The sequence below is a fragment of the Xyrauchen texanus genome, chromosome 17 (genome assembly GCF_025860055.1).
Source record: "Xyrauchen texanus isolate HMW12.3.18 chromosome 17, RBS_HiC_50CHRs, whole genome shotgun sequence".
NCBI lineage: Eukaryota > Metazoa > Chordata > Actinopteri > Cypriniformes > Catostomidae > Xyrauchen > Xyrauchen texanus.
Window position 1 is genome coordinate 21,805,767 of NC_068292.1, and position 576,716 is coordinate 22,382,482.

The following is a 576,716-nucleotide window of genomic DNA, read 5'->3' on the forward strand; positions in this document are numbered from 1 at the left end:
GATGACATCAGTTCCGCGTCCTACGAGCTGCAGACGAGGCCGAACCTAAGATATACAGCGTCATCGCGTCCGTTAACGTCAGCAACAAGTGTTTTTCGTGCTACTTGGCCCTCTTTCTCTTTCATTCAATGATAATTGTCTACCCACATAAAGAGGTAATATCGCAATGAATAGCAATTTCCGGAAAGTATCGCGAATGTATCATTTACTCACTCTCATGCCATCCCAGATGTGTGACTTTCTTTCTTCTGCAGAACAAAAATGAAGATTTTTAGAAGAATATTTCAGCTCTGCAGGTCCATACAATGCAAGTGAATGGTGACCAGAACTTTGAAGGTCCAAAAAGCACATAAATGCAGCATAAAAGTAATCCACAAGACTCCAGTGAAATGATAGGTGAGAAACAGGTCAATTTGTAAGTTTTTTTTTACTGAAATTTTACACTTTTTTGATAGTAAAAAAAAAAGAGAGACTTAAACATTGATCTGTTTCACATCCACACCTATCATATTGCTTCAGAAGACAATCACTGGGGTCATATGGATTACTTTGTTTTTAGTGGCCTATATGTACGTTTTGGACCTTCTGGATTCTGGCCACCATTCACTTGCATTGTATGAGTTGAGATATTCTTCTAAAAATCTTTGTTTGTGTTCTGCTGAAGAAAGAAAGTCATTTGCATCTGGGATGGCATGAGGGTGAGTAAATTCTGAGAGTTTTTTGGGGGGTAAACTATACCTTTAACAGATTTTGAGCTTGATAAAGGGAATTAGTTCCCTTACGACTTCAGTCCACTTGACATTGCGTTACTAACGCATATGGGGAGTGCCTTCATACACGACCTATTTGAACCTTCTCTACAATAACGCCAATATTCTAATATTGACTATGGTGTTTGAGCCCCAACTGTTTTTGGCGCGAAACTGACCGCTCGTTTCAGCGCGAACTGACCACTATAAAACAGGTGCACACACACCATATCCTCAGAATTTCTTCCTTCAAGACAGCGATTACCTCTTGTCTCGAAGCCCTCTACCTTCGCCGTCGATTCACACCAGTCAGCGGACGGAATCTTCACAGCAGAGAAGAATCTCCGCTCCCCTGTAGTGCTCCGGCAAACATCACTCCGCCTCGCCGCTTGTCGCTTCGCTGGTGAACGGACCTCAGCATCCTGATACTCCGCAGCGCATCGGCAGGTGTAGAGTATCCTATTAAGCAAATACTTGTGTTATAAATATAAATGATATAAGTTATATAAATATAAATCTATATTTATATTTATATATCTAGAAGAGCCACTTACGTGTTCAGCGTCTTTTTCAAGATGTCGTTCCGTAAGTGTTCCTTATGCTGAGAGACACATCCCGCCGTCAGACAAGCATGAGAGCTGCGTTTTCTGTCTGGGCCGCGCCCACGCAGAGTCGGCTCTCATGGAGACAGACTGTCCTCACTGTGAGGACATGAGTCTCAAGTCGCTTCGCTCACGAATCGCCCTCGTTCTGAGGGACGATTCAGCCTCTTGCGCCCTCCCACCAGCCTCTTCTGTGATTCCCGAGGGTTCACACGAGGGGGCACGGCGGGGCTGCGAGGTCGAGCAGGATGAACTTGAGGTGGATTTCGTGCCGGCACACGCCCCACGAGCCCCTCAATCTCCACAAAGCGCATATTTCCCCATACGCTATGTGCGAGACGAGCTCCTGCCCTCTGAAGGAGCGTGCGGCCTCGACTCATTTGGTGGATCTGACGCTGGGGATGATAAGGATGATAATGATGATGTCATGTCTCTCGCTGCATCAGGCGACTGGTCAATGGATGATGCTACCGCCCCTCCCCCCAGCGAAGGCGAGGATCGTGTGCACCACTGACAGGGAGATGCTTCGCGTCCTTGCAAGTGTGGTCGAAGAACTCAATCTCGAGTGGTCTCCCCCAGAGGTACCTGGACAGTCTCGCCTTGATGAGTGGTTCTTGCAGTCCGGACGCCGTCAAGCGCCGTTCTTCCCTGAGGTGCACAGCGAACTATCTAAGTCCTGGCACGCGCCCCTCTCTGCGCACATGCGCAGTGACTACGTTCTCTCGAACATGGACCATGGGGAAAAGAACAGCTATGCTCAACCACCCCCAGTGGAGGAGGCGGTAGCAGCACATCTCTGCCCAATGAGTAGCAGGGCATGGAAATCACGCCCCCATTCATCCTTCTAAGCCGTGTAGGCAGACGTCCACACTGGCGGGGAAAGCCTACTCAGCGGCAGGACAAGCTGGATCAGACAAGCATGAGAGCTGTAGGGTATTCCAAGCGAAGATCCTTAGACAAATGGACGAGCAAAGCTTTGATGCGGAGACTTTTAAAGAGCTTCGGGCCGCTACAGACTTGGCGCTGCGCGCCACGAATGTCACGGCGCAGGCCATCGGGAAGTCCATGGGTAACCTGGTCGTTCTGGAAAGGCATGAGTGACAGAGAGAAGACATCTCTATTGGCTGCCCCAGTGTCTCCAGCCGGCCTCTTTGGCGGCGCAGTGAGTACGTTTGCTGAGCGCTACGTCACGACTCAGCAGCAGTCACAAGCCATAAGGCACTTCATGCCCAAACGGAGCATAGAGCAGACGGCTCGCCCCTGCTCTGTCTCAAGTCAGCGCCCGGCTAAAAGACCCATGCCCGCTAACTCAGCGCCTGCACCGGCCCCCGCTGATCCACCAGTGAGGCCACGCAAGCCTTGGCCCAAACGGAAGCAGCCGTATCAGTGCCCACCTCGCGCCGACGGGAGGAACTCCCCCGCGCAGCTGAAGCATTCCTGACGGGCGCAACACTTTGAAGAGGAAAATGGAGCTCGTCGTTCCCTCCGGTGCTCCGAAGAAGGCTCGATTGGAGACACAGAACACTGTTCCCCACCTCCCCACTGCTGTTCGCCGGGAGAGGAATATTGCTGTTCACAATGTTTTAAAAATTTTTGTTTCTGTGTCATATGCAATAAAAAATGCAATAAAGAATACAGCACTCGTTGCAAATGCATGAGATGCTCATACATTCTCAAAAAAGAGCCCTTTTCCCCTTCAAAGCACACACATTATGCACAACTGCTTCCCTGTGGTAAGCGACGCATTATATCATACGGCGAGCAAACCAAAGTGCCCTCTGTCCCATTAGGCGGACGCGTGGCGAGCCCTAACGGGTATTTCAGAATGGGTGCAAAAAACGATCGAACATGGCTATACGATCCAATTTGCTCGCCGGCCACCCCATTTCAACAGCGTTCTGTCTTCCACGGTTTCGTCCGAAGACGCGCCAGTGTTATGAGCTGAAATACACAATCTAATCGTGAGAAACGCGATAGAGATTGTGCCAAATTGTCAAGCATTGTTACAGCCGTTATTTTCTTGTTCCAAAGAGAGATGGCGGACTTCGGCCAATCCTGGATCTGAGACATTTAAATCGCGCACTTATAAAGCGCCCATTCAAAATGATTACTCAGAAACGAATTATATCGCATATACGCCCACACGATTGGTTTGCGTCGATAGATCTGAAGGATGCGTACTTCCGCATCCAAATTGTACAGCACCACAGGATGTTTTTGAGATTCGCGTTCGAGGGAACAGCGTATCAATTCAAAGTCCTGCCCTTCGGACTGTCTCTGGCTCCTCGCACATTTACGAAGTGCATCGATGCGGTGCTCGCCCCTCTGAGACTGAGCGGCGTACGCATATTGAACTACCTCGATGATTGGCTGTTACTAGCACATTCAGAGGCTCTGTTATGCCAACACAGAGACTTACTGCTTCAGCACCTAAACAGCTTGGGCCTCAATGTAAACTGGGTGAAAAGCACGCTCTCTCCCAGCCGAAATATCTCCTTTTTGGGAGTCCGCCTCGACTCCACGAGCGGGCACGCGCACCTCATGAGCGAGCGCGTTCAGGCCATTCTACAGTGTCTGTCTCAGTTCAAACTGGGGAGATCACTTCCTCTGAAGCTGTTTCAGAAAGCATTGGGATTTATGGCGGCAGCATCAGCCGTCATCCCATTAGGTCTCTTACACATGAGACCACTTCAGTGCTGGCTGAAGCGCCGTGTGCCACAACATGCTTGGCACCAAGGGCACATGCATCTCACTATATCCCGCCGCTGTATAGCTGCATTGGTACAATGGACAGCTCCTGCATTTTACCAGCGAGGTGTGGCGATGGGGCAAATTATCAGGCGGAAAGTGGTGACAACAGACGCTTCCAACACAGGTTGGGGGGCGGTGTGCGATGGGCGCCCGACTTTCGGCACCTGGACAGGTCCGAGGAGGGCGTGGCATATCAACCGCCTAGAACTATCGGCTGTAATTCTAGCCTTGAAGGCTTTTCAGTCAGAAATAGCTAACTGTCATGTCCTGGTTCGCTCAGACAACATGACAGTTGTGGCATATATAAACCGCCAAGGTGAAGTTCATTCACCGCCACTGCTGAGACTGACATGGCACCTCCTCCTATGGAGCGAGCGTCATCTCCTCTCCCTGCGAGCGACATATGTCCCAGGCTGCCTGAATTACGGCGCGGACCTACTGTCACGCCAAGGGGTGATACCGGGCGATTGGAGACTTCATCCTCCGACGGTGTTGAGAAATATTTGGCAAAGCAGAAATCGACCTATTTGGCTCAGTGAAGAATACCCACTGTCCCCTTTGGTATTCGAAGTCCCAAGCCCCGTTGGGAACGGATGCAATGGCACACAAATGGCCTGCGAAACGCAAATACGTGTTTCCTCCGCTATGCCTAATCCACTCTGTCATATGCAAAGTCCGGGAGGACAAGGAAACGGTTCTATTAGTTGCGCCGAGATGGCCCAACCAGCCATGGTTTCCGGAAATGATAGAGATGCTGTACAGCCCACCATGGGAAATACCGCTGAGGAGGGATCTCCTCTCTCAGGCGCATGGCACAATCTGGCATCCCCAGCCCCAGCTGTGGAACCTGCATGTGTGGCCACTGAACGGGACGCACTACACACGCCAGAACTGACGCGTTCGGTCATGAACACCATTTTACAAGCCAGAGCACCGTCCACAAGACGCCTCTATGCACTAAAATGGAAGGTTTTCACTGACTGGTGTCTCTTACGTAGTAAGGACCCAGTAAACTGCCTCATACATGAAATTCTAATATTTCTTCAAGAGCGATTAGACGCTGGACTCACCCCGTCAACGCTCAAAGTGTATGTGGCAAATATAGCTGTGTATCACGCACATGAAGCCGGCGCCTCTATAGGCAAGCATGATTTAATCATAAAGTTCCTAAAAGGAGCAAGACGATTAAACCCGCCTCGGCCAGCTACAATCCCGACTTGGGACCTAACTTTAGTCCTAAAAGCTCTCACAGGGCCCCCTTTCGAGCCTTTGGACTCTGTTGATTTGCGCATGCTTTCCGTTAAAACCACACTACTGCTGGCTCTGGCCTCAGTAAAACGGGTCGGTGACCTACATGCGTTATCAGTCGACAGTTCTTGTCTGGAGTTTGGCCCCGGCCTTTCAAGAGCCACTGTCAAACCCAGGAAAGGCTATGTACCCAAGGTTCTGACCACACCCTTCAAAGCGCAAGTGGTTCACCTCCAGGTATTCTTCCCTCCCCCATTTAATTCGGATGAGGAACAATCATTGCATTTGTTATGCCCTGTGCGGGCGCTACATACATACGTTGAGCGTACTTGCCAGTTCAGACTGTCTGATCAGTTCTTTATATGCTATGGAGGACGCACAAAAGGAATGTCCATCTCCAAGCAAAGACTTTCTCACTGGATTGTCGATGCAATTACACTGGCTTATGAATCGCAGGGTCAGACTTGCCCAATTGGTGTTAAAGCACACTCAACTAGAGGCATGGCCTCCTCATGGGCATGGACGAATGGTGTGTCGTTACAAGACATATGTTTTGCAGCAGGATGGTCCTCACAAAACACGTTCGCAAGGTTTTACAACCTAGACGTAACGTCTCTTTCTTCACAAGTCCTCTCTGTTTAGAGCACTTGCTATTCATTGGCCATATATATATATATATATATATATAGATAGATAGATAGATATATAGATAGATATCTATTTACTTATGCCCCCTTTTTAAGTATGGGCTCTGCATCATTTACACAACCGCCTGCATTCAGGCTGTTATAATTCCATAAGTCACAAGCACTTCATTATAAATAAACTCCCTTCACGGCCGGGTTCATAAGGAGTAATTCATACTATATGGCTATAGCTCATATATTCATTATGAGTGCTCTCCACCTGGCCATCATGAGGATCACTTACTGCGGCATACTCATGTCGGTCGTCGTCCCATAAGACTGCGCCGCCATGTTTCATATTTAGGAAGTCATGTCATGTAGTGCGGCGTGATAGGATTCTGTTCCCCATATGCGTTAGTAACGCAATGTCTAGTGGACTGAAGTCGTAAGGGAACGTCTCGGTTACGTACGTAACCTCGGTTCCCTGAGACGAAGGGAACGAGACATTGCGAACGCTAGCCGCACCACAAGACTCAGAGTTCTTGAGGCACGAGCAGTGCTGAGAAATTCTGAGGATATGGTGTGTGTGCACCTGTTTTATAGTGGTCAGTTCGCGCCGAAACGAGCAGTCAGTTTCGCGCCAAAAACAGTTGGGGTTCAAACACCATAGCCAATATTAGAATATTGCTGTTATTGTAGAGAGGGTTCAAATAGGTCGTGTGTGAAGGCACTCCCCATATGCGTTAGTAACGCAATGTCTCGTTCCCTTCGTCTCAGGGAACCGAGGTTACGTACGTAACCGAGACGTTCTTCAGGACTTGTTCTTCAGGCCTCTTAAATATACAAATATTCAATATCAAATCAAATTATCAAACATTCTGTGGATTATTAAGTACAATCTGTTTTTATTTTAAGGAAATATTGTATATGTCTAAATATTGTCAGTAAATAAATTGTGAAATACCTGCTTGAAGGAATGTTTTTGGTTCAATACAAGTTAAACTCAATCAACAGCATTTGTGGCATAATGTTGATTACCACAAACATGAATTTCAACTCATCCATTCTTTTCTTAAAAAAAAAAAAGCAAAAATCTGGGTTACAGTGAGGCACTTACAATGGAAGTGAATGGGGCAAATATGTAAACATTAAAATACTTGCTGTTTCAAAAGTATAGCCACAAAATGTACACAATATGTGTCTTTTCTGTGTAAAGTTATATCCAACTTTTATCAATTTTACAACTTTTTTGCCATTACTATGTAACGCCATAAACCCTGTAATCCCGCAAAAACAAAAATTTGTCTGCTCAAATTTAATGCACATTTTAAGAGGAATTAATGTAAGTGCTTTTATAAAATTATACTGAACAGATAAGAAGTATTGAAGGCTCATTTGTTTTCCTCGATCAGAAGCAGAGTTAATTTTAAACTAGGTGGGTCAGATAAATTAGCAGAATTTCATTCATCTCAATTCCTCACTTTTCTTTTCACTGATTACCATTTAAAAAAAACAGAGTGGGACCACAGTTTAGTTCTATTGTGCATGTGTGTGTATGAGAGGACAAGCATGTTGGCACTACAAGTCTGAGAAAGTATGCGTTTGTGTGGATGTGTGTTTGTTTCCTGTATGATTTGAATGTGATCCATCTGCTCAACCATACACATCCTGTTTTAAAGCTAAACACCTGAACATAAAAGGACCCCCTCCCCTCCTATCCTTCACTGGCGAATAGTTTTTAAGTAAATTTGGTGTCACTCATGAGCAGTATAGCATACCTCCTGCTAGTGGTAGAAAACAGGGGAGTGAGGAGAGTTGGACACAAAATGTCTTTACAGAGAAAGATTTAAATACTTTTTGACAAACAATTCAATAAGTTACTCATCCTCTCCTAGCTCTAGCTGTTACATTGATAGCCATTGATTAACCTGACATCTGCAGTGAACTTTGCATTTGCATTATGCATCATCATTTCATACGGTTTAAGATTGTATATTTAACAATTCATCGATTTTCTTAAGTCTGGGTAATAAATTAAGGTAAGACTGACAAGATGGCCCATGCTTTTATGAGCTTAAACATGATCAATTGTCTTTCAGCCAGCATGCCCTTTGAGAGGAAACGTTGTTATTGTGCTTTGAGCTGTTTTTTTGCATTGTAGTGGTTCTCATAATTGTGCTTCTTGTTGTTATTTGTGCTAGTTAGGGTTATAGAGTGTCAGCAGTCATTTCTGGTCACAGGAAACAGACGTAGCTCAGATAAGCATCTCAGCTCCATAATGTTGCCGCTGCAGTCAGCGTGAACGTGTGTGTGTGTATGTGTGTGTGTGTGTGTTTTTGAAATATCCAGTGCTGTCATCTCTGTCTGAGAACCTCTCACCCTCAGGAAAGAAAACAGAGCTTTCATTGGGATGGGCCATTTACTTTGACCATATGGACAATAAATACAATCTACTATTCTGTTTACGCAAATTCTCTTTTTCCTTTACCTTTCTCTCTCACACTGTTCTACTTTTTCCTTCACTCTTTATCAACCTCTATCTTTGATCCCCTGTGCGCTGAAGTGTCTCTAACAAAGGAAGTGTGGTTGGCAAGCAGAAAAGGAGTAGAAGAAAGACATCCCAGAGAGAGATGCCCATATAGCTGATAAAATAAAGTATAGATAATAAAAAACAAAAATAAAAATACATAAGCTTTTCTCATTCTGTGCCTTTTTTAATCTAATTGCATGTTCTTTCTCTATGCACAATGCTGATTTGTGGTAACTCACGCCATTCTACAGACATTATCACTCTCTGTTATAGCACAATACATTCTGCTGACCAAAAATTCATCCTCTATTCATCCTCTGCCTTGTACTGTTTCCTTCACTCCTGTGTTACCATTATTTTATGCCATCAACCTCCTCTTCCTCCGTGTCCTGTCTTCTGCTCTCCTTACAGAACTCCTAACTCCTGGACTTTCTGTCAGCACAATAAACTCAAGGTCATCTGTTTCTCTGAATAGTTCCATATTGTTAACATTCTCCCACGCTATTTGTGTAAATGTGTTGACACAGACCGCTTTCACCTCTGCGGTTCTGTTTCTGTTCAGTCTTTACCAACACCATTCTTACCAAATCCACCTCATGAACAGAACAGAAATGATCAAAACAATCAAAACTATCTAAATATCGAGATTCTTTTTTTTTCCTCCCCAATTTGGAATGCCCAATACCAATGCGTTCTTAAGTCCTCATGGTGGCGTAGAGACTCGCCTCAATCCGGGTGGCGGAGGATGAATCTCAGTTGCCTCCACATGTGAGACAGTCAATCTGTGCATCTTATCACAAGGCTTGTTGAGCGTGCTACTGCAGAGACGTAGTGCTTGTGGAGGCTTCACACTATTCTCTGCAGCATCCACGCATCTACCCTCCCTAGCAACCGGGCTAATTTGGTTGCTTAGAAGACCTGGCTGGTGTCACTCAGCATGCCCTGGATTTTAACTTGCAACCCCATGGGTGGTAGTCAGCATCTTTACTCTCTGAGCTACCCAGGGCCAAAATGTATTCTATAAAGTAGCCACCCTTTGTTTCATTATCAGCTTTGCAGACTCGAGGCATTCTCTCAACCAATTTCTCAAGGTCGCTCAATTTCATGGGATGCATTTTCAACAGTCCAAAAGGAGTCCTCCTTATGCTGGAGTCTTGATGGTCTTGCCTTCAATATTTACTCCAATTCAACTCTAAAGTTTATTTAAAAATGTACATTTTTGGAACAAAATGACTTAAATTAACTTTATCAATTCATAAATAAACATATTTTTGTCTGCTAAACCAATTACAAGCATTGCCCAAAGCCTTTAGATCAAAATTTCTAGAGATCATGAGAAAGTTACATTCATACATTTGTATGACTTTTATTCTCACAGAAACCAACCAATCAACAAACATAATTTAAAATCGATATTTTTACACAAAAGTAATTTACTAAGTTATGTTTTGGTTGTTCATAACACCAATGTTTCTTTGGCTGTTCTTATGTGAGAGATTTTCTGAAATCATGGTAAGTTATAGGGGTTGGGTAAGGGGTTAGACTTAAGAAAAATCATAATAATGTTCGTGGATTCATTTTTTTTTTTCAATGGGAGTAAAAGTCATATGCTGTTGTACAAGCCAACTCATACAATTTCATCTTTGACTTGATATTGAGACTCACATTTAACTTGTTCTGCATTTTAGAAATTTTCCTCACCTTACCTTTTATTTTCCCCATGTTCTGAGATCTGAATCTAAAGTGACCATGCTATTGTTGTTTTGATGTTTTATATGATTCTCTGATTTGTGGTTTATTGTTGGTAATTACTTTTGGAAGTGCAAGCATAAAAACAATTGTTACAGTTTAGATTTGTTGCAGCTCAATGGGATAACCCCAAACCCCCATTCTATTTTCTCCCCCAACCTTTTCCCTGTTCCTCTTTATGAGATGATCTGCATTTGAAATCAGATTGACAGACAGATGTTGGAGTGATACAGTGCTTCAACAGTTTAGCATCTCCTCCCTCCTCTCTTTATTCTGCCATTAATGAGGGTGCACTCTCACAATACTCAAAGCAAAGCATATACACAACTGACTGGTTTCTAAAAGAGATAGATAAAATGTAAATAATGGAATTTCAAAAATATTCAGACAGTCAGTAGTGCTATTGCTCTCTCATGTTAGAGGGTAAAGAGAGGGTACTCTGTGTTTAAGAGGGCATCTTTGTACTTCTTTATCATTTGGCCTCCGTGAAGCACACAAAAGTAATGGATCTGTTAGATGGAGCAATTGAGAATGTAGTGATTCTTCTGTAACAACAATGGATGGAAGGAGAGGCCAATGCTTTCCTGATGCATCATTCTACAGATTAATTTTGAAATCAGATTGGTAGGAATTGTGACAAAAGTTTTTTATTTTGAGAAATTGTAACTCAAAATGGCTGAAAATGGTTACAGCGCGTTTGAAGTTGCAGTAGCAAGGATATGGATAAAATATGGGGAAATAACCCAAGTAATCTAAAGGGAAGCAGGAGTTGAAATAATTTGATTGGTACTTTGTACTCCTCATTACTGTTCTTAAGAGTGGAATTTCCCTGTTGCTCTTCTCATGCATCATAGGCCTACTACACATTTTAAGATTCAATTGAGAGTAACTGAGATGAGTATTTGTGACCCAAGCTTTCTGAATTTTGAGAAATTGTGACTGTCTTCATAAAACTCTTTTGTCAGATGACCTTGTAATGTCTCCAGAATATTATTAGTCAAATGGAGACTTTACTGAGTGCAAACTAATGATAATAGATGTGAAAAAACTGCAAATTTAGATTGATCAAAAAACGTTTGAGATGGTCCTATCTGCTTCCTTGTGCTCATCTCTCTGTGTGTGTCCATGTGAGAGAAAGGATGAAAGAGCGTGTCAATGGGGAATCTCCATCCCCTTTTTCTTCCCAATTTGGAATGCCCAATTCCCAATGCCCTCCAAGTCATCATTGTGGCATAGTGACTCGCCTCAATCTGGGTGGCGGAGGACAAATCCCAGTTGCCTCCGCACCTGAGACAACAATCCGCGTATATTATCACGTGGCTTGTTGAGTGCGTGACCTCTGGAGATATAGTATGTGTGGAGGCTTCATGCTGTTCTCCACAGCATCCACGCACAACTTACCACAAGCCCCACTGAGTGCAAGAACATCATTATTGCGACCACGAGGAGGTTACCCCATGTGACTCTACCCTCCCTAGTAACCAGCCAATTTGGTTGCTTAGGAGACCTGGCTGGAGTCACTCAGCATGCCCTGGATTCAAACTCACGACTCCAGGGGTGGTAGTCAGCGACTTTACTCGCTGAGCTACCCAGGCCCCAAGAATTCTATTGTATATATATATATATATATAATTAAAGCCTGGTTAAAAATGCTTTGTGATTTAATGTGATTTAAGCTTGTGTAAAATGCTATGTAAAAAAAAATAAAAAATCTTGCACTGTAAACCCTAAAGTTGTCATTACTGTAAAAATCATGTTGTCTTAAGTATTACTTGAAATGTCAAGTTTTGGGCTCATAACTCAAATATTTAAATTAATTGAACTTATTTTTCTTAAAAATCCATAGACTTAAGATTTTAAGTGTTAATAACTCAAACTATTGAGTACAAAATTGAGGCTAGGGGAATATCCGCAGTCCCTTGATGCTTGAAATATGTTTCCTTGGTCAGAGGGAACAGATTTGGGAATTTAAATAATTGTTATTAAGAAATTCATAGATGTTTTAGCACTTTTGTTATATTATTTATGCTTTGTTGCAAATAGTTGTTTTGTGTAATGTCACCATAGGGTGATCTGTGTCTCTTTGGTCAAGTTGGGCCCTGGTCACACTATCTCAGTTTTCTTTTTGCATGTGCAGCTGAAGTGCATATATGCATTTTTGTAAAGAATTATAAAAAAATGACCTAGAATCAGTTATTTTATATTTTGTTATACGTTGTGTCGAAGAAGCGACACTAGGGGTCCAATTTAAATCAGAGCTGTGAGCCGTGAGCCGTGTACGTGTACTGCTGACACAGGAGCGGGCAGGTATTTTACGTGCCAAAGCAACCGGCTGTGTCAGATTGCACGCACCCTTCCCCAACGCCCCATAAAGTCGTCAAAGCCTTCTGGTTCTTTACCCCCGACAGGGGGGAACAAGGCGACGTGCCAAGCATGGGAGCAGGTCACGCCAGCCGCGCCTTTTCTCTCTCTATGTTTCTTGCATAGAGTTAAAGCGGCTGGGGCCATCTTACCCCTATCATACGCACTCGGGAAGGCGATCTTTCCCAGTTGTCCTATTCTTTCAGGGGGGAAAGACCCTGCAGAGACCACACCTGCCCTGATCGGAGGAGGTAAAGAGTGGTGAAATACATCATGTGGGCTTTTTTGCGGGGACTGTACCGCAGAAAATACACACAGGGGGAAAAGTCCATGTGGGAGCCTGTCCTGTGGAGCACCTATTCCAGTACAGGGTCAATTGAGTACCCACATTGGTCTTGGTCAGCGAATTCCTCCTCTGAATTTGCGGAGCAGAGGGTTAGGGAGGAGTCATCCAGGGAGCCGAGTTTGTGGGATCTCCTGGGGTAAAATCGCAAGCATAGGGAAAGGGCGCTAGGTGCAAGCGGTCAACCCTGTCAGTTTGTCAGCGTGTACCGAGTTCTACCGGCTCGGACTTGAGAAAACACGGGACAAAACCGACTCAACCCTGAGATTGCAAAATCTCGCAAAGGTATTAGGTGTTGCCCAACCCGCTGCTCTGCATATGTCTGCTAGAGAGGTGTCCCTGGCCAGTGCCCATGAGGACGCAACACTTCTTGTTGAGTGTGCTCGGACCCGCAAGGGGGGGGCACGTCTTGGGTGTCGCTGACAGAGAACGCTTGCAGGCCCCCGACCCTTTTGATGGAGGCGAGCGAGATCAGGAGGGCCGTCTTCAAGGAGAGGGCCCTGAGTCCGACTGATTCTAGTGGCTCTGAAGGCCCGAGAGGACCACTGAGAGCCTGATAATTAAGTTGTGGTTCCCCAAAGACTTGCCGTCTACTGTATCGTGGTGGGCCGCAATAGCAGCTACATACACCTTCAAGGTGGAGGGGGACAGCCTCCCCTCCAACTTCTCCTGCAGGAATGAAAGCACTGACCTAACTGCACACCTCTGTGGGTCTTCAGTCCGGGAAGAACACCAATTTGCGAACAAGCGCCACTTCAGGGTGTAAAGTTGCCTGGTAGAGGGAGCTCTGGCTTGGTTGATAGTGTCTACAAAGATCAGCTAGATCTTCCGCATCCCATCCAGGGGCCAGACGTGGAGGTTCCAGAGGTCTGGGTGCAGATGCCAGAGCGTGCCCCGTCCCTGAGAAAGAAGGTCCTTCCTCAGGTGAATTTGCCAGGGAGGGGCTGTCGCGAAGAGTACGAGTTCCGAGAACCAAGTCAGAGTGTGCAATTAGTGAGCCACTAGAATTACTTGTTCCACGTCCTCCCTGTCCTTGCACAGCACCTTGCACAGCTCACTGGGGGAAATGCGTACTTACGCAACCCCGCGGGCCAGCTGTGTGCCAGTGCGTCTGCCCCGAGGGGAGCCTTTGTTCGGGCGTACTAGAGCGGGCAGTGGGAGGTCTCTTGGGAGGTGAATAGGTCTACCTGGGCCTTGCCGAACCGTTCCCAAATCAGCTGGACCGACTGGGGTTGAAGCCTCCACTCTCCACTGGGCAAGTGTTGTCGTGATAGCGCATCCGCTACCACGTTGAGGTTGGCCAGGATGTGAGTGGCAAGCAGCGACTTGAGTTGCTGCAGCTCCAAAGGAGGAGACGACGGGTGAGATGTGACACGTGACGGGAGCGTACACCACCATGGTGATTTATGTACGCTAGCGTGGTGGTGCTGTCTGATCGGATCAAGACGTGCCCTGAATTAGTAGGAGAAACCTCCACAGGGCAAAAAGTACAGCCAACAACTCTAGGCAGTTGATGTGCCAGCGCAGCGGGGCCCCTTTTCAATGGCCCGCAGCTGCATGCCAATTGCACACGGCGCCCCAACCCAATTTGGAGGAGTCTGTGGTGACCAGGACGCGGTGGGACACCTACTGCAAGGGGACTCCTGTCCATAGAAAGCAGAGGTCTGTCCAGGGTTTGAAAGTTTGGCGGCAGGTGGGGGTGATAAACACACGGTGCGTGCCGTGGCGCCATGCTCATCTCGGCACTCGAGTCTGGAGCCAGTGCTGAAGCGGTCTCATATGCATCAACCCCAGCAGCACGACCGCCACGGAGGACACCATATGCCCCAGGTGCCTCTGGAAATGTTTTAAGGGGATCGCCGTGCCCGGCCTGAACGCGGTGAGGCATTTCAGCACTGACTGCGCGCGCTCGTTGGTGAGGCACGCTGACATTGAGACTGAGTCTAACTCCATGCTGAGAAAAGAGATGCTCTGAACCGGGGTGAGCTTGCTCTTTTCCAAGTTGACCTGAAGGCCTAAACATCTGAGGTGCCTGAGCACCTGGTCCCTGTGGGTTCATAGTACCTCTTGGGAGTGGGCCAGGATGAGCCAGTCATCGAGGTAGTTGAGAATGCGGACGCCTGCTTCCCGTAGCGGGGCAATTGCTGCCTCTGCGACCTTCGTGAAGACGCGAGGGGACAGGGACATGCCGAAAGGGAGGACCTTGTACTGATATGCCTGGCCGTCGAACGCGTACCATACAAAGGGGCGATGTCGAGGCAATATTGAGATGTGGAAGTACGAGTCCTTCAGGTCTACCACTGCGAACCAATCTAGATGCCAGACGCAAGTTAGAATGTGTCTTTGCGTGAGCACTTTGAACGGGAGTTGGTGCAAGGCCCGGTTGAAAACTTGCAAGTCCAAGATCGGTCGTAAGCCGCCGCCTTTCTTGGGTAGGATTAAGTAAGGGCTGTAGAAACCCCTCTTCATCTCGGTTGGAGGGACAGGCTCTATCGCATCTTTGAGTAAGAGAGACGTGATTTCCACGCGCAGGGATTTGGTATCTTCACCGTGTACTGTGATAAAGCGGACGCCCCAAAGGGGGGGCTAGCAAACTGAATTGCATAACCGAGTCAAATGGTCGGTCATCCTCAATCCCGTAGGAAGAAGGGATTGCGGCGGCTGGAGTGGGGTTCCTTCTTAGGAAGGAAAGCCGCGACCGCAACGTTGCCATAGTAAGATTCTTGCAGTGAGAACACGAACCATTCACAAATGCTGCACAGACATACGAGGCAATTTTTTATACAAATACCATACTGAACTATGATGACCGTCAGGAGCGGAGAGCACTCGACCGCATCCAGGAACTACACAGGGGAGGAAAGGCATCTTCATAAAGACGTTCAATGCTGCTGTGAATTGCTCTTTTAGAGAAAGTACTCTTTTAGTGAAAATGTCTCTTTTACTAGCACTGTCGAAGCACCCAGGGGCAAAGCTGCACTGCTGTGCAGAGAAGGAGAAAGCTGCTGATATGCGCCGTAGATCCAACAGCAATCACTCAGAGATGGGAGGACACAGACTGTGACTCGCAGCTCGCTGCATACACAACCGGTCGGCTCCGAAGAAAATTTCTGAATGATACAGACGAATTTCCCTCCATTTATACCCGTATGTCTGGGGGCGGGACCTGCAAATTCTGTCTGCCAATTTCTCATTGGCCTTTTCTCATATATCAGAGATGAGAAAGGCTCTCAAGAGAGACCCCTAGTGTCGCTTCTTCGACACAACGTCAGAGTGAGCGACAGACGGGGAACCATGGCTAATTGTGTAGTTAAAATGGTTTTAATACAAATACCATACTGTAATTGAACTATGATTACCATAGTTTAACCATGGTACATTTTCTAGTTACTGTGGTTTTAATACAAATAACGGTAACACTTTACAATAAGGTTCCATTTATTAACATTTGTTAATGCATTAGGTATCATAAACAAACAATTAACAATATATTTTTTACAGCATTTATTAATATTTGTTAAAGTTAGTTAATAAAAATACAATTGTTCAATGTAAGTTCATCGCAGTGTTGTAGTCAAGCCACTAGATCTCATGTAGAGCCCGATTCCTCAAGGGTCAAGTTTGAGTCAAAGTCCAATTCGCCAAAATTGTGTCCCAGTTGAGTCCAAGTAGAGTCGTCAATAACTGCATACATGCAGAGGTGGGTAGAGTAGCCAAAAACTGTACTTAAGTAAAAGTACAATTACTTCAAAAACATAATTACTCAAATAGAAGTAAAAGTACTAACATAAATAATTACTTGAGTAAGAATAAGAAATCATCCTATTTGAGTCACTATTTACTTTCAGTGAATGTTTTTTATTTATATATATATATATATATATATATATATATATATATATATATATATATATATATATATATATATATATATATATATATATTGAAAGTGAATGGTGACTGAGACTGTCAGTACCTAACATTCTGTCTAACATATTTTGTGTTCCACATAATACAATGCCTCACACTGGTTTGGAACTACATGAGGGTAGAGAATTGATGACAGAATATTAAATTATGGCTGAGCTATCACTTTAAAGAGATAGTTCACCCAAAAATGAAAATTATCTCGTCATTTACTTACCCTCATGCCATCCCAGATGAGTATGACTTCCTTTCTTCTGCAGAATACAAATTTAGATTTTTAGACACACGCATTCTCTGAATGACAGCAGGGAGATTTGAGAGTGCACTTCCAGTTTTGAGAGAAAGCAAAGGAAATCTACGTGCAAGCACAGAGATCCAGACTCGAGTCAGAGTCCTGGACTATGAGTACTACAACACTGATTCATAGAACATTAACTAATGTTAACTAATACAACTTTTGATTTTAAATATGTATTAGTAGGGTGGTGGTGTAGTGGACTAAAGCACATAACTGGTAATCAGAAGGTTGTTGTTTCGATCCCCACATCCACCATTATTGTGTCCTTGAGCAAGGCACTTAACTCCAGGTTGCTCCGAGGGGATTGTCCCTGTAATAAGTGCACTGTAAGTCACTTTGGATAAAAGCGTCTGCCAAATGCATAAATGTAAATTTGTATATGTTTTAATAAAAATAACAGTACTTAAAAACTATTGTTCATTGTTAGTTCATAGTAACTAATGTTGTTATATAATGTTAACAAAAGGAACCTTGTTGTGAAGTGTTATTCAAATACCATAGTTGAATTGTGGTTACTGTAACAAAACCATGGCTATTTTTGTAGATAAAAGGGTTTTAATACAAATGCCATAGTGGAACTATGGCTACCATAATAAACTATGGTACTGTTAAATTATGGTTATATTTGGCTGTTACTAGGGCTTTATACAAATACCATAGTTCAACCATGGTAACTGTAGTAAAACCATGGTTAATTTTATGATTACCATTGCTTTACAACAAATACCAGTTGAACTATGCTTACTGTAGTAAAACCATGGTTCATTTTGTTTTTGTAGTAACTATGATTTTCTGTAAAAAAAATAAAATAAAAATAAAAACATGTTTCAGCTATGGTTACTGTAGTAAAACCATGGTTAATTTTCGTGAGGGAGAATGTCAGTGTACACCCGCCCTGCATTCAACCCCTCAGAGTAACATGCCTGCGATATTTGATGAGGGAGAAGCAGGAGAGAGAAAGCAAGGGCGCAAGAGGGAGAGGTATGTCTTGCTCTGTGTCAGTTGCTATATTAAGAACACAGTGTGTGTTGATAGTGTCTCCAGTATCTTGGTTATCTTCCTATTGGCACAGTGCACTGTTTCCACTATTACTCCTCTCTCAATCCCTCTTTCTGAGCAAGCTTCCACACCTTCATTCCAGTGCACTGGCTGCAAACAGATCTGGATCCGGTACAGCTGTCATTTCAGAAGCATAGAGCTAATCAGAGGTCCGATTTAGCTGTATGATATGCCTGAACTTCGGTCACAGCAGGGCTGCTACTCACTGGTGCTGATCATATGCCAGCTGCTAAACTTCACATAGCGATTTGAAATGGAGCATTGGTTGACATATCGTACATAGAGACACATAAATGGACATCTGAACTTATGTTTTCTGGATTTCTTAGATTCTTATCAAATGTTTTTTTTTATTAAAGTGGCAGTAGAAAATATATTAGAAAAATATTAAACATTACTGTTCATTAAAGTGGAATTTCTGAGAACAACTTGAAAAGGAGCAGATCATGAAACACAAAAGTCATTATTCATTAATGAACAAACTATTTTCTTTCTGGCCATTTAACTTCTGTTAAACTTTTTTTAATAATTTTTCAGAGTGACCCACTTTACAATTACTGTGATTGTCCTCCTCAAGCAGCACATAGAACTCTCCCAGGAAAGGGTTCTCTTAAGCTAGAGGTCCAGAAACCGATTGTCTACATTATTTCAGTTGTTTGCCTCATTTACATAATTTAACAAAGGGAGAAAAGTTTCTCAGCATGTGATTGGTAACAGCTTCACCAACTCAACCCCTGGGAACAACAAACAGTTTACAAACTGAATTTATTGGTAGCATTTGGGTACAGATTGCTGAACAGGGCCCCCTGGTGGCTTGGGGTCCCTAAGTGGCCACTTATGCCTAGAAATGGCCCTACCACTGACTACTCAAATAGAGTCGCCCCGTTAAATCTAGGCTATTTCCACCATTGATGGTCTATAAAGCTTAAGTTATATAGCCCGAGAGACCTTAAAAACATTTCTGCATTGATTGTGAGCGTGTGGGCTAATCGCAGAGATGGGAAATCTGTGTAGGTACTAAATTCATACTGTGGGCACTAGATGTTCCTAATGACTCACCAAGTCCATGTGTGTGTGTGTGTGTGTGTGTGTGTGGGACACCCCCATATTTTCTCAGTTTAGTGTAAAAGTATGTGTGTTTATGCTTGTAAGATCTATATTACCATTAGTTGAGAATGTGAGGTGGTGAGTTGTGGTTATATATAACCTAAAACCCCTGAGTTCAAACTGTGGAAGGGATGGTCCATTAACTGGAGGGTTATCACCATAATGCACTTAACCACAGGTTTCCACAGGGGGACTGTCTCATTAGTAAATGCTAAGTATACTGTACTTAGCAGTAAATATTATGGCTGTGTTTGAAAGCAGTTTATGGAGTACAAGAAAATAACAAGGCATATCTCAATCCAATGTTTGTGTATGCTGTCTATAATGATGCCTTTATCTGGCCGGTTTTATAAGGCAGCATAGATGTATTCTTCACTGACTATGATTTCCTACAATTTTGAGCATTTGTTATGACGTTTGGTCAAAATAATAAAATAGTGTCTGATGGAGCAATCAAAAGGAATATGTTTATTTATAAAATGTAATTTCTTTATAATTTCTACAGAGAAATATGCATTGAAATCACTAAATGGTTACTTGGTTATTTTTTAAAGCTCAATTGATTTTGTTCTAGATCATAAGACATGGCGTTACAGTACCTTTTGTCTGTCTGAAACCAGTTTCCTTACAAGGTGTCTTCATACACAAAACACTGCCTGTGAAAACACTGACTGCCTTAGGTTTCGGACATAGATCAAATTGTCTTCTTAATAAAATATCAAAGTCATTTGGGAAGTGTTAAATCCTATGCTATGTTAAATGTCTACATCACTAATGAGCACACATTCCAAGCACAGCTCACCTTTGTGTGTTTAGACTGTGAATGACAAAAGCTGCTTACGAGTTTTGTCACGTGTTAGATACTTTTCGAGCCTATGTTTGCTCAGTGCAGGTGTGGCAGCTCAGGGCAGGGTGTGAAAACAGACAGGTAATAGAAGGGAATCTCATTGTTTGTGTGAGAATATCCACCAAAAATAGTACAGGGTTCCCACGGTCATGGAAAACTTGGAAGAATCTGAGAATTTTCAAATTGTGATTTCCAGGTGTGAAAAACTCATGGAAATTAATACAATAGCATGAAAAAATGAATGGACATTCATCTAGCAAATTTGAATTTTACTAGTTATGCTCAGGTCAAAAATATTTTATAATCTAGAAATTGATATTTGTGACTGCATTCTCTATTAAATTATTTTTTTAAATCCTTATCGAATTAAAGTAATGGGAACACTATATTTCCACAGGCCTGCACTGACAGTTTTATTTCCTTTCAGTTTGAATCATTTTCACAGTATTTCATGACAAAGACACAGTGTCGTGCTTGATAATATAACATAAACAAAAGAACATATGCTCTAGCCCCATGTTTGTGGAATTTACTGTGCTCCTGTTACACACCTGAAATGCCAACGTCATCTGTTCCATCTTGAGTTCTATATACTCACACAAACACACACCTGTGCCACTGAAGTGACAGATTGACCACCTGTCTTTGTGAGTTGGCTGGTGAAGTCTGACTGTGGCAGATTGTGAGTGGGAGAAGAAATGACTGACGCATCCTGTGACCAATCTGTAAACATCTAACTACTTCTAGAACTAAAATTACGGGTCACATTTATTTACTCTGCTGGATAAACATATTCGGGACAGGAAGAGTATAGTGTCTTCAATTAAGCTAATAAAAACCTCTTTGTCAGCTCCTTTGTCCATGATGCCTGCATATTTACCTCAACTTTGTAGCTGCATGACTAGACTTTCATCATGCTTTTGGTCACAACACAAGGGAAGGTTAACATGTAGCAGCTGATACAAAATGTCTGAATAGAGATGCTGCTTTTCGGTGAGTCTGCATACTGTGGCAGATCCTAGGGTAACAGCACTCTCGGAAATAATATGCCGACATCTTGTGTGATCATGTTGCAAAGACGTCCAACCCACTCAGCCCAGGACAAATTTACTGAAAAGTTTCTGTGATGTTTACCTGTTGATTGCCACCTAGTATTCAGTGATGCACAGTTTCTTCCAACTTGTGCATCCGCTAGTGGACAAAGGAAATGGTAGATTGGGGAAGTGAAAACAGTCAATATAAAAGTCTATACTCCTGGTCTTCAATGTTTTTCAGACAAAGAACCCCTTGGTGGATAGAGATGGAGCAGGGACTCTGTTACATATTGTATAAAATTGAGTGTTGCGTTTTAGCCAGGTCTATAATAACATGCGTGTAGTCTCATATTAATGTATTTACATGTATACCAAAGCCATAAATAATAACTATTGATGCACAGAGTTATATACGTGTACATGTCATTTGACTTTAAATACATTTTAAAGTGGGAGGGACAATGAAACATTTAGCTGAAGTTTAGCTTTTTAACTTTAGTTTTTCGATTAGGTTAACTTTGTGTTGTATTTTTGTTTTTAACTCACCCTACATTACCACTGCATTACTATGGGTCCCAGACTTATACAGTTAAACTGTAGCTGATGTCAGGACATACAAATCTTATCTTCTAAATAATTTAATGGTCCAGAGTGGAGAGGAATAGAACATGACTAAAGGACATGCTGTTTGGCAAAGACCAGATGTCCTATGAGTCAGATGAGCAAACAAGAGCTGTGAAAAGTGGAAAAGAGGGAGAAAAGAGAGAAATTGATAGATTTGGAGATAGAGAGATAAAGGAAGGGGGAGAGAAGGTGACTAAACTGATGCAGCATGTAGAACAGGGCTACTCAACCTCGGAAAGAGAATTACTCCCACTTGGATGACTACTTTTCCACCGAGAAAGCTGATCTTCAGAAAGCTGACAGCATCTCTGCTTGGGTGTGGCAACAGGTGATCACTCATGCTCTCTCTCTCTCACTCACTCACTCACTCACTCACTCACTCACTCACTCACTCACTCACTCACTCACTCACTCACTCACACACACACACACATCCTAGTTTATCCAATAACTTGTTCGAAACACCACAAGCCATGATATTATTTCTGAAGTGACATTTTTTAATTACTAACGGAGGCTTGGACGCATCATTTGATTTGAACCAGCAACGGCAGATTCTGATCCATCACGTAAGAAAGTAGTTTCATGCACAAATGCATTTTTATGACCATACTCCAATTTTTTTTTAAATGTACTTGTTCATTGAACTAAAATGTACTTGTTCACATACAGCCTGTGGCCGAATCACAGCAGTGCTGATGTAGGGCCATATCGCACTCTTGCTTGTGTGATATTGTTCATATATATATATATATATATATATAAAATATATATAAATATAAAATAAATGTATATATAAATAGAGTGTATTGAGTTTATATATATATATATATATATATATATATATATATATATATATATATATATATATATAAACTCAATACACTCAATTTATATATACATTTAAAAAAAAATTATATTAAGAATGTTGGAATGCCCCGCGACCCTGTACACAGGATAAGCGGTTGACGATGGATGGATGGATGGATGGATGTTGGAATGCTCACCTAAAAATTTTTAATTCTCTCATCATTTACTCACCTTCATGCCGTCCCAGATGTGTATGACTTTCTTTCTTCTGCTGAAGACAAATTATGATTATTTAGAAAAAATATCTCAGCTCTGTACATGAGAGACAAATCAATATTTAAGTTATTGGCTGTTTATACTCCACTTTAAGATGTGAAAGTGAAACTAAAAAGTGGCCACATGTGACTACAGATGTGAAAGTGGAGATTTATAGAAAAAAGATTTAAACATTGATCTGTTTCTCACCTATCATACCACTTCCAAAGATATAGATTAAACCACTGGAGTCATATGGATTACTTTTGTGCTGCCTTTATGTGCGTTTTGGAGATTCAAAGTTCTGGTCACATTCACTTACATTGTATGAACCAACAGAGCTGAGATTTTCTGCTAAAAAGCTTCATTTGTGTTCTGTAGAAGAAAGCAAATCATAGACATCTGGGATGTTATGAAGGTAAGTAAATAATTGGAGTATTTTTATTTTTGGATTAACTATAACTTTTAATAATTATTTTAAACATAAGGGGTTCAATTTTCTGATATAGAACAGTTCTGTTGTCACTGTGATTGTCAACTAACAAACACCATGAGTGTTCTACATCACATTCACCAGAGATTTGTTCATAAACAAGACCGAAATATCCAAAAATAGCACCAACAGTCCTTCAGTGACAAGTCAAAAAGACTGCGTCTGCGCGCACGTGTACTGCTTAAGAACGCGCGCGCATACCGACCTCTCATACCATCCGCCATGCTCTGATATTATTTGTTGTTTTTATTGATTTATTTGTAACATCCTCTTGAGGTTGAATTCCCTCTCTAATGTGATTCAGCAATGTAGAAATATATCGTAAATCCTCACCATGAATACAGATTTGATAAGCTGCTGAGAAATGTCTCATGATGATATCATAACGCGGGCCGCAAAAGGTCGCACGAAGGCCGCATGTGTAGCGCCAAAGTTCTCCTAGCAAGTCAGTCCACTGTGGGACATCTTTGGAAGGCTCACGGGAGGCCATTTCCAGTCATGACAGTGCAGCTCCTATCTACTTGAATGAAGAAAGACCGAAATCTCAAAAACGGTTGGTCAAGTTTACGATTAAAGGATATATTTCAAATCAACAATTAAATTGGATAATACTGAAATCATAAATTGTGCTTGTTTACCTCATATCACACTAAAACGCAATTTTCCCAGTTTGCATAGCTAATGCGCGTTAGCGTGTTGATTAACAGGCGATTATATAGAGAGAGTTGCGACAACTCCATTGACTCCAATGGAACGTTTTTTTTTTACTACAATGGCGGCTCGTGGAGCCTCTCAATAGTTCCCGGAAGTAGCAGCAAACACCGTAGAGATGCATCAGAACAAACCGCTTATGCACGCACTTTTAAAAGGTGAGACGTTTAAAGAATAATATTATCTTATTCTGTATATTATCAGTACATCTAAATAAAAATAACTTGTAAATTAAAACCTTATAGTTGAGTATTACTCATTAAATTAGGAGATAAGGGATGTTATCGGATAACTAACAGATTAGGCAAGGATTGGAGCTGGATAAAGTTAGTGACTGAACACCCTATTAATTGTAAAATCTTTGCAAATACCTCACACATTTTTTTGTTGTTGTAATTTTTATTTATATTTAGATTGCTCCTGCTGACTTGAGCCAACAATTTTTTTCTCCTCTCCATGTCAGTGGGGAAGCCATACATTCAGCACACCTTTCTCTGAGCGATTGGAGCATCCCCATGCAGCACAGCAAACCATGGTGAAGACTATGCAACGACAACATGAAAGAAAGGACACATACAAAATGCTTGGCATGCTATTTAATTTATTAGAAATGTATTCATGAATTGCTTTAAATAGTTATTGCATTTATTTGAATAAAAATACAAAAAAAGTAATATCATAATATATTATTACAATTTAAAATAACTGTTTTCTATTTTAATGTATTTTAAAATGTAATTTACTCCTGTGACGCCAAGCTGAATTTTCAGCCTCATTACTTTTGAACGGCAGTTTATATACGAGTATGCTTAAGTTGTTTTAAAGCTGAATATATTGTGTATATGAATAAGTATTGTAAGAATTATACATTAGATATATAATATTTATAATACATAAATAATTATATTACTATATATAGAATTGTAAGAATTGTAAACAATAAGCTTCATTTCACTAAATTTTACATTTACGTAACTGCTGCTAATAGTTAATAGTTCATTGACCCATTGTGCGGTGCGAGCTGGAAATCACCTGTCACCAGCCTGTCTCTGTACTATCTGAAAAGTCATAAATATGACATTAGTTACCATGAGATTAGTGAAAACAATGAACATGAGGTAACATAAAAAGGCAACAGAAACCCTAGCCTGAAATAAGTTGAGGCAAATAACGGTAAGCGAACACTAATCCTCAAATATTAGCTGATTTGATCTTTAAAAAACAACATCGCTGTAACAACATACTCATGCTACATACATACGTCGGTGTGTTACATAAATATATAAAATAAATGCATTTATTGACTACTAATTACCAGAAATCGCAGTTCTGTTACTCTACTCTAACAGTTTGAAATGCCCGCAAAAGCACTTCCTGGAACTATCTGAAGTCTACATGAATCACGTGACGATCAAGCATTTAGAACTTCCGTTGTCGCAACTCTCCTTTATATGGCTCTGCGCTGGAGCGTCTTGAATGGGCGTTCCAATTTCTCACATTCATGTAAATAGAAGTGACCCGTGTCTGCTAAATAATCTCTGGTAGCGCTGATGTAGAGGCAAAACAACTTGTGAATGAGAACAGAATTTAGCTGACGCTGCCATCCAGTGGTCAAAAGCGGAAACAACTCCATCATACAGACCCAAAATGGGTCGTTGTATTTACTGGCACGGACGCGGAAAGGGGGGAACAATGCTAAATGCAAATAATAAAATATACTAATATAACTAAACATATAGCCGTGCATTGTTAGGACAGAAAAATTAAGAAGTACCTCAACTTTTAAAATTGAGGAGGAAACGCTTGTCATATCTTTTGTTTATGCCAAAGGCCGAATGTCGCTACTATATTTCGGTGCGAATCTGTCTCCTGGTTATGGAAGCCGGTTTCCACCACAGTTAAATAAAAAAAGGTGATTTTGTAAGTCAATATAATGAGATACTAAGTCATTATTATGAGAAACTTTCTCATAATAATGACTTAGTATCTCATAATAATGACTTAGTATCTCATAATAATGAGAAACTTTCTCATAATAATGACTTAGTATCTCATAATAATGACTTAGTATCTCGTAATAATGACTTAGTATCTCATAATAATGACTTAGTATCTCATAATAATGACTTAGTATCTCATAATAATGACTTAGTATCTCGTAATAATGACTTAGTATCTCATAATAATGACTTAGTATCTCGTAATAATGACTTAGTATCTCGTAATAATGACTTAGTATCTCATAATAATGACTTAGTATCTCATAATAATGACTTAGTATCTCGTAATAATGACTTAGTATCTCATAATAATGACTTAGTATCTCATAATAATGACTTAGTATCTCGTAATAATGACTTAGTATCTCATAATAATGACTTAGTATCTCATAATAATGACTTAGTATCTCGTAATAATGACTTAGTATCTCATAATAATGACTTAGTATCTCATAATAATGACTTAGTATCTCGTAATAATGACTTAGTATCTCATAATAATGACTTAGTATCTCATAATAATGACTTAGTATCTCATAATAATGAGAAACTTTCTCATAATAATGACTTAGTATCTCATAATAATGACTTAGTATCTCGTAATAATGACTTAGTATCTCGTAATAATGACTTAGTATCTCGTAATAATGACTTAGTATCTCGTAATAATGACTTAGTATCTCGTAATAATGACTTAGTATCTCATAATAATGACTTAGTATCTCATAATAATGACTTAGTATCTCGTAATAATGACTTAGTATCTCGTAATAATGACTTAGTATCTCATAATAATGACTTAGTATCTCGTAATAATGAGAAACTTTCTCATAATAATGACTTAGTATCTCATAATAATGACTTAGTATCTCGTAATAATGAGAAACTTTCTCATAATAATGACTTAGTATCTCGTAATAATGAGAAACTTTCTCATAATAATGACTTAGTATCTCATAATAATGACTTAGTATCTCGTAATAATGACTTAGTATCTCATAATAATGACTTAGTATCTCATAATAATGACTTAGTATCTCATAATAATGACTTAGTATCTCATAATAATGACTTAGTATCTCGTAATAATGAGAAACTTTCTCATAATAATGACTTACTGTGCGCATGCGCAATGTGCTCAGTCAGACGAATTGTGCGTTTCAGATTGAGACGGATCACACAAATGACAACAGCACAACTCTTTTGAAAGTAAGTATAGTTTTATAGCAAGAGGTTTGCAAATAACAACAATTTAGCGCGATGTAAGTGCAGGGCAAGTGTGTTGACTCGCGAATCGGTTTCACACCGCAAGCGAGGTGTGCATTATTAAAATACATATATAATAATCTCGTTTATAATACCACAGTTGTTACACCTCAAGACATTTTCAGGTTTTAATTCCTAAAACGCTCTTGTGAGTATAACTACGTTCTTACGTCAGGGATTCAGGGGTGAACCTCACTGTTTTTAGTTCTTCACCTAGGGTCTTGCGTACAAAGTCTCCGTTACGGATTCGAAAGCGTCACTTTAGACCTACTAACGGAGGTTTATTGGAGTAACGTGTGTGTGCGTGCGTATGAGCGCTGGAAAGAAAGTGTTCAGACCTGCGTGTGTACCTGTGGGTTCGAGCTGTTATGAATCAACTGGGGATCGTTTTAACTGTGGATGTGCGCTTGCACACTGTGGTAAAGTTAGTTTTACGTTTACTGTTACAATGTGATATGTAAATAAATAATAAAACAATGTGACAAGCAATACATCTTGGAAAAATGAACCTAACATTTATATACTTGCACTGTTTTAAAAAGATGCCCATCCAAAAACGTAGGTTTACATTCCATGTTTAAAAAAAGTTACTCTGGGTGCTATTGGATGTTATTTAAATAAAATACTTGATTTTAAATTTGTTATTTAGGTGATGGCTTAAATTTCATAACTGACATATGTTTGTCTACAGGATGGAAGATCTAAAGGGATTCTTGAGACAGAGGAATGTCCCTGAGGAAACAATAGAGACACTGGAACATGAAACGGTGAAACAGATACAGATTAACACAGATAATGTTCATAAAAGTTTAAAAGTATTGTGTTAGAGATTAACATTTTAGCTCCAAACTCAAATATAAGCCGCCAAATCCATTCTTGCACTGACATTGGTAGTATTACAACATGTTGCACAAGTAATTGATTAATCGAGTACTCGTTCAGCTTTAAACATTTGACTAGAAAAACTTGATTTTCATTTGTGCCAGCTGTGGGCAACAATGAAACTGCTTTTCTCACTAAAATCTTGCAGTTACAACTAAATGTATTGGCTGGCATTGTACACTCCTGAGCACAAAAAAAATGGGTCAAGCCCAAAATGTCAAAACATTAAGTGAGGAATATTAGCAAGAATTAAACAAATGCTCTCCCGAGGCCTTCTGTGCCACCATTTGTTCATTAACTGTTTGGGGGAAAAGATGGAAATGGGGAAATTCACTTATATAGTCTTACTATAGGCAAATGTAAAACCTTGATAACATTTTCCAAAAATGTCACTTAGCCTTCACAGTGGTGCGCAATATTTGGGCGCTACTCAAGAACAGCATCTCAGATGTAGATGCTCAATAGTTCGGTTCACATTCATGCATTTAGAACGGCACCAGAGGTGAATTTTAACAGAATATGAATGATAAGAAGCAAATTAAACTACTGTGAACTTGCCTACTTTGAGGGACAGAGGGTCAGAAACAAAGAACACAAGCTCTTAACTGAAAAGATTGGTCTTTATTTGAACCCAAATAAAAAAGGACTTACAAACTCATAAATTTCTTATAACAAAATCCACAAACAAAAAGAAAATAAAATAACACAACATTCAATAGAAAACAACTAACAAACTAAAGCTGTCCCCTGTAATGAACAAAGCAACAGCTTATAAAGGAAAGGATGGGCCCATTACATCACAAGAAGGGAAAACAAAGTAACTTTACATTTAACAATTAACTCTACTTAAATCATGATCAAATCAACAAATACATTTATGAAATCAAAATTGAAGAAAAGCAAATTTTATAAAGATACCATAAATATAGAACTAAAGAAGTCAATTAATAAAGATATCAGTTTTTCCTCCTCCCCATGCAATCTGAGCAAAATGGTATGTGCGGATCGGAACCAATAATGCTTAAATTCCTCATCCTGCCCGGACTCTAATTTTCATCACCACAATATGCTGCTTCTGCCATCCTTGTCTGAAGACCATCGCCACTCATCACCGGTAAACTTAAACTCAAATTGAAACAAATATAAATAACAGACACAACGAAACTAACTTGTGTGCACTCCAAATCAGTAACGATGTAAATAAAGTAGGGCTGTCAATTGATTAAAATTTTTAATCGAATTAATTACATGGTGTCCCGATTAATTAATCGCATTTACAAATATTTGCTGAAAAAGCCCCTCATATAACAATAATTCAATATATAATGATGAAATAATGATACATAGTTATCTTTAAATATAAAAAAAATAATATATATATATATATATAAAATAAACAAATATTCAGATAATTAAAATGCATTACATTCCTGTAGCAGAAGAGTTAATCATAGATAAGACCATACAAAATTTTCAATTTACACCTACATCAGATGTCTCGGTGTGTTGCATCATAAACATAAAATGTTTAGGTCACTGTGTCAAGTTAAATATAGTTTAATACTCAATCTTTAAACACATCTTGAGATCCCTTAGATTGCATTTGCGCTCCAAGTGTTTTGAACGCAAGAACTTAACGCATGTTGTTCTGCCTACTAAAGTGTTTTCTTCACTGTATAAACTGTGCGTTGCTCATACAGCTGAAATTTCACTTACTAGGTGGTACTACAAGCTTGCATTTCTCAGGAATCTTCCTTATTATGGTCCGTGGGCATGCGATTAATTGCATTAATTCAGTGCGATTAATTGTACAAAAAATTACTTAAATTAATTGCAATTAAATGAGCATGTAAATTGAGACATTCAAAATAGTTTTTTTAATATTTCTTGTTGCAGTTAGGTAAATGCTTCAAAAAAATCCCAAACTAACATTTGGGCTTTCTTTAAGATTTTCTTTTCTTTATTTCTGTATTTCATTAAATTTTTCAGGTTACATTTTTGTGAAACAAATATTGTGACGTATCTCCAGCAGGCTCTCTCGAAAGGCTATGAAATTCCTCATCCCCTTCCCTCCTCTTACTTATGTGAGTGCGGGTTTTCAGCTTTGACCCTGCTTAAAAGCAAATACAGATCAAGGCTGCAGGTGGAGGACGATTTACCTTTATTCCTTTCTACCGTTTATTTTTTTTGCTTAATGTAAGCTTATACTGTGACAAAACAGCACTGTCCATCTTGCTGATGTTGTTTGATGTCTGATGTTGATGTTTTCAAAGTTGAATTGGCTTAAGTCAGTGCTTCCCAACCACTGTGCCACGTGCTGTGAAAGATTGTCAGGTGTGCCGTGGAAAATTATCAAATTCCACAAAATAAATAAATGCATGAAAATAATAATAATTTCAGGGATCTAAACTGCTCACCTTTCGGAGAAATTCGCCATTATGAAACCACAATCTGTCACTTTTGTGATTGTGAAGAACAATGATTAATGTGCAAAAGTGAGTGATATTTATACACATTAAGAATCTTTCACATGACTCGCATCAGCACTGCAGAATACATTGAAGTCTATGAAGTGACTTGACAACAAAGTGTTTTTCACACATATGTTTTTTCTTCACGATAATATTTTTGAGATACTAAGCAACAAGAAATATAATTTTTTTTCCCCAAATTTGGTAAAAAAACAAGTGCATTTCCCCGTTTCCAGCTTTTTCCCCAAACAGTTAATGAACAAATGGTGGCACAGAAGGCCTCGGAGAGCATTTGTTTAATTCTTGCTAATATTCCTCACTTAATGTTTTGACATTTTGGGCTTGACCCATTTTTTTTGTGCTCAGGAGTGTACAATGCCAGCCAATACATTTGGTTGTAACTGCAAGATTTTAGTGAGAAAAGCAGTTTCATTGTTGCCCACAGCTGGCACAAATGAAAATCAAGTTTTTCTAGTCGAATGTTTAAAGCTGAACGAGTACTCGATTAATCAATTACTTGTGCAACATGTTGTAATACTACCAATGTCAGTGCAAGAATGGATTTGGCGGCTTATATTTGAGTTTGGAGCTAAAATGTTAATCTCTAACACAATACTTTTAAACTTTTATGAACATTATCTGTGTTAATCTGTATCTGTTTCACCGTTTCATGTTCCAGTGTCTCTATTGTTTCCTCAGGGACATTCCTCTGTCTCAAGAATCCCTTTAGATCTTCCATCCTGTAGACAAACATATGTCAGTTATGAAATTTAAGCCATCACCTAAATAACAAATTTAAAATCAAGTATTTTATTTAAATAACATCCAATAGCACCCAGAGTAACTTTTTTTAAACATGGAATGTAAACCTACGTTTTTGGATGGGCATCTTTTTAAAACAGTGCAAGTATATAAATGTTAGGTTCATTTTTCCAAGATGTATTGCTTGTCACATTGTTTTATTATTTATTTACATATCACATTGTAACAGTAAACGTAAAACTAACTTTACCACAGTGTGCAAGCGCACATCCACAGTTAAAACGATCCCCAGTTGATTCATAACAGCTCGAACCCACAGGTACACACGCAGGTCTGAACACTTTCTTTCCAGCGCTCATACGCACGCACACACACGTTACTCCAATAAACCTCCGTTAGTAGGTCTAAAGTGACGCTTTCGAATCCGTAACGGAGACTTTGTACGCAAGACCCTAGGTGAAGAACTAAAAACAGTGAGGTTCACCCCTGAATCCCTGACGTAAGAACGTAGTTATACTCACAAGAGCGTTTTAGGAATTAAAACCTGAAAATGTCTTGAGGTGTAACAACTGTGGTATTATAAACGAGATTATTATATATGTATTTTAATAATGCACACCTCGCTTGCGGTGTGAAACCGATTCGCGAGTCAACACACTTGCCCTGCACTTACATCGCGCTAAATTGTTGTTATTTGCAAACCTCTTGCTATAAAACTATACTTACTTTCAAAAGAGTTGTGCTGTTGTCATTTGTGTGATCCGTCTCAATCTGAAACGCACAATTCGTCTGACTGAGCACATTGCGCATGCGCACAGTAAGTCATTATTATGAGAAAGTTTCTCATTATTACGAGATACTAAGTCATTATTATGAGATACTAAGTCATTATTATGAGATACTAAGTCATTATTACGAGATACTAAGTCATTATTATGAGATACTAAGTCATTATTATGAGAAAGTTTCTCATTATTACGAGATACTAAGTCATTATTATGAGAAAGTTTCTCATTATTACGAGATACTAAGTCATTATTATGAGATACTAAGTCATTATTACGAGATACTAAGTCATTATTATGAGATACTAAGTCATTATTATGAGAAAGTTTCTCATTATTATGAGATACTAAGTCATTATTATGAGAAAGTTTCTCATTATTACGAGATACTAAGTCATTATTATGAGATACTAAGTCATTATTATGAGAAAGTTTCTCATTATTACGAGATACTAAGTCATTATTATGAGATACTAAGTCATTATTATGAGATACTAAGTCATTATTACGAGATACTAAGTCATTATTATGAGATACTAAGTCATTATTATGAGAAAGTTTCTCATTATTATGAGATACTAAGTCATTATTACGAGATACTAAGTCATTATTACGAGATACTAAGTCATTATTATGAGATGCTAAGTCATTATTATGAGATACTAAGTCATTATTACGAGATACTAAGTCATTATTATGAGAAAGTTTCTCATAATAATGACTTAGTATCTCATTATATTGACTTACAAAATCACCTTTTTTTATTTAACTGTGGCGGAAACCGGCTTCCATACCTGGTAGAAGCTAGCCAGTAGCCAAATTTGGTCTATACCAACATTGACAGGTTGGGTGACATGCCCTCGTCCTCCATGAACATGTTAAAAACATGTAAAAAAAAAAAACTACGTTACATATGTCTTTAATTGTAGAGAGAATGAACATGGTTTGTGGCGAACACGATATGTTTTGTGCAATTAATTATTAGATAGAATTGATAGCATAAAAAAGGAAAATAGAAATGGTCAATATTCCCGTTCAGCCTTCGTCATGTTAATTGTTCATGACTTTAAGATTTTTTTTTTTTGTACTATAATAAACTATATATATTTGGGTTCTGAAGCAAAGCCAGTTGAAAACCACTGCAGTATTGAATCATTTACAGACAGTGTTAATCAGTTGGCTTACAATGAAAAGACAACATGTTCATTTCTGCTCTTTTTCTCTCTACTGTTTTTATTCAGATGAGTGAAACACTTTCAGTTACAAATATGACTTTAAATGACACTGTACAATGAACAAGTGAGTTAATTGTCAACTATTTTTTGGTTTCAGAGATAATTACATCAAAAGGCTAACCTGCCATCATAGGGAGGAAAAGAGAGACAGAGGACAGAAGAGAAGGAATAAGAGACTGCTCAACTCAGGGCGAAAAAACCCCGGAGGAAGGTAAAGAAACATAGGAAAGGGTTAAAACATGACAACAAACATCAACGGGCAAATAAGACGCACACATATCCACACTGCTAAAATAACTGCATTTGTCAACTACAAGTCAAATTTTAGAGTGCGCAACATGCATTCAAACATGAACATGTACATATCTTCATATGAACATATGAACACAGACAATGACACACTCACACATCTCATTTACGCACTGAGTGAGCAGTGAACACAAAATCAGGGAGAAGATTCAGGGATCACCATCACAAAACAAAACAAAACAACAGCAAAAAAAATCATCACAGACACACCAAGTCTTGTCTTTAAGATCACGATCATCATCATGATGATGATGTATAACCCAAATAATAAGAAATTACAAAAATACATTTTATCATCATTGTGTCACTTTGGATGGTTGAGATTATACCTTCATAAACTGGGTTATTGGTTGACCAGGGATCGAGACAAAAAAAAAACACAAAAAAAAAAAAAACAGAGTTAAGTGTAGTTCTTTGGTTTAACTAGAAGTGTTTAAGTTCTTTGCTTTTTTATTTTTATTTATTTTTTAAAATCTTTTTAAACACCTTTGGACTGAAGCTTTGGCTGTTTGTTTTAAAATGTATATTACAGAGAGAGAGAGAGGAGGGGGGAAGAATCAGAGTCAAATGAGAAAGAAGATCTAACTTCCATTTCTCTTGGTCAGACAGTGCCAAACGATATGTTAATGTTTTGGGGAATTTTTCTTAAACACCAGATCAGACTGTTATTGAAGTCAAATAACAAGATTTTGTGCAATTTTAGGGAATCGCAAGGTTTCCTATATATATATATATATATATATATATATATATATATATATATATATATATATATATATATATATATATAAACTGTACACACACACACACACACACACACACACAATATGTATATACACTGGTGGCCAAAAGTTTGGAATAATGTACAGATTTTGTTGTTTCAGAAGGAAATTGGTACTTTAATTCACCAAAGTGGCATTCAACTGATCACAAAGTACAGTCAGGACACTACTGATGTAAAACCAGCACCATCACGATTTGAAAAGTCTTTTTTATAATTATTCTTTTTATCCCCTATTCTCCCAATTTGGAAAACCCAATACCCTTTACTTAGTAGGCCCTCGTGGTGGCGTGGTTACTCACCTCAATCCGGGTGGCAGAGGAAAAGTCTCAGTTGCCTCAGTTTCTGAGACCGTCAATCCGTGCATTTTATCACGTGGCTCATTGTGCATGACACCGCGGAGACTCTGCATGTGGAGGCTCATGCTACTCTCCGTGATCCATGCACAATTTACCACATGCCCCATTGAGAGTGAGAACCACTAATTGCGATCACGAGGATGTTACCCCATGTGACTCTACCCTCAATAGAAAACAGGCCAATTTGGTTGCTTAGGAGACCTGGTTGAAGTCACTCAGAACACCCTGGATTTGAATTTGTGACTCCCCATTTTTGATCAAATCTAGACAGGCCCCATTTCCAGCAGCCATCTCTCCAAACCCTTATCCTTGAGAAATCATGCTAAATTGGTGATTAAGAAGAAGCCTTTATTTTTGTCACACATTATACATTTGCACATATTCAGTGAAATTCAAATTTTGTACTAGAAAATCACGCCATTATATCAAACACAGTTGAAAGCTATTTGTTTTGTTAAATTAAGCTTAATATTGTCTTTGTGTTTGTTTTTGAGTTGCCAAAGTATGCTATAGACTGGCATGTCTTAAGGTCAGTATTTGGTCAAAAATGACAAAAAAAAGAAACAGCTTTCTGTTTTGAGGAATGAAGGCTATGTACAATACTTGAAATTGCCAAAAAACTGAAGATTTCATACAAAGGTGTAACTACAGTCTTCAAAGACAAAGGAAAACTGGCTCTAAAAAGGACAAAAAGAGATGTGTAAGGCCAGATGTACAACTAAACAAGAAGATATGTACATCCGAGTCTCTAGTTTGAGAAATAGATGACTCACATGTCCTCAGCTGACAGCTTCATTGAATTCTACCCGCTCAACACCAGTTTCATGTACAACAGTAAAGAAAAGACTCATTCAGAGAAGAATTGCAAAGAAAAAGCCACTTTTGTAACAGAAAAGCAAAAAGTAAAGGTTAGAGTGGGCAAAGAAACAGACATTGGATAACAGATAATTGGTAATTGATAATTGAAAATAGTGTTATGGATCTTAACCCCATTGAGCTGTTGTGGGATCAGCTAGAATGTAATGTGCGCGGGAAGTGCCCGAGAAGACAGTCACATCTATGGCAAGTGCTACAGGAAGTGTGGGGTGAAATGTCACCTGAGTATCTGGACAAACTGGCAGTTAGAATGCCAAGGATCTGCAAAGCTGTCATTGCTGCACATGGAGGATTTTTTGATGAGAATTCTTTGAAGTAGTTTAAGAAGTTCTGATCATTTTATTTTCAAATTATAATAGTAATTTTTCACGTTATTTATGTCCTGACTATACATTGTGATCAGTTGAATGCCACATTGGTGAATAAAAGTACCAATTTCTTTCAAAATTTTGGCTGCCAGTGTATGTGTGTATATATATATATATATATATATATATATATATAGCATTTATATATACATACATACAGTACTGTTGAAAAGTCTTAGGCACATAAAATGTTTCACAAAAGCATTTGTCTTAAGATGGTTATTTATATCTTCAGCTTTAGTGTGTCAATAGGAAATATAAATGTTGACTCTCAAACATTACTTTTGCAAATAGAAAATATTAGAATAGAAGAACAGGGAGCCCTGCAACAGATGTCATGGCCCCCACAATGCCCCTCACTGAACATAGAGTCAGTCTGAGATTACATGAAGTGACAGAAGCAATTGAGATAGCCTAAAGATAGAAGAAATGTGGTGACTTCTCCAAGGAACTTGGAACATCCTATCTGCCAACAACCAAGAAAAACTGTGTCCAGGTGTACCTAGGAGAACTGTGCTGTGTTAAGGTGGTCACACCAACTACTGATTTAGCTTTTTTATGTTTATTGGATTTTGTATGACATTAAGTGATAAATTAAAAATATTTATGGCATTATTTTTGAAGATATCCTCACTCTGCAACATTTACCACAGGGGCCTAAAACGTTTGCACAGTACTATATATATATATATATATATATATATATATACACACACACACACACAGTAAAAAGGTGTCTGTCTAGTCCTGTCCTGTGTGTTTGGTGACTGGAAAAGTGGTCACAGGGGCTGGTACAGGACAGAGGATGTGAATAGAACAAACACTGTTTACTATTTGGTTTGTCATTAAAGAGAGTGAGGTATATGAGGAACTATCTCTCTTTTACAGCCCTTACCCAGGAGACAAAACAGGCAAGCTGAAATAATAATAATAAGAAAAAACAAAGCAGGAATAGAAATAGGACAAAGAGAAAAAATTAGGCAGAGAGAAACATGGAGATGGCACTGATACATTTCCACTATCGCACAATTTCATAAATTTAGCTGTATTCTCTCCTCTCATCCTCCTCTTATGGAACCCCTTATGCATCTTCCATCCAAATCCCTCCATCTTTCTTCTCCTAAAATATTTGGTTTTGTAGCTGTTTAAAGCTTTCAGTTCAAGGTTCATGGCAGCACTGAGCTCAACATCGTCACACACGTATGGTAGCTATCACAACAGTAACCATAGCAACACAATCGCTTACATCAGCTTTGGTGAGTCAGGTACATAGAGATACAATGCAGATGAACAGTCAAGAGACAGTTTAGGATCTACAATTGATCTTGTCTAGATTGTAATCTCACCCCTTTCTCACTTTTCTATCAAAACCATGGCAGTGTATGCTTTTAGTCTGGAAGGTTACTTCGATGTTGTGAGTTAAAGCTACCAAAACATTTTAGCAGATGAAACACAGTGCTGCTTTTTCCCCTGATAAGTTACCCCTCCACAGGCTTTGTCCAGTAAGGAACAGTTAAGGGGTTGAGAAGTGTCCACCCCTATGCTGCCGTTGTTGGCCGATTAGGACCAACAGTTGCATTTGTCGATGGATTTAGTTTGAAAGGTTGCCTTGGCAAAGGAAGTTTACATTTTAATACAATCTGGTGCCTCAAACACACCCACTACAAAACAGCATTTGGAATATATTAAATAAATAATAAAAAAAAAGAATTTAGAAAATTTGCAAACAAGCCAGAGGAGAATAAATAAAGAAATTAATTTGTTTCAATTGGGGAGGAAAAAGACACAAAACCCCAAAAGAGAGATAGCGTGAATTTTTGGTCTAGGTAAATATCAACTTTTTTTTTATCTTTTCACAAAGTTTTTCTTCCATACATTAGTAATAAGTAAGCATTATAACAGAGATAATTTACTACAAAATCTATAGAAGCACTAACTGACCCACTCTAACTATACGGTAACATAGAGAACTGAGTTTATGTATTTCATCCCTCATTGAACCTGCAGTGCTCACCAACTACAGATTCCAACATGCTATAAATACAATTGTTAGGTGGTGAACTTTGGGTGGGTGAGAGTATGTAAATTGTAGAGTATATGATATTTGGTTCTTTTAAAAGTTTTAAAGCTCATTTTATATTTGACTTTGGTTCTTTGGATGTACTTGAGCATATGTGTGTGTTTGTGTATCCTGGTTTATCATCTGTTGTACTGAATTTTCACAGTATTGTTTCAACCACCTGATTAGAGTCTCTAACACAACTATAGGAATGAGAAAAGAATGTAAAAAATTAGATTTATGCAATACGTAAATACCTTTTTTCCAAATGATAGCACACAAATGAAGTACTGCATCTATACACACGCAGAGAAAAACCCCACATAACAGACATATGGAAACAAAAGACACAAAACAATGACCCGCCCCAATCCCCTAATATCTTTTTCAGATGAGTTCAGTGAGGTCATCAGAGATCCCACCTCCCAGGACCAGGAAGTGTTTGAATGACAGGAGGCAGAGGCAGGTGTAACCATCGTTCCATACATTGATCCCTTGCTACAAGGTTCTAGGTGACCTCGGTCCAGATATGCTTGAAGGGAGTGATGTTTGTCTGTACAGCAACTCATTTTCTCCTCTGTTCATCTCCTTCCATATTTGGTTTGTTTTGTTTTTCCTTTCTGGGTTAGTGGGAGTTTGGCTGGCTGTGAAGTTTCATATAATTTTTTGGCTTGTAGAAAAAGCAGAGAGGACGGGAGCCCCTTTATGGCAGATCCCAGATATTTCAATTATGTGTTTTTAAGTGGGGTTGTCAAGGTTTGGGCTCCTGATCTCTTTCTGCATCACTTGAATAATGACCTGATGATGTGCATGAATTAATTGCTTTGGTATTCAAAAGGGAGTCAGTGAGACAGGTGATAAATGAATGAAGAAATGGAATGAGGAAGGATGCACTGCATTATTAAGAGGGAAATGAGAATATTTACACTCCTTTAAACTAGAGGAATGAATAGAGGCTTTGGTCTCATTTTTTACAGCATCTGAATTAAACTATACGACATTCATGTCTTGGGACATACAGTACAAGTAGATGCTGCATGCAAACACTTGCAGCACTAATATGATGAACAACAAAGACCAAACACTCTCTATATGCTCAACAAGGCATGAAATGATGATGATGATGATAACTAAATGCACTGAAACATTCAATAGAGACTTGAATAATTGTTGATGGAAAACCTGCTACTTTCTGTAAAACAATTAAGCAACAACAAGGAAGAACCACAGAAAGTGTTTGAACCAGGCTCACTCATATGTGATTATTAATGCACAATTTACACTGAAACAATAATTATAATTGGAAAGCAGGAATGACAGAAAGACAGTATGATTGAATGGCAGATGGTGATGATGGCTGGACTGTCTCACTGGATCTGGTCCTGGACGGTCGGCTATTTACAGGTCCTTTGGATAAAGCTTTTCCATCCGTATTTTTGGTGTTTCTTTTTGGTATTTGAGATTTTGGTATGCTTGTATTTTTTGTCATAGTGAGACATTTAAAGTTCCATTATACTTTTTGGTATTTAGTACTTCACATGTTTGCTTCAAAGAGTGGAATCCCACACCTTTGCATTTTTCTATAACACACAGTAAAGTCCTTTCTTTTGTTGATTTGGTGCGGATAGATTCTAAGGATCTCATTTTGTCCTCTTCTTACTGTACTTTTTGTTCAAATAGTTCTTCATTCTCCTTTTATGAATGCATTAGTCTCTGTCCTGCTAAGCCTTGTGGCATTGTTTTTTTTTTGGTTTTGCATTCCCTCCTCTCCTTCCTCCTTCCACTCTGTCTCTCCATCTCTCCCCTCTTCTACTCTGTGTATTTTTGGCATCAGTAGAGCGAGAGAGAGGGAGAAAGTGTGAAAGAGGAAATGAAAGGGAAGGAGGGGATCAAGAGATGCTTTGGTTGACAGGTGAGGTTTCACTTCCTCCTCCTATTCCTGTGATTGGCTTATGGGAAATGTCACTCAATTTTTGCCCCTCCCATTGAGTGTGGACTGAGTACCAATTCGCCGGAAGAGCAGGACAAGGCAGGGCTTGAGCAAGGGGAGGGACTCATACCGCCTGTGACAGAAAATGATGTTTTAGCGGCATGGGCAACAGCCAAACCACCTAATCCCATGCCGGTGCCTGTTGCCATGGGCAACAAAGAGGAGTGGTGAGGGAAGAGGGAAGAGGGGAGACCTACTCTTTGGCCCCCAGAACCACTGATGAACACCTTGCTGCTGCCCTCAAGACTGGAAATGGGCAGCTGGCCACCACTGGCTGCTAGTGCTGTGGAAGACAGATTAGGTAAATAAGTATGCTATAACAACATTCATTGTATTATTCACAGATATTTATACATATACTAATTGATATTAATGAATCTAAAGGCAGGTGCACAATCTGCAATCTTTTTCTATCCTTTACAATTGTAGCTTGTCACATTGTATGATGGTGACTTGTGTGAAAGCAAAGACAACCTGTGCAACCTCAATGGTCTTTTATGTCGGACTGTATGTTGTGTTGACGGAGCGATTGATCATGTCACATTCTGACATCTTTATTGAGTGCAAAATTGAAATGGTACCACGCAAATCCACACAAACCCTGATGCAAATGTGGCCAATGTTTTGCCCTGGAGTGAAGCTGGAATGTTTGAAGTCTGCTGCAGCTGAGAGAAAGAGGGAATTTCTCATTTTTAAGAGTGCACTGAAGTAATTTTCATAATACGATCGTAACATGAAGGGAACACTAAATAACGAGATATTTATGTTGTATATCACCAAGACCAGTGAGTATAAAAATTTTACCTAAATATCTCTTCCTCAATTTCTTATTCACATACTGGTAAGTCATTGTGACAGGGTGGAGTGCGGGGCCATGTCGTGATGCTACACACCCGGCCCCTAATCAGGCTTATCAAGCCTCAGAGAGGGATAAAGGCAGACTGGAGACTGCAGTGGGACAGAGAGAGAGATTTACAGGCAGCTGTCCGACACCTTTGTGTGTTTGTCTTTTTGTTTAAGTTCCTTATTAAAATATTATTTATATTGTCAAGCCGGTTCTCGCCTCCTCCTTTCCATTAATACCTTTATAGTAATCAATTTCTTTGCTCTTATTGGTTCTAGAAGAAGCCAACATTTTTCTCCCAAAAGAACTAAAGCACCCTCGGCGAACCAAGCCTGCATTTATACTGCGTACATTGTTCTAAAATTAATTAATTGAAGGTGATGCAACGGAAGGTCATCAATCATCAATGCTCTTCAACTAGCAGTGTTCTCTTAGGTCAAGTATTTTAGGGATGTGCATGAACAGGAGAAATACAACCAAAGGAACACCTTAGCAGAACAAAAACGTAAGGTGCATTTCATCAAAATTTTAAGGCGAACTAGAAGAAGCCTGTTCGCCCTGTAAGTATAAATTAGCCTTTAGACAGTTGTTGTAGGATAAGACACTGTCAGAACTTCATTGTAGATGAATTTACTCCCAAAATATGTTTTAAACTGCAAATAGTACAGTATGTACCAGGTTTAATATGAGTGAAAGGATGAACAGATGCAAGAAAAAGGAGAACAGGAGGGGTAGCCAAAGCGAGGACAACATAAAAAAACACCCAAATAGACATCGGCGAAACACATTTTTTAAGGTGAAGTAGCTATGCTAATCTTTAGAATAATTAATCTCTCTTTCCTTCCCTTTCTCACAAACCTTGGATAGTAGCAAGTGGGTTGTTGCCATGAAGAGCTTGGTTCATTCCTGTGTTAACTCCCCTCACTGTATTCCTGAGTCACACCAACAAATAATCACCCCCAAAAACACACAGACATCAAGGGAAAAGAGGAAGGAAAACAGGGAATAGAAGGGGAAAGGGAAAAAGTGTTTAGCATTTAGAATTTTAGTTGAGGTCTTTATAAGCAGTGCTTAAAGAAACAATCCTTTGAGAATAAATATTTTATAAGCCTAAATAAGCTTTTATAAGCGTAAAGTGTGCAGAACTCAGACACATCAGTCAATCTTTTTCTGTCTCAACTTTATTAAACTACTAAGATGTAGTAAAATCTTTTACACCTCTGAACATGTATATCAGTTTCGTCATTTAAGATGAATTCAGGTAAATTCAGGCCACTTTTTTAATATGTTTGTGTGTGTAAGTGTATATTAGTGTGTAAGCACAAAGACTCTGCCAGTTGTATTCACCTCAAACTTGCAGCAAAATCAGTGATGTAGTTTGAAACATCACCATTGTTTTTATGCCATGAACTGGAGATGACAAAACCACACAAACACAAAAATAAATTTGCGCACACACACACACACACACACACACACACACACACACACACACACACACACACACACACACACACACACACACACACACACACAAAGTTTAGCTACAGTTGCTGAGCCACAAAGAGTAAAATGAGAGTACCGAGTGTTTTTGAATGTTGCAAAACTCACCCTGTGTTCAAACTTAGTGTGCTGTGACTTGGTTGAGCAGGGCTGTTGTCATTACGGGGCGGTGGAGTTACAGGAGAAGGGGCAGAGCTTAAGGAGAGTACACTTGGAGTCAAACGGCCAACCGATGACATGGTGGTCACTGACAGAAGCCAGGAAGAAAAGACAGAGTATTCATCAATTATAATGTGCAACTAGCTTTTAACTCTTTCCATCTTTTTCAGAATTTAGCAATCTATCTGTGGTGAGTAAGTGTCCATGTGTTCACCCTACCTGCTGTACTGAGACTTGTCACTGTCTGGGACAGCCCCTGACTGGACAACTGTAAGGAGGATGCAGGGTAAGTTTGGAACGTGACAGGTCAAATTAGAAGATTGATGGATAGAATAATGTAGGGTGAGGGGAAAAAGAGGACAAGGAGAGAGGCAGGAATCAAACACTGGAAGGGATGTGCTCTGTTGTCCATGTATAACTAGTCAATTATGCAAAACTTCAATTAAAGAGAAAAATACTGACTTCATTAGTTAGTGAATACATACATTAAAAAAACAAGTGTAGTATTATGGCCTAATTCCATGAATTGGCTAACGAGGAAAGCCTAAAAGGGATAGTTCACCTAAAAATAAAAAATTCTGTGATCTTTTACTCACTTTCATGTTGAGTAAACGATGACAGAATTTTAATTTTGGGAGAATTTTGCCATTAAGATTATTCCTCTTGAAAATGCAAAGCAATGCAAGATGGGTGGAACCACATTCAAGAGTGAGTGGGAAATGCATCATTATGAGAATGTCTATAAAATCTGCTCATGCATGATGAACCAGTAGTGTCTCGGCACAGGGTTGATCGAGATGGGGATATGGGCCAACGAAGCAAGCCTGGTCATACCATGTGCGGGCTGTAGCAGGGGGGTTTGTGCGAGGTGGGCTGGGGTTGGCTGGGCAAGGGAGGGGTGGCACTGGAGGGGTTAATACGTTTCTCTTTCTGTCGGCGGTTGCAGAACCAGACGCGGATCACCTCCTTCTCCATATTGAGCTTCTCGGAGATGAGCAAGATCTCCTCTGAGGTAGGCTTCTGGTTCTGAATAGAGAAAACACAACAGACTTCATCACATGTTTAGGATAGGACTAATTAAGGCTGAAGCTTAACAAAAAAAAATACTGTTTTCAAACAGGTTTCCCGAGCACTCGACCCATCTGGCATTGGTTGGACAAATAGATAGTCCCACCACAAACTAACACAATTGGTTGAGCTAATGTTGCCATGTCAGGCTGGTCGTGATGCTCCAAACAAACGAAGCACTGTTTTAGTGCTAGATATTTGTTTTTGCAAATTTGATACAAGAAAGATTTTAAATATAAAAAATAACACTTCAGCCTTAAGGACATTCAGGATATCCACAGAATCTTTGGTAGAAGCAAGCATATTTATATGAACGTTTCTTTGGTTATATATTGTGCAATGGTTAGGTAAAAAATTGAGTCATGCTTTCTGACCGTGATAAAGCTGCGTTCGAGAGCAACACGGATGTTTGTCTCAATGCTGGTTCGTTTCTTCCTGCGGCGACCAGGCAAGCCATCGAACCCCAGTGAGGGAGAGGAGAGAGCACTGGGACTTGGCAATATGCTGTCCATCGACATTGTCTCTGTGCAAACCAGTAACAAACTCCTTAGTTACCACCTTAGATTTACCATCTTTACTGTCTCTATCAAGTCCATGACATTTTGACATAGTGAAATTCATATGCACTGAAACTTAATCTACAGCCAATTACCATAGAAAAATTATCCCTGTTTTTAATGATTCTCAATTGTTTATTATAAAGAAACTTAAACTATGGTATTCGGGAAGTTCACAATTACTGTTTATTATTATATTAATATGCGCAATTTATGAGTGTGAGAGGAATATTTGATCGAAGGCTGTAAAATCTGATGCTACCTGCATCAGTGAGCCACTTCTCCAACAAAGGTTTGAGTTTGCACATATTTTTGAAGCTGAGATTGAGCGCCTCAAATCGAGAAATGGTGGTCTGACTGAAGTCATTCCCATAGAGCTTCCCCATGGCCAATCCCACATCACCCTGTAGTGAAAAATAATCAACAACATGTTAGTTTACTGGGAAAAACATCTTGAGTCTATGTGTGTGTGTGTGTGTGTGTGTATGTATATGTATACCTGTGTAAAGCCCAACTTGATTCTTCTCTGTTTGAAGGTGCGAGCAAACTGCTCCAGTTCCTCCAGGTCACTGGGCTCCTCAGGATGAGAGGGCACCGGAGTCACTGTGTGTACGCTACTCTCCGCAGCCTTCTCTCTCTGCCACATATCAGACAAATACAAGACTCAAACATGAGTAAAGAAACTTTGTAACATGTTTTGAGTGTGCTAGAAAGAAGACAGACTCCCAAACATTTGGGACTTTACCTGAGCTTGAAGACCAAGTCTGGGTGGAGCGGCCAGCAGGCTTCCTTGGTTTTGCTGAGGTAGTGGAATTAAATTTGGTGTCGATAGCAGCCCTGAAACATACATAATCATAAGATTATAATTATCACCATTAAATCAAGTCTAATTATCTGATTATCTATGAAAATCTGTTATTTTTTCGAATCACTATTTCTTGGAAAATTATGACAAGATAAAGCAATACGCAATATGTTTGCGACAACATATTTTATCAGTCGCTTGACAAACTGGGTAGTTCAGCGAAATCTCCAAAATTCCACTTCACATACAGAAGCTGTATAATAATTAAGCACTATCAAGACTATGAGCTAGAGTGCTATTATACTGAATATCAGCACAATTATGAGTGCGATATTGCTTAGGTAATATACAGTGGAATACATTTTTGACGTTACTACTATCGAGTAACGTCACGGTTACTGTTGTAACCTCCGTTCCCTGAGGGAGGGAACGAGATGTTGTGTCGCATGTTGTGACACAAGGGGTCTTCCTTGGGAGCCTCGAGTACCTCTGAACTTGAGAAAAGGCCAATGAGAAATTGGCAGATAGAATTTGCATGTCCTGCCCCCGGACATACGGGTATAAAGGGAAGCGTGCGTGTGTCTGTCAGTCAGGTTTTTGCACTGAGGAGCCGAGAATAATGTAAGGCCGTTTACAGTGGTAGGTCCAGTGTCGTGACAGAAGGGACACAACGTCTCCTTCCCTCCCTCAGGGAATGGAGGTTACAACAGTAACCGTGACGTTCCCCTTCTGTCACTCACTCAACATTGTGTCGAAAGAAGTGACATAAGGCATCCTGTTCACAAGTGCCATGCACTAGACCGTGTTATGTGAACTGCTGACACAGGTGCAAGCAGGCTGCTGCCTGCTAGAAGCAAATGTATCGGCCACACGTAACCCTCCCCAATGCCCCCCATAACGGGTGTCATATACAGACCTTAGGTTCCCAGCACCCCTGAGGGGGGAACAGGTGCTACATGACCAGCATGGGAGCAAGCCCAGCAGCCGTGGCCTTCTCTCTCTCTCTATGTCTCTTGTATACAGTGTAAAGCTATCTTAATGCTATGAAATGCGTCGGGGAAGGTGGTCTTTCCTGATCCTACTCTTTCAGGGGAAAAAGACCCTGTGGAGGCCACATCCTGGCCAGACTAGGGGGAGATGATATGTGACTAATACGCCACGTGGGTTGTCAAGCCACACGTGGGAGCGGCATGGTGGTAGGTCCTACCTGATGAGGGAGGAGCTCTACAAACACGGCGACCGGGGACAGTGGGACTGCCTAAGGGAGATGCGGGTCCGCCGACAGGGGGACCGTACTGTGGAAAATATTTCCCAGGGAGTTGCCTGAAGAGGGAACTAAGCCTGTGGAGCCCTACCCCAGAACAGAACACTTTTGGCTCGTAGTGGGTCTGGTCGCAAATTCCTACGAAGAACATCCAGGAAGAACATCCAGGAAGTGAAAGCTTAGTGGCTAACCTGGGAGAAAAAGCGCACTGGATCAACTTGGTGAAGGGCGCTAGGTCGGCTGTTCTGTATTACCGAGTTCTACCGGCTTGGACCTGACAGAACACGGGATGAGACCAACTCAACCCTGAGATTGTAGAATCTCGAAAAGGTGTTGGGTGTTACCCAGCCCGCTGCTCTGCATATGTCTGCTTAGGGAGGTGTCGTTGGCTAGTGCCCACGAGATGCTACACTTCTCGTCGAGTGTGCTCGAGCCCGCAAGGGGGCGGGCACGGCCTGAGTCTGGAAGGCCAAGGAAATGGTGTCGACGACCCAGCGGGCAGCCTCAGTTTGGAAACAGCGTTCCCTTTGCGCCATCCACCGAAGCAGACCTGAGTCGCTGCTAAATCCAAAGGAGGAGATGGCAGGCGATTTGTAACATATAACGAGAGCACATGCCGCCTTGGAGATTTATGTACGCTACTGTCGCGGTGCTGTCTGAACGGATCAAGGCGTGCTTGCCCTGAATCAGCGGGAGAAACCTCCACAGGGTAAGGAATACAGCCAGCAACTCTAGGCAGTTTATGTGCCAACGCAACCGGGGCCCTGCCCTGTTGCACACGGCGTCCCAACCCAGTTGAGAGGCATCTGTGGTGACCACGACACGGCTGAACACCTGCTGTAGGGGGAAAAGTCTGATGGCAGGAGGGGGTGATTAACACACGGTATATGCCACGGCACCATGCCCATCTTGGGACTCGAGTCTGAAGCCAGTGCTGAACCGGTCTCATATGCATCAACCCGAGCGGCGCGACCGCAGCTGAGGATGCCATATGCCCCAGGATTCTCTGGAATTGTTTTAGAGGAACCGCCGTGCTCGAAGAGAGCAAGGCACCTGAGCACTGACTGCGTGCGTGCACTCGTGAGGCATGCTGTCATTGAGACCAAGTCTAAATTCATGCCGAGAAAAGAGATGCTCTGAACCGGGGTGAGCTTGCTCTTTTCCCAGTTGAAGCCCTAGACGGCTGAGATGCCTGCGCACCTGGTCCCTGTGAGCGCATAGTAACTCTCGAGAGTGATCTAGAATGAGCCAGTCATCGAGGTAATTGAGTATGCGGATGCCCACTTCCTGTAGCGGGGCAAGGGCTGAGTCTGCGACCTTGGTGAAGATGCGAGGGGACAGGCCGAAGGGGAGGACCTTGTACTGAAACACCTGGCCATGGAACGCGATCCGTAGGGAGGGTTGATGTTGAGGGACAATGGAGACATGGAAGTACGCGTCCTTCAGGTCTATCGCTGTGAACCAATCTGACGCCGAACGCAGGTTAAAATCTGTTTCTGCGTGAGCTTTCTTGACGGGAGTTTGTGTAAAGTTTGGTTGAGAACTCACAAGTCTTAGATTGGCCGCAACCTACCGCCTTTTTTGGGTATGAGGAAGTAAGGGCTGTAGAGACCCTTCTTCATCTCAGCTGGAGGGACAGGCTCTATCGCGTCCTTGAGTAGCAGAGTTGTAATCTCTGCCCGTAAGGTGCTGGTGTTTTCGCCGTGCATTGAAGTGGAGCGATTACCGCTGAAACAAGGCGGAAGCCTGGCTAATTGAATCGCATAGCCGAGTCAGATGGTCCTGGTCAACCAGCACGATGGGTTGGACATCGAAAGCCATGCGTCCAAGCTCCGTACGAGGGGCACTAAGGGGATGATCGTTTTCGACATACCGGGTGGGGCTTCGCAGTGGGAGGAGCAGGTAATAATGCGTCGGGAGGCAAAAGCGCATCCCGAGGCTTGGATGCTGAGAAAAGACTCAAAGCACTTACCTTGCTCTGCAGGGGGCGGGTTAGAGACTGAGGAGGAGGTCCCGTGAAGGCGTCCTCGGAACTTGTCAGCGCCAGCTGGCCGGGGATGGGCAGTCGCGGGTCCGGAGGAGAAGTAACTGCGTCCGGGGAGCCGGGACTGTGGTTTTTGGTGCAGGGGTGCCTTGAGAATGGCACGTGCTGGCTGGATGACCCAGGAAGTGGGGAAATCGCTCTTTTATTAACAATGCGGGAAAACAAGGATTTTCCTGCCGTACTGGGGAACGGAGTGGTCTTGGTACCAGTTCCGGAGCGAACGTCTGACTCCCTGGGTCTTCCGTCTCAGGAGTGCTTAGGAGCCTTCCGGGTCCTAGAGGAAGTCCTGGAGATGGGGGGGGGACATGCGCTGCCTGCGAGGTGCTCGCCGCTGGGGCTGAGAGCTGGCCCCGGGTTGAGGCGGAGCTGCCTGTTGCTTGGATGCAGGAGGACGCCCTCGGCGGGCAGACGGGGCACAGACTGTGCTGGGGCGGTGCCGTGGCATGATGTGCGAGATCGCTTCTGTCTGCCTCCTTACCGCTGAAGACTGCTGGACGAAGTCGTCGACGGTGTCGCCGAAAAGGCCAAGCTGGGAAACGGGGGCGATGAGAAAGTGAGCCTTGTCAACGCCGCGCATCTCGACCATGTTCAGCCATATGTGACGTTCCTGGACCACGAGGGTGGCCATTGCCTGCCCGAGTGCCTGCGCTTTGATCTTCGTGGCTCTAAGAGCGAGGTCGGTGGCAGAGCGCAGCTCCTGCAGCATGTCGGGATCAGGACTAGCCAAGTGTAGATCTTTAAGTGCCTTGGCTCGGTGGACTTGCAGGAGAGCCATGGTATGCAGGGCGGTGGCGGCCTGTCCAGTGGCGCTGTAGGGCTTTCGAAGTCAGTGACGACGTCACGCCTTGGAGGGGAGTACCGGACGATCCCACCAGGTGGCGGCGTTCTCGGGGCACAGGTGGAACGCAACCGCCCTATCCACCTGGGGGACCTCCGTGTACCTATGGGCCGCCCGACCATCAAGAGTGGCGAGAGTGGATGAGCGAGGTGGTCTGATCTGGGAAGTAAAATGTGCCCTCCACGACCATGTCAGCTCGTCATGCACTTGTGCCCTGACCCGAGGAAGCGATCGACTGGCCGTGAGGGGTGAGGATGGAAGTTTCCAGTCCAGCCTTGCGCTCACGGCGGCCAGGGATAGCATAGCGGACATCCGCGCGTTAGCCTCAGACTGGGCGAGCAGACCCAAAGGTGGCAGCCCAGATGAGTCATCAGCATCAGACGCAACTGTGACACTCTCCGATGCGACGGTAAAATCATCATCCAGCTTGCAGGGTCTAAGTGAATAAACAGACTGGCCGTGAGGCGAGCCGCTCTCACCTCTAGCCCGAACGGAAGCAAAGGAGCGTGCTGGGGGGGGCGGGTGGTTCGTGGGGATTTACCTGGCGAAACAGAGCCCGCTGTACACCCCAAAATCGCCTTCATTGCCAGCCGTGCCGGCCCCAATCCCGTAGGAAGGAGGCGTGGCATGGGGGCGGCTGAAGTGGCTTTCTCTCGTAAGGACACATTGCCATGGCTATGTTCTCACACTGAGAACATAAACCATTCATAAAACGCTGCCTGTGTGTGACTGCAGCCCAGGCGGAGAAGAGGAGAGAAATCGTCCGCATCCAGGAACTACACAGAGGCGGAAAGACATCTTTAAAAAGACGCGTCCTGAAAAGGATGTACAACGGCTGCTGTGTATTGCTCTTTTGTGAGTGAAAATAAACTCTTTTAGAGAAATACAACTATTTAAGGAGGGAGAACACTCTTTTAGACAGAAGCGCTGTCGAAGTGACCAGGGGCGTGGACTCCACAGCGTGCAGAGAGAGATAACGCCGCTGGAAATGCGCCGTAGATCCAACAGCAGTGCTCTGCCAACAGAGGTGAGTGGAACAGTAGTGAGACTCAGCTTGCTGTTGTACAACCACTCGGCTCCAAAGAAAAAATCTGACTGACAGACACACGGCTGCTTCCCTTTATACCCGTATGTCCGGGGGCGGGACATGCAAATTCTGTCTGCCAATTTCTCATTGGCCTTTTCTCAAGTTCAGAGGTACACAAGGCTCCCAAGGAAGACCCCTTGTGTCACTTCATTCGAAACAACGTCGAGTGAGTGACAGAAGGGGAACTTACATTTTATGCTAGATGTTTTGTGTATTTTTGCTCCGCTAATGAAAAAAAGTTCAAAACTAATCCAAAGCAGGATCAACCATTGCATGTTGCCAAGCAACAGACTGACAAAAACAAGTGGACTTGTACAAACTATGAACAAACTGTTATAAATATCAGCACTCTCGGAATGCCACTTGTCCAATCAGATTAAAGGAACAGTAACTAACTACTATATAAACATCTATATTGTGTGTTCTGATTAGCTGTAATTGTGTTACTCTCTATGCGGATAGAACAATTACTTGACACTCTAAACATGTCACAGTTAGGAGACAATGTAACAATAAGAATAGTAAATGCTAAAAATACTAAGGAGACTTAGTCAGTCATGTGTCATTAGGAAGTCACCTTGCTGCCCTTGCTGTGTTTGTGGTAAAAGAAACTGTGCGGGTGAAGGCAGATTGTGTCCTTGAACAAGAAATAACTGCTGCAGCTGCAACAACTGCTGAATGTCCTGAAAGAGAGAAAAGAGAAAGAGAGGCTGAAAGGACATGAGGGTTTCACTATAAGTGTAAAAGCAACATTTCTGGAACACTATGAACTGTGGATGTATCATCAGTTTCATGGACCCTTTTACTGACTGTGATGACATTTTCCCACCTTATTTATCTGTGTAAATCTATCAAACTTTTTATGTTTTCATTTTTGTATTTTCTATTTCATTGAACAGTAATTTATAACATTGCTCTTTGTATTATATTACCCTGGCATTAATAATAAAAAATCAAAAAAATAGTCACGAGGGATTGGATGATATGGTTATCTTACGATTTGGTTTGATATACAATATGAGGTTCAGGATTCAATATAATCTCAGTTCCATATAGCAACTATTAAATAGCAAAGCATTACAGAAAAGTACAGTTTATTTTTTGAATTTTATTTTAGGAAAATGCACATTATAAGTTCTTATATAAAAAAAAAGAAGTTATTTAATACACAATGTAAATGTTAAAAAATTTTAATAATTAATTTTCATATATATTTCTGTATAAGAAAAAAAATCACAAACAAATAAGCTTTCAAAAATAGTGGGCTACATTCAGGCTGATCAGGTGCTGAACAAGCAATACTGTCCTGTCCTGAAAAAGTATGTGAAAATTTATATTTATTTTTTAATTATTTGTCATTATTATAGTCACCCTAAACTTTTAAAAAATATAAAAATTCTAAGTTCTATTAATGGAAATTGAATTGAATGGTATATATAATAATCATATGATATGAATCATATGAATCATATGTCAATGTTTAACATAATGTGTACAGTTTACAAGTAATAACATTGAGTTTACATTCATTTGTATAACGTAGCTAAAATGGCACTGTCACTTTAAGAGTTCTCACAGACTCACATTGTTCCGGTTCATTTATAATAGAGTGCATCCATGCTTTATGTGATTAAAATGTGATTTTATCTGACTAAAGAACAGAAAGGATACTAAAAGACACATTATTCAATGAAAGTGGAGTGCTTGGATCTCAACGTTGATGGACACACTTTACACAGCCGAAATGCTCAGTTATAAGCATAGGCGGAAATCGCGGGGGGGTCAGGACCCCCCAACCCATCTGAGGGTTGTCCCCCCCTAAAATATCATTAAAATATGTGTATTGTAAATAGTATAATGATATATTCTTAAAATAATTGCTTAAGAAATAAAGTAATACAAATGCAAATGGAGCAACAACAAAAAAAAACCCTTGGTGTCCCCTTCAAAAATTGCTCTTGAGAATTGTTATGTTTATTGTCCCCCCCAACATTTGTATGAAATTTTCGCCCCTGGTTATAAGCATTTTTCATACATTTTTCATATCTAAATTCTAGCAATTTAAACACTTGAACTGCAAATTCTGTGTCGAAAAAACTCAGTAAAGTTAAAATCAAGCAATAGAGATTATGATGTTTGATGGGTCATTTTATTTATGATCACATGGACAGAAATCTACAGTTTGTTGTAAAAAATACTGTACTTATACTGTTGTGATATTCGAAATACTGAGTTTTACTGAGTCTCGATATGGTTTGTCGTTTTCTTTTGTTTGTGATATATCGAATTCAATATATCGTCCCATCCCTAATAGTCACCACTACTGTGATGGTGTTTCTAATACTACACGGCTGTGACAGTAAATTTGAAATATTTCTTCTGGGAGCTGTAAAACCACTCTCTACTCTGTTCTCTTTTGGAAAGTTAATTGTGGATTGTGTCTTTTGCTGTTGGAGCAAATCGGAACCTATTTGCTATGGTCTCCCATTCACTGCTTTATAATTTTACCCCACTGTAGAGCAGAGGAGGGCGTGGCCGGGCAGGGGTGAAACAACGCACACCCGGTCCCCAATCAGCCTGATGGCGCGCGAGGGATAAGACGGCCGGTGACGACGGTTTAAGAGAGGGAGAGAATTACAGGCAGCTGCTCTGTGTTTATGTTTGTGTGTTTTTAGTTCAGTTTTTCATTAATCTATTATTTATATTGCCAAGCCGGTTCTCGCCTCCTCCTTTCCATTGAACTGCTTTACACCCACTATTGTTTACTTCTGCGTTCCAAACCCAGAAACGTGACAAAGTGTCCCTAATTTATTATTGCCGTCTTATAGCTGCCTCACATAGTTTGCTGTTCAGCGATTTGATTGGCTGTACCTGGGCAGTGAGCTGGATTGGCTGAGTAAGAGAGAGCTGGTGAGGAGAATGCGGGAGAGGGTTGGCGGTTTGTTCTTGTGTGCTCTGCGATTGGCTCTGTAACTGAGCTGCCTGCTGCTGTGCTTGCTGCTGATTGGCTGCGTGGGCTGCATGCGACTGCTGCACAGCTGCAGCAAGAAGCTGCGCCTGCTGTAAAAGCAGTTGTTGCTGTGCAGGCAAGAGTGCAGTCAACTAGAAAAAGAGAGAGGGAGCAATAGAGAGAGAAAAGTGTAGAAAAAATAAAAGTTAGAGAGTTGTCTGCCTCAGTCACCATTCGCTTTCACTGCATCTTTTATTTGTTCCATACAATGAAAGCAAATTGTGACTGATGCTATAATTGTGCATAATAGCTACTGTTGTGTACCATGGAAGAAAGAAAGTCATAGGATTTGGAGAACACGAGAGTGAGTAAATTATGACAGAATTTTCATTTTTGGGTAAACTATCCCTTTAAAATATAGTGGTTGAAATGAAGCATATTGAAAGCAAGCAAGCTCATGTAGGGGCAATAGTAGACAATCATAAGCACACAAAAAAGAGAAACTGTGAGAGAATAGTGTCTCACCCCTGCCAGCTGGCCACCCGTTAGCATGAGCTGTGTGTGGGAAAGAGGCGTCTGAGCGGTTGTAGTTTGTATAGGAGCAGGAGACATCTCACCACAATTCTCCACCTTAGTCTAAAAATAAAGAGACAAAGACAGGTTGATGATGAATTCATGAGATATTGAAAGGGAGGACAAGGAACATTAATTGAGGGTATTTATATTTTTTTATATATTATATTTTTTTTTCTGTGTTAACTCTGTGCAGAGCTAACTGAATCCAAGCCAATTTTAGGTTGATTTCCACCTAAATGTGTAACCCTGTGGCTCTGTGGCGCTATCAAAATATTTTGATAGATGCTGTTGGAGGTGCACTTCCAGCCTGATACAGCAACATTGGGCTGACCAGTGATCTGAGTTTGGGGCGGGACTACTGTTTGTACATTCAATGGAAGATGGGGAGTTTTCAGGTCTGTTAAAAAACAATTAAAATTCCATTTTATGACACAAGTGGCGCAGAAATTACACACATAAACTTTAAAATTAGAATCATAAAATGACAGTGTTGAAAAGAAGAAACATCACTGGTCACCAGCATGTATGTTAAGTTTTGGATTCTGTTTCCCTGTATTAATGTTGGCTTCTTAAAGGAATAGTTCACCCAAAAATGAAAATTATTTAATTCTTTATTCACCCTCATGCCATTCCATGTGTATGATTCTCTTTCTCCTGCAGAACACAACACATTTTTTTAGAAGAAAATAGCAGCTCTGTAGGTCAATTCAATGTAAAATACTGGTGACCAAATCATACCAGTCATATGGATTACTTTTATGCTGCCTTTCTGTGCTTTTTGGAACTTCAAAGTTTTGGTCACCATTCAAGGGATTAAATTAGTCATCATGACTAAATTTGAATAGTAAATTCTGCATGGGCATTTTAACTTCAAAATATTGATGTAGAGGGGTCTACATAAACAAAAACTTACTGAGTGCACCTTTAATATTTTGCATGGCAAACTTTATAACAGCCCTTGTTATAAAAAGGGTATAAACTATTCAACTCAGTTAGAAGGGGTTTCACTCTTTTTGAGTGGCATCAGTGTGAGATCATTTTAAGATCCACATGGGCCAACTGTTTTCAAAGCACGAGGATTTTATTGGGCACCAATAACTAACTAGGAATTTGCTGATCTCTATGAAAATCACTGAGTATTTAGAAGAGAAGCTAACAATACCTGCCTGCATATGTATGCACTTTATCACAAATTCACTCACCTTGGTGCTACTGCTCAGTGTGGGAGACAGGGAGAAAGGGTTGATTTTCATTGGCTGAACCTGCAGATGGAAAGCACAATGACCACATGACTTATTTTGAATCATGCTGTGTCCAGATTAAAAACATTGTTGCCTGTCACCTGATGTCACTTACCTGATTATTAGAATCTGAGCCATTTCTCTCTGAGTCTGAGAGACAGATAGAGGAACAAAAAGAGAGAGAGAGAGAGGTTAATGTGAAGTATTGCTTAAGGCACATTGATACACAAGTGAGAAAACTCTTAATTACAGACTCAAAAATATAACAAAGCTGCACCTTTGCTCTCCATTGGAGAGTCTGCCGCTGGATTCTCAACCTCTATTGGCTTTGACATTCTGATATCTATAAAAAGAGAGAGATGGAGTCATTGTCTGTTGCTACAGGCTGATGTACTGTATTTCTATTGACACACTTTATAAAGCACCACATATTAAATTAAATGGTGTTGAAAGATGATGACCAGGGAGGATTTGTAGTTTTGATTACAAACTGCAGGAATGGTCAAATAAATTAGTCATCATGCTTTAAAACTTGACCTTATTTTTCCATCCCTTAAACTTAATCCAGACCCATGCACCCTTATCCTAGAGAATAACTCTTTTTAAATTTACTGTAGGTTTTGATAGTGGACACAAATACAAATTCTAACACAAACATGTAACACTCTGAATAAAAATGATAAACAATTGCACACATTTTGATGATAAAAGTGTAGAGTCATAAGTAGATCCCAAACAAGTTGAGTCTGGCATGATTAAACAAACAAAAAAACTACTATTTATAATATTATAGATGTGTCATTTCGTATTTAACTGTAAATGGGCCCACAGGACTGTCCCAGTAGTGTCTCTCAGCTGAAAGAGAGAACAAAAAGTAAATAAATATGCTCATTTTATATATTTATAAAAATGGCTGTGTTTTTACAATATTACAATGTTCTGGTCCACATCAAACTACAACAGAATAAAATTAACACAACATATTTATATACTAAGTCAGAAGCACATCTGTACACATACGTGTATGTTTCTGATAAGAAATGAAGGGTATAAACTCTGCAGCAAAAAGAAACTCTCAACTAGTCATGCTAGACATAAACACACAGAGAAACACTCTCTTCCCCTTTGTGCAAAAATGCAAATAAGCCCAACGACTGACTAATAATATCACCCACCTGCATATGCCGCTATCTCTCCTGCTCATCTCTGTGTGTTTCCCCCTCAACATTGACACTTCATCCATTTCTCACTCTTTCACCATTCCTTTCATCAATATTTAATTCCTGCATATTACATTAAACAATTAGGCCTTTGCAAGTTACTGATATTTACTGTCAGACTCCGCTAGGGGGCAGTACAACATTTTGCCCACAAACATTCACGATGTGTAAAAATGCTTGTAATTTGTTTGTCTGTAATAATCATTAAAGTCCCAGAGAAAGTTAGACAGGAAACCAGATTTGTACTCATGTCAATTGGGTAACTGGTGTAAAAGCTGCTAAAAAGCTGAAGAATTGCCCACTTCCTCTAACAATCAAATCCTGGGTCCAACCAAAGTGGCTGATGTAAGGAAGTAAAAGAAAAAGGAAAGCCCCTCGAGTCCCACCTTGGAGCATGTCCTATAAATGAGCTCTATGTTTCACAGAACTGCCTGTTGGGAATATGGTGCCCTAAGTGATTAGGCTGAAAATATGAAAATATTTTTAGATTGTGTCATACCCATTTTTGTGAATTAAATTGGGTAGCATAATCAATCTTAAATATGTGAAAACACAATGAATCCAAATAATTATTTTATTTGTCTTTTATTTGACTCTTTTTAGGGTTATAGCTGTGGTCTTCAAAAAGGAATGAACTTAACAGTTATCTTTGAAGCAAAGAGGTCAAAGCATTTTTTTATGGCTTACTTTTGATGAGGTACCACAAACTGATCTGACACCTTGTGTATTACGAAAATTAATTTGATGCTTTATTGCATCATTTTAGAACAATATTGCTTGATATGGAGTGAATGTGCAGTTCATCATTCATTTAAAGTTAATATGAAAGGACATCTAATGGTTTGGTGTGAATGTCTCACTTCTCTCTTTGTTTCCCCTAAGGCTGGGGCAAACACAATGTGTTAAACCAAACCTTTACTGTCGGCCTTCTATTAATATTCACTTACACACAGACACACATGATTGAATGTCGAAAGTGCTGCTATATTTTATAGTCTTTATACAGTAGCTTACACATGCATATATCTTACTCAAATATAATAATACTCTGTCTGAACTTCTCTTTTTCATAACTTCTGTATTAAAAGGGATATAATCAACCCAGAAATCTATTCTTATTATAAAACTAAAATAATTATGCTTACACACTGCCTGCACATACTGGAAATGATTGCCAACCTAAATTACTGTCACGGTCAATAAATTGAGAATATTATCTTAATTCTGAGGTAGGACAGAGACATAAATGCATGTTTTCTACATAACTTGTGTCAGTTACCCTAAGGAGGGACATTAAAGGCTCATTGTCTTATTTTTACCACCACTTTAGATTTTACAGGATTCTTCAGTTCTTAAAGCTAAAATTGCCACATAAAAATGTTTCTTCTGACAAGAATCAGGGCAATCTCAAATTTCCATCTCTGATTGAATGAGCCTCTCGGTCTCTCCTTTTTTCCATCATTTTGCTCAGCAAAACTTGTTCGCGTTTAGCTTCATATTAATGATAAAAATGTGTCTTTAATCTTCTGACTCCTTACTAGTAAGTATTCTGAATTTCTGATTGCTGATCTCTCTTACAATTTACAATGTTTAAAAGGCCACATAATCAATTCTACAGCAAATATCAAATTGAGGAAACAGCAAATGAACGCATGCCAACAATCCTCAAGGAAAAAAATATCTCCATTAACTCATCCATCAAACTCATTTTAGCAAGCACATACTAATCAAAACAATCAATTATACTCTCAATCACCCAGAGTATATAGGTAGCCCAGTTCCTCTCTCTGACAAGCAAAGAATTGTCGTCCTAAGAACTGTCTTTTGTGTGTGCAGCGTCAAATTTGCAGTTGGGAGCTGGGGAAACCCCAAGAAGAATTCACATTGGGCTTCCCTGAGGTCCCTTTACACTTCCAGTCATGTAACTTTACAATATTTCATCACTTTTTAAGTACTAAATGGTGCTTATTTGTTTGGCTTGAGCAACCAGCACATAAATTATGATTAAGATTCAACTTTTGAACTTTTGTGCAGAGTACAGGTACAGAGCCAATGAAATGCAGTTGTTTTCGCATATCCCAACTAAGCTGGGGTCAGAGCGCAGGGTCAGCCATGAAACAGCGTCCCTGGAGCAGATAGGGTCAAGGGCCTTGCTCAAGGGCCCAACAGTGGTATCTTGACGGTGCTGGGGCTTAAACCCCAGACCTTTCGGTCAACAACCCAGAGCCTCAACCGCTGAGCCACCACTGGCCCATACATAATGGTACAACCTAGAGGCCACAGTATCATAACCTGAAACTTTTACCTGAAACCACATATTGAAGTTGTTTCTCTGAAGCCAGAGAAACTGAACTCTCTGTATTTAGGAAGAAAAACATTTAGATTTGGTATATGTTTTCTATTAAAATATTCAAATTGACAATAGTGTTAAACTTAATGCAGAATTAATTAAATATAATTTTAAAGATTTTAAAACATAAGTCAGAAGACCAGAAGTAATAATAAAAAATGCTTTGCAAAAGATTATTAGATTGTATTAGTAATTCTCATATTTAACTAAATTATGAAATCTCCATTAAATGTAGTCCTCTGCAATATTTTTATTTAAAAAATAACTCCACCCAGAGATTGCCTAGAATAGATCAAAACTCTCTGTGGGAATAAGAGGGAAGGCTGTGATAGAAGCCACGTATTTTAGTAGCTGAGAATTGAATAAAAGTGCATATGCAGAGAAGCCAAAAGAACATTTAACACTGCCCACAATTAAAATAACACCATACACAAAGTGAAGAATGGTGATAATAGTATCATGCTGTGGGGCTGTTTTTCATCAGCACAGACTGGGTAACTTATTAAAGAAGGAAAATATATGGTTCAAAATGCAGGAAAATATGCAAGATAATCTTTTTCAGTCTCCAACATAATTACAGCTTGGGAAGAAGTTTGTCTTTTAGCAGGATAACGATCTCAAACTCTGATTGGCTAAAAATATAAAGGTGAGAGCAACATTTTATTAAATTAAAATATTAAAACTTTAGAATTTTAGTGCTTTGAAATATAAATATCACAGGGAACCACATTTCATTACAATATGTGATTGAAACGACTAACTCTTCTCTGTCTCATAAACTCCCCTCTAGCTAAACAGAGAAATAGACTTAGAGATTCATTATTGTACCTTTCGAAAATCCTGCAAACATTTCCTGCAAATTTCTTTCTTTCATTTGCTCTATGCTGAACTTCTTGTTTTGATTACCTTAAAATGCACCTGAAACAATTCCCTGCATTTCTATTTAATCCATCTAATAAATTAAGAAAAGACCAACCTGGCAACCACATAGATGCTCTAGAAACATACCTGGCAAAAACATATGGGAATAGTCCATAAATGCAACAGGACCGGTCTTTGTCATGTTGATTAATATGTGTGGACTTGTTCAATGAAGTCCTCCCTGTGTGTCTTCCTCTCACACATACACACACTCTTTCTCTCTTTCACTCTATCAGTGTGTAGCCGAGGAGGAAGAACAAACCGATAACAAGTGGGGGGGGGGGGGGAACTCTCCACTCCTCCTTCCTCCGTCACCTCCTCTCTATGCTGTACCCACCCACACTTCCACCACCTCCACGCCCACTTCCTGACCCTGAGAGAGCAAGCAAGGAGCAGGTCAGAGTAAACACGCCACTTTTAGAAGAACACACAAGTGTGTTACAGATCGTTTAATTTAGCCAGATATCAGACAGGGTATGTGATATGGGTGTTTGTGAAAAAGAGAAAACAGTCATAAAAGGGCATAGGAAAGAAAGTGTTTGGGACCTTGAGCAAGTGAAGTAGGAAGTAAAGCATTGCAGAATGGTGGGGTCACAAGAAGGGAGAGAGGATGAGAGAGGTTTAGAGTGGGAAGACAGCGATGAGGAGTGAGAGATGAAAGCATAAACAGATCGAGCGATAGAGGTGAAAGGAGGGGGTAGAGTTGTGCCGCTGGAAAGTGCTGGGGTTGCTGGAAAGAGTCGCTCACAAGCCCTGTGGTGACACTCTCTCTCTCTCTCTCACTCTCTCGCATGGCCATTTTCACTCGATATCTCTACTGTATATTAACGCATCATAAGAATGAGGACACTTGCTCACACGGCTTTTTTCCAACCTCAAACTTCCACATTGGGGCATGAATCACCCTGTAGGAACCCAAAACAAGGCTAAGAAAACAAAACAGCCTGTACATGTTGTGATTTTAAAATGTAATATATCTGAAACAGGAAGAAGGGATGGGTTAGAGTCTTTTTAGAGGTTTTTCATACTTTATTATCTGAAAATAGTTTTGAAAAATGTGGACACACCAGCACATTCTTTATTATAAGGGTTTTTCTCATGTTGGAATAATAGTAAAGGCATGAAAACTATGAAATAAAACAAAAAGGAAGTATGGGGTTAATGCAGTGACCAAAGAAGTTAAACAAATCTGAAATATCTTATATTTAAGCTTCTTCAAAGTAGCCACCTGTAACTACAGTATTAAAGCTTTGCACACTCTTGCCATTCTCTTAACCAGCGTCATGAGGCAGGCACCTAGGATGCTTTTTAAACAGTGTTGAATGAGTTCCCATGAATGCTGGGCATCTGGCTGCTTTTCCTCAATATTTGGCCCAACTTAACTATTAAAGATATACTGTATATATATATATATATATATATATATATATATATATATATATATATATATATACAGTCAGGTCCATAAATATTGGGACAGTGACACAATTCTAATCTTTTTGGCTCTATACACCACCACAATGGATTTGAAATGAAAAGAACAAGATGTGCTTTAACTGCAGACTTTCAGCTTTAATTTGAGGGTATTTACATCCAAATCAGGTGAACGGTGTAGGAATTACAACAGTTTGTATATGTGCTTCCCACTTTTTAAGGGACCAAAAGTAATGGGACAATTGGCTGCTCAGCTGTTCCATGACCAGGTGTGTGTTATTCCCTCATTATCCCATTTACAAGGATAGAGTTCATTTCAAGTGTGCTATTTGCATTTGGAATCTGTTGCTGTCAACTCTCAATATGAGATCCAAAGAGCTGTCACTATCAGTGAAGCAAGCCATCATTAGGCTGAAAAATCAAAACAAACGCATCAGAGAGATAGCAAAAACATTAGGTGTGGCCAAATCAACTGTTTGGAACATTCTTAAAAAGAAAGAACGCACCAGTGAGCAACACGAAAAGACCCGGAAGACCACGGAAAACAACTGTGGTGGATGACCGGAGAATTCTTTCCCTGGTGAAGAAAACACCCTTCACAACAATTGGCCAGATCAAGAACACAGTTCCATTGGCATGTATGGCTGCCAATGGAACTGGTTCTCTTGTATTTATTGATGATGTGACTGCTGACAAAAGCAGCAGGATGAATTCTGAAGTGTTTCGGGCAATATTATCTGCTCATATTCAGCCAAATGCTTCAGAACTCATTGGACGCAGCTTCACAGTACAGATGGACAATGACCCGAAGCATACTGCGAAAGCAACCAAAGAGTTTTTTAAGGGAAAGAAGTGGAGTGTTATGCAATGGCCAAGTCAATCACCTGACCTGAATCCGATTGAGCATGCATTTCACTTGCTGAAGACAACACTGAAGGGAAAATGCCCCAAGAACAAGCAGGAACTGAAGACAGTTGCAGTAGAGGCCTGGCAGAGCATCACCAGGGATGAAACCCAGTGTCTGGTGATGTCTATGCCTTCCAGACTTCAGGCTGTAATTGACTGCAAAGGATTTGCAACCAAGTATTAAAAAGTGAAAGTTTGATTTATGATTGTTAATCTGTCCCATTACTTTTGGTCCCTTAAAAAGTGGGAGGCACATATACAAACTGTTGTAATTCCTACACCGTTCACCTGATTTGGATGTAAATACCCTCAAATTAATGCTGAAAGTTTGCAGTTAAAGCACATCTTGTTTGTTTCATTTCAAATCCATTGTGGTGGTGTTGTAACGGTTACCCTGTCTTGTTTCACTGTTGCCCTCTTGTTTTCCATCTTGTCACTTTTGCACTTCGTAGTTTTCACTATTGTTTTCACCTGCCCTCATTAGTTTTGCCGTTTGCTTCTGTTAATCACCTTATTATCTTGTTTGAGTTCTGTTCGTTCATTGGCCCCTTTTCCCCTTGTTTATGTATTTATACCCTGTGTCTTTGTTCAGTCTTCGTCGATTGTCGTTTGATGTCAACCTGGTGTGTGTTTCCTCCTCGAGTCCCCTGTTTGCTTACGTCGTGTTTAATTTACTACTTTATGTTTCATTTCCCCATCGTGGGTTGTTCCTTTGTGTTTTCCTGTTTGGTTCACGCAATAAAGTTCAGACTGCGTTTGGATCTGCATCTCCTCGTCTGCCTCGTTACTCAAGCATAACAGAACGATCGACCCACCCATGGATCCAGCAGTCCAACGTGCGAACTACCATCTGCTCTGCTTAAAGCAAGAGGACCGCCCCATTGAAGACCACATCCACGATTTCCTGAACCTGGCGAGTGTCTCAGACTTCCCGGACTCAGCCTTGGTGGCCTTCTTTAGGGGCAATCTGAACGCGGCGCTGAGGGAGCAGTTGCCACAGGCAACGCACGGCTGGACGCTCTGCGACTTCCTGGAGGCGACCCTACTAGTTTGCGGCTCACAGCTCACCGTGGGCGTCGTGGAGGAGGACCCTACCCCTCCACCCACTGTGGAGACCCTTCAGCTGTCCGGGGCTCCCCTGTCACACCTACCCCGGTCTGCAAGCCAGAGCCCACGCCTGTCACAGCGAGCGAGCCAGCGGCCACGCATGTCACAGTGAGCGAGCCAGAAGCCACGCATGTCACAGTGAGCGAGCCAGCAGCCACGCATGTCACAGTGAGCGAGCCAGCGGCCACGTATGTCACAGTGAGCGAGCCAGCGGCCACGTATGTCACAGTGAGCGAACCAGCGCCTACGGCCTCTACCATCGTCGTCAACCACGGCCAGCGAGCCTGAACCCACGCTGACCAGGAACAGCTTCCCAGCTTCGCCAGTCGCCTCAGCCCGGAGGAGGAGGAGGAGAAGGGGAAAGGTCTCTGCTCTCCAGCCTCCGCCAGCCTCCGCCCCGTGCCCTAAACCCCCCTTGGCGCCACCCTCAGCGCCCAGTGAGCCCAGGCCAGCGCATGCCTGTCGCCTCGGAGGTCAGTGAGCCAGTGCCTGTCGCCTCGACCGTCCCAGAGCCAGCGCCTGTAGCCTCGACCGTCCCAGAGCCAGCGCCTGTAGCCTCGACCGTCCCAGAGCCAGCGCCTGTAGCCTCGACCATCCCAGAGCCAGCGCCAGCAGCCATGACCGTCCACGGGCCAGCGCCAGCAGCCATGACCGTCCAAGAGCCAGTGCCAGTAGCCAAGACCGTCCAAGAGCCAGTGCCAGTAGCCATGACCGTCCAAGAGCCAGCACCAGAAACCTCGATCGTCCAAGAGCCAGCACCTCTCGAGTCTTCCAGGGCTCCTCCTCCCGAGCTTTCCAGAGCTCCGCCTTCCGAGTTTCCCGAGCTTTGCAGAGCTCCGCCATCCGAGTTTAACGAGCTTTCCGAAGCTCCGCCCTCCGAGTTTCCCGAGCTTTCCAGAGCTCCGCCCTCCGAGTTTCCCGAGCTTTCCAGAGCTCCGCCCTCCGAGTTTCCCGAGCTTTCCAGAGCTCCGCCTTCTGAGTTTCCCGAGCTTTCCAGAGCTCCGCCTTCCGAGTTTCCCGAGCTTTCCAGAGCTCCGCCTTCCGAGTTTCCCGAGCTTTCCAGAGCTCCGCCCTCCGAGCTTCCCAGAGCTCCGCCTCTCAAGCCTCTCGGGCCTTCTAGGGCTCCGCCTCTCAAGCCCCTCGAGTCTTCCAGGGCTCCACCCCTCAAGTCTCGAGTCTTCCAGGGCTCCGTCTCTCAAGCCTCCCAAGCTTTCCAGAGCTCCGCCCCCTGAGCTTCCCAGAGCTCCACCTCTCAAGCCTTCAAGGGCTCCGCCCCTCAAGCCTCTCGAGCCTGCCAGGGCTCCGCCCCTCAAGCCTCTCGAGCCTGCCAGGGCTCCGCCCCTCAAGCCTCTCGAGCCTGCCAGGGCTCCGCCTCTCGAACCTCTCGAGCCTCCCAGGGCTCCGCCTCCTGAACCTCTCGAGCCTTCCAGGGCTCCGCCCCCCGAGTCTCCTACGGCTCCGCCCCCAGAGCCTCTTGAGCCTCCTACGGCTCCGCCTCTTGAGCCACTCAAGCCTTTGACGGCCCCGCCCTCAGAGCATCCCGAGCCTCCCACGGCTCCGCCTCTCGAGCCACTCAAGCCTTCGACGGCACCGCCCTCCGAGCCTCCCGAGCCTCCTACAGCTCCGCAGCTCGAGCCACTCAAGCCTTCGACGGCTCCGCCCTCAGAGCCTCCCGAGCCTCCTATGGCTCCGCCTCCCGAGCCTCCTCCGGCACCGCCTCTCAAGCCACTCAAGCCTTCGACGGCTCCACCCTCAGAGCCTCCTACGTCTCTGCCCCCAGAGACTCCAGAGTCTTCCTGGTCTCCGCTCCTAGAGCCTCCCACGGCGCCGCCTACCCCGGCTCCGCCTCCTGAGCCTCCTTCGGTTCCACCTCCTGAGCCTCCCTCAGCTCCGCCTTCTGGGCCTTCCGAGCCATCACCTCCCTCGGCTCCGCCTCAGAGGTCCTCCTTGGCTCCGCCTCACGCGGCTCCGCCGGCCTCCCCTGTGGCCACTCCATCTCCTAGGCCACCAAAACCGGCCTCTGTCCTGTGGTCTTCTCCCAGGTCCCCTGAACCGGCCCTTGGCCCACGAGCACCTCCCAGGCCACCAAAGCCGGCCTCTATCCTGTGGCCTCCTCCCAGGCCTCCTGACCCGGCCCCTGTCTTGTGGCCTCCTCCCAGGGCTTCTGACCCTGTTCCCGTCCTGTGGCCTCTTCCCAGGCCCCCTGACCCAGTCCCTGTCCTGTGGCTTCTCCCCAGACCTCCTGACCCAGCCCCAGTCCCGTGGCCTCTTCCCAGGCCCCCTGACCCAGTCCCTGTCCTGTGGCCTCCACCCAGGCCTCCTGACCCAGTCCCCGTCCAGTGGCCTCCTCCCAGGTTCCCCAAACCTGTCCTAGCCCGGTGGCCCGCTCCCAGACCATCAAAACCTGTCCCTGCCCGGTCGATACCTCCCTGGGCCCCTAACCCTCATCTCCACTTGTGCCCCCGTGGACTGACTCATTTCCCCCCCGGACTTCCTGTCTGCCCCTGGCACCTCCCGGACCTGCCTGTCTTGCCCTCTGTGCCCCCCGGACTTCCTGCCTGCCCAGTGTGCCCCCCTGGTCTGCCTGTCTGCCCATGTGCCCACTTGTACTGTCTGTTTGCCCCTGGTGCCCTAATGTTGTCCTTGTGGATTTTTGTCTTTTGTTGTTTGTTGTCAAGGATCGTCTGGTATCCGATCCTTGAGGGGGGGCTATGTAACGGTTACCCTGTCTTGTTTCACTGTTGCCCTCTTGTTTTCCATCTTGTCACTTTTGCACTTCTTAGTTTTCACTTTAGTCCCTTATGTAACTCCATAGTCCTCTGTTAGCGTTCGTGTTCCCTGTCATTGTTTTCACCTGCCCTCATTAGTTTTGCCGTTTGCTTCTGTTAATCACCTTATTATCTTGTTTGAGTTCTGTTCGTTCATTGGCCCCTTTTCCCCTTGTTTATGTATTTATACCCTGTGTCTTTGTTCAGTCTTCGTCGATCGTCGTTTGATGTCAACCTGGTGTGTGTGTGTGTGTGTGTGTGTGTGTGTGTGTGTGTGTGTGTGTGTGTGTGTGTGTGTGTGTGTGTGTGTGTGTGTGTGTGTGTGTGTGTGTGTGTGTGTGTGTGTGTGTGTGTGTGTGTGTGTGTGTGTGTGTGTGTGTGTGTGTGTGTGTGTGTGTGTGTGTGTGTGTGTGTGTGTGTGTGTGTGTGTGTGTGTGTGTGTGTCACTTTGTAGGGACCAAATGTCCCCATAAGGATAGTAAAACCCGAAATTTTTGACCTTGTGGGGACATTTTGTCGGTCCCCATGAGGAAAACAGCTTATAAATCATACTAAATTATGTTTTTGAAAATGTAAAAATGCAGAAAGTTTTCTGTGAGGTTTAGGGGTAGGGTTAGGTTTAGGGGATAGAATATAAAGTTTGTACAGTATAAAAACCATTATGTCTATGGAAAGTCCCCATAAAACATGGAAACACAACTGTGTGTGTGTGTGTGTGTGTGTGTGTGTGTGTGTGTGCTCCTCGAGTCCCCTGTTTGCTTACGTCGTGTTTAATTTACTACTTTATGTTTCATTTCCCCATCGTGGGTTGTTCCTTTGTGTTTTCCTCTTTGGTTCACGCAATAAAGTTCAGACTGCGTTTGGATCCGCATCTCCTCGTCTGCCTCGTTACTCAAGCATAACAGGTGTATAGAGCCAAAAAGATTAGAATTGTGTCGCTGTCCCAATATTTATGGACCTGACTGTATGTGTGTGTATATGTATGTATATATATATACACACACACACTGTACAGGTTCACTGTAATGTAGGTTTTTACAGTATTATTTTACATTTAAATAAGAAAATGTGGTTCTAATAATATTTACTTTAAATAAGATATAATATAAATTACAAAAAAATTGCTTTGTTTCTTGTTATGATATACTGTATAACAAAAATGCTTTCTAACACAAAGATTGTGATACATGTTCAGGACATGATTAGCATCTTTAGGTTTGGAGTGTTTTATCAATAATAATTGTAATGGACTGTCATAAAAGCTAGAAAAAAAGAGGGGCAAAGTATTTGATGTAATGGGTGTTAAAAGTGATTACATTAAACGTTAAAATGTATTTTGCATAAACATTTTGTATTGTATATAAGCTGAAAGTCATCAATATTAAAAGTTTTTAAGACAAAGTTTCAAAGTTGGTCAGGAAATTAAAAGTGAAGAGATAGTATTCCATATTGTAGAGAGTAGAGAACAACATATTTTAGTAAAGAGTCACAATAGAACAGATTTTTTTTTTAATACTGACGATGTACTAAACATGTCAAATGGCAGAAATAACAATATGTAATGGCCAGTTACTTGTGTAGATTTTAGAAACAGTCTGCTAAAGTGATTTATTGTCAAGGGTAAGTCCAAGTCCAAGATCTTTAGGTGAGATCTTGCAATACTGGATGTTTAACACTAAGAGGCAGCATTGCCCCATTCACCACTGTAAAGACTTTTATCAATCTCCATATTGAAAAGCACTTTCGTTTCAGAACACTTCATTTTAACTTCACTGGTCATTTATCAGACAAAAATAATGTGAATAATGATTCATATTTATGTTGGAATTAATGTTTACATTCGTATTACTGTAATATACAGGTGCACACACACACTACCAAACTACAAAGAAAGGCCCCTGTTTACTGCTTATTTTTGTTCCTATATATATATATATATATATATATATATATATATATATATATATATATATATATATATAACTGGCAGCCAAAAGTTTGGAATAATGTACAAGAGAATAATGTACAAGGAAATTGGTACTTTAATTCACCAAAGTGGCATTCAACTGATCACAAAGTATAGTCAGGACATTTATCAACTCTAGACAGGCCCCATTTCCAGCAGCCATCACTCCAACACCTTACCCTTGAGTAATCATGCTAAATTGCTAATTTGGTACTAGAAAATCACTTGCCATTATATCAAACACAGTTGAAAGCTATTTCGATCATTAAATGAATTTGTTTTTGAGTTGCCACGTATGCAATAAACTGGCATGTCTAATGGTCAGTGTTTGGTCAAAAATGGCAAAAAAAAGAAACAGCATTCTCTAGAAACTCATCAGTCAATCATTATTTTGAGGAATGAAGGCTATATGATGCTTGAAATTGCCAAAAAACTGAAGATTTCTTACAAAGGTGTACACTACAGTCTTCAAAGACAAAGGAAAACTGGCTCTGACAAAGACAGAAAGAGATGTGGAAGGCCAGGTGTACAACTAAACAAGAGGATAAGTACATCAGAGTCTCTAGTTTGAGAAATATACGCCTCACATGTCCTCAGCTGACAGCTTCATTGAATTCTACCACTCAACACTAGATTCATGTGCAACAGTAAAGAGAAGACTCAGGGGTGCAGGCCTTATGGGAAGAATTGCAAAGAAAAAGCCACTTTTGAAACAGAAAAGCAAAAAGAAAAGGTTAGATTGTGCAAAGAAACAGACATTGGACAATAAATAATTGGAAAAGAGTTTTATGGATCTTAACCCCATTGAGATTTTGTGGGATCTGCTAAACTGTAAAGTGCATGAGAAGTGTCCGACAAGACCTCATCTATGGCAAGTGCTACAGGAAGTGTGGGGTGAAATGTCACCTGAGTATCTGGACAAACTGACAGCTAGAATGCCAAGGATCTGCAAAGCTGTCATTGCTGCATGTGTATATGTATATATACTGTAACAAAAAATATATAGTGATGGTTGTTATACTTTGAATATTTTAAACACTAGTATGACTTGTGGTATTATACAAACAGAGCAGCTTGTCAGGTTCATGGTCATTGGCAAGCTGTGTGTGTTGTGCGTCTGGCAGGGTGAAAGTTCATGACCCCAGAGGTCAGACAGCAAAGACGTGTGTCACAGGGGTCTCAGGCTATTTGGCTGCCCCATCACCACATAACATGGTTTCAATGGAAACAGCACTGCTAAGTCCTTGTAATAACTGCAAATGAGAGGTGAGCATTAAAGGGAGGGTTCACCCAAAATTAAAACTCTGTTCATGAATTTATTCATGTTGTTTCAAACCCATTCATGTTGTTTCAAAGAGAGCTGTTAGAGGCACAATGTTAACCTCAGTCAAGATTCACATTCATTGCATCTTATATCATACATGAAAACGTTGTGTTTGAGGTATACATTCTGCCTAACATCTTCCACAGAAGAAAGAATCTACATGTGGGTGAATAAATTATGACAGAATTTTTACATTTGTGTGAAATATCCATTTAACTACAATCATGACATTAATTGTAGATGTGTGTGCCCAAATAGTGTGTGAATTACTGTAAACAGGAACATCTCATGATCCACCAACAAATATGCCTCCATAGTCTGAATGATCTAGTACGTTTTCATCTCTGTACTTCTCTCTCCCTCTCTCCATGTTTATCTGATCAGCTGTCTGTTTAAGAGAGTGAGCCACAGGCCTCAAGAGAACCATCAATCTTATAGCTGTCACAGCTCAGAGCTGCATGTGCTTGTATGTGTGTGTATGTGAGTGATTGGTTTCTAACTGTTTCACACAGCAAACACTCTTTGCCCCACAGACACAATCATGTTTACTCGAACACATTTCCTTCTTAGTCTTTCATACTGATAAAGTTTGTATGTAGATACTTTCTTGATCTTCTCCTTTCTTCAAACTATTAAGGCTAACCTTCTACTCCTCTTATGAACGAATCACAAATGTCCATTCTCTTCACCTTCAATTTGCTCCTCCAGCTGTTAAACTATCAGCACGTCCATTAATGTAATGATCAAAATACTGTCTTTAAACTGCTTTTAGAGGTTTGCTCTTTCTTTTCTTCTTTCTCTCTTTCCTTGCTGTTGGTCAGCCGACATTATGACATCACTGGACACTGTTCTGCACGGTGATTGGTCACTGGTCCACGTTGCCAGGCAACAGCAGTGAAAGGTCTCTTGTGTGTGTGTGTTTGTCTGTGCTTATGTGTGTTTTTACCCCTGTGACAGACAGTGAAATGGTAAATGGAGAAAGGCTCTTCCACTGATAAGTTTTCCTATCTGAAATGGTGAATTTTTTGTGTTATTGTGAGGGTTGTGTATTATTTTTTGATTGAATGAATATGTGCCTATTTAGTATTTAGTCTTATATTTCTGTGTGTGTGAATAAACGTGTTTGTTTAAATGCATGTGTGTGTGAGAAAGAGTGAGAGAAGAAGAGGGTGTGTGTGAGTGTCTGGGGAATAGGTGGTTATTGTTTTTGACATAGACCCTCATATTTCTGCATCGATCGATTCCTCTGACTCCCGACACGACAATAATCATGCACACACATGCACACACCCGGGCCACTTTCTATCAGTAGCATTATTACTGTGCAGAGGTAGAGGGGGAAATAATGGGAGCTGAGAGGAATTCATACAGCAAAACGAAAGATAACGTGGATTGCAGGAGAGTTCCTTGAAAATGTAGCGCACAGTGGGAGAATTAATAGTAAAATCCCACTAGGAAAGAAAAGGACAGGAAGAGATGAAAAGAGATGGGGAAATAATTGAAAAATTTGGAAGATAAGACCAGAAAGTTGCAGGGTGTTAAAGAGTGTGACCAAGCTGGCTCTCTGTGTCACTGCTAATGGCCGGACAAACTGAATTGAAGTATTGCTTTGTATAATATTGTAACATACAACCTTCAGATATTTTGGATGAATGGGGTCATCAAGAACACGCGGCTGCAGTATAATAAAAGGAAGAGCATTAGAAAAGAGAAAATGAAGGATTCTTCCCATAATTTTCCAATTAAAGTAGAAATGAAGGATTGAATTGGGGAGGATGGTAGGGGGAGAGGGTCAGTAGCGGTTTTAATCAACACACAATTGCGTGGGGCCCCGGACGTCGATAGGTATGGCACAGCAAAACTGCTTGAGGGTTGACATGTTGTTCTGGGTACACACGCGTGATTCATGTTAAAAGCTGCCGGGTCAGGACTGGTCAGTTTTTCATGTTGGGTTCGGGCTTGTCATTTCTGAAAAAATATATAGGATGTCTGAACTTTTTTGCCCACGCACAGATATGCGCGAACAGATGAGTTAGGGGCTGTTCACATCGAATGTGTTCTTGCGTGCATCTGCTCTGTTTTTCCATTGTTTTCCTGTGTAAACACACACTGGTTGAACATCCTTGACTGCTGCACCACGTCTCACTGTTTCTTCAGTGTCTCAAGCAGGACCGGCACATTTTTAGACACTGTTTCATGTTAATAAGTGCTTCAGGTTTAAAAAAATGCATGCAGAGACACCTACATTCTTTATCAGTCATTGAACTGTGTCTAGACGGTTTTAAGCACAGTTTTCAATAAGATTGCACATTCTGAACAAGTTCAGGTTGCAAAGAGTTAACTGTTACAATGTTTAACATTAATTCAGATTTTTCTTCAACAAGCAAAGTTTCAGCCCTTGATAAACTGCAATGTTATTGTTTCCCTTCTCTAGTGTGCTGCGGGGCCGCCGTGTCTTGTATGTTGACTGTTATAATTCTGTTACGAATGTTGCCTACAATGATTACATAAAATACAACCTCAGCATCAGAATATAAACTCCAGGGGAAAGTAAATAAAACAGGAATATATTACTATTGCATACAACAAATCCTCAAAATAATTATTCTATTTCTGTTAATAATTATTCTATTTCTAGTGTCTTATTATAATGACAAACTGGAAAACAATAAATAAATGTTGGGTTATAATAATAATCAATAACAAGTGAATTCCAAAATGTTACTGGGTGAAGTAGTAGGTTTTGCACTCCCTGTTCACCAAAAAAATATTTTTGTAAAAATATATGTTTGTAAATATTGCTTTTTTTATCACTGTTTTGTGGAAAAACTGGAAAACATGCATTAATTATCTTTAACTAGATTTTTATTTTATTTATTTTATATATATATGTATATATTTGGCTACAACAGTTGATAGGATGAATTTAAAATTATGATTTAAAATACATTTTATGTCATTTTTAAGCAAAATGTTTTGAAATGGGGCCCCGGCTTGGTCGGTTGCTTGGGGCCTCAGGAATTGTAAACCCGCCCCTGGAGAGGGTACAACAAAGGAGATGAGAGAGACACACATACACACAGAAAGTGTTTTTTTAGAAGGATGAGGAAGATATGTTGTTAGGTTGACAGTAGCATAATGACAGAGTGATTCTTGAGCTGTCACACAGACAAGAACAAGTGCACAGTGGAGGAGAAACGCGAACACGTTCACACTTATACTGTCAAAGTAACGTGAAATCAAATGGAGCCTTTTTAAATTCTTAAAGGAATGTTTCAGGTTAAATACAAGTTAACAGGATAGTTCACCCAAAAATGAAATGAAAAAAATAAATACAACTTATTTACTCACCCTCTTGCATCCCAGATGTATATGACTTTCCTCTGCTTAACACAAATTAAGATTTTTATAAGTATTATTATAGGTAATATTTTAGCTCTGTAGGTCCTGACAATCCAAATGAATAGGTAACAAAATTTTGAAGCTCCAAAAAGCACATAAAGTCAGCATAGTCAGCGTAATCCATAAGACTCCAGTGGTTTAATCCATATCTTCAGAAGCATTATTATAGGTGAGAAAGAGATCAATATTCAAGTACTTTTTTACTATAAATTCTCCTCCCTGTCCAGTAGCTGGCGATATGCATGAAGATGTGAATTGCCAAAAACAAAAGGAGAATGTGAAAGTTAAAGTGGAGATTAACAGTAAAAAAAAGGACTTAAAGATTGATCTGTTTCTCACCCACACCTATCATATCATTTCTGTAGACATGGATTTAACCACAGTAGTGGAATAGATTACTTTAACACTGCCTTTAATTTTGCCTAAAATGTTGGTACCCATTCACTTGCATTGTATGGATCTATAGAGCTGAAAAATTCTTCTGAAAATTCTTTGTTCAGCAGAAGAAAGAAAGTCATACACATCTGGAATGGCATGAGGTAAATTATTAGAGAATTGTAATTTTTTGGGTGACATTTTTTGTCACCCAAAACATTTTTTGTATTCCTTTAAGCTCACTAGAGAGAATTTGTTGCATTATCATGATTACCACAAAAAAATATTTAGACTTGTCCCTCGTTTATTAAAAAAACACACAAAAAATAAACGTTACATAAAATATACACTCTTTCACAAGTATAGCCACAAGACACAAACATTATTTGTGTTAACATGATTTGAGTTCGACAAAATCAGGAATTCAGTAGTGCCTAAGCTAAACTTGTATTGAACCTGACACATTCCTTTAATGTATGGTCCGGAGCATATTGTGATTGATTCATTTGCCATGTTATCCCAAAGAAAAAGTCTTATATTAAAATTAAATAACTTGTACTTCTTCTAAAATTACTTAACTTTTCAGCACATTTCACATGGAGCTATTGCATAATTGTAACCAATAGTCAAATATTTTAAGATATTCAGGCAGATTTAGAATGATTTTGCAAACTCAATCCAATCAATTCCCAAAGGATAAAAATAAAGTCCCACCCTACATTTTGTGGACAGAATATCCTGTTTCATTTGCAAATATGTCACATTACAGAAGTAAAATGGTTGTAAATAACATTTCACGTTGACTTTATTAAAAAATGTTTAATAGCATCTTACTGTTTTGGAGCAACCTATATTGTGAAGAGTGCTGTACAATAAATGTAATTCAATTGAAATAAAATTGATATATGTTTCAAACTTTTATGCTAGTATCAGTGAGGTGGGGGTCAGTAGAAGTCCAGTCTAGATGAAAAGGGATTGGTTTACAGTTTTAAGAATAATCTGACCTTTAACCTTCCTGTCACCCTTGACCTCCGCTGTCAGTCCAGTGTGCCCTCTGTTTTCTCCTTCAGGATGCCTTCTGTCTGTCATTCTCACTTATCAATATTCTCACTCAATCTTTATCACAACATCCATCTTTCTCTCTTCCATAATCCCAGCCTCCCCCTCTCCTTCTCTTTCCATTCCCTCCTTCACTCCTCATCCCACTTTGCTGCCTAAACTACATCTCTCTCTCTCTCTCTCTCTCTCTCTCTCTCTCTCTCTCTCTCTCTCTCTCTCTCTCTCTCTCTACCCATCCATTTCCCTCTGCCTGTTCACTCCTTTATTGTTTAATTTCCTTTCCTTTTATGCCCCACTTGGCCGTCTCTTTCTATCTGTCCTTGTCTCGCTGTTTGTGATAATAACTATAGAGTATAATAAATAAGAGTTTCTTTTGCCATTATTTCTTTCACTCTTCCTGAGCACAGGGATATCTCAAAACCTACATGGAGCCAGCACAAGGGACCCATACTACATTTGGGTAAAGGAGAGGAGGACTATGAGATGAAGAGAGGGAAGCAGAGAGGGATAGGGGGGGTAGGGGCTCTTCTGCTGTGGGGGATGGGGGTGGGTCTGGCCTGGCTAGCGGAACAGCTTTTCACCTATTTCTCTCACTCTTTCTCCCTTTTTCTCTCTCTCTGTCCCCACTGCTTTGTATTCTGTGGAGATGACAGGGGAAAGCTTTATTGCTCTAAGTCGGTATCGATCGGGGCCCTAGGCAGGGAGGGAGTGTACAGACGCCCATTAGAGGCACTTTCTCAACAATCGCTCCCTAAGAGCACAACCCCACCCCACCCTACCCCCTCTCTCTCTCTTTCTTTGCCTCTGAAATTAAAATTCAAGGTTTCTATCCTTGAGGCTTGACTGAGAAAGAGGGAGAAAAAGCGAGAGGAGATATTCTGATGAAAAAAAAAAGCAGCCAACAGAGACAAAAAGCAAATTAAAAAACGTATCATTATTTCAATAGCCTACGAAAAGAATACAAAGTGCCGAATTTCTCTTATTCTTTCAACTCACTGTTGGACCGTTATTCAACATTTTATTTATTTTTTTAGCTCATGAAATATTAATTTGTTTGTTTGTTGTTGGTTGAGAAAATGTAATGTGCAAATTGTATATTATGTGACTGTATATTAACAAACGCACAGTCTGTCTGTTCTTCTGACATTCACAAACATGTGGAAACAAAGATGCACATACAATAGTGTGACATGAACACTGTTCTTGTGAATTGGGTCTAACAGCAAACTGATGCCATAGCACCTGTGGATCTGTGTTCAAACCCCAGAGGGATACTTTTGCTTTGTCACACTCCGGAATGAGTTCTATCACCTATAATCTCCCTCTTCACAGAATTTCTGATTTAAATCAAAGTTTGGCAAGACAAGAGTCTCATTTTACCATTCAATCCTTCTTGCCTGCTCTTTCACACCTCTATCAAACAGAACTACACTGTCATCTTCAAGAAACCACTTTTGGTGCCTCCCTGACATCAGACTATGCGAAAGTCAAACATAGTATGCTATAAATATATGAATTCTCTATTATATTGCTGAAATGGCCTGTCCTGCAGAGAATGAACTTTGACTTTGCACATCTCCTCTGTACCCATGTGTTTATATTTACAATGGTCTGAACCATTGGAACCAATCCCCACTGTAAAAAAAAATTATTTTAATTGTTAAGGAACTATTTCTACTTGATCCAACCCTTAAAATGTATTTTGTTATTATAACTTAATGTAATCAGGTTGATTCAGAGATGTTAAGTTATATGTTTGGCTTGAATCATAACCAGTTAATGTGTATATATATATACACATTAACTGATATATATATATATATATATATATATATATATATATATATATTATTATTATTATTAAAAAATTAAGTTGAACTATAGTGGCATTATCGGCTCAAGTTTGACTGTTCTTGTTTGAAACTCAGTATGTATTAATATATGTCTGTAAGGTCAGAATAGGGCTTTCTAGTCATAGACTGCAACTGAAAGACAAAAAAAAACACCCCAGCAATTAAAAAATGTGGGGGCAAAAAAATGCCCCCATAAAGAATTCTTATTTGTACCATTGGATATATTTCTTAATATTCTATTCTAGGCCCAGTATATGAATTATCACAGTAAATTGTCTATTTTTATTCATATTAAGCATTTTAATGGATGGATTAAACTGAAGATTAAACAGTGACGTCATATTAAGTATGGTTAGAAAGAAATAAGCCCTAGAAATGCCCCAATAAAGGTAAAACATAAGCTCCTGAAACAACTTCTGAAACTGGTGTGACCTGGCAATATGTAAATATGATTAAGAGTTTTTAAACCTGACCATTTCCAATCACTGATGAATTCACTCTTCATACCAGCCACATGGGAATAGTTGAAGAGACTTCAGCGCAGCACAATTGTGCACCATGTTTACACGTGTGAATCAATCGCTCCCACGGCAATCGATGGGAGAGATGGAGAATGACAGAGAAAACCAGTTACCTTTGGTCATTAAGACAGGGGGAATTCCAGACTTAGGGTGGTTAGGGGGCTCATTGACAAAGAGGGGGAGAGAGACATTATTTGGCAAATAGAGAGAGAGCAGACAATTATCTATATTGATTAAAGTGAGACAGCAAGTGAAGAACAGAGCTCACAATGTGTCGATCAATAGAGAGAGAAAGAGAGAGAGAGATAGAGGAAAGAAGATCAATAGGGTGGGAACAAGATAGGGACAAAAATCAAGTGTGAAAAAGAAAACAAGTGAGAGGAATTATAAAAATGAGAATGCATGAAATAAGAAGTATTTTTTATTGCTGGCTGGCTGCCGACCGAAGCTTTCATCAGAAATATGTACAATCACGTTTACAAATCCAGATACTGATAAGAGTTAGGTGACCCAAAAATAAACACAAATTCTGTCATCATTTACTGCCCTCATGTCATATAACTTTCTTCTGTGGAACGCAAAAAGTGATGTTAGGTAGAATGTCAGGGACTGGCAGCCTCAGACACCATTCTCTTTTATTGTGTGGAAAAAAGATGCAAAGAAAGAGAATGGTGACTGAGGCTAACATTCTGTCCAGCATTTTCTTTTGTGTTTCTCAGAAGAAAGAAAGTCATACCGGTTTCTGTTTCTGGGGGTTAACTATGCATGCAGTCAGTTCTGTTTAAATACTGAAAGTGTCTCTGTGTGAGTGTGAGGCAGTTGTGTTTGAATATTTGTTGGGTACTTCATGGGGCAGACACCACCACTCTTCCTTGGCAAAGCGTGAAACACCACAACAAAAGCTTCAAAGAGGTGTAACAACAAGTGAACTGTGTAGACACAAGCAGAGTAGACAGACCCATTCTCAAAATATTAATCCCCTTTCAGACAAACTTGACCCCCCAACACACACACACACTCCCCTTTTCCGCTCCCCTTAGGAGCCGAATGCATGTCTACAGACTACACTGCCCATTGCTTAGTAACCATCACCCTCATTAGCTAACACCAGTAATAACTAAACATTAATTAAACCCTCTGACTCTGTTGTTGCTTAGTAATGTAACAATGTATAAAAGGCATGTATTAGTGCACTTTAGTTGGAGATTTAAGCAATGTGAGCTTTTTCAGTTAAAGCCATTGAAAAAATATAAACACACTGTAAGGAGATATTTCTACCAGATCTAACCCTTAATATAAGTTCTGTTTACCTCTTGTATATATTTTTGGCTTGAATCAAATTAATTATGATAATTTAATACAGCCACATTTTTTCAGTTTAATATATCATTTTGTGGATCAAGCAACATGCAGGAAACATTTAACCACTGATTATATGAAATGGTAAGAATGTGACACATTAACACACTATCCTAATTTCACAAGTTAATATAATACTTGTAAACAGCTTTGTTCTACTGTCCAAAATGAAGGGACTGAAGCACTACACAACTTGAGATCTATGATTCGCCCTTCTGGATTTAACTCATTAATAGGAGTTAATATAAGTTAATACAAAATTGAAATAGAAATAATAGAAATTAAAGGTAGAGGGTGAAATGGTGGATGGAGAGAAGTTGGAGGAATTGTCACAGGGGTGTTCGTATTTTCATGATATAACTACATTTGTTTATAGTAATTAAATAATTAATTAAGAAGTAATTTTCTAAATATTTGTAAAAGTTCCTTAGATGTCTTCAATCGAAAAACTACTACATCAGATTGGATCATGGAGACAAACCTTACAGCTTAAGATGAGGCAAGGTTAAACGAGGGAGCAAATAACACCCTCACACACACACACACACGCACAAAAGTTTACAGATAAAAAGCCTATTTAATATGAATCAGATCTCAACGGATACGGCAAGGACACAGAGTCTGCATGCATTGCATTATACTAGTGTAAATAGCTCCTTTATTACATAGGCCTATACTGTACTACATAAATACTGTACATACACAGTCCAATAAGCAACATTATCATATACAGGTAATATAAATGTCATTTCAAATCTGCATAAATAGTACTCAGTTTAAATAACACAGAAATGACCTGTGCTCCATTGTGCAATTTCAGAATGCTTAAGTATGACTATCAAGAGCCATGTGTTTCTAAAATATTAAAGCTTTGTGGGAAACAGACAGAAAGACTTAGAAATTAATAGAGGTCTGCAGAAAGATTTGAAAAGGGCAAGAGAATTCAGGTGTACAGTTATGCATGCATGGCATCACAGATCCCCTCCCCCAGCCCTTGGGAGTGGGTGCCTTGGAAACTGTCGCTAAGGGAACAGAGGACTAAGAAAGAATGAGAGTGAGAGAGGGACAGAGAGAAAGAGAGGGAAGGTGAAAAAGACAGAAAGAAATAAAAGCGAATAAGAAAGCATCCTGTGCTGCTGAGCAAAAGAAAGGGGAGAAAGGAGGTAAGTACCAAAAGAGAGAGTAAGAGGGGATGAGACCAGAAAACAGTACTGTATCATATTGACATTATGAACAGCAATGTGTAAGTCTGATTAAAAGCATAGCAAATTTTGTGTGTCAAGACAAGATATTATAACTAAACAAGACATTATGACATCTCATTGAAACCTTCTAAATGTGATGTTATTACATTACTTAAGAAGGCAGCAGTGGGACTAGTCAAGGCCTGCAGAGAGCCGTGTGTATGTCTGTATGCCTATTCATCTATTCTACACAGAGAAATGGAACACATCCACATTCCTTCTTACTAATACAAAAGAATGAAAGAATGAGTCTGGGCTCTTTGTTATATATTTTGTATTAATCTCAATATCTGTTAAACTAGACCACTATCTAACTAATATGAAAGCTGATTAATATCTCAAATACAAAAAATATTTCATTTGCCAGCCATCAGATAGGAAATTATTCAGTATTATGCCCTACAATCATATGGCTTTAATGTAAATTTATGCTGATGTAAAAGTTCACATTTCCATTTATATTCCATATACTCCTGCAGCCACATCCACCTGGGCCTGAGACAAGCATCTCCTGTTACATCATTCATGAGCCTCCTTGAATATCAAACTGCTCGAGCACTGTTTACATCACCATGCTGAAAAGTCACAGTTCACCAAAAGAGATAAATATGGGGGCATATTTAGAGGCCATTACAGAAGAGCTGACCAAAATAGCCATCTCACCTCCAATCCAGCAAATAACCCAAATCTACATAAAGTGAAACTTAACTTGGGCTAGTAGGTCTTCATCCCAAATCAGAGGTTTAAAGCTGATGTGTGTAACTTCTGTGCCACTATCGTCCTACAGCAAACTGAATTTGTTCAAAATAATCCAGAAAACCCCCAGTCTTCTATTGGTTGCGCACACAGAGCCACGTTTTTGCAATTTTAGGTAAAATCAACCTACAAATGCATGGCTTACTTATAACTGTCTGTGTAAATTAAGCAGGAATATGAGCAACTTAGTCTCATGACAACCCATTACAATTTATATGAGATGGAGACATTGCAAGATATCATACAGCTTTTATTCTCATAGAAGCCAGCCAATCAACAAGCAGAATTTCAAATCTATACAATATAGGCATCACATTTTACCTAGGCTTCTATCCAACACTTTGTTTTTGTTTTTTAAAAAGAAAAGCTAAGTGAACCAATTTGGTTACTCATTCCATCCCTATTTATGCAATACAAATGACTGATGTACTGTCAAAAACATGTAACACGCTTCCCTCGTCCTGTTTCATACCCCCATGTTTCTCTTTCTTCCTCTTTCTTCCATGGTACACAACAGTGGTTTCCCTAATAAAATCATCTTTTTAGGGTTTGGATAAATACTAGACTATAGTTAACTACGTTAGACTATATTAACTTTGGGTTAGGGGTTAACTTTGCAAAACAATAAAAATGATCAAATCTAGTATCACCTTACAATAAGGTTAAATTATTTAACATTAGTTAAAAACATCAGTTAACATGAACTAACAATGAACAATACTTTTACAGATTTTATTAATTAGTTAATGTTCATTTCAACATTAGTAATACATTTTTAAAAATCAAAAGTTGTATTAGTTCATATTAGTTAATGCACTATGAACTAACATGAACTAACAATGAACAATTGTATTTCTATTAACTAACATTAACAAAGATTAATAGATGCTGTAAAATATATATTGTTCATTGTTTGTTCATGACACCTAATGCATTAACTAATGTTAACGAATGGAAACTTATTGTAAAAGTTACCAAAAATCTTCATAATATTGTTCGTTAGTTTGTTTATTTTTCTCTTTTGGAGTAAAAGTTTAAGTACGAGCCAGCTCATATAATTTCTTACGATTTCGCCCTCTCTTACTATTATTACAACTTGACATGAGATCGGGTTGGATAAGAGAGAATTTCAACATTGAAAAAATTATAAAAATCAGCTTTAAATCAGTCTAAATTAACTAAATAGATTAACATCCAAACAAAGAAATGAAAAACTAACCTTTCAGGGCTGTTTAATAGAGGGTACATTATGTGTGGCTTTAATTGTAGAATTCCTACTTCCCCTAACATTTGTAGCGTTTCACAATGGATGAGGCTTTAAGGTTTATTAAAACTGACTCAAAATGACATATTCTGCTATCAGCTGCAACACAGCTGGGCAAAAAAACAGGCAACTAGTTCTAGAACCATCCAAATGTGAATTTACAGATACTTATCAACACGGGTGTGAGTGTATGTGGTGGGTGCATGAGACAGAGAAAGCAGAGATCTTGAACGGGTATGTTCTCATTCATACAGATAGGAGTGTTGTATCTGACTCCACAATACTATTGCAGCATTGGGAGTAAATGGTAGACTACCCCCACCTTCTACCCTGCTAGGTTGAGTCTTTAACCTTGACCTTTTGTGCTTCTGCTTCTAATAATGAAGTCAACCCTCCCCCCATCCCCATTCCCTCCACCCCTCTCTTTCTCTCTGCCCCCAGCTCTGCTGTTCAGCACTCTTCTCATTCATAGTAAACACTATTGATTTTTCAGCACAGAGAGTAAAAAAAGCCATGAATTTTAATGCTACTATCTGTCCCTCGCTCTACTTCCTTCTCTTCCATTCTTCTCATCCGTTTTCCTACATCCCATCTTCTCTTCTCCAAGATGTGAGGGAAAGCAAGAGTTAAACCAAGTGTGTGTTTGTTGGCTATAAAGTTTGAGTGGCTGTGTTTATGTCTGTGCGTATGTAAGGAGCGCTGACACTCTCCTATCTTTCACCCTCTGTGACTGAGACCGATTGATTTTGCTATAAGCAGTGTTGAGGCTATGACAGGCCAGCAGCAACAGACAGAGGAGCTCATCAACGGCCAATGAACACAGAAAAAAATCTCCTTAAAAATCCCTCCATCATGCCACACTAGGATAGGAGGACAGGGAACGAGATAAGGGGACACAAAAGCGTACAGAATAAGCCTTTATAAACTTTCATAAGAAACCCCATTAAACATTCTATACCATGACACATCACACCAATAAAAAAATCATAGATAAACAGGTCAGACTTAAGTGGCTACACAGGAACACTTTCATTTGTGAGGGAAATGATTTAGAAATCAAATTATTGTTTGACATGAACATATAATTCCTCATAAAATCTGCAATTCAGTGTATTTTTACGACTATAATAATATCTGCCATGTTGCACACTTCCTCAGAAGTTGCCTACATATTCTGAGAAAGATGAAAATGTGGTTATTAGCTGTGATCCTTCAGGCATTCCTGTTTTAATGTCCATCTACATCATCAGATGCTGGACACCAGCAGAGCTTATATGCACTGGTAATGTAACCTCAAGATAGAATAAGTACAAAGTAATAGTAGAAATAATACAAAGGACAAATTGCTCTCTGATGGAGTAAAGTCTCTTGGAAGAGTATACTGTAAACCCTAAAGTTGTTTTTAAAGTTGTTGGTCTAATAACTCAAAATATTTATGTTAATTGAAATTATTTATCTAAAAAAATCCATTGATTTTAAGTACAAAATTGAGGCTATGGGGAATAGCCACATTCCCTTGCAATTAAATTAATTATGTTTCCTTGGTCAAAGGGAACTTATGGGGCATAAAATTATTGTTATTTAGAATTAATCTAAATTTCACTCTTTGTTCGTATTATTTATATTGTTTTATTACAAATAAGTAACAAATAATTGTCAATACTTTATCACCATAAGGTTGATCAATGTCCAATTTGGTCAAGTTGGACCCTGTTAACATTATCACAGTTCTCCTGAAAGTGCAACTGAAGTACAGGCATAAAGTATATGCATTTCTGTGGAGAATGATTTAATAACTGATCTAGAATCAGTTATTACCTTTATTTGAGCTATTATTGTGCTGTTGCTTGATATAAAATGTAATCGATTCAATTAAATTTATTAACAACAGTTGGAAAAACAATATTTAAATTCAAATCTGAGTTAAGTCTACTTGCATTTAATTAACTCAACTTATAGAGTTAAGTTCATTCTATATGAACACCAAGTTAATTGATCCTAAATACAAAAGTTTTGGGAAACCCTATTAATCAATGGAAATGAGGGAACATGTTTACTCAATCAAATGAGTGCAATGAACTTTTTCAGTGTAAGGCTGCCAAATTGAAAGAAATTGAGGGCTATACTGTGTATTTTGGTTCTGTTTTAATGCTTTAAAAAGTGAATGGAAACAATTAGCTCTTTACAGAAAAGTGAAAATACAGCATAATGGATAGAATAATTGATGCAATGGGCATTTCATGTACTCAGGTGCAGAGTACAAATTGGCAAGCCACATATTGATCGATAAGCCCGGATTGAAGGAAACCCTGTTAACAGCATCCCTGTCTGGGGATTCAGACTCTATCCCTCCCCTCTCTCCATCTTAATTTGATTGATGATCATACTTGTCACTCAAGGCAGCATGTGGCCAATTACAAGATTTGTACGGGTAGGTGGCTGGAGCTTTCAGCTTGTGTCAGTTAAAAATGCCATGTGTTTGTAAGCGCTCCTTTTTTGGGGTGAAACTTTCCTAATTTTTACTAAAACCCATGCTGTTTCACAAGCATAAAAATGTTAACTTCATGTACTCAGGTGAACCTAAAGAAGTAGGGTACTGAAAAAATTTCTGTTTTCAGCAATAATGTAATAAAAAAGGGCCTGAAAGGAGAATAGAACAGATATACAGTAAATGCTACAAAATGTTAAAAAAAAAGCAGAAGAAAGACGGAATAGGTCGTCTAGTCACCTCTCACACTCTTAACAGCTCTTTCACTGATGTTTCTTTTCAACCACAAGAAAGCTGACTTTTTAAAATTATCCTGTCAGAAATATCCATAATACATATGCACTGTATATTTTTAGACACCAATTTCCACTGTAACATGTGGGCCACTAATGTACTTAAAATCAACTGCAGATCAGATCACCTAATTTAATCAGATCATCTCATTACGATTTGCGTTAGATTAGAAACATGAATTAATTTTGAAAACTTTAGGGAAAAGGCATTAAAAAATCTGAATAAACCCATGACACCATACCGCCCATGAAAAATTACAATGAAAAGAAAAGAAAATCAGAGGTGTGAAACTAATATCACATATGCCCTGAAAGAGAGTCAATAAGCCCTACATATGAATGGGAGCCGGGAGGCCTTGACCATCATAAATCTTAAATGAAATGGAGAAGGAGAACAGATTTAGGTCTCTGTTTCTTAGTAAGGAGTGAAGGACATTATCAAAGAGCAAGCTTTTATTATACTTTCTCTTTCATCTAGATGTGTACACACACACAAAGCGGCTGCCAAAAGGACAAATGATACTGGTTCATGCCCATTTTCAGCTTACAGCTTCAGAGGGTGGGCTTAATCTAAAGAGTTTATATTAGTGCATCAGTCTATCCATATGTTTATCGCAAATGTCTTTCCTGGCATTCTGAATATTTCTCAGTAGATCAGTTTGGCAAACCTCAGCCAATAATATCTCTATGAACTTGCCATTTCAAATATGAATCAATTTATTCTTGTTTATTTATCATCATATTTCAGTACAACCTCTACATTTTCACCATTCATCCATCCATCTACAAGCAACAGTCCTTAATATAACAATCTCTTTCTCCCTCTCCGACACGTGCACATGCACACAAATACACGTGTACCCAAATAATCAAACTAAATTAACACAGCAGTGCAGAATCCGAGTGAGCAGTTTTAGAGTGCTGATGTGCTGGTGGGGGGTGTATTGACCATGTGCTCTCTCAAAGATGTGTTGATTAAGGGCCTGCCTGAACACTTCTCCTACTCTTTCGCCATTATTTAGCCACCAACACCTCCAAAGTGTGTTTTTGTATGAGACAGAGAGAAAGAGTGATTAATAGCACAAATAAGACCTGAATACAATTAAGCTTTAAATATGACAGAGTCTGGTGTTAAGTCTAAAGATCAGCAGTTTATAGACCAAACACAAGATTGATTTCTCTCAGGTTGTATATACACACTACAGTATACAAACATACAATTATACAAGTCTGTGTGTGCTTGTTATGGTCACCGGGGGGTGAGAAGTAATTTGGGTATTCCTTACTTAGTGAAAAGCACCTTCGCCCAGCAGTGCTAATGAGCGGAAGAGTATCAGTAGTGTTAATATACTATAAAAGGTCAACCCACACAAATGCAAACACATTTCTTCTCTGCTGAAACTGACAGTACAGCTAAAAGACCTGTAGGAGTACTGTCACTAAATAAACATTATGATGACATAGCATATCAATCAGAACAAGCCAGGGTGTTGGAAATAGAAAGCTAGCAAAATGCAGTAGAAGATTCTGTATTGACATTCCTTATCCGTATGTATTGATTCCCCATTATGTTACTAACAAACCCAAGCTGACATTTTGTCATTGGCAATCATCTTAACACTGGGATTCCCTCGATCTATAAACACACAAACCCTCTCAAACACACTTTCACTGTCACTCACACAAATGCATGGTTTAGCAACCAAACAGAGAACAGAGATCCTTAAGAGGATGTATATCTTAAATAAAAGCATTTGATTTGTTTCTGCTAAGTACAGTATATGTGCATGTTTGTGTGTGTGTGTGTGTGTGTGTGTGTGTGTGTATGTATACACCGATCAGCCAATTAAAACCACTTGCCTAATATTGTGTAGGTCCCCCTCATGCCGCCTGAGATGCTACTCTTTGCACAATTGTACAGATCGTTTATCTGAGTTACCATAGAGTTGTCAGTTCAAACCAGTCTAGCCATTCTCTGTTGACCTCTCTCATCAACAAGGCTTTTATGTCCACAGAACTGTCACTCATTGGATGTTTTTTGTTTTTGGCACCATTCGGAGTAAATTGTAGTGACTTTTGTGTTTATTCCTGATAAGCCAACAAACAACATGAAAGACGAGCCCGCACCCATTTTTGCACTGATTTACACAATGGGGGAAAACACAGAAGAAAATAATGGCGAGGCAATGGTTTGGGAGATGTTGGTGATGTTATAATTGTATTCTTTTTTTCGTTCTTTTTTCCCCCTGATGACTTTCTTTACTCTTGGGCTCTCTATTTCATTGGCTTTTGCTTTATTGCTAGTCATTGCCGGTCACTCGCTTGACAGGACAGTGCTCACACCTGATGATAAAGGTTTCAAATCCATCGTAGCTTTTGAGACAGGGTCGTGCAATCTTCTACTCGCAGAGCAAACAGATGGAACAGTGCATACAAGAGGCTTGATAAATTTCTGAAGCAACAAGTGCGCTATTTAAACTGCTTTACTATCACCTGTGAAGCTGCACTCTCATAGAAGCAGAAAAATCTCTCATCCTGGACTAGCAACTTCCAGTTGTGGTTAAAAATTTAAATGAATAGCATGGCATAGATTCATTTTAAATAATAATTAAATACTATTAAATTATTTACTATGCTTAATTTTTTTTTTTTTTTAATAAAGTTTATAATCGAATAGTTACCCTTTGAATCGGAATCAAATCGAATTGTGAGGCCAGTCAAGATTCACACCTCTAAAACAAACACAATATTCATTTATATTCTGGCAACTGTCACCAGTCATTTGTTGGTGTTTAATCATTTTGACAATGAAACAATAAATGTTCAGCACTTTTCTGTTCTATCTTTACAAAAATCAGTAAGAACAGTTAAGACGTGTTCCAAGAGGCTCTAGCTCCCAATGGTCAACGGATGTAGATAGGAAGTCCCACCTTACAGGTAAAAGAGCCAATCACCTTTAGATACAGACATCGCCTGTCAATCAACTCGAGAACGCGCATGTGCATTAGCTATAAAAAAAATGAACATTTCAGAGGAAGATATATGAGCACTCCACAGTACGCTGGATCTGCTTAAGTTGGTTTAATACATCTGTTTAAATGTGATATGTGCATATTTGCAGACAGTATAAAATACTAGTTTTTTTATATTAACCTTTTTATCATTAGACAAGATGGTTAAAAGTTATAGGGAACTGTTGTGGAGAGAGAGAGGGAAAATGAAACAGGTGAGCACATTAACATTATGTGGTCAAACGTGTCACCGTGGCTCTGATATGCAGACAGTATAAATGACACTGTGTTTCACATCAGTCTATTATTGTAGTAACACAATGACATGAATGAAAATATCGGCAGATTTATCGGCTTTGCAGATATATCGGTCGAACACTAATCAGAACTGTCCATTAGTGCTCTTTCCTGATTTCTCTTTATGTCAATTTACCTGTCTATTAATGTAACACACATAAAACTTTAAAGGAGCTGTTAAAGGAATACAAGTTCCGTACAAGTTAAGCTCAACTGACAGCATTTTTGGCATACTGTTGTTTCATTTTTAAGGCATGCTTTTTAATACTGTTATTTATTAATCACACAATGAGGACTTTAATATCATGATATTTTTTTTTAAATAAAATTTTTACAGCATAATTTTCTGTAGGGCTGCTTTGAAACAATGTGTGTTGTGTAAAGCACTGTTCAAATAAATATTACTTCACTTGACCACAAAAGAAATAGACTCTTTTTTTCCTTTAAAAAAAAAACAAAACAAAACTGGATAACAGAGCCTTACTGTAACCTGGAATTTTGCTTTTTTTTTTTTTAAAGAAATGTAGGGATGATTTGAAATAATTTTTTTGTGGTAATCAACATTATGCCACAAATGCTGTCGATTGAGCTTAACTTGTATTGAACCTGGAATTTTCCTTTAATGGCATTACTTCCCAACACAACAGCCTATTACAAGAATAATTATTTAATCTCTCTGTCTTTGCCTCTGTCTATGTCTATATTCACAATCTAATGGGAAAGGGAGTAATAGTTGTATACACTAGTAACTTTATAATGGTAATAATTAGGTAATAATCAGTTTTTCACTCTCTGATTTGAATGGTAATTTAGAACCATTGATGCTTGCATACAGTATTTCTCTTGGTTAAAAAATATGACAGCATAAAATAAAGGAAACAAGGTCTGCTGGCCTCAGATCAGTTTTTAAGACCTCATGAACATGTGTCTTAGACTTTTCTGATGTTTAGTAGACTGTGAAGGAGAATCCACATACCCATAGAGTGTATTTGATTGAGAAAAAGTTTGTCTAATGCAAAAAAACAGCAGAACTGTTACATTTTTAATGGAATATTTATATTTCTTCCATCCATCTATAGCCGCTTGTCCTATGCGGGGTCATGGGTTGTGCTGGAGCCTATCCCAGCAGTCTTGGGCCAAAGGCAGAGAAACGCCCTGGACAGGTGGCCAGTCTATCACAGGGCAACACACAGAGACATACACATTCACAGTCTCACTCACACCTACGGACAGTTTAGGGTCTCCAATTAACTTAACCTGCATGTCTTTTGGACTGTAGGGGAAACTGGAGCACCTACAGGAAACCCAAGAGAACAAGGGGACAGAAAGGCCCAGTTGAGCCAGAACTATTTATTTTATAAAAATAGTATTTATTTATTCCAAGCAAGTCCCTTTCCTATTCCCTAGTCACTTGGTTCTACATGAAATATGTATTATGTATGACTTAAACCAGGGGCAGACTGGGACTAAAAAGTTGCCCTGGACTTTCTGTCCCAGAGCGGCCCACCAAACCCGCAACACACCACACCGGTGTATTCCGGCTCAATTTCAAATTTTTGTGTTGAAAAAAATTGCTAGTCATGACAACAGGCCAAACCAGTGCAAAAATTGTCATACTTTTTTAACATATAAAACCACTGTAAATGTGATGAGTGGACAAAAAATAAGTACTTTATAGATCAGACAAATAACATGTCTGACAACTTTTTTACCAACATACAGATGTTAGATTAAAATGTACATGAACGTACAAAGTAAAGTGTGTATTTTAGGTGCTGTGACAAGTCAGCATTTCTTCATCTTAATCACCTTTCAACTTTTCTGTCTTAGTTAATATGAGGATCTGGAAACAACAAGTATAATAATAATATGTTATATATGTATTTATAGATATTCAAGATCATAAAATGTGATTGAAAATAGATGAAGAAAGTGTCACACAGCAGGACACTGATGACAATGCTTAAAATTTCATGTTAATTACCCACATAACTATGTGTAAATGTTTATTTTAAAATATCAGTGAAAACAAATTTGGCCAGAATATGTAGAAATATAAATATATGTATAAAAATAAAATAAACATACCTCTTAAAGTGTAGATCTTATATGTAGATCATATGTTGCAAATTAATTGCTCATATTTTCACTCTATGTGAGTTTGTTGCATCTTTATATCTGCAGTGTTTTAATTCCTTCCCCAGATTATTCTTGAGAAAAAGTGAAAAGCTCAATGCTTTGAAAAGCACTGTATCTGCTGTCCTCTAAACACATTAAGCCTCAAAGACTCAAATAGCCACAAAGTAATATTTTTCATGGCTTATTTTCTGTAAGTTTATGGGGTGAGCATTGTTCAGCAAGCTGCGCTTCAGCTCCCAGAATTGCTTTTCGGTATGAATAAATTATGCAAATACCTATGTACTGCTCGTAGCTTTACTGTTTTCCCATTTTATTTATGCTACTGTTATTGTATTTGTTGTAACTTGCAGTTATTTTTCATTTACTGATTATTCAGAGCTCATTTTATATTCATTTTATACTTAATATGCTGTTTTTGGTTGTCACCATTATTGTGATTTGTAAGTCAAATAATAAGGTCCACACAGAGTTCATTTGTTTAAACAGATGTTTGCTCCTATGTGTAAGTGAGTTCAAAATAAAAACCAGCCATTGTATGACTTATCTTGTGAAGTTTACGAAATTTTAGCTTTGTTACGAGGTTCGCTTGTTGGAGCCCAGGTCAGCTGCCTATATCACCTATAAGACGGGCCAGTAATTGTTCAGCAGCGGGCCGGCCCAAATTATCCAGTAACCCACTGTGAAAACACTCGGAGCTCCCTGACTTGAACAATAAAAAAATACACAATTTACAGCCTTAATTATTACTCATCATCACTAATGAGCAAGACAACTGCATCCAAACATGCTGAATCTAGAGCTCAATATCACCTCTCCCGCTCAAACTCGGTTTTCCATACTTGTACTCATTTTTCACTGTCATCTGCGCCTACTTTACTTTAATGGTCCACCGCTTTTTCTTTTTTCTGCCTACTTTTTTTTTTAATCTTCTGACACTCGCTATTTTTCAGCGAAAGGGGCATGAGACTCTTCCCCCTCTCCTTTGGCACTGTTAATCTCTGCTGGGAAGAGGCTCATTAGTTGTTCCCCTTAACCTTCTTGTATCATTCTTCTGTCCCAATTAAAGCAAAACCTGCAATAACCTGAGGTTTGCAAATCATGATGGAGAAATTGTACATAGAATAGTGTAATTCATTTAAACATGCAAAGGTTGAAAAGAAAGCGTGAATAAAAATGAGGCATGACTTTGAATATACTTTATCCATTCCATATAATCTAAATGTATTAAAATTAATGAAAGTAATGTCTCAACACCTTACTCCTTTAAATGTGAAGGATCACACATACAGTACAAAAGCTGTAATGTATAACTAATGGTAACCTATTCAGTGTACTCTGAGTCATGGGCTTAGAATATGTGGGGGATATGCTGCCCCCCCTCACTTTTTCACAGGGCATATGTGTTTACGCTGTGTCTTTCATACAGCAAATGTCTAAATGTGTAAATGCAAAAGTTAAAATTTACTGGTCCAGCATGTAATTAGCTAAAAATGTTTAATCAACTGACAGCCCTAAAAATATAAATCTTATATATTTATTTTCATTTTGCACTAAACATTCTGTCCCCCTCACTTTTGAAATGATTGCTACACCCCTGCTTAGAGTTTGCTTGCTTATGCAGTTGTTCTTCAATGCATGCGAAATCCAGACTACACCCATCTTCTCCTCCTCTACCACCCCCTCCCTCCACCTTCCCCGTTATTCCTTCTATGTTTTCATCTCTCTTTCTGGTATAGAGGTTATATAATATATATAATATATATATAATATTTCTTTGTTTTCTTTATTTTTTTCCTTCACCTGTACTTGTCTTTATGGTTGTATTCATACATTGTTTTATCTTATTGAGCATTTATATAGAAAAATCTCCACAGTTTTACCACCATTTGTGTACTCTCAAACGGTCCCTTACCACATCCTCCACAGTATTAGCACGTTTTATCACAATGTGTGGACTATTCAGACGGTCCCTTACGCCAATACGCAGGCAAATTTCCCAACTTGTTAATGTTAAATTGGCGATCTGGAACGATTTCACCGTGACGCCAACGGACCATCTTAAATACTGGACAATCGCGTCCCGTATCATTTTATTTTGTAAACACGGGTCCCGTACAACCGGTAGGTTACCGCAATGAAACAAATAACTGAAAGTGAGGTCCGTTTGTTCGTCTCCAGTTGCAACGAACAGGCACAATCACGCTAAGTGTGATCTTGACTGCAAAAACGCAGTTAGTTGATCACACCTGTACTACTGTCTACCAGGCCATCACTGTACATTCAGATTTGCTAGCTGAAAACAATAACAATAAACAAAGTAGGCTTTAAATGCTGCTTTCTCTGTTCAGGAGACCTTCTCTGCTGTTTTAGCTGCTCTGATTCTCTCCTCTCTCCCCTCGATCCGCCGGCCCCGGAATCGATCTCCGCAGGATCGATAAGTTGGCATGAATATTCCCAGCTCACCGCGAGTTTAGTTCGGGGGAGACGGAGACGGAGACAGAGGCAGAGGGGGACGGACGAATACGGAGGCTTGGAAATGCTAAGACCAGAAAAACGAGACAGGAGTATTTTCAGGATAAACCCTTAACGAAACAAAACCTACCTGAGCTGCATTTTGAGGCGCGACCTGGTTGTTTTGATGAAGACAGTTGTGATTTTGGTAAACTTGACTTTTTATTTTGTATTTGACTGAATTTTGTTGCTGGAAAAGGAGGTAAGCGCGCGACAGAAAAACATTAAAAGGCGCGAAAATAAACGGTGGACGTTTCATTCCCACAGTGGATATGGGGATAAGGATGAAGAGTGGAGATTTCACCGAGCTCACAGATTCGGTTTTATGGGAAAGGAAGAAGGGGTGGTTGTTATGGAAGAGCCTTACCGGAGTGAGAGCGCAGAGCCAGCGGGGACTTGAGGCGCCAGGCGTGCAGGTCAGCAGTTCTCGGCAAGACAAACGGCACCGGCAGAGGCACAAACATGATCCTTCTTGTCTGGTTCTTATCAGATGTTCTTTTGATGTTGCTTTTTCTTTGCAGAGGTGGCAAGAGACGCTTTTGCACACTTAATTTTCTTGGTTCCGTTGAGTACCAGGTAAAGCTTGGGTGGAATTCTGGCATAAAACTGACTTAGTCATAAGAGTTACACGCTAGGTCGTTTATATATGCTTTCCAGTTACAGTTTACTTTTAGTCTACATGCATAGATAGTTACCCAATCGCACTTAACCTGACTGTATTTTCCCGGTGCGTGCGCGCACAGACACACAGGCGGATAGACGGACTGAAACAAGACAAACGTGCGTTATTTCATATCACAATTACTTTTTTTTATATTTGCCTAATTGTTTTGGTATTAAGCTGCAATACTTGGTATTATTGTTAGTTCTGTTTGCAGAGCATATCTTTGTCTGACCCTCAAATGCATAGATTTACTGTTTCCAATGTGAACTGTGGTGTTTCTGTTCCTATCGAGACCACTTTATCTTCAGCTGGCCTGCTTCACCCCTTGGTCGCGGTTGCTTTAACTCTGGTTATCTCTTGTGAAACTGGCGCTTCTGCATTTGTTCTTATAAAGAGAAAATATTTCACACCCTGACTGTATAACGTATAAAAGACAGCGAAAATGGTGTTATTACTTGGATATGTGGTGCATTTTTGGTGGATTTATTTGGTTTAGCTCTCTTCCTTGTTCTAGCTGCTACAGGCTACACATTCATTCACACAAAGTCACTAAACGTTGTTAAAATCGGCTGCATTAAATGGCATTGATTTGGTATTTAAATGAAAAATCTATACAAAAATAACTCAACGGGTTCGCCGGATTCGCCCCTCCTCCCACGCACCTTGTCACACGCCAGTAATTAAAACGCAATCAATCGATACATGACTAAATAAGGCAAACACATAAAGCACGAAAACATCAAGGGAAAAAGAGGTCATTACGCCGCTGGTTTTAAGATCACTTGCCTATCTTTTCGTCCATCCGCCTGCGTGTTTAGGTCTGTCTGCCTGTTCCCGTTATTTGGGAACCCCAATAGCTCATTCGTGCACGCTCTCCTCCCATACGCTCGCGCGCTCTGATTCCGCGCTGCCCGCAACATTGAAGCGCGAGCGGAGCCGCTACAACTCTCACATTACCCCCCTCCTCTCTCCCTCCCTCTCTCTCTTTCTCTGCTCGTTACGGTAAACCGCAGGAGACTAATACAAAGCACATCCTGGTTTTCATATATATGACAAAAACAGAGGTGCTCTCTCTGTCAGCGTTCGTTTTGTACACATCTGAAATTCCTTTAAAGATATGTATTTTTTTAATTCTCTCATTATTTACTCACCCTCATCCCAGATGTGTATGACTTTTTTCTTCTTCTGTTGAACACAAACGAAGATTTTTAGTAAAAATAATCTCAGCTCTGTTGATCCACTCAATGCAGGTGAATGGTGGTCAGAAATCTGAAGCTCCAAAAATCACATTAATGCAGCATTAAAGTAACTCATTTAACTCTAGTGGTTTAATTAATGTCATTAGAAAGCAATATGATAGGTGTGGGTGAGAAACAGATCAATATTTTAGTAATGTTTTACTATAAATTCTCCTCCCTGCCCAGTAGGTGGCGATATCCACAAAGAATGTGAATTTATGTGCTTTTTGAAGCTTCAAAGTTCTGGTCACCATTCACTTGCATTGTATGGACCAACAGAGCTGAAATATTTTTCTAAAAATCTTTGTTTGTGTTCAGCAGAAGAAATAAAGTCATACACATCTGGGATGGCATGAGGGTGAGTAAATGATGAGAAAATGTTCAGTTTTGGGTGAACTATTCCTTTAACAAGTCTCATACTGATTTATTTTTATTTGTCAACAAATGTTGTTTACCAATATGATTTGGCGAGCAAAGCAGGCTGATTGTATTGTATGTGTTAGGAAATCTCACCGTACCAGCAACCCTCCCTGGGGCCTTAATCAGCAAACAAGTGCTGCTTCTTTCTCCTATCTCCAATTCATCACGCACTGTCAATTACAAACCATGCTGTGGCGCACTTACACACAAGATTATTGTCAATATAGATTTTTAAAATAGAAAAATCTATACGCTAAACACTCCAATCGATGGAACTAAATCAATTCCTAGGCAGCAAAACTCTGTGAGTTCAGGCTCAGAAGTCTAGGCAATGACCGAGACACAAACAGGACAAACCGACGTGAAACTTGCGGCTACAAACACAGAAATGTACTTTATGCAGTCACAATTATTGCTATGTAAAACTCAAATGACATCATACATAAGATGTTACATGTTGTTGTTGTTGTTGTTATTGCTGGCAGTCACAATGTTGTGTTTATTTTTGTGGGGTTCCTCAGTCTGCAACAAAATCTGTTCCCTCATTTTGTTCAAGATGGGTGTGTTATTTTTGTTCCTTTTCCTTCTCTTGCATCTTGCTGTTGACAGATGACATCCGCAGGTCAACTGAAAGAGATGAAAAGAAGAAGTGACCAGTTGTCCCTCGCGTACCCCCTTGACACACAGAGGTAACGGGGCGCTCGGGCCCCTACCTCCAGCACTCCTTTCAGACAAAAGCAATTATTTCTTGTAGAATATAGTGTGGTTGTGCGTATCTAAGAGAAGGAGAGAGGAACTGGAGTTAAAGAGAGAGTGCAAAATTGAGGGAGAGGAAAATAAGATGGTGTTGGAAGAATAGGGAGCTAACACCTCTTTCCTACCCGTGCTCAACTCATGCACACATACTTATCCACTGGTCTGGTTTACAGTATGTGACTTTCTGGAGTAGTAAAAAAATTCTCATTTATGTACATACTTAAATATGTTCACACATAGGTGTAAATGTACACACAGTAATCAGTGCTGACCAAACTGTCAATGTGCACTGTCGGACACACAGACACGCAATGTGTCCGTCCTGTTGTGTATGTCCTAACTATAATATACATATACTATGACTTCATGTTATCAAGTTGTCATGTGTGTTAGTCATTTTTTTAGGCAGAAAGCATCCAAGCATATCCATAAATTTAAATCCCAAACAATTTCAACACAATGTCATGAAAAATATGTTCAATCTTTGTTTTCTTTCAATTATACAGCATGGTATCTTGTGAACATTGCACATGCAAAGTGCTTTGAATGTATTTTTGTCTATGGCTTCAACCCCAATTAATTATTTAGATGAGATCACAAGAATGCTTATAACACAGTTTGCCTTTAGTAATTTCCTGTCTCTTAGAGATTGGTGACAGCTTTAGCATGGAGATCTTCAAATGACTCTACACGCACGTGGGATGAAATGCAGCATGCATGATTAATGCTGCGGTGTTTGTTATTGATGATTAAAGTGTCACGTCTTGACAACTGCAGAAATATTCTGTGGTTATGTGTACAGGAAATAATAAATTCTTATATGGTGTAATGTGCATTATCCAGACAGAGACATATAGCAGAGTAGAAAGTATGATTAATGTAACCGAGGAAAACAGCTGGCTGTAAGAATGTATGTATGAGTGAAAAAGAAAATAAGCATTTTTTGTGTGTGCATGTGTGTTTATGACAGTTACTGCTAAACAAAGCCATGTTGAGAGATGAGAAGTCAAACTATATTGTTTTTATCAACAGTAGTATAGTCAATAACATCTGAACTGTCTTTCTTGGTGACGAAGCAAGAAAAATTAAATGCATTTGTAAGACGTGTTATTATATCAGATTTTTATATATTTGTACAAGGAATGCAATTGTCAAACACTGTCAATAAAAGTGTACCATCAATAGGACTGGGTATCGAGTTCGATACATTTTAGGCACTGACCAAATTGCCTCTAAACTATCGAGTATCAAAAAATGTCTTGTCGTTCGGTACCAAATTTCAATACCTAAGGGGTTAATCTTGTCAACGTCAGTGATAAGCATGTAGCATGCTAGATGTGCCAAATCTAAAAGTGGCGGTGATTGGCTGTGTTTAGTCATCAAGGAAAAACACTAGTTTATGGCGGTTACGCCCAGAGACGCGGCTGTAGCGTGTATGCGTCTCAACCCCCATAGATGTGGAAAAGATCAAAAGTGTGGCTAAATTTCACCAGGCTGGATGCCAATAGCGCGCAATGCAATATTTGCGACAAGATAATTGCTGCTTTGACCGGCAACACGACAAATCTGACGAAGCACTTGACAGTGCACAGAATAAACTTAAGAGCAGAAACTGCTAGAAGACCAAGCTGGTGCAGTCATCCTCTCAGCGTCCTCATGCCACAGAGCTTCCTTGAACATGCCCACCACACGAGTCCTCCAAAACTACTAATATTTGACTCGGACTCCGTCAGGTAGGGTAACATTTAGCAAACAATCCAACAAACAAAACCGGCTAACTTGTAGTGGTACATGCTTGTGTACGTGTTAAATTAACTTTTCTGTGTGCGGTGACATAGTCCTATAAACTGGGACCTACATAATTTTAGATATTGTTTAGATGTATGGCTAAAGATAGCTAGCTAAATTGATGCTAAAAAGGCTTTAAGGTTGACAGTAACTGATCAAGTTTAACTCACATTAAACTAGTTATCTTGTTAAACCGTAATTATCTTTAGGGTTGGCTGAATTAACAGTTTAGCTTTCTTGTCTTTCATTAATGTTATAGCCTCTGCCCCTGCCGACCCTGGCATGAGGAGTCCGGAAGGCTCAGGAGATGAGTCTTTGAGTCTAAAAAAAAAATCAACAAACTGAAAAAATAAAACCAAAGTTTTTTTGAGGTAATGTTTGTAATCTTGATAAAATGGATTTCATAAAATTGGTATCGAAAAAAGTATAGTTTAGGAATGTATCGGTATCGATATAAAAAATAAAAATAACGATACCAGCCCTAACCATCAATGTTGTTTCAATGTCAATGATCACATTGTGAAATATGTTTTTACATTTATTGTGTTATCCTTGACATAAGAACTGAATGTATTTAGCTTTCACTGTCAAATAAACTTATCCGGCAACATATTTGAATTTGCTTTATTTCATCTCTCACTCTCTTTCTGTCTGTCAAGCATGTAGACAAATGCAAAGAACTCGTACTTTAAAGGAATGTTCCGGGTTCAATACAAGTTAAGATCAATCCATATGATATGTGGCATAATGTTGATTACTACAAAAATACTTTGACTTGTCCCTCCTTTCCTTTAAAAAAGCAAAAATCAAGGTTACAGTGAGGCACTTACAATGGAAGTGAATGGGGCCAATAGAAATGTGTAGCTTACAATTATATAAAAGCACTTTCATTACTTCCTCTGCTGGAACTCATTTATTATTTGAGCTGCTACATTTTGTTAAAATCATTGTTCAAAAGGATTACAGAGTTTATGGCATTACGTTGTTATTGCAGCGAGTTGAAAATATTTTTTTGCGGTAATCAACATTATGCCACAAATATTGCCGATTGAGTTTAACTTGTATTGAACCCGGAATATTCCTTTAAAAGAGAGACAGATGTTGCCACCTCACTTCATATCTTTATATCTGTCTTTCTGTCTTCATTGAATAACACCAAGTGACACCTTATGTGTAAATGCAATTGATAATCTGCATCTATAATCATCCACTGCGTTACACACGCACACACACACACACACACACACACACATTCACACATTTAAATGGATTCCTCATTAATTGCACCTAGAAGCTTATTTGCACAAGTATTTTTATAAGTGAACATACACATACATGCCCTGTACATGTAAACCTATTCGCACAAATGCACACACAATATTTTTGCTTTTGGTTTAGAGCAGTAAGGCAGATCCATCTAAAGCCTCTGTTCTTTACTCACTCGTTGTCTCTTTTATTAGTGTTTATGAACTCCCTCTCCCCCTTTCTCCTTCTCTGTCTCTGTCAGTACTCTCAATAATCAATGCTGATATATTGCCAATATCCCAGCCAGTCTCTGGTGCCATACCTCACTGTTCCTTCTTTATTGTGGGAGAGTGCTCCAAAAATAATTATATTTATTATATATATTTATTATCCTCACCAATGCTGCAGTGCTCATGTGCGAGTGTGTAACTGCAATACAAGAATTTTGCAGTGCTACTTGAAGGAAATGTGGCTACATTGATCAGGACTGAGGCACTAAATTTGATTTCCTCATTTCTTTTTACTTTTGACTGCATCACTTTTATGTTTTTCACCAGATTTATAATTTAGTGGTGCCTTAGTTCCTGTAGCGTATTGAGAGATTTACTGAGGAGAGCTACAGCCTCATGGCTAAGTCCTAAGGCAGCCCTCCATGACCCCCCTAGACCCAAGGCCTCCAGACTTTAATCTACACCTCCCTTCCTCATCACTTCTCCTATCGATTTCCTCTTTCTCTCTTCCTCCCTCACCCTCTCTTTCTCCCCAGGACACAGCAGATGCTGCTAACTCATTGGTCAGCAGAAGTAAAGTGGAATCGGGCCACAATAGAAGAACAGCCACAGAGCAGAAATATTTAAAAAAACATAAACAAATACATACATATAGGGAAGACAGTGGCTAATTGTTGTCATTTTTTTATTCCAGTAAATATTTCTCAAGATAAAGTTAAGTCAACCTTTGCATAGCCACATACCTTAAAGTCTTGATTACAAAAAAGCTATTGGATATTTCCAGCGATATTGCCCTGGAAAAAGTTCATTAAACAGGCACAAACCGATTCATGAAAAAAAAAAAAAAAGTAACATACAAAAATATGAAAAATTGTTTTTGATATATTGTTAAAAAAAAAAATGGTAATTGAACCAGGTGTTTTAAACCAACATATAGAAAAACACACACTTGTGCAATTGGACTTTTGACTCCAAATGTTATAGTATCTGAAATACAGTCCATGTGACAACTTCCTCATATGACATTCCCCTATAAAGGCGCAGTCAGTGGTAACAAAAGAATAGCACACCCATACAACAGCTCCTCAGGGTGACAATGAGAAGCAAGGGCAATTGTGGGCTCAGAAGGATTAATTGTATCATACTAATGATAAAGATATATTCAAATAGACCATAGAGAGAGATGTTGTGTAAATAGCATTTGAATTTGACATAAAAATCAGCACACGTATACATTCAATGACAAGAGAAAAAGGAAACAAAGAAGAACTATCATAGCAAGTATAGCACTGTGCAGAAAGGGTGGGAAAAAGCAGAAATCGATAAAGACAATTACACCAAAACACAGGAATAAAATTCTTATTTTAAACTAGAGAAAAATCCTCATGTTGATGACAGTGCTTCTGAAGAAGACTGGAAAAAATGAATGTGGGCTTTCTCTCATTCTGCTGTGACTGACCACATCACAGCAAATGGACAAGATACTGTTCTATTCCCCATGAATACACACTATTTTGGTGGAGACATTGGCCACACACACACTCAGAAACACATTTGGTCAGGAAAGGTCTCTCAGCCTTTTCATCAGTGGTAACCCTCAGCTGTGTCCAATCACTCAGAAAATAAAGAATAAAAAAAAAAAATATATATATATACTCTATATCTCATCTCCTTCCTTTCATCTCACTGGCTATTTCTCATTCCTTCTATGGGATCCTGTGAACATGCTGCTGTTAATTATTCTATAAATTCTCTGTTTATCCATTTATCTGTCCACCCCACCATTGACTCATCACTTCCATTTCAGTTCCCCGTGTAAATAGTCTATATGAGAGAGCAAGAGAGAGAAAGAAAGATTTAAACTTGAGATCAATGGGAAGTTTCAAAATCAATGCACTAACAACCAGAAAATCAATGAGATCTAATAAGAATCTTAGTTGCTTTCATCAAAACAATTAAGAGGTGAAGAAATGTTTAACAGGATGCAAAAGAGGGCTTGCAGAGAGAAACCTTGAGTAAGCAAGAAAGAGCACAGGAAAACTAAAAAGCAATGACACATTATTCAATTAAATACAGATTACGCAGCTGTGTACTGGACAAACCCCCCTTAATAAATTAACACGCTTTCACTGTTTTTCAAAGTCTGTTCTCTCCCTGGCTGCAGGTAAATGTTTAGAGAGCCTGAACTGTGCTGACAGCTGTGTTCCAATAGATACTGTGACTGAAGGAGACAAATGGAAAGAAGGGGCTAATTTGGGGTCAATCAATCAGTACCACACACAATCTTTCTGTCTTGTTCCTTGTTGAAGTCAATCAATAAAAAAAAAAGCCACAGCTTGTCAATTCCTGAACACGCAACTAATCACATACTCACATACACTGACAAAGCTGCAATTAACCTATTGATTGAGGAGATGCGTTCATGTGCAAACACAAGAGCCCACACACACAAACAAAAACTCATGAGACTGGTGTCGGTTAAGGCTAATTTCCTGGTTGTCAACTACACAAGCCTCTGCAGTTCATGCAGTGTTTTGCTGAAGAATACAAACATTAATTTTACTGAAATAATTTACTGCATTACAAATCTTACATTTAAACACAGTTCGCTATTATATCTAATTTCTAAGACATGCAAATAAAAAATAGGCTAATCTTTGGAATGTGATGTTGTTTGTATATCATAGTTTAACATATATTAAAAACTGAAGTAGTGTTTGAATAGGTAGTTAGTCCCTTGTGGCAAAGAAATTGAAAAACACAGATTGCCCTATAATTAAGATGTTTGAGATCTTTCTGTGATCATTGAAATAATCTCATTTGCTGGATGAAAACCTGTCAGTTTAAGAATCAAAATTACTATGACAATAGGCTATTCCAAATAAATTAAAGTAAACCAAATGCATAAACGAGTAAAGGGGTAAAAAACCTATCCATGTTTTTGGAATACCAGTGACCAGTGCTCGCTCTGTTATTATCATGAATTCAAACCACCCACCCTATTCTTCAGCATCTTGTACTGTAAGTAGTGCAAGTAGTAAATGTAACGAAAAGATGTACTATGAGAACCTAGATGATTTACTTCAACCGATAAAACGGAGTGTGGAATGTTGGACACTTCATGCACTCAGTGCTCGCGGCTTGCCCTATGTAGTGGAAGGGACGGGGTTACCTGGCTGCAATGCTAGTCTGACAAAACAATCATAATTACTGGTGAATATGGCAACTAGTGAAACTTATGTGAAGATAGCACCTTGCAAATGCAAGTTGAATTGTGCATTATCCTCAAACAAATGCTGTGTGAATATTAACATTATTTGAGATACAAGTGTTAAACTGATGTTGGCAACACATACTTCTGTTTAGTAAAAAAAAAAAAAAGTAGTGTTCCATTTGGGAGAGAAATTCATACAATACATGGCTGAGTGTAAAGTGTTAGTACAGTGTATGCATAATTTGGGACACTGTTGGGAACTGCTTACACTAAAAAAAAGTGGTAACCTGCTACTGTTACCTCAAGGATCTCTTTCAAATTGATCTAACCCATAAAAACTGCTTTTGATATTTTAACCTGAATTTCAGGAAAATGTAATCAGAATGTTTTTATTTTTTTATTCATTCAGTTCATTTAGATATTACCAAATTTTTAGGTTACTTGACCAAAAAAAATCTACAGTGTAGAAAATGGGTCATTCAAGTTTTGTCCTTCAAAACTCTCTTCACGAAAAGAGAGAGAATTCTCGGAGAGGCCAGGAATCACATTGAAGAAGCTACAGAGTTCATTTTCAAAGCATAGAGGGGCATCATTCAACCATATGAAGAGCTCTGCATTTCACTGGCTTCTATGGGAGGATGACACAAAAGAAGCCAAAACTCAGAAAGAACCATTTTAAAGTACAGTATGTTTTGAATCAACCAGTTGTGTGTGTGTGTGTGTGTGTGTGTGTGTGTGTGTGTGTGTGTGTGTGTGTGTGTGTGTGGAGAGAAGGAGTGTACAATATGGCTGCTGTGGCTCTCGTTTCCAGCCAGAGAACGTGGCCACGAATGTGAGTGGAGAGACTGGTTAATGGCATCTGCCCGTTTAACACGTGTCTCCGCTAGTACAATAACTTAGGGACAAAGCTGGGCTCTATCACTAAGTTATCTGTTCACCAAATGTGTGTGCAGGCATGTTTGTGAGGGGTTGTGTATGAGTGCGGTTAGTACGAGAGAGAGAGAGAGCAGAGAGAGAGAGAGAGAACAGCCAAAGCCAGCGATCATGGGAGAGACAGCAATCGTTAGTTTTATCACTCAGAGACATGGTGAATGACTCGTAATCTATCTGCCACGGTCGTTGGTTCTTTAATGGAAGACTCAATGTACAAATGCACTAACAGCCCGCATTGTTAGACGACAACACAGCAAATCTCATTCGTGGTAATAGTAAGTTACAATAATACCTTGAGTATTATTAGCAGTAATGAGAGGACTCGGCGTAACATAAACTGTACAAGCTATAACCTTGATACACAAGAATAACACTATAATAATCTATCAAGGTTGCACAGTGGAGGTAGTAGCAGATCTGTTGACTGAGGAGCTAATTTCCCTGATGAGGTCCTGCATTTATTTCTAACTATACACACATAAGTTATGTCTTCTTTGACAACCTCTAAGTCCCTAAAGCATGCAAAGTGTTATTGAAAAGAGCATAGTGCAATTTTTCGGTGACTATAGAACCCTGAAGGTTTCTTTTACCTAGGCCCTGTAATTGTTCTTGTTGGAGGATGAGTCTCTGGTGGATTTCTGTATGAAAGTGGAGTGGTGCTAGAAGTTAGTGCATACTGACAGGATGGGTTGAGGCATGCAGCTATCCTTATGGCACTACTGTGGAGCGTCTTCTCCCCTCTGAAGTGAAAATGGTTTGAAGAACATAATCTGATGCGAATGGACCCATTTGTATGCTGGTGTTTGGCTTGGTTTTGAGACCCTGATGCAGTAGGCTACTGGTGAGAGCTTTCCCACTATCTCGAAGGGGCCTGACCAACTTGGTAGGAACTTTTTATAGAATCCTGCTGGTTTGGTGCACCTGAAAAAGAGTACCTTGTCACCTACATGGTTCTCACGGTGAGATGCTTTCCTGTTAAATTAGGCTTTGGATCCCTTGATTCTGGCTTCCATGTTCTTCTGGGTCCATGTGAATGTGGCCCAAAGATGGTCACGCAGGTGATGGTTCCATACAGGTGGTTGCAACACTGATGAATTTGGGGTGGTACAAAAGGTGTAGTGGAAGGGTAATTTCTCTTCCAGTCATCATTTCGAATGGTGTGACTCCTGTGGAGCGGTGCAGAGTATACCTAAAGTCCATCAGCACCATGGTGAGTTTCACATCCCAATCTCTGCCATTGATGTTAAACCTCTCCATATGAATGGGGATGGTACGGGATGTGGAATTTGACTTCCATGCCCATGACGCTTGAAGTGAAATGAGTGCCTTGATCCGAATATATGGAGGGGGTTGCCCCCAGCGGCTGAACACATGGTTCAGCAGCAGGACTGTATTTTGTTGGCTGTGTCGTTAGGGGCAGGGAGGCATTCCAGCCAGGTGGTGAAAGCGCAGGTAACCATGAGGAGGTACCTGTTACCCCATGAGAACTTGGGGACTGGTCCAATCCAATCCACCAGGAGGTGGGATCACGGTTATGTGATTCCTCGGTTCTGGAGTGGGGCCCGATCCAGCGGTCTGGATGGCTGGAACTGGCCACAGACCAGGCATCCTTTGACATAGGAAAGTGTCACTGGCCATCAGTGGCCAATAAACGACTTGCTGGAGGGTCTTGAGGGTGGCCTTGTAACCCCGGTGGCCTCCGACAGGGGAGTCATGAGTGTGGGCTAGCATCACCCCCCTATGATTGGTTGGAAAAACCCAGCAAGCTGGTTCCAGGTCGGTTTGGTATAGACCAACAAACCTCAGAACTCCTAGGACGTGCCTTGTTCCGCACCTAGCTTGGCTTGGTGGTCCGCTTTGTCATTACCATCTTTGTCAGGACAGGAGGTTTGGGAATGACCTTTGACCTTTTACCAGTACACTGTAATCACAAGTCAGTCACAAGCCAGGAAGAGTTCAGAGAGCTTGACTTCCTTGTTTCTCGCGTTCCTCATGCGGTTCTCTTTCCATGTGGGAAAGTGAGAGATAAAACTTTGATGAGCATAGTTTGAGTCAGAACAGATCATCAGTTGCTCAACAGTCAACTTGGCAGCTTAATGGAGCGTGATGAACGTGATGCTGCAATCTCCACATACTGGCTTGTCTTGTTGCCTAGTCGGTAGTTGTTTGTTTCAGTTGAACCAATCTATACCGGCTCCTGCCCGAGTCTTTTATGGCGGAATGAACATATATCTGTAGGTCTGGTTCCTCATGATGCTTATTCTGAGGGCTATAGTCAATGGTAAGATGCCTTCTTGCTGGTCAGCTATAATACTGACCAGATAGAGTTGAAGGTTCAATTGTAGTCCTGAAAGATTTGCTTTTGCAAAAGGATCCTTGGATCGACTCACAGGCAGCCAGGGGGATTTTGTGCTGCCATATAAATGTGGATACTGCATTTGGATTAGTGATAATGCAAACAGTGGTGAGATTGGTGGCCCCACAGTCATGGGAATCTCTCTCTTTTTATGGATGGAAATCATACAAGAGTTTCTGGAGCATATTTCTCTGATCCTCTGTCATTAAAGCATCTGATTTGGCAAGCTGCTCATTGACCTCAGCCTCAAAGCCAACGTAGGGTTCCTCTGGTGAGGAACAGGTTCTGTCATCACCAACGGTTGTGTCTCCAGGTTGAGTCACAAGAGAGTATACTACCATGTCACCTCTGGTGCCCAGGGTAGTGCTGGAGATTGGTTTGCCTTGTAACGATTTGTGGCGGGCCACCGTGATCATTTTGGTCAGGGACTCCATCCAGGTTGTCGTCCCTGGCTAGTGATGGAGGTAATTCTCTTATCACTGGCAGTGTCAATTCAAAATCAATTGAGATGTGCATCAGGTTCTGAACCAAGTAGGTTGAGCGTTGGCTCAACTGAAGCAGGGGCGTGTCACAGACAGTCAGATTGAGTTCCCAGAAGCAGAGCAAGTGTTGGAAGAATGCCTGTGGGTCAGATATCTTCTGTCCCTTAGAGATCACCAGGCAGATGGGAACACCTGCTGTTTGTGCGGGTCATACCTAACTCGCTAGCAACCTGGCATGCCTGGGGAATGGTCTGGCTGGATGTCATGTGTTCTTCCTCAATGGTTAGAGAATGCCTTTCGACTGTGTTGACTGTGTCCAACTGAGCACCAATCTGCCCAGAAGGTCCACCCCCACAAAGAACTGGGGTTGCAGTTGAGGGACTACACTCACAAAATGAATGACCTGCCTTTTTCCAATCCATACGGAGAGGGCGCATAACCAAATCGCTTTGAGGAGATTTTATGGTGGTCCTGGCCAAATAACAATGGGACTTATGTAAATGGGGTGTACCAGCGTTATCACTTGAAAGGTAACGTCAGTTCATGCTCGTTTTGTGATAGTTGACCTGACTTGCATGTAGCTTGTGATGCTTACATTGCAGGTCTCGATCTGTAAAGGTTTGCCGAGGAAGAGCATTGCTCTTGCCACCTCTGTGAAGGTGTTGGAACCCATCAGACGTATTTTGGAACCAGTGTCAAGTATTGCCTGGGGGCTGATGCACCCTCCTACCCCTACTGATTTGTACATGCGTCAGGCATTGCCTTTACCGCCCAGATCGCCCAAGAACATCAGAAAAGGAGGGTGTGGTGAGTTAGGAGAGACTGTTTTGGGGAGCAACTTGGCCTCCCCTGTTCCACTTTCCCAACCTACAAAGTAAACGTTGGCATTAACAGGAAGGGGTGCAAAGTCTAGTCATGCTGACTGGGGGTCAGTGCCTTGTTCCTTTGAGGAGTTTGGTGGCCCTGGTGAACGACGGAGCACGTCAAAAATTGGGGGGTTTGAAACCTTGTCTTTCCACTCACCTTTTAGTTTAGGTTTCCGTTTGAACTACCTTTCCATTTGGGGTGTGTCTGGTCACCACCAGATTTTGCGAATTTCACTGCAACCTCTCCTTGTTGGATGTAAATTAGGTGACCTGACACATTGAAGGCTTGAATCCGAGTACTGACATCCCCTGCCAGCCCTTGGCACAGGTGCATGAAGAACAATACCAAAACACTTCTCTTTAAAATATAACAAAGTTTGTTTATGAAGTTATATCAATGAATAATCAATACAATAGAGTCGATAAACTTCCGATTTCCAACTACAAACTAAATAGTAACATGATTATATATTGTAACAGATAAGCCTATAATACATGTGTGGATGGTGTGTGTTTATGTGTGTGTTTGTTTAAGGAGAGAATGATTGCACAAAATGGCGTGTGTGGCTCTCGTGGAGAGTACGTTACACAAGGTTTCAGAGAATGTGGCCATGAATGAGGGCGGAGATACTGGTTAAAGGCATCTACCCATTTAAAAAGTGTCTCCCCTGGTACCATAACTTAAAGACAAAGCTGGGCTCTATCGCCAAGTTATCTGTTCGCCATGTGTGTGCGGGTACATTTGTGAGGGTTGTGTGTGTGTGTGTGTGTGTGTGTGTGTGTGTGTGTGTGTGTGTGCGGTTAGTATGAGAGAGAGAACAGCCGAAGCCGGTTTAGGATGTTGTGGAAGAGACGGCAACCATTAGTTTTATCACTCAGAGTTGCAGTAAACGGCTCGTAATCCGACCACAGTGGCCGTTGGTTCTTTAATGGATAAACTCAGTGTGCAGGTCTCACCCATGATGGTGGAAATGCACAAACAGCCCAACAGTAAGTTACAATAATACTTTGAGTATTATTAGCAGTAATGAGCAGACTCTGTGGTCTGTAAACAATAACCTTGATACACAAGAATAACACACTACAAAAATCTTTCTCTGCCCTGGCATAAACCTCTTACTTGATGGGAGTCCGTTTCCTCACTCTGTCGGCGGGTGGTACAGCAGATTATACTCGGCGTTTGGTGGAGATATCAGCGAAGTCGACTCGGTTGAAGAAGGAAGAGAAATCTTCTTTCTTCACTTCTAAGTGCAAAAGGGTGAGGTCTCTTTAGTGTGCTTGGTGGAACATGGGGAATCTTGGCTCCTCCAGTGAGATGGAGACTGCATGGCCAAAGTTCAGGTATGTACGTTATTTCCTTCGGCAACAAGGCAACACTTGAGAGCAGCAGGCCTGCAACTAGATGTGTACTGGTGTGTACTGTCGCTGGAAGCAAACTTAGGAGGAATCTCCGAGGTTTTATACTCTTGATGACATCATGGTTTAGGGATGAGTTCTGTTGTGCGTTTCATCCAATAGGAGTTGAGAATCTGATCCTTCAGAATTTCACACCTAGGTGTAAATGAACAAGGCTTAATGGACCTGTAGTCTGTTTGGATTCCCTTTGTTTGATTTTGGTGGCTGATTCTGTTTTATCAGGCTTTGAGTGTTCCTACAGGCCTCAGTCAGGCTTTATGATGGTGTGTATGCCTGCCTTTGTCTCCTATCTGAGCACATGAGATCCAAAACATTTCTGTAAAATATCACAGCAGACAACATTTAGAATGGGACAATTAGTAAAATTACATCATTGATTGAGTTCTTGGCTGGAATATTGTTTTAAGAAAGGCATTGTGTTACAAATATACACTCAAAATATCAAACATTTTCCACCTAGATTTATAAAGTGCTATTTCTATTTGTGTAAAATGATAAGAGGAGAGCTTGTGTAAAGACGTTTTCAGACTGCATTGCTTGATCTTAGGATGTAAAGTCAAGCTAACTGCAATCTGCTTTTACTTATTTGTTTATTTTTACTATCCATATGCTCAGAGTAAATCACTGACTAATATTTTCTACTCATACTTGTCTTTAGCTAAATTGGCAATTGATTATAAATGTAAAAAAAATAAGAATTGATGTAAGAAAAGTACATTTTGGGGTCATGTTATATATGTTTACTTGCCACATTTATAATATATTGCCATTAATATACATAAGATGATAAATGTAAGCTGAAGAATATATAGTGATGGAACATGAAAATGTAAGGGGGCTCCTGCTCTCCCTTCTTTCCACTGATCTACCTCTGTTTTCTCATAAGAATTGTTTTGCTGTTGTCAGTATGCATTAATAAAAATGTGTTTTCAGTTTCCCAAATAATGTTACCAAGAGCTGCAAAGATGATTACAAAAGGTTTCCTCTAAACAAAAAAGACCCACACACTAAAAATGAAATTGAGCAAAACTTTGAAAATGCTCATTTCTAATGTGGGTTTTTGAGTGAGCATGAGGTGTTATTAACAGAATTATTCATTTCAAATAATTGCTAGTAACACAACCAGATTAAATGGGCTTGTCAGTGAAACTGAGAGAGAGAGAGAGAGAGAGAGAGAGAGAGAGAGAGAGAGAGAGAGAGAGAGAGAGAAAGTAGATGAAATAGAGGCATTTGGTGCTGTGGAGGACCATCCAGAGATCATTTTTCCTCAAATAAGCCTCAGCATCCCTTTCCTTTCATTCCTCTTAGCTGAGAGCCTTGTTTTTCAGAGCTGCTCAATCTTCCTTTGCACTCATTCACTTCCTTTCTCCATCCCTCACACCCTTTCACACTGTACTTTTCTAATGTTTGTTTTATTTTCTTGGTTGTTTCCCCCCTTGTAACAAATGAAGGGTCCAGAATATCTGGGTTTGAACTGCCGAAAAACAAGCAAGGGAAAAAAGTGAAAATAAGATTCTCTCTCACACACCCCCTTAGAAACATTTGGAACATTTTTCAGAATTTATAAATACTGACAGCAGAACTAATTTAAGAAACAAGCAACTTCTGAAGAATTTCAGTGTCATTCAGATTCCTCACTCTAAATGCAGCCAGTGGCGTCACTACAGGCATTGCAGGGTTGGGTAAAAGGCTCGAAAATGCCTGTCGGGCAAAGAAAATTACAGAAGGGGACCACTAAGATCCAAGTTATGCCAGCGAATACAGCCAATGCAAAACATCTCTAAAACAACACATGTATAGATTATCTTTTAGCTGGTTTCCTTTAAGCAATGTGGTATTTAAGCAAAAGGGTGCTATAACAAAGCATACCAAACACATTTTAAACATTTGGATCATCCAAAGTTTACAGAGACTTGGTACAAGTCCGTCAGTAATTAAACTGTGAATTTTATTAGCATGTAGAGGTACTGCTTCCATATGAATGTACTTTTGTTATCAGTCAACCTGGGCCTTCATTTCCAGCTGACAATCTGGATTTCCCACACTGTTATCAGTCATCTTGGAGAATGAAATACAGCTAGGACACATACAATGTTTTCATAAAGACAGTTACTCTTTAATTATTTGCACATGTTTTAAATATGTATCTTGCATATGTTTTGTATTCATTTTAAACAGTATATTTCAATGAATCTTATGAACCATGTGAAGAAAAGTAGCATATACTGAAAATATGCATACAACATATTAAAACACATTGTTGTTTTTAACTATAATGAGTAAACTGAGCTTTAAACTTTCATATTTTAAATAAAAATTAAGAGAGCTTTTTAAAATCGGTTATTTAATTTATAATTATGAATATTAATTCGGTTTATCATATCCAGACATCATTAATATTAAATACATAAAAATATTTTTAAAAAGTGATATGTTATTGTCTTTATTACCCAATAATCTGAAATAAAATCTGAAATAAAGAACATTCAAATTTACTTAATAAAAACACTGTAGTGATTACATTTAAATTCAAATTTTGCATTTGTCAAACTGATGTATACCCATAATATTAGATGGGTCTGCCTGAAAACCTTAATAAATGTAAAAAATATTTATATAGACCAACACCAGGCTGAAAACAGAAAAATGCAGTCACAAATGCCAGATTTTAGAGTTTCCCTGAAACACCTAGAGATACAAAGAAAAGTCTCACTAAATACCCCCCATCAAAGAGAAAATTCCCACTAAACACCCCATTACAAGAGGTAAAAGCAGACTGATTAGCTACCACCACAGTCCAGATAAAGGGAATGCCAGCCAAACCTGCTGTTCTCTTTCAGCGAGAGAACACACAGACATACCTTTGGATTTGGCCCCTGAGGAGAGATGGGAATAATTGTTCAGATGGGTTACAGGACAGGGGTGTGCAGACAAAGAAAAGAGAGTGTTACAAGAGAAGGAAAGACTGACATTTTAGAAAGAAAGAAAGAAAGAAAGAAATTATTTTACAAATTGATCTTATGTTGTTTCATAAATAAATAAATTGTGTTGAATGTTTTTAGAACCATGTAAAGGGATTTAAGAATTTATAAACCATCACGGAAGATAAAGAAGCAGAGAACAGAGAGACAAACACAGCAGTGGCGAATGGGAGATACTTGATGAACATTCATAAAAAAAGACAGCACATCATTTACAAATGTGTGTACAGGACAATGACATAGGAGTAGTGAGAAGTGTGACATGATGCACTGCAAAAAGCTTTAATAAAACACAAAGAGATAAATAGACATTTCTTGTGCTTTTTCATGCCGTCTTCCCCTCAGGCTTGCTTCCTCCCTCCCATTCCTGTCTCCTCCCCTGGACATTGGCCAAGATAAGTAGCAAAACGAAAAAAAAAAGCAAAAAAAGAAAGATGAGTGGCAAAACTGAATGGGCCAGACAACTGACTCTCTGCTGCCAAACACAGGTCATGTATGGAACTGTACTTCACTCACCCCCCATCATCAGCCCCAGTGGCCCAGTGGCATCATCAGTGCAGGTGTTTAAACCTCAGTCTTCAAAGGTTAGAGGAGGTGCGTGTGAATACTGACAGTGTGCGAGATACAGAACTCATCAAGAAGCTGGGGTTGCAGAGGCACTCCGAAGCTGGGGTGAAAACAAAGGTCAAATGTTAACTTTACTTTTTTGTAAGTGTGACTCAAGCAAATGTAAAAATGCACCATACACTGAATGAGCAAAGATCAAATTTGATAACCACCTCAGTATACCCTTTTCTTTTCAGTTATGCTGTTTTTCCTTCAACTCATCCTTCAACTCATCCATATCATCGGCAATATCCCGCTGAAGTCCAAACAGTCTGACTGGTTGAAAAAAGCAGGCAGGGATAGCAGTACAGCCGCTGATTGTTAGCACAGCCACATAGCCAATCTTTTCTTATATACCAATCAGTTTGAAATGATCGGATACTTTTTGGGCCCTTTTGCTGTACTAGTCCATCTAAGGCTGGCGTAGACCTCCCTCTTGCAATTAACTCATATTTGGAATTAAAATCGAGCTTGGAAAAATTTCTTAATTCCGTGATTACGGCCGGTGCTCTCATTTTGATTTTGAATTTGGCGGGGATTAGGCATGTACGCTAGCTGTGGTGTAATGACGTTAGCTACGCAAATGTCCAGGAATATCTCGATTTTAATTGGTCCATGTCTGATACGTAACGGAGATGATTACGGGCATAACATATTTACGTCAAAAGGCACAGCAGATTTGTGCTTTTTGCCGTACATGTTAAAGAATACAGGATCGAAGTGCGCATGCGCAACATGGGTTTTCTGCGTGTCGTCTGCAATGAATGGACCGTAAAAGCACTGCTTATTCTACCATTTGTTTTTAGTTGATTATGCGTAACTGCTACATTTGTCATCATAACGTCTAAACAACTGGAATAACACACATATTGCATATAAATCACAAGAATAAAAAGTAAAAATACAAATACAAGTTTATTATATATTAAACATTTTATTTTTGAATTTTGGCAGGGTAGGCAGTGCCTAGTTTGCCTACCCAGACCGCACGTCAGTGCTTATCAAAGCACCATAAAGCAAAACCTATAGGCTATTAGTGATATGTGGAGATTGTTGTCTTATCAGGAAAACCAAGACCTACAAATGCGAAGAACATTAATGCATTTCTTTCTATTCTCTTAAAGTGGAGATCACGTCAGCACATATGTCATTAGCTCCAGCAGTTCGTAGAAGCATGGTCATTTGATTTGGAAAACATAACATCTCTAAAATAAACGGCCAAGTGTTTTGTTTATTTGAGGGAGGAAATTGGATGGAGGCATAATGCTCCATCTCTGTCCGTTTTAATTGCACCGGTGTTCGTTTGGCATTTGACCCGCGGGGTCGTGGAGTTACGCACGATGACAGCTGCTCATGGAAAACCCTGAGAATTGATGCCTGCCATTGCAAATGTGCACCAAAAATAGTATATATGTATATGTATGTATATATATATCAATTTATATATATAGGGCCTACACACATATATACTTTTTTGATATATATATATATATATATATACTATTTTTGGTGCACATTTGCAATGACAGGCATCAATTCTCAGGGTATATATAATATAATATATAGGATATATATATATATAGGCCCTGTAACAACACGAAAAATTAATTATCTTGTGATAAATCAGTGTTGAGTATATGCCTATGAAGTCAAGTCATTTCACAAAATAACGGGGAAAATCCGGTCAGGAAATCAGTCTTCCTGCTCTCACCAAGGACGGATCTGAGCCAGTTTAATTGCAACAGAAGAAAATAGCCGAACAAGAAAAGCATTTAGCGCACTAAGGGTATGGTTTACTCTGGCTTATTTATTTTTTTTACCTTAAATGATTATGTTTAATGTCTTAACAGGAAAACAGAACAATACATCGATTAAGGCTTTTTTATATATATATATATTTACTTTAAGCAGTTTTAGGTTGATTTGGGTGGTATTGCCACAAAGCATATCACAAAAATATCTCAGTGGGCAAATTGATACTTGGCTAACGAGTTAATTTGAATTATTCAAATTTTAATTATTTGTCCTAAGTCGTAGTTTTTGATACTTCAGTGCGCATAAGCTTTGGTCTTGTGCTGACGTGTTATATAAAATAAGCTTACCGCTGTTTTGATTTTTTTATGCTCTCAAGCGTTTTTACAATCTGTATGGACTTTGTGTTTTTCTTTGTAAGTTTCCTTCTCATTTCCTCTATCACTTTTACTATGGTGACATAGTCTACAGGGTTTAGTATTTCATTATCATTAATATTTTGTCATGCATGATTGTAATTTGAAGTTTGCATTGATATTAACGGCAAAACATGCTCCTGCTGTTTAATCACGTCTCCACAGGAACTAGAGCATATTTTTGCATGTTATGAACGTGTTGCTATGAAAGGTTTAATATCTGCAAAATGTCAAACGTTTTTTAGTTTAGTGTAGGCTATTAGCCTTATTAAATAGGCTATTGCATAATTGGGAAAGTCACGCGCATGACATTCTTAAGACAAACCATTTCTTCGAAAAATATGACTTATCAGTGAATAGTTTCATAGCTTATAGCTTATGTATTAACCAACCAAAAAGGATTTTACAATTATCTATCCATATGGGTTTATCATTTTGTGCAATGCTGAAGAGGTTTTAGTGCATATGAATTATTCTCATGTCTTATGCATTTGCTATAGTTATTTACGGCATCTGAGTAGTGGATTTGATACCTACAGAAGACGTATTTCATTAAAACAATGTCATATTGATATTTATAGTATCATATAAGCACGACAATGCAAGTCGGTATTATACTTAAATAGAATAGGCCTATTGGCTATATAACACCAATCATGAATTGTTACAATAATTTTGAAAAAGTTTTTAAAGTAAGTGTGTTTTTACCTTTATATGTTGATTAGAGGTAATCATTCAGATCAAATATTTTTATATGCATAATTGACTCAAATTTAGCGCCCAAAGAAGAAACGAAAATGAATTAATATCAATAGCGCTGATACGTTTGTAAATTGTGAACTTAATTGATATGAAATATAGCTATAGGTACCGTAATGACATGAAGAACCCAGTGCATTTTGCTGTCTAATTTTATTCAACATTTTCTGCATTCTAAGAATTCAGTGTTGATTTGAATATTAGTTTTTATGATACAAACGAGGCCACCTAAAATAGATCTATTCCTGCAAAGCTTCCTTTAGATTTTTCAGGAAAAATGAGGCTTTATTAAGTATTTTTTTATCTTTTCAAAGTATATACAATGACGGTTCTCATAATTTCGGCTATCATTAACTATAGCAAACGTGTCCTATAATGATATTTAATGATCTCGTTTTTATCTTCATGTTAGCTGCCGCGTGAAGAGGTTTTCTGTGTGTTGTTTCTTAGTTAATCTGAAGCTTATAAAAGCATCTTACAAAAGCTACAGGCGTTTGTGCGTCAACCATGAAACGTAAGGGCACATGTAGCTAAATCATGGCATCAGGTTGTTCAAATATTTGATAGACCATCCCCGCCACCTTATGTAAACTTACAAGAAAACGTTTCTCCCTTTTAGTTTCTCTCTCCAGAGCATGTACACGTTCACTGATAATACCTTGAAATAGGCTACGTGTTGGTGCGACTGACTGTTTTTCGTAATCTGTTTACTGGATGCATAGTTTAAAAGGTCTGCAAGAATGGGACGACTAAGGCATTACAGCTTTGTAAATCAATCTGTTGTACAGCTGACAGAATTGCAAACATCCAGTTCAACGCCCAAAGCCAGAGAGACAGTGACCATAGGCCTACTCTATAGCACACTTTGACAAGAACAGAGCCCAGAAATGTGCGTTGCCAGTGCGCTCCCACACACTGCCATTTTAAAGCCAGAATCTCCACCTCTTAATTGATTTTCTCATAATTAACTCAGTCTGCTCATCGATTTTTCCATTAACTGAGTATCAGCCTGTGTGAACAGGCCATGCTGAGGCCGCGTGACGGTATCATTACGTCGTTATTATGGAAACGCCGCCAAACAAATATCGACCATATTGATTAAAAAGCTCCCAAATGGGGACTAAATATATGTCCAGATTCCCACAAAAGAGCAGCTCGCCCGCTTTTACGCACACACAAAAATAAAGAACGGAGAGGACACGTTCCTCCCGATGCTCAGATTTAAAACCTGACAACAACAAAGCCGTCTGAAATATCTTGAAGAATGCAGCAGCCACAAATTTTAACCACGCACACGCACATATAGGCCATATATATTTAAACCATTGTCTACGTCAGAATGAAGCATTAGAATTAGGCCTAAAATAATTAGAATAACATTCCACGTCACTCCAAACAGGGTTGAATTAGTAGTTAACCATATTTCATATAAAACGTGTTCGATCGTTAAAGATCTCATGAATTCTGGAAAGACACAACAAAAAGAAAAAACATCCGCGATGAGCACAGTGGAAAATAATAGCTTCATTCAGAGAGGAAAGCTGTGCTTTCATTGCCACGGGAGAAATTAGAGCAGCCCTTTTGCACAGGACTGCTTCTTGCAAGCATTTTTCACATCACGGGCTCTGCTTCCACATTTCAAATCAAATATTCCCGCGACGGCCTGCGCCAATTACAGCATGCAGAACAGAGCGTGCACACACACATGATTCACAGGAACATGCAGAGTAATACACGTACAGACACTGAGACAGACGGTTATCCCGTGCATTCATTTCTATCTGATCAATAAAAAGAAAACTTCGGTCCGAGAAAGAAATCGTTATAGGCAATAACTCTGTCCGCCTCTCCTGATCCCTATGTGCAGGACGAGTTCAATTGAGATCACTTAACGTGAATTGTTTACATGGACTATAGCCTAACTAAGCGAAACGATTAGAGGGGAAAGCAAAATTATATTGGGACAGTGCAAATAAAGACATAATAAAGAAAGCGAGAAAACCGGGAGCAAGTAGATGGCGTCAGAGTATGGAAAAGTTATACATATGCAAAGTATACTTGTATAAAGCTGTCAGTTTGTTTACACAACATTACCAGCGTTTCCATCGATGCACGCGGCTGTCTCCGTCACACGCACGAGCTGCTCGGACACGAAAAAGAGACGAAGACAGTAAAACGGGGGAGAGAGGGCAGAAGAGAGAGGGAACCGGGTGAGGAGCCTGAATTTGAAATCAAGGGCAAAAGGTGAGAGGTCCGGTCGGGTGGAGGGTGTGTGCTCGTGCGCAAACCCTTTATGTGTCTCACTGCCCCCTGCCTCCAATGGTTTCCATGACTACGCATTGAACACTAGTGCTGAAATGAAAGCTAATTTGTGTTTGAAGATAGAGAGAGGGAGAGAAGAAGGGAGAGAGAGAGAAGAAGGGAGAGATGGTGACAGATATTAACCAAAATCTAAAGTTTAAAATGTAATAATTTCCACTTGCTCCTCCGATTACCCCAGTATCACGTTTTGCGTATGCTTGACCAAGTTAAAGCAAAACGATAGCTGCCATCTACTGGTGAAGTTAAGATATTGCAAAACAGACACACTGGTGGTGACAGGCAGGGCTGGAAGAAGGCCTCTCAGCATACACATTGGTGACTAAGCTAACATCTACTTTTTACAGACTGTAAGCCTCAACTGATTATAATTATGCCAATCAGCTTGCATTATCATTCCTTAAGTGTAATGTCAATGAAGCAAATAAAAGCAAGCCATCCCATATTTCAGCACTTCAGCACCATGGACAGTGTCACAACTGAACAATCGTGTAAGGCTCTCCTTACAGTGTTTATTCCTTTCCTGATATAAAAAGGGCTTTTGATCATGAATTAACGGATGTATAGAATGTAGGCCAATAGAAGCTCGGCTCCTGGAGTAAATGGCTGGTGGGCTTTTGCACTGCATGATTTTCATTTAAAAATATTGCTATGCTTATACTGCAACCACAAATCTCTGCAGAAAGGAAAGAAGCAATCTTAAGCTGAACACAAAGCACTTATAACCAGCATTAGTATTGTAGATGTTTGTTTTCAGCTCTGCAGCAAGAACTTGTGAAAGGGTGGGAACTTTCTTCATCTAAACCCTCTATATGAGACACAGTTGGGATCCAGTGGACCAACAAACAATTTCCTCTAATGGTGGTGCTCCGTCCTGCTGAGTCAGTGATTCTTTAAATACAGGAAATGTCATTAATATTAAAGAATATTCAAAATAATGTAATTGATTCTTGAAATGTAATGATATACACAACTTTGTTATACGAGTGCCTCTTAGACTATATCAGTTCACAACATTTATCTTTTTTCAAGCATTGAAAAAAATACATTCAGATTTAATTTGGAGTGCCCAATAAAAGCAGATGCTTTTAAAGAGAGAAACACGAACACCCTAAATCTTTAAAAAACAATACTATGTTTTCTGAGATCCATTAATCCATGCCAAAACGGGATGCAAAAAAGTAAACTAAAGACATCAATAAACAACTACTATACTGTATACATGTGCATATAACAATATTTTCACACACAACAGTCTCTAGAATTTACACTGAATGGTGACAAAAACAAAAAACATCCAGTCAGCGGCAGTTCTGCGGATGGAAGCGCCTTGTTGGTGAGAGAGGACTACAGAGAATGGCCAAACTGGTTCAAACTGACAAAGTCTACCAGACTTACCGCTCTGTACAATTGTGGTGAGAAGAATATCATCTCAGAATGCTTTGGCTCATTTTTTTAAACTGTAAGTGCAATTGTCACAACTGTTTTAAGGGAAATCACAGCTCTATTGCATGTCTGCAAAATGTAGTAACTCACCCAAAACATTTAATTCATGCTTCAAAACCCAATTATTGTGTCAGTAAATTGGCCAATTCCACCAAAATGAAAAGTTGTTTTGCCATTGTGTGAGCCATACTGATCAACATGTTTAATGTTTTTTCTCCATGGCAGTCAACCCTGAAAATGTTTGTAATAAAAAATAATAAAAAAACAACAAAGTTGTGTATATCATTACATTTCAAGAATCAATTACATTATTTTGAGGGTAATTTTTGTTCTACTTTTTTGTTGACACAGCTGTGATGTCATGTGATGGCTCACACTATGAAAGAATGTTTAGAAGATGTTTTGAGAAGAAAAAAAATATTCTCATTAGAGAATTGAGCCAAAGCGATTGAGAAAAACTGTAATATACAACTACTATATGTATGTATGTATGTATATACACACTCTCTCTCTCTCGCTCTATTCCATTAGATTACTCAAGGTCAGTAACATATTCTAAATACTTTGGATTGCTTCTTCAGCACTGGTAGATTTTTTCACTTGTTTTGACTATAAAAACTCTGTGCCAGTACAGTAAGACAAAATGTTCTCTAAACATCTTATGCAGTGTTGTTTCTAAAACAAGATAAATCAAATTGATCTTGTTTTAATGATTTTTAGATATTTTTATTATCAAGAATATGATTTTTGCACCAATATCAAAGGTCTTACTAGAAAGAAAAAAAATGATGATCCAAAGTGAATTTTCTTTATAAAAAAAATTTGATTGTGTCTGGTAACACCAAACGTGGATTTTTCTTTGCAATTCTTCCCATAAGGCCTGCACCCCTGAGTCTTCTCTTTACTGTTGTACATGAAACTGGTGTTGAGCGGGTAGAATTCAATGAAGCTGTCAGCTGAGGACATGTGAGGCGTATATTTCTCAAACTAGAGGCTCTGATGTACTTATCCTCTTGTTTAGTTGTACATCTGACCTTCCACATCTCTTTCTGTCCTTGTTAGAGCCAGTTGTCCTTTGTCTTTGAAGACTGTAGTGTACACCTTTGTATGAAATCTTCTTTTTGTTTTGGCAATTTCAAGCATTGTATAGCCTTCATTCCTCAAAACATTTTTGACCTAATATTGACCTTAAGACATGTCAGTCTATTGCATATGGTGGCAACTCAAAAACAAACACAAAGACAATGTTAAGCTTCATTTAACCAACCAAATAACTTTCAGCTGTTTTTGATATAATGGCAAGTGATTTTCTAATATCAAATTAGCAATTTAGCATGATTACTCAAGGATAAGGTGTTGGAGAGATGACTGCTGGAAATAGGGCCTGTATAGATTTGATAAAAAAATAATTTTTGGTGCTGTTTTTTACATCAGTAATGTCCTGACTATACTTCGTGATCAGTGGAATGCCACTTTGGTGAAAAAACGTACCAATTTCCATCTGAAGCAGCAAAATCTTTCTCTCTCTCTCTCTCTCTCTATATATATATATATGTGTGTGTGAGTATATATATATATATTTTTTTGTTATATATATATATATATATATATATATATATATATATATATATATATATATATATATATATATATATATATATATTTATTTCAGTCAGGACAACTTGAGTCAAAAATACCAAAAACAATAATATTTCCAAAATATTTATTTGCATGATTGTAAAGTTACATTTGGCGGTATGGCTCTGTTCTGAATTACCCATCCTTTTCATGAGCTCCATGAAAGCTAGTCAGGTAACAGCAGCAGCTTCTGGGGACAATCTCCCATTTAGAACTGGGAAAGCAGCAAACAAATCCCCCCAACAGACCATACCAGGCAATCATCCCTGGCTCTTTTGCTAAAACGAAGAGCCAGGAGATGATCGAAATGAGCGTTCAAGAAGCCAACCTTATTTAGTTTATAGGAATAAGCTAAAATTGAATGTGAAGATAGCCAGAGAAATGAAGCTAGATCTAATGAAGCTGTAATTAAAAAGCCAATTAATTACTGAAGCAATATTTATTTCGACTACAGATCACAAGCATCACTCATAACTTTCTGAGCCTCAAGGATGGCTCGAGTATCTGGCCGGAGATACCGTTCATAAGCTGCCGTAGACCATCTTCCCATAGCTTTAAGGGTAGAAACGGGAGTAGAGGAAGCAGCCGTTGTAGCAGCCCCTATACGCAATGAATGAGCTGAATAACGCCCTGGGGGAAGCCCGCAGTATAGACAAAGCAGGCGGAAGCGGGATGCAAACCAGGCTCTGGACATAGGCTTTCCCTCCTCAGTTGTAAATAATGGGTCCTCCGGACGAGCTTGAGAACGATTCCTCAGATAAGCCAACATAGAAGACAGAGGACAAAAAGCAGAATTAGTTTCAGAAACGTAAACAAAAGCTCCTTCCCTGTTCCTATCAGATTTTGAGTGTTTCAGAAATATGGTGAAGTGGTGAGGAAAAACTGAAACATCAGATATGGTGAGGTCATGTGACGGATTAAAGGAATCTGTGCGTGTTGAGAACTCGCCACCTCTGAGAAAGCCATAGAAAGCAGTAAGCAAAACAGATTCTAACATCATATCAGTATAAATCCCAAAGCATCCCGCTCTCAGATGTGATATTAATTTTCTCAAAAGTGGAAGTGTGAGTGGGAGACGATGATCATTGCCTTTAGGTTTCTCTTTTTTAAGTCCATTAAGCAGGAGACGAATCGATGAATTTTCGAGCAAGCTGGAGGTAGATGGATCCAAGCAGCGCAGGTGGAATTGGATGCCGGCGATCATACTTTTAATGGATGAAGGCTGCATTTTACGGGACTCAAAACAGTGAACAATAAAAGCACTAACATATGAAACATTGACAGGAAGTACATTTACAGAGAAGGTGGCACAAAAAGAACTAAAATGAGACCAAGCAGTGTCATACATTTTTAATATCGATGTTGCTAGACCACTGCGCATGTACTTAGCTGCTGAATGAAAATAAGATAAAAGGGTCATGTCTAATCTATTACGGTTTGGCTGAAAGGAGGGCAGACCAAGCTGGTTGATGCTGAACCTGGACACAGGAGGTGGAATTTCTGAAATTCAAATCGAGAAAGTGAATCAGCAACTTGATTGTTTAAGCCTGGAATGTGAGCAGCTCGAAAATTGAAGTTATCCAAGACCGATACCCAAGTAAGGCGCCTGGCGAATCGGTTGATAAACGGAACTGATGAGCAACCCTTGATAATAATATTAACAGTTGCCTCATTATCACAAAAAAACAGAATTTGTTTTCTGGACCATTGTTTGCCCCACAAAATACAAGCTATCACAATGGGATATAATTCCAACAGAGCGGTGGACATATTATTATCAGGCATGGATATCAGCTCCTTTGGCCATTTACTAGCAAACCAATGACCATTAAAAACCCCCCCAAAACCGACAGAAGGCGCAGCATCTGTATACAATTTAAGGGCTGCAGAAGACTCCAGATCATCGTAATAAAGGAAATGCCATCCCAATTATTAAGGAGCTGCATCTAGGGTAACTATGTCCTTAAGATCTTTAACTGATTTGGATATATCGAGGAGTCTGGCAATAAAAGACCTGCCTTGGGGAATTATACGCATCGCAAAATTAAGATGGCCTAGTAGAGAAAGCAAATCTCTTTTTGAAAAACATGTGGACATCTGAGCATTTCTCATGATTTCTCTAATGCGATTTAATTTCTCAAGGGGCAACGAGGCTTGCATTAAATTAGAATCTAATGTAATGCCTAAAAACTCAATAACTTTAAGAGGGCCTAAAGTTTTCTCCTCAGAAAGGGGAACACCTAAATCGGCGAAAGTGTGTTTTAACGCCGAAATGCATCTCTCTGGCTTTGCATTTTTATGATCCACAAGCAGAAAATCATCTAAAAGATGGAGCACGTGCGGTAATTTGCAGTTATTAAGGAGAATCCAACATAGTGCCTCTGATAGTGTATCAAATATTTTTGGACTACTGCGACAGCCGAAAGTGAGCCTGACCGAAAAATATAATTTTTCCCTCCATTTAACACCAAATAAATGCCACTGCGATGGATGTAAAGGCATGACTTTGAAGGCGTCTGAAATATCTGCCTTTGCAAGCCATGCACCCCTACCTGCTATTTTTATGAATTTAATTGCATCGTCAACAGTTGCGTAAAACAGAGAAAACGGAGCTAGAGGAATAAGACTGTTGATACTTTGAGCAGCGTCATTATGGGGGCAGACAAGTCAATTATTAAGCGCTTCTTCCCTGAATATTTTCGGGTAGCAATTCCTATAGGATTAATCCTACAAATTGAGAAAGGAGACTTATCAAAGGGCCCGATCATGAATCCTTTCTTAACTTCCTTTTCCAACAAAGAATCGACAATTTCAGGTTCCTTTACAGCAGAAAGCAAATTACTACAGGAAAAAGAAAGATTAGGCAACCATAATAATCCTGCAAAAAACCTTGGATAAGTCCTGTTATTAAATAATTGACAAAGCAGCGGTTAGGATGATTTTTCAGTGCCTGTCCCAGTTTTGGAACATTGATTGGGGTTGATGGCTTTATTTCTTTTTCTCCTTTTTCATAAAGCGGGTTCGTCTTGGGCACACAGATTTGGGGTGGCTGTCCCCGCAGTAACTACAAGCATGAACATATTTACAATTATAAAATTTACAAACATTTTCATTAAAATTATAGCACAATGGAGTAGCAACTGGTGTTACCTTAGAGTCAATAGTTTGAAAACCAGGCTTAGAAGATAGAGACACAGATTTTGGGCATAGATTGAGAGTGTGAGAATGAGAGCCACAAATCGAGCAGGAGAGAGCTTGATGACCAGTGAAATGTCTGCTTATGAGGGTTAAGTCGACTACAGACCAGTCCAATCTCTGATTAAAATGTTGAATAAACATAGCAGCTTTTGCAGAGAATGATTTGTGATAGTCATAGAAGAGAGTTCCTCCATAAGTCAAAGCCAAGTCAGAAATAATTGCTAAATATGTGTCCAGCTCGGCTTTACGAGACGGATAGATTTCGCAAATGACATCTCTGTAAACCCCAAATGCCACGTTAAATTCAGCTAGTGTTAACATTTTTGAAAGCCGGGGATCGCTGTCTTTAAGCATAACGGACACATCGCCGCAATCAACAACACGCTTCTCACTCATTTCTGAGCACAGTAATATTTTTACAAGATTGACATCATTACCTGCCACGATTTGGCTTCTCAACTGATGAGAAATCGCCGCAGCCGGCGGAAAGAATGGAGAGCCTGAAGACACGGGAACTGCATTTCCCATCGTTCTTCGTGGAATAGTCGCCGCGTTGATGACGTCATCATCCAGCTGCGGTGTAAACACGGGCAGCTGCGCCGTGCCTGATGTGGAGTTCTCGAAAGATGGGCCGGAGAAGAGAAGATTTGCCGAGGACCTAGATGATGGACCGGACTCCAAAGCCTGAATTCTGGAGTTCATGTCGGAAAGCGAAACCTGAATGCTGGACAATGCTGATAACACTGGGTCATTGCTTTGGACTGAAGAGTAGACTGCTCGGTTTGAGACGGCTGGACCACCTGCCCGCTTGGGTGCAACATCAGACGTAGTAAAAGCCGGGTCAAGGTTCTTTCTCTTCTGCGGCAGTTTCTTGCCGGAGAATGGAGGAGGAAGATGATCTGCTGCTGGGACGTCAATTTTTTCACAGAGCAAAGCAAACAATTCTTTATGCGTAGCTCCAGTCGGTGCCGGGATATCGTGTCTATACAAGGTTTCCAGTAACTTCGGCAGTGGCCAATCAATGATGCTAGGAGGACTAAAAGATTTACTCGCAAGGCGAGAGCTCCGACGGACAGAAGCGTTGCTTTCGTCTTGAAAGGCTTCCTCTGCTTGACTTAATTGTTGCTGGGATTCTTCAATGGATTCAACTTGCCATTGGTCTTCAACATGTGCGGTGGTAGACATGATCGGCAGTTGAATGAGTACGGCAAAATATATGAGTAATCTCATCGTATGCGAGAAGCTACGTTTGCAAGCATGCAGTGGAAGCAGCCAAGCAGACAGACAGAAAAAAGCCTTTAAATAAGGCCCTTAATTGAAAGAAACTAATTGAAGGCGTATGAATCGGATCAGCTGATAGACTGGTATCAGCTGATAGCTGAGCTTGACTACGCGGCCTGCCTGAACTAACGCTGAACGCTAGATATATACAGTGAGGAAAATAAGTATTTGAACACCCTTCTATTTTGCAAGTTCTCCCACTTAGAAATCATGGAGGGGTCTGAAATTGTCATCGTAGGTGCACGTCCACTGTGAGAGACATAATCTAAAAAAAAAATCCAGAAATCACAATGTATGATTTTTTTAACTGTTTATTTGTATGATACAGCTGCAAATAAGTATTTGAACACCTGAGAAAATCAATGTTACTATTTGGTACAGTAGCCTTTGTTTGCAATTACAGAGGTCAAACGTTTCCTGTAGTTTTTCACCAGGTTTGCACACACTGCAGGAGGGATTTTGGCCCACTCCTCCACACAGATCTTCTCTAGATCAGTCAGGTTTCTGGGCTGTCGCGGAGAAACACGGAGTTTGAGCTCCCTCAAAAGTTTCTCTATTGGGTTTAGGTCTGGAGACTGGCTAGGCCACGCCAGAACCTTGATATGCTTCTCACAGAGCCACTCCTTGGTTATCCTGACTATGTGCTTCGGGTCATTGTCATGTTGGAAGACCCAGCCTCGACCCATCTTCAATGCTCTAACTGAGGGAAGGAGGTTGTTCCCCAAAATCTCGCAATACATGGCCCAGGTCATCCTCTCCTTAATACAGTGCAGTCGCCCTGTCCCATGTGCAGAAAAACACCCCCAAAGCATGATGCTACCACCCCCATGCTTCACAGTAGGGATGGTGTTCTTCGGATGGTACTCATCATTCTTCTTCCTCCAAACACGGTTAGTGGAATTATGACCAAAAAGTTCTATTTTGGTCTCATCTGACCACATGACTTTCTCCCATGACTCCTCTGGATCATCCAAATGGTCATTGGCAAACTTAAGACGGGCCTTGACATGTGCTGGTTTAAGCAGGGGAACCTTCCGTGCCATGCATGATTTCAAACCATGACGTCTTAGTGTATTACCAACAGTAACCTTGGAAACGGTGGTCCCAGCTCTTTTCAGGTCATTGACCAGCTCCTCCCGTGTAGTTCTGGGCTGATTTCTCACCTTTCTTAGGATCACTGAGACCCCACGAGGTGAGATCTTGCATGGAGCCCCAGTCCGAGGGAGACTGACAGTCATGTTTTCTAATGATTGCTCCAACAGTAGACCTTTTTTCACCAAGCTGCTTGGCAATTTCCCCATAGCCCTTTCCAGCCTTGTGGAGGTGTACAATTTTGTCTCTAGTGTCTTTGGACAGCTCTTTGATCTTGGCCATGTTAGTAGTTGGATTCTTACTGATTGTATGGGGTGAACAGGTGTCTTTATGCAGCTAACGACCTCAAACAGGTGCATCTAATTTAAGATAATAAATGGAGTGGAGGTGGACATTTTAAAGGCAGACTAACAGGTCTTTGAGGGTCAGAATTCTAGCTGATAGACAGGTGTTCAAATACTTATTTGCAGCTGTATCATACAAATAAATAGTTAAAAAAATCATACATTGTGATTTCTGGATTTTTTTTTTAGATTATGTCTCTCACAGTGGACATGCACCTACGATGACAATTTTAGACCCCTCCATGATTTCCAAGTGGGAGAACTTGCAAAATAGCAGGGTGTTCAAATACTTATTTTCCTCACTGTATATATACAGTGGGTACGGAAAGTATTCAGACCCCCTTAAATTTTTCACTCTTTGTTATATTGCAGCCATTTGCTAAAATCATTTAAGTTCATTTTTTTCCTCATTATTGTACACACAGCACCCCATATTGACAGAAAAACACAGAATTGTTGACATTTTTGCACATTTATTAAAAAAGAAAAACTGACATATCACATGGTCCTAAGTATTCAGACCCTTTGCAGTGACACTCATATATTTAACTCAGGTGCTGTCCATTTCTTCTGATCATCCTTGAGATGGTTCTACACCTTCAATTGAGTCCAGCTGTGTTTGATTATACTGATTGGACTTGATTAGGAAAGCCACACACCTGTCTATATAAGACCTTACAGCTCACAGTGCATGTCAGAGCAAATGAGAATCATGAGGTCAAAGGAACTGCCTGAAGAGCTCAGAGACAGAATTGTGGCAAGGCACAGATCTGGCCAAGGTTACAAAAAAAATTTCTGCTGCCCTTAAGGTTCATAAGAGCACAGTGGCCTCCATAATCCTTAAATGGAAGACGTTTGGGACGACCAGAACCCTTCCTAGAGCTGGCCGTCCGGCCAAACTGAGCTATCGGGGGAGAAGAGCCTTGGTGAGAGAGGTAAAGAAGAACCCAAAGATCACTGTGGCTGAGCTCCAGAGATGCAGTCGGGAGATGGGAGATGGGAGAAAGTTGTAGTAAGTCAACCATCACTGCAGCCATCCACCAGTCGGGGCTTTATGGCAGAGTGGCCCGACGGAAGCCTCTCCTCAGTGCAAGACACATGAAAGCCTGCATGGAGTTTGCTAAAAAACACCTGAAGGACTCCAAGATGGTGATAAATAAGATTCTCTGGTCTGATGAGACCAAGATAGAACTTTTTGGCCTTAATTCTAAGTGGTATGTGTGGAGAAAACCAGGCACTGCTCATCACCTGTCCAATACAGTCTCAACAGTGAAGCATGGTGGTGGCAGCATCATGCTGTGGGGGTGTTTTTCAGCTGCAGGGACAGGACGACTGGTTGCAATCGAGGGAAAGATGCGGCCAAGTACAGGGATATCCTGGATGAAAACCTTCTCCAGAGTGCTCTGGACCTCAGACTGGGCCGAAGGTTCACCTTCCAACAAGACAATGACCCTAAGCACACCGCTAAAATAACGAAGGAGTGGCTTCACAACAACTCCGTGACTGTTCTTGAATGGCCCAGCCAGAGCCCTGACTTAAACCCAATTGAGCATCTCTGGAGAGGCCTGAAAATTGCTGTCCACAAACGTTTACCATCCAACCTGACAGAACTGGAGAGGATCTGCAAGGATCCTGCAATGGCTGTATTAGATCAAAAGGGTGCTTCTACTAAATACTGAACAAAGGGTCTGAATACTTAGGACCATGTGATATTTCAGTTTTTCTTTTTTAATAAATGTGCAAAAATTTCAACAATTCTGTGTTTTTCTGTCAATATGGGGTGCTGTGTGTACAATAATGAGGAAAAAAATGATTTTAGCAAATGGCTGCAATATAACAAAGAGTGAAAAATGTAAGGGGGTCTGAATACTTTCCGTACCCATATATATATATATATATATATATATATATATATATATATATATATGATTTATATAGTTTTGAATTATTGGAAACATCGATGTTTTGAAAAAGTTACATTACAAAAGTGAGGCAGCATTCCTTAACATTACACTAGACACAATGTTTTCTAGTCTGATAAGGTCAAACATTGTAAAGTATTTATTACTGCAGGATATTCTGGACAAATAGTCCATGATAGTAAATTACTTTAACTTTATAGATTGTCATTGTTACCAACCAGTGGTCAACATCATTTCAAAACTCACATGTCCTTGCCAAGCCAAGGACTAAATGATTTATTTATATAAATTATTGCCATTAGAAAGAAAAATACACACGTGTGCTAGCAAGTGAAGAGTTCTACACAGATTACAGTATAATTATTGTATAATTAGTATATTCATGTACTATACACAAACCATATCAATATAATATCTCAGCTGTCGAGTAAGAATTAAGCCATCTCGGAGTCGCTTTTAAAACCTTTCAGTCTCAGAGTTGTCGCTACCTCAGAAAAGCCAAGTCGATGTTGATTCAGGTTCTATTACGGACTCTTACGGTCGCTTTCTCATTTTTGCTTATAGATTCTGCTCTGTTCAGGGTTTCTGTGTTTTTACAAAGTGATTCCCTGGAGGTTTGCCATTTTGAATGATCCATGGTCAACTTTTCTCGTTCTTTGTGACAAGAAATGTCCAGATTCAGCTACTCCCACGCACCCACTAGAGTAGTTGGATCTTATTTTCTCTGTGTATGGATATGACATCAACACCCACGGGCGAATGACGTTTGTATGCAATTTCCAGCGAAATCCGTCCCGACAGCTCTAAAATATATATATAATAACATTATTATAGGTTTATCAAAGTGTATTTGGGTAACGTAAATACATCGTTTGGATGATGGATTTTTGTTGCACTCTCTCATTAATAACATTTTGTTATTTTTTAACATGTTCCTGTATAGTAGCCTGTTCCTGTTGCTGACAGCACGCTGCAGGAGTGTTTGTAGCTTGCTAGCCTGCTTAGCATTGCTTATTCTTATACATTCATCATTTGATCCTTTACCATTTTACCACACGCTTCAGGTTTTTCCGCTTTTCTACTGTTTAATCTCTGTGTATTATACCACGTGAACCTGTTTCTCTCGTTTTCTTTTTCCCACTTGTCTACATCTCACACCTCAACTGCATGCATTCATCTGGTGATTAGGAACCACATCCATCTCAAACCGTCGTCGCTCAAGAACAACCATAACAATAAAAACAAACAATTGTGTTAAATCATGGAATCCGGTCATGTTATTGCTTCCTGCATTACACGCCAAATCTTTACTATAGCTTCTTCCGTCAGTAGTGAGGGATTCACATGTGATAAATGTAATTAATTAGTCTGGCTGACAAAGGTTAATAAGTTAGAGGCACGCATCTGAACACAAGTGGAGGTTAGTGAGAAAGAGAAGCCAGTAGATACTGTTTTGGATGTTGGTAGAACAGCGAGCAACACACACACTTTTCTTCCAGCTCTAGAGCCCTCAAAGCAGGGTGATTGGGTGACGTCTCGGCAGCATACTCGCTCAGCAAAGCGACACCACTCTCCCGTTCCTGTTAAGGTTTCCAATCGATTCTCCCCACTCATTGATGCACCCACTGAGGATCATGTTAAAAGAGCCTTAATAATTGATGGTTCTATTGTAAGGAATGTGGAAATAGAGACTCCTGCCAACATTGTTAAATGCATTTCGGGGGCTTGGGCATCTGACTTCAGATACAATTTTCAAGTGCTGGCAGATGCTAAACGTAGATTTCTAAAACTATTATTCATGTCAGCAGTAATAATGTCCAGATCACCAGTCGGAGATCACTACAGATAATATTAAAGAGGTGTGTGAACTTGCAAAAATGATGTCAGACACTGTAATATGCTTTGGCCCCCTCATGCTTGTCATGGTGACGAGGTTCATAGTAGATTAGTGTCACTGGATGTCTGAGTGGTATCTGGAGAACAGCATAGGATTCATAGACAATTGAAAGAGTTTTTGGGGTAGACCTGACCTGCTAAAGAGAGACGGACTCTATCCCTCCAGGGAAGCTGCAGCTCTACTCTCTAGTAATTTGGCTCATAGTCTTAATAATGATAGTATTTGACTAACTGGGGCCCAGGTCAGGAAGCAGACTAACTGGTTAATCCGAATGTCTGCTAGCTGCCTTGAGACATCACACAGGTCACAGAAAATACAACACATAGTCTGTATCACCTAGATATCATATAGAGACTGTGTCTGTTGCCCACACCACCAAACACAAAACTCTCACTAAATCATTTAGAAAAAAATGTATTAAGGTCAAACTTGAACAATCCAAACAAATTAAAGATAAACATCATGTAAAAATAGGGCTAGAAAACATTAAATCTTTTTCTACCACAGCACTAATTGTAAATGAAATTATTACAGATCATAGTTTTGATTCAGTAAGCACTCTGTTTGACTGAAACCTGGATTAAACCGGAGGAATATATTAGTTTAAATGAATCTCCCCCCTTAGATTATTGCTATAAACATGAGCCTCGTCTGAAGGGTAGAATATGAGATGTTGCTACAATTTACAGTGAAGTTTTTGGTGTTATTAAAAGGACAGGATACAAGTTTACTAATAATGCTTAATATGACACTCTCATTCATCGGTAAAGGAGGAAGCTTGTAAAGCTTCCTCCTTTACAACTACAATTACAACTTAAAACACTGAACTGGAACATAATAACATGATGATACACACACACACACACACACACACACACACTGCTCTGTGTGTGTCTCCCTCCCTCTCTCTCTCTCTCTCTCTCTCTCTCTCTCTCTCTCCAGCACTCCAGATGACTCCTCTTCTCTCTTTCTCACTGATTGGGCTGCTCAGCACCAGGTGCGCACACTCACAGCCCGGCCATGCCCTCATCCTCGTCACATCCTCGACACAGTCAGATATAAATAAATGATCTCTGTCATCTTTTGCCCTTGCTACTATATACAGATCACCTGGGCCTTACGCTGGTATCCTTGGTGAATTTGCAAATTTTCTATCTGATCTAGTAGTTAATGTAGAAAGCGCTTTAATTTTGGTGACTTCAACACTCACACAGATAATGAAAATGACACATTGGGATTAGCATTTATAGATATTCTCAACTCTAGTCAGACAAAACTTGACAGAACGAGAGGTGGGTAGATTAGCCAAAAACTGTCCTCAAGTAAAAGTACAATTACTTTAAAAACATAATTACTCAAGTAGAAGTAAAAGTACTAACATAAATATTTACTTGAGTAAGAGTAAGAAAGTATCCAATTAAAAGTGTGCTCAAGAAGTAACTCGTTACTTTCACAAATTACATAATAGACGTTAACTCCCCTATATTCCATTACATAATACACATTGAACATGTACTACAGAATTATTATTATTATTAATAGAAAGTCTGTCATCATTCACCATCATGTTGTTCCAAATCCGTAAGACTTTCTTTCTTCTATGCAACACAATACGGAGATATTAGACACAATGTTTGCCTGATTCACTATTTACTTTCAGTGAATGTTTTTTTTTTCTATATATATTGAAAGTGAATGGTGACTGAGACTGTCAGTATCTAACATTCTGTCTAACATCTTTTGAGTTCCACATAATACAAAGCCTCACACTGGCTTGGAACAACATGAGGGTAGAGAAATTATGACAGAATATTAAATTATGGCTGAGCTATCACTTTAAAGAGATAGTTTACCCAAAAATGAAAATTCTCTCATCATTTACTTACCCTCATGCCATCACAGATGTGTATGACTTCCTTTCTTCTGCAGAACACAAATTCAGATTTTTTTTTAAAGATTATTTTAGCTCTGTAGGCCAAAATGTTCATGCTCCAAAAAGCACACAAAGGCAGCATAAAAGTAATCCATAAGACTCCAGTGGTTTAATCCATGTCTTCAGAAGTGATATGATGAGGTGTGGGTGAGAAACAGATCAATATTTATCATTTTTTGTAGACAGCAGGGGGTGATTTGCAGAGAAAAATGTGAATCACCAAAAACACAAGAAGAATGTGAAAGTGATCTGTTTCTCTGTTTCTCATCCACATCTATCACATCGCTTCTGAAGATACTGATTTAACCACTGGAGTCTTATGGATTACTTTTATGCTGACTTGTGTTTGTTTGTTTAGCTTTAAAATGTTGCCACCCATTTACTTGCATTGTATGGACCTACAGAGCTGAGAAATTCTTCTAAATATCTTCATTTAAGTTCAGCAGATGAAAGAAAGTCATACACATCTGGGGTTGCATGAGGGCGAGTAAATAATGAGAATTGTAATTTTTGGGTGAACTATCCCATTAAGGGCTCTTGTCAGATCTGGATGAATGTCAATAAGAAGAGAGGTTTGGAAACATTTCTAGTAATTATTACAGTGGAAACGTGAAAATGTCCCACAAGGACATTATATATAATTCTGAAATAATATGCCTTCGTTTGCTATTTCATAGCTTTTAAAGTCTTGTGTTTACTGCTTCCTTCACTCCTGCAATGTTTTATTTCATGCTGAATGTAGTAAATACATTTTTGACAAATCATTACTGGATTAAAATAACATTTGATCAAAATGTTTTTACTCTTTATATTAACTATATATATATATATATATATATATATATATATATATATATATATATATATATATATATATATATATATATATAAATGACAAACAGAATGAAGATTTATTGTATTAATATATTATTTAATAAGAATAACAAATAAGGCCCAAGTATTTAAAAAGAAAAGTCATATGTGACGTTTCTGCACCAGCCCCAGAGCTCCGACACTCTCGTCCGAATTCACTCATTTCGTTCACTTACTGCTGAGATATAGTGCACTAACTGTCATTCACTATAGGCTATAGGAAATAGTGAATGAGTGAACGATAGCGGACACAGCCACTCTCGTCGGCACCATTGTCTAACGCCCCGCGCACCTCGCTGTGCACGCGCAGAAATGCAGTCTGTTCGCGCTCCAGTTGTCAATCACGCGAATGACAGTGAATTACACTCAACTTGGATGTTTAAATTGATTTATACAGTTAATCCGCCTGAAGTAGCTGCGATAGTTTCAAGTACCCTCGTGAGGGCGCGGAGTAAATGCATAAATACTGCTTATGACATGCGGGACTTAAAAACTGATGTCATAAGAGCCCAGTTACATAATCACCCTGAAAATTACACAGATCTCATTACACAGAAAAGCCCGCGTTAGAAATGGTGCCAAAATGTACCTGTATGTAGTTGGAGTTGTGTCTTTAATCTTGAAATATCAGCTTGTCTTGGTGTTAAAAGAAGCATGACGAAACTATTATTTAATTTTTTTGTCACTGTGTTGAGCGAAGAAAATGTTTCACTTTGAAGAGTTCGATGCTGCTGCACTGATGACTTGAGTGACAGTCTGTGGGAGCGTCTCATCGCGCGCCAGTGTTGCCAACTATTTTCAATGGAAAGTAGCTAAAGCCTGCTCGAAAAGTAGCTAAATGTCGCCAGATGACGTCATCGCGTCGTATTTGCATTCTGCCTAATTTGTCGGTACTGTAGCCTACTTCAGTTTATAATAACGGTTATCTCCCCTAAACCGTGCTCATACTGTTTTTATATAAGTATATAGCCGAATGTCCAGTAAAACGGTTCTCAATTACATATTTTCTGTTAGACAACGGAACGGAACTTAGCTAACATTACATGTTTATGAGTATGAAGAAGGTTTATTGTTGTGTTTGGATAAGTAAAATGTATAGAGTCTGTAAATATACGATCTGAAGTCGGAGAGTTCAGAAACCGAACCGGAATGAACTAAAACTCTGATTAGTAGTGAATATAAGCGCATGCCAAGAAAAAACGGTCAAATTAAATGTTTTGAATTAAAACAAAGGAGAAGGCAGCTGCTATGTGATCACTGATTGGTTCCTGCTAACACCGCGTGCACATGCGCAGCTCATTCATGTCTATGTCCGCTGGCATGCAGTCAACGGAATGTGCTGCTCCTCTCAGCCGCTCACTGAACAGAGCAGACGCAGCGGGGAAGTAAGACCTCACGCTTGCAGTACTGGCGATATTTGGAATTTGGAAAGTTGCTAAGGTTTGTCCAAAAAGTCGCTAGATTTGTCGCTAGTCGCTTTTTTGAAAAAATGTCGCTAAAGGGATCGGAAAGTCGTTAAAAATAGCGACAAAGTCGCTAAGTTGGCAACAATGTCGCGCGCAGTGAACTTCCGCTCTCGGAAGTTGGGATTCGGAAAGTCGGAAAAGTCCCATTCAATACTTTCTCAATAAATTATAGATTCATTTAAATTAAACCCAGTAATGTAACGACAGTAACGCAACACATTTTAAAGAAGTAAAATTAAAAAAATAATAATTGGAAATTTACTTGAGTGAGAGTAAAATGTAACCACTTTTAAACCTACTCTAAAAGTAAAATGTAAATGTAACGAGTTACTACACACCTCTGGACAGGACCGACACATTGCCATAATCATAATCTGTCATATGGAGTTGATGTTGATACTATAGAAATTCATCCACAGAGTGAAGACATCTCGGATCATTACCTCGTCTCTTGTTTGTTGCGATCAGCTAATGTCACTCAATCTACACCAAGCTATCATTCCGGTAGAACTATTCTTTCAACCATTGAAGACAGCTTCATTAATAATCTTCCAGAATTGTCTCACATACTCAGCCAAAATGTCTTGAAGAACTTGATGAAATAACAGAAAATATAAACACAGTCTTCTATAGCAATCTTGTTAGTGTTGCCCCTTAAAGAAATGTTAAAGAAATTTAAAGGAAAAAGCCTTGCACCATGGTACATTGATGATACTCATAATCTCAACAGTGCAGCATGGAAAATGGAGTGCAAATGGAAGAAACAAAATTAGAGGTATTTGCGGTGCATGGAAAGATAGTGTCTGTAGCTACAGACGGGCACTAAAAGCTGTCAGGTCAGCATATTTTAGCAAACTCATAGAAAATAACCACAACAATCCAAGGTGTTTATTCAGTACTGTGGATAAATTGGTTAGGAATAAAGCATTGACTGAACCAGATATTCCGTCTCAGCACAATAGTAATGACTTCATGAATATCTTTACTGATAAAAGGTAAAAAATCATGCATTGGAATTATGCAATCATCTGTCACAGTATCTCAGAAAACAGAGTCTCATAATTTTCCTCATGTGCAACTTCAATCCTTCACTGGCATAGGTCATGAAGAGCTAACAAAAGTTATCGAAACATCAAAAGCCACAACATGTTTGTTAGATCCTATACCAACTAAGCTCTTAAAAGAGGTATTCCCAGTAATCTCATATCCTCTTCTTAATATTATTAACTCCTTGCTATGCTTAGGATATGCCCCAAGAAACTTTCAAATGGCAGTTATCAAACTGCTAATTAAGAAGCCACAGCTTGATCCAAGAAAATTGGCTAATTACAGACCGATTTCAAATCTACTATTTATGTCGAAAATACTAGAAAAGGAAGTATCCTCCCAACTATGTTCTTTTCTACAGAGAAATTTAATTTATGAACTATTTCAGTCAGGATTTAGGCCCCATCACAGTACAGAGACTGCACTTCTCAGACTTACAAATGACTTGCTCTTATCATCTGATCGCGGCTGCATTTCTCTTCTGGTGCTTTTAGATCTTAGTGCTGCATTCAATATGATAGATCACGACATTCTCTTGAATAGGCTGAATAATTATGTTGGCATTAGTGGACTTGCATTAGCATGGTTTAGGTCCTATTTATCAGACCACTACCACTTTGTATGTGTAAACGAGGAATTGTCAAATCAAACAAAATTAAGTATGGAGTGCCACAGGGATCAGTTTTAGGGCCTCTGCTTCCCCTAGGAGATATTATCAGGAATCATGGAATAAGTTTTCACTGTTATGCCGATAGGGCGGCACGGTGGTGCAGCGGTTAGCACTGTCGCCTCACAGCAAGAAGGTTGCCCCGGCCTTTCTGTGTGGAGTTTGCATGTTCTCCCCGTGTCTGCGTGGGTTCTCTCCAGGTACTCCGGCTTCCTCCCACCATCCAAAAGACATGCAGGCTAGGTTAATTGGTGTCTCCAAAAAATTGCCCTAGATGTGGATGTGGATGTGGATGTGGATGTGGATGTGGATGTGGAGGTGAGTGTGAGTGTATGTCTGTCTATGTGTGGCCCTGCGATGGACTGGCGACCTGTCCAGGGTGTCCCCCGCCTTTCGCCCAATGTTAGCTGGGATAGGCTCCAGCCCCCTGCGACCCTGTACACAGGATAAGCGGATGGATGGATGGATGGATGGATGTTATGCCGATGATACACAACTTTATTTTTATTCTAAACCCCAAAAAATTCACAATTCTCTAAATTATTAGCAGAATGTAACAATGAAATCAAAGATTGGATGGCCAGAAATTTCCTTCTTCTCAATTCCAACAAAAAATGGTACTAACTATTGGACCAAAAACCTCTAAAAATAAGCTGCTAAAATATAATTTGACTCTCGATGGATGTCCTGTTACGTCATCTTCTTCTGCAAAGAACTTAGGTGTTATATTTGATGCCAATCTGTCTTTGAAAATTTATTTTCCAATGTTTGTAGAACAGCATTCTTCCACCTAAGAAATATTGCTAAATTACGGCACTTGCTCTCTGTTGCTGAAAAATTAATTAATGCATTTATGACCTCAAGACTATATTATTGTAATGCATTACTGGGAGGATGTCCAGCAAGTTCAATAAATAAACTTCAGTTGGTTCAAAATGCAGCAGTCAGAGTGCTGACTAGAACCAATAAATATGATCATATTAGCCCCATTTTATCATCGTTACATTGACTACCTGTTAAATTTCGTATTAATTTAAAAATTCTGTTAACTACAAACAAAGCTTTGAATGGTCTAGCTCTGCAGTATTTAAGTGACCTTCTGACATGCTATATTTTGTCACATTCATTATGATCACAAAATTCTGGCTTGGTAATAGTTCCTAGAATATCAAAATCCACTAAAGGAGGTAGATCCTTATTATACTTGACTCCTAAACTATGGAATAGTCTCCCTACCACTTTTTGAGATGCAGACACACTCTCTCAGTTTAAGTGTAGACTAAAGACTCATCTATTTAGCCAGGCATACACCTAATTTATCCTTCAACTCACAATTAGGCTGCTTTAGTTTGGTCATAACGGAACCAGAAAATTCCGTCAAGATCTGTAAATCTGCATAAAATTGAATGGCATCTGCATTAATATTATTCTATTTGCTTCCTTGTCTCAACCTCAGGATTCATGTCCGAGGTTACCAGAGCCTGTCAGATCCAGCTTTATTCCTGCTTGGTGTCAGGCTCCATTGCTAAGTGTTGCTGAGAGATGACGACAAACTACACCTGAAGCTAGCCAGACATCACTTAATTTTTTTGACTTCAGAGGATGAACTGATGCCAACTCCAACTGTAATACATCAGATACTTCATATGCCATTGCCTGAACCTTGGACTTAGGATGGACCCCACCGAACCTCACCGAAATGACCTGCTAGTTGAACTGCGACGCACCCCATCATTTATCTCTGCCTGCATGTCTGTCTATTGATGGACTACACTCTTGAAAGGGAATACATGGACTATCATTTAATTGCCAACAAAAGCCTTCATCAACCAACTAACAAAGCACAATAAATATATGTGAACTTCTACAGTTAATCCAGGATGGACTTCAAAGACATTTGTGAGAAATATAAATTGTACATGCTGTCTTTAGTTTGACATCTAACACTGTATGCATGTGTGCGAATCACAGAATCACACCACACGCACGAAGAGTCCATGAACTTCATAGATGCTGTTAGTTTCTCTTGTCTTATCATCTTTTGGAATGTTTTGCACTCCAACCAGCACATACTCCTTTCCTTGAGCTAAATATCTCAGTCGGACATAACAAATATCTAGGACTGCTTGACCTCATATGATTACCGTTCCTGTGCTATTCTGGTCAACATTTATTGTCCTTGGCTGTCTTGCAAGTCTTGCTATCACTATACTATTGGCTGTTGGTTGTTCTTTGTTCTATGAAAGGTATAAATATTATGCTTGCTGTAATAAACTTTGAGTAGATTGAATAGAAGCAACTGTGTGTTGTCGTTCTTTCTTCTCCCTTCATGAAGTCTTCAGATATGTGGACTCCCGACTGCACTTACCTGGGCATGCACTGAAAGGGACCGAGGAATTCTTGATGGTAGAAGTGTTGTGTGCTAAACTACAACGAGATCCAAGTTTTATTCCTAACTGTTTGGGGGCTTCGTCCGGGATACCTAACAAGTTTTTGACAAACTTATGTTGACCTGTTTGTTGGGGTATCTCTGAGCCGTATAGTATGCATTTGGTGGACTCCCAAAAAAAAAACGAAACGTTAATCTTAAATTTAATAAAAAAAATTTGTATTTTTAAGACACTGGACCTTAACACTTACTTAATTTACAAATTTAAAACCATGACTTGCACTGCACACAAATAACTAATATTGGCATTATATTCATGTTGTTTAATCAGAGGGGAACTGGCCCCCACAGTGAGCGTTTTTCCCAAGGTTATTTTTCTCCATTAACCAACATTTTATGGAGTTTTGAGTTCCTCGCAACAGTCGCCTTCAGCTTGCTCACTGGGGTTATTAATACAATTAGTATATATATTTTTTTAATTTCTATTCACTTTTTACAACCATATTTAATAAAACTACACAATGATCACTGTAAGACATTATAGATTTTACCGTTTAAATTTTGCATTTTTATTTTTTTTGTTAATGCATGATTTCCTGAAAAGCTGTTGTGAAAAGCGCTATACAAATAAAAATGACTTGATGGCTTACATACAGTTACAAAGCTTTATTCAAACTAATATGAATTAACTACAAAAACAGGGCAATAGTTACAAGAATTCACAAAAACAAAAGGACAAGAAAAAGAGAAAAAAGACATTCACAAACACGTATACAATATACAAAATATACAATATACAAAAATATACAAAAGACATTGCAACCCCCCCACCCCACCCACCCAAAAAAAAAAAAAAACTGCTCCTGAAAAAGGAAAGACAGTAAGCTAGCCAGGGGCAAATACAGATATACCATCTGGGAGTCCAATGTTGAAGAAAGACAAAGTTTGAAATGGCATAATACAATATTACAACTCAGCAATGTGCAGGCTGATAAGTTCTTTGAATTTGTCATGTGTTTGCCTGTCGGCTCGCTTGTAATATGTTAGGGCAATCAGCTTGCATGGTGTAAGCTGAATTAATGTGCACACTCTCTCTTTGACTAACGTTTAAATTTGCTGAGTTTGCAAGCAAACTGCAGCACGCTGCGAGATTTATTTTTCTGAAACCCTCCCCCTCCCCAGCTCCACTTGTCTAGATCTGTCTACATGGTCCATCAGCTATGTCTTCATATGTTCTAGCAGTAGCAAGTCTTTGTACTTGCTCTGCAGCAGCAGTGTAGCAGAATCTGCAAAAAACAAAATCTTATCAATATGTATTATCCACATTCACATGCTACATTTTCCAAGAGTTGTCATGACTAAAATACCATTATTTTGAGTATTACACAGGACCAAGATTATTAGAACTCAAGTAGGGCACTGAGCTATCCCACCTGAAGCAGATTCAAGAGAGTGAGAGGGAGAGTCTTATATCATGACTCTTAGACTGAGAGCGTTGTAAATGAGCATGCACTGAAAAAAGCAGTGCAATGTTCCAAAATTGTTTGGAAAATTCCCGAGGTAACATTGAAGGTTAGGGCTAAAGTTTATATGAAATGCTAGGTCTGTTCACTTGTGGTACATTGTACTTAGACAGCACTTTGATAAGACTGACCATTTGTTCACCTAAAAATTACAATTCTCTCATCATTTACTCTCCTTCATGGCATTCCTGATGTGTATGACTTTCTTTCTTCTGCAGAATACAAATGATGATTTCAGCTCTGTAGGTCCAATGCAAGTGAATTAGTGCCAAAATGTTTATGCCCCAAAAAGCACATAAAGGCATTGTAAAAGTAATCCATAAGACTCCAGTGGTCTTTAGAAGTGATATGACAGGTGTGGGGGAGAAACAGATCAATACATAAGTCCTGTTTTGCTAGAAATTCTTGTCCCTGCCCAGTAGGAGGCAATATGCATGAAGCACGTGAATCACCATAAACACAAGAAGAATGAGAAAGTGAACCGTTTCTCACCCACATCTATCATATCGCTTCTGGAGACATTGATTTAACCACTGAAGTCGTATGTATTACTATTATGCTGATTTATGTTATTTTTGGAGCTTCTGATTTTTGGACATGAAAGAACGTAATACACATCTGGGATGGCATAAGGGTGAGTAAATTAATTTTCATTTTTGGGTGAACTATTCTTTTGAGGTACGGTCACAACACTTTATTTTTTACCCATATTTATTTGCATTCTACCATCAGCGGTTGGTGGACTCTAGAACTCATCCAAATATGAACTGTTGTTATGCAGTATAGAAACTTCAGAAGCTCATTTCAAAAGACTTCCTCCATACATAATAAAGCTTCAGGCTATAAGCTCTCCATACTCAGAATCTCACCAAATCAGTTTCTTGGGCTACAAAATACAGCACTATGCATTTAAGTTTACTGACAAAATTAAAATTTTTGGAAAAGAGATCTTTGGCAGTATTAATTCTTCCTTCCCAGGAAAGATTAATGCTAGACTATAAATATATTTTGAGATTTGGCCCTAACATTCCAAGTTTAAGGAGTCAATAGCTTAAATTAAATGGAATTTTATCACAAAACATAAAAAGACAACTATTTTCTGACAATACTTTATTAAAAATGATATTTACATAAAAGTACACGTTCTCAAACAGGATATCTCCTATTAAACAAAAACAATGAAACAAAAAACATAAAAACACAAAAGTTTTGAAAAATGTCCCTCTGCCAATTCCCAAGTATCAGTCACATGATGGAACTGTTCCAAATTCAATCCCCACTAACTACTTCATAAATTTTACATTTTCAAATTTGCATTCCTTTTCATCAGAGTACAAAGATAACAAATAGGCCAATACATCACACCAGTTTAGAAATAACACCAGAGTTCAGTTTGGTTGTGTGTCAAGGCTGGAGTCCAACCAGCCATAAGCTATTTTTAATTAACAATCCTTGGTCTATCAACCTTTTACAAAGGCATCTAGACACCTGGTTAATCCAAGACTGTGACCTTGTGGGGTCTGGGGGAAAGATTGTTATTGAGAATTTGGGCTGAATATAGTCCACATATATATATATAAATTATCCACACTGCAGAAAGTCTTTCTTTTTTAAGAAGTCAGAATAAGTATCTACCCATCTTGTGGCATCTCTCAATATTCAATGCCGTTTCCAGTGTATATATGGGCCCCTTTGTGAGACCTAGCCCAATCAAGTATTATATTCAAGATTTAAATAATGATCTAGGCAGTAAAAGTGTAGGATTCTGTCCTCAAAAATGTTGGTACCAGTTTGGCAACCCAAATTCTTAACCACTAGGTTAATATTGTCATTAAATTTTTTTTTTTTTTATCTTTACCTCACACTACACTGGCCCAATAAGGGAAAATCCAACATCCTATTATAATTGCTTCTATCTATTTTTTTTAAATAAACTATAATGGAAATGGGGCTTGTACATTTCAATGGGGTATCAGTTAATTGTTGGGTGATTTTTATCAATTAAGGGTGTTTTACATTTACCATTCCAAGCTTAACATACATTACCGGTCAAAAGTTTTGAAACACTTGACTGAAATGATTCTCATGATCTTAAAAATCTTTTGATCTGAAGCCGTTTGCTTAAATGTTTGAAAATTGTTTTGTAGACAAAAATATAATTGTGCCACCATATTAATTTAATTATAAAACTAAAATTTTATTTAAAAACAGGTTTTTGAACTTGATGACTTGGACCAAATAAAGAAAAGTAGTCAATAAGTGCCCAACATAGATGCAAACTCCTTCAATGCTGTTTAAAGCATCCCAGGATGATTCCTCAAGAAGTTGGTGGAGAAAATATCAAGAGTGCATGTCTGCAAATTCTAGGCAAAGGGTGACTACTTTCAAGATGATAAAATATAACACAGTTTTGATTTATTTTAAATTTTGTTTGATCACAACATAATTCTCATAGTTCCATTTATGTTATTCCATAGTTTTGATGACTTTACTATTATTCTAAAATGTGAAAAATATATATACTGTATATATAATTAAGAATGAGTAAGTGTTTCAAAACTTTTGACCGGTAGTGTATTTCTTTAATTACTAGGGTTAAGTTAAAAAATGTCATAACGTTATGGAAACCCTTAACTTCACATCCACGTACCACCTGTAGCACAGAAAGTGGCATTCATAGAACATCCTGGAGTGAGGATCTGCGTATACGGGTGTAGTAGTGCGTTTGTCCACATTTAATCTGACCTGCAGTAGCCTACATGAAACAACCCCACGTTAGATCCTAAATGCTTACGAATAATAATCTTTTAGAAAAAAATTATAATAAATCAGCGTCCAACAAAGAGGCCCTCCAATATGCTCCATCCAAGAAGGGTCACCAATGCTCCATCAGCAAATAAATAAACAGGCAAAACACAATTTCTTCATCCAACTGAGTGATTCTGCCATTATTCAAGGCCTGTGAAATAAACATGAGATATGTCACTTACTTATATAAACTAACAGCTTGGAAAACAATACAAGACTCAACTCAATTAATCAATTTGAAAACATTTAACATGACACCATAATCATAAAATAACGAGAGGGTGAGTAAATTTTTTTTTTAAATGCCCCCTGGTGGCAAAATGTTAATACAGGCATCAGCCCAGGCATGAGCGAGGACTATGTATCACCTCTTATCTCTGAGAGTTTTCAAAATAAGCTTGCTTTTAGAGCTGAGTAAGTCCCTTTATCTTATATTATTTACCCAGTGGATGACTATAACTAGACCCTAGTTACAATAAGATGCACAAAATGCATATATTATACTTATAAAAATAAAATATTCTCACATAAATGTTCCCCAATTTGTTGCATTGTGTGCCTGGCTGCTGAGCAACAGTTTCCTGCCCTCCTCATAGTCATCCTGATCCACACTGACAAGCAGTCTGACCCCCTCCTGTCCCGCAGCTCTCTTTAACGAGTCTGTGATGAAAACCCCTTTCAGAGCCTCGAGTAGTGCCCCACTCAGGTAATCTGCCCAGAATGAATCCAGGTTGGCAAGTTCAGAGAACTTGATATCACAGACAATAGACCCCAAGTCCCGGGTGCGAAGCAGTGAACTTGCTCGGCTGAACAGTTCAAACTGCCTCTCCAATGGCTGCTGCTTGTCTGACGAAACTCCTCCACGTAGAGCCGACTCATGTTCAGAGTACTCCGCACGCACACGTAGCCGAATATCTGAGAGAATGAAAGTGTGCAAGAATGGGGGAGACAGAGAGAAAGAGAGGAACGTGGGATGAAGGATGAAGGGTGGCATGCAAAGAAAATCATGAAGGCATGGAAATGCAGATAAGAAAGTTTTGGATTTGTGAGGATTTTGTTGCAGCAAGGATGGGGAGAAATAAGAAAAGCAGCAGTGGAGGAAAAGGGAAGAACACGAAAAATAAAGCATTGTCAGTGGAGTCAAAAAGAGGGCAAAAAGTACAGTCACAATCAACTTGTTTTGCTTATCCCAAATAATTTTGTATACAACTAACTGTAGGAACAGCTGTTTCACACATTTTGTTTAGATTCGTTCCCTACTCTAGGCAGATTTGTCGAGAAATCAATGACAGGAAGTCAAATTTGTCTGCTAAAATTCACAAAATGTAGACCAATTGCGTTATTTTATTCACTTCTTTGCAAATGTATTATCTCACTAGCTGGACATCAAAAAGGATGTGATGTCAAATGCACAGCACAGCCAGTTTTTGGAGCATGAACATTCCCTGCATTACAACACTTGTCTGGAATTCAGCACATCGGGCCCGACTTTGGTGGAAAATATTCACTGATTTCCCGTAAGATCATGTTGCCTACTCGGATTGCTTTGGACAGTTAAGGATAGTATACACTGTGGATTTCATTAAACCAGAATGCATAAAAGTTGAACTTATTGTGGAACTGAATCAGCTCAGAGAACTACTGGCTTTCTTAGGCCAACATCATTAATAATATATTCAAGTTGGACACTAATCGATACAGTTTTGGGTTAATGGAAGTTGATGGACCCTGCTTATTTGAATTCAGTGAACAGTAATGGGTAAAACCAGCTCAGAAATTCTTGTTTTCGCTGTGGGCTCTTTTGATGGTCACGAGTCAATGGTTTAGATGCATCAAGAGCTAGCTTTAAAATTATTGGAAAGGAAACAAGTACCTCATAACACATTGGTCTAACAAGTCAAATGAACATGGTGCTTTAATATGTACAGGTCACAGAGCAACATAGGGAGATTTGAAAGTCTAAGTTCGTTTAGTAAGTTCAGGTGGGCTGAAAGCACCTCAACCCACTTTAAGTGACTGAAGAAGAGCATAATTTGTTTTTAAATCCAAGGCCAGATAGCAGAGGTTTTGAGAGCTCAGTTGTAAACAGATGATGAAACTCAAAAGTTAGTTGGCAGTCGATAGATTTGGTGATATTTTTACTTGATGTGCATCCAAGTTCTAAAGGGCCATTTTTAAAAGAAAATGAGGCAGGATGGTGTTACCAAATAGTGGCTTGGATTCCAGAAGGTAGAACTCATGTCATGCAACAGCACAGGGAACAGAGACGCAAAATACGATTGGAGTATACATACTGAACCAGAGCTTCGCAGTGATGTCATTTCCTTTCATGTCATTATCTCAGAGGAGGAAGTGGAGCCATCAATCTTCAGAACATTGCTGCAACACAAATCCAACCTTTCTACAACCAAAGCTCAACCACAAACTCCTTTTTATTTTTTAAAGCTTACAAAGCAACATTAAAGTGTCTATTTGATATTTGTATAATATGAAGGGACTGAGTCAGAGTAATAGTATAGTAAATGAATCGTAAAGCTCAAAAGAGAAAACAAATGGAAAAGTAGGGATTTATCGCAATGAGGATCTTCCTCACTTGCAAATGAACAAATGTCAACCCAATTTATTAACTTGGTATTAGTACCAAGTAAAATATATGAAAAAACAACACTGAAGTACAACCTTCAGTAACAGAAGCTGATTTAGTGTACATACATATTAACAATGTTCATATCAAATGCTTTAACGCACTGTATTTCATGTGTAAAGTAATTGTGAATAGTTATTAAAATTAAATTTTGCCCTCAGTGATGTCATTTTATCTATAGACTGCAGCTAAAAACACCTCCATATTTGTTCCCTTTATAATTAATCCATACATAAAGGCCTTAGTAATATTTTTCAAGATTCAAATCAGACACTGGGACAAGGAAAAGGTTTCATCATTAGGATATAAAAATAACTATTCACTGAATGGTCCTTGATTAAATTGAACTGTTCTTAACTTGTGACAAGAAAACTGGTCCATGATGTAATAAGAAGTCTAAATAATACTGAGGCTGCCAGTATGTTAAAACAGGTTGATAAAGTAAATGTTGCAACAAAAGAACACACTTTTTAGCATCTACCAGTTGTTTTAATTTAAAAGCTAATGGTGGTTTCGTCACCCAAATAATTTTCCCAACTTATTGTAAAGAAATGCACACAACAAACTGGAAACACAACAAACTGGAAACACAAAATGTCTGAACATCTTTCACGTTTTCTTTTTAAACAAAGCACAGATTTACAGAGCACGTTTTTGTGAATAATTGGACAAATCCAACATTTTCAGAGTTCCTCATACAGTAATATAAGACATTGTTTTTACCCCCTCCTATGTTTTCAACTTAAGCACTTTTTTTTTTAACTTCAATTGCAGTACACAGAAGGCACCCATAAGGAGCAGTACAAAGGAGGGTTTTCCTCTCAAGATAGGTAATGCACCTATTGTAAGCATGATGTTTTTTGCCCAGCATGGTATTATAAAGCTATTTTGTGCATCCCTGAAAATTATTTAAGAAAAAAAAAAGACACAAATATATAGAATTGCCTATCCTGCAAGTTTCTTTTTCCAAAATAAATCTTTTTTTTTTTTCTCCTTTAAATGAAAGGAAAATCTTGTGCATCATTTTAGGAGTTGCTCCACACAAAGAGCTGCCACACTTATTTCGATCCCTCTTTTCTGCTGAACAAACCATGATGGAGGGAGAGCAACGAGGACAAAAGGCTGACCAACTGCACACATAGGTCAGGATCAAGCTTTACTTTCGACTGTTTTTTTTCTTTCATTTTCTCCCTCTATTAGTACGTGAGGATGGCCAACTTGTTTTTGTCCCTGACACTTGTGTCAGTCTGTTTTTCAACTGTGAACATAGAGAAAGGAGAGGTAGAGGAAGAGAAAGAGAGACAAGCAGTTTTGGATGAACGTTGTGGCAACAGTTTAGCTAGATCTTATTCTTTTGGTCAAGCAGTCAAAGTTCATATACATCATTTCTTGTCAGTGGGTAAAGGCAACTACTTCCATAGAATTCATATAGAGACCTCTTGGGTCCAGAAAGTCAGACACCATTCTACTAACTTTACAGTTGATACAAACAGTGTCTAATTCAATTCTACAAAATCAAAACACTGGCAGTTTAAGATTAGATAGATTAAGATATCTGGTAAATTTAAAAAGCTTAACAAAAAACAAAAATACTGGTGGGATTGGCCAAAACAAGAACTGTTGGGTCATTTTCCTCAGAACTGCTCCAGCACAAGTTTGACGGAAGGCTTTTTGAGTACAAATTATTAGACTTAATGGTTTAAGGAACAAAAATACTAACAAACATTGACCTTTGGGTTGAGTTTGGTCAAAGACTGTAGATGGGAAAAATTGAGCGATGTACTGAATATAGAGCCATGTAAGGGCAATGTATGTTGTTTGTAGTACAATGGACAACATCCAATGGACTTCCAGAAAATTCTAAGGAATTTTCTTTGATAATTCATTGAGTCAGTTCTGTGAAACACTGAGGCCAACAACCCCTCAGGGAGGACTTTGTTCCTATATTCCCCCAAATCTAGTTCATATTTTATCATCTATAAAGCAATTAGGGAAGTGGACAGTAACAGTTGAACAGTATTAGATTTCACCCCTCCTCCTATGCGAGTTAGAAGGGGGTTTCTTTACCTTAGAACATGGACCAGGTGCGTGAGTTAAAGCGCACACACATGTCTTGATTGTGTTTGATCGGACAGAGAGGACAGCACACACTTGTTTTTGTTGTGAGCTCTGTCTCTTTCACTCTATCCATTCTCCTGCATTTTCTACTCAATCTTGAGTCAACCTGCCAAGATCAAATGTGGAGTCAACAAAGCAAACAACATGTTCAAGTAGTTCAGGAGTGGAAAAAGTTGCAAGTTCAAAGGTCAATCATGGCACAGCAGGACTGTGATGTTTGAAGTTGTTTGAGAGAATGGTAATAACATTTAACAAGCCTCTTAGGCTCTGAAGTGGATCTAATAGTCAATATAAATACATGTGAGTGTCTGAATTTTGGCAATAGTATAACATTTGATATATATAAAATTTACAGGAGAACAAAACATTTTAATAAAATTAGTCCCAGATTTAAGGGACAGGTGAGGTACCGTATTAGGACAAAGAACCTCATCTCACTAAACAGAAGGCCAGTGGAGAAAGTAGATTAGTTTTGGATGCATCAAGGCTCAGTTACAGAAGGGAGAAGATCAATATTTTCAATTAGAGGTGGAGTGACAATGATCTGCATTGTTGAACTGGATATGAGACTTTGGGAAATAAAGGCTGATGCAGCAAAGTCTCATTGGCTGAATATTCAGTGATCACTTTATTCTCTTTTCAAGACATTTCAATCAACACATCACAGGAGTTAATCACATTGAAAACTGCTAATACGAAAGGACAAATAAAATTAGAAACAGAAACTGGGAAAGAGAAATTGATGGAAAAATATGATGAAAATATAATCTGGAAATGTGAGTGTACTTTTCACTCCATTAACTGTACCATGAAGGAAGCAGAAGAATTAAAGCATTACAGCTCTAAAGCACAGCAGATATATAAACACATTCTCACACACATTTTATGGCAACAACAAACAATAACTAATGCTATCATAATGTAAACTAACATAATCTATGACCTAAACCTAGTTATACAATGTTATTTTAATGTTTTTATTTCTGAAACGTCTTAAAGCCACCTTTTCAATGCTTCAGACAAACGACAGATGATATTTGGAAGTAATTAATTTCCAATGGAGATTGGAATGGATTTCGCAGAGGGGCTGTGTGGGGTTCCAACTATCCCTGGATGTGACATTTTCAGTTCTGATTTTAGCTTTGGCTGCATTTAAATGTTCCAAGTTGAGAGATTAGATCATATATGACACAGTGACCGGAAGTGATGCATTCATGCTAAACTATCAGTGCCAAGAGAGAAATATCAATGGATTTTGTCTTAAATGACTCCTCCTCCTGTATTTTGGACAATGATCAATGTAGAGGTCAGAAATGTTTGTTTACATTGTTAATATATATTAAATAAAGCTTTTGATTACATCTTATCCCATTTTTTTTGTGACCGCGTAAAGCGCATGTGGTCGTGGGACAGTGTTCATTAATGTTAAGTTAATGAAGTGTCGCAAATTACTATTTTTGTGAGAAATGGGTATTTGCGCCAATACATTTCAGTACCACGTATGTTTTCAGCACAAAGTCTAAATTCAGTCCCTGCATTTGCACTTTGGAGATTCCATCAGCAGATGGTAATAAAGAGTTCATGTTCCACTACATTTTAAGAGTTTAGACATCAAATTATGTCCCTGAGAATCACAGTTGTTACCATTTCATGAAACAAAATTTTATCATGTGTGTGTTAAACTATCGTGGTTTATTTTTAAATGATTATTATTATTGTGTATATTTGCAATTATATTTAAGATCTAATTTATATTGGTATTTTTCCACTGCAAAAGGGGCCGGTAGAAGTTGGAGAGAACCGGTGGAAGTTGGAGAGAGAAAAAATGTTTGGATTAGTTAATTTTATTATATTTTGATTTAATTTCACTTAGTGTACTTTGAATTAAAAAATATATTTGGTTTAATTTTTAAAATAAATATATTAAAATTTTTCTAAATCAAAATCAAAAAGTGGTGTGCGTTCTGATACAATCACTGTTAGTACTAGCAATGATTTGTGTCAAATGAAAATTATTAAATATACTTAATCCAAATCCTGACAAGAACCACATTTTACATGCAAAAGGATCATATCACTAGAAATTTCCTGACATTCAACAAGGATGCATTTAATGCACAAAGGAACGCAAGTCCATATTTCTATTCCTCTTATTAATTGCCTATAGTATATTCACATTACCAATAGACATGTAGCGATTATTAAATAATCATCTGATTGCGGTTTTTCGATCCAATCATGGTAATTTGAGATAACAGCGATTATGGAGCACTTCAAATTCCAATCACATTTTAATGTCCAAATAAGGAAATTTTAACCAAATATACTGCATAATTGTAATCAATGGTGCGTTTGTGTCATTTAGTTTAACTCCAGGCATCACTGAGCTGCACCGCGCAAGTCAACCAAGGGTACTTCTCCCGAACAACGACGTAGCTCTTTAACCACCATAGTACAACGCATCATTGAAGAAATGAACTAGCCATTCACGAATGTTTCCCGAAACCGCAGTAACTATGTAGCACATCCAATGTTTGAACTGTGTTGGTTCAACCAAAGCCCTTCTGATAGGGAATCCTACAAGGTAAGCACAGGTTAGCGTAACATGGCGAAGAGACAAGAGGCCGTTCTTTTTTAATGGATGTCTATGGAGGAGATGCTTCACAATGCTGAATAAACTGCTTTTATGAGGAAACAGCTCATCTTTTAATGATTTAACTGCCTGTCTGCTAATCTTCAACATGTTTTACACTATTAAGGTAGTTTTTTTAAGGTTGTATTAAGGTAGTTTTTTTTCGTGAAGGCCCTTATCTCAGTACTTTAAGAGCTCTGGGTTCAACAACATAAAGCTGTCGTTAATGACGTTACGCAGGTGGTGGAGTAATACGTTCCTGGAAAATGTATTTATAATAGGTAATTTACACATACACCAGAAAGACATTTAATGCGAAAAAGCTGTGCACCGTGAAATGAGAGATGAATTGCACTGCAATAGATTTGTTTCACTCTACAGACTTCAGGGTTCCCAGAAGCGCATGAGCACAAACACACATGCGCATGCTTTAAATGGGTGCATTCTATTCAGAAGAGATCATCCCAATGAACTATTCCCTGTCTTAAGTCTTTACCATCTACTGCGAGAGCAGTGGCTGGCTGGAAGGTGTGAGGCTCCAAAATAAGTAATTTGGAACTTCATTTTTAAGCCTTTTTTTATTGAAAATGCCATATTTGAAGTCATATATTATGGCTGTTCTCCCTCCCTTCATAGGCTGATTTATCCCATTTGGAATGCAACTAAAAATGGCACTTGGGTTAACATGGACCCAGAAGCAGTGTTCTACAACAGAAACTGCTCAAGTTAAAGCGCATTCTCTTAACGGCTTTTAATTTCTTAAACATCCGCATGTATGAATTATGCTTCAGAATGCTTTTTTTTTTTTTTACACATAAACGTCTTGACAGAATGAAAAATATATATGGAATAGCAAAGTCAAATGATGTCCACACAGCAAACAAGGAACTATGCTTCTAACCACAGGCATGAGATGTAGCTCAAGCCACACAACTTTGTGATGCTGTTTGCTAACTATGGTTACGGGAAACACCAAATCTGGGAACTATGTTGGTAACGATGGAACTTATTTGCATAGTTGGCTAACGATGCTTTTGGGAAATGCACCCCCAGAGCAGATCCTGTCCAGAAGAGCACGTAAAGCGCTTCAAGCATTCTGATGCATGCGCCGTCAGCAGTGGTTCAGGCAAAACTCCCGCCAAATATAAACTTTGATAGTGAGCGTAAAGTGCTCTAGTTTCACTTAAAACAATCAAGCAATGGCAAATGCTCCTGGCCATAGCAGGTTCGTACATGTAGTGTTAATGACGTAGTGAATATGCACACTTTCTGCGGAGTGATAAAATGATGAAACAAATATTTTGCTTCATGGGAAATAAAGGCTTAATGGTTTAATGAAATGCATTAAAATAATATGTGAAAGTGAAGAAAATATTTTGTAAAAAAATATTTTACTATTGCATAAAATAATTTCTAAAAATATATAAAATAGGAGTTCCAAAAACAACAATTTAAATGTAAAGTTGACCCAAAAAATAAATACATAAAGTATTTAGAATGATTTTGATTTTAAAAACTTTATTTTTCATGTCATTCATATGTTTTTAAAGCCTTAAAGGAAATCAATCCTTATTTTATTATTTGATATATATATTATTTTTATTATATATATTTGAAGTTAAATATGTAAAAATTACTTAATGACTTTACTGTATAAAGCACAAATGCACCGTAAGAAATATGACAATATATCGCCAAAGCCCTAAAAGCGACAAATAATCATCATAGCCCTAAAACAGACAATTAATAGTAATAATCGCAATTATTTTTTTGACAATTAAATGTCAGGCAAATTTCATTATCATGACAGCCCTAAATACCAAGTTATTATGAATGTGCTGACTTTGTTTATATCGCTGATGCTTGACAGGCAATGGACTACATAATAACTGGAGAAGAAGCTCAAAATTAAACTTCACTTGACCCAGCTCATTAGCACTTCACGTGCACAATTTCGGCAAACCCACATGCGCCTAGACTTTGCGCATACATGCACAAAAATACCCAAACTTCATGGCCATGCCCATTGACTTTGGGCGTATGAATTTTGGCATAGCGCTGCACTTAGCGCTCTTGAAATGGGGCCCGTAATAAAAAAATGTGAACAGAGCCATGCAAATTTTCAAAGGCCAGACATAAAGGGTCAATAAGCATCTGTAACATAATAATTTTTTTTTTTTTTGCCAGTGCCCAGAGTATTGGCATAAGTTGGACAAAGAGTGAGTCTAGAGACAGAGTCACACATTGAATGATACATTTGGGAAAAAACTAAATGACATGTTATGTCTGATAAATTTTAATGTAGAAACTGAAGATGTAAAATGTATCATTATATGATGCAGAAGTTTGAAAAATTGTTAACTGTCAAATACCATATCTATTATCTTTAATATATATGAATGTATGAAAGAAAGCGTATATTTTAGGTACTGTAACTGGTCAACATTTCTTAAAGTTTTTCACTTTATAAAATCACATTTGAGCTTTTTTGCAGATACTTAAATGATCCTGTGGAGTAGAAATATTCAATTGTTCATTTACACTTGTTTGCTCATGTTTTTAACCTTGTTAAAATCACTGAGCATTATACATCTTTGCATACAGATTGTCCTCATGTTTTGAAAGTATGTGTGGCTCATGCATCAGACTAATTTTAAAGAACACATATCTTTGTCAAGAATTCAAAACTCTGTCAGTTGATTTCTGCAGACCAAAAATATCTTTGAAAGGCACACCAGAAAATGCACAATGTATATATTTAGGTCTAAAATAAATGGTAAATTTTTTTTTTTAGGAATCATGCAGTTTATTGATATTTTAATGCAGTTTAAATGATAAAAGCATTTTACTGCATTAAGAGACATTCAGCTCCTACAAGGGTTTTATACAATGGAAATACTATTGATAAATCATTGCAACTCAAAACCAATCAAAGGTCAGATTTGAATTCTGTGCAGCAAACTGCAGTTCAAGTATAAGCAGGACCTTAAATGGCCATCAGTATTTTGAGATTTTAATGTCCCAGAAAAACAGCCCTTGCAGGAAACGAATGCCTCACAAGTTACCTCCTTTTTTGACAGAGAGTTGCTCGTTTCAGCACATTTTTAAAGGGTAACTAAACCCTAAACCAACTTTTTTTAGTTAATGATCTGTAAGCATGGGGCTTTATTAGTACTGGTCATTGATTCAAGTAATTTTTTTGACATTTGTGTATAAAGTGTTTTAATTCTACAATATATGGTGTAAAAACGTCTGAGTGCTGCCCTCTTCAGGTTGAACGGTGGCTACTGCAGTTGCATTTTCCTATTGGCTGTTTGCGGTACTTCGTGACGTAGCGGTGACAGCTGACGTAAGCAGGTTCCAGCTCACCATGCCAGATTCATGTACATGTCGTCTTGCGACCGTGTGAGGAATAATAATAACATAGAGTCTGACAGCAGCTGTCAATTAATCCGTCACTACGAGTCTCAGGTGCCCCCCGCTCAGCACCGCACTCGGTTCGTTCCCTCTATCCCCGCCGGGGTCTGCCCACTTTTCCAGCATTTTCAAATATTTCTAGTGGGTGGAGTCAGACTCTGAGCAGGTGTTTAGTTACCCTTTAAAAGATCCTTTTTTCTCTTATTTATTTCCTTACCTACTGTGCCATTATTGCCACTCTGTGCTCTGTTCTGAAGAGTGTTTTAGCAATGGACTGATGGCAGGACAGTACCCATCGAGCTATAGTGAGGTACAAAAGCATAAAGAGGCTTTGGTGTGAGCAGTCTGAGTTCAGAATGAAACTCAAAGGGATAATAGTGCAAGGATTTCACAAAAGAATGAATGGAGATGGCACATGTTTAATATTGGAAGACTTATGTGGTTGTTGCACACTTCTGACAGTATTAGAGATTCAGAGACAGGCAATAATGAATGAGTGATTGGTTACTTGCAAACTATCAAGACATAGCGCACTGAGGTACACTCAGAGATTATCAGCTGTGTTATAGATAAAAGAAAGCAAAATAAGAGAAATGGAAAGGCAACAAGACACATATGTTCAAAGAATGCTGGAAGAGAGATTAAACAACAGAGGAAGAGGAAGATTAAGAGAGAATGGAGTAAAGAAAGTGCCCTTACCGCAAGTCACTTTATTAGGTGTTGGCTGAGGTTTGATTTCAGGCTTGCCCCTAGATTTTCTGCTCGAGCGACCTCTACCCCGCTTCCGTCGGGCAGGGTTGGTCATTGTCACAGAAGAGCCAGCACCTGACATGCCAAACACAAATTAATCCACATGACAACAATCTTCATCTAACCAACAAAAGGATAAATAAACATTTCAGCAATAAATGAGCTGAGGTTTTAGTGGCATGTCTACTCACCTGTTCTCCACTGTTGGTCTTGTGCGTTTTCCAAGGATGGTATATCTGTGTTTGAGCTGATCTGTCTGTCCCCTGTGGTACCCACTTCTGGGTAGTCATTTGTCTCTCGCTCTGGGGACACTAACAGTACAGGTTATATACATCAGTATATGATGTACACCATAACAATAAGAAAAACACATCACTCGTATATCTATTTAAAGCAAAAGCTAATAAAAACAAAAATAGAAGAATTGTAACCGGTTCTGTAATTTTAAAACTTATGCTCACCAGTTCTTCTTTTCTTATATGAGACAAAGGGCAAGACATCATGTCGAGTCAGAATTCGTAGCAACTGCAATAAAGGTTTGAGGTTTCCCTCATTCAAGTACCCTCGTCTTTCCAACTCTAACAGCAGTTCCACACCACTCTTGGGTCGGTGGCGACAGGCGATGGGGCACGGCTCATTCAGTGGCTGTATCTTTCGCCATGTCTTCAAAAGCTGGGGGCATGGAGAATTAGACTGGGGAGCTCCATCAGGCCCTGGTGGTAACACTTCAGTCCATCCCTCTGGATCAAGTGGATGTTTCCCAGGATAGGTTTCATAGAGGAGAAATGCCAAAACCTCGACATCGGCCTCTGTAAGTTGGGAGCCCACAATCTCAAAGATCTCGTGGAGGGACAACATTTCATAGTAGCTCAGGCACTCAGTCTCATCCCAGTACAGAGAATATCTTGTGCTTCGTGCTGTAGCCATGGTCCCTGACCTCCAGAAAAATCTTGAATCGTCCAAATGTCAAATGGTTCTAGTGAAGAAGAATATGCATTACATCTACAATACATTTGAGCGGTTATTACATTTAGTTGTTGTTGTTATTAAAGGCTATATTAAGGTTAAACCAAATTACATGCTATATGAAACACGAAAATAGACTCGTTTTGAATAATTAACATGGTATTTGTGTTCTAGTTTGTACTTATGAGTTTTGGAAAATAGCAACAGTTTAGACATAATTGGCCATATTGGTTTTATCCTGGAAAATAAAAAAAATAAAAAAAACAGCAGAGATCAGTACAATGGGGTCACAAAAAACATTTGTTTAGCTATCAGGGTCGACAGTGGATAAAGTAAACGCTTCAATAACACAAATAAAACATTCAAATTACGCTTTTATCAGCCATTCGTTTAAAAACATCTGAAGATATTTACACGTCGTGGTGGAAATACCGCAGTTTTTCTTCGTATAGCGTTTCTGTGGTAACGCCTGACGTCAGTTATTCAGTCAGCTGATATACGGTAGTGTTTGTTGTTATGCTCAATCTTCGCGCAGCCTCACTTGTAGTCCTTATATAACGTCACGTTTCTGCGCGTGGGGGAGGGGAAAAATGTCGTGTCTAGAAGGTAACCCAGCGGTTGCTCAAAGTCTCGCGAGAGTCACATGCGACAATTTTTCACTGTATTAATTGTGTTTATTTGGAGTCCAACAGAAACCGTTTACTTACCCGAGCATCTAAACCTTACCTTAACCCCACCACTAGATCAAATCCTGCACTTAACCTTAGTAACAGCGAATGAGACTCTCGCGAGTCTTTGACATCCGGTGGGTTACCATCTAGACCCATCCGACGAAAACGCAGCCGTAATGATAAAAATCAAAACCATTCGATTACGTTTGGCCCTACAGTTTATCAAACACCCCGTTCTCTCATTTAACGAGGAGCTGAGAATACGTTTAATCGTCTGTGCTCGCATCGGAATGTGACATTCCTACATCTGACTTCCGCTTCAGTGCTAGATCTTTCTTCGAGCAGCCCTCCCTGACATCACACTGCACCAAAAAACACGTTAGATTCTACACCGAAATATCAGTTGAACGCTGTTATTTTCATTTATATGCGCGAGAACACTGAATGGTTAAATGCTCTTTTAAACATATATATTTTTTCAGATGTGTTTTGATGTATAAATAAAGACACACGAATTGCAATTTAGTAAAGGTTCTAGAAACATTACAATTCAAATATCTTTTCACCTTAAGTTTTATTTTGCTCGACTGTGTCCACTGTCTTGTTCAAGTCCTTGGAAAAGCCTTCGACCACTCAACTAGATAGAAAACACTGGTGTTTATACAGCTTTGTGGAAGGATAGCTGCACTGTCGCAGATCTTCAGCTCCGTATATGGAGGAAAATCACTCACAAATGATTTGTAGATCAGAAGCACCATGTCAACAAGACAGTCACGTGATGTGCGTGAGATACCGTCCACTGAATGTCGCCATATTGGGGAGGGTAAATTAGAAGTTCACAAAACGAGTCAGAAAACGTCTTTAACATTATAGTACTGATAATGTAAGTAATATTATAATTACATATAAGTCATTGCTACTTTAAGCATCTGAGGAATGTCACGTTATTTACCTTGTTGTTTTGGGCCATGTCACCAGGAGGCGGCCGTCAGTTTGACTCATGTTTACGTCTAAAGCGGAAGATCATTACATCAATAACCAGATCATATTCGCCGCTCATCAACACACTGAAAACATCACTGAAGACAAAGTACTGTAAGATTGTTATTTTTATATTTATTTCATATCTTGAAGTGAACTGCTTTGCCATCAAACGTTGTTGTCGCTTCTCAAAGTTCTCTTCTTGATTTTATTAGGAAATTAATATTATTTGAAAACGAGCACTTGTTCCTTGACAGATTTGATAAATACACTTTGTGGAGTGTTTTTGTGTGTAACAGACGGAAAGTTCATAATTTTAGATGATTGAAGTGAATCGTCTAGTATGTTTTGAAACAGCTGAAGTTATGCAGCAGCGTAACAAACTTGTTCTGCTTGATTCTTCCTCTGTGCTTGTTCTGAGCCTTTTGACCAGCCCTTGAGCTACATCGATTTTCCATTAGCTCACATTATATAATTTAAGTTTATTTCAATTTAAGGTATTTGTTACAAAATAAATGATCATGTAAAATAGAGGACAGACACCACCAGTAACAAGTGGTTAACTGAAAAGTAGTTAATAACCTCCAGATACCGGAGCCACTGTACCCGAGCCACATTCCCGAGTGCTGTGTGCATTTTCCATTACATTTTTAACTTGTACTAGTAGCAACTTATAAACAGGCAAGAAAAAAAATGTAGAGCAAATAATTTTTCGTAAAATTGATATCCAATTACGTGGATAGCAGGACTAAGTTGTGAAATTTTTAATTATACCAAGCTATAATCAAATTGTTTATTGTGTTTCCAGGAGGGCTGGTTACATCACAGCAGATTTTCTGTAAAGCTGCTTTGGAACAATGTGTATTAGGAAAAGCACAAATAAATATGATTTGACTTGATTTAACTTTTGTTACAATTTATTTTTCTACTTTGACAACAAAACCTCAATGTTCTCTCATTGCACTGTCAAACAAGTGATAGCCAGTGCTAAAGCATTTTACCAATCAGAAATTAGCATAATTCAATCTGATTCAAAGTAATGGCCAGCATCGCGATGCGTCTAATCACTGCCAACCACGTTATAATAAAGTTATACGTTATTACTTCTAATAATTGAGTCTATGTATTGCTTACCATCGTCCCCTGTCTGCCAAACATGTTGAGTTGTCCAAACATCATCTGCAGCCTGAAACGGATCTTTTTGTGGGATTTTAGGAGTGAATGCACTTAGCTGCATAGGAAATCTATAGGAGAATGCGCAGTAAATAAAGGTTTTCTTTTGGAAAACTAACCTCCTGCCCATTTTGAGAACTGCATAGAGTAATGCAAATAGATGAATGAACTCTAATTGATAAAACGATGGAAATCAAAATCAAAATGATGGAACGTCCCATGGGAGACGGAACCTACAGTTCTTACTGTATAAGACCGCAAACTGTGCCATCTAAGGACACACATGCCTGTACGCCTTATATGATCTACTGATTCTTTTAGGGTGTTCAGTATCTCTATATAGCTTTGGAAATTCACTAGAATTAAGATGGATAGTTCACCCTTAAATTAAAATTCTCTCATCATTTACTCACCCTCATGCCATGTGGAGATGGATGGAAAAACGAGCGACCCCTTTAGCAGTGAGGCGGAGCAGCTTCCTGGGGCAGGAAAATTGGGGAGGTAAGAAGTGTGATTTTCTCACCAATAATAGAAGACTTATATGCTCAGGAGTCCAGCGATGTTTTATCTGTAATTTTAATGAACATGTAAATATGCCATTGGTAATTTCCCTTTACTTTCATTTATTCCTTTTGTTTGACCTTGTATAGTATTATTCTTAAATCTTAAATGGTCTAATGTGATGACCATCATCACATTATCATATAATCATGTATTATTAGTCTGTACTGTTAACACAGATTTATTATACTACATTATATTTGTAAGTGGTTATTTTACTGTTTATGTATGCTGTGACACTAGTATTTCTATCTTCTTGTATCGCTCAGGCTGTGGCTACCCAAAGGTCTGTCTGGTAACATGATTAAGGATTGGTTGGATCGCAGGCGGAAGGCTATCCGTCCGTGGGGCAGTTTCGTAGATCAGCGCAAGTTCTCCAAACCCCAAAACTTTGGAGAGCTCTGCCAACGTATGGTGAGGAACCTGAACACCTACCACAGCAACTACACCTTCATCTTCCTGGGACTCATCCTCTACTGCATGTAAAGAACTGCCTCAAAATGCTTAAGATAATCTACAAATATTTTACTTTATATGAATGCACTTTCTCCACTGCGATACATATAAAGACACTTTGTTACAATAACAAGAAAGTGAAGTTAGGCATTGTGTTGCAGTGGTGTCATCCTCTATTCTTATGTACACATTACATGGGTGTGTGTGTTTACATTTCTATAAAAGTCCACATTCAGTCTGGCATTTTCTTCCTCCAAGAGGCCATCTGGAAGGCTTACTCTTGCTGTGAATGTTTACTTTGTTAACAAGGTGCTGTTCAAATAAGATGTTTTTTAGCAGTTTGTTATTTGAGTGTTTCTTTCTCTTTTTCTTCTCCTTCAGTTTCAGTTCCCCAGTGCTGTTGATTGCATTGGGAGTGTTTTATGGTGCCTTCTATTTAATCCACTTGAAAACACTGGAAAAGAAGCTGGTTGTTTTTGGTAAGAGAGTGAGATGTTGTTGTAGGGATTGTATTTGTGTCCATATGGGTTATTTGATTTTTTGGCTTAAAGCAGGGGTTTTAAATGTCTTCATACCCAGAGACCCCCAACCTGGACTCTCAGCTAACCTCTGGACCCCCAGAATAATAATAAAACAGCTAAAATCCTTTATATGTTATCTGTAATATTAAAGGAATAGTTCACCCAAAAAATGAAAATTCTCTCATCATTTACTCAACCTGATGCCATCCCAGATGTGTATGACTTTCCTTCTTTCGCAGAACTCAAATTGTTATTTTTAGAAGAATGTCTCAGCTCTGTAGGTCCATAAAATACAAATGAACGGTGACTAAAACTGGGAAGCTCCAAAAAGCACATAAAGGCAGCATAAAAGCAAACGATAACCATGATCCAAGTGATTCAAAAAGTTATCTGAAGTGATTGGATGAAAACGGATCAAAATATAACTCCCTTTTCCTATAAATATTGAAATCAGAAGTCTCATTGGCGATCATGATTTCAAGTTCAATTACACTTTCTAGTGCCATCTAGTGCTCTACATATGTGTCCGACACTAGTAGAAAGTGTAATCGAGCCTGAAATTATGATTGTGCCTAGAGACTGCATTGTGTGTACAGTAAAATAGGAGTTACATTTTGGTTCTCACCCAAAACCAATTGGATCAATTTACAACACATGTATTAAACCACTAGAGCTTAGGATACATTTTGTGCTGCCTTTGTGCATTTTGGGGCTTCAAATTTCTGATAAAAAATCATTTGCTTTGTATGGACCTACAGAGCTGAGATATTCTTCTAAAAAGCTTTGTTTCTTTTCTGCAGAAGAAAGAAAGTCATATACATCTGGGATGGCATGAGGGTGAGTAAATGAGAGAATTTTCATTTTGGGTTAACTATCCCTTTAAATAACATTACTACATTATTTTAACACTTGAATCAGATCATTATTTAGTATTGTTTTTACATTTTTTATTTTTTTTTTTGGTCTACCTTCTCCACTGACCCCCTGTTGTATTTTCAGGGACCCCAATGGGTCCACAGATTCTTGGTTGAAAATGCTGGGCTTAAAGTGTTAGATCATGTAAAGTGTAAGGGATGAATGTTTGAATTGTGTTCTAATCTGCCCACTCACCTAAACACACATGCCTCTCTTTCGCTCATTCTCTTTTGTTTCTCAGGCCGTGAGTTGACTCAAGGACACCAGTTAGGTTTAGCAGGAGGAGTTTCCTTCCCTGTGTTCTGGCTAGCTGGAGCGGGAGCAGCTGTTTTCTGGGTACTAGGTTAGTATTTTTTTTTTACCTTCACCCCGCTGTGTGGTTTTCACAAACACTGCTTCTGTTCCCTCTGAAACTCTCTGATTCCTTTCATTTAGGTGCCACATTGGCTGTTATCGGCTCGCATGCAGCATTTCGTGAGATGGAGTCTTCTGACGTGGAGGAGCTGCTCATGGAACCTGTTTAAAAGGACGCCTCTCACCTTTGAACATTTGCCTTATTTTGACCTGAAATGTCTTGCCTCATCATTTATATTGCCACATATTTGTTGTACAGCATTGTAATATGCATCAATCAATTAAACAATATCAACATACTCATAGACAGACCAGCAAAACAAATAAGGATAGGCTGTTAAACTGACTTTCAAGACAGATCAAGCACATTTAAAGACCTCAAATGCCTTGAGAATGTTACCTAATGGAGATCTTTTTCATTTGATACATAAATAATATTATTTACTTCATCAACATCCTCAAATAAAACACAAACCAAATTGACTGTGACCTAAAGCATACACCTGACTCAAAAGCTTAAAGGAATAGTTCACCCAAATTTTTTAAATTCTGTTACTGTGAGATTTTTATCGCACTACTAGGAAGTGTTTTTAAAGGTGTTTTGGAACAACATGTGTTGTGAAAATGTACACACTTCTTTTGATTTTGATAACATCTGGGTCTAGAAGCAAATATCAGGAAATGCTTCAGAGAGACATAAATGAGATATGCATCCAATAGACGGGGAAAAAACATTTACCTAGATAACAAGAATGTACTCCCTTGTTACATGGCAAAGAAAAAGAAGTGTATCCTTTCTTTTCTGTGTAATCAGCTCCTGATAATGCCAATAATTCCCAGTGGAAGGGGTTTTAGTTGCCTTTGTTCCCTCATTTTATGGAACCATTTGTTTACTCTGTCATTTTGTGTATAACTTGCTTTGTATTAATTATTGGAAGGTGCAATAAAATGATCAGACTGTAAAATACTTACTATTTTTATTAGGGCTTTCAATCGATTAAAATGTTTAATCAAATTAATTACATGGTGTCCCGTTTAATTAATTGTAATTAATCACATATATTTGCTGAGAAAGCCCCTCATATAACAGTAATTAAATATATAATGATGTAATAATTCTACATAGTTATTTTTTAATATTTAAATATATATATATATAAAATTAAAAACATTCAGATAATTAAAATGCATTACATTCTTGTAGCAGAAGAGTTAATCATTGATAAGACAATACATAAAGTGGCTTTAGAATACAATGTATTGTTTACTACCATATTATTGATCATAGTCAATCATTGGCACACAGTTCACAGCAATCCATTTCACAAGTGAATTTGTCAGTCAGTTCAAGATTTCTTATGAGGGCTTGTTTAAGGACACCTGCGTCAGACATGCTTGTGCAGTGTCTCGGGTGTGTTGTGTTATAAACATAAAATTTTTAGGTCACTGTGTCAAGTTAAATATAGTTTAATACTTAGAACACATCTTGAGATCCCTTAGTTCAGATTTGTGCTCCATCAAGTGTTTTGAACGCAAGAACGTAACGTATGTTTGTGTTGTTCTGCCTACTGAAGTGTTTTCTTCACTGTATAAACTGCGCGTTGCTCATACAGCTGAAGTTTGACTTACTGCCCTCTGGAGTAAACAGGTGGTACTACAAGCTTTCATTTCTCAGGAATCTTCCATTTTACAGTCTGGGGGCATTGCGATTAATTGCGTTAATTCTTTTAACGCGTTATTTTTAATAAAATTAATCACACTGAATTAACACGTTAAATCGACAGCCCTAATTATTATTTTATCACCGTGCAGTGCAGAAAACAACTTGAGTGACCCTGGCTTTAGTATTCTTTTATTTACTAAGTATTTATTGCGTCTTTTCATCTTATCCTCTCTTTCTTTTTTATTTGAACGCATCACACAAAAGCTGACTTATGTGACCTGTTCTTTATGACAAATACATTGACGGCCCATCTTATTTTTACTTTCCATAATGATAACCTTCGATGGGATCTACCTTTCCTTTTAAACACTGCGGCAAGAGCAGCAGATCGATATTTCATTACAGCAGTGCAGTAAGGATGGAGGAGGGAGAGAGAGAAACACTGCAGTGAGACTATAGCATCCTCCCAGGGGATGTTAGGGTTGTGTGTCTGTGTGTACATGTGTTGGGCAGCCCAGCTTTGCAAGTCAGTATTTTGCAGTGACTATACTGTATCAGAATCAGAATGAGCTTTATTATCAAGTGTTCTCGTGTACACAAGGATTTTGTTTTTTGGTGATAGGAGAAACAAGTGCACCTAGAACATTACAGTGAGATGAAGAATATAAAAGTATAGAGTATAAATAGACAAATACAAATAATAGGACAAATAGAATGGCGTATGTACAGGTGCAAGTGGTAATATATGTGCAAGGTAGGAGTATGAACAGTTATTGAATTAAATCTGAGTGGATTTACATATGTACATGAGATAATTATTTACATTATTGCATGGGGGAGTCCTGAGGCAGTTTAATTGTTCATGTGGAAAATGTCCTGAGGATAGAACTGTTCTTGTGCCTCGATGTCCTGGCGCTCAGTGCTCTGTAGCGCCGGCCAGAGGGCAACAATTCAAAGAGGGAGAGGACAGGGTGTGTGGGGTCCAGAGTGATTCTACCTGCACATTTCCTCAATCTGGAGATGTACAGGTCTCGTAGAGTGGGAAGGGGGGTACCAATAATCCTCTCAGCAGTTATGACTGTCCTTTGTAGTTTTGCTGAACCAAACCAAACAGTTATAGATATACACAGGGCAGACTCAATGATGGCCGAGTAGGACTGTGTCAGCAGCTCCTGTGGCAGGTTGAACTTCCTCAGCTGACAAAGGAATTATAACCTCTGCTGAGCCTTCTTCACTATAGGGTCTGTATGCAGACTTGTCACCATTGCGAATGAGGCTGATGACCGTGGTGTCGCCTGCAAACTTCAGCACCTTAACAGTGGGGTATTTTGCAGTGCAGTTATTCGTGTACAGGGAAAAGAGCAGTGGAGAGAGTATGCAAGCCTTATCGCTCTCCTTCTCCCACAGACAGACACGTGACCACATGCCACAGTAGCCTTCCACAAGCTTTGCACAGTAAGTTGCTGGAGTTTTGGCCCATTCCTCAAGATAGAACTTGTGTAACTGAGTCAGGTTTCTAGGCCGCATTGCTCGTGCAAAGCTTTTTCAGTTCTGCCCACAAATGTTCTGTCGGATTGAGGTCACTTTGCGACATTGACCCATTTGCGACTGAGCTTTAACTTCCTCGCTGATGTCTTGAGATGTTGCTTCAATATATCCATATAATTTTCCTTCCTCATGATGCCATCTATTTTGTGAAGTGCACCAGTCCCTATTGCAGCAAAACACCCCCATAACATGATACTGCCACCCCCATGCTTCACTGTTGGGATGGCGTTCTTCGGCTTGCAAGCCTCACCCTTTTTTCCTCCAAACATAACAATGATCATTATGGTCAAACAATTACATTTTTGTTACATTAGACCAGAGAACATTTCTCCCACGATATTTGTCCTCAGGTGCACTTGCAAACTGTAGTCTGGCTTTTTATGGCAGTTTTGGAGAAGAGACTTCTTCCTGGCTGAGCAGCCTTTCAGGTTATGTCAATATAGGACTCATTTTACTGTGGATATAGATACTTGTCTACCTGTTTCCTCCAGCATCTTCACAAGGTCCTTTGCTGTTGTTCTGGGATTGATTTGCACTTTTTGCACCAAACTACGTTAATTTCTAGGAGATAGAATGAGTCTCCTAACTGAGCGGTATGATGGCTGCATGGTCCCATGGTGTTTATACTTGCGTACTATTGTTTGTACAGATGAACGTGGTATTTTTCAGGTGTTTGGAAATTGCTACCAAGGATGAACCAGACTCGTAGAGGTCTACAAATGTTTTTCTGAGGTCTTGGCTGATTTCTTTAGATTTTTCCATGATGTCAAGCAAAGAGGCACTGAGTTTGAAGGTAGACCTTAAAATACATCCACAGGTACACCTCTAATTCAGTACACCTCCTAACAGAAGCTAAAAGGCTAATTATCTAAAGGCTTGACATCATTTTCTGGATTTTTCCAAGCTGCTTAAAGGCACAGTGTAACTTAGTGTATGTAAACTTCTGATCCACAGGAATTGTGATATAGCCAATTAAAAGTGAAACAATCTGTCTGTAAACAATTGCTGGAAAAATGACTTGTGTTAGCCAATTAGAGATTTGGAAAGTCGTTTAGGACATATACTACATCTGTGGAGTGGTTAAAAAATTTGTTTTAATGACTTCAACCTAAGTGTATGTAAACTTCTGACTTCAACTGTGTATATATATATATATATATATATATATATATATATATATATATATATATATATTTAAGCAATATCACACGAGCAAGAGTGCAATATGGCCCTACATCAGCACTGCTGTGATATGTCCGTAGGTAATCATAGCAGTGCTGATTTAGGGCCATATAGCATGATTGCGAGTGTGATATTGCTTATATACAACAGTTCAATGAACAAGTCAATTAAACAAAATTTGGAAAAACTGAGTACGGTCACAAAAAACACATTTGTGGAACTACTTTCTTATGCCAATCTGCTGTTGGTGGTTCAAAGCAAATGATGAGTCTAAGCCTCTCAAAAACATCACTTTACAACTACTAGTATCACAGCTTGGGCTGTTTCTAACATGTTACTGGAGAAACAAGGATGTGTGTGTGTGTGTGTGTGTGTGTGTGTGTGTGTGAGAGAGAGAGAGAGAGAGAGAGAGAGAGAGAGTGAGAGAGTGTGTGCAATCACCTGTTGATGATGCTGCAGTCTGTTAGTCAGCTTTCTGAAGATATCATTTTGGTAAAATGCATCCTATTTTCTCAGTGGAAAAATAGCTGTCAAAGCAGGGGTATTCCTGCCTATTTCACGGTACCCAGTGCGCAAGAGTCTTTCTGGGAAGAGGTAAGCGTCTTGAGATTGTGTAATTAATCAGTCTGTTGGTCAGCTGTGATCAGAGGCGTTTCCAGCATTGAAGGACATCTGGGGCTTAGCCCAGACAATTTTATTTTCACACTAGCAACCACTTCTCTGTAGTCCAAAGCTGGTGAGAGGGTATTCTTTGAGTTTTGCTCTGGCTGGGCCTGTTTCTACAGTTCCTAAATCTTCCACTCTAGTACTATCCTCTACTAACTCATCCTCTCTCCTCCGTGAATCATCTGTGATGCAAAAGAACAGATACAGCACATAACGTATTGCAAATCAGCTTCAAACAACTAATTCATCAAGTGCTACATATTTCAAATTGTAGACCAATACCATTGAAGAAAATGTGTTGGGAAGAGCAGATCAGTGGGATTGCCCTAAGATCTATCATGATTCTTGAATTTTCATGTACATTACAATAAAGTCATCACAAAAGAGTTATATTATAGTGAGTAAAGTGAAGTAAAAAAATATTGAATATAAATAATTTATATTTTTTGACATAAATAGTCAAAATGATGTATAAGATCCTAAGTTAAAGCAATACATGAATTACTTTAGTCTCATTGACACACCATGACATCGAACTGTATATAATTCTCATCATCTCTATGAGAATAATTCATCTGTCAAAATCCTTTCATTAGGATCATTGGGATAAACAATGTTTCACTTTTAACTTTCTCTGAAGTAAAGTGACTGATTCATTGTTACCAGTTTCCATGCCTGATTCTGGCACAGCTGCTGCTCCTCAGTCTGTTGCTCATCTTTGCTACACTCTACAAACCCGTTTAACCAAATCAAAGTGTATATTTCCTACAAACTAATATCACAAAACAAGTCACACATACATTTTATGTTAATGCTTATTGGTTATCCTTAGCGAAAACAACACCTGATAAACAAGAAAAGTACTGTTGTAGAAATTTTGATACTCATTGAACAGTAATAGTCATGGCAGGGGAATGCCTCTGTGTCTGAGGGATGCAGAGGGGGAGGATCTGCTTTTGTTGAGAAACCTTGGGATAAAAGAGTATAAAATACAAGTCAGCCCTCCCCTCTGGGTCCCACTCATGGCACAGATTAACTCCTGTGTAATGACCGGGTTCTTCTTGCAAGAACAAATAATTTTAAAAGACTGTTTGAGTCAGAGTGTCTCTTACGCAGTGATAATGGTTGGTTGATAATTATTTGCCACAACAATTTGGTGTCAGAATAGTGGGATTCCTTGTAAGTGCCTTCTGGACCTGAGTGCGGACGGTGTTTGGCCACCTGGACTGAGAAGTTCCAGCTCTACCTCGTAAGTTTTAAGAGAGAGGGGCCGACCGCACCAGGGCCAGGAGAAACTCCACTGGAATCAAATGAAAACGAACCCGTGGCAACCCAAATATCTCTGGTAAGGGACGACTAATTTATTTTCTTTTGGTATGAAAGTGAGTGAACCATATTGGCTGAGACAATTTTTGTGTGGTCAGAGTGCAAGAGGTTCTCGAACAAAGACTGAGACCTGATAGGTCAAGAGGTTTTCTAACAGAGACTGAGTTCTCGCAGAAATTGTTTAATTAGGTTAGCTGAAATCGAAAATTTTGAGCAAATTGTAATTAACAAAGCACTAGGGAGTGCACCCTTAGCTGATCTTGGGTTAAAAATCAGATCTGTTGGAGACGTCCGACAGATGATAAGACGTGCGTCGTGTGTGGAACAGTAACCCACAGAGAAACAGAAACAGCCAGTATGGGGAAATCTCAAAGTGAGATTGCTGAATTTGATACACCGGTTTTCTGTCAAATGAGAAAAAACTATAGGAGAAAATGTATGCAGGACATAGAGAAACTGATCAAATACCATGATTTCCCCAGGGGAGGGAACACTGAGCACTGAGAGTGGTGCAAGAATCAGTGGGACAGGGCAGCGCACGAAACAGAGTTGTGGCTGCGTTCAACTTGTGTGTAAGAATGTGAACAGACAGTGGGCTGTTGCTTTAAGGAAGCAGATAGAAGAGAACAAAAGCAAATGCAGAAAGAATTAGCTTGTAGGGTTGAAAATGTGGAATGTAAAAATAAGATGTGTGAAAGATCTGTTTTTGTGTCAGCATCACCAGAACCGACTAATGTATAGAATGTTTGTTTTTTCCCACATGCAATGATAATTGTGCCGCTGCCGCCGGCATACCACAATCACTATCCCGTGGCAGAGCTGAAAGCCCTGAAACTGAACCCTGACCTCGACTGCTCTCCGCCCAGAAGACAAGCACCACAAGCCGCTTCTCCCCTCTCTGACAGTGAAGGAGACCTGAATTAACTTTTTTTCCTGAGACCTGAGATCAGACAAGCAGTGAAAGCAAGTTACATTGAATGGAGCGGGCGATTGACCTCCACCCTGGCACACGCTGTACACGCAGAGCAACAGCTGCTGACAAAGAAATACAAAGTCAAGGCGAAGGGAGAGAGAGATCTTCAGCTGGCGTCTAATGTCAGCACATCGAAACCACAGCAGAAGTGGCCTGACAGGAAGAACAAAGGCTACGGAAACCAGCGAAGATGGAGTTGAGGCTTGTGTAAGACTGACGACCATGTATTCAGAGAATGCAAGAGATGCAGGCTGTGTAAGCAGGAGGGACATTGGGCTACAGACTGTCCGGGGAAGAAAAAAGCAGACTGAAGCAGAGCAGAGAGCGGAGAGTAGCGAAGGTGGGGGCCGGAAACAGGGTGATCAGCTGCTACAAGACAGGGAAGTGAACATTTCTTTACCCACACACACACACACACATACACTGATTTACATACTGCTCTCTTCAATGAAGACAATGCTTGCGAATCTTTCAGTGTGACTGATAAAGTTTTATGTGATAATGTTTCGGATGAATGTTTGAGAATGTGCAAAAGTTCAGGGTTTTTACAAATGCAGAGATATCAAATGTTAGTTTGATATCTCTGCATTTGGTAGATTCTGGGTCTGGCCATTCTATGATACGATCATGTGACTTGCCATGTGTCCCAAAATTGACAGGTTCAGTGCATAAAAAGCACTTTGGCCTAGGGCCATTTGATTTCTGAAAGTCACAGTGCCCTTAGAGTATGAGTCAAAGGAGAAGGGGAGAACATTTAAACATGCGTTTTGTGTTCACCAGCTTGTCCGGTACCTCTAACGGCCAGAGATTTAATGTGTGAATTAAATTTGACCCTTACTTCCTTTGGAATTAGCATTGAGGAAGAACCACAAATATGTTGTTCTAAATTTGAACCACAGTGGGCTTATGAATGGTGTGTGAAAAATGATGATTGTGCAAAAATGATCTTGAAATTGGCAAAAGATCGAACAATGTCATTTAACATAGAAAATATGACGCCTGACCAATTGCATTGCACGTCACATGTCGTAATTGAACGTGAACCTCAATATGAGTAGGGGTTGTTTAACAGGGTAGAAAATGAGACTGTGAAATTTGATAAGATTTTCTGGGGAAAAAAGTTTGTGTGTGCTCTCAGCTTGCCTGACAGAAAAACAAATGCAGTTCTATTTTGATAGCAGGAGTGCTGAGACACTTTATCAGTGATCAAGGCCAAAGAGCAGCTGTGAGCAGATTTGGGCCCCTTTGTGAGAGAATGCATAAAAGCAACAGATTTGTACAGGAGTGAAACACAGCAAAAGTATAGGAGCATTTATATCAAAATGTAATTTTGAGATTGAAGTTCAGATTGTTGATGAGACAGTAAATCCATCTGTGACAAACGTGTACATTCCATAAAAGATGTGCCAAAACCATTGTAATTTTTAGGAATGTGTGCTTATTGTCGTACATTTATATTTCCTAATTATGCCATTCTTGAACAGCCTTTGCGAGCCCTGATGACAGGGAAAGGGCTGAGGTCATGTGACAAGCTTGTTGGGGCAAGCAAAGCCGAAGAGGCATTTGCAAACATGAAAGTGCAAATGGCTCTGGCTCCCACTTTGGGCCTGCCAGATGTAAACAAACCATTTGTTCAGATGACTTATGAGAAAAATGGGTTTATGACTTCTGTTCTTTTGCAGATTCATGGAGACAGACTGCGACCGGTGGCATATTTCTCAACCAAACTTGACACAGTAGCAGCAGGGTTGCCACACTGTTTGAGGGCTGTGGCGGCTGCTGAACTGGCAGTACTGGCATCCAGGGAATTTGTGGGGTATTCTGATTTAACTTTGAGGGTACCACACGCAGTTTCCATGATTTTGCAAGAGCAGAGAACGTCACATTTATCTACAGCCCGATGGCTGAGGTACCACACAATTTTATTGGACATGCCAAACATAACTGTTAAAAGATGCACAACTGTGAATCCCTGCCACACTTCTCCTGACAGAGGAGGATGGCGAGGGACCTCATTGTTGTCTGTCGGCGCTTGAACAAGTGTGCACACCGCTTCCAGATCTATTAGACATGCCATTAGACAATTGTGACAATATCCTCTTTGTGGATGGGTCGGCTTCCAAAGATCCACAAACAGGAAAGAATAAGGTTGGTTACGCGATAACCACTGAATTTGAGGTCGTGACATCTGGCAAATTGCCATCAAATTATTCAGCTCAGGAAGCTGAGCTGGTTGCTTTAACAGAAGCATGTAAACTTATGGCAGACAAATGTGTGACGATTTACACAGATTCGCGTTATGCCTTTGGGGTAACACACGATTTTGGTGCTTTATGGAAGCACAGAAAATTTCTGAAGTCAGATGGTTGTCCAATATTAAATGCATCTCTTGTGTCTGAGCTTTTGGAGGCCATTCTTTTACCAGACAAGGTCACGATTTGCAAGTGCGCAGCGCATACTAACGATAACAGTTCAGTCTCAACAGGGAACGCACGAGCAGACGCGGCAGCGAAGGCCAAGGCAGCGATGGAGACAAAAGAGACTACGTGTGGTTTGATATCTGACAATAACCTCAACATTTGTTCTTGTTTACAGAGCATGCAAACTTTTTCCACAGGCAAGGAGAAAACCCGATGGAAGGCAGCTGGCTGTAGCTCTAAGGAGAATGTGTGGATGAGCTGTGATGGCATGCTTTGTTTACCCAAACACTTCTTTCCTCATTATGGAAAGTTGATACATGGGTTAGACCATGTATCAAAAGAGGGGATGGTTGCGCAAATGAAAGAATTGTGGTTTGCTGAAATTTTTTGCAAAAGATGTGTCATTTCTAACACACATAATGTGGCAAGAGGGATAAGAACACCTATATTATCTCAACCACCATCAGGGGGGCCTTTTGAGTATCTGATGATGGATTTCATCGAGTTCACCCCTTGTGGGAAACAGAAATACTGCCTGGTGATGGTTGACATGTGGTCCAAATGGGTTGAGGCCTTCCCAACCTCGAAACAAGACTCGGCAGCAGTAGCGAAGGCTCTTTTAACTGAGATTGTTCCGAGATGGGGAATTCCAAGGAAAATCAGCTCGGACAATAGAACACACTTTGTCAATGAAGCAATAAAGCAGGTGGGTCAGTTTTGGGGAATTGACATGAGAACACACTGCAGTTACCACGCCGGAAGTGGAGGCGCTGTAAGAGGGAGAATCAAACAATCAAGAACAAATTGGCTAAGTGCTGTGAGGAGACTGGGCTCACATGGGTTAAAGCACTCCCAATTGTGTTGATGTACACCAGAATGAGAAAAAGAGTCAAAACAAATTTAAATCCATTTGAAATACTCTTTGGTAGACCACCATTCATGGGAATAGAAAGGGGTGGACAAAGGCTGCCATCAACAGATCTGTGTGAGAATGACATGTTGAATTATTGCAAAGAAATATCTTCTCTGTTGTCCAATGTTTGTGTTCAGGTGAAAAGCTGCATAAGATCAGGCCTGGCGATTTCGTTGTGATTCATGACCTGATGAGAAAGAGCTGGGAGGCGAAAAGGTGGCTGGCACCATTCCAAGTGCTACTAACGACTCACACGGCAGTGAAGGTCGCAGAGAGAGCTACGTGGGTTCATGCCAACCATTGCAGGAAAGTTCACCGCACAGCGCAGGATAATCAGCAACAGGAAGAGACTGTTCCGAGTGAATGTCAATAAATGCGGAGATCAAGTTTGAACACCAAGTACCACTATCAGTGGAAGAGCAAGGCCAACCACAGAGAATAACATGGCCTGTGTGCAGAGTGGACCCCATCGTGTGGTCACAAGCAGTAATCATTGTGAAGAGGTATGAACTGAAAGTAATTCAAGAATATTAACAACAGACCCCTGCATTCTAGCTGTGTGTGTTTAAGAGGAGCCAGATACAAGAAGAAGAGGCAGGCAGCCCTAGTTGTGGAAACAGCATCTGGCTGGGCACTGTTAATCAGCAAAACAGATAAGACTCTGAGTGCGTCAAAGACTGAACTCCTCCACTTGGATTCTGGTCACACAGCTGCAGTACTGATCTAGCAAACGGAAGAAATGGAGCGTCCGAGACCGTGGCACCCATTCAGAGTGCAGGTAATGTGTGGTCTGGGTAAGAGTATGGGCATAATGACTTTGCCGGCAGTGACAATTTGTATGATGATACTGCACCTTACCGAGGGCTTGAGAGTGTTATCAACAGGAAACCACACCAACCTGCGGACAACTGCGACCATGTACAGCAGTATAACCACACTGATATGGCGATTCCACCCCTGAGAGTGACGGCGACACAGGGTGATGTATTTGTCTGGACAATGGGAGACGGATTAAGACAGGTTGGTCCGACTGCAGGGTCAGAATCAACGTGAAGGACGGAACAATGGACAATTGTACAGCCGTCATCAACGACAAAGAAGTCAACTTCACATGCCCATTCAGCAAGCCACATGAAACTTCACCTGCAGCTATGTGGGTGTGTGGCAGCAGGGCATTTCATCGGATGCCAAAGAAATGGGCAGGGTGTTGTTATCCAGCGTTAATGAATGTGGGTACATCTGTGTATTTGCCAAACAGGGCACCCGGGGTGGGAAGGGAAAAAAGAAATGTTGAAATCTTGCCTGGGGTATTGCCAAAGCACTATGCAGGGTACATATTATCCGACCCGTGGACGACGCCTGGAGCGAATGTGGGGTGGTCTTTGTTCTTAGGGGTGGGTACAACAGTAACAATTAATAAGATAAATGGGCTGGCATGGACAGTATTAGCAATAGCTAATAGCACAGAAAATGCTTTGACAATGATAAATGATGAAATGAAACAGTTAAGAGATGCAGTCATTCAACAGGTTGGTTCTTGATATGTTAACTGCAGAGAAAGGGGGAGTTTGCAAAATGTTGGGAATGTCTTGTTGTTTCAATATTCCAGATTACAGTGACAACATCACGAATGTAATTGAACACATGAGAAAAGCCGTACAGGAGCCAGAACATATTGAAAGTACATGGGTTACTTGGTTTATGAATCTCTGGGGAGGATGGGGGTATTGGCTGGTTCAAACTGTGTTACCAATTGCGGTGATAGGACTGTTAATATTGTTATGTTTACCATGCATCATAACGTGTGTTTCCAGCTCAGTACAGAGACTGGTTAAAGCAGGGGTGTCTGTTCAAATGGTAAAAATGACAGTATATCCAGAGGATGATGAACACAAATATGATGATACGAGTAGCAAGAGCTACTGTGAAATGTGTTAAAATGAGGTATGTCTTTTCTTTCTGAGAATGTTTTGATATGTAAAGAGGGTTATAAGCAGCTGTCATCCGTGTTACGAGATGACGTACAAGGAGAGGGTTTGAAATAAGGGATTTTATTATACTTTATTCTTTGTTTTTTTTTTTTTTATAGCCTGCTGACATAACCAAAAATGTTAAATTGATGTGTTTTTCCTACTTAATCTGTACACTATTCCTTGTTTATTCTGAGGTGACTGAGGGTCTGATTTTATGTCAGACGTGCAGTAACAGTGTTTACTCATTTAGCCCGGCTTCAGATAAAGTGTTTACTTGCTTGCTAATACTTAAGGTACTATCCCCACAAAAAAAAAAAAAACAGCCTAAGCTCTTATTTTTCCAAATGTTATTTCACAAATGTTTAAGAGAGTGATCATTTATGCGAAAATCAGAGATGAAGAGTGTAAGTGTGATGATATGACTTAAAATTTGTCTTATTGTTTATTATTGTGACTGAGTTATCTGAATGATAAAAAGCGGGGAATTGTTGTAGAAATTTTGATGCTCATTGAACAGTAATAGTCATGGCAGGGGAATGCCTCTGTGTCTGAGGGATGCAGAGGGGGAGGATCTGCTTTTGTTGAGAAACCTTGGGATAAAAGAGTATAAAATACAAGTCAGCCCTCCCCTCTGGGTCCCACTCATGGCACAGATTAACTCCTGTGTAATGACCGGGTCCTTCTTGCAAGAATAAATAATTTTAAAAGACTGTTTGAGTCAGAGTGTCTCTTACACAGTGATAATGGTTGGTTGATAATTATTTGCCACAACAGTGCACTCCGAACGGAGCTTGAACCGCGGTCTCCGGAATGAGAGGCGAATGCGTTAACTCAGAGCTACCAAGTTGCATCAATCTATACAAGGATGTTAGAGGCTACAACTCTTGAGGTTTAGCCTACTGTGGGTGAAAGCCAGCTAGATGATGATCTTCAGACTTTAAGGACAAAAACAAATGTGAATTCTTACCCACTGACTTCTTTCGGAAAAATCCCCAAAGCCTCATTTGCTTAATTTTTGCTGTCTTTCCTGCTAACTGCCATTAACTCGCCACTAAGTAACATTAGTTGATGTCAACAACTGTGCAAGCTCCTCCTCTACCTGCTGCATATTCAACAGAGGAAGAAACGGAGTCGCCCATAGGCTACCGACAGCAAAGGAACTTATTCTATAGGTGTCAGGAGTCAATCAGGCTCACTCACATCCACAACACAGAGATCACACTCACCCGAATACTAATCACCTGCACCTGTCATCAACCCAGCAATCCCGCAATCACCAGCACTACTAAAGAGCACACCTCACCCCCAGTCTCTGTCGAACCTTAAACAAGGAAAGACCCACTAACCTGCTCTCTGTGCATTTCAGACTATTATTCCTGAACTGTTCCAGTCTGTTTCCTCAGTACACCCTTGTGTTACTTACCTGTTTCCCTCGTCCAGAGACTCCACCATCTCCCTGGTGTTCATGCTCAGCGTCCTTTGGATGGTGTTTCATACCACATTCAAGCCTGCCGTTATCTGCAAGAGTAAAGACGGTCATTCATCAGTATTATACTCACAGCGCCCGTTTATGCATCTGAACTTCCCTACTGTCCTACGAAAGCTGAATTAAAAGTTATTCTGAATCCTTCTAACCTTGTTGTCCTAGTGTATATCCTGACAGAAGGCTAGATTATGCCTATGTCTATTTTTACAGGCTGTATGCAGTATATGCAAAGCCAAAGCACAATGAAATAAGGCAACTTATGATTTCGGGGGTTTACATAGGCTTTTGTCCGGTTTCATATTTGTCAGTCAACTTTTCAAAAAACATTCGGGGCTACACTCAAAACATTCGGGGCTGAAGCCCCGGCAAAATCGTCTGCCGCCGCCTCTGGCTGTGATGAGCCTTAATTTAAAAAGCTATTTCCTAGCTTTAGTAATGTAGAAGTAATACAAGCAATCACTGAGTTCTGTTGAATATAAACAGTGAGAGATGCTGACTCACTTCACTTCACCAACTGGCTCATATTATACACAAAAATGATATTTTGCCAGAAATATGTGATGTAATAAAAAATAACAATATTTTTTTCTACCCCTTTCTCCCCAATTTGACATGCCCAATTCCCAGTGCGTTTTAAGTCCTCATGGTGGCGTAGTGACTTGCCTCAATCCGGGTGGTGGAGGACATATCTCAGTTGCCTCCGGTTCTGAGACAGTCAAACCGCGCATATTATCACGTGGCTTACTGAGCGCACGCTATTCTCCGCGGCATCCACACACAACTCACCACATGCCCCATTGAGAGCAAGAACCACATTATGGCGACCACAAGGAGGTTAACCCAACGTGACTCTACCCACCATAGCAACCGGACCAATTGGTTGCTTAGGAAGCCTGACTGGAGCCACTCAGCACGCCCTGGATTCAAACTTGCGACTCCAGGTGTGGTAGTCAGAGTCTTTACTTGCTGAGCTACCCAGGCCCCCAACTAATTGTAATGTCACAAAATTAAATGTAAAGAGGCAGATAGCTCTTAACACATCTGCACTGCTCTTACGCTTTAATTTAGAATGGTATGAACATAAGCAGAGTGATACACACAGTGAAGCATCTGAGTGCTGATGGTGTGAGACCTAAGGTTCAGGCAGTGGCATATGTAGTATCCGATGTCTTACAGTTGGAGTTGGCATCAGTTCATTCTCTGAAGTCCACTGTAAAAGACTTAAGTGATGTCTTTCTACCACCGGCTGCATTCAGTCTTCATCACTCGGAGACACATAGCATTGGAGTCTGACACCAAGCAGGAATAAAGCTGGATCTGGCTGGCTCTGGTAACCTCGGGATATGAATCCCGAGGTTGAGACATGAAAACAAATAGAATAACATTAGTGTAGATGTCATTAAGTTTTATGCAGAGTTACAGATCATGACAGATGTTTCTAGTTCCGGAAGACCTAACTAAAACATCCTAATTGTGAGTTGACTGGTAATCTTGTCTTGATCTGTCACCAAGACACATTCCTTGTATGTGTAAGCACACTTGTCAATAAAGACAATTCTGATAACGAAATTAGCTGTATGTCTGGCTAAATAGATGAGTCTTTAGTCTTGACTTAAGCTGAGTGTGTCTGCGTCCCGAACAGTGTTCGGGAGACTATTCCATAGTTTAGGAGCCAAATAGGAAAAGGAACTTCCTCTTATTGTGTATTTTTAATATTATAGGAACTATTAATAAGCCATAATTTTGTGATTGTAATGAACGTGATGGAATATAGCATGTCAGAAGGTCACTGAATTACTGTGGAGCTAGACCATTCAAAGCTTTGTATGTTGTAAACAGAATTTAAAAAATAATATGAAATTTTAAAGGTAGTCAATGTAACAACGAAAATATGATCATATTTCTTGGTTCTAGTTAGCACTCTGTTGGCTCATTTAGAACCAATTGAAGTTTATTTATTGAACTTGCTGTACATCCTCCCAGTAATGCATTACAATAATCTAGTCTTGAGGTCATGAATTAATTAATTTGTTTTTAGGCATCAGCAACAGAGAGCAAGTGCCGTAATTTAGCAATATTTCTGAACTGGAAGAATGCTGTTCTACACACACTGGAAATTAGATTTTCAAAGACAGATTAGTATAAAATATAACACCTAAGTTCTTCGCTGTAGAAGACAACATAACAGTACATCCATCGAGAGTTAAATTATATTTTAGCAGCTTATTTTTAGAGATTTTTGGTCCAATAATAAGTATCTCTGTTTTGTTGGAATTGAGTAGAAGGACATTTCTGGCCATCCAATCTTTGATTTCATTGATACACTCTGCTAATTTGGAGAATTGTGAATTTTTTTTGTGAAGTTGTGTATCATTGGCATAACATAAATGTGGAAAAATATGCACTCCATATTTAACTTTTGTTTGATTTCACAATTCCTCATTTACACATACAAAGTGGTAGTTTCTGAGTTTCTGATAAAGATGGGTTTTATCAGAAAATGTGTTGCACGAGGAGCAAAGAAAGGCTATGTCTTTCATAAAGTCAATGGAATGAGTAAGTTATTTTGTGGTACTCACATTGTAGCCAAATGGACCGACTCACTTTTTGTTTCTTTTTTGCTGGTTCTACTTAGCGGCTGATATATGTTTTGTGAAGTAACACTCCTTCGGGACTGTTAAGTGGAGTATGTCTTGCAAAATCTGGAGTGATTAGGTCATTTGTTGCACTCATGTAGCAGCTGAATAGTCCGGCTCACTGAACAATCGTTTGACTGTCCGAGGTAACTGAGTGCCCTTTTTTTTTTGGTGCTGTTTCCACTGTAGTAGTTTCTGCCAATTTTGTGAAAAATCACTCAACATCTTTGGGGTTTTGATTTCAGATGTATAGACTTTATTATCATACCATAAATCCGAGTTGCCTGCAGTAAAACCCCAACAACAACTAAAGCATCTCTGGGTTTTGTTCACTTAAATCCATCTCCTCAAACAAGGTGGGGCTTACACTTTTTTAAACATGCATTATCTATCATCCTCTTCTTTGACTCTGGTGTGACCATTTTTAGAAGTGAACAGGAACCACCTTTGGAGGACATAAATTCTCCCAGTGGTCATGTAAGCACACATGTAAAGCTATTCCTGTTTCTGCACACACCTTCAAATAGTCACGCATATGTTGAGCACACATTCCATCACGTCCACAGGCCTTTACACACACAGTAAAATGCATGTTTGCCCGTCAGACATAACTGTGGTACAAATCAACAATGTTTACATTGATTACACCTGATTAATGTATACTTAACTTGATAAAAAATATACTACACCACCTACAGGCTGGAGTTTGTTTGATAGATTATCAGTTGTTGTTTAGAAACACCGGACCTGAGCAATCCAGTGGCAATGTTGTCATGGGGGCTCTCATAGGCGTGCATGGATTGTTTGAATTTAGAGAGATGGATGGCAGTTGACGCTCTCTTGCACAGGGTTAATGCACATGTTTTTCTTTTTTCTGTTTGTTTGGTTCTGGGGGAGGTTTGGGGTTTGATTGTTGCACTAATGTTGGAATGTGGTCTTTATCATTTTGTTTTTTGACACACAATATATTTTTTCTCATATATCAAAGTGTCAAATGTTAATACAAGCGGATCGTCTCTCTCCACATGGAATGTGAATGGGTTGGGGCACCCCATAAAAAAAGGAAGGTTATTTCTCTTCTTAAAGGAATAGCTCACCCAAAAATGAAAAACGTGTTCCTTTTTTCATCAAAACAGAATTTAAATTTTTTAGGATTATTTTCAGGCTGTCTCTTTTAAACAATGCAAGTGAGTGTACTCAATTTTTTTGATGGTCCAAAATGCATATTTAGGGTGCATCAAACAAATCCACACGACTCCAGTCAACAAACAGAATTCTTCTACACTCAAACGAATGATTATTTTGAGAAACAAAAAAATACTTATATACTTTTTAACTACAAATGTTCACTTCCATACATCTCTGTGACACGCTGGTCACGCACGGATGAGGAGGCAGGACAGGCCCGGATTAAGAATTCAGAGGCCCCTGGGCACAATGTCTTGTAGGGCCCCCCACCCCACCCACACAATCAAGCTTTTGAATTTTTGGATACTATTTGCTGGTAACACCTATAGCGAGCAACTAGCTGGCATATGCAAGCACATAGTGCCTCACCTTTACCAATCCAGTTATATGAATCAAATTCTTCCATAATTAACACACAAACACGTACACACACCCATTAATGTAGCTTTCCTGTCTGTCTCTCTCTTCCTCTCCTGTCCTCTACTCCTCGGCTCTACAGGGGCTGCCGCTCTTTGTCTCTCTCCCCCTCTCCTCTTCCTGTGATGAAAAGGATGCAAACAGTATAGGTCATCTTAACTCAACTTTTTTACTCTTCTTTATACTAAAGAAATTCTGCACTTATGTATTTAGCACTTTATTATTCATGACCCCTAATGGCACTTTGTTTGATGATTGAATGATAGTGAAATGGTAGTAGACACATTACAAGATGCTGTAAGTATTATGGTATAATATTGTTTGCTTACAATACAAAATTACAATTGCTGGTGTATGACCTGTCCAACTATTGACAAATTTACTACATGTAAGTCGCTTTAGATAAAAGCATCTGCCAAATGCCCTAAATGTAAATGTAAATCAAATGTAAAATAAAGCAGCTTGTTTTTGTTTTTTTTGATAATACTATATTTCATGTAAGTTGTTCTCTCTCTCTCTCTCTCTCTCACACACACACACACACACACACACACACAATACCTCCTCCTCTCCTCAAGGTCTGTCTGTCTGTCTCATGCTCTCCTCCTCTCCTCAGGGGCTGTCTGTCTATCTGTCTGTCTATCTTAATAATACTAATTTAATAGATCAGATTCACGCACAATTATCCGTGAACTTGATAAATGTTGCAGATATGTTCTTCTAGGATAGCCTGTGCCTACTATCCACAAACAAATTGCTTTCAACTTATGTGTGCAAAATTCAGAATTCAACGAATGTGCAGCAATTTCTACAAATAGAGACATTTTTGTGAATAAAATGTTGTATTTTGTATTAGTGATCATAATTTGCGCATGCAACAAAGAGGATGTAGCAGGTGACGCGTGCATTTATTGACGTCTTTTCTGAGTCGATCTCATTTGAGTGTATTCGGCAATGCTTATAACGTGTAATTAAACACGTTGAGTTTATATTCTTTACATATTATTAGTATGATTTTTACTGTCTGTTAATAACACTGTCCGTCTCTTTATGTTAAGGTTTGTATTAATTTCGATATGCCAGAGGGCAGAATAAGACAGGGAATTAAAGAATGCATTGTAGTTATGTTGACCTACTGTTTTCATAACACTGGATATTCTGCTAATTCATACTTTTCTAAAACGTTGCATAATGGCAATTAACTTATTTAGCAATTACACTAGTGCTAGTTTTGTTGCCAGTGTTGCTCAAATGCACGCGTACGTGTCACCACCAGCAGTAAGTACCTGCATGTGTTGGGAAAAGGGAGAAGAGCGAGTTCGGCAAAAGGCGGATTCGAACTCTGGCCGAACGCGTCAAAAGCCATCATGCACCTCACGCCTTACGCTACAATAGTTATTTTGTGTCGAGCGTCTTTTTGCTAAAAAGACAGGCACCGGGCCGGCACGTATAGTGCAAATATACGCTCCGTTTTCGGAAATGAAATTTAAAAAATAAAAAAATAATCTTCCCCTCGCTTGGGCCCAAGTGCGCATGGGCCCCTGGGCCCGTGCCCATAATGCCCATTGGGTAATCCGGGCCTGAGGCAGGAAGCATGTCATTGTTTACAAAAGAAGGAGACCATACAAAAATTGTATTGTCTTTGCTTGTATTTGTATAAGTGTACAAAATGGTCGTTTGGTGTGTGTGTGTGTATCCTGGATGCTTCAACCTTTAGAAACCCCAAAGACAAAGCACGCCTAGAAAAATAAAAACTATTCATCGATTGACTCTCCATGATCATGAGCAACTGAAGTTCTGGCTTAATGCACTGAACCTGGAAATCAATACACCCCTACATTCACTCAAATATTATAGGGTGTACAGTGAACATTTTACCTCTGAGGATTTCAGACCATCGAAAGAAACAAAGGGTCGATATCTGAATTTATCGTCTGTGCCTGTGCTGTTTTTCCAGCGAGCTCAGGTATATGTGAAATCTTTGTCATTGTCACGCCTCCCTCGAGCTCTGCACCTCCCTCAGCGCTTCGCTCCTCATCACCCGATTTCTAATTCACCGCACCTGCACTCAATTCACTCGCTCATCACTGCCTGCATAAATAACTCACCTTCACGAGCTACTTCACTGTCAAATCTCACACAAAGGACTTGTGAAGTTTCTCTTCTGTGTGATGACACCTGTACTATTGATCTCACTGTGTAAACGATGTAAATCCTGTGAATCTCAGTAAATGCTCTCATACTTGGCTCAAGTAAGAGCAGGGAAGTCATTACACTGATAAGCATATACAATTCAAATGTCTCAAACAGGTTAAAGATAAATTAGGAAGATTCATTATTGTTTTAGCAGAAATTCAGGGGCAAAGTCTTATTTTGTCTTATATTTATGCACCTAACGTTGATGATCAGGGCTTTTTAATTGATCTTAAAGGGATGTTGCAAGCCGTTGGCACCCCTCATGATATAATATTGTGAGAAGACTTTAATCCTTTGATGATTCAGTCTTTGATCATAGTGAAGCAAAAATGTGTAAGCACTCTAGAGCATCACTGATGCTTCATAGGATGTGTAAATATCTTGGTCTTGCAGATATTTGGAGACTTTTGAACCCATCTGGTAGGGACTATAAATCCATATGATTTACTCTTTACTCTATAAATCCCTTATTTCATCTGTTCTTGATTGCTCAATTGGAAACTCAGATCATGCCCTGGTGAGTTTAGAGGTGTTGCCAAATAGGGAGAAAAGGAAATCATGTAGTTGGTGCCTTAATGTATCCCTTTTGCAAAATCCTGAATTCCAACAAATGTTAAAGGCTGAAATAAATGTTTATATGGAGACCAACTGGTCCTCAGTATCCTCTATGGGCATGGCTTGGGAGGCATTAAAAGGTTCTTAGGGGCCAGATCATACAGTGTGCCTCATTCACAAAAAAATCCAAAGCACGAGAACTCGTGGAGTTGGAAGGGAATATTAAAAGTGCAGAGACAGAGCTGAAGTACAGAATGTTGTCTGATAGCTTCAGAGAATTGACCCTATTGAAATACAGTTATAATACTGTTTTGTCATGGAAGGTGGAATTTTGGCTATTCAGGGCAAGACAGTCATACTTTGAGTCGGGGGACAAGGCAGGGAAACATCTGGCTAGATATATAAAACAGAGAGAGTCTTTTTCTACCATTCCCTCAGTGAAATCTGCTGGTGGTGAAATATTTACCTCATCCATTGATATTAATAATGCTTTTAAAGAATTCTATCTTGATCTTTATATTTCCAAGTCTTCATCTACTGATGAGGATATTAGAAACTTAGTGGAACCATTAGAACTTCCTAAACTGATGGCTGAGCAAAACAATTATCGATTCTGAGATAATTTTGCTTGGCGAGGTAATTAAGGTCTTGTCTACAGGCAAGGCTACGTTTTTTTTTTAGATCTTATACTACAGAATTGGCCCAAATTTTGTTAGAAATGTATATGGAATCATTAAAGAATGGAAAGCTTCCACCAACCATGACACAAGCCCGGATCAGTCTGATTCTTAAAAAGGACAAAGATCCAAGCGAGTGTAATAGTTTCCATCCAGTTTCATTGATCCAGCTAGATGTTAAAGTTTTGTAAAAAAAATTGGCTAACCGATTAAGTAAAGTTATGACATCTCTTATACATATAGATCAGGTGGGATTTATTCGGGCCGTAACTCTTCTGATAATATTAGGCATTTCATCAATATCATGTGGTCAGTGGCAAATGACCAGACTCCTGTCGCTGCCATCTCACTTGGCACCAAAAAGGCATTTGAAATGGTGGAGTGGGATTATCTTTTTAAGATTTTGGAAATGTATGGGTTTTGGAATATTTTCTTGGTTGGATTAAGTTGCTGTATAGACACCCAGTAGCAATGGTACAAATGAATAGATTAATTTCGGTTTGTTGGGAAATTGGGCAACTATCTAGCTTTCTTGCTGGGCTCTCGGTGAGGGGCAGTGGAGAGAGAGAAAAATATATAATTGTGTGTGATTATTTTATATGTATATATGCTGTATTTATACAGTATTGTGCAAAAAATCTGATGTATGTTTCACAAAAGCATTTGTCTAAAGATGGTTATTTATATCTTCAGCATTAGTGTGTCAATAAGAAATATAAATGTTAGACTCCCAAACATTACTTTTGCAAATAGAAAATTAGAATAGAAGAACAGGGAGCCCTGCAACAGATGTCATGGCCCCCACAAAGCCCCTCACTGAACATCATGCCAGTCTGAGATTACATAAAGAGACAGTATCAGCTGAGACATCCTAAATAGATACAAGAACTGTGGTGAATTCTCCAAGATCCTTGGAACATCCTATCTGTCAACAACCAATAAAAACTGTATCCAGGTGTTTTAACGGCAAAGGTGTTCACACCTAATATTGATTTAGCTTTCTTATGTTTACTGAACTTTGTAGGACATTAAGTGATAAATGAAAACTATTTATGTCATTATTTTTGAAGATATCCTCACTATGCAACATTTTTCACAAGTGCCTAAAACTTTTGCACAATACTGTATATTTAGTTTTTTGTGTGTGTGTATATACTCATGTGTGACCACAGGAATGTTTGTTGGGGGTTAGGGTAGGGTCAGGTATTGGGAGGGGTAGTGGTGGGGGTTAAATGTTGATTCTGTGTATATATGTTTTTCTTTCTTTGTTTATTGTATGAATCAATATGAATGTTAATCACAAAAAATGTAAATAAATAAAAGCACTAGAAAATAAATGCAGCCGCAATCAGATGATAAGATATTTGTCATTACATAAGTCATTTGTAACTCTGATAAGTGCAGTCTCTGAACTGTGATGGGGCCTAAATCTTGAAATTGCTCATATATACAATTTCTCTGTAAATATTAACATAGTGGGGAGGACACTACCTTTTCTAGTGTTTTCAACATAAATGGTAGATTTGAAATCTGTAATTAGCCAATTCTCCAGGATCCAGCTGTGCCATTTTAAAGTTGGACATTTCCTTAGGATAGAAAGGAGTTAATAATATTAATTTATATTAAGCAATATCAAGAAAATTGCCAAGAGCATGACACTGCCTCCGCCGACCTGCCTTCTTCCCATAATGCATCCTGCTGCCATCTCTTCCCCAGGTAAATGACGCACACGCACCCAGCCGTCCACATGATTTGAAAGAAAACATAATTCATCAGACTTGGAACAACTTCTTCCATTGCTCCATGGTCCAGTTCTGACGCTCATGTGTCCATTGTAGATGCTTTCGACAGTGGACAGCATTGTTACTCTGACCGATCTGCTGCTACGTAGCCCCATACACAGAAAGCTGCGATGCACTGTGTTTTCTAACACATTTCTCTCATGGACATCAGTAGCTCTTCTGTGGGATCAGACCAGATGTGCTAGTTTTTGCTCCCCATGTTCATCAATGAGGCTTGGGCACACATGACCCTGTCGCTGCTTCACTGGTTGTCCTTCCTTGGACCACCTTTGTTAGGTACTAACCAATGCATACCAGGAACACCCCACAAGACCTGCCATTTTGGAGAAGCTCTGACCCTGTCGTCTAGCCATCACAATTTGGCCCTTGTCAAAGTCGCTCAGATCCTTAAGCTTGCCGATTTTACCAGCTTCCAACACATGAAATTCAAGAACTGATTGTTCACTTGCTGCCTAATATATCCCACCCCTTGACAGGTGCCATTGTAACCAGATAATCAATGTTATTCACTTCACCTGTCAGTGGTTTTAATGTTGTAGCTGATCAGTATATATATATATATATATATATATATATATATATATATATATATATATATATATACAGATACACGTGCAGCAGTGACAGTTTGCAGATTCTTGGCATTCTAGCTGCCAGTTTGTCCAGATACTCAGGTGACAATTCACCCCACGCTTCTTGTAGCACTTGCCATAGATGTGGCTGTCTTGTCGGGCACTTCTCACACAGTCTAGCTGATCCCACAACAGCTCAATGAGGTTAAGATCCATTACACTCTTTTCCAATTATCGGTTGTCCAATGTCTGTTTCTTTGCCCACTCTAACCTTTACTTTTGTTTTTCGGTTTCAAAAGTGTCTTTTCTTTGCAATTCTTCCCATAAGGCCTGCACCCCTGAGTCTTCTGTTTACTGTTGCACAGGAAACTGGTGTTGAGCGGGTAGAATTCAATGAAGCTGTCAGCTGAGGACATGTGAGGTGTATATTTCTCAAACTAGACACTCTGATCTGCTTATCCTCTTGTTTGGTTGTACATCTGGTCTTCCACATCTCTTTTTGTCCTTTTTAGAGTCAGTTTTCCTTTGTCTTTGAAGACTGTAGTGTACACCTTTGTAAGAAATCTTCAGTTTTTTCGCAATTTCAAGCATCATATAGCCTTCATTCCTTAAAACAATGATTGACTGATGAGTTTCTAGAGAAAGCTGTTTCTTTTTTGACCTAATATTGACCTTCTCTTGGACAATGTGACAACTCAAAATCAAAGACAATATTAAGCTTCATTTAATGATCCAAATAGCTTTCAACTGTGTTTGATATAATGGCAAGTTATTTTCTAGTATCAAATTAGCAATTTAGCATGATTACTCAAGGATAATGTGTTGAAGTAATGGCTGCTGGAAATGGGGCGTGTCTAGATTTGATCAAAAATGACTTTTTTCAAATAGTGATGGTGCTGTTTTTTTACATCAGTAATGTGATCAGTTGAATGCCACTTTTGTGAATTAATGTACCAATTTCCTTCTGATACAGCAAAATCTGTACATTATTCAAAATTTGTGCAGCCGGTCTCACACCATCAGCACTCGGATGCTTCACTGTGTGTATCACTCCGCTTGTGTTCGTGCCATTCTAAATGAAAGCGTAAGTGCAGTGCAGATGTGTTAAGAGCTATCTGTCTCTTTACATTTAATATTGTGAAATTACATATTTTAGCCAGTAGGAGGAAAAAGGCCATATTTGTGTGTAATATGAGCAGTTGGTGACGTGAAGTGAGTCACCGTCACTCAGTGGTTATATTCAACAGCGCTCCGTGATCACTTGTATTACTACTACTAAAGCCAGAACATAGCTTTAAATGAACAACTTCAGCATTAAGGCTCAACAGACTGAGAGACACAACAGACTGATTAATTACACAAACTCAAGGCACTTACCTCTTACTTTTGGACTTTCCACATTGGAGAGGACAAAACAGCGAAGGATATTGCCGTTTCTATAGTGAAAGAATCTTGCACACCAGGTAACTCGTAATAGGGAGGAATACCCCTGCTTGAATGGCTATTTTTCCACTGAGAAAATATCTTCAGAAAGCTGACTAACAGACTACAGCATCAGCATCTCTCTCTCTCTCTATTACACACACACACGCACACACACACACACACACACACCCTTGTTTCTCCAATAACTTGATAGAAACAGCACAAGCCGTGATTTTATTTCTAAAGCAAAATTTTTCTATAACTAACAAAGGCTTGGATGCATCATTTGGTTTCAACTAGCATTGGCAGATTCTGATCCGTCGTGTAAAAGAGTAGTTCCATGCACAAATCTACAAACTTTTCACGCATTTTCTGGGGCAAACATTTGTGGAAATTTGCAAAAATCATATATTTTGTATATATATATATATATATATATATATATATATATATATATATATATATATATATATATTGACTCATCTAATCACATTAATAATTAGTTTGTTTAGAGATGTAGCCAAGTGGAGAAATTTCATTCATTTCATAATTTAACTAGTCATAAATTGGACGTGCCCCTATTTAAAAACCTGAGTTTTGCAAGCACTGTATCATGTTGCGCATGTGTGCTGGTTGGAGATGTGTGAGCCTATGTTGTGCAAGAGAGCTCCTGGTTTTGTTCATCGGTTGAGAATTCTTGGGATGTGAATGGGTTACATGTGTGGATTTTGACCACGTTTTGTGCACATGCGAGGACTGGCCTCTACTCTATTTCATTTCCATGTTCCATTTTTTGTATTTTATTACCATATTAAATTTTTGTACTGCATTTTTGTATTTCATTTCCATATTTATATACAACAGTTAGTTCTGGTCCTCGAATCTGATTGGACAAGAAACGTTCCATGAGCACTGATGGCCTGACAGGATCTACTCGGATGCTTCACTGTGTGTGTATATCACTCCGCTTGTGTTCGTCATCCTAAACTAAAGTGTAAGAGCATTGCATATGTGTTAAGAGCTAATGAAGGCTGTGTGTCTCTTTTTACATTAATGTTTTTAGATAGCAGGTGGTGGCAAAAAAAGCCTTCAGCATTAAGGCTCAGCACAGCTGAGAGACACAACAGACTGATTCATTACAGAACTCAAGGTGCTTACCTCTTATCGTGGTTTCCACATTGGATACATACTGTTTAAAATGGCGGAGGACATTGCGGTTTCTATAGGGAATTACTTTTGTGCACCGGCTACCGCGAAATAGAGGAATACCCCCGCTAAGATGGCTATTTTACCACAGAAAAAGCTGACCTTCAGAAAGCTGTTTGGGTGTGGCAACAGGTGATCGCACACACTCCATCTCTCTCTCACACACACACACACACACACACACACACACACACACACACACACACACACACACACACACACACACACACACACACACACACACACACACACACACACACACACACACACACACACACCCATCCATCCATCCATCCTTGTTTATCCAATAACTTGTTAGAAACAGCACAAGCTGTGATACTAGTTCTGAAGTGACATTATTTAATTACTAATGGAGACTTGGAATTTATATGACCATACTCAGTTTTTACTAATTTTTACATGTTCATTGAACTGTTGTATATAAGCAATGTCACACTTGCAATCGTGTAATATGACCCTAAATAAGCACTGCTATGATTATCTGTGGCCAAATCACAGCAGTGCTGATGTAGGGCCATTTCACACTCTTGCTCCTCTGATATTGCTTACATACATATATATATATATATATATATACTGTATATATATATATATATATATATATATATATATATATATATATATATATATATATATATATATATATATATGTATATATAGTATAGCTTTTTTTAGATGCATGCATTTAAGTTGCATTACAAAATTCCATCAAACTGAATTGTGTAATTTTTGACTAAATTAAATAAATAAAACACATTTAGGGTTTTTTCATTTTATTTAGTTAAAGATTACTCTAATTGATTCTTTGTAATAATTTTTATTAAAATGAAATGCATAAATCTTAAAATAACTTTTTTTAGGGTAGACTTAAACATGTAAAACATGTTACATGGAGCTGAGAGTACTACAGTCGTGTTGAAAATTGAATCAAGGTGCGGGGAACTTGTACAATTTTATGAACAACTGGTATTCTGATTCTGCAGAAATATGTAGTTTTCTGCGGAGCCATTTAGAAAAGATCTGGTTCTCGTTGTCAAGTAACTGATTTCAATGATCAAATCTCATGTTAACATTCTCAAGGCTTTTTCATAAAATATCTCTCTTGTGAGAGAGATTGCATAGATATACAGAGATGGAGATACAGGAGAAAGGGAGCCAGAAATAAAGACTCCTACATCACTAATTAGTATTAAATGTATTAGATGTTTTATTGGAGTTGACTTCATAGAGACCCAGTTTTCAATCAGTATTTTTTTCTGTCTTTAGTTTCAACATCCACACTTCTGTCAGATGAACATAGCCAATGACAGTCCGCAACAGTGCACTGTCCCTAACCTCACACGTGCATACCACACACAGACAGGCATGCACATACAGACCACAAGACCTGATGCTGTTTCAAAAAATTGATGTCTCAAGAGTGATCTTTGGAAAAATATGTGGTTCAGATTTCTACCTTCGTGTTTATATTAGGGAAGATAACATCTGTGCCAGATCTGTGAAAACTGACATACGGGGGAGACAATAAAATCTGGTGTGTTTAGGTCCATAATGGCAGTAGATTGCTTTCCCACAGATGCTGTTCAACATCATACTATTTTTCTGTGAGATACCTGATATTAAACATGGACTTGCCAGAAGTGTTTCAGTCATTTAAGTTAAAACTTCCAAGATAATAATTTTTACTGGTTTTCCAGTGTTGCTATCTTCCATTATATGTCTCTATTTGTTTTAATCAGATTACATTTTTCAAAAAAGTGTATTTAAAACCTTTGGGTATTTAAAACTATTATTTTAGCAGTGGATCATACAAACACACAAAGCCACAAAGAAGCAGAAATTAAAGAATGTTAGAGAGAGATAGAAAGAATACTAATGTGGGAAACAGAATCAGCATGTTTCCATCAAACTTCAATGGAAAATAACAATTACATAAACCAAGGGAATCACCTCCCTTACTAATCAAACAATAATCAAACAATATAAAATGACCTAACAAGCAAAACTATTAAACAAAGTTTAATTAAAAGAGAGTCAAAAGGTGTGTAGTGGGATCCAACAACAGGTTTGTGTGATTGGTGTATCCGTGTGTGACTGGAGGAACAGGAAGAAGAAATGAAGGGGATGTGTGAAGGGACGACCTTTTTAATAGGCGGGGGTACATACTCCCTTTTTAGCATCAAATGCTCCTTTCGAATCTACATATTGATTATGCAGCTGCCATTTAAGATATATAGAAGACTTTATGTACGCAGCCATGTGAAAATACATGCTAAGAGTATTATAGGGAACAGGGGCGTGAAGGTGAATGGTCAAGAGTCTGGAAGGTGCTTTGTGTTTTCCTTTTTGGGGGAGACGTGCTATTGGCTTTAAGATGCTGTCTCTTTAAATGGGGGAGGAGAGAATGGTTGTGTGTCTTGATTGGGGAGAGAAGTAGACGTAGTAAAAATGGAAGAAGTAGGAATGTAAGTAAAGAAGATAACAGGTTGATCAATAGTATGTCTCCCTTTCCACCCATCCTGCAAGAAAGAGATAGAGAGTGAGAAATGCTCTAAGAAATGCAGATGTACTGTATGTTTTAAATCATTTAATTTAATTCATTCAAAAATTAATTGGGCGATAGTAAAAAATACAATAAAAATCGTAATCTTTTCATACTGTTACGGGTACAATCTTAGAGCCTACAATAGTCCAAAATAAATAAAATCCCAGACACAGTTTATTGATCAACCAAAATCCAAATAATAATCCAACCAACTGATGATTTGGTGCATAACACAGGACATTTACATGTACAACCTGAAACACACCAGGACTCTAATTTTTAATGATGGAGACTTGGCTCCACAACAAGTATTTACCAAAATAGGGCTTCATGTCCTATTTATAGCCTGTTTATTAACCAGGTGAGGTTTAATGAGGAATAAGGAATTTTCTTATTATTCACAAGATATGAAGTTGGAGACAGGTTGTATGTGCAGACGAGGAACGCTTCCATATAGTTGCATTTTTCTTTGCATGCTCTCGCTTCAATGGAGAACACTTGATTATCCAATCAAAATTACAAAATATGCATTGAAGTGAGGATAAAAATATGGATGAATATTGTCAATGATAAAAGATTTAGATACAGCAAATCACTATGTGAGATTCCTTATGTGTTTTTATTTCATGTCTAGAGGCCACTGTTATACTGTAGAACAGGGGTTTTCAAAGTCTTGGACAGTAAGCACCCTTCTGAGAAAGTTTACAAGACCGCGCTACCCTTGACCCCTCTCCCCCTAATTTTTCTGATTTTCTTTTTCATACAATAATGTTGTATAGGCCTTTACAATAGCAAAGTAAATAAGAAATAATATAGCCTATGACTAAATGTAAAAAAAAAAGTACAAATTTAAATATAAGTTTTATCAGGTATTTTCCTAGTGTAATATTATCAAAATGTATCATATTTCAGGTGTTGGAGCATATCACCAATGATGATCTATTACCTTTAATTCAGTCTGACAGACTCATTCGGCCAATACATTAAACACTGATGCTTGAGTAACAGCTATAAATGTTTCTATTAATAATATGAAACCGTATTCTACATTTGTTTGCAGATGCAACCAGTACATGGATGCGCTCTCCCATGATATACATGTTGTGCTCTTGACATTAACAATACTATAATGCCATAGAGCTACGGTCTATTAAGCAGCACTATGGTCCATTATGCCAATCATTTTTATTGTATTTATGTATCTTATTTTACTTGGTGAAATTATCATCAATCGCCACCTCCCCTGACATGCTCTGGTGCCTCCCAGTGGCTGTAGATCCAAAGCGTTTGAAATGTAGAATCCTCCAGCACCGGACACAGAGGAATTTAAACCAAAGAAAAATCTATCTGCATCTATCTTCATAGATTTTTGCTGAAAACCGATTCCAAAATAAAAAAAAACAACTATCGGAAAATATTAATAGATTAAACTGATATATATGTCTACCTCTAATAATAATTTATGTTAAATGTGTATTTTAAAGTGTCAGCTTGCTATGTGGCTTGGCAATTGTAAACAGCCTTACAATGAGGAACCAAATTATTTGGCCGGAAGAATTGTTTATTCATAATATTAGTAATAACAATGTGGACTGTTGGTCTGTATTGGTGTCTTTGTTGCTGTTGCTAGGGTTTTAAAATGTGTGTGTGTGTGTGTGTGTTTATCTAGATAGTAGTGAGGAACACATACCACCGGGGTTCCGGCGCAGGATCAGCTTTCGGACCTCATCATATACAAAGATTAAGAAACTGTACGGGAAAGCACAGAACCACCAGCTTGGCCTGAAGGAAAAAGAGACAAGTGAGGACAATGAGCATTTTCAAAAGAGTACTTTCACAAGTACTCTATTTATATGTTATTGTATGCAGAAGAATATGAAATGTGTGCATAAATGGATAGTTCAACATTAAGATTCTCTCATCATTTCCTCTCCCTCATGCCATCCCAGATGTGTGACTTTCTTTCATCAGCAGAACACAAACAAAGATTTTTAGAAGAATATTTCAGTAGGGCCATACGATGCAATGTGTGGCGATCAGACATTTGTAGATGAAAAAAAATCACATAAAGGAAACATAAAAGTAATCCATATGACTCACTTGGTTAAATTCATATCTTCAGAAGCGATATGATAGGTGTGGGTGAGAAACAGTTCTTAATAAGTCCTTTTTTACTCTAAATCTCCACTTTAACCTTCACTTTCAGATGTGGAAGCACCACAAGTGACTTTCAGATGTAAGAGAAAATTGAGGTTTAGTGGGGAAAAGGACTTACGTTTTGATCTGTTTCTCATCCACACCTATCATATTGCTTCTGAAGATATGGATTTAACCACTTGAGTTATATGGATTACTTTTATGTTTCCTTTATATGAGTTTTGGAGCTGCAAATGTCTGATCACCATTTGCTTGCATTGAAGACCTACTGTACAGAGCTCAGGTATTCTTCTAAAAATCTTTGTTTGTGTGCTGCTAAAGAAAGTCATCCACATCTGGAATGGCATGTGGTTGAGCAAATGATTAGAGAATCTTCATTTTGGTGTGAAATATCCCTATAAATTGTACTGATTGTCTCTATAACCCAGTCGAGTATTCCACATTCACTCTCCATTCACATACTGAACTTTTTTATATATAAAACTCTAAAAGGGAAACGTAACCCCTAAGATACAAACATTTTGTGTCAGGTTTTGAAAAATTTATATTTTTTATTAATTAATTGATTTTAACATAAACATAATAGTATAATTCCTAGCAACAAGTTTTTATACAAAGTCACATGATCTCAGTATTTGCAGGGACCCCCTTTTCAATATTCTTCAAAGAAATTTGGCACTGGATGTGTCCATACAACAGGAGGCTTCACTCTCAGCTTTGTATACGTGTGCTTGTTTGTCTGTGTTCAACTCACTTTAGTGGGTACATCCTGAGAGCCACATCCATGCCCGGGCAGTATGAGAGTAATGCTGCAAGAGCCGTTTCTTCGAACAGCCCAAATATCAGAATCTTATTCCTGTAAAAGACACAGAGTTACTTAAAATTCCTATCTTCCTATTCCTCTCACCAACAAATGCATAAACTTCCTGAACTCACTTCATGCCCTGCTGGAATACTGAGTTGCGTCTGGTCTTACAGATGATGACATCAGCCCATTGTACGACCACAATACTGACAAAGAACGCTGTGTGGCACGTAAACTCAACAATCTTCCTCTGCTCGTATGTCTGTAAAACATGAACACAACCTTATACAACATGTAGAACACTACAGATGGAACATCTAACTATTTATTCTTCCAACATGTTGTCCACTTTAAAACACAGAATACCCACCCACTGCTGCCCGTAACTGTCTTCCAAGTCATTTATGGAACGGTCGTCCCAGTTGAGTCTGATACCCACAAGCAAAGAGGGAAGGAATCCATTCTCAGCCAGAATCACAAAGTATGCGAAGAAGCCACCCAAAGCCTGGATCATACCTACACGGAAACACATACAGATTTGTGTTTATTAACCATATTTCAAATCAATTTCATAAGAGGGAAATTGTTCATGTCTGCCTTTTTCTTGAATGTTATCATAACCAAATACTGCTCCAGATGCACACATATACACATTCTTTTGAGGATCTTTTATTTTTAAAGCTTCAAGCACACTTGTTTCCTCTCCTCCTGCTTCAGAATGAAATGTAAGGCATGAGGCACTGCAAACAGACATTCTTCTCTAATGTGTCGAGCTTCTATACAGTATTTACTTCAAAAATCATATTTTTATAGCAACCAACACGAGTACATGTTAAACCTGAGCTCAAATTTAACTCAATTTTAGCAGCACCCATTGGTTGTTCAATAAATTTGTGGATATCAAACTAACCAATTTGTCCGTAAGCAATGCTGATGAGACGCTCGTTCACAAGTTTGTCTCTCAGAGGGTTCCTCGGCTGCCTCTTCATGATGTCACTCTCAGCGGCCTCATAAGCCAGGGAGATAGCAGGCACCTGCGGAGACAGAGACAAGAGAAGGTAGTCATCTGTGTCCATGTAAACATTTGATTTGTTTAAGGGTTCCCACACATTGTGACCCAGTCCCAGTCATTTGTAATTATTAGATAAGGATTTAAAAAAATTTTTTATTCAAAACAAATTGTTTGCTAATTAATTATTTAGGCAGTTTGAGAATTATTTAATCAATTCAAGGGAACAATTCACTCACAAATTGAACATCTTGCAAGCATGTCTCTTTAATTTTCATGACTTTTTCATTCCTGGAAAAATTTATAAATCCCTGCTTTTTATCTGATATAGGCTAGAGCATGTGCGTGAAAATACTTACATCAGAGCCATGCCGACTTCCACTATTACTGTATGTGTATTGTCATGTCTTACCATGTCAGTTCCCAGGTCGATGCAGAGGATGGTAATGGTGCCCAGGGGCAGAGGGATATTGACAATGATGAAGAACAAGAAGGGGGTGATCTCAGGGATGTTGCTGGTCAAGGTGTATGCAATGGACTTCTTCAAATTATCAAAGATCAGACGCCCTGCACAGGAAGAGACACATCTACACTTACTTAAACATGATGCACCCAAAACCCTCTTGTTTGACAACACCAGTCCTGTCCACCCATTTACACTTCAATCCCTCTCATCTTTCTCACCCTCTTCCACTCCAGTGACGATGGAGGCAAAGTTGTCATCTAGTAGAATCATGTCAGCAGCCTGTTTAGACACATCAGAGCCAGCAATGCCCATGGCAACGCCGATATCAGCCTTCTTCAGTGCCGGAGAGTCATTCACACCATCGCCTGTAACAGCCACAATTGCACCCTGAGAGATAGAGGAAGAAAAAAAAAAGAGATAGAATGAGACAATGACAGAAAGAAAGAGAAAGGGAAAGAAGAGAGATAAAAAGAGAAAGAAAGAAAAAGAGAGAAAGAGTGTGACAGAAAGAAAGAAAGATATGATAATGACATCATTGAAATGACAGAGGATATATGGAGGACTGCACTGCAAAATATCTGTATTGGTTAAAGATATCAGTAAAAGTACAAAACAAAATTTGTGTAAAATAATACAACTTTTTTTAAGAATATGATTGTTTATTTTTCTTACCCCCAGGCATTGCTTTTTCTGTTTTTAAGCATAAATATCAATAGTTTTATGTAGTTAGATTATTTCTTACAAAAAAACCAAAACAAAATTGCTAATAGGTAGAAAAAGGAAATACACGATACATTCACAGAAAAGAAATAATATATATATATATATATATATATATATATATATATATATATATATATATATATCTTACACAAATGTGCTTCTCAATTATTCAACTATTAAGAAAAAGTTTTTTTGTAGAGGACTACAATCTACATTATTTTGACTTTTTAATATGTTAATGTCAGGACGTGTGTTAACCTGTCGTTGGCAACCTTCTACAATGATCAGTTTTTGCTGTGGAGAGGTTCTAGCAAACACAATCTCAGTGTGGTTCCGCAGAACATCATCTATTTGCTCCTGAGAATAGTCCTTGAGATCTGTTCCATGAATCACACAAGCCTTGGCATCCCTAAAACCATGAGAACAGAAAGCATGTGTATGTTTATATGTGTGCATATATCTATATACTTTTATGTGCGTAAGTGTGGCTACGCCTCTTTATCTACATACAGTTGAAATCCGAAATTTACAAACACCTTAGCCAAATACATTTAAACTCACTTTCACAACTCCTGACATTTAATCATAGAAAACTTTCCTTGTCTTAGGGCAGTTAGGATCAGTACTATATTTTAAGAATGGGAAATGTCAGAATAATAGATAATTATTTATTTCATCACATATCCAATGGGTCAGATGTTTACATACACTTTGTTAGTATTTGGTAGCATTGCCTTTAAATTGTTTAACTTGGGTTAAATGTTTTGTATATCCTTCCACAAGCTTCTCACAATAAGTTGCTGGAATTTTGGCCCATTCCTCCAGACAGAACTGTGTGTAATTGAGTCAGGGTTGTAGGACTACTTCTCTAGGAGATGAGTGCTACAGTATGATGGCTGAGTGGTCCCATGGTGTTTATACTTGCATACTATTGTTTGTACAGATGCACGTGGTACCAACAACCATTTGGAAATTGCTCCCAAGGATGAATCAGACTTGTGGAGGACCACAATTTTTTTCTGAAGTCTTGGCTAATTTCTATTGATTTTCCCATGATGCCAAGCAAAGAGGCACTGAGTTTGAAGGTAGACCTTAAAATAAATCCACACGTACACCTCCTATCAAAAGCTAATTGGCTAATTGGCTAAGCTGCTTAAAGGCACAGTTAAATTCTGATCCACTGGAATTGTGATATAGTCAATTAAAAGTGAAACAATCTGTCTATAAACAATTGTTGGAAAAACAACTCATGTCATGCACAAAGTAGATATCCTAAATTAATTGCCCAAACTATAGTTTGCTAATATGAAATCTGTGGAGTGGTTAAAAAATGTGTTTTAATGACTTCAACCTAAGTGTATGTAAACTTCAAACTTCAACTGTATATTATGTATGTTGATGTAAATGCATGTTGTTTTGTGTCCATTCATCATCTTAGTCATTGTCTTACCTGGGATTGACCTGACTGACGGGTATGTTGAGGCGGGCAGCGATGTCCTCCACTGTCTCGTTACCTTCTGAGATGATGCCCACACCCTTGGCAATGGCTTTGGCAGTGATGGGGTGATCTCCAGTCACCATGATGACCTTGATGCCAGCAGAGCGGCACTTCCCCACAGCATCGGGCACAGCAGCGCGAGGCGGGTCGATCATTGATATCAGCCCCACAAAGCACAAATTGTCTGTATGGAAGTTCAAATCCTCTGTGTCAAAGGCAAAGCCTTTTGGGTACTGATCCTCAGGCATTAAGAGATGGCAGAATCCTGTGGACAGGAGACAAATTTATCGTATATACACATACACCATAACTTTTTAAAGTTACTCTATAAATTTTATATTATATTTAGTGGCACCAAAATATTTGGACACTTATGCATCACATACAAATTTATAAACGTCTGCATTTTATATAACAAAATATCAAAACAATGGTATTTAATTAAAAGAAACACAGCAAAAACTATTATCAAGCAAAACATCTCACAAAAAGGAGTTTGTTAAGTTTCAAATTGTAAAATGTTAGTGTAACATGTTAATAGTTAATGTGATGAACAACACCTGTGGGTACTCTGCTAGGATTCTTTTGTGAATTTGAGGGGAAATGACTTCAAACATCCACTAAATATCCAGAAAGAAGGTCTATCTTCATTTTGCACCTAATGCAATGACATTCAGACATATTAAGTGTAACTAAAGTGTCCAGATACTTTTTGTGGCCAGTGTATACTACTATAATATATACTATATATTCACCCAGCACTCGCTCTCCCAGTCCTCCAAGCTCCATGTAGGCGTTCTGGAAGGCCTCTTTCATCTCCTCGTCCATGGGCTGCTCTTTACCTTGCAGCATTATGGTGGAACAGCGTTCCAGGATGCGCTCTGGAGCTCCCTTCATCACCAACAGGTAACGGTTATCATTGGGGTCCTCTGTCTCATGAACGGACAGCTGGGGACAAAAGGAGAGAGGGTTGATATGTATTTGTTGATGATAATGCACTGGGTTGCACTGATGCTTTTGAGAGGTATTTTCAGTTTTAAGGTTACTTAAATACCCTAACCTCAGACCACCTGTGCTAAAGTGCTATTCATTGGTTGCAGTATTTCAAACAAAGCTCTTCCACTGATCATAGATCAAGCTGGTATTTGCTGTTTGATTTTGAATACCAATAATCAGGTCCATACAGAATCTGTGCCCGTCGAACTCAATAGAATGTTCATCAGATTTCCTTACAATTAGAACTCGCATCTTTTACAAAATCCTACACATTCCTGCTTTATTAATTATTACTTTTAAATATTTGGGATAATTTGATATGGCAATAAGAGTGTGGTACTCTCAGCTCCATTTAACAAATGTTTCCCATCCATTCTGCAGAATTTTGCAGATTTTTCCTTAAAATTTGTGAAGCAAATATGAATCCACAGATTCCTTCTAGGCCAACCGGTAACTGATGACAAACCTGGTATTTGTTGGTGGAGTTGAATGGGATTTCAGCTACTTTCTTGTTCTTCTCTCTCATCATCTTGACTGATCCACAGGACAGCTCAATACACTTGAGCAGGGCTGACTCAGAGGCATCACCTGCCACATCCTTCTTCAGGATGGGCAGAGAATCCTGTCCTGCCTTAAACACTGCCCTGTTACATAGCGCCGCCACACGGGCCAGTGACACCCACGTCACCGAGCTCTTATCAAATGATGTTCCTACAGAAAAATAACAACTTAGACTCTGCAGAGAACACTGGTTTCATACAGTGGGCAAGACTAGATCATCATAAGGCTTTGCATGAGAACAAAAGGTTCACACCAGACTGATCTTCAGTAGTGTCAGCTTCATGGATCTGGTTGTCGAACCACATGTGTGCAACAGTCATTCGGTTCTGGGTCAGAGTTCCAGTCTTGTCCGAGCAGATGGTTGAGGTGGAACCTAGTGTCTCTACAGCTTCAAGATTCTTCACCAGGCAGTTCTTACGAGCCATACGCTTGGCTGTCAGAGTGAGACACACCTGAGACAGAGAAAAAAATGGACAGCAGAGAGATATTAAGTTGCATGAAATGGAACTGTATTTCCCAGTCTTGCATTTGTCTAAAAAACTAAAAGTCCAGCTCCAAACTCACACTACTGGTTGAGCCAATGTTGTGCTGGTCAGATGTTCAAGCAAACAGAGCAATTTTATACTTCAAATCTACAAATGGCTAATTTATAGTATTGTTGTCTATGCAAATTAAGGTGGGATATGAAAGAGTATTTAGACATGTATGTGCATTAAGAAAACTCACAGTGACAGTAGCCAGCAGACCCTCAGGCACATTAGCGACGATGATTCCGATGAGGAAGATGACAGCCTCCAGCCAGGAGTACCCCAGAATGACTGACAAAATGAAGAAACTTACTCCCAGGAAGACGGCCACGCCTGTGATGATGTGAATAAAGTGTTCAATCTCCTTGGCGATGGGAGTTTTCCCTGTCTCCAGTCCTGAGGCGAGTGTAGCAATGCGGCCCATCACAGTGCGATCACCAGTGCAGATCACAATACCACGAGCAGTGCCTGATTGTGAGAAAGAAAACACATTTTACACATCTGAACTAGGGATATGCGTGGATAGTCATTATTCGGTTAATCGTTCGACGTGCATGTTTTCGTATTTCCTTTCAATAGAGGTCTCCAACCCAACCCGAATAGAGGTTTCTGGCCAGATTCGGGTCAGTACAGGGTGAATTAGGGGTTGTTCACACGTTTCGGCCTGCATCTGTGCTGTTTTTCCCTATTTTTTCCCTATGTAAACACACAGTGGACGGACGTCTTTGACTGTTGCTTCGCATCACACTTTTTTCAGCATCTTGCGCAGGACTGGCACATTTTTTGACACCGTGTCAAGTTAAAAAGAACTGAAGCAAAATTTAGAAACATCTCGTGACACCTGCGTTCTGTTTCATTCGTTGCGCTGCATTACTTCATGTGACTGGTAAACTGTTACACTTAATTCCAGATTGTTTTTATCTGGCAAAAATTCAGCATTGATAAACGGTAAGCCAATGTTTTTTTTTCCCTTTTGCTCTGGTGTGCAGACAATATTTACACAAGTTAAATGCCAAACCATTTAAAAATCAAAGCATCCTGAAGAGGCTAATAAAAAATTGCAGCAGTGTAACTCCATGCACATGACAATACTAGTGTTCGCTGCCTCATCAGGTTTAGCACTTTTATTATGTATTTTCCATTGGTTAAGAATACTATGTTACAGACAGTTACAGTTTGATTATTAATTTTTTTACTTTAATGTGAGTGACTTTATCATTTGAAGATCTATGTATTGTGCTGTTTAAGCTCATAGCTCACTGTGAACTTTATAAATTGCTATTCTGAGCAGTTCTCTATTCCTGAGTCCCGGCGGAAAACCAAATAACCATTTGTGAACCCTTGTTGTTAACCGAATATTAAAAAACGGTTACCGTGCACATCCTTAATCTGAACTTCACTTTTACATGGATAGACAAAGTTCAGCATAGTCAATTCCACACCTTCAACACAGTTAGTGGAGAAGAAAGCAATGTTGCGGGTTTCCAGAGGGTTGTCGTGGGTACAGTCAGCTGATCTCGTCTGGGGTTCTGATTCACCAGTGAGGGAGGAGTTATCCACCTGCATATGATGTCAGAGACAAAAATATGTATAACCACTAGGTATCACCATTTATGGGTATAAGTTAGGTAGCAAGTGTGTGAGTTACTTATGGGTATGTCTGCAGCCGTGTTGTTACGGTTAACTAGATAAAACTTCAAAGAAAACTAAATAGAGGAAATAATTCTGAAAACTAAACAAAATTGAAAAAGGACAATTTGAAAATAAAATAAAAAATAAATAAAAAACGTAAAACTATATTAACACCTGCAAACATTGAAATCTCTCATCATCGCAAACTGTTTAAAAGTGTGTACCTTGCAGCCGTGAGAGGAGACAACTCTGAGGTCAGCAGGGATTCGGTCTCCACCTTTGACCTCCACCAGATCACCTGCTACCACTTCCTCAGCATTGATCTGCATCTTCTCTCCCTCACGGATCACTAACGCTTGCTAGGGATAGAAACCATGTTATATCTTCTCATGTACTCACTCGTTTCTTTGTGTTTGTGTGTCTTTTAAATGTGCCTGGCATGCTTTCAGTACCTGGGGCACCATGTTCTTAAAGGACTCCATGATCTTAGAGCTCTTTGCCTCCTGGAAGTAGGAGAAGCAGCCCGTGATGATGACCACAGCAGACAGCACGATACCCAGGTACAACTGAGGGGAGACCAGAGAGCCATTCACTGAAGGTATTTGATTCACATTTTTTTGATCACATTTTTCAAGAACAATATTACACAAAAAGAAGTTTGCCAGGTTTTAAATTATAAAACAATACGTATGCTGTTCAAAATGAAGACAAAAATTATTTGGACACTTTTGGATAGTCAAAATTTAGTGGAACATATTCATAGTTACTGTGATGAATAACACCTGCGGTTACTCTGCAGGACCACCAGTGTGAACTTGAGGAGAATGGACTTAATACATTCACTAAAAATCACCTTGGGACCAGCTGCTTAAATTAATTGCAAAAATGGCAAAACAAAGCTAAGTTAGCTCTAAGAAAAGGTCTAGGATCATTTGTGTGCACATGCCACTTGGTTTGACATTTTGCCAGTGGCAAATTCTCAGGGCCAGCAAATCTCTCTCTGCTGGCCTAACATGCCTAATAAATAAATAAATAAATAAATAAATACATACATATTTTTTTTCATCCTTTCATCCTTGTCATTCGCCCTTTTGTCTATGTATTTTTAATCACTTTCCACAATTAATTAATCTACAAATTAATCAGATCCAATCAGAATTTGTTCCTCGATGTCAACAAGCGAAGCGTGACACCTGTTTCACATCGCACACTGAAGCCAAGCTCATTAGCTGAAGCAGCGTGTAATTCTGAGCTCCACCTCGTCAGGCCTTCAAAATGTCCAATGAATCCCTCAACAGTGCAAATGAATGGGCATCTAATGTCAGATTCTCAGATTCATCAGCCAGTTATTTGTTTGTTCTTGGAGGGTGCAGACTTTTAGATAAGTCCCAGTCAAGGCCTTATACCCAGAGTATGTAGATGGAGTGGAGCAGCAACAATTTCCCCTCCGCGCTCAAGCATTCTTTAATCACTTCGCTCCAGCTTCACTCCGGGTTGTCCATTTCCCGCTACTCGCTTGCTCTGTGCTCCTGGATTGCAGAAACCACGCTCTGTATTCGCTCCATGGCAAGATTAGCACCTAACTACCTCTCCACTGTAAAGTTATTTCAGTATGCTTTTAAATATCACAGCCTTCCACGCAGAATATGTATTAAATGAAAAATAAATAAACAATAATAGAAGAAAAGCTCCAATGTGCTTTATTGGAACACTAGCATTAGCCCAAAACTAAATAAAAATATTTTTATAGCTTACTTTTGAAATATGTTGGCAGAATTCTCTGGGTTTGATCAATTAATTAAATTACTAGCTAAAAAAAAACATTAAATTAAAAATAAAAATTACCAAAAGGAAAAAATAAATAAATACCAGAATGAAAACAAAACATAAAATTAAATCAAAATAATAAATTACCAAAAAAAAAAAAAAACATTATTTGAAGACCTAAAATGCACATGCCTCCATGGCATTTAGCTATTTATGCAATGACACTCATGCAGTTTTAGGTATGACTTAAATGTCCAAATCCTTTTTGGGGCCTCTGTATGTGTGTGTGGGGGGGTGCTGGGTATTCTCACGTTATCTCCAGCTGGTTCGTCTTCGGTAGCAGCCTGAATAGCGTAGGCCAAGAAACAGAGAATGGCTCCAATCCACAGCAAGACGGAGAAACCTCCAAAGAGCTGACGACAGAATTTAACCCACTCAGGTGTTGTGGGAGGAGGAGTCAGAGCATTCGGCCCATCCCTTGCCAAATACTCTCTGGCCTTTGTATTTGTCAAACCCTTTTGAAGAGAGAGAGAGAGTGGGATAGAGATAGAGAGAAGAATAAAAACATCATTATCTAAATCAAATTCAAGCCATTCAGTTTCCAGTAACAAACTAATGTGAGTATATCATTAAAATCCAATGGACTCTATCCACCGCACCTAGCCTACGTACACTCCCTGGCCAAAAAAAAGTGGCATACTCTAATATTTCGTTGGACTGCCTTTAGCTTTGATAATGGCACACATTCTTCGTGGCATTGTTTCGACAACCTTATGCAACATCACAACATTTAGTTTCATCCAGAGTTGCATTACTTTTTGGCCGAGATATTGACGACGGGAGAGTCGAACCACTCAGTAAAATCGTCTTGAGCCCATCCCAAAGACTTTAAATTGGATTAAGTTCAGGACTTTGTGGTGGCCAGTTCATGTGTGAAAACGATTCCTCATGCTCCCTGAATCACTCTTTCACAGCTTGAGTCAGATGAATCTTGGCAACATTACAGGAAACAATGAAGAGATTTTTAATTTCTGAAAAAAAAAAATCCATTGCGATAACCTGGTCATTCAGTACATTCAGGTGGTCAGCTGACTTCATTTTATTCAACGCTGCTTTGACTAGACCAGACCAATTGAAGCAAGCCTAGATCATAACACTGCCTTAAATCAAAAGGCAACTTTTTTTTTGGTCAGGCAGTGTATTTCTGATAGCTGTAGTCCCAAATTAGCATTGTGATAGCAACATGCATTTTTTTTAAAAACCAGTTTCAAAAATTAATGTTAGAGGTATGACTGTGTGTAATTAACATTCTAGAAATTAAGCTGAACCACAGGGATTAGTCATAAATATAAATCTGCCATTATTAAAGCCCATAGACCTTTCTGGGCAAATCCATGGCTTGAAAATGCTGATTGTCTTCTGGATTTTTGGACTACTATCTAAACAGCTTTATTGCTTACAGTATGATTTGAATGGTCTATTATGGCATTGGCCTTATACTATGAAGAGCGTGGCTGAAGTAAGCAGCCATCTATCGGACAACATGAAGAAATACAGCCAAACCATAATTTCTATAAGCATGTGATGTGCTCATAAGCTTAGAGTTGCACAAGTGTGTGTGTTTACCTGAACAATGTCTGTCTGAAATTTCCGGCATACTTCCTCGACTGACATTTTGTGTTCTGTCTGAAAATGGGGTAAAAAAGGAAACATTTAAAAATAAAGAAAAAGATCAAATACTGCACTGTTACCATGGGACTTTGTCAGTGAGACTCTCACCAGGGGAACTTCTTTCTTCAGATCATCAAGATCTTTCGCTCCCTTCTTCTTCTTGGGAGAGTCTTTATCATCTTTATCCTGTGTGGTGGCCACACGGTAGCTATCTGACCGCCCATACTGAAACACAACAATAGAGGAGAAAGAAAGTTAAAGGGAGCATATTTAGTCATGGAATAATTTTGTGTTGACCGAAATTCAATAATAATGATTACAGCATTGGCTGTTTCTTTACCTAAAGGTACTTTTAAAATAGATAGTTCAGAGACAAAATTTTGACTGGAGGCCGAACGTACACTTGGTCCCACACATTTAAAATGCATCATATTTGTTGATTAGAAACTGGAAAAAGCCTTAAATTAGGATAATGAACTATTACTATTAATTGTTGATTCTGTTAATTATTTGTTTATTTAACATTTGTCTTTTATCATAGTGCTGTTGACACCATTTTATAAAGATGATAAGCCTTTCTGCTTTGCACTGTACCTAAGAACACCCATTACCTGTGATAAAAATAAAAATTAAAACAGTAACACGTGCCCTCTTGTGGTTTATTGCTTTTATAAACTTATATCTCACTATATCATGGCCACCTCAAAGAGGTCATACTCAAGTCTTTGTGAACAGCTTAAATCCAATTAGTTATACTTTGATCGTTGTCTGAACAAAGACACAGATGAAAGCACAAATTCTGTGTGTTAACACACAGCGTATAAGTAGAATATTCATGTACAGTTTTCTTGTAACAGGCTGAATATTTCATCCTATCAGAACTAAGTTGAGTAAATGTGTGTGTTCCAAGGTAAAAATAATCAATCTATGGACAGACGTTGAACTCAACACTTTCAACATACTATCATTATTCATTCCATTAGTTAAATCCTCTGTTACCATTGGCTGGATGCGTAATCCTACCATACAGGAAGACACAGCATTAATCCAGCAGAGCCAATATGACTCCTAAGAGACTTGGAAGTACCATTTCAGTGGAGCAGTCATCATTAAATTAGGAAACTGCATATCATAGGTGGATCAATACTGAGCTTCCAGAAGAGCCAACATGGCTCACTCCCTCTCTATGTATTTTTGAGCCACTACCAATACATAAAAAGAAAATGACTCGGGCCTCCACAGAGAGTGCTTCTCATTTCCTAAATTGTGCATCCTTGTTTCCTCGCTCCTCTGTCCTCGAGATTCGGAAACCGATCAAAGTCTGACATCGTAAAGGACATATCAGCTCTCTAAATGCACTACACAAGGAGGTGAGTACAGAGGATGAAGTCCTCTGAAGTCACGCTAAAGTGAACAGGACATGTCATTTTACAAATTCGTCTTGCTTCGATTCCTCTGTCCTCATTTCCTTTCCTTCCATAAAAGCAAGGAAAGGAAAAAACTACACAATTTCAGAAATGAGAAGCACCCAGGGACTCTCACGGAAAATTCTTGCTTAAAGTGCCCTCTTGTGGTCACTGTATGACATGAACCTCAGCTCAGCCACTGTAATTGGTTTTTGTCATCATTAACTAACACTTACATTGTTTCCTAAAAGACTGACAGCCTCAGTCATCATTCACATTCACTGTGTGGAAAGAAATATGCAATGAATGTGAGTAGTGACTAAGGCTGTCAGTCCCTAACCATCTTCCTGTTATTTTTGTGTAACATGTGCATAGAAAAAAGAAGTAATATGGGTTTGGAACAACATGGGTGAGTAAATAAAGACAAAAATACAGCAGTAGTTGTGGTCCTACAACAAGTCAAGAGAAGACCTGTTTTTACTGACTACATTTACAAATTTAAGCTGTGACGTACATCATCCATATACAAAACACAGAATGACATTTGAATGAGGTTTTTAGCTGCATTTGTATGGTCAACCGACACGCTGTTTAGACCAGTACACATGGTGACTCGCGCACATGGCCAGGTGAGGCGCCTATTAAAAGTGAATGCAAATGTGAGAGAAGAAGATGGACAGATAAAGTAGTGTAACACAACAGGGGACAGATGGAAAGAGAGAGAAGTGTGGTAACTGACCGACAGACTAAGAGAGATATCCAAAGACATTACCAGAGAGAGAGGAATATACGTCACTCCCTGTCTGGTAATTAGATATTGACCCGCTGATCTCACAGTGTGTTTGCTTGTCTCCATCAGCTGCTTCATTTAATGCCTAATAGCTCTCAGCAGCACGACACCTGCCCAAAACTAACAGGACAGGCACACGCTGACTTTCTAGCCAGCCCAGATAGAAGGTCAGTCCAGCGGCAAAGATCCTGTAACAAATGTGTGTGTGTGTGTGTGTGGTAGCTGACACAACTCAATAATAAAATGAATAGAAAGTGAGAATCACCCCAATCAAATCTCACTGATCTTACAGTTTAAGTATCTTGTCACTATAGACACACACACAGAGATGCATATCTAGAATTTTTAGAGTCTGACTTTGTAATGGTGGTTAAATGTATTGTGTGTAAGCCTGAATAAAAAGGTAACGTCACACACCTGGAATCACAAACATGCAGGTCCTCTTTATCTCTATGGAATTAAACACCAGCTGAACAAAGGAATGATGTGAGAAATTAGTGGAAAAACAGACCAGGGCAGGTGTAAATCATAAGAAAAAATGGGAGAGAAAAAGAAATATTTGTAAAATATACAATATGTTTTATCTTTCTATGTGAGGTCAGATGTGTGTGTGTGTGTGTGTGAGCACCAGCCACAGATTTATCTGCAATGATACCTTCACTGGGGCATTGGAACAGAGTGGAAAGAGGAGAAGAGCTCTCTCTTTCTCTTTTAGACTGGCCAAATGCAACATTTGATCAGATTAATACGAACTGAGTAATGCTCATGTTGACAAAATCTACTCTCAGACAGCAGAGAGGAACAGAGATGGACTGGAAATAAAATAACATAGACAATTAAAATAGTTACTGGAAAAACTGTTGATTTGATTTGATTTATGAATGTGATTGTATATTGTGTGATATCATATTTTATATGTTAACCTGTAACAGTCACGCTGAAAAAGTTACCCACTTATTTCCAATAACGATTATTTTCAAATAGAGGGATGGGTGAGACTTTTGAAAATGTTAACCTAAAAATGTGCTTCATGTGGTAATATCTAAATGAACTGTGTGTGTGTGTGTGTGTGTGTGTGTGTGTGTGTGTGTGTGTGTGTGTGTGTGTGTGTGTGTGTCACGGAATGTGTCAGGAATAAGGACCCAAATGCAGGAATGAGTGAAAAATACATATTTTATTAAAACAACTGAAAACAAAACAGGCTTCCGACTGTAAGTGGGTGGCCACTGGACAGGGTTCAGATCGGACACTGGCGGCTGCTTGGGCAGATGGTGAGGTCAGTCACAGCCGCAGAGAGTTGGACAGGGTCAGACAGGGCATTGGTGGCCACAGAGAACTGGACAGGGTTAGACTGATACATTTCACACACCATTACTCCACCACTACCAGCAGCCTGGACTGTTGACACAAGGCAGGTTGGGTCCATGGATTCATGCTGTTTGTGCCAAATTCTGACCCTACCATCTGTGTGCCTCAGCAGAAATCGAGATTCATCAGACCAGGCTAAGTTTTTCCAGTCTTCAACTGTCCAATTTTGGTGTGCCTGTGCTCACTGCAGCCTCAACTTTCTGTTCTTGGCTGACAAAAGTGGAACCCGATGTGGTCTTTTGCTGTCGTAGCCCATCCGCCTCAAGGTTTGACATGTTGAGCATTCTGAGATGCTATTCTGCTCACTTCAATTGAATGGTTATCTGAGTTACCATAGAATTTCTGTCAGCTTGAACCAGTCTGGCCATTCTCTGTTGACCTCTCTCATCAACAAGGTGTTTCTATCCACAGAAATGCCACTCACTGCATGTTTTTTTGTTTTTGGTACAATTCTGAGTAAACTCTAAAGACTGTTATTTTATAAATTGCACTGCTACAACACGTTTTGCTGATAGTTAATTACATCAATACGTAGGTGTACATGAACACCAAATATGGCAGGTGTAGAAAAGGAAGTCCTGCAGGTAAAAGATCCAATCACCTTTTAGATAAAGGAATCGCCTGTCAGTCAACTTGAGAACCTCCAGGTGAGTTGATCAAATCTGGCCGCGCGCTGACTGAATGATGATGAAATTTACGTCACGCAAACTATGCGCAGATTGATCAGCAACACGGACACGCCAAGATACTTTGGCCTGAAAATAATGTAAAAATACAAACATTCTTAATTGTCCTAAAAATAGGCTTCATTTTCTTTATAAAAATAATTTCATATTGTTTTTTGTTTTAATGTGGGGTTAAATATGACCAAGACATTTTTTTCAGGTTTTATGAGAATCACCCATTGGGGTAGCAATAGTTAAAGCTTTTATCTGTATCTTTAGCTGTTGCTTGATGACTAGAGGGAATCCCTACCAGAGCTTGTCTCCTCTGTTCAGCAATTAGTTCTGATGAATATCTCCCCAAAGTACAGAGTAGGCTGTACACAACCATTTAAACAACTGTTATTGCAGAAGACACATCAATACTGCCCTAGAGGGATGTGTGTGTGATGTACTACTGTGAGTGTGCAAATTATTGTTTTACAGGCATGTCGATACAGCCAAGAAAAAGACCATTAATATCTGGGATTAGATATCATAAAATTGTGTCACAGAGACTCTGCTGTTGCTAATGTGCAAATACAGTTGAATTTAGAAGTTTACATACACTTAAGTTGAAGTCATTAAAACTAATTTTTTAACCATTCCACAGATATAAGCAAACTATAGTTTTGACAAAGTCATTTAGGAAATCTACTTTGTGCATTTCCAAAAATTGTTTACAGATTGTTTCACTTTTAGCTGACTATATCACAGTTCCATTGGGTTAGATGTTTACATATAACATATATATAATATATAAGTTATATGTAATATAAGTTTACTGTGCCTTTAACAGCTTGGAAAATTCCAGAAAATTATGTCAAGCCTTTAGACAATTAGCTCCTAATTGGAGTCAATAGGAGGTGCACATGTGGATGTATTTTAAGGCATACCTTCAAACTCAGTGCCTCTTTGCTTGACATCATGGAAAAATTGAAACAAATCAGCCAAGATCACAGAAAAAAGAATTGTGGACCTCCACAAGGCTTGTTCATCATTGGGAGCAATTTCCAAATGCCTGAAGGTACCACTTTCATCTGTACCAACAACTGTACGCAAGTATAAGCGCCATGGGACAACACAGCCATTATTCCGCACAGACACATTCTGTCTCCTAGAGATGAATGTAGTTGGGTGCGAAAAGTGCAAATCAATCTGAACAACGGCAAAGTACCTTGTGAAGATGCTGGAGGAAGCAGGTAGACAAGTATCTATAGCCACAGTAAAACGAGTCCTATATCAACATAACCTGAAAGGCTGCTCAGCTAGGAAGAAGCCACTGCTCCAAAACCACCATCAAAAAGCCAGGCTAGTTTGCAAGTGCACATGGGGACAAAGATCTTACATTTTGGAGAAATTTTCTCTGGTCTAATGAAACAAAAATTATTTTTTTTGGCCATATTGACCATCGTTATGTTTGGAGGAAAAAGGGTGAGGCTTGCAAGCCGAAGAACACCATCCCAACCACGAAGCATGGGGGTAGCAGCATCATGTTGTGGGGGCACTTTGCTGCTGGAGGGACTGGTACCATTCGCAAAATAGATAGAAGCATGAGGAAGGAAAATGATGAGGATATATTGAAGCAACATCACAAGACATATACCTTAACTTACATACTTAAGTTAAAGCTCATCGCAAATGGGTCTTCCAAGTGACAATGACCACAAGCATGCCTCCAAAGTTGTTGCAAAATTTCTTAATGACAACAAAGTCAAGGTATTGGAGTGGCCATCACAAAGACCTGACCTCAATCTGATAGAGAATTTGTGGGCAGAACTGAAAAAGCATGTGTGAGCAAGGAGGCCTACAAACCTGACTCAGTTACACCAGTTCTGTCTGGAGGAATGGGCTAATATTCCAGCAACTTATTGTGAGAAGCTTGTGGAAGGCTTCCCAAAAGGTGTTTGACCCAAATTAAACAATTTAAAGGCAATGACACTCTCTACTATTATTCTGACATTTCACATTCCTAAAAAAGTGATCCTAAATGACCTAAGACAGGGAATTCTTTCTACGACTAAATGTCAGGAATTGTGAAAAATGTAGTTTAATTGTATTTGGCTAAGGTGAATGTAAACTTCTGACTTTTAACTGCAAGACTGACCACCTATACCAGTATGTAAGTGGATGTGACCTTGTGGCTTTGGTGGACCATCTGGTATGCCGAGAGATGTAGACTAGGCTAGGCCTCTAAATACAGATTAAATAATCTGATTACGGCAGACTAGGAATAGCTCCCCCTGAGTGGCCACCATCACAAACATGGCACAGCATCACAAAGCCATACTTCCTTGAGTTTATTTATTAACTTATTTCCTTATTAATAGTTTACTGAAGAGAGAGCAAAAAACAAAAGCTTTATCAATTTAGTCAGACCTTAAGTTTTATTATTAAAAACATTTAATTAATTGTTATTGTCCACTGTATAATCTTTTTGTGCATAAAATACCAAAGCATTTGGATATAACGTTTACTTGAAATAATTTAAGTAAAGAATAAAGGAAGGAAAGAGAAAATATGTATTTCTCTCTCTCTCTCTCTCTCTCTCTCTATATATATATATATATAGTATATATACCACACACACACACACACACACACACACACACACACAGGCTACCAAAAGTTTGGAATAATGTACAGATTTGGCTCTTATAGAAAGAAATTGGTACTTTTATCCACCAAAGTGACATTCAACAGGACATTAATAACGTGAAAAATTAATATTACAATTTGACTTTTGTTTTCAGAACTTCTTAAACTACTTCAAAGTGTTGAAAAAAAATCCTTCACATGCAGCAATGACAGCTTTGCAGATCCTTGGCATTCTAGCTTTCAGTTTGTCCAGATACACTTCCTGTAGCACTTGCCATAGATGTGGCTTGTGTCTTGTAGAGCACTTTTTACGTACCTTACAGTCTAGTTGATTCCACAAAAGCTCAATGGGGTTAAGATCCATAACACTCTTTTCCAATTATCGGTTGTCCAATGTCTGTTTCTTTGCACAATCTAACCTTTTCTTTTTGTTTTTCTGTTTCAAAAATGGCTTTTCTTTGCAATTCTTCCCATAAGGCCTGCACCCCTGAGTCTTCTGTTTACTGTTGTACATGAAACTGGTGTTGAGCGGGTAGAATTCAATGAAGCTGTCAGCTGAGGACATGTGAGGCATCTATTTCTCAAACTAGAGACTCAGATGTACTTATCCTCTTGTTTAGTTGTACATCTGGACTTCCACATCTCTTTCTGTATAGATGTAAATGGGGCCTGTCTAGATTTAATCAAAAATTACTTTTTTCAATAGTGATGGTGTTTTTTACATCAGTAATGTCCTGACTATACTTTGTGATCAGTTGAATGCCACTTTGGTGAATTAAAGTACCAAACCGAAACAGCAAAATCTGAACATACATACATACACATACATACATACATACATATATATATATCTTCATCTGTACCATCTGTACCCTGGTAACTCATCTCATTCACCATCTGGATACAAGCTCAGCCAGGCTAATTACACATAACAGGATCTCTCTGGCTCTTCATTCCTCTCCTCCTCGGATATACAGTCCTGAAGCAGCAGGCCTCTCCCCTCCCTTTATTCTCCTCCCACATGCACTCACCTGCATATGCAAACTCATACAAGCACACTTTGTCCTAAGTACTGCATCACATTCTCACATGTCTAAAGATAAATATGGTACATACTACATACTGTAGTGTAAAGTCAACATCAGTAACTCTTTCTGTCTCTCTCTTTCAGGATTCAAACAGCTATACTGGCATGATACAAGGGGTGTACACTGACAGTTCATTCATTACACACACAATGCAGATTTCAGATTTAAGTTATGCTTATGTAAATTGAATGATATTTATATCTGATAATTCATAGTGCTGGTCACCATGTGCATTCATTAAGGGGCAATATCTGCCCAATGGATTTGATGTTCAGGGGCATTCTACACCTTTATAAGGTGTTTATTCTTCTTCTAACCAAATAAATCATATAAGGTGTGACACTTTCCTTTTATGTCAAATACTTACATGTCATCAATTAACACATTTTCAATATGAATACCTGGATTGAGAATAAAATAAAATTAACATCAACTCAAAATATTATGTATAATTATGTCTAAATAAAGACATTTACAATGGGGGCATTTTTAGATCAAATATTTTTTATTTCGGGAGCATTTTTTCTTTTTCAGTGGAATTGTTGCTGTGAAACAGGGGCGCCTGAAGCTGTATAGCAGTACACACTGTGCGTACCATGAGGGCTCCAACTGACCTGAGAAATATTTACCCTCAGAATATTTAATCAACCATGAAATGTGTCCCGTATTTCTGTTGGCTGTTTAAAACAATGCCCAATTTTTAAATGAATAACTTTTCAGTGAATTGGCCAAAAGGGCTTGCAAAATGGTCTGAATCGATTCGTGATTCAGTACAATTCGATCAGATTGCTCTCTCACTGAATCATTTGTAGCAGTTTTTCACACAGTAAAACAGTTTCTGGATATTTACGAATACAGAGAACAAACAGCGCTGAATACAGTGAAAATTGACCTACAATCAACTGAAACAAATGTCAGTCTTTTTGAGAGGTAACTTTGAGAAACTTCAGTTAGTGCTGTGCCATGTGAACAAGGGGCTGTTCAAACCTAATGTGTTTTTGAGTCCGCTCACGCTGTTTTTTTTATCTTTTTCCATATAAACATTCTCGTTTGAAAACTGCGTCATGTTTCACTGTGTTTTTAGCAGCTCTCATGGGAGCGAAGCATTTTTAGACGCTGTGTCAATTTATAAAGAATTTCTTCAACTGATAAAAACAGTACTTGGGACAAAGTGTGCTTGTGTGAGTTTGCATATGCAGGTGAGTGAATGTGGGAGGAGAATACAGGAGTGGTGGTGGCGTAGTGGGCTAAAGCACATAACTGTTAATCAGAAGGTCACTGGTTTGATCCCCACAGCCACTACCATTGTGTCCTTGAGCAAGGCACTTAACTCCAGCTTTCTCTGAGGGGATTGTCCCTGTAATAAGAGCACTGTAAGTCGCTTTGGATAAAAGCATCTGCCAAATGCATAAATGTAATATGTAAATGTAAAAACACGTCTTGGGACATCTGATTTCTGCTCTATTCGTTGTGGTGCGTTTTGCTTTTTTAGCCCGAAAACACGTCTGTCTGAAAGGTTACTGGAAGAAATGCTTTAGCCAATAGTTACATGAATGCTACTCATACTCAAGAAAATAAAACAAATGCAAAATCTCAAATTCACCAGAATTGAACACTTTGGGGTTGTTTTTTTGCACACACAAAAAAATCACCCGGGGGAGCATGCCCCCTGACCCCCCTAGATATAAGGCTTATTAAGCAGATTTCTCAGCAGACCCTCAGATTAAATCATGCGCCCCTGCACAGAACCCCTCCTCATTTCTGAACCTCTTGGTCACTTTAATTTGTGTTTAACAGCCCTATTAATAAAACAATGCTTTTTACACTTTCATTTAATTTCTTTGTGTAATAAATCATAAACTAAATCGAAATATTCCATGTTGTAGGCTACTAATAAACATTTGAAACAACTGTTTGATTGATGAGACGCTATCTGGTGTCAAGAACACAACACATTTAAAAAGATATTTATATAAAATAGATGACCTCTATGAACTCTACATAATTTCATTTCTTCCTATCCGTGTCTCTTGCTTATAACAGGCCGGTTCCGGTCATTTACACTCGTGTGGCTCCGCCTCGAGTTTTACGCAAAAACAGCTGGCATGATGATAGTGGTGCATTGCATCCCCATTCGTTATTAAACAAACCCGCCACCATAATTAAAGAGATTAAGGTAACCAGACTTGATAGTGACTGTTACTTCCATTCCGTTTAACCATAATTCACACACAAGCAGTCCACGCGTGTATTAATACATGACTTGACAATGCGTAATTATTTTGTGCGCTCGTGGTACACTGCTAGTGATCACTGTTGACGCAAAGCGGCAGCGCGCTTCTTTGACATTCAGTTCTGCAATGTTGAAGATTTCTAATGGATTTTATGCGTAAAACACGTATAAACCTGTAGGCTATATGTCCTGGCAACGACTATGAACCCCATCTGCTGCCAAACACCGGCAACCATAACCCTAACGCGTCCTTACGCCAAAAATCTAGAGGCAGCGCTACGAATAAAGTAGAAAGCACGTATCTCGAGAGGCGTTTTCACGCGGCGTCTAAAAAACGCGTGAGAAGAACAAACAACAGCGAGACGCGGCGCAACAATCAAAGACGTCTGAAAAAGCAAGGAAGTATACAAAAACGTGTTCCATTCAGAATATTAGGCTACAGATAATAAACCAAACTGATGGTGCAAATTGCGCAACCCTAACGCAATGGCACAGTGGATTTGCGTGATTCTGCATCATCAATTCAGAACTGAATCTATTTAATATGTCCTGTTACGATGCACAACCCGCGATTACCCGCGCGAGGTTGTCACAGATGTAGGAAATAAGCCGGGTTGAGCTCAAATTCCAGGTAACCGCATTATGGCGCATGGATTTCAGCGATGCTCGGCGGCAGCGCGCGCAGAAACATCCCAGTACCAAGCACTTTAACGCACGCTACATAGACATAATTCACATTATGTGCATGCATCCGGCGGATAAACTGTCCAGAACGGGAGATACGCGTTGGTGTCAGTGAGTAGAAGGATGAAAAGGGAGGGGGGAGTGCAGGTGAAGGAGTGCAGGGGGGTCGCCCCAAGCCAATCAGATACCCATTGCACATGCACTTTGTGCCATAATACATGGAACCAGTCCTAAAACTCGTTAAAACAACTTTTAAATAGCTGAGAAACTATACGTAAATAAAAGGACCATACCACATCCATTGCGTAAAGACAGCTTAGTCCGCAGCGCTGTTCTTTAGAAAGTCTCTACCTTGCATAACCCGATTACACTGGCACGAGAATGTTAATGAAATAACCGACCAGATATGATCATTTAGATTGCACAAGAACAAAGCTTTCAATTAGGAGGACAGCTGCAACGTTACCTGTGTCTCCCTTAAAAAGCGAATTAATCAACAACAAACGGCACTACAAAAGTTTGAAAAAGCGTTCCGTTCCATATGCTGACCATTACAATAATAACAATTGCAGATGGAACATCTACGTGGATAATTAATGCGTAATAACGTTCTAGACTATCCGTTCCATTATTTGGTCGCAACCCATGAAGAGGTTAGTGACAGCATATGACATGACGCCGTAGTTTGCATGATTTAAGAGGAATAAAGTTTAATATCAGGAAAACCTTCTATTATTGTTTAATCACTTTAATCGGTTAAATAATGCAGTGAAAAGGAGAGTGAGAGAGAAGCCGGTCTTACCCCCATGGTTGCGCCAGACGGTTCTTCTCTACTGGTAAAATTAAAGTGATGGAGAGGGTGACAGCCTTTCACAAAAAGAGAATGTCAGTAATCAAAAAATTACATTTAAGATAAACAAACAATTATACCTCTCATAAAAGGAAACTTCAGTTACCTCAAGCGTCCTCAAGAGGAGACCTAAAGCGTGTTTACTTCACATCAAAAAGTTATTCGTTGCAACATTAAGTTAATTTATCTGACGGCTGTCTAAAGGTTATATGCAGACAAACTAAATGACCAAATGAAATCCGACAGCAAGGCAGTGTATAGCGCGGGGTTAGGCACTGCTCATTGGAGTTGCGATAAAGCCCCCCTCGATGTCTCACTCCGCGGTACTGCCAGTTTGAAACGCACCACTCCGCATGAAAGAAGCGCCGGTTGCTATGAGGGATGCGTTTCTTTTACCTCACGAACTAGTACCTCACTAGACACGCCCATATTAAGGGTCTAAGCCAATAAACACAGGCACGCCTTAATATCGACGTATCCTTTGTCCAATCAGCGTGAAGACAGCGGGCAAATGACACAAATCGGATGCACCATTGTCCCTCCTGCGGTACAGCAGAATTCCAAAGGTGACAGCAGCACAGCATCATTGTGCGCTGTGAAAATCTCTTTAATGACTGGAATAAGAATAAGATAAGTCATAATTAGAGTGATTGCATTATTTAAAACGTGTGTCTGTTCGTTTGTTTATATGTCATGTGTTAAATTGTTTTGTCATCAAGAACACTGCAGTAGGCCTAAAGTACACTATGTTCAATGTGTTCAAATACAGACATGCTGTACTGTCATACCTTAACACTGTATCAACTGCTTAAAGCCAATGCCTTTTAGAGATATTAATCTTGTAGTAGAATTTTTGTATTTTATTTTAAGTTATCAGATTTAATTTGAATGAAAAGTGCTGGTCTCTACATCACATGTTTGGTGCATGTCTGTGTTCTGTTCTATTCTATATTTTTCCCACACTGGAATAATGAAATATTATTGTAGCTTCTTTCAATAAGAATGATTCTTGGCCTGTAGAAAATATCTCTATTTTTGTTTCTGGCAGCTCTGTATTAACAGTTCCTAGGAGACAGAGAACAATGGCTATCTGTTAAAGCAGTGTAGCTTATATAAATTATATAGTGTTTTACATGGAATTGAACAGGTAATTGCTCACAAAAGATGTTGAAGCTTTTCAATGAGAGAGGAAGATGAAGAAAAAAAGGAGGGAAATTCTAACAGCTCAGTGACCCTTAAAAGTCAAGCTAAGAATGCAAATACATACACTGTAACCTTTAAGTAATACACAAACATTTGCATATGTCCAAAGATTATGAATAGTAAAGAATCATATATTACAGAAAGCCTGCAGCTATGCATGTGCAAATATGTCATGTAATTGATTACTGTATATTCACAGTTTCTTTACAGCTAAGCAGAAGAATCAGGGATGCAAGAAATACCTCCTCTTCCAGAGACTGCAGCTGCCAATAATTACAGATACTGAACAGTAACTTGCAGGCTGCTTGCTTGGCCATTCTCTTATAGAGACCCACCATTTACAGACCCTTCACTTCCGTGTACATTGCCTAGACTTGCAGGTTACACACTGAATTAGTTATTGCTATCTGAGCAATTTAGTTAGACAAGCTTCCTCAACATGTGACCAAATGTATGGACACATTTTTTTTATCAAAATAATTTGTAATGACTACTGCACATCTGGGGTGCTAACTATAAAATTAAGCAATACATCAGAACTTTTATATAGCTGAAACTACAGGGTTTGTGAGAATACTTCACATCAGCCACATAGGAAACAAAAATTAGATCTACTTTCATAAAACACAACTTATTCACACAGTTTGAGTCATATTTTCTAAATACAGGCATTTATACTCACACAGGGCCAATTAATTTGCAATGGCAAGCAGGGAGTCAGTAATATGCATGGGAGAGACTTTGTCCTGTTCTCAATCCTTTGTTGAGTTTATTAAACTTGGCTAGAGACCCCACAGTACTTGCACTGGAAGAAAACCTGTAAATCAATGATTATGTATGAAGAGAGTGTCAATCTACTCTGTTGCAATAACTGGTGCTTGATCTTGTATTGTCAAAAGTAAAAGTTAATGGAATTTCAGACACAGTCTCATGACAACGAAAATCATAAGATATAGTATAACTTGGCTTGTACGAAAAGGTACAACTTTTATTTCTATACAGACCAATCAATCAACAATAGTCTACTAATGTTTGCTAGGCTCCTGGGTATCTTAGCAAGTAAAGACACTAACTACCACCCCTGGAGTTGCGAGTTCGAATCCAGGGCGTGCTGAGTGACCCCAGCCAGGTCTCCTAAGCAACCAAATTGACACGGTAGCTAGGGAGGATATAGTCACATCCTCGTGGTCGCTATAGTGTGGTTCTCACTCGCGGTGGTGCATGTGGTGAGTTGTGCGTGGATGCCGTGGGGAATAGCGTGAAGTCTCCACATGTGTTATGTCTCCACGGTAACACGCTCAACAAGCCACGTGATAGATGCACAGATTGACTGTCTCAGATGCGGAGGCAATGGAAATTCGTCCTCTGGCACCCGGATTGAGGCGAATGACTACGCCACCATGAGGACTTATAGTGCATTGGGAATTGGACATTCCAAATTAGACAGAAAAGGGGAGAAAATCAAAAACACTTTATACTGTATTTAAAAAGGAAACGTTAGTGATCATATTTTATTAATCCTTTAGTATTTATGCAATGACAGTACACTTATGAACTAATCATAATATTGTTCATTGGTCCATTTCTTTTTTGAAAAAGTTATGTGCTGAATATAGCAACTAAAAGCAAGTTGTTTTAAATTAACATTTAGATTACTTAAAGGTGCTGTAAGCGATTTTAGTATTCTGAAGCTTTCACATGAGTGAGACATTGAATTAGCCACGCCCCTCAATCCAAAACCCGCCCACCAAAGATTATTTTGAGACCTAACCCCAGCTAACGAGCAGCATTGTTTGTTACAGTGGCTGTAAAATTTAACAGTGGCACAATAGCTACCTCAACTGACAAACATTATGAATCATAGCCTCAATGATCTGCTTCAAATACAACACTATGAGAACAAGCAAAATGATCGACAGATGAAACACGCCAATGTCTGCAGACACATTTTTGTTTGCTGGTTACAAAGTCTACAGCTGTCACTGAGACTGGTGAGATATCTCAGGACACTTATTTCATTAATATATTTAAGGGAGTATAGGAAAAAAATGTGCATAGTCTACCATGGAAAAAATCGCTTACTGCACCTTTAACTTACTTGGCTCTGTAATATGATTTTATCATAGTCAATATATTGAGTTTAATGGAATTAGAATATTACAAACATTTACATTATTTATTTGAAAACATATAGAATGTAAATTCCACAAACAGCCTTGTGTTATGAAATGGATATTTTTAAGAACATTTCATATTTTTTGTGATGTCATAATATCAAATTGTTTAAATGATTTATAGGGCTAATATAATTGATATGAGAAAAAATAATCTATTTTTTTAAATAATTCAGCTTTGTGCTAGGCAAAGAAAAATAAAGTTTCTTGCATTCCTTGAATCAATCACGTTTCTCTTGTCGAGTTCGTGAAGTCTAGGAACAAGAAAATGCTGTGGTTCTTCCAAGAAAGCCTACTTTAATTCCTCACCTCATGTAACACAAGATCTTTATCGGATAATCTCAGAAATTTGGCCTGAATTGATCGGGGCCTGTCTCCCTCAGCGGATCACCGAGCCGGAACCCGGTGAGCTTGCTCGATTTCCTGTTTATGGCCTGCTATGTCGAGCAGACTCTGAAAAATCCCGTCCAGGAATTCCACCATATTCTGTCCCACATCTCCCTCTGGGACTCCCACGATATAGACGTTATTTCGCCGGCTACAGTTTTCCATGTCCTCCGACTTCTCCCAGACACGCTTCAAATCCACCTTGGTCGCTAGCAGTGTTGGGCAAGTTACTTTTAAAAAGTAATTAGTTACAGTTACTAGTTACTTCTTCCAAAAAGTAACTAAATTAGTTACTCAGTTACAAATTTTAAAAGTAACTAGTTACTTAAGAAAGTAACTATTGCGTTACTTTCAAGTAAAATAAAATTTTAAATGCTCAAATGTGAGCCCACCTCTACCCCTCTTTAACGGAACTTAAAATACATGTGCATGTTCAATTATTTATGATAAATCAGAATATTATAATGAAATGGACACTTAATACAATACATTATTAACAGAAACATGAAACATTGTACACACATCTAAAAAAAAAAAATGTTGCTGTGGGACAAAGTGAGACTAGCCTCCAATCAAATGCCATGTATGTAGATATTATGTTTATATAGTGGATCAATGCAAATAACACAATAGATGTTTTGGAACTTTTGATATTTATTGCCCCTCAACAGGCCACAACTGGGCAAAAGTAAATTAAGCTTGTTAAGCAATATACCAAAAAGAAATAACAAATATATACACTCTTTGTAGTGCAAATAAAACAAACAAAAATTACTGAAAAAATGCTGTACTTCAAGTAGAACAGTGTAACAATATTAGGTGCTTTCAATGTAACTGGAAAGTGCAATGTATAGCAAAACGAAGGATATACATATACAGGTAGGTAATACATAAAAAAATAAAAAATACATCTCCATAAAAATAAATCTCGTACTCTGGCCATTGACAATCTTACTTCAAGAGGCTGCAGCCAGCCAACAAATAAATCTAAATTAAATTATGCTCTTTAAGCAATGTACCAAAAATGTATAAAACAAAAAAAATACACTCTTTTTAGTGCAAAACTGCAAATGTAAAAAGATGCAACACAACTTTAGACATACTGTATCCAACTTGCAGCTCCTGAACAGCTCCTGAACATTCATTCATTCATCTATACATCCATGCATTCATTATTCTATCCATCCATCCATCCATCCATCCATCATTATATTCTCCCCATTCATCCAAGCTACCCTATCTAGCTATCCATCCACCCATTCTTGTCATTGAAACAGTGGTTGTATCTCAAAACCAAAAGCTTCTCAAACTTCTGGTCAGAGAGCCTGTTCCTCAGTGGAGTCAAGACTAGCTTCCCCAGGCTAAAAAGTCTCTCTACTGGGGCACTGGATGGAGTGGCTGCATTATAACGGAGTGCAATTTTCTAGTTCGCGAATGAGCTTTTGATGGGTCGTTCACGATTCGCGAATGAGCCGACTCTAAGAGCCGGCTCTTTTAGGTGAACGTCGGGAGCTGGCTCGCATATCTGAAGAGCCGACTCTATTTTTACAAATTTAGCCTATATAAATTAAATAATTATGAAATAAAAATTTAAATATTATAGTCAAAGTCATTTAAAGAGCCGTTTGTGAGCCAAAAGAGCCGGCTCTTTTCAGTGAGCTGAGTCAAAAGAGCCGAATGCCCATCACTACTATGCGTGCTTTCGAACACCCGCCCAACTCTACCTCTGATTGGCTTACAATGACATTTTACTCTACCTCAGCCAATCGTCAGCATTTATGCGCTTGTCTCGTGCTCTGCCCACTAACCAAGGAAGAACAGTAAAAAAAGTATTTGCCTCTCGCTCAGAGATCTAGTTGGTCTGATGAAAAAAAACAGCTTCATCAGTTATAGTAACGCGCCGCATTTTTGGCAGTAATGGTAACGGCGTTATTAAGATGAGAAGAGTAATCAATTAGATTACTCGTTACTGGAAAAAGTAATGCCGTTAGTAACGGCGTTATTTATAACGCCGTTATTCCCATCACTGGTCGCTAGCGGATTAGCAGATAATTCCCTCTCCGATGACTCCAGATAATCGATCCGTTTCTCGACATCCCCACACTCTTGTGACCACATTTCGCCTCCATGGCAGTGATAGATCGACATATCACAGCAAGTTCCTCCAAGTCAGCAACAACCCTCGTCAGCACTGCCGACATGTTCAGCATTTCTGGCCACATTTCCTAAAACTCTCCAACCAAATTATCTCCCTGGTCTGTGCCCTTCGCAGGGGTGTCAGCCTGAGCACGTAAGTGTCTTTTAATGTCCCCAGAGCCTGAGTATTTTGGATTCTTTGACATATTGTCCTCCTAGAATAGTTATGGAACAGAGTGTATCGAATCTCACTGGTTTATGTCATTATAAGTATTAAAACTTGCAAAGTGCGCAGAGCTCGCCATTCACACATCCGATCCTGGTATTGCGTCACTGACTCCTCAATTCTATACTTGATTGTTTGAGTTAGTAGTAGCCTAATTAAAATCTGAAGTTTATGGATTTGTAATCTAAAGTTCAAGGAACTCACGATTATTCATTAACTTCTTGTAACTCAAGTAATATAAGTTCACCTTAAAATGTACATTTTATGTTGTACACATTAATACAAATGAAGTAAAGCTAAACATGTTATAAATATGTACGTTTCTGAGTAGAAGCTATTTATTTTTATACATTATGGTTGAGCCAACACATTTTATTTCAGCTTATGGGAGTTAAAGAACCAACTCGTATGATTTCTTAAGATTTCACCATCTTGTACTGTTACGACTCCTCGTGAGATTTGATTGAAATTGTTTTTGGCCGTGTTTGATACAATTTGTACAGAAACTGTTTTAATGGTTATTGTTCTTCAACATTGTACTGCTGCTAAAGCTGCTTACAGTTACAGTACGCATGGTAATTGGCATAGTACTAATAAAGTTTCTCAGATTTTTTAAAGAAGCACAATGTTTCATATCCTTCTTTAACCTCTTCCAGCATCCCCCACCTAGAAGCAGGAAAATCTGAATATATCTCTCATTATGCTGACTCAGAAAAAAGGGGGATCAAGGAAGAGAGGGAAAAGAAAAAAGTTGAAATACAATCTTGAGAATAAACTCATTAAATATCGAGAATAAAGTCATTATAATGCGAGATTAAACTTAACGAGTTTTTTCTCGAAACACAACGACTTTATTCTCGATATTTAACGAGTTTAATCTCGCATTATAATGACTTTAATCTCGAGATGGCTTTATTATTTTTATTATTGCTTGGCCCTAATCCTCTTCCGTAGTACTTCCATACCTTAGCCATAAAAGAGAGTACAGAAATAATTTATGAATATACCTAAAGTTGAGTGAAAATATTCTGAGACAATTAATAATTTGCACATAGGTATATGCGGCTTGCACACAGAACTGAACATTCTCTCCCAGGAGGGATGTATTTTTTAACAGGGCGCATCTTATGTGCTTGCACAGCTCAGATGTCGTGACAATATGACAGCTGACTCTGCAGTCTGTCGTGATGCTGCATGAGCGTGAGGTTGGATTGCATGATTCAGAAAGCCATGTGCTTACTGGGGCACTTTTGCTTTAGCAGGCAGATAGCCAATAAAAAGGCCAAACAGTAAGATGATGGCGTCCTTGGGAACGACCTTGCAGGGTTGAGAGTCGTTAGGGGGTAAGAAGAGGAAGAGTGAGAATAAAATGGCCTCATTTAGGTCACAGCATCATTCCACAGTGAAACAGAGATGATAAATGAGAGATAAAGAGCATAAGACATGGACATGAATGCAAGAGAAAGTTATAGTAAGAGGACAGAGGTCTCTGCAACATACACACAGACGTCATCCCCCTCCAGATTAAAGTGACCGCACAGCATGCGTCCTCGTTGTATAATGGCTTCTCTGAAAGGAATAGAGGACAAGATCGGAATAGACCAGGATTAAGGAGAGAAGGTCAGAGATGAAATAGGGGGAGAAGTGGGGATGGAGGGATAAAATATGTTTTGGAACAAGGGTTTACAACAAGCAATCAAGTTCAGATTAAATGTAGCTCTCCGTTTCCCTTTTATGTCAGGCCTCTATGTTAAATGTAACTTCAAATCCACAAGGACTTTGAGCTAACAATAAACTCTCCTTATGTTTCATACTGCAGATTTATTTTAAAGTGCACTCAGTAATTTTTACCTCATTAAAACATTTTACACATATGACGAACACTCACATGAGACGAAGACTCCAGTCTAATCAGTAGCCTAATAAAGGCTGTTTTATTGTACATGGGGTCATATAACATAAACGTTGACTCTCTGAATAAATTGATCATTGCTGACAGAAAAAAGAGCATTTCCACAATGGCATCGGTAACAAGCTTTTGCTTGATGCTTCATCCACAGCGGTATAGGTGTTCATATAAGTCCAAGAGCAACGCAAACTAAAACTGTTCTTACACAGCAGAACATGTTTTTGTGTAAATTGCTATTAAAACTTTTTACACACAATTATTTAAAACCATTTACACACAAATTTGTTCTGCTCATGCATCATGAATCAGGACCTCTGTGCACCTTTAATGTGTCAATCAGCTGTAAAATGAGAGGAGCTGTTCATAAAACAAACACTTTTCTGTGTGTTTTGTAGTACATGTAGTATAAATTATATATGTATATAGAATATGCATAGAATATAGTGAATATACATAGAATTATGTATCTGTTTTCTCTCTCTCTCTGCATAACACACACATATATACACAAACGTACACACATTAAAATCATCAAATCAGCATAATTTAAGCTGTCATCTCTGGCAGCATATACAGTATGTTTGGAACACAGCAGCTCTGAGTAGCTCTGAGTAGTTGCCAAGGCATTTCTCTGAATGCACATGGCACACTGTGCATGAACATGTGTGTATAAATATCACAATTCACTGTAAGTTCTGGTGAACCAGTAATAGTTCTCTGTATCTGGGTAGATAAAGAGGAGATTTTTCCTTCTAATTAATCCTCCCTTTTGATACTCCCCCTACTCCTCAAACACACACAAAATTCATGATGTAAGGGAGTCCATTAATAGCAGCATGACATCACTGCCCCATTGCCCCTCCTCCACATCTGTTCGTCATGGTATTTATGCTTTGCGCCCACACACACACACACACACACACACACACACACACACACACACACACACACACACACACACACACACCACTCCAGGTTTAGAACTTGATAGAACTGTCACTCATTGATGCTTTCAATGCATTATGAGAATTTTCCAGAAATTTCCATACAACGTAAGATCACACTTGATACAGTATGCTTCATAACGTATCCATACATCTGTGTCGTCTTCCTAGACAAGGAGCAGACCAGTAACAATAGCAGATTTATCTGAATTTAAAAATATATACAGTGGGGTCAAACAGACTGTAACCAAAATTTTACATGGAAATAAAAAAAAAAAAAAAGGATTTTTTTTTTATGTAATATATTTAAATACATGTAATATAAAAAAATAATATTCTGCACTATTTCTATTTTGTGATATTGACCATGTTAACTCAAATTGTTATGTTGATAATATCATATGTAATGAAATTTGTATTTAATTAGGAAAATGCTAAATAGAATCATATTCACTAGTGGTCTCAGATTTTTGGACACCACTTTATATATTTTTAAATAGAGATAATCCAGACCTGCTGTCATATCTGTACAGAACATTTAATCCAGGAAAATCATGTAAATCTCGACATGTTTTCAGCTTTCTCAAACTTCAACCAACAACACAAGCTCAGAATATAATGTATACTATGAGTACACGTTGCTTACAAGCAGATCAGTAATGATAAAGGCCTAAAAGCATTCAGTCCAAAATTATATAATAGACACTTTACATTAATGCCTAAGCACTTCCCCCTAAAAAGCCTGCAGCAGTGTGAGTGAGAACCAAGGGCTGAGAGTATAGATGCAGTCAGGCAGTGTGTTTGCATGTAGAGTGTGTTCATGTCAGGAACATCTGATGATGGGGGAGTACACTATCACGCCATTGTCCCTGCATAGTTGTTATATATATTACTGTAGTTAGACAAGGACCCTATGCTTTTCCAGTTATAGCTCTTTTCTTCTATTTTCCTATGACATACTGCTCTCATGACAGAAACAGATTACCATCAACCAGCATGAATTTCCATAATGGTTAAAGGGATAGTTCACCCAAAAGTGCAAATTCTATCGTTATTTTCCCACCATCATGTTGCACCATTCACTTTCATTGTATGGAAAAATACAATGTAAATGAATGAACTGACATTCTGCATATTGTATCCTTTTGTGTTCCAACAACATGAGGGTGTGTAAATGATGACATAATTTTTGGGTGAACTATTTATTTGATTTATCTTGTTTTGTATTTGCAGTCTAAAATGTACTAATGATATGGCACATCCTGTGTTGAAAGTCTGCACTGCACAAATGAATGTTAAATGTCTGCACTGTAGTTGCCAGAAGGAACCACACAGTATTATCTTTGTGTGTGTGTGTGTGTGTGTGTATGTGTGTGTGTGTGTGTGTGCTATTGTCAGTTTAAATATGGCAATAAACCTTGTTTTGACTTTGTATGCCAATATGGTAAGGGGGACCTTTATATACTTTAGTAAGTCAGCACAGACAGTGCAATTCATTTTCATCCAGGGACAAACTCTTCTGTAAAACCACAAATCATAACAAACCTTTCGGTTTCTTCACTGCTTTCTATCACACACCACAAATCCAAGGCCTTCTCTATGTTCCTTTATAATTAAATCCTTTTCCATTTTACTTCTGGGTCTCTACCATGTGACTCAAAATACCTCCACTCATCCCCCTCCTTTCTCTCTCACTCACGATTCTGTTCAGGTCTCCCCCTCCATCTCCTCCCTCTCTCCTTTCACCTTCTCCTCCTCTAGCACAGCACGACCTTCCCGCCTCAGGGTCAAAGGTGAATCAGAATAACAGGATGAGGCAGGACAGAAAAAGAGAGTGATGGTCAGTGGATTAGTCTGGGTGAGAGGGGGGCCTACTCTTCTATTCCAGATAGAGAGACAAAATAAGAGACCAAATCGCTTCCTACTGTTCACTAAGCCATTTAAACAATCTGTCTAATCACAGCTTCTTTTACTTATCACATGTACAGAGCACTGTAGTGGTTCTAGGGTCACATGACTGAGGTAATATCATCCTCTTAGCGGAGTATTGTGTCCCAAATGTAGGAATGCGAAATTAGTACTAGCACCAGTATGAACAGTTGTTCACTGCATGTTATTACAGATTAGCGATATAGCTCTGGATATTTTATGCAAAAATAAACTTTATGATGCTTTTATGGGGCTTTTTTGTCCTTGGTCCCCATCCACTCGGGAGCAGCTCGGACATTCTGCTACACTTCTCCTTTGGTGTTCCACGGAAGATGAAAGACATTCAAACTTGGAATGAGAATGATTTGAAAATGTGACTATTCCTTTAAAACTTCAGTGGGTCTGACTTGACTTATAGAATTGTCCCAGAATTACAGTAGTAACTGAGGGCAGAAGTGTTTAAGTAATTTCATTCAGCAACAGTCTCTGTGTCCCTATACACTACTGTTCAAAAGTTTGGAATAACTAAGACATCTTTGCTTTTGAAGGTAATTCATCCTTTTTTCATCAAGGATGCATTAAAGGGATCAAAAATACAGCCAAAAGCATTAGTAAGGTTGCAAATTATTATTAATGTATGAAATAATAGTATGAATATCTTTATTACCGTGATGACAAAGCCCCATTTCATTTGTTATTCAATGAACTTTTCTTATTATTAAAACAGTTGAAAATGGTTGTGTTATTTAATGAAGTATGAACATTGCAATACAGTTCATGTAGTATTTTGTACTCTTGCTTTTTTTTCAAGTAGAATTTTAGCTTTAGAAATAGTCAAAAGGGAGAGGGAGAGAGAGAGAGAGACAGAGGGATCGAAATGAACGACCCAGATGCACAACACCGCAAACAATTATTTTTTGATAAGCATTTTTGCCTTGTTTTCCAGTAAAAAATATGTAGACACTCTTAAAACAAGATAGATTTACTTAAGCAAAATGGAATAAGAAATGACTAGTTTTAAAGAAGTCTTACTAAATTCAGTGAAGTTAATGCGTAACACAAGAAAAAACTATTTGCCAATGGGAAAATAAATCTATTTCAAAGGGAAAACAAGTTTATTCTTACCCCAATGGCAGAGATTTCAGAGATTTCTCTGAAAACAAGATTTTATATATTTTGGAATTTTGCGCGTTAAGTAAATATATCTTGTTTTAAGAATATTTAGATATTTTTACTGGAAAACAAGACTAAGTCTACTCACTCTAGTGTGAGAAACAGATCCCCCACAGATCTTAAACTAGCAGCTTCAGTGACAAGTACATGACAAACACAGATTTTTGTCAACAACAGTGAGGTGAAGACTTTGGGATTCTTTTACACAGAATTTCTAAGAAAAAGCCACATCTTACAATAATAATAAGAACAAGGTAGAATAAGCAAAAGAACTTAAAGACTGGATTGTAAATGATTAGAAATGAGTATGGATGGATGAATCTAAGTTTAAGGTGTTGAGCTGTTAGAAAAGTTTATAAAAAATAGTCCAGATGGGTCCCCTTTGGTATTCAGGAATAGTTGGTCACACTAGGCCTGTCTAACTCCCCCTCTGCTTATGATACAAACGTAACGCCAGTGGGCGGGGCCAAGGGTGCAATGACACATGTTGAGGGGCATGTAAATCAACTGAGCAATGTCTCGTGACATCACAAACACACAGTTTATTGAATGCTGTAAATGCTCTTTTTACAATGGGAATGAAGTTTTGAGTTCTGAAATTTACATTAGGTTTTTATAGTACAGTTACCTCTTATCTGTCTAAATATCAAGGAAATTTAGATTTTTCAATTTCATTTCACCCGTTTAAATAGAAAAAGTAATTTGTAATGATCTATATGTCTTTACTCTAATTATCGGTCAATTAAAAGCATCCTTGTTGAATAAATTTTTTTATTAAAAACATAAAAATTTCATAGTGATTCCAAACTTTTAATGGTAATGTACTGTTAATAACTACCATAGAAACCACAATGATGGTGCCACACATTGTTCTGATGCTGTCCCAGATGATTTTACAATTATGAATTTGTTTCTAAATATTTATTTTACTGCAGACTGTCAAACCTCACTCGACATCATAACTGAGCTTATCCCTCTCAAATGTGAAAAATTAGCACTAGACTCTCAGCCCTGTTCAGTGTAATCAGTAATACGATCATGGAGCCCTGGTTATCTCCAATTATGGTTCAATCCTCTTCATATATTGTATCTTGAAATAAAATGTATAACAAATACAAATCCTGTGTTTGTGACAATCACTTGTTTGAAGTCAACATGAAATCCAATTTTACCCTATTTACATTCATAACACACATTCCTGATCTTATAGTGAGTGACTTAACCATGCAATTTAATAAAAAATTTATTAAAAAACTTTTGTCTTCATAATCTTTCATCAAAATGTAATGACTTGCTCTGCCACTGTTTTGACTTTCCTTTTTTGCAGACATCACCTAGGCCATTCAAGCTATTGGATAATGGTGGCCAATAGCTAGATTGTTATTTAGGCATTCATTCTGCTATAGAATGCCCACTTTTCATGATCCAATCAATCACCCAAAGGACAAAATCAAGTCCCGCCCAACTTTTCCTCTCACTGAATATCTTGTTTCACTTGGATTGCACTCATATTACATAAGTAAAATGGGTTGCAAATGCCATTTCATGTTGACTTTATGTCCAAAGTTGTGTTAACTGTATTTGTGTTGGTGAGTGCACTCTATGTGGAAATGGTCTTTACTTACCAGCCACGACAACAGTGCACATGCTGCCATGCTCATCATAGTCAGACACATGTTCCAGTCAGAAAGGGAGGAGGGGAGTTTGTCCACCACACTGTATGAACAACGAGAGATCCATGCTAATTAGTACACCCAGTCACACACAGTTACAAATAGTAACTTGGACAGTGGCCTGTGATAGGCAGAGAGGAAGGAAGGATCAAAGGAAAGTGAGCTCCACCTGCACTGTCTTTAACCTCGTTTTAACCCTTCATCCTCTCTACCTGCTTATCCTCCTCTCTTCTCATTTATTTTTAGATAGCTTACTCAAGGAGAGAGGAAGACACTGTATTGAAGACTTTTTAGTAATTTTTCACCTGCAGAGTTTCTATAAGTTCTATTGGAGAAACAGACACCACAAGAAATGGAAACTCCTGAATCAGGCACATAAATCCTGAATACAATAACAGGAAAAAAATTCACCATGTACCATTGCCTTCTGCATAAATTCAATTGACCAGTGATCAAAAAGTATATTTGTTTGAGGCACAGTTCAGGCAATGCTTTTTATGTACAGCAAACTCAAAATGTGTGTGTCTTTTCTAGGGAAGGTGGCCATGACCAACACCTTCAATCTTGACTCACTGTTTGAACTCCAGATAACCTGACTGCTGACTCCAAAAAGCTTTTAGAGAGGTCAAACGCTTAGGGATTCACATACTTTTTCCATCCTCTACTGTGAATGTTTACACTGTATTTTTAATAAAGGCATGAAAACATATCGTTGTTTGTGCACTGTTTGTTTAAGCAGACTGTGTTTGTCGTTTGCTGTGACTTATTTAGAATATTTGACCAATATATGCAGAAATCCAAGTCAATCCAAGGTTATTTTATTTAGATATTTATTATGCATCATCTCTTTCTCAGTTTTATACAAAGATATGCTTACTCAGCACTCCTGATTCATCACAAATTGGGCTATTTACATGCTAGAATATTAGATTAAGTGCTGGAAAGTATTCATAAACCAAACTGCAATTAAAACCACAGTACTTTTTAAAAACCCACAGTAACCATTCCTCCATTCACCCAAATCGGCACCAGACAGACATGTCTGGTGCTGAATCAGAAAAATGCTCAAAAGTTGTCTGTTATAATATTACGGATGCATGATATATCATTACCATAGCAGTTATTTTAAAATTTCAATTATTTTAATTTACTGGTAGCAGTCAGTATCGGATCTGGTAAAGACTATTACATTGTAGATGATTGTTTACATTGATTTAAGATGAGTTAAAAGATTGGCACAAACTGAAAGTGATTTAGGTATGTAACGGCAAATGACTTAACACTTTATTAGGTGAAATATTTTTACTGTGTGTGGCAGCGGGGGCGTGGTCAAGTGCCTGTCCGGGAGAGGAAGCGGTAAGGGCGCTTGCACCTGAGCTAAATTATGTCTAACACCAGTCTCTAATTTCAGTGAGCACGGGGAGAGTGGCATAAAAAGCTGGCACAGAACCTCCAGAGACAGAGAGAGTCGGACCAAGCCTGTCTGAGTAATTTATTGTGCAAAACTAATTGTGAAACTGTAACCTGCTGAAAGAGCACTAATTAAAAGCTTACCGGTGAGGTTGAAGCCTGTTTCTCTGTGTCTTCCTTCCCTCCGTGGAGAAGAGTGTTACACTTTGTTAATCTCAGGGCTGTCTATAGTTGTAGCATGTGCAATAAAATAATCATTTATACCCAATACAAATGTTTACCAAACTCTTTTTTTATTGCAAAAACAAACACTCTTGTATATATGAACTTATCATAAAAATCCATCTGTTATATTTCTCTGATCTCTGCTCTCTAACAGGAGTCATCAATAGTTTTTCAAGGACTATATAACATAAGTTAAGAATGTAACTATGGATCTGTGAGAATGAAGGATGACCATCACTACAGTCTAAATAGGAGGATAAACTTCGTTCCACCATATAAACAAAGTCATGCCCATGACCCCGAAGGCGGAACTTCCCGCACTATAAAAGTGGGTTGAACTTCTGGCTCATCCTTTTACCAGTGTTCTGAGCAACAAGGATAGTGACAGTCATCCTTCTGTCTCACAGATCCATAGTTACATTCATAACTTACGATCTGTTTCGACCTCACTCTGACGTCACTACGGTCGAAATAGGATGACTCATTTCAAAAGGGTCACGAGGAATCGAAATATCTACAAGATCAGAACCTTGCTGGGCAACAGACATTAGATCTGCATTGCTCACAGGTGTTGCACAGGTCATGTCAACTCTGTAAAATGTTGTAAAAATGTGGTGTGGACCATGATGCTGCAGCACAAATATCTCCCACAGGAACTCCTTTCAGTGCAGCCCATGAAGTGGCACACTTCTGGTTAAATGGGCTTGTATTAATGTAGGAATTGGAAACCCTTTTCCTGCAAACGCGTGGGAGATGACATCAAACAACCAATGTGATGAACGCTGCTTGGACAGCAATAACCCTAATCTGGCATTTACGTAGCAGACAAAAAGCTGAGAATGAGACTTCTTTAAAGGCTGAGTATGAGTTACATAGGTACGTAATGCCCTAACTGGACATAGACTGAGTAACCCCTCCTGCTCTGCCTGTGAGGAGGAAGAAGGTTGAAATCGAACCACCTCCAGTAATTGATTTATAAACTGGGGATTAAGCAATTCCAGTAAAAAAGCAGGATTAGCCCAAAGTGACACCCGAGCCATCTGCTTTTCATCTTAAACAATCCTTACTAACAGAGAGAGCACACAGTTCTCCTACTCATCTGGCAAAAACTGAGAGCCAGTAGAAAAGCTGTCTTGGGTGTTAAAGCTTTCAAATCTGCTTCAGAAATTAGCTCATAGGGAGATTTAGTGAGAGAGTTCAAAACGAGAGGTAAATCCCAGTTTGGTGCCCGCAAAGCATGGCTTGGACACAAGAGACAAGTTCCCTTCAGGAACTGACACACTAAGTGATGTTGACCCTATGGTTGGCCATTCACCCCCTAATAAAATGCTGATATAGCTGAGGCATAAACTTTAATTGTACTAGCTGCTTTGCCCTGATCCAACTGAGAAGAATTGAAGCAAAGAACAAGGGGCATAGGACAGACTACTGGGTCAACTTTTATGCCCAAAAAGTCTGAAAAGATTCTCCACCTTAGTCAATAATTAGTTTGAGTAGATGGAGCTCTAGCATTGCTCAGTGTCTCACAGACCGTCTTGTCTCATGCTGAGAGACCAACCCCGTAATCGCAGTGCAGTTGTGTTTGGATGCTAAATCTGTCCATCTGCTTGTGACAGAAGATCTGTTTGTGATGGTAGTTGCCACAGGTAACCCTATATTAGCTGAATCATGTCTGGAAACCATGGTCTTCCTGGCCAGCATGGAGATACTAGCAGAACTGTGTAATAACCTTCCCTGACCCTCCTGAGTACTTGAGGAATCAGAGGAAAAGGGGAAAAGCATACAACATCCTTGTCGGCCATTCTTGTGACAGAGCATTTACGCCTAAGCTGCCCCTCTGTACCATGAGGGAGTACCACTCCTGGCAATGAGTTGTTTCCCTGGATGCAAAGTGTTCGACCTGGGCTACCCCATATGCCCAAATTTGGGCCACATTACATGCATATGGTGTATGAATTGTAACAGCCCCTTGAGAGCAAGATGCACAGCCCTCAGTTCTAGTACATTTATATGTTCTGATAACAAATGGGCTTCCATGTGCCCCTTACTGACCTCCCTTCCCAGACTGCTCCCCAACCTGTCAGTGATGCATCCAATGTGAGGAAGATTTCCCAGTGGGGTTCCTCTCAAAGGGAAGTACCTGTCTCTCCAGGGGAGCAGGGACCATATCCAGGACCGTGCCACCTGAAACCTCACCCCTTTGTCCTTTTTTGGGTGGAGATGAAACAAATTGAACCAATGCTGTACGTGATGTGCCTTCAGCAGTCCCAAGGGCATCACCACTGATGCTGCTATTATCAATCCCAGCAGTTTCTGAGCCTTATGAGCAGTCATCAATTTCCCTTGCTGAAAGTGTCTTAACACCTTCTCTAACTTGTCTACCCTCTGAGGAGTGAGATGTGCATTCATTGTCACAGATTCCAAGAAAGATTATTTGTTGACAAGGCTGGAAGCTGCTCTTCTTCCAGTTCACTGTAAACCCCAGAGATTGAACATGGGCCAGTACCTTCTCTGTGTTCAATACCACTTGATATCGAGAAGTGGCGCAGATTAACCAATCGTCCAGATATGGCAGGATTTTAATATCTAATAACTGAAGGGGGGCTAAGGCTGCCAAGACCACCTAAGTAAAGTCCATCGGTGCCATGGACAGGCCAAATTGTAGAACCTGAAATTAGAAAACTTGGTCTTGGAAAGCAAAGCGAAGAAAAGGCCTGTGTCTGGACAAATCGTAATGTGGAAATATGTGGGAACATGTCTTTTAAGTCGACAGATGAATACATTTACATTTACATTTATGTATTTGGCAGATGCTTTTATCCAAAGCGACTTACAGTGCACTTATTACAAGGAAAATCCCCCCGGAGCAACCTGGAGTTAAGTGCATCGCTCAAGGACACAATGGTGGTGGCTGTGGGGATCAAACCAGCGACCTTCTGATTAACAGTTATGTACTTTAGCCCACTACGCCACCACCATTTCCTGAATACCACTCTCCTGAACTTATGGACTGCATTACTGTCTTTGTGTGAATAATTTTGAATGGGAGTACTTTTGGGTATTGGTTGAGAAGCCTGAGGTCGAGAATAAGCCAATAACCTCCATCTTTTTTTTGGAACTATGAAGTAGGTTGAGTAAAACCCAGTTTGCTGTGCAATGGGAGGCACCTCCGAAATAGTTCCTTTTTTTAGACCTTACACTTCATCCATCAATACAGCCTCCAGTATTAAGTTCTTGACAATCGTCATTCTGATCTTTAAAAGGGGAGGGTCGCCTCTGAAACTGCAGCCGATACCTATGAGTCACTATGGATAAAACCCATGGGTCCAAAAAAACATCCTCACAACTGGCTGGAAAAAGTTGGGAGGAACAATTGACGGCCTGCCCCTGACCCCTATGTAGGACCGCCGCTACGGCCTGCACCCCTGCCTGAGTTACTCTGTTGACCTCCCCTCGGGACTGAGGTCTCCTCTGTGAATATGTGGTGGGATTCTGACTGTGGGTATGCAAACGCTGCTCCTGAACACCAGCAGGACCACCACTCGCATGCCTACCAAGCAGAATGTTGTGGCTTTTGAGGTACTTTGTCTGAAGGCCTGGGTTGGTTTACGCCAATCCTGTTGGACAGTTTCTCTCAATGTAATGGAGCGCTCAGCCCTATCCAGTACATCCTGAGAATCTGGATGAAAGACTTGACCAGGCATCACTGGCAAATTCATCAGTTCATTCCTTATGGCATCTGGCAAAGAAGTCTGTGCCAGCCATATTTGCCTGTGACATAAGACAGCTGGTGACATACTCTCCCCTCATCACGTGTCAGTTGTGAGAGAGCTGCCAAAGCTGAATCAATAAGAGTTTTGGAATCCTGATCCAATTCACCCATTGTTTTCCGCAAGGCTGCCAGAAGGATAGGCAAAGCATTTTCCATATGAGCCGCACATGCAGCAGCACTAAAAGAGTGTGAGATCATGCGGTCGGTTTAAGCACACTCCTTACCAGGACAGTGAGGATTAGCAGATACACGGGCTGGCCCTAGGGCTCTCCATGATTCTATCGACTGCTCTACCAGTGGGTAATGAGTATTAGCTAATCATCTACAGCCTGCATTAAATTTCAGTTTATTAAAATTCATTAAGTTTATCAGCTCTGTTTCCTGCAGCAGGCACTCTGCCAAGACAGGACTTTATGTCAAAGCAAATAACTTGTAAGTTAGTTATATGGGGTTCAAATGTCTGAGACCAGACTGAAAATCTGGGATTAAATTGATTTTATTTCATTTATTTTTTTAATCCCCATTTCTCCTGATTTGGAATCAGTAGCAATTCCCACTACTTAGAAGGCACTCATGGTGGTGCGGTTACTTACCTGAATCAGTGTGGCAGAGGACAAATCTCAGTTGCCTCCACTTCTGAGACCGTCAATCCATGCATTTTTATCACATGGCTCATTGTGCATGACACCGTGGAGACTCACAGCATTTGGAGGCTCATGCTACGCTCAGTGATCCATGCACAATTTACCACGTTGAAAGCGAGAACCCCTAATCCCCAATTTGGTTGATTAGGAGACCTGGCATCAGTACTCGCGGTGCAAGTCCCAAACCAGGCAGTGATGCAGCTGCTCAGGATGCTCTCAATAGTCCCTCTATAGAATGTAGTGAGGATGGGGGGTGGGAGATGTGCTTTCCTCAGCCTTCAAAGAAAGTAGAGATGCTGCTGGGCTTTCTTGGTAATAGAGCTGGTGTTGAGGGATCAGGTGAGGTTCTCCATCAGGTGAACACCAAGGAATTTGGTGCTTTTGATGATCTCCACAGAGGAGCTGTTGATGTTCAGCGGAGAGCGGTCACTCTGTGCTCTCTAAAGTCAACAACCATCTCATTTGTTTTGTCCACATTCAGAGACAGGTTGTTGGCTCTACACCAGTCCGTTAGCCGCTGCACCTCCTCTCTGTATGCTGACTCGTCGTTCTTGCTGATGAGACCCACCATGGTCGTATCATCAGCGAACTTAATGATATGGTTCAAGCTGTGCATTGCTGCACAGTTGTGAGTCAGCAGAGTGAACAGCAGTGGATTGAACACACAGCCCTGGGGGGCCCCAGTGCTCAGTGTGGTGGTGGTGGAGATGCTGTTACCGATCTGGACTGACTGAGGTCTCCCAGTCAGGAAGTCCAGGATCCAGTTGCAGAGGGAGGTGTCCAGGCCCAGTAGGTTCAGCTTTCCAATCAGGTGCTGAGGAATTGTTGTGTTGAATGCAGAGCTGAAGTCTTTGAACAGCATTCAAACTTATGAGTCCTTTTTATCTAGGTGGGTGAGGGCCAGATGGAGGGTGGTGGTGATGGCGTCTTCTGTTGAACGGTTTGGACGATACGCGAACTTCAGTGGGTCTAGTGAGGGGGGTAGCTGGGTCTTAATGTGCCTCATGACGAGCCTCTCGAAGAACTTTAGTCATTGAGGCAGGACACTGAAGACTTCTTTGGCATGGGGACGATGGTGGTGGCCTTGAAGCACGTTGGAACGACGGCGCTGCTCAGAGAGATGTTGAAGATGTATGTAAGAACATCTGCCAGCTGGTCTGCACATCTTCTGAGCACTCTGTCAGGATTGTCTGGTCCAGTAGCCTTCCGTGGGTTGACTCTACGTAGAGTTTTCCTCACATCAGCCGTGGTGAGACAGAGCACCTGGTCGTTGGGAGGAGTGGTGGTCTTCCTCGCCACCATGTCGATCTGTGCTTCAAACCTAGCGTAGAAGTTGTTCAGCGCATCTGGAAGGGAGGCATCTTTGTCACAGGCAACTGATGTTGTCCTGAAGTTGCTGATGGCCTGGATGCCCTGCCACATGTGCCGCATGTTGCCGCTGTCCTGGAAGTGACTGTGTGTGTGCTTTGCTTCTCTGATGGCCCGGGACAGGTTGGCCATCGCTGTTCTTAGGGCAGCCTTGTCGCCTGCTCTGAAGGCAGAGTCTCGGGTCCTCAGCAGCGCACGCACCTCCGCAGTCATCCACAGCTTCTGGTTGGGGTGTGTTGTGATGGTCTTGGAGAAGGTGACATCATCAATGCACTTGCTGATGTAGCTGGTCACTGATGCTGTGTATTCCTCCAAGTTGGTAGTATCGCCATATGTTGCAGCCTCCCTGAACATGTGCCAGTCAATACACTCAAAACAGTCCTGAAGAGCAGAGATGGCTCCTGCTGGCCAGGTTTTTACCTGCTTCTGGAGCGGTTTTGTGCATCTGATGAGCGGCCTGTATGCTGGAATTAGCATAACAGAGATGTGGTCTGAGTAGCCGAGGTGGGGGCGGGGCTCCGCCCGGTACGCGCCTGGGATGTTTGTTTAAACAAGATCAAGCGTGTTCGCCCCTCTCATTGCAAAGTCAACATACTGATGTAATTTAGGGAGCACTGTCTTGAGATTCACATGGTTGAAATCTCCAGTCCGTCAGGGTGAGCGTTCTGCAGATCGGTCATAGCCCCATGCAGTTCACAGAGCACTTCCTTAGCATTAGTTCTGGGGGGAATGTAAACTCCAGTAATGATAACAGTGGTGAATTCCCATAGTAAATAAAAAGGTCTGCATCTAACAGTCACAAGCTCCACCAGCGATGAGCAGTAAATAGAGACTAGCATAGAGTTATTGCACCATTCCGTGTTGATGTAAACACACAAGCCACCACCGCGTGTCTTACCGCACAGAGTTTAATTTCTGTCGGCACGAAACGAGGCGAGACCGTCTAGCTGAATGGCACTGTCCAGAACTCTGTCGCTGAGCCACGTCTCTGTGAAAAAAAAGACGCAGCAGTCTCTAAGCTCACACTGCACAGTCTGCTGGAGTTGGATGTAGTCCAGTTTATTGTACAGGGAGCAAACATTTGAGAGCAGGATAGACGGGAGAGCCGGACAGCTAGGGTTTGTTTTTAGCCTAGCATGGACCCCTGCCCTCTTGCCGCACTTTCGCTTCCTCGCACACCACTTACGACGTACCCCTCCCCCGTGCACCGGCATCAGGTAATGCCGAGGATTGGAGGCCTGGTCTCTGCAGCAAGCCTAGTACGCGTAGCAACTCCTGCAGATCATCATGCAGCTTGGTTGTTGCATGAATCTTATATTTTAACAGTGTCTGGCGATGGTAGACACGAACACCGGTTGCTCCGATGTCCATATGCCGTAAAAGTTGGGCTAAGTGACAAAAATAGCACCATTTTAATAAAATAGCAATATTTCTAGGTTAACTAATTTAGGACATTGATCAGTTGATCGATTTTTTACTTCATTTGAATGCTGATAGTCTAATGTTAAAGGGCACCTATTATGGAATTTTGAAAATTACCTTTCATGTAGTGTGTAACATAGATTTAAGTGAACAAAAACATCCTGCAAAGTTTTATTTACGAAAGTTCACCGTAAAAAAAAGGTATTGTCTCTCAAAAGTAGGAGTCGACTCTGAGTCAATGTAATGAATCGTTTTTCCAGTGAGTAATTTTCCTTTTCGTTGTGACGCCAAGACGAAAAATTATCAAATTGGCCGCGCCCACTCATTGCGCGCGCAGACACCAGGGAAAACTTGAAAACAATGTCGACAACAAGACGCTGTGTTCTGAAGTGCATATCAAAAGCGACCTTTTTTCACTGCCCAGGGACGAGCATGTGAAGAATCAGTGGCTAGAGTTTATATTTACAACTATACCACACTAACCTTGTGCTGTGTTCGCGTCATTTTAATGACGATTGCTTTACGAACATGAATGCTTTCAAGTGTGGATTCGCGAGCCGGTTGATACTGAAGGAAGGTTCAGTACCAAGTTTATTTGGATCAGCTTCCTCCTCCGATTCACAACCTGTAAGTATTATTAATAATTGTTGCTTTTATGTGTTTTTTTAGCATGCTTAATAAGTATTTGTGTGTGTTGTGTAAGTTACGCTCAGCGCAGCTTCTAGGTCACCAATGTCAATTTTTTGGAAATATGTGAAATGTTTGTCGATGTTATTGGAGTTGTCATAAAGAATAGAGCAATAACTTGTAGTAATGCAGTGCTTTACCAATATGTTTATGCGTTGGGCTAACGCAAACAATAACTGATTGGGTGTTTACCACCGAACTTTGGGCTATGATTGCTAACATAAATCAACTCAAATTCCTTCTCTGATTTAGATTTTTTTACTACAAAGCGGTGATGGGCGTTCCGCTTCCGACAATCTCTGCACAGAGTATACCAATCACAACTGACTGGATCATCTGACCAATCACCGCGAGATTAGCGCCACGCAAAGGAGGGTTTGGAAAAATGAGTCGTTGAACGAATCATTTGGGAGTCGGTGAGCAAATCAGGTAAACATAAATGCATATTATAAGACAACAAAAGTGTTTTTTGTCATTGCATGCATGTAAAACTGTTGTTGGGGACTCCCAAAACAATATTAGGAACATTTTAAATGCCATAATAGGTGCCCTTTAAGAAAAATCAAGTATATTAAATGAGAATAATAGAAACATTTTCACCAGAAGCATTTTTGGATGCCAATTTTATATACAAATTCCTTCAAGACAATTGTATGAAAAACTTTTATGACCTTTCCTTTTACTCCAATAATGAAATTTTTCATTCTACAAGATATGCCATAGAGGGGCAGTTCGCTCTGCAATCTTTAATTATTTGTGTTGTTCTTGGTGTTTGGTGAGTATGGATGTGTGTGAATATGAAGGTGTCCTCCTGGGTGTCGTTCACACATCTATAACTCATCAAACACCCCTTGAGAGTTTGAGAGATCTGGGCACCTTTCGGTCCTTCAGTTATCACCCTCTCTCTATAATGACAGCCACTAAATGTATAGAGGCAGTGCTGAAGTGGACAATGGAACAGTTTGGTGACAGCATCTTTGAGCACAAGATCCTCCAAGCTGACCACATGTTTGCAATGACTTAATATTCAATAGCATATCAATCCACCACAAATCTGCATCTGCAAATAGTCTGCATCTATTAAACATGCCATTTATCAATAAATGTAGATAGATTTAATCTACCTTTAATTTTTTTTCTCAAGTGTTCTACAAATATTGTACATTTAAAGCACACAAACAAACTGTGAAATTGCAAACTTGTTGGACTTCTTAGCATGACTGTGCTGTTTGCATGATTTTACACTATGCAAGATTATGGTTTAACGGCAGGTTATCCAATCTGTAAACTATGAAATCAGTCTTTTGCATTATTTAAAATTAAAAAGCAATTACCTGTAAGTCTAATGGTTAGCATGGAAGTGGTCAGTGTTTGGACAGCAGCAGGAGCTCCAAGTGTTGGTCGTCTGTGAGAGAGCGACCTCCTGTGGTTTGATTACAGTCTTACAGTGAGTAATGCTTGTTAGTGTAACTTCGCAGTCTGTTGGGATTGTTACTTTTGGAAAATGAAATGTAAGGTGATTAGCTGAGTTCGATTTAACTGAACACCAGAATGATAGGTTGGAGATATAATTGATCCTAACTGTAATGCAATACCTCTTCTTACTGGTACTTACCTAAACATCAAGTTGAACAAGAATGTTCTAAAAATCTTTAAAGTACTTTTTGTTGTTGTTGTAAAAAGATCATATTTAAAAGTATCTGAAATACATTGTATTCTATAACTTCAGTAGAATACTGGAATATGGGACGATTCTGGTTAAGAAATTATTAGAAAAACATTTAGTAATCTGGATATAATCTGAGACACTAGAATGTTAGAACTGTATGATTAGGCCAACAACTTATGCTTGGAAGACAATAACTTTTACTTGTTTAACATTATACTCATAACACAAAACATGTAGATAAAGTGTAAGGCACTCATCCATTGACTCATTGGTTTAGAGAGAGAGAGAGAGAGAGAGAGCAGCACAGTAATAAAAGAATGTAACAGTGTAATAATCTAGAGCAACAAACTAAAATCAGAATTCAATGCAGTTAAATAAAAATAAAAGTCATCAGGCCTGCATTGTCCTAAAAAAAATTAAGAAATCAGTAAAATCTTAAATCTTATAAGGCAACCACAGTTAAAATTGGTTTAAGAACAGGACGAATTAAATCAGGAAATTCATGTTCAAACTTATAAAAACCGAGAATTGACTTAAATCAAGATGATGGATTTCTTATTGAGAGGAAAACTTTCTGTCTTCATTGGCATAGTTAGAAGCCACACACAATCCTGCTGTCAAATTGCTACAGTACACAGCAGAAATGTATAATTTGACTAATAATAATAATAATAACAATAATAACAACAATATTATTTAGCCTTAAAATCACAATCAGTAAAATAAGTGTTTATCACTGGCTCATTATGCCCTTCTGTCTAAAAATACAGGTGTTATCTTAGTAATATTACACATTCATATTCAACACAACCTAAAACTGGCACTTGTAAACTAAAACATAATCCTTCATCATATACACATAGACATATCAACATATGACCAAGACTAGATCTACACTATGCATAAAAGTATGTGGACAGCCATGTGTGCTTTTTGAACATTTCCTCCATGTTGGAACATGGCTGCAGAGGTTTGCTCCTAATCAGACACCAAAAGTATCAGTGTCAGGCACTTTATGAATCTCAGAAAAGGGTGATCCCCAAATGGTTGCCACAAAATGGAAAACACACATTTGTCTAGAATGTCATTGTATGCATAGCATTAAGTGCCAAGACATTTCTGATAAATGAATAGTTCACCCAAAAATGACAATTCTCTCATCATTTTCTCACCCTCACGCTATTCGGCAGAACACAAACAAAGATTTTTAGAAGAATGTTTCAGCTCTGTTGGTCCACACAATGCAAGTGAATGGTGATCAGAACTCTGAAGGTCCAAAAGGCACATAAAAGCAGCAAAGTAATCCACTGACTCCAATGGTTAAATGTATGTCTTCAGAAGCGATATGATAGGTGTGGGTGAGAAACAGATAAGTACTGGGCATCTATTTTGACACAAATTTAAAAGTTGAATATCACAGCAGGAAGTTACTTAAGCCTTGTTTTTATCAGTAAAGGAACATAGGTTTTTTGAGTTTTAGGTATACAGAGAAGCTTATTTATGCTTATATTTCGTCTCGCCTTGATTATTGTAATGCCCTGTTTTTAACATTAAATCAAAGCACTTTAGCACAACTACAATCTGCTGCAGCTTGACTTTTGACACAAACTAGGTCTTTTAATCAAATTATTCAAATTTTAGCTTCTTTGCAATGGTTAAAAATGTATTTAAGGGTTGATTTTAAGTTTTTATTAATTACATATAAAGCATTACATGGTTTGGCAGCAGTGCCGGATTATTTAGCAGAACTTTTAAGACTTTATGAAACATTTAGACCTTTAGATCTTCTTGTTGTGAACTGTTGGCTGTTCCGAGATCCAGATACAAAGCAAAAGGTGATACAGTGTTGGTAGTGAAGACCCCTTGATTATGGAACAGCCTGCCCTGGGACATTAGATCTGCTGAAACTGTGTCTGTTTTTAAGTCTTGTTTAAAAACTCTTTTTCTCCTCCTTGTCCAGTATGTGGTAATAAGCACAAAAGAATGCAAATCGCCAAAAACACAAGAAGAAGAATGTGAAAGTGAACGTGTAGATTCATTGTCAGAAAAAGACGCAACTATTGATCTGTTTCTCACCCACACCTATCATCTCTCTTCTGAAGGTGTGGATTTAACCATTGGAGTCATATGGATTATTGTATGCTGCCTTAATATGCTTTTTGGACCTTAAAATGTCTGGTCACCATTCACTTGCAATTAATGAACCAACAGAGCAGAGATATTCTTCTAAAAATCTTTATTTATGTTCAGCAAAATAAAGAAAGTCATACGCATCTTGGATGACATGAGGGTGAGTAAATGATGAGAGAATTTTCATTTCTGGGTGAACTATCCCTTTAATTAGAATGGAGTGTCCACATACATTTAGCCATGTATTGTACATGTGCGCACACATGAAAGCTGTCACAGTAAAATATCTTCATTCTCTCAAAATGAGCACAGGGTCCTTACAGTGTTTGGGTAACTTTGGAAAAATAATAATAAAAAAAAGCCTATGACAAATACCTATATATTTCATATTAACAAAATCAAAAAAACTGTCCCTAGACTGACAATTTGACCATTTAAAACAGTATAAATGACAGTGCTCATGTTACAGTATAAAAACAGGGGTGTCCCTTTGAGTTAACACAGCTTTTAGAGGCTCTCTTTCTGACACTTCATGTACAGTGTGTATCTGGTTCAGTACAATCCTCCTGCTCTAAACTATCACAGCTGGAGACATGAAGCTACTTCCTCTAGTAACAGAGGATGTGATGTAATATTCCTCTCCCATCATTCCATCCATGTCTCTATCATAACTAGAAGGGAACAGAGCCTCTTTCTCTTCCCCGGAACAGGAGGCACTGTTACGTGAAGGCTCATCATGATTATTCTCATCATGGTATCCTGAGAGATCCTGTCAAATTAGAGATTGCAGTGTAATGATTAGAGGGTGATGAGAAAGCACATGTTAGAGATGCTTACGATCTGTGAATAATAAGTCTGAATAATGCATGGAAATTGAACATGCCATTAAACATGTATGATTAACCATCTTAAATGCCATGCAGCATTAGAGGGATAGAAAGAGAGAGAGATAAATGTGTTCTTACTGTCATTGGCTGTTCTCTCTCTGTTATATAGTACATTTGATGAGAATCAGACTCCAAAGGTCTACTAATGATTGGCTACAACATGAAAAGGAAATGCTCATGGTGAATTGCTGCTCTGTACAATCTTTATACACTCTCAAAGAAACAATTATTTGCTAACAGGGGTCAATAACATACTGAAATGTGACCTATCAAACACACATGAACATATTTACATGCATTTAGCTCTTACAGATGTTTATTCTCAAATACTTTACTATTCTCTGCTACATCTGATGCCTATTGAAACAAGTTTGTTGAAGCTCTTGGTATAAATTATACTTATTATTATATTTAATTTCCTTCTATATAATATAGACCGTATTCAGTCAAGTGTTCAGTAATCTTGTTAGAAAAGAAAGTGTATTCACTACTAAAGCTGTGGCCAAAAGTTTTGGCAGTGACATAAATTTTGTGTTTCAGTTGTTGTGGTGTTGATTCACATTGTTTCTAGATTGTTGTCAGAGTGATCAGATGTATTTTAATTAATTGCAAAAAGCTTCATTGGCCAAAAATTTTTACTTTATTACAAAAACTCAAATTTACATTTTTTTGGCCCTTTTTGTTCTTGTTAGCAATGGTTACCTCTAAAGAAAGTCATGCAGCCATCATCGATTTGCATCAAAATGGCTTCACAATTGCTGCAAAGAATATTGCACCTGAAAGAACCATTTACCGGATCATCAAGAACTTCAAGGAGAGAGGTTCAACTGCAGTCCCAAAGTGTCCAGCAAGCGCCAGGACATCTCCTCCTGAGGAGTCAACTACGGAATCTTGTCATCACCAGTGCAGAGCTTGCTCAATATTGACAGCAGGTTGTGTGAGTGCATCTAAATACAGTGAGGCAAAGACTTTTGGACAATGGCCTGGTGTCAAGAAGGGCAGCAAGGAAGCCACTTCTCTCCGATAAAAACATCAAGAACAGACTGAAATTCTGCAGGAAGTAAAGGATTGGACAGCAGAAGACTGGTGCAAAGATATTTTCTCTGATGAAGCCCCCTTCTGACAGTTTGGGACATCTGGAAAATCAATAGTCCGGAGAAGAAAAGGTGAACGCTACCATGAGTCCTGTGTCGTGCCAACAGTGAAGCATCCTGAGACCATCCATGTGTGGGGTTGCTTTTCATCCAAGGGAGTGGGCTCTCTCACAATTCTGCCCAAAACACTGTCATGAATAAAGAATAGTATCAAGATGTCCTGCAAGAGCAACTTCTCCCAGCGATCCAGGAGCAAATTGGTGATGATCCATGCATTTTCCAGCATGATGGAGCACCATGTCACAAGGCAAGAGCGATAATGAAGTGGCTCGGAGATCATTACATTGAAATTATGGATCCGTGGCCAGGCACGGTCTTAATCCCATAGAGAACCTGTGGGTAGTCCTCAAAAGGCGAGTGGACAAGCAGAAGGCCACAAATTGTGATCAACTCCGAGCATTAATAAAGCAAGAATGGATCGCCATCAGTCAGGATTTGGCCCAGAAGCTGATATCCAGCATGCCAGAGTGAATTGCAGAAGTTATGAAGAACAAGGGTCAGCACTGTAAATTTTGACTCTTTGTATATATTGAATATTTTTGCAAATAAAAGCTTTTAAAACTTATGAAACGCTTTTCATTGTTTTCCAGTATACCATAGAAACATATGAAAAAAGAATCTAGAAATACTGAAGCAGCAAAATTTGCAAAACACAAAATTCATGTCACTGCCAATACTTTTGGCCATGGCTGTAGACTACATTTTGGACACACTTGTCTCAGTTTCAGTTTATCATGACCATAAAGTAATATTTCGGGTTTAATACAAGTAATAAGCCCAATCATAAGCATTTGTGGCATAATTTTGAAAAAAAGAAAAAGAATAAAAGCAATTATCTATGTTACATATCCATACATTAATTTGTGTTATTTCATAGTTTTGATTACTTTACCATTTTAAATTTAGAAATTAGTAATAATGAGTAATCAGTAGCCATGTCCAAACTTTTAACTGGTAGTGTATCACTCTTCTCTACTCACTCTGTCTGCATTAGAAAAGGACTTCATTGGAGGAGGAGGCTTGTGACTGGGCGGACTGCTGTGAATGTACACATAAACACACACAGACAATCAGTAAAGTGATACACATTCATAGAACATTCATAGGTAACTTTTACTAAGTATAGTACAAGTCAGAACTGATTACTACCCTGAGACAGATGAAATTACACTCACTTTGCACTTTTCCTCTTGTGTCTGCAGACCATCACAACGGTGGTTACTATGATGGCAAGCAGGATGATCACACCGAGAATCCCACCAATAATACTTCCTGTAGTGGAACCCTTCATTGGCAGCGGAGTCTCTAAAGAGAGAGAAAGCGAGAGAGAGACTTTGACATTTGCCTTAAAGTGGACATATCTGGGAAAACTGAATTTTCTGTGATTTAAAAAAAAAAAAAAAAAAACGTTTTCATTGTTATAGATTTCAAAAGATCTTAATCCAGTCCACAAAGACCATTTGTGAGATCAAATATAGCACATTAAAAATCATAATGGTTGTGATGCCACAACGATGGATACACTAACACATGAATGTCCACAAATACACATGCAAGTTGTCTTTTGATGTTTAGTAATTTAGTCTGTCCAATCACAGTGAATTAAAGGGATAGTTCATTTTAATTTTCTCATCATTTACTCACTCTCATGCCATGCCAAATGTGACTTTTCTTTCTTTTGTAGAACACAAACAAAGATTTTTAGAACAATATTTCAGCTCTAGGTCATTTCAATGAGAGTGAATGGTGCCCAGGAATTTAAAGCTCCAAATAGCAGATAAAGGCAGCATAAGGTCAGGTTTTATGGTCAGATCGTGAGTCTGACCTTAAAAGAATGTTTCGAAATATTCATATAGTAGTTGGTGTGGCACATTTCTGCAGGGACTGTTTTGTGAAGCTGTCACAATAAAATGCAAGAATCCCACAAATGGTGTTTATGTCAAACACACTGTGCCCGACAACAAAGATGACAGCAGATGTTTACACATTTGTCTTAAAAGTACAGTAGAATGTTTTTTATTTTAAGGGTCAGAGAAAGGGTGGAAAATTGTAATGTACAACTAAATTACAACCATTGCTAGTGCCGAACACCCTGAATAACATTATAAGTGGACTTTGAGGAAAATATTTAATATAAGCAACAATATATAAATAAATAATATTACCCTCAAATGCATCAGCACTTACAGTACACAGAGATTACAAAAATCTACTCCCACTCCCACACATTGCCCAAAATAACACTTCACAAAAGTTCATAAAGGACATAATTCTTAACACTTACAACACTTGCATCCAGAATGATAACCAATACATTGATTGCAGTTATAATTATCAACAAAAGGTCAGCAGCAACATGCCATTTACTCTCTGCAACATGAACATCCAGTTTTACAGATTCAGGCCGTACATGCAACACCCACACTCGGATTGAAGTGTTCCACATACCGTTCCACTGTTATTAATATCTCACAAATTATATTCCACTGTATAGCACAACATCTATACAAGTTCAAGTTGTTTATAAAGCAGCACCGCTGTGCTATTTTATTTTAGCAGATCTAGCTTAATATAGATTATAGATAAATCTCAGGTTCCACACATATGGAGCCGTGCTGATGTCTTGTACAGTGCAAAAAACCTTTGTGGTCTCTCTCTCTCTCTCTCTTGTAGGAGGAAACACAACACACATTCATGCCTTTCCATGCAGTTTAACATTACCGTTGGGATATTTCAAGCCAAAAAGAAGCTACATCCATCTCCCCTGCTGAAAAGACCAGTTTGGACCAGTATGAATTTTAATACTATGTATTTTAATGAAAAAAAATAAAAAATATAAATTACAGTAAAACATTGTTAATTGGTTAGCTTGTAGTTACTTTTATATACTGTGAGAAATTACATTTAACAAGGCAATTTATTGTAAAAAAAATAAATAATAAAAAATGAACATTTATTGCTTTATTTTAGTGTCATGTGTGTTACCCTGATGAAGTTTTATGTTTGTGTGGGTAACACTGTGCAGTGTCTGAACTGTACATATTTATTAGCCCTTCCTTTGTGCTGAAAGGTCCACTCCTGATGAAATTGAAGTCTTCATGGGTCTATTGCTTTACTACCAGTGTTACTATGGTGGTTAACTAAATATTGAATTGAGCAAAACAGCGTAGTTCCAGTAAGTTGGTAATATCAACATTGTATCATTTAATGATATATAAACAGTTGTGACTTACAGGCAACTCAATTTTCAAGTCTAATTTTTACAGGAATGTTCCGGGTTCAATACAAATTAAGCTCAATTGACAGCATTTGTTACATAATGTTTATTAAAAATGAATTTTGACTCGTTCCTCCTCTTCTTTAAAAAAATTCAAAAATCGAGGTTACAGTGAGGCACTTACAATGGAAATGAATGAGGTCAAAAATTTTTTAATGTTAAAATACTCACATGACAGAAGACAGAAACAATATGCAAGTAAACATGATTTTAGTGTGATAAAATAACTTACAAACGAGGTTATGGCCAATTTTATAACTTCATTACCATGAACGTGTAATGTCAACAAACCATAAAACCCTAAAAAACTAATTTACAACTCAAATAATATTTAATAATAATAAGTTTTAACAAAAGAATAAATGCACGTGCTTTTATAAAATTACAAGCTTCACTTTTCTGTTTAAACCCTCCAAATATTGTCCACATTCACTTTTAATGTAAGTGCTTCACTGTAACCTTGATTTTTGCTTTTTTTTAAAGAAAAGGAGGAACGAGTCAAAATACATTTTTGTGGTAATCAACATTATTCCACAATGCTATCAAGTGAGCTAAACTTTTATTGAACCCGGAACATTCCTTTAAAGGTGCTGTAAGCAATTTCAGGGTTCTGAAGCTTGTGGTTGAGCCCATGAAATAGCCACACCCCTAATTCCAAAACCCCGCCCTCCAAAGATTATTTTGAGACCCAAACCCCACAAAAGAGCAGCAGTGTTTTATGGAATGATATTCCGGACATTATTCAAAAGGAATTGCAAATTGTATTTGCAATTGCGTTTTCAATTTGTGGACTTATAAAATGTGACATAATCCAAACGCAATTGCAAATCACGCATTACGGTTTGCATTTTCGCTTAAGCTTAACGCACAGTGACTGCCAAATTTCAAATGGAAAAGCAAAGTCCGTTTGCAACTGTGTTTCCCATATCTTACGAGTTTTGGCCCTGTCATATTTAAATAGCAATTTCAATTACCACGTCTGCTTTTTCACTTTCTCAGCGTCGCGTATGTAGCCAGCCAAAACTCAAATGGTATACTAATTCCCTTAGTATTTCCATTTCCGATGCCTTACACAGAAACCTGTCAATCAGGGTCAAGGGTGGGATTATGCTATGGGGCGTGTTTGTCTTGGGAAGTAACGTTTAAACCAGCATGTCATTCTGGGAAAGATGTTTAACTATGGATCTCTTGCTCGTTAAGCTAGTTAAGAAGCTCTACCAGCATCCAAACACAACATTATGATTACATAATTCCTATCTAGGTCTTTTGCATGCAAAATCAGAAAAAAGTAGGATTTTCAAAATATCTGATAATGTTTACTATAAAATATGGTCAGCTAGACTAAGATAGTAATATTCAGACATGTTTTTGTTCAGATCAAATGGAAGGCACATGTAGCATGTAGTATAGCTTACAAAAGTACTAACGTCTCTTATGATAACAGTTATTATGAAATGTCATACAGCAACACATGAAAACGGGTCACAAACCACCACCACATTCATAAAATGACAAAAGACTACCAACTCACTGAATTTAACAGTTTCATATTGCAATAACTTCAATGTACATTAGATGGCGCTACAGCTTTATGAAAGTTCATTGCATCTAACTCTTCGTTCTCCAGGTCGTACCATGTATTTTCTGATGTCACCACGATAAATGTGCTGTATAAACTGTGAATATATATGCTATGCTCTCTCAAATCACTCAAATTATGTTGCAGGTTTAATGCTGACAGGCAGGATTAAAGTCTGGCTTGCAGCCCGGTACCTGCGCTGGATATCTTCCACAGAAGACATCAACATAGAGATGTCAGTGAACAGAGAGTATGGCCTGAGAGCAGGGGTGTAGATTTTAGATGGGATGGGTGGTAAGCTCCCCAATAATCAAAACAAGGAAGTACCCCCCACTAGTGTTGCCACCTGTCCCGGTTTTACCGGATTGTCCTTCTTTTAATAACCTGTCCCGGAAATTTATCCACTCTCCGGGACACTAAATGTCCCGGTTTTCGAAAGGCTACGTGAATATGTATATTCAACTATCTATTTTCTCTCCACTTGAAATAGCCTATGCGTTGTGCACAGAGTGGTCCGTGTCTCTTGTGTGTAGAATCCGCTATCATTGGCTCTGGGACGTGTGACGTGACGTAGGCTACGTAATCTAGCTGCCTGTCTTCTTGGCAGCTAGCCAGTTACTACAGGCGGCAATTTGAGAAGCAGTGTGAAGAAGATTGTACGTCAACGTCGTTCGTTAGCGTTAACATGGGTGGCGAGACGGAAGACGAAGATGACAGTGTGTTCACAAAGACGGACAGGCCAGTAAAAAGAAAATGAAACGTTCGACATATTTTAATAATGACTGGTTGAAAAATTACAATTACTCCACATGGCTAAAGCCAACACCAGGCTGACCCACTTTATGCTACCTGCTCCGTATGCTCAGTTAAAATTCTGGTTAAACATGAAGGCAAAACTGCTTTGGATGACCATGCTAAAACAAATAATTTTTTTAGCAAGGCAACTGAATCCACTGAGCTGTTGAAAGTAGTTGCTTTTGTTTTTCCCATACCAGTCAGTAATGCCTATGCAGAAAGAGTGTTCAGTCATATGGAGGATGTTTGGTCCGATAAAAGAAACAGACTGTCAGTTGCAATGGTGAAGTCTGAGCTTCAGGTCAGATTGAATTTCAATTGTCATGCACTGAATTCAAGACATTCATTGAAGAACAGAAACCACTGATAGCTGCAGCAAAGGGAAACGCCAAGTATAGATGGAAGACTAGGTAAGCTAAGGCCCATTTATGTATGATTTTGTTATTCCAATGTCTGATTGAGACATACTAAATAAAAGTGGCTATAGATGTGGCTAAGGTATGGTAAATGCAAATCTAATGTCATCCCTCTACTTATTTCTTTAGCAAAGCAAAAGCAAAAGCAAGCACAAGCACAGTATCTAAGCAACCAGGTAAGCTATAAGTTAAGATAAGTGAGAATACTTGAGATGTTTAAAATATTCACGACTATGCACAATCTTACTGCACAACGACCAATTGTGTCTTCTGAGTCTAATGTCTAATGGACATTTTCACTTGTGAGCAAAGCGGTGGCCGGGTCATTGATTTGTCCAGGTTTTTTATCAGACATAGGTGGCAACCCTACCCCCACCCAGTAGCCCCACAATGTTCAAGCCAAATCTATGCCCTTGCCTGAGAGAGAGAGAGACAGAGAGGAGCCGAGAAGAATGATAAAAAGAAAGAGAGAATGTTGGCCATCCAGACAGAACGGTTTACAAGGACAGAAGGCATTATTCTCTTGTAGGGCCGAGGAATTGAAAAAGACTTGGATGATGTGATATGCCCACATCACGTCTCACTGAATATTTGCCTTGTCAATCACATGTCGTTCTTTCGCTCCTTCCGTCTCGCACTGTCAATCTGTCCTTTGTATCCTAAAGCGCTCTTCCCTCTCCTCTCTCACTCGGTTCAGCTGGGGATGGTTGAAATCTCTGAGCTGATGACAGCCGAGCAGGTAACACATATCATTACACACCAAACATAAACAAAGCATTACATGCAGCACAAGCTAGAGAGTGAACCCCGTCACTAAACAGAATGAGCAAAACGTCACTCAAATCTGAAAACACAATCATGGACAAAGCTGATTCATTGGAGGAAAAGCCTTCAGCAGTACAATACAACCACAGAATGAGATGGAGAGAGAATATGAGATGTGTAGATGAAGTGAAGGTCACTGCAAACGGAGGCAGAATGAGGGAAGAATATGAGTGGAAGTGCGTGTGCTGGTGTAAAATGCGGAGGAATGACACAAGAAAGAACACTGAAGGGGAAAAACTCAATCAATCAAATTGACATCTCCGTTTATAAACTCCAGTCTCTCACAGCTCGGAGTCTCAGATAGAACGATCATGTATGAGTGTTAAACGGTGGACACTGATATATACAATAACTTAAAGGGATAACTTAGGCATATTCTCTTATCATTAGATCAATATTTAAATCCTTTTAACTGTCAATCTCCACTTTTACTTTCACATTCTCCTTTTGTTTTTAGCAATTCACGTCGTGTCGCATGTCGTCACCTGGGCAGGGAGGAGAATTTATAGTAAAAAAGGACTTCAATATTGATCTGTTTCTCACACAAACCTATCATATACCTTCTGAAGATATCGATTTAACCACTGGAGACATGGATTACCTTTATGCTGCTTTTATGTGCATTTTGGAGCTTCACAATTTTGGTACCCATTCACTTGCATTGAATGGACCTTCAGAGCTGAAGGTCCATTCAGATCCAAAAATCTTCATTTGTGTTCTGCAGAAGAAAAAATCCATACACATCTGGTATGGCATGAGGGTGAGTAAATGATGAGTGAATTTTCATTTTTGGGCAAACATGAAAAAACAAGGGATACTTTTGTCACATTCACAAAGTTGGCTGTGTCATGTTTACTTTCTTCAGTTTAGTTTTACAGGCACAGGGCACATTAATAAACATTTCTGTATCTGTGCCAGTTTAACCACAACAGCAAATTTTCAACTATAGTCCCAGTTTTAGGAATTGTTCACCAAAAATCTAAATTCTACCATCATTAACTCACCCTCAGGTCATTCTCTAAGCCATGTTACTTTCTCTTTACCTAACCCCAACTTTTGTTTACATTTCTCCCTGGCCTCTGCTCTTTGTTCAGATTTAATGAAACTAAAAGCATTTTGAAAGCTCTTGGGCTCAATAAAGCTCTGTATGCAGTAATTCAGTTATGGTGATTAGCATCCACTCATGTGACCCATCTCTGCCACGGTGATCCTATTTCACACGGGGTGTCTAAAGTGGCAGGTTGATGGGATTAATTTGTTGAATAAACAATTTAAGGTGAATTATGGACGTGTCAATGTGAAAAGCCATAAGCAATTAGAGGGATTATGGCTGTAGACATGATGCTCTGTCAAAGCAAGATCACAAATAGAGCGAGAAAGTGTGTATGTGTTTGTGCATTTGTTAAAGGGAAGCCAAGCATTCAGATCCATGCTTATAATGGTGTTAGATTATCAGCATCCATTCTGACAGAGTGGAATTTGACATCAGAGCTTGAATCCCGTGAGACATTTCATACTAAATAACAGTAAGAGAGAGAGAAAAAGAAAGAAAGGTAGAGGGATCAGACAGAAATTTTGACACATCTGACAATGAAAACAAAAACAAACACACCTTGTATCACCTCTAACCCACACACGGCAGATCCATATTGGGTGTGCTTGAGGTTTGTGCGAAACCTTTAAAAGCTGCCTCAGATGAACACATGAGAGTGAATGGCTGTGTTCAAAAGCTGAAAAATGCTGCCTTCACAGGCAGCCCTAAAAAGACCAGCTTACATTCACAAACAGGCCTAGATGGTAGATCAGCAAAATTCAGCTAGTAAAACTAGTATATCAGCATGATCTTAAGATGGTCTTGGATTTGGAGGTAAGAATACAACGAGGTGCATTCAAATCTAAGATGCTTAGATTTCGGCACCAGTGTAACAGTTCGGGAAAGGAGGTTGGGGGAACCGGAATAACAAACAACAATTTAACTAGACAGAACATCAAACTGAAAACACAGCAACATAAACACACACAAGGTCAAACATTTCGGGTTTTACTATCCTTATGGGGACATTTGGTCCCCACAAAGTGATAAATACACGCTCACACACACACACACACACACACACACACACACACACACACACACACACACACACACACATTGGATGTATGTCTCTCTCTCTCTGGTGTCCCTAGCTCCTCTTTATCCCTCTTCTGCTGATTGGCCAACTCAGCACCAGGCGTGCATCCTCTCGGCCCTGGTCACGCCCTCCTCCTCGTCACTCACAAAATAATAAAAATGGTGTCTGATAGAGTGGTTGTAAGCAGCAAATTAATTCTAAATGTCCTTCTTCTAAGAAATAAGCATTTATAGTCCCTAATTATTTCCTGTTATCTAAAGCTAACTTAAATTTGATTTAGATCATTAGACATGAGTTTACAGTGCCTTGGAAGTCTGCTGACAGTCACTGACAGTGAGGCAATGAGAAAGCTGCCTTAAGTTTTAGATGCAGCCAATGTGTTATCATCATGCTGAAGGCTTTATCAAATGCATTCTCTACCTCTGACTTTGAATGGATTCACAGTTTACAACTGGTCACCATTAACTTCACTGGAGCTGCAGTGAGCACTGTAATATGCTGCATGTATTCCATGCAATCTGACTTACCTTATCAGTCTTCATGATGACGATCAGCACAAGTGTGTGAGTGTGTGTTTGTGTGTATCTTCTGCAGTCTCATTCATCACACTCAGCCCAGCACTTATCACAGCTGAGACCCAGATGCAGCCCATGCATTAAAACTGTCAGAGGATTAAACTGATGTCAGCGACACTGAGTCTCAATGTGTGCATGTGTGCATCTCTCTGGGGAGGCAGTGAGGTTTCTGCCACTGCGTATTAAGGCAGTAGACAGTAGCCACAGGAGGAGGCTGCTGGATCTACATCTCCAAGGTCACTGCTCCCAAAACACCCACAGTTTGGAAAACGTCCTGACATCACAGGCGATTTTTTTTATATTTTCAACTATTTCTGACAATGACTGATTTGAACCTCTGACCAGCATACACACCCATCCGTTTTTCTATCATGGTGGGCACTTTCCATTGACTTTTAATGTTTTTATATTGATCTTATAATATTTTCCTTATATCTCCCATGTAGGGGATTTCAGGTTTCACTATCCTTTTATGATTTGTTTGGTTACATTTGTTTGGTACATTTGGTTACAGTTTTTAGAATTGTGGGTTGTGCGTGGATGCCATGGAGAATATCGTGAAGCCTCCACATGTGCTATGTCTCCACGGTAACGTGCTCAACCAGCCATGTGATAAGATGCGTGGATTGACGGTCTCAGACATGGAGGCAACTGAGATTCGTCCTCCGCAACCTGTATTGAGGTGAGTCACTACACCACCACGAGCATTTAAAGCACTTTGGGAATAAAGTAACCCCCCATAAAGTAACTGGATTAGAGTACCTAAAAGTTCAATATATTACATTTCATAAGTAAATTACCAACATAAGCAAACACAAATTGCTTTCAAGTGTTAAAAATGGCTCTCGCCAGTGTCCTACCAGTCATCAAAATTATTTTTAAACTTGTAATCTCACATAGACCATTTCTCCTAAAAACACATACAGTATGTACTGCTAATGAAATGTTGAGGAAACACCACACTTTCTGCTTTCCCCAGTATTCTCTCAGTCATCAAGGTTATATTTAAACTTGTGATGTCTCATACATTCTCTCTCTCATAAACACCCACATTCTGACTTACAGAGCTCATCAAGCATGAAAGGGAAACCACCGCACTTTTCCGCAGTGTTTGCTCAATCATTACGACTTTGATAGAGTTCCTAACAGAAGTTTGGGGAAGCATGCTTATCATTACTCCAGTAATGCTGCAGCAATTTAAAGCTTTGTTTTTATCTTATTCTATTTCCCAACAATTCTTCATCCATTCCAACTGCTTCCTTCTTCCTCTATCGTTTATGTGCTGTGGGATCATTTAGTTTGAGTCACTCGACACCAGGCCTGTCTGTTTTTTTCTCTCATGATTTTTATCCCTTTTGCAAATAATACAATCCACAATGTGTCTATATTAATTAAACACTTTTAGGGGAAATTTACAAATTTACTAAACAGTTGCACTGTTGCAGTCAGTTTGTGTGACTTTGCAAAAACCTGCAACTTATTCTCAAACCACCCAAAATCTAATTCAACCTGGAGCTAAATTAGCTCAAATAGTGCAGCACAGTACGTATGAAGTTATTTAGTCAAAGTGATTATTTTCATCACAAACACACCTTTCCATGTAATTTGGAGGAAGCTTCTGGCGGAAGCCGATGCTCCAAAACCGCCATAAAAAAGCCAGACTATAGTTGGCAAGTGAACATACTTTTTGGAGAAATTTCCTCTGGTCTGATTAAATATTTTTTTTTGCCATATTGACCATTGTTATGTTTGGAGGAAAAAGGGTGAGGCTTGCAAGCCGAAGAACACCATCCCAACTGTGAAGCATGGGGTGTTTTGCAGCAGGAGGGACTGGTGCACTTCACAAAATAGATGGCATCACAAGGAAGGAAAATTATGTGGATACACTGAGGCAACATCTCAAGACATCAGCCATGAAGTTTAAGCTCAGACGTAAATGGGTCTTCCAAATGGACAATGACCTCAAGCATACATCCTAACTTTTGGCAAAATGGCTTGAGGAAAACAAAGTCAAGTTATTGGAGTGGCCATCACAAAGTCCTGACCTCAATCTGATAGGAAATTTGTGAGCAGAACTGAAAAAGCAGTCTTGTCAAGTTTCAGCCAGGGACTAAAAAGTAAATGTTTCAAATTTTTGTTCATTCTTTCATTCCAGTCTCGTTTCCAAAAGGTAACTGGTTAGAACAAAATAAATGAATGGTTAAAGGTGCTGTAAGCGATTTTAGCGCTCTGAAGCTTTCACGTGTCTGAGCCATTGAATTAGCCCCCTCATTCCTAAATCCCACCCTCCAAAGTCAATTTTGAGACCAAAACTGAGAAAAGAAAGAGCAGCATTGTTTTTTCCTGTGGCTGTCAAATTCAAAAGTGGCACAATAGTGCCCTAAACTGGCAAACATTATGAATCATAGCCTCAATTATCTGCTTCAAATACAACATGATGAGAACGAGCAAAATAATTTACAGGTGTAAAGCATCAATGTCCGCATCCACAAACACATTTTTGTTTGCTGTTTACAAAGTCTACAGCTGTCACAGCGACTGGTGAGATATCTCAGGACACTTATTTAATTAATATCTTCAAGAGAGTAGGAACATGTTTTGCATTCTTTTCCATGAAAAAATCTTTATAAAAAATCGACAGAAGTAACTAAGATGGAAGAGGAACAGTATATGATTCAAGCCATCAGCCAGCAGCAGTAAGGGCAATGGACGGTACGGGGAGGTGCATCTAATAGAGTTTTAGGATGGGCTGACCTGTGAAACCCCAGGTCAGGCAAAGTATTCTAATGAGATCCACTTATGACACTCTTCCAAGCCCTGGAAATTCGTCTCTGTGGTATGGTAAAGAGGAGAGTTGTCTCCTCTGCGATGCCCCAAGAGCAAATCTGCAGCACGTGTGGGCTGGGTGCAAGACAGCCTTAGCACAAGGACAATACAGGTAGCGGCATGATCAGGTTTTTGCAAAACCTGGCAGTGATCCTTGAAGTGTATAGAATAAAGGCCAACAAAGGCCATCATGCACCTCAGAGAAAGTACATTGAGTTTGTTAAAAAAGGAGCTGCTACACAATGCACGGCACAGAGGGAGGTCAATCCTGGCACATGAAATTGATTGGGTCAATGATTTTCGACCTTTGCGAACATCTAAAATTTCCTTCTGAAATCGACATCACATCCTTGATAGCCAGACATAGTGTTATGGTTGGCATCAGCTAGGAAAGTCATAATGATTGAACATACTGTCCCATGAATAGAGGGACTGGAGGCAGCCTATGAGAGGAAGAAGATAAAATATGCTGATCTGGCTGCCAAGTGCAGGGGAAATTAGATGGAGGTCTGACACTTACCCTGTGGAGGTCAGGTGTTGAGGGTTTATTTGAACATCAATGCAGCACCTGTTGAAATCATTGGTATCTTTGGATCAGCGTTGAAGAATTTTCTGAAGGAAATGGCAGAGGAAGCAGAAAAAGGAAGCTTCTAGCTAGAAGGAGGAAGAAAGTGGGATGGGCAGAAGTGTGAAAGTAGGAATAGGGAACAATTGCTATATGTGTTGAGGTAGCAAGTAGAAGAGAAAAAGGGTGGGGAGAAACTATTTACGCTGACCCACTTGGTCCTTCTCCGGGGGTTTCTGGAGAGGGATTGAGTCAGGGAGTGAAACTTGACCAAGCTAGGCTTTGGCTTGTAAGAGCAAGAACGCGAGGCAATCGTGAGGATCCGGTGTCCAGCTGCGGGCATGGCAGGGAGACATCCCTGACCACTGCCCCACCACCAGGAGATGTTCTGGGATTAATGGTGTGAAACATCTGTGATAGGTGGCTCCCAGCTGATGACGCTGTAGCTGGAAAACTGAAGGCACTGGCGGAGGTGTGGAAGGAAGTACTACCCAGCAGGTTTAGACATTAACCTGTGCATCTGAATTCAGTGAAGACTTGGAAACAACCGAGAAATATACTTTTTACCTCTAGTAATGTTTTCCTTATATCTAGAATAACAGTGCATGTATATGTAGTAATTATACTGTATGGTTGTTAAAAAAGTCTTCATTCACAGAAGGTGACATCCACAACAGGCAATTAGGCAAATAAATGTGTGATGCAACAGTATACTTCAGGATCAAAGCATGCTTAATTTTTACAGGCAACATGTTCCAAAAATGTACTGTGATAAACCCTTTAGCCTTTGGTTTCATGAAAATTTTCTGGTATTTTTCGGAATGAAATTGAAAAATACCAGAATTTAAAAACAACACTTTCACGCCGGAACAATTGAAAATCAGTTTGTTCCCATTTTCGGTTACGTTCTGCAAAAAGTTCAGTTCATGTTTGTTTTTAGTTCCTTTAACCGTTTTTAGTTCCTGCTTTCAGCATTAAACAAAAAATCAAATTCAGGTATCTGAATCGCAGTGGTGGAGCGATGAATGCCAGATCTGACCTGCAAAATTAAGAATTGTGCTATGGAAATTGCAGTGCTGCATTTTGAATCATATTTATGCTGTAGCATAACTTAGATCATTCTAAATTATGTTACGCTATTTTACGCTATTATGGTACGCTATTTTCTTTGGTTTACATACATATGTGTCAGATGGGCACATTTGGAGCATTCTTATCATTTCTAGCCATAAATGGCATGTTTTTAGGTCATTGTGCCTAGCTAAACATAGTTGGAGTTGTACAGCTGTCTTTGAACTGCTGTTGGTTTGTTGCCAGTACGGCTGGATTTGTGCTGACTGTCCCCTACTAACTGCAAATCACAAAAACATGACTGTGAGACTTACTTCAAGCTTAAATCTGAAAATGTTAATCCTGTGCCACTAGCATCACCAAACAGAAATGCAAAAATAAACATGGTTTTCAAACAGCACTTTCTGAATTTTTTTGTGGCAAAGTAACGCACATGTGGCCATGGGTGGAAGTGCACAAACTGTGGTTGTATTGTAAGTAGGGCTGTCAATCGATTAAAATGTTTAATCGAATTAATTACATGGTGTCCCGATTAATTAATCACGATTTATCGCATATATAAATATTTGCTGAGAAAGCCCCTCATACAACAATAATTCAATATATAATGATTATACATATTTATATCAATATATAATTATACATAGTTATCTTTAAATATTTAAAAATGTTATATATATAAAATAAAAAACATTCAGATAATTAAAATGCATTACATTCTTGTGGCAGAAGAGTTAATCATTGATAAGACAATACATAAAGCGGCTTTAGAATACAATGTATTGTTTACTTCCATATTATTGATCATAAGTCAATCATTGGCACACAGTTCACAGCAATCCATTTCACAAGTGAATTTGTCAATCAGTTCGAGATTTATTATGAGTGCTTGTTTAAGGACCCAGTCAATTTACACCTACGTCAGACATGCTTGTGTAGCGTCACGGGTGCGTTGTGTCATAAACATAAAATGTGTCAAGTTAAATATAGTTTAATAAACATCTTGAGATCCCTTAGTTCAGATTTGTGCTCCATCAAGTGTTTTGAACGCGAGAACGTAATGCATGTTTGTGTTGTTCTGCCTACTGAAGTGTTTTCTTCACTGTATAAACTGCGCGTTGCTCATACAGCTGAAATTTCTCTTACTGCCCTCTGGAGTAAACAGGTGGTACTACAAGCTTGCATATCTCAGGAATCTTCCTTATTATGGTCCGGGGGCATTGCGATTAATTGCGTTAATTTTTTTAACGCGTTATTTTTTTTTTAAAATTAATCACACTGAATTAATGCGTTAAATCGACAGCCCTAATTGTAAGTTAATGAAGTGGCACAAATGGCAAATTGCTATTTTCCTGAGAAATAGGTCATTGCTGTAAGGTGTCTGAGAACCACATGTATTCTTGGTGCAAAGTCTAAACTCAGTTCCTCCATTTGCAGTTTGGGGATTTCACCAGCAGATTATATCAAAGAGCTATCGATCACTAATCAAGCTATCAATCAATATGAATAATTACACTTAAATAATTTAAAGCAGCCTACATCCAAAAAATCCTGAAGAGCACCATATTTTCCATGTGGATTTAAGGCACTTTTCACTGTCATAGATGAGGACGAACTGTCAAGGATGTATTTAATGTGCAAAAGAACATAAGATACAAATGGTCCATATTTCATTCTTCTAATACATGCGTACAGCCCATTTACTCTACCAATATTTTTGACGTATCGCATAGCACTACGCTATTATAGAGCCCATAGTGTTTACAGTTTCCGAGTAAATCAACCTACGAATGACTTACTTATAGTTGTCTCTGCATTATAAGCTGAGACAGGATGAAATATTTTAATATTGAAAAAGTTACACTCTTCAGCTTTAAACTGCTCTAAAAATTACTTACATATGGTCAGGGGGCATGATTAATTGCATAATTTTTTTGAAGCATTATGTTTAATATAATTAACCGCACAGAATTAGCATGTTAAATTGATAGCCTTAATTACAAAATTATTTATTATGTTAACTAAGCCTTTTGAATTCTGGGGTCAGTTGGGTTGTCCTCATGATGTTGTTTATGTCAGATGTGTCATTCTATAATTTAGGTAACACTAAATGTGTGGGTGGTTCTTTAAGAGTATTGAATTTAAAAGGAATGATATTCAATTACAATGTTTTGTCATGAGACAAGCAATTTGCTATCTTTATTTATTTATTTATGTATTTCTTACTGTGTTTACACTACTTTTGTAACACATATGTAACTTGCCTGTCAAGCCTGTCAGAATGTCCCATGTCATTTCTGTATTTATGCACTGTGCCATTGTATTTTATGGAATGTGTTCTACTTGTAGTTCTACCATGTTTTGTTCTATCACTGCAGTGGCAAATAAATTAATTATGATGCTGATTTTATGCAATTAATATTCTGCCATTTTCACTTTTCATACAATGCACTTCATTGTGTGTCTGCTAAACTATTTCAGTGTGTGCTTTTGAATGATATTGTCTTGCTAGACAGCCTGGCAAGAGTTAAACTCAGTAATCTCACACTGTCAGCTTGCTTTATATGCAGCACATCAATTAGATTAACTTAATTAAGCAATCGTTTGATCTGAGGCATTCAATGTTTCCAACTCAAGCCATTTTGTCAATGATTCAATTTACTATGGATTCAAACATGATTTCATCAGTGGGTTTGAACACCATCCCATTTCTTTATGTGTGCTGTTGCTCACTCTCGCAGAAACAAACACCACCACAACCTCATTAACTAAAATCATAAATCAAAACGTGATCTCCCATCATAAAATATGCTCACCATAAAATGCAACGAGGTCACAATAGCAATAAACGTGTTAAAGACTCTAAAGACATTTCATAAATCAACAAAATATTACATTAAAATTATAGTTCATCCATAAATTCAAAACTCTGTAATTTGCTCACCCTTATGTCATTCCAAACCGAAATGACCTTCTTTGTCCGTGGAACACAAAAGGAGACATTTTTAAGATCGTTAAGGACTGACAGCGACACTCCCCGTTCACTTTATGTTAAAAAGATGCAATGAAAGTGAATGGTGACTGAGACTATCATTCTCTAGCATCTCCTTTTGTGCTCCACATAAGAAGAAAATCATATGGGTGTGAAAGGACATGAGGGTGACTAAATTATGGCAGAATTCTTATTTTTTTGGTGAACTATCCCTTGAAGGCATTCACATAATAGCCCAGACCCGCTAAATGCATGTGCATACACAAGAGTTTTTACAACCAACAAAATCTTCTGACCATCCCACCACACTGTACCCTTCTGTCACAGCGGCTACAGAGACAGAGAGTGGACTTTTCAATGTAGTGCCATGGCAACTATCTCCAGGGTATCTCCAGGCTGTCAGTGGACGATGACTAATCAATACACAGCGTTAAGTAAAGACACAGCGATGAGATGCACATGAGGGATGAGTGAAGTCTGTCATGAGTGCACTGACACTGACAAAAACATTGAATCAATGTTCCCCCATCCAGTTCATGAAAAGTTAATTTCCCTCCCTTAATCCCTCCCTTCATCTAAAATACAGAGACAAACTGAGGCATTTCCACAGAACTGCTGTTTTTCACTGCTTGCACCACCCCAAGTTATAACCTAGTAGTTTAACACACTAAATTGCATACTGTATAAGTAAGTAACTGCCACATCACTTAAGGCCAGCACGGTTACGGTTAGCTAACCTGTTCAGAACCATTCTGCTCAATGGTGGAAAAGCGCTTTATGAGTCATCTTCCTGGAGCATCACCCCCAGGTTGATCAGGGGGATTGTCCCTGTAATCCGTAAGTCGCTTTCAATAAAAGCATCAGCTAAATTACATATTGGCAAAAACATACCTGAATACAATCAATCAACTCAATACAATCAAACACAAGAGAGCTTAAACTGCATTGTTATGTTTAATTGTTTTTTGAGTATGACAGCAAATGAAGAGATCTGAGTGCTAAGATGTGCAAAATAATGTTCTCCCCCAGCTCTTGTCAGAGTTGTCACAGCTGATTATGCAGTCCACGAAGGCAATCGCAACACTGACTCGACCTGACATCTCAGTGTTGGAAAAATAGCCTATGTGTTTATTTTAGGTTAAATTGCATTAGGTCAGAGACTGACTGGCACTAGTCATTTTTGGAAATATCAGGTTCACAGCAGCTATGAGCTTAATGGCTAATGTTTCTCTCAATGGCCAACAAAATCAGCTACACTGGTCTCTGTCTAAGAACAAAAATAATTTGAAAGGTATGAGGAAACAGGCCATTATAATGGGTTTCCCACACCTGCTGCCATCTACCTGCTCATGTGACATTTGCTATTGCAATATCCAGAAGCAGGAACAGTGCACTACAGGTGTGCTCTGATAACCATCTGGGCCATAATTACTAGAAGGTGGAGACAAAATGATGTAAGGCAATCTCTTTATATCTGAGCTCTGAGACAAAGCCTTATACAGTGGTCTATGAATCTTATCCATATGATGTGAATGTAAAGATACTTAAATATAGAGGAAAAAGAATAGAAAGCAATGACAGGAATGTCTGACTACCGAAACTTAATTCTTTGCAGAAGTGGACCCACCCACACTTTTATACAAAGCACATCATACAATCTGGTATTTCCTGTCCTGAGGCCCAAGCTTTAAATGAATGCGTCGTTTTTTTTATGCAGCCTAAAGCACATACTTATCTTTTAATAACCCTAAAGAAATGTGTTAGCGGCTCAAATGGACTGGAAGCAACAGCTAGGTCTGCCCTATATAACTTAGGATAATAGGAACCAAGACATTTGTCCAGCATGTACTGTAGTGCATCTGAAAATGGCTGATAGATGACTGAACTATGAGAAGGAGTGTGCATGACTGTTTCTGGGTGGCCCATTGATCCAGATTGACATTTGTGTGATATGGCTCAGATCGGTTGTGAGTGTGTGTGGTTGTCATGAGCTCCAGAAGTCCTGCTGAATAAATAAGTAAGAGAGTGGCCGTCAAGCTTGATGAGGATTTATTTCTGAAATACAGCATGTCACAGATCTCCCTGCTCTGTTTGGGCTGCAGGGCATTCTGCGGGATCTTTGTATGAAAAGCTCTGGCCATGACCACAGTTAGACAGAGTAAGCAATGTCCACTTATACATCACAAACTCTCGCTCACAAATGACAACCTTCATCATACACAGAGACCTACTATACTATGGGGCTGCATAGCTGCAGACCGTCAGAGTGCCCATGCTGACCCCTGTCCACCACCAAAGGTGCCTACAATGGGCACGTGAGCATAAGAACTGGACCATGGAGCAATGGAAGAAAGTGGCCTGGTCTGATGAATCACATTTTCTTTTAGATCATGTGGCCGGCCGGGTGTGTGTGCATCATTTACCTGGGGAAGAGATGGCAGCATGATGCACCATGGGAAGAAGGCAGACCAGCAGAGGCAGTGTAATGCCCTTGGGTGCTGGCATTTCACAAAAAATATATATATTGTGAAGATAAATGAAAACAATTGGCTTAATAGACCATAGTCCAGCTTAATAGACAGTAGCACTATGGTGTAATAATTCTGTTAAATGTCATGAACTCATGCATATTTGTTTAATTTTTTATTTATTTATGCATTTGGCAGACGCTTTTACCAAAGCGACTTACAGAGCCATTATTACTTATTACATTATTATTATTGCACCCCCGGTGCAACCTGGAGTTAAATGCCCTGCTCAAGGACACAATGGTGGTGGCTGTGGGGATCGAACCAGCAACCTTCTGATTACCAGTTTACCAGTTATGTGCTTTAGACCACTACACCACCACCACGCCAATATTATGTGAGAGCACATCTGTACTGGTTGCGTGAGTGCGAATCTCTCCGGAGTTTGAGGAATCAATTCACCATTTGGCTGGTAAAGATTACAAGAAATGCAGTATTATACATGGTTATATTCGTATTGCATAAGAATTATATTCTGATGATCGCTGATGAGACGTGAGAATTCAAATGACATAACGGTCAACTAAGAATATCTGTTGCATCTCACTTCATCTGTCATCACAGTGGAAAACATAGCTACACAAGTTTATCTAGGATGCAGAATATCCAAAAACATGGACCAATATCACGACATTCAACATGATATTGGGTCGACGTGTCTACATGTGTTTGATTAACATAGAGACAGAGACTTAGAACATAGAAGCACATGTGATGTGAGTTTATCACAAACTTTTTTAGATGAAAAAGTTAAATAATCCCATTGTCTTAAGGACAAACAGGTAGTCTATTTAAAAAAAGTATAAATAAATCAATGCAAAATACTGTTTCATATTATTATTAGAAATATTTATTGCCAAATATTTATCACTCATCCAGTGTATGATACATTGTTGAATGAGTCTGTCAGACTGAATTTAAGGTTATTTATCATTATTGGTGAATTGCTCCAACACCTGAAACGCCTACCTGAAACATGAGCATCGAGAGAGAGGAAGTGCCAAAAGGCTAGGCAATGAAGGCGAGAGAATATAGAAGGAGATAGAGAGACATAACAAAAGAAAGACAGAAAGAAGGGAAAGGAGAGAAGGGGGTTTAGTGTCATCTCTCTACCCACTGGCCTTCCCAGCTGTTGTTCTTTCTCTCTGCTTTCCCCTTCTCATTTTATCTGCCTTTACCCCACCGCAGACCCCTCGTACTCTGTCCCTCTCTCTTCCTGTCTCAGTGTCTTTTTCTCTTCCCCCATCTTCTCCTCCCATTTCTCTCTGTGACTCAGTGAAACAGGTCAAGTGTTACTGAATTCCCCCTCCAGCTCAACCTGCCTAATACAAGACATAGCTCTCTTTTACACACATACTCACCCAAACAAAGCACATAAACATTTATATGCAAACACACAAAGCAGAGCTGTCATGAACCCTTTCTTTTTTTTTAAGGGGCACCAGTGATATTCCTAGTTCCCTTTTTTATTGGGTGAGACAAAACTTAACCAAAGTGGGAAACACCGCTTTTTAACAACACAGAAGTTCTAAATATGAAACTGGAATGTATTTGTTTAGTGGTACAGTTTTCAATTAGCATGTATGGAGACCTGGGTTCAATTCCCAACCTGACAGATATTGTTTTGTAAAAGGGATAATTCACCCAAAAATGTAATTCTCTTATTATTTACTCAACCTCATGCCATCCCAGATGAGTATGACTTTTTTCATCACCAGAAACCCAAACAAAGATTTTTAGAAGCATATTTCAACACTTTAGGTCCATACAATCTTTGAATGGTGATCAGAAATTTGTAGCTCCAAAAATCACATAAAGGAAACATAAAAGTAATTCATAAGACTCCAGGTTTTAAATCATTGTCTTCAGAAGCGATATGATATGTGTACAGAACAGAACAATATTTAAGTCCTTTTTTTTACTCAAAATCTCCACTTAAACTTTTACTTTCAGATGTGAAAATGAAACTAAACTGGCACCACACACAGATTTAGAGTAAAAAAAAGACATACATTTGAATCTGTTTCTCACCTACACCTATCATATCGCTTCTGAAGATATGGATTTAACCACTGGAGTCTTATGGATTACTTTTATGCTACCTTTTTGTGATTATTGGAGCTACAAATGTCTGATCACCACAGATTGCATTGTTTGGACCAACAGAGCTGAAATATTCTTATAAAAATCATAATTTGTGTTCTGCTAAAGAATGAAAATCATAAACATTTGTGATGGCATGAGGGAGAGGAAATGATGAGAGAATTAAAATTTTGGGTGAACTATCCCTTTAATAATGCAATCAAAATTGCAGGTGAAATTGACAGCCAGTAATCAGCATACATTTTCAATTTATAGTTTGGTTGATTTAGTTGTTATTTCTATTTTCCTTTTTTTGTTTTATGTTTTTCTTTTTTCCTTTGTTACTGTGATATCTTCCTTCTTAATTCTGTTGCTCTGATTTATTTTCCTGGTTATTTCACTCTATCTACTGATTATTCTATTTTTCTTCTTTATCTTGTGTTCATTTTTTATTTTTTCCTTTATTCACATTTATTTTCAGGCTCTGTAAAGTGACCTTTAATTTTAGAAAGGTACTATTAGCTTTGACATTTAGAAAATATCTCTTTTTGTTCCCCAGGAAAAAATCATAAAAGATTCGACCGCCATGAGAGTGGGTAGATATTATTATAATGACCAATTTTCAATTATCTGCATAAGGTGTGACTTGATTGGACTGACCAAGTTTACACATGTACATGTGTGATTTTTTTTTTGTTGAGAATATACATTCAAAATCCACTGGCTTGAAAAATCTGAGTTGAAATGTTGCCCCTCAGATTGAATGGGCATGAAGCTTCTGCATAAATGCTCCCGTACGCATCAGGTACAGTAGCTCAGTGCTGGCTCATCAAATTTCAGGAAAGCACATGACATTAAGCCAGACAATCAGCCATCAATGCTTTATTTGATCTGTAGTCCACAAACACACCCATGGTTTAGAATTGACTCTGCAGGAAAGGACTCTGGTCCTTTAGGTGTGTGAGCACAAAAGAGTACCAAGATCTTTTTGAGTGCATGTGTTTGGGTATAGATATGAAGAATGGTGTGCAGTGTGTCATTGTGGTCATTTTATTTAATGGTGTTGAAATGGTTGCGCAGTGGAAACAAACTGTAAATAAAAGCTGTAACCGTGAAGATTGTTTAAAGTAACGACCAGCATTTTAGATGCTCAGCCCTTCTTTTGTATTCTCTGAAGGCTGCTTGAAAGTTTTAACCTGAAAAACCTGTTCATAATTCAATTAGATGGATTCAAATAAAAATAATTATAAAAAAAATAGACAAAACATGGAACTTAAGAGAATAGTTCACCAAATTCTGTAATTATTTACCCACCATTATGTTGTTTCAAACCTGAATTTTCAAGCAGCTTCAGTATATAACACCTCATAATTCATAGTGACCACATTTGTGAAGCTCCAAAAAAGACAAAAATATATTCCTCCATAAAGCACCAGGAAGTAGTCCATACGACTTCTAAGTGTTTTGAAACCATATTATAGCTTTGAGTGAGGAATAGAATACATTTAAATCATTATTCATTGATAATATTCTATATAATATAATATAATATAATTTAGTTACATGATATGGTATGATATATGATAATGATATGATACGATACGATACGATTTGATATTATACAATATTAAAAACAGACTTCTTTTATGGTGGGGTACTTTTTTGTCACTCACTATAAACTCACTATAAAAAGAGCTGTGTGAAGCTACCGTTTAAGTTTCCTAGAAACAAATAACAGCATAAAGGTTTGGAACACCATGAGGGTGAACTATTCCTTTAAACATTAAAATTTAGAGTTCACTGCCAAAAATAGCAGCTTGCGGCATTACATCACAAACCATCATTTTGCTATAATGACACAAGTGACATACAGTCATAAAATCTGGATACTGGACTGGGCAGTGGAGTATTTAGTGCAGTGGGCTGTTTTAATGTGATATTGAGCTGTGGCGTGTATGGTTGGACTAGTGGTTTTAGTAAAGAGCTGAATGGTGGATGCTGTGGAACAGTCGATGCTGGAGTCAGACGGAGGGTTTGAGCCAGTCAAGCAGAAGTGAGCATCACTGAAGCTGCAGAGATGACCAAGAAGAGAGAGGAAAGGAGAGAAACACGCACTCCGCTGGGCTGTCAGATGGATTATTTCAAAGAGTCCCACACTCATTCATCCATATCACTTCATCAGTATACCACCTCTCCAACACAGAGAGAGAGAGAGAGAGAGAGAGAGAGAGAGAGACTTGGAAACAGTGTGAGGGAGAGACGGGTGGGGGATGGGAGGAGCAAAAGAGACAGTGATATAGAATGATGCAGGGACTGGCAAAAAAAGGGAAAAGACAGGAGAGGAAAAAACAGATGCATCTTCAAAATTTGTAAATTTCAAAATCCAAGTGGATTTCAAATGCAAATAATTTAATTTTTTAAAACCATGTCTTTTCATTTTTTATGTAATTTTGTTTATCTGTAATTTAATTTAATTTGACTGTTTTGTAGATTTTGTATCATATTTTTAATTTGATGAAATCTATATTTATTATTTTAATTTTATTGTATTGTAATGGGAGTTATATATAATGTTCTTGTTTTTGCTCTTGTAAGGAGCTGTGAGAGTGGTCCAACTCTTTTTGTTATTGTAACCACTTTGAAAGTTAATAAAAATTGAATGACAAACAAATGCTATTCTTAATTAAAGTGTACAGTATGTGGGACAGTCTGTAAGAGCGACCCTTTTACCCATCACAATATACAAGTGAGGCAATGCATGCCTGCTTTTAAAAAAAAGGAAATGTGTGTGTGTGTGTGTGTGTGTGTGTGTGTGTGTGTGTGTGTGTGTGTGTGTGTGTGTGTGTCCACTCAGAACGGACTAAAAACAAACAGTCAACCTCTGTTTTTGCAGGTGGGCCATCTCTCAGGGGAGGGGGCAGAAAGAGTGAGAGTGAGTGAGAAGGAGAGAGACAGAGCAGAGTCTCTGGTCTGGCTAGTTTTATGGGGTCTTGATATCACACAGACCAGAGATCGAGAAAGAAAGAAAATAAAGCTGAAAAGATGAAATATGGAAGAAAATAATTTTCTCCCCTCTCAGCCCATCACGGTCTTGATATATAAATCCCTCCCTCATTCTAGCTCCTCAAGTCCGTCCTCTCTCTGTCCTACACTCATTCTGCTGTTGTGGCAGAGGGCCAGACATGTTCCACCTCTGGGATATCTTTAATATCAGTCATTCCAGCCACCTTTCCTGTGACAACCCCAAAGTCAGCAAGTCAGTCAGAAAGTCTGCAAGACTACTGCTGCCTAAATGTGACAGAACGATCATATTCACAAGATAAGACCATTTTGAGTGAGAAACACATTAGTTTACTTTGCAGTCTTGATTTTTTAGGGGTTTTAGTTGTAAAGTTGTTATTTGAAAATAATTTATTTTACATAATTCAAGTAAACTTGTGACTTCTTTGGAAGTTTGCTGTGGCCCCCTTTTGCTTCCCGGGCCCCTGGTTGAGAATCACTCTGCTAGTGTACTCTCAAATGCTGACAAAATGTACTTTTTGTAGATATACATTAATGTACAGTCTTTGCCTCCTTATAATAGGGACCAAAACGAATTTACACCCTTCACATTTTGATGACTCAATCCTGCATTTTGTCAAATCAAATGCTCTCTAGAACAAGAATATCCCTCCCCCAATGCCTCTGACTAGTGATACCAAGTAACAAATGATAGTTCATGAGAGAGAAGCAAACTAAAGGCTATTGGCTATTGTCCTGCCCTAACTTCCTGTGTCAATATGAAATACATCAACACAGGAAAGAAAACTGTGCTTGTCAAGTCAATTCGTACTTTAAGAATCATGGCAGAAGCAAATTGGTACTAGGGATGTTAAAAAAAAAAAACTACCAATTTTGATAATCCACTAGTTAGTGTGTTGTCCGAATGACTAGTCGACTAGTTGGTGTTATGGGATCCATGTATATTTAGACTCCGTTTTGTTCATGTGACCCCAATCAGACACGTTTCAGAGATATACAGATGCTAAATGCAGCACTTCAACATGGTAACTAATGGATATTCAACAAATAAATAGGCTAAATAACTATACCATCTTATAGCACAAAACTATAGGCTCCAAGGCCTATAGGCTCCAATACAGAGCAGCACAAAACCGATTATGAACATCCTGAATGCAGAATGATCATTTCAGTGTAACTGGAGTGCTTCAAATTGATCATTGCTTCACAATCAAAAGGGAAGAACTGTAAGACTGAGGGTACACAACATCTAGTTCACAACATCCAGCAGTTTAAATCTTTTTTACTGCAACTCTTTATTTAAACAGTTTCAGACAGAATCAGCAAATAACTTTAATCTCTCCAAAGCACCTCACAAATACTGCACGAGCATTACTTACAGCAGAGGATTTAACATTTGGCAGTGATATTTTTGAAAGGTAATGTTGATGCGGCACTTTGATGACTGAAACAGCAGTGGTGCATAAAATGCTGCCTGATATTCACTGTTAAGCACAACCACGAAAAAACATTCTACGAAAGGTGGCATCTCTAAACTAATTACAGTGCATCCGGAAAGTATTCACAGCGCTTCACTTTTTCCACATTTTGTTATGTTACAGCCTTATTCCAAAATGGCAACGTGAAAGATGTTTGTTTGAAATCTTTGCAAATTTTAAAAAATTCATAAATAAAATCACATGAGTGAAGTTGTGCAGAAAATATTACACATTTAGCCAGTTTAAGAAGCGACAGTCTTGTGTAACAAAACTACATTTCCCATGATTGTTTGTGGGAGCACAAGTTTGTTCACTTTTAATGCCATGCTAGACTCTTTGGCGAGTTCCATTGTGAAATCCAGGTTAAATTATAATTTGTTTCTGATCCTTATTTAATAAAAAAGTTATAATTGACAGAATTGTTAAAAAAAAACTTTTCAACTGTGTCAGCAAAATAAAACAATCCTCTCAAAAGACTACTGTAGTAATATCAATAACACACCTAATGCACATCATTTGCTCTTCATTTAGTTAAACCAGCGCTAAAAAGCTTGTCTTTGACATGAATAGAAATAGTGAGAAAGAAACTGGACAATGTAACCGAAATAACCTGAATGCACATTACAATCGTAATAACAACTTCCGAAATCTTAAGTAGGAACTTCCAAAGAGGACTAGAAGGAAGCATACCTGACAGAGACAGATAAAAAGCTAACAACCGAGAGACGATAACTATTACAGAGTCAACATAGGATACTGGTGATACATGTCAGATTAAGTCTATTTTCTCATCCCTACAGATTGATTATGTGCTCTGTCCCCTCTTTACATACGGCTTCATCAACCAATCATTTCCCTTAAATGACAGTGTGTCTAAAAGGTCACTGGATCGTCTCTCCATGGTAAAAACTCTGTCATGGAAGAGTGGCAAAAGAATCACGAATTACTCTCCAGAACCAATGGATCAATCATCCATACTCAACGCAATTGATAAGGTCAGACAGGCCACAAGAAGAACCCCCACTGGGCCTAATCTATCTATTCATCTGTTATCAATGTGCAATGTTGTAGCCTCCGGGTGCCCAAAGGAGACAGGGGACACCAGACACTTCTCACAGCCTGTCAGCTCAGGGCAACATGGGTCAATCCAATCTCCCACTGAGTACGGGTGCGTGTACAAGCATGTCCAATTCATGGAAACACCACAGATGACGGAAGTGTCATGGCTTCGGGGCCACATCACACCACAGCATCCTCGATTTTTCACTCTATACTATATTCCTCTCTCTTTTTCCATCTTTCCAAAGACATCCAGCTCCCTGACAGGGAATAAAATTAGAGCCTTTGGTACAGACTAATTATTAACCGAACATCTGAATAGTTCTGAGTGTTTGTGCATGTTAAGAAGGGGGATGAAATGTGTTGTCGGGCTGTCTAGCAGTGCATGATCTCATGAACTCTCTTTTAGCCAGCATCTATCCCATGATGCCGCTTATACCCTCACTCACAGATTGGCAATGACACAGCATTTCCTCCTTTAATACTCAGCCTGTGGCACTGTAAACTCCTAACCTTCATGGGGGTGTGCTATGACTTTTGTTTCAGTGGATAAAAGGCCCAAGGAGGGGTTGTCTTATATATTTGTTTTGTTCTGACATATGAGACAAGCTTTTCAGTAATTCAGAAGTTTCTGCCCTTTAGTTCAGTCCATGTTAAGTCTCAACAGAGACAGTATAAGTAGGAGGAAATGGACCAAACATGAATGGGAGAAATCTTAACACTCTGTTAGCTATCTGCTAGAATTCCCATTCTTCTTGAACCCCAGAGTCTTTGCTTCATGGGTACTCAGTTTCAGTAACATGTCATGTGACTGATTACTCAAAGGCAGAAATAACATTTTGAGAGCCCTCCAAAAATAATCTGTCACTGGTAACACATCTGCAATATTATAATGAAATATTAGCAATTTATAGGTTGCTTGGAAAAAATTATGAATTATGAAAAGTTATGAATGGCCATAAATAGGTAATCATGGTTTTTGTGGCATAATCTCTTAAAAATGATGTGACCGTCACAACATTTTTGTAAAATGACATTATGTGGATCATTAAATGTATTGCGGTAGTTCAAAATGAAAAGCGAGGTAAATGTTTAGCCAAACAGATGAGGTTTTAAAGGCTAATCCTCTATCGAGTTTTAAATCAACAAAACTTACCTCCCTAACCGAAACCTTAAACCTTAATCAAACCAATACAATCATAAAAAGCAAATGTGAGATGAAAAACAAATGAGATTTTTAAGGTTAGTGCTCTATCAAGTTAAAAGTAATAAACAAAACTGATGTCCCTACCCTAAACCTTTAACCTAAACCTAACTGATATTGTCATAAAAGCAAATGGCAGATGAAAACACAATTGTTGAAGCACCAACATAATTTATTAGTGTGGCTTATGGGTCGATTTGCATTTTGTTGAGGACTCATGCCTTGTTTTTTGTGTTGAAAATAAAAGCTACCATGCAACTTAATCACATTATTAAACACTTCTAAATGAAGTTGGTTATGTAATAGAAATGTAACAATGCATCACCTTACAACTACTTATCACCATGGACTATAGTGGAATTTTTGTTTATGTCATAACATAGCATTGAGAGAGGAAAGGGTGAAAAGTGTTTACAAACTGATCATCTGCCGTTTAATTGTGATTTGTGTGAAAGTGAACAAAATACATTGTTGTTGTACTGCCTCTAGTGTTCATTTCACCAGGAAACTGACACAATATTTATAACAAACCACATAAAACTCCTTTAGCAAAAATGTAATGCGATATGAGACTAGGAGCCAGTTGCATAAATCTGTTTAGACTAATCTTACAAGTTACTTGGACTTTCATTTAAGACTGGTCTCAACTTTTTCTGTCAGTTGTATAAACATTTAGATCAGTCTAATTAAAGACCAAAATGTACGACTTTTGTTTACATTCTATAATGCCATGGAAATAACTGTCAGCTGAGCTAATTTCACAAAAGTAGTTTTGGACTTCTGCAATGACAAACTTTGACCTTTGGGTTCATGAATGGGCATTACAAAGAGAAAGGGTTCTCAAAGACTATTCAAACCCATTGGAAGTATTTTCTGACAAATAAGTCATTGAGAAACTAAGATTTCCAAGAAATAAAATTGTGGAATTGGCATCTGATCTTGAGGAGCATTAGAGGCCTGCTATTTCAAGAAATTTTAGCATCCCTCCACTGCTACAAATATGACTAGCTCTACGCTTTTTTGCCACAAGATGTTATAAACGCAGTTGGAGAATTCATTGGGGTACACAAGTTTACGAAATCATGAATTATACATCAAGTTTCTTGTGTGCTTGTGACAGACTTCCAGTGGTTCTGACTGACATCTCTACTTTGAATAAGTTGAAGATGGATTTTTTTCCATTTTCCATCGATGGAACACACATTAGGATTCAGGCGCCTTCAAATGAAACCTTGGCTTCTCACACCTTTTTTGAACCCACACAGTCCCTCAAACTCATTACTGTGCCAAAACAAGGAGTGTTATTGAAACATGTTCTGGAGTCCTGAAACTAAAATTTCATTGTATGCACGGAGAGCTCAGAATAAATCCAGACAGTGTGTGCAACATATTCTGTGCCTGCGTTGTTCTACACAACATGGCAAGGTAAGAATACAAACAATGTGTCCGTAATTGGAACTTCAAGCTACATTTACACCAATGACTCTACTTTGAATGATTTAAGAGCTTTCCCTTTAACATAGATCTTGCACTCCTAGACCTAGATGAAGACCAAGTGCTTGATGAAAATTTGGAGATCATTAAGGCTTCAGCTTAGATCTGTGTGTTATGTTCGGCAAATGATTGTGGAAAAGTTTTTCTCTGTATAACTGTAAAACTAATGAAATTGAAATGATGACTAAAAATGTGCCCTAAACATCTTATATTTAATATATATATTAATATTATTATAATTTTGTGAGCACTACAAACTTCTGAAATGCTACTACTTAAAAAAACAGCTGAATGATATAGGCCAATATAAAAAATGTCTTTAATGTGATTCGATTAAACAAGTGAAGTCATCAGGAAATATGTAAAATTATTGAATACTTCTTGTAATGATAAATGAGATCTACAGTTCATGTCCAAGGTTCTGCAGCTCCAATTTCAGCTTAGTTTTCTCTAATTCCAGTTTTTGTATCTCTAATTTTAGTTTTGCTTCTTGCAATGTCAACACTTCATAATGTTTTTCATGTATGAGGTTCATGGTGATCTTGTTTGGAGGGCCTTTCTGTGACTCCATTCCCGAGTTGCTTCCAGCAAGTGGCACCTGGCTGCTGTCCGAAACATCTTAATTAAAAAATAAAAGAATAAAATAAAAAATTAGGTGCATAGGGAGAGACAGAAACTCTTTGTTGCAATTTTGTAAGTTGAGTTGTCTGCTAGAATTTGGTTGCCACTATATGCAGTCTGTCAGACACAAAGCGGACATCTTTCTACAATAGGCATTTGATGAGGGTTGCAAACTTTCAACCACCCATTATGTGACAGGAGGTGGAATACTATCACTGTGTCTGGAAACCCTTTCAAAAACGTATTAGAGATGGTTATATTATGGTATTGAATAATTACCATATTCAAGTATCATAGTACATGTACATTTTTTGCTAATTTACAGTGTTATAACAATAAAAATACATGCACATTTTATGTAACAGAAATCTCTTTCTCACATTCAAACTGGATACACGTTGTTGCATTGATACTATTTATGGAAAGTGTTGCATCAGTTTGCATTAAAATATTTATTCGTGATATCGGACAGGTCATCCCGGGTTATACGCCTGGCAACCCTGACATGCTTGCAAATCTAACCAAGAGCTTTACCTTTACTTTTCGCTGTCTGGTCCTGGTTAGTCACTGGAGCATCTTCATCTTGACTTGCTAACATTGTAAAGAGAGCGGAGAATCACGTTAGTTAGCTAGCTGCTACAAGACTTGGCACAGAACAAAGTTACACAATACAAACAGCGAGAATACTGTACAGTATACTTTGAAGCAGGTGTTGTGTCAAAATCTGACTGCCTGCAAGATACTGACTCCCTGCTATATGACCGGCTCTTATCCCTAAAGCCCACCCCTACACCCACCCCTAACCTCATTGGTCCATACCCCTCTAAAGACCATCCCTACACCCACCCCTAACCCTAACCTCATTGGTCCCTACCCCTCTAAAGCCCATCCCTACACCTAAGCCTAAACATAGGGATACTAGGGAGTCCAAATTCGGCACTACACCACTAACGTCCTGCCGATATCACCGTATATTTTATTCACCAGCTCTTTTGTCCTTTTTAATTTACCTGTTGGTTTTCCTCTTGTTGCTGTTTTTTCTTTTTTAGATATTTCTTTTTTCCTCTTTCACCGTATTTTTTAAACATTTGTGCACATCTTTGACAGTTCGGGCAACCGACAGATTGACACTATAAACTTTTTCTGTTATTGTGGGCCAAGCCTTGTTTTAATTATTTACTTTCAAATCACAAAATTTGGTCATTACAATCGATTTTATGCTACAGACTTACATTGGCATCTTAAGTTAATTAGACTAGTTGTTAGATGCAGTCTTAAGTTAATGGCAATGTTACGCAACCAGCCCCAGGTTGAATTTTTACTGCCTTACTGGTGTAGTTTTTTTGTTGAAATGAAAAATGTTTGACACATAACTGTCTGAAATGTCATTGAAACTTAATCTTGACAAGCATTTTGGATTTTTCTGATTTTCGCCATTCATGTAGATAGGAGCTGTACTTGTCTGCCTATGACATTCATAGAAAATACTTGCCCAGGATAGTTACCAAGATGGCTACCAAGTGAAATGACTTGCCTTAAAGGACACAGTCAGTCTGACTTCTGAATCCATCAGCTAAATTGTGTACAAAATAAACTCACAGCTGTGCTAGCCAATGATTGTGTCTCAGGACAAGTGGAACACACCATTATGCACTAACATAAGGCCATTATCATGATACATTTAGCTAGTGTTGCGGGAGGAAGAGAGAGAGAGAGACCCAAAAAAACGACAGAGGAAAGAGGCAGCTGGTCCTCACGCCAGGTTGCAACTCAGAGCAATTAGAGCAGGCAGATGGCTAAATGACCAAGAAAAAAAACTCAGACTCCAAACGACAGTGACAAGTGTGCCAGGAGCACAGAGATTGTGACCCTGTCAACTGAAAGAGAAAGAGAGGGAAAGACAGAATCTAGGGCACAGCTACTATTGGAGGAAAACAGTCTGTTATTATATTAACAGGCACAATCGTCGTCCCCTGCTAAAGCATGCAGACCATTGAAGACGGATTCTACCAGCTGAATACATTGATGATACTAACTCTTTCGGTTTCACGCCCCCCTCATTTGCAACTGCCTCTTGTGTGCTCTTGGTTAAATTTGAACTTGCTGAGATATATCTGTCAAGTTTGTGTAAACAAAGAGGCTTTTTGAGGGCAGAGTTCCTGCACAGCTGAAGGATGCAGAGACCGTCACTATTGTTGATAACATGACTGCATAACCTAAAGGGGAGAAACTCCAACACCAGTTCAACCACATTCCTAAGCTATTTATAGTGCATGTGGTTTTTAGTGTACTTTAATAATGTTGCTTTTTCAGGCCTTTTTCAGTGAGTATTGACGCTGACTACCACCCCTGTCACAAGTTCTAATCCAGGGTGTGCTGAGTGACTCCAGCCAAGTCTCTTAAGCAACCAAATTGACCCGGTTGCTAGGGAGGGTAGAGTCACATGGGGTAACCTCCTTGTGGTCGCAATTAGTGGTTCTTGTTCTCAATAGGGCGCGTGGTAAGTTGTGCGTGGATCGCGGAGAGTAGCATGAGCCTCCACATGCTGTGAGTTTCCACGGTGTCATGCACAACGAGCCACGTGATAAGATGCGTGGATTGACTGTCTCAGAAATGAAGGCAACTGAGACTTGTTCTCCGCCTCTCGGATTGAGGTGAGTAACCGGGCCACCACGAGGACCTACTAAGAAGTGGGAATTGGGCATTCCAAATTGGAAGAAAAGGGGATAAAATAATAATAAAATCATAATAATAATGTCGCTTTTTTTGTAATTAATGCAGATACACTAGTGAAAGTTTACCTTTATTCGTTTTTTTATTATTTACGTAGTTACAATGACACTTCTGAAAATGCACTATTTTAGTTACATAGTTTTTAACTTATGACATTACAATGACACCTCTGAAAGTTTACCTTTTTTATTTAGTTTGTTTCTTCACGCAGTTACTGTAACAAACATCTGAACATGAACAATTTTAGTTACATCGTTTTTTAATTACACCATTACAGCAAAACTTTAATTAGTTAGTTTATTATTTGTGCAGTTACAGCAACACTTCTGAAAGTGCTATTTTTTTGTCACATGGCTTTTATTTACACAGTTACACTTCTGAAAATGTTTAGTCATGTTATTTTTTAGATATTTTTAATTACCTTGCTAAAGCAACAACTCTGAAAGTGCACTGTTGTTTTAAATACGTTGATACAGGGATATGTCTGAAAGCACAGACAAAACAAATAAAGATTCAAACTGCAACATAGCAAAAATATTAAATTGAAAGTCATGTGCTTTAGCAGTCACACCTGCATATTTTGCTTTACAATGAGCAAGAAGTTTTTACATTTACATGTATGCAACTCACTCTCTTGCATAGCCCATTTAGCTCCATTTCAGTCTGCAGTGTTAGCTGTGACAGGTGACTTATCAAGACTGACACATACACAGCTAACTGAGCATTCAGTCACCATTCACAACCAAAAAACCCAGACCGAAAAGACTGCAGGGAAACAAAGCATGTGGGATTTATTGGAGCTGTAGAACATTCAGCACATACCAAGATCATTGTCAAATATCAGTAAGACTTTAATAATAGCAACCAAATAAAAAAAGGACAAAATTACAAAGACTAACTCAAAAACATTTTCAGACAAGAAAAACAAAACTTAAAAGCAATGCAATGTGGATAAGCATTTAGTACAGATGTGTTTCTGTGTGCATTAGAAAGCACTGCTCAACAGTTTACAGCACAAACACATTACAGGCATCAATAAATCACTCAAGAGTAAAAACAATTAAAGCACAGATAGTTCAACAAAATATATTTCTTTAAAGAAACAGTTAAATTAACTGATATTAAAACAAAACTATGCATCCATGCTCACAGTACTGACATATCCATACACAAGGAAGTGACTTCACTGTTTGTTTCACTTGTTTATATATTTATATTATATACACAGGAGGGATGGTTTATGACAGGTGATATTAAGGCTTTAAATGTATGTGTGCATGTAAGAATTTAAAAACATCTAAGCCAGAAAATGACAGACAACGACATTAAGGAAACTGTAACGTCCTATATTTAAAGAGAGTTCACCTAAAATGAACATTTTGGCATCATTTACTCGCCCTCATGTTGTCCCAAACCGGTTTGTTTTTTCTTCCATGAAAAACCAAAGGAGATGATAGGCAGAATAACCGCCTAGATCACCATTCATTTTCATTGTATGGAAAAAAAATAAATAAAAAACGCATTCTGTTTAAAAAACATTTTGCGTACAAGGAGCAAAGAAAGCCATGCAGGTTTAGAACGATATGAGGGCGAGTAAACAATGAAAGAATTTCCAGGGTGAACTGTCCCTTTAAGATTTCACACTCTTGTCGTTCACTTGTCTTCTACTTAAACTTCCACCATAGAGGTGACTTCCTTAATATTCTCAAGGCATCAATTCCTTCATTACCGAACTCCTGGTGGAGATGGCGAGCTGGAAGGTCAGAGTGTTCTCATCTAATGAGGAGCTAAAACGCTCTGCCTCTCTGAGCACGAGTGACGACATCACTTCCTCTACTCTCACAGTCACATGAAAGGACAGATTGCAGTCTGACTTTTCAATCAGGATGTAAACTAGGCTGTGTTAATGCCTGGCCTATTCAGTGCTAGTCACACTGCTGGGCTGGCGGCAGATCAGAGCGTCATTGCATCAGGGTTGAGGCTGAATTGACCCGTTTCAGACTGACCACCTTTTCAAAGAGGAGAACAACTCTTTTAAATGGCATTGAACCAGATGTCGCCTTAATAGGGCAACTGAATCAAGACAACAGCCCAGGAAAACAACACTAGAGTACCCTGTGTGCCCTCTCATGGTCAGAAACAGAGAGGGACACTTATAGACTCAAGGGCAGCTGGCCTGACAAATGATTTAGAGACTGTGTATGTGTGTGTGTGTGAGATGTCCAGTTTAAATCATACTGTGTACGTGTGTATGAGACCCTGAGAGAGTAGAGGAATAACTCTGCCCTAGAGTCAGACACCACTTAACACACACACAAGATAGAGAGCCTTACCATGTGAAAGTGTATAAAAAACCCTTTGTTTAGAACAGGTGAAACTAGTACAGTCGACACTTGATTACTGATATAATTATGTGATATGTGCTCTTATATATCAAGCCGCCTTATTGATACACACTGAGCCGTGGATGACATGCGCAACATTCTACGTGGATATCCATTTCGCCCCGTCTCCGTATCTATAACATTTAGAATTATAGAAATGTTTTCATTTGTAAGAAAAATAAAATGTGTACATACAGTAGTTTACAATCAAATCGAACTATAAACACAACCTTCATTTAATATCCCCCCTGCTAGGTAGTGAATTTCACCTATCTGAGAGGAACAACACTAAAACAAGGAAATTACTGAGTAAGTGATGCGTAACTGTGCTGTTAGAGGAGAGGTATATTTAGCCATGTGACCACGGTAACCACCCTGGACGTGGAGTGTAGTTATAACTATGGATTTGCTAGATGTACATAAATGGATTCAATATCACTTTAGTAATTAACACTGCAAAAACAGATCTTAAACAGTATTTTTGTTTTGTTAACTAAGTTATTAAGTTAAAATATCTAGACATCTTTTCTTTTTTTTATCAGATTACTTTACAATATGTGTGAATCTCAAAAAGCCTGCCAAGAAAATGTCTTTTTTTTTTTTTCAGCATTCTATAATTGTAACATATTTACTTGGACGTATTAAATCTTTCCTACAATGTGACATTTAAACCCTGACATGCCTTGTTTTTATTCTTACAGCGATATGGTTAATCAAAACAATCCTTATCCAATGCATAAGGAAATAATAAATGTGCAGGAATAACCTTTCATCACTTAAACACACTCACGCTGCCTTGAACACATCTAGAACATCGTTTTCCTGATAAAACGGATTGAGGGTGAAAACGAACACATCATGCATCAACATTTGATTTGATTAGCCTCAGAACCAAATGATTCACTTGTGATTCAGGTCACGTGATTCAGCAATTGAGTGCAGTATAATGAGTGGCTCAGAGTGAACTGTACACTTTATCTCAAAATGGATGAGTGTGAGGGTGAATTACAGGAAGGAAGGTCACAGTCCAATATTAGACAGGAAAATAGCAGTATGATTGATTTAGGGTGTAACAGATAAAAAGCACCATCCATCTTTGACTCCTTCAAAATCTACACAAATACACAACAACTTCCACAACTCGTGCCGAGAAAGAGCAAGAAATGTAGGGAAGAGGCCGAATGAGTGTGCTCTAACCAAACTCAACTGTGTTGAGTGAATCAAGTCTTACGTCCTTAAATCATGATCAATAGATTCATTAAAATTGTGATTACATAACAAGCAGTACAGTGGAATTACTTACAAATTCATGTGTTCATTTCATAAATATTATGCAGTGTCAACATTTGAAGTTTTGTATTAATGTTCTCTCAGAATGTGTCACCATGGCAACCAGAGCAATAGTTAGGAATTGGAAGCCTGACAGTTATGCATTTAGTAGTCTCTATTTCCTTTACCCGATCCTGCTTTAATCTGTGCTATATCCCCAGGTATTAATTCATCCATTCGTTAATTAAATCCATCCATTAATCCTTTCTCTCATGGTGTTTGATGCCATAATTTGTTTTAACATTAAAATGAATATTCTTTAAGAGGAAGAAAAGCATTCTTTTTGGAAGCGGTCCAGTGCTCTTTCGCAATCTTTCTTTATTCAGTCCCATCGCTCACCAGCACAGAACCTCTCTCTCCTCTCCTCTTACACATAGACAGCAGTCCGTGAGATCACAGAGCCGTCCCTCTGGGACTCCATATCATCATCGATGTCATCGTCATGTGGGCGGAGCTGTAGGATGGGTCCACCTCCGGTGAAATGATCGTATCGCTCATCCTCTTCCATCAGTTCATCGAATTTCTTCCTTTCTACCTCGTCGATGTCTCTACTAAGCAGGATATCCTCTGCTGTGTGAGTATGTGTAGTCTCAAGCAGAGTCACGCCCCCTGGATGCATGCCCTGATTGGGCGCTTTCTCGTTAAGTCCCACCTCTCCTCTGTATATTGGCGTGTTGTTGTTTCCAGTGTTTCCGGTGCCATTTTTGCTGGATTTAGCAGAGCCGAAGAGGCGAGTAAAGGAGTCATAGGGAGTACCAGTTGGCTTGCCGGTGCCGCGGTATCCATGTTGTTGGCGGCGGTTATGGTTAACCAGGTAGAAGGTCAAGCCACTGATCAGTAAGATGGCCAGGACACACGCGAAGATCACGCCCGCGATCACACCCGCATTTGAGGGGGGAGGAGATTGTTCTAGAGATAGAAAGATGAAAAGAGAAATGAAAAGTAGTAGTAAGAGAAACAGAATTAGACAAGCTACATGAAAGGGAAATGAGAGGTCAAATGTTTAAAGGGATATTTCATCCAAAAATAAAAAATCTCACTCACCCTCATGTGGTTTCAAACCAGTGTGACTTTCTTCTGTGGAACTCAAAAGTGGAAATTCTGAAGACTGTGTTTGTCACTCTTTTCAATACAATTACAATGAATGGGGAAGGAAGCTTTCACACTTCAAAAAGGACACAAAAAGCACCATAAAATTAATCCACATGACTTGTGCATTATATTCCAAGTCTTCTGAAGTCATACAATTGCTTTGTGAGAAAAAGACAAACATTTCAGTCGTTATACACTGATAATCTTCCCCTCCAGTGAAGTCTTATCTCTAGAACCGCTGCAACCAGATCATTAAATCAGGAAGTTAAATAGATCAGCCCAATTTGTTAAGGAATCATTTAGACTGCTTTTGTGAACCAGATCAACTGATTTATTGAAAAGATCAAAATTTAACACAATGATAATTCAAAAAGAAAACTGAAATTATTCAAAAATAGGACATCACAACTTCTCTTATGAACACAACAAGGAGAGCTAGGATGGATCAAGAATTTCAGTGAATAACTTCTATTTAGTTTCACACAGTAATTTTTTTAGTAATCACACTGTTATCGTACAATAGCCCTTTTATGGTGCTTTTGCATAATTTTTTTATGCTTAAAGCGCTCCAGTCCCCGTTCATTGTAAAGGCATGAAAATAAAGTGACAAGTATATCATTCAAAATGTCTTCTTTTGTGTACCATGTAAGAACTTCATACGGTTTGGAACAACATAAGAATTTTCATTTTTGGATTAACTAAATCTATAAGAGATGGAGGGGGAAATTATTTATTTGCAGTGACTATAAGTGCAATTACTGTGTGTGTGTGTGTGTGTGTGTGTGTGTGTGTGTGTGTGTGTGTGTGTGTCACGCTTGCATGCTGGAGTGCACGTGGGAGGGTGACATTTCTGTCCAATTCCTAAGGCCAGTTTGCAGAGTTCACACTAAAAACCGCACAATAAAGAGGGAATCACAGCACCAACATGCAGCCTCAACATACAACAGAGGAGAGAGGATGATGGACAAATGGATGCATGGCTGGTTGATGGATGGATAGACAGATGGATGAGAGAAGGGGAGGCATATGAGAGGAGGCTTGGATTGACAGGGGGAGAGAGCAGACAGACACATCGGCCTTGAAGCCACAAATACACAACAGCACACAGCAGCTTCTCATTGCCTGATGAGTGTGTGCGTGTGTGTGTGAAGACTTGACAAGCACTGCTGAAAGAGAGCAATGTATGTGTTAACACACACACACACACACACACACACACACACACACACACACACACAAGAAAATGCCACACTCCACACAAAAAACAAAACATAATTTATCAAAACTCTTAACTTATTCATTGATTGTCAACTCACTTTTTCTTGAGCGTTTCACACTAGGGTCACACAATTAATTGAAGGAATTATCGAGATTACAGTTGTCACAAACCTTTCATGAAAAGTGCCAACTACACATTCCATCAAATTTTTGCTGTGGTTAAGCATGGTAATTAAACACAGACATGTCCATTCCTCATTTGTGTGCAATTTATTCAAAATGTGAAAAATACTGTTTAACATGCAACAAAGAGGCGCAATATGAAGTATAAGTAAGGGATAATGTACAGTCAGCCGGTTGTTAGTGCAAAAGACTCTGACAGGGACCCTGACACGAAGCGGAGGGGTCTTGCATCACTCTGAAGGGGTTTATTTGGTGATAACAACCACCTGACTGTACATGATCCTGCTTATTGCATGGCTACTAAAATTCATGGATATAAAATATTGATTTGCATTGACATTTTGTAATTATGTGGAAAGAAAGAAATCGCTGAACAGCTGAAATTCACCTCCGGTTTGCGTCAGAGATCAGTTGGTGTTTATTTTGTAATTAATGAACATCTGACAGCACACTCTGTATCTTATTACAAGACTAATTGCCAAATAAATAAATAAATGCACATGAAACATTGATTTGAGTTGAAATTATTTTGTTAGCTTACTTGTAGAGAACGCACAGTGATCCGGGAAGCATTAAAGATGGCTTGCAAATACCCAGATAGCGCCATTGACCAATCAGAATAGAGTATTCAAGAGAGCCGTGTAATAATGATGTTTAAAACAGCAATTAGGTAATTCAGGAACACAGTTCTCAGGTTAATTAATATGTACTGCTTACATAATGTTACAAAAATGAAGTATCTTAATTTAAATTCTTCCAATAAAAATGTATTTCACCAGCAGGGAAATAATACACACTTTTGATTTTTGTCATAATCCTGCACAAAGACACATCTAACTAAGGAGGTATTCAAATGTACTAGTGCTTCAGTCAACATGTTCCCATTAGCCACCCAATGTGGTCTTGTCTCTCCTACACACACACACACACACACACACACACCGCCACCTCCCACTCTTTCATGTTGTTCTGATCTTTAAATCAATCTCTCGCTGCCTGCCCTAGTCCACTGAATTATACATGACAGTCTGATCATATAGCAGCCACACACACACACACACCACTAAATGATTTGATTACTGTAAGATTTTATGCTCACATACAAATAGCAATACAAGGAAGTCACATCATTTTTATTTGTATAGTGCTTTTCACAACACACATTGTTTCAAAGCAGCTTTACAGAAAATCATGCAAAAACAGAAAATGAAACTGTAATATCTATAAAAACTTAGAATCATCATTGTGTAGTTTGATTAAATATGATTGTATAAAAAAATAATTCTTAAATAATAATTGTATTTAGGACTCCAGTGAGCAAGTGAAGGTGACACAAAACTCCATAAGATGCTGGTTAATGGAGAAAAATAACCTATATAAAAATTATGTTTGTTTTAAACTGCAACAGATTTCAAGCATTCTACGCTGAGGGCAACAACAATTAGAACTAGATTTTTTAACTTTCTGAAGAAAATGTGTGTTGCTTGCCTGTGCAAAAGTTACAATGCTAGGACGTTGCTATGAGTTTGCTAGGGTGGTTTTTCTCCATACAAAAACTCCACATGCTAACTAATTTGTTTGGGCCTAAAATATAGTCAAATACATGAACGCTTCTTCTGTAAAAATGTCAGACCACAATACACATTCCCATTAAAGTGCACTATAGTGGATATTAGCACAAACTGTCCTCTTCTATGGTCAGTTTTCTCATTCAAGTGAACTACTGGCATGGTGTGGTAACAAGTTACAGCTAGCAGCCTAAATATGAATGCATCCAGATTAATTGCACAGACATTTGATAATATCACCTCCTTTAGTATTGAGATTTGTTACTGCCACACCAAGGCAAGAACGAAAGCACATCCAACAGGACGGTGCATTTGCAATGTGTTGGCTAAGCATTTGAGAACTTGAGTACTGAATGTTTCTGGCTTTCAGAATGAGAAATAGAGCTGTTTGCCTTAGCAATCACAACTAATTATAATTATTTAGTTTCATTTTCTTTCTTCAAGCATTGGCAGTATATTAATAAATGTACATATTAGAGCTCTGAAAGAGTCTAAATGAATGGCTGAATGAAGTGGATGAATGAAGCCTTCGTCTTGGAGCTTTTTTTCCCCAATCAATCACTTCTGAATGCTTCACTTCCTTTTCTATTCTTTTTTTCTGACACACCATTGGACAGGAGAGAGAGGGACAAGGTGGAAAAGGAGATTTTTTTTCATGGCAGCTGGACCAAGAACATGGCTAAATCTCCAGAGTTGAAAATGAATTGTGGGGGTGTGTGTGTGTTGAATCTGGGTTGGCATTGCCTGCCTGCGAGCTGCACGAGGCCGAGTGCTGAGAAGTGATTTGGATTGGAAGTTGGATTCTTGGCTCTGGCTGGGGTTCCTGCCCACAAGCAGAGGTGGACTTCAAAAAAATGCTTGGTGGTATCTCTGTACCGCACGCTCACTTTCAGGAGAAACACAGAGACAAGATCTGTGCGGGCTGACCTTAGTCGCCATGGAGATAGTTGCTGGGGGCGAAGAAAGCAATGCAACCTGGAAGAAAGAGGTCATTTTATGGCTGTCAACACGGCTGCATTTAAGCGTGCCACTTCACAGTTAACCAACACTTCCCCAGCACTCAATAGCACCTGTCTCCTCACCGCAATCACATCTCTCTCCACAGATATTCGCACATGAAATCCTACACTTCACTAGTGTAGGTCACAATGGTTGACTAGTTTATTAGTCATCCAACAACCGATAATTTAATTACCAGGTTAGTTTATCTACAGGTTTTCTTATTTTTTCAGATTTTTGTAGCAATGGTGCTTTAGCATGCTGGCAGTGTGATGTGCTACAACTGTTAAACGGGTTGGAAAAGTTACATCTTTAAATTCATCCCTTTTAATTCCCCCATTGCCGCTACAACCAACCACCACTGAGTTGCGCCTTATGCCGTTTATTATGCCGAGTTTACACTACACGATTTTAAGCCCAATTTTCGCTTGTGGAGATCGCCGACAAAAGCCTGAAATCATAGGCAAATGTGAGCTCACTCCCGTGAGCGACGAACGCAATGTATGAACTATCAAAGATGCGATAGCTGACACGTCGCAGAGGAAACGCTGATGTCAGCGAGATATCTCGAAAGTTAAATATCTGGACCGGTCTACGATTCCAAATCGTGCAATGTGAAATATATTTTGACTGAATACAACAGCAACGTTGACCTACAGCCAATGAGAGAGCAAGAAACGGGGCACGGGAAGTTTCAGTGGGAAGAGTCCTGATGAACCTGCAACAGAACATCAACTAGCATGTCTGCGGTATCAAGAAAGTCTAATTGGACCGAAGAGATGGAGGAAAAATAAGTGGAACATTGGCAGGAGCACCAGTGCCTATTTGATGTTTCCTCTGAACTGTACCACAACCGGGTGGAGAAAGAGTACAGTTGGAGAGAAATGGCCAATTATCTTGGATAGTCAGGTAAGCAAATAGGTAAATTTTTCAGGAGGAACTACTTTTTCATATTGTAACCAATAAAATACATGATGCCTTTACACATTATGTAAAGGCTATTAAGAACATACACATCATATTCTGAAATGCATAACGTATGATCACACATTTGTTTTCGTATCTCATATCACTTACTCTGTTGTGAAACGTACTTTGGAGTCCAGGCAGAGTCGTCGGGGATTCGTCGATAGTGAAATGTTTTGTAATATGTTCACCCCTGTCCCTCGTCGTGTAATTTGAAAATGATACAACTTCCATGACAAGACAGACAGTTGTGTAATATACCACAACTACCACAATCCAACGTCTTTGAAAATCGTGTAGTGTGTAGGAGGCATTAAGCATCCCACCATGAGTGATGCGGTTTTAAGAAGCCATGTTAAGTTTAAAATAGTCCATTTATAAATGCATATCAAGATCCCTGCATTATGTTCCATTCCACTGCACTCCATCTAGCTGTTTTAGAATGAGTTATGCATCTTAAACAGCCACTAAGAAATGCATCCAAACGGATCATGTGATTCCAAAACCATCCTTATTAAACAGTGATTCTTAAAGACTGCAAATGTCAGCTAAACTACTGTCCCAAACTAATTTTAGCATTTGTCTGCAAAGCATAGCCTAGATTGCCCACTACAATTAGAAAATGTACATGCTGTAATTTTTTTGTTTTTGTGTAGTTGAGCAACAGATTTTATCTATCCAAGTGTACGACAAAATGCGTAATCGAATATTTGAAGGAAGGAACAATTACTCAGTTGAAAACACATCGTGAGTCACTTGTCTTTTGGAGCATGTGTATAACTCAAGAGGCCAATTGTGGTCCTAATACTGTGTTTACACTCTGAACGAAACCAAGCTACAATCACATTATCTGGATCTGTCAGACTTAAATCGGACAAATTGTATGATTTCAGTTGGACAAAAGCATTTACAAGAAGAATTATTGTTTTAGTCTGACAGTAATTGAACTTTGCAAGTGCAAGTGCATGTGAATGAGTGGCTGGAGAAAAAGGTAAAAATCACACAGTGTTAATTTCCCTCCCTATTTACATTATGAGGCTGATTAGCATTTTTCATTCTCTCAGTCCAGGAGATTCTCACTCTTCCTTTGACAGAGGAGTGGAGGATAAGAGGCCAGGAGCTGAAACAGCAGAGAGTGACTTTCCTCGCCGAGAGCCTCTTTTGGGGGAGATGGCCACAGAAGGAGTGTGGGGGATGGCAGGTTTGGAAGGCACAGAAGTGATTGGCTCGAGAGAGTTTGAAGCAGAGCCGAAGAGATGAAGGATGAAAGTGATGCGGACGGAAGAGTAGAGGATAAAGGATGCACGTGTGATGGGGGAGACGAGGGAGATTAAGATCCCAGGGGGTTAAACGCCACCAGCATTTATCTGCTACACCCTCTTCACTTGTTTCCTCTCTTCCTGTTTGTCCTTTCTTGCTTTCACTCCATTAGAATATTGGTCACACCAAAAGAGGGGGGGAAGGTAAGTTAGTATACAGTGTTTGTTAAGTACTGTAGGAGATTTTTTTTCCCCTGAATGAGCAAAGATCTGCCTTAAAGCAAGGACATGTTGATGTGTGTGTGTGTGTGTGTGTGTGTGTGTGTGTGTGTGTGTGTGTGTGTGTGTGTGTGTGTGTGTGTGTGTGTGAGAGAGAGAGCAAAAAGAGGGGGGTTGGAGGAAGGTAGAGATTTAAAACCGAAGTTGTGAGAGTAAAGGACTTTTTTTACCCATTACCCAAGATCCATTACCCTTGCTCGGCACTAAAGAAGCTCAGTCCCTCCGCAGTCAACCATGTGTATATTTTATTCCATCAGCCTGTCACAAGACATCAGAATGGGCCAGAAAAGCCCAGGAAAAAAGCCAAGAGAGAGATGAGTTTGGATCACATGACGGTGATCAAACAGCACTCACCCTGGATATGTTTAAGGGCAGGCAGGCGGAGTTTATTTAGCATTCAGATGTCAGAAATTCTACCCAAATCCACCCTCATCCTCATGCCATCCCAGATGTGTATGACTTTTTCTTCTACAGAACACAAATTATGATTTTTTTAAGAATATTTCAGCTCTGTAGGTCCATATAATTCAAGTGAATGTGTGCCAAAATGTGACGCTCCAAAAAGCACATTAAGGCAGCATAAAAGTAATCCATACAACTCCAGTGTTTTAATCTATATTTTTAGAAGCGAAATGATATGTCTGGGTGAGAAACATATGAATATTTAAGTCCTTTTTTTGCTTGAAATTATTCTCCCTGCCCATTAGGGGACGATATGAATGAAGAATGTGAATCAACAAAAATACAAGAAGAATGTAAAAGTGACATGTTTCTCACCGACACCTATCATATCTCTCCTGAAGACATGGATTTAAACGCTGGATTCTTTTATGGATTACTTTTATGCTGATTTATGTGAATTTTGGAGCTTCAAAATTCTGGCAACCATTCACTTGCAATGTATGGACGAAAAGAGCTAGATATTCTTCTAAAACTCTTCATTTGAGTTCAGCAAATAAAATAAAGTCATACACATCTGGGATGGTAAGTAAAAGATGGGAGTCATTTTCATTTTTGGGTGACCTATTCCTTTAATATCATCATCAAACTAACTGACACAAATATTGTTTTTATTATTTTGACAAGAATAATGAAGACGAGGTGAAAAAGATGCCTCATGACCACAATTAAACCATCTGAATTAATACTTACTGTCGACGAAAATACGGCAAGAACAAAATCAACATGGCAAGATATTAACAATACAAAATGTTTTTAGATGAAAAATGTTAGTTACACGCTAGTCAGAATGTGAAGAGAAACTCACATTGAGAATACAAAAATATTAAAATACTACACATCATGAAATATTCTAAACGGTTTCTAAAACACAGAAAACGAATAGTCTCGAAAGCATGAAGTACTTCATAATTCCACATTACTGTAAATTACTCATGAAATTATTTTTGTCTACTAATATATGCTATTTCAGTCAGAGTAAAATGGACTGAAATGAATAAATACAGAAAGACGAAATACTGACTAAATTGAAAGAAAATGGTCTAAGAGCAAAAATTATTACTAAAAATCAACACCACCCAAATACAGCTGCACAAAACCCAACCCCACCCAACACAGTAACACATACACAATCCTCTCTTAAAAAAAAAATAAACCTCTTTAAGAATTCTAAGGAAAGCTGTGTCACAGTTTGAGACATATTACTCCAGATCCAAAAAGCCCAGACAAAAGGAAACCACAGTCATAAAAAGACCACATGCACAAAGGGCTGACAGTGCATGCAGAGGCTGAAGTAAAAAGAAAAAGTGCTTTGGGCCTGAAATGTAGCTGCTAATTTGCCCAACTAATGTCCCATCACCACCTAACACTCAAATGTAAGTGTGCGTCTGTATGATGAATAACCCACAAGAGACCACGCAATGTCTTGTGCAAACAGACTAACCTCTTACAAAGACGGTGACCTGATCTCTGCCCATTCCCAGACTGTTCCTGACCTCACAGATGAAGCTGGTGTTGATGCTGTCGTCAACCTTCACCACGGCAAGACGATTCTCCTGCACCTGCACAGTGTCAGGCATCGGTCCTGACAAACTGTGGGACAGCATTCTCACAGCATTAGCAACACTAACCTTTTAAGAATATTTCTAATATGTTTACAGCTTATCAGAAAAAAAAGGCCTCAAAAGTATAAAAGGAATATTCCAGGATTTATACAAGTTAAACTCAATCAACAGCAGTTGTGGCATAATGTTATTAACCACAAAAAAAAAAGATGTGACTAGTCCTCCCTTTTCTTTAAAAAAAGCAAACAAATCGATGTTACAGTGAGGCACTTAAAAGTGGAAGAAAATGGGGCCTATTTTTGGAGGGTTTAAAGGGCAGAAATATGATTAATTGGATAATTCTTCTGTTAAAATTAAAAAGTTCACACAGTCAGTGTTTGGGATTGACAACAGTATTTACTTACAGGGGAGTCTTGAAATGTCCCGTTCATACAACAGCTTACAGTAGCGACTCGAATGCTTTCTGTATGAACGAACAACCAAAGTCACCACCGTATTCTAACAGCTGTAACCATAGTCATAGTGACTAAAGATGCGACTAAAGATGGCGTCGTCCATAACAGCAACCTGTCTTATATTTTTAATTATGCGGCAGCAATTGTTGTAAGTCCAATTGAGGTGTGAATTCATTCATTAGATCATAATTAACAGACAGCAGCTTTGAATGCATTTTAACCATGTGCAGAGGGCAGCTTTTGTGTCAAACGGCTCGCATCCGTGAGCACTGCAGCCGGCTGAAGACAGCAGCAGATGACACACAGCTCATTTCTGAGTTAATGAAACCCCTATGTAAAACACACGAGACACACGTGTGTACAGTGCAGCGTGTTTCTCACTGTACATGACGTAACTAACAAATAGTTATCCAGTGTGGTTCCGTTCATACAGCACAGGATTGCAGAGAATGCGGTTGAGACCAGAACATTTTCGGGTGTCAGTTCGGTTATTGAATGCAGTTTTCACTCTCGAAAATTGCCAAACTCTGTGTGAGCGTAACCGTATTAGTCACTCAGAACAGGTCTCTGACAACCGTATTCTGCTGCTAACGTGGCCATAAAGTATAATAAGTCAAATCTGTGCAAATCTATGTTTTTACAGTCTGCTTTGAATGTTAATTTTTACAGCATTATGTCGTCATGGCAAGTTGTAAAACAGAGTATAACTTCATACAGAAATGGTTAGTAAACTAAATCACAAATAGTTTACGTTTAGTGGTTATAATTTTGAAATGGTGAATATTTGAACATTTAAGGATTGGCCATATTCACTTTCATTTTAAGTGCCTCACTGTAACCCAGAGTTTTGCTTTTATTACAGAAAAGAAGGGACAAGATTAAACTTCACTTGTATTGAACCTGAAATATTCCTTTAAAATGTATGAATGCCATTGCATTAGGTAACAAAATATCAAACATTATTTATATAAGTGGCATTGATTCCAAACATATTGAAACAGTTCCATAGTTCTGGTTACTCTGTTAGGGAACCAATGCAAACTTTATGCAAACAGGATGTACTAAACAAGAAAAGTGAAGTTCTGATAAAAGTCCTATTATTGTTTGTTTGCAGATGCCACTTGGATTGATATTTCCCCATCCAAGGAAATTCATAAATTTTTAAGTGTCGTACAACAAGTGTCCAAACAACACTGAATTTGGGCCACTGTAATCTGAATGGGCAGATGCAAAGGAAATGCTCACGTTCTCCAGGTGACAGTGGTGGGGACGGGGTTTCCATCAGCTTGACAAGTCAAAAACGCACTTGTCCGACCCTTGTACCAGTTGTTATCATAACCTACGATCTGTACCTGGGGAGGATCTGAGACAGAGAGAGAATTATTGAATTGGTGGATCAAACAACTCTGCAAAATCTTTGCTGAATGATAACCAGACTTCATGAAGGAGTTCATCCTTGAGGAACTGAAGTCTTCAGCAAATCAAAAACTGATACGGTTGGTCAGCCAACTACATGATTCTAGATGACCTCATTGACCTTTATCTTGTGTTGCTGGTACAACCAGCACTGAAATACCTTGGGGCAATTTGCTTAATGACCATTACTAATGTCTGGTATGTTCTGTAGATACATTATTAGCTAAACCAGTTTAGACGTGACTCACTACAAAGCAATTTCTCAACTGTAGAAATAGGGCTGCAGTCAGCAATTGAGCAATTTGGATGAGTGTTCAAGTATTTGATGGTCTGATTAAAAACTGAAGTCTTACATTCAACAGTAAGCTTCATTGGGAAGGTCTCAGGTTGGGTCATGGTTCGATGTGACACCACGCAGCTGATGTCTTTGCCGTTATCCGAGGGCTGTGGTATCAACATGTACTCGCTCTGGACGGAGACCGTGTTATCTGAATTGTCCGTCTTCAACGGTGTTGTCACGTTTCCATTAACCGCTGTGGTCCAAGAAATGGTCGCTGCTGGACGGCCATTGGAAGATTCACAGCGTGCCACGATGACCGGGGTATTGCCAGCTTGAACTGTGATGGTAGTAGCCATGTTCCTTGGTTTAGCTTTGGGACAGACAGAGAGGGAGAGCTTGAACTTTATTTTGTGGTATACTTGAGTGAGGGAAGATGAGGAGGATGAGGAAAGGAAGTGGAGAAGGGAAGATCAGAGCTCGGCTTGTCATGACACACACTAGCACAGCGCTCACATTGTACTCAGATTTTGCTCTTAGAAAGACATCACAGAGAGGGAAAGGAGAAAGCAGGGGAGACGGAGAACGACAAGGGAGCGATGGCTTCTCAGAATGATAAGCAGGAAGATCAATAGAACAGAGAGAGTGAGAGGAGGAGGAAAGGCAAGTGAGAGCCCGGCCAAGGTTACTGCCACATTTCACACACATTAACAGCAGGACAATTGATCTGACAATACCATTTATAAATCCCCTTTAAGCCTGCAAACGGACACTGACGTGAGCATGCGCGTGCACACACACACACACACACACACACACACAAACATGCTCTTAGGAGCAAAACGGGGCTGCAACTAAAGGCTGTTTTATAATAAATTATCGACAGATTACTTAATCTGTTTTTCAGATGAATCGATTAATCAATTAAAAATTGGTTATTTTAAAATGGGTATTTGAGTTGCATTTGAAGCCATTGTAAAATGACTATAAATGCATATCTGTGACCACAAATGTATAAATGCATGCTCTATAGTTTGCTTATGCTATACATGCAACACAAACTTTTCAATATAAATTGCAGATATAAAATGCAATTTTAAAATTGCAGCCTTTCACATAAAAAAAATTATAATTTCTCCACAATTTGGAAGCACTTTGGACATTCTAAATAATATTAAAAGAAAAGCAAAACCACATACTAAGTGTTAAAAGCTTAAATACACCACAGGAATACACGCATTCCCTGCTCTGTGCATAGAGACGCTTAATAGGCTGTTCACACCAAATGTGTGTTTACGTCTAAAAGCAGTAAACGGAGTTCAACAGATTACACGTCACCTAAAAAAAACATGGCGAAAAGCTGAAATAAATGTATAAAAAAAAAGGTTGAGAACCACTGGTCTAGCACATTTAAATAGAAAAACAACTGAAAATCAATACAGACGGACGCAACACATGCGCCACACATTCGGTGTGAATGGCCCCTTTCTGTCATTGATTCCTATGAATCCCATATACAACTAATCAGTCATTACATTTGTTGTCAAATAATTGTATTATTCATAATTTTATCATTTGAATTGATTTCTTGTTGTAGCTGAATTCATTTCCTATCATGTGTGTTCCTATCTTTATGTTTCTATTCAACACAAACATACACTCACCCAGCATGATCAGTGAAGAGACACCCTGTTCATTGCCGGAAGGGTAGGTGGCATATTCGCAGATGTATCGGCCCTCGTCAGTCATTTTCACATCTCTTATTTGAATGGATGGATTGTCCAGAGAAGGAGAGTTTGACAAAAAACTGACACGTCCTGCAAGAGGGGATAGGGTTGGGTAACTGACCCCAAAATTTGGATGGAAAACTGCAATGTTGGTTCGCTCTCCTTCGGTGGGTTCTAAGATCCATGACACCTACATGCAAGAGAACACATGGATGTTTGCCCATCAGAATGCTTCACAAGTTCTTACCACAAAATAAACACTACTATTGTTCGTTAGATTTGATGGCTCCACTTATGATTGGTAGGAAGCGTAACAGTTGATTTCAAACCTGAGTGAGCTGGGTCCCACCCGGGTTTGGAAACTGGCACCGCAGTGTCACCGTCTGACCTGGATATGACACAACTTCTGGCTCCACCCTAACTCGCTGAGCCAATGACCCTGGAAAGAGAAATGACAGAAGGCTGTGAGAAGAGGAAGTCAAATAACCTTCACTTATGTTTGGCTAAATTCAGGTGACCTGGGCCCACCTTACACATGAGAAAGAGAGCAAGGAATTCAGCACAGTCTGCTGCGATTGAAGAGTTCAGGGATGTTGAAATGACACATAGTAAATGAGGTTACAACAAAACAGTAAGTAGGCCAATGTTTCTGATCTCAGCCAGGGTGTGTGAGAGAGTGAAAGTCTAAATGTGAATATATGTGTGCAAGCATGTGTGATTATCTATGAAAAAAAATCTCCAGCCTCCTCTCGGCCCGAAGCATTCATCATCCAACACAACCCTGACAGAACGCATTCAGAGTGCATGAGCATGTGTATGCACACATCAGTGGGGTTGTTAAGTGGTAAAGAAGTGACAATTAAATTCAAAGCATGGTAAAGTGGCATGCAAGTATTGTAAATGTTAGAGCTGTGGCATAGTGGTTGGAGCATTGAGCCATGATGGCAGGGGCACAGCTTTCCTTTTCAGAAAGTGGGTAGCAAGTAAGAAAGCCTGGGTTAAGCTGCAAGCTCCAGAAACTGGATAAAGCCTGTATCAAAATGGAAATGGCCTGAAATAGTTCATGACATATTTATATCTCTAAAGCTCTTTTTTCCAACAAATATGACTATACATTCCAAAGTCTTGTCTGCTTAGTTGGCTGTAGTGTGCAGCACTCATTTCACCAATTGAAGCTACGGTAAAACATGATGGTCATATGGTAAAGCAAGTTTGAATCTGACTTGCGGCCATACCTGATTCACCTCCATCTTCGATACTTCTTTTCCTTATAATTTCCTGTCGTTACCCACTTTATTTATGCAAGTTTCCCATACTTTTTGCCTAAAGATTTTCCATGACATCACCATTTATTTTTTAACTGGATAAGGATTTTAGGAATCACTTTAAAGAGAGTATGGGGCAAATTTCTGTTTATGTCAAGTACCAATCTTTTGGACTTATATTATAAATAATACTTAAAATGCCATTGTGAGGCAATTGTAGGAAAATGTTACTCTTTACAACCACTTATAAAGAACAATTTCCAACCAATGAAATATTTTAAAGAATAGAGAAAAACTTGAAAAAATGCACTACAGAATTTTGCATGCCTGTTCCTCAAAAAAAACTCCCTGATATTCCATGGTTTTCCATGACCATGGAAACCATGTGTATCAATAAAAGTGACTAAAATGCTACAAAATAAAAACTACAAGTACTTTGTTGGGAGAAAATATTATGCACACTTATTGTTGAGAAAGAAAATGGAAAGAGAAATAGAAAATATGTCCTGTGTGGACATAAAAACTAGTTAGACAAGTTAGTCTGCTGAACACCTGAAAAGGCTGTAACTCTTAAATCCCTCTCGATCGAGAAAACCCATCCTTATCAAAACTCTGTGGGTGTAAAAGAGTGAAAGAAAAAGCGAGCAAAAGTGGGAGGTTGAAAAAGTTAACTTTTTCCAGCAACTCTTAATCCCAACTCAATCCCCCACACACACACACACGTCTTTTTGACTCTTGCAGGAGCTCAGACAGACAAGGTTGTGCATGTTCGAGTCGACAGGGGCGAATACTTCTGAGCCTTTAGCACATCTGAGCCCTGTTATTGAAAATCTCCCTCTCTGCGGATAGAGAGTGTGGATAGGTCATTACTCTGATGTGTAGGAGTCAGCAGACCATCACAACACTAAAGACATACACACACTTCTCACCTCAAATGTACATGGTGTGCAAACTGCAAATGGAAAGAAGGGAGGTAGTGCAGGGGGAGGAAACCGATATCCAATAATAACCTGAAAGTACAGAAGAGATGGAGACTGCATTCTGCCTAGCAGCCAGGTAAAGCAATAGTTCACCTCTAAATTACAATTCTCATTATTTACTCACTCATATGTTGTCCCAAACCCACATGAATTATCAAGAATTATTACTAAGCACTTGCTATACAATGACATGCATTTGCATTAAGGGGCTGAAAAGCTTCAAAAGAGATAAAAAGCACCATAAAACGGACTAAAAGTAGTCCATCTGTCTTGTGCACTATATTCCAAATCTGATGAACCAATATGATAGTTTAAGTATGAAACAGCCCAATTTTAAGTCATTATTCACTGATTATATTCATCTTGTTAAATGCTTCATTGGCACATTTTTTTTTTATTTCAAGCGCAAATGCAGACAAGTTGCAATCTTTGAGGGAGGGCAAGGTTATGACATAAATTAAATGGGTAATAACTTAAATTTGTTCTGTTCTTCACACAAAGGCTTGGAATATAATGAGTACATTGTATGGACTAAAATGACACTTTTACAGCGCTTTTAGTCCTTTTTTGCAGCTCCACAGCCATGATCAATAAGAATGTTGTATTCCAAGCAGGGTCTGAATTTAAACTTTGCATTAAGGCACAACATTTGCTCACTGGATTTAAATTTCAGGGGCATTTTCTACCTTTTATATATACCATTTATTTCTAACCAAATACAAAATATAAGGTGTCATCCTTTTAATGTCAAATACTTACATTTATTTAATCAATTTAAATAAATTCTTTGTATCTAGACTGAGAATGCATTTCATTTTACCTATAAAACAGTCAACATCAACATATAATTATAATAATATGTATTGGGCCTAAATAGAGGAAATCATTATGGGGGCATGTTTTTGCCCCTATATTTTGAATTTCAGGGGCATTTTTGTCACTTAATTTCCCCCTTAACTCCTGAACTAGATGGCAAAAGCGGTGAAAAGATTTTCCCTTGTGTTCAATGGAAAAATACCAGCATGCAGGTATTGAACAAACTGAGGGTGATTCAATTCTGATTTGATCATAACATTTCATTTAAAACATTTAACATGGAATCCAGAAAAAAAATATTTGTATCAACATGCAGTTATTAGAGTAATTTCATCAATAATAATATATATATATATATTTTTTTTTTAATTTATTTATTGCCTATGTATCCAGTTAGTACCGAAGCCAAAATACTGAAGCCCCCCACCCCCAAAAAAATGTCTTAGTTTTTATGTAAATCACACCGCCATTCATGTCTCACACACACACACACACACACACACACACACACACACACACACACACACACACACACACACACACACACACACACACGGAACCTCTTCCTTGTGAATGCATTAGACTCACAGAAAAAAAGCTTGGTCCAGTGAAGAGGGTGATAGACGAGCTCTCAGAATGAGAGTTTTGATGGCCAACAACACCTTCTGACTACAAATTTGCTTGTGTGTGTGTGTGTGTGTGTGTGTGTGTGTGTGTGTGTGTGTAGACCTTCATTTTAGCACAAGGACAGATAACTGTGCATACAGGTACCATTCACACACACAGACACACACCCCCGCAGCGCACATTACCACACTCACCGAGAGAGAATCTGAGCATATGTGTGGTAAGCAGGAAAAGGGAGATGTCCAGTGGGTGAATGAGAATCATTCATGACACAACTGATGTGAGCAGAGAAGAATAAAGAGAGAGAGAGAAAGGGAGGTGGGAACAGACAGACTCAGAAATGAACAGCTGGAAGAAGGTCTATGGGGAGTGTGTGTGTGTGCGTACAGTAAACATGTTTATTTGTGTGTGTATATGCAGATGTATGGAGGTGTGAAGCTACATTCTGTTTTTGGGGCTTTTTCATCACTTTATTGACAGAAAAGGGTAAAGGGGGGACTAGAAAATAGTCAGAGAAAGAGAATGGTATCTTGACATGATGCAGGCCAAACTTGAACCTTGATCTCCCACTTGAGCACTAAGGATTAATATGTTTGGTATACATGCTCTAATCACAAGAGCACAGTTCTGATGCAAAGGCACTGTTTCTAAAGGGATCTTTCACCCAAATTGTTAAATTCTTTAGTTGTTTACTCAACCTCATGTCATTCCAAACCCACATGATACTTTCTTCTGTGAAACAAAAGATAAATTTGACCCAATGACAGTCCGCCCATCCACAATGATAGTAAATGGTGACTGAGACTGTCATTCTACCTAACATCTATCTCCTTTTGTGTTTCATTAACACAACCACTTCAAATAACCCATGAGCAAGTATGTGTGCAGTGCAGTCATTTTCATCAGATATTTTTGTACAGAGCATGTGTGGACTTTAGAAAAGATCAAATTAGTCTAAATTACACATGTATTGTGAGGACAGACTTTCACATAACCCTGTTCCCTTTTACAATTAGAAGCTAATGAAGCCAGAGTGAGAAAATGAGGGATATGTGCAGTTTGTAATGAAGCACAAATCATCAACTATTCACCTCTTTAGACAAACACGTGCAGACACACACACACACACACACACACACACACACAGACTCAGAGACACAGAGTGACACATGACGACTAAGAGTTCTATCCTACAGGCTAAATTATTCATCTTACACTTATGACAGAGAGAACAAGCGAGAGAGAGAGAGAGAGAGAGCGAGAGAGAGAGAGAGAGAGAGAGAGAGAGAGAGAGAGAGAGAGAGAGAGAGAGAGAGAGAGTTTGTATTTAAATAACCTTAAAATGCTTTGGCAATACTATACTCCAATTGTCATGCCAATAAAGCTGAATTAAATTGAAATTGAATTGCACAGAGAGAGTGAGAGAGAGAAAGATTATTATGAAATTGGAGTATTAGACTCCATTTGGCATGAAGGACTCTTCCTAAAACTACTAAACAGTGTAATTGGAGGGAAAGCATTTGACAATAAATAACATGTATGGAAACCACAAATGTGCTGTAAAAATAGGAAATAGACTAAAATATTTTTTCCCCAGAAACAAAGAATTAGACAAGATTGCCCATTGAGTCCCACCTTATTTAATATCTACATAAATTAATCTCAAGTCTTTTCTTTGCTGATGATTTCATTCTCAAAAATAAAAGAGGGATTACAGCAGCTCCTTGTTATCATAGAAACCTTGTACCTTAATCTTATAAAACCAGAATAATGGTGCTCCAAAACAGATCCTGATGTCATGAAAGTAAATAGACTTTTAATTTAGGAACCAACGTTCTCCAATACACGCACACATACACCTACCTGGGATTAGAAATCAGTTCAAATGCTAAATTTTAATCTGGCTGTGATTTTAAATGAAAGATAAAGCAAAGTGTGTCTTCTACATGACTAAAACAATCCAATATGGAATTCCAATTCAAATCTGGCGAAAAAAAACCTAAAAAGCAATAATTGATCCAATTTTATTGTATGACAGTGAGGTATGGGGACCACCAAAATCTCACAAATTTTCAAGTTGGGAAAAGGAGCCATTAGAAATGCTGCATACCCAAATATGTAAAAACATTTGCTGTCCCTTTTCCCTTTATCGCTGCCCCTTTCGGTATTTCACGGCCAGCCAACCGGGAAAAGTCCCGGTTCTCCCTGTCCAGTCTATCCCTGCTACACAGTGACAACTATTAAATGTATCTTCCCAAAATTTAAGAAAATACCAAACTTTATTGCTCAACCGAATCAAACAAAATTGAGTCACATATTAGGAGAACACCCAATCCTTTAGTTAACAGCAGCTACATATATAGCAGCCTGCCACAGGCTCAGAGAAACCACAACCACTGGACAAAACTAAACAATCAATAGCGGTTACATTATCAGATGTGTATGCTCTAAATTATTTAATTGTTTTTATTCATTTATTTTCTTTTATCTTGCATCCTTCTTAACATTTCTTTTTCTCCATATATTTAGTTTATACTTTTTCTTTTAATGGTCATTGCTTTAGCAATACTGTACAACAGATATGCTAATAAAAGCTTGTTTGAATTTCATTGAGAGAGAGTAAAGAACAAAAATATGTTTTTTGCAAGGCCTAAAAGATAATTTGTTCACCCAAATGTAAACAATATTGTTGGTTTTTTTCCCGATTAGGTTTGTGATGGTTTGTTTCTCCGTAGACACTTAAGCTGGACTCACACAGTAGGGTCGTCCAGTCCCTGCTGCCTTCGCTTGCTTGCACTTATTCTGGGCTGCAACTGCAGCTGTTTGTAAAAGCTGTCAATCATAGGCACATCGTTAAGTCATTGGCCAGCAGCAAGAATGTCCTTCTAACAAGGTGACCAATCAGATGATTCAAGATAAGATGTTTACAATGATTACTGTTTGTGTGCTCATATCCTTAAGAATAGAGATAACGAAAACCATACACACTTCACACACAGACCCTAAAAACCTTTCAACACACACAGAGCTCTGAGCTAATCTCAAAACTAATCTGAGAGCACTCTCAGATCAGTGTGTGTTTGTTGACAGACAGTATTTGCATTCTTGTCAGGATGAAACTTCTGAAAATGTCAAAATGAACATCAAAACCTTTTAATAAGCTTTGAAATAATTAAAGGGACTGTTCACCCCCCCAAAAAAAATGAAAATTCTGACATCGTTTGTTCACCCTCATGTTGTTCCAAACCTGAATGAATTACTTCTGTCGAACACAAAAGGAGAGGCCAAATATTCGGTCTCGGTCACCATTTATTTTCATTGCAAGGAAAAAAATATGCAATGAAAGTAAATGTGACAGACTATGAGGCTCTAATATTCTGAATTTGTGTTCCATAGAAGAAAGTCATACAGGTTTAAATAACATGAGTGTGAGTAAATGATAAGATAACAGAATTTACATTTTTGGGAGAACTAGTCTTTTAAAGTCTATATAACTACATATTAAGTGGCATCACAAAATGCATTAGGTCAATGTAAACATACATCAAACAATGTTGCATTGAATGGGACAGAGAAAAAAGCCACGAGTTTCTGCTTTGCATAGTCATAAATAACTTTGATGGAAACAACTTCCTGATGCAAAGAACTTCATTCTGAGCTCATAATATGAAAACTTACTATATATAATGTAGCCATATTTAAAGGATCATGTGACTTCCCGTTGAACGATACCAGACAATTCCGATAAACACTTCTGGTTTCTTTTTACTTCTCTTCCCCAGCACACACTCAAACATGCCCAACATATGTGTGTGCGCTAAAACTGGATTCCTGAAATTTCCAGGAGCAGCGAACAGGCTCTAGTAGTCGCTTCTGGGTAAAGTAAAGAGATTGCACAATCTTCAGCCATAGCTAAGAGACTGCAGCCAATCACATTACACAAGGTTTGAATCGTGTGCAATAAAACCTCACCGAAAGCTCGCATAAACCTAAATAACCCTGTGAAGAGCTGATATGGGGTGAAGAGTTACTTTTTTTTTTGGTCTTCATTTCTTGTGCTTTGTTGTTTAGTAAGATTATTGAATGTAAAATTTGTAAAAAAAATAAAAAATAAAAATAAAAAAAACATCACATGAATTGGTAACCCTTCGTAGGACTGGGTATTGAATTTTTTTTTTTTTTACATTTTTCGTAACAGATAAAAAGTTAGCTGACTCCCTTGATTACCCGCTGTCATTTTTTGTAGTGTATGAGAAATAACAAAAGGCAAACGTTCCAGAAGCAAAACGAAACAGCTCTAATCAGATCATTCACTGCGGCCCATTGGACAGATCAGTGCAGAACACGTGCATTTACACATGGACTGGTCTTGTGCTCTCAGCCGAGCAGATCATCATAAACAACGTTGCGAGAAGCACGAGCTGGGCTGCGTCTTCAGTAACGATTATTTGTTTAAAACCTCTATGATAACCCATAATGTGTTGTTGATATATTTAGTATAAAAAAGCCTTTTTGTCTTCAAATAACTGTATTTTAGACAGCAAGATCTTGATGAAAGGAAACAGTGAAAGTATTCATTCCCAGTGTCAATGGATTTTAATTTAGTCCAACATAAAAAAGGTGTTATGGTTAAACAGATTTGTAATTTTTGTTATATGCTTATTGTTTACCTGCATAATTTGTACTATTTAAAAGTATTTACATTGATATGTACAACATGTGCTAAATCAGTACTGTCTCTTTAAGACTACCACCATTAAACAAAAAGATCAGTTGTAAAGACGCTGGCTACCACGCCTGGAGTTTGTTGGTTCGAATCTCAGGGCGTGGTGAGTGACTCCGGCATGTCTGCTAAGCAACCAAATTGGCCCGGTTGCTAGAGAGGGTAGAGTCACATGGGGTAACCTCCTCATGATCGCTATAATGTGGTTTGCTCTCAGTGGGGCGCGTGGCGAGTTGGGCATAGTTGCTGCGGAGGGTGGCGTGAAGCCTCTACACACACTGACTACGCGGTGATGAGCCACGTGATAAGATGTGCGAGTAGACCTCTCAGACATGGTTACACAAGTGTCCTAGCAGAGTAACCACTGGTGAAGTTCATCACTTTGGGCATGTTCACTTAACATTTGATAACCAGAAATGTCCAAACACTTTGTCATGGGGCTACTGAATATGAAAATATATGGGTTCTGAGCACTGATCAAAGTCCACACATCCTGTCAGATGCATTCACAGTATGTTTTTTAAAGTACATTCATCACAGCATCTGTAAACACACAAGAGTCAGTAAACACTCAGATCTAAATAGCTAAATGGCCACTGTTAGCACAGCGCACAGACAACAAACAGCATGTCTGGTGAGAATGAGGAGGGAGGTAGGGTGGAGCTGTGTGCACCGATTTGCAATGCTACCTCGTATCAAGCCACATTCCACAGCAAGACTCGACAATAAAGATGACACGGTGGCCTGATTCGTTGATCATAAGTGTTTATGTGCCTTCTGCCATGTAAACTTAAATATTTGGTTTTCTGTGAAGTATTGAACATTGTTTTTCCAATAAAATGTAATAGATTTATAGTTATCAATATAGCTGTATAATTTTCAGCAATTATTTCAAATAAAAAAATTAATAAACCATCTGTTGTAACTTTGTCAAGAAAACAAAACAAATCAACCTGTTGATACGCACCCACTTTTTGACCTGAACTTAAATGGTTGTATTTACTGGACCCTTTGGAGTATGGACACAGTTGTAGTATCTTTTGAAAGAAGACACTTTGGGCTTTATTTCCCAGAATTAATATATGTTGTTATTTTTATTTCATTTTTTAAGTTAGAGAAGCTGAGGTTTATAGTAATGGAAATATTTTGAGCTGAACATGTTTTTCATATTCTAAAAAAAAACAATAATAAATGTGCCAAGACAACCCAGAAATAAAATGTTCTCAAAGTCTAAAGAAGTTACTTTTACATTTGAAGACGATCTAAGAAAAAACTAAATCTCTGAAATTCGCTGGAAGCCTACAGAGTAAAATTAAGGCTCCGCCTTTCAAGACGACACAAATCTGACTGCAGCTTGGCTATTATGAATAAAACTATGCCACATTTTTAAAAATAGACTTCATTTTGTTTATGAGACTCTAATATAGAAGATCATATACAGTTTTACAACAAGAATGCTGCTCAGATTGCATAGTTTGTTGAAGAACGATGATGAAGGGTAATTCTTTCAGACGAGATCACATGTAAACAATGGAGAATAGATCAATATTTCTCAGATTTATCACTTTTATGGACAAAAAGTGTTTTCATTTGTACTCCTGGCACTTTGAAAATATGTATAATTTGTTAACATTAATTACATTTATCGACGGTAAACTATGTATTAAATGTAAGCACAGTGACATCACTACCGCGTGCATGAATTGCATATCAACAGGTTAATTTAGTGGTCGACCGATAGATCACATCGGCCGATATTCTGACTTTTTTTAATTATCGTGTCAGATGATAAATTTTCCAGTTTGGCCTATTTTTTTTCTTGAGGCCACCGAAAATCACCTGCTTGTATGTGAAGAGTCTGAGACATGCAAACGACCAGTCACTGTTTGTTTTGTTGTTGCGTGCAATCGTGTTACAACAATAATAGACTGGTGTGCAACACAGTGTTGCAGCAGACGCATTTGAGCTCAATGTTAAAGTGCTCGTAGTCCGCAAATAGCCACATATCTCGTTTAAACAGATGTAATAAACCAAACAAACAAAACTTCAGCAGATCCAGCATCCTGTGGAGCACTCATTTACCTCTAAAGCACATATTCTATCAGCCTCTACTCAACAGTTTCCTGTAACGGTTCTAATGATAAAAGGCAAATTTAAAAAAAACTTATTATTATCTACATTTGCAAATATGCAGACATAGGCGGAAATCGCGGGGGGTCAGGACCCCCCCATCTGAGGGTTGTCCCCCCCTAAAATATCATTAAAATATGTGTATTGTAAATAATATAATGATATATTCTTAAAATAATTGTTTAAGAAATAAAATACAAATGCAAACGGGGCAACAAAAAAAAACCCTTGGTGTCCCCTTCAAAAATTGCTCTTGAGAATTGTTATGTTTATTGTCCCCCCCAACATTTTGATGAAATTTTCGCCCCTGTATGCAGATATCCAGTTTAAACAAATGTCATTCACAAATCATGTTACTCCGTAACAATCCAAGTAGGCGAGCCAGGCCGTTTAAACTGTCAGGGGATTGAGACTTGTGCTGGATCCGCAAGAGCATGTGAGTGCAACTTCAATACTTTGGATCGCATCATTTTATATATAATATATATATATATATAAAAATGATGCGATCCAAAGTTTACACTTTAATATGATGTAATATGATGTGTTACATTCATACGAGCAGACAGAGAAGTAAGTTTAAAGGAAGTTTGAAGCAGAAGAAATATAAATAAATCTTGTGTAAATTGTCTGCTTTACACTAAGCTAAAATGTTATTTCTAGCCATTTTACATGCATGTTACCAGATATGACCATATTTTTTATTTAGAAAATTCACACTGGATCGTAATAATTTTTTTTCTAGCAAGACCTTTGATATTAGGGCAACAATTGTATTCTTGATGATAATATTTGTATTGTTTTCTTGTAAAAATATCTAAACTTTCTTAAAACAAGATCAATTTGATCTTGTTTTAGAAACAACGCTGCATAAGATATTTAGGTTATTCACAGAATGTATTTTTATCATGTGTATTTTGTCTAACTGTACTGGCAGAAAACAAGTGGAAAAAAAATTTACCACTGAAGTAATAAAAAGTATTTAGAATACGTTACTGACCTTGAGTACTCTAACAGAATACATTGCAAATGACATTTTACAGCATCTATTCTGTAATCTGTCATGGAAAACATTTCAAAAGTAAGCCTCCCAACAATTGTGTGTATGTGTGTCATACAAACCACCTGCCTAATATTGTGTAGGTCCCCCTCATGCCGTCAAAACAGCACCAACCCACATCTCAGAATAGCATTCTGAGATGCTATTCTGCTCACCACAATTGTACGTGTGTGTGTGTGTGTGTGTGTGTGTATATATATATATTTTATATATACACACACACTCACCTAAAGGATTATTAGGAACACCTGTTCAATTTCTCATTAATGCAATTATCTAATCAACCAATCACATGGCAGTTGCTTCAATGCATTTAGGGGTGTGGTCCTGGTCAAGATGATCTCCTGAACTCCAAACTGAATGTCAGAATGGGAAAGAAAGGTGATTTAAGCAATTTTGAGCGTGGCATGGTTGTTGGTGCCAGACGGGCCGGTCTGAGTATTTCACAATCTGCTCAGTTACTGTATTTTCACGCACAACCATTTCTAGGGTTTACAAAGAATGGTGTGAAAAGGGAAAAACATCCAGTATGCGGCAGTCCTGTGGGCGAAAATGCTAGACGTCAGAGGAGAATGGGCAGACTGATTCAAGCTGATAGAAGAGCAACTTTGCCTGAAATAACCACTCGTTACAACCGAGGTATGCAGCAAAGCATTTGTGAATCCACAACACGCACAACCTTGAGGCGGATGGGCTACAACAGCAGAAGACCCCACCGGGTACCACTCATCTCCACTACAAATAGGAAAAAGAGGCTACAATTTGCAAGAGCTCACCAAAATTGGACAGTTGAAGACTGGAAAAATGTTGCCTGGTCTGATGAGTCTCGATTTCTATTGAGACATTCAGATGGTCGAGTCAGAATTTGGCGTAAACAGAATGAGAACATGGATCCATCATGCCTTGTTACCACTGTGCAGGCTGGTGGTGGTGGTGGTGTAATGGTGTGGAGGATGTTTTCTTGGCACACTTTAGGCCCCTTAGTGCCAATTGGGCATCGTTTAAATGCCACGGCCTACCTGAGCATTGTTTCTGACCATGTCCATCCCTTTATGGCCACCATGTACCCATCCTCTGATGGCTACTTCCAGCAGGATAATGCACCATGTCACAAAGCTCGAATCATTTCAAATTGGTTTCTTGAACATGACGATGAGTTCACTGTACTAAAATGGCCTCCACAGTCACCAGATCTCAACCCAATAGAGCATCAGTTAGGAGCCCCTTCTCCTCTCGCGGTCGGCGGCCATTGTCCTCTTTCAGGTGGCTGGGCTCCTCGTCCCCCGGCAGATGGCCGCGGCTGCTCCGTTGGGGTGGACGGTAGTGGCGAGAACTCTACTACGGCATATCCCTCCTCCTTCCCGGGTTTCTGGCACCAGTGTAAAGGGATCAATGGAAAGGAGGAGGCGAGAACTGGCTTAACAGTGTAAATAATATTTTAATAGTAAACTTAAACAGACACACAAACACACACATGAAGGACATGTCTGTAAACGATCTCTCTCTCCCGCACGATCCTCTGCAGTCGACCTTTATCCCTCTCGGGAGGCTTGATTAGCCTGTTACGGGACCGGGTGTGTAGGATCACTACCCGGCCCCGCCTTGCCACATATATATATATATATATATATATATATATATATATATATATATATATAGTCCTTACTGTTGAACCCTGGTCTGAACCATTATCAAATAATTTCACTAAAACAACTTGTGTGTATGCGCGCGTGTGTGTGGCGTACAATATAAAGCTAATTTTGTCATAAATAATCATAATTTTACAGAGAATGCAGGCTATTTCTCAGCAGAAATCAGGGCTTCTTTTCTGTGACCCTTAGTGGCATGGAGAGTTGGACACACCTAAAAATACACATTCACTTAAAATGGTGTAGACAGAACAAATGAGGTCAGGTTTACATTTAGCATCTGTGATGACAAACAGAAATGATTTCATGTTTTAAAAATGTTGATATTGTTTCTCTTGATAATACTGCAACAGAGCAGCTTGTTTTGTGAGAAATTAAATCAGAATAATCTGCCTTCATTTCATGAACAATAACAGAGGAAATCAATCAGGAGATCAGTCGCTACCTGCATCTGCTGATAACACGCGCACACACGTAGGATCGAACACTCCTCATTAATTAAACTAGCTCCCTATAATTACTCTGATCTTCAAAGAGAGTGACAGAGATAGAAAGAGAGAGGGGGAGAGAGAAAAAGCAAGAGAGAAAATGTGAGGAGGGGTTGATTAAATGAATAGATGCATCAGTGTTGTTGACTTCTGGGAAAATCTAACAGAAAGGTACAATATATTAAGATCAACAAACAGCTAAATATGACAAGTACAAAAAAAGAGGTAAAGTTAACACACACACACACACACGACATTAAGCGGTTAAATGAACCGGCTTGCAGCATCTCCTTTTAAAGAATGTGAGCGAGATTAGGCTGAGGTTGCAGACATTTGCCACCTCCGTTGATTAGGAATGGATCATCCTGGTTCTCTTCACATCACACTTACACAAAAAGAAAAAAAAAACAGCTAATTACAAAGACACGACCGCTCTCACACACTCCAGCAGCTGTGTCTAAGCAATTACCTGCTGGATATTACAGGATCTCCAGGTGAGAGGAGAAAAGATGAGAAAAAAATAAGATGAGAGACTACGAAAAGAGAACAAAGAAGAATGGGAAAGAGAGAAGAAAGAAGGGAGATGAAAGGACAGGAGACTAGATCTGGAGACGATAGGAGAATGGAGGAAAATAAAGGAGACTAGGAGGCGATGGGTTAATGGAGAAGAGGAGAGGTTTATCAAATTAACATCTGCTTCTCCTCAAAAACATCAGCTGACACATTCCAGAGCAGATCTGAAGAGATCCTCTCATTATCTATGAATGATCATCAGCCATAGCAGCCAAAGAATTCCTGAAAGATGGTCATAAAATCCATCACCCTCTAATTTCCAGGAATACGAAAGGGAGGAGAGAGGAGGGAGCAGTGTGAGCAGAGAAATGCAACAGCTGTTTCCCAATCACATAAGCACAGAGACACGGCCATCAGCTCACAGACGCTGCCCTGCGGAGGGGAGAGACAGACACAGGGTGGTGTGTGTGTGTGTGTGTGTGTGTGTGTGTGTGTGTGTGTGTGTGTGTGTGTGTGTGTGTGTGTGTGTGGATGGATGGATGGTCATGAAGGGAGTTAGCGGCAGATGAAATATGGAGAGAAGGCAGAGAGTTCGAGTTGAGCTCAGTCACTGGAGAAACCTGCTCTGCATTCCCCTTGTGTGAGTCTTTCACTCCCTCAGACAGCTGAAGTTCCTCTCTTCTCTCTGTCGCTCCATTTTTCTGACATTCAGAACAAAAAGGGCCTGTGTGAGTTCTAAGGAAAGTGTATGTATGTGTGTGTGTGTGTGTGTGTGTGTGTGTGTGTGTGTGTGAGAGAGTGTGTAGAGAGAGAATGTCCTTGTAAACCCCAGCAACACAGTCAAGGCATGGCAGCAGTAGCAAGGAGAAGTAGGACACATCAGTCTGAGACTAAATGTGTTGAAGGAACAGCACCTCAAATGAGCAAGACGCCTGGCTGTGCTTTTTACAACAGAATGTGCAGATTTCTGAGAAAAATTTAACTACCATTTTGCACGTGAAGCAAACAAGCATGTAATGTCAGCTTGAGAACCTCGCAACACAAACCCACACTATTTTCACACAGACATATTTTCCCCACTGTTATTAACATATGGAGGTCCAAACATGCAAAAATAATAAACACATGTATTAAGAAAATAAAGGAATAAATGTCTTGATAAAACAAATATAAATGTATTCCTCAATGTATTATTGTATGACTTTTTTCCTTTGTTATTTTCTGTATTTCTTTGTAACTTTATTTGTATTATTTTTAACTTTTATTGATTTTATTTTGCATTGTTTTATTTTTTTTTTATTTATGTGTTCATTTATTTTTATATTCATTTCTTCCCACATATATTTATATTCATATTTATATTTTCCCATGCATTTATTTATACACGTATTTATTTTTACTTTTTTGTGTGCAACAAGGAAATGAGGGAGGCAGTCCTTGCATAGCTCCAGTGCATCATTGGTTGAGAGCTCAATAGTACTTATCAGAAGCAAATAAGATGGACATCCCACCTTAGCACCCCGACTCACACAGATTTTAAATATGCAGGGAAACATTTTGCAGAGAGTTTAACAATCCAGGATGTTTCAACATTCATACCGGCATACAGCTCTCCTAAAACATCAATAAGCACCTCTACTCTAAATAAAACCGTCATTTGATGCGTGGTTATCAACTTCTTTATATAACAATAGTTTACACAAGATATGGCCATGACCTGTCGTCACATCAAAACAAGTCGAGAGTAATCGAGCACACGCTTCAATCTACGATAAACCAATGGTAGCAGGACCCGTATTTTATGAACACATAAAATAAAATAAAAGAATAAAGTTTAAAAGAATACAAATAAAAAGAGAAAATAAAAGGAAAAAAGTCATAACAAAAATTAATTCAGGAATCAATTTAATTAAAAACTAATTATATTTCTTTTATCACGACATTTATTCCTTTATTTTCTTATTATTACATTTATTTATGTATTATTTTTGCAGGTTTCGTACTCCATATTAACAGAGCAGCTTGTATTTCAATGAGTCAGAAAGATTAGGAAAATCTACTTTGCAAAAAATTTACGCACACAAATCAGATTGGGTGTGATGTTGGGGGGGCATACACCATTCCCATGGTGACAGAGGAACTACCCCCTGCCTTGCACCCCTCTGAGTTAACATCTCCATAAATGTTTTGGGATGGAGACACACACATACACACATCAGTAGTCAGTCTTTTATTTCACAGGTCACCACTCTGTGTCTTAAGGCCTATTTAACATGAAGACCGAATTTGTTGTTGCGAATGTTCAATGTGAACAAGATTTTCAATATAGACAACGTATTCCTTTAGACCTATTCACACAGTGCACAAACCTCCATCTCAAAGTTCTTTTTGTGGACAGCAGTACAATTTTATTATTATTATTATTATTATTATTATTATTATTATTTTTATTATTTATTGACATGAGCTTATGGTACCGTGTCCCTAGCTACAAAATCCAGCTATTAGATCATAAGATCTGTCAAATGACTGAAAAATATTAATGAATGGATTATCTCTAAGAAGAGATGAATCAACCTGAAGGCCTCGCGTTGAAAAATACACCAGAACACAAACAAATCTACCGCTTATGAATCCCCAAAAAATGATTTTTTAGAATGATACTGACGGCCATTTAAAGTCACCATGAAACGGAAGTTATGACCGACTTCATTACTGTATTGTGATGTATTTCTGAGTGAAACAGCGTTTTGAACTAGAAAAACCAAGTAAGGCGGGGACTTTGTTTACATTAGAACAAGGCTGGAGCCATTGTGCAAATACAGCGAGTAGAACAAGTGAGTTGAAGCTAAGTTGTCCTCGTTTTGAATCACAATACATTAAGCATAAAGAATAAAGAACACTTGAGCGATATCCAAGAAACCTCTGTCTGCAGAAAAATATGAATAAACTCCAGCGAGATTCCTGTCATCCAGCTTCGGCGTCAGCATATCTTATTTATAAGATATTCTATACGAAGACCTTTAGAAGCCCGAAAGGTTATAAGGGTAATTCAAAAAACTTATTTTTTACACGATTCTTATTGTAAAAACAGTTTGGAATTGACCCTAAAACATGGATTGTGCTCATTTGAACTACCCTGCGAAGGCATGATAAGTGCCAGTTAGAACACAGCCAGAGACGCTAGGGGAGGGAGTGTTCTCATACTAGAACACTTGATTGGACAAAGTTTCTCATGCCATCTGCGTCATCATGACTGTGCCTCGGTCTTGCAAGCCGTAAGAGAGACTGCCGATTTGAAATGCTTATATCTTCTGAAAATGAATTTTGTCAGCATTTGGAAGTACACTAGCATATTGATAACCTTAAAGGGAATAAATATAGACTAAAAGCAGCAAAACCTTAATTTTGATTTCATGGTGACCAAGTACACAAACACTGCTTTGTTTGCTTTGCTTTCAGTCTACCTGATTGATCTTTCCACCACACAAATAAACTACCAAAATATTTACTCTAGCTCAAAGAGCCATTCTTTCACTGCATCTCTGATCTAAACCCCCACCCCACCCCACACACACACACACACACACACACACACACTAATGGGGAACAAATAAAGCTTACTAGTTTAACGACAACCTCACAACAATCCAAACTCTAAAAGATAACATTTTGTACGCACCTACCACCAGTCTGTGCGCACTACTTAACCCTGTTTAACTCCATTATTTTGCACCATGGTGCAAGGTTATGCTTGTGCTCTCTCTCTCTCTTTCCATCTGGTGTTGTCATTTCTCATCATATCTCTTTTTCTGCAGTCCGTATGCATTAATTAATCAATCCATTACAAAGATATGCCCGATAAGCAGCGTTCAGAAATTTTTAGCACCAATTTACTTAGTATATAGTTACTAATATTTGTTTCAGTTATTGTGAACAACTGTTCAGTTTCCTTTAAATGTTTCTCAAATCAAATATGCATTGCTTAAGTGTTTTTAAGTAGCACCCTACTGAAATCTGTTTTATTCTTTACCAAATCCTGTTTTCCTTTTTGTTATTATTATTATTACTATTTTCCAGAACTCCATGTTTTAGAGTTCAATTTAATTCCATCGTCAAAATGGTGCCTAATCAATTCATTCTTAACTTTTAACGACTGAAAATAGAACTTTTCAACGTGTCATTGCATTTATTTTGACAAACAGAAGTCTTGCTTGTGATATGTTGCTTAATTTTTACTATTATTATTATTATTATTATTATTATTATTTATTATCATTATAGTGAATATTACATTTAACTATACAGTTGTGATTTCGGTCACAACTTCTTCAATTTCAGGGGTCTAGCTTATATTTTAAAATTTTGTTTTTATAATGACGTGTATTTTTTTGACAGTTTGACACTTTAAAGTCACGTCTGAAATCTCATCTCTTTACACTGGCCTTTGAGTCTGACAAATGAAATGTAGGACACAGTTTTTGAGTGTTTGTATTTTGTGTTTTAGATTACTGGTGTTTAAGTTGCTTTACTGTGAAGCACTTTAAACTCCAATTTTACACTTTAAATGCCATATAAATAAAGCTGAGTTGATATTAAAGTGCAAAAGCTGTGATTTAATTATATAAATATATATTTTACATGTGCTGTGTGGTTCACATTAGTTTAGTGCTCTGCCCTGTCATCTGATACATATCTAGAATCATTCACAATGTAAGAGCGGTCGGATTTATACATTCATTTAAAGTGCACAGCTCTTCCATACTTTGATTGCAGCCTTTAACGGTTTAATAAATCACACTAGGACATATCACGATTTGAATTTGATAAATTGTCTATATCAGTGCAAGGAATAACAGAACATGCGCTCAAAATGAGCATTTTAAAGCAGTATTGTGTCTGTCATATTGCGCACTGGTACAGGATTACGTTGGTGCTCGGTGTCACTAGATGGCGCTATAGGAAGAGTAATAAAGCTTGAAATCATGATCGCCAAGGAGACAGCTGTCAAGATTTATGGTGAAAAGGAGTTACATTTTGGTCTGTTCTCACACAAAACCAACTGGATCAATACAGAAGACATTGATTAAACCACTGGAGTTTAATTGGAGGATCAAAAAGGTAAATTAATGGACCTACAAACTGAAATATTACTCTCATAAATCTTTGTGGGCAGCAGAAGAAAGTCATATACATCTGGGATGGCATGAGGGTGAGTAAATGATGAGAGAATTTTAGTTTCTGGGTCAACTAACCCTTTAAGAAATGCAAGTATTGGCCTTTTCCTTTACAAATATTCTTTGTTCAGTGTATTTTCATATATTTAAGCTGTTTTTAGTATGAATGTGTGAATCATTTACAGTTACAGTAAATAATAACTTTTATTTTTTTATTTGACATCAAGTCAAATCATCGCACTGTGTAAACATTACATAAAATACTGCTTCTCTGGTGATGGTGAGGTGGTTGTACAGTGCATCCGGAAAGTATTCACAGCGCTTCACTTTTTCCACATTTTGTTATGTTACAGCCTTATTCCAAAATGGATTAAATTCATTATTTTCCTCAAAATTCTACAAATAATACCCCATAATGACGACGTGAAAAAAAGTTTGTTTGAAATCTTTGCAAATTTATTACAAATTAAAAACGAAAAATAAATAAAAATAAAAATCACATGTACATAAGTATTCACAGCCTTTGCCATGACACTCAAAATTGAGCTCAGGTGCATCCTGTTTCCACTGATCATCCTTGAGATGTTTCTACAACTTGATTGGAGTCCACCTGTGGTAAATTCAGTTGATTGGACATGATTTGGAAAGGCACACACCTGTCTATACAAGGTCGCACAGTTAACAGTGCATCTCAGAGCACAAACCAAGCCATGAAGTCCAAGGAGTTGTCTGTAGACCCTCGAGACAGGATTGTATAAAGGCACAGATCTGGTACAGTGTACAGAAACATTTCTGCAGCATTGAAGGTCCCAATGAGCACAGTGTCCTCCATCATCTGTAAATGGAAGAAGTTTGGAACCACCATGACTCGTCCTAGAGCTGGCCGCCCGGCCAAACTGAGCGATCGGGGGAGAAGGGCCTTAGTCATGAGAAACACAATTCTCTGGTCTGATGAAGCAAAGATTGAACTCATTGGCCTGAATGGCAAGCATCATGTCTGGAGGAAACAAGGCACTGCTCATCACCTGGCCAATACCATCCCTACAGTGAAGCATGGTGGTGGCAGCATCATGCTGTGGGGATGTTTTACAGCTGCAGGAACTGGGAGACTAGTCAGGATTGAGGGAAAGATGAATGCAGCAATGTACAGAGACATCCTTGATGAAAACCTGCTCCAGAGCGCTCTATAAATATTATATAAAAAATATTATATAGGTTTGGAACAACATGACGATAACAATCCATTTAAGAAAGAAAATATTTTCAAAATGTCTTAATCAAGAAACAACTGTGAATTTTTAAGGTACTGTTGAGCGCTGACAGGTTGATTCTCAATGCAGAAAGATTTTAGTTTCACAGACCGGGTTCACATCTAAGCAAATACTGAATGGGAGGAGGAAAGCGAGAAAAGAGGGGATCTGTGAAAAGTGGAATGTTAAAGCAAGGGAGATTTTTTTCATCTGCTCTTTTTGACTCTTTAGGAATGACATTAAATAAAATAAAAAAAAAAATCACACAAAACACAAAGGTGAGACAAGAATATCAGAATGTCACAAAAAGGTTGTTTGAACAAATCCATTTCATAATGCTTGAAATCCATCTGAAAACAGTCTGCACAGCCACTCCGTGTGAGAGCTGCATGTTTGTCAGCTTCACTTCCCCTGAATGTTAAAATATCAATCTCCCTCTCTCTCTCTCTGACACCTCTCCTTACCCTCTATCATCCATCCCCTTCCATCCACACATCTATTCATCCCCTTTCCCTCTGCATCTAAATAAATAAACACAGAAGTAGCGAAGGAGCCTAGGAGAGGAAAAACTAGAACACTACATCCTGAGACCAATAGACCTCCCCCACACAAAGTGACTGGCAGAGGGAAAGAACAGGATATTTAGGTAAAGGGAGGAAGGAAGACATGGGGGGGGCGTGGGACTAGGGTACAAGTATAGATGATCAGGAAAGAGGCATAACAGCAGGTGGGAGGGATGACCAGGAGGTAAAGGAGGGTGGTCACAAGCACTACAGCTTATTAATAGTCTACTAAAATATCAGATACATCTTTTCAGTGTTAGCCTTCCAGAGAGATAAATACAAGGCTGAATGGAGATTTCTGTCCATTTTAGCCCCATCTGCCAAATCAAAATGCTCCAGTGCAAATCACATAGCAATGTTTTTACATTCCTCGCACTCTGCTCTGCCTAAGGCTTTTTTCCTCTTTCATTCTCTTAAAGGTCTTTGTTGCCCAGAGGACTCACAGAGTTACGGCAGAGAATAACACAGAAGAATCGCTCCCAAACATACAACAAACACATATGTTAGTCTATTCTATTCATACACATGATATACACACTAAACAGATTTTAGGCCTGTGTTCACTTACCAAGCTCGAAGCAGAAAAAGAGTGGCTTTGCAGGCAGTTTACAGGGTTAGGAAGGCAAAAAGGAGCTTCAAAAAGGTACACTACGGAAGATTTCACAGAGCATTGTTCGTAACAAACTACCATTATTGAACCAGAATATAAAAACTCTGTCTTCAAAACCACATTATTGCCTTACCCCTAGTCACTAGTAAGCCTACAATAAAGTCTACAGTGCTAATTTAGCTATGTTTATGTGTTCTGCACCAAAAACTGAAGTAGTGATATGGAAAGTACTAGGAGTACCCAGATGTGAAGACCGAAATAAACGAGTGTGGACACTTCATGCACCCAGCGCTCGTGGCTTACCCTATGAAGCAGATGGGGCAGACGGACATTTTCAAAAATCATCTCTATTACCAAATACTTTGAAAACCATAAGTCCGAAAACTGAAAATGGAGTTTTAAAGAAAATAAAAAAACAGATCAGTGTGGGCATGGACAAAGATGCTTCCATGGGGTTGTAATTGTGAAAGCAACAAAAATAAAACCCAGAGCAAAAGGCGTCGATCTTGAGATGAAGATGCTTATGTCTTTATTCCAGCGTAGCAGTGACAATGTACATGTAGCACCTTGGATTCAGTGGATTCAGACTGAACCATGAGCATTCTAAAACCTAAACTTTTAACTAGTTTGTAAAATAACATGCCGCCATCATATAAATGAGATTGTCATTCTTTAATATCATGAAGAGCACAATCTCACGGTCTGGTTGCACAATGTTGTTCCAGGTGTGAGCACCCAAATGGTGTGGTGATACCAATTGTTTAAACAAATATCCGACCGAATGATAACTAAGGTCACGTATCCCTTTATCTGAGATGGTTCTTGGTGTCCAGCTGTTCAATCATTTAAAGTCACTCAGGGTGTTATCACCCAGATGTTACTGTGAAAAAGATGAATCTGTTAAAATTACAATTAAGTCTTTTTGGGGCAAATGCGATTTCTCTAACAAAATCATGTCAAGTGGAGCTCTCATTTTAGGGCAGAATACTGCAATTCCATATACTATGTTTCCATCCAAGTTGTGAATTGAAAAATAATTGCAAAAACAATGTTTGAATAAAGCGGATTTTCCATACCATGTTCAAAAGACCAAAATCACCACTTTCAGAACTGTGGCTACGGTGACTCTTTTGTTAATAAAACACGCAGGTTTAGAACACGCAGACAAAACACTGTAAAGTACATTGTATCATTTCATGGAGCAACAGCGCATTACACAGTTCTGGGAGTGCTATGTTCGTTCCTCAATCCTAATGAATTTACCATGAGGATCTATAATGCATATTTTTTTTCAGAAGTGTCAATAAACAAATGACTTATTTGCTCTGAAACTCAGAAACTTGTGCTGGTTAGTCAAGTTATTCACAAATGATTCAAACAAATTACTTTTTAGATATGCCTCTTGTTTTCCTAATCAATTCAATAGGAGTTGTTGGATAAATGTGCTTCCATCATAGTTTATGCATTTCTTCTTATCAAATAAAAAAATATATCCAGCATCTATGTTTTTTATGTACATATTCTAGAATTCTTTTGCATCTTGGTGTTTCCATCCAGCAGTTTTTATGTGATATACCAAAATGTGCATAAACATTTGTGGATGGAAACACAGTCATAGATATATCCTTCACTGCCTATTATATCCCACAATCCTGACAGTTGGTGGAAAGTACAAAAATGGTGTACTGAAAAAATTTATGAACTTATGACTATTTCTAGTCATTCACATTTTACACACTAAATATTTGCTTTGTTATCTCTAAAGCTCAGCTGAATTTGTTCTAGATCATTAGACATGACGTCAAAGCCTTTGAAGTCAGACTGAAACCAATTTTTTTAGGAGGTGCCTCAATACACAAATGCTTCTGACTGGACAGTGAGGCAAGGCAGCGCTTGCTTTTGGTTTTACACACAGCCAAAGATTTAGTTTCCCTTTGCTTCACAGGGAGCCATAAATGGGAGAGAGAGGGTGAAGACTATCCATTCATCCCTTAAAAGGGCAACGGCAACATTTTCTGTCCTCTTCATTCTCCTCTTTTTAGTTCAGTCCTCTAGAGAGCAGAGGAAGAGAAGGGCGGAGCCTCAAACTGTGCCATATCACTTACCTGTTTGAACGGATATGGCTGAGAAAACAATGAGGGGCTTTCTTTAGTCTCGCACACACACAGAAGCAGTGTGTTTCTAGAAGACAAACACAATGGGTCACCTGTTCTTTCATGGTCACCATTTCATATTCCCTTAAATTATCAGTGAGGAACTGAGCTGAGTGTGGCACTCATTGTATGTTAACGAATAATTGTGTCAAATTTAGAGAGGAACACAGTACAAACAATACAACTAATGCATTTTATTATCTGGCTCTCTGGAAAAAGTAATTATGATTTGTCACTTGCTTCATTTTGCGGTCAAAAGGCAACCAATCTTGTACAGTGTGCTAGTTTTATATCTCCCAAATAATTCCACGGTCTCTTTCTTTCCACATACAAAAATTATTTCAAGTCAAATCAATAGTTCAGGTCCATTTATTTATATATTTGATAAGTAGCCTGAAATAAGCAAGATAATCATTTGGCCATATTGTCTGTTCATTATCATATTCCATTAAAAATAATCATCAGCTGAACTGTACTGGTGTGTATTGTGTATGTACATTCTTATGTGATGCATCACTGAGCATGAAGTTATTCTAGCGTAGCGTAAAAATAATTGTTATTGTGTTACAGGTGTCACCAAATTCTCGCTGGTTCTTACAAGTATTTTGACCGTTATCGGAATCACAAAATTATTTTCTCTGCTTTCTTCACGTGTATATTTTTCCTACCTCTTTCAATAATAAAGTGCTGTTTCATCGACTCATGTCCTGTTCATGCGAGTTAATGTTCATGAACCATGTAATGCAACAAGAAAAGAAAGAGCGATCGGCCAGAATGACTACCGGAAGAAGTAAAGTGAGGTCAGGCCCAATGGCTAGAGGTAAAAAAATAAAGAGAAAGAGACTGGTTTTATTGTGAAAGAATGATTTTATATGATTTTAAATCATGCCTGGGTTCCTCTGTCACAGCAATAAATGCAAACACAGCAAAGCCTCAGAGTCGCCGCAAACCCACAATGACTTCGTGTAGAAGAATCAACCATCCTGGTTTTGAATAGCAAATTGGATTAAACAACATCCAGCCAATGTCCACTAAACACAACAGAAACAATGGAACAACAAAGCTGAGGTAGAGGGATGAGGAGAAAGAAACCAAGACCTGACTAAAGGAATGAGTCAGAGTCAGAGACAGAGACAGAGAGCAGAGAGAGAGAGAGAGAGAGAGAGAGAGAGAGATGGGGAAAGAAGGCCACGGGAGAGTGAGAGACGCAACATCTCAGCAGTAAGATAGACTCGTTAAGTGGAGCGAATCCTCAAGATGGTAGAAGTGAGAAACGAGGGATAAAGAGGAAGAGGGGGACTGGTGGGAGGATGGACTGCACTCGCTTGTTAAATGGCTGACAGGAGCATAAGAATGAGTCCAAAAACATGACAGCGGGAAGCCTCAAGGAACACAATGAAGAGCAGAGTTCAGGACAAAGCTCAACAACCTGCTTAGAGATAAACAAAGAAGATTGTTAGGCAATCTTACCCAGCAAAAACGTTAAGTATAGGTTAAGACCACTAGTGAAAATGCTTGTATTTAAAATGCCTAATTATTCTACATAATTATTCGAGTAAAAAGCTGAATTTAAAAATAAACAAGAATTTTAGGTTTCTTCAACTTCCTTGTCTCAACTTTCATGGCAATTTCATATTCCACGGGTTGATATTTATTAAAATGAAATCTGTGAAGGTCACATTAAAACTGACTTGGAGACTTTTTATCATGCCCTTTACTGTGTGTGCTGTTCAGATTGTGCAGTTTTATCTTTATCCAGAACGCAGACATTAATAATAAACTATAAAATTTAAATATAATATGTGAGCAGAATATTTATTGGGCATCACTTCCTACAAAGTGTAAAATATTGTTTAATTAAGAGTATTTATGATACATAAAATGTTAGCTATGCATTTACCCTTAGCGGGACAAAGTAGTCTGCCGTTTTATAAAAAAAAAAAATTGAATTTATTTCACTGCCATTTCTGCCACGGAACTCTATTAAATACAATACAGAATTCAAGATGTTTTAGAAAAGATGGTCAGAATTTTCATGACTTTCAGAATTTTTTATTTATTCTTTTTTTACAAAAATGGCATCAATCTCCTGTAATTCATTTTCATAAACCGATGGACATTGTTAGTAGACAAATTAAATAAACTAGCTAGTGTAAAGAGCAAAAAGTGCCCGAAGTGCCTTATTTCCTTAATAATTGGTATGTGCCTATTCATTGTTTTTTGCTATAATGACAGCATGCATTCAAACTGGCATGGACTCCATAAGTTTGCACAAAACCTGATGATCCATGTTATCCAGCATTATTTAAGAAAGTTCCAAAGAGCATCTGACTTTTTATACAAAATAGGCAATATGCTTAATTTTCCAATCCTAAAATTTGGCCTCACACGTTTGGATTGCACGGTGTGCATGCATGCTAAAACAAGGTCAAAATTTCTCTCTCAAACAGTCCCCTAGAAAAGTTCCAGTTCTCTTTGGGATATATTTCTCAAGAGACTGAGAGTTTATTTTTATTTTGTTGAGTCAAAATCTCATTCTTGGTTATTTTAAAGTATTTCTTCAAATAAACTGACCTTATAAACACTACAGAGAGCACACACTTGCATTCACCGAATGGAGACATGCAAAATTATTTTGAAGGTCACTGCCGTTTTTTCCTGACAGCTCACTACACTGGGAAAACTAATGACATTAGCGCTCTCCAAGGAGTGCTTTGCCACTCGCACTAACAGGAATCTTGTAATGAGATAATTTTGCTGGCGATGACTGTTGATGAATTACTATAGCTGTCTGGAATGTGGCTGCAAAAAACAAGGCCATTTCTGTCTGGCTCGTATCCAGCCCAGCCTCAATCATGCCATCAAGCAAGTGGGATCGTGGGACTGGCATGACCTTCTGTGGACCAGGAGCATGGCACTGAGGAAAAGGAGGAGAGGGGAGCAAAGGAGAGGGGAAACGATGAGAGACAGGTGCTAATGCCATCACTAACCACAGAAGAGCACAAGGATTAAGAGTGTGAAAAGGATGTGAAAGTGGAAAAAAAAGTAGTATGATGTGTGGTAGTGAGGATATAAGAAAAAGTAAATAAAAAAGGAAACAAGGCATTAGATCAGACATCCTCTGGATGCTAGGGACTTTAATTTAGAGACGTCAATCCGACAGGGCAGGGGCTTAATGTCTTCAATAAGCTGTGTCGACTCACAAGGGCATCGCTGGCCTTGCTGATCGATACAGGATCAATAGAGCAAAGCCTAGCTTCCATGTCTGCCTCTGGCTATAGCAGGCTCCAGAGGACAGTGAGAAAAGAGGGGGCAAAGGAAGGGCAATCTTCTACATATTATTGCAGGCACTTCATTAAAAAAAAAAAAGAGGGAGAAACTAAGGCTAATATGACAAAGATCACCTCCACTTTTAAGGCTTGTGACTGCATGACTTGTGAATGGTGATTGGGCGTCTGAAGGTCACGGATCACAAACTGAGTACATAAAACACACACATACTTCACATCGCAGACACCATTTTTAATGTTCCCTCCCATGGAGCATAACGTGTAGCATAATGGTATAATTAAAGTCCCCATGAAATGGCTTGATGAATGCACTTTTCTGTGTTGATGTATTTCCCATTGAAACTATTGATTTCTTATTGATTGAATTCACTGATTTGTTCTGTGACCATTTTGGGAGATTGCATATTTGAGTGTCTTATTTTTGATCTGTTAAAAAAAAAAAAAGAAAAGAAAAATGCACAATTTTACAAAAAAACACCACTAACTTACAAGAAAGAGCAGCAAAGAGAGCAAAGTTGTGCTTGATTTTCACTGGCAGGGAAGAAATGCATGAACTATCTGGACAATTTCTGCCCAAAACACAAGTTATATCATATTATTTTCAGTTGAACTGTTGTATAAAATGCTGATAAACTGAACAACAGCACTCTCAATCGTGTGATATTGCTTAAATATCTGCTAAAGGTTAGTTGTCAACTTTTAGAAGTACCCTAGCATATAGATTGCTTCATAGCTATAGACTACATGCCACAAAACTCCAATTTTGATTTCGAATTTCGATACATCGCAAACCAAAAAAAATTGTGAACCGTATCAAGGCAAAACTCGATATTTCAAAATATGAAACATTGTTTTCGGTCCATGTGATCATAAATGAAATGACTCGTCATACATCAGCCTCTATTGCTCGATTTTCCCCCATAGTGCTTTTTTCTACACCGTTTACAGGGTTCATAAAAGGTCCTTGAACTGCTTACTGGAATACCTCGAAATATGCCTTTTGTTGAAAAGTGCCTGAGATTAAAACAGACCATTTCTTCTAAGTAATATGTATACAAAGATGAAACCCCGCACTTCATTTTAATTGAATAATGTGTCCATTAATATCCTCTCTGTTCTTCAAAGTCATTTAAAAAAGTAAAAAGAAATTAATTTTAATCACAAATAGCACTGATATGCTAAAAAAAAAACAAGACTTCTCTCTCATTAATAAATGAACCGCAACAGCTGCGCGAGTCTGTGAGATGAACGCTAAACTCTTAAAGTGACAGTACCATTATACAAATTAATGTAAACTTAATGTTATTACTTGTAACTTTTACACATCATTTCATACACCTCATATATATATATATATATATATATATATATATATATATATGATTTCAAGATATAATATTAATTGATAGAAGAATTTTTATATTTTAAAAAAGTTCAAATGTGATTATAATAATCAAGACAAACAAATTATATACAGTTTCAAATATTTTTCAGGACAGGTTGTTCTCAAATCTATTGCTTGTTCTGCACCTGATAAAACTGAATGAAGCCCACTTTTTTTAAAGGCTTGTTTGTTTGTGGTCAATTCTCATAATGAAATGTATTTGAGAAACTCTTAACATTTAAACTTTGAGCATTTATATTTTGTATTAAAATAACTTTATTTTGATGATAAATTATAATGTGCATTTTGCGCAAAAAATATAAAATCTAAAAAAAATAAACACTGTTTTCTGCTATACTTTGTAATTTAAGTGTTACAATATCAAATCATGGACCTCATATCATGTATTGAGCCAAATGATGAGATAACCATACCACCCCATCCCTAGTATTAAATAATAAAATGGAGCATGGTACTGCTCGACAGAGACCCTTTTAGCATTAGTCATACTATAATCCAACTCTCTACTGGGGATTTCAAGTCATCCTTGTGCATTTATTAGGAGGCACCACATCCACAGCCGAGCACATCCTTTCACACAACCATGTCTCTCATCACTCGGCTGTGTGAATCTGTGGCACTGGCAACAGCAAAAAGTGTAGTCCCTGAAACCACCAGCATGTTAAATGCATGAGACAGCACAAGTGTGCTTTTAAAATCCTCTTCAGTAATCAAAATCACTTGCACTCACCCACTTCCCTCCCTCTGTGAACCTCTTGGAACGCACATGCACATATCACTTAAAAAAAGGATCTCTTTTAGTAACTAAATCATCTGATTTATGGGATATTGACATTAAATAGTTAACATGTCCTGCACTGTGACATGCTAAACTCTACCTAATAGTACTTTTAACTGTTTAGCTATTTTTTTCAGCTACATTAAGTATTTTACTTTTAAAACACATTTGTCACACCAAAAGACCTATTTGAATTAAAGCAAAAAGTGCTCAAATTTTGACATTTCACAGAACCTATACAATATAGGCCATACTTTTCTGGACACTTTAATATAAACCTTAAATCTTGGTATTAAAAATGTTATGCATCACCTTTATCTGGGTGTTTAAAAACCAATAAAGGTCTCATTAAGAGGGACAAAAAAAAAATTGAGGAAATTTTTATATATATATATATATATTCATTGTAAAATTGACAATGTTGTTTTCCCAAATTCAGAGATAATTATGTGGATATTTCCCACCCTTGGACCACTGTTAAAGGCATGGTTTTTCCTGCATAGAGAATTATGAGGCAGCCGCCTCCGACTTTCGATGAAACTCAGGCAGGTAGTAACGTGCACAGACAGACCCCAAGTGGTGCTCAAGCACCCTCTTTCACAAGATAAGTGCCTATTTTGCAAGTAATTTCTTAAATTTTTTAATGTATATTCTTGTTTTTATTTAAATTTGCCCTTGGCATCAATTCTCAATTAAACATGTGCCCAACATCTGCATTTAAGTTGTAATTCTGCAAGACCACACAAGCCCCTGCCCCTCCACCTCTTTGACATTCTTTGTCACAGCCAGGGCTGGACTGGTAATCTGGCATACTGGGCATTTTCCCGGTGGGACAACACACTTTGGGGCCGATTAGGAGCAGACTGGCCATTGGGAGAACGTGCCGGTGTGTCGGCCGCAAAACAGGCCGAATGGGCCGCGATACGGCGCGTTATGCAGAAAAGGACAGCGAACCCCCCCCAGTCTCCATGAACGTCTGTCTGGAGCACGTCAGGAAAATGAACCAAAACTCAGCGTACACTTCCTTCGCAGACATGAGAAACATGTCTATAGAAAGCTTGAATTGTCTACTTTGAAATGAACAAATTTAAATTGAAAACATATAATCTCTGATTGTGTAATCCGTATGAAATGAACGAGAGGTACAGTCTTTCTCGTTTGAGCTCATTATTGTTTTTGGAAGACACGCTGTGAATTTTCCTCAGAAGAAGAGCGTGATCCGATACGGCCCAACACAAAATGTGTCCCACAAAAGTTAATTTGTGGTGCGAGACATGCTGCCTTCCGTTTGTGCATATCTCCTAAAATTGTCTTTATTTCACAAATCTTAGATATAGTTCACATGATCAAAAATTCAGGCTACTTAACCTTCCTGTCATTCCACACCATTATGAAATGTTTTCTTCCAAGATAATAACTTAAATGTTGGTCTGTTCTTCACACAAAGCTATTGTATTTATTTAAAAGACTTGCACTATACACTCAAGTTGTATTGACCACTTTTATAATACTTTGAGGATTTGTTTTCTTTGCATTTTGACACTTCACAGCATCAGTCCACATCCATTTTCATTAGCCTATATGCAAAAAGTTTCCAGTTAATTCTTTAAAATTCACTATGTTTTTTGGATAATATCAATTCATACTGGTTTGCAATGATAAGAGGATTACTAAATAAAATTTTTGGGTGAACTTTCTTTAAATAGGGAACAGCTTCACCACAAGCACTGTTGAAGTTTACGGTAAACCACAGCAAGAGGAGAAGGCCATTTTTTTCTTCCATGGCACTTTTGTTTCACTTCTCACCCTCGCATCAGAGACACACTGGTTGGTTGTCTTACCATCACCAGCCAAAAGACTAAAATATGAGGACCAATTAACTGGACATGTCAACCCCATGAATCTCTAAAACTGTAAAAGCATTCTGCGATCTGACATCTGCTGAACCAGTGAGTGCAGAGAGCAGAGAAATAGAAAGAATGTGACAAGAATAGAGTGAGGTAGGCAGAAAGAGAGAGATACTTGAAAGAGCCATGTCCTCTAAGTGCTCTGAGGACCAGTCGAGATTCATTTTAGTTCCATTTTCTAATGAATAAAAAGAGTAAAAGCAATTCCAAAAATGGCCCTGACCACAAACCAAGTTACTTCTATCATATTTCACCTGTCACTACTCTTTCTCAGACTTATAAGTTAGATGAAACTTTTTTCATTGCAGTGGATATCGTTTGAGAGTTGGTGGGAAACCCTCCTGTGTCTATACAGCAGAAGTGCAGGTTGATGTTAATTACAAGGTCAGTCATTGATTTGAGCGGAGTGCATTCCCAGAGCTGCATGTCAAACACAGTTCTGCGACAAGTGTTAAAAGCTTTGGTTCCCCCTACACTCATCCAACCTGCCCTTATCTTTAAAACCAACCTGAATGACAGATCCAAAATCACTGGCGGCTCTCCGCATACACAGCCAAAAGCTCCCAAAAAGCCTTTTATCAGACTCTGGACTTGTTGTCAAACAATATGTGTCTTTTAACAGCTAAAACTAGAAAGCAGGTTGCATGATGTAATGTCAATATATGGTATATGTGATATAGGCAATATTACAATTTAATTAAGACAATACAGATGTATGCCCATACACTGAAATTACATATTTTTGTACACAATATTTACAGCAATTTTTAAAAAAATATCTGAAATCAGAAATTGCGCATTATCCAAAAGACAAGGGTGTGTGTCAGCCATATCTCGTGAAAATTGCATGTGACTACCTTTTTTGCAAAATGATAACATGCTTCCTTACAAGTTAAATGTTCAACCAAACAGACAAGGTTAAGGTTAATGCATTATCGAGTTTTAAATTAACAAACTATACCTCCCTACCCTAAACTTTAAACCCAAACCTAACATAGTATTATAAAAGCAAATATGAGACGAAAAATGCAATTACTAAAAAAATGACACGCCTTATGACACTTTCGGCTAACATCTCGACTCGCTCATCTAGACTGGACCCCAATCCTTTGCATCGTAAGTGCAATACTATCAGTCGAGTTACAACACAATTGGATTGCATTTGAACAAGCTTGTAAATTAAGTTGGTTATATAAAATAAACATTAAAATGTATTACCTTTAAGACAAGCACTTTAGTAAAAGTGTCTAGATGTCATTAGCATTATGTGTGGAACAGGGCGAAAAGTAAGCGTTTATGAACTGATAAGCAGCCATTTACTCATGGGGCAAATTCCAAACGCCCTTGTGTTCCAAACGAAAGTGGATAACTCAAGCCCTCCACGAAGGGCCATTCCACAAGACCGTAAGCGACGGGTACATGCAATGGTCACATTGAGGAAGAAATTTTACCATTCATGATCACATGACCCTGAGTTATATTTTAAAGCAAGGTTGTTGATCAGAACATATTACATGTTCAAACGCTCGGGCAAACGCTATAGCCCTTTTATAACAGACACTTCTCCTCCTCCACAGTTTACATTCATCCTCATACAACAGAAACAGTATGCAATTTTATACAAGACACAAAAGGTAATGTTAGAAAAAAAAACTATTACATTAATTATATTTATTTGCAATAACAAATTAACAGCAATAAATTAGAGATTCTTCTTGTTAGAACAGCTGCACTGTGTTGTCATGGTAACGTTGCAGGCGAAGATAAAGTGGAAGTGACGAATGTCTTTCATTACTCCCTTCATCAAGGGTGTTCCATATGGCCACACATGAGATGCGAGTGCCCTGCTCCCTTCAGAGTTCCCACTTCAAGGGTTCAGCCCTTCGGAGGGAGTAAGGCATAGGAATGCTCACTTCCATAATTATTTTTTGTTCTGTCTCTATTAGGGCTGAGCAATAAATCGAATTTTATTTTCAATTACAATTTTGGCTTCCAAAAATAATGAAAAGGAGATAAGAGATATAACTATTATTGTGCCACATTCCATTTCACAATGTAACACTCCGGCGTTATATCTTTAAAGCATCATTATTAAAGTTCAAATAATAAGGAAGCGGGTTATGAAAATAAACTCCGAAACTGGCATATCTCTGTGCGGTCAGCACTGCGTCTATGAGTTGCATGAAGTTACCAGGGAAGAGACTGAATCTTCTCCCTGCTGCTGCACACTCTGGCACGGGACACTCATGACTCGTCCATGTTTGCTGCAACTAGATTATAACGTGATGGCTTGCAACGTAGTGACTCACAATATATGGGTCACATTCACTATGTGTATCTTATGAAGAAAATCGGCCATACGCAGCTCTATTAAGAAGATAATTTGTGAGTTAAAGAAGGATCGAAGTGAACATAAAAGGAGAGAGTTCAGTCTTAGCTCATTATACACTGAAACAAAATATGTTTTTGATGTCTTTTTTTGGTTTGTTTTCCAAAAAAAATATCTAAAACTCCTATAAAACAACATAAATGTACTTTTAGGGGCTATACTGCAGAACAAAAAAATTTTATCTGAGAATGTTGAATACAATATTTAATCAGGGCTTGACATTAACACTTGTCCGGGACAAGTGGTTTTTTAAAGGGGCAAGTGAAAAATAATTTTACTTGCCTGAACGAACAAGCAGACTGATTAAAATGTCAATAGTAGTAGTAGTAGTAGTATGTTTTGTTTAATGCCATGTCAGCAATCAAAGCTATTTTCATGGCAAGAATTCAATTACAAAAATACAGATATCATAAAATGTCAATAACGGAAAAACAACAGACTATATTTGAAAAATAATTTGAAGGTAAACAGCGGAGAGAAAAAAGTCACTGCTCTTGACTGGGTAACTTAAGAAGCTTTACAAATATTAATGTATTATAATCACACAGTAAAGACCATTAGTAGTTTTATGTTACATCCGCCGCCCGAATTGAGGAGCGTCACTACGCCACCGAGAGGATTTAGAGCGCACTGGGAATTGGGCATTCCAAATAGGTGAGAAATGGGGAGAAAAAAAAGACAGTGAAACCATTCTTTCATAATTAACATATTAGTTAAATGTTATTATTTGTTGTGGTTTTCAAGCTGGTATTGAGAATCATCAAATTTCACAATTTGACATTTTGATATTGTGATAATATATAGCCTTTATTGTACTTGGTAGAACTCGCTGCAATAACATGATCAAAAAGTAGATATTCCACAGAAGTGAGAGTACCCCTGCTGTAAATGCCGGCGATGGAGGCTTTCATTATTTGACTACCATACGCTTCCATAGTCAATGAGTAATCCTGTTAAATAATCATGATCTTAATAATAATTTTATTATTTTTGCCATAATCGAGCAGCCCTAGTCTCTATGGTTTATTTCACCAGGAAACTGCCACGATACATAACAAGAGACACATAAAAACCATTTCACAAAAATGCAAGTATAGTAACAAGTCTATTAGAACAGGTTGGTGTTGGTAGACTTAGGAACTGACACTTGGAATCTTCAGTTAGCTGGCCAAGTTATGTCTTGGTTATCAGCAAATGCAAATAATCTCAAAATCACTAGATTTTAAAGGAGTTATGTCATGTAGAATCAAATTTTCCTTGATATTTTTTACTTAGTAGTTTTTCCTACTATAAAACCTACTGTAAATTTCAGAACTGAAAGCATAATCCCAATGCAGTAAAAGCATTTATTGAAACCAAGTTGCCAAAACGCCACATTCTCCACTTCCGCGACTTCTCTACGTCACTAGGGGTACTCATGCATTCATGGCTGCCTCTAGAGCAATAACATCAATGGCTACTTTAAATGCACCCATGGCCCCCACCACTGGCTCTGGGACTCAGTTCAAAAACACAGAGAGAGAGACAGAAAGGGCAAACAGTGTGGCCTAGCGTGGTCTAACTATTCCTAAACACAAAATGGGACCCATCTGGACTATGTTGAATTATTTTTGTATACAAGCATGGACTACACAGACATCTTTGACTGTTGTCATGTATCTGGCATTGCTTTTAAAAAGGCACGTTCAGTTATATTCAGCTGCTACCACTTGTTGTGTGCACAAACTACTCAACATACTGTTCTTTTGGCCATCTGTGCTATTTTTAATTGTTGGTGTATTTAAACTAGGGCTGTCGATTTAACGTGTTAATTCAGTATGATAAATTTTACAAAAACAAACATGTTAAAAAATGTTCCGCAATTAATTGCATGCCCACGGACGTATCAGGAAGATTTCTGAGAAATGAAAGCTTGTAGTACCACCTGTTTACTCCAGAGGGCAGTAAGTAAAATTTCAGCTGTATGAGCAATGCACAGTTTATACAGTGAAGAAAAGACTTGGAGCGCAAATGCAATCTAAGGGATCTCAAGATGTGTTTAAAGATTGAGTATTAAACTATATTTAACTTGACACAGTGACCAAAACATTTTATGTTTATGACGCATCACACCAGAGACGCTACACAAGCATGTCTGACTGTCGAACTGATTGACAAATTCACTTGTGAAATGGATTGCTGTGAACTGTATGCCAATGATTGACTTATGATCAATAATATGGAAGTAAACAATACATTGAATTCTAAAGCTGCTTTTTGTATTGTCTTATCAATGATTAACTCTTCTGCCACAGGAATGTAAAGCATTTTAATTATCTGAATATATATATAAAGCTTGCATTTCTCAGGAATTTTCCTTATTATGGTGCGATTAATTGCGTTATTTTTTTAACGTGTTCTTTTTTGTCAAATTAATCGCACTGAATTAACGCGTTAAAATCGACCGCCCTAATAATTATATATTGATATAAATATGTATAATCATTATATATTGAGATATGAGGGGTTTTCTCAGAAAATATTTGTATATGCGATTAATTAATCGGGACACCATGTAATTAATTTGAATCGATTGACAGCCCTAATTTAAACACCAACAATTAAATTACGTGCACCTCAGTACAGGATGATACTGAAAACTGAATATGTGCATCTTCATTGTGCTTTGGACTATCAATGTGCATCATCTGAAGGTATCTTCAGTGTATTTCAGTGTGGATTGCTTGTGAACCAGTCACAAAACGATTCAAGCTTTGCAAAGGAATTGTCATTGAAGGATGGGCAGTTAAAAACACTATTGGACCCGATCAGCATTTCCATTCATGAATATTTCAAATGTCATGACTGTTTGATAGTTTATGGTGCTGAAACCTTGTTGTCTACACCAGGCACATCCGTTGACACGACGGCTTGAGGCTGTCTACACCGGGCGCGTCGATCTAAACTTTCTAAAACTATTATTTGTGTTGATGTTGGCAGTAGTAGTACCAGCACAAAGTAAAACAAGAGATCCTTTAACTTTTTACACTTCCATGGTTGACAACTTTATTGATTATAGTAGGTTCTATAGCCTCTCGTGGCTCAGGTGGTACAGCGGGTTGTCCACTAATCGCAGGGTTGGTGGTTCGATTCCCAGCCCACAAGACTCACATACCGAAGAGTCCTTGGGCAAGACACTGAACCCCAAATTGCTCCCAATGGCAGGCTAGCATGCATGCCTTGCATAGCAGCTCTGCCATCATTGGTGTGTGAATGGGTGAATGAGACGCAGTGTAAAGCGATTTGAATACTGCTACGGTTAAATAGGCGCCATATAAGTGCAGACCATTTAAGGATGCAATGTGTTGGATCTGTCTTATGTGTAAACTCTGATATGTAGATTTATAATACTGTGGGGTTGTTCATTCTTTACCAGTTTAATTTAAAATATGGCTGTATGTATAGGAGGGGCTCATATATATATATATATATATATATATATATATATATATAAAAAAAGACCACACATATACTGACTGATAACATGTATGATTTTCACAGAGCTACACAATATTCTGTATTGCTTTTTAATCAATGCTTTAATTCCACTGTTTTGTATTCCTCCTCTCTCCTGCTCCACCTCCTCCCTTGTTCTTTCTTCAGCTCAGACGCTAATAAACTGCGTGGCCTTGAGGTCGGGTGAGGTGGGGTGGGTGGGGGATTTGAATACACCAAAGACAATCCTGTCTCAAACAAAAGCAAGCAGATAAGGACAACGAGGGTCGTCAAGGGACATTGAAAGAGAGGGAGGGAAACTGAGAGAAGATGGGAGAATGGAGGCTGTGTTTAGAAAAGCTTCAGATTCATTCACTGATAATAAGCTCAGGATAAGAATGCAACATTTGTTTGCATGTTACTTGGTGTGTGTGTGTGGAGATGTGGAAGCCATGGACAATGCAACTCAGCCAGCTGAGAGACTGGCTCAGAAGGCAAGACACTCCCACCTGTTTACTCACCACTTCTTCACCGTTTAACCCAGCTCCATATGCATTTGAGCAAACACTGCCGCAATCACTGCATGTGCGCTTGTCAATGTGTGTTGGTAACTGCAGTGCTCACACAGTTTAGAATAAGGTCAGTCAGGCCTCCGCCTCCATCATCATAGCAGCCTAACATTTTCTAACCCCCTCCTCTCTCTCTATCGCTCTCATTCAAACTCAAACATGCACCACTTGCATGCTTTCAGCCATAGCCGCCGCTACCGTAGGACCCCCTTACCCCCGCTTTCAATGAAAACACTGCATCTCCATGGCAACGGGCTAAAGCATTTTTTGACCCGTGTACACTAGTAGGGTATTATTACACAATCAGTAACTGTTATTGTGCAGATCTTTTCTCAGAATACATTTCTGTCTGGAGCCATTGTGAAACAAAACATGCATAAGTTTTATCATATGACCATAAAACTAGCTTAAACTTGCATCCTTTCTCTTTAGTTAAAAACAATCCTGATGTGTTTGAGGTTGGTCTGATTTTTTTGCAGCCAACACACAGTAAAGAGAGTCAGCAGGTGTCAATAAGAGAATGCTTTGACCCCTAAAATATTCCACAACTGCTGTGTATAAAGGCAAAAGCTCCCAGGACACTGAATGGATGCAAAGAGGAAGGTGCCTGTTTATACTGTTCTGTTAAGTGAAGCAATCATGGTCTTTTCTTTCCACTGCTCAATTCATAAATAAAACAAATCCTTTGTTTCGTTATTCTAGTTTTCCCCCTGAAGTGCAGCTGATGTACTGTGAAATGGGCCAAGGCAGAAGTGGTCCAGTACATGAATAAGTTAAAAGTTCCAGCATTTGTGGCATAATGTTTATTACCACAAAAACTTACGATGGAAGTGGATGGGACCAGTTCACATAGATTAAAATGCACACCGTTTCAAAGGTATAGCAATAAGATATACACATTTTACATGTCAACAAGATTGGTGTGATAAAAATCGCTTACTAACATTAAATGTGTAAAGTTAAATACGATATAACAACTTCATTGTCATGACAATGTAACACTGGTAATCTGGTAAATTGCAATCTGGTAGTTACAAAACGCCTAGAAATGCTTGATTTTACTAAACACACTAAAATCATGTCAACACTCATCATGTTTAGGTCCTGTGACTATACTTTTAAAGCAGGGTGCATTTGAATGTTTATGCACTGGCCCCGCACATTATAAGTGACTTACTATAAGCACATATATATATACACATACACATATATATACATACACATATACATACACACATACATATACATATACATACACACGAGACCACTTAAGAAGATTTTATGCCATAAATGTTGTCGACTGAGCGTTAGTTGTATTCAACGAATACACAGATAGCGTTAATAAATTGTGACGTAGCAAGCAATTGCTGCTGCTATCCATCACGTCACAAAACTTTGAAGCATGTCAGATCCATTTCAAAAATAACAAATGGCTGATAATTTGGCTACATTCAAAATACCATTGAATAAATAAACTGAATAAAGATCTGTTTAGCAATATTACATGCGCTCGGTTGGACACTCAAGGACCTGTTTATTCCTGACGCCTACACAAGCCCAGTACGCGCTCTGTCAGGTGTAATGCACCTGCGAACCGTGATACAGCCAATGAATTATTAAAAAGGACAACCAAGAGCCATTCTGCAAATGAGACTTGAATCTACGACGAGGAGCTGCTGAACGATATATATATCTGGTAAAGCGAAGCGTGGAGTGAATTTTTATGACGAAACAATACGCCCCGTGACGAAAGCCAGCTGAACACAGCGCTTGTGATATTCTGGCAAATCAATAATCTAGTGTTATTGAAATTGATTTGTTGATTAAAATGCTAAAGAAAAACCAAACAGCCTGAAAAGAGTGATTTGTTCATCTTAAAAAAAATATTGAAACAATATACCAAACTACAACCTACAATGTCGGAAACACGCTGTTTCTTATGTAGCGTAATGGATTCATTTACATTCATTCATGTCCATTCATCTGGAAATAATAGGATATGATGTGAAAGAGTGGGGGATGAAAAGACGCAAAGGGACGTCAAGACTAGAGAGAAATGTATCAGGGAGGGGAGAGAGGGCATTGAAGGACGCCTATGTAAGTTTCGCAAACAAACACACCTGCAAACACCTAAGAGGAAAACACACTTCAAGGCCACACCTAGGAAAACATGGCGTTTATCGAAACCAAACTCATACGTAGCTACAATCTACAGGAGGAAAAAAGAGATGAAGGATCAAACCGCCAAAGTTATTTCCATACTATCACACACTTCCCCACTTAAAATGCGAAGAAGAATACGGTCACCGGATATCGGCAGGTTAAATGAGCACATGCCATTAAACAAATAAGTCTGTATACAAGGATATTTCGGTCATGGTATCGAGTTGTGCCAGCGCGGAATCTATTAGAAAGAAACTGAAAGAGACCCGCAACAACTAGTGATTTATTTTGAGGTTGACTTCGATACGCTCTTACCTTGAACAAATAGGAGAAAGAGTGCGCTACACAGTCTTGACATGTTCTTCGAGGAGAAAGGTGGACAGTCCGTCTTGCCTTCAACAATTTGTCTGTTGTCCGTTTGTTAACTCAGTCAGCTTAGGATCGCGATAAATCAACCGAAACAGTCCACTGACAATCACTTGAGATAAAACTGCTACGAGCAAGCTCTGGTTCCCTTGATCGATTCGGCGAGTACAAAAACTTCAGGTTTACGCGCGCGTCCCTTTTGAGTTCACAGAATAACGTGGGGTCAAAACTCGCTTTATAAATCGTATAAACCGATTTTAGTCCTCCAAAATTTCACCGAGGCGTCTGGCTGTCGGCGGGATATCCTGTAAATGACTTGGAGGTTTCCCTGACGGTTGGGTTTCTTCACCTGTCGCTGTGGCATTGCACTCTGTTGAAACGCTATCAGAGGAGCATTGGACATGAACTGTGATGTCACGTCAACGTCACGCTCCTTTTAACGCATTGAACTATCCGGTACTTTCCAACGTCCTAGAGCGTTTTGACCACTGCTTCAGCAGTTTCAGATTACTGAATTGTTATTTGGTCTTATCAAGAAATAACTAACGACTTAAGTTATTTGAACAGTCCCTAGGTTAGGTTCGTTGAAGCTTGGTCTTTTTTATTGATCTATTTAGTTATTTTGTATTATTATTGTTGTTATCCCTAGGTCATTTACCTCTGTTTATTATGTGTATTTTTTGTTTGTGCTGCTATTTAGATTTGACGTTATGTATTAAGTTGTATGTTTACTGTGGCTTTTTTGTATTTTCATTCAAGCAATAAAAAAAAATAAAAAAGGTTCGTTGAAGCTCGTGAGTCATCGCGCGCATGCGCTGTGTTCTCTGTTCGTCTTAAATTAATTAATAAACACCTGGTTTACTGCTTTTTTTATTTTAGTCACAAACTTTTGTTATGTCAAACAAATAACCTTCTAAAAAAGGCAAAACACTATGTTATTTGTTAACACCGCACGCTCATAATTCGAAACGAATAGGCCTACATTTACATGCCTTGTTTAAATACTGGCTGTCTGAAATAGATAATTATTACAAATTCTTGTGGCTCAGTTCTTGCTGAATGTGATCGGAAATGTGCAAAAAATCTCTCTTGTATTTGTATCTGATATTCAGTTTCCAATGTAGTTGATTTAACGACTTATTTAACATGATAAGTAGATTCATTGACTGGCAAATTAAGCAAAGGAACAAGAAATGAGTGCCAGAAATGTATTTTATTTTGGGAAAGTTAGTTACGAGTTGTCGAGTTGTTGGTGAACATACAGAAGTAGCTCCAGTGCTCCCCCTGCTTGTTTCATCCATACATTACAGTCAGTCACTACAGTTTACAGATGATGTGTGTAACTCCTGTGCTGCTTCTGTGACGTTTTAGTTCACAAAACCAGCACAGTGCACGTCTTGTATGTCCATATCTCTTACTGAACATTTGATTGTGTTCAGTGTATATCCTGTGGAAGGCATTTTATCCTGACAAGGGAAACAAAATCCAGTCACAATTGAAAGAACATGAGTAAAATCAGTACCCTGAAACTAAGCCCTGAAAGGCCTGTACTAATGACCAAAAGTGATTGACTCTACCTCGGTAGATTAATTGCCTGTCACTTCTGCCAACCCATTAAATCATAGCTAAAGCATCTATCTTTTTATCCTCTCTCCCTCTCCCTCTCCCTCTCCCTCTCTCTCTCTCCCTCTCCCTCTCCCTCTCTCTCTCTCTCTCTCTCTCTCCCTCTCCCTCCCTCTCTCTCTCTCTGTCTGTCTCTGGCTCTCTCTGTCTGATTGTTTGCGCTGGCAGAATGACACGTACAGAATGACTCTCATTACTTGCTCTGCCCTAGTTTGTTCTCTCTGATGTTTCTCTTCCCCCTGCTCATTTATCCCGACCATTCTTTCTCCATTTCAGTTTTCTTCATTCACTTTTATCTTCATTCTTTAGACCCTTTCTCATTATATTGCTCTTAGGTGATTAGAAGCTGTGCTGGTGGTAATGGGACTTGGAGGTGCTGATAAGTCTGTTAGCTTTAATTAAAGACATTTCCAGGGATGTAAAAACATTTAGCCAGAAGTTTAGGTCCATTTCTGATTACGTTGCAAAATCCGTTCTTGTATGCTCTCTCCAACACACAAGTACATTTCCACTGTCCACTCTGGGCTAATAGTCCACAATGTTCACTTTTATGGCTTTTTATCAGCTTTTCCTATGATAGAGTGTTACTTTGGTCAAATGTATTCCTTGTAAATGTGAGAAGTTGTACTACTGTCTGTGTTCTGCGACTGCAGGAACTGACCTATCTTGCCATCATTATAAGGCTACACGTCAATAAGTGTGTGTTCTGTTTTATCAGCCTCCATATTTGTGATACTACTTCCGTTTCATGTTTGTGTGTGTTGAAGATGACGGTGTGAGTTGACATTCGTTTTATTTATCAGTTTCTGTCACATGGTTGTTCTCCGCTCTAAGTGTCAGGCTCTTTTCCTGCCTTGTCCTTGTGGTCAAATTCATGAAAAGAAGACATATTACTGATGCGCTTTAGCTAATAAACTCAAACATAAACATATCACATTGAGGAATGTAGGAATATGTTGCTTTGTATCAGCACCATGGGAAGCCATTCTCTTGCTTTCATTCTCATTTGTTCTGGCGTATGTTTCTCTCCATTTGTGGCAGATAAAGGTATGGAAATTTCTTCTAGTATGATATAATCCAGTCTGCAGGAGGCTAAAGCTTTAGTCACAATCACAGGCTATTAGGCAATATTACTAGGTTATAAGCATGTTATAATACCATAACAGCAATCACTTAATAATAACTGGATAATTACGTTCTTACTGGAATGTTAAAAACAGTTGTACTACAAAGCATTCAAGCACAGTTTTTTGTTTGATTTAATATATGTACTGTACTTTACTGTAGATATCAAGCTCAATTGCACAGCACCACTGGAATATTTCTATCTTCACTTAAGGTTTAAAAAGTTCAATTTGAAAGTTACATTTCTAAGTATAACCAATTAAATATAAAACTGAGGAATCAAAAATGCATTAGGGACTAGAAGCGCTTAAAGGGAATTCTGTATTATCCAAGTGCACCACTGAGGCACTAAATTGGATTGGGTTTCATATTTCAGGGCTGATTAATGTTTGATAACTGCAGCTTATGCTGTAATAAAACTTAACATGAGAGAAGTTTCTCAACTTAATTTACTAAATTAAATCAAAAACTATCATGTAATACATTCTATCACTCAAAAACTATTTTAGCATATTTTAAAAATTGACTTATTTCAATTTAGAAAATTCAGTATCAGAAACAAAATTCCATCAAATTGAATTGTAAAATGTTTAACAAAATTAAATGAATAAAACTAAAATGATTTTGTTTTGTATTTTATAATGTTTATTAAATATAATTTTTTTAACATGATTATTTTTTATTATTTGTATTATTATTATTTATATATAGTTTTATTTTATTAAAGACTACTCAACTCAATTTGATGGAATTTTGTTATGAAATTGTGAAAATTAATAATAAAAAGGTCATGCTTTCACAAAAAAAGTCTGTGACCTGTTTTTGTCTCATCTTGCATAAAGAAATCTTGTCTGTTTAGGAAATGTATGGAACGATGTGGTCATGGTACGTGAGGGCACATCTGTCACCCTGTCCTGCTTTGATTCGCCACTCACATCTTCTGTAATGGTATTCTGGAATGTGATGTCAGCAGGAAAGGATACCTGGTCAAATCTGATATCAGCCAATTGTAACCAGCGGCGGACAGATGGACTAAATAGCGCAGTGTTTGGCGGTGAAACCTTGGAGATCTGTGCCGATGCCTCACTAAGTTTCAATGCTACAGCTTCCACTCAAGGCCTGTACTCCTGTGTGATAAAACAGGGTAACAAGAAGATACAGGAGAGGATTGTTCTGCTTGGCCTGATTAAATGTAGAGTGCAAGCTACAGAACATCACCACATCTTTTTAAGTCTCAATGTATCTCATTTCTCGGTGACACTTAGAATTTTATATATCAAATAGTTAGTTCTTCAAAAAATAAAAATTATGTCATAATTACTCACCCTGATAGCATTCAAAACATGTATTACTTTTTTATTACGTGGAACACGAGAAGAAATGTTGAAGAATGTTGATGTTGCTCTTTTGCCATACAATGTGAATGGTGACTGAGCTTGCCAGTCCTAACATTCTGTCTAAAAGCTCCTATTATGTGCCATAGAAGAAAGAAAGTTATGCGGGTTTGAAACAACATGAGGGTGAGGGAATGATGACAGAATTACATCTTTTGATAAACTTTCCCTTTAACATTTTTTAACGCATTTGGTATCATTAACTAACAACAAACGATACTTTATTAATCTTGTTTAATGTAAATCTATAAATATAAATATAAATCTATTTATATATAATTGTTAGTTCATCTTTGTAGCAACTCAGAAATGTATGGGGGCTTTGGAAAAATTGCACATCCTCTCTTTAAGCCTAATGATGCATATTATTGTATAAAGTATGATTTGATGTTGATAGAATTTTATGGGTAAGAGTTCATAAATACTTAATCTAGTTATTCATATAAAAAAAGTATGTTAATTTGATTTATTTTTAGTATTTGACATAAAAGGATTATGTCATAACTTATACCACACCTTATATATTTTATGTGGTTAGAATAAAATGGCCTATAAAGGTATAAAATGCCACTGCCCCTGAAAATCAAATCCAGGAGGAAAACATTTTTGTCCTTTAATGGAAATATTTTTTTTTATGTATAGACAAAATTAATATTAACCAAGATCAAATCTTAAGACCTTAATGAACTCAAAAGGTGATTTAAAGATTTATGCATTTTAGTTCAATGACAAGTTTCCATCAAAATGAACTTAATAATCTTTATTTAATGTAAAAATTACAAAATATGTATAATTCAAGTAAATTAACGCATTAAAACATTTAAAATATGGTAAACAAAATATATTTATTTGACTCAGTATACTTTGGTACATTGTAAAGCAACTACTGTATACTTGCTTTAGAATGAATTGAACTGATTTAACTTGAATTTAACAAAGAATATTTGAATAAATCTTATTTAAACCACTTGTTTAAATCTTAATTTTGCCAAAATTGTATTTATTTATTTGTTTGAGTGTGGGAAATGTTACTAAAATCTCCAAGCACTTTCTCCCTCTCTCTTTCTCTCTCTCAGTATCAATTACTCCTACGCCCCCTGTCACAGTGGACAGTACTCTGAGATTGACAGCTCAGGTGTCTCCCCCCTCTGTGGTTGCCTGGGGAATGTGGGTGTCTCCCTCGGGTGAACAGCTACACACTGAAATCAGCCATGCCACGGGCAGTCTGCTCAGCAAGCTGCCTCGCATCACTAGTAAAGACAGCGGAGTCTATACCTGCAGAATCTGTGTCCATGGTAACAGTGGCACGTCTGTCTCAGAGCACAGGGTGAACGTTACAGTGAATGGTGAGATTTGGAGATACTTCTCGAAAACACGGCAGTCAGATAAGTTGCTTTCCCAATGCTATCTTTTTTGTCTAAATGGATGTAACATAATCTAGATTACTCTCAAAATCACCAAAATGGAAAATTCTCATGTAGTCACCTTCACGTTGTTCCAAACCTGTATGACGTTTTTAATGTTTTAGCCACAGTCACCATTGACTTTCATTGTATGGGAAAATAAATCAATGAATGGTGACTTTCCCTTTAAGGCAAACATTTTTATATATTTTAATACTTGGCTTTAAGCCAAGCCTCATTATAAACATCATCTAACTCTCTCTCTCTCTCTCTCTCTCTCTCTCTCTCTCTCTGTCTCTCTTATTTTCGCTGTCTCTTTTCTTTTTCAGAGAGGACTGTGTTTAATATTACTAATGTGACACATGGTAATAGAGTCTTGATTAGTTAATATAATCTTTTTTCCTTCTAGACAATAACCAGATTATGAAGAGCTAATTGAGACTTTTATTTAAGTATGAATGCTCCAGGTTCAATACAAGTTAAGGTCATTGGACAGCATTTGATGTTTAATGTTGATACCGCAGAATATATTTTCGACTTGTGCCTTGTTTATTTAAAAAAAAAAAAAAAAAAAAAAAAAAAATCATATTTAAAGTAAGGCACTTACAGGAAGCAAATAGGGCCAATCCAAAACCATTAAAACACATACTGTTTCAAAAGTAGAGCCACAAAACTTAAACATTATTTCACATGATAGCATTGATTTAGTGTGATAAATTGCTTGCAGGTTTACCTTTGTTGCATCGTCATAGCAACAAATTTGTAATATTGGAGATAACTTTTAAGCAATTTTATCACTCTAAAATCATGTTAGCATATACAAAGTTTACGTCTTGTGGCTATACTTTTGAAACAATGTGTATTTGAATGTTTATGGACTGGCCCCATCCACTTCTATTGTAAGTGCCTTACTGTAATTGTGTTTTTTAACTTTTTGTTTTTGGATAAATTTTTTTGTGGTAATCAACATTATGCCACAAATGCAGTCGTTTGAGCTTAGCTTGTATTGAATAAAGAACATTGCTTTAATCTAACATATGTCTCTGGAGTTTCAGAGATTTGCCAAAATATAAAATTTGTAATCAAAAGTCAGAGATTTCAATATGATCATCAAATTCTTCCAAGATTAAATCATATGAGCTATGCTATCCACATTAATTTTACAGCCCTGTACTCTTGTGCATGTTATCAATTATCTCATTTGAGTATATTTTTTTTTTCTTTAGGATTTCTTCGGGAGTATCATAAATTAATTTGATACTTCACAGAAACACAATTAAGAACTCTGTTAAGTCTCCCAAGTGATGAAAAAATGTTTAAAACAATTTGATGGACTATTTCATTTAAAATATTTGCCAAAGACAAACCTGGTTGTGACAGCACATGGTTAATCAGGGTTGTTAAATCTGAGTGGAGAATGTTTCTGATGAGCTTTCCCTGCACTTAATAACTTAATCCTAATTTTCATGCCTCTCTTGTTGCTGATATCTCCCCATGTGACTTCGCCTTCAATCTCATAATGTTCTATTCGCTTGACTGTCTCATGAACAAAGAGGCTAAAGTGACCAGCAGCATAGTAGATTACTGTGGACTGAATCAATCCAAATTAACAATACCATTCATGTATCACAACCCATTTTTTGGCTTTTACTATTTTGTTCTTTGCTCTTTCACTTCTAATTTTCACTTTTGCTTGTATTGCTTTGTTTCCACTGAACTTCTTGTCTCCCCCCTTTGGTCACTTTACCTTTATAATCTCCCCTGCCCTGTGTCCTTTACAGGGATCCCAAGGTCTTTGGCAACACTCTCTCAATCAGTGGTCACTCTAGAATGTCCTCCTGTCACTGGTGACTATGTGCTGCTCTACTGGGAGGATCCTGATAAATCAGGGATGGAGCTCATATTCCAGTTCAACCGCTGGAGGCTTAGTTTTACCAACCAGACCAAATCCAACCTTTATTTGAAAAACTCCACCTCCCTGGCTGCTGGGAACTTCTCCTTCCTGTTAAGACCAGCCATGAATGATGGAGGACTCTACTTGTGTGAGGTCTTCCTTGATGACAAGGCTTACAGCCAAAGCAACAGACTGAGTGTTTTAAATGGTAATATTTTTTATAACACAGCACTAATATAGTTTATGTAATACAGATGTTTGTTACAGAACTACAACTACTTTGCTTTAAACTGGGTGACAGGAGGTTGAACATGCTGCTGCTGAAATCAAACGTGCTAACCGATATTGGAACCAGCAACCCCAGTAGCCAATACTGGAAGTGTTGTTGAGGTGAACTGTCCAAAGGGTGACGCCAAAAGCAAGTTGTAAATGACCTAACATAGTCAACAGGAATGTATATTTTACAAACCATGCGCCCTAACCCAATCTCATAACGTTTCCAGCAGAGTAAAAATTTCATTTTAGTGCAAAAGTGCACCCTCCAAATCACACTCACCGTTGTTTACGTGAACATGATTACTTTGTGGTTTTCACAGGACCAGAACCCATTTCTTTGATGTTGCTTGTGTAATGTGCTATCAGTAGTGCCAAAGGGAAAAATAAACCCATTTTAATTGTTGCGAAAATGTCTGATAGGGGATGGTGCTTGTCAGTAACCTGACAGTATGGTATCAATTCAGAGTCTATTTAGCAGAGACGGGTCCCTTCTATTAAAATCCAATGGAGAAATTAGGATGCCCAACGGTCAACTGATGTAGAAAGGAAGTCCCGCCTTACAGGTAAAAGAGCCAATCACCTTTTTAATACAGAGGTTGCCTCAACTCAATCGATCAATCGAATCAATCAACTTGGGAATGCGCATAAGCATTAGCTATACATGCCTGGAAAATTTCACTTTTTAGTATATTCTAAGGTTTTTATGAAACCAGTGTTGTAAGATGTTGCTGCTGATTTGAAATATGATCTTTGATCGAAATCTTGACCAACCGTTTTGGAGATTTCGATCTTTCCACATTCAAATACATAAGAGCAGCATGCCCGAGAGCGTTCCAAAGATGACGCCAAGTAAATGGACTTGCTAAAAAAGACTTTGTGTCATTTCAAGTTACATGAACATTCAAAAGCAGCATGCCGATTCCCCATGTGATATGTTGGCTGTACATCTGAGTAACACAAACTTATTATGGCAATTATAAAAGGGTGTCCACATACTTTGGCCATCTAGTAGTGGAACTCCACACACATAGAGTACACAAACACAGAGAAAATAACAAAATCAAGTGGTGATTAAAAATATCACAAATTAGTTTTCACATTCTGCGACCACATGTTTAAACATACACTCATTATCAATTAGTTCACATAACCACACTCATTCACCGACTCGTAATGATGCATGCCTTTGCATCCCTGATCATGGATTCATTTTATAATTGCATAGGCTGTTATACCAATCACAGAAGTCATCAGTCATTGTCCAGATTTTCATCTTTCTCCCCTGTCTTAATCTCATCTCATTCTGCCTTCAATCACTTTTCTCTTCATGTCCTTCCTGCTCTGCTTTTTTTCTCACTCAATTCTTTTACCTTTGTCTCTTTTCTCTATATATATCTCTCTCCCCCTCCTCTCTCTAATGTAATGTTTTTAGTAGATCTCATTATGTGTAATTACACCTAGCTGTTGCCGCTGACATCTCTGTGGGCTGTGACATTACTGTGGTAACCGTTGAGCTCAATTAGCCTAGGATTGATACTGCGCTGTGGTTGAGGAGACAGTGTACATCAGTCACAGTCAACCACAGCTGACCGACTACACCCGTCTGTTTAATGAATATATAATTTTAACTCTTCCCTGGCTGACTTGTGCTTTCATTTCTTCTCACTCATTATCTCTCTGTTTAACCCTCAGGCAACGCCAAGTCGTCCCGCACTTCTCTGGATCTGAGCTGTGTGTACTCAGAACTATCTCAGATTAAAGAGGTAAAATGGTCACATGTCCAGAACCCCCATCGCTCTCTGCAGACAACTGCTGTTTTGGGTCGGATCAAGACCTCTGTAGCACTTCCCGTGACACCTGAGACCGCTGGACAATATACTTGCACTCTTTATCTGAACAATGGAAATAAAGTGGAATATATGTTCACTGTCGCAATGGCCGATATAGGTGAGAGCAGTTTATATAGTTTGTTGCTGATCTACCTTTTTGCTCTCACTATTTGCTGTTTGTCAGTTTTTGTGATAAGTATTCCTTCATTTAAGGGGCTAGATCACCCAAATATTAAGTCATAATTTAGTCACCCTCCTGTTGTTCCAAACCTGTAGGACTTACTTTCTTCCATGAAGTACAAAAGAAGATTTTAGGCAGAATGACAGCCACCAGTCACCATTCATTTTCATTGGCTATTTTTTCTCCATAAAATGAAAGTGAAAGCTGACTGAGGCTGTTCTTCTGCCTTTCTACTCATAACCCTTTCAAGTCAAGGTATTCAAATCTAACATTTAAAAGTCTGAAACTGGCCATTGTGTGCTTGGGTCATTCCTAAAATTTGGTGGCATTTCAGCCTCAAAACTTTTGAAAAATAAAACATACTTTTACAAGTATCTTCATGTTTCATCATTACAGGGACATGTTAAAGATTGTATTAGTCATACTGGTCAAGCTAAATGAAAAAAAATAAAAAATAAATCAGATGTCCATCCAGTTAAATGGGCAGCAACAGGGTGGACAAAAACAGGGTGGACATTAATTCGATTAATTAGCCACTGCATGGTCTGTGATTGATATCTAGCAAACCTATTTGTAAACTTATATTTATGATTTTATTTCTGTTAGCATAAATATATTGAACTTTTTCCCAATTTTCCATATATCTTAACACCACAAAAAAATGGAGGAAAACATAAATAAAAAGTAACTCAAAATAATTTTGCAGAACATCTGATGTCCACCTCCAGTGTGTGTGATGTCATTTCATAACATACTGTATATCTTCAATGAAAGGTCATAGAATCATAACATAACAGGGCTGAACAATAAATCAAGGGACACACAAAAAACTATCAGTGTTAAAATTACACATTTACCACAAATGAATACATGTTAGTGAGATAATGTAGTATTAAACTCCTAATTGTATGGGAGAAAAATTAGAAATCCAATGATTTAGCACTTATTTTTGTCAAAGATGTTTGCGGGCAATTTTGGGGACATGAGGAAATGACAGTAATAGCAATAGTTGAAAAGGATTATTTAAAATGTAACTTTTAAGCCAACAAAAGCATGTAACATTAGAAATCATCTATATTCTTTTTAACAAGCCTATCAAACTTGTAATCGGGGGAAATTAAACAATATAAATTCCACACACTTGTACTGGGGACTTAAATGCCACCGAATTGTAGGAATTACCTGCTTGCGTGTGTGTGTGTGTGTGTGTGTGTGTGTGTGTGTGTGTGTGTGTGTGTGTGTGTGTGTGTGAGAGAGAGAGAGAGACAGACAGTGTGCCTGCTGTGCTTCATTGAATCCAGTTATCATAATGCATAATACGAACATTTGGTTAGGGGAATCATGTAGGTCCCCAGAGAAGTCAAATACCATAACACAGCACAATCAAGTGTCAGTCCCTTGACCAATCGATTTCATGAAACCCATCATGATGGATTATTTAAAACATGGCTATTGACTCTCTGGAGCAGCTGGGTGTAGAAATAGACCTTCTACACAGTTTTGTGTTAAATATAATGTTATTTTAAGCATGGATAAAAAGCTTAAAATGTTTTACGTATTTATGTACATATAGAGAGAGATGACTATAAATTTGAACATTCTTGTTCATTTCACTATATATCCCTGAGAGAGTCTTACAGCCAGAGATAATAAATAATTGACTTTATGTCGTGACTAGATTCAACCACAAAATTGTAATCAGATGTTATGCATTGATTAAAGTTAGACCCAGAAGAATACTGTACATAGTATGAATGGCACCCTTCACTGTTGCATGGATGATGTCACCTCACCATATGTAAAAACGTTCAGCTAAAACCAGATTTTGTTCATTACTCTTCCTGTTTCAGTGGTTAATTTCAACATCTTTCAAATACACACTCTTGGGGATTAAATACTCAGTATATCATGTCTGCTGTTGGGATACTTCCTTACTTTCATCCACTTTCTGTGTTAGAACATGCAATATGCCTGTGGTTCTTTCTTATCTAGGACCTTTTTAGATGTTTTGGATTATGGGTATCATTTATTTATAAGTGGTATTTATGTTATAAGTCACTCACTATTGCAATTGCTCATATTACACTCTATTACACTGTGGTGTGTAAGTCAGCCTGTTCCGCTTGTACCACAGACATAAATGATACATCAAATTATGCACCTTGTTAAGGAAATGTTTGTTATTAATTAGACATTCATAAGAGGAGACATTTCTAGGGACTAGAATTTTCCTAATTCTCTCCTCTCTCTGAGACTGAGGTCTCCCCTCCCATCTTATGCAAGCTGCCTTTCCATCACTCTTACCTGTACTCACACACACATTAACAGCGCATCTCTCACAACTGGAAACTTTCCCAATACATTCAAGCTGGCTTGAGTAACCCCACTGCTTATAAAACCAACACATAACCCCACAGTAGTAGACAACTACAAACCGGTCTCTCTCCTACCCTTCCTGTTTAAAACTCTTGAGAGGGTCATATTCAACCAGTTGTCTGCATTTCTCTCACAGAACAACCTACACGACAGACAAAGGTCTGGCTTCAAAAAAGGGCATTCAACAGAGTCTGCCCCCTTGTCAGTAGCTGAAACCCTGCGACTGGTGAGAGCTAACTTCAAATTATTCATCCTCATCCTCCTTGACTTGTCTGCTGCCTTCGACACAGTGAAACACAAGATCCTCCTTTCCACACTGTCTGACCTGGGCATCACAGAAAATGCTTGGATGGTTTGAGTGATATCTCACAGGCAGATCGTTCAAGGTCTCCTGGAAAGGAGAGGTGTCCAAGACACACCAGCTGACCACTGGGGTTCCTTAGATTGTTCAAGGTCTACTGGAGAGGAGAGCTGTCCAAAACACAGCAGCAGACCACTGGGGTTCCTCAAGGATCCCTCCTCTTCTTGATGTACACAACATCCTCGGACCGGTCATTGTGGCACATGGTTTTTCCTACCACTGCTACGCAGATGATACTCAACTCTACCTGTCGTTCCAGCCTGATGACCCTACTGTCTCAGCTCATATCACTGCCTGCCTCTCAGACATTTTGGCCTGGATGAAGGAACGACACCTTCAGCTCAACCTTGCCAAGACAGAACTGCTCTTGATCCCGGCCAACCCATCTGTTGACCACAATCTCACGTTTCATCTTGGTTCAACTACACTTACACCAACCAGAACAGCCCGGAACCTATGAGTGGTGGTAGATGACCAGCTTAAATTCACTGCACACATCTCATCAACTGCCCAGTCTTGCAGATTCACACTTTACAACATCAGGGAAATCAGACCTTTCTTGTCTGAATATGCTACACAGCTCCTGGTCCAAGTTCTGGTCATTACAAGACTGGACTACTGCAATGCTCTGTTGGTTGGTCTTCCAGCTAATATATTTAAGCCACTGCAGATGGTCCAGAATGCAGCACCACATCTGGTCTTCAATCAGTCAAAAAGGGCTCAAGTCACCCCACTCTTGATTTTACTTCACTGGCTACCTGTAGCTGCCCATATAAAGTTTTTATTCAAGGTTTTGACACTGGCATTCAGGACAGCCAATGGAACGTACCCTCTTACTTCAATTCACTCCTTCATGTCTATGCTTCAACTAGCTCTCTGCGGTCTATGAATGAGCGACACCTGGTGGTACCGTCATAAAGAGGATTTCACGATCGTTCACTTTCTCTGCTCCTCTGTGGTGGAATAAACGTTCAACCTCCACACGATCTGTTCCGCGAGCACTTAACCAAACACACTACTTGCACTTACTACTGCACTTAACCTGCACTTAATGTAAATTAGTTTTTATGTAAATCCTTGTGTCTCTTTCTTCTGTGCTAGCATTTTTACTACTCCATCCACTGTGAGAACTTGGCAGTCCTATACTGCAGATGTTGTTAAACAATTAGTTTGCTAAATTGCTTGCTATGTGTCTCATTTGTAAGTCACTTTGGATTAAAGAGTCTGCTAAATGACTAAATGTAAATGTTGAATGTAATAAGGACTTGAAAATGTACTTTTTTGACTTGGGTCAGAACGTAACCACCCAGGACACCATAGCAACCACCTAGCAAATACCAAACACCCAAGCAACCGCATAGCTACATGCTAAAACTACCCCCAACACCCTATTATCATGGTGGTGACTCTTGCAGGGGCAAGCACCATTATATCTTCATAAAAATGTAAACATTTCTAACAGTTACTTTCTATTTATGCCTTCCCTATTGTGTAGCAACAACAGTTTCTCCTGGCTCTACACTGCCATCTGCAGGTGAGTGTTGCATTACAGCTCAAAATAACACACTTCTTCTCAGTCACTGATGTGTAACCTAACTTAGCTTTTTTTTTTTCTGTCTGTCTCACAGTCACACTCCTCCCTGCAGAAGATGCTTCAAAAGCATACCATGTTTCCACAATCTCATTCCTCCTATTTCTTATACCCATGATTGCAATAGCTGTTGGGGTGTTGCTATGGAGACAAGGATATTGCATCACTCATGGAGGTAAGGCCCCTCACCCGATTGTACCCCTCATTCTGTCCATCAAAGATCTGAGTGCTGTCATTTCAGCCTGGTAGATTGTGATGGACAGAGCAAAACACAATTGATTCAGTGTGATGTGATACCGTGTGTCTGTGTTTGTGTAGGTGTGCAGCAATCACTGTCTCACCACTCTGGAGAGGTGGAGAACATCTATGAAAACCCTGACGATCTTAGACAGGTGAATGAAATGCAGAGCACCTCCATCACATGCATTTTGCCATCTCTTCTTGCTTTCTCTCACTGTCTAGCCATGTCTTTCTCACACATGTATATATGTATATATATATATATATATATATATATATATATATATATATATACATATCTGTGCTCTATTATTAAACCTATTTCTTCCTTCCTTTCTTTCTCTTCCTCTCTCCTCCCAGCAGACACCTCCCCAAGGCTCAGTCTACATGGTGAGTTATTATAGTCCTTCTCAGCCAGAGCAATGAGTAATTATGTGTGTGTGTGTGTGTGTGTGTGTGTGTGTGTGTGTGTGTGTGTGTGTGTGTGTGCACATGCTTGTGTGTGTGTGCATGCTGTCTCTGTACTGCCATGACTGCATAAGTTATATTAGCAGATGAACCAAATCGAACCTCAGCCAAACTATATATCTGAGACATCTCCGGCCTTCCATGATTCTCTGTCTCTCTCTCTCTCTCTCTCTCTCTCTAGGATCTAAAGCCAACGAGTGAGATGGATGTATATAAAGAATTAGATAGGTGAGAAATTATTGGCTTCAGGTCAAGCAGGGCAAATGATGCACTCATGTCATTGTTCATATGCTCTCTGTGCATTAATCATCCAGATAATGTTTTCCTCATCTATGTGTGTGTGTTTTTTCATTTCATTCAACATATTCAATGGATGCTACAAATAAACAAAGTTGTATGAAATAAAAACAATTGTATTGGTCTATATATGTAGCGAATACAAGTAGAGACAGTCACAATGTCGGAGAAAAAACTGCTTTATTAAAATAAAAGCAGGCAACAGTACAAAACAAGGGCAAATCCAGAGAAGAATGGTCAGGGTGAGCGTTAGGTCAAAAGCCGGGAAATCAAGATATAAACAAGGGGGCAAATCCGGGAGAGAGTAGTCAAAGGGAGCGTGAGGTCGAAGCCGGGGAATCAATATACAAACAAGACAAGCAAGAGGAAAAGACAGGGGATCAAGGGGGGCTGGCAAGCTAAGGGGTAAACGAGAGGAGTACAAAACTAGACGAGACTAGCGGGGGGCGAAGATGCGGGGTAAACTAGAACAATGACAGGTGATGAGACGAGTGCAGGTGAAACTAATGTGCAGGAGTGCAGATGACGCGAGTGCAGGTGGTCATAATGTTCTGGGGGATTGGAAACGCGTGAGAAACTCGAGGAAGGGAGATTGCCTACGAGCATGTGAGCGAGTAGGAGCAAAGTGGGCGTGAGGGCTCGAGCGAGCAAAAAGAGCGTGAAAAGCTTCGAGGGGGCGGAGCGTGCGCGAGCTTGAGGAGTGAGTGTGTGTGCGACAAGCGGGGATGGGGCAGAGGAGCGGGGTTCGTGACAGTACTCCACCCTCTAAAGCGGACGGCTCCTGGCGGCCGCTCGGTTGCGAGAAAGTGGTGCTGGGCGATCCCAACAAACAAAAAACCCTGAACAGACAACCCACAAAACACACAAACAAAATTGAGGGCAGTCCAAGGGGCACAGAGGGAAATGAGACAGTCCATGGGGTCAATGGGCAGTTTCAAGGCAAGGTCAGGGGGAACATAACGGACAGGCGGGTGGTCGGGAGATCTAGGGGGCAGCCGTAGGGCAGAGACAGGGTCAGGGGGTCTGGAAGGCGACTGGAGGACAGGGACTGGATCCGGGGGTCTGGAAGGTGACCACCGGACAGGAATAGGGTCCGGAGGCCAGGGAAGAGGCCACAGGACAGGGAGTCAGCGCCCATGCCCGCCACGGCCAACGAGCCAGCGCCCATGCCCGCCACGGCCAACGAGCCAGCGCCCATGCCCGCCACGGTCGGCGAGCCAGCGCCTGTAGCCTCGACCGTCCCCATGGCCACGTCCCCTGTTGGCTGAGGACGCAAGAGAAGGAAGAGGGCCCCTTCTCCCCAGTCTCGTCTTGTGCTCAAGACCGCAGAGGTTCCCGGGTTCTGCTCTGCCCCCAGGGTCTTCCACGGCTCTGCCGGGTTCTGCTCCGCCCCCAGAGTCTTCCACGGCTCTGCCAGCCTCTGCTCGCCCCTCAGAGCCCTCGCGGCCTCCGCCTCTCGAGTCTCCCAAGGCTCCTCCTCTCGAGCCTCCCAGAGCGCCGCCTCTCAGGGCTTCTCCTCCCGAGTCTTTCAAGGCTCCTCCTCCCAAGCCTCCTCTTCTCGAGCCTTCCAAGGCTCCTCCTCCCAAGCCTCCCAGGGCTCCTCCTCTCGAGCCTCTCAGGGCTTCTCCTCTCGAGTCTTTCAGGGCTCCCCCTCCCAAGCCTCTCAGGGGGTTGAAGGCTTACGGTGCTCAGAAATGCACTGGAGGCATAAACGGGCTCAGGGGCAGACACAGGTGAAACAGGCTGACATAAATCAGACAAGGGACATACCTGCTGCCCCTTAATGCATTATAGTGTATGAAAACAAATGAAAAAGACTGAATACAAACAGTCTCCCTATTGAAACATTCTCAGAGCTATATTTTTTTCTGACATTTGTGATTCTAATACTAAGAGAGCAGAGGTTTACTCTATTGGGGAAAAGGCACTTTTGATTTTATTTTCTCCCTGTAAGGAAGTTCGTAGACAGGGAACAGGAGGACACAAGAAATGTGGGGTTGAAACTCAAGGTAAGAAATTAATTTCAATAAACTCAAAATGGCTCTACATCTTAACACTTTTCAGTCTGTCAGTCTGGAATATCTTCCCTGGTCTCTGGTGTGGTCGCTCTTTATCGCTCTCCCGCCTACTAACTGCAACTAGAAGTGTTCGACATTATCAGACTCAGGTGTGTGCACCCTTTCCACTTTCTCTCCAGACGGACGCTCGACCACACATCGAAAAAACTACCACAGCACTCTCCTGTTTGTAAAAAAGTAAAACAATTTGATCCATGATCCAATCTAAAGGTTGATTTTCAGGTAATCTGATCTAACATTTAAGATCCTTGAAAATGTTGCAAATGTATGGAGCTAATGTGAATCCCTGAAATTAGCATTGACATAGACATAGGAACTAGACATTGGCTGATCCAATCATTATGGAGATTCATTTGTTCAAAGAATACTTGAGATGTTATGCAATGCTACATGTGTGATTGAAATTAACACGCAATGGTGCACCCTCTTCTTTAGTGGTTATTTAAAGGTGCATTCAGTAATTTGCTCATTTAAAAGGTTTTATACAATAACAAATGAATTGTGTTTTGTGATGTGAATGGTGAACACTCACATGAGATGGACTGTACTCATAATAGTTTTCTATAAAAAAGTGTTTTTTATACATGGTTTTATACATGTCTGTCACCATGTTGAAATCACATGAACCGCAGTCTTTCAAAAAACATTGAAGAGAATCCTCATTGGCTGACGCCTATGTAGATACGCTTATGCTTAGAGCAGTGATGTTTGGTGATGTGAAGAGTGAAAAGAACTCAAGGAAACACGCACAATTATCATGCTTTAGCAGTTGAGACAAGGGAGATCCAGTAGCTGTACTGCCGAAGATGCAAAAAGGTCTGAAGCAAGAAGACATGTGGACCAGCAAAGGCAAACAAAATATGGTAAAATTCTGTACGGAATGCACAAGGTGGAAAAATTGATGATGAAAACCTAGTGATGCCAATGTTGCTTCTTTTGTTGGACAGGTAAGAAATTATTATTAGTTTAGACTACCCTCTAAAATAATATAAGTGGAATTTACAGAAAACTACATGTTTCCCTCAAACTTTTTAAAATGAAGTGTGCAGTCAACCTATGTTAGTAATGGACAGGTTCCGATCAATTCTGGCAAAATTTCTGAGATCACCTGATAAAGATCTCGTGTTGCGCCAGACGAGGAGCAAAGAACAGCTTTCTTGGAAGAATCACAAAATGTTCTTGTTCCCAGACTTTGCTAATTCAACAAGAGAGACATGCGATCAGTTCAATGAATATAAGAAACTCTTACATCAACGGAAGATCACTTTTGCTCTGATGTTCCAGGCCAAACTGAGAATAGACACCAAGGACGGCCGCAAGGTATTTTTGTGCCCAAAACGGTCTTTCATAAATACAATGGGTGAGCAACCATTGGGTGTTTGAGGAAGCTGGGCATCATTTTTGTTTCTTTTTGTGTTGGTTTTGCCTAGTGGCTGGAGTTTGTTTTGTAGAATGACACTCCAAGGGACCTTTGCATTGACGGAAGATTGCTTTTACACTGACATTTTCAGCTAGATTGAGAATGGACACTATGGATGACTGCAAATTATCTACATGCATACACATAGGATGTCTTTGATAAATTTGATGGACTGAGTAAGTCATGGTATATATTTTTATGCGGCCTCCTTTTGCCTCCTAGTGAATTTGACTCTTGGCCATCCAAGGAACCGGGATGCATGTTTTGTTTCTTTTAGTGCTGGTTCCGCCTAGCAGCTGGAGTTTGTTTTGTGGAGTAGCGCTGCTTCGGGACATTTGTGGATGAATCTGTTTGTTCCTTTTGCTTTTACCTCCTGTTGGCTGGAGTTTGTTTTTTTGGAGTATTTTTGCAGGACATTGGAATGATTACATCATCTGCTGCACAACAGCGGGCTCAAAATTTGTTTGTCTGTCCGAGGAAACTGAACGGCTTTATATCGGCTGGAATTTGTTTTGTGGAAGAACACAGCTTTGAGACAGTTCTGTGAATGAATCTACACATTATTTGTGTTTATTCTGCCTATTGGCTGGGTTTGTTTTACAAAGTATTTTCTGTTTTGTAATTGTGCCTTACAAATCTGTGAGGAAAAATTTAGCAATCTGATGGCAGATTTGTCGCAGAGACTCTCGTAGGTGTACTTGGACTTTTTGAGTTTAGAGGGATCAACGCCGATTGGCACTGTTGTGTGTGGAATTAATGCGCACATTTGTCTTTTTTCTATTTGTTTTCTGTTTGTTTGGGGGAGTTTGGGGATCCATAAGATTTATTCGAGAATAGATTTTTTTTATATATATCTAAGTCCCTCATTTCATATGTTGTGGATTGTTTAATTTGAAACATCATAGACTCAGATCATGCCCTGGTGAGTTTAGAGGAGCTGCTACATACGGAGAAAAATAAATCATATAGTTGGTGCCTTAATGTATCCCTTTTGCAAAACTCTGATTTCCAAAAAATTTGAAAGACTGAAATCAATGTGTATATGGAGATCTGAGAAAATGTTGTTCTACAACTGTTGGGGAAGAGACCAGTATAAGCAAAGTATGGAACATGCTTAAGAGAATGGGTGGTAAGGAAAGTACACACATGGATCTGTATATGCAAATGATAAGGGCAAAGCTAATTTAATTGGAAATTATGCACACTGAATAAGGACAGTGAACATAGTAATAAAAGAGAAGAAATATTAAAAAGCTCTCCAGATGTTAATATACCAAGGAAACCATCAGAGGATATATTAGATGTTGATTTTAGTTTGGATTATCTAAACCTGGCAATTAATGGATGCAAAAAATCAGCACCAGAAGAAGACTTAAAAGTATACTAAAGCTATTTAATAGAATATGGAAAGAAGGTAAGAATCCAACAAACTGGAAAAAGGCACTTGTGCTTCCATTTTCAAGGCCTGAAAAAGATCCAATGAGTCCCAAAGGTTACAGACCGATAGCCCTAACATCCAGTTTGTGTAAGTTGATGGAATAATGACAGTATATACAATATCATTGTATCTAGAATATAATAGAAAGATTAGACAATATCAGTGTGGCTTTAGGAAAGGAAGGTCAACGTAATGAAATTTAGAAATGAAATAGAAAAAGCATTTATCCTAAAGTAAAATGTAGTAACAGTTATTTTAATGTTGAAAAGGTGTATGACACAGTGTGGAATGAAGGATTATTAATCAAACTACAGAAAATGGGGATACAAGGGAGGATGTATAACTGGATACTGCAGTTTTTAACTAATAGATCATTCAGGGTAAAGGAGCGTCATGCAATGTCAGAAACATATAATATAGAGTGGAGTACCACAGGGAAGTGTGATTAGTCCAATATTATTTAACAGTATGACGAATTACATTTTTGATTACATATATTAGGAATAGGAGCTGCTTTATATGCTGATGATGGCACTTTGTGGAAAAGTGCAATACTAGAGGTGGAAAGATGGTCAATAACATGGGAATTAATAAAGGTTATCAGTTATTAAATCATGTTGTATGTACTTTTTAAGGAAATCTATCCCTGAAAATAACAAACTTTATCTGTATGGTCGTTCACTAAAGAGAGTATCAGTTTTTAAGTATCTGGGATTATGGTTTGATAAGTATACATGGAGAACACATATAAAAATGATACAGAAAGGGCAAGAAAGTTATACATTTGATGAGGGCCATGTCAGGTTGTGGATGGGGTGCAGATAAAAAAATCAATGATGAGTATATATAGAGTTATGTTAAGACCCATTACTGATTATGGATGTCCAATATATAGAGCAATGGTCAAATCAAACCTCAGTAAACTGAATAAAATACAGACTAAGGCTTTGAGATTATGTACTGGGGCAATTCGCCATACGCCAAAAAATACTTTACTGGTAGCAACAAAATAACTCCCATTAGACTTAAGAAGAGGCATATTGGAGTAGTCTTAAGAGCAGTAAGCAAGAACATCAAACTATGAAAGTACTGGAAGATTATTGGGAATATCAGAGGAATCAGGGAAGAGGTTTTGGGTGGGCAGTCAGTAAAGAAGTAGTTATATATGACATATCACTAGTGGAATTAGGACCGTCAGAAAGAGAGAGAGAAATATATGAAAGTTAATTATTTCTCGTATTTACAGATATACACTGATGGTTCAAAAGCACCAGACACTACAACAACTGGAATTGGTATTTTTATTCCAGAATTCAAGTTATACATCTTCAAGAGACTATCGATCAGATTAGCAGTATTTACAGTATAATTAGTTGCACTTTTGTTTGCACTCCAGTGGATTGAAGATGCCAGACAAAAGTAATCATCTGTTCACTTTCCATGTGAGCACTTAATAGTCTAGTATCACATCAATCTACTAGAGAAGATATATTAAATTATATGTATATGATTACAAAATCACTAGAAAAAATGAAAACAGATGTAAACATTTTGTTGGGTACCAGCACACACATGAGTTTATGGAAATTAAATAGCAGATCTGATGGCAAAAAAGGCATTATCGGCATTGAGGTTCTGTTAGGCAGAGGAGAAATTAAATCAGTAATGAAACCAAGTATTCAAAAAGAGTGGCAGATGAAATGGGATTTATGCAGTACAGGAAGATTTTATTATAGGATAAATACATCGGTTAAGGATGAATACAATTTAGGGCGATATAGGAAAGAGGAGGTGATTCTATCTAGATTTCAATTAGGACATACAGGGCTTAATACAAAATACTTACAATACAAAAGATATAAGTATTATAAATTGGAGTAATTATGACTTTCTTTATAGACACAGGTTTAGACAACCGTATTTGATACGGAAGAGGATCTTGATATGTTATTAATGTAAAACTACATACACACTGATATAGAGAACTCACATGGTGAGATTTAGGCATGGGTGCTGAACACGCAGCAGCCTGAGCGCCCCATTGCTGGACTCCAAAACAAACATAGGAAGAAAGGTAGAAAGATCACCAATGTTGGTTCCAAAAAAACAACAGCAAAAAAAAAAAAAACAGCAGGTGGCGGTACGTGCCTTAAAAAAAAAACCCCAGAGAGGTAGGAAGAAGAAGACGAAGAAGAAGAAGAAGAACCTCTCAGGCCGCCGTAGTTCCTGACCGAGGTGAGAATGGCCGTCTGGATGTGGCTCCGGTGCCTTTTCGGGCCCAATCTGCAGCGGATCCATCGCTCACCGGACCAGACCAGAGCGGCACGGAGGGTATGCACTCTTCCTTTCCCTTCACCCAGAGCCATATCCCTGTAAAATGACGGCAAGTTCATTCTTGCACGAACGTGCGGAAGTGCATTATTGCGTTATTGGCGTTTAGAGTCTCAAAACTTTGTGAGCTGTCTACCTAGACAACATTTTTGGGAATCATAGGCTTCGATTAGATTTGGACGTTCAGAACGCGCATTTGAAGCCCTAAAACACTGTCTTGATAGACAGACACATCCATTGACAGCTGATACGGTAATGGTCAAATGACAGGTGAGTTTAACTGTCATTAAAGGCAAGAGAGGAAGTAGCAGTGTTCCCAGGTTGATGTTTTATTCGCGTTGATGTTTTATTCACGTTTGATTTAGTTTCCGTTTCGATTCTGTCGACAGATATGCAACATTGTTGTCATTCTTGTTGTCAGTCATTCTTGATGTGTTGCAATATTGAGTGAATGACTAATACACTAATTCACACGTCTTTCTTTTGTGCAGGGTTGGAATTATCAGCCCAGAGGTTTGGAGAGGCACACACACAGCATCCTCGGTTGGGTATGTGATCACTGTAATGTTTCATTGACACAGAGTAGCTTATGGATGCTCGCTTCTCTTTTATGGATACGCTTGTACCAGTTGAGATTGTTCATCCTGTTATCATTTACTCTGCCTCGTGTTGTTCCAAACTTGTATGACATTATACCAGGAAACACAAAAGGAAATGTTTGGCAGAATCATGACCGCATCAGTCACCATTCACTTTTATTGTTGGGAAAGAAGTTGCTATGAAAGTGAATGGTGACTAAGGATGTCATTCTTCCCGACACCTGCTTTGTGTTCCACAGAAGGAAGTAAGTCTTATTGAACTGCATCAGAGTGAGTAAATGATGACAGGGTGAACTATCCCTCATATTTAGTCAGACATCATTTTCATTTTTGGGTGAACTATCCCTTTAATGCAGACTAGTTTTCACATTATTGACAGGATTGTTTTGTAATGTACAGTCAGTGTAATCACATGCCCTTATTGTTGTCCTTCAGGCCTCTGTGCTGTGGTCTCTGTCGTACTACAGTTCCCCACTGCTCCTCGGCTATCTCTACAGAAAAGGTAATATACACAAACGCATGGAGTCATACACTATAGCTATTTTTATGGGGGGAAATGCAGTCGAAGTCCCTTTCAAGGCAAGTCAGTTCACTCGGCAGCCATCTTTGGAAAGCACTTCTGCAGCTATTTGTAATGTAAACAATCGGCATACAAGTGTAGCTGCTATCTACTTGAATTGGGAAAGACCGAAATCTCTTGGTCAAGATTACGATCAATGACCATATATCAAATCAGCAATAAAATCTGTCAACATTAGTTTCATAAAGTGATCTTTAAATCAGATCATGCATAAAACAAACAAAAAAAACAAAAACATTATTTTCTCAGCTTGTCTCGTTGTGCAGGCATGTTCTTGATTTGACTGACAGGCGATGTCTGGATCCAAAAGGTGAGGCAGGGCTTCCTTTTCTACATCTGTTGGCCGTACCAATTTTTCCCCATTCATTTTAATAGAAGTGTCTTGTCTCTGCTGAATAGTCTCTGATGCAGGATACTTCCAGTAAGACAATTTTACTTCTGGAAAATCAAAATATGAAATTGTCAAGATTGTATGTGCACAAGTGATCAACAAGAGAGAGGTAGGGACTTGTCTTGCCTTGAACAAGCATTAAACTGATTGTATTACAAATATATTAAAAGGCAAGGGAACTAATACTGCAGTCATACATATTTACACAGCTACATGCAGCTATGAGCATGTGTTGATTGGCTCAGTGTTATTGTTATGGTAAATGGGTGTAATCATAACTAGTGAGTCATGGGCTAATGCTCTCACAGCAGTGCTGTGAGTATATTTAGCCTGGCTCATAAGTATCAGCGATGGTCTAATGTTCCTGAGGAATACCAATGATCTGGTTCTGAATGAGATGCGCTGTTTCGAAAGTACTCAATGAGCTCTTTGCTAATACAGTAGCTCTGTTTTACATGCTGACTGAGGTATGCTCTTGCATATTTTTTCTGAATAAGATATAGGCTAATCTGAGTTATATAAACAGCTGGATAGAGGATATTCTTGTGTGTTATTTTTCAGGTACTCAAAGTTGAATATTCCTGTTTGTTAACAGCATTTTAGTTAAGATTTTGTGGGACATCAATTCAATTTGCGGGTTATTATAATTGAAACATTTTGTTAATGGACTGTTTTGTGGTCAGCGTGCATTGTTCCATTCCTTTGTTTGTTTGTTTTTGTTTTTTTACCTTGCACAAGTGAGTGTGCACCATAAAAAATGTTGTTGATGGCATTATACATTTGTAATGATCATGTAATTACATGACCAGCAATAACTAGGCAATACTGTTAAAATTCTATTATAATATCATATTACTTTATATTATAGTATTATATTATAGTATTGTTGAACAGCAAGAAGGTTCGAGTCCCGGCTCAACAGGGCCGTTTGCATGTTCTCCCGTGTTCACGTGGGTTTCCTCCGGGTGCTCTGGTCTTCCCCACAAATCCAAAAACATGCAGGTTAAGTGAATTGGAGACTCTAAATTGCCCTGGAGGTGAGAGTGAGAGACCCTCAGCCACAGGGGGTTGCGTCAGCAAGGGCATCCGCCGTCAAACCTGTGCCAAGACAAACATGCTGATCACGGATGGTCCGCTGTGGCAAACCCTATTGGGAGCAGCAGAAAGAAGAAGATATTAAAGTATTGTTGAAATTAAATGATAAAGATGGATTGCATAAATTATATTACAGATTATATCTGCAGAGAAGTGCATTGTGATATTGACTTTTAACACATTGCTATAGACTTATTATGTATTCTAAATTGTGTGTGCTTGGGTACATTTTATATCAAGCTGCATTAATATTGCAGTTTTGGGCTATTGAACTGATCATATTCAAATTAATTAATGTTTTTTTTTCCTCTAGGTTACATCTGCACCAGTAAGTTTGTTCCTCTCAGTCAGTATCTTGGTTCAGTGCTGATTTGTCTGCTGGGAGTGGCCTGTTTGAGAGGTGACACAATATTACATTTTACTTTGCTTGTAAATTTACTATAAAAACTCATCAATGTTTGATTGATTCATTTAAATGAAAAAGTGTTCACAATGTTTAAACGTTTTTACCATTGTGCTGTTATTAGGGTGGGGGCGCTGGAGAAACCCGGAGTACCTTCAGTTCATCACCATACTGGAGGAGACCAGGAAGAACCACACACCTAGCAACAAGGTGAGACTGTAGAAGTGCCTTGGAAACAATACCATAAAGCCTTGCTTAAAACATGATGGGCCCATTAAATGGATGTATTCCTGATATGTCTCCTGCAGAAGAAACTGGCATGCTTTGACTTTGACTTCAAACAATGGCCTGCAGATTTCAGCTGCAAAGAAATTAGTAGTCCGTAAGTAAAACCTGTCTCTCTCCCTTTCTCTCACTCTCCCTGTTTCAGACAAGTTTGCTTTGAAGATCCTATAAAATGGCTTGACGAGCGCAGTTTTCTTTCCTGTGTTGATGTATTTCCTATTGAAACAGGAAGTTGGGGCGGGACATATCAAAAGGCTCATCCAGTTTTTTTTAATATCCAGTAGGCTTTCATGTACATCACATTCATGAACCATGATTTTGCTACTTGCCATTCTCATTCTAGAGAAAATTAGATATATTCTTATTGTTTGTGTGTTCCGGATCGGCTCGTGCCTGGTCGACTTTGTTGCCTTTGTGAGTATACTCTTCTGACCATGAGCGAATACGAATGTGTTTGACGCATGCTCACTACAACTACTTTGTGATACTCTTTTAGGAGAGTCAATGGCCGGCAAATGCGCCAACAATGTACACAAACGATAACTGCGTCCGCGAGTCGAGAAAACCTGGCTGGCACGCGGTCAAGCCACGCAGACTGGATTATGAAGAAATTTACATCACGCATATTGTGCGTGGAGTGATCTGAAACGCAGACACAGCAAGAGTAATTTGGCCTTAAATGACATGCAGAAAGCATGGACCAATCAGCTTTGAGCTCAAGTAGACTTCAGCAGGGCTTAAACAGGGAAAATAACCTTTATTTTCAACAGAAATACACTGGTATAAACATTTACTTATTAAAAATGTGGTTAGACACAAAATATAATTAGACTAGAGACCAGAAACTTCACAAGCTGACTTAAATGTAGCAATCCATGATTATTTAATTGTGTATCAAATTAAATGAATGGCAAAAAGATTCAAACATGTGATATTTGGTGAGTAAAATCGTATTATTTTAGACGGACGGGATTATAAAGGCTGGAGTAGCCCAGCAGTGCGTCAGCAATAGAATGGAACATCCGCTTACTGTCGGCGCCACATCCCGATATGGATACTTCCTGTGTAAAAAGCTTTGTCGATTATTATGGGATCTATTTGCTTTTGACATGATGTACTGCACACGTCTGGTGACTGGGTGTAGGACTCTAAATATTAATGTTTATATGTGCTATACTTTTTTGTCAACGTTAAGAGTACACTAGTGCAGGGGTTCCCATCCCTGTTCCTGCAGGCCCCCCAACACTACACATTTTGGATATCTCCCTAATCAAACACACCTGATTCAACTTGTTAGTGGAGACTCCAAGACCTGAATTGGGAGTGTCAGAAAAGGGAAATATACAAAATGTGCTGTGTTGGGGGTCCTCCAGGAACAGGGTTGGGATCCACTGCACTAGTGTATAGATGGTCTCTATGCCAACAGATATGGACTAAAGCCACAAAGCTCCCATTTGTTATTACATGGGGTGTTTCATTGGGTAACTCATAGGTCATTGCATATGTCTAATGTTTCTAATTTTGCAACTTTTCTGTCCCCAGTAAGCTGTCTAAAGGTGGTGTGTCCCTGCTAAGGCCAGAGCCGAAACACAGAGGAGCAGCAGACAATGTACTGAGTTCAGTTCGCACACTCCCATGTCACATCTTAAGGTAACACTCCCTAAGATAGCACATTTCCAAAGGAAAATTATTACAAACACACTAACCATTCCAGAGAACACATTTACACACACATACACCACCATGCCACATCTTAAGATAGCACACAAAGGTTTAGGTAATAACGCTATACAACAAGCAGACCTTTCATTGAAATGTATTGTGCTTAAAGCTACTGAAGTTAACTAGCCAAGGACGGTGAGTGTTTTTCTCTTTCTTGTCAATATTGTTGTTTGAATAATATTAACAATAGGCTTATAAGAGCTGCAGCAGGTCTATCAGGCTGCATTTACACGTCACACAGATTTTGAGATTTAGTCCTGTCTCCATCACGTAGTATATTAACAGCTGTGCTTGCATTAATATTGCGTCAAGACGGCACAGATTTTTGTACCGTCTGTTTTACACTCTCATAATACATTAGCGGCTGTGTTTACATTCGTATCACATCAAGAGGGGCATTTTGACTAAGAAGTGCATTTAAATGTTTATGCGCGCAGCTGCGTTCACCACAAGACATGAGCACTCTAAAGAGCATTCAAGACTAACATATGCATGTGAGCATTTGAATGCAGCCAGCTGTCAAACAGAGTCAAACAGGCTTGTGGGTACGGAAGTCAGTGCTCGGTACTGTCGGCACTTTTAACAGGCAGATATTAAAATGTTAAACTGAGCAGAGATTTGGCGGCACCTCTAGCAAGTTCTGGCAGTACTGCCGCACCCAGTTTGGGAAATACTAATACTTCTATATACATGTAAATATACATATAGTCCAGTATTATACCACATAGAAGTTCACAAACAAACACATCACAATATCATGTCTTTTAATGGTCTTTCATATATGTTTTGTGTAGTTATCTGATAGCTCACTCATTCGGCCGGAGAATACTCTACCCGGGCTCGGTCGGTCTGCTGCAGAGGGCCATGAGGCCCATGTTACAGCAAGGCCAAGCCAGACTCGTAGAAGAGGTAACACACGCACCTTGTGGAGTCTTTCCATTGACTTCTATTGTTTTTAGACTGAGGTAATAATAATATCAATCACCTAACCCTAAAGCTAACTCTCTGACTCCAGCCAGGTCTCCTAAGCAACCAAATTGGCCCAGTTGCTAGGGAGGGTAGAGTCACATGGGGTAACCTCCTCATGGTTGCTATAATGTGGTTCAGTCTTGGTGGGGCATGTGGTGAGTTGTGAGTGGATGTCACGGAGAATAGCATCAAGCCTCCACACGTGCTATGTCTCCGCGGTAACACGCTCAACAAGCCACGTGATAAGATGCGTGGATTGTTGTTCTCAGACGCGACTGAGATTCGTCCTCCACCACCCTGATTGACCACGAGGACTTAGAGCATTTGGAATTGGGCATTCCAAATTGGGGAGAGAAAAAAATAGACAAACTCTTACACAAACATTTAAGCATGTTTAAATTTTCATTAAGACATAATTTAGCTTGTTTATCAAGCCGGTTTCCTTGTGTGGACCGTTGGCTGGTAATTAGTAACTACTAACTACTTAGACAACGACTACAGTCCCATGCTCCAAGAAAGTTATGCACAATTGTAAAGCCATGATCCTAAAGTGGAATACTTACAGTTTCTCACTTTTGAATTTTACACCACAATGCGTCATCCAATCTTCCCTGTTTATATTGCACTGTTATGCTCAGTATGAAGGTCAGCGTAACAAACTGATGGCTTGTGATGGGAATGAGATCGACACCATGTTTGTGGACCGGAGGAGAGTGGGAGGAACAGCTGGCCAAACTCTGGTAAGATTCTGAAAACTGAGAAGAATGGAGGGGAGAATAGGAGGTTGAGAGAGTGTGGCACTAAAAGAGTGGGTTAAATCAGTCATAAAGTATGTGTAATGACAGTAGCAGAGGAAGTTCAGAACAGCACAGTAGTGTAGTGAAAGCTGAAGAGTGCAATTTCTGCACCACCAAACAGAATTGCAGAAATTACACCCTTCATCTGCCATTGGTCGAACTAACAGATAGTCCTGCCCCAAACTCATGCCATTGGTTGAGTAAATATTGTTGTGTCTGCCTGGATGGGTCTCGTAAAACAAACAGAGGAATGCTGAGCCGCTTTACACTTACACACTTACTTATAAAACCTATATTTACTTATGATGTATATTTACTTGTGAAGTGTGACATATTTCATCTGGATCTGCACTTTCCATTGCTGATGTAACATTGAATGTTTCTTAATCATAGGTGATCTGCTGTGAGGGAAATGCAGGATTCTATGAGGTCGGCTGCATGAACACACCACTGGAAGGTAAATGCAGAAGCATCGTGCCCATTCAAAGAGGACATTGAGTGCTTCCAAAATTATATAATAATTAATAGTAATAGTTTGTTTCTTTGATAATTAACTTGTATTGTAGGTATAAAAAAAATTGGTCAGATTTATAAATTTGCATCTTGCGTGGATCATTTCCTTGAAGTCTCTCAAAACTCTTCATCATAACACTTGGAATTCATGTGACTTCTGTTCCCAAAGAACACAAAAGTAGATACATGTCTAGGCTGCTCTTTTACATTCAGTGAAAGCACATGGTGGGCCGTCAACAACAACTATACCACTTGAATAATAGTATAAGCATGGAAGTATTAGCTTATGCTAGTTATGTTGCAACAACAAACAAAAACTAGGTAAATGTGTCTCAATGTGTGTTATATTTTATGCAATCTTGTGATAGATGCATTTGTAACTGTGTCTGCTTACAGGTGGATACTCAGTGTTGGGCTGGAATCACCCAGGGTTTGGCGGCAGTACAGTAAGTTAACATCACACTGTGCTTTCTGTTCTTCACAATCTGACCTTGTTGTAACACCACACAACTCTGGTTTGGCCTGTCTGTCTGTCTGTTTATAGTTTGTTTGTTTTATCTGAAATGTAAAATTGGTGACACGTCTGTGGTGGACAAGGTGTTTATGTACTTTGAGGATAGCCTGAGTCTAGAACTGCAATAATAATTATGTATTTTTCTTTTCTGCTCTTTCAGGGAGTTCCATTTCCTCAAAACGAGGCCAATGCCATGGACGTTGTCATTCAGTTTGCTGTGCACAAACTGGGTTTCCAGTTTAGTGACATTATTGTGTATGCTTGGTCAATAGGTGGCTTTACAGGTAAACAATCACACAAATGCAATCCCATCTATAACAAGGAACCTATGGCACTTTTCCACTGCACGTTAAGGTTCGACTCGACTCTGCTCGTTTAACTTTTCTGAGCTTGCTTTTCCACTGAAGTTTAGTGCCGCCTCAACGTGGGAGGGATTATAGGCTGATCGTCATAGTTGCGCTGCCTCTACTGCCATGATATCATCTTAAACACGACACAAACACACAACAAAGGAGCAATGAATGAATGGTGTTCTTGATTCTCGGCATGTGGCTGTTTTTCACAGCAAGACGACAAACATTGTTTCAAAAGAGGCTGACGGCAGCAAGACAGAATACTGCTAAAAAAAACAGGAGAGTTTGGGAAATCATACACCAAAGCAGAGACGAGGACATCACTGTGTTAGCTCAAAGATGACGCATGATGGTAAGCTAACCTGCCATCTAGCTTATATAGCAATGACGCTGATAGTGATTATTTTCTCGGACCAATCTGTGATCTGCATTGTTTTGACATCTCATTTATTATCGGCTCGGCTCGCTTGGAACCTCGACCGAGGTGGTACTAAAAAAAGTACCAGGTACTATCCACAGTGGAAAACCCCCAAAAAGCGAGCAGAGTCGAGCCATACCGTGCAGTGGAAAAGCACCATTAGACCCAACCACCACAACATACAATGACTCATTGTGTTCCCATAAGCAGTTTTATCTTTATCTATGTCCAGTCCCACATTAATATCTCTCTATTTTAGCCAGTTGGGCCGTGATGTCATACCCAGAGATCCGAGCTCTGGTTCTTGATGCCTCCTTTGATGACCTTTTACCCCTTGCTCTGAAGGTCATGCCAGAAAGCTGGAGTAAGTGTTGTACTCTTCATCTCCTCTCCAGACTCACTGTTAAGTGTGATGAGACCCAAAGTCATTAATACATGTTCTTCTGTTTCCATTTCTGCAGGACATTTGGTGACCCACACAGTGAGGCAATACATGAACCTGAACAATGCAGAACAGCTTTGCAAGTTAGTCATCCTCATACAAATAGTACACGCATGTTCCACAATTGATACAAATTTGTTTGTCTGATATTCTGTTTTTTGACACAATATCTTAATAATTTGACTACAAAAGAAAAAAAAACTTCTGCATTATGAATATTTTATTAAGTAAAATTAGTGATAGACCAAGATATCGGCCAGGGCTGCATTAACCAAAAGCATTGCAAGCGTAAGTTGACCGTAGAGACCATTGGCGGCAATGGTTTCTGCAATATTTTTATGCTTATGATGCTTTTGAGAAATGCAGCCCTGAGCGATTAATCTGCTGATATTTGGCAATCTTGCGATTTATCGTATCCGCAAACACCGTGTTCGATTGGCTGATTAACAGAAGTGTTAACTTCCCCATGTGTCAGTTCTAAAAGATTTGTCAATGGGTAGACAACATTTTTTGTTTTCAAGTTTGTTTGTTTTTTTCTCCACTTTATATAAATTTGAGTAAATATTGCATAAAATAAGTGTTTTTTTTAACTTTAGTAATTTTGGGCAACATCTGCTTTCTCATCAGCCTTCGTGCTGTCTAGATATTGGTATCTGCATCGGCCATTGAGAAACACATAACAGTCAACCACTGATAAAAATGAATAATGGTTTTATTATTTTATGCCATTATATTTATGAAAAGTAAAATATAATTTGTAAATCTGTTCTAATGTTAATTCACAGATTCATGAAAGTTTTCATATTTTAAAATGTTAGTTGGTACAAACAATATTTACATCTGGTCCCGACCACGTGTAATTAATGTGTAAGACATCTGAACATTTTGTGTTCTTTCAGGCAAATTGCCATGACTGCATTTTGATAGAAGTGAAATAAGTAATGAAAAAAATAACTAATAATTTAACAAGTGAAATTAACCTTGTTTGTTGTTTTTCTTTTAAAACATGTAAATACAGTACAGACAGAGAGAGAGAAAAAAGCAAGCAATGTTTCTTGTATTTGATGCTTGCATTTATTTCTTCAAAGTAGAGTTTATTCCCAACTCTTTACCAAGCCCTCTAACGTGACTGGTTGGAAAGTTTATTAGTTTGATAAGAGTTCTATAACTTAGGTTTCATAACTCAGGAATGCATTGATAAATCACCTTCAGTTGATAAGGTGTGGTCAATGTTAATGCTGTTAATCCCATAAATAAAACATTGCGGGCTGGTGCAAACACAATAAAATGAGAAAAAAAAATGAAAAATCTGCACTTGATCATAGCTTGCAAATATTTATCAGCGTTTCAGTCAAACAACATAGACGTGAAGAAGAAGAAATCCTTTGTTGTCACACATTATACATTTTCATATATACATATATGCGTCAGAGCACAGGGTCAGACATGATACGGTGCCCCTGGAGCAGATAGGGTCAAGGGCTCAACAGTGGCATCTTGATGGTGCTGGGGCTTGAACCCCAAACTTCTGGTCAGTAACCCAGTGCCTTAACCACCACCGCAGCAAATCTGGTGCCTTCCTGATATGGCATTTTCATGGGTGTGGATTGTGATAGTTGTGAATGAACATGCACATGCACCCGTTGTATGAATGTTTGAAATTCACGAACATACATTTAACGAACAAATCTGGGATGTACACCGCGTTAGTGAATCTGGAGGGAATTTTTCTTGAAGGTCCATTTAATGTGTAAATTACTCCCAATTTACTTTGTATTTACTAAAGTTTTACCCTGTGTCTCTGTGGTGCTAGATCGATTCCTCTGTTTTAAATGACCCATCCATACCCTAACAATAACATGGACTCAACCAGTGGTGTGAGTTGGGGGCTGGACATCAAACGCAGGCGGGGGGGCATATTCAGAAAGCTGTTCGAAACAAATGTTCTTTTTTACAAATCCGTTCTGCACTAGTGGTGCAGAAATGACTATGCTTTAAAAAAAAATAGATTCTCGAGTAATTTATGCTAGCAGCATGTAAATGTGCAAGTTACTTTACCTGTGAACACTGTTTGTAATGATGTTTTTGGGCACCATTTGGTAGGTCTCTTTAGTTAGACCTGATATTAAAGAACAGATAACCTAGTAGAAAAATGTGAATATCTGTACAATATACTGGTCATACTGATACTTGTATTTCTCTACCATATGCACTTACAACATCGAACAACATATACCTATATTGATAATGCTTATGTGTGGATGATAAGAGATAGGCTTTGGTCATTTCCTGATCCCACTCTCAACATTGTTGACTGTCTACTTTCAAAACTGCCTCTGTAAATTAAAAATGAGAAAAAGCAGAAAACATCGCCTTGTTAACTTCAGCACCATCTTAAGACATTGGCTCTCATTTCAGGTACCAGGGACCAGTGTTATTGATCAGAAGAACCAAAGACGAAATCATCACAACCACGTGAGTTATCCAAGATGCAGATAAGCACATTCATGCTTGTGGAATCAAAAACATGAATAGTTTTGATTTCATTGATTTAATTGCATTTTGACACAGGGGGCCAGAAGACATCATGTCCAACAGAGGGAATGACTTGTTACTTAAACTTCTCCAGTACAGGTCTGACTTGATATCACACAGACTGGCCAATAATATTACATGAAGCATAGATTTGACTGGGTTCATTCATATTTCAGTTCCTCTAGTTGGTTTCATCTCTGTCTATGTCTCACAGGTATCCTCAGGTAATGACAGATGATGCTATCAGGGCAGTCAGGCAGTGGCTATCAGCAGGGACACAAATAGAAGAAGGTTTGTTTACACAGTTAATTCATTTCTAAGGATGTTTATAATAAAAAAATTCCTCTTAATTATTGGAATTGGCCAATATTAGAAGCTGGTCATATAAAGGCTTATTTTTTCTAATTTAAACAGTTTACCCTTTTTCTATACTGCGTGTGAAGGGTTGTGCTGAGACAGTTATATATCAATATACTGCAATTCTTTATCTCACAATATTGTATCAAGATCCTTATATCAATATCGTTGTGTGAATATATTTTCAACATTTAAAAAAAATTAAGCAGCATTTCAATAATCGCAAAACAAATTAAAGTCGGGATATTCAACATTCTCTGAAACCGGTCTTTTCTGGTGCGGCCTATGAGGTGGCGTACCAGAGAAAAGTGAAACGAATTGTGTGATTAAAATAAAGGCTACCATGCTAGTAGTTGAACCATGAAACTAAGATGAAAATAATGAGGATGTAAGCTAGTTAATATCAGTATTTCTATAGGGGTTCATCCTAAGTAATTTCTGCTACCTCCATATTCAATGGAGTAATGTTTTTCCTCTTTCTCAGAATCTGTGTACACTGGCTATGAGGTAGATGATGATTGGTGCTTGTCGGTGCTGCAGTCCTATCAGACAGACAGAGAGACGCCATTCCCCTGGAGTGTTGGTGCGTGCCTCATATAACTAATCTCTAGTGTTAACATGACCTTGTTCTGTGATATATCACATTCCAACATATCACTGCTATGACTGGCCATGCTACAAACATTTCACTGTCAGCTATTTAAACCTGTTTCTTGTTTCAGGTGAGGACATGACACCTGAGGGTAGAAGGCAGATCGCTCTATTCTTGGTATGCTAAAATTAAGCTAAATATAGTGATTTGTAAATTTTAAAAAAATGCTACGGTTCTAAATAGTCAACTGTACTTCATAACTACCAGGGTTGCACAAAGTTCACAATTTCAGAATGAACTCCCTTGCAATTTATGAGTTGGAATTTGAATTGAATTGGCCAGTCCCCACAGGAAGTTGAAGTGTAATTTACTGAAGTGCAATTTAAAGAAATTCAACACAGTCACACTATTATTTCTTTATTCCAAGACACGTTTTGTGACACGTTTTTTTTTTTTTTAACCAAGTATGCCTTTTTATTCCCAAATAGGTAGAATTATATTTAGAACTTTTAGACATAAAATGTATCTCTATTAACAGTACGTATTACATATTTAACAAATCTATATTTAAATTAAGTAACTTTAAGAAGATTTCTTAAACTCAACTTTGTCTTATGACAATTGCTTAATTTACATGGTTTTAAACTGTTCCATATTCTGAGCATCTCATGCACATTTCTATAAACAGTATTTCAGTGCTTGTTGTCTTAAACCAAAATAATATCCAATTTTTACACCTCACGTGAACACTTATGAGAACATTAATATAAAGTATTTTAAAAATGGCACCTACAGAAATGGAGAGCGATGTGCTCATCAATAGTGTAATAAAACCATTCAAATTGCCCCTGTGCATGCTGGGAAGAGGGTAAATGGGATTGAACCACAAACATTTTGTGTTGGTCAATTTGAACTCAAATGCATTAATTCAACTTGCTGCTGTGCTTGTTGGTTCAACTTACAAACAATCTAAGTAGTTGTAATATAAAAGCTGCATTGAGTTCAGTGTTGTTGTTTTTTTTTTTCATTAATTACATGATCCAAGCATTATTCTTACAGTGTAATGTTTCAGAAAATACCCCATTTGTAATGCATATGATAATATGGTAACATGTTATACTGAAAAACAGCAGTCTTTCTACTACATCTCTATCAGAATGAAATCTTTAATTCCTTCATGCTGACATTTTTCTGTCATTCATCTGACAAGACATTCCTTGACTGTCTTGCAGGCACGAAAGTACATGCGAAACTTTGAGACGACACACTGCACTCCACTCCCCATTTCTGAGTTCCAGTCTCCTTGGAGACTGTAGAGAGCGACAGTGAGAAAGACTGGAGGACAGAGGTCAAAGGGAACTGCGGGGAGGTCTTTAGAGTTAGCCAATTGTCAAAATGTGACAGGATTACTTGTTTGTATGCATTGTTTGATAGAGATTATTTTTAATTATTGGCTGTGTTCTGCCTCCATTGCAGTTGGCTGCCTATTTAACAGTTAATGAAGGTTGGAAATGTGTTGATGCTCAGGGTTGTTGTCACCTTTGTGACATCTGTTTGTTTCCTGTGAAAGAATATCCAGTGATGGGGCTCAAAAATTTTCTTGCATCTTTCTCGGTCCATTTTTACCCTCTATTATGTGAGCATTGTAATTTAAAATGTCCTGAATGTTATATTACATATGAATATTAAATAAAACTGGGAGATGCTTTTTGTGGCTGGGGTTCCACAAAGTCTTCGAAGATGTCTTTTTTGTGACACGCACACACTTACTTTAGGGTTCCAACACTAAACTAATGAATTTAAATTACCTTTAGTCATTTGTAATTTTCAGAGAACAAATTTTTAAAGTAATTTAGATTCAGACTGATTCAGATTTGCTAATGAATCATTAAGACCCATTTGTTTCGCCTATCATTGAAAATAACATAATGAAAAGAAAGATTAACTAACAAATCAAACATCCCTATGGCTTGCAAGTATAACTAAACACAATTAATGTCTAGCAATTATGCATTTCAGATCACATTATTCACTTAAATTAAATTTCATTGAAGTTTTTAGAGAGTTCCAGCTCAACTTAAAAGGATAGTTGAAAAATGAAAATTCTCTCATGATTTACTCACCCTCATGCCATCCCAGATGTGTATGACTTTTTCTTTTGTGGAATAAAAAAGATTTTTAGAAGAATATTTCAGCTTTGTAAGTCCACACAATACAAGTGAATGGGTGTCAAAATTTTGAAGCTCCAAAATGTCGTCATATTTATTTGAATAGCGATTTTTCACAACACACAGTTTCAAAGCAGCTTTTCAGTAAAACATGCATTAACAAAATAAAAAATGGCACCGTAATATCTATAATGTCTTCGTCATCATTGTGTAGTTTGATCAAATATGATTGTAAAATGTGTATAAAAATAAGTAATTAAATAATAATTGTATTAATAACCCCAGTGAGCAAGCTGAAGGTGACTGTGGCAAGGAAAACAAAACTCCAGAAGATGTTATTTAATGGAGAAAAATAGCCTTGGGGGAAACCAAACTTACTGTGGGAGCCAGTTCCCCTCTGGCTAACATCATGAACATAATGCCAATATTAGTTATTTATATGCTTTGCTTAGTCATAGTTTTACATTTGTAAATTAAGTAAGTGTTAAGGTCCAGTGTTTTAAAATGAAAAGAAAATATTTTTTTATTAACTAAGATTAATGACAAATGTCTACAAAGTCCATCCTGGATTAACTGCAGAAGTTTAAAAATACGCATTGTCCTTCAAAAATGCACATAAACAAAGCATAAAAGTAATCCATAAGACTCCAGTTATATCCATATCTTCTGAAGCGATATGATAGGTGTAGGTGAGAAACAGTTCCATATTTAAGTCTATTTATATCTACACTAAGTTATTTTTGTTTTGTTTTTGGTGATTCACATTCTTCGTGCATATCACCACCTACTGGGCAGGGAGGGAACTTTGTGGTAAAAACAGACAGATCTCTTTCTCAGGTTATCAGAACAGATATTGATCTGTTTCTAATTCACACCCATCATATCACTTCTGAAGATTTGGATTTAACCACTGGAGTCTTATGGATTACTTTTATACTGCCTATACCCTGTATGTGCTTTTTGGTGCTTAACATTTTTATGGACCTACAGAGCAAAAATATTCTTCTAAAAATCTTTGTCTGTTCTGAAGAATAAATAAAGTCTTACATGAGGGTGAGTAAATGATTAGAGAATTTTCATTTTTGGGGAACTATTCCTTAAACTGTCAATACTTTCATCATTATCAATGCATTTTCATATACACAAATGAGACAAGTCACAACGGCGTTAAGATTCCCCACATTGTCATTTGGTAGGCAGGACTGACATACATTAAACATATAAAGGATAAAAAATTATCAGAATGTAAAAGTTTGTCATTTAAAGGAAAGAAGACATGTTGAAAGGTGAGTTGTTACATCATCTTTCTGAAGTTCTCGGTGGCTTCCTTCACTTTCCGCAGTTCTGTCTCATTTTGCCTCAGCTGGAAAGACAAAGAAATAAATAAAACATAATATATAGAGTATCTCACAAAAGTGAGTAAATTTTTGTAAATATTTGATTATATCTTTTCATGTGACAACACTGAAGAAATGACACTTTTCTACAATGTAAAGTAGTGAGTGTACAGCTTGTTTAACAGTGTAAATTTGCTGTCTCCTCAAAATAACTGAACACACAACCATTAATGTCTAAACCGCAGGCAACAAAAATGAGTACACCCCCTAAGTGAAAATGTCCAAATTGGGCCCAATTAGCCATTTTCCCTCCCCGACTCGTTAGTGTTACAAGGTCTCAGGTGTGAATGGGGAGCAGGTGTGTTAAATTTGGTGTCATCGCTCTCACACTCCCTCATACTGGTCACTGGAAGTTCAACATGGCACCTCATGGCAAAGAACTCCCTGAGGATCTCAAAAAAATTATTGTAGCTCTACATAAAGATGGCCTAGGCTATAAGAAGATTTCCAAAACCCTGACACTGAGCTGCAGCAAGGTGGCCAAGACCATACAGTGGTTTAACAGGACAGGTTCCACTCAGAACAGGCCTCGCCATGGTCGACCAAAGAAGTTGAGTGCACGTGCTCAGCGTCATATCCAGAGGTTGTCTTTGGGAAAAAGATGTATGAGTGCTGCCAGCATTGCTGCAGAGGCTGAAGGGGTGGGGGGTCAGCCTGTCAGTGCTCAGACCATACGCAGCACACTGCATCAAATTGGTCTGCATGGCTGTCGTCCCAGAAGAAAGCCTCTTCTAAAGATGATGCACAAGAAAGCCGACAAACAGTTTGCTGCAGACAAGCAGTCTAAGGACATGGATTACTAGAACCATGTCCTGTGGTCTGATGAGACCAAGATAAACTTATTTGGTTCAGATGGTGTCAAGCATGTGTGGCGGAAACCAGGTGAGGAGTACAAAGACAAGTGTGTCTTGCCTACAGTCAAGCATGGTGGTGGGAGTGTCATGGTCTGGGGCTGCCGGCACTGGGGAGCTACAGTTTATTGAGGGAACCATGAATGCCAACATATACTGTGACATAGTGAAGCAGAGCATGATCCCCTCCCTTCGGAGACTGTGCCGCAGGGCAGTATTCCAGCATGATAACGACCCCAAACACACCTCCAAGATGACCACTGCCTTGCTAAAGAAGCTGAGGGTGAAGGTGATGACTGGCCAAGCATGTCTCCAGACCTAAACCCTATTGAGCATCTGTGGGGCATCCTCAAACAGAAGGTGGAGGAGCACAAGGTCTCTAACATCCACCAGCTCCGTGATGTCATCAGGGAGGAGTGGAAGAGGACTCCAGTGGCAACCTGTGAAGCTATGGTGAACTTCATGCCCAAGAGGGTTAAAGCAGTGCTGGAAAATAATGGTTTCCACACAAAATATTGACAATTAGGGCCCAATTTGGACATTTTCACTTAGGGGTGTACTCACTTTTGTTGCCAGCGGTTCAGACATTAATGGCTGTGTGTTGAGTTAATTTGAAGGGACAGCAAATGTACACTGTTATACAAGCTGTACACTCACTATACATTGTAGCAAAGTGTCATTTCTTCAGTGTTGTCACATGAAAAGATATAATCGAATATTTACAAAAATGTGAGGGGTGTACTCACTTTTGTGTGATACTGTATATATATATTTATCTGCCTCAGAAAGACAATTCTGCAGCACATTTCTGGTAAATAACACAGATAAAGACAGGAACCACAGACAATTTTAGAACCATATTCTCTCCATCCTACTAACCTTCTCAGCATGTGCCTCCTGCACTTTAACAGGAACTTTCTCCTTGTAGTCGTTCTTGGTCATCTTCTCTTTCAGTTTCTCCATCTGTTTCTCCAGCTCTCCTTTTTTCACCATTAGTTTGGTGACCTCCTTTTCTAAGTCAATCAAACCCTGATCCAGGGAAACAGAATAATGGATTTAGAAACCGGCATGTTTACACACATAGAAGGCTAAATAAACTCATTATATGTGAAGGGGGAATACATTTCCTGACACAAAGCCAAACCAAACGATTGGCTTTGAACAGAAGATTATGTTGAAAGCATAATGTTATTTTTGGAGAAGCATATTTAAATTTACTTTATCTCCTCATTTGCTGCTGATTAAATTAATGTTATTTATGTATTTGGCAGCTGTGGTGGGGATTATAACAGCCAGAATTTAAAACTAACTTCTTCAGATGTATTAACAGGAGTCAGTCACTATTCACACTGTTACAATGCTTGTCATACTGAAAAGTTCAGTAAGTTGTCACCTTCAGCATGAGGTGAACGGTGCATTTGTCTGAGGCAATGGCCACCGCACAGCCCTGTGGGATAGCACTGCTGCCCTCTGTGACTGGGTGAATGGCCTGAGAGTAAGACAGTGTCTGGATCTGCAGACTGTATTTCTGGATAAGAGCAACAGTATCGGAGTCTATGCACTGCAGATAACCTAAGAAAGAGATAAAAGAAAAGAGATGTTTAATGTAAGAGTTACATTTGTGTTAGTAATATTACTAATACAATAAGAGTGTTTAATCATTAACAATAACACAAAACCACAATTTTTGAGGTACTATAAACGTACGTGTTTAGAACATGATAGTTCATCCAGAAATGAAAATGTTCATCATATACATACCCTCATGATGTTCCAAACCCAAAAGATTTACAGGCTCAGTCACCATTCACTTTCATTGAATGGAATAAAGATACAATGAAAGTGAATGGTGACTGAGGTGGTGACAATATGCCAATAATCTCCTTTTGTGTTCCATAGAAGAAAGTCAGTCATAGTAAAATTAAGACAGTTTCCATTTTTTGGGTGAACTCATTCTTTAAGACAGTGCATGTTTGTTATGATCAGTGGGTTGTGTGCAGTGTACTGTATGATGTCTTACAGTCAGCACGAGTCTTGGTCAGGTTGTAATCGGCCCTGAGAGAACGAATGGTTCTGACCACAGACATCACAAACTCCATCTGACGGTCGATCTCCTCACTGTGCCAACAGAACTGCAACCAAACAAAACACTATTAATACTGGAAACCACAAGATAATGCATTCATATCTAATTTAAATGGCCATGTCATTAATGGGTAGCTCAGTGAGTAAAGACACTGACTACCACCCATAAAGTTACGAGTTTGAATCCAGGGCATGCTGAGAGACTCCAGCCAGGTTTCCTAAGCAACCAAATTGTCCTGGTTGCTAGGGAGGGTACAGTCACATGGGGTAACCTCCTTGTGGTCACTATAATGTGGTTCTCGCTCATGATAAGATGCACGGATTGACAGTCTCCGATGTGGAGGCAACTGAGATTCATCCTCTGCCACCCGGATTGAGATGAGTCACTGCACCACCACGAGGATTTAGAGTATAATTCCCAATGTCTCAATCCAGGTGGTGTTGGATGAATCTCAGTTGCCTTTCCAAATTGGGGAGAAAAAGGAGAGACAAAAAAATCTGTCTTTGTAGGACATGGCAAGATTATAAATAACAGAGAGCTAGAGATGCCACAAACATCACTTTGTTCTCTGAAACATTTTTTGATTCTGGTGGTTTTTGCCCATTAGAGAAGGTCATTCTTATTCAATTGCAACTGGATTCGAGTCTTAATGATCAAGAAGATTCTAAATGTTAAAGATACTAAAAATAAAAAAAACTACATCCTACACCCTACATATTTTTGGTTGCCAGCCCTTAAAGCCCCGGCACACTCACAGCAAAGCGCAACTTTGTTTTTTGCTCAAACCCAAAAAGAAGTTTGAATCAGCTGAGCAACGACATACTGATTTCTGAACATTCAGACACCAGCCACACCACATTTAGAGGGACATTTAAATATGAGGATGCTCAAGATTACATAAAACCTTAACTAATGTGACATTAAAATGTGTTAATGACTCATTCTGTGTGTAAAATCCACACATGATCAGTAAAATCTGTTTAACCACTCAATTATGATTTAAAGTAATATATATGCAGTAGATAATGTGTAATTTGTAATATTTATCTTTGTATTCATGGCTATGCGCTGCCATAAAATGTGCCGATTACACTGATATTGTAATGAATGATTACACTGATACTACTGCAAATATTGGTGTATAATGGCACACACACCTTCTCACAGCAAAATTCTTCGGGCGAAGATTGCATGGGCGGATGTTGAACGTGTGTGAAACCAGCAAAAACATATTTGTCAAACAGCCTTTTTTGATGCTGCACTTTTTACTCACTGAGACTAAAATGATACCCTTGTGAATATTCAATGTGGGCAGTGCTTCATAAACAGCTACACAGAATATTCACAATGGAAAAGGGAAGCACTGCCCACACAGAGGTCACAGCCAAAACAAACAACTTCCTATTGGTCAACGTGCGATTTCGCCTGTCAAAGTTCATCAAACTTGAACCCAAATTTCACGATCCCATGGATTGCGATTGAGATGACTATTTCGCCAGTGGAATTTCGCTGTGCAAAGTATGTGACTGTGCCTTAAAAGAGTGTTAATGGGTAGAATACAGAAATAATAATGATGATCAACATAGCTTACTTTGGGCAGACTTGTGACTGGTTTTCGGCTGCAGATGGCACATGAGTGATTACTTTTGTAGACCAAATAAACAAAACAAAATTGCTTGACATGTTTTGAAAATTGTAAACAATACACTAATAAGCCTATATGATGATACATTCATGTTGTCTGATCTTAACTGACTGAACGGTGGAATCAGTTGTCAGCCTCAAAGTAGGTGGAGCTCCAGGTCACCCCTAATAATGACATGACCAATGGCAGTAAGAAGGTGTTTAGCAGCCGGTAAGAAGTTTTCCTGAAAGTTCGCCCTGGCGAGCTGTTACGAACCACTGAAATGAACTCAAAAACACCTTTTTGTCCAGATTTTGTTCTAAAAGACGTCACATAGGTTTGTTCTTTGATTTCACAGGAAGTGTGCAGGAGCCTTTTTGTACCATTAGCATAGACCACTCTAATCCATGACCTATGACCTTTGGCATTCCTTACCTCTGAAGTGTCTGGATAGGGTGTGACACAGATGCTGGGGGGACTGTCCTGAGGCTGTCTCCTTGGCAACCGCTGGAAAAGCTCCTCTGTAACGAAAGGCATGAAGGGAGACAGGAGGCGGAGTCCCACCTCCAGACAGGTGTAGAGAGTTTGTCTGCAGATGTCTGCCTGCTTCTGTCCCTCTGGGTCTGTCTTACTTAACACCGGCTTCACACTCTCCTACACAATCAAAGAGAAAAATAGTCTCAAAATTTACCTAAAACTGCCCTCAAAAACTTTAAATAGCTTATTAATAAAACTGTGCAGAGATTAAGAGGAAAAACAAAGGCTAACGACAATATATCTAAGATAGGTATACAAATTAAAAGTAATTTCTGAGCATATAGCAGCACTAAACTGAATGCTCGCCAGCCTTCAACTGGTTATCCAAAAATATTTTCCCGCCCCAAAACCCACACCATTGGTTAAGCCAATGTTTTAAATTCGGGCTGGTCAGAATGTTAAAAAAAAAAACAGATCAATGTTTTGATATTGTAACAGAGCCTTATTTTTTGGGAACTCAATCTATGAAGGGCTTACTTATGGCTGTGTCTGCATATTAAAGGGATAGTTAACCCAAAAATGAAAATTCTCTCATTATTTACTCACCCTCATTATATCCCAGTAGGTCCTTAAAATGCAAGTGAATGGAGATTTCCCTTTTGAAGCTCCAAAAATCACAGACAGTCAGCATAAACGTCATCCATATGACTCAAGTGGTTAAAGTAATGTCTTCTAAAGTGATACGATCAATTTTGGTGCGAAGAAAATATCAATATTTAAGTACTTTTTAACTATAATCCAACGTGTGGGTAAGCTTCACAAGAGGGTGGAGTCCAAGCGTCTCTCATATGATGTATTCGCATTGCCATGATACCGAAGTAATCTCACGTTCTCGACTCGGTTGAGACATCCAGGATAATCACAAAAACGCACCATTGTGAGTAAAGAAACAGATCTAACCCAAAACCAACCAAGCTACTGTACAGCTTTCCCCCTCCTCACTTGTAAACAGCACTCCTTTTCCGGATGTGACTCTCGTGAGTTCTCATGTGTTTCAAATGCCAATGCGATTACGTCACATGCGTGTATCGCTCCTGACTGGAAGCATGATTTAGAGTTAAAAAAATGAACTTAAACTTTTTCACACAAAAAGTGATTATGTCACTTTAGAAGACATTCATTTAACAGCTGGTGTCGTATGGATGACGTTTATGCTGACTGAAATCTCCACTTGCATTTTAAGGACCTACTGAGCTAAGATATTTGTCTGTTTTTCTTCAAATGTGTTCTTGTGAAGAAAGAAAGTCATACACACCTGGGATATCATGAGGGTGAGTAAATAATTGGAGAATTAAAATTTTTGGGTGAACTGTCCCTTTAAGAATGGGATAGGAGAAAGTATTTAAAACTTTAGAAAAATGACACTTCTCACTTTTAATTAAGGAGAGAGGCCAAAAGCAAGTCTGTGTATGGAGTGCTATGTCCATTACCAGATAGACATCACAAAGCTCGTAGAGCCAGAAACTGTAGATGGTAGTAGTGATTGCTGGGAAATCATATGCCTGGAATCCAATATCACACTGAGTTACAGCAGCACTGAGCCGGGACAGAATCCAGCGATCAGACACACTTTCACTGCCACACAGCTGAAAGAGATGAAGAAAAGTAAAAGGAGGGACGATTCTACACAAAACACAATATGTAGCATAGATTCTCAAACTGAAGTATGGGGTAGACACATACACAATCAAACCATACATTCATTTTCTAGTGTTTTTTTTTCTAATATCCATCTACGTATGCATGTCTTTCTCACCTGAGCTTTCTCCCAGGGCACAAAGCCCTCTCCCAGAGTCCTCATTGCAAACCTCACTGCATTCCACAGCTTGTTACAGAAATGCCTGTATCCTAAAATCCTGTTCACATCCATATTAATGTCTCGGCCTGAAATATAAAACAGAAAACAAACGATATGATCACACTTTAGGCAGATTTTAAGGGAGCTGCTAGACTAGTATTCATTTTACAAGTAAAGTAGATTTCTTAGTAAACGTATGATTCACTTATTTAATGATATTTTCTAAATTGATATAGTAAACACAAAGCAGATTGGTACCTTGACTGGTGTAAGCACACAGTGCAAACCTAAGAGCATCAGTGCCACATTCTGGAATTCCATTAGGATAGTCAGATTTCTACAAACAGGCACATACACTTAAGGCATTAGGCAACTTCAGGTGTCTACATTTATCCTGTATATTAATTCATAAAAGATGGGTTATACCTGTCCCTGTTTGGCCTTTTCAATCTCCACAGGGTCAAGATTACTGTCAGTTAGCTGAACATGAAGACCCTACACACACAATCCATAAATTAATTAAAGGAATATTCCATGTTCAATACAAGTTAAGCTCATTTGACAGCATTTGTGGCATAATGTTGATTACCACAAAAAATGGTTTTGACTCTATAATTGTTTTCTATAAAAGAAGCAAAAATTAAGTTTACAGTGAGGCACTTACAATGGAAATGAAGGCGTCAATTTTTGGAGATTTTAAAAGGCAGAAATGTGAAAATTATAATTGTATAAAAGTCCTTAATTCATTATTTGAAAGCACTTTATTCATTAATTCGTCTGTTAAAACTTGCACATTATTTGAGCTGTAAAGTGGTTTATATCTTCATTTTAGGGTATTAGGGTTTATGGGGTTACATTGTCATGGCAACAAAGTATGTCAAAAAGTTGATACAACATTACATAGAAAAGGTTAAAAAGTTATTTAATCACACTGAAATCAGGATAACATGCATTTACATCTTGTGGCTGTACTTAAGAGTATTTTATAGTTTATGGATTGGCCCCATTCACTTCTGTTGTAAGTGGGTCACTGTATCCCAGATTCTTGCTTTTTTTTATTTTTAAGAAATGTAGGGACAAGTCAAGATTAAATTTGTAATGATCAACATTATGCCACAAATGCTGTTGATTAAGCTTTACTTGCATGAACACAAATGAACTCGCAAATCATACAGAAAACAAATACATGAAATAGCTCAATACTCCAGTCGATTGTGCGGTTACCTCCAGTGAGATGCCAGTAATGACATCCAGGGGGTCGATAACGTTACCGAGAGATTTACTCATTTTCCTGCCATGGGTGTCTCGCACCACTGCATGCAGGTACACCTAAGAGAACACACCTGGTTTCAAATGATGTATATAAACAATACAAAGTTACATCTGCTTTCAAAGCAGAATGACTGAAACATCATGGAATATGTAGTAATTCAGTACAGAAGAAAGGAAGTTTAATGGTTTAACTCCCATAAATTATGCACACCGTACCTCTTTGAAAGGGAGTTTTCCAGTGAGTTTGAGACCCATCATGACCATACGAGCCACCCAAAAGAACAAGATATCATGCCCCGTCTCTAGCAGCGTGCCTGGGTAGAACACCCGCAGGTCCTCTGACTAACATAAAACACACAATATATGACAAAATTACACTCTAGGACATTATGACAATATGACAACACCATGCAACTTTTAATTTGTATATATTTGTCATAAGATCAATTCTCACTGTGGAGGTTGGTCAATACCTTATATTACATATATTATCAGCATATATTACCCAACATCTCATTGCCTTACATGCCTTGTGCAGAATGAGTGTGTGTGTGTGTGTGTGTGTGTGTGTGTGTGTGTGTGTGTGTGTGTGTGTGTGTGTGTGTGTGTGTGTGTGTGTGTGTGTGTGTGTGTGCAGAAAGTTTTCTGTGAGGGTTAGGTTTAGGGGTAGGGTTAGGTTTAGGGGTTAGAATATAAAGTTTGTACAGTATAAAAACCATTATGTCTATGGAAAGTCCCCATAAAACATGGAAACACAACATGTGTGTGTGTGTGTGTGTGTGTGTGTGTGTGTGTGTGTGTGTGTGTGTGTGTGTGTGTGTGTGTGTGTGTGCGTGTGTGTGTGTCTGTGTGTGTTTTATTAATATACCTGACCTCGTTGGGCCAACCAAAGATGGAGAAGGGGAAGATTCCTGAGGAGAACCATGTGTCCAACACATCCTCATCTAAAACACACAAACAGACAGATCAACAAATGTATGTTCTTTATTGATCCCAAAAGATAAATATAAACATAAATAAAACTACAGAAGGACAGTGATTTGGTTAACTCATATATGGTACCAAGATAAGATGACCCACCTACTAAAATAGCAAGAGTTAAAAGAATGGAAAGGCTCATACCCCTACACCGACAAAACAACAACATATTTTGACAGTTTTGCTTTCGTTTGAAGGAGAGGTGTGTATATGAATGCTTACAATAGTTTTATCATTTTTCCTACCCTGCCGAAGAGAGATTTTGTCTACAGTCACATTGAAGCGTTTGGCTGCTTTTTCTCTTGCTGCTTCCTCTGACCTGCCGCTGACCCAAAAATGTCCATCCACATCCTAAATAAACACAGCAACATCTTCATTTTGACCAGTTTTTGCATCTAGAGCACTTTTATGGCTTGCTGGCAACAGTGTGTCTCTGCTCACCTCGCCTGGTTTGACCGAAGGATCGCTCACAGTTACAAAGTACGCTGGTATCCTGTGACCCCACCACAACTGTCGCGAGATACACCAGTCCCTGAAACCACAAAAAGACAGTGTTACCACATACACAAAAGAGACAGAATCTCCAGCAGTGAAAAGCTGGGCAGAGTATATAGGGATTACCTGATGTTGTCCATCCAGTTGAACCAGGTTTTGAGGTGGTGGTCAGGGATGATCTTGAGTTCTCCATTTCGGACAACGTCTGCCGCCTGCTTCCCCATTTCTCTGCAGTCCACATACCACTGGGGCTTCAGCAGAGGCTCCACTATGTCCTTAGAACGGCTGAGAAACACATCCATACTCATCATATCCTTTGTGCAATATAGAAGTTGTAATGGGAGTAAACATTGATTCCAGGATCAGATGGTAGCTCTATAGGATGTGTTTGAGTTCTGATATGAGGGTACTGAGTGGGAGTGTGTGTCAAACCTGCAGACAGGCACAACCATAGGATTGTCTTTGATCTCCTTAAACTGGCCTCTATCTTTGAGAGCCTGCAGCACAGCTTTCCTCGCCTCAAAACGCTTCATGGCCTAAAATACAATATTTTGTTTTGATCATAAAACAATCAATCGGTCAACCGGACTGCAATCAGATGGTTCACGTTTCAGCAAAGTGTGAAAAAATGTTCAACTTCACAAAAGACTCAAGAGTTAACAACATATTGATCTGTGATGGGTTTATCAAAGATATCTGAGAGAGTGTATGTATGTACCAGGAATGGAGAAGGAACGTTGACAAGGACACCGTTCTCATCCAGGATGTTTATGAAGGGCAGTTTGTGTCTCTCTCCCACCTCGTAATCATTATGATCATGAGCAGGTGTAATCTTTACTGCACCTGTACAACAACATTGTAATTCAACACTCAGAGGCGTGCAGTCAATTAACAGGGAAAGAAGTAAGCAGGACCGGGTCGTTTGGGCAAACTGTGCGAACCGCGCCTCAACCCATGTCTTGCTAAAAGCACACAGCTGGAGATCACTGAAGCGAAAAACTCTTTGTGATTCAAAACCTGGAAGATATCTGAGTCTTTCATTTACAGTATATGACACATGAGAATTAATTAGCCTGTTGTCTGACTATTACCTGTTCCAAAGTTCATATCCACAAAGTCATCAAACACGATGGGCATCTTTCTGTCACAGAATGGGTGAATGACCATCTTGCCCTTGAGGTGCTGGACAGGAGAAGAAATGGAGATTATTCCACATAATTTAAAGGAATAAAACACCCAAAAATGAAAGTTCTCTACTTTACTCACCCTCAGACCATCCCAAATGTTTATGACTTTCTTTTTTTCAGCACAATTTAAGATTTTTAGAAGAATATCCCAGCTCTGTAGGTCAATACAGTGCATGTGAATCGTGACCAGAAATTTGAATCTATAAAAAGCACATAAAAAGAGCTTAAAAGTAATGCATATAACTCCAGTGGTTAAATCCAATCTTCCGAAGCAATATGATAGGTGTGGGTGAGAAACAGATCAATATTTAGGTCCTGTGTTACAATAAATCTCCACCTTTGACCAACCCCGACCAGTATGTGACAATATGCACAAAGAATGTGATTCACCAAAAAACTAAAGAAGAATGTGAAGGTGGAGATTTACAGTAAAAAAGGACTTAAATATTTATCTGTTTCTCACCCCCACCTATCATATCGCTTCTGAAGGTATGGATTTAACCACTGAAGTCTTCAGGAATACTTTTAAGCTGACTTTGGTCACCATTCACTTGCATTGTATGGACCTACAGAGCTGAAATATTATTCTAAAAATCTCTGTTTGTGTTCTGCAAAAGAAATAAAGTCATCCACATCTGGTATGGCATGAGGGAGAGAAAATTATGACAGATTTTCATTTTCGGGTGAAAAATCCCTTTAACTGCACATTAAGTAAATTAAATGTTACTGCAGCTTAACTGAGAGAGCATGGCGCTAGAAACACCAGGGAAATGGGTTTGATTCCAGGGAACAAATATACTGCAAAATATATATCTTGAATGCACTGCAAGTTTAGTTGGTAAACAATACTGTGCACACTTTTGTATTACCTGATACCTGGTGTCATTAGGATGGACAGCCACAGCTGTGTCTCCAAGCATGGTCTCAATACGTGTGGTGGCCACTACAACCTCCTCATCTGAGAGAGAAAATAATTTTATTGTAAAAACATAAATTTTTAAATGTACTGAAGAATGTATATCTCTTCTGTTCAATTAACCCAATTCCTCCAGCTCTCACCTGATCCGTCAATCTTATATGAGAAGGACACCAGCACTCCAAACTCAATCTTCTCCTCGTAACCCGGTACAGGTAGAAGAGTTCGACCTGTCAGCTCTTTTTTATCCACCTGGAACATAAAACAGTTTACTGAGTTCATCGGGTCACCCCATAATACAGATCAAATTTCACAACCATACAACCTTGAAGAAGACTGTTATTGAGGATCACCCACCAACAAACATGAAACCCTTTAAATTGTCAGATTAAGTTTGCAACCACCAAAATGCTACAAAAACTGAACTGGAAATACAATAGGATAAAGTACATTTTATTTGAAACTAAATGCACAATTTCTGCAATGTTGTGTAAGGTTGCTAGCTAAATCAATCAAGAAATATGATTTTTGCTTCATATAGACAATAGAGTAACACAATATGTAATATATGACCTTAGAGTAACTATGTGACTGCCTTTAACTCTGACATAAGACAATTTTGTATGGGCTTAAACCGTTCATGTTACAGCTATACTACAAAGCATGAACACAGAACTTTTATTAACCTCTATGTCAGAGATGGCAGAGTTGAGCGTGCAGGACCAGTTCACCAGTCTCTTGCTCCTGTAAATCACACCCTCCTCATGCATGCGTATAAATGCCTCCTGGACCGCAAATGACAGTTTCTGCAGGCAGACAGTATTACACATAATTAAAGACACAACTCATTATTTAGCAATGGTGCTGTCAAGTAGTTTAGTAATGTGAAAATTGTTTATAATATCTATGGTTGCATTTAAACTGTCACACAAAATCTGATTCTGTACTCGAATCCGATTTAGATTGAATATTGTTTCACATGTGTAGCCTAACCGGAAAAATAAATGCAAGAGATCAGATTTTTTCACATCCAAACTGAGCCAGTATTTCCAGAAGAAAATAGCGATAAAAGAAAAAGCATGTTTTAGTTTATACATAACCACGTGTACAGAAATCATCTAAACAGATGCACACTGTATGGTGCATGTAAACTTCTTTTTGGTGTAAAGGTTTAACCAGCATAATCACCTTAATTGGTGATGTTGATATAAATGTGGTAAAAGTTACGTGACAGACAGGCTTTAAGTAAATTCATCACTTGGTAGCGCTAAGGTAAGATTAATGAATATTTGCATGGGAATTCTTACATCTGAATTGTGGAGGAAGTTGTCTTTGTTTTCTAGTGATGTTTATCAATATTTCCAAGATCAACTGTAAGTAAAAGGCAAGTTTGTTGCCGTTCATACAGTAGATCTAACATCGCTAAATGGTGCTGAGGGTTAGCCTAGTCCGTCTTGGCAGGTAATTCATGTAAAAGCTGTCGTTTATGTCTTGAATGTAAACAGCTGGGTCAAAAACAAATGGATATGGTCAAAAGATCGGATCTGTGGATTAAGCATTGCAGTGTAAATGCATCCTAGAACTTCTGGTTGTCATTTAATACTTGAGTGGTTTATTAATTGTCTATATACTGAAGTGCATCAGCTCCATGACGTCTGTTTGGATTTTGTGCAATGTACTCACAGTATCCATGGTAAAACAAGCTCTGTCCCAGTCTAGAGAGGAGCCCAGCTTCCTCAGCTGATGGTAGATGCGATCTCCCTTTCTGTTCAACACCGAAGGGGAGAGAAATGTATTCTTTTCGTTTGAACTACACTAAGATGCTTACATTAAAAAATCATCGTATGAGATGGCTACATAAACAGCTACCTAGAAGACATATTAAATAAAAATAACATTCCATTCAAAGGGTTCCAACAATTTTTAGCAATGAATTTCCACCTAACTTTTCTTTTCTTTTCTGACCAATTTGTTAATGAATCATTCAGCCTGACTTTGAACTGATTCATTGAAAAAAACAGATTCATAAGTACGATTCACTGACAAAATCAAATATCTCTATGGCTTGTGAACTATAATTATTCTATTAAGCACAGTTTATTTAACTTATCCAATTTATTTTCTTGACTTTTTCAGGCCCGGAAACCCCATTTTAAAATTCCTGTATATTTCCAGGTTTCCCATTACTGTGGATACCTTGCATTCAAACATTTCCTGGGGAAAACACCACATGATTCAATATGAATGATCTATTTCCATTCTAGAGAATTCTCCTAATCCTCTTCTCTCACACTCACTCGTTCTTCCACTTCCAGACCTCCTGGATGAAGTTCTCTCTCCCAAAATCATGTCTGGTCATCTTTCTCTCTCTCATCAGTTTCTTCTCGACCACCACCTGAGTGGCAATACCAGCATGATCACAGCCGGGATTCCACAGCGTGGTCTCTCCTTTCATCCTATGCCTGCATCATCACACAGAAGCAAACTGATTCCACATGTCTAATGATGCATTACTTCCAATGTATGAGGTCAGGATACATTCAAAATTAAAAATGCATTGTAAATTATAAAAGATGTGTTAAGTTAAAGGAATAGTTCATCCAAAATGAAAATGATCATCATTTTCTAACTCATGCCATCCCAGATGTGTATGACTTTATCTAATTTAATATCTTTATTAAACCACTGGAGTTTCATTGGTTACTTTTATGCTACATTTATGTGCTTTTTGGACCTTCAAAGTTCTGCCCGCCATTCACTTGCATTGCAGAGCTGAGATAAGCTGTGAGCCAGGTACCTACAGAGCTGATATAATCTTCTAAAAAATGTTGTTTGTGTTCAGCAGATTATATCAGCTCTGTAGGTACCTGGCTCACAGCTTATCTCAGCTCTGCAATGCAAGTGAATGGCGGGCAGAACTTTGAAGGTCCAAAATGAAACCAATGAAACTCCAGTGGTTTAATACATGTCTTCAGAAACAGAAAAATAGGTGTGGGTGAGACACAGATCAATATTTAAGTATTTTTTTATATATATATAAAATACGATAAGGTGGCGATATGCATGAAGAATGCGAATCACCAAAACACAAGAGGACTCTGAAAGTGAATGATTTACAGTAAAAAAAGGACTTAGATATTGATCTGTTTCTAAACCACACCTATCATATATCTTCTGAAGATCTTTTCTCCTGCATTTATGTGCTTTTTGGAGCTTAATGAGTTACAAAAATTTTTATTTTGTTACTCATTAACTTCCATTGAATGAACAATTGTACATTGTCTGTGTTCTACAGAATAAATAAAGTCATACATGAGGGTGAGTAAATTATTAGAGAATTGTTATTTTTGGGTGAACTATTGCTTTAAGCTGTCAATTCAGCTGTCGACATATTCTTCTAAAAATCTTAATTTATGTTCAGGAGAAGAAGGAAAGTAGTACACATCTGGGATGCATGAGGGTGAGTAAATGATGAGAGAATTAAAATTTTTGGGTGAACTGTCCCTTTAATAAATCAGCCACAAATTAGCGGGTCTTTACCATTTTTGTATATGTGTTTGTCTAATTTAGTCTAATTCAATTTAATATAGCTAATCAAGCATAACAAGTATTACTTCAATAAACCGGCTTATAAATAACATCTATAATTATTATATTAATTATTTATAATGATTATGTCTGGATACCATCTTGTCAGGCAGTCCTGAATAGCATTGGTTAAGGCATGGCCAAGGTGCAGGGATCCAGTCACATTTGGTGGAGGGATACACATCATGAACATGCCATGCTGGTTTGGCTCACTTACACTCTTCCTCTAGTTAATCAGTGCAGAGAAATCACACAATTACCACTGAACAAAAAGTGTTTTTTTGTTTTGAGTGAAACAGGAAACTTCAAAAGATTGTCATGTCATACCCCATATTCAGGCTTAAAGAATCCCTGTTTCTCCCACCAGGGGTACCAGGCTGCTTCCACATACTGAGGACTATATGAGTCAGGCAGAGGACTCAGGATATCTGAAACAGATGAAGAGAAGAGACACATAAAGAGAGTGTGAAATGATTATACATGCATCACAGAGCAGAAGGACCCAATACAAAAATAGAAAAACCAAAAGCACACCTTTCTTCTCTCCAGGTGCAGTGGGGATGTCGTAAGTGATCACACCCAGTTCCTTCTTCTCGGGTTTGGCTTTTTTCTTTTTGGAGGGAGTGGAAATGTATAGATATGTAGTATAGAAAAACAGCACAGCAAATCAGCAAAACAGCACATCAGCTGTCTGTCTATCAATCATTCTGTCTCAGCATCAGTAAAACACTGAGATCATCACTCTACCTCAGTCTGAGGCTGCATTTTCTTTTTCTCCTCCATCTCTTTCTTCTGTTGAAACTTCTCCATCTTTTCACGCTTCTTGGCCTCTTTCTTCAGCTGAGCCTCTGTCTTGGGTGGATCTGAATGGAACAAGCACAGAACAAACAAACACAAAACATTCAGAGACAATTACCCTGGTTACAACTGGTATTAAGATGCGTCTTGAGTGATCCGATCACAAGTGGTCAGGCAAGACACATCGCTGTTTACACCTGGTCATCTCATGTGACCTCATCTGTTCAGATTTCGAGGGGAGGGTTTCTGATTTAATGATGACGTTCATGAATCACTGTTACTGTATGATATTAAAGCACAACAAAATCACTAAATTGAAAGAAAGCTAGAAAAAACTGTGCGCTGCTTCTTCCAGATGGATCTGAAATGTAATCATAGCACAAACAAAACATTAAGTGCAGAATAATAGTTTGTTTTAGTGGAGTGCCTGTATTAAAGGCGTTTCAGATGTGTGTGCTTGTTATCCGTGTCCCTGCATATTGATATCAGACACACTGAAGAAGATCCATGAAGTTCTCGTGCTTCTGTATTTATTCGCTCTTTCAAAATGGACAGTTGTTTACTTTTAAAGTTGCTCATAGCAGGCAAAGTTTAAACTCTTGTTTAGCTCAGCAGCTGATTGACAGGTGAGGGGTGGCGCTTTCCTGCTGTCCAGGACACATTCAGGACGGATAAGCGTTTACACCTCAAATGCGATGTGGTCACATGCATGATCACCTGAAATTCATCTTAATAGCAGGTGTAAACAGGGTCAATGATGATGCAATGCATTCATACTGTAATAGATAGACAGCATTGGTGGGTGTATAGAAGGAACCCGAAGAAGCTTAAGTTTTTAATTTCTACGCCACTAGCGTCACAAAGCTGAATTGCAAAAATAATGTCTGTTTTCAAACAGGTTTCCTGAACACTTCTTTCAAATACAAATTTCCTAACCATTTTCAGGTGCACTGTTGAGTGGTGCGGTGCTGAAAGCAGCAGTTGCCGTGGCGTTGGTGGCAGTGCTGGGTTTGGGTATAACTGGTACCATTTTCTCACACAAAGAGATTTTACCCCATACCTTCAGGAACTGTGGCTGGTTAGCACACATATTAAACCACCTGGTCACATTCACAAATGACTTTCTGTCTGCAGGCTCCAATACCTAAGAGAGAACCAAACATGCTATAATTAGGACTCATACTGAAAGATGCCAATCCTTCTCTCCAACAACTGGCTTACAGAAAACAATATGAAAATGTGCATTTGATAATACAACACTGCACGACTAAAAAGTTAAGAAGTGGTCACAGATTTGCACTCACATATCTGAATGGCAGCACTGCTGCCGTAGCAACCGCCATATCTGCCAAAGTCACGCCCTCCCCAACCAGGAATGTCTGTGACTGTAGATTCTCATCTAGAGCTTTCAGAACACGCAGCAGCTCTGCTCTGGAACTCTGCTGAAGCTGTAATTTAAGGTTGATTATTGTAAGCTCATAAATGGACAAAACAATTTAGTGCATCATTTACAAACCATCATATCATTTTAAGAGACCTGATCTACTATGGAGTGGGATGACTAGTGCACGAGAGACTACTTTCATGGTGTTTTTATGATGTTTGCCAGTAAATCACACCCACTATCATTTTATGGAAAACAGCGACTCATACATTCTGCAAAATATCTCCATTTGTGTACCACAGAATAAAAGAAAGTCACATGCAATTGGAATGACATGATGGTATGTAAATAATGCCAGAAGTTTCATTTTGGAGTGGTAAAGTAACCCTTTAAATTAAGGCTAGACATATACATTTGTGTTTATGAGGATCAACAAATAGAGGACCAGGAGAAAAACAGATCATCCAGTGAAAATGATCACATTTGGGTACACAGGCTCACCTTTTTGTCAATTCCCATTACACCCAGCAGAGGGAATACCACAGCACAGGCCACAGGCGTCAGCTCATTCTCAGCATAGCTCAGCCACTGCCACACCTGACTCTCCTGCTTCTTATCGCTGCCTGTCCGTTTAGCCGCTGCTGCCAGGTACCAGCTCACAGCACTTGCACCAGTGAGCACCGTGCCACCTGCCAAGACAAGTGCAGGACGAGAGCCAGCAACCTCAGCCGGAGGACCCTCTTGCACTATTCGTGGAGGAGATCCACAGTACTCAGCGGCGATCATCGGCAACAAACTCCTGAAGTCATCAGGGTGGGGAGAGATGTAGAGAGTGTCCATCTGACAGAAAGAGATTCAAAATATATGATAGGAGTTTTCAGGATTGGCCCCCAAGTATTAAGCCAGGTCTGCAGTTGCTGTCTCGATCCGGATCTTCTTGAGGATGATACATACACCTAAGTATGCATCAGAGATTTCTCAGCACAGCATTATATATCTTTGTAAGAACAGGAAAAGCAGTACACTATCCAATGAAATCAAACATTACCTTATTTGAAAAAGACATACATACAGATTCTGCATTCATTATGTAAATTAAACTAACTGTTAAAGAACTGAGGGGTGATGTTCAACTTTTGACCTGAGACACTCAATAGGAGTGAAATAGGGAACACTTTCCATGTGATTTTCAATACTGACACACACACACATACATTATGAAAAACTGAGTACTAGCTGTGAAACGTCAGCTTGCTTAAATATATATCAACTAAAACTAAAAGGTCAACTTGCTGGTGCACATGCTGTAGTTTACTCAATGTCATCTACAAAACTCTTTTTCCAATGCACATATCCTATTTGTTTTTTTTTTGTTTGTTTGTTTGTTTTTTCAGATGATGGCAGAGTTTCTCCAGTGAAGAAGACAAAGGTGTCAAAACTTGTTCCACCCAAATGTATGACATGTTATATTATTAACACATAACCACTGGCAACCTATTAGATGTCTTTTCAGTTTTAGCTTGTATTTATAGATAAATCATTGTCCAATGTTTATCCACCAGACAAGGGCCTGTAGAATATAATAATATGTTTTTAAGCATCAGTAAATTATATCATAATCTATCTCTCTTCTCTCTCTCAGTCTTTTCACAGACAACAGAGAAATTTCATGCTGTCATGAATTAAAATGTAAGTGGATTTTATTTCTTCACATTTAATTACCTGTAAATCTATCTTGAATACAGTCTATTATGATCTATATGGTTATTATTTTTGCAGCAGAGGCATCACTGCCGGTGTCCCCAGTAAAAAACTCCAAGAGGTGGTTGAGAACCATCAAGACATCCTTGCAATGCAAAGGCGAATACTGGCTGCTTTAGCTGTGACAGTGACAGAGGAAGGGGGCACATCCTAGAAAATGGACCATGCCAGACTGTGGAGGAACTACAAAATCTTGAAACAGAACTGGACAATACAGATAAAAGGACCAAGATGGTAATACATATGCAAGAAGCTCAAATGTACAGTTACAGGGCCTAATTTCCCAAAAGCATCGTAAGATAAGCGCAGCTTCCACGCGTCTCTTTATTTTGCAATACGTGAATGTTGTTATATTCAATTAATGCTTGTCGTTAAACGGACCATACACAGGGTCTCCGTAGTCTTCACTGATCCTGGAAGCTTTAATCTCGACCTACAGAGCCAATTTTGAAAATGAAATATGAAAATGCTCGTCTGATGAACGAAGCCGTGATTGTGTAAAAGAAATGCACAAAACGATTCTAAAACAAAATGCAATTATGTGGTGAATTAAGTTGTACATTTAAGAAAATATTTTTTAATATTTCCAGCGAGGAAAACTACAAAAGTTACGCAACAAATACAGGCTAATGACGTTACAATGACGACATCACGGTCACATTTCAGCACTTCATGTTTGTGGACAGCGTCTCTCTGAAGTAGCGCTTAAAGCGCATTTAGTGATCCACAAAACCGCTTTCGTAAATCCGTCCGAATGCGGAATCTTTTCTGTTTTTTTATGTTTGCCGACTTAATTAAATTTAAAAATAATAAAAGTTAATCAAATTAATTATTATTATTATTATTTATTTTATTTTTGTTTACAGATGAACTACCTTCGATCACTTAGGAGAACAAACAAGTGTAGCCGTGCGAAAAATGTTGCGCAAGGTTGCATCAAATTATGTTTTGAGTGGCTACAGTTTGAAGGGGAAAAAACAAACAACCCCTCCAAGACTTAAAATTTTGGCACATAATTATAGGTACGTTTTGTCCCAACTAGCTTTCAGTCATTTTGGTGTTATTAAAAAGCAACAGTTTTGTATTTTGCACTGTGGAATGGAACCTTTATTGTTCTGGTTCCAAAATACAGTAACTTAAATAATACCATATTCAAATCTAACTCTTAATTTTCACATGAAATAAATACTACATTACTTTTATTTTATCAGAGATTATTTAATGATGTTTCTAGAAGCAGCACAAAATAATTTTAAGGCACTAAAGGCAACTGATGTTGAAGACCTCATTTCGCTGGTCCTGAAATTTGCCCCACACAGGCATTTAAAATGGTAACCATGATGTCAACTCTGTTTTGAGATTATCAGTACTATGTCAATGGATATCATGCAAATCCTGTGAGAGGGGCCACAACAGATTTAATAAAGATTTGTCACTTCACAGCTACATCTATGAGATGTTAAGGAGTTGCTGGTATACCTATCGCATTGTCATTTGTAGAATGATCTTTTTACTTAATATGTGATGTTTCATTTATATATTTTAAAAATAATCCTTTAACTCAATACGTATTAGAACTACCTGACAAAGTTTTGATTTCCATTAACCATCAAAACATTTCTAAAACAAAATAGATTCAGCTGAGAAGTAAAATTATTTTCCATTGGCATTTATATTTTTCCACTTTATTTATGACAAAATACAGTTAAAGCAAGTCATAATGTGTTGTGTTTGTGCTACTCAATTTATTTAAGTATGTTTGTATATGTCTACTGAAAACAACACTAAAAGAAAGATATAGATTAAGAATAGTATTTTTGCAGTGCATTTAACGCCTATATAAATAATGCATCTGTCCACAAGACACTGGCGATACTGCTATAATAATAATCCTTAACTGCACTGACAACACAGGGAATGTTTTTAGTCCAATTTCTATATGACTCATGTCTTTTTTTATTTCTTTGTATTACATTTGCAGATGATGGTGAAGAGAAGATGGTGGAAGAATGGTTTATTATGTTGTTTTATTTAATAATATTTAATATATGATAATATATTACCTATTTAAAACATTTTAAATAATTAATTATTTGAATCTTTTTAAGTTTTATATGATTTATGGTAAACAATCAATTTTTGAATAAATGTGAAAAACAACACGTTCATGGGTCATTTCTTAAATGATATGGGTAGTTTATACATATATTATATCTTGTTTTGATAATATTTATGATATGATCTATGTTTTTCTTTTCAAATAATTCAGTTATTTTATTCTCGTTATGTACAATGTATGGTTCATATGATTGATATGTTTTATAAACAATGTTGAAAACATGGTTTGTTGACTGATTATTGCACAGTCATATTGCAACAGAGGTTAGGAGAATGTTCTGGGAACGTTTCCCTACCCTTCTAAGAATGTTCTATTTACATAAAGAAAACTTACCTGGCTAACCAAAAGGGAACGTTAGAATATATTTTCTGGGAACCAGGAGCTAACGTTCCCAGAACGTTCTGGGAACCAAAAATTGTTAGCTGGTTAGATAGTACTTTAAAATTGAAATCAATGGCGAGGAAGAAAAAGCATTTGCTGAAAGTAAAATATTCACTGCAGTTCTCAATATAAAAGATATTGAATGCAACATGAAAGTAAAAGTATCATTCTAGCAGATGAACCAGTTGAGCCACTATTCACCATATCATGTAACAAAACACAACTCAAAATGACTGAGATCTGATTATAGAAATCCAAAAACACAGTATAGTATAATTATGTAAAAAAAATGAAAAGAATGATATATATATATATATATATAATCATTAATGTCTCGCTTTGAATTACTTTTTCTATACTGAATTCTATCTCAGTCCTGATCCCTTAACTACTTCGACTATACAAACTCTTAAACAGTAACCTTTGGTATTTTTCCATAATCAGGAATTATGACAATTTAATACTTAGTGACTTGAACCTTCTAAAGATAGTGCTGCTAACTGACAAAACATATTCTCTGTTCACTTCAGCAGAGCTATTTGCCGGCAAAAGTGAAGAAACAACATATACGACATGAGTACTTTTAATATTCCTGATCCGCATAGCGGTATGAGAGAAGTCTCATTAAAGATCATTCATAGCTCACCTGTAGGAAGCAAAGGAAACGTCTGTCTTGCAGGGAATCCAGTGAAACCAGGGAATCCAGTGATTTAAAGGACATGGGTTACCGTACAGCTATTCAAACTGTCGTAAATTCATCCGTCTGACGCAATAAATGTGAAACAGACCGAAGTCTGTGAGTTATCGGTCTTAAAGACTTGTGATGCAAGTCCATGGAAATTAGGACGTGCATGACGCTTTATGGCTGTGAACACATTGTAATCGCGTAAACGGCCATCATTTTATACATTTTAATATTTCCTAAGAGAAGATTTATTTAAAGTGAATCTCTGTAGGCCTATAGCTGAATTTAGACATAATTATGAAACACAAAAAAATACATATTCATTAAACAACAACAGTGTAAAAGACAATATACAAAATCATTGTTTTGGCCAACAAATATTGTAATAGTAAATTTTACATAATTTTAACATCTAAAATACATGTGAAAATTTGCACCAACCATACATTTATGAAAAATACCCTTATGGTTCAACTTCTTGGTTAAAATCTACCATCATTATACACAGTAGGTGTTTGAAAAAATCATGCCACGGTCAAAATCGAGATGAATGTTTTCCCCCACTCTGATGGCTGATGGGAACTAAAGCTCCTGACCTGTATCAGCATGATTTTATGCACTGTACTGCTGCCATACGATTGGCTGATAAGATCATTGAATGAATAAGTGTACAAGTGTTCCTAATAAAATGCTCAGTGAGTGTATATTTTACTTTATTCAGTCAATGGCCACTGTGAACAGGCTGGCCTGTCAATGCCTCAGGATGCCCCAGGATGAGCTGGAGGATGTGGCCGTGGAATAGGACATATGGGCTACTTTGCTTGGTCTTCTGCCACCATGATTCAGTTGCGGTTAACCTGTCGAAGCTGGATGGATGGATTGATTCAATCATGGACAGGGTTCCACATGTTTGAAATGAGTTTCCTTAAACTAAAATTACCATATAATTTCAACTTAAATACTTAAAGTAATAACCTAACTGAATCAAGAAAACCCAACAAGTAAACCCTTGTGCACAGAGACACAGAAAATTACACTTAATTTTAACATTTAGTCTATCTGTTAGGTCCCACGCAAAGCATGCTGAGAGCTAAATCCTCTGCCCAGTTTCAGTTAACCAAACAAAAAATATTAACGTTGTCCCAAAAGACATGCATTAAGCTGACAAGACACATTATTTTTGTTTAATCAACTCAGTTAACTTAAGTTCCCTTAGTTACATTATTATTATTCTTTTGAGTAAAATGAAAAAGGGAGGATTGAGTAAAACTGGTGGGAGTGAAAGTTTTTTTTATTCAGATTCAATGCAAATTCTCTTGAAGAGGAGTCTTTATGATATTATACATCACACAGCATGACTCACAGAAAGGATTCTTTATTGCAGCATATTTATTGCAGCATATAAACCATGACATAGCAAGGCCACATCGTGTCTGATTTAATGACATAAACATTTCACAACATTTACATCTTTTTTAGACTTGAAATAAACATTTAAGCACCTTGTAATATACAAATCTTCTTGCACCTTCTATTTCCAAATCAGACCTAGGGTCAGCTCAGTAAACTCCAGCCCAAAACACAACCTTAACAAAATGTAAAAGTTTTAAGGCAGTGTTAAAAACAGTATTTTCATGATGTCATAAGCATGCAATATGGTCAATATCTGTTGTTCTGTCAGCAAGACATTTTTAGGATGCTAATGTGTTAATGCGGTAACAGGCACATACACACAATTAAATCTGTTCACCAGCCACTATAGATGGCTGCACTTCAGGTGTTTGCAATTCAGATGATTCCCCAAAACTCCCTCCAAAAGCTTCCTGTACATTTGCTATTGAATTCTCCACCACTCCTCCTACAATGGCTGTAACAATGTTGAACATGTGGCCCGCCCCCTTTACACTTCTCCAGGTAAGTGTTCCTATCCCACAACCCACTGATGACACCTGCTGGCCCAATTCTGAGCCCAAAGCACACAGGTAATCCACCATCTGATTACAGACTGACCCAAGCACCATCTTGCCAACCCCCAAACCATTGCAAGCGGTGCCTGTCACGATACCCAGGGCATCCCACGCCAGTGTACCTGTGCCTACAAATCCATCCTGGAATGCCTGGAGCAGGCTGTTGGCTAATGGACTGAGGCAGGCATATAGTGTGCACACGCTCAGTTCCCCGGTCTGGTAGAGGGTGTTAAACACACACAAAACCCCAGATGACACTCCTGAGCCCAAGTTATTGACCAAAGTGAAACTGTCACCAGGCACAGAGGCTAGAACAGCCATATCTTCCTGTAGAATATATGTGAGTTGGGAGGGAAGGTTAGTGACCGTGTTAACGATGGGAGAGAAAGGGATGTACAGAAGAGAGATGGTGGACGACAGAATGTAAAGCAGAGCACTTCCAGTCTCGGAGTTCTCAGTCTCATTGCTGCTCTCCTGAAGATCCATCTGCGACTTCAAGGAAGATGTGTAGCTTTGGGCTTCATTGACAGACTGTGATGTTGTTTCCTCATTTTCTGGGTCTGATGTACCTGCATCCTGACTGTTGTGGTTCTCACTCTGTCCATCAGAACTGTGTGTTTTCATGCCATTTAGTTGCTCATTAAAGAGCAACATAAGCTCCTCTTCTCTCTGGCCACCTATCTCACCACAGCCTCCTGAAAACAGCCCTGAAATACCGATCAACTCCTCTAAAGCTTGAACGCTCACCGCCCTCACCATCCCCTCCTTCACTAGCCCAACACTGAAGCTGTCATGCCCATTTGAAGCAGCACAACACACTGCTGACCACAACACGTTCACCCCACACTCATTAAACTCTCCCACGCCACTCTGCACATACATTTCCCCACTTGTCTTTGAACATAGCGGTATGGCTGATCTACGTATCAGTCCTGCTGTCAGAGCATCCCACTTCAGGAAAGGGGAGTCTGAGGGAGTTTCTTCCGTTGTTCCTGTGTAAAGAGCTGGGATGGCCACAGGGGAATCTTCATTGATCTCTTCTTCTGCATCCTGCTGATGCATTTAAAAGAGACAAACAAAACTTTAAGGAATAGTTCAACCACAAATTAAAATTCTCTCATCATTTATCAACATCTTGTTTTTCCAAACCTGTGTGACTTCTTCCTTCCTTCTACACAAATGACACCCTTGTTAAGGGTGCTGTTTAGCGATTTTTCATGGAAAAGTATGCAAAAATGTTTCCTACTCCCTTAAAGATATGAATAAAATAAATGTCCTGAGATATGTGACAGCTGTAGACTTTGTAAATAGCAAACAAAAATGTGTCTGCAGACACTGACGACTTTATTGTCAATAATTTTGCACGTTCTCATTTCAAGTGGATCACTGAAGGCTATGATTCATAATGTTTGTCAGTCGAGGGCGCTATTGTGCCACTATTGAATTTGACAGCCACAGGAACAAACAATGCTGCTCTTTAGCTGGGTTTTGGTCGCAAAATAATATTTGGATTTTGTAATGAGGGGCGTGGTTAATTCAACGGCTTTGTCACGTTAAAGCTAGAACGCAAAAATTGCTTCCAGCACCTTTAAGCAGAATGTTAGCTTTTTCCACCATTTATTTTTATTCCATCCTTTTTCCAAGGAAAGTCAATGGTGACTGAGTGCCTAACATTTCCTTTTTTTGTTCCACAGAAGAATGTGTGTAAATGTGAGTAAATGGTTTTCATTTTGGATGAACTATCCCTTTAATTCTTCTGACGCAGGATACGTCATAACGACAGAGACAAAAATGGTCTTTATATTAGAGGTTTTTTAAAGACCAAGAATATTAGGATTAGGGCAGTGGTTGACAAATAAGAATGAGATATTTCTTTTGGGGTGTGACTTAATTAAACAACCATTTCCGAGTCTGTTTTGCCGTTTCAGTGAGCAACCCCATTAAATACAGCCAAATTGTCTTGTAAGAGTTATTCTGCATATTATAGATTTATTTCCATTCTACAGTGTTCTTTTGCATCTAATGTACTTCTACACGGCTATTATCAATGATCCGAGAAATAGAGTTTTTTTTTTTCTTCTCTTTCGCTTGACTTAATAATGCCCATGTGCATGTCAGCAGAAATTCTAAAAGATGCTGTTCAGCAAGAAATCTTTCATCCAATTTCAGACATTAATAACCTATGTATATACTCATTAAATCATTATCTGTGCACCATGTGGTTACAATGAATAACATTTAAGGGATAGTTCACTAAAAAATACAATTATGTCATCAGCTACTCACCGTCATGTAGGTCCAAACAAATTAGTTTCTATCCAACATGGAACACAAAAAGGATGACAGCCTCAGTCACCATTCACTTTCATGGTATGGACATGCAATGACGGTGAATGGTGAAATGAGAAATCTCTTTCTGACTTCCAAAAGAAAGTGACTGAAAAAGAGAATAACAGGAAGACTTGCCTCACCTTACTGTGCTCTCCTCTGCCCCATCCATTAGTCAGGCTGAGTTGAAGGGCTGTATAAACGACAGACTGGCAGTTGGTGTTATAGAGTGATGCAAAAGGCCGTCCGGTCAGATGTTTGTGACACTTCTGCTCCAAACCCAAATCAGACAATGATTGTGGAGGTGTGCTTTTGAAAAAGCACTCTTGACACTGGAAGAACCCGGGATCAAGGACTGTGTGTGTACTTGCCCTTGCTAAAAGAGCATGAAATAGCACTCCAGACACACACAGTACAAGTTTAGGCAAAGCAAACAGCATGGCCAAAACCCTTGATACAGCAAACGGAGACTGCAGCACACAAAACAAGACCCTGCTAGACTGTTCCTCTCTCCCTCTCTCTTCAACTATGCAGAATAAGTCTGGGCACAATGCAACCTTCTTCATCCCTCCTCCTTTCACACTCACTCTCTCCTCCACCCATCCCTCTCTTTCTAAATTACATTCGACTACACCTCGTCTTAGTATTGCTATAATGTTCACAAACCAGTACACACACCTCTCACACACCTTAACACTACCTGTATGTCCGCATTCCCAAACATATGCACATACAAACACACATGACCATTCTTTGCAGGCCCTGTTCTTTTTTTTTTTTATACCCAAGAGAACATTCTGACACAGTGTGCATGGCAAATAGAGATGTTCAGTCATAAATGGGGAATTCTAGATGGTAAGACTCTTTGGGCTGGTGAGCAATAACCAACTGTATGTACAGCACAACAGTATCTGTAATAACTGAACAAATAAAATGCTTGAATAACAACATCACAGAAGAAGGTTAGATTTAAAATTTGTATTTAATACTTTATAAACAGGTCATTAAAAAGGTCTTTGAAACAAAAACTATTAAATGTTTTGATTGCAGTCCCATTTGGCACCTGTGTGAAGAAAATAGGACAAAAATTACTTGTTAAAAGAGAACTTTTCTTTTTTATTACAGTTCAAAGCTTTGTGAGTATACATATTTGTTTTTACATTTTGGGAAATATCATTATGTATTGTATTTTCAGTTTGTGTGCGAGTGTGTGTGCATGTTTCATAATCACAAAGCAACATGTCTCAACTGGTATTTATGTGCTTGGGGGAAATATGGGTGTGGCTCTTCATTCTGCTTCCCCCACTCTCTCTCTTTCCTCCTGTCTTGTTTTCTAAATAATGTTAGGTGAGCTCCACCACTCTAAATTTACTGCACACACTTGCATTTACAGATGTACTGCAGCTCAGAAGTCTTTAAAGAATGTAACTATCCAGTATCTATGATGAGTCAGGTGTTTTTAGGTAACTCAATCTGTTACACAACCAAATGTCTCATAAAACACAGATCCAGCAACCTGTGTGTGTGTGTGTGTGTGTGTGTGTGTCATCTAGTTTGCAAGATCTCTACATCAGGCAATAACAGATTCATTCTGATATAACAGATCATGTAGGAACTATAAAAGCTGATATAGACACCTTCGCCTTCACCCTCACTCATTCGGTATGTCAATGACCAGCTCTGCCTCGTCCCCCTCTCCTCTCTCCTCCTCTCCTATGTCACTCTCTCCCTCGCTGTCTCCCTCTTCACCAGCTGCATCTTCACTCAGCATCTGCTGTGGGACCCAGCTGAATGGTCCACTCGCACCTCCAGATGCATCACTGCCTGCAGGGTAATTAGAGGTCAGTGGGCTAACCACCTGAATAAAGCAAGAGGGAGAAAAGATAGATTAGATATTAGGGAGACTGCATGTCAAATGTAACTAATAGTTATATAGAAATATTCTGTAACTGCAAGACTGATTAAAGGAATAATTTACCCCAAATTCTTTCATTATTGACATGTCATTCCAAACTACTTTTTTAGTTATTTGTTACATGGAATAAAAAGCTAAATTTTTAAAGAATCATCACTCAGCACTTTTCCATACAACATCAGATCATGCCTGTCAGGCTCCAAAATGAGCAAAAAAATCCCAACCAATTCAATATATAAGAAAATAGCGTGTGCTATATTCTGCATCTCTTAACATTTTCCGTTGTAGTTCTTAAATCTCATATGTATCTGTTGTAATTGTTTAACATTTGGCAACTGGATGAAATGCATCTAAAAATATCTGAATGGACACCTACACAAAAAAGATTTGACAACTTAAGTCGAGGGCAAGATTTTCAGTGCAAAATTATTTAAATATAGTGCGCGCCAAACACGCTACTTCTATTGCATTTTGATCACTATGAGCTGTCGTTGTTAAGAAAAGATCTATGTTAAGAAAAAAATTATCCTTTTGTGTCCCACTTAAAGGAATAGCTCATATAAAAATGAAAATAGCTCTATAGGACCATGCAAAGCAAATGAACGGTGACCAAAACCTTCAAGCTCCAGAAAGCACTTAGACAGCATAAAAATATTCCATAAGCCTCCAGTGGTTTAATCAATGTCTTCTGCAGCAATCTAATTAGTTTGGGTGAGAACAGACAAAAAAAATGTGTCTCCTTTTTCACTGTACATCTTGCCATTGCAGTCTCTAGGCAGGATCATGATTACAAACTCAAATACACTTCCTAGTGCTTGATGCATGTGCAGAGCATAAAAGCATTATCGAACTTGAAATCATGATCACCGAGCAGACTGCTGATGTCAAGATTTATAATGTAAAAGGAGATACTTTTTTTTGTCTGTTCTCACCCAAAACTGATTCGATCACTTCAGAAGACATTGATTAAACCACTGGAGCCTTGTGGATTACTTTTATGCTGTCTTTATGTGCTTTCTGGAGCTTCAAATTATTGGTCACCATTCATTTGCATTGTATAGATCTACAGAGCTGAGATATTCTCCTAAAAATCTTTATGGTCTGCACAAGAAAAAGTCATTCACATCTGGGATGGCATGAGGGTGAGTAAATCATGAGAGAATTTTTATTTTTGGGCGAACTATCCCTTTAAATAAAAATAACAGCATACAGTTTTGGAACAAATTAGGGCGAGTAAATAATGACAATGTTTACGTTTGGGAGAACTTTTACTTTAAATAATATGAAAGAAATCAAAGGTGTTGTGTACTTATAGCGATAGTGTGAATCTAGGCCTCTATGTTGCGCTCTCACCTTCCCTGAACAGTCTTTCCTGTGTTTTTCCAGTTTTGTTTTTCTCTCTCTCTTCACTCGCTCAGCAGAGGGAGCCAAATACTCAGGAGGGAAGGGTAACTGCTCAGCCCACAATCAAACCCACCAAACAATAACATCCAATCCCACACTCAGAGTGCCCCCAGTAATGTGTGTTTGTTGAAGTCCACATAAATCAGGTGAAGTGATAAAAAGACAAAAAAAAAGAGAGAGAAAAAAATGAATAGAATGGAAAGAAACTTAAAACCATGAAAGCAGCATGTATGAGATTCATGGAGGCATTATGGAGGTGTGATTTACTCACAGTGTTAATGTACTGTGCAGGAGCAGATGACTGGAGAGGAACCGCACAAGAATGAGACAGGAGCGAGAGATGAGGGGAAGAAGAAGAGATGGGAGGAACTCCAGGACTTCTCCTCCTAAATGACAGATCAATACACACTTATTGGTTATAAAGATAAAAATATGCAGCAGCAGCAGCAGTGTTTGCATGATACTCATTAGCTTAATAGCATTTGAGAAAGAATGGTGAGCATGTGCAAATGTCACAATGCCAAAATGTGGGAATTAAAAACAATTCAAAAGGGAATTTTCAATCAAATGTTTTTTTCCCAAAAACATTTAAAGGGCAGATTAATCTAAACCTTTAATTAAAGGTACAATTAAATAATTAAACATCTTTGTATTTTTATGAGTCTACAATGTGCAAAAACCTACACATTGTAGACTCACTTCTTCACAGTTTCGCTGTCTTTGTCTCTCTCTCCTTCACTGTCTGAGGAAACGGTGGCATCGGAATCTGAGGGAAGAAAACACAGAGCACTGTCAAAACACTGGACAACAGACAACATCACGAAAACAGAGTGATTCTCTCACTTTCATTAGAGACCTACCAGAAGACTCTTCATCCACCCTTTCATACTGCAGCAGCCTGTCCAACAGAAAACTGAGACACACACCACAAATGAGGCATTTAATCAAGTGCAATCTGTGGGTCAATATAAAACAAAGATAAAGCATTTAATTTACAGCAAGACTACAGTTTGTACCTTTTGTCTCTTGAAACTTTAAGTAGTTTTCTCTGAGCTCTTCGCAGTTCCTCCTGAAAACACTCCTGCTCCTGAAGAGAATATCGGAGAAGGTTAACAACAATGCTAATAAAAAAACACAGAGACAGAGGAAAAAATAAAACACTCACATATAGCAGAAACTTCAACTTGCGTTTAAGATTCTTGTATTTTCTCTTATATTCCACCTCAACTTCTGCTTGACAATTCATTTTGAATTCTTACTAGAATAGTAACGATTTCAGACTGTCTGAATACATCCAAACTTGAACAAAGAATGCGAAACAAATGTACAAATCTATGATAATAGATTATAATAACCACGAATCACACACATTCAGTCACACGGTTGAATAAGCCGCTCGCGGTTTACCGTAGATAGCGGAAGGGGCGGAGTTATAGGCACCGACGGTGATCAGGCAAAACAATTGTAAATAATGGAGAATAAATCAACTAGTGAAACTTCTGTGAAGACAGTACCTTAGAAAGGTGAGTTAAATGCATTACCATCATACCATGCTGTGTGAAAATGTATATTATTGAGATATAAGTGTTGAACTGAGGGTGAATATCTCGCTAAAGCTAGCGTCAACTCAACGCTTGGGTTTGAAACGTCACTTCCGTCAGCTGTTAAACGGGGAACGCTTCCTTGTAGAAAACCCGTTAAGTGTTCCATTTGGGATAATACTACACTTTGAAAATTCATACACTTCATGTATATGTTGTTAGTGCATAGTATATAGTGTGTTGTTTGGATCATAGGTTCTTTGTTTACTTCCGCTTTCAACATTCGATACACCGGAAAAGGGGGGTTGTAGTTTTTTTTTCTTTTTTTTTTTTAATTAACAGAACATAGTATACAACATTATATAAATATATACAGAAAATACCAGAGTGTACAAAATGTTAATTCCTTAATCAAAAGATAACCAAAAAATACTACAATATACAAACAGGTGCTGTAGTTCTTGATATCCAGGAGAAAATGAATGAAATTTGGCTTAGACCCTGACCATTTCTTTTTATGTATGTGGAACTTCCCCAAAATAATAAAAAGTTGCACAAGAAAAATAAAGTTATTATTATTATTTTCATTGGAATAATATATACATATATCAAAATTATTTAGTTTGAATATAGTTTTGGTTTTCCTTCTAATAAAATTTTCCATATCCACCCAAAACATTTAGAGTATATACAATTATAAAAAAGATGTACAGTAGATTCTTTTTCAGTTGAGCAAAAATCACAGGAATAATCAATATCTAAATTAAATCTCTCTAATACACCTTTAGCTGGATATATACCATGCAAAACTTTAAATGTAACCTCTTTTACTTTATTATTTAAACAATATTTTTCACAAATATTCCAAGCTTTAGTCCAGTTTATATGTCTAAATACATTGTTCCACAATTAACTTTTATGAGTAGCTGTTTCACCTATTAAAATATTCCTAATATGTTTATTGGTACAATGGTGTTTAAGGATATCAATATCTCCTATAAACATGCTGTCTTTAACATATATTGTCTCAGAAACATCACTTCCACAAGCTCTTACAAAATGTGTAACCTGTATGGCGTCAAACACAACAGTATACTCTTTTGGTGTAACTGGAAACCCAAATTTATCCAAGAATTCACTATAAGTTAACAAATTACCATTTTAATTTAAAAGTTGTCTAACTAACACAATATTATTTTCATACCAGCTTTTATAGAAGAGAGATCTATTTTTATATTGAATACTTCTATTATTCCAAATAATATATTTATTTGGGGAAATATTGTGCTTAAACACCAGCATCCAAGCTAATAAAGCTTGTTTGTGAAATGTAGCTAATTTCACAGGTAGTTTTTCAATTTTATAATCAGATCTCAACAATAGATCTATGCCACCCAACATATCAAACACATACTTTGGAAATGTGTACCACATGCTGTCCTTTTCTTTCATTAATATAATTAACCAATTAACCTTAAATGTATTATTCAATGTTTCAAAGGTAAGCACAGATAACCCACCTTTACTCTTTTGCTTACATAAAATGTCCTTTCTCAAATAATGTTGTCTGTTTCTCCATGGTTGTAGTTATGGTTTTACTTTCACTAAGTTCACTGTATTACGTGAGTATGTGGAATGGATTTCTTTCTGAGCTGTTGGATCTATAGCCTACATACAAATAAAACTGAAAATATGAAATATGAAAAAAATGAAAATAATGATATATTCTATAATTAATATATAATATAATTATATATAATTTATTGCATAAAAATGAACGGAATAATGTAACAAAATACACTTTTTTTATATAATAATGTTTTTTATATCGTGTAGAAATATAACATTTTTAAAGCATATTTTTTGTGACTGAAAAATTATTATTATTATTAATTATTTTATGGCAATATTTTTCTAAATTGACAAGTAGGCAAAATATGGCCCCTTTAATAAGTATTAAATAAAAAAGTAATAAGGATTGATATGTTAATTCATTAATAAAAATACTGTTTAATTTATTTTAAAAAAGTTAAACAATAGTCGCATGTATCAAAAGAAAAAATGCAATTATGTAAGAAATCAATCAAAATTTTGTTTATTTTACAAACATTTTATCTAATAAATAAAAAATCTTCACTAAATAATTGAAAAAAAAAAAAAAGAAGAAGAGAAAAGAAAGATTATCATAGTCTATGGGGCCAAAAGTAATATGTTATTTTCTTTGAGGTGGAGACTACAGTTTTTAAAGAATCCCATAGCTGCGTTGTATGTGTGATGTTTATGACTGTATGTTTATCCTCTTTTACTGAGTCTGCATTTTGGTCCCACCAGTCGGACACACAGGACAGATCCATGAATAAAATATTGCCCTAGCCTAACTAAGCTGAGAGAAAGAGAGAGAGAGAGAGAGAGAGAGAGAGAGAGAGAGAGAGAGAGAGAGAGGTGACTTTTTCCACAAAGGATTTGTTCTTGTCATAGCACTGCCCTCACAGAATAAAAATGTGAAAAATCTTTGCCACACAGACACGCTCTTCATGAAATATAATCCTCCCTCTGTTTGCATATACAACATGGGTCCACACTCTCACTTTCTCTCCTATGCTTTCTCATTTGTGCATATATACACTTACATTTGTGACAGACCCCTAACAGTGAAACACAAACCCCACACCCCCCTTCTATCTGTCTTTCTCCCTGTAATAGTCTGCCTCTGTTTCCTGGCATTAGCTCTTGTTGCAGACAGAAATAGCATGCTCTTGCCTCATTCCCATAATACAGTGCTGGGAGACAGCTATGAACCCCACAATACCCCCTTCTGCTATTCTTCTACTGTTTTGACACCTTCAAATGTGAAGGCAAATCCTCTTGGTCTCATGCCATCGGTGATACTTATTTAAAAAATAATATTGTTTATTGTAGATTAGACTTATGTGATGTTTACCTCAAGTCTGTGTAATTTTTCACCCTGACCAATTATATATCTTTCACCCTCGTTTGATGTATTCTGCTCATATTGCCTTTGTCCCTCCTCTCTCTCTCTCGCTCTCTCCCTTTCTGACAGACACTGATCACTCAGCTTAATTTAACCCCTCTCTCATGTCTGAGATCCCAGATTTCTGCCTCGGTCTGCTTTGACAAGGAATACTGGAATGCACACAAATAATATGAAGGACACAAAGAACAACTTTAACATCTCTCTTCTCTGTGACCAAAAGGTAAGAATGAAATTTCACCTGGATATATAAGCTATGACAATTATGACAAAAATATACAGTGTGAATTGCACATGCATTGCTTTATTTATGGAAGGATAACATGTTAATTTGACTCTTTAAGACATTTTTTTTAAACCTTTAAAGATGTTAAATAATTAGAGATTAAGGTTAAGGTTTGGGTTAATGCACAAATATAATATAATTAATGTACTTAAGATTTGTCATCTTGCAAAGTGGCTTTGTATCTGTTTTTATGTTTCAGGAGAAGCTCATTCAAGCAATTAAAAAGATTAAACATGAAATTGATGAATGCCATGAAGCTGAAAAGGACACCTTTGTGGAAGCACTGGAGGTTGAGGTACTGGGTTGTTTACTTGTGTAATATGAGTGACGAAGTGAGTATAAATAGTCTTTCCTTCACAAAACCATTTATTGGCTCAAATGAAAAGAAAAGTCACACTTAAATGTACAGTCAGATGGTCATTGTTCAAAATAAAGCCTAACATGGTGGTCAGGTTTGTTCAGCTTATTACATGGCTACTTGGTAGCCTACATAATGATTTGAAAATGTGATTTATGTTTCAATTATTTTAGTTTGCAAGAAGAAATGGTTTGATTTATACAGTTATATAGTTTGCCGTTCATCAATTATATTTTGCATTATGAAAATTAAGCCTTTTTTGCATTGTGACATTATTTTCAAGACACTTTAAGCACATTTTACCCACAATTTTCATTATGTAACTCGTCCAGACATTTTAATTTTACTATTCCCATTGTTTACAATGAAGATTTTTTTTTACTGTATTCAGCGATGGACTGGCCATCGGGAGCACCAGAACATTTCCCAGTGTGTCATTGAGTAGTGAGCCGGTCATTTGAGTGGGCTGATGTGACTAAATAGTCACATGTTTTGCCCCACTATTATTTATTAAGTGCCGCCATTTACTGCTGCACATTGGAAACACCAAATACTCCAAAAGTGTGTTGAAAGGGCAACATAAGAGCACCCTTTTCATATGGGCAACAAAGGAGAATTTAACAAAAGCTTGGACCAGGCCATTTTATTTACAGGTTTCGTTAGAATCACCCCATTACAAAAAACATTTGACTGCTGAATGCCGCAATGAGCCATTGAGAATCAAGTGTTCCAGAAATCTTGGAGTGAGATTGACATCTAAAAATCAAAACTTTAGAATATGTTATGTGGCCACCTCATGAACAATAATTATGTTTGTCACAAGATCTGGTCACAAGAAGGATTACGTCATTAATGTCTCTCTCTTCCTCTGCTATTTCTCACAGAACAGATTTGAAGAGATAGAGCGTGAAATCCAAACAGAGTTCCGGAACCTTCATCGCTTCCTGGATGAGGAGGAGGAGATGGACCTGGAACGATTGAGGAAAGAAAGGGACAAACGAATGAAGATCTTAAAAGAGAGAGAGAAGAAGATTGCCATGCAGGGTAGAGATCTTGAGAGAGCCATCGAGACATTAAACTGCAAACTGAGGGAAGATGACAGTCCCAAACTTCTGAAGGTGGATTGCCATTTTAAGTTTTTTGATGTGACAGATTAGGTAGTGAAAGTCTTTATCTTTAAGCTTTTATTTGAGTTGGAGAGGTATGGTTGAGCCCTGCACTTGCCTTAGACCTTATCCTGTATGGATTATTAAATTTATTTAAGGTGAATTTAATTAATAATTAATTGTAAAGGTTTTAGCTGTTTGTGGTATTCTGCCTAAACTGCCACAGCCTGTGCATTTAAATGTGTTATTATAGCTTGATGACATATACTTTGACCGCATTACATATTTAACACGACAGGATTACAGTAGTTCACCCAAAGAGCATGCTAGATGCCACCTGACACTATTCAGTGCACTTTCAAAGTGCCTTAACAATCACATGATTGAATAAGCATCTGAGGAATCTGTGGAGATGACTGCTGTGTCCAGGCAGTAAAACATGACTTGAATGTGAAGGATCATATTCTAAACACTATATTTTTATCCATCTAGGAAATCAAAGAGCTTCTGAAAAGGCAAGTGACTACCACTAAATTTTATTCTTTCTCTTTTGGTTGTCATTCACTGATAATCAACACCATTTCTGCCATTTTGTTTTTCGTTGTCTTGATATCTGCTAATCACCCATCTATCGGTTTTCATAATATTAATTTGCCTTGTTTCTCTTTATTAGATGTGAGGTAAATTTCATCTGTCCTGCCCCAGTAGAGAGTGATATCTGCTCTAGTCAGTTTGTGGGACCCATTCAGTACAGGATCTGGAAACACATGAAAACATCTCTCTACCCAAGTACTGAAATTCTAAATATTTGTATTACCCCCACCCAAGTGCTAAAATACTATTTAAAAATGTCTCTATAATACAAACGTTGTAGATCTTTCCATTTATGGATAGTTTGTAATATACATTTTAAATTTGCGCTCAGTCATTTTTGGTTTATGTTGTGCTGGCCAATATTGTATTGAACTTTAGTCATGGTAGATGCTATATTTAAGTTCATGCAATTTGGGGGTGGGTGGGTATCTCAGCGAGTAAAGACACTGACTACCACCCCTGGAGTCACGAGTTCAATTCCAGGGCATGCTGAGTGACTCCACCCAGGTCTCCTAAGCAAACAAATTGGCCCGGCTGCTAGGGAGGGTAGCGTCACATAGGTACCCGCCTCTTGGTCACTATAATGTGCTTCTCACTCTCGGTGGGGCGCGTGGTGAGATGTGCATGGATGCTGATGAGAATAGCGTGAAGCCTCCACATATGCTCTGTTCACGCGTTCAACAAGCCACATGATAAGATGCACGGATTGAGTCTCAGACGCGAAGGCAACTGAGATTCATCTTCAGCCACCCGGATTGAGATGAGGACTTAGAGTGCATTGGGAATTTGGCATTCCAAATTGGGGGGAATAGGGGCGAGACATTTTTTTTTTGTAAAAAGTTAATTAAAATTAAGCTGTGTCATTGAGTCTATTTAATGGGTTGTACTGTTGTGTACATTTGTGTCAGTCATTAAGCCAACAACACAATGAAAATATTTCTTACCAAAAAAATATCCGATGGACAAAAAATTTGTTGAAAAGTTAACCATTACATCTAGTTTATTTTTATTTTTTATTTTTTTTAAAACAGCTTTCTGAAAACTGAAAAATGTACACACCTCAGCTTTGAGACTGTAAATGTATCTCTCGCAACCAAGTTTTTATTTGCGTTAAATATATGTTGTCGAACCTGACTAAGGACCACAGTGACACCTAGAGGCATGGAAGGAGAAACACACAGAAGCAACAGATTTCAGTTACCGATGCCATTTGTAGAAAAGCATTATTCGCAGTCAGCCATGTTTAAATTAATCTGTGAGAAAAAGTGTCAGATAATAGAGGGATTACCAAGATAAAATGAGTAGTATTCGCCTGCTCACATTGTCAGCACATGCTCCTGCCAGTGACCAAACTATGAGAGTATCACAAAGCAGTTGTTGTGCGTATATGTCAAATTAATTCATATTCTCTCGATGTCAAAAGAGTTTACTTTGAAAGGCTGAGTGCTCGACCGTGTGTGAGATGACCCAGAACATGGCAAAAAGAGCCTTTCAGTGTAAAACTTTTTCTATTAAGGAAAACAAATGAGAGCACTTTTAATTTATTGTACTACATATCACTGATTAAGCTGATTTAAATAAATTCTTAAGAAGTTTGTCTTTTACCCCCTTTTCAAACAGACATATCTGCCTTGACTTTTGACCCTGAAACGGCACATCCCCTGTTGACCCTATCTGCTGATAGGACTACTGTGTTTATTGAGGAGGACAAGGAGGTGCCTGAGGAGAACCCAGCGGAGAGAAACCCAAAGCGCTTCCACTACTACTATTGTGTGATGGGGTCTGAGGGTTTCACTCATGGCTGCCATTACTGGGAGGTGGAAGTTAAGGGCAAAACCTCCTGGCGAGTGGGCGTGGCCAGAGCAGATGTGCATCGTGGGGAGATGACCTCCTCCTCCACGTTAAACGGACTGTGGACACTGTCCCTTAAAAATGGCTTGATCACAGCCTGCACGCACCCAAAGCCCACACAGGTGCGCTCGTCCACCCATCTCATCCGCATCGGCATCTTCCTGGACTGTGAAAAAGAGGAGGTGTCATTCCACAATGCTGTCACCATGATGCCACTCTTCTCCTTCTACATGGGAACTGTTCTAGTGCCACTCTATCCATTCTACAACCCATGTGACACAGATGAAGGAAAGAACTGTGCCCCTCTATCCATCTTTCATCCATCATTCTAAGAAAATTGCATAGTTGATGGATGTTTGGTTTTTCCCCCTACTGCTAACTCAGCTTTATCTTTGTTGTGCTAAAGTTATAATCCATATAGTATCACATCAAACCTTGTATGTCTTAAACATTTTAAGACATACAAGGAGAATTAAAGCTAGAGAGCAGTTTTTGCTGTCAATCAACTATTTACAGGTACAATAAACTAGGACTTCAAAACTTTTTTGACAGCTGAACCCCTATGACCTTAATAATTAACTTGTAGCAGCCCCTTAGATTTTGAGTAATGCTAATCTTTTATTAATTGTAATAAATTTTACAATGATTTTACGTGTTACGGTGTTGTGTGTAAATAATTAAACAACTTATTTTTGATAAGATCAGTTTTATGTTTGTAAATTTCTGTTTTAAAAACTATAAATTTTTATTCCAATTAATCCGGCTTTCATCCAGATCAAACTGTGAATTTGGTGACAGGAGGTCTACTGCTGAAATCGGTCTGTGCTTACCGAAATTCGAACCACTGTTCCCAGTGACCAAATCTATTAGTGTTGTTGAGTTGAAACGCCCATAGGGTGGCGCCAAAAGCGAGCCGTATTTTAATTTTTTTTTTTTTTTATCAGAAATGCATATGTTATAAACCTTAAACCCAAACCCCAACCATAAATCTAACCATCAGTGGAGTAAATATGTTATTTTAGTGTGAAAATGCAACCTCAGAATCGTAAATTTGATTACTTCCTGGTCTCAGATTGAACGCAATAACTACCTGGTTTCTATGGGATACTGATGATTCTGAGATTTAGTCTGGCCATGACAAAAGGAGAACATTTTTTAATTGTAGCAAAAATGTCTGATGGGAGATGGTGCTTGGGAATAATTCAGCAGAATGGGGCAGATTTCAAGGTACATGAACATTCCGAAGCAGCATGTCGATTTCCTGTGTTATCATATTGCTTCGTAACCATCTCACAAACCCCTTGCAGCTCCATCTTTCACGAACCCCTAGGGATTTGCAAAACCTTGTGTGGGAAGCTGACTGTGTGACTTGCTCTAGTCAGCTTGTAGAGCAAAATTCAGTACACAATCTGGAAACAAATGTTCCCTTTACAAAAGGCTTCACTTTGATGTTGCGCTGCTAAGCGCTACGGGGGGAACAGCTTTCGCTGTGAGCCGAGCTGAAATAATATGTGGAACACGTCAATGAACATTGACCGGAATTTATAGCCTCAGTTGATGTAATCATTAGATGCACCTGAGGCCAGGCTATAAATGGATACGTCACCGGGTGTCGTCAAAAACTCTTTTTTCAGAGCGATTCTGTTTCTGTGTGTTTCACACACCCTGTCAAAACTTTCTTTCCTCTGTTAGGAGATAGAATCAGTTAGGCAGTGTGCAGTGAATGTTGTTCTATTTTTCTCTTCTGTTTAGAAAATATTATATATTTAAAAAAAATAATATATATATATATATATATATATATATATATATATATATATATATATATATATATATATATATATATATATATATATATATATATATATATATATATATATATATATATATATAAAATATATATATATATTTTCTTCCGTGTTAACATACCCTCGACGCCATTATATTCGACTATCGTGGGTGCTGAGGCACGGGGGTATTCAGTGATGCCGCCGGTCGAAGAGACGCTTGAGGGCTATCTCTGCCGGGCTCGGCATCGTCACTTAAGAAGCCCTCTCTCCCCTCAAAGCCTTGTAGGACAACCTCCACTTTAGTGGGAAGGGCTTATCAAGCAGCAGGTCAGGCTGGTGCTGCTCTGCACACTATGCTGTTTTTCAGGCGTACCAGGCTGACCTCCTGGACGACCTGAGTGTGGGTTCTGCGCTTGACAAGCAAGCCTCAGACCCACCTCGGTCCTGACTGAAGGGAGGCTCAAAAGCAAAGCGTGGCGAGTCGTGCTCCTACTCCCAGGGATTGGGGACAGTCTCACGCCCTCGCCAGCCCCCGAAGCAAGACCTCAGGACTATAAATTCTAGTAAGAGAAAACCCTGACGGTCTTGCGCCTAGATTAGGGGTAGCTCCCTTGGGACGGGCGCGTGCTTCACTTCACCCCTCCCGGTACCCCCTCGAAGCCCCTCCATTCCCGCCACCTCTTGGTGTTTCGGGTTGCAGAGGCTTCGTCAAAATCGGGTGTTTTCGCTGTTCCTGCATTTTATTCAGGACGCTAAACACCCGACAACCCTCAACAGGAAGTGTTAAAATATAATACCCATCTCAGAGATCCTGGCAGTGTGGAAACTTCTGCCGGATATATTCTTTTCTGTGGGTCTTATAAGGGCGTCAGGATTGAATTCTCTCGCCGCTTTCCGTGTTTCAACGGCGTGTTCTCACTATCAGAACCGGATTTCTTTTTGTAAAAAAAAAAAAAAAAACTCAATCTCCTGGTTAAAGGGGCCATGGTATGTGTTCCCCTTCCAGAGAGAGAGTTAGGTTATTACACTAAATACTTCCCGCTTCCCATGGAGGGTGAGGGGTGGCGTCTGGCTTAGATCTTAAAGCTTGAACTACCCGTGGGTGTTCAAGTCCAAGATGATGCCTGTCAAGACGGTTGTGTCTCAAGCCCTACAACTCGCTTGGCTGGTCACCATCGAACTTATGACGCACTTCTATACTTCATTTAGAAGTTCTGCCACAACATGGAAAGTTCCTGAGGTTCACTTCCGGGGCAAAGTCTTCCAGGGTCAGGTTCTTTCACTCAGCCTAGCCCTTTTACCCAGCACATTCACAATGCATGATGTAGCTGGCTCCTTGCGACTCGGGGCATCTGCATTCTGAATTACGTAGACGACTGGCTGATCCTAGCGCAGTTCCAGGAACTGGCAGTTCAGCACAGGGACATCGCCTTAGCTCATCTGTTTCTCTGGGGTTGAGGCTCAACGCCAAGAAAAGCGTCCTCTCTCCCACTCAGAACACTGTCTATCGGGCATCGTGATGGAGTTCAATCTCAATGCGGGCACAACTGTCTCCCGCTAGGATTGAGTCCATTCAGATCACCCTGAGCAAAGTCAGGCTAGGTCAAGGTTGCACTGTTATCAGTACCAACGATTTCCAGGTCTCAGGGCTTAACGCGCCCACAGTGATCCCTCTGGACCTTCTGCTCATGAGACCGCTTTTGTTGTGGCCAAAAGCCAGGGATTGCTTCCAAGGGCCAAAACCCCTGGGCTAAATAGGGTTACGCACCTCAGGCTTCGCTCCTTCCTATGTGGTTCAGACCCCGGTTTTCTGCCTTGGGTCCCACTCTAGGTGCGCCTTGTTGTCGCGAGACTGCTAACGACAGACGCCTCCCTGATGGGCAGGGTAGCGGCCTTAAGTGGTCGCCCAGCTTAAGGGGATAGGAGGGTCATCAGCTCGGTTGTCACAGTCTCTGTCTTGGGTTGATGGCTGTATTTCTGGCCCTGAAATACCTCCTCCTGAGGCTGCCATGTCTTGGTGCGGGTGGACAATACAGCTGTAGCCTCTTACATAAATCATCAAGGAGACCCACGCTCTTGTCAGCTGTATTTCTGACACGCCGGATTCTCCTTAGGGCCCAGGGTAAGCTCCTGTCACTCAGGTCAGTTATATCCCTGGATGCCCGTGATACGGGAGCAGATTTACGGTCCAGACAGGAAATACCAACGGGGGAGTTAAGAACTCCACCCTAAGGTAGTAGTTGCCCAGAGTTCGCCAGCAAGGGTTTTTGCCTCTTACTGATAGCACCGCGCTGGCCAAACAGGGCTTGGTTCTCGGAGCCAATCTCTTCCCTCGACGGCTCGCCTTGGGCGATTCTGAACAGGAAGGATCTTCTATCTCATGCACAGGGCAATATTTCATTCCTGCCCCAAATTGTGGAATCTTTCATGTTTGGCCCCTAAGGGTACCAACTGAGGGACACAGGGCTCTCTCCTGAGGTTATCGAGACCTTTTTAAATGCCGGGCTTTTTCCACTTGGAACAAGTTTGGGTGAGATCTTAGGGCAGAAGAGGACCTCTTCGCCTCTATGAATAGCGCAATGTCTCCTCTACTTCTCCCTGAAATCACCCAGCCCCTTGGGTCTGGATCGTTAAGACACATACATGACCCAGAATGCGTCTGTATGTGTTTCTCTCCCCGTTTCTCTGCTCCCGGAGTCTTGGCAATGTTCACCAGCAAGGGTCTTGCCTCCTAATAATGGCGCTGCGCTGGCCGAACAGGATATGTTTCTCGGAGTTAATTCCTCTCCTCGACGGCTCGCCTTGGGCGATTCCGAACAGGGAGGACCTTCTCATCCTTGAGGTCATCGAGAGCATTTCAAGTGCTAGGGCTCCCTCCACTTGGAACTGATCTGGGTAGATTTTACAGGGCAGAAGAGGACCTCTTCGCCTCTGTTGATAGCGCAATGTCTCCTCTACTTCTCCCCGAGTCGCCCAGCCCCCCCCCCCCCCCTCGGCAGGTGCTGAACGTAGAAACGCAAATGCGCCTGCATGTGTTTCCTTCTGCTAAAGTTCTTATTACAGAACCAGCTAACTGCCAGTTTGCTTCAGTTCTGGATTTTCTGTAGAAAGAACTGTCAGCGGGCACTTGCCTCGCCACTGCCAGGCTGTATTTGGCCACTGCGGTTTGCCACGGCTTGGTGGGCGGGGTGCCCTCAAAGAGGCATCCTCATTATTGCCCGGGCCTATGAGGCGCGCGGTCAAGCTTCGCCAGTAGGTTTCAGGGCGCACTCTACCAGAGGGCACTCCTCCTCTAAAACCTTGGCTAGAGGTCTCCCTCTGCAGCAAGTTTGTGAGGCAGCAGGTTGTCCTCTCCGCACACATTCATTAGATTTTTATAGTTTGGATGTTTTGCCACTCCGGGCTCTTATGCCCTTGAGTCGACATCTCAAGCTCATGTCTGGACAAGTTTGTGATGCAGGCTGGTCCTCTCCGCTCACATTCATCAGTCTTTATGACAAGTTTGTGTTGCGATAGGGTTCTCTTCGCACACGTTCATCGAACTTTGTGGGCTAGATGCTTTGCTACTCCGGGCTCTTATGCCCTTGAGTCGACATCTCAGCCCATGCCTAAACAAGTTTGTGATGCGGCAGGTTGTCCCCTCCGCACACATTCATTGGACTTTTTTAGTTTGGATGTTTTGCCACTCCGGGCTCTTATGCCCTTGAGTCGACATCTCAGCTTATACCTGAACAAGATTGTGATGCGGCAGGCTGATCCTCTCCGCTCACATTCATCAGTTTTCATGACAAGTTTGTGTTGCGATAGGGTTCTCTTCGCACACATTCATCGAACTTTATGGGTTAGATGCTTTGCTACTCCGGGCTCTTATGCCCTTGAGTCGACATCTCAGCTCATGCCTGAGCAAGTTTGTGATGCGGCAGGCTGGTCCTCTCCGCTCACATTCATTAGTTTTATGGCAAGTTTGTGTTGCGATAGGGTTCTCTTCGCACACATTCATCGAACTTTATGGGCTAGATGCTTTGCTACTCCGGACTCTTATGTCCTTGAGTCGACATCTCAGCCCATGCCTAAACAAGTTTGTGATGTGGCAGGTTGTCCTCGCCGCACACATTCATTGGACTTTTTTAGTTTGGATGTTCTGCACTCCGGGCTCTCGTGCCCTTGAGTTGACATCTCAGCTCATGCCTGAACAAGTTTGTGATGCAGCAGGCTGGTCCTCTCCACACACATTCATCAAAATTGAATGGTTTAGATGTTTATGCTACTCCGGGCTCTTATGCCCTTGAGTCGACATCTCAAGCTCATGTCTGAGACCTCTCGCGTTTTTGTGAGTACACTGCACAACCGTAGGGGTCTGGACAGCCCCAAGTGCGGCGGCGTGGGTATTGCGTTCCTCAGTAGCGCTTAGCAGCGTAACATCAAAGTGAAGCCTTTTGTAAAGGGAACGCCTCGGGTTACATGTGTAACCCTTGTTCCTTGAAAAAGGCGGAACGAGATGTTGGCGCTGCTTTGCCGCACTGGGACGCCCTAGGACTGCTCTTCAAAAGAAGTATCTGACGACACCTGGTGACGTATCCATTTATAGCCTGGCCTCAGGTGCATCTAATGATTACATCAACCGAGGCTATAAATTCCGGTCAATGTTCATTGACGTGTTCCACACATTATTTCAGCTCGGCTCACAGCGAAAGCTGTTCCCCCCGTAGCGCTTAGCAGCGCAACATCTCGTTCCGCCTTTTTCAGGGAACAAGGGTTACACATGTAACCCGAGACGGTTTCTGTAAAGTTCTTCATGAAACAAATATTTCTCAGCTGTGCTTGCCTGTATTTAATGATTATGAGATATTTTATTTGAATGTAATTTATTAATAAAATATGTGATTCATCAATCATGCAAGCAATTGTTTGCAACTTTATTTATGCATTGTACAGAAATGAAGGTTCTGGCAATGTGAAATGGAAAGTGGGGGAAGAAAGAACATAAAAGGAATGAAATTTGTGTGCCTTGTCTGCTGACATACCTTAGCCTGTCTATAAATACTTCGAACACGACTGCTAACTATGAGCTGTTGGTGGGGCAGCGAGGAAGAACAAAAGAGGGAGGGCAGAGAGAGGGAAGGAGAAAGCTCCCATAGAGAATCTGCCCCCTCCGCACCCTGCCCGCTCTGTGTCCTCCATCTCAACAGCAACAGGCTGGGGAGAAGGAAAGAGTGTGATTGACTACAAGGGCAGAAATCACTATCCTTCTTCATAAATGTCTTCCATGCACAGGAGAGCTGTGCAGACTGCTGTGCAGAGGGGTTTACAGCTGTATCACAGGTGAGGGGTACACAGTGATTCCCAGCTAGGATTGTACATACCCCAGGGGGTACATAGACTGGTAAAAGTGGATACTTGGAAATTTTGTCTAACATCTCCTTTTATGTTCCACTGAAGAAACTCATATGGGTTTGGAAAACATGAAGTTCAGTAAATGATGACACAATTTTCATATTTGGGTGAACTATCCCATTAAATTCCACCCTAAAAGAATATAAATTAATTTACTTTTGTTAGATGTCCTATACATTTTTCATCTATAAATCTATTTGCGACTAGGTCTTTCCCAGAGAAAGATGTGTCTTAAGGTGTCATTAAACAGAAAATACTGCACGCTGCAGTGATGATTGCACTATATCAAAATAAAATAATAATTGTCATTTAAAAAAATTTATGATAATGCTGAACGACATCAAGTATAATATGAGATAAAAGGAACACATTTTTGGTTTTGTGTCAATGAAGAGGTACTTGAACCCCTGGGTTGTGGGAGGTAAATGAGACAAAAAAAAAAAAAAAAAAAAAAGAAACACTGAAGAAACAGACTTGAAATACAACAGACTGACTCTGTGAATCATTTTAAAATCTCTTACTTTTATTGTAATTTCTAGGCATGAAATAAAGAATCACTTTTCCTTACAAAATGTTTACGTGTTGTGTTTGTGCAAAAAGGAAGAACAGGGACTGATAAACTGAAGAGCATTACTCATAGAAGGTGGAAAACCAAGAGGAAAATAGTGGCAGCAAGCTACAGAAAACTCTCATGCACCTGTGGGACACAACCAGACATTGAGTATGCACAACACCACAGGATGCTTAGAACAAATTGTTCACCCAAAATAAAAATGATGTCATCATCTACTCACCCTCATGTTCTTCAAAAGTCTATATCTTTCTTTCATGCAACACAACAGTCGACATTAGGTGGAATGACAGCCTCAGTCACCATTCACTTTCATTGCATGTTTTTTTTTTCATACAATGAAAATGAATGGTGACTGAAATTAGCATTCTGCCAAAAATCTCCTTTTGTGTTCCACAAAGAATTAAAGTCACACAGACATTAAACCACAAGAGGGTATGATGACAGAATTTTAATTTTTTTGACGAACCATCCATTCTTACCACTCATTTTCCTCACTCTTTAGGGTTAATTCCATAGCACACGCACACAATTCTGCGTACTGATCTAATGCCCTTCAGAATGTCAGTGACCAATTAGGTCTATCCAATTCATGATTGGACAGATACAGAGTGAGGGTGACACATTCTACACACTACATCCTAAATTTGCATGACCACACTAGCACAGATAGACACTATGGGAGTGCAACTCTATAGCATGCAATGACAGACTACAATGATGATGCATTGTTGGCATAGTCGTCAGTGGATTAAATAAAAATCACCATCTTGGTCACCTGCTTGTTATGCTGCTGTGTTAAGGCAAAATGCAGTCAATACACATTTTGTCAAAATTGAGTTATGACAGAAATTGTTTCTCTTACACTGGCTCAACTATGCTTAGATTGCTGTACATTTATGATCAGTGCATTACCTTCATCCTACAACAAAACATTTGGCTGAACAATCCAAAAAATTTAAAGTCATTTTTCTCAGTTTCAATGACAGCATTAATGAATTTAGCCTTGTTTGGCAATATCCCACTAGACTGCATAGAGTCCCTTCTGATGTAAATCTCAGTAGAAAGCAAAGCACTATACACTCTTCTACACTGCACCTGTGTTAAGTGCCACTTAAACAGAAATGACAATTACCAGCAGGCTGGAGAGAACACTGGAAGTTGCATAACACTGACACCTATCCAATGGAGATGGTTGCTCTACTGCCACACTGCAACTGACATACACACAAACACACTCAAATGCACATGTACAAACATACAATATATAGGCCTTTTGTTGCCAATTGTGAAAAACATCTATAATCTCTCAAAGGTAAATACCATTATGCACCCACACAAACACACAAGTGGAACTGTCAAGGGCACAATGTGTCACACACAAAATTCAGTGTTAAGATACAAGAGTAATATATAAGTGGCAGTGTCCTGAAGATTCATGTGAGTTCATGCAATGATTAAAGAAATAGATTACCCAAATATAAAATGCTGTCATCATTTACTCAACTTCATGTTGTTAAAAAAACCATTTGAACCCCATTCACTTTCACTAAACAAAGCTGCAATGAAAGTTATTGTTGACTGAGACTAATCATCATGCCCAATATCTCCTTTTGTGTTTCACGGAAGAAACAATGTCATATGGGATTGAAACAACATGATGGTGAGTAAATGATGAAAGAATTTAACGGTAAACTATCACTTTAAAAATGATTTTATAGTGTGATGCACAATGAGTGACCAGATGAATATTGATTTTGCCTGGAAACCTGTGTGATGTGCATTATCAGGATGCACTTAACCGTGACATCATTTTGCCGGACATGAGATTGACAACGAGTATATGTGAAATCAAGCTCACTTACAGCCAACAGCCAATGGGATGGGTCAGTAGGGGATTATGGTCACAAGGGATTGTGTGGGCTATGCTACACTATGTTTATAGCTTTTCTATTCTATGAAAGTATGCAAGAACCCTGGCGTGGCTACCTTCATCTGTGAAAGGAAGTGATTATTAAATAATCTGGAACTTGAAAACCACTCCACTGAACTTCACAGTATATATGTGAAGACTATGTTATTTTCTGATTAAGCATGTGTACACATACTGAGGGTGTGTATCTGCACGTTTTTGTATTGCTTTGATTTTAATACCTGTTCTCACCAAACGAGTTTTCCACATTAAGATCACAAAACACGATTCACACTGCATGTGCTCATAAGCCATTATAAATTTACATTTATTGACTATATATGCATTTTTGGTCACAAAGTCTTTTATGTCAGGTGGTATGTAATAATTATTACCATTGAATATTTCAGTGCACCTTATACATAACATCTAGTGTTTATGATATTTACATTTTTTGTATATATTTAGCTAAGAATGTGTGACTTTCAAGTCTCATTTCCTTGCATGGGTATTAGAAAGCTGTAAAAGGCTTGGAAAGAACAAGGCAATTTTCAGAGTTGTGCGGGGGAAGGCATTGCCAGATTGTAAAATACGGTATTTAGTATTTTAAACCTTAAATCTTTTAAACTTTATGCTTGCCAAAAAGCCTACATCTTTTGTCAATGTTTCAATGTCAGTATAACCTACTATGTTGCTTGGGTTACGTCAGACTATAATGTGAGGTAGATATCATGTTCTGCAGTTAGAAAATCTACCCACAATCCTCTGCTCGGTCAGATTTGCCCACGCTCTAGATCTCGATAGACATATTGAATTAGCTACCATTTACAAGATTATAATAAAGCTCCTATAGATAGTGTGTTAAGAGCAGATTCCTAGACGTGTATCACATGAACTATTAGGCAGTGGTGTTCAGGTTCCACTGGAGGCACCTTGAATATTTGTAAACTGATATGTGAGACTGAAGTTTTCAACTTTAAATTCAAAATTACTTGTGGAACATTGTAGATTAAAGGCATACTTCTCCCAAAAATGTAAATACTGTTTTACAGCCCTCATAGTGTTTTAAATCTGTATGTTTTTAAAAAATGGGCCACAATATTTATAAAAAAAAATTCCCTTTGTGTTCAAAATTATGACAGAATTTTCATTTTTGGGTGAACTAACCTTTTAACCAGACACAACACAATAATATAGATAAAAAATGTGTTCACTTCAACTCCAAGCAACAAGAATCTGCAAACATCCTTCTGAATAAATCAGAAATAGATCATTATGATGAAATGACAGACACTGTGCAAACAGCCTTATCATTGACAGCTATCGATCTGAACATATCTCATTCATAAGAGCAAAGAACCTGCTTAAAGACACTGTTGTCGCCGAGTGTTTTCAAGAGTGAAATTTGTAACAGCTCTTGCTAATGGAAATATTAAGAGAGATTTCAACAAAAAAAATGTGTTATTGAATGAACAGGAAATGTGAATGTGTCTTGGGTTGGATAAAATGAAGAAGATTCTCAAAAATGTCCTCCAGGCACAGAGTCACAGATTTGTTTTTGGAATTTGGCTAAATAGATCTCCATCATCATATTAAGTTCTTCGCATGGCTTCTCTCTTTACTGTTTCCCTTTTCGGCAAAGATGCAACACTGAGACATGTCCTTTAAATGCGCTGCAATACGACAACATTTTTCAGTCCTCAAAAAACAGAAAGTTGGTCCTTCTGTGCACTTCAAATTTAACTGCAGTAATCTTGAATTATTATATTATATAATGCAATATATTTTCTCAATATCTTCATGCAGTGATGCTGTATTATTTCAGTGAAGGAAGATTTGCCTTTGTGAACTTTCCTTAAATCCTGCAGACAGCCTCCTTCAATCTGTATTGAAGAAATAATTAATCTGAAAAACAAAATACTGTAATAATTTACTCAACTTCACGTCATTCCAAACCCGTATGACTTTCTTTTTTATGTGGAACACAAATGGAGATGTTTTAATGAATATCTCTTTACATCTTCTCAATACTATGGCAGTGGTAGTGCATGGTCACATAGACTACTTCTATGATCATTTTGGGCCCTTTTTTATAGCTTTAAAGGCACTATCAGATGCCATTGTATTAAAAAGATGGATCAGGATATTTTCTATTCCGCATAAGAAAGAAAATCATACGGGTCTGCAACATTACGAGTAAAGATTGACTGAATTTTCTTTTTTTTGGGGGGGGGTCCGCAACTTTTTTGGTAAGGTCCACAGTGCTTTATATCTGTATTTCATGTATGTTACACTAATGTTACAGAGTGATTAAATATTAGTAAATCGAGTGAATTTACAGTGGATTGTATTATTGATGAATGTTAATCGTTTTAAAAGTGAAACTCAAAAGACTGAAGAACCCCACCCACTTAGGAAGTCACTTAGCTCTACTTTGTTGTTAAGTCAAGTGTCTCGATTGGTGGTTAAAACACGAAGAGGTGACAGGAAAGAGGCTACGGTTGTAATCTCAGTTGGTGGCAGCTCCATCAGTGCTTGAGGGTGGTGCACTGTCACTGGGAGAAGTCGAGTCTAGTTTTCCTTCCAGAGCAGAGATGAGCTCAGGAGTTTTGACTGAGCTTTTCCCAGTATTAGGGGTTTTGGGGGGGGAAGTAGCAGATGCCTCCATGGCCTTCACATCCAGCCCAGCAGAGATGGACCCACTGTCAGCCTTGGACTCTGGAGTACCATTAGTGGTTGGTTTGGGGTCAAGAACTGGTGAGACAGGTGGTTTAGACTGTGGAGTGGGTGAAGTTGGTTTAGGCTCAGGGACTGGAGAGACTGGAGTTGGTTTAGGATCCGGAGTCAGAACAGGCATGGGATCAGGAGCTGCAGTGACTGATCGTTTGGGATCTGGTGTTGGGCTTACTGCAGGTTTGTGCTCAGGGGTGCCAACTTTAGCTAGATCAGGGGTTGGTGAGACTGCTGGTTTGGTATCTGGAGAACTGGCTGGTTTTGCATCAGGTGTTGGTGTTACTGCTTTGGGAGGTTCCAGAGTTGGACTTGGCATTGGCTTAACATCAGTGGTTGCAGGTGTTAGACTCATCATTGGTTTTGAATCAGGTGTCAGAGCTGGCTTTGGTTCTGGAGACAGGCTTAAGGTTGGTTTTGCTTCAGGTGTTGGTGGGATGGTCAATTTTGCTTCAGGTGTAACAACAGGTTTGCTTTCGGGTTCTGCTTTTGGGGAAACTGCAGGTTTGGCTTCAGGTGTTGGTGTGACAGCAGGTTTGGGTTCAGGTGTTACTGGAGGTTTGGGTTCAGGAGAAGGTGGTGGAGGAGCCATAGACTTAGTAGCAGGTGCTAGCATCATGTCAGAAGTTGGGGCTGGTTTTGGAGTTGATGGAGCAGTGTTCTGCTCTGGAATTTGGTTGGGAATGGCTTTGACATCAGGAGCAACAGAAGAACTTAATGCATCAGAATCTGCTATGGGTGCTGTTGGTGCATCAGTGTCACTGTCAAGTGGAAGGCCAGTGGTATTAAAGCCCACTCCAGAGTCACTGGTTTCCAGGTTCCTTTCTTGGAGGCTTGGCTCTTTAGTAGATACCTCCAAACCCTGAGCACAACATACACTGAATTTAGCATTCTTATAGAGCATGCAAATTAAAACATAAAAACATTATTTATTGAGTCAAAAAAGTAAACAAACAAAAATGTACCTCACCTTAATGCTGACCTCTGTGCTCTGTGATTTCTCAGTGATATCCTCTTTCAGTGACAGGGGTGGAGCTTCATCGTTCTGCTGGGCACAGGCCTCTTTCACAACCTGCATTAAAATGGGCAAATACTTCCAATTGTCCACAAAAGTGGAAAAGCTCACAATAATTCTCTCTCCTTTATTTTTTTTGAGACACAGTATGCACTTCATGCACTGAAAAAATGTTGCTTTGCGTGTGTAAATGATCTGGTTTTATTCAAGTAAAACAAAAACATTTAACATCACTTGAATATAAATCATCCAGAATATATTAGGTGACACCAACAAAAACATTTTTATGGGTAAGATCATAGCTGCTTAAGGTTAAGATTGCAAGTTACAACTTTATACTGTATGACAAAGCACTTATTAATTTAATTCATTAATTTAATATATTTGCTCATAAATTATTTGTAAATGTCATTATTTTATTTATATTTGCGACCACAAGTGAAAATGAGTCTTTTTTTTCTTTTCATTTTTCTAATTTAAAGGTGCACTCAGTATTTATTTCAGTAAAAACTTTTACTCCTAAAGGAATTAATTGTAAATTTGAAACATATGTATAACATCATGAGCACTCACATAAGATGAGGACTCTAGTCATATCAGTAACCTTATAAAAGATGTTTTATTCTACATGGGGCAGGGGTGCCCTCATGAGTGCTGCCATTTTAGAATCACATGACCAGCTGAATACTACTCACTTAATCTCAGTAACCATCTTGTTATTGGACACTTTCATTCTTGGATTAAATTAATCATGGCTGTTTGTGAATAGTGAATTTCTACAATAGCATCTGTAACTGAAAAGTATTTGTTTTGAATGCTGCATCCACACCTCTAGGTGTCACTGTAAGTCCAAGGTGACACAAACAAAACAAAAAGTTACTGAGTGCACCTTTAATCTTTTCAAATTACAAATGATTTTAACAGTATAATTATTATCATGAATTTCTGAATTAATGTGTTTTTCTTTTTTTGCTTTAACAACACTCGAGCTGATATTGTGCAAAATCTGATGATCCATGTTATCCATGTGTGATTTGATAATGTTTCCGAAGAGCATCTTGTGTGCTTCAATGGAATATATTTTCAATGTATTCTCAGAGTTTTACACATTTTAGGAGCTTGGTATATGTTTGATTGTTGTTGTTTTTTTGTGAGTTCCTATTATAGGTAGTAGGTACCTGTCTGAAGGCATCGCTCTCAACTTTGCCTGCATTCTGGGCTTTCTTCTCAATGGCTTTGGCTTTTGCTGCACGTTTGTGTATCTTCACCAAACATGATACCAGACACACCAACAGCAGCACCACCACTAATGCTACCAGAGCAATGATGGCAACGTAAAGATTAGGAAGCTTATATGCTGAGAGAGAAAGAAAGATACAGTACTGCATCAAAAACATGTCAGTTAAATCAACTGTTCATTTCTTTATCCTTTATTCTCTACCATCACCTCACCTTCCACCTCCAGATAGATATCAGACACAAGGAATCCCTGAAGGTCAGTCACACTGAAAACTCCAGCATCACTTGCCTTCAAACCCGTCAGAACACACAAAGAATCCTCCAAAAAGAGACGATCATTGAGATTCAGGAGGTTAGGGGGCAGCTTGAGCTCTCCTTTCTCCATAATCAAATACGTATGATTATCAGAGCTTGGGGTGTAGAGCAGGCGAGCCAAGGAGCTATTCAAGTGCAGATTTATTTTCAGAGTGCCACCAAATGAAAGGGTAACAAAGATCTTATGCGCTGTAAAAAGACAGAAAGAAATAAAGAAAAGATGGAAGAAAAAGAGAAAAAAGAAAGACAGAAAGAAAGAAAGAAAGAAAGAAAGAAAGAAAGAAAAAAGAAAGAAAGAAAGAAAGAAAGAGAGGTTACTAAACACCAAGATGCTAAATGAGCTCTAGAGCATTTTTCAAGATAATGTCATAGAGAGTGAAAAATGAAGAAACAGTGTCTGGAGGGAGGAAAAGCATAAATTGTAGTTCCCGCTCTGCTTCATTGGTCCATATCTTTACAGTCCTTACTACAGGCTTAGCCGATTTTAATTTCTGTCTGTAGGTTGGAAGAAGATGAACCAATCAGAGAGTCCCAAACCAGATTACAGTTGATAAAGAGCGCTTCCAAATTAGGACAGCACATTTTCTTTGAAGTTGTTACATCTGTACACCAACGTTCATTGATGTAAAAGCATGTTCCAACGGCTCTCGTTTTCCCCGTTATATCCACGATGCGATCCGCTCTGGACAGCTGAAAGCCCGGCAGATGTAATGCACTGTCCAGAATAGCTTCACTCAGCCAGGTTTCTGTGAAGTACAATGCAGAATTTGAAAAGTCCTTGTTTGTATGGCAGAGAGCGGAGATTCGCCAAATAAATGCTAGACAGCCCTGTTTGATAGCAGCGCTGACGGAGCTTGATCAGCATGCCTGCTTGTCTCCCTCACCTCCGTCTCTTGAACCGCAAAGCTGCGCCTCCGACTTAAAATGTAAAGATTACTAAACACAGGACAAAGAAACAAAAACAACAAAAGAATAGGAGCGCTCCACACCGAGGCAGCCATCTGCGGCGCCATCATGATGACAGACCCTCCCTCACCATTCTAAACAGCACTGTGGCAGCAGTAGAGTCATTCAGGTTCCTGGGCACTACCATCTCACAGGACCTGAAGAGGAGTGTTCAAGGAGTTTACAAAGGAGAGTTCGGACTGCAAAGAGGATTATTGGTTGCCCCCTGCCCTCCCTTCAAGAACTATACACTTCCAGAGTGAGGAAAAAGGCTGGAAAATTCACTCTAGATCCCGCACACCCTGTCCACTACCTTTCTGAACTGTTCCTTTCTGGCCGACGCTTCAGAGCTCTGAGCACCAGAACCGTCAGGCACAGAAACAGTTTTTTTCCCTCAGGCTATCAATCTCATGAACAGTTAAAATTGCCCCGTTGAGCAAAAATTGCGTGCAATTTACAGCTTAGTCTTTTTATATTCTCCAACACATCCAATCTCTTCTGCCATTACATTCCCTTGCACTTTATATAACAGATTTGCTTTAGATTTGCACAACGTATGTGTATGTGTGTATGTGTGTACAGTATGTGTGCGTGTGTGTCTGTGTATGTATGTATGTATGTGTGTATGTATATATATATATATATATATATATATATATATATATATATATATATATATATATATATACATATATATATATATATATATATATACATATACATACATATATATATATATATATCTATATATATAAGTATAATATATATAATATATATGATATATATATATATATATACAGTGGTGGTGGCGTAGTGGCTAAAGCACAGGTCTGTTAATCAGCAAGGTTAATCAGCAAGGTCGCTGGTTTGAACCCCACAGTCACCACCATTGTGTCCTTGAGCAAGGCACTTAACTCCAGGTTGCTCTGGGGGGATTGTCCCTGTAATAAGTGCACTGTAAGTCGCTTTGGATAAAAGCGTCTGCCAAATGTATATATATATATTTATTTTTTTTGTATATTTGTATGTATATGTATGTATATTTAAGCAATATCACACAAGCAAGAATGCAATATGGCCCTATATCAGTGCTGTAGGTAATCACAGCAGTGCTAATTTAGGGCCATATAGCATGACTGCGATTGTGACATTGCTTATAGACAACAGTTCAATGAAAACTGAGTAAGGTCATAAAAACTAATTTGTGTATGGAACTACTTTCTTACGCGACCGATCAGAATCTGCTATTTCTAGTTCAAAACAAATGATGCGTCTAAGCCTTCATTAGTAATTCAAAAATATCACTTCAGAACTAGAATCACGGCTTGTGCTGTTTCTAAAAAGTTATTGGATAAACAAGGATGTGTGTGTGTGTGTGTGTGTGTGAGAGAGAGAGAGAGAGAGAGATGTAGAGTGTGCAATCACCTGTTGCAACACCCAAGCAAAGATGCTGTCAGCTTTCTGAAGGTCAGCTTTCTCAGTCGTAAAATAGCCATCCAAGCAGGGGTATTCCTCTCTATTTCGCGGTAGCCGGTACACAAGAGTCATTCCCTATAGAAACCGCAATGTCCTCCGCCATTTTAAACATTATGTATCCAATGTGTAAATCACGGTAACAGGTAAGTGCCTTGAGTTCTGTAATGAATCAGTCTGTTGTGTCTCTCAGCTGTGATGAGCCTTAATGCTGAAGTTGTTCGTTTAAAGCCGTTTAACCCTCTGGGGTCTGAGGGTGTTTTGGTCCCTGGAGAAGTTTTGACATGCCTTAACATTTGTGCTTTTTTCAGTAGCATAAATATTCAGCACAAAGTGGGCTACAATGATATGTGAGCAACATGTGTGTACATGTTTGTATTTTTGAGAAAATAAGGTTTATATGTGGTTTTTGAAAAAACTAAAATGTTAAGTCATTGAAATAAGGCGATATAACACATATTAAACATTTGTCCACAAGACTTTTGAGCACTGGATCTTGTAGCCTAGAGTTTTTGCTACAAAATTATGTGAAAACCATCTTGATCATTCATTAATACAAAACAATATAGTAATTTAACTTCTGTAAGACACTTTTGGTGTTAGAAAGGTCATATACGAGGAGGCGTGAACTATCATGAATTTTGATTGTAATTCACACCTGAGGACACAAAAGACCCTCCCCTGGGCCTATCAATGAGGAATGTGACAGAAAGAGAATGAATGTGAGGAGACTTAATGATCAAAATCAAGTTTTAATTTCAAATAAGTAATCTGAATATAAATTTTCTTTACATAAAGACTTAATTTTAGACCTACATTACTGTTTTGCTCACCAAGACTGCATTAATTTGATCCAAAATACAGTAAAAACAGTGATATTGTGAACTATTTTTACAATTTAAAAGAACAGTTTTCTATTTTAATATATTGTAAAATGAAATTTGTGATCAAAGCTGAATTTTCAGCATCATTACTGCAGTCTTCAGTGTCACATGATCCTTCAGAAATTATAATAATATGCTGATTTTCTAATATGAGCATATTTAAAGTCCATTTTACTCATTTACACCTGAATACATATTTGCAAGCACAAGCTTTGATGATGATAATGAGGCAGTATAAACAATAGTTAAAATATAATCTAAAATTCATATTATTTTTATATCATATTTATATCATACAGCATACAATTTAAATTCCTGCTTTAGCCGAAACAGCATTTAAATGTAACTAAATCTTGCTTATTAGGACATATTTCAAATTTCAATACTCTGAATCCTGGCTGGCAAGTCTGGAAACAGTCCCACTTGTAAAATATGTACGTTTATATAAAATAGCATGTCAACTAATATGTAAGTAAAACTAAATTACTTACTCATCCGAAATTGTATCCTCGGCTGGATCAAGTCTCCCTTCAAAATGCAAACGTTCATCGGAGTCCGACTCTTCTTCTGAGGAAAATGTTAACCCTTCGTCACTATCCAGGAGCTTTCTCGCCTGTGTAATGTGCGTCTTTCAAACGCGCAGAAAAGTGAATGAACTAGATGTTTTTAAGGCACAGTCGGGGGCGTTTACCATTTGCATTGATCGACTCAGCACATTACCGTATGAATAGAATAGAATAGAATATTTCTTGAACATGACAGTGAGTTCACTGTACTAAAATGGCCCCCACAGTCACCAGATCTCAACCCAATAGAGCATCTTTGGGATGTGGTGGAACGGGAGCTTCGTGCCCTGGATGTGCATCCCACAAATCTCCATCAATTGCAAGATGCTATCCTATCAATATGGGCCAACATTTCTAAAGAATGCTTTCAGCACCTTGTTGAATCAATGCCACGTAGTATTAAGGCAGTTCTGAAGGCGAACACAGTATTAGTATGGTGTTCCTAATAATCCTTCAGGTGAGTGTATGTTTCATGTTTGTGTGATAAGTATTCACGGAGTTTCAGTTAATTTTTGTGACGTGTTTCAGATATATGCTCACAAACACAGAGACAGTTTTATAATTTCATAAAAAATCATTTTTATTACATTTTTTATTATTTTGTATTATTACCTATGTCTTGTTGCTGTTTTGTATTGTATTGTATTGTTGTGCATTGGAAGCTCCTGTCACCAAGACAAATTGCAAAGGTTATATGCAATAACCTCATTTTATATTTTAAATTTCACTCCTCCTTCAAAAGGTTGGTACACCATAGGTACTCATCTACTCATCTTTTTGTAATTTTTTCACAATCACCCTGTATATTGTTGTACAAGCTTTGATCAGAAGGTTGCTTCTCAAGCTATAAAGTGAGTCTTAGGAGCCTGTTTTCTTTTTTCTTTTTTTACCTGTCTGAGCTGTTTTATAAATGTGATTTTTTGTTTTTATGTGTCTCAAGACACTTTCTGCATTGTTTCATTTGTTGCTCTGCGTCTAGCTTTTTTAATGCAAGTTGTTAATACAGATCATTCCTATAATACATTGTGGAGCGGAGGGGGGTGGGACCGGGTTGGAATATCACGCGCCCGGTCCCCAATCGGCCTGATGAGGCGCGCGAGGGATAAAGGCAGCCGGTGACGATGGTTCGAGAGAGAGAGAATTACGGGCATGTCCGTCATGTGTGTTTATGTTTGTGCTTTTGGTTTGAGTTTAATTAAATTATGATTTATATTGACAAGCCGGTTCTCGCCTCCTCCTTGCCCATCCTTAACCCTGTTACATTGGTGCCGAAGCCCGGGAAGGAGGAGGGATGCCCGTCGCAGAGTCCTCGACACGGCCATCCACCCTGGGGAGCGCCGCTGCCATCTGCCGGGTGACGGAGTAGCCCGACCGCCCGGATGTGGTGAAGGGCCGGCGTCCACGGGGCGAGTGGGGACTGGATTCCTCGACCTCCTGGAGTGATGGAGCCGCTGCCAGGGGCGGAGGAGTCCCCTGCCGTCCCCCAGAAACGCGGAGGGGTCGAGTGAAGACCGTCGTCTGCGAGGGGAGGAGGGAAGTAACTCCCCGATCGCCTGGAGCGGTAGGGCCGTTGCCAGGGGCGGAGGAATGTCCCCAGGTGCCGCCAGAAAAGCGGAGGGGCTTTCTGTCCGCTGGGAGTCGGAGATTTGACTCCGATTCGCCCGGAGAGGAGTGGCTGTCGTCCGCCAGAGAGTGTGGAGGAGTGTTCGAGGACCACGCGACGGTACATCAGAGAACCGGTGAGTGAGCTTTTTCTCTCTCTCCTCTCTCTCTCCCTTTCGCACCGTGTTGGTCTTTTCCCTCGCCTAATTTTTTGTTGTTTTTTCCCCTCCTGTCTCCTCCCAGGTCGAGGAAGGTGGGGATGACCACACGGGACGCAAGATACACCCCACCCCAGGGATGGGGGGGGGGGGTGTACGTCATGCCGGTGGCACCCCAGCATGAGATAACACCGGGAGGAGTGTGGAGCGGAGGGGGGCGGGGCCGGGTCGGAATATCGCGCGCCCGGTCCCCAGTCGGCCTGATGAGGCGCGCGAGGGATAAAGGCGGCTGGTGACGATGGTTCGAGAGAGAGAGAATTACGGGCATGTCCGTTATGTGTGTTTATGTTTGTGCTTTTGGTTTGAGTTTAATTAAATTATGATTTATATTGACAAGCCGGTTCTCGCCTCCTCCTTGCCCATCCTTAACCCTGTTACATACATCATTTGTAATATTGTTTGAACATTAAATAGTTTGAACAAATTTTAAATATTTAAGTAAGTCAGTGATGGACCCAAGTGTTTCTTCCCACTCTCACCTTTCACATTTAGGCAGATCTTCTTCTTGACTTTCCCATTGGAATCACTGAAGGTGTAACTCCCTTCATCAGCCTCTGTGACAGCACGGAGAGTGAACTTTCGAGCAGTGACATGGATACGGTCCAGGTAATTATTCCAGGGTGTTCCATCATCATTCAGTACTACCAGGGCCGGCAGGGACGTCCGATTGGCCTCCACTGTGCTGTGGCGAAAGCCCACTCGCACTGGCTGTGAGATATCATTCAGCGAAACATGAAAATCGGAGCCATAATTGACAATATGCTCGCTAGAGCAATCTGGAAAAGTGAGAGAGAAAGGAGAAAGATAAACTGACTTGATTTTTTTTGTTTGATTAAATATTACAGTCATCACCACAGTGTTCTGGGTTGTTGCCAGAGCATTGCTCTGTAGTTGCTAAGATGATTTGAGTGTTTTTAGCATGTTGCTAGGTGGTTGCTTGGGTGCTGTGGTTGGTTGCTTACTGGCCCAAGGGAAAAAAGCCCACCCCTAAGTCTTTATTGTATTCTGGTTTCCAGATTGTGCACCTGCATTACTGTCTAATCTTTTGGATGTTTTTGCCCATTTATTGTGCACCAAAAGAAGTCTTATTGCTTAGAAAAGTAATGACACACCTCTCCTCAACAAGTCACATAATTTGAGGTATCAGTTATGTTTGCCACACGAATAGTGTGGAAAGTTATGCACCAAACTTTTGGGTGAAATAAAAATAAGTATGAGCAATAACAACAGTGATGCTTGCCTTAGCAAACGGGAGAAAGAGATAAAGAAGGGTCATTAGGCAGAGGCAACTGGAAGGCAAGCAGTGTGGCTTGACAGAGCTATAATTAATGTGGTAATTAATCCTCCTTACTGTTCAACACATGACTTCCTATAATAATGGAAGTCACTTTGGGCTATTCTTGTGTTCTTATGTGCTGCACAGATCCAATTTAGTGTACATGCTGCTTGTAGGATGTATTAGAGCACATGCGTCTATAGTAATAAATGTGTAATTTTTTCTGTTATGTGATGATAATGATGAACCTCAGTATACAGTACCTCTAACATAGAGTTTGATGCTTATAACGTCCTCAGGGTTTTGGTTGGATGTGATGGTGTAAACTCCTTCATCACTCTCTCCAATATTCTCCAAGATCAGGTGGCTCAAACCAACATTGAGTTTGGCACGAGGATCCACCACCTTCCCTGAACTCATCAGCGGCTTCTCATTTCCAGTAACAACAGAAGGCCTGAACGACACATCAGCCTCACCAGCAGGCATGGTGATGTGAAAGTCTTCCCCATAAAAAAGAGTCAAGGAATCTTCACGGGCTTAAAGAAAGTCAGAGAGAGAGGGAGATTTTGTCTTAAAGGAATAGTTGACATAAAAATTCAAATTCTGTATTTATTTATTCACCCTCATGTATTTTATACTAATATAACTTTCTTCCTTCTGTGAAAGAAAAGTTAGATATTTTGAGTTCATAGCAATCATGCCATCAGATCATTGAGTCAATGAGTTCAACTTGAGAATGGGATTGATCCAATTCGTGAATTAATCTTTCAGACTGATTGTGAAATGGATCAACAGGGTCACTGAAAATAACCAGCTGAAAATAATAATTTGTTTACGAATCAGGCTGATTCGCATTGGATGGGAACATTATCACAGAATAATGACTTACATTTTGTTCTGTTCCTATTATAGCTATTGGAAACTTGGAATATAGTGCATGGGCTGTTATATTAAAAAAATACAAAACATTTTTTTTTTGGAGCTTAACAACTGGTGGTCACAATGAACTGTACAATATACTGTCAAGAAGATCTGTGTAAAGATTCTTCAAAATTCTATATCAAAATAACAGTATTCTGTTTTGGAACAGCATGAGGTTGAGTAACTGATGACAGAAATTTCATTTTAGGGTGAACTGTTCCTTTAAAGCATGTTTTACTGGTTCATTTCATTCATAAATCTTGAAAATAGTAAAAAAAAAAAAGAAAGTGATGTGTCAAAATGTGTTTTATGCTTTACCTTTCAGAGTTGCAGGGAAAGCTAAAAAGCCAAAAACAGAAGCACCAATGTTTAGATTAACAAACACATTCATTATTGACATAACATGACATGCTTGTCATCAATCACTCAAATCATACAGAAATTGACAGTAGATTTTAAGAAGTATTTGGATCATGTTCATTTGCATTACATTTACATTTATTCATCTGTATTTTTTTTCTCCCCTTTTCTCCCCAATTTGGAATACCCAATTCCCAATGCAATCCAAGTCCTTGTGGTGGAATAGGGACCCGCCTCAATCCAGGTGAGACAATCCATGCATCTTATCACGTGGCTTGTTGAGCATTTTGCCGCGGAGACATTGTACGCGTGGAGGCTTCAAGCTATTCTCCGTGGCATCCACGCACAACTCACCACATGCCCCACTGGGAGCGAGAACCACATTATAGTGACCACTGGGAGGTTGCCCCATGTGACTCTACCCTCCCTAGCAACCGAGCCAATATGGTTGCTTAGGAGACCTGCCTGGAGTCACTCAGCATGCCTAGCCATTCGAACTCGTGACTCTAGGGGTGGTAGTCAGTGTCAATACTCGCTGAGATACCCAGAACAAATTCATCCAAATGCCATTGTTTCTATTCAAGTGCAAATTATGCTCTTCTTCAGAGCATTCTAACCACAATAAACTATTCCCTTGGTATTTTTGTTTACTCAAACATGACAGCTGTTTTAGCCATGCCTACGAGTAATGGATTGATGTTCACTAATGAAGTCAGTATTTACGGAATGGTTTTGTATGACTGCATCCAGCTTTGTTATGGAAAATCTAGAAATGGCTAACACAGTTTGTGACATATTATGCCTTTGTTCAAATTAGTGTTTTGCCAATTACTGATGATATGTTTAAAACTGATTGCCAACCTGTCACAACTCTGTGGGGACATATTCATAATACTGTACATCTAAAAGCTACATATGTACTGTAAAGTATAAGCAGAATATGGTCCCTGGAAGCACAGTTCTAAAACTCCCCTGCTTTGAACTATTAGCATATCAAAGTTGTCGTTAACATTTCAGCACAAAAAAACAACACTTTTGTAGAGGTAATAATGACAGACAGATAAACCTCTGAAAGGAATCCATAAAGACTATCTTACCTGAGCACAACAGCATGCTTAAGATGAGCAGTCTCAGGTTCTGCATATTGGCTCTGAAAACATTGACACACACATGGGGAGATATAATCCTCATTGCCCTTCTACAAATACCAGATTAACGTGAGGCTGTCGAGTAAATTATGACAAAATAAAACTTTTGGATGAGCTATCCCTTTAAAACAAATTTAAGTCATCTAAATTCTGTGAAAGTCTAAATACTGACATTGTGGTCGCATAAGTATTATGGTACATCATTGAATTGCTCTCACATTCCAGCTGGAGGATTGGACACAAATCGATTGAGTGCTTTAATGTCAAACTGCAAATAAGGTGTGTTTGACTATAAAACAATTAACTTGTGCTAATGTAATACCAGAATGTATGACTATTCAGCTTTAAGCATATGACTCTTCAAAGCTCTCGCTTTGACGGGAGATGTGTGTCATGGAAATCCTAGATCTGACCCAGGTACCTCATAATTCAGACTCAAACCGCAATGTTACCTCTTAACCGACTGGAACCGGGAGATTACAACGGACTCTAACCGAGAGGTTGGTGATATCCCACCAAAGATGCACTCTATCAAGTGGATTTCTTATACATCCTACTTGAGCACCAATTCTCACTCAATGATCTAATCTGGGAGTCTTATATTTTGCTCTTAGCATCGATACACTCACTCTGTGTTCTTATATGAGGTTCTCATGCATCATGATATTTATTATGCTGTGCAGCGATAACTCCGAGAGAGTCTCCAGTTTCCCAATGTACTTATTTTATTGGTTAATGGCCGGAGAGATCTCTCAGAACACAGTAGTGACTCTACCAAACAAAATAATTCATAAGGTTTTATACATTATTGAAAACGTAACTCCCATAAAACTTGTTTTCTTAATTCTGATTGGTTTAAAACATATTGCTAAGCAAAAAGTCCCTCTTTTAAGCATATAACGTAATGGGATAGTCCCTGTCTGAATTCGTCACAAACATTAAAGGGATAATTCACCCAAAAATTATAATTCTCTCATCATTTACTCTACCTTATGCAATCCTAGATGTGTATGACTTTCTTTCTTCAGATTTTTAGAAGAATCTTTTAGATAACCCTCAGATCATCACTGATCCTCCAATTGGTCATCTAGTGGTTAGATGGAAACCTGGAGAGGCCTTCAAGCCACAGTGTCTCACATCCACTGTGAAATTTGGTGAAGGATCTGTGATGATCTGGGGGTGCTTCAGCAAAGCTAGAATCGAGCAGATTCTTCTTTGTGAAGGACGCATAAAACAAGCCAAGTACAAGGTTATCCTGGAACAAAACTTGCTTCCTTCTGCTCTGACAATGTTCTCCAACTCTGAGGATTGAATTTTCCAGCAGGACATTGCTCCATGCCACACAGCCAGGTCAATTAATGTGAGGATGGAGGACCACCGGATCAAGACTCTGTCATGGCCAGTCCAATATCCAGACCTGAACCCCATTGAAAACCTCTGTAATGTGATCTAGAGGAAGATGGATGGCCACCAGCCATCAAGCAAAGCTGAGCTGCTTGAATTTTTGCGCTAGGAGTGGCATAAAGTAACCCAACAGCAATGTGAATAACTGGTAGAGAGCATGAAAGCTGAGATTGAAAATCACCAAATATTGATTTCTGAACTCTTCCTAAGTTAAAACATTAGTATTGAGTTGTTTAAAATGAATATGAACTTGTTTTCTTTGCATTGTTCGAGGTCTGGAAACACTGTATCTTCTTTGTTATTTTGACCAGTTGTCATTTTCTGCAAATAAATGCTCTAAATGACAATAATATTATTTGAAATTTGGGAGAAATGTTGTCAGCACTTTATAGAATAAAACTAAAATTTTGTACTCAAACACATACCTATAAATAGTAAATCCAGAGAAACTGATAATTTTGCAGAGGTCTCTTAATTTTTTCCAGAGCTGTATATATATATACACTCACCTAAAGGATTATTAGGAACACCATACTAATACTGTGTTTGACCCCTTTCGCCTTCAGAACTGCCTTAATTCTACGTGGCATTGATTCAACAAGGTGCTGAAAGCATTCGTTAGAAATGTTGGCCCATATTGATAGGATAGCATCTTGCAATTGATGGAGATTTGTGGGATGCACATCCAGGGCACGAAGCTCCCGTTCCACCACATCCCAAAGATGCTCTATTGGGTTGAGATCTGGTGACTGTGGGGGCCATTTTAGTACAGTGAACTTATTGTCATGTTCAAGAAACCAATTTGAAATGATTCAAGCTTTGTGACATGGTGCATTATCCTGCTGGAAGTAGCCATCAGAGGATGGGTACATGGTGGCCATAAAGGGATGGACATGGTCAGAAACAATGCTCAGGTAGGCCGTGGCATTTAAACGATGCCCAATTGGCACTAAGGGGCCTAAAGTGTGCCAAGAAAACATCCTCCACACCATTACACCACCACCAGCCTGCACAGTGGTAACAAGGCATGATGGATCCATGTTCTCATTCTGTTTACGCCAAATTCTGACTCTACCATCTGAATGTCTCAACAGAAATCGAGACTCATCAGACCAGGCAACATTTTTCCAGTCTTCAACTGTTCAATTTTGGTGAGCTCTTGCAAATTGTAGCCTCTTTTTCCTATTTGTAGTGGAGATGAGTGGTACCCGGTGGGGTCTTCTGCTGTTGTAGCCCATCCGCCTCAAGGTTGTGCGTGTTGTGGCTTCACAAATGCTTTGCTGCATACCTCGGTTGTAACGAGTGGTTATTTCAGGCAAAGTTGCTCTTCTATCAGCTTGAATCAGTCGGCCCATTCTCCTCTGACCTCTAGCATCAACAAGGCATTTTCGCCCACAGGACTGCCGCATACTGGATGTTTTTCCCTTTTCACACCATTCTTTGTAAACCCTAGAAATGGTTGTGCGTGAAAATCCAGTAACTGAGCAGATTGTGAAATACTCAGACCGGCCCGTCTGGCACCAACAACCATGCCACGCTCAAAATTGCTTAAATCACCTTTCTTTCCCATTCTGACATTCAGTTTGGAGTTCAGGAGATTGTCTTGACCAGGACCACACCCCTAAATGCATTGAAGCAACTGCCATGTGATTGGTTGATTAGATAATTGCATTTATGAGAAATTGAACAGGTGTTCCTAATAATCCTTTAGGCGAGTGTATATACACACACAGTTAAACTCAGACGTTTACATACACCTTAGCCAAATAAACTTAAACTCAGTTTTTCACAACCCCTGACATTTAATTGTAGAAAACTTTCCCTGTCTTAGGTCAGTTAGGATCACTACTTTATTTTAAGAATGTGAAATATCAGAATAATAGTAGAGATAATTATTTATTTCAGCTTTTATTTCTTTCATCATATACCCAGTGGGTCAGAAGTTTACATACACTTTGTTAATATTTGGTAGCATTGCCTTTAAATTGTTTAACTTGGGTCAAACATTTCGGGTAGTCTTCCACAAGCTTCTCACAATTTGTTGTTGGAATTTTGGCCCATTCCTCCTGACAGAACTGGTGTAATTGTGTCAGGGTTGTAGGTATCCATCTTTTTCAGTTCTGCCCACAAATTTTCCATCGGATTGAGGTCAGGACTTTGTGATGGCCACTCCAATACCTTGACTTTGTTGTTCTTAAGCCATTTTGCCAAAACTTTGGAGGGATGCTTAAGATCATTGTCCATTTGGAAGGCTCATTTGTGACCGAGGTTTAACTTCCTGGCTGATGTCTTGAGATGTTGCTTCAATTTATCCACATAATTTTCCTCCCTTGTGATGCCATCTATTTTGTGAAGTGCACCAGTCCCTCCTGCAGCAAAGCACCCCCTCAACATGATGCTGCTACCCACATGCGTCACGATTGGCAGAGCCAACCCAAGGCATAAGCGAACATAGCAGCTGTGGCCACCAGTTAAGTAGTCGGGCTATGTTGCGAGCTAACGTTAGCTGACTAGTTAGTTAACATAGCCTAGGTAGCATATCTTCTTGCTTTAGGAAAGTTCACGTTTGATTAAACATCCATAAATAGTCTTGACATCTTAATATATTATAATGCAACATATTACATAGCTAATTTTAGATTAAAGTATTTGTCTTCTGTGAAAAAATAACTTGTTCCTGGGTATATCTTTTTTTAAATACAAATAAGCTTCTGTTCCATACACTTGGTACTGATAACGGCCCTGAAGGTTGGGATGGCGTTCTTCGGCTTGCAAGCCTCACCCTTTTTTCTCCAAACATAACAATGGCCATTATGGCCAAACAGTACAATTTTTGTTTCATTAGACTAGAGGACATTTCTCCGAAAGTGCACTTGCAAACTGTAGTGTGGCTTTTTATGGCAGTTTTGGAGCAGTGATTTCTTCCTTGCTGAGCAGGAATTTTCCAAGCTGCTTAAAGGCACAGATAACTTTTATGTAAACTTCTGACCCACTGGAATTGTGAAACAGTCAATTAAAAGTGGAACAATATGTCAGTAAACAATTGTTGGACAAATTGCTTGTGTCACGCACAAAATAGATGTCCTAACTTACTTGCCAAAACTATAATTTGCTAATATGAAATCTTTGGAGTGGTTAAAAAATAAGTTGGAATGATTTCAACCTAAATGTATGTAAACTTCAGACTTCAACTGTACCTTTGCCAGGGCACACATTAGGCAGAAAGGCTGGCATCAAGAACAGCAGACATGTATTTAGGCCATTGTCTCTCGCCTCATCAGTGTGTTGTAACAGGATTCTGCTCTGACTCTCAACAATTGCTGATGAACATTTTAAGTAAGTTGCAAAGATGTGGGAAAAAGCATCCTTCTACACACACATGCACACCATTTCTCTACCTCTGGACAATAGTAGACATGTGCTGATGTGTTTGCCTCAGCGCTATTTTAGCATTTTATGGACAACATGCCATCTGGTCCACTTAGATGTGCTTTCTGTCTCTCTCTCTCACCTCGTAGCAACCTCACAGTTCTTCTCCTATAAGACACAGCATTCATAAAACATAAGCCAGCAAGGAGGCAGAAAAAAAGACTGGGTAACAAGGTTTCCTCCTGAGTGCAATACATAAGATGATTAGGAGCTCTGGAAAATCATCTTCAGCCTATTTCAGGTATATTAACTGGTAGAATTTCCTATTTGATCAATTATGTCATAAGCAAGCCATTCAAACCAGCCAAAATAGAAAAAGATGAATAGGAGCTCAGGGAAATCAACCTCAAAAGGTGCTGCATCCGTAATAAGTGGTAACAAAATCATATGAATATACTGGGCTATTTCTTGTTTTATTTTTCTACGCCTTTACTGTCTACTCATAATCTGTTTTCAAGGCTTGAAAAAGACGACCAGTACAAAAAGGGGATATTGTTGTTAAAAGGGTCAATACAAGTAAGGTAAGGGTCTGTTATATTACATGAAATACTATGAGATCATGACTGTTTCTCAAAACCTATTGGACTGCCTACCTAGACTATTTTTGGGCATAGCCCAATTTGGCTCAAAGCAGAGCTGGTTCGGAAAACGTTGTTTTTCTAAGGACTTTTTGACCGCGTCTCGCAGAGGCGCGCTACGTTTTTAGACGTCGTGTCAAATTAAAAACGCGCCTCGAGACAAATGCACACTGTAGACTCGTAGCACTGCATCTAGCCTTTTTAGCGCAACAAGGACGCGTTCGGTGTGAACCATCATATATATATATATATATATATATATATATATATATATATATATATATATATATATATATATATATATATATATATTCAGCACAAACATACTGTCTGCTGAATAGGTATCTCACACGGCCCATTTTTTTTATAAGCGGCGGCATCTTTGACCAAAAAGGAGGAAATCCTCTGATAAGGTTTCTTTCCCCTCCCAATCGTGAAACTATCTGCCCGTCAAACACATTTTCTCTCAGTCACACGATGGCAAAGATCGCCTACACATGGTCGGGTTACTTCAGTGCATGGCGGTCGAAATGAAAGAGGCTGTGGCCGCAGTACTGTATTTATTTAAGGATTATAATAACACATCTAATATTTATAAAACTCGTTTTTTCGTGTTCTCATATTTCAGCGTGATAAATAGTCAAATAAACTTGTTCGCTCATCTCTTCTTAATTTTCATATTTAATAGAAAAACATTCTGAGATGTTAATGCAGAATTATGTGAACCGGTGCCGACGCGGTATTTTGCGTGATGCTTTGCGTTCCGACCGCACAACCTCTAAACATACCTAAATGGAGCACAATCTTTTAAATCCTAAATATACACATTATTCATTAGCCTATGTTATTTTCGTTCCATCAGCAGTAAGCAACTTCAACCAGCCGGAAAATTACCAGACGAGCCTGAAACTGCAGAATTTAACCCTTCATATAACAACCCATTTAAAACAGATTTGCCGCAAAATATAGCCTACACTCTCTACTTACCGTGCTGACTGTTCACTTCCAGTCTCCTCCAAACTGATAAGTCTGTAAACCCGGCTAATAAAAGTGGAAATTCCGTTATTTAGCTTCTTTTCCACCCAACTCTGGACCAAGATGCACCTAAGGAATCCGTCCGGTATCTCGCAAAGTCTCGAGTGCCGTCGGTAAAGCCCGTTGCTTCAGCCTCTAAGGGGCGTGTCAGCTTATCCGAACGCTCCAACCTTTGCAGAAGCGACGTGAAAGTCATTTAATATGTTCTTCAGATCGATCCATCACATAGACCAACGCCCTTCATGAATACAAATGTGCACTAGATAATTTTATACGTGCAACTAAATTGAACATGGGCAATTTGTTTCAATTGTTTTCTCCAATTGTCTAGTCATACATTTCACATATAGGCGTATCTGGAATAGAAAAACGTTTTTAGTAGCCTACTTTTAAATGAAAAGCATAAAGATGCACTGCTCTTTATTCTGGCTTGGAAAGAGTTTATTGATTTAAGATGATAAAACCAAGGAAGCTCATTCTCCCATTCCAAATACACTCATTGAGAGCCCCCTCTCACATTCTATTGAGCTCTCACAGTCACAGGAATCAGTGTGTGTGTGTGTGGTTACAACAGTAGCAGCATTTCACATCTAATCAAATTCATTACTTAGTTTATAAAACTGGAATTTAATTAATTCTCGTATTCATCTTCTTAAGCAGTCTAGTTAATCAGATACTGTACAAGACTGGCACAAATATAACACATGGAAAGTCCTGTTCAATGTCATTGTCATTACTTCCTACGGCTCCTGGCTAGAGCTTTGGGGGCTGCAGGCTGATTGGACACGCTGAGAGAGGAAGTGAGAGAATAGGCCTGCAGGTCAACTCTCTGCTGCAGAATGCCAGTCAATAGAAACTCTGTGCTGACCATGGGCAATGACACACTCGCTGCCTTCTCACAAAGCGAACTATCCTGCTCACATGACACCCCACAGTGTGTTCCTGAACAGACAGAGGGAAACAGAGAGCGAAGGATGTTAATCAGTATTAAAAGGTTGATAGGAAGATATATAGCCAAAAGTGTGTGGACACTCAATTGAGCATTTCATTTCAAACACATGGGTAGAAAAAGGGAGTTGGTCCTCCCAAACAGCTGACACTCTTTCGGTAAGGCTTTCTGCTACACACAGCTGTGGGGATTTGCTCTCATTCAGGCACAAGAGCATCAGTGAGGTCAGACTGTGGTGCTGGGTGATGGGGTCTGGCTTGGAGTCAGCATTACAATTCATCCTAAAGTTGTTCACTGGGGTTCAGATCTGGGTTTTGTGCAGACCAGTCAAGTTGTTCACACCAGACTTGGCAAACCATCTCTTTCTGGACCCCGCTTTGTGCACAGTTACACTGTCATGCTGGAACAGAGTCCTCTCCAAGCTGTTGCCACAAAGTTTGAAGCACACAATTTCTATAGAATGTCATTGTATGTCAATTAGATTTGTCTTAAGGGCCAATACGGCTAGTTAGAAGGGATGTCCACATACTTTTGGCAATCAATGTATATATATATGCATTAAAAGTGTAGGAGAAAGAATGCATATGTTTTTGATTACCTTATGACCTGAGGGCATTTTAGCAAGAAAACGTGCTCCACAACAGATGATGATTTCTTTCATTTGAGATGGTTCTGGCATGACAGATGTCGTCACATGAATCTCATAACCCTATAAAAGCAAGGTTATAAGTGATTTGAAGGGTAGACTAATTTGAAGGCTTAAGAAGCAACGTATGAGAGAGTATGAGGGAGCATAGCACAAGCAGTCATACCTTTAAGATAGGCTGGCTTTGAGCTGTTTGGAGTGCCTTTTGTAGGCTGAAACTAAACTTCTTCTCCTGCTCGACATCCTTCAATAAATCTTCATCAGCAGAGAGGAAATGGCCGGATTTGCCACACTGAGGAATAAAGAGAGGGACTCTCTTTAATGTACCAGTTAGAGTTTCATAATTATACAGTTATCAATTATATCTACTATGTTAGATCTCCCAAACTGGCTTCTAAAATTGATGTGTCAAACTTCAATTCAGGTTACTTTAAAGTATGATCTAGTCATGGTTTCAATAGCTCAATTGCTATTTCATAAAATCCTTCATACGTTCACCCAAAAATGAAAATGATCTCATCATTTGCTCACCCTCATGCCATCCCAGATGTGTATGACTTTCTTTCTTCTGCAAAACACAAATTAAGATTTTTCAAAAAATATATCAACTCTGTTGGTCCTTCCAATGCAAGTGAATGGTGACCAGAAAATTGAAGGTCCAAAAATGACATAAAGAAGACTTAAAAGTAATCCATATGACTCCATTGGTTAAATCCATATCTTCTCAACAATATGATAGGTGTGGGTGAGAAATAAATCCTTTTTTACTGTAAATCTCCACCTTTGACCAGCCCCAACCAATAGGTGGCTGAATTTAAAAGTGTAGATTTATAGTTCAAAAAGAATTTACTGTAAAATTGATCTGTTTCTCACATGCATCAATCATCTCATTTCAGAAGATATGGATTTAACCACTGGAGTCTTGTGGATTAACTTTATGCTACCTTTTGGACCTTCAAAGTTCTGGTTACCATTCACTTGCACTGTGAGAACCAACAGAGCTGAGAAATTCTTTTAAAAATCTTTGTTTGCGTTATGCAGAATAAAGTCATAGACATCTGGGATGGCATGAGGGTGAGGAAATGATGAGAGACCTTTCACTTTTGGGTGAATTATCCCTTAATGTCTTCAATGAAGGTATGAAATATAAACCCCTGAAGGTCTGTGAATGACATAATGAAACAAATGATAGAAAAATATAAAACAGTTGATATAAAATCATTGATAATAAGTATAGAATCAATATATTTAAACTACTGTATATTCCACAATATTCAGATGTATAAAAATATACAAGAAGTTTGAGAGTCTAGGGAATCCGTCATGGAAAAGTGTGTCATGGAAGTAGGCGGTGCTACTGGACTCTGATTCTCAGATTGGTGGATCTTTCTTAAGGATCATGGGTAGTGTTTTAAAAAATAAAGGTGAAATGATGTGGACAGGTAGCTTTAACAGAATCATATACATTGGAGCGCATGGTAGGTCTGTCTTTAAAGGTTTTCAAACATAATTATCAGTTTCCCTATGGAAAATATTAATGGGATTTTTACTTCCACATCCAGACAGTTGCACTCTATAACACCAATCAGGGCAATTATTAAGCACTCACTCACCTTTTTAGCCAATCAGGAATCACAATAGGCACTCCTCTGGCAACAGCACAAAGAAACTTAACAGTGCGTCTAGCCTTATCAGTCACCAGATGAGTCATATCGTTCACCCCCTCGCCAGACTCCCACCCAACCGGGCAACTACGTTTTCCCCTTCCTCATCAGTCAGCCCAGTAAATAACACCTAAAAGGAGAAGGAGAGTGATTGGCGTAATCCACACTGATAAACCTGGCTACTGAATGTTTATGTCTACTTGTGTGTGACCTTGTGTATCTGACTGGCTACAGAGCATTGTAGTGTCTTGGGTGTGGGTGGAGGCATCTCATCTGTGTGTGCTAGTGTTTGCTGTTTTCTTACGACCTCTGCTGTTACTTTGGGGTATAGCAGGCTCTTCCTCTACTGCCTCTGCATCTTGTTCATGCTCATTGCTCATTCCATTGCTCATTCCAACTCCTTTCCCCCTGCCTTTTCCTGAGGTTTTGGCTAGGGTAATTTCCTCTACTTGTTCTAATAATTTCACCTCTTCCCCTTGTCCGTTGGTTCTTAGTTCCCAAGCTGTTAGAGGATCTTTCAGAACTTTCTGAACTGGAGTGAGATCGAGACTGGGGTATGCAACTACAGTACTGCTCGGTTTCCTCAACTTCACTAGCACTAGTATGGTTTTCCTCCTGCCAGACTGTCTGACACGGACTGGTTGCTCGTTAGTTGTCTCTCTCCCTCGCCCCCTGCCCATCCTTCGGCCCCTCTGGCTAGACTGCTCCTGTTGTGAGGATACAGACTGCTCCGAGTTCATTGAGGAGCTTGAATAGCGACGTGTCTGTCTGCCTGAGGCTTCACCACTGGGTACCTCTAGATCTGTCTTTTCCTCCTCCAATTTTTCATTCTCCGAATGGTTATTCTCTGTCTCTTTTTTCAGATTCCATCTCAAGCTTCATATTTTCTTGTCTCACTGCCTCTAATCTTTGTAAACACTCCTCATTGTCCATCTTGTCTTTTTGTTCCATCTCCCTCCTCTCTCTCTGAAGTGTTTCTTCCTCTTCCTTTTTAAGCGTTTGTCTTTCTACCTCTTCTCTTTCTCTCCTATCCATCTCCAACTTCTCCATCTTTTCTCTTTCCTTCAACTTTCGGTCTAAACAATCTTTTTCCTCTTGTTCTCTCTTTAATCTCTCTATTCTCTCATTTTCCTCTTTTTCTTTTTGGAAATTTTCCTCTTCTCTTTTTCTCCTTTTCCCCTCCAACCTTTCCTGCTCTTCTCTTTCCTTCAACTCTCTTTCCAAACAATAGTTTCCCTCCTTTTCCCTCTTTAACCAATCTATTCTCTCCATTTCTTCTTTCTCCATCCTGATTCTTTCATTCTCTTCTCTTTCTCTCCTCACCCTCTCCAATTTTTCCTTCAGCTCACTTTCTAACAGTTTGTTTTCCTCTTTTTCCCTCTTTTCTCTAGTTTTCCTCTTTGATTTTTTCCTCTTCTTCCCTTTTCAATCGTTCTAGCTCTTCTACCTCCTTTTGTTTTCTTTCTTTTTCTCGCTCTTTATGTTCTTTTTCCTTGCTCTTGCACTACAGTCTCTCCTTGGCCAAAATGTGATGATATTAGTTTTACAACATCTTTATATTAAAAGGAATAGTTCACAAGTCATTTTAGTAAAAATGTTCACATCCATTAAGCATTAATGAATACATAAGGGGTGCATGTGAACAAGGTTCTCTCACAGTGCTCATAAACGCACAACTGACATCAAGATTTTTACTAAAAAATGACTTACATTTTAGCTTGTTTCTTAACAAAACCTATCAAACTCCTTCAGAAGACTTGGAATGAGTCGTATGGACTACTTTTATGATAATTTTAGGTCCTTTTTTAAGCTTTATGTCAGCATGGAATCAAAACTGACTCTATTTATATTCTTAATGCATGTTACTGGTCTTATTTTGGACTATTCAACCATGCAATTTTTTTTTTACCTTAAACCATTGTATTAAAATGTCATAACTTGTTTTTCCGCTGATATGACTGACATATGTGAGACCACAGCCAATAGGCAAAATGTCGCAGTCAGTTTTAATCCCACCCCTTCACAAGGCTGGCATAGATATGGTGAAGACGTGTATTTCCCTCCCAAAACCCTGTTAAAAAACTGGCCCGCTGACTTCTGACAGTTGCTGTTGTGTTTGAGGCATTTCACACCTGATTACTTTCAATGAAAGCATCAGTCGGATGCAGAGAAAAAAGGTTGGAGTTTATTCGCAGACATTTTTCTAACAAATGTTGCGATGGACATCATGAGTAAGTGTTCTTTATATTTAGTGTATTGTGATTCAAAACCTTGAAATATTGTGATCTTTCACTCACTTGTTTCTCATTCATCTACACTGGAATTTCTTTTTGAGGGCACATTGTTTTTCTAATCCTATACAAATACACTGTGATATCCTTTTGTGTCAAACACATCATAAATTCTCAATGTAAATAATAATATTTTAATTAGGCCAAGAATATACAGTACATATACAGAGGGTTTTGGTCTCACCTGTCTCTGGGATGTGTTCATTTGTAAAAACCTTCAATGTTGCCACTTGTTCTCTTTATGTTACTCCCTCTGTCTCCTCCTCTTCTTCTGCAGAGTAGGAATCCTCAATCTGCTGATCCATCTTCCCCTCTAGCTAAAAGTTCAGGTGAGTGGATCGTTTCCACGGACATATATGACATAGATACCGTTTCCAAGGTAAATAAGGATATCTAAGCCATGTTTTATGCAACTCTTCATGTGTGTATCCATTATACACATAACCAACATCAATAGTATTGTCATTGATCAAATGAGTAACGACGCATTTGAGTGACAAACGCATTATATATATATATATATATATTAGAGAAGTTCAGCCTACTGTATATATTTTTTTTAATTATTATTATTTTTATCGATTAAGACATACAACAATGCTTAACGAGAAAGAGAGGTGAATGCATTTCAAGTTATCAGAAACATTTTTAAGTAAGTAATGCTTCACTTTATCGCGCAAGGACGTGCAGGTTTTGAGCAGTGTTTACATTTGTTTATGTATACTGTGCGTGATCATTGCATTTAACGAAAAAATGCTTACCGGAAACTATTGCAGAACACTTGGAAACTATTTCCTGAAAATTTAACCCCGCCCCCGAATACTACGTATTCGCTAGTCAAGCTGTCTGTCAGAGACTAAACTCACACTGAATTGGCTAAATTTGTCATTGCGGCCTGATTGGTCATGTGAAAAACATCAGTCTTCTTTTTAACAATGTTTTCCCCGCTCTCTGCGGAAGGGGGCTATGGTGCTTTGCACGTTGTTTTCATTTTGGCAAGACTACAAGGCTATTAACTGTGTCCTCCGTTAGAAATATATGAGACGCATTAATAATTAATATATCTATGACTTTCTTTTATGTTTAAGCCTGGTGAATCTTTTTTTTATCCTTGATATATTACAGAGTGAGGTTCAAAAGGCCACTTGAGAAAATGTTTCATTTCTACTGAGCATTTCCCTTTTTTTCCTGTTTTCTATTATGTATTTTTTTTATGATTAAAAATGATATATTTTCAGCATGACAATTTGAGAATTTCTTAGTATGTATTATGACAGCATGCACTCAAGTTGGCATGGACTCCACAAGTTTGAGCAAAATTATTTATTAGTTTGCTAGAAATATTGCAGCAGATTAAACATGTCTAATTCATTTTACATCATAAATTATTATTATAATTTTTAGATTATTATTTTTTTAAAGCATTGTTTATTTCTACTTTTAAATTAGACTTTTGAACCCCACTGTATATTTTATGAGAATTTACACAATAGCCTATATATTTAATTTAATCTTTCTTTCCTGTGATGGTTCACTATGCATGTATATTTTGCTGGTTTACTAATACATATTGTGCTGCATTATATTTGACTATAAATCATGTATATTCACTAGGGCAAATTCCTCAAAAACTCAAACTTTCTTTAAACTCCAGTTTCACCTGCTTAAACACACCAAATACCACAGTAAAAGGCTTGATTTTAACTAAATGTTAATTTTTATTTTGGTTTTCTCCAGAGGCTCAGTTTTTACCTACAGGAAATCAAACAATATGCAAGGGATATTAAAAACATTTAAATAAATCTTAAAAAAATGCAGTAACACTTAAAATTATTATGCTCAAATATGGGATATAATTTATAGCATAATAACGAGTCAATTAATTTAATATTTGCACTAACAATCATTTCAACATGCTAAATCCAACAATTCCTTGTCCTTCAATCTTCATAATAAAGCACTTTACTGTTTTGCCCTTTTCATTCATCAAATGAATTCCTCCTATAGACGTTGGCTGGTGTCCAAGTAAGGTTAAGATTCAATTACACTGTTATTCTGAACCTTGTCTTTCTTTTAGACCTTTTCTTTCACAAAACATACATTTCTCTTTAAAAGCTTTGTCAAAATACTGAAATCAGACACAAAGAGTTCGTCGAAGTGCCGTTATTTCACAGAGTTTCCCTGTTCTAGTGCAATAGTAACAAACAGAAAAATGAAAGAAAAATGTGATGTAGACTTCCTCTCTGACCACACCACCTATCTGGTTTACATCAATGGTTCTCACTCAAATACAGCTTCCTTCAAACCTTTGTGTCCTTACGCAATATCTGCCTGACCCGTTCAAATATAAAACTACAAATTTCACTCTGCCTTTGAGTAATTGGATGTTTTAACACTTTATTCTTGCCTATTGTGTACAGAGAGGAACATAAGACTGGTAAAAAAATAAAACCTCCAATAAAAAAGTGAGTGAATTTGAATCATAAACACTCACATGTTATCCATCCATTCAATGTTAAAGAACATGCTTTCTGCATACCTCTGGTTCTTTTGGCCTCATTTGTCTAGTGCTAATTTCTACTTCATCTGATTGAGACTTCCAAATGTTTTGCTACATTTATCCAGACTTGAACACACTACCTCTTCCCCAAACACCACCATGTTCCCTTCTCTCCACCCCCTTTGTTTCCTTCTTAAGCATCGTCTTCTGCCTCTTCCTCAAACTCCCCCTCTTCCTCAGCCGTTGCATCCTGATACTGCTGGTACTCGGACACCAGGTCATTCATGTTACTCTCTGCCTCAGTGAACTCCATCTCATCCATACCCTCTCCTGTGTACCAGTGCAGGAAAGCCTTACGCCTGAACATAGCTGTGAACTGCTCAGAAATACGCTTGAACAGTTCCTGGATGGCTGTGCTGTTCCCAATGAAAGTGACGGCCATTTTGAGACCCCTAGGGGGAATGTCGCATACAGCGGTTTTGACGTTGTTGGGTATCCATTCCACAAAGTAGCTGCTGTTCTTGTTCTGGACGTTCAGCATCTGCTCGTCTACCTCCTTCATGGACATGCGGCCACGGAACACAGCGGCAACGGTCAGGTAGCGGCCATGTCTTGGATCGCAGGCAGCCATCATGTTCTTTGCATCGAACACTTGCTGTGTGAGCTCAGGCACAGTGAGGGCACGGTACTGCTGGCTGCCTCTGCTGGTTAGAGGGGCAAAGCCGGGCATGAAGAAGTGCAGACGGGGGAAGGGCACCATGTTAACAGCTAATTTGCGCAGGTCAGCATTTAGCTGGCCGGGGAAGCGCAAACAGGTGGTAACACCACTCATGGTGGCAGAGACCAGATGGTTGAGGTCGCCATATGTGGGTGTGGTAAGTTTGAGTGTGCGGAAGCAGATGTCATATAAGGCTTCATTGTCTATGCAGTAGGTCTCATCTGTGTTCTCAACCAGCTGATGGACTGACAGCGTGGCATTGTAAGGCTCCACAACAGTGTCAGAAACTTTTGGCGAAGGCACCACACTGAAGGTGTTCATGATGCGGTCTGGGTACTCTTCACGGATTTTGCTGATGAGGAGGGTGCCCATACCTGACCCGGTGCCCCCGCCCAGGGAGTGAGTGAGCTGGAAACCCTGTAGGCAGTCACAGCTCTCAGACTCCTTACGAACCACATCCAGAACTGAATCCACAAGTTCTGCTCCTTCTGTGTAGTGGCCCTTGGCCCAGTTATTACCAGCCCCACTCTGTCCTGTGGGGTGACAGGAAGGAAGCACAGACATTAAACTGTACAGTGGAAGATGAGGGATTTCACATTTGTTATCTGCAGTATATGCATTTGTTTGTTTTTTTTTTTTTTTTTTTTTAATTAGCTATTTTCATAAATAAATACCCATATGACTTTCTTCTTTCCATGGAACACAAAAAGAGATGTACTAATCTCAAACTTATTATCTGACCATCACATTCCAACTCAAAATTTCCTTTTACAAGTCACTCACCAAACACAAAGTTGTCTGGTCTGAAGATCTGCCCAAAAGGTCCTGACCGCACAGAGTCCATAGTGCCGGGCTCCAGATCCACAAGAATAGCTCTTGGCACATATTTACCTCCTCCATGAGAGTAAGAGAGAGACAAAGGGAGAAAGAAAGAAGCAAACCAGCTAAATACACATACAGTACAAATTAGATGTACAAGGCAAAATACAAGTGAACATCTTCACTAGGCACATGCAGGTTTAGGGCTTTGAAAAATCAAGTACCTGTGGCTTCATTGTAGTAGACACTGATTCTGTCCAGCTGCAGGTCACTGTCTCCGTGATACGTTCCTGTTGGGTCTATCCCATGCTCATCACTAATCACCTCCCAGAACTGAAAACAACAAAAAGCAATGAAGACATTTTCCACTTAGATTTACATGCTGATATAACACTTAAATTCTATTCAGTGTTATTCAGTAAATTATTTTATAATGCATTTTGAGAAAAATTGTAAACTAATCTACCTCTAGTGTGTTTTTCTGGATGAATAGCATGAGTTTAGACTGAGTTTTAGCTCAGAGGGAGGCTTTAATCTGAAGCAAAAAGCTTCCCCTTATATGGGCGTTTAATCATTAATTCTGTGTTACTGTCCAAGTGACCTTAATCTGAAAGATCCAGAGAGAGGGGGGATGAGATGGGCATAACAAGGGAGTAAGCAAATAAATGGACAATGAATATATATTGTTCTTGGGAATTAAGCTATTGGAAATAATTGTTTTGAAATAATTAGGCCAATAAAGGCTCTGACTTACAAAGCCCTTTTACTGTGACCCTCTTCTGAAACTCAAGCCTATCATAACCTGTAACTCAATGCAACCTACATTTCTGTTGTGTCATCACATAAGTTAATCTTAAAATACCATGTTGATGTAATTATTGACCTTTTTAACAATAAGATGATGTGACGAGGAGGAGAGTGTGGCCAGGCCTTGAGGGTGCACGGCCAGCGCTGAATCAGATGATCAGCAGGAGACCGAGATAAAGGGGGGCCGGAGATGCCAGTTCGAGAGAGAGAGACGCATGCGGCCGCACTGCATGTGTGTGTGTGTTTGTTTATGTTTGTTTTATGTGGAGTTTACATTAAAAGTTACGTTGACTGTTCAGCAGGTTCCCGCCTCCTCCTTGCCCGACCTTTATCTGTTACTGTGGTACCGAAACCCGGGAGGGAGGAGGGATATGTTGTCGCGGAGTCCTCACCGCTGCCATTCGCCAGGGGAGCAACCACGGCCATCTGCCTGGGGATGGAGGAGCCACTGCCGGCCGCCAAGTGCCTGAGGAGCTACTGCCCTCCGCCGAGAATGGGAGAAGTGATTCCGTCCGGCAGGGGTCTGAGGGTTCGCTGCCATCTGCCGGAGGAGGACCGGGTCCTTTCCCTCTCCCCACTCCTCCCCTCGTCTCTCCACCAGGTTCCCAGGAGGCAGGGTGGACCATGACTGACAGAACAGCCGGAAGGGCAGCATCTCCCCTCCGGGGAGGTGGGGGGATTAAGTCAGTCTGGTGGCACCCCGGCCTGAATCGGGCGGGGGAGGATTACGATGAGGAGGTGGGCGTGGCTGGGCCGTGACGGTGCAAGGCCAGCACTGAATGAGATGATCAGCAGGAGAATGAGATAAAGGTGGCCGGAGACCAGTTTGGGAGAGGGAGAGAGAGTTTGTTTTATGCTGAGTTTTACCATTAAACTTTACGTTGATTATTCAGCCGTTTCCCGCCTCCTCACCCAACCTTTAACTGTTACATATGATTATCCCATGATCACTTCTGAATGAGTTTAATTCCACCAATTGTTCAATCCACTGAATCAATTTAATATAATGAATATGTAATTCATTCCTCAATTAATCATATTTCATTTATATTTATACCATGCAGGCCATGAACAGCAGCTGTTAGATTCAGTAAATCCACACATACCATTAACTCCCTGACCTCAGCTGAGAAGCAGACACTGAAGAGCTAGAATTTGTAAGGCATGTCAAAGTCTTATAAAAGAAGATTTAACCCAGTTACTGATGGCACAAAAGACATGCAACATCTCATGGGCAATCTTTAAAAAAAATGTAATCTTTAATGGGGTCACTGGGTGTGAACTACAGTATGTTCTTTTTGTTGGCTTTAATCCCTTTGTTGATGTGGTACTGTGTCAGATTTATTGGATTATTAATGGAATATTTAAACGGAATATAACGGGCAAAACTGTATCTTTTGTTAGAATAACTGCATCCAGTAAAAAGGGGCCAACTTGAAAGCAAATTAAACAGTGATTCAATACATAGGAACAGTAACACAAGGTGATTTAACGGATTAAAAGAAGACTTCACAACGACACAATAATAGGCTACTTTAATTATTATTTTCAGATAATATTCCCGAAAAACGATTTTTCCCGATTTTTCGTTGTCGTTCTTAATCGCCCCACCCTTTCCCGTGCTCCGCTTGATTAGTCCATCACAGCGCTCCATATCTGCACATCGTCAAAAGAGTTTAATATAATAATAAAGGTAGAAAACACTTGAAAAATTATAATAAAAAAATAATTCCATACGATAATATCGCTGTTATTGTATGTAATATTCAAATCAGTGCCACGTGTCATAGCTCGCGCGCTGGTCATTGATGGGCTTGACAGCTGTTTAAAGGGCTCGTGACAGTGATAACTGGTGGCACGGTAATAATTATTGTGCGCGCGGCTGCTTAGATCAAACCCGCCACACCCGGAGCATTGCAAAGAATGGGAGAAAGAAAGACGACAAACCCCCCTCTACTCCGTCAATCCATTCAGCCATCGTACTCTGATTTATAGACTAAGAGATTTCTGAGAATGCGGAATTTGAGCGTCATTCATTCGAAGACAGAGCAATTGTTCTATTAAGAAACAGAACAGGAGATTTCCCGGGGCGTGAATAAAGGGGCTCAGCTCAGATGAGGCATGCAAAATGAGAACAAGGTTACAGTAGACTAAAAAAAAAGATTTCAGTAAATTGAGAATTAATGGAGCTATAAAAAATGTCATAAAACTGTCCAACATGTTGCTATCATGTAATAAATTATTAATTGTGCAGGTCTAAATACATTTAAAGTGCGTGCTGTGTAATATTATTAACACTAATTTGGCGAGAAAAATAAAATAAAATTAAGACCAAAACATTGTATTTTAGATTTTCTCAAAGTAAAAGCCTATTATAAGTCTTGTCAAAGCACTGGCGTCCTATACATACAGGGGCTTCATTGTTGCATTCTGAGACCCTTCTACAGTTCTTTTAGACTTATGCCAAATCCAAATTACTTGCTTTATCTGAAAAAATTAATAAAAGATTCTTACCTTAGCACCAATTTGGTTTCCGCACTGCCCGGCCTGGATATGAACAATCTCCCTCATTGTTAGAAATTGTGCGAGAAGTTCTCAAACAAATGTGCAATGTAACGGCGTGGCTCAGCAATAATTTGGAAAAGCCTGACAAAGGCTTTATATTCCAGGACTGTCTCCAGAACGAGGCTGGAATAGTAATGGGCGGGGTTTGCACGCACTGATGGATGTTGAGAAACCTGATTGGTGCTAGACACATTCACTGATGGGTATCGGAAATACATAGGGAGTGCCAACATGGATTGTGTGTAAATAAATAAAAATAAAGAGATATTATTATTTTTCTGTCTCGTTTTCTCGTGATCTCGACATAATTAAGGTTGTTATCTCGTGATCATGACTTAATTTTCTCGTGATCTCGGCATAACAAAAAGTTGTTTTCTCGTGATCTCGACATAACAAAAAGTTGTTTTCTCGTGATCTCGACATAACAAAAAGTTGTTTTCTCGTGATCATGACTTAATTTTCGAGATCTCGACGTCTCTCTGTCATTGACAACTTCCAGATTAGTGTCAGACACTTTAGAAGAAGACTATCACGTCTACAACTTTTTCGTAGAAAATACAGTGAACGTTTGGAAAGTTTGGTCAATTTCATTGCCAGCCAACTTGAGGGACCGGGACGTCTGCATGACTGCGGTCAAGCCAGCCGCGATTTAGATCCGAGTGCGCGCATATTGCAGTTATAACGGTACTTTGCGGAAAGCACATATAGACGTGCTTCTTGACTCCTGTTGAGTGCAGAAGAAAGCGATGAAAAGCGTTTATTAAGTGTTTGTGACGTGCTGCCTGGTGTTTATTAATATGTTTGATTTAGCCTATGTGAAAGGTGACTGGTTAGAATACTCTTGGATAGGGCAGGTGAATATTTTATAACCAAAGTGTAATGAATTAACATAACTTTACATTTACATATAATAAATTGTACTTTTCTGCCAAAGATCTCTCATTGTCCTTCATACCTTGTAATAAACTTTTAATTGTAAATCCTGTAGCTCAATTAAAAACTGTATAGAAAATTAAAGGCAAAAACAACTTTTTGTTATGTTAAGATCACGAGAAAACAACTTTTTGTTATGTCGAGATCACGAGAAAACAACTTTTTGTTATGTCGAGATCACGAGAAAACGTATCGGTTACCTAACGTAACCTCGGTTCTCTCTAGATGAGGGAACGAGTATTGCGTAAGCTAGCTTACGCTACGGAAAGAAATTCATCTTTTCTGAGATATTGAAGCCAAAAAATTATCCTTAATTTTTGTATCCATTGTCAACGCAGTGCGGCAGCTGCAGACCTTGAGCGGGCTAGCTAGCGAGCTCATAGGTTGCTCTGCGGCAACTGCTGCAGCCTATAGACGAGCTTGGGCTGAACTCGCATCCAATGAGAGGCGTCCGCGCTCACTGCAACAAAGCCCGCCAAAATGGGCGTGACTAGAGTGCATATAAGCGTAGTTCGTAGGCTGGAACCCTGGTTTTCATTGACTGAAGCGAAAAGTCGCCGTGGCGCGAAGCACGGCCGGCTACGCAATACTCGTTCCCTCATCTAGAGAGAACCGAGGTTACGTTAGGTAACCGATACGTTCTCTTACTAGAGGTTCTCTCGTATTACGTAAGCTAGCTTACGCTACGGGAACCCATTGTCAACGCCGTCGCGCTCAAGCATCCACTGTATGAGCCCCAGGGAATTAAGGGGGACCCGGGGAGCCCTTATGAGTGGGGAAATAATATTTGGCCGGCAAGAATGCGGGTCATTGATTGTGTAATACATAAGCACATAGTGGGAAGGGAACAACAGAGTGGCGGTGCCGGTCTGTGTGGAATGTGTCCCATCAGTGCAGCTCACCAGGGGAGCTGTAGCGTATTAAACCGCTAGTAGTTTTGCCTGCAGAGCGGGCACTTCCATATTGTAAAATCTGACAAAGGTGGAGGGGAAGTCCATCCGCTGCCACACATATGTCGTGAATGGAAATCCCGCTGGACCATGCCCACGAGGATGCCATGCCTCTAGTTGAGTGAGCCCTAATGCCCAACGGGCATGGCAGGTCTTTTGACACGTATGCAGCAGCAATAGCGTCCACTATCCATCTAGATAGTGTCTGTTTCGAGGCGGCGAGACCTTTGGTGCGCCCTCGAGCGAAACGAAAAGCTGCTCAGAGCGTCTGAAAGCGGCGGAGCGCGCAGTATACAATCTCAGTGCTCTGACCGGGCAAAGGAGATTGGCGTCGCGTTCAGCTATCGGTGCTGGCAGCGCCGATAGGAAATGGCCTGTGCTCTGAAAGGAGTACCGATCACCTTGGAAACATAGCCGTGTCTAGGCTTTAAAATGACCTTGGAGTCACTTGGTCCAAACTCAAGACACGCAGCGCTGACAGACAGCGCGTGAAGGTCTCCCACACGTTTGACTGATGACAGGGCAGTCAGAAAAACGGTTTTGAGTGAAAGGTATTTCAAATCCACGGATTGAAGTGGTTCGAAAGGGGGCTTTCATAGTTTCGAGAACTATAGAAAGATCCCAGATAGGAACCGATGGGGGCGCGGGGGTTCATCCTTCTAGCTCCCCTGAGGAAGCGGATGACCAGCTCGTTTTTACCCCATGACTGGCCGTGCAGGGGTTCAGCGAACGCTGCAACGGCCGCCACATACACTTTGGCGTGGATGGGGATCTGCCCTTATCCAGCAGCTCTTGTAGAAATACTGAGCAGCGACGACACCCCACATGTCCGCGGGTCCAGGTCTCGGTCGGTGCACCATTTTGAGAACACAGACCATTTTGACGCATAGAGTCTTCTCATGGAAGGGGCTCTAGCGTGTATGATGGTGTTTATTACTCCTTCTGGCAGAGCGACGGGTAGTCGTTGATCACCCACGCATGCAGCCCAGCGCTCTGGGTGGGGATGCCAGATTGTGCCGCGAGCTTGAGAGAGGAAATCTGCTCTCACTGGGATGGGCCACGGCGCTGTCAGTGACAGCTGCGTAAGCTCCGGGAACCATGTCTGATTCTCCCAACGCGGGGCTATGAGGAGCACCAAGTGACGCGTTTCCCTGATCCTCTGCATTACCTGTGGCAATAGCGAGACGGGAGGGAAGGCGTAAGCGGGCGTCTGGGCCAGTCCTGGGCCAGCGCGTCCTCGCTTCGAGAAACATATTGGGCAGTGAGAGTTCTCTTTGGACGCAAAGAGGTCTATCTCCGCTCTGCCGAATAGGTGCCATAACGTCTGGACTGTTTGAGCGTGCAGGGACCATTCCCCTGGGGAATATTGTCTCTGGACAGTCTGTCCGGGCAGTCGTTCAGGTGGCCTGGCACGTGCGTCGCCCTCAGCGAGCGCAGGTGGCACTGGGACCAACTCAGTATGCGTTTCGTCAGATGGAAGAGGTTCCTGGATCTGACACCGCCCTGACGGTTTAGGTAGGATACCACAGATCTGTTGTCCGAACGGACCAGGACGTGGTGACCTTGAATGACCGGGAGAAAGCGCACGAGCGCGTACTCGACCGCGTACTCGACCGCGTACTCGACCGCTATCATTTCCAGACAATTTATGTGAAGGAGCTTTTCCTGAACTGACCATAGGCCGAAAACCGGAGAGCCCTCGCAGACCGCGGCCCAACCCGTGTTGGACGCGTCTGTCGAGATGACTTTTCGGCGAGATACAACACCCATTGTCACTCCCCGCTGATACCATTCGGCCACTGTCCAGGGCTGCAGAGCTGAAATACAGGTCTGAGTCACCTTGATGGGCTGGCGGCCTGTGGCCCAAGCCCGGCGAGACGCGCGGGTGTTTAGCCAATGCTGAAGCGGCGCATGTGCAGTAAACCCAGCTGAAGTACTGCTGCGGCTGAGGCCATGTAGCCTAGCACTCTCTGAAATTTCTTCAGAGGTGTGAGGCTGTTCATCTGAAATGACGCGGCTAGTCGCTGCACACGGCGCGCAGCTGTGTAGATAAGCGAGCCGTCATTGCCACTGAGTCTAGTTCTATTCCAAGGAAGGAAATTGCCTTACTGGGCTGTAGTGAGCTCTTGGTCCAATTGACTGCAAGGCCCAAACTGTTCAGATGACTGAGGAGAACTGTCCTGTGAGACAGAAGCTCCGTATGTGATTGTGCCAAAATCAGCCAATCGTCCAAATAGTTCAGAATTCGCAAACCCTGACTCCGCAGGGGTGCGAGCGCCAGCGTCCATGCACTTCGTGAAAGTACGGGGTGTTAAGGACAGGCCGAGCGGAAGGACGGTGTATTGATAAACCTGGCCGTCGAGCGAATCTCAAGAATGGCCTGTGACGGGATTTATCTGAATCTGAAAGTATGCATTTTTCAGATCGAGAGAAATAAACCAGTCCCCTGGCGCACATGCGCGAGGAGTTTGCTGGTTGTAAGCATTTTGAACGGTCTTTTGCAAGCGCTTTGTTCAAAACCCTGAGATCTAATATTGGTCTGAGGCCGCCGTCTTTCTTGGGGACAAGAAAATAACGGCTGCAAAACCCCGACTTCGCTCAGGGAGGCGGCACTCTCTCTATGGCCCTTTTGCACAGAAGGTTTGCTATTTCTGAACGAAGCATGCACGCTGCTTCCGTGTTCAAAGTAGTTTCGAGCCGCGCTCTGAAGCAAGGAGGACGGCGATCGAACTGTAGCAAATAGCCCTGTTTTATTGTGCTTAACACCCATTCGGATATCCCTGGAATATCTTCCCACGCTTTGAAGCGCAATGTTAGAGGGTGAATGGCCAAATCGCTCTGATTGCCGCACACAGCAGCTGAACAGAATGTGTGAGCGCTTACTGTGCTTATGCTGGACTGCTCGCAGACAGCATGGACAGGCTGTTCTGTGAGTGACTTCCGATTGAGGTGAATGGGGAAAGAGTCACGTCTGTTAAGTGATGCGCAAGCATAGCCACGGGCACGGGACTTACATACAGAGAAGTGTTTGCTGGCCGTGTGACAGAGCGGGCAGAGAATGGGCGCGCGCACATATTCGTGAGCGCATTTATTGACTAACACTCGAGTGGTTCGTAACCGCTTTTGAGTGTGCTCTGATGGGGACACGGAACGTGTAATGCTTGTGTGTAGAGGTGAACACTAGATTGTGGGCACATTTTCTACACATAAGGCTGGTCGTGTGACAGAGCGGCCAGAGAATGGGCGCGCGCACGGATTCGTGGGTGCGTTTATTAACCCTAACACTCGAGCGGTCGTAACCGCTTTATGTGAGTGTGCTCTGATAGGGACACGGGACGTGTAATGCTTGTGTGTAGGGGTGAACACTGAATTGTGGGCACATTTTCTACACATAAGGCTTTATTTTGGGTCGCCGTGGAAACGGCATTTGAGTGCAGGCAAGCGGGTAATATCACCGGCTTGTTGGCTGCTGAATCCACCACTGCAGTAGCCTGAGAGAAGGGGACTGACAGGGGCGTACGGGACTTACATACAGCTGGCCGTGTGACAGAGCGGACAGAGGAGGAGCGCGCGACGGGCTCGTGGGCGCGTTTATTAACTCTAACACTCGAGCGGGTCGTAACCGCTTATGTGAGTGTGCTCTGATAGGGACACGGGATGTGTAATGCTTGTGTGTAGGGGTGAGCACTGGATTGTGGGCACATTTTCTACACATAAGGCATGTTTACTCTTTAAAAGATTTCTTTGGGCGCCGTGAAAACGGCGTTTGAGTGCAGGCAAGCGGGTAATATCACCGGCTTGTTGGCTGCTGAATCCACCACTGCAGTAGCCTGAGAGAAGGGGACTGACAGGGGGCGAAGCTTTGACGGTGGTCCGGCCGTGGCGGGACTGAGCCGTCGTTTTCTCAACAACGCTAGGAGGACTTCGGTTGCTCAGGTTTCAGTACAATCTTAGGCCGAGGCCCGCAGGGGGGCGGCGGTCTGCGGCGGCTGTCTGAGCGCGATCGAGGGCGGCCGCCCTGTCGACGCTGAGAAGTCTGGCTTGTTGAGCTGGGCGCTGTGAAGAGGCTTGTGCAGGAGGCTGGTCACGTGGGCGGCCTGCAGAGGAGCTAGAAAGAGATTCATGGCTTGGGCTTCGAGAAACGGTCAACAATGCCACTCACCGCGGAACCGAAGAGACCGGACAGAGAGAGCGGCGCGTAGTGCGTTCAGCTTCTCCCAAGTCGGCTAGTCAGATCTGAAACAGCCTCTGTCAGTAAGATGGCCATGGAATGCAGAGCAGATGCGGCTTGGCCGGCGGCGGTATAGGCGCGGCCAACACAGGCGGAAGTAGTTCTGCAGGCCTTAGACGGGAGCACCAGCTTAGACCGCCATCTCGCGGAGGGCGGGCAAAGGTGCGGCGTGGAGTCTGTTGGGAGCCTGCTCAGGGGGCGGTGACCACTCGGGCCCGAGGCGGTCGACGGCCTGTGTGAGGAGGCGCGTTAGTTCCCCTCGACTCGGCGCGGGTCCTGCTGGATTCCTGGGCCGAGGAGGAGGCGTGTGAGCCTGACCACTCCTCGCTGTCCGAAGCCATGATGGAACAGCCATAATCCTCCGCTTCTTCGTCCGAGATGGCAGCAGAGCAGCCGCTCGGCGGCAACTGCGCGTCCCGGGTGGGCGGGGAGGGTGAAGGCGATGCTCGAGGGAGGGGCTCCGGCGAGGCAATCGCTTCTACCACTGGTTCCGGCAGCCTTTGAGAGCGGCGCTTTTTACTGCGCGGCTGAATGGAAGGCGGCGCGGCGGCTTCGGTCCTGAGCGCTTCGAGTCGAGCTCGCAGGGTCGACATCGGAAGCTCCTCGCAGAGATCGCATCCGCCTTCAGCGAGGGCGAGCTCTGCATGCCCCAGTCCCAGGCAGAGAGCGCAGATGACATGACGTGGCGCGGCATGAGGCGCAAGTGGAGCGAGGCATCTTTAAAAAGACGCTCGTACTCTTTTGTGAAGTTCATAAGAACTAGCTTGCTTTAAAAAAGGATACGTCGCCGGATGGCGTAGCTCGCAGGACGGCTGAAGGTGGCGAAGACGGCCGGCTTCTTCGAGCGCTGTCCACGCTTGCTTGATGCCCCTCGAACGGCGACGCGGCTTCCAGTTCAGAGATGCGAAGAGCTTCGCTGAAGAGATGAAAATCAGGGTTCCAGCCTACGAACTACGCTTATATGCACTCTAGTCACGCCCATTTTGGCGGGCTTTGTTGCAGTGAGCGCCGGACGCCTCTCATTGGATGCGAGTTCGCCCAAGCTCATCTATAGGCTGCAGCAGTTGCCGCAGAGCAACCTATGAGCTCGCTAGCTAACCCGCTCAAGGTCTGCAGCTGCCGCACTGCGTTGACAATGGATACAAAAATTAAGGATAATTTTTTGGCTTCAATATCTCAGAAAAGATGAATCTTTCCGTAGCGTAAGCTAGCTTACGCAATACGAGAGAACCTCTCGTAAGAGAACAACTTTTTGTTATGTCGAGATCACGAGAAAACAACTTTTGTTATGTCGAGATCACGAGAAAATTAAGTCATGATCACGAGAAAACAACCTTAGTTATGTCGAGATCACGAGAAAACGAGACAGAAAAATAATAATAACGCATGGCCTCTTTGAGCTTCCGTACAAATGCATTCATGGACAGACTACACAATTTAACACACTTTTTAACAAATAGCTTGACTCTCTTAAAGAAACATGCAGGTTCAATACAAGTTAATCTCAATCGATATAATGTTGATTACTACAAAAATGAAATCAACATTATAAAAAAAGCTCTTTTTCTTAAAAAATGCAGAAATCAGGATTACGTGAGGCACTTACAATGGAAGTGAATGGAGACAATTGTTTGTTCAAACTTGTGTATTTTTTATTTTTTAGCTTTGAAGTTGTTTAAATCGTTATCTACTAGTTTATGGTGTTAAATTGGCTATAACTTCACACAGACAAGGCTAAGCGATTTTATCACACTTAAATTATGTTGACACTCATATTGTTTTATGTCTTGTGGTTATACAAACAGTGAGTATTTGAATGTTTATGGATTGGCCCCCATTCACTTCTATTGTAAACGCTTCATTGTACTTTGAAACATTTGCTCTTCAGAATCAGCGCATATGATTCATTATAGTTATGTTAGTAGCTAATAGTGGTGGTATGGCATGAAAATATATGGTACAAGTCCATTATTGTGCTGTTTCAAATTCTAAAGGCAGGAGTAGTTTGCCTTTCTCCTTTTGTACACGAATAGAAGTGTTTTGATCCCATGTCCACAGCAGAGAGCAGTCTATCGCTTACTCACCTCGGTCTGTGTCTAAAAGCCTAGTGAGCTGCTAACCTAGGCAGCATTTTAAGAAATCTTAGACGCTTTTTAAACGTTTTTCGATTTAGGCACCTCACTAGTTTTAACACGACGCCAATGTTTTGAATGGGCGTGGCCGAGTCTACGTGATTACGATAGACGAGCTCTTCCTGCCATTGACACGGCCGAGAGAGAGGCAATCCAATCCACACACTGACTTCAATTTTTACAAACCATAAGCAATCGGTAAGAACATTTGAGTTTTATGCAAATATTGCGAAGTATATGAACTTGTGATTCTCAACACCGAAGTCAACTGAATCATGTCTTAGCTGCGGCTAATGAATAGCCGCGGGTATCATGCTCGTATGCTAAATGCATTAGTTTGTTCTTCTAAACAAGTGCAAGTTGTTAAAGTTTTATATTATATAGTCACATATGTTAAGGCTTTGTTATGAGCTGAAAAAGTTTATTTATTTAGCTGATTTATCGTCGAAATTTATGCTTCAGTTAGTCCAAGTGCTCCTTAGGGCACGAGATTGTTTATTTGAATTAGTTACTGCGTATATTATTAATTTCTAGATGCAGATCTTTATATGTGTATGTGAAGAACTGTATGGTAATGTTTAATTTGTTTTCTGTACAGTGGTTTAACAGTCGGATGTTTTTTGAAGGAACTCTCAGTTTTAATGACTTATTTGGGCAGTAAACTAACCTATTGCGTAGCATTGCTATGCAGATCTCCTAGAGGACCTAGACTGTATTGTGCTGTTTTACTTCATCTTTATGATTATAAAAAACACCTGGTGTTTTGTGCCTTATATTACAGTTCTTTATCCAGATTGAAAAGGCCAGGCTCACTCAAATCAGAATAACTAACTCATTAGTTCACTGAACTCATAAGATTAAGCAGTGCTGTCTGTCTTTACTCAGATGCCATATGCTAAATATGCTCAACCTGTGTTGATCTAGTGACTGATGACATTTAAATACTGCTGCTTTCCCCAGATCTAAGACAAGATGTTCTACACCTGTGGTCCCAATGAGGCGATGGTGGTCTCAGGTATGCAGCAGCTGCTCTGCTTCATTACATAGTTATGACATGCATAAATAAACTTATTATAGGTAATGATTATCACTGAAGATGAAAAAATAATGATAAAATAAGAATATGATAAGAATAGAAAATGATCCCTTTACAGATCATTTGATTTTGACCATTTAAACCCTCTACAGTCACTGTAGTAATGGAGCTTTTTATTGAACCACATGGCTTGTATGATTTTGGATTGACACCCATCAGACCAGTAGCAAGAAACAAGTGATCAGTAATGATTGTACAGATCATGTGTATTCGGCAGTCTTTCTCTCTTAAGCGATACCCCTGCTTATTTGTTTAGTTGCTGCTTTTAACTATGCAGCAGTATTAAAATGCAGAACAGGTTTGATGTATTCATGTGACTCCCATTCACAGGTCAAAGCAGTCAGACACAAGTTCACTGTAATGGCTGTGATGTTTTATGCTCATAAATGTTAGTGGTTACACGTTAAGATCACTTAAATGCTCAGGGTAAAACCCCCACAGGCTAAAGGTTTTACTACAAGGTTAAAGTAGACAAATCAATGTAGAGGAGGAGAAAAGAAAGTCACAAGGTCCATGATGTCTTTGCCACATTGCGGTGTGGGTTGTACTCCGTAAACAGTTTACATAGGCTGTTGGAGACATGCAATGGCAGGAAGTGTGGTTATGTGTGTTTTTGCATCTGTTGAAAATCAAACCTTTTGGGATTTATGTTGTTTTTTAACATGAGACCTGTTGCATCACTTTTTTGAGTTGTGTTCAAAACATTAGATGTTTAGGATGTGATGTTATGATGACAAATGTGTACAGAGGTTGCTTTTTAATTGATTTGTGATCCAGTATTGTTTTAATATGTAATTTAAAATGTTAGAAATGGAGTATGTTAAAAATATTCAAGAAAATGCAATTTATTTGAATACAATGATTTACATAAAGTAATTTTTTTGTGTTAAAATCAACACTATTATAAGTACCATAATGCTTTGCTTAGTTAGCAGACTTTAGTTTTTTTTAATTTGTTGTTGATTATTGTCAAATGAGTCAGTCAGCACAGTGGTTCCTATATAAATTGTAATGTGCAAGAAGAGTAAAGAGCTTTCAAATCATGCCCTTTTGTCTGAATCAATCTTGGAAGATAGATGAACTCATAATAGGTGCTTTTTTAAGACCGCATTGCCAATTTAATCTCTTAACGTGTCTCTTTCAGGTTGTGGTCGATCTCCTCCACTATTGATTGCAGGAGGAAGAGCGTTTGTTCTTCCCTGCATTCAGCAAATCCAGCGGTATGTATCGAATTACAACGGAAGATGGATTTTTAGAACGTGTTCGTGCTAGAACATGCATGCAAAGGGAACATTTTGTTTACCCAGGTGCAGAAATGTGGCTTTTTAGTGTAATTCTGTAATTGACTGGGAGTCACAGGCTGCTTGAATGATGAGAATAGGAACAGAGATGGCTCTGTCTGGCTGTAGAGACTCCGGTTTTGTTTACATTCCTCTCCTTAAATGCATGGTAAAGATGAATGAATCATGCTGTCCTCGAAGAATACCTTAGTTCCATTTGAAGATTGTTGTAGAGGCACAGATTAATTTACATGTGATTGACAAAATCTGTCTGTACTGCACTACACTCACACATCTGTGAGGTCAAGACCTGTTCATTAAAATGCTACACACATCAGGTTCTGGACATGTGTAGCGAGTGTTAGTTATGTGTATTTGGTTAATAATGCTCTTAGATACTGAAACAAGTGTAACACAATGAAGCCTTTAGCAATAAATACTATTTTTTTTAGTTGTGTCATGTTAGGTAGCTCCACCCACATTGAAATCTCATTGGTCCATGATCTCATCCCATTATATATACAGCTGTATGTTAAGTGATGTGTGTGTGATTTTTTTTTTTCAATGTTAAATAGGGCTGCACAATCAGTCGAAAAATTAATCGCGATTACAATAGCGTTTAATTTAAGTCTGCTTCTGTTGCCTCAATGGTTTCTATTCACAACATGTTTTAGTAGCGATTGTGTATTCTATCCAATCATTAACATGTGCGTTGAGCAATAAAATAGCAATAGCCAATCAGAGCCACTTAAATTAGTCCTCCGTCATATCAGTAAAGGCAACTGATCCTAATGTGCAAGTTTTAAACTCTGAATGCCCAGAGGCTTGCTTTATGTTCTAGCTCTGTTCACGGTGGCACACGAAAAGCACTTTTTAATTATATTGGATTCATTGCATATTGCACCGCTTGCTTTGAACGTAGAGTTAAATAAACTGCAAATGAGCAACACGACAAAACTAAAACGATCCCGTTCTAATCAAGGCACAGACACGGTGTAAATAATTGATTTATTATGCTGATTAGACAGCTTTGTTTTTAATGAGAGCATTCGCGAGAGTGCAGAACATTGTGCGGAGCGCCACTGAGCTCTCGACGAAATGCAGGTCTCAAGCTTCGTTCACACTTCCAGCGACACGCAACGACAAAACTACCTAATCTCATTTATTTTCAATGACAGCTGGCGACTTCCAGCAACACGAGCGATTGTGACCGTTGGCGACTGGAAGTGGGCTTGTCCAGTGATTCAACAAAGTTGAGAAATGTTTAAATTTATGCAAATGAAGAGCGACTTTCGGAAGTGACAGCCAATACGAGAGTAGATGGTAGAGCTCACATGATCCTAATATTTTAATAATAATATTAATTGTAAAGAAACAGTGCTGTTTAGACTCTCCATACACACCACTAGAAGTGTTACATCTTTAGTTGAAATCAATCTACAAATGGTTTATAGTTGACTGTCCTATTAGGCTGGGATGAGAGAGAGAACATTAAAAAACATTTAACAACAAAAAATAAAATCATACATTAATATGATATTTTCTCCTATCCTAACTTAATATCCAAACACACACACACACACCCACATGCTATTTTTACACATTCTTTTCTTTCAGGATATCTCTCAATACCCTGACACTGAATGTGAAGAGTGACAAGGTGTACACTAGACATGGAGTCCCTGTTTCTGTGACAGGCATTGCCCAGGTTAGAGATGCTGACACACTCATTCTTTACAGTCACCTGTTGCACATAGATCAGTTTAGAGTCTATGGACTGCTGCCTATGTGTTCTCACTGCAGGTGAAGATCCAGGGGCAGAATAAAGAAATGCTGGCCACAGCCTGTCAGATGTTCATGGGAAAGTCTGAGACAGAGATCGCTGAGATTGCTTTGGAGACACTCGAGGGACACCAGAGAGCCATTATTGCTCACCTGACTGTGGAGGTAATGAGAAATAGTTAGACTTGTAAAGAGCTATTTATTTTCTATAAACCACACATACATTATACACAAACACAGGAATAAAGTTCTTTATAAGATTTCAAAAGAGGACGGGGGTGTTTTAGTGCTGAAAATGAGCAAGCAACCATTACTGACTGAGACGCAGGCTTGGGGAGTAATGGATTAATTGTAAATGCATTCGGTAATCAGGATACAAAATTAGGTAACCATTACAGTTATCGTAATCAAATTACAGTTACATTTTCAAATAATTGGGATTAATGTCAGGATTACAAGTTTGAATTTGTAACAAAATAAATTGTGAATTTTCTTGACATGATACAGACAGATTGTTTAGCGTGAGAGATGGTTTAGATGTGTGTTCTCTTCGGGTTCTCTCATGACTCACTTGAGAAAGGAAGCGCCTCCTACTGTCACATACGTAAATAACACCTGTCTCACATCAGCACTCTGCTCTTGAGGCAAACAGCTGCTTCATCGTGATGGCCACAGAAGAACATTATTTTCTTGGAAATGTTGACATTATTCGCTCTTTAAAAGAGAAAAGAAAAACAACAAGGCATCAGTGATATGTATATATCACTCTCTCATACTGTATAATGACAGCGTGCCCTTCCCAGCCGCTCCAGCACCGGACACAATGGGACACAACAGGGGGAAATTATCGGTGTTGATTTTTGCTGATAACCGATAGTTCCAGAAATCGTTATCGGTGCAGATTAATCTGCAAAACCGATATATTGGTAAACCTCTAGTTTTAAGTTGTTAGGAAGGAAAGTTCAATGAATAATTTATCTGATTTTGATAAATTATTGTTGAGAACAGTTGTTCTGGATGAGGGAGACATTCTGGCAAATGTAACATGTTCAATACTTATAGTAATTAGGAAGAAGTAATTGAAAAGACACTAAATTTTAAATCTGTTTTGTTCTATTCTTTAAAACTAGATTTTGTTTTCTTTTTGGAATCAAAACTTTTTATAGAAAGAAAAATTTATATAGAAATCAGACATAAACTGTTAGCTGGTGATGTTTGACTTTGGATCATGAGTAAAAGGAGGAAAGACACTCCAGCATCTAATTATGCCAATAATAACGATGATGATGATGATGTGTGATCAGTCTGAAGTCAATGAATAGTGCAAATTACTATTGCCTACACACACTAACTGCAGTACAAGGTAGAATTCAACTTTGCAGTGTTTTTGAATCTGAGGTATATCCTGTCTGATTTAGTTTAATGTTAACCGAGACATAATTCAGTGCATCTGTTCTGATAATATTTGCTTTATGAGAATTTTACTTTTTCTGTAGCAGACAGAGAACTCACCTGATTTCTTTAAAAATACTGAGATGCTCATTTTCTTTACAGCTACAACAGTACTTATAATATTACTCAAACATGTTCTGTTTGCTTTCAAGGCATAGTATACATTTTAGAGAGCTTATTGATTTTATCTTTACTTTATTTACATATGTGACATTGTGGTAATCCAAAAGTAATGAAAAGTAATCTGATTACGGTACTTTAATATTTCTGTATTTGGATTAATTTACAGATTATATTGCTTGTTAAGTAGTCTGTAATCTGTAACAGATTACATAAAAAACTAAAAAACTGTCCAACTAACTGCACTATATCTGTTTTCTGATTACGGTTGTTAATTATTTATTGTATCATCTCTCTGTCTTTCTGTAGGAGATCTATCAAGATCGTAAAAAGTTTTCAGAGCAAGTATTTAAGGTAGCGTCCTCTGACCTGGTCAATATGGGCATTGGTGTTGTCAGCTATACACTCAAAGATGTTCATGACGATCAGGTGACTGATCTCTTACGCACACACTCACATATACTGTGTACACACACACACTACCATACATAGGGGCTCAGATGTCCACATTGAAAATATGGGAAACAGAAACGTATTTAAACCTGGAAATAAAAGTTTAGGATTTTGAAAAATGTAAAACAAAGAAAAATAAATTGAATAAGAAATATGTAAGATTCTTAATTATTCTATGTCACTAATCAAATTAGCAAATTTGTGACATTGACCATGTTAACTCCTACCCAATAATAAGAAATTAATGTAGATTTTTCAGTTGAACTTTTCACTCAAACTACTAATCATATCATTTGTAATTATTAAAATGTATGAAACTACAAAAATGCAATATACAGTTGAAGACAGAAGTTTACATACTCTTTAGCAAAATACATTTAAATTAAAAACATTTAAAATTAAAGTGTTTCACAATTCCTGACATTTTATCATAGAAAACATTCCCTGTCAGTTAGGATTACTACTTTATTTTAAGAATGTGAAATGTCAGAATAATAGTAGAGATTTCTATATTTCAGCTTTTATTTCTTTCATCACATATCCAGTGGGTCAGAAGTTTACATACACTTTGTTAGTATTTGGTAGCATTGCCTTTAAATTTTTTTAACTTGGGTCAAATGTTTTGGTTAGCCTTCCACAAGCTTCTCACAATAAGTTGCTGGAATTTTGGTCCATTCCTCCAGACAGAACTTGTGTAATTGAGTCAGGGTTGTAGGCCTCCTTGCTTGCACATTTTGTTTTTCAGTTCTGGCCACACATTTTCTATCGGATTGAGGTCAGGACTTTGTGATGACCACTCCAATACCTTGATTTTGTTGTCCTTAAGCCATTTTGCCACAACTTTGGGGGGATGCTTGGGGTCATTGTCCATGTGGAAGACCCATTTGCGACCAAGCGTTAACTTCCTGGCTGATGTCTTGAGATGTTGCTTCAATATATCCTCATAATTTTCCTTCCTCATGGTACCATCTATTTTGTGAAGTGCACCAGTCCCTCCTGCAGCAAACCAACAACATGCTTCACAGTTGGGATGATGTTGTTCGGTTTTCAAGCCTCAGTCTTTTTATAATAAACATAACAATGGTCAATATGGGCAAAAAGTTTAATTTTTGTTTTATTAGATCAGAGGACATTTCTCCAAAAAGTAAGATCTTTGTCCCATGTGCACTTGCAAACTGTAGCCTGGCTTTTTTATGGTGGTTTTGGAGCAGTGGCAGCTTCCTTGCCGAGCAGCCTTTCAGATTATGTCGAAATAGGACTCACAATCTTCACAAGGTCCTTTGCTGTTGTTCTGGGATTGATTTGCACTTTTTGCACCAAACTACATTAATTTCTAGGAGACAGAATGCATCTCATTTCTGAGTGGTATGATGGTTTTTGGGTCTTGGGTCTTGTCTGAAGTCTTGGCTGATTACTTTTTAATTTCCAATGATGTCAGGCAAAGAGGCATTGAGTTTGAAGGTAGACCTTAAAATACATCCACAGGTACACCTCCAATTCAGTACACCACCTATCAGAAGATAGTTGTCTAAAGGGTTGACATCATTCTCTGGAATTGTTATAGCTGCTTTAAGGCACAGTTAACTTGGTGCATGTAAACTATAAAATATTAAATCTGTTGAGTGGCTAAAAAAATCAGATTTAATTTAACCAAAGTGTATATAAACTTCTGACTTCAGCTGTAGCATTGTCACAAACTGATAACTGACTTTTGAACTCCACTGTGTATTCCTAATAATACAAACAGTATACCATTATAAGAAACTCACGTGGACTCTCTCACAGGATTATCTAACCTCACTGGGTAAAGCTCGTACCGCTCAAGTGCAAAGAGATGCTCGTATCGGTGAAGCTCAGTTCAAGAGAGATGCTGTCATCAAGGTCAGATTTCAAAGATACCTTTACTTCTCCTGCTGTCACTAAACAGTGCTGGAAATACTAAATGTGTGTGTTTGTGTGTAGGAGGCTCATGCCATGCAGGAGAAGGTCTCTGCTCAATATAAAAATGAGATTGAGATGGCTAAAGCACAGAGAGATTATGAGCTGAAGAAAGCTGCATATGACATTGAGGTCAACACTAAGAAGGCGGAGTCAGAAATGGCCTATCAGCTTCAGGTATAACGGATACAATTGAATTATTATATGTTTTCCCCAGTTATTACATAGATGGTTATTTGAAGACCAGCAAATTTTTGGCCACCTCATGCTATTATTTTGCCAGTTAGTTTTTTGAGAATTTCAAGAAATCATCTAAAACAAGTGGAGCATAGCACAAGCTGAAACCATACATTTCTGATCTTTGACCAAACATCATGGTTCTGCACCATGGTTATTACAGTTTAGAAGATTTCACTATCTGCCAACATCTAACTAATGTATCAGAAAATACATATGAACTGAAATTGGTTGTTTTACAATCCCATCTGTTTATTGTCTAATTGGATGGATTTGTTTAACATAATACACAGATCACTATGCACTCAAGTGCATGGCGCAAAAATCATTATCAGCAGTGTACTTTTCGTACACCGTGTGTGCACAGTTTTTCTAGGCACGCAGACAATCCATGTCTGTGCGTGCCATCTGCACATTCAACTGCCATCGAAAAAAGTTACATGCAATTCATACCTATTCTACTTTGACCTTTATCCTGTGTCAACGGCATTAGGTGGCAAAGACAAAGCAGCGTATTGAAGAGGAGAAGATGCAGGTTCAGGTTGTGGAGCGCACACAGCAGATCACATTACAAGAGCAGGAAATCACTCGCAGGGAGAAGGAGCTGGAGGCTAAAATCAGGAAACCAGCTGATGCTGAGCGATACCGTATTGAGAAGATTGCAGAGGCAGAACGGTGAGAGCTCATTTATATGGACACCTGAAAGCCATTTTTTGAGAGAAAGCTGCTTTAGAAACGAAAGCATTGTATGCGTTTGTATGCACTGTGGTAACGGTGTACCCATTACACCAGTATTTAGTACTTTGCAAAAGTCTTAGGCACATAAGATGTTTCACAAAAGCATTTGTATTAACTTGGTTATTTATATCTTCAGCTATAGTTTGTTAATAGGAAATATACATTTTAGACTCTGATTTATTTTGCAAATAGAATCAAAGAACTGGGAGCCATGCAACAGATGTTATTGCCCCCACAAAGCCCCCCACTGAACATCGTGTCAGTCTGAGATTACATGAAGTGACAGAAGCAATTGAGATAGCCTAAAGATAGAAGAAATGTGGTGAATTCTCCAAGAATCTTGGAACATAATTTCTGCCAACAACCAAGAAAAACTGTGTCCAGGTGTTTTAACGGCAAAGGTGTTCACACCTAAACATTTTTTTATGTTTATTGGACTTTGTATGACATTAAATGATAAATGAAAGTTATTTATGGCATTATTTTTGAAGACATCCTCACTATGCAAAATTTTTGCACAGTACTGTATATAGTCAGTAAGCTGATTTTTCCACCACAAATGGGATACGACGTAATTTCCCTGCAACGCTGAAGTAAATAACAACTTGACATCAAAGAAAGTCTTCGCTCCACATTTGCTTTATTTCCAAATGTTCCACAGTTGTTGATGTGCTTGATTCCTTCACTTTCCATCGCGCCTGCAGATTCATTGTGTTGAAATAGTGCGGTTTCCCTCTTACACCATACTCCGGGATTCCCCAAGCACACTTGAGTGCATATATCGATGTGACGGGTAGTAGTCATTATTCTAAATTGACTTCTAGTTGATTGTGTATGTATACGTGTGTGTGAGTTTTATTTTTTTTATTTATTTTATTTTTTTTTCTTTCATTCTGTACTCCCCAGAAATGTTGCATTTTCACCAAATATCCACACATGCACACTCTAAAAAACCATAAGCCCCTTACTCACATACAACTTATGCATTCCCATGGCCACATAAGCTTCATTCTCCCAAAGAAACCATGGTGTTTTAAATCCCTGAAAACGGTGTTCGTCTTTACATGACATTTCAGAATGCCACTTTCTGCAAACATTCTGGAATAAACCATTTTCTTAAGTGCATGTAAACGAGCCCAGAGTTTGGTGTCTTGGTCTCATGTCCCATCCAAATCTCTCATCTAACAGACTTCAGTTGATCATGGAGGCAGAGGCTGAGGCAGAGTCCATCAGAGTGAGTTTATGAATCTCTCCACATATGGAGCATTACTGTTTAAATGAACCACACCCCACAGACACCATTCACATTTAGTTCCTCCTAGACTAACACATTGCTCCTTTCATTCTTTATATCTCTTTCAGATGAGGGGTGAGGCTGAGGCCTTTGCAATGGAGGCAAAGGGTCGTGCTGAGGCTGAGCAGATGTCCAAAAAGGCTGAAGCTTTTAAACAATACAAAGAGGGAGCCATGGTGGACATGCTGCTGGAGAAACTACCACTGGTTAGTCCATCCATCCATCAATCCATCCATCCATCTGATAAATGGATACAAGCAGTGAAACGTTCCAGTGCTGTTATACAAAATATTTTCACTTTTTAAATGCTTCTTGTCCAATCAGGTTAAAATACTGGAACTATCTGTTGTATAATTAATAATAAAATTGGTGATTCAGTGATGAGATGTCTTTGTTCTCCTCTCCTCTAGATGGCAGAAGAGGTCAGCAAGCCACTCTGTGCTGTCCAGAAGGTTACCATGGTGTCCAGTGGAGGATCAGAGGTTGGTGTTGCTAAGCTGACAGGAGAAGTTCTGGAAATAATGACTCGCCTGCCGGCCACAGTGGAGAAACTGACTGGAATCAACATCTCACAGGTGATCACACTCACATTGACATAATTGGCCATTCAATTGGGTCACTTTGTCACTGCCAATCATACAGACTGTATACATATTTATAACACACTTATAGATCATCCAAAAATAAAAAATCTGTCATCATTTACTCACATTCATGGTGTCCCAAACCTGTATGGCTTTCTTCTGTGGAACTCAAAAGGAGATGTTTGGATTGTTAGCCTCAGTCAACATTCACTTTCATTGCATCTTTTTTCCATTCACTGAAAGTGAAATGTGACTTGCTAGCATTCTTCCTAATATCTCCTTTGGTGTCATATGGGTACAATATGAGGTTGAGGAAACAATGACAGAATTTTGTTGTTGGGTGAACTATCACTTATAGGCTCATTCACACCTGTTTTCCACTCTAAACCTGGTGACAATCTCTTTTTGCCCAGGTTTCCTCAACCCGCATGGGCTAATGGAGAAGGAATCAGGCCTAATACACTCTGATGTTGGATCTCAGCTCTTCCTGTCTGTGTGCATATATGCATGCCTGTGTTTGTACTAAATCTGAAACATTGAGGTCAATGTAGTTTTTTATTTTTATTTTTGTAATCCTCCATGTTATAACATTAGATTGTTTTAATATTCTGTTTTGTGAAGTACAGTTTATTACATCATCATATAATATTTGTTTTAAGTTCATTGAAGTAATTTGTATGCTTTACAGCTTCTATCAGTGAATATTCAGGGAAGCAGGGGTATAGATTATCTCACAACAATCTCAGTCTTTCATTTTGGAATAGTTTCTATATTTCTCTTTGTTTAGTTAGGGCCACACATCTGTTGATTCTGGTTCACAAAAACAAAGTGCATTTATGACCAATGCATGTAAATAAGTGCATTACTGAAAGCTTAGTCTGCATGCATGCTGCCTTAAATATCCAGATAAGCCAAAACCGAACACTGTAATGTAACTCGTTATTCTTGCCTTTTTTATCATCTGTGATTCTTTACTGTAGCTGCTTTGAAATCCTCTCTCAGAATATGTTGTGAGAGAATATATAATTTTATATTGGGTGAATACTCTACCTTTTTCTTTTTATATTGGTAAATTGTATGTAATATAGTACGTTTCAGATACTCTTCAGACAGGTCTCTATGTGCTGTGTTCTGTCTGTTCTGTGAAGAGATTTTACAGGAGGCTGAAAAGTGAGAGGTGGTGGGAAGCAAGTGAATAAAAGAAAGCCATTGTTTTTGAAGTTTGATGAACAAACAGAAAAAAGAAGAAGAAAAAGAGGTTTGGTTTCAATGCTGGCCACCAACATATCTCTGTGCCCACAGAAACTCCAGTGATGGCTGATGAAGGTTTAATTTCTCATGTATTTTTTTTTCAATGTGTCTTTCTGCTCTGTAGTTTACTGTAAGGTATCACTGTTACCAAAGGTAAGCCTGTGCATCTTCAGTTTAAAGGGATTGTTCACCCAAAAATGTGAATTCTGTTTACATTACTCACCCACATGTTGTTTCAAACCTATGTAATGCACTTTCTTACTTGAAACACAAAAGGAGATGTTAGTCAGAATGCTAGCCAGTCACATTTCACGTTCATTGTATGGTGAAAAGATCAAATGAAAATGATTGAAGTGAGGTTAACATTCTACCTAACATCTGTTGTGTTCCCCAGATGAAAGAGCCATTTAGAACAACATAAGGGTGAGTAAATGATGACAATTTTAATTTTTAGGTGAATTATCCCTTTAAGCCTTTATTCCTCACCAAGTGCCTGAAAACTACTGTTTACATCCTCACTGAATCAAACTTTCATCTGTCTGCTAAGTTCTCTCGATCTGTCTGGTGTTTCACAAGACTGGTGTGTCATCTGATACTTCCTGTGGCCTCATTTACTCATTTGCAGAATATGCAGTCGATATGCCATTAGTTTTTTTTTTGTCACTGGGTTAATTTGGTCTAATTGTTCTGTTTTGTATATGTCAAAGTAACCCTGCATTTGCCTTAGTGTATGCTCAATGGTGATGTTTTCACTTTTAAACTGATGATTAATCTATATATCCAGGCTGACATTCATACACGATTATACAATTATGTATTAATATAACAATAAACCATTTGTGTGCACTGTTATTCACAGTTTGTCCATCTATGACTGTAATTATGTGTATGTGTGTTTAGGAAGTATCAATATACATGTTACAGTGTTAGGTTCTCTTCCCTCGTCTAATTACTAGTGTGTTGTGTGTTTGGAACATACTATATTGATCTTGAATGCACTAAAATTGCCATATTTGAACCGATCAAGAAAAGTCTATTCTGATTTATTCTGGATAGTGTGTTGTCTGTCTAAAGCAAGGAACAGTCTCCTTTTGTATGTCAGTTTGTGTGTGTGTGTGTTTTTAAATTAATTAATATAGAGCATAATGATCTCTGCCTTATTTTGTGTTTCAGTTTCTCCATTATCCACACAGACTGAGATAAGACCAGATAGTTCTGTGACTCTCCTGTCAGTTGTTTTTATATGTTTTGTGTGAAGTCAGCTGTTGTGGATGAATCAGACTGGTGTTGACCTGCAGACAGACTCCAATTATCATCAAGTCACTGTGTCAGCACTCTGACTATAACACTTCAGTTTGGTTAAGAAACAATAATGTTTACCAATTTTAGAACAATCTGTTACACATGCATGTCTGTAAGGACTGTTAATGTGATTCAGTCAGGACAAACAGAGGGTGTAAGAGCTGCACTCCACTGTTTCACTCTCACAGAAATTAACTTAAAGGAATATTCTGGGTTCAACACAAGTTAAGTTCAACTGACAGTATTTGTGGGATAATATTATTACCCCAAAAATATTAACAAATAAATAAGCAAAAATGTGTGTTCCAGTGAGGAACTTACAATGGAAGCTTAGGCGGAAATCGGGGGGTGTCAGGACCCCTGTTGTCCCCCCCTAAAATATCATTAAAATATGTGTATTGTAAATAATATAATGTGGCTGCCCCCTGCTGGAGCAGCTGCCCCCACGACCCGACTTCGGATAAGCGGTTGAAGATGGATGGATGGATGTAAATAATATAATGATATATTCTTAAAATAATTGTTTAAGAAATAAAATAATACAAATGCAAACGGGTCAACAACAAAAAACCCCTTGGTGTCCCCTTCATAAATTGCTCTTGAGAATTGTTATGTTTATTGTCCCCCCCAACATTTTGATGAAATTTTCGCCCCTGAATGGAAGTGAATGGGGCTGATTTTTTTTATATTAAAATACTCACCTTTTCAATATAGCCACAAGACAAACAATATGACTGTTAACATGGTTTCAGTGTGATAAAAACACATAATGAGCTCCCGTGCAAGATATCAGTGTTGGAATAAGTGTATAGGTAAGTCTGTAATAAAAGCATTAAAATTTGTTGTTTTTCAAAAAAGGGAGACAGGAAGGACAGCTGATCGTCCTTGCAGTGGCAGACCACGTGTAACAACACCTGCACAGGATCGGTTCATCCGAATATCACACCTGAGGGACAGGTACAGGATGGCAACAACTGCCCGAGTTACACCAGAAATGCATAATCCAATCAGTGCTCAGACTGTCCGCAATAGGCTGAGAGAGGATGGACTGAGGGCTTATAGGCCTGTTGCTGACATCACCGACAACAACGTCGCCTATGGGCACAAACCCACCTTCGCTGGACCAGACAGGACTGGCAAAAAGTGCTCTTCACTGAGCGTCCATCATTGTCTGGGCCGGTGTGTCACAGCATCATCGGACTGAGCTTGTTGTCATTGCAGGCAATCTCAATGCTGTTACAGGGAAGACATCCTCCTCCCTCATGTGGTATCCTTCCTGCAGGCTCATCCTGACATCACCCTCCAGCATGACAATGCCACCAGCCATACTGCTTATTTTGTGCATGATATCCTGGAAGATAGGAATGTCAGTGTTCTGCCATGGCCAGTGAAGAGCCCGGATCTCAATCCCATTGATCACATTTGGGACCTGTTGGATCGGAGGATGTCACTTGCAAGTGCCTTGGTGGAAGACTAGGGTAACATCTCACAGCAAGAACAGGCAAATCTGGTGCAGTCCATGAGGATGAGATGCGCTACAGTACTTAATGCAGCTGGTGGCCACACCAGATACAGACTGTTACTTTTGACACCCCCACCCCCACCCCCCAGGACACATTGTTCCAATTCTGTTTGTCACATGACTGTGAAACTTGTCCAGTTTGTCTTCGTTGTTGAATCTTTGTTCATACAAATATTTTACACATTTTAAGAAGACATGGAAACAAGGAACACCCGGGACTAATAATGGACCAATGAAAAAAAGACAATAACAAGAACTAAAAAACCCATAATCAAAACACAAGACAAGCAGGGAACAATAAACATACATGGCGACACCTAGTGGTCACCAGAGTAATCGTGACAGATCCCCCCATCTAAAGGAGCAGCTCCTAAAGCTCCTTAACACAAACATACAAAAATGAATGGGAGTAGCAGCAGGCAGAACCAAAGGAGTCTCAGGTAATGGAGTCTCAGGAGGCAGAGGCTCAGGGGGCAGAGCCACAGGAGGAAAAGCCACAGGAGGCTCAGGAGTTGGAGCTACATTAGGGAAGGGCTTAGATTTTATGGCAGCTGTGGAACCAGAGGGGTCAGAGGTCAGAGCAGCTGGGGACTCGGCGAGCAAGGCACGAAAGGACTCAGGGAGCAAGGCAGCAGGGAACAAGGCAGCAGTTAAGTCAGAGGGCTCAGGCCAGGGAAGCTGAGGATTTGAGGGGCGGAGCCATGGAAGACTCCAGTATCGTCAATAGACACAGTGAATTGGACTGGCTCATCAACAGCCTCCGTGGCTTTGGGCACCGGCGGTGACAGGGGAACGGCCTCCTTGGCCGTGGGCACAGGCGGTGACAGTGGAATGGCCTCCGTGACCGTGGGCACTGGCGGTGACAGGGGAACGGCCTCCGTGGCCATGGGCACTGGTAGTGATGGGAGCAGGAGCCCTTCTCCTCCTCCTTTTCCAGACAGCTGGGAGCACTGCTATGGTATTGGTCTCCATGGCTGAGGACGCTGGCACTTGGACAGCCGAGACTTCAGGCGCTGGCTCTCATACGGTCGAGGCTTCATGCGCTGGGACGGTCGAGGCTTCAGGTGCTAGCTCTGGGATGGACTAGGCTTTAGGGACTGGCTCGCTGACCTTGGCAGACGTTGGCACTGGCTCGTGGACCGTGGCATGCGTGGGCACTGACAGCACCATGGGATTACTGTCATAACCACAGTGTAAGGAAAGAATGTGAGCCTCAAGGCAGACAGAATTTCACAGGTTTGTTGATTCCAAAACGATAACGGTCTTTTAACGCAATATCTCCCCAATTGAAAAATCTGGGCGAGACTGCATAAATGCTCAATATACAGCTCAATGGTATCGTCAACTTGTTTGAGAGACAGTAATAGTAAAGCCGCTGGATGCATAGTGTGGTTTGTTGTTCTGTAACATTTGCTGAAGGAAGTCGAGAGAAAAAGGATCTAAATGCAGGCTTATTTAATAAAAACTCCGAAAAATAAACACAGGAAACTAAAACATGAAAACCGAACAAACCATTGCATCCATGAAGGGTAACAACTGACATAGAACAGGAAAACCAAGGGATTAAATACATAAGGGGCAAACAAGTGAGGAAACAAAAACCAATGAAACAAAGACAATGACAAGAACTACAAAACCCATAATCAAATCACAAGACAGGCAGGGAACAATAAACAATGACCCCTAGTGGTCACCAGGTTAATCGTGACAAAGACATACTCAACAGATCACTGCCAAATTAACGTTTTCCTGAAAAGAAGCCACAATCCCAGTATAAAAGATATAATCTTATAATAGAAATGAAGGAAAGTTTTATATGAACTACTGATAGTGAAGCCAAATACATTAACACAATCAACTCTGCAGAAATAACTAACCTCAACAAAAGATTCCTTGAATTCCAATTCCAGCCCACCTTGTGAACAAGGCAGTAAAACTAATTAAATATTCTGCAGATCTGCTACCAAAGCAAAAACCAAGACACAATAAACAAAACTAGTTTGATGATGAATGTAATTGTATTAGAAAACAACTTGGACACCTTTCCTACCTTAAACACAATCAACCTCACAATTCTGAATTAAGGGAGAAATACAATGAAACACTTAATACATATAAAATAACACTTAGCTACAAAAAGCAACTATATTACAATCAAACTTTAAGTGACACTGAAGATTCCATTCATACAAATGTCTTCTGTAAGAAATTGAATAATTTTAATACAACCAAAAATCAGGACATATATCAAATGAAAATACCTGGAAAGATCATTTTGAAACACTTTACAAAGAGCTCCCATCAACTAGTCTATCACCCCAACAATTACTGACCATGAGCAAGCTTGAAACAACTTCATCAGCCCTCAAAGACAGTCAGAACCCTCCAGATTACATACACTAAAAAAAAATCTCAAAGCATGTGGACCTGACTTGCTCAAAAACAGCTCACCCGACTCACAAATCATTTTACTTAAGTTATTCAACGTTATTTTACAAACTGGCCACTTTCCTTAAATCTGGAATAAGGGACTAATATCCTCCATCTGATAAATCTGACCCCAACAATTACGGGGGCATCTGTGTCAGCAATAATCTGGGGAAGGTCTTCTGCTGTATTAAACGTCTGAATACAGGCCTTCCTTATAGAGCCCAATGTCCTGTGTAAACACCAGATTGGCTTTCTAACAAATTTCCACACAACAGATTACATTTATACGCTACACTCTCTGATTGATAACCATGTTCACCAAACACAGAAACCTAAAAGTTTTGCATGTTTTGTTGATTTGAAAAAGGTATTCGTCTCTATGTTTTTTTTATTAAAAGAAAATGAAAATATTTTGAATGTATATTAGTTGGCTTAAATTATGTGATCACAATAAAGCAAAACAAAACACTAGCTATGCTATGCTAAGAGAGGGGGATACATTAAATGGTCATCGAAATCCTAGAATCACCCGTCCTGTAAACAGAACATTCATTAACATCAAACCTTATTGGTTTTTGATTGAAACTAAGAATTAATCGCACACTTTAAGAACTACGCTCATGTAGTGGTGTACATTGGACAGGTTTTTTTGACATTTTAGCTGTGGCTCATATTGTCGAGACTGGATTCAATTCTGATTTATCATAATTATAACTTGTTGAATGCTTATGTTTAATCTAATATCTGTTTGGTGAAATAACCATAATATATACATAAGTCATAATAATTTCCCTCATTTTTTATTATTAACCATTTTTTATTGATTCCATTCAACAAATTAAATAAACACAACAGAAAATGCGGAATCAAATTCTATAAAATTAAACACTTACCACCGAACACCCCCCCCCACCCCGAAAGCCTTCCAAAAAGGTACATTTCCTATCAAATAACCCCAGATTGCCAAGCCTTCCATACAACCCTTCTTCAAAGGCCGCAACCCTCCCCATCTCCGAGCACCACTCATGAAATGAGGGTGCTCCAGCCGACCTCCCACTCCTTTAAATAACCTGTCTGGAAATCATAATGCTCGTTAGGACCCAACTCTTTATGTGCCTATTCTCAACGTTGATGACCACCCCATCGCCCAAAATACAGAGTCTGGGGCAAAATGAAAGCCGACTGCCCAATACATCACATACAATACTCTGAACATTCAACCAGAACTCCTGGATCTTAACACCCCCCCAAAAGATATGGGTTGTGTCTCCATCATCTGTCCGACAACATCAGCAAGTGGGTGTGTCTTCATGACCAAGCCTATACAATCTAGAGGGGTCCAATAAAATCTAAGTAAAATCTTGAATTGCATAAGGTCCACCCTTGCATCTCTAGATGCAGATATGATGTTTTTTTAGTCCTACCCCACACTCCTTCCTCCAATACCAAATTTAAATCTTTCTCCCTTAATCTCTTGAGGGAAGTTGAAGCTCTGTCTCCCAGGCTCTGAATTAGCAAGGAGTACTACACTGATGCCTCATGACCTTTTCCAAAAGCAGTAATCACCTCTCCCAGAGCATCTGCCGTTTTAGGGGGGTTGTATGCTACTCCCCAATATAGTACAGAGCAGGTGGTGCAGCTATAAATACCTATAAAACTGAGATCTGTGGATCCCAAAATGTTGAACCAAATTTTCAAAGGATCTCAACACTCCACTCTCATATAGGTCACTGAGTGTATTAACACCCCTAACAATCCACTCTGACCAGCAGAAATGGGACTTATTAATACATAACATGGTTGTTAACCCATAAGTTCGAGGCAACATTTAAATAAATGTCCGAATTAAGTACTCTGGACACTTTTGTCCATACCGAGTGTAAATGAGAGATAACGGGGTGTAACTTAACTTCTTTGATTAGTTTGATAGAAATGCTTTGCAATGGTTAAATAGGGGCAATAACATCTTTTCAATACAAAACCAGGGAGGGGCTTGCTCAGGTGGAAGCGACCACTGAGCCTGATGTCTGAGACCGAACGCATAATTATAAAACAAAATCTTGGGTAGGCCTTGCCCACATAGCCCACCACTGAAATTTTATCTGGGAAGTTTCCCATTCCAAATGAAGGACTTCGCTATGTTATCAAATTGCTTGAAATAAGAGAGGGGGACATCTATAGGGAGTGACTGTAGCAGGTAGTTGAATTTTGGAAAACAATTCATTTTAATAACATTAACCTTCCAATCATAGATAAATGTAATGAAACCCACCTGCCCACATCACTCAAAAACCTTTTTATTAAAGGGTCAAAGTTAACTCTCAATTAAATTACATACATTTGCTGGAAATAAAATACCCAAATACTTAATGCCCTGTTTGGGGAACTGGAAGGCGCCTGGCTGAAAAGCCGTTATCGGGCAGTACGCTGTCAGAGCCAAAACTTCGGATTTAGACCAATTATCCCGAGAACTTAGAAAATAAATGAATAATTCTGTGGAGGCAAGGCATAGGTCAAGTAGGGTCAGAGACGAATAATATAATATAATCTGCGTTGTAACGGTGGCACACCCTTGTAAAAAGATTCTTTAAATTCGAAATTATTTATTTCGGGTGCCAGGTAGATTTAGTCTACCACATTCAATGGTTAGGCCGGATAGCTCAAAGGCCACCAGTTACACACAAAACAAAAGATAGAATAACCCATACAAAACAGAAGGGGTTCGAAGTAAATATTTATATTCTTCGTTTTTGATCAAAACAAACAGAAGTAGTAACATTTCACACATGAAGTTTGGTATATTGACAGTTCACAATGAATGAAGGTTGGGTGGTGTAGGTTCACATTAATGCTTAGTCCAAGATTTCGGAAAGAGTCCACAAATGCAAATTAGTACCGCAGGAGCACGCACATTTGCATTCAAATGCAGATCGTCATTCTCAAAAACATAATTATGTAACCAAACAACAACAAAACAAAAGCGCACGCACTGTGCGTGGATTGAGTGAGCACGTATGGGTGTATGTGTGTTAGTACCGCTAGAACACGCACATTTACATTCATATGCAGATCGTCATTCTCAAAAACATAATCATGTAACCAAACAACAACAAAACAAAAGCGCACGCACTGTGCGTGGATTGAGTAAGCACGTATGTGTGTGTGTGTGTGTGTGTGTGTGTGTGTGTGTGTGCAGTCGTGGGGAGGTGTATAATGTTATGTTCATCAGTCACTGTCGTGAATGCACACCCCCAACGTTGAAGATTTCAGGGCTTGAGTTTGGTGTGAGTACCTGAGACGGCAAGGTTTTAGGGACGATCAACGCGTGGCAGTTGATATCCGAAAGGCTCCAAAGATACGCGGCAAGAAAAACCCTCTTTGGCTCGTTCTCTCGCCGTTGACAAACTTGGAAACAGCGTGCGCTGCAGACGCTCCACACAGGTGATCCGAGTCAACCCGCTTCACCCGTAACGTTCCTTCCACACATAACTCTTAGTAGCAAGAGGAAGATTCAAGCGTGAATGAAAATAACTTGAGCTATGACTGCTGACTGTTCCACTTCTGCCTTCTCGTTTACCGAACTCCCTTCATTTCCTTTCCGCTCCCTTTTTATACTCGTTGCTTCATCCTCTGTCGGTCTCCTGATTGGTTAGTCTCATTCATTCATACAATAATTAAGTGCGGGTTCGTCCCGAAATCGTCACATTCCCCCCCGCTGGGAAAAACGACCTCAAGGTTTGTGGGAGTTATATGCTTTAAAATCCCCGGAATTCTGTATCTTCATCTGAGGATTCTTGAAAAAGTTCCTGGAGTCTTTGTTTACCATAGAACTCTAAATCAGCAGCGGTGGGATAGCATGGTTTCAAATTACAGACATGAGTAACTCGAACATCTTCGCCTGTAGATTCCAGAACTATTTGATAGTTAATGGGACCCATCTGCTGGAGTACCCGATATGGTCCTTTCCACTTGGGTGCCAATTTAGCACTGAAATTGTGTTGAGCTGGATTGGGGAAAGTTCCTCAGCCAAACGCGATCCTGTTCCTTGAACAGAACTTCTCGTCTGTTTTTATTGTAGTTTCGTAGTTGGCGTTTCTTCGCTCGTATGCAATTCTCTTTAGCTCTTTCCTTCAGCTGAGCTATGTGTGTTATGACATCGTAAGATGGATCAGATGGTGAGAGGTTGTTTCCTTGAGGCTGAAGCAGTTTGTCCATCGGACCTTGGAGCTTTCGGCCCATTTGTAATTCGGCAGGTGACATTCCAATACTCTCTTGGACGGCAGAGTTGACAGCGAATCGAAGCTCGGGTATGTATTGGTCCCATCTCTTGTGGTTTTCCTCCAGGTAAGAGGCAATCATACATTTTAATGTGCGGTTTACTCTCTCCGTCATGTTTGTCTGTGGATGGTACGCTGTCGTCAATTTCTGTGCAATGTTCCACTTTAAACACAATTCCTTGAAAAGTGATGAGACGAATTGGGTTCCTCGATCGGATAAGATAAAGTCTGGCACACCCCAACGGGTAAGAATTTCTTTCCGGAGAATCAGAGCAATGGTTTGTGCATTTGCTTTACGCATTGGGAACATTTCCACCCAACGAGAGAAATAGTCTACACAGACTAGAAGATATTCGTGACGGTGTGGGCTGCTGCTGGGCAATGGTCCCATGATATCCACTCCCAACATTTCCATGGGTCGTGTGACAGTGATAGGTTGTAACTTGCCTGCAGGTTTTCGATTATCATACTTGTAGGTTTGACACTTCTTACAACTTTTAACATAATTCTTGACATTTGTCCACATTTTAGGCCAGAAGACAACATCCTGTAGACGTTTGTAAGTTTTAAAGATACCCCCATGTCCACTCAAAGGATCTGAATGGTAATGCTGGAGAATTTCAGGAATAAGGCTTTTAGGTAAGTACATTCGGTACTGAACTTGTCCTTTGCCCAGTTGAGTCTTGAGATACAACTTGTCTTCCACAATCTCAAATTGTTCAGGTGTATCGTGCTTGTTCTCTGCGATTCTTTTGAAAATCTTTTGAATTTCAGGGTCCTTATGTTGTTCTACCCATAGGTCCATTGCGGTAAGTGGAAAGTCAACTTCCTTCCTTCCTACCGCAGGGCCCATCGGATGAGACGACCTGTGGTTTTCGTCGAGGACATTACCCACTGAAGGGCAGAGTGATCAGTCACTACTGTGAACATCCTGTACTCAAGGTAATGTTGCCATTTCTCTAACGCCCAGATGACTGCCAGACACTCTTTTTCTGTGACAGAGTAGTTCGTTTCTGCTGGGTTTAAACTTCTGCTTGCGTAAGCTATGACTTCTTCCATTCCTTGTTCCTTTCTTTGAGTTAACACAGCTCCTAAGCCTGTGTCACTAGCGTCTGTGTATACTGTGAAAGGATGCTGCAGATTTGGATGACTAAGGATGGGAGGGGAGGACAAACATATCTTGAGCTGTTCAAATGACTGTTGACATTGATCTGACCAATTACATTTCTTCCCTTTCTTTTTCAGTTCATTGATGGGTTCTGCAATTTGTGAGAAATTTGCCACAAATCGATGGTACCATCCGGCTAGTCCAAGAAACCGCTGTACCTCTTTGAGGTTGGTAGGTACTGGATAAGACCGTATGGCCTCAACTTTGCTTGGGTCCGCCATAATACCTTGCGTACTCACAACATGCCCAAGGAACGAAATCTCTTGGAGGCAGAACTTACTCTTTTTTAAATTGACAGTCAATCCCGCTTCGTGTAGCCTGTGGAAGACAGTCTGTAGGTCTTGTAGATGCTGAGTTAGGTTTGATGAATAAATGATTATATCATCTATGTAGACAAAACACAGTTCTCCTCGCAACTTTCCCAAAACCGTCTCCATTAACCTTTGGAAGGTCGCTGGGGCGTTTCTGAGCCCAAAAGGCATAACGTTAAATTGGAAGAGTCCTAAAGGAGTGATGAAAGCAGTTTTGTGTTTACTTGAGGGGTCCATAGCCACTTGCCAGTACCCACTGTTGAGGTCTACTGTGGAAAAAATGGCTGCCCCTGAAAGTGATTCAAGGATCTCTGCAATGTTTGGCAGAGGGTAAGCATCTGTTTCGGTTATGGCATTTAACTTCCGGTAATCCACACAAAATCTCATGCTCCCGTCCTTCTTGGGAACAAGAACGACCGGAGAGGCCCAACCTGAGTGTGAAGGTTCTACAATTCCTGTCTTGAGCATTTCTTCCAGTTGTTCCTTTACCAAAGCTTGCTTGACAGGAGACATGCGGTAAGGTTTCTGTTTAGTGGTGATGGTGTAGTGGTCTAAAGCACATTACTGGTAATCTGGTAATCAGAAAGTCGCTGGTTCGATCCCCAAAGCCAACACCATTGTGTCCTTGAGCAAGGCACTTAACTCGAAGTTGCTCCGGGGGGATTGTCCCTGTAATAAGTGTAAGTCGCTTTGGATAAAAGCGTCTGCCAAATGCATAAATGTAAATGTTTAACGGGTACTTGTTGACTTGTGTAGATGAAATGTTGCAGAACATTAGTGCGACCAAGTTGAAGTGTGCATACTTGAGAGTTCATCTCCAGGAGTTCCTGTAGCTGATGTTTACCATCTGGAGGCAAGCAAGCTTTATTCACAGCATATTCAATCAGACTTACATCAGTGTTCTCAAAAGATGGCAATACAAGTGTGGGTTGAGGAGGTATGGCACTTAATAGGGACAAACTCCGCAGCCTGACGTTTTTTTGTTGTTGTGAGCTACTTGAAGGAACATTGGCATTTCCAGGTTGAAATGAATATTGTTCTTCTGGATTTGACTTGAAGAAGTACTGTCGGTCAATGACGTTGATTTGCATGCCACTGAAAAATATGAAGTCCAAACCCAAAACTACAGAATAGGCGAGGGCTTTGGAAGACAAGACAGCAATGGGTAACGTAAATGAATAATCGTGTAGGGAAATTTGCTGATGTATCCATCCCAAAGGTACTTCAGCTTCACCATTGGCCAGATACAGAGGCCCTAAAGTCCAAGGTTGCAGTTTATCATGTGAGGTAAGTTTTCTCCATACATTTTCATGCACCATAGTATAACTTGCTCCTGTATCTACAATAGCTTTTCCTGCCCAAACACCAATGCAGACAGGTACTACTAACTGTGGCGGAATGATAGGAGGAGGTGGTGAAGGTAAGTTTGTGGTTGTTTGCTTTTTAGGTAAGGTTGTAGCAGTTACAGCATTACTGGTTGGTTGACTACCATGTTTGTGGGGTTGAAATGTCCTTTTATTACCCAGTAGGTGCTGTTGATTCTCAGAAGTGGATGAATAATGAGGACAGTTACCCGGTGCGTGATATCCTTTACATCTCCAGCATCGGACAGAAGAGGATTTGTCAGCAGTTCTGTTGGTGGATTTTTGTACCACAACTGGAAATGATGGGTTACTCACATGAGTTCCATATTGCGGTTGTTGCTCGTAGTCTTTCTCCAGTTGATGACCCAACTTTACGAAGTTCTTCCACTGTGGTGACACGGCTACGTAACTGGCTGGCCAGGTGAGGTTTTATGTTTTTGAGAATCAATTTAACCACCTCGGTTTCTGTTAAGGTTGGTTTCCACCGTTTACACAGGGCTCGATATGTGAAAGCAAAATCTCGAATTGTCTCTTTTTCTCCTTGTGTTCGAGTACGGACTCGTTCCGCCAATTCATCCTCATAATCTTCTGATAGAAAAGCAGAAAGAAAAGAAGTTTCAAATTCATCCCAAGTGGTTATTGAAGATCTGGCGACCTCCCACCAGTCTCGTGCTGTGCCATGTAGGACTGTGCGAAAAGTTGCTAAAATGTCAATGTCGGCAAGAGGGTGCAATGCTAGGAAGTCTTGACATCGTGCTAGATATAGTAGTGGGTCTGTGTCATCAGATGATCTTCCAAAGGTAGGAAAAGTCAATCTTAAATGGTCACTTTTAATGGCAGGAGTTAGATGTGCAGGACTTACTGTTGGTAGAGCGGGTACGGTAGGGGGGGGGTGGTTGTAGAGGAGGACTCACTTTGCCTTTCTCGATCTTCCTTAATTGTTTTTAAACTGTTAATTTCAAGTTGAAGTTCAGTGACCTTCTTGTCCAGTTCGTTTATCTTGATATTACCTCTGGTAACTTCTGCAGAAAGTTGCTCATGATCTTTTTGCAAAATTCGCTGGGTATTCTTGATGTCCTGCTGTAACTCCAGTTGTAGTTGTTCCATCATAAAGCGGAATTCAGTACTCATGGTAGCTTCAGTTTTTTGTAGTTTCTCTGTTAGTAGTATTCGCATGGCTTTAATTAATTGATCAGTCTCAGTTTCTTCTTGTTTTGTTGCAGTTAAGGTGGTGAAGAGTTGTTGATAGTTGGAATCCATTTTGAAGTCAAAACATCCAGTTGCCCACCAGTGTGAGAAGTTAGTAGTTTTATTTCATGGGTAAGTTCACTCACAGTCTTTTCTTGATTTTTTTGTCCTTCAAATATACGATCCCAATTCCCTTGTAGTTGTGTGGTGAGATGATGTATTTCTTTTCCAGGCGTGGGAAAGAAACCAGGTAGGGAACCAGGTAAGCCATGTTGTATTTCTGGAAAAGAGGTTTCAGATGGGGTGCACAGATGCATAGGATCTAGTTCCAGCCCCCAGGATTGGCCTTGGACCCGAAGGTTATCAGTAGGTGGTGTAGAAGCAAAACGGACATTCCATTCCTGTGGAGCTTGGGGGGGCAGTATGGATGAAGAGTGGAACACGGAAGTGCTTGGCGGTTGACTGAATTGTTGCACATTTTGCTGTCGCCCTGTTAGTCCACATGGAGTAGGGATGTCCAGAGGAGAATCGATATCCACCAAAGTGGATGGAGAGGGTGGTTTTGTGGCCATAGGTATAGTGTATAGTATATATATATATATATTATATCAGTCAATGTATAGAATGCTGAATAAAAGTACTATCTTTCAATGGGTGTGGTGTGTATGTAAGTCACACAAAAAAACCTCACAATGTTCAATATCCCCCACAGCGATTTAACATAGGCCTAGCCTTCACATTTCCTAGCCTGAGGGATAAAAAAAAAGAAAAAACATAACCAAAAACAAAATAAATCAGTTCCTTTGAACACCTTTTTTCACAGAATAATAGTCACACATTTTCACAAAAAATATTCGAATTCACATTCAAAAGTCAAACAATATAACAATATAACCCCACAAGTATAAAAATATCTGAGTCTGAGTTATCTACTAAAGAACAAAAGAAAGGTTCAAGTCCCTGTTTGGGTGCCACTTATGTAACGGTGGCACACCCTTGTAAAAAGATTCTTTAAATTCAAAATTATTTATTTCGGGTGCCAGGTAGATTTAGTCTACCACATTCAATGGTTAGGCCGGATAGCTCAAAGGCCACCAGTTACACACAAAACAAAAGATAGAATAACCCATACAAAACAGAAGGGGTTCAAGTAAATATTTATATTCTTCGTTTTTGATCAAAACAAACAGAAGTAGTAACATTTCACACATGAAGTTTGGTATATTGACAGTTCACAATGAATGAAGGTTGGGTGGTGTAGGTTCACATTAATGCTTAGTCCAAGATTTCGGAAAGAGTCCACAAATGCAAATTAGTACCGCAGGAGCACGCACATTTGCATTCAAATGCAGATCGTCATTCTCAAAAACATAATTATGTAACCAAACAACAACAAAACAAAAGCGCACGCACTGTGCGTGGATTGAGTGAGCACGTATGGGTGTATGTGTGTTAGTACCGCTAGAACACGCACATTTACATTCATATGCAGATCGTCATTCTCAAAAACATAATCATGTAACCAAACAACAACAAAACAAAAGCGCACGCACTGTGCGTGGATTGAGTAAGCACGTATGTGTGTGTGTGTGTGTGTGTGTGTGTGTGTGTGTGCAGTCGTGGGGAGGTGTATAATGTTATGTTCATCAGTCACTGTCGTGAATGCACACCCCCAACGTTGAAGATTTCAGGGCTTGAGTTTGGTGTGAGTACCTGAGACGGCAAGGTTTTAGGGACGATCAACGCGTGGCAGTTGATATCCGAAAGGCTCCAAAGATACGCGGCAAGAAAAACCCTCTTTGGCTCGTTCTCTCGCCGTTGACAAACTTGGAAACAGCGTGCGCTGCAGACGCTCCACACAGGTGATCCGAGTCAACCCGCTTCACCCGTAACGTTCCTTCCACACATAACTCTTAGTAGCAAGAGGAAGATTCAAGCGTGAATGAAGATAACTTGAGCTATGACTGCTGACTGTTCCACTTCTGCCTTCTCGTTTACCGAACTCCCTTCATTTCCTTTCCGCTCCCTTTTTATACTCGTTGCTTCATCCTCTGTCTGTCTCCTGATTGGTTAGTCTCATTCATTCATACAATAATTAAGTGCGGGTTCGTCCCGAAATCGTCACAGCGTAAAGCAGAAGTTATGTGCCACATATCCTGCCATCACCCTTGGAAAATCATCCGTCTTTCATATCATGGCTGCAAATGGTTCCAGGGCAAGACAGAACAATAATGGGAAAGAGGGCAACCCTACCGGGTACCCCTATCTAGAGTATAATAATCTGAAATTAATCCATTTGTTTGTACCGCCGCTACTGGGTGTCTATAAAGTAACTTAATCCATTCAATAAAAGTATTCCGCATAATGTTGATGAAACGCCTGTTATGTTATCAGAACAGTCGCGGCTCTGAATGAACCCCACCTGATCTGTATGTATAAGAGATGTCATAACCTTACATAATTGGTTAGCCAAAATTTTGTACAAAATTTTTATGTCTAGCTGGATCAGGGAAATTGGACAGTAATTCTTACACTCGCTTGGATCTTTGTCCTTTTTAAGAATCAAACTGATCCAAGCTTTGTGTCAAAGTTGGCAGAAACTTCTAAGAAAAGTGGAGCCAATTCTGAAGCATAAGATCTAAAAAATTGAGTTGCAAAGCCATCTGGCCCTGGAGCCTTGCCTGTCGGCAGGGCCTTAATTACCACATCAAGCTCCTCCAAGGTTATCTCAGAATCAAGATAATTTTTTTGCTCATACATCAGTTTAGGGAGATCTAATGATTCCACAAAGTTTGAAAAAGGATAATGAGGACCAGTTGGTCTTCATATAAACATTGATTTCAGCCTTTAACATTTGTTGGAAATCAGGATTTTGCAAAAGGGATCCATTAAAGGCAACTATATGATTTATTTTTATCCATAATTGGCAACACCTCTAAACTCACCATGGCGTGGTCTGAGACTAAGATGTTTCTAATTGAGCAATCAATGACAGAAGAAATGATGGACTTAGATAGAAAAAAAAACTATTCTTGAATAAATCTTATGGATTGATGAAAAAAATGTATAGTCCCTACCAGATGGGATTAAAAGGCTCCAAATATCTGTAAGACCAAGATTTTTACACATCCTGTGAAGTGTCAATGTTGATCTAGGGGGCTTACACTCTTTTATATACACGCTATTGGTGCACAATAGCACCAACCGGCGTCCATCCCTCTAAATTAAAACAGTCCATGTATGCCTACAAGGGTCTCAGCGACAAATTTGCTGTTGGATTCCTCAAGTCCGGTGCATCAGAACAAATTTTGTGAGACAGAATTACATAACAGAAAATTATCTATAAAACAATCTCCAGCAATAGGCAGAAAAGACATTGCTTGTTGTGGGCATGTAGATATTTTTCAGCCATACTTAGTATCTATTCTCAGCTTGCTCGGAAACTTCAGTGCAAAATAGGGCTGGGACAAAAAATACGTTGACGCAAAATATGCACGTCGATTCGTCAGACCCAAAACAAAGATGGCGGCGCCGGCGAGTAGTAGCAACACGAGTGGCTCCTCAGACTATCAGAAGTGCAAGGCGGCATGCACTCGTTCCTCTGAAGTATGGGAATTCTTTAATTTAAAAGGAAACAATTCCGTGATATGTCGTCTTTGCAAAATGGAGATGGCCTTCCATTCTAGCACCACAGCAATGCACCAGCATCTGAAGAGGCGCCACCCGGTTGCAGCTGCAGATGACAGAGCACCGTAGGTTTTTTTTCAACTCCCCACTTTGCACTCGATGTTGGAGTAGGCTATAATACGTTGTCGACACCTAAAGTTTTCAGCTATAGCTATTAATAATGCGCTTATAGCTATGAATGTAGTGAAAAATACATAGAGGACACTGACAACGCGCTGACAGACAGGACCAAGCAGGTAACATTTAATAAAGTCTCAACTTTCAAATTTGGTCATTCAAAGAAAATTAAACCATAAATAGGCCTACTATTTTGTGGCTCTTTAATGTGTCGTGACAGATTGCCTCAGTTAAAGCTGCTCGTGAACCGATCATCTTTTCCTTGGTTAATTTATAGCATCAAATAGGCTAAACATGAATGTAGCCTACATCAGAAGGACTGTTGTTTTAACCGCGGAAAGATGTCAGTACAGTAGCCTACAATCCATTATTCAAATTCAAATCCACCGATGTTAATCTTCTCTCTCCTGACTACTTTGTCAGACAAAAATGGCGTATTATGATTGATTGATCAGATCGCCAGTCAATCAAACTCCCGGCAAATGTTTTTTTTTTAACATTTTATACACCCCCACCCCCGATGAAACCGGTATTACCGGTGTTGTCACAAGTCGATTAATCGAATCGAAATCGAATCGGACTGAAAAAACGAATCGTTAGATTAATCGATGCATCGAAAAAATAATCGCTAGATTAATCGTTTAAAAAATAATCGTTTATCCCAGCCCTAGTGCAAAAGCAACCTTCTGTGATGTTTTCATTCATTCTTTGAATCGATCAAATTTCTCTCTTGTCAAATTCGCAAACTCTGGGAACAAGAAAATTTTCTGATTCTACCAAGAATCTTTCCTTTGCTCCTTGCCTTGAGCAACACAAGATCTTTATCAGATGATCTCAGAAATTTGGCCAGAATGGATCTGGGCCTGTCTCCCTCCATGGATCTGCGAGCCAGGTCTCTGTGAGCTCACTTGATTTACAGCTTGTGGCCTGTTAGGTCGAGCAGACTCGGGAAGAGCTCATCTAGGAATTTTACCATGCCTTGGCCCTCCTCATGCTCAGGAATTCCAACAATTCGGACGTTGTTTCCCCTATTATGATTATCAAAATCCTCCAGTTTTTCCCAAATACATTCCAAATCCACCTTGGTTGCTAGCGGATTAGCAGCTAATTCCCTCTTCGATGACTCCAGATAATCGATCCGTTTCTCGAGATCCCAGATTCTTGTAACCAACTCAGAGGATTCTCTAAGTTAGCAACAACTTTCATCAGCATCACAGACATGCTCACAAGTTGGCGCTTGAATTCTCCCTCTGCAACGTTCCAACCGAGTCCCTGGTCTGCAAGCCTGTCAGAGGTTTCAGCATGTTGACTTCAAAGTACAGATATGTAGCAGGGTGTATTTAATCTCACTGGTTTATGACATAAAAATAATTAAAAATGAGAAAAGTGTGCAGAGCTCATCTTTCACACGTCCGAATCTCACATGGGTCACGTGACTCGTTCCCATCATTTCCCTACTTAAAGCATTTGTTATTTGTTCATTTAAAAGTATGATCGATCGTAAGGACTGCTATTTTAGAAGGTCATTTATTATTAACTTTACACTACTGTTTGTCTCCACCGTGTTCAAGGACTCTTATTTGAAGTTTTTACTTGCACTACATTTCCCAGAATCCACTGCTCTAATCACATCCTTGTTATTCCCACCTGTATGCCATTCCCTCATTAAGTTCCCTGTGTATATAAATATACCAGTTTTGATCATTAGTTGTCAGTCCTTGAATGGTAATGTTTGAATGTTGTGCAACTTCGTGGAGGTGGTGCTAAAACTTTGTGGCTCATCACTGTGGGTGTGGAGGATGAGGACTTTGAATCTCCTCCCACAGTTGACAACTTCAAGCCTTCCTCTGCCCCAGCTTCCATGACTCCTTCCTCACCCTTTGTCTCCAAGGTAACTCCACTCCATGCAACTCCCCTAAATAATTTTTTTTTGGGGGGGGAGGGGCTCATCCTATCCTGTTTCCAGTGGTCGATTCCCCCACCCCTGCCACGGTCAAAGAGCCAGTGAAGAGGGCACCTTCTCCCCAGTCTCTGCCAGTGCTTACGACCACGGAGGTCATCCCCGAGCCTCTCATGGCTGCGCCTTCCACGGCTTCACCACCAGAGTCTACCATAGCTCCGCCTCCCTCGGCTCTGCCCCCGGAGTCTTCCACGGCTCTGCCTCCCTTGGCTCTGCCCCCAGTATTCCATGGCTCCGCCTTCAGCTCCTCTCCTTAAGTCTCCCTTGGCTCCACCTCCCTTGGCTCCGCCCTCGGACTCTTCCATCTTCCCAGAGACTATTCCCAGTACTGAAACCACCCCCTAGGCCCCCGGATCATCCTCCTGGGATCCTCCTTCTGCATTTCCCTACCGTCATCCGTCTTGGGGCGCCAGGAGTCACCCTTTATAGGAGAGGGGTGTAATGTCACAGTTTGTCTCCACCATGTTCAAGGACTCTTATTTTGAAGTTTTCTCCTGTACTACATTTCCCAGAATCCACTGCCTTAATCACTTCCTCGTTATCCCCACCTGTATGCCATTCCCTCATTAAGTTCCCTGTGTATATATATATATATATATATATATATATATATATATATATATATATATATATATATATATATATATATATATATATATATACCTTCTAGGTTTGATCATTAGTTGTCAGTCCTTGAACGGTAATGTTTGAATGTTAATGTTTGATGTTAAGATTTATTGTTTGTTTCCACTCCAGCATTTGTTATACTCCAGTTAATATAATTAAAGGATTTAAAGTTTCTACTCCTGTGTCTCCTCTGTTCCACTCCAGCACACCAAATGTTTCAATTGCAGCACATAAAGTAATTACTTCATAATGTAGTGACAGACATGTCTTCTATTTTAACCTTTTAACATATAGGCCTACTTTTTATATATCTTGGTGTCCATTGTTGTTTAGGAGCTGACATATGTGGATTGTTCTGCAATAGTGTCCAACAAAAAGAATGTAAAAAATGAGGATGTTAGTTTAATGCCACATTTCCTTGATCACCTATGAATCCTCCAGCTCTGACATTCCTTTTATGAGAAAATTAGACCTGTCTTAAACCTTCTCCTAACCATGGCTGGGACAGTTTATATATTAAACAACTGGTGCCTCTATTTGAAATCTTTCTTGAATGTACATATAATCAACAAAATGGACATGAACATTTCTTGCAGTAACATTGTGGCAAGAAGAAGGGCCGGGCGATGATGACGCACAACTGGCCCCTAATCAGGCTAATCAAGCCCACAAGCGGGATAAAGGCAGTCAGAGGCAGCAGTTCGAGAGAGAGAGCTACAGGCAGCTGCCCTGTATGTATGGGTGTGTGTGTGTGTGTTATTTGTTTTTTGCTTTAAGTTAATCATTAATTTAATATTTATGTTGTCAAGCCGGTTCTAGCCTCCCCATTACAAACATGTTTCCAAAGTTTCCAAAATTAGCATTTTGAAGCATTAAAGAGGAGGTCCAGGAGCAAAGTGGCAAAGAACAAACCATAGGACTCTCATTCTTTCTATTTTCATATAGTCTTAATAGAATTTACCAGACGGAAACTCCTGCACTGGCTATAGTGGCGATAACAGAACCTGGGAAAGGAAAACGTTTTTATAGCTTTGTACCATTTGTTCTGAGATCTCCTTGCTGCTAACTAATTTGTTGTAATATTATTGTTAAAAGTACATATAAAATCAGACCATTTTTGAATGTATTTATTCATATTTGAATAACCTTTTAACTGATATTAATAACTACATTGTAACTATTTGTGCATGCAAGATATGCTTATAAAAATGTTATTTCTCACAGCATCCCGTCAAACCCATCAAATTCAAAGACTTGGCTTGGTTGTTTTGGTCTTTGCATTTGTTATTTTATTATCATGGATTTTTTTTTATCATATTAATTTGTTTTAGTTTTTCATACATTTCCTTGGGGAAAAGATAATTCTTCACTGTAAATTAGAGTTAAAAATGGTTATTGTAAGTTATTCAATATTTTTTATAAGATTCAAGTGATTCACACCTTAGCGCTGTGTTTGCCAGTTGTGCAGTGTTTTTGCCTTCATTGTTTATACATGTCCCTTGTCTTAAAATTAGTCTGTGTACTCGAACCCAGAATTGGTCAATTCTTTCTCATGTATTGTTTTTGTATTCTTGCTATTTTTTTTGTAACCTAGTTTGCCCTTATGAGTTGATTTTTTAAATCTCCCAGCCTGAGCCGTAATAACCAACAAAACAAATATTGAATTTGCTCCAAAGTGCACAGCAGTTTTGACACAACTCGATTGGGAGGAGGACATGCTGCAGAGTTCCTAATTTAGCATTTTCAAATTAAACAAACTTGTCTGTAAAGATGCAACAGTAGTTGCTGGTTACATTGACTGATGCCTCCTACAGGGACTTGACAGAAGTTGAGAAAGTATCACATTTCATCCTGCACCTGGACACAAGCCAACACCACATACTGTATCATAAATACTGTTGATGATTCCTCATGCCCTCCTGATTGTGGCTCTACTGTTCCTGACTCTTCATGGACTGACAATAATGAATGGTCCATTCCTTTTTGCTTTCATCTTCTTCTGAACTGTGTAATTTAGATGCATAAGTGCTGTTTGAGACATAAAAGGGTGAAAAAGAAAAAGAAAAAGCATAGTTCATGTTTGTTCCTCAATGCCATGCTGCCTATATGTTCTTCAGACTTCATGTGATTGAATTTTATACATTATAATATTATTTAATGTTTTTTTTTTTTTTGTGATCTGTCCTAAAGAAGTAGATTTTGTGATACCATAATAGCTGATTTGAAATGTTTTTTGATCGTAATCTTGACCAACTATTTTTGAGATGTCAATCTTTGTCCATTCAAGTAGTAGGAGCTTTAATTATTATGCCACTTGTATTCATAGAAAATAGCTGCCTGGGAGTGTTCCAAAGATGTGAGACCATTTTCCAATGACATACAAGCTTTTTTTATGATTGCGTTATGTAAAGTTTTAATAATAGTAATGCACCCTTATACTGCAGAATCTCTCTCACACCTGAAAAAGAAGAAGCTGTTGTAGTTTTTGTTCTCAGAGCAGAGATCACACTGAGAATGTATTTAAAGCAGATGTGCTGAGTGTGAGAACACATTTATTTTGACCGCACTGCTCAAGCCACAGTTCAGAGCTTTTTTTCTTTGCCCAGTTTAGACTCTGAAAACAAATTCATCATTTTCAACATGATGTCACTTCTCGTTTGGCAAGTTGCTAGATGTCAATAAGTTCAGTTGTTTAGTAATGTTCCAACACTCAAACAGGTATTAAACAATATGAAGTTTATTCAGTGTTCATTTACATTGGAAATGTAATACAAGTATATTGTTTTATCATTATTAATTTTTACATTATAGCTGAAAATCACATTTTATGCTCATTACAGATGTATGAGAACTATTCAGTATTAATTAACATTGGAAATTTGATGCAAATATAATGCAATCATTATGGATTTTTTTTTACAGTATAACTGAATATACCAATTTATGGTGATTTCATGTTTTTTAGGCACTTATAAAGTCATTACTTTAGATTAAACATTATTGTCCACATCTAGATGTAGAAATACAAACAAATTGTATTTTAGATTACTGGTGTGTTTGTGTTTGTGGTCATTTTTCAATGTTAGGCTGTGTTTTACATTTTATAATTGTGAATTACTTTGGTAAACTCTGTTGTTTTAAATGTGCAATGTAAATAAAGTTGAGTTGAGTAATTCCATATTTGCACAACTTTCTGATGTCCGATAGATGAAAACATTTGAACACATTTACTGCCCACATTTACATGTCAACAATGACTAAGTTTACACGGACACCAGAAAGTGGGTTATTGCGAGACGGCAGCATTCCAGTTTGGATTATGGATTCTGTAAAATTTCAGTGCCCCAGAATTTTTAAGTTGGTGGTTCACTAAAAGAAAATGTTGAAATCTTTTTAGAAGATGTTGATGTGCCCATTATAATGAAATAAAATAATTATTGCATTAAATTACTCTTTAACATTAAAGAGTCTTCTTTCTATCTTAAACTAAGTCTTTTGTCATGTCGCTGAGGCATTTCTGTGAATTTGCACCTATTTGATTTTATAAAATGTGCAAAATGTCTATAATTTGTGTCTTTAATGTATACATTTATATGTGTTCATTTGCTGAGAAAGATATATTTACCAAAAAATAAAAAATAAATCAATGATTTTTTCATATGAAAACCAAGCTATAAAAGTGTGTCCCTCAGTCTGAACTCAACCCGTCACACCAACTGTTCTCAGCCCATAAACACTTTGGTTTCACTCATATATGAAACATAATTAACCAGAAGTGACATCATTCAGCTGTCTTCAGCATGGTGCAGAAACTTTTAGCAGTTTTATTTAGTAGAGATGGGCCACTTCTATTAAAACAAGTGGGGGATATTGGAGCGCTCTGCAGTCAAGGGATGTAGAAATGAAGTCTCAAGCAAAAGAGCCAATCAACTTTTTCAATGTACTCCTGTGCTTTCGAGTTTGTTCTTCAAAGGTAGCTTGAAAAAACAGATCTTCATAAGAACACAAGTCCGTTCTCTGCATTCTTAGCCTTGAAACACCCAAACTGTGCTCTCAAGTGTAGTTTGTAAAGAAGAAGAGTGTTTTTATCAAGCATTCGTTCCAGGTTCGATTCCCACATTTGTCCCAATTTTCCACTTTTAATATTTCCTTTAATCGTACTTATAATAATAAAATAACTATTTTACTATAGTATTGTAGTAACCATGTTTTTTTGGCAGAAGCCAGTGTTTTAATGCAATTAACCATAGTTATACCACATGACCATGGTGTTAATATAGTAACAACTATGTTTAATTTGTGGTTACTATGATTTTATACAAAATACCATGTTAATACTGTTACTGTAGTAAAAAAATTGTAAATGTTTGAAAGGTAAGGGTTAGGTTTAGGGTTAGTGGTTGGTGTAGGGTGTCTGTGGGACTCACATTGCAGGCATGCCGTTATACTGTATTTTTAACAAGGTACTGTACCTTATAATTTCTGTATGATCTATTTTAACCTGCACATGTCAACAATATGTATTTATTTCAGTGTTTTCTATTCTGTAATTCACTTTATTTACTCTAAAGAGCTGCAAATAAAAGCTGTCAGTGTAAAAGCACATCACACAAGACTGCTCTAACAGCTATGTTACAATAAAGCACTGATGTATACTGTGTGAAACAAGAATAATTTTTTTTGAGCAGTAAACTTGACTACCATGTGCATCTTGAAGGAATAGTTAACCCAAACATTTTTATTCTCTCATTATTCACTTACCCTGATGCCATCCCAGATGTCCATGACTGTCTATCTTCAGCAGAACACAAATGAAGATTTTTAGAAAATTGAGCTCTGTCAGGACCTTATAATGCAATTACAGAGGTGCCAACACTATGACGGTCCAAAAGTCACATTTTGGCAGCATAAAAGTAATCTATGTGATTCCAGTCGATCAATAAATGTCTTCTGAAGAAAATATTTGTGTAAAAATAAAACGATAATTATAAAGTTATTAACTTAAAAAATTAAGAATAAGCGCTTCCTGCCAGCAGTTGACACATCATGTAGTTGTTGTGTGACATGAGCGCTTCAGCAACTTCACGTGAGAATTTGGAAGCGGCGATTATTTACAACAGAAGAACGTTTAATTTTCTACTTGTTTCTTACATAAACCAAAGGATTCACTTCAGAAGATATTCATTGACTGGAGTCGTGTGGATTACTTTTATGCCTAAATGTGACTTTTAAACTATCAAATTCTGGCACCCGTGTACTTCTATTATAAGGACCTGACAGAGCTCCATCTTCTTCTAAAAATCTTCATTTGTGTTCTGATGAAGAAAGACAGACAAACACATCTGGAATTGCATCAGGGTAAGTGAATAATGAGAACATTTTACATTTTGGGATAATCTAACACATTATAATCTATTACATGACCTCATTTATAATCAGCCATGAGTTTAATAGCAGGGCTGTTAAGAGGTAAGATTCAGGAGAACTTATTTCATTGGTAACATTGTGTGGATCAGACAACAGAAAAATAAAGCTGACACAGACCTAACATCTGCACCACTTCTGTAACACTGTTGCTCAGGTCAGAGGAAGTTATAAAACCACAGGAAGAGCTGATCATGTTTAAATGAAGAACAGTAACTACATCATGAAGAGAAAGACGGACAGAGACTGAAAATGGCTAATAAGTGTCTCATATTTCTGCTGGTGCTGAAAATGATCTGCTCACTTCTAAAAGGTAAATGAATCTGTATATGCTCTAAAACATGTTTGCACATGAGATAATGTGAATATGTATCTATTAAAAATGATTTTAATGAAATCAAAATGTCAAAATAGATTACAATATGAACGTCCATCTTTACTGTGTGTTTCAGGTACCAGTGGAGTGAAAGACACTCATGTGATCTTCAGTTCTGGTGAAAATGTCACTCTGCCCTGTAATAATGCCGGTTCTGACTGCAGCACAACTACATGGAACTATAATAATAATAGAAATTCAGAGACAATTGAACTGTTTAAGAAAGGGAAGAAGAATAACATAGAGAGATACGAGAGACTGAGTCTGGGGTCTGACTGCTCTCTGAACATCAATAAAGCCTCAAAAGAAGATTATGGATCTTACACCTGTCAGCAATTTATTAATGATCATCAACAAGGAAATGATGCACGTGTTTATCTGCATTTTCTTCATGGTCAGTGTTTTTGTTCATTTTATGATTGATTTATACAGGACACCATTCTCTCGTTACAGTCATTTTACTGAAATCTTTCAATGTCATCTCTGTTTTATTTTCTGTTTCAGTCTCTCCATCATCCACACAGACTGAGATAAGACCAGACAGTTCTGTGTCTCTCTCCTGTCAGTTGATTTTACATGATGGAGTTTTGTGTGATAATTTGGTCCGTTTTGAGGGAATTCAGCTGTTGTGGGTGAATCAGGCTGGTGTTGATCTGCAGAGAGACTCCAGATATCAGATATCATCAGGACACTGTATCAGCACTCTGACTACAAAACTCCTGAATGAAGACAACAACAGAAAGTGGACGTGTCAAGTTAAAAAGGGAACTAAAGTGGAGGCTTCATTCAGCTATTCTGTCAAGTATTCGGGTGAGAAAACAATCTTGTTATCAGTTTTTGAAGTCTCTGTTACACATGCATAACATTAAACTAGGACACATAACATAAACACTAAAGTAAGTTACACAAAGTACTTGTCATGAAACAAGTTACTGTTCAAAAGTAAATATTTTATTTTCTGCTAAAACACTGAACAGCAACAAAACTACCTCAGTACTTTTAAACCTTTAAACCTGTTTGTCACTAAAAACGTCCCTGATCCATGAGATCATTGAGTGCAATGTCTGAAGTTGAAGGGAGTTTTTACATTTGAGCATTTTCAGGAAGATTAATTATAATAATTATATACAAACGATAATAATCTTTCATAATTTAAATAATTTTAAGAGCTCTGGAAGTGTGCTGAGGCCCCCTAGTGTGTCCTGACCCCTGTTTGAGAACCACTGTTTTTTTATTTCGATATCTTGATACACTTTGTGACCAGAAAAAAATTTAAATATTTATGAAATGATTATAATGTAATGAACTATAATGTCCATATTGTAAAATATAGAGCTAACTAACTATATAACAATGTATCTTCTACAGCTCCAGCTGATACAACACCTGTGCGTTCAGTCACCAACAGTGAGTCATTGTCAAACACACAGTAACTCCTACACAAGATACTGAACTGATGTCACTTTAGTGGTTTGCCGTGTTCTTCTACATACAGAAAATACATGTCCATGTTTTCAAATATATATTTCAAATATAAGTGATTTCTCTATGAAGGAATTAAGAATGAAAATCTACTCAGATTGTTGTGTGCAAAGTAACTCTTTCTTAATGAAAATCAAAGATGTCAGTGATCTGGATTGTTTTGTTCCTGCTCTTACAATGATACAGCGTGCGTGACAATATATCTGATACAGTCTGTTTTCTGATGAAGATCTTCAATACAGTCATGTGACTGTTCTGTTACACTATAGTTGCACTGATACAGAGTCAACAACAGCTGATGAATTAAAGAAGACAATGATAAGAAAAAGAATTGGAAGAGAAATACAAATATGCATTCCTTGATGTTGTTTTCTTGTTTATAAATAGATGTTTTGTATTCAGTTCGATTTTTTGTTTTTCTACACATGGTGCACATGAACTAAAATACATCCTCCAAAGTTGCAACTTTTACAACTACGTATAACAAACTATCTTCAGTCTTCACCCCAATCTCTGAAAGGACCTCAACTTCCAAAGCACCAGTACCTCCATCACAACAAGGTACATGTAAATATACTGTATGTAATGGATGATTGTCTCATTTCAGTGGTTTTTGTAGTGTTATAACCAGGGGTGGAAAGAGTACTGAAAAATCATACTGAAGTAGAAGTACTGTTACTTCCCAAAAAATATAGTGTGAGTAAAAATAGCTGTCCTAAAAACTACTCAAGTAAGAGTAGCTCATTTAAAAGTACTCATGAGTAGTGAGTATTGAGTAGTGAGTTGCAAAACCTATGCCCCATTATAATGAACACTGTATGTCAACTAATACATCACTTATCTGTGATAAACAACATGAACCTGATTCCAAAACATAAAAGGGAGACATGATAACAGAAATGAAAAGATTAAAAAGTTATTTTCAATACACCGATCACCATTTTAAATCACAATGAATGAAACAATTACATTAAATCTCCCTTAATGCCGACAGAGCGTTATTGTTGTGCATAAAACATGTTCAAACAATGCAAGGAATGCAGAAAAATGCTAAATAAGCAGAATCACTTGGTATGTCATGTCCTGCACAATAGTGGAGAGCAGGCATGAGAAGTTGTTTGGTACAGTTGCTTCATCACACTTAAATAGAAATAATTCACCCAAACATAAAGATTCTCTCATCATTTACTCACCCTCATGCCATCCTGGATGTGTATGACTTTCTTTCTTCAGAACTCAAAAGATATTTAGAAGAATATTTCAGCTCTTTTGGTCAATAAAATGAAAGTGAATCGGTGCTGAAATATTGAAGCACCACAAATCACATAAATCAGCATAAAAGTAGTCTATAATAATGTGCACTTCAAGTCTGACATTTTGATGCAAATACACTTTTTGTACCACTGTTTAAATTCACTTTAGACATAAACGACTTCGTTTACATTAAATTCTCACCAAGATGGCCATTGGCATAAAAGTTGCAATCTTTTATATTTCATCTAGATTCTAGATCAACCAACCAGTGGTGCTCTTGCGATTTATGTAATGAACACCCCTTGTCTAATATAGAAAACTACTCAAAAGTTGGATTGAGTCTCTTTTTTCCGATCTAGATTATTTTATTGCCCAGCTCTATTGATAACATTGCATTAATCTCTCACAGCAGCCCCATAATCTCAGTGATTGATTTCTTTAAATTAGAGGCAGGATTAATGCTGATTAAATTAAACTCACACGACACATTCAAGCAATTGACCTTTTTCACTGTGAAAAGCACTTCCAGGTGCGGCCGGTTATGTTCAGCTCTAAACTGTGCTTGAGGCATTCTCCACATCCATAACAGTTGGCGCTAGATCTGCAGGTGCCATTTTTTTTTTAAGTAAATAGCCCAGTAAAAGTACAGTTACAGCACTTTAAATGTATTCAAGAAAAAGCAAAAGTGTACAATTCTTAAACTACTTTTAAAGTATAATTCTTGGGAAAGAGTAGTTAATTACAATAACGTGAGTATTTGTAATTTGTTACTTTACACCCCTGGTTCTCACATACTGGAATTCTCCAAGATCACAACATTCAGAACAGACGGTTTATATAAAACAATTAAAAGTGGACACAGTAGCTCAGATTAGTTTTACACTTCTGTGGGGACACTGATCTCATCAGTAACTCACTTTCACTGAATCTATTATTGATCAAAATAATGTAACACATGATCTTCTGTATTATACATCTGAATGTTTCACTCTTTGTTCTCTCTCTTAGTGATTGTGATTGTTGGTGTGATTGCTGCATTAGCTGTTCTCCTTCCTGCTGTTCTTCTATGTGTGATCCTTAAAAAGAGAGCTGGTAAATCTTTATAAAAACCTTCAATTAAAGTTGTCCAGCGTTTTTCATTTTCACATTGTTTTCACATATAATTTTTCATATTTCAAATCAGGTTGTATCATAGAAACAGTGAATCATGAAGAAGTTTGAGTTGAAAAAATGATTTGAAAAGTATAAAAGTAGTCCAGACAGTTTCTGCCCATTCATGATACACGCAAGAACTTTTGTATTTGCAGTTGGAATTGGGACAACTATTTCATTTTATCATAAAGATTACAAGAGGCACTTTCACAACTATTTTTCAGGTAATAGACGAGAGATTCACTCCAATTCTACCCCAGGTGCAAATGTAAGTCAACAAAATGATTAAACTGTATTAAGCTCAAATATTAATATTTATAATTTGACAGTTACTGTTGTAATTTTCCTGTGGCTCATATTGTGACACACTTGAGTTTGTCTGCATAATATATTTTCTGACTGTCATATAACACAGTATATAGTTTCTCTCATTTGCATGTACAAACTTTAAAAGGAAATGTTTACTGCATGAAGATGGATTTGAGTTTATAAGAGTCATTTGATCGAGACTTTCAAGGTTTTCTTTTTTCTTTCATGTGTCGGAGCAGACAGATGATGTGACTTATTCACTGGTTACAGTTTCTGGAAAAAAGCAGGTGTCAAAGATCAATGTGAGTAGATACGGCCACATCCGCTGTTCATCCACTGACCTTTCCCATTCAGAGAAAACAGACCTGAACTGCACATTTCCCAAACCAAGTAGAGTTATATCCTGTCTCTACAGATGTTTTATGCTGAAATGCATTTCTTTTCAATTTGTATCTCAAAGAATTAATCACTAACAACATGCAGCAATAATATCAGTGATTTGAATCACGTTGTTTGACATCTATGATGTTGTTTCAGGTTCATTCTGATGATAACGTGACTTACGCTTCCATCAGAGGAGCAACAGCTGGACCCCACTGAGGACTGCAGTGAACTTTATACCACAGTGAACAAGATTGTTTGCAAATAAATCAAACAAACAAACAAACAGTTAGTAATTACACAAAGCAACACCACATGACCCTAAATTATTAAATATATAAAATAAAATATACTGGAATATAAACCTTGTAAAATGTATTTCAATTCAATTCAAAGTAGCTTTATTGGCATGACTGTAAACAGTACAATATTGACAGTCACAGAGGTTGCGTAAAAACAGAGCTACATCTTAATCTATAATTAAATTATTATTATTATTTCAAATGTTTATCTGGCATTTTGGTTGATGTCTGGGGAGTTTCGGCATGTTTGTTTCGAGGTTTTTATGTCTTTTTGTAAATAATGTTTTACTGGCTTCATTATTTAGAATTAATATCAAATTAGCATTTGTTTTCACAGTTTGTTATTAAAATACAGATGTCTAAAACAAATATTTACAATGATAATTAATATAATGATTTACAGACATGAACAAAGATTTTAGATAAGAATTCAGAAACTCTTTATAATAATGGTCTGTCATTAATATGTAATTATGCCGGAATTAATGAAGGACAAATGAGTAGTACTACATTAACACTTTAGTTGCTACAATTAACTAATATGGAAACATGATTAACTAATCAGTAAGTAATAGTGAACTGATGTCAGAGGTAGTTCACTGTTGGGTAATCAATAATTACTGAATTTGATTTGCCTCATTGAGAGCTATTAACTAACTATAACTTATTAAAAATAATTACTAATTAAGTACTAATCAAAACATTAACATTTCTAAAATGTGAATGATTTTGTTTTTATTGCAAACAAGATCATGAAATTCATCTTCAGAGAAACATGCGTCTCACGTGTTCTTTGTGGACATTAATTGATGAATGTAACAGTTCTCTAAATCAAGGTTACAGTGTTTGGTAGAGTATCATAGTCAGATTACCTTACAGAAATATAGACGTTTGTGCCCAACCTGTGTTTTCCTTGAGATATCTCTTCTGTTCATTACAAATTATTAACTTCAGCATGTTAGATATTGCTGGAGGTCTTTTTTATTTTAAATAATTTTGGTAACCCATACGTAATGAATCAAGTGTTCGCACGTAAACATTAAGGAATTACTAATGATCATTATTTTAAAGTGATGGTCATGATAACACATTAGTAATGAATGAAAAAACACTTATATATTTTAATATATTTATATTTTATTTATATTTTTACAATTAACTTTTTAGCCATAGATACTGTAGGTTAATCTTACAAGAAGTGTTTAATTTTATGTGAAGTTCATTACAAAAAAAAATTAATGGATCCATTGAAAAAATAATGAGTGTCTCGTCCATCAAGCTTCTAACCTAATCAGGATTCACCATATTCGATGCTCGCACTGAAACTGAAAGAAGACAGAGCGCGATTTGTAGGAACAAACACTTGAATATTCATTACTAACTGACAAGTAACACCACAGTTATTATTAATGGTTTATAATGTGTTTTCACTTCATAATAATGGTCCAGATACCCGTTAACTCCCAATGAAGGAACAGTGAGATCTCATTCATTAATAATGCGTTACCATGATCCACACTTTAAAATAATTGTCCAGATCATTAGTAATTCCTTCATGTTTATGTGGAAACACTTGACTCATTACTTATGGGTTACTAAAACTATTAAAATAAGTTAATAATTTGTAACGAACAGAAGAGTTATCCCAAGGAAAACACAGGTTGGGCACAAACATCCCTATATTTCTGTAAGATAAGTTGACTATGATACTCTACCAAACACTGTAACCTTGATTAAGCCTTAGTAATACTCATTTTTCCTGCATTAATTCCTGCATAATTACCTATTAATGACGGATTAATGACATTATTATAAAGTGTACAAGAATTCTGTAGCAAAATTTTATTCCATTTCTGCTAAAACAACAAGTTGAATATGATTAGATTTTTTAACTAAATATTGAATCAAATTATTGCTCTCATTTAAAATATATACTAATATTAAATACCAGTTAAAATGTTTGACGTTCACATGATCTAATGAGAGGGCACTTGCTTGCTAATTTCATCTGACAGGGTAATACAAAAGAAACCCCTTGCATGTATATATTCATACACTTTAGTGCTATGTAACCACTTTCCTGGAAGATCACATGAGCCCCTGAACTTCCATTTTTGTTTCATGATCTCGTATGAATCAGAAGCGCCCCCTCTTAAAAACCTAAACACCGTGGAGAAACCTGTAGTTTCGTCACTAACCTCAGCAAAATTATTTGGAGGGCCTCTTCCTCCATCATCCAGACCAGGAGCCCTTTGAGGTCCACTGTTGTTAACATCACCCATAACCAAGATGTAAATCCTATAAGGGAGTTATTGCACAACACTTACATGAAAATTACATGTTTATAACTGAATCAAAATCAATTAATTGAGAAAGTTTACAGATGACAGAATGTTCCCCATAATTTCAAAGACAGAAGACAACAATAACAGGTTGCAAATGAACTTGTGGACCTAACGCTTTTTCTTTTATTGTGTCCTGAATTTTATTTCATTTTCTTATTTTATGCACTTAAAGTACATATGCATGTATCAAGTGGTTTCTAAATGTTGTTTGAGTTGTGTATGGATGCACATGTCAAATTATAAACTTCTTCAGATTAAGAAAATTAAATCTGTTTTAGTGTTAAAATAAATATTAAAATAATAATTAAATCATATAATCACTACTGTGTTATAAAACCATATGACTTCCTTTTTCATAACACAAATAACTTGTGACAAAATGTTGTGCTCAGTGATGTCATAGAATGGCAGTTTATGTTACCACCTCTTCAAGCTTGAAAATAATGTAAAAGTCTAATAAATTATTCAATGAGACTCATGATAGTTATAAAAGCATATGATGAGGTTTATTGAGAAAAAACAAACCAAAATCAAAAGTATTATTTAGTGAAACTGTTGACAGACTGTTGCTCTCCTCTGCACGTTCATGAGACTGAAAGAGATCAACATTTCATGCAGCCCTGCTCACGAGATAGGGTGCTCAAGTGAAAACTCACTTTGTTTATCTAAAAACAAGTCCCCACACCGATACTAACCAGAACACAACACAGCTGCACACAAACTAGAGAACCGAACTTACTAAACACGTCTGAAGAGTTTGTAATTAAGGAATAGATGCATTTCTATGCACAGCCTTATATGAGGGATATATACAGGCTGAAGGCAACCAAAATTAAGCACCTGGTTTAACCTGTTAACCTGCACCAGTGCGCAGTCGCACCGAAGAGTCCCCCCCCCACCCCTAGTTTAATGTTTATGAATAGATTTAACGTGAAAGAACATCATTAATCTTGGCAAACTATATATCATTTTAAAGGTGTAAGCCTCAAGCATCGATGATAGAGCTCTGTTTTTCGATGAAAAGCTTATAACGAATGTATTTCTTGCATTTATGTAAGCAATACAGATCAAACAAACGTAATCAAAAACGGAGTACATACCAGTAGTGTCGTAATAACGAGCCACACACGCATCCACTGCTAAAAGTTCCAGATTGGATGGAAAGGTGAGGGTCCACTGAATAACATCCCATAGAGCATTTTTAGTCCAAAGAAACAATAACGTTGTAACATTGATGGTTATTCCTTTGTTTACATCGAGTTTCTTCAGGGTGAAGTATCATACTTGTCGGTTATGCAATAAAATTATGCATAAAAACAGACTCCGGTAGCCGAACGTTATATGGGTGTGTTGCTTAGAGTGTAATGAACAAATTAAGACCGCACACACACACACAAATACAAAGATAGGCAATATATAGGTCGAAATATCCAAACACTGCGGTCAGTTTTTTGGCGTCATGATATGCTGATCCTATTGTTTTGTCTTTACAACGAAAGCCAATGAAATAATTGAAATGATATGACTGATAGAAAATGTAGCCAAGCAGTGCACGATTCCAACGATATCCGGGAAGTTTAAATTCCTCGCGAACAAGATGTTTTTTTATTTATTTGAATCAGCCACTCTAACCTGCGAATTAGGCTGTGACCACACCCCGTCATTTGACAACAAACGAGCCATAGTAAAAAGACGGTTCCCCAGTCAACATCTGTTTTCGCGTCTTACTTACTGGACGGATTATCTCATCAAATGGATCGTCAAAAGAAGTTTTTTCTGCTGAAGATGTTTTATTTGAGATCACTCGAAGCAGCGATGACGAAATTGAGGAGTGAATACAGCGACGACGGTGATATACTTGAGGACGGAAAAGATGGTCCAATTTTACATCGGTGAGTTGCTATGTAACATGCACACATTATACGTGTGTGTGTGTGAGAGAGAGAGAGAGAGAGAGTGTGTGTGTGTGTGTGTGTGTGTTTGTTTTCCCATTTGATTTATATGGTAAATGCAATGTGGTCTGAAAAGACCAAATATAAAACAAATGGCTTGTCTGATGGCTGGCCATCAGTGTGATTGTTTGTTGGTTCTATGTCTGACCATCCATATGAATGCTGTCTGTATCACTGGCCATCACCAGCCATTGAATGTTGAATGGGCGACTATCGGTATGAATAGTGTATATGACTAAAATAGCTTGCAGTACCCTTCATAACATTTGATCATTAGGTTGCTTTTTGAGGTATCCAAGGAGGCTTCTTGGTACCTGGACATAGTCTTGGAAAAAATATTGCAGAAATCTCATTTTTCATAATATCTTCCTCAAATGTGAAATATAAACTGATGAGACATGTGGCTTTCAATCAATTGCCTAACTGGATTCATCCAGGTTTGTTTTCATTGATTTTTCCATAAAATAATGAAATGTTACTTGCAGTACAAATTATCTTCAAGACACTTTAAATTCTATAAATTTTTGTCTGTGTAAGTTTTTTCAACTTTTACATTTGGGTAATAAACTCCAAAGTGTCTTCTTTTTAAATATGTCTAAATTGTGCATGTAGAGCAAATTGTTCAGTAACTACAATTATTTTAGTTTGGGGATGTCATTTCTGGGGATGTGCCTCAGGCAGGGGAGGTAGAAAGGGAACCGACATAGTCTTGGAAAAAAGCTTGCAGGAACCCCATTTTTCATTATATCTTCCTCAAATTTGAAATATAAACTGATGAGACTTGTGGCTTTCAATCCTTTACGTAATTGGATTCCTCCAGGTCTATTTTTATATATTTGTACATGAAATAATAAAACATTTTTTGAAGTTCACATTATTTATGAGGCACTTCAACTTTTATAACTTTTTATTTGTTTGAGCATTATCAACTCTGATTTGTTGTTAGTAGAGTGCCAAGTGTCTTCTTTCCAAAGAGACCTTAATTGTGCCTGTGGTACACTGTTCTCAGGAGCTATATTTATTTTAATTCAGGTATGTCATTTTCAGCTGTGAGCCCCTGAGTGGGGGTGCAGGTTAACAGGTTAAACTTTTTTTGAAAAGGTTACTTTATTAAAACATCTACAAAATTAGACAACATGCAATGACAAAGACTAACACAGTCAGAGAGTGTAAAACATAGACAGACAGACCTGATTAATAACAGATACCAAATATTAATGAAGAAAAATATGTTCTATTAATTATTTAATTTTTTTATAAAACATGAATAGATGAAATAGCTGAGGAAATTAAAATACAATAAAAGTTTAGTTCAGGAGTTCAGTGTCCCAATTCTTGTGTATATTATAGTGTAGGGCTACTTATGTGGCTTTGTTACTTTCCACCCCTTCATACACATCAAGGATGAATCAAAAAACAGTTTTAAGTCGAATTAAATGTGCAATCTGCAGCTTTTAAAACAGCGGCACTGAGAATTCAAGAGTTAACTTATCTTTATGGCAAACAAAAACTAACTGATGGTTACAAAGTGCATGGACAACATTTACACGGAGGCAACATCAATCCCCTTTACCTTGTAGCCCCTTAAAGGCGGCTGTTGTGGCACTGACAACAGTCCAGTTGCAGCAATTACATACTGTAACAGTCATCACTTTCTCTGCAAGTTCCCCATGGGTTTAAATAGTTAATGTGATTACTTTTTAAAATGTAAAACTATTACTTCTGTAACTTTATAAATGAAAGTGTTTCTATAAGAAATACATTTTCTGATATCTTATGCCTGTCAGGTTTGTTGAGGAATAAAGTGTTAATGAGAGTGATTGACAGATTCAAAAGTGATTGATACTGTAAAACAGCTGCTGGGTTTTTTGGTACTGCAGTGAAACTTTCGATTGCTCTTTGTAAACACAGAAAATTGTTCATCACATTTCTGTCACTCTTACTGATATAAATGTTCATCATTTTTGTACTGTTGCCTTTCTGTTTGTTTTCCTCTCTCCATACATTCCAGGCATCTTTGTTACAATTCATGTATGTCCTGACACATTGAGTCCTTTCAAATAGTCCATCAGGAGTATAAAACAATATAGTCCAAAGCAACAATGATTTCCAAAAGTCCAGTTGAACCCACAAGTGTTGATCAGGAAATGCTTAGTTCAAGTCATTCCATGTCATACCAGGTCAATTACAAAACTATCTGCAGTCATTTCATATCAAATGAAACACAATAAACCACGTTTACAGTCAATGAAGGGAGGAGTGATGGGAACAGACAGGAGTGAAGCCACAAATATCAATCCTCTGATCATGCTCAAATTGGAAATAAAATGCCATATGCCTGTTTTCCTGATAGATAAAGCACATAGTTTTACGTAATTATAGTACTTTATCATATGCAACAACACATACACTTGAAGTCATATTGTACTTGTTCATGATCTTCACAGAAAAGTTCATCCAAACGTCACATGGGTCTTCAGAAGTTTCACTGCCTTTCATTTCTCAGATTGGCTGCAATAACTCCGTATTAACTGGTGTGTCAGAATGATTATGATGCCTCAAAACATTGAACCAAAATGCAGATAACTACAGAAAATCTGCATATTAAAAAAATCAGACAATACAAGTAAAATGGGTTCACATGAAATGGGAAATATGGAATAATAATCTGCTTTTGACATCAAAACTTAAACAGTTATGCGCACAACACTTGAGCACATTGGATAAGATGGTAAGAATGCCAGTAAATGTGGATACATGCAGAGGGAAATTACACATACATTTTTGCCCATTTTACCAGTGTTCTTATCAAACATGCATAAGTGTTTTCATGTTTTATACATCAAATGCAGAGAATAATCAGATGATTTCAAGTAAATGTGGTTTTCTTGCCCTGTCTGATTTTTTGGAATAAGCTGATTTTTGGTAGTTATCAGCAAATTGGTGTGCAAGTTTACACACTCATTATGTCCGAACCAGACAAATTACCAGCAACAACAATTAGTCAACACAGAACACGTTACATATGTAATCATGCGGCGTGACAATTACAGTGGAGCAGGATTTTGGACCACTTAAGTGTCACAGTGAGTGAAGCAACAACGCCACAGAAATGTCCTGTCGCTCGTCTTTTGTTGCATCACGGCTGTTTAGCCCTTGTGAAAAAAGTATACTTGAAGTCAGACTATTTAAGTACACTTCAAGTGTGTTAATGATTAACTAACTTGAAGTGTGCTAGTTTGAAACAACTTATATTGTACCAAGTATATTTTAGTTGTATTTAAATTGTAGTAAAGCATAACTTTAAGTGTATTAGTGTACTTTATTGGAACAAATTCAAGTATACTTAGTATAATTTAATTATATGCCAGTGTAGGGTAATTCCATGCTTGATTAGTGATATTAAAGTATACTTTATTTGTGTTACAAGTACATTACAAATTAATTGCAAGTGTATTCGAAACATACAAACAATATACCATAAGTGATATTTGAGTAAAAAGTATATGCTCAGTAACACCTTTGGCTTATTCAAAATACTACAAATTGCACACTTTGTCTTCAATATCAAACTGTTATTACTTAGCCATACTTTGTACAATACAGTTTAAACATTACATCGTCTTACACAAGACAGTATTTTAAATGTGTTACCTTCATACACTGTAAAATTGTACATGTTCAGTTTACTTAAAAATTAAGGAAACCTATTGCCTTATTTGCAAAGAAAACTTACTTACTAAAATTAAGTTATATTAATGTTCCTATGCAAGTAATGTCAACTTGTTATTAAACTTTTAAATTTGTAGTTAACAAATTTTTTTTGTTAATTTTCTTTAAATTAATTAGTAACCTTACAAATTATTTATTAGTAGATTACTCTATTAAGTCAATTAACTTAAATTTAATACAATTTGTTCACTTTACATCTGAAATAAGCCTAATCTCAACATGAGTTTACTGTATCACTTTTAAGTTGTGTACACTTAAAATACTACGTGCAATCGGTTTCCACATTCTCTTAAAGTAAACTGAACATACATTTTCTAGTTCAAATAACACACTTAAGTTTGAAATTCTCAACTGTTTATTTGCATAATAAACAGCTGAAACTCTAAGAACAACACAATAAACAAACAATCTGTTCTCAAGACTTAGACCTCTTGCAGCACTCTGCAAGACCATAAACAAGGTATAGAGCATTTGCAGAACAGGCACTGTGCAAACTCCAAAAAAGTATTTATTTAATAAAAAAAGAAAAAGAGCCTTTACAATTTGGAAAAACCTGCATGTGTCTTTGGAAAGATTCTTAAACTGAACTGCAATTACAGCAAAATATGCCAGAAACAAGTTCAGCTTAAAAGACCATTTTAAGGGTTTGGAGACCCTTAAAAGAATGTCTTTTTTGTCCCAAAGACAGAAATACCCGCTGAATAAAATCAAATGTGTTCCTCATTGTCTTTGGATGGTCTAAATTTAGAGCATAGATCAAAGCAAAGTGGAGACATACAGAATGTGGCAAATTTGGGACATCATCCATGACAATTCTTCCCTCCATTGCATCCACGTTGAGGGCATGTGAACGTTTGGCAGGCTTGCCTTCAGGTAAAACTGTGAGCAGTCCAACATCTAAGTCGCTGAAGCCTGCATCTACATCTGAATCCTATAAGAGAATGAAAAATAGGAAGTGTGAATTTCTGTTCATTGCTGGATATATTCTAGTGACCATGGGCTGTTCATTAACCAAAACTTTAAACTTCATTAATTTTTGTTAACCACAGCAGGTGTACAGTGCTCCATGCAAACATCAAGCACAAGGAAATGTAATCAAGCTTTAAATCATGAGATGACAGATTTACAGAGTTACAAAACAGAACATATTGTTTCAGAAGACATTGATGAAATCACTCATCATAAGGGTGAATTATTATTTATGGGTGAACTATTCCTTTAAACTTTGTTTTCTAGTTTACTGTATCATATTGCATGTCTTCAGAAGACTTGGAAAATCACAAGTTCAATGGAATACTTTATTGTACTTTTTATCACTGGCATCCGGTAACACCGTCCGCACGCTCACAAGAGAGTTGAGTTCCGGCGTATGACGGAGGCGTAGCATAAGCTCCGGTGATAAGTGACAAACGCGAAAGCGCAGCGGATAGAGAAAGCCAGTGAACGGCCGTGACCAGAAGCCAGTTATTACAGTTCATAAAGTTAGAAATATGGATATTTTTCTTACAAAAATGCATCACTTCGCTTTAGAAGGCCTTTATTAGCCCCCTAGAGCTGTATGGTTGATTTTTTTAATGGATGGATGTGCTTTTTTGGGCTTCAAAATCGAAGGTACCATTCAATCCCATTTTTAAGCTTGGAAGAGATCGTGATTGTGCATGGCTGAAAGAAGAAAGTCATATACACCTAGGATGGCTTGAGGGTGAGTAACTTATGGGATAATTTTTTTATTATTTAAAAATAATAAATTTTGGGGTGAACTAACCCTTTAAGAACACAGAATTGAATTGACAGTATATTTTATTGCATCAATTTAATTTAAATCACCAATGTCACAAATCAGAAGTATAAACGGCGATAAAAATACTTACGAAACTCATCCTGAAAAATTACTCTGGGTCATCCCCAAGAGGATTGGAAGACCCTGAAGCACTGCAGTGCAAACAAGTGTTACATCAGATGACTACGAAAAAGTAGATACAGGTAGATGTGAGGGTAACAATCATAGCCAAATCATGATTTAAAGATGACAATCACAAAGAAATACCTTGAGTCAACATGATGCATAATTTCATCAAGTGTTCTTCCCTGATTTCCTCCTTTTCTCCGAAATTTTCAGTCAAACATAAAGAATATGTGTCCAACGCTGCATAGAACTCAGATCTCAGATTTTCCCCAGATATGCGATTGTATTTTGCAAAGACCGGAGCAAAAATATGGAGAGGTTATTAACATTCAAATACACAATTCATAGAAAGTAACTCTGGGATTTGGAGGAGGAAAACAACCTGGCTTTCTGTGAAAAGTGCTGGCCACTCCTCCAAGATTTCACAGACATGTCACTGTCATGCACAGTAATGTGAAGAGTCATCGACATGGCAAACTAAAATTACAAAACAAAGAAAAAAGGATATTATAAGCTGCCAAAGGTTAGGGGTCATTTATTAGAGAAGGCTGAGCAACTTGCAGTGAATGCAAACTGCACAACTCATAAGAGAGCAAATGCTCAACCATGCAGTCTGTGGTTTGCAGAGGAACATTATGTCAGTGTTGATTGCCAAGATTTTCTCAATCTGCATGAACTTGGGCAAACCTGAACAACATCCAACTGAAACCTCCATGTCTGGGCAGTACTTAATGCCATCAATGTAAACACTGGATGAAACAAGTGTGGTACTACAGTTAGGACTCCACAGCTGCAGATATTCCTGAACATTGTCAGAAAAGTCTGTGACAAGTGAACTACACACTCTGTCCTTTGTACACTTGGCTTGAAAAAATAAATGGCATCCATGTGATAGGCAATTGCCATTTGATGCTTCTTGGCCAGCATTAAGGGGACATTTTTTTTAATTTTGTGCAACACAGATCACTTTCTTGAAGAACTTCTTTTTCCCCTCAAATCAAATTGTCCATAGATTTCTCAACAGCCCATACATTCCTCAAGTTTTGGTTGGAAATTGATTTTTGATAAAAATACTTTTAACAACGCACAGATCTTGGATTATCAGCCATCTAGAATGCCTGGGTCTGAGAATCAATTTTGCAAAGAGCGTGCTATCCCCCAGCCAAAATATCTCTTTTCTGGGAATAGTGCTAGACTCAGTGCAGATGACGGCGCGCCTCTCATCAGAGCACGCGGTCGCTATTCGGCGCCTTGCAACATCATTCAGAGCGGGCGCGCGCGCCCCGTCAAACGATTTCAAAGGATGCTCGGTCTCATGGCCTCGGCATCAGCTGTACTCCAGCTAGGATCGTTGCACATGCGTCCTCTCCAACGCTGGCTCAAGAGCCGTGTCCCCACTCACGCGTGGCGCTCGGGCCACTTTTTAATCAGAGGAAATCACGACTGTATAAAAGCCCTGACGCCCTGGAAGGCCGTCGACTGGTATCAAACCGGCGTGAGTCTGGGCGTGAACACACGGAGATGACAGATGCCTCCCAAAATAGGATGGGGGGCCCTTTACGAGGGCAGGCCTGTCTCCGGCTTTTGGTCAAACCCGGAAAAGTGCCTACATATAAACTGTCTGGAAATGAAAGCGGTCGCCTTGGCTCTCAGAGCCCTGCTTCCGTACCTGAAAAACGAACACGTCCTGGTCCGAACGGACAACATGACGGTAGTATCGTATATAAATCGCCAGGGTGGACTCAGGTCGATCTCCCTGCACTCTATGGCCAGGGAGCTCATCTTATGGTCACAGCACAACCTGCGCTCGCTGAGAGCAGCGCATGTGCCAGGCGTCCTGAACCGGGGAGTGGACATGCTGTCCAGAGACAAAGTTCTCCCAGGGGAATGGTCTCTCCACCCCCTGACGGTTCAGTGGTTATGGCAAACCTTTGGCGAGGCAGAGGTCGACCTCTTCGCCTCCAGGGAAAATGCGCACTGCCCTCTTTTCTTCTCAAAGAGCACGGACGCGCTCGCCCAAGTCTGGCCGAGCCGCCCCTTGTATGCTTTTCCCCCGATCGCGATGCTACCTCAGGTCATCAGTCGGATCAGGGAAGTGAAATGTGCAGTGCTCCTGGTAGCCCCTCTCTGGAAAAACCAGACGTGGTTTCCAGAACTGATGCAGATGATGCAATCTGCCCCATGGCCGATTCCGTTGAGGCTGGACCTCCTCAGGCAGCCCAACGGGATTCTTCATCCCCACCCCGATCTGTGGGCCCTTCATGCATGGCCCCTCAACGGGTTCCCGAGAACCTCCCCAGTGGAGTGTTGAGAACCATCACTGAGGCGCGAGCGCCCTCTACGTGGCGCTTATATGCCCAAAAGTGGAAAGTGTTCAGTGACTGGTGTCATACCAAGAGCTTGAACCCCAAATCGTGCGAGATACCAAGTGTACTCGCCTTTTTGCAAGAGCTACTGGAGGCGGGCCGCACACCCTCCACGCTCAAAGTCTATGTGGCTGCCATAGCGGCGTCACACAATCCTGACAAGGGACGCTCATTAGGGAAAAACAACCTAATCATTCGTTTCCTAAGAGGCGCTAGGAGGATGAACCCTCCTCGCCCCCCCTCGGTCCTGGACGCACTCAAGAGTGCCCCGTTGGAACCTCTCTGAACCGTGCACCTTAAACAGCTCTAGCTCAAAACTGCGCTCTTGCTGGCGCTCGCCTCAGTCAAGAGAGTGGGCGACCTGCACGCGCTGTCATCAAGCGCTGCTTGCCTGGAATTTGGACCTAACGACTGCAGAGTTGTCCTTAGGCCAAAGCACGGGTATATTCCTAAAGTACTCTCCACACCCTTCAGAGTACAGGTGATATCTCTGGCAGCGCTATCGTCTCCAGCAGACGAAAGCGACGCTAATTTACTCTGCCCGGTCAGGGCGCTCAGAGTATATTTGGAACGTTCTGCCCCATTCAGACAGATGGAACAATTATTTGTATGCTTTGGCGGCCGCACTAAATGTCTCGCAGTTTCAAAGCAAAGAATATCGCGCTGGATAGTGGATGCTATAGCACTGGCTTATGAAGCCAAGGGCCTTCAATGCCCCTTAGGCGTCAGAGCTCACTCCACGAGGAGCATGGCCTCCTCGTGGGCGTGGTCGAGTGGGATACCCATTGAAGATATTTGTGCGGCGGCAGGCTGGGCCTCGCCTTCGACATTTATCAGGTTTTATAACCTACAGGTCCCCTCATTGCATTCCAACATTCTATCAGCCTGACTGTAGTATGGACTGGAGTATGTATATGCTGAGCATTATCTCCTCCCTTATAAGGTCCGTCTCTGACTGACTTAGAGGGTTTTTTATGCATATCAGTAAATAGAAAAATCAGTACATAAGATATGTGCTCGTGTTTTTACAATGAGCGCCCCACCATGGGCCACCTTGGGGCAAAGGCGCTCTGTATTATCCCATTATATAGCTCGCCGTTGGCCGGCTCGTTGAATAGTCACTTTGCTTTAAGGCTCAGGCATCTGCCTCTGGCTTTATAGAGCGAAGTCAGCACGCACAGCGTTTTGCATGGTGTTCCCATAGCGTAAGCTACTTACGCAATAGGAGAGACCTCTTGAGAGGGAACGACTCGGTTACTAACGTAACCTCGGTTCCCTGAGAGGAGGGAACGAGTATTGCGTAAGCTGCCGTGCTTGTGCTTGGTCAGTTCGCTTCAGTCGATTGAACCTAAAGAACTCTCATGATGGGGCGCCTAATATATAGCCTTAGCCACGCCCATCTTGGCGGGCTCTGAGCGCGCGAGCGCGAAGCAAGCGCGCTCATTGGTCGCGCGTTCAGAGTCGCCCCGCCATTGGTTCGAGCAAGTTGCCGCAGCACAGCCAACGACCGAGCTGCCTCGCTCATTACTGTCTGCTGTGCAGCTGCAATGCGTTTTACATAAAGACTTCAATATTTCTCGAGAAACTGAGTTTTTCCATAGCGTAAGCTACTTACGCAATACTCGTTCCCTCCTCTCAGGGAACCGAGGTTACGTTAGTAACCGAGTCGTTCTTTGCACTTGACGGTGTTCCAGGGGGTCGTCAGGTTGTTGCTGTGCTGTTAAGTTGTTTTAACTGTGCCAGTGTGTTCTGTGTGGTTGATTATTGGCCCCATAATCCCATAAATACATTATTCTGATTTGATTTGAATGCGTCATTAAAGGGATGGTTTGTTTAAAATGTAAAATGATCTCATAATTTTCTCACCCTCATTTGATCCAAGATGTGTATGACGTTATTTTTTTTACTTCTGCATAACAAAAACAAAAAAAGATTTTCAGAAGAATATTGCTGTTATGTAGGTCAATTCAATGTAAGTGAATGGTGGCCAGACCTTTAAAGCTCCAAAAGCACAAGAGTAATCCATAAGTCCATGGCCATAACTACCATTGAGGACACCGAGGTCATGTCCTCTGTATTTTTTTCTTGAAGTGTCGTTTCATTGTGAAGTGAAAATAGTTGACGAGACAATTATCCTTGCATCAACGGACCGTCACGTGACACGTACTTGCAGATACCGCTGTCATGTCAAAACGAAAGTAGTCGGCTGTAGCGGATTGTTTCCTAAACCAATTTTAGGAAATTTAGGAAAAGAACGCAACGCAGTGTCTCGCACAGCTCACATAAACTTCAATACCCACAAATCCATTGTTCAAAATAAACTTGACGCCATGTTAATTTCTGCCTGTGATTTTTCATTCAAATGAAAATGAAAAGGCTGCAACAAACTAAATTATCGTTTGGAAAGCCAGCAGAAGATGAGCAGGCCAAAAAGAAGGAGGGAAGGTGAGAAAGTTAATGGTTATGCAGCAAATAGCAGGGGCGATTCTAGGGTCAGAGCTTTAGGGGTGCTGAGCACCCAATGAGCCCCACTGCCACCACCCACCCTCTTTTCACACAAAAACAAAAAATATGTCTATTGAAAAATAACTTTATCATTTTAACATTAGATCAACTAACTCCAAAATCCCAATTTTTTTTCTTTTTTTCTGAGACCTTTTCAGAGCACCAGCTTAATTGTGAGAGTTCACACAGACAGACCCCTGTAACAAACACAAAACCTTCTTCACTCAGCTGCTTTTCCTGACCGTTAACTCCATGTGCCTCCTTTTGTGTCACAGTCATCAGATTGGTTAGATTAGATTCAATTTTATTGTCATTGAAGTAACAGGTACTTGGACAACAAAATGTAATTCATCTTCTGTAAATTATTTACAAAAAATTTTTCTTGAAAGGCTCTTTTTGCGTGCCAAACTGAGTATGAGTGTATTGAGACAGCTTTAACTGTTTAGGACCAGTGTCCTTATCCCCTAAGTCTGAACAGCTCTCTTCTGTCTCTGCTGCTTTGGCTTGGTTGTCTCTATGTTGCACTCCCTCTGTCTCTTCATTTCTTTCACTAGTCAATTCCCTCTCATCACTTATGGACTCTCCCTGTTGTTTTCCTCCTCCTTTATTATGAAAAAATGTGGTGTAAAATAATGTTACAAAAAGTAAATGTAATATAGGCTACTTAATGCCAATAAGTTAGTATAGGAGTATGAGTAGTTACTGTTTTGCTTGCCAATATTCACTATATGTCAATTGATTGTTGTTGTTTCCTCACCTGGTTCTTCCTGCATGCTCTCCCTTTCCCTTTCTCCTTCTCCATCTCCCTCTCTTTCCCTTTCTCCTTCTCCATCTCCCTCTCTTTCCCTTTCTCCTTCTACATCTCCCTCTCTTTCCCTTGGCACTGACAATCATACACAAATATATTGTAGGCAGGAGAGTTGAGGTCAGTTTGTCATGTCACAAAAATGTTATGGAGACCATTTACAGATTCCAAGGATATGATCAAAAGGCACACAGAGGCGTGCCATTTTAAATGTCTTTATTATTATTATTATTGGGCTTAGAAACTTTTTTAAATCACAAATTCCTTTCACAAGAGAAGCTGTATTCTCCATTGTGGGTTTGAAATAAATAAAAAAAATAAAAGCAGGGGACCATTGCCTAGATAAGTAATTTGATACAACAACAGATAGCTGGTTTGCATTATCTGTTACTTTAGCTTAACACTTTTCAGAAGAACAAAAAACAAGACAGAGGTCATTATGTCTTTTTTCTTTTATTTTTTTGGAGTACTTTATTTTCAGATTTTCAGTTTACAAAAACAAAAAACAAAAACAGTAAAATAAAAAAAAAGAAAAAAAAAAAAAGGAACAACCCCCCTCCCCAAAAAGGTGCTCCAATATTCTACATTAGATATGTAATGTAACAATGTCTTCGAGGTCAATCACATTGTAATATCACATTATCCACATAATCTAGATAGGGTTGCCAGATTTTAATAAAAGTATTGTATCCCTTTCTAATGCTATATGTTATTTTTTTCTAATGGCACACATCTATTCATTTCTAAATACCACCTAGTTATAGATAGAGGGGAATCAGACTTCCATGAGACAGTAATGCATTTTCTAGCCACTGCCAGAGCTATCTCCAGAAAATGTTTCTGAAACCTGTTTAATATTTTATATATTTTCATGAAGTTCCCCAGCAAACAAAACTCTGGGTCAACCGGTAATGAAATTTGTGTAATCTTAGTCAAGACACTACAAAAGTCAATCCAGAAATCTCGTACTTTTACACACGACCAAGTACAATGTAGGAAGGTGCCCACCTCTATCGTACAGCGGAAGCATGCATCAGATAGCTCAGGTTTGAACTTATGAATCTTCTCTGGAGTTAAATACAACTGATGGAGGAAATTATAGTGGATAAGTCTATACCGTGCATTAATAGTGGCAGATAAACTGTCTTTACACAACTCTGACCAAGGTTGGTCTTCAATTGTGGTATTTAAGTCTAATTTCTCCATTTCCGTGAGCTTGGGCAGAGTCATGCTGTTGTTCAAAGTGCTCCTCAAAAAAGGATCGCAATTGAAGGTAACAAAAAAAAAGTATTGCTGGGCAGGTTATATTTCCTCCTTAATTGTTCAAAGGACATGAAAAGTCCATCCTCATAACAATCCTCCAAAGTATGAATTCCACTGTGATGCCATGCCTCCAGGATCTTGTTATATACAGTCATCGAGATAAGCTTGTTTTGTTTTAAAGGTGACTTTGGCGACAGTCTTATCTCCTTGCCGATGGTCTTATGTACATCATACCAAAGTTTAATAAGGTGGAACAGAATTGGGTTATCAGTTTTCCTTGATAAAGTTCAGTAGTTGTATTTGTACACAAATTCGCTAAAGGAGTTATCTTTCAAGGAGTGAAATGCAATATAAACCCAGGATGGAATTGTGTCTTTCTCAGACATAGACCAAAGAAATCTCATTTGGGCAGCAAAATAATATTTTCTAAAATTGGGTAATTGTAGTCCCCCTGACTGATAGTTCCAAGTTAATTTCTCCAAAGATATCCTTGGTACCTTGTTGCTCCAAATGAACTGTCTTACATTTTTATTAAGAGTTTTGAAAAAGTTTTGGGGTAATGGAATAGGTAATGATTGGTAAAGATACTGCAATCTTGGTAGAATGTTCATTTTAATGCAATTAATTCTCCCGATCAAGGTGATGGGGAGACTAATCCATCTGCGTAGATCTTCCTCAATTTTTTTAAGTAGTGGACAATAATTCAATCTATAAAGATTTTTTAAGTTATTATACACAACTATACCAAGATATTTTATTCCAGTTGGGGCCCATTTGAATGCGGATGCACCTTGATACGCATGATAATTAAATGTTGTTAAGGGATCATTTCACTTTTATCATAATTTACTTTGTATCCTGAAACAATACTATAGGTGTCCGCCTCCAAATGTCCATTAAATTTAGATCTTTCATATATGTTTGAGTGGTCTTGGCTGCTTTTGAATTTGAAATGGTCTTTGTCGATTTGTCCATTATAGGATCTAAGCAAAAGTTAAAGTCCCCTTGTATAAGTATATTTTGTTGCCCCCCCCCCCCCAAAATGCATATAAATTTAGGAGTGACCATTGTTCTGAGAATATTCTACAAATAACAAAAACATATCGTCCTGAGGGGTCAATATCATTATCAAGTATTTCCAAAGGTGTATTTTTATTTATTAAGATGGCTACTCCTCTGGCTTTTGAATTGAATGAGGATGACACTACTTGCCCCACCCATTCTCTCTTTAATTTTTTGTGTTCCTGCGCAGTGAGGCGAGTTTCTTGTAGGAAAACTAAATCTAATTTTAACTTTTTAAGATATGCCAAAACCCTTTTCCTTTTAATCGGCCCATTCAATTCTTTAACATTAAAACTGACAAATTTCAATACTCTATCCACTAAGTTCCTTCTTATTTATGAGTTTCATTCGACCTCTCACAATATTACAATAAGCAGAGTATATGTAAGCTTGTAAGTAACAAATAAATGGAGCACCCAAACGAAAAATAAAATTACCCCAAAAACCACATAAAGAACCCCCTAGTGCCATCTCCAAAAAGTGTGGCACACTTCCCTTCCTCTAGAAAGGTCTTGTATACGTGAACAACTATTCTAACTTAAATGTAAGGTCTTCTGCCCCCCAGGGGCTCTCCGCTATAATATAAAGTATTATATGAAACACTCTAACATAGAACTGACTGTAATAAGATAACCACTCAAATAGGTGAACAATATCGTAAAATTGTGGCGTCTTACAGTTTGCACAATGTCTGAAATTGAGAAGGTGCATCAGGCCATTTGTTTACACTTCTCTTCCACTTTCAAGTGTACTCTCTCACAAACACTGCTGCTTCTCTTGTTGTTTTAAATGTTTTCTTTTTCCCATCTGGGAGCATTACCCTCAAGGTAGCGGGATAAAGTAAAGCAAACTGGATACCTTTGGTCTTCAGCTCTTTCTTTACCCGATCATATTCCTTTCGGCGCTTCACCAAATTGGCACTCAGATCAGGAAAAAACATCACCGGTGAGTTCTCATACACTATGGGACCGTTGGTTTCCCTGGACAATTTTGCTGCCGTACGGAGTATCTTCTCCCGGTCCTGATATTTCAGCAGATGTATCAACACAGCCCTCAGCCTTTCCTCCGCGGATGGTCTTGGTGCAGGCGTCCGATGTGCTCGCTCTATTATTAGGGGCTCGGGAAAGTGCTCTTGACCCAATACAGTCGGAAGCCAATTAGCGAAAAAGGTGACCAGGTCACTCCCCTCACACCCTTCACGCACGTTAAGAATGCGGATATTGTTACGTCTGCTGTAGTTCTCAAGTGACTCAATTTTCTCCATCAAATATTCATTGTCCTTAGTCAACTTGATCACCCGCGAATCCAGCTCAGTGACATGATCCTCCGCTGCTCCTATGCGATCTTCCGCTTCAGTGACGCGGGATGTCAGATTATCAAGCATAGACTTTAAACCCGATATGGATTCGTTAATCTCTGCCGTTTTGGTATCCAATTTATTGGAAAGGGCTAGGTTCCCATTTCGTATCTCTTGAAGTATCAGAGCGTTGTCCCCGGTAGGATGTGTTTGTCCGTGCACCATTTTGCTAATGCTAGCTTCTTGTTGCTGGTCTTCCTTTTCACACGATGAAGTATGTACACTCGTCGAGTTAGTTTGTTTATTTCTAGATCTCAGATCCATTACTCGGCATATAAATAATAATAGAAGAGTAGTTTTTCTTTTTGAAGGGATAAGAGTGTTTTTAAGAATACAATTTCGGAGAGCATCCAGGATTGCGTCCTCCTAGCTCAGCTGCATCACGTCGCCTCCATGTCTTTTTTCTTTTAAAGAACTGTCTAAATAAATAAATAAATATGTAAGTATATACAATATGTTTTTTTTGAGTGCAAAGTTATAATGCAGAGACCAGCTCAATGCAAATGAAGAAGTATAAAACTGAAGGTGCATTGTACAGAATTTATATGGCCGGTGAACATAACAGTGCAAGTGGAATCAGGAGGTAGAAGTTATGTGCAAGGGAATGTGCGACAAAAAATTATATATATAAAATGAATAAATAAATAAATACAAATATGTAGTTTGGGTGGGATGTAGTGTTCAGTGCCTCCTGAGCTTAAGAGTTCAGTAGGCTGACAGCTGAGGGAAAGAAACGGTTCCTGAGTCTGCTGGTGCGACAGTGAAGACTCCTATAGCGTCTCCCAGATGGGAGAGGAGTAAACAGACCGTGGTTGGGGTGAAAGGGGTCTTTGATAATGCTTCTCACCCTCCTTAGGCAGCGTTTATTGTGAATGTCTTTGATGGAGGGTAGCTGGACACCAGTGATGTATCGGGCAGTTTTTACCAACCGCTGGAGTGCCTTCTGGTCTGAGACAGTGCAGTTTCCATACCACACTGTGATGCAATTTGTTAAGATACTTTCAATAGTGCAATGGTAAAAGTTCAGCAGGATGTGAGGGAACAGGTGAGGTTTCCTTAGCTTCCTAAGGAAATAAAGGCGCCGTTGCGCTTTTTTGATCAGAGTGGAGGTGTTGTAGGTCCAGGAAAGATCCTCAGATATATGGACACCCAGGAACTTGAAGCTTATCATACGCTCCACTTCGTCCCCATCAATGTATATGGGAGTGTGTGTGTGTGTGTCCTTTCCTAGTCCGCCGGTAGTCCACAATCAGTTCCTTGGTCTTCTGGGTGTTGAGTGTTGAGTGTGAGATTGTTGTTGGCACACCACACTACCAGGTGCTGTACCTCTTCCCTGTAGGCAGTCTCATCGTCGCTGCTGATCAGGCCTACCACCGTGGTGTCATCTGCAAACTTGATTATGGAGTTGGAGCCTTGCTCAGGTATGCAGTCAAGGGTGAATAGGGAGTAGAGGATTGGACTCAGCACACAGCCTTGTGGTGCACCAGTGTTCAAAGTGAGGGTGGAGGATTTGTGGTTGGAGATCAGCTTGGATGGGATCACAGTATTAAAGGCAGAACTGAACTCTATGAATAGCATCCTGACATACGTGTTATTTTTGTCCAAGTGAGTCAGGGTGGGGTGAAGAGCTGAGGCAATGGCATCCTCAGTTGACCTGTTGGGTTTGTAGGCGAACTGATATGGGTCCAGTGTTAGGGGCAGACATGTTTTCAGTTGGGAGAGGACCAGACTCTCAAAACACTTTGCTATGATGGGAGTAAGAGCAATGGGATGGAAGTCGTTGAGGGCCACTGCAGCAGCATGTTTTGATACTGGTACAATGGTGGCTGTTTTGAAGCAGGTGGGGACAATTGCCTGGGCCAAGGAGAGGTTGAAAATGTTGGTGAAGATGTCAGCCAGCTGTTCTGCACAGGCCCTGAGTACTCGGCCCAGGATGTCATCAGTGCCAGCAGCTTTATGTGCATTCACTCTGCTCAGGGTGGAGCACACGTTGAACAGCCCACTGGAGGAAAAAGTTTGTGGCAGATAATCAGGTATATGTATATATATGTATATGATATTTGCACTTCTAGTTAGTTTTTAACTGCATTTCATTGGCTCTGTACTTGTATTTTGAACAATGACAATAAAGTTGAATCTACTCTTCCTGGATGTCCTTCCTCCATAGCCTTCTGGCCTGCGAATTCAGCAGAGCAATTCGCATCCAGACCCACTATGAAACACAGGTGCTCTGTACTGGGGTATGGCTCCACAGGCTTAATTCCATCTTCAGGCAACTCCCTTTGATGTATTTTCCCCTGCCCCCGATTGCCGTGCTTGTAGAGCTCCTCCCTCATCAGGATGGACCTACCACCGCGCCGCTCCCACGAACGTCTTCACATCCCTTGTGGTGTATTTGCCACATGTTACCTCCCCCTAGTCTGGGCAGGATGTGGCCTCTGCAAGGTCTTTTCCCCCTAAAAGAATAGGACTGGGAAAGACTGCCTGGCTTGCTCCCATGCTAGTCATGTATCACCTGTTTCCCCCCCAAGTTCTGTATATGACATCTCTTTTTGGGGTGTTGGGGAGGGCTACCTGCAGCCGATACAGTTGCCTCTAGCACGCAGCAGCCTGCTTGCATCTGTGTCCGCAGTTCACGTAACACAGACTAGTGTGTGGCGCTTTTGAATGGGACCCATTGTGTCACTTCATTCGACACAAAGTCAAGTGAGAGACAGAAGGGGAACGTCATGGTTACTGTTGTAACTTCCATTCCCTGAGAGAGGGAACGAGACGTTGTGTCCAGGGCTGGACTGGAAAGAGAAATCTGTAAATACTGATTCCTCATGGACTGACAATCGTGAATCTGCTGTTTCTGGTTCTGCAAGATTTTGCTTTCAGCTGCTTCAGAACTGTGTAATTTAGATGCATAAGTGCTGTTTGAGACATAAAAGGGTGTAAAAGAAAACTGTAAAATGCAGAAAAGGTTATCAAGTTGAGTGAGATGCAAAGACGTTGAAAGCATAGCTCTTACTGTTGTTTGTTCCTACATGTCATGCAGCCTGTATGTTCTTCAGACTTCAAGTGATTGAATTTTATACATTATGTTTTTTAATGTTTGTATGGCAATAAATAATGTAGCTTAATTTGTTCTAAAGTGATTTTGACTGACTAAAGCTCACTCACTAATAAATAAAAAAACTGTTTAGCTCAAGATCATGTAGATTTACACTCCACAATATCAGGAAGATAAGACCTTTCCTCTCTGTACATGCCACACAACTGCTCGTTCAGTCCCTTGTCATAACTAGACTGGACTACTGTAACGCTCTCATTGCAGGCCTCCCTGCATGTGCTATTAGACCTCTCCAAATGATCCAGAATGCAGCAGCACGTCTGGTCTTTAATGAACCTAAGAGAGCACGTTACACCACTCTTTGTCTCTCTCCACTGGCTGCCGGTTCAGGCATGTACTAAATTCAAGGCACTGATGCTGGCATACAAAACAGTCACTGGGTCTGCTCCAGCATACATAAAATCATTTATGCAGAGCTACGTTCCCACCAGAAGCCTGCGGTCGGCTAAGGCTTGTCGTACCAAAACAAAGAGGCACCAAAACACTTTCCCGGACTTTCAGTTTCATCATTCCACGTTGGTAGAATGACCTTCCCAACTCAATCCGTGAAGCTGACTCGCTCTCTATCTTCAAAAAAACGCTAAAAACACATCTTTTCCAAAAGCACTTAACCAGTCACTTAAAAAAAAAAAAAACAATTATTATTATTTACAATTCTTGTTGCACTTAAATCTGTTTTGTTACTATTCTGATCATAGTGAAACTTTGTAGTATGGCACTTTTCGTACCACTGTCTCAAGATGATTCGCTTATGTTTTCCTCTTTTGTAAGTCGCTTTGGATAAAAGCGTCTGCCAAATGAATAAATGTAAATGTAAGCTCAAGACGGACCACTTGCATTAAATAGAATGGGAGAAACTGGAATGACTAATCAGAATCAGCTTTATTGCCAAGTATGCTTACACATACAAAGAATTTGTCTTGGTGACAGGAGCTTCCATTGCACAACAACACAAAAAAAAAAAAATACAAAAACAGCAGCAAGACATAGATAATGATAAAAAAAACTATTATACATGTACGTACATATATACACATACGTAGGGCAAATCTAATACAAATCCATTTTATAAAGTACAAAACTACAGTATGTTATGTACAGTGCAAAAAGTTTTTTTTTTTTATCCTTTGTATGTAATGGCAAAAGAGGATATGTTGGATAATATAAATAGACTAAACTGTGTATTGCACTTAATTATTACTCAATGGTGTAGCTTTAACTGTTTATGAGATGGATAGCCTGAGGGAAAAAACTGTTTCTGTGCCTGACGGTTCTGGTCCTCAGAGCTCTGAAGCGTCAGCCAGAAGGCAAGAGTTCTAAAATGTAGTGGGCTGGATGAGTGGGATCCAGAGTGATTTTGCCAGCCTTTTTCCTCATTCTGGAAGTGTATAGTTCAACCTGAATAGGGGCAGGGGCAACCAATAATCCTCTCAGCAGTCCGAACTGTCCTCTGCAGTCTTCTGATGTCTGATTTCGTAGCTGCACCAAACCAGACAGTTATTGAAGTGCAAAGGACAGACTCAATGACTGCTGAGTAGAACTGGATCAGCAGGACCTGTGTCAGGTTGAACTTCCTCAACTGGCGAAGGAAGTACAACCTCTGCTGGGCCTTTTACACAATGGAGTCAATGCGTGTCTCCCACTTTAGGTCCTGAGAGATGGTAGTGCCCAGGAACCTGAATGACTCCACTGCTGCCACAGTGCTGTTTAGAATGGTGAGGGAGGTCAGTGTTGTGGTGTTCCTCCTAAAGTCCACAATCATCTCCACCGTTTTGAGTGTTCAGCTCATGGTTGTTATGATTGCACCAGTGAGCCAGCTGTTCAACCTCCTATCTGTATACAGACTCATCGTCATCTCAGATGAGGCCGATGACAGTGGTATCGTCTGCAAACTTCAGGAGCTTGACAGAGGGGTCCTTGTTGGTGCAGTCATTGGTGTAGAGGGAGAAGAGTAGTGGGGAGAGCACACATCCCTGGGGGGCACCAGTGCTGATTGTACAGGTGCTGTAAGTGAATTTCCCCTGTCTCACAAGCTACTGCCTGTCCGTCAGAAAGCTGGAAATCCATTGACAGATAGACATGGGAACAGGGAGTCTTAGTCCGGAGAATAGCTGGGATGATGGTGTTGAAAGCCAAACTGAAGTCCACAAAAATGATCCTTGCGTATGTCCCCGGTCTGTCCAGATGTTGCAGGATATGATCTCAAATGACTTGATGACCATAGACATCTGGGTGACAGGTCTGTAGTCATTAAGTCCTGTGATTTTTGGTATCTTAGGGACAAGGATAATAATTGAGCATTTGAAGCAGCATGGGACCTCACATTGCTCCAGTGATCTATTGAAGATCTGTGTGAAGATGGGGGCCAGTTGGTTAGCACAGGATCGAAGGCACGCTGGTGAGATGCCATCTGGGCCTGAAGCCTTGATCGTCTTTTGTTTCCAAAAGACCCGTCTCACATCATCTTCACAGATCTTGAGTGCAGGTTGAGTAGCAGGAGGCGGTAGGAGGGTGGGGGGGGGGGGTTGCTGGTGGTGTTGGTGTTTGTGTGTAGTGAAAGTCAGAGGTGATGTATCAAAAAACATATTTCAAATCATCTATTTCTTTAGGTCAGATCACGCGAAAATATATATATTGTTTGTTTTTTTGCGTGGTCTGTCCATAGCTGATTTGAAATATGTTGTTTGATCGTAATCTTGACCAACTATTTTTGAGATGTCAATCTTTGTCCATTCAAGTAGATAGGAGCTGTAATTTTTATGCCACTTGTATTCATAGAAAATAGTTGCCTGGGAGTGTTCCAAAGATGTCCACTGAGTGGACTGACTTGCTTTCAAAGGGACTTAGATAAATTTCACATGTTTCAAAACACTTACTGCACTAGTGATCATTTATTAGAAGGTAATACTAAACCTCAAAGTCACCTGCACAAGAATCTCTGACTCACTTTTCTGCACATTGGGGTTTAATCTTTCCTGTGCACAGCCACAGAGTAATATTTAACATTTGGTCAATCAAATGTTTCATACAGTACGAAAGGAAACCCCTTTGATTCAGCTGAGTGCAGAATGTTTGTGTGATGTGTGCAAGGTACTGTATGTCATTCCTCTCATAGTTTTTCCACATTGGGAAAAACACATTCTGGAGGTGCTCGTGATACATTTTACATAAGCTATTCAAGTTTCACTGACTGTTTTTATTTGGGAACTCATTTATTCATTCGTTTACTCATTAATTTTTTTTTAATAACCATAAAAACAGAATATTTTTTATTGTCAATACACAGAATGTTTCAAAGCATTTTGCATAGTTGAGCATTGAAAGTGGTGAATGTGAGACCATTATACAATTACATACAAGCTTTTTTTATGATTGCGTGATATAAAGTTTTAATAATAGGAATGCACCCTTATACTGCAGAATCTCTCTCACACCTGAAAAAGAAGAAGCTGTTGTAGTTGTAGTTCTCGGAGCAGAGATCACACTGAGAATGTATTTAAAACAGATGTGCTGAGTGTGAGAACACATTTATTTTGACCGCACTGCTCAAGCCACAGTTCAGAGCTTTTTTTCTTTGCCCAGTTTAGACTCTGAAAACAAATTCATGAGTTTCAACATGATGTCACTTCTCATTTGGCAAGTTGTTAGATGTCAATAAGTTCAGTTGTTTAGTAATGTTCCAACACTCAAAAAGGTATTAAACAATATGAAGTCTAGTCATTGTTCATTTACATTGGAAATGTAATGCAAGTATATTGTTTCATCATTATTCATTTTTAAATTATAACTGAAAGATTTATGATCAAGGCAAGGTCAAGTTTATTTATATAGCACCTTAAAAGCATCATGAGTTCTAACCAAGGTGCTGTACAACAGTCATAAAATAACACATCCCCCTACAATAAAACCCATTAAATTAAATAAGAAAATATCAACATACTACAATGCGTCACCAGACAGGAGAAAGAAAATTAAAATATTGAATATTAAATAATAATTGTACTAATGGTGAAAACAAGTTACGAATAAGCCTGAGAAAAAAAGTATGATTTAAGAGATGATTTATATATAGATAGAGTAGGGGATGATCTAATAAAAAGAGGTAGGGTGTTCCAAATCTTTGGAGCCCAAACTGAAAAGGCCCTATCAACTTTGGTTTTTAAGCGTGACTTTGGAACAATCAATAGCAGCTGAGAGGAGGATCTTAGCATTCTCTGAGAAGAGTAGGGACGAAGAAGATCCGAAATATAAGCAGGAGCAAGTTCATGCAGTGCTTTAAATGCAAATACTAAAATCTTAAAATCAACTCTGAATTGAACAGGTAACCAATGAAGCGATGCAAACACAGGCATAATATGCTCCCTCTTTTTTGTCCCAGTCAAAAAACGGGCTGCGGCATTCTGTACCAGCTGTAGACGCGAGAGTGAGGACTGGTTTATTCCGGCATACGTTTGGTTACGTATGTAACCTCCATTCCCCGAGGGAGGGAACGACACGTTGTGTCGGAGAAGCGACACTAGGGGTCTCTCTTGAGCGCCGATATTCACCTCTGACCTATTGAAAAGGGCCAATGGGAGTTGGCAGTCAGTATTTGCATACCCCGCCCCCGGACATACGGGTATTTAAGCGGGGCAAATACGGAAGTTTAGTCAGGATTTTTCTGAGGAGCCGGAATGGTCCGGCCACAACAGTGGCTCGGTTCAGTGACATGGCGGAGGAAAGACACAACGTGTCGTTCCCTCCCTCGGGGAACGGAGGTTACATACGTAACCAAACGTTCCCCTTCTGTCACTCTCTCCATGTTGTGTCGGAGAAGCGACACTAGGGGACCCATTCCAATCTTGCCATGTGCTGAACCGTGTACGTGAACCGCCGATACAGAGGCGGGCAGGGATTTCATCCAGTGCCGCGCATCGTCTGTACCTGGCTACACGTACCCTTCCCCAATGCCCCATAAGAACATCGGAGTCCTTCTAGTTACCCTGGGAGGGGAACAAGGCGATGTTTGCCAACATGGGAACGGGCCAGCCTGGCTGGGCCTCTTTTCTCTCTATGTTTCTCGCATAGAGCAATCACGGCCGGGGCCCTTACACGCATATAGGGAAGGGGGTCTTACCCAGACCCTGCAGAGACCACACCTGCCCTTTTTCTTGGGGAGGAAACACGGCCGTCTTAGGGCTCGTGTGGAAAGTATGGTGCGGTGGTAGATCCAGCCTCGAAAGGGGGGAGTTGCTACAGCACGGCGACCGAGGCAGCTGTAACTGCCTAAGGGAGACACGGGGGTCCGCTCGTAAGGGGACAGAACCGTGGAATTACACACAGGGGGAGTCCGAGCAGGAGGCCTTACCTGTGGAGCACCTATACCAGTACAGGGTAGCCATCAGGGTACCCGCAGTGGCTTGGGTCGGCGAGTTCCTCCGCTGAACCGCGGACCCGGAGGGGTGGGGAGGAATCGACCAGGGGCCCGACTCGGAGTGGTGCGCCCTGGGAAGAAGGCGCACTACTTTACCTTGACGTCAGGAAAAGGGCGCTGGGCGCAAGCGATCCACCCGGCCGGTCGGTCTACGTGTTACCGAGTTCTACGGGCTCGGACCTGACAAAATACGAGACGCAACCGACTCAACGCGGAGGTTGTAAAACCTCGCGAAGGTGTTGGGTGTTGCCCAACCCGCTGCTCTACAGATGTCTGCTAGGGAGGTGCCCTTGGCCAGTGCCCACGAGGACGCAACACCCCTTGTTGAGTGAGCTCGGACCCGCAAGGGTAGGGGCACGGCCTGGGTGTGATGGCGTCGACAACCCAGTGGGCGAGCCTCTGTTTGGAGACGGCATTCCCTTTCTGCCGTCCCCCAAAGCAGACAAAGAGCTGCTCAGAGCGTCTGGTGCTCTGTGTGCGGTCCAGGTAAATGCGCAGGGCGCGCACTGGACACAGCAACGAAAGGGCTGGGTCTGCCTCCTCCCGGGGCAGCGCTTGCAGGTTCACTACCTGATCTTGGAATGGTGTGGAAGGAACCTTGGGCACATAGCCCGGTCGTGGGCTTAGGATCACAGACGTATCTGCCGGACCGAACTCCAGGCAAGTGTCGCTGACAGAGAACGCTTGCAGGTCCCCGACCCTCTTGATGGAGGCGAGCGCGATCAGCAGGGCCGTCTTAAGAGAGAGGGCCCTGAGTCCAACTGATTCGAGCGGCTCGAAGGGAGGTCTCTGGAGTCCTGCCAAGACTACCGAGAGATCCCAGGAGGGAACTAGGCCTGGCCGGGAGGGATTCAACCTCCGGGCGCCTCTCAGGAACCTGAGGATCAGGTCGTGCTTACCCAAAGACTTGCCGTCTACAGGATCGTGGTGGGCGGCGATAGCGGCAACATACACCTTGAGGGTGGACGGGGACAGCCTCCTGTCCAACCTCTCCTGTAGGAACAGAAGCACTGACCTAATCGAGCATCTCTGCGGGTCTTCGGCTCGGGAAGAACACCAATCTGCGAACAAGCGCCACTTTAGGGCGTAAAGGTGCCTGGTTGAGTCGCTGCTGGCTCCATAGGAGGAGACGGCGGGCGAGTTGTGACATGTGGCGGGAGCGTACGCCGCCTTGGCGATTTATGTACGCCACCACCGTGGTGCTGTCCGATCTCACGAGGACATGTTTGTCCCGAACTAACGGGAGGAACTTCCTGAGAGCAAGAAGGATGGTCAACAACTCCAGGCAATTGATGTGCCAATGCAGCGGGGCCCCTTTCCCCTTGACCTGAAGCCCCAAGCGGCTGAGGTGCCGGAGCACCTGGTCTCTGTGTGTGCATAGTAACTCTCGAGAGTGTGCTAGGATGAGCCAGTCGTCGAGGTAGTTGAGAATGCGGATGCCGGCTACTCGTAGCGGGGCAAGGGCCGCCTCTGCGACTTTCGTGAAGACGCGAGGGGACAGAGACAGGCCGAAGGGGAGGACTTTGTACTGAAATGCCTGGTCGTCGAACGCGAACCGTAAGAAGGGTCGGTGTTGTGGCAGAATTGAGACGTGGAAGTACGCGTCCTTCAGGTCTACCGCTGCGAACCAATCTAGATGCTGAACGCCAGCCAGAATATTTCTCTGCGTGAGCATTTTGAACGGGAGTTTTAACAAGGCCCGATTGAAAACTCGCAATTCCAGGATTGGTCGTAAGCCGCCTTTCTTGGGTACAATGAAGTAAGGGCTGTAGAAACCCTTCCTCATTTCGGTTGGAGGGACGGGCTCTACCGCGCCCTTGGTTAAGAGGGTCACAATTTCTGTGCGCAGGGAACTGGCATGCTCGCCGTGTACTGCGGAAAAGCGGATGCCCCTGAAGGGGGGCGGGAGCCGGGCAAACTGAATTGCGTAACCGAGTTGAATGGTCCGGTGCAGCCAGTGTGATGCATTGGGAAGCGAAAGCCACGGTTCCCAGCTCTGTGCTAGGGGCACCAAAGGGACGAGTATTTTGGACATACCCGGCGGGGCCTCGCAGCGGGGCGGAACAGGTAATGCAGCGTCGGGTGGATTCGTTGCGGCCCGAGGCTGAGGTGCTGAGAATAGACTCAAAGCACTTACCTTGCTCCGCGCACCCGGCAGGGGGCGGGTTCGTGACTGAGGAGGAGGTCTGATGCTGGCGTCCTCTGGACTCGTCTGAACCGGCCGGCCTTCGCGTTGAGCGAGGATGTTGTCCTACAGGGCTTGGATGGGAGTACGGGGCGACCCCGCCAGGAGGTAGGGCTACCGGGGCATAGATGTTGCGCAACTGCCCTATCGACCTGGGGAATCGCGTCGTATCTGTGGCACTCTCCGCCGTCGAGGGTGGAAAGAGTGGAGTGGGTGGCACCTAGACGAGCGGAGAGCGGGGCTCTCCACGTAGACGTCAGCTCATCATGCACCTCCGGGAAGAATGGAACCGGGGGGATGCGAGGCCGCGAACGGCGCGCTGCCCCCAGGAACCAATCATCCAACCATGAAGGCTGTGGGGAGGATGGAGGGTTCCAATCCAACCCCACGCTCATGACGGCCCGGGCAAGCATGTCGGACATCTGAGCGTCGGCCTCGGCCTGGGCCTGCTGGCCCGAAGGCGGCAGTCCAGGGGAGTCCTCGGCATCAGACACCGCACTCTCCAATGCAGCAGCGAGCTCATCTGCTTCGGACTCGGGAGGATAGACAGCCAGGCCGTGAGGTGAGCTGCTATCGCCGCGAGCGTGGACGGAGACCAGCGAGCGTGTCGGGGAACGGGAGGTTCGTGGGGGGTTACCCGGCGAAACTGCACCCGCTGCCGCCCCCAAATCACCCCCAGTGCCAACCGCATCGTCCTCAATCCTGTGGGAAGAAGGAGCAATGCGGGGTGCAGCTGGGGTGGCTTGCTTTCTGTTGAAAGCAAGCCGCGACCACAACATGGTCATGGTCATGTTCTCGCAGTGAGAACATGAACCATCCACAAACGCCGCCTCGGTGTGATCGCGGCCCAAACACACGAGACAGCGCCTGTGGCCGTCTGAAGCGGAGAGCACTCTACCGCATCCAGGAACGACACAGGGGCGGAAAGGCATCTTGAAAAAGAAGCGTCCTTAAAAGGACGTTCAACGCCGCTGTGTTTGCTCTTTTAGAGAAAATTACTCTTTTAGTAAAATAACTCTTTTAATACACAGTGTATGTGTGTGTGTATCTGCGCTGTCGAAGCGCTCAGGGGCAACAATGCACGTCGTGCAATGCAAGGAGAAAGCCGCTGTTGTGCGCCGTCAAGATCCAACAGCATGCAGATCGTCAGAGGAAACAGGAACGTATAGTGTGTATAGTGCGTATAGTGCGTATAGTGTGTAACTCGCAGCAAACTGCAGACAGACCATCGGCTCCGAAGAAATTTTCTGACTAAACTTCCGTATTTGCCCCGCTTAAATACCCGTATGTCCGGGGGCGGGGTATGCAAATACTGACTGCCAACTCCCATTGGCCCTTTTCAATAGGTCAGAGGTGAATATCGGCGCTCAAGAGAGACCCCTAGTGTCGCTTCTCCGACACAACGTGGAGAGAGCGACAGAAGGGGAACAGAGCATTACAGTAGTCCAGCCTGGTTGAGATAAATGTGTGAATGACGGTCTCCAAATCATTGAAAGTAAGAACTTTTTGTTAGGGTTACCTTGTCTTGTTTTTCCGTTGCCTCTTTGGTTTCCATTTTTGTCCCTTTTGTTTTCCATAGGTTCACTTTTGTCCCTTGTTTAGCTCCACTGTCTCACTAGTCTATTGTTTAAAGAACTACACTTCCCAGTATCCACCTGTCATCATCACTGCCATTTTGTGTCATTGTTCACACCTGTTTATCATTTGTAATCATCCTGTCCTTGTGTATTTATATCCTGGTTTTTGGTTCAGTCCTTGTCTTTCGTTGAATGTTGTTAGCCCGGTGTGTGTGTTCCCTGCCTGTGTTTTCTGTGTTATGTTTATTTCCCCATTGAGGGTTTTCATTTGTGTTTTTGTGTTTCAATAAAGTAAAGCTTGCATTTAGATCCGCTCTCCTCGTCTGCCTTCGCTGTCTGCATTCGTAACACTTTTAAGCTTGCGATGCCCCTTTAGCTGAAAAAAACTGGCTCTGACTACAGAATTTATTTGTTTATCAAATTTTAAATCTGTATCAAAAATAACCCCCAGGTTTCTAACATGGTCACAGGTATTTTCTTGAAAGGGACCCAGGGAAGGGCTACATTTTTCTAATTGCTGTGGGGGGCCAAACAAAATGACTTCAGTCTTTTTGTGGTTCAACTGGAGGAAATTATCATCAATCCAGCCTTTATTGTCCTTTAAACATGCTGACAAGGTGGAGACTGAATCCGAACCCATTTTTAGAGGAAAATAAAGCTGGGTATCGTCAGCATAGTTATGATAGAGACCTTATGATACTCAAAAATATAACGGAGAGGGAGCATGTATAAAGAAAATAAGGTTGGACCCAGAATAGAGCCCTGAGGCACCCCACAGGTAATGGGAGCTATACTTGATGAAGTCACCGATTTCCACCGAAAAACTCCTATTAGTGAGATAGGAGTGTCTACACTTTAATGCAGCATTACGGATACCGACCTCGAGATTTAACCTATTTAGAAGGAAACGATGATCCACAGTATCAACGGCTGCACTTAAGTCCAGCAATACTAGAATGGCACAGTTACCAGAATCTACAGATAGTAAAAGGTAATTTACTACTCTTAGAAGAGGAGACTCAGTACTGTGTTTAGCTCTGAAGCCTGACTGAAAAGGATCCAGAATATCATTTGAAAGTAAATAAGGAGATAGCTGGTTTAAAACAACCCTCTCCAATAATTTAGACAAAAATGGCAATTTTGAGATAGGTCTATAATTGTTGGGGTTAGAAGGATCAAGATTAGGTTTGAGTAAAGGCTGGACCATAGCATGTTTAAAGCAGGATGGAACAATACTTTTCTGTAAGGATCCATTAATAATAGAGAGCACAGTAGGTGTAACAGAATCCACCTTGAGCAACTTTGTAGGGATAACGTCAAGAGAACAGGTGGTTGATTTCATTCTGGAAATAATGTCCAACAACTCAGAGTGTGTTATAGAGTGAAAATTAGAAAACCAGGAAGGACGAATATTTTATATTGGAAATTCTGGGGTAACTTCGAAGGAATCTTGGATTTAATGCCAGTGATTTTATTTATAAAGAAGCTACAAAACAAAAAAATGATAACTATTCAGTGTTTATTACCCAGCTCACTTTGTCTTCTAACTGTTGCCCTCTGGCCGGCGCTACAGAGCACTGAGCACCAGAAAAGCCAGACACAGGAACAGTTTCTTCCCTCAGGCCATCCACCTCATGAACTGATAAAACTGCCCCTAAAAGACTTTCCTTTTGTCAATACAACTATGTGCAATATTCAATCCATCCGTTCCTACTTATATCCATATTTCATTTATGTTCTTTAACATATCCTACCTCTTCTTCAGTACTTTACATCACCTAAACAAATCTGTATATAAAATATTCAAACAACATTATTGCTTTATTGTATATTTCTCTTTTTTCATCTGTTATTTATATTTTTTATTTTTATGTCACTATATGTTTAAATGTATATGTTTTTATGTATGTATATATGGTTTCATTTGTCACCATGACAAATTATTTGTGTGTGTGAACATACTTATCAATAAAGCTCTTTCTGATGCAAATATCGTTTCATCATTATGGATTTTTTACAGTATAACTGAATATCCCAATTTGTGGTTATTTAATTTTTTTATGCACTAATATAGTCATTACTTTATATGAAACATTATTGTCAGCATCTAGATGCAGAAATACAGTTTTAGATTACTGGTGTGTTTGTGTTTGTGGTAATTTTACAATGCTATGTTTTACATTTTATAATTGTGAATTACTTTGGTAAACTCTGTTGTTTTAAATGGACCATTCTACCGAATTGGTGCAAACTCAAATGTGGACATTCTTTTATTTTTTCTTATTTATGTTTTTACCCCAAAACTTTGTCCACATTAATATATTGTACCATATCTAAGGGACAAATATCTAGTAAAAGAACAGTCGGTTTTCATATTATATTTTCAAAATATATGTGTTTTTCTTTTCCCAAAATATGTAACTACCAAATCATAGAAATATACCAAAATAAAAAGGATTATATTGATCTATAAAGATTTTTTTTCCATTCCCACTCGAAATATAATTTTAATGATTTTCTTAAAACTATTTTTATAGACAAATAATAAAAATTAAAATTAAAACAAATTTCAAAGTTTCTTTTATAAGTTTACAAAATTTTACAGATTTTCTCTGTAAAATACACTTTAATGATACTGATTTGAGAGTTAATGAGTCATGAAACTAAATATATATTTAATCAATCATTATCATAAACTTTTAGTTATAACTCAATTTTCCTTTATTTCTGAAGTAACACTGTTTCAGTAGTGACAATTTGACAGTGTCATAAATATTCACTAAAATATTTTGAATAATTATAAAAAGAAAATGATTTATGTTGAAAATATTACAAACACAAACATTTTATGATAATACATAAAAATTGTTTCTATCATCCGTATTTGGAAGGACAAACACAACTTTTGAATTGTCATTGAAGTTAAGGACTCTTACAGCTTGTTTTCCATTCACATGAAAACTCATTTAATATAATAAATCAAGTGTTTTCAGTTTAAAAAATAAAAGGCTCAACTATAATATTAGTATTAAACCAAAAATGACTGACAGATTTTTTTAAATAAAGTTTAATTATTTAAAAGTTAAACCAACAATAGAATATAAATAATTTCCTTAAACTTTGAAAGAAATTAAAATTACCTTTAAAAAAAACATAAAGTAAAATAGAAAAATTACTATGTATTATTTTTACGTTGAAATTTAAGGGTGAAGGTTTGTGACATCCAACTCCTAATAGAAAAACTGTCTAAATTATGATTTTGAATATATTTTGATTATTATTATCTTAATTAATGCCTTGGGTTTTAATAGATCATAACATTCTCATGACACATCTAATATTGGAATTCATAAATATATTTTTTAATATTTATTTTGATTGTGGGACCGCAGTTTGCACCAATTCAGTAGAATGGCCCATAGAAATAAAGTTGAGTTGAGTAATTCCATATTTGCACAACTTTCTGATTTTTTACACATTTACACATCAATAATGCAAGAAGGCCCATTCCAGTTAGGATTATTCCTGGGATTCAATAATATTTCAGTGCTCCAGACTTTTTAAAGTGGTGGTTCAATAAAATAAAACATTGAAAGTTTTTTAGAATTTCAATTAATCCTACTTATAATAATAATAAAAATAATATAAAGGTTAATATGGTTTGGGAGTTGAGAGAAAGGTTTGATCTGAGTAAAATTAACCCAAAAATTAAAATAAATTCTTTTTTTTTTTGTTTTAGTTTTTTTGGCAGAAGCCAGTGTTTTAATGCAATTAACCATAGAGATACCACATGACCATGGTGTTAATATAGTAACAACTATGTTCAATTTGTGGTTACTATGATTTTATACAAAATACCATGTTAATACTGTTACTGTAGTAAAACCACAGTTTTTTTTTTCTCCCCTTTTTTCTACCGATTGATTGATTAGCCTTTATTGTCTCCTGACGGAGAAATTCATCTTGGGCATTCGAGATAGCAGATGCAACACAATATACATAACACATACATAATTACCTACACATAATTTACCACCTTAAAAAACTAACCCACACACCCTATGTGTTGTTGTTCAATATTTTTATAGAGAGTGGTACAAATGAAAATGTAAACATATTTAGTCTACATTTTGGTAACCTGTACCTTCTACCTGAGGGCATCATCTCATACTCACTGTAGAGGAAAAATCTTCATTTGTGTTCTGATGAAGAAAGACAGACAAACACATCTGGAATGGCATCAGGGTAAGTGAATAATGAGAACATTTTACATTTTGGGGTAATCTAACACATTATAATCTATTACATGACCTCATTTATAATCATTCATGAGTTTAATAGCATGGCTGTTAAGAGGTAAGATTCAGGAGAACTTATTTCATTGGTAACATTGTGTGGATCAGACAGCAGAAAAATAAAGCTGACACAGACCTAACATCTGCACCACTTCTGTAACACTGTTGCTCAGGTCAGAGGAAGTTATAAAACCACAGGAAGAGCTGATCATATTTAAATGAAGAACAGTAACTACATCATGAAGAGAAAGACGGACAGAGACTGAAAATGGCTAATAAGTGTCACATATTTCTGCTGGTGCTGAAAATGATCTGCTCACTTCTAAAAGGTAAATGAATCTGTATATGCTCTAAAACATGTTTGCACATGAGATAATGTGAATATGTATCTATTAAAAATGATTTTAATGAAATCAAAATGTCAAAATAGATTACAATATGAACGTCCATCTTTACTGTGTGTTTCAGGTACCAGTGGAGTGAAAGACACTCATGTGATCTTCAGTTCTGGTGAAAATGTCACTCTGCCCTGTAATAATGCCGGTTCTGACTGCAGCACAACTACATGGAACTATAATAATAATAGAAATTCAGAGACAATTGAACTGTTTGCTTATGGGAAGAAGAAGAAGAAGAACATAGAGAGACACGAGAGACTGAGTCTGGGGTCTGACTGCTCTCTGATCATCTATAAAGCCTCAAAAGAAGATTATGGATCTTACACCTGTCGGCAATATATTAATGATCATCATCAAGGAAATGATGCACGTGTTTATCTGCATTTTCTTCATGGTCAGTATTTTTGTTCATTTTATGATTGATTTATACAGGACGCCATTCTCTCTTTACAGTCATTTTACTGAAATCTTTCAATGTCATCTCTGTTTTATTTTCTGTTTCAGTCTCTCCATCATCCACACAGACTGAGATAAGACCAGACAGTTCTGTGTCTCTCTACTGTCAGTTGATTTCATATGATTTGTGTGATGTCCATACTGAGGGAATTCAGCTGTTGTGGGTGAATCAGGCTAGTGTTGATCTGCAGACAGACTCCAGATATCAGATATCATCAGGACACTGTATCAGCACTCTGACTACAAAACTCCTGAATGAAGACAACAACAGAAAGTGGACATGTCAAGTTAAAAATGGAACTAAAGTGGAGGCTTCATTCAGCTATTCTGTCAAGTATTCGGGTGAGAAAACAATCTTGTTATCAGTTTTTGAAGTCTCTGTTACACATGCATAACATTAAACTAGGACACATAACATAAACACTAAAATAAGTTACACAAAGTACTTGTCATGAAACAAGTTACTGATCAAAAGTAAATATTTGATTCTGCTAAAACACTGAACAGCAACAAAACCACCACAGTACTTTTAAACCTTTAAACCTGTTTGTCACTAAAAACGTCCCTGATCCATGAGATCATTGAGTGCAATGTCTGAAGTTGAAGGGAGTTTTTACATTTGAGCATTTTCAGGAAGATTAATTATAATAATTATATACAAATGATAATAATCTTTCATAATTTAAATAATTTTAAGAGCTCTGGAAGTGTGCTGAGGCCCCCTAGTGTGTCCTGACCACCTGTTTGAGAACCACTGTTTTTTTATTTCGATATCTTGATACACTTTGTGACCAGAAAAAAATGTAAATATTTATGAAATGATTATAATGTAATGAAATATAATGTCCATATTGTAAAATATAGAGCTAACTAACTATATAACAATGTATCTTCTACAGCTCCAGCTGATACAACACCTGTGCGTTCAGTCACCAACAGTGAGTCATTGTCAAACACACAGTAACTCCTACACAAGATACTGAACTGATGTCACTTTAGTGGTTTGCCGTGTTCTTCTACATACAGAAAATACATGTCCATGTTTTCAAATATATATTTCAAATATAAGTGATTTCTCTATGAAGGAATTAAGAATGAAAATCTACTCAGATTGTTGTGTGCAAAGTAACTCTTTCTTAATGAAACTCAAAGATGTCAGTGATCTGGATTGTTTTGTTCCTGCTCTTACAATGATACAGCGTGCGTGACAATATATCTGATACAGTCTGTTTTCTGATGAAGATCTTCAATACAGTCATGTGACTGTTCTGTTACACTATAGTTGCACTGATACAGAGTCAACAACAGCTGATGAATTAAAGAAGACAATGATAAGACAAAGTATTGGAAGAGAAATACAAATATGCATTCCTTGATGTTGTTTTCTTGTTTATAAATAGATGTTTTGTATTCAGTTCGATTTTTTGTTTTTCTACACATGGTGCACATGAACTAAAATACATCATCTGTCTATCTTCAGTCTCCACCCCAATCTCTGAAAGGACCTCGACTTCCAAAGCACCAGTACCTCCATCACAACAAGGTACATGTAAATATACTGTATGTAATGGATGATTGTCTCATTTCAGTGGTTTTTGTAGTGTTATAACCAGGGGTGGAAAGAGTACTGAAAAATCATACTCCAGTAGAAGTACTGTTACTTCCCAAAAAATATAGTGTGAGTAAAAATAGCTGTCCTAAAAACTACTCAAGTAAGAGTAGCTCATTTAAAAGTACTCATGAGTAGTGAGTAGTGAGTTGCAAAACCTATGCCCCATTATAATGAACACTGTATGTCAACTAATACATCACTTATCTGTGATAAACAACATGAATCTGATTCCAAAACATAAAAGGGAGACATGATAACAGAAATGAAAAGATTAAAAAGTTATTTTCAATACACCAATCACCATTTTAAAATCACAATGTATGAAACAATTACATTAAATCTCCCTTAATGCCGACAGAGCGTTATTGTTGTGCATAAAACATGTTCAAACAATACAAGGAATGCAGAAAAATGCTAAATAAGCAGAATCACTTGGTACGTCATGTCCTGCACAATAGTGGAGGTAGAGCAGGCATGAGAGAATTTGTTTGGTACAGGGTAATGTGCACTTCAAGCCTGACATTTTGATGCAAATATGCTTTTTGTCCCGCTGTTTAAATTCACTTTAGACATAAACGACTGCATTTACATTAAATCCTCACCAAGATGGCCATTGGCATAAAAGTTGCAATCTTTTATATTTCATCTAGATTCTAGATCAACCAACCAGTGGTGCTCTTGCGATTTATGTAATGAACACCCCTGATGTAGAACGCAGGCTAAATATAGAAAACTACTCAAAAGTTGGATTGAGTCTCTTTTTTCCGATCTAGATTATTTTATTGCCCAGCCCTATTGATAACATTGCATTAATCTCTCACAGCAGCCCCATAATCTCAGTGATTGATTTCTTCAAATTAGAGGCAGGATTAATGCTGATATAAATTAAACTCACACGACACATTCAAGCAATTGACCTTTTTCACTGTGAAAAGCACGTCCAGGTGCAGCCGGTTATGTTCAGCTCTAAAATGTGCTTGAGGCATTCTCCACATCCATAACAGTTGGCGCTAGATCTGCAGGTGCCGTTTTTTTTTAAGTAAATAGCCCAGTAAAAGTACAGTTACAGCACTTTAAATGTATTCAAGAAAAAGCAAAAGTGTACAATTTTTAAACTACTTATAAAAGTATAATTCTTGGGAAAGAGTAGTTAATTACAATAACGTGAGTATTTGTAATTTGTTACTTTACACCCCTGGTTCTCACATACTGGAATTCTCCAAGATCACAACATTCAGAACAGACGGTTTATATAAAACAATAAAAAGTGGACACAGTAGCTCAGATTAGTTTTACACTTCTATGGGGACACTGATCTCATCAGTAACTCACTTTCACTGAATCTATTATTGATCAAAATAATGTAACACATGATCTTCTGTATTATACATCTGAATGTTTCACTCTTTGTTCTCTCTCTTAGTGATTGTGATTGTTGTTGTGATTGCTGCATTAGCTGTTCTCCTTCCTGCTGTTCTTCTATGTGTGATCCTTAAAAAGAGAGCTGGTAAATCTTTATAAAAACCTTCAATTAAAGTTGTCCAGCGTTTCTCATTTTCACATTGTTTTCACATAATTTTCACATTTCAAATCAGGTTGTATCATGGAAACAGTGAATCATGAAGAAGTTTGAGTTGAAAAAATGATTTGAAAAGTATAAAAGTAGTCCAGACAGTTTCTGCCCATTCATGATACACGCAAGAACTTTTGTATTTGCAGTTGGAATTGGGACATGTTTTTCATTTTTATCATAAAGATTACAAGAGGCACTTTCACAACTATTTTTCAGGTAATAGACGAGAGATTCACTCCAATTCTACCCCAGGTGCAAATGTAAGTGAATAAAATGATTAAACTTTATTAAGCTCAAATATTAATATTTATAATTTGACAGTTACTGTTGTCATTTTCCTGTGGCTCATATTGTGACACACTTGAGTTTGTCTGCATAATATATTTTCTGACTGTCATATAACACAGTATATAGTTTCTCTCATTTGCATATACAAACTTTAAAAGGAAATGTTTACTGCATGAAGATGGATTTGAGTTTATAAGAGTCATTTGATCGAGACTTTCAAGGTTTTCTTTTTTCTTCCATCTGTAGGAGCAGACCACTGTTGAGTAAGTTACTCTAAAAAAGTAATGAATTACTAACTGCTAATTACATCTTCTACAGTTTAATTAGATTACTGTACTAATTACAATGTCTGAAAAGTAATCACATTACTTATTACTAATGACTGTCTTAAACCCTTTTCAACATCGACCAGATGAAAAATACAAGGACATGAAATTGTTCTTTTAATTCTTTCAAATAAATAATATAAAATCAAATAATTTATTTTTATGAACTGGCCAAAGAATATTTGGGGGGCAGCATTAAATTAGAAAACATATATTTTAACATTAGATGTTCAATTTTGATGTTAAATTCACTATTATTTATATAGAATTGTTCTATAGTCTGTACAGTATAACACAATTAATGTAATTAAACTACTGAAAATTAAGAGTAATCCCTTAATTTAATTTTTTTGATGAAAGATTAATTTAATTACAGTAATTAATTACTTAGTAATGTATTACACCCAACACTGGAGCAGAGAGATGATGTGACTTATTCACTGGTTACAGTTTCTGGAAAAAAGCAGGTGTCAAAGATCAATGTGAGTAGATACGGCCATATCCGCTGTTCATCCACTGACCTTTCCCATTCAGAGAAAACAGACCTGAACTGCACATTTCCCAAACCAAGTAGAGTTATATCCTGTCTCTACAGAAGTTTTATGCTGAAATGCATTTCTTTTCAATTTGTATCTCAAAAGAATTAAGCACTAACAACATGCAGCAATAATATCAGTGATTTGAATCACATTGTTTGATAGGTTCATTCTGATGATAACGTGACTTACGCTTCCATCAGAGGAGCAACAGCTGGACCCCATTGAGGACTGCAGTGAACTTTATACCACAGTGAACAAGATTGTTTGCAAATAAATCAAACAAACATACAAACAGTTAGTAATTACACAAAGCAACACCACATGACCCTAAATTATTAAATATATCAAATAAAATATACTATAATATAAACCTGGTAAAATGTATTCCAAACAGTTTAATTCAATGTCATTATAATATTGTATTTCAAATGTTTATCTGGCATTTTGGTTGATGTTCGGGGAGTTTCGGCATGTTTGTTTCGAGGTTTTTATGTCTTTTTGTAAATAATGTTTTACTGGCTTCATTATTTAGAATTAATATCAAATTAGCATTTTGTTATTAAAATACAGATGTCTAAAACAAATATTTACAATGATAATTTAATGATTTACAGACATTAACAAAGATTTTAGATAAGAATTCAGTAACTCTTTATAATAACGGTCCATCATTAATATGTAATTATGCAGGAATTAATGCAGGACAAATGAGTAGTACTACATTAACACTTTAGTTACTACTATTAACTAATATGGAAACATGATTAACTAATCAGTAAGTAATAGTGAACTGATGTCTGAGGTAGTTCACTGTTGGGTAATCAATAATTACTGAATTTGATTTGCCTCATTGAGAACTATTAACCAACTATAAATTATTAAAAATAACTAATTAAGTACTAATCAAAACATTAACATTTCTAAAATGTGAATGATTTTGTTTTTATTGTGAACAAGATCATGAAATGTGTCTTCAGAGAAACATGCGTCTCACGTGTTCTTTGTGGACATTAATTGATGAATGTAACAGTTCTCTATATCAAGGTTACAGTGTTTGGTAGAGTATCATAGTCAGATTACCTTACAGAAATATAGAGTATCATTCTTTTTTTATTTTTTATTTATTCTTTATTTATTCTTTTTTTATTTATTTATTTATTTTATAATTTTGGTAACCCATATGTAATGAATCAAGTGTTCGCACATAAACATTAAGGAATTACTAATGATCATTATTTTAAAGTGATGGTCATGATAACACATTAGTAATGAATGAAAAAACACTTATATATTTTAATATATTTATATTTTATTTATATTTTTACAATTAACTTTTTAGCCATAGATAATGTTGGTTAATCTTACAAGAAGTGTTTAATTTTATGTGAAGTTCATTATAAAAAAAACAAATTAATGGATCCATTGAAAAAAGAACGAGTGTCTCGTCCATCAAGCTTCTAACCTAATCAGGATTCACCATATTCGATGCTCGCACTGAAACTGAAAGAAGACAGAGCGCGATTTGTAGGAACAAACACTTGAATATTCATTACTAACTGACAAGTAACACCACAGTTATTATTAATGGTTTATAATGTGTTTTCACTTCATAATAATGGTCCAGATACCCTTTAACTCCCAATGAAGGAACAGTGAGATCTCATTCATTAATAATGCGTTACCATGATCCACACTTTATAATAATTGTCCAGATCATTAGTAATTCCTTCATGTTTATGTGGAAACACTTGACTCATTACTTATGGGTTACTAAAATTATTAAAATAAGTTAATAATTTGTAACGAACAAAAGAGATATCCCAAGGAAAACACAGGTTGGGCACAAACATCCCTATATTTCTGTAAGATAAGTTGACTGTGATACTCTACCAAACACTGTAACCTTGATTAAGCCTTAGTAATACTCATTTTTCCTGCATTAATTCCTGCATAATTACCTATTAATGACGGATTAATGACATTATTATAAAGTGTACAAGAATTCTGTAGCAAAATTTTATTCCATTTCTGCTAAAACAACAAGTTGAATATGATTAGATTTTTTAACTAAATATTGAATCAAATTATTGCTCTCATTTAAAATAAATACTAATATTAAATACCAGTTAAAATGTTTGACGTTCACACGATCTAATGAGAGGGCACTTGCTTTCTAATTTCATCTGACAGGGTAATACAAAAGAAACCCCCTGCATGTATATATTCATACACTTTAGTGCAATGTAACCACTTTCCTGGAAGATCACATGAGCCCCTGAACTTCTATTTTTGTTTCATGATCTCGTATGAATCACAAGCGCCCCCTCTTAAAAACCTAAACACCGTGGAGAAACCTGTAGTTTCGTCACTAACCTCAGCAAAATTATTTGGAGGGCCTCTTCCTCCATCATCCAGACCAGGAGCCCTTTGAGATCCACTGTTGTTAACATCACCCATAACCAAGATGTAAATCCTATAAGGGAGTTATTGCACAACACTTACATGAAAATTACATGTTTATAACTGAATCAAAATCAATTAATTGAGAAAGTTTACAGATGACAGAATGTTCCCCATAATTTCAAAGACAGACGTCAACAATAACAGGTTGCAAATGAACTTGTGGACCTAACGCTTTTTCTTTTATAGTGTCCTGAATTTTATTTCATTTTCTTTTCTCATATCTTATTTTATGCACTTAAAGTACATATGCATGTATCTAGTGGTTTCTAAATGTTGTTTGATTTGTGTATGGATACACATGTGAAATTATAAACTTCTTCAGATTAAGAAAATTAAATCTGTTTGTGTTAAAAAAAATTCAAATAAATATTAAAATTATAATTCAATCATATAATCACAACTGTGTTATAAACCCATATGACTTTCTTTTTCATAACACAAATAACTTTTGTGCTCAGTGATGTCATAGAATGGCAGTTTATGGTTACCACCTCTTCAAGCTTCAAAATAATGTAAAAGTCTAATAAATTATTCAATGAGACTCATGATAGTTATAAAAGCATATGATGAGGTTTAGTGAGAAACAAACCAAAATCAAAAATATTATTTAGTTAAAATGTTGACCGACTGTTGCTCTCCTCTGCACGTTCATGAGACTGCAAGAGATCAACATTTCATGCAGCCCTGCTCACGAGATAGGGCGTTCAAGTGAAAACTCACTTTGTTTATCTAAAAACAAGTCCCCCTCACCGATACTAACCAGAACACAACACAGCTGCACACAAACTAGAGAATGTCTAGGTTACGGATGTAACCTCCGTTCCCTGATGGAGGGAACGAGACGTTGTGTCGAAGAAGCGACACTAGGGGTCTCTCTTAAGAGTCTTTTGCATCTCTGATCTATGAGAAAAGGCCAATGAGAAATTGGCAGACAGAATTTGCATGTCCCGCCCCCCGACATACGGGTACAAACATCAAAATCATACGGGTACGGGTAAAACCTCCAAACATCACATAAATCATTCATCTCAATTACTTTTACAAGACAATTCTTACTGGCTCCATGTGGTTCTGGGTGGTTTCTGTCTAGAGCTGCATTCTCAGTGCAGTTAAAATCCCCACCCAGGAACATGTATCCATCAGTGTCACAGTTGCTTATTACATCGTTTAGAATGTTTAAAAAGACCACCCTTTCTGAGCCTACAGTAGGAGCATAAACATTGATGAAAGTCATTTTTACACTTTCAAAAACAGCTTGTATTTTTAACAAGCTGACCTGCAATGATTTCCTCAGTAACACAAGAGATGGGTAAAAATCTCTAAAAACAAAATACCCACTCCACCACTGTTGCTACACTTATGACTGAGAAAACTTCCCCATCCCAATCTTTCTTCCACGTGATTTCATTTTCAGCTGTGCTATGTGTTTCTTGTAAAAAAATTACATTTAGTTTTTTAACTCTAAACAAACTGATGAGAGAAACTATCTTCACATCCTCTCTAGCACCATTAACGTTTAAAGAACCCAACTTTATGTCACACATAGTAAAAGTTAAGTTGCATTTAAACAGAACAGAGAGGTTAACACAAACAAAGAAAAAGACAAACAAAAGACACTTAACCATCATTAACTAATTGTGCTCTCGCTTTAATAAGAAATTTTTTTAAACGAAAAATGTCTTGATCTGTAAAGGTCAGTTGGCCAGGGTTTTCTGTATTTTGCATGAACAATTTGACTGAATCAATGAACAACTTTAAGTCTGGGAAAAACTCATAAATTTTAACCAATCTCAACCCTTTAGTTCCTTGTAAAAAGGACTGAATTTTTGTGAAAGAGTAAGCACTCTCCACATCCATCTGTGTGTCTCCATTAACATCACTTTCAGACTTTTGCGTGTTCATCAACCCATCATCTGACTGAGAAGAACAGCTCATAGGATTCGTTTTTGATACTTTTGCATTTTGTTCAGTGATTGACTTAATTTCTGGATTTTTCCTCTTTGTTGACAGTTTGGAAATTTCAGCATCCAAAAAAACATCTTCCTCATTAAACAACACTGACTCAGCTACTCTAGTCGCGGTTTGACCAACATTTAAAACCTCGTTTAAACCATCTTGTGCGTTTTGTTCACTCGTTACATTTTCCGTCTGGTCATTCTCCTTATCGCTATCATCTCGGTTTTCTTCCTGCACAGTTCTCTGCGGTTTGCCAGGTAAAGAAACTCCGCTTTCGGCCCGAACGGGTGGCGGATCCGCTGCGTTAACAGCGCGCGTCTCCCCTGCTCTCTCAGGGCAAGAGCGAATCACATGCCCAACAGTCCCACACCCAAAGCATTTCATCGTCTCTGATGTTACATGCACAGTGTAGTCAAAGTCATCAACCTTGAACTTAAACACTAGATTTAGCTCTTCATTTCTCTTTTTAAGAATCATGTGTACATGTCTCCTAAAAGACACAACGTGTTTGAGATGAGGAGACTTGCAGCTGATAGGAATCATCTTTATCAGAGTCACTAGTTTTCCATGTCTGCCTAGCTCTTTTTCTAAAAGCTCATTTTTCATAAACGGGGGTATATTCGAAATAATGACTTTTTTGGCAGGGTTTACAAGAGACAGAACTGGTGTGTATGTGTCCTGAATCACAACTCCACTTTCAAGCAACTGATTTACTTTGTCCACAATGTCTAAAAAAATCACAACGGCACTATTCATCCTAGAAGCCGATTTTATACTGTCATAACCGACAATCTCACCCACCGCTAGACTACAATCCTCAACCGAACACCCGTTAGGCGGAGAAAATTTAATAGCGTGCCGGCGCGTGAGTTTGTGCAAACTAGTGTGTTCACCTGCTGCAGCCATGCTGACAGCCACGCCGGCCGCCGCCGCCTCCACCAAACACACACCAATGAACCCCAATGAACACTGTTCCTCTAAACAACTCCTCAAAGCATCAACAGAAAAACAAAAGTTTTGAAAGAAAGTAGAGAACTCACATTCAGCACGCTCTCAGCAGCACTCACCGCACTCACTCCCAACATGTACTCGCAGAGTGAGACAGACACAGAGAGAGAGAGAGAGAGAGAGAGAGAGAGAGAGAGTGAGACTATATACTGTATATGTTGAGTGTTGATGTGTGTTTTGAAAGCACTCATACCTGTCTGCCCTGGTCTCTGAAGAACTCTCCTGCATTGTCAATGACCTGTTCATCGGTCATGTGACTGTACGGCTGCTCCTGACACACACTGAGAATCTCCCACAGCGTCACACCAAATGCCCATACGTCACTTGCTGCAGTGAACTTCCCCTACACACAAACATAGAAAAATGAGTTGCATGCACCAGTATAACACGTTTATTTATATTAATGTAAATGTTTTTCATTTTAAGTGCTGTGACTGGTCACCATTTAATTTCATTTTCACCATTTTAAGGATCTTTTTGACTTCATTAGTTCATTTTAAATGATCCTACAGTGTGACAACTAATTTTATTAAATTACAAATTGTGAATGTAATCCATGGATGGATGGATGGATTTGTTTATTGTCATTGTTAGTAAAAACAACAAAATATAGTTAAGCAGCTCCTAAAAAAAACAACGTCCAATAAATTAGCAACAGTTAAAGAACAACTTAAAAACATTAAAAAGCTCTAAAATATCTGCACATAAAAATTAAATAAAAACAATAACCAGTAGTTAATGCATATATGCGGTCAGGTTCTTCCACTGAAACATCAGTCAGCGTGTGTGTGTGTGTGTGTGTGTGTGTGTATGTGTGTGTATGTATATGTGGTAGGGGAAGTGAGGAGCTAATAGAAATAACAGCTTTAGGAAAGAAGCTGTTCATTAACCTGTTTGTGTTTGTTTCTGTATCTTCTCACAGAAGGGAGCGGGGAAGAACAGGCAATGTCCAGGGTGGGATGGGTCTTTTATATTACAGCTGGCTTTCTTTATAAGTCAGTGTATAAGTCTGTCACTGGTGTGAGCTAAGTCCCAATCTCTCGCTTCACCACCCGTTGTAGGTCCCTCCCGTTTTCTGCAGTGCAGCTGCCATACCACACTGTACAACAGTATGTCAGGAGACTCTAAATGGTGGCCCGGTAGAAATTAACCAGCTATTTTTATGTAAGACGGAGCTGCTTTAACTTGCTGAGCTCATGAAAACCGCATACTGTACATTTATAATAAAAGAACTTGCAAAAAGCTGTCTATAATAGTTTAAATAAAGTATAGCATGTCATACTGCAGAACATGTCAACTTCCCAAAAATATTTTATGTGAATAGTGAAGTTTCTAAAATTGTAGAAGAACTGCAATACAAAATATTCATACTACATAAAAAAAGTTTCAATGACTAATTTTGAGTATGTTCTCTCACCATGAGTATGCACTCCCATGCCATCCAGCGAATAGGCAGCACAGCTCTGCCCTGGATCCTGTAGTAATCGCCAGCATAGAGGTTCCTGCTCATGCCAAAGTCAGCTATCTTTATTTGACGCTCTTCACCTCTGTCCTCCCCCTCTCCTCTATCTCCACCCACCAGGCAGTTTCGTGTGGCCAGGTCTCGATGCACAAAGTTCAGAGATGACAAGAACTTCATACCTGATGCAATCTGACTCGCCATGGAGATCAAAGCTGGGTAGCTGAGACAGAAAGAGACAGATTTTTCTTTTCTGTATTTTGATCATTCTTCCTAACCATGACAAATGTGTGTACGTGTGTACCTGATGGTTGGTGTATTATGTAGAGGTCCAGTCTTGTCCAGTAACACTCTCTGGGAGAGGTACTGATTCAGGTCTCCACTCTCCATGTACTCCGTGACCATACACAACGGATCACTGCTCACACACACACCCAGCAGTTGGATGATGTTTGTGTCCTTCAGGCGAGATAAGATCTTCACCTCCTTCAGAAAATCATTCCTGTTGAAAGACGAGTGGGAAAACAATGAGGGGACACACAAAAGTGAAAACTTGAGGTTTAATCTGCACACACAACAGATTTCCAGAACTATTGGTTATTGGCAAAAATCCACACTGATAGTTTTCACCCGTTGTGTCCAGTGCTGGAGCCGCTGGGAAGGGTCAGCTGTAGTTATACAGTACAAGAGCGACCTCTAGAGGCGAAATTAAAATGAAAATTATCACTTCACTGATGCCTTGTGGTGTTTGTTTTGACACGTGAGACTACTCTCTACATGGAGCAGAACATTTCAGATGCAGATTTAAAACATCATCAGCATTTTGTTTTTAAACAAAACTGTGTTTTTTTTAGTTGGTAGATCTTATTGAATTGGTCATTTATAAGTAGATCATAAGGCAAAAAAGTGTGGGCACCCCTGACATAGAATATAGATTAACATGGCAGAGAAAGAGATGCATCTTCCACCAAATAATTACAAATTCTATGTTTGGAAACACTTTGGGTTTTATAAGGGAGATGGAGATTTTGATAAAACCATGCAGTTTGTAAAATATGTCATGCTGCTATAAAATATACAGGCAGTACGACTAATTTAACAACACACTTGAAGCACAGACACGAAAGCACATTCGTCTGCTGGCAAGTTATGGAACATTACTACAAAGGCCTTTTTGTGAAAGGTCCATGCGTTAGAAGTCAGAAGGCACTTAAGTTAATTTAAGATTTGCTGTCTGTCTGAACCAAAGAAATAAAAGCAAACTATCTGTAGAATACCATATTGAATTGCACAGCATCATATTTTTCCCCATTGCATCGTATTGCATTGTGTTGTGTTGAATCGAAATCGGATCGCACTACATCATAATAGGGATGAATTGTATCGCAAGTTGAATATCGAAATTTGTCAGACTGCCACGGACACAACCCTTTAAAAGCTAAACAATTGAACATCACCAAGGCCTTTAGATTAAGACTGACTAAATATAATGTTGATCTGATTAAATCTCTGGGAGGAATTTATTAAAGTACAAGACCTACAAGACTAGCTGTTGCCAGTAGGTGGTGCTATGACTATAACTGAATATTGGCACGTAGATGTATTCAGGCTGGGACTATTATCAAGCATGTGAAGTTTGGGGCAGTTTGGACAATATATGTATATTTATATATGTAGAGTTATAACAACTTCCTGTTTCATGGCTGAAACATCAAACTTTGTCAGACCGTCATTTAGTAGTCGTCAATTGTGACTTAGTGCCCATTTACGTCACAACTAGGCTAAGTTGTAACTTGCGCAAAACTGGTGCAACTGGCCCCAAGTGAACAAGAAAGCTAGCTTGTAAATTACGTAGCGTTAGGATAACGTTATTAATGTTAAATATTTTCCAAAGTTTAGCAGGTCTATACCTTTGTGCTATCTCTGTTAAGGCAGTATTTTAGAGGAAACACTGGTCATAATCTAACCAAAACTAGAACAATACTCATATTTACTGCATGTCTGTCTTTAATTTCTTCATTCTGCCAAAACCAAAAAAAGAAAAAAAAAACACATACTACAGTACAGTAAAACCGTGGTAAATTTTTGTATTCATTTTTCAACATTACTTGAGCATTTTATAATTTGCATGGCTGAATTTTGTCTTCCTTTTATCTGAGTGACCATGAATGACGGAGTATTTTAAATTAATTCATGCGATCACGTCGACTCCAGAGGATTAAGTTAACTCAATTCAAAATTTCAACTTTCCACATCCACCACATCCTGTTTACCTGAAGGAGTTAGAAGTAGACCTACAGTGACTAATGTTCTGTCCTCGCTTAAGAAATCAGTAAGACGGCAGGAGTGGAGATTGAGCAGGATTCTGTGTTGCTGTCGATTTGCAGTCTCTTATTAATGAGGCGCATTTGTGAATCCTACCGATTTCTATTTGGGGAATGAACCCAGCGCTATGATTGGTCAAACTCTTCTTTTGCTGTTGCTTGATTTGAGTACTGCGCGTGCAGAGAGGCGTCACCAAGTTTTTGCGTAGTTTAGTGACAAATCGTACCAGCGTACTTTGAAGTCAAAATGCGCACAGGTTGGCAGGTCTGGGTATTGGCATGTTACACATGTGTACCAATTTTCATATGTGTAGGTGAAACGTAGCATAAAATGCACATCATTGTAAGTTTTTAGGTGACACTATCGAGCCATTTTGCCACACCTAATTCTGAATCCCATAACAGATGTACATTTTCGTCACTTCTGATGCGTGTGCAAAGTTTCATGTGTTTTGGAGTAGGTTTAGGCCCTCAAAAATGCAATTATTTTTGGGGGAAAAAATGCCTAGAAGAACAATAGGGACAATAGGGTCCTCGCACCATCAGTAAGGTATTCATCTGCAAATGTATAACACATAAATTAGCCTACGGCACTAAAATACATTTAGATGGCAATCGATTAAAGTGAAACTACGCAATATTAACATATTGATTAGTTTAGATGGTGTTTTAGGTCATTGAAAGTTTAATTCTATTTAATGCGGGACATAATAGCTTACAGTTAAGATTGAGATGCGTTAGATTACAATGTTGATATGATTATTCAAAATATTTTATAGGGGAGAAATAGATATACAGTATATATATATGTATGTCTGTATTACTGACATTTAGATTTTCTCCCCACATGTGAACGAATTATCATGTTTTCTGGAAACGTCTTTTAGGATTTCACAACAAACCTTTGAAAGTGGAAATCACCTCCCTTCTTATGTTCTCCTAATTCAGTTCAGTTACCTGGCATTTTTAGAAGCATCTGGCCGTAAAATCTTCACAGCTACCAGCAGAGGGCGTTCTTTCCTCACATTAAATGTGAACTCCAGGTTCGGAAGGTCCTGCAGGTTTTCAATCTCACACAAATGAACCTAAAACGAAATGAATAGCCAGGTACACAAGGAACAACATCAGTTGTCTCAAGTTCTCTTTCAGCTGCACAATATCATTTCTGACTTAAGAATTTTATATTGGTAAGAGAGGTCTGAAAATATACATGTTTGTGTAAGCCAAAGTACCTCTCCGAATTGGCCTTCTCCAAGCTTTTCTTTGAATATAAGTCGTTCCCGTGGCAACTCTGGCAGTGGTGGGCAGTCTGTGGGCATGGAAGCTGAGAGGGCGGGAAATGCATATGTATTGTTACCACTAACGCCTTGCAGACTGATGATGTCAGCTTCTGCATAATGAGGAACACTCCCCCTGCCTCCCGATGCTTCTCCATAATGTACGCCTGATAGACCAGGGGGCGGGGCTACAGGGTAAGGAGGTGGTCCTTCCTGAATGGGCAGGCCTTTATCAACTTTATCAATAGCACAAGCTGATAGATAAAAAGAAAAAAGGTGACAGGAAAAAGTTATAATAGAGAGCTAATGACCCATATTATACATTAATGAGTAATTATGAACTGCAAACATGCACTTAAACACTAAAACATATACTGGAGAGGACACATTACATACATGCATGCTGTTATATGTATGGTTTTATGACAGTAAGACTCAGAAAGCACTAACACACCCCTCACTCCCCATTGGGCTCATATGGCACCAAATCCAGGACCTAAAACGATATTTTTGCAAATTCCATTGGAGAGTAAACTGAGAAAATGTACAGTTCACAGTTTTTTTCTTAACAGACATGAAACTGTATTACTAATATGCAAGGAAAAACAGCTAAATAATCCCATTGTCATAGGACTTACTATACAGCACAGGTCATTGTGTCACTTGCAGCATCTAATCTACAAGCTAGTTTCCATCTCTTAGCAAAACTGCAACTGACAAAAAACTAAAATAAAAAACAAATTCAAAACACATCAAGATTTAATTCCACATATATATGCTTTGCTGGCTTAATGTGAGGAAAATTCCACTTGAGCATTCCCAGTTCTGGAGAAAATTCCTAGATACAGTTCTAGATATAGGCATCCTAGAAAAGGTCAGGGGACTTTAACTGCTCCCTAGGGAGGACACCATCCCTTTGCACTTTCTTTTCCCCTTTATCTTACCCTGGGGCAGGATTTGGGGCTTTTCTTGCTGGCTGTGGCAGATTGTCAGCCTGTTGGGGCCATGTGTCAGGTCAGACAGGAGGAGATGATATGCTGGGTTGTTTAACAGCAGTGCTAGGAGACATACATGGATCCCACCAACACACACAAGTCCACAAACAAAGGCACAACACCACAAGACATACCACAAAATGACAACACATAGTGAGGGGTGACAAAACAAGTAATAAGGCATAAAAACAACACAAAACAGCACAACCACAACATGATACAAAAAGAAGCATCACAACATGAGACGACAACAACAAATACAACAGGGCCGTTAGTGGAACATAGCATACAGTTACATGTGAGATGCACAAACACAGCAGGCAGTGTTATCGTTGATAATTATGCAGGCTGTTAATTATTTTCATTGGTCAGTGTGTTTTGGGGCATTCTTTTAAGTTGATTAATGTATGAATACAATCACACAACGATTGAAAAAAACGCCTTCATTTGTTTCAAAGAGGAAGGTTTTGGGGCACCAAATTTGGAGCTTTATTAAGCCACACTTCAATGTATGAATGTCCTTACATGATATAATAATATCAATCCAATGGCATTTGCAACGGACACAAATAAAAGTTTTTTAGGTTTAAAAAAATAAAACACAAGCTACATTTTAAAAAATTAACAAAGTATTTTGATGCGGGACCTGGGTAGCTCGGTGAGTATTGACGCTGACTACCACCCCTGGAGTCGCGAGTTTGAATCCAGGGTGTGCTGAGTGACACCAGCCAGGTCTCCTAAGCAACTAAATTGGCCTGGTTGCTAGGGAGGGTAGAGTCACTTGGGTTAACCTCCTTGTGGTCGATATAATGTGGTTCTTGCTCTCGGAGGGGCGCGTGGTGAGTTATGCGTGGATGCCACGGAGAATAGCGTGAAGCCTCCACGCGCTACATCACCGCGGTAACGTGCTCAACAAAGCATGTGATAGGATGCGCGGATTGACGGTCTCAGATGCAGAGGCAACTGAGATTCGTCCTCTGCCACCTGGATTGAGGTAAGTCACTATGCCACCACAAGGACTTGGAGAACATCGGGTATTCCAAATTGGGGAGAAAAGGGGAGAAAAATTAAAAAAGTATTTTGACACTTTCTGGCTGTCAAACTTAATGCAACATATTTAATGTGATGACCTTCACGTGTGAACTTGAGGGTGACTAACTTAAAGTCATTGACACTGGATGTCTTGAGACTTTGTCAAAGTAATTTTAAAAATGGCTTATAAAAATAAAGCTACTGCAACTCTGAGAACAGATCTAGCATTTTTTGTTTGCAAATGCCACTTTGATATTGCAATGTCTAATGCAATGACATTCACACATTTTTATATGAGACTTGAGTTTCTAAAAGTATCTAAACACCTTTTGGGGCCACTGTAATATAGGAAATGTGGAGTTTGCTGGAGTAAAATCTCTGTGCTTTTATCTTCTCCCCTTCCCCCTCTCTGTCAGATAGGACAGTGGGCCTTTGTATCTGGGTAGTGGATTGTCCTAAAGTACTTTTTCTGATGCTGTTTTGGCAGTGCTGTTCCTTCTCTGTGGTGACTTGGGTTTCTGTGCACTTACAGAGAAGGATGCACTGAAGTGTGTGTGTGTGTCACCTGTGCTGTCACACTGCTCTCGGGGCTGCAGTACAGTGCTGGGCTCCTGGTACTCTCCCTCTCGGTCTCTGTCATCTGGAAAAGTGTGTATGCGCTGATAGCGGCTGGAGTATGTGTGTGTGTTTGTATTGTTGATCACAACATTATCCAATGGAACTGAAAGATGAACTCGTAGATCGTCACTGGAGAGACTGCCCTGGGCCTGGAGATATACACAAAATCAAAACCCACAAAACCAAAATTGGAGTCTTGTGGCTTTTATCCATGTATGTTAGCTCGAAGTTCATTGATATACCAGTGTACTCCTAAAAAGTCTTTATCATCCAAAAAAATATGAACCAAAATACTGATTGACAATATTGATGACTCCCCTTTGTCTGCAGGGGCATAAACTATAAATAAAATGTTCTCTAGAATGGAAATGTCCTCTCCCACAAATTTACTAAAACTATACTAATACATTATACTAACATAACTCATTTTGATTAACACTTTAAATGTAAAATTATTTTTATGCAATCACTTTATGTTTTATTTATAATTATGCTTTTCTGATATGTGAAGCACTTCAACTACAAATAAAATGTATTATCATTATCTGCTCTTGAATATGTCCGACCACATCTTTCTGTTTAACGAAGTAATAAAATTGTGTTTGTCTAACCATTTCATAGGGTCATTAAATGGAACTGAAACAGATACTTTTTATTAAGATAGTCAAGAAATACAATGTAAATTTAGCAATTAAAAACAAGCCCATCCCTCCCCACCTTGCCAAGTAGCTTCTTCCAGTACTGCCTCCACAGTATGACAGCTATAATGGCCAATAGGAGCAGGATAATTCCAACCAGGCAACCAATCAGGATGGCTGTGTTGCTGCTGTCATCTTTGGCCACAGGTAATCCCGCCCTCAGAGTGATGGCAGGGAACACCACCCCTGTGAAAGACAGCAACTCTTTGATTATCGCTGACCTGACATTTCAATTATTACCAGAGGGATTTCACAGTGTGTTTACATTGAAAAGCAAAGCTTATCTGTCCAGAACAGCCACCTTCTAATCTAAAATATGATGAGTGGGGCAGTAAATGACCACATGCCTTTGTGGTCATTGACACGCTTTCTGTGATACGACTTGCTTTATTCCTTATACACTACCTCTCTCTCTCTCTCTTCGCAAGTGTGTGTGTGCTTAAGTCTGTACATTTAGGAGGCAGCTGTTGTTTTGGGGGGTTGTAATGAGCTTTGATGCAAGTAAATGAGCTGTGAGAGTGGGCACGGGCCTAAAGTTGAGAGAACGAGAGTTAATTCAAAGAGGCTAAGGACCAGTAACCGGAAAAATATCACAATAAAGAGACTTTATGAGTCGGGTAAATATGAAACACTAACTTAAAGCAATAGCGCATTATTAGAGTAAAAAACAAAACAAAAAAAACATCTCCAGACTTCAACCCTGCTGAAAAGACCAACTTAGGCCAGCATGAATGTCCATGATGGTCCACGCTGGTTTATGCTGGTCTAGCTGGTGGAACAGCATTGCCATGTAGTTCACAACCAAAAAAATACTACTCAACCAGCATGGTCTTTTTTTACTGGTTGACCAAGGTAGGCTTGCTGGTTAAGCTAGTCAAGATGCCTGGTACGGATACCAGTAAACCAGCCAAACAAAATATATGCTGGTGACCAGCAACACTGGTGTTTTCAACAGGGAAGATAGACACACATGCACTCATACACGTACAACCAACAACCACATTCTCAAGGCATTTTATGTGAGGGCTGGATATTCTAATTGGAAGGGAACAACATGATAGGAGTTGTACTGTGGAAAACATGCTGTAAAAATGGATCATGGAGGCAATGCTCTTTTCTTTCCCTCGTCCCTCTCTCTCTCTCTCTCTCTCTCTCTCACATGTTGGCATGCTGCTGGGCAACAGTGGGGCTGTGCTCATGAAGAGGTCTGGAAAAATGAGGGTGTACAGGTCAGAAGAGCGAGAATTAGAGAAATTGGGGTGGGGGTGGATGAGGGGCAGAAAGAGAAGATCTGAAAGATGAGGGAGAACAATCTGAGAGGGTGTGGTAGTATTAGCCCCTGCCAAAAATAATGAATTATCCAACATTCAATGAACAGACAACAACCAACAGCCTCACCGTTAAACTTAATGAGTCACTACTGACGAACATATGTGACATGCCAATGCTTTGGCATTCACACATATAATGCAGTGGTGTTGACGTGCACCTAGTCTAGCACAGCTAGACTTTTGGACATACAATCTAGTCTTCATTGCAGCCAATTTTAACCAAGAAGTGCCCACTTAGGCAGGAAAAGACTGTCCGACTGACATAAAAAGCGCCCAACCACAGTTTATTTTAAGTGACATTTAGGAGCGGTTTCTGGAAATCGATTAGAACACAATAATAACGTTACTGTAGCTCAAATGGTACAGCATGGTGCTAGCAACACCAAGATCATAGGTTTGATTCCCAATCAACACACATACTGATAAAATACAGTATAAACTTATTACCACAGATTTACTGTAAGTCAGGGGTCTTCAAACTGGGGTCTGGGGACTCTGAGGGGGCCACAAAAGGGAACTAGGGGGCCTGCGGAAAATTTCTGAGAAATTATTATGAATTTTACCGAATCATGAGATTTGTGAATTGTTACACCCTAAAGAAATATACATAAAACATTTACATTACTGTTCACAATAGCAATAATTATTGTAGTTTGTTTCTCTAAAAAATCTTTAGTACAATGACAATATAATATTATTTTTTTTGCAAACAACATTTCTTTATAATCACACATATTGTGTTTCTGAACCATACTGAATAAATGGGCATTCATACAGTGTCGCCATTCTTGCAAGCTTTGGAAAATCCAGTTTTGTTTCCTCATAAGTGCGTGTTGTCTCAACCGGGTACCTTGTTAACATAACATGTTTTTGTGGACAGATTAAAAAAAAACTTGTTTACCCTTACTCCCAGAAGTTGTCTAAAGCCAGCCAATCAGATTGGACCTGTCAAATTCAGACAGCACTTGGCATTTTTGTGTGCATTATACATCAGACGGTCAGTGAATTCTTTGGGCACTAACGTGCATTTGACTCACCGGTGGGGCTTCTGGTTCCATTTGCAGAGTTGGGAGTGTTTGGAGAGGTGACACTGAGAGGACGAGTGCTGGAGGAAGAGGGAGTTGGAAGGAGAGATCCATCATCAAATGACACTGGAAATGATAAAGATAATTGATAACAAACAGAGTGAGAATTAGATCACTAAAAAAAACTCAATAAGAAATAGATAACCTAAGCGTTATCTGGCACATTTGGGTAAACTTTCATGAACGGGCAATAGAGAGAAAATTAAGCAGCGGTTTGAGGAAGAATGCCAAACATTCAGAGAGAAGTGGGAACTTTTATCAGTGTTGAATGTGGGAATGCCTGCTTTCTTACAACAAAACTCTCTGGAACACTTGATTCTGATTGGTCGATTGCGGCATTCGGTGTATTTGTGTATAGCTGACCGCACACAATACTTCATGTCTATTTTATTTTATATTTTGTAAATAGCCATATAGTAAGTGTGATGATGTACTAAATGACTAAAAGTAGACATATTAAAAGAGGACGTTTGTAAAATGTGGGGCTTGTAGTTAAATTAAACTTGTTCACTTTACTGCTGAACTGGCTATGGTTGATTATCGCTGCTGTAAGATAATGATTTGGTGTGTGTTGCTGTGAGAGGTTCAGGTTTGTGTGTTTGTGTACCAGAGTAGAAGCTTATCTCAGCTATGAGGAGCCAACGGTCGGTGAAGGCGAGCGGCAGCGTAGGATTTGCGCCGGTCGTCCTCCGAGAGGCAGTGAGATGGTGCGGGATGAGGGGTCATGCAGGTCATCCAGTGGCACCTTAAGGCTGAGCACTGGCTCTGCCCACGGACTCAACAGACTGGCCTTAAACTCACACACCACCTCACTGAACACCCGCACACCCTGACTGTGCCTGTTATTACTGTGCACCTGAGACACACAAAGAGACAGAGAAAGAAAAATGTTAAAACAAAATCCAATACATCCGATTGCAGCTGGGTCTGAGTGGAAAATTAAACATTCCTTAGTATTTGGTGTGTTCCCCTTTTGCTTTAATGGCAGCATTCACTCAAGCTGGCATGGACTCCACAAGTTTGTGCAAAACCTGATGGTACTGTAAGGCGGGTGCCAGTGAGTCTGGGCTACTCCTCGAGAAAACAAAAGGCTCTCATGAGAATTAACATCTGAACTCTCTCTCGCAGATGTAACAGCAACATCCGAGATGCAACATACTGTGCAGCTAACACCTCCCTTCTAAAGTATCTTCATCTTACTCCTCCTCCTCACTTAAAGCTCACTAAAAACCTATGCAATGTGAAGTGTGTACAAAAAGTAACTATAACATGTTTGGTATCATTTAAAGTCTCTCAGTGCGCCTGGTAAACTGGTCTCATCCTCTCAGCCATAATGAAAAGCTAAAAGAAGTTATAAAATATGTGAAATGTGGTGTGCCCCTTAAAGGTGTGCCCTCCCCAGATCCTCCATACCTCCTGTATGTTAATCTACAGGAACCCCCTCAACAGGGGACCAAAATCTAATTATAATGACAGACACCACCATTTGGTAAGCATGTTGAATTATCTGGGTATTTAAGGAGAGGCGACACATTGCTCAGGGCTCTCTGTAATCAGACGATCCCAAACAGTTTACTGTTTGTAGTTTATTTCAGGTGATTGCAATTCGTATTTCTTATGTTTTCATAAAATGTCTAACTTTGACTTATCAATGTCTAATTGGAATTGATGAATTGATTATGTTACCTGGTCAATAAATTGTCAACATTTGATTTTATTCTGACTGACTCTGACATTGTGTTTCCCAAACAGATTAAACGATTCGTATGTTACCGCAAGTCTGCGTCAGATTAGTGACGACTAATATTTGGCATCGATTCAAGTGTACTTGGTTTGCAAAGACAAAAAGGGAATTTCCGTTTAGAACAGCAAACGCTGCTTGACCAATCTAAATCTGGGTGTCTTACCTCTGTTTTAATTTGATGTTTCTCCAGATAAGTGTACGTGGGAAACCACGCATGGCCAATCCAAAGCTATTATAAGAGAAGTTATGTTGGTCAACTTACATCTGTAATAGTGGCCGTGACCTCTACTGAAGAAAACGTTAAGTTACATTCAAGTGTATGCAATTCCATGGGGCTATACTGAAGTATCTTTGATTGTGTATACGTGAACGTGACCGATCTCAGGTATATAGCAATTACCTCTGTTTGATGATCCAATACTGGCCGCTTGTGATCGTGAGACCCGCTGTGTAGAGAAAAACACGCGAGGACCTCAAAGCGACATAGTTTCTTAATCGAAACGGGTAAGTACAATTAAAGCGTTAAAGGAATAATCAAACATTCGCTCACTTTTAATGATACTCAGATATCATTAAAAACCTTTTTTCATTTATGGAGTCAGATGAAATAACGAGATAATACATAAGAGAAAATGTATTTCATTTAATATTGTTGTGTTGCGTACAAGAAAGACTGTAACGCGCAGAGACCTTCACCCGTATTATTGGAGACCGGCATTGGACCGATAAACGGGCTTACAAAGTGGTGACAGCCCTTCCGTGATCTCGCAACCAGACGAGCAACGTCTTTCCAGCGCGATATTCAACTTGATCCCTGCCCGGGACATGAGGTTTGATCTTCTCACCTATCTCCAGCTGCTGTGGTAAGTCAGTCTTATTTGCCTTTTAGAAGTGTTGAGGGGAAGATTGTTTGCACCTCACATCTATTAAGACCGGGACCGAAAACTCCGGTGGGCATAAGAATTAGACTGGAAACATGTCTTTCCAGGGAAAGCACAGCAGCGGTGTAGGTGAGGAAATTATGGATATTTTAGGTGTGCAATTAAAAAACCTCCTTGTTCGGTTAAGCGACAAGGGACTAAAATTAAAGTGGAGCAACAACGAATTAATATCCTGGTATTCTGCTGAGGGTGCGAAATTGAAATCTAAATCAAAATACAGTAACATTCCCGCTGCAATTGTTTATTTGCTTCGTCGTAACGACCTCGAGACCATAACCGAGAACGAACGAACAATAGCAAATATCAAAGAAATCGAAAGATTGCGATCTGACGAATTGCAAAAGTTAAGAGCACAAGCCTTCGCGTTTGAGCAACAGGGGTGGGCTAGACAACGCGAAGAAATGGCAACAAAAATTGATCAAATTCAAAGAAAATTTAAAACCGGCAGAAATTACATATCTGCTCTCGAAGATTGCTGCGATAAATCGTATCGGTTACCTAACGTAACCTCGGTTCTCTCTAGATGAGGGAACGAGTATTGCGTAAGCTAGCTTACGCTACGGGAAAGATTCATCTTTTCTGAGATATTGAAGCCAAAAAATTATCCTTAATTTTTGTATCCATTGTCAACGCAGTGCGGCAGCTGCAGACCTTGAGCGGGCTAGCTAGCGAGCTCATAGGTTGCTCTGCGGCAACTGCTGCAGCCTATAGACGAGCTTGGGCGAACTCGCATCCAATGAGAGGCGTCCAGCGCTCACTGCATCAAAGCCCGCCAAAAGGGCGTGACTAGAGTGCATATAAGCGTAGTTCGTGAGGCTGGAACCCTGGTTTTCATTGACTGAAGCGAAAAGTCGCCGTGGCGCTGAAGCACGGCCGGCTACGCAATACTCGTTCCCTCATCTAGAGAGAACCGAGGTTACGTTAGGTAACCGATCACGTTCTCTTCTGAGAGGTTCTCTCGTATTGCGTAAGCTAGCTTACGCTCACGGGAACCCATTGTCAGCGCCGTCGCGTCAAGCATCCACTGTATAAGCCCCAGGGAATTAAGGGGGACCGGGGAGCCCTTATGAGTGGGGAAATAATATTTGGCCGGCAAGAATCGCGGGTCATTGATTGTGTAATACATAAGCACATAGTAGGACGGGAGCGACAGAGCGGCGGTGCGGTCTGTGTGGAATGTGTCCCATCAGTGCAGCTCACCAGGGGAGCTGTAGCGTATTAAACCGCTAGTAGTTTTGCCTGCAGAGCGGGCACTTCCATATTGTAAAATCTGACAAAGGTGGAGGGAAGTCCATCCGCTGCCACACATATGTCGTGAATGGAAATTCCGCTGGACCATGCCCACGAGGATGCCATGCCTCTAGTGGAGTGAGCCCTAATGCCCAACGGGCATGGCAGGTCTTTTGACGCGTATGCAGCAGCAATAGCGTCCACTATCCATCTAGATAGTGTCTGTTTCGAGGCGCGAGACCTTTGGTGCGCCCTCGAGCGAAGCGAAAGCTGCTCGGAGCGTCTGAAAGCAGCGGGCGTGCAGTATACAATCTCAGTGCTCTGACCGGGCAAAGGAGATTGGCGTCGCGTTCGCTATCCGGTGCTGGCAGCGCCGATAGGGAAATGACCTGTGCTCTGAAAGGAGTACCGATCACCTTGGGAACATAGCCGTGTCTAGGCTTTAAAATGACCTTGGAGTCACTTGGTCCAAACTCAAGACACGCATGCGCTGACAGACAGCCGTGAAGGTCTCCCACACGTTTGACTGATGACAGGGCAGTCAGAAAAGCGGTTTTGAGTGAAAGGTATTTCAAATCCACGGATTGAAGTGGTTCGAAAGGGGGCTTTCATAGTTTCGAGAACTATAGAAAGATCCCAGATAGGAACCGATGGAGGCGCGGGGGTTCATCCTTCTAGCTCCCTGAGGAAGCGGATGACCAGCTCGTTTTACCCCATGACTGGCCGTGCAGGGGTTCAGCGAGCGCCGCAGCGGCCGCCACATACACTTTGAGCGTGGATGGGGATCTGCCCTCATCCAGCAGCTCTTGTAGAAATACTGAGCAGCGACGACACCCCACATGTCCGTGGGTCCAGGTCTCTGTCGGTGCACCATTTTGAGAACACAGACCATTTTGGCGCATAGAGTCTTCTCGTGGAAGGGGCTCTAGCGTGTATGATGGTGTTTATTACTCCTTCTGGCAGAGCGACGGGTAGTCGTTGATCACCCACGCATGCAGCCCAGCGCTCTGGGTGGGGATGCCAGATTGTGCCGCGAGCTTGAGAGAGGAGATCTGCTCTCACTGGGATGGGCCACGCGGCTGTCAGTGACAGCTGCGTAAGCTCCGGGAACCATGTCTGATTCTCCCAACGCGGGGCTATGAGGAGCACCGAGTGACGCGTTTCCCTGATCCTCTGCATTACCTGTGGCAATAGCGAGGCGGGAGGGAAGGCGTAAAGCGGGCGTCTGGGCCAGTCCTGGGCCAGCGGCGTCCTCGCTTCGAGAAAAATACTGGGCAGTGAGAGTTCTCTTTGGACGCAAAGAGGTCTATCTCTGCTCTGCCGAATAGGTGCCATAGCGTCTGGACTGTTTGAGCGTGCAGGGACCATTCCCTGGGGGAATATTGTCTCTGGACAGTCTGTCCGGACCGTCGTTCAGGTGGCCTGGCACGTCGCGTCGCCCTCAGCGAGCGCAGGTGGCACTGGGACCAACTCAGTATGCGTTTTGTCAGATGGAAGAGGTTCCTGGATCTGACACCGCCCTGACGGTTTAGGTAGGATACCACAGATCTGTTGTCCGAGCGGACCAGGGCGTGGTGACCCTGAATGACCGGGAGAAAGCGCCAGCGGCGTACTCGACCGCTATCATTTCCAGACAATTTATGTGAAGGAGCTTTTCCTGAACTGACCATAGGCCGAAAACCGGAGAGCCCTCGCGAGACCGCCCCAACCCGTGTTGGACGCGTCTGTCGAGATGACTTTTCGGCGAGATACAGCTCCCATTGTCACTCCCGCTGATACCATTCGGCCACTGTCCAGGGCTGCAGAGCTGATATGCAGGTCTGAGTCACCTTGATGGGCTGGCGGCCTGTGGCCCAAGCCCGGCGAGACGCTGGGTGTTTAGCCAATGCTGAAGCGGCGCATGTGCAGTAAACCCAGCTGAAGTACTGCTGCGGCTGAGGCCATGTAACCTAGCACTCTCTGGAATTTCTTCAGAGGCGTGAGGCTGTTCATCTGAAAAGATGCGGCTAGTCGCTGAACACGGCGTCGCGCGCTGTGTAGATAAGCGAGCCGTCATTGCCACGGAGTCTAGTTCTATTCCCAGGAAGGAAATGGTCTGACTGGGCTGTAGTGAGCTCTTGGTCCAATTGACTGCAAGACCCAAACTGTTCAGATGGCTGAGGAGAACTGCTCTGTGAGACAGAAGCTCCATATGTGACTGAGCCATAATCAGCCAGTCGTCCAAATAGTTCAGAATTCGCAAACCCTGACTCCGCGAGGGGTGCGAGCGCCGCATCCATGCACTTCGTGAAAGTACGGGTGCTAAGGACAGGCCGAACGGAAGGACGGTGTATTGATAAACCTGGCCGTCGGCTGAATCTCAAGAATGGCCTGTGACGGGATTTATCTGAATCTGAAAGTATGCATCTTTCAGATCGAGAGAAATAAACCAGTCCCCTGGCGCATCATGCGCGAGGAGTTTCCTGATTGTAAGCATTTTGAACGGTCTTTTGCAAGCACCTTGTTCAAAACCCTGAGATCTAATATGGGTCTGAGGCCGCCGTCTTTCTTGGGAACAAGAAAATAATGGCTGTAAAGCCCCGACTCGCTCAGAGAGGGTGGCACTTTTTCTATGGCCCTTTTGCACAGAAGGCTTGCTATTTCTGAACGAAGCATGCACGCTGCTTCCGTGTTCACAGTGGTTTCGAGCCAGCTCTGAAGCGAGGGGCGGCGATCGAACTGTAGCAAATAGCCCTGTTGTATTGTGCTTAACACCCACTTGGATATCCCTGGAATAGCTTCCCACGCTTTGAAGCGTAACGCTAGAGGGTGAATGGCCAATTCAGCTCTGATTGCCGCACACAGAGCTGAACAAAATGTGTGAGCGTTTAGTGTGTTCATGCATGATTGCTCGCAGACAGCATGAACAGGCTGTTTTGTGAGTGACTTCCGATTGGAATGAATGGGGAAAGAGTCACATCTGTTACGTGATGCGCAAGCATAGTCATGGGCACGGGACTTACACACAGAGGAATGGTTGCTGGCCGTGTAACAGAGCGGGCAGAGAATGGGCGCACGCACGCATTTGCGGGCGCATTTATTGACTCTAGCGCTCGAGCGGTTCGTGAATCGCTTTATGTGAGCGTGCTCTAGTGGGGACACGAGACATGCAGTGCTTGTGTGCAGAAGTGAACACTGGATTGTGGGCACATTTTCTACACATAGGGCTGGTCGTGTGACAGAGCGGGCAGAGAATGGGCGCCACGACGCATTTGTGGGCGCCTTCATTGACTCTGACGCTCGAGCGGTTCGTGAATCGCTTTATGAGAGCGTGCTCTGATAGGGGCACGGGATGTGTTATGCTTGTGTGTAGGGGCGAACACTGGGTTGTGGGCACTTTTTCTACACATAAGACATGTTTGCTCTTTACAAGATTTATTTGGGTCGCCGTGAAAACGGCGCTTGAGTGCAGGCAAGCGGGCAGTGTCACCGGCTTGTTGGCTGCTAAATTCACCACTGTAGTAGCCTGAGAGAAGGGACTGACAGGGGTAAAGCTTTGACAGTGGTCCGCCGCGGCGGACTGAGCCGCCGCTTGTTCAACACAGTTAGGAAGACTTCGGCTGCTCGGGTTTCAGCGCTACCTTAGATCGAGGCCCGCTGGGGAGGCGGTCTCGCGGCGGCTGTCTGAGCGCTGACGAGGGCGGCCGCCCTGTCGACGCTGAGAAGTCTGGAGATTGTTGAACTGGGCGCCGTGAAGAGTCTCGTGCAGGAGGCTGATCACGTGAGCGGCCTGCAGAGGAGCTTAGCGCGACGCCGCAGGAAGAGGTTCATGGCTTGGGTGGCTTTCTGGACTTCTGAGAAGCGGTCAACAATGCCACTCACCGCGGAGCCGAAGAGACCGGTTGGAGAGAGCGGTGCGTTGAGGAACGTGGAGCTCTGCTTCTCCCATGTCGGCTAGTGTTAGCCATAAGTGTCTCTCGGTCACAGTCAGCGAGGCCATGCACTTCCCTAGAGCTTGGGCTGCAGCTTTGGTAGCGCGAAGGGCGAGGTCTGTCGCGCCAGAGATCAGTAACAGCCTCTGGGTGCCTGCCTTTCTCATCCCACTCCGAAGAAGGTCTGCTTGTAGGATCTGTAAAACGGCCATTGAGTGCAGAGCAGATGCGCTTGGCCGGCGGCGGAATAGGCGCGCCAACATAGGCGGAAGTCGCTCTGCAGGCCTTAGACGGAGCACAGGCTTGGAACGCCATCTCGCGGAGGGCGGACAAAGGTGTGCTGCTACCGAAGTCCTCGACCGGGGATGGAGGAGTAGCCTCTCTCAGTGGCGCCGCCCACCGACGCGAGAGAGGTGGAGACGTGTGAACGGGTCCTGGCTGAAAACGGAGCGCTCCACGACTTTGCAAGCTCCGTATGTAATTCCGGCAGGAAGGGAGCGGCCCGGGCAGCGGGTGTAGAGCGGCGATGGCTTTGAAGAAAGCAGCCTGTGTGAGGAGGCGTGTTAACTCCCCTTCGACCCGGCGCGGGTCCTGCTGGATTCCTGGGCTGAGGAGGAGGCTTGGGAGCCTGTCCACCTCGCTGTCCGAGCCATGATGGAACAGCAGCCCTTATCCTCCGCTTCATCATCCGAGATGGCAGCAGTGCGGCCGCCGGCGGCAACTGCGCGGCCCCGGGGCGGGAGGGTGAAAGCGATGCTCGAGGGAGAGGCTCCGGCGAGGCAGTCGCTTCAACCACAGTTTCCGCAGCCTTTGTGAGCGGCGCTTCTTCCTGCGCTGCTGAGGGTAGGCGGCGCTGGCGGTTTCTGCTTTGATCGGCTCGAGTCGAGCCCGCAGGGTCGACATCGGTAGCTCCTCGCAGAATCGCGATCCGCCCTCAGTGAGGGCGCAGCTCTGCGTGCCCCAGTCCCAGGCAGAGAGCGCAGATGATGTGGCGGTCTCCTGTGCTGAGAAGGGCGCGACATGAGGCGCAAGTGGAGCGAGGCATCTTGAAAAGACGCCAGTACTCTTTTGTGAATAGTTCTTGAGAACTAGCTTGCTTAATAAAAGGATACGTCGTCGGATGGCGTAGCTCGCAGGATGGCTGAAGGTGGCTGAGACGGCCGGCTTCTTCTAGCGCTGTCCACGCTTGCTAGATGCCCCTCAAACGGCGACGCAGCTTCCAGGTCAGCGATGCGGAGAGCTTCGCTGAAGAGATGAAAATCAGGGTTCCAGCCTACTGAACTACGCTTATATGCACTCTAGTCACGCCCTTTTGGCGGGCTTTGATGCAGTGAGCGCCGGACACCTCTCATTGGATGCGAGTTCGCCCAAGCTCGTCTATAGGCTGCAGCAGTTGCCGCAGAGCAACCTATGAGCTCGCTTAGCTAGCCCGCTCAAGGTCTGCAGCTGCCGCGACTGCGTTGACAATGGATACAAAAATTAAGGATAATTTTTTGGCTTCAATATCTCAGAAAAGATGAATCTTTCCCGTAGCGTAAGCTAGCTTACGCAATACGAGAGAACCTCTCGTAAGAGAACCGGGTTTCCAGTAGCTGCAGTTAAACGAGCAGCACTGGATAAAACCTTTGAGCTAGAGACTCAAAATGATGATGACGATGCCGCGTTAGGAGACAGGCCACAGAGAGAAACTCGTAACCGAGCTCTTGTGAACCTGCGGCCTGAAGAACCAAACCTGCGAAGCCCAGTAAAGACTCGAACAAAATCGAATGACTTGCCAAAGAAATCAGTTAATGTCGCTGTGCTTAAAACCATGACGAACGCGGATGATGAAATCACAAAAATCAGCCGCCCGTTAACATGCGAAGAATGCTCTAGACATAAACAGGTCGTAGGAATTATGCCGAGAAAAGGGCCGTTTCAACCCTACTGGGAAGCATTGATGTTACAGGCCACGGTGTACAAATTAGAAATTAGAGACGTTTGGCAAATAGCTCTCTTCACTATTCCTGAGGAGCTCAGACCAAAACTAACCACAGAGATGAAATCTGGCAACATTATGAACCGAGACAATAACGAAACCGACGAGATTATCTACGAGCGTCTAAAACAGGCATTATTAGACATGAGGGACCGACACATGCAGATTGGAGAAAAATATTTGAAATCAAACAAGCCAGTAATGAGTCATTTGAAACGTATGCAGAACGGTTATGGGTAACATACAAAGAACACTCAGGCCTAGAAAATGCAAACCGTGACCATGACGCATTACTACAGCTTGTTAAGAAAAATGCCGGCATCCCAGTTCAAACGGCTTTATTCAATGGTGTCGACCCGGTCGAACACACGCTCAGAGCAATCGTAGACTGGGGTTCAAGAATAGAAAACAGGTGGAGATCAAAACCCCGTAGTGTTAAGGCCCACAAAATGGTTAACAGAAGGAACGGCCCAGAGAAACTTAACCAAAGATCTCAGAGCAAAATGCAATGCCATTATTGCAAAAGAGTAACCATCTCATAAGAGATTGCCAAAAAGAGAAAGAGATTTGAGAAAACAAGCAAAACATTGCCAAAAAACGCCCTATAGCGACCTGTTGAAACTATTCACAAATTTCTTAACAGAGTTTAAAAAACAAAACTGCCAAAAGGGCGTGGCCCACAATGCCAACGGAATAATGGAAAATACCATCACCAATAGGGATATGTGGCCTCCATCCCCATAGGGAGATGAATGGCAGCCTGACAGGCTGATTGTTCCTGCTGTGAGTGTGGTTCAGACTATTCCTATTAACTCAAAACAGTACCAACAAGAACTGTGGAGTTCTGATGGAGAGCTGACACCGCACCTGCAGCAGGACCAACTAGTCAAGGTCACTGAAGGCATGATTTATGACGATAAATACATCGCTCCAGAAGCCCTCCAGAAACCAGCTGATAAAATCAGTCTAATTTATACTATTTTAATATAATATAGTTGTATTATAATCTCATTATAATATGCATTATATTATAATGGCCACGCATGGCCACAGACGGGGAAAGGTTATGCATGGCGTTGCAGATGTATATCAGACATGTATATTTGTAGTGACACTGCAAACCAAACAACCTTACCGGCCCTGAAAATTCTTGTGATTTGAATTTCATTGGTTCTCTTCTCAGTGCCAAGAGGGAGGAGTATACGGTCGTTGTTTGCTGTGCACCAATGCAGTGGCACATGATAATGAACCAAATCATCTCTCGCTGAGAAGCACCAATTGAATTTAAAATCTGATCAGGGGAACCATTCCACTGGATAGACAATGAAAATATTTGTGTGTAAAATGCTAAACATCAGGCAAAAATTTCATAACCCTAACGGACCACCGAGATCATAGGTCATAGATGATCAAACGTGTGAATAGCACCCTTAAAAAATGCTAAGCAGAAGACACATCACCAAAAATGTGAATCGATTCTTTGACCACCGAGCTGTGTTGGGAGCAATAAAACAATGCTCGGAAAGTTCCCCAGCAGAACTGGGGCTTATATTGCTCACAACAGCAGACTGTACAGACTCAACTGTGAGAACAGCCTAAGGTGCTTCACACTCCAAACTGCACTAAAATATCAGCAGTAATTCAGATCTCACCAAAGATGCTCAGTCTAATTTGATCTTTGAAATAAAATTTGCATTGGACATTGCAATGGTACATGTTTCTCCCCCCTGATGGCACAAACCATACATTATGAGACTAAAGCTGTCTGTAACAGTTTGGCTTTGACCATCGGAGGAAAATAAAGTACCACATGTCTAAATGCAAATTAATTAAAGGTTCAACATTAACTGTTTTCTCTTTCTGTAGTTGTTCATATTTCAGGTTACAATGTCGTGAGGGACAGATGAAAAAGAATTCTGATCCCCGGCCTCAAGCCAGGACATCAATTTGGCCATGCTGGAGATGGGTGCGAAAGCAAATCTAACAGGCCATTCACACCTCACAGCTCCACAAAAACAAAAATATCTGTACGGCCTCCGGTTTAGCACCGGAACCAAAAATTATACAACACCAATTGCTCTAGATCAGGTTCCACCCATCTCCTAAACATACAGAGCACCCACTTTTATTACGACACATCATGGAACAAAATAATGGCCAAGATTCTGAAGATACTAATCCACTGAAGATCTGGCCCGCCTCTCACATACACATAGCCTCTCACACATAGGATATTACAAACCTGTTTCCATAAAACAGGCACTATTTACAACTTTCCTTTTAAATACTGTAATATACATGGGACATGTGCATGGCTACAGTCACACATCGATGATTTAATTACTAATTGCAAGCAACAAAATTTCAACATTTCCACGTACGTATAAATCAAACCAATTGATTGTTGTTGGAATGGTTGCAAACCAGAGGGCCCCTGGTTTCCAACGCATTGCTAATAACAATATAAAAATAAAATAAGTTGACGATATGAAATGCAGACGCTTCTATCGATCCACTTCACATTTTGAAAATAGACATGTATCATCGATTGTGACTTAGCCACCAAATCACACACATTAGATCATTTTGAATTAACACTGTTATTATTATTGTATATGTCTGTAACTGTGATTCTAAAATCATAGAATTAGTATTATAACTATATGGTTAATGATGCCTGCCACTGATGGAAATACTAGTTATACTGACTTTGTGGTATGTTTCCTTTAATTTAGTATCC

The 576,716-nt window shown here is 39.4% G+C and overlaps 16 protein-coding genes and 2 long non-coding RNA genes across 29 annotated transcripts; 6 read left to right on the plus strand and 12 right to left on the minus strand.

Moving 5' to 3' along the window:
* Nucleotides 1–36,406: 36,406 nt before the first annotated feature.
* On the minus strand, nucleotides 36,407–92,235 carry LOC127657557 (POU domain, class 2, transcription factor 2-like). Its single transcript, XM_052146410.1, has 16 exons — nucleotides 92,139–92,235; nucleotides 55,481–55,546; nucleotides 55,319–55,353; nucleotides 55,165–55,224; nucleotides 53,912–54,022; nucleotides 53,308–53,538; nucleotides 51,014–51,119; nucleotides 45,144–45,235; nucleotides 44,898–45,035; nucleotides 44,661–44,802; nucleotides 44,216–44,364; nucleotides 43,608–43,799; nucleotides 42,993–43,041; nucleotides 42,723–42,861; nucleotides 42,459–42,521; nucleotides 36,407–40,550 (listed from the first exon to the last, which is right to left on the minus strand). Exons 1-16 carry the CDS (start codon nucleotides 92,233–92,235, stop codon nucleotides 40,508–40,510), a joined length of 1,713 nt encoding a protein of 570 aa, XP_052002370.1. The 3' UTR covers nucleotides 36,407–40,507.
* Nucleotides 92,236–138,269: 46,034 nt separating this feature from the next.
* On the minus strand, nucleotides 138,270–155,643 carry dedd1 (death effector domain-containing 1). Its single transcript, XM_052146595.1, has 6 exons — nucleotides 155,501–155,643; nucleotides 153,759–154,273; nucleotides 153,489–153,608; nucleotides 153,247–153,372; nucleotides 142,264–142,651; nucleotides 138,270–141,887 (listed from the first exon to the last, which is right to left on the minus strand). Exons 2-6 carry the CDS (start codon nucleotides 154,222–154,224, stop codon nucleotides 141,881–141,883), a joined length of 1,107 nt encoding a protein of 368 aa, XP_052002555.1. The 5' UTR covers nucleotides 154,225–154,273; nucleotides 155,501–155,643; the 3' UTR covers nucleotides 138,270–141,880.
* A 111-nt stretch (nucleotides 155,644–155,754) lies between these two features.
* LOC127657729 (prenylated Rab acceptor protein 1-like) lies at nucleotides 155,755–160,184 on the plus strand. 2 transcript variants are annotated; one of them, XM_052146596.1, is made up of 7 exons: nucleotides 155,755–155,817; nucleotides 155,913–156,024; nucleotides 157,519–157,589; nucleotides 157,919–158,131; nucleotides 158,487–158,584; nucleotides 159,783–159,884; nucleotides 159,977–160,184. In XM_052146596.1, the coding sequence occupies exons 2-7, from the start codon at nucleotides 155,935–155,937 to the stop codon at nucleotides 160,063–160,065; spliced, it is 663 nt and encodes a 220-aa protein (XP_052002556.1). In that variant the 5' UTR covers nucleotides 155,755–155,817; nucleotides 155,913–155,934; the 3' UTR covers nucleotides 160,066–160,184. The 2 variants fall into 2 exon arrangements, with proteins under 2 accessions (XP_052002556.1, XP_052002557.1); XM_052146597.1 differs by lacking the exon at nucleotides 155,755–155,817 and having other exon boundaries at nucleotides 155,941–156,029.
* A 27,722-nt stretch (nucleotides 160,185–187,906) lies between these two features.
* Nucleotides 187,907–215,131, minus strand: atp1a3b (ATPase Na+/K+ transporting subunit alpha 3b). Its single transcript, XM_052146598.1, has 22 exons — nucleotides 214,922–215,131; nucleotides 214,768–214,832; nucleotides 203,206–203,322; nucleotides 203,053–203,112; nucleotides 201,738–201,941; nucleotides 200,112–200,225; nucleotides 199,884–200,018; nucleotides 199,470–199,587; nucleotides 198,227–198,495; nucleotides 197,754–197,952; nucleotides 197,406–197,650; nucleotides 196,699–196,891; nucleotides 195,896–196,208; nucleotides 194,704–194,854; nucleotides 193,941–194,109; nucleotides 193,669–193,823; nucleotides 193,158–193,281; nucleotides 192,618–192,763; nucleotides 192,379–192,509; nucleotides 192,197–192,298; nucleotides 190,976–191,067; nucleotides 187,907–189,259 (listed from the first exon to the last, which is right to left on the minus strand). Exons 2-22 carry the CDS (start codon nucleotides 214,771–214,773, stop codon nucleotides 189,231–189,233), a joined length of 3,072 nt encoding a protein of 1,023 aa, XP_052002558.1. The 5' UTR covers nucleotides 214,774–214,832; nucleotides 214,922–215,131; the 3' UTR covers nucleotides 187,907–189,230.
* Nucleotides 215,132–241,987: 26,856 nt separating this feature from the next.
* LOC127657842 (nectin-2-like) lies at nucleotides 241,988–335,118 on the minus strand. 4 transcript variants are annotated; one of them, XM_052146778.1, is made up of 10 exons: nucleotides 334,681–335,118; nucleotides 294,716–294,825; nucleotides 294,324–294,576; nucleotides 292,736–293,032; nucleotides 292,212–292,329; nucleotides 290,391–290,539; nucleotides 245,113–245,242; nucleotides 244,918–244,975; nucleotides 242,862–242,936; nucleotides 241,988–242,665 (listed from the first exon to the last, which is right to left on the minus strand). In XM_052146778.1, exons 1-10 carry the CDS (start codon nucleotides 334,721–334,723, stop codon nucleotides 242,468–242,470), a joined length of 1,431 nt encoding a protein of 476 aa, XP_052002738.1. In that variant the 5' UTR covers nucleotides 334,724–335,118; the 3' UTR covers nucleotides 241,988–242,467. The 4 variants fall into 4 exon arrangements, with proteins under 4 accessions (XP_052002738.1, XP_052002739.1, XP_052002741.1 ...); XM_052146779.1 differs by lacking the exon at nucleotides 242,862–242,936; XM_052146781.1 differs by lacking the exons at nucleotides 241,988–242,665; nucleotides 242,862–242,936; nucleotides 244,918–244,975; nucleotides 245,113–245,242 and adding exons at nucleotides 274,162–274,474; nucleotides 275,012–275,068.
* Nucleotides 335,119–337,284: 2,166 nt separating this feature from the next.
* Nucleotides 337,285–351,830, plus strand: g6fl (g6f-like). Its single transcript, XM_052147469.1, has 12 exons — nucleotides 337,285–337,401; nucleotides 338,339–338,671; nucleotides 339,950–340,219; nucleotides 340,606–340,641; nucleotides 342,058–342,378; nucleotides 344,139–344,393; nucleotides 348,689–348,727; nucleotides 348,822–348,959; nucleotides 349,103–349,176; nucleotides 349,388–349,414; nucleotides 349,674–349,720; nucleotides 351,748–351,830. Exons 1-12 carry the CDS (start codon nucleotides 337,308–337,310, stop codon nucleotides 351,752–351,754), a joined length of 1,641 nt encoding a protein of 546 aa, XP_052003429.1. The 5' UTR covers nucleotides 337,285–337,307; the 3' UTR covers nucleotides 351,755–351,830.
* Nucleotides 351,831–356,911: 5,081 nt separating this feature from the next.
* Nucleotides 356,912–371,457, plus strand: LOC127657923 (phosphatidylserine lipase ABHD16A-like). The gene is made up of 20 exons (XM_052146916.1): nucleotides 356,912–357,056; nucleotides 357,548–357,604; nucleotides 358,091–358,157; nucleotides 360,035–360,121; nucleotides 360,249–360,334; nucleotides 360,433–360,506; nucleotides 361,952–362,059; nucleotides 362,926–363,040; nucleotides 363,739–363,840; nucleotides 364,291–364,354; nucleotides 364,807–364,856; nucleotides 365,085–365,208; nucleotides 365,955–366,059; nucleotides 366,157–366,220; nucleotides 368,556–368,612; nucleotides 368,709–368,771; nucleotides 368,887–368,963; nucleotides 369,514–369,612; nucleotides 369,752–369,798; nucleotides 370,854–371,457. The coding sequence occupies exons 1-20, from the start codon at nucleotides 356,967–356,969 to the stop codon at nucleotides 370,935–370,937; spliced, it is 1,620 nt and encodes a 539-aa protein (XP_052002876.1). The 5' UTR covers nucleotides 356,912–356,966; the 3' UTR covers nucleotides 370,938–371,457.
* Nucleotides 371,458–371,685: 228 nt separating this feature from the next.
* LOC127657922 (valine--tRNA ligase-like) lies at nucleotides 371,686–395,711 on the minus strand. Its single transcript, XM_052146915.1, has 31 exons — nucleotides 395,608–395,711; nucleotides 391,202–391,540; nucleotides 390,621–390,764; nucleotides 390,253–390,460; nucleotides 389,266–389,381; nucleotides 389,053–389,128; nucleotides 388,846–388,946; nucleotides 388,617–388,744; nucleotides 387,228–387,392; nucleotides 386,614–386,695; nucleotides 385,617–385,736; nucleotides 385,074–385,182; nucleotides 384,884–384,972; nucleotides 383,919–384,009; nucleotides 383,546–383,670; nucleotides 383,260–383,363; nucleotides 382,954–383,112; nucleotides 382,774–382,864; nucleotides 382,578–382,683; nucleotides 382,228–382,298; nucleotides 381,571–381,696; nucleotides 381,307–381,411; nucleotides 380,509–380,577; nucleotides 380,341–380,419; nucleotides 380,041–380,168; nucleotides 379,715–379,870; nucleotides 378,183–378,401; nucleotides 376,058–376,169; nucleotides 375,431–375,609; nucleotides 374,917–375,066; nucleotides 371,686–373,152 (listed from the first exon to the last, which is right to left on the minus strand). The coding sequence occupies exons 1-31, from the start codon at nucleotides 395,680–395,682 to the stop codon at nucleotides 373,084–373,086; spliced, it is 3,891 nt and encodes a 1,296-aa protein (XP_052002875.1). The 5' UTR covers nucleotides 395,683–395,711; the 3' UTR covers nucleotides 371,686–373,083.
* A 1,214-nt stretch (nucleotides 395,712–396,925) lies between these two features.
* LOC127658044 (uncharacterized) lies at nucleotides 396,926–400,532 on the minus strand. Of its 2 annotated transcripts, none has more exons than XM_052147121.1 (2): nucleotides 400,085–400,532; nucleotides 396,926–398,663 (listed from the first exon to the last, which is right to left on the minus strand). In XM_052147121.1, exons 1-2 carry the CDS (start codon nucleotides 400,505–400,507, stop codon nucleotides 397,383–397,385), a joined length of 1,704 nt encoding a protein of 567 aa, XP_052003081.1. In that variant the 5' UTR covers nucleotides 400,508–400,532; the 3' UTR covers nucleotides 396,926–397,382. The 2 variants fall into 2 exon arrangements, with proteins under 2 accessions (XP_052003081.1, XP_052003080.1); XM_052147120.1 differs by having other exon boundaries at nucleotides 396,926–398,666.
* A 406-nt stretch (nucleotides 400,533–400,938) lies between these two features.
* Nucleotides 400,939–404,897, minus strand: LOC127658154 (INO80 complex subunit E-like). 3 transcript variants are annotated; one of them, XM_052147282.1, is made up of 8 exons: nucleotides 404,426–404,559; nucleotides 404,277–404,347; nucleotides 404,121–404,173; nucleotides 403,960–404,026; nucleotides 403,532–403,646; nucleotides 403,210–403,308; nucleotides 401,579–401,799; nucleotides 400,939–401,004 (listed from the first exon to the last, which is right to left on the minus strand). In XM_052147282.1, exons 1-7 carry the CDS (start codon nucleotides 404,504–404,506, stop codon nucleotides 401,593–401,595), a joined length of 693 nt encoding a protein of 230 aa, XP_052003242.1. In that variant the 5' UTR covers nucleotides 404,507–404,559; the 3' UTR covers nucleotides 400,939–401,004; nucleotides 401,579–401,592. The 3 variants fall into 3 exon arrangements, with proteins under 3 accessions (XP_052003242.1, XP_052003244.1, XP_052003243.1); XM_052147284.1 differs by lacking the exons at nucleotides 400,939–401,004; nucleotides 404,426–404,559 and adding an exon at nucleotides 404,810–404,897 and having other exon boundaries at nucleotides 401,110–401,799; XM_052147283.1 differs by lacking the exons at nucleotides 400,939–401,004; nucleotides 404,426–404,559 and adding an exon at nucleotides 404,775–404,850 and having other exon boundaries at nucleotides 401,110–401,799.
* On the plus strand, nucleotides 404,694–413,479 carry LOC127658153 (zinc-binding protein A33-like). Of its 3 annotated transcripts, none has more exons than XM_052147279.1 (7): nucleotides 404,694–404,783; nucleotides 407,863–408,016; nucleotides 408,279–408,374; nucleotides 409,322–409,555; nucleotides 410,036–410,058; nucleotides 410,217–410,332; nucleotides 411,758–413,479. In XM_052147279.1, the coding sequence occupies exons 2-7, from the start codon at nucleotides 407,951–407,953 to the stop codon at nucleotides 412,318–412,320; spliced, it is 1,098 nt and encodes a 365-aa protein (XP_052003239.1). In that variant the 5' UTR covers nucleotides 404,694–404,783; nucleotides 407,863–407,950; the 3' UTR covers nucleotides 412,321–413,479. The 3 variants fall into 3 exon arrangements, with proteins under 3 accessions (XP_052003239.1, XP_052003241.1, XP_052003240.1); XM_052147281.1 differs by having other exon boundaries at nucleotides 409,327–409,555; XM_052147280.1 differs by lacking the exon at nucleotides 404,694–404,783 and adding an exon at nucleotides 407,643–407,683.
* A 6,212-nt stretch (nucleotides 413,480–419,691) lies between these two features.
* Nucleotides 419,692–442,874, minus strand: LOC127657505 (uncharacterized). 2 transcript variants are annotated; one of them, XM_052146317.1, is made up of 10 exons: nucleotides 442,746–442,874; nucleotides 441,150–441,288; nucleotides 436,297–436,349; nucleotides 435,158–435,178; nucleotides 434,182–434,454; nucleotides 433,122–433,418; nucleotides 426,853–427,143; nucleotides 426,579–426,757; nucleotides 425,356–425,457; nucleotides 419,692–425,247 (listed from the first exon to the last, which is right to left on the minus strand). In XM_052146317.1, exons 2-10 carry the CDS (start codon nucleotides 441,167–441,169, stop codon nucleotides 424,165–424,167), a joined length of 2,319 nt encoding a protein of 772 aa, XP_052002277.1. In that variant the 5' UTR covers nucleotides 441,170–441,288; nucleotides 442,746–442,874; the 3' UTR covers nucleotides 419,692–424,164. The 2 variants fall into 2 exon arrangements, with proteins under 2 accessions (XP_052002277.1, XP_052002278.1); XM_052146318.1 differs by lacking the exon at nucleotides 441,150–441,288 and having other exon boundaries at nucleotides 442,746–442,872.
* A 354-nt stretch (nucleotides 442,875–443,228) lies between these two features.
* Nucleotides 443,229–449,092, minus strand: LOC127657900 (uncharacterized). 2 transcript variants are annotated; one of them, XR_007972333.1, is made up of 5 exons: nucleotides 448,528–449,092; nucleotides 446,002–446,182; nucleotides 444,555–444,680; nucleotides 444,341–444,451; nucleotides 443,229–443,735 (listed from the first exon to the last, which is right to left on the minus strand). It is a non-coding gene; the product is annotated as an uncharacterized LOC127657900 (long non-coding RNA). The 2 variants fall into 2 exon arrangements; XR_007972332.1 differs by lacking the exon at nucleotides 448,528–449,092 and having other exon boundaries at nucleotides 446,002–446,415.
* A 980-nt stretch (nucleotides 449,093–450,072) lies between these two features.
* tubb5 (tubulin, beta 5) lies at nucleotides 450,073–455,836 on the minus strand. Its single transcript, XM_052146871.1, has 4 exons — nucleotides 455,702–455,836; nucleotides 452,605–452,713; nucleotides 452,345–452,455; nucleotides 450,073–452,094 (listed from the first exon to the last, which is right to left on the minus strand). Exons 1-4 carry the CDS (start codon nucleotides 455,756–455,758, stop codon nucleotides 451,037–451,039), a joined length of 1,335 nt encoding a protein of 444 aa, XP_052002831.1. The 5' UTR covers nucleotides 455,759–455,836; the 3' UTR covers nucleotides 450,073–451,036.
* An 8,248-nt stretch (nucleotides 455,837–464,084) lies between these two features.
* LOC127658148 (flotillin-1-like) lies at nucleotides 464,085–477,075 on the plus strand. Its single transcript, XM_052147269.1, has 13 exons — nucleotides 464,085–464,196; nucleotides 464,959–465,013; nucleotides 466,239–466,314; nucleotides 467,992–468,082; nucleotides 468,178–468,321; nucleotides 470,038–470,157; nucleotides 471,967–472,062; nucleotides 472,144–472,296; nucleotides 472,850–473,031; nucleotides 474,283–474,328; nucleotides 474,457–474,594; nucleotides 474,799–474,963; nucleotides 475,386–477,075. The coding sequence occupies exons 2-13, from the start codon at nucleotides 464,971–464,973 to the stop codon at nucleotides 475,407–475,409; spliced, it is 1,278 nt and encodes a 425-aa protein (XP_052003229.1). The 5' UTR covers nucleotides 464,085–464,196; nucleotides 464,959–464,970; the 3' UTR covers nucleotides 475,410–477,075.
* A 24,761-nt stretch (nucleotides 477,076–501,836) lies between these two features.
* Nucleotides 501,837–506,870, plus strand: LOC127658473 (uncharacterized). Its single transcript, XM_052147796.1, has 8 exons — nucleotides 501,837–501,913; nucleotides 502,053–502,370; nucleotides 502,481–502,786; nucleotides 503,345–504,019; nucleotides 505,721–505,804; nucleotides 506,089–506,132; nucleotides 506,413–506,475; nucleotides 506,711–506,870. The coding sequence occupies exons 1-4, from the start codon at nucleotides 501,853–501,855 to the stop codon at nucleotides 503,407–503,409; spliced, it is 750 nt and encodes a 249-aa protein (XP_052003756.1). The 5' UTR covers nucleotides 501,837–501,852; the 3' UTR covers nucleotides 503,410–504,019; nucleotides 505,721–505,804; nucleotides 506,089–506,132; nucleotides 506,413–506,475; nucleotides 506,711–506,870.
* An 8,832-nt stretch (nucleotides 506,871–515,702) lies between these two features.
* On the minus strand, nucleotides 515,703–517,027 carry LOC127658477 (uncharacterized). Its single transcript, XR_007972388.1, has 3 exons — nucleotides 516,933–517,027; nucleotides 516,757–516,848; nucleotides 515,703–515,816 (listed from the first exon to the last, which is right to left on the minus strand). It is a non-coding gene; the product is annotated as an uncharacterized LOC127658477 (long non-coding RNA).
* A 26,677-nt stretch (nucleotides 517,028–543,704) lies between these two features.
* Nucleotides 543,705–564,552, minus strand: LOC127657641 (epithelial discoidin domain-containing receptor 1-like). The gene is made up of 13 exons (XM_052146507.1): nucleotides 564,465–564,552; nucleotides 564,125–564,238; nucleotides 562,916–563,047; nucleotides 561,776–561,942; nucleotides 561,006–561,207; nucleotides 558,369–558,667; nucleotides 558,094–558,221; nucleotides 555,117–555,314; nucleotides 554,929–555,035; nucleotides 554,771–554,898; nucleotides 553,547–553,696; nucleotides 550,300–550,399; nucleotides 543,705–543,839 (listed from the first exon to the last, which is right to left on the minus strand). The coding sequence occupies exons 1-12, from the start codon at nucleotides 564,550–564,552 to the stop codon at nucleotides 550,376–550,378; spliced, it is 1,737 nt and encodes a 578-aa protein (XP_052002467.1). The 3' UTR covers nucleotides 543,705–543,839; nucleotides 550,300–550,375.
* Nucleotides 564,553–576,716: the final 12,164 nt, after the last annotated feature.

What these genes read in the sequence shown, in the direction of transcription:
- LOC127657557 (XM_052146410.1), bottom strand. Translation starts at nt 92,235, where the DNA reads ATGTTTGTGCCTCTGCCGGTGCCGTTTGTCTTGCCGAGAACTGCTGAC. An exon ending in GACTTGGTCTTCAAGCTCAG is followed by an intron (nt 45,036 to 45,143) that starts GTAAAGTCCCAA and finishes GATATGTGGCAG; the next exon opens with AGAGAGAAGGCTGCGGAGAG. An exon ending in GACAAGTCTCAGTACAGCAG is followed by an intron (nt 42,862 to 42,992) that starts GTAGGGTGAACA and finishes GGCTTCTGTCAG; the next exon opens with TGACCACCATGTCATCGGTT.
- dedd1 (XM_052146595.1), bottom strand. Translation starts at nt 154,224, where the DNA reads ATGGCTACAGCACGAAGCACAAGATATTCTCTGTACTGGGATGAGACT. An exon ending in ATATAAGAAAAGAAGAACTG is followed by an intron (nt 153,609 to 153,758) that starts GTGAGCATAAGT and finishes CTGTACTGTTAG; the next exon opens with TGTCCCCAGAGCGAGAGACA. An exon ending in ACCTAATAAAGTGACTTGCG is followed by an intron (nt 142,652 to 153,246) that starts GTAAGGGCACTT and finishes TCATTCTCTCAG; the next exon opens with ATATTCGGCTACGTGTGCGT.
- LOC127657729 (XM_052146596.1), top strand. Translation starts at nt 155,935, where the DNA reads ATGTTTACGTCTAAAGCGGAAGATCATTACATCAATAACCAGATCATA. An exon ending in AAAACATCACTGAAGACAAA is followed by an intron (nt 156,025 to 157,518) that starts GTACTGTAAGAT and finishes TGCCATGTGGAG; the next exon opens with ATGGATGGAAAAACGAGCGA. An exon ending in AAAGAAGCTGGTTGTTTTTG is followed by an intron (nt 158,585 to 159,782) that starts GTAAGAGAGTGA and finishes TTTGTTTCTCAG; the next exon opens with GCCGTGAGTTGACTCAAGGA.
- atp1a3b (XM_052146598.1), bottom strand. An exon ending in TTAAGAACATGGTGCCCCAG is followed by an intron (nt 200,019 to 200,111) that starts GTACTGAAAGCA and finishes TTCTATCCCTAG; the next exon opens with CAAGCGTTAGTGATCCGTGA. An exon ending in CACTACTGAAGATCAGTCTG is followed by an intron (nt 197,651 to 197,753) that starts GTGTGAACCTTT and finishes ATTTTTCTGTAG; the next exon opens with GAACATCATTTGATAAGAGC.
- LOC127657842 (XM_052146777.1), bottom strand. Translation starts at nt 334,723, where the DNA reads ATGTCAAGACTGTGTAGCGCACTCTTTCTCCTATTTGTTCAAG. An exon ending in GTGGGACCCAGCTCACTCAG is followed by an intron (nt 294,577 to 294,715) that starts GTTTGAAATCAA and finishes TCTTGCATGTAG; the next exon opens with GTGTCATGGATCTTAGAACC. An exon ending in AATGAAGCTTACTGTTGAAT is followed by an intron (nt 292,330 to 292,735) that starts GTAAGACTTCAG and finishes TCTCTGTCTCAG; the next exon opens with ATCCTCCCCAGGTACAGATC.
- g6fl (XM_052147469.1), top strand. Translation starts at nt 337,308, where the DNA reads ATGTTGCTTTGTATCAGCACCATGGGAAGCCATTCTCTTGCTTTCATT. An exon ending in GGTGAACGTTACAGTGAATG is followed by an intron (nt 340,220 to 340,605) that starts GTGAGATTTGGA and finishes TTTCTTTTTCAG; the next exon opens with AGAGGACTGTGTTTAATATT. An exon ending in TATTACTAATGTGACACATG is followed by an intron (nt 340,642 to 342,057) that starts GTAATAGAGTCT and finishes TGTCCTTTACAG; the next exon opens with GGATCCCAAGGTCTTTGGCA.
- LOC127657923 (XM_052146916.1), top strand. Translation starts at nt 356,967, where the DNA reads ATGGCCGTCTGGATGTGGCTCCGGTGCCTTTTCGGGCCCAATCTGCAG. An exon ending in AGGGACACAAATAGAAGAAG is followed by an intron (nt 368,964 to 369,513) that starts GTTTGTTTACAC and finishes CCTCTTTCTCAG; the next exon opens with AATCTGTGTACACTGGCTAT. An exon ending in GGCAGATCGCTCTATTCTTG is followed by an intron (nt 369,799 to 370,853) that starts GTATGCTAAAAT and finishes ACTGTCTTGCAG; the next exon opens with GCACGAAAGTACATGCGAAA.
- LOC127657922 (XM_052146915.1), bottom strand. Translation starts at nt 395,682, where the DNA reads ATGTCCTTTAAATCACTGGATTCCCTGGTTTCACTGGATTCCCTGCAA. An exon ending in ACGTTCCTTCTCCATTCCTG is followed by an intron (nt 383,364 to 383,545) that starts GTACATACATAC and finishes ATTGTATTTTAG; the next exon opens with GCCATGAAGCGTTTTGAGGC. An exon ending in TCTTTGGTTGGCCCAACGAG is followed by an intron (nt 381,697 to 382,227) that starts GTCAGGTATATT and finishes GTTTTATGTTAG; the next exon opens with TCAGAGGACCTGCGGGTGTT.
- LOC127658044 (XM_052147120.1), bottom strand. Translation starts at nt 400,507, where the DNA reads ATGAAGAAGGTTGCATTGTGCCCAGACTTATTCTGCATAGTTGAAGAG. An exon ending in GCAGAGGAGAGCACAGTAAG is followed by an intron (nt 398,667 to 400,084) that starts GTGAGGCAAGTC and finishes TAAATGCATCAG; the next exon opens with CAGGATGCAGAAGAAGAGAT.
- LOC127658154 (XM_052147282.1), bottom strand. Translation starts at nt 404,506, where the DNA reads ATGAATTGTCAAGCAGAAGTTGAGGTGGAATATAAGAGAAAATACAAG. An exon ending in AAAGTTTCAAGAGACAAAAG is followed by an intron (nt 404,174 to 404,276) that starts GTACAAACTGTA and finishes TGTGTGTCTCAG; the next exon opens with TTTTCTGTTGGACAGGCTGC. An exon ending in GGTGGATGAAGAGTCTTCTG is followed by an intron (nt 404,027 to 404,120) that starts GTAGGTCTCTAA and finishes TTCTTCCCTCAG; the next exon opens with ATTCCGATGCCACCGTTTCC.
- LOC127658153 (XM_052147279.1), top strand. Translation starts at nt 407,951, where the DNA reads ATGCACACAAATAATATGAAGGACACAAAGAACAACTTTAACATCTCT. An exon ending in CTCTTCTCTGTGACCAAAAG is followed by an intron (nt 408,017 to 408,278) that starts GTAAGAATGAAA and finishes TTTATGTTTCAG; the next exon opens with GAGAAGCTCATTCAAGCAAT. An exon ending in TGGAAGCACTGGAGGTTGAG is followed by an intron (nt 408,375 to 409,321) that starts GTACTGGGTTGT and finishes TATTTCTCACAG; the next exon opens with AACAGATTTGAAGAGATAGA.
- LOC127657505 (XM_052146317.1), bottom strand. Translation starts at nt 441,169, where the DNA reads ATGTCTACTATTGTCCAGAG. An exon ending in AAGCATGCTGTTGTGCTCAG is followed by an intron (nt 435,179 to 436,296) that starts GTAAGATAGTCT and finishes TTGGCTTTTTAG; the next exon opens with CTTTCCCTGCAACTCTGAAA. An exon ending in AGAGCGATGCCTTCAGACAG is followed by an intron (nt 425,458 to 426,578) that starts GTACCTACTACC and finishes ATTTTAATGCAG; the next exon opens with GTTGTGAAAGAGGCCTGTGC.
- tubb5 (XM_052146871.1), bottom strand. Translation starts at nt 455,758, where the DNA reads ATGAGGGAGATTGTTCATATCCAGGCCGGGCAGTGCGGAAACCAAATT. An exon ending in GAAACCAAATTGGTGCTAAG is followed by an intron (nt 452,714 to 455,701) that starts GTAAGAATCTTT and finishes TGTTGTTTTCAG; the next exon opens with TTCTGGGAGGTGATTAGTGA. An exon ending in CTACTACAATGAAGCCACAG is followed by an intron (nt 452,456 to 452,604) that starts GTACTTGATTTT and finishes ACTCTCATGGAG; the next exon opens with GAGGTAAATATGTGCCAAGA.
- LOC127658148 (XM_052147269.1), top strand. Translation starts at nt 464,971, where the DNA reads ATGTTCTACACCTGTGGTCCCAATGAGGCGATGGTGGTCTCAG. An exon ending in AAGATGTTCATGACGATCAG is followed by an intron (nt 470,158 to 471,966) that starts GTGACTGATCTC and finishes ACTCTCTCACAG; the next exon opens with GATTATCTAACCTCACTGGG. An exon ending in CTGAGGCAGAGTCCATCAGA is followed by an intron (nt 474,329 to 474,456) that starts GTGAGTTTATGA and finishes TATCTCTTTCAG; the next exon opens with ATGAGGGGTGAGGCTGAGGC.
- LOC127658473 (XM_052147796.1), top strand. Translation starts at nt 501,853, where the DNA reads ATGGCTAATAAGTGTCTCATATTTCTGCTGGTGCTGAAAATGATCTGC. An exon ending in GATCTGCTCACTTCTAAAAG is followed by an intron (nt 501,914 to 502,052) that starts GTAAATGAATCT and finishes TGTGTGTTTCAG; the next exon opens with GTACCAGTGGAGTGAAAGAC. An exon ending in TTATCTGCATTTTCTTCATG is followed by an intron (nt 502,371 to 502,480) that starts GTCAGTGTTTTT and finishes TTTCTGTTTCAG; the next exon opens with TCTCTCCATCATCCACACAG.
- LOC127657641 (XM_052146507.1), bottom strand. Translation starts at nt 564,552, where the DNA reads ATGAAGTATTGTGTGCGGTCAGCTATACACAAATACACCGAATGCCGC. An exon ending in GATGCTTCTAAAAATGCCAG is followed by an intron (nt 555,315 to 558,093) that starts GTAACTGAACTG and finishes GTCTTTCAACAG; the next exon opens with GAATGATTTTCTGAAGGAGG. An exon ending in TCAGAGACCAGGGCAGACAG is followed by an intron (nt 550,400 to 553,546) that starts GTATGAGTGCTT and finishes ACTCCCTTATAG; the next exon opens with GATTTACATCTTGGTTATGG.